General features: G+C 40.2%; 2 protein-coding genes and 1 pseudogene across 35 annotated transcripts; 2 read left to right on the forward strand and 1 right to left on the reverse strand.

Moving 5' to 3' along the window:
* The first annotated feature begins 714 nt into the window (after nt 1-714).
* GCNT1 (glucosaminyl (N-acetyl) transferase 1) lies at nt 715-259,509 on the forward strand. 31 transcript variants are annotated; one of them, XR_014058405.1, is made up of 12 exons: nt 739-928; nt 15,570-15,641; nt 15,776-15,848; nt 17,208-17,301; nt 19,669-19,731; nt 21,750-21,886; nt 26,321-26,445; nt 158,672-158,811; nt 204,659-204,776; nt 207,574-207,706; nt 228,944-228,977; nt 230,327-231,982. XR_014058405.1 is itself a non-coding variant. In XM_081505762.1 (9 exons), the coding sequence occupies exon 9, from the start codon at nt 72,852-72,854 to the stop codon at nt 74,136-74,138; it is 1,287 nt and encodes a 428-aa protein (XP_081361888.1). In that variant the 5' UTR covers nt 736-928; nt 10,109-10,203; nt 15,570-15,641; nt 15,776-15,848; nt 19,669-19,731; nt 21,750-21,886; nt 46,273-46,392; nt 71,329-71,466; nt 72,712-72,851; the 3' UTR covers nt 74,139-74,712. The 31 variants fall into 31 exon arrangements, 4 of the variants coding, with proteins under 4 accessions (XP_081361888.1, XP_081361902.1, XP_081361893.1 ...); XR_014058407.1 differs by lacking the exons at nt 15,570-15,641; nt 17,208-17,301 and having other exon boundaries at nt 774-928; XM_081505762.1 differs by lacking the exons at nt 17,208-17,301; nt 26,321-26,445; nt 158,672-158,811; ... (2 more) ...; nt 228,944-228,977; nt 230,327-231,982 and adding exons at nt 10,109-10,203; nt 46,273-46,392; nt 71,329-71,466; nt 72,712-74,712 and having other exon boundaries at nt 736-928.
* Nucleotides 187,449-472,106, reverse strand: PRUNE2 (prune homolog 2 with BCH domain). Of its 4 annotated transcripts, XM_081505712.1 has the most exons (19): nt 471,980-472,106; nt 415,680-415,784; nt 411,240-411,442; nt 408,714-408,877; nt 391,487-391,639; nt 387,441-387,535; nt 282,649-282,807; nt 271,484-278,063; nt 270,399-271,152; nt 230,417-230,496; nt 226,841-227,041; nt 219,994-220,167; nt 217,282-217,290; nt 211,799-211,901; nt 210,976-211,107; nt 209,803-209,889; nt 205,193-205,291; nt 202,083-202,118; nt 187,449-190,625 (listed from the first exon to the last, which is right to left on the reverse strand). In XM_081505712.1, exons 1-19 carry the CDS (start codon nt 472,013-472,015, stop codon nt 190,595-190,597), a joined length of 9,201 nt encoding a protein of 3,066 aa, XP_081361838.1. In that variant the 5' UTR covers nt 472,016-472,106; the 3' UTR covers nt 187,449-190,594. The 4 variants fall into 4 exon arrangements, with proteins under 4 accessions (XP_081361838.1, XP_081361828.1, XP_081361849.1 ...); XM_081505702.1 differs by lacking the exon at nt 217,282-217,290; XM_081505723.1 differs by lacking the exons at nt 202,083-202,118; nt 217,282-217,290.
* Nucleotides 463,721-464,527, forward strand: LOC145539638 (small ribosomal subunit protein eS4-like; annotated as a pseudogene).
* Nucleotides 472,107-549,130: the final 77,024 nt, after the last annotated feature.

Genomic DNA, 549,130 nt, shown 5'->3' on the forward strand with positions numbered 1-549,130 from the left:
GATTTAACAAGGCATCCTATATATTTATTTATTAAACCTGGAACCCTTCTGCTAACCAAATGGAAATTCTCTTTGTGGCAGCAGTATGCCCATCAGCAGACATTAGATCATGATTGGTCTAAATTAATCATTCCCTCATTTTCCCAGACTTTCTTGCAGATGGGAGTGTAGTGTCCTGGTCATTGAGACATTAAGGGAAGTCTGTACATATGTGCAGGGTATAGTTTGAAAAGACTTTTTTTTTTTTTGCAAAAGTGACTAGTGGTTCCATCTTTGCTCTCTTCCTCCTTCTTGACTAGAATGTGGATATAGTACTGAGAAGGGATTCTCCAGTGGCTCCGTGGTAAAGAATCCACCTGCCGATGTAGGAGATGTGGGTTCATTCCCTGCTTTGGGAAGATCCCCTGGAGAAAGAAATGGTGACCCACTTCAGTTTTCTTGCCTGGGAAATTCCATGGACAGAGGAGCCTGGCGGGCTATACAGCCCATGGGATCACAAAAGAGTCAGACATGACTTACCGACCAAACAATTCCTTTCATCTTCCCTTGCTTGGAACAATTGTGCAACTAATTGAGACATTATGCTATTGACTTGTGAAATTATCATAATTTCCACATTGGACCTGTGTTAAATAAAATATTAACAAAGACACTCTCATATAACTTGCTGCCTCTCCCTGCCCTCTCCCCCACCCCAAACAAGACAGTGAGGTCATAATGAAGGAGTGTAGGGACGAAAGAGAAGAGATCTGAAGCCTGTCTTGAGGCTTCACAGTGTTAAAAGGCCTGGGAGATGAAGGGAGATGAAAAAGAACCAGTAGGCTTAGAAGGAGTGACAGGAGGAAAACAGAGAGCATTCAGTGCCCAGTTGAAGAAAGCTTTCCAAGGACAAAGTGATGATTTGTCTGAAATGCTGCCAAGATGATGAGTAAGACGAGTTCAGATAAGTGCCTGCTGGATAACATGGAGTTGAATTTGACAAGAGTGATGTCCCTGGGGGCACAGGAGGAAACCCTGGATTAGAGAGGGTTTAACAGACACGAACAATCAGGTTATTCCAGAAACTCCCTTTGCCATGCTCAAAGGGAGGTTTATGTCCCCAGACCCTCTGTTCCTTTCTAGAACTCCCATCTAGAATCCCGCACAGGGGAAGGTATAGAATAATGACAGCTTCCTGACTGGTCACTGTGAGGATGAAATGATGGTCTGCTTTCTATAAGGCAGGGTGGGTAAACTAATGCAAAGGGTGCCACACCCAATCATTTATGTGTTCTCTTGGGTAGAGACGAGAGAGCCCATGCTGCTGCTGCTGCTGCTGCTGCTGCTGCTGCTAAGGCACTTCAGTCGTGTCCGACTCTGTGTGACCCCATAGACGACAGCCCACCAGGCTCTGCTGTCCCTGGGATTCTCCAGGCAAGAATACTGGAGTGGGTTGCCATTTCCTTCTCCAGTGCATGAAAGGGAAAAGTGAAAGTGAAGTCGCTCAGTCGTGTCCGACTCTTAGTGACCCCATGGACTGTAGCCTACCAGGCTCCGCCATCCATGGGATTTTCCAGGCAAGAGTACTGGAGTGGGTTGCCATTGCCTTCTCCAAGAGAGCCCATAGTGCTTTAAATATTTACTAGCTCTCTGTCCTTTTCCAGAAAAGTTTGCCATGCTTTGCTGGAAATAGGGAGAGAGAGAGAATGAATTAAGGCAGTGAGTAAAGGAAGAAAAGGTTGAAGAAAAGGTTTTTGTTTTGCTTTTCTTTAAAGAAGAATAAAATAGGACTTCCCTCGTGGTCTCAGTTCAGTCACTCAGTCATGTCTGACTCTTTGCAACCCCATGGACTGCAGCACTCCAACTTTCTTGTCCACCACCAACTCCCATAACTTGTTCAAACTCATGTACATTGAGTCGGTGATGCCATCCAACCATCTCATCCTCTGTTGTCCCCTTCTCCTCCCGCCTTCAATCTCTCCCAGCAGCAGGGTCTTTTCCATTAAGTCAGCTCTTCTCATCAGGTGGCCAAAGTATTGGAATTTCAGCTTCAGCATCAGTCCTTCCAATGAACATTTAGGACTGATTTCCTTTAGGACTGGCTGGTTTTATCTCCTTGCAGTCCAAGGCACTCTCAAGAGTCTTCTCCAACACCACAGTTCAAAAGCATCAATTCTGCGGTGCTCAGCTTTCTTTATAGTCCAACTCTCACATCCATACATAACTACTGGAAAAACCATAGCTTTGACTAGATGGACCTCTGTCGGCAAAGTAATGTCTCTACTTTTTTTTTTTTTGTCTCTGCTTTTTAATATGCTGTCTAGGTTGGTCATAGCTTTTCTTTCAAGTAGCAAGCATCTTTTAATTTTATGGCTACAGTCACCATCTGCAGTGATTTTGAAGCCCCCCAAAATAAAGTCTGTCACTGCTTCCATTGTTTCCCCATCTATTTGCCATGAAGTGATGGGACCAGCTAATCTGATCACACAGACCACATCCTTGTCTATCTCAGTGAAACTAAGCCATGCCGTGTGGGGCCACCCAAGACGGATGGGTCATGGTGGAGAGGTCTGACAGAATGTGGTCCACTGGAGAAGGGCATGGCAAACCACTTCAGTATTCTTGCCTTGAGAACCCCATGAACAGTAAGTATGAAAAGGCAAAAAGATAGGGCACTGAAAGATGAACTCCCCAGGTCAGTAGGTGCCCAATATGCTACTGGAGATCAGTGGAGAAATAACTCCAGAAAGAATGATGGGATGGAGCCAAAGCAAAAACGATACCCAGCTGTGGACGTGACTGGTGATAGATGCAAAGTCTGATGCTGTAAAGAGCAATATTGCATAGGAACCTGGAATGTTAGGTCCATGAATCAAGGCAAATTGGAAGTGGTCAAACAGGAGATGGCAAGAGTGAATGTTGACATTCTAGGAATCAGCAAACTAAGATGGACTGGAATGGGTGAATTTAACTCAGATGACCATTATATCTACTACTGTGGGCAAGAATCCCTTAGAAGAAATGGAGTAGCCATCATGGTCAACAAACGAGTCCGAAAGGCAGTACTTGGATGCAATCTCAAAAATAATAGAATGATCCCTGTTTGTTTCCAAGGCAAACCACTCAATATCACGGTAATCCAAGTCTATGCCCCGACCAGTAACGCCGAAGAAGCTGATGTTGAACGGTTCTATGAAGACCTACAAGACCTTCTAGAACTAACACCCAAAAAAGATGTTCTTTTCATTATAGGGGACTGGAATGCAAAAGTAGGAAGTCAAGAAACACCTGGCATTAACAGGCAAATTTGGCCTTGGAGTACAGAATGAAGCAGGGCAAAGGCTAATAGAGTTTTGCCAAGAGAACGCACTGGTAATAGCAAACACCCCATTCCAACAACACAAGAGAAGACTCTACACGTGGACATCACCAGATGGTCAACACCGAAATCAGATTGATTATATTCTTTGCAGCCAAAGATGGAGAAGCTCTATACAGTCAGCAAAAACAAGACCGGGAGCAGACTGTGGCTCAGATCATGAACTGCTTATTGCCAAATTCAGACTTAAATTGAAGAAAGTAGGGAAAACCACTAGTCCATTCAGGTATGACCTAGATCAAATCCCTTATGAGTATACAGTAGAAGTGACAAATAGATTTAAGGGACTAGATCTGATAGACAGAGTGCCTGATGGACTATGGACAGAGGTTCGTGACATTGTACAGGAGATAGGGATCAAGACAATCCCCATGGAAAAGAACTGCAAAAAAGCAAAATGGCTGTCTGAGGAGGCCTTACAGATAGCTGGGAAGAGAAGAGAAGTGAAAAGCAAAGAAGAAAAGGAAAGATATTCCCATCTGAATGCAGAGTTCCAAAGAATCGCAAGGAGAGATAAGAAAGCCTTCCTCGGCGATCAGTGCAAACAAATAGAGGAAAACAACAGATTGGGAAAGACTAGAGATCTCTTCAAGAAAATTAGAGATACCAACTGAACATTTCATACAAAGATAGGCTCGATAAAGGACAGAAATGGTAGGGACCTAAGAGAAGCAGAAGATATTAAGAAGAGGTGGCAAGAATACACAGAAGAACTGTACAAAAAAGATCTTCACGACCCAGATAATCACGATGGTGTGATCACTCACCTAGAGCCAGACATCCTGGAATGTGAAGTCAAGTGGGCCTTAGAAAGCATCACTATGAACAAAGCTAGTGGAGGTGATGGAATTCCAGCTGAGCTATTTCACATCCTGAAAGATTTGAAAGTGAATTTTCCAAGTTTATTATATTCAGTACACATAAAAACTGGAGCTGCTTTTCCTCATATTTCTCAACTATTTTATGTTTATACATCTGCCTTTGCATACTACCAGCAGAGGGCACTTTAGTCATATTTCAACCACTTACAAGTCAGAGTTAAACAATTTTATCTTTGGGATGTTCCCGCTAATACAGAAAGAGAATTCTAGTCCTCAGCTTAAAATACTCCTTGAGCCCACCTGGCTCTTCTGTTTCCCTTAGCATGTCAGCCCACTCTTCCTGGTGTACAGGCTGTGCTTAGTTGCCAGAATACTGCACTGGGTAGCCTTTCCGTTCTCCAGGGTATCTTCTCAACCCAGGGATAGAACCTAGGTCTCCCGCATTGCAGGCAGATTCTTTACCAGCTGAGCCACCAGGGAAGCCCAAGCCAGCAGGGAAGCATAGTGTTAATTTGTTTTTCTTCCACTGCCTCCAACTCTTCCCCTTCCTTTGCTATACCAATGCCTCCTAAATGTGAAACTTCCTTGCAGCTTCTCTTAAGTACTCTCATCCCTTCCCAGGTGGCTGCTAGATGGGAAACACCTGAAGTCCAGGTATATTTCTAGCAGCCTAGAGAGCCTCTGTTCTTTGAGATCCATCATCATTGCAAACTCATTGTGTTCAGATCCTGCTCAACAAATCTCTCTCCTCTCTGCTTATACCTTCTAGTTTTCTTGAACATAAAATTTTTTTAAAAAATCAGTATTATTGAAGTATAGTTAATATATGAAGAGAAGCAGAATATGCCACCCCCAGATATGCCTCTTTGGCATAAAGATTATCTAGGGTTGGTTATTTTTAAGAAACAACAGACACAGGTGAAGTTCTGAGAACAGAGTAGAAGCTACCCTATTGTATGCGATATTTATATTTGAAAGGGCATCTTCCTCATGGTACCAGGAATAGGAGGATGACTAAAACTCTAGAAATTCTAGAAACTACTGTTCTTTCAAAATAACCAGTTTACAGTAATCAATATGTCTAATTTGGGGGTAGTATATTTTGTTTCTCATCAGTACTATTTAAACTTTAAAGAAGTTTCACAATTCAAAAGCTAAATTGATAGATTGCTGCATGTCTTATTGAACCAGTCTGTCTTGAGACAGACTAAGTCCACTCAATTAAAGAGTTGTGTCTCATTTCAGGAGGTGAGTGATGCTCCTTTCAGGTCTGTATTACATGAATCAGGGATTTAATAAGAGGTATTTCTATGGAAGCCTTCCCTGGTGGCTCAGCAGTAAAAGAATCCCCATGCCAGCGTAGGAGATGTAGGTTCGATCCCTGGGTCAGGAAGAAGCCCTGGAGAAGGACATGGGGACCCACTCCAGTATTCTTGCCTGGGAAATCCCATGAACAGAGGAGCATGGCAGGCTGTAGTTTGTGGGGTCACCAAGAGTCAGACCATGACTGAGCAACTAAGCACGCATGAATCCACAAACATGTGCTACTGAAACATAATTTTTCCCTCTAAAATCACCTGAGTTGGGCTTCTCTGCTGGCTCAGTAGTAAAGAATCTGCCTGCCAATGCAGGAGATGTGAGTTCGATCCCTGGGTTGGAAAGATCTCTGGGAGAAGGAAATGGCAACCCACTCCAGTATTCTTACCATACTAAAACTGAAGTTCTAAAAATGTAGAAATCTTTTGGTTTTCATCTTAGTTGGAAATGCACTAATCTTTCAATTCCTCTCTAAATTTAATAGTATCTTCTGACGGTGGAGGTAAAAGGGCTTCATAAATTGGAAGATCTGCTGCTGGTCAGGACACATGAATGCACTGCAGTGGAGGTCCAGGATACATCAGCAAAGGATATTTCATAGGAAGGCCTGAAGTTGGCAGAGCCTCATAGAGCCCTGCAGAGTAGGGGGAATTTTAAGAGACAGCAAAGGGAGCCCTACTGCTTGTACCAGGTGCTTCTGCTAAATTCAATTCCTAACTTTTGGCATTTTTATGAGTAACCTGTATACTCTGGGCCTAGAGATTGCCTGGCGTGCTCTCCATAAATCTTATAGGGAAAAAGAAGCTAAAGCAGGTAGATGGGTCTGGACTTTGAGGAGGGGAATTTACACTGGATGTAGACATTAATTCTGTCCTTTCTTCTTGTTAAAGGACATAATTTCTGTTCTTTCTTCTTGTTAAGGGAGTCCTTGTGGCTAGCATTATATTTCCCTGTCTTCTTTTCAATTTGATATTTCCATAGGTATCCATCAGACAATTATTTAGAATGAGAGTGTTCCAAAGACTTTTTCTCTGTTGCCTACTAAGTCACTTCAGTCGTGTCTGACTCTTTGCAAGCCTAGCCTGGACCATAGACTGCTAGGCTCCTCTGCCCGTGGGATTCTCCAGACAAGAATACTGGAATGGGTTGTCATGCCCTCTACCATTTTCTCTCTTAAACATAGCCAATTCAAAGGATCCATCATGTAGCCACTGACAAGTTGCATCTAATATTAGCCTCAATAGCGACTCAAACAAATGAGACTTTTTATGGTTTAACCAAGGCTGCAAGAGGTAGTCCACAAGAGAGTACAAAAGATGCAGCTCTCAAAAGATGCAGAAGGTCCACTCCCTAAGAAAGGTTTAGCTGCAGATGGGGTGCAATCCATATTTCTGTCTAGTTAAATCAGTAAAAACAGTGTTTCCTGACATGCTGAGAATTCTCACCCTCTGCACACTTTTCTCAGAGGTCCCAGGATCCCTCAGCTGCAGCAACCCTGCAGTGGGCAGAGTCCCATCTGCATTGCCATCTGTAGAGGTAGAAAAGTTGTTCCTTCCTCCCTTCTAGGTTCTTTGGCTGGTCTAACAATTAAATTAATACAAGACAGGTTAATAGAAAATCAAGCAAAAGTTTAATAACGTGTATACTGACTGAGCACATTTACCTCCTTATATACGTGGGGGAAACCCAGGAAAACTGAGTAACTCTCTGAAATGGCTAAAGCTGCCATCTGAAACACCATAGGCAGCTAAGACAAAAGATGATGGTGGTGGGGAGTCAGTCATGGGAGATTACCAGGAAAAGCACAGGAAACAAGTATAAGATTGTTGTGCAGATTTAAGTCCTCATCTTCTCACTGGCAAGAGTTTTCTAAAAATTTGGATATCCTTCTCTTCCTGGTACAGAGAGGGAGACACCCTTTACAAATGAAGACTTCCCTTATAAATGTAAATATTTCTCATAGAAGGGCAACTGCCACTCAGCTTTCAGAGCTTTACCTGTGTCTGCTTTTATAGAAAAAATAACCAGCTTAAAATAATCGATATGCCAACAAGGCATACATTGGGGTGGTATATTTTGTTTCCCTTCAGATTTAAGATGAGTGAATATTAATCATGGCTGAGCAACCCAGAGGCAATGATTGCCTCATAAACCTCTTGAGCAAGGCAAGTCAGGGACTAAGAAATAATTTCTTGAGGTCTCTTATTGGTTTTGTTCCTGCCAAATCAGTTGAACCATCTGTAGAGAGATAGTAGCATAAGTCAGGCTCTTAAAAGAGATATACTTACAATGGAAAAAAGAAATATTAAAGGTCTAAGAGATCTTTAGATTATGCAAGAACTGGTCATTGTTTCTGAAAACTAAAATGTCAGTGCTCTTGGCAGTATTATCTAGGTCTTGATTGCCTCTCACAGAAGAGCATGTATGACGTGAGAATTTTGTCAGACTTCCTGGTGGCCCAACCAGGGGCTTGTGTGGGAAGACTCCAGTGTGTGTATGCATGGTCTGTGGTGATGACAAGTCCTTCAGGGATGTACCAAGTTGTTGGGTTTCAGTTCCCACCATTTCCTCAGATCCTGGAGAAAAAGTCCAGCTATGAGGCAACCCTCAGACAACCCAAAAGGTTGTTATGCAGATTTAAGTCCCCATGCTATTAAAGTGCTGCACTCAATATGCCAGCAAATTTGAAAAACTCAGTAGTGGTCACAGGACTGAAAAATGTCAGTTTTCACTCCGTTCCAAAGAAGGGCAATGCCAAAGAATGTTCAAACTAACGCACAATTGCACTCATTTCACATGCTAGCAAAGTAATGCTCAAAATTCTCCAAGCCAGGCTTCAATAGAACGTGAACCAAGAATTTCCAGATGTTCAAGCTGGATTTAGAAAAGGTAGATGAACCAGAGATCAAATTGCCAACATCTGTTGGATCATAGAAAAAGCAAGAGAATTCCAGAAAAACATCTACTTCTGCTTCATTGAGTAGGCTAAAAGCCTTTGTGTGGATCACAACAAACTGGAAAATTCTTAAGGAGCTGGGAATACCAGACCACCTACCCGCCTCCTGCAAAACCTGTGTGCAGGTCAAAAGGCAACAGTTAGAACCAGACATGGAACAATAGACTGGAAAAGCAGTACAAAACTAGGAAAGCAGTACAGCAAGGCTGTATATTGTCATCACCCTGCTTATTTAACTTATATGCTTAGTACATCATGCAAGATGCTGAGCTGGATGAAGCACAACCTGGGATCAAGATTGTCGGGAGAAATATCAATAACCTCAGATATGCAGATGACACCACTCTTATGGCAGAAAGCAACAAGGAACTAGTCTCTTGATGTTGATGAAGGTGAAAGAGGAGAGCGAAAAAGTTGACTTAAAGATCAACATTCAAAAATCTGAGATCATGGCCTCCGGTCCCATCACTTCATGGCAAATAGATGGGGAAACAATGAAACAGTGACAGACTTTATTTTGGGGGGCTCCAAAATCACTGCAGATGGTGACTGCAGCCATAAAATTAAAAGACACTTGCTCCTTGGAAGAAAAGCTATGACAAACCTAGACAGCATATTAAAAAGCAGAGACATTACTTTGCCTACAAAGGTCTGCTTAGTCAAAGCTAGGGTTTTCCCAGTAGTCATGTACGGATGTGAGAGTTGGACTATAAAGAAAGCTGAGCACCAAAGAATTGATGCTTTTGAACTGTGGTGTTGGAGAAGACTCCTGAGAGTCCCTTGGACTGCAAGGAGATCGACCCAGTCAATGCTAAAGGAAATCAGCTCTGAATATTCATTGGAAGGACTGATGTTGAAGCTGAAACTCCAATACTTTGGCCACCTGATGTGAAGAGCCACTCATTAGAAAAGACCCTGCTGCTGGGAAAGATTGAAGTCAGGAGGAGAAGGGGACAACAAAGGATGAGATGGTTGGATGGCATCAACGACGCAGTGGACACGAGTTTGAGCAAGCTCCAGGAGATGGTGAAGGACAGGAAAGCCTGGTGTGCTGCAGTCCATGGGGTTGCAAAGAGTTGCATATGACTGAGTGACTGAAAAACTACAACAAGGCAACCCAGAGTCCTGATAACAATCTGGGCAGTCAGGTTTTAGTTCTTGGTCAAGAGGGAGGGAGAAATAAAGGAAATATTAGTCTGGAAGTTGTAACCAGATGTTGCATGAAACTGGAAGAATTGAAAACTTGCAAGGGCTGACAATTTGTACTAGGTGACAGGATCTAGTCCGAGTCATAGGTAGGGAATGAAACTGGCTTTTCCATAGCAATGAAGAAACCAGTGAAATTCCTACCTGACAAATGAGTTTGCACATCCATCAGTGACCTGAAATTTACAAAGACATGCAAAATAGCTCAAAAACAATGAATAGAACCAGAATTTGATCACTCCAGAGGTTGTGTTATTATTTTCTATGAAACACAAAATTTCTATGTTCATTCCTCTTTTGATGAAAGATAGCCTTAAAGAAAGATTATTCTTTATCACAAAATAAGACTGGCCTCATTAAGATTGACCTGATAATTTACAGGGGTGCATCAAGAATGCTAATTTAACATATAAACCTTTTAAAGTTTGCTTTACTGGAATTTTTTCACAGGGAATTTCAGGTTGGACTTGTACAGGCATCTGAAGGTTAGGAAGCAAACTCATGAACTTGCCATCACATTTCACCTGCAGTATCTATGGATTTGGGTAAATCCCTCTCTTCTCTATGTCTCCAAATTTTTCTAAGATTCCTGGACCTCTCAAAGTGACCTTTCTTGCCCACCTGTAAGGCTGGAAACCTGTAGGCCAGGTATCAGGCCAGTTTTTCTAAAGGGGCTTAGTAAGCCTTGGCTCTAGAATAAAGTCAACAGTAGCTTCTTGAAAGTGAATAAAAGTAAGTGAGCATCATTCTCAAATTTGACATTCCAGCCAAACCTTGGTTTTATCACATCCTATTAACAAAGAGGAGAGAGTCTTACTGAACCTATGCAAATAATTATATTGTCATGAAAATAAGAATGTTCAAAAAGAGATTCTTAATTCTGAGGGAGAAAGCAGGGAAAAGAAAGATAAACGTCTTTCTTTTTTCTAAATTTTATTTTTATATATTTACTTAATATTTTGCCCATGCTGCAAGGTATGTGGGATATTAGTTTTCCGACCAGGGATCAAACCCCTGTCCCCTGCATTGGCAGTGTGTAGACTTAACCCTTAGACTACCAGAAAAGTTCCTAAATTTCATTTCTGTTTATAAAAGTGTAGTCTACTGAATTGTTAAGAGTTACAGATAGCTTAAGGGAAAAGAGAAAGAGGTTCTGTATATCCAGAAAAGTAGAATATTAAGGAATCAGTAATATTTCAAATAAAACTCAGAATCATCTTCTATCAGATCTTCATTCAGTCTTAAGTAATTAATGTTCTGATTGATCTTGGTTTGCAATCTCATGAATTCATCTGCTTCTCTAGAGTTCTGGAAATCTCGACTCATTCCACCAGTATATCCTCAAAGTTACTTAAGTAATAACATTGGAGGTCTGTGCCCAGGAGTGCTTGGTTGGCAGAGTTCTTTTCCCTGGGTCTCTGGGATAGTCCTTCTTTGCGGAAGACAAAACACTCTGACCTGTAGGTGATTTGTAGGCACGTTTAGAGAAGCATCAGAGTAAAACAAAAAGAACTATCTGTAGATGATGAAACACTTAGAATGACCAGGGTTAACTCATAACTGATAATTTTCAAAAGTGGAAGATCTGATGAGAATTCATAACAAAAATAATGCAAGAAGCAAGAAAATTTATGTGGCTTGCAAGAATGAAGTCAATCCAAAAATCAAAGGGGTTTTACCTGAAAATAGGGTTTGCCTCTTGGTGGATGTGGAGCCAAAAGACATAATCAAGCCCAAGAGCAGAAGGAAAGATTTATTACTTGCAACAAGTAAGGAGAAAACCTGAGGATGTTTCCCAAAGCAGTGTCTCCCTGAACAGTAAAAGTGGGAGGGCTTCCCTGGTGGCTCAGTGGTAAAGAATCCACCTGCCAATGCCGGAGACATGGGTTCAATCCCTGATCTGGGAAGATCCTACATGCCATGCAGTAACTAAGCCCACACGCCACAACTATTGACCCTGTGCTCTGGAGCCCGGAAGCTTCAACTAGGTGGCTCAGTGGTAAAGAATCCACCTGCCAATGCCGGAGACATGGGTTCGATCCCTGATCTGGGAAGATCCTACATGCCATGCAGTAACTAAGCCCACACGCCACAACTATTGACCCTGTGCTCTGGAGCCCGGAAGCTTCAACTACTGAAGCCCATGTGCTTCAACTACTGAACTCCATGTGCCCTAGAGCCTGTGCTCCCCAACGAGAGGAGTCACCACAATGAGAAGCCCTCACACAGCAGCTAGACAGTAGGCCCCGTTCACTGCAACTAGAGAAATGCCTGCCCATCAACAAAGACCCAGCGCAACCAAAAATAAATTTAAAAAAAAAATGGGAAAGTTTTAAGTTAAGGGCGCATGCATATTCATGAAGGGTCTTTAACACAGGAGAATTCAGCATAGAGTGGGGTAAATGTTGACAGAGTCCAGGCTCCAGTTGATTGAGATCTAGGAGAGTCAGTGAAGTCAACGATATCATTTCTTAGGTTCCAGTTAGCCTCTAGTGTTCCAGGGGGTTGGGTTCCACAGAACTCCTCAAGAATGTCCTTCAGACTAACCTTTACCTTCAAAAAAGAACTGGGAGTCTTTACAACTGGTACATTATCTTTGATATGGTTATCTCCCTGACCTGGTAATACCTGTTTATTCTGGTAATACTCTGCTTTGTTCCCTAAAACCATTAACTACCAGACCTCTGCAAGGGCATGCATTGTGTCCAGGCTTAGATTGCAAAATGCCTTAGGCCTAAAACATCTTCTCTTCTGTCAAGAGAGCTATGTCTGGTTCTCTTCTTCCATGGGACCTCTATGATATCTGCCTGCAGTGGCAATAGAAGATTTTAAAAGTAAATATAGGAGGTAACATGGCTCTAAAGAACCATGGCTCTTTCAAAAGTGAATGAACTTTGTTTTTCTTTTAAATAATCAACAACATGATAAAGTCAACCCAAGGCACAGGAAGTTACTATGATAAGATATAAAATGTTTGTCTTCTAGGCAAAATTACTTTCCCTTTCTAAAAAAATATATCCTGTAGACCTTACAAAGTTGTCTCTTTCTGGTGGTATTTCTCCAAGTAGAGTCTCACCCACTGTTCTGGGCTGAATTCAGTTCAGTCGCTCAGTCGTGTCCGACTCTTTGTGACCCCATGAACAGCAGCACGCCAGGCCTCCCTGTCCATCACCAACACCCGGAGTTTACCCAAATTCATGCCCATTGAGTCAGTGATGCCATCTAACCATCTCATCCTCTGTCGTTCCCTTCTCTTCCTGCCTTCACTCTTTCCCAGCAGCAGGGTCTTTTCCAATGAGTCAGCTCTTCGCATCAGGTGGCCAAAATATAGGAGTTTCAGCTTCAACATCAGTCCTTCAGATGAACACCCAGGACTGATTTCCTTTAGGATGGACTGGTTTGATTTCCTTGCAGTCCAAGGGTCTCTCAAGAGTCTTCAACACCACAGTTCAAAAGCATCAATTCTTCACTATAGTCCAACTCTCACATCCATACACGACCACTGGAAAAACCATAGCCTGGATTAGATGGACCTCTGTTAACAAAGTAGTGTCTCTGCTTTTTAATATGCTAGTCTAGGTTGGTCATAACTTTCCTTCCAGGGAGTAAGTGTCTTTTAATTTCATGGCTGCACTTACCATCTGCAGTGATTTTGGAGCCCAAAAAAGTAAAGTCAGCCACGGTTTCCACTGTTTGTCCATCTATTTGCCATGAAGTGATAGGACTGGATGCCATGAATTATGGGCTGAATTATGTTCTTTTAAAATTCATCTATTTTAGTCCTAACACCTAAGTGTCCCCATGTGTGACTGTATTTGGAGATAGGGTCTTTAAATAGTAAGTTAAATGAGGTCACTAGGGTAGGTCCTAATCTGACACAAACAGGTCCCTATAGGAAGACACAGGGAGAAGACAATCATCTACAAGCTAAGGACAGAGGTCTCAGAAGATATCAACTTTGCTAACACTTTGACTTGTGTCAAGCATAGGGGCCTCCAGCCTCCAGAACTGTAAGAAAATAAAGTGCTGTTGGTTAAGCCAGCCAGTCTCTGATACTTGGTTAGTGTAGCCTTAGAAAACTATTTAATAATACACTTACAGAGAGAACTATGATGTAAATAACTGTAAACTCTTATATATTGGCATATTGTAGCTGACTAGCCAGGCTAAAGAATATACATTTCAAAACTTTTTTCTATAGCCATATGTTTCCTTTGATCCCTGGGTCAGGAATATCCTCTGGAGGAAGGCATGGCAACCCACTCCAGTATTCTTGCCTGGAGAGGAGGAGCCTGGCAGGCTACAGTCCATAGGGTCGCAAAGAATCGAACAGGACTTAGTGACTAAACCACTACCACAAACATGTAGTAGATGTTGTTGTTGTTTTTCAGTCACCCAGTTGTGTCCGACTCTTTGCAACCCCATGGACTACAGCATGCCAGGCCTCCCCTCCCTGTCCCTCACCATCTCCTGAAGTTTGCCCAAGTTCACGTCCATTGTGATGCCATCCAGCCAGCTCATCCTCTGATGCCTTCTTATTCTTCTGCCCTCAACCTTTCCCAGCATCAGGGACTTTTCCAATAATGTTAGCTTATTAATTAGCAAATCTAGATAATTTTAGGAAGAACGTGTCCAAAGAGAACAAATAATGTGTGCTTTTTTTATGCTTGATGATGATAACTCAGAAGACAAGTTTTTAGTAAAAGCTTTTATTAAACTGACAATATCAGACTAGTGTCATTTTCCAAATATTTACCTAAATTATGTGAACCTGAATTCTTTAAATATTTGGGATAGTTTCTGCAGAAGTACTTTGAAAGTACTCTTACTGAGTATTAAAATTTCATTTTAGAAGTATTAGGGATAAATATATTAGGAGTTCAATTTCTTTAATTTCTGGGAATTTTAGGAATATTTAATTTACATAAGCTCTAACTTATTTCTACGTCAGTCAGAACTGAGGACATTTAAGGGATTTTATCATCCAATTTGGTAATACCATCTGTATTTAGGAAAGTAGTATATGTATAAACATATATTGACTTTCCAGGTGGCACTATTGATAAAGAATCCACCTACAAAGCAGGAGACACAAAAGACGTGGGTTTGATTTCTGGGTCGGGAAGATCCCCTGGAGGACGGCAGGGTAACCCACTCCAAATTTCTCGTCCAGAGAAAGCCATGGACAGAAGAACCTAATGGGCTACAGTCCATAGGGTCACAAAGAATTGGACATGACTAAAGCAACTGAGCACATAGCTAACACACATAATACATATATTCTTATATGTATGTACACATATACATGCAAATAGAGACAGGCACAAATAGAAAGTTTACAGCTTCAATGTCAAAATTTGAACTCTTTGGTTTGTATAGATGGATGTGCTGCTCTCATCTTTTTCCCACCTCTACATTTTTACCACAGCTGTGTTCCTAGCCAAGCATTACTTGCTCAATATGAGGCTTAAGCATCACCATGCATATTGGTAAAGCAGCCCTTTAATATTTCCTCTGCCCTGATGTGTAATCTTATGGAGTCTGTGGACTAAATTTGGGGAAAGGGACCAAGGAAAGATCAAGTGGTCATCTGTGTGCCTCCAAAGCCTATATGAGTAGCTCAAATATCTAGTCTGTTTCCAATGACTTTTTTCAGGCAAGTGTTACCGTTGGGTTGGGCTCCCTGAGGCCCTCAAGAGCTCCTAATGGGAGGAGGGTGTACTTTAGGGCGTAAAGTTTCCTGTGCTGCCTTGATACTCAGGGGCCTCACCCTGAGTTCCCCTGCTCTTGTCTCCACTCAGCTAGTTCCCCCATCAGCCAGACCAAATGCTCTCCTCACTGCTCAGGGAGGAGTCTTACCTCCCTGCCAGCCCACACAATTATTTAAATAAGACATCATTTATTCTTACAGAAACCAAGGGTCACCATCACTTGTGTCTCTACCACAGAGCCTGCCTCCTACAGGCCCTGCTGATTCACTCTGGTAAGTGTAACTCCCAGCTGGTCCTGAATGACATGCGGTATTCTCCTCCCCCAGCTGAGCCTATTAATAAACTACTATCAGTCTCACCTGTCTAATATCAGGTGTTGTGTCTTTGACCATCTGGTTCTCTTTAGGGCAGGAGATCCTTCCTTCACCAATGGAGTGAAGAGGAGGTGAGCAGAACAGAAGGGGCCAAACTCTTAAGAGGTAAGGATTTGAGGGGCTGGGATGGGTAGGGAGGGGTCCCACAGGGTGGATGGGGTTGGAGGAGATACAGGCATTGAAGGGGGACAGATAAAATGATTCAAGGCAGCTGAAGAGAAGGTTCCGATAATAAAAGGGAGTGGGGGAATGATGGGAATGGAGAGTTTGGCAAGATCCCAAGTTTGCCCAAGAAGCCTCTGAAGTTCTAAATTGCTTTTGGTAAAGGTTGCCATTTTTGAAGATATTAAACTGAATTTGTGCCATAAGGACAAGCAAAGACTCTCTTTTTGTTGGAAAGAATAAAAGTAACTGTTTACTGTGATTCAACCCATGGCTGATTCATGTCAATGTATGGCAAAAACCACTACAATATTGTAAAGTAATTAGCCTCCAATTAAAATAAATAAATTAATTAAAAAGACCAAACAAACAAGAGGGGCTTCCCAGGTGGTGCTAGTGGTAAAGAACCCAGCTACCAGTGCAGGAGACAAAAGAGGTGTGGATTCAATCCCTGGGTAGGGAAGCTCCCCTGGAGAAGGAAATGGCAGCCCACTCCAGCATTCTTGCTTGGAGAATTCCATGGACAGAGGAGCCTGGGAGACTACAGTACATGGGGTTGCAAAGAATTGGACACAACTGAAGCGACTTAGCACTCACAACAAAGAAATCCAGAGCACTGGTTCAAGACTTGAACTTATCAAAGTTTCCTCAGTCTGAACTGTTACCTTTGTAGGTAGAGGTCCATAGTTTTTGAGCCAAGTCATAGCACCAGAAAACTGTCAAACAGAAACCAATTCCAGGTTTGGTGAGGGGAGACTTTATTCAAAAGGATTATTGCAATTCAGAGAAGGGGTTTATTGCACTAGGGGGAGGGGAAATTATAATGGAGAGTACTCCATTTGTAAGATCTACAAGCGTTTGAAAGGTCAGGTGTCAGGATACATTTAACAGGAGGCTTCCTGTGTGCTGTTTTCAGTCTTGCATGAATTCTGTGTTCCTTAACAGCACCTGAATACAGGTGCCTGAGAGCTGGCAAGCTGGCTTTCGGGGATAATAGAAATTCATGTATCTCATTCTATGGAAATTCCATAGGGTGAACAGCAGCCATTTACAACTCTCTTCCCTTCTGATATGTAAAGTAACTTTTACAACCCCCTCTCTTGAGAATGATTCTAGCCTCTTGCTTTCTGGATAACTTGTTAGATTTTTGATCCCTGTCTCTGCTAAAAAGGGCTATCTTGTAAGAGACTATATATATGCCCACAATATGTTAAATAAATGCCTTAGTTCCACCAGAACTGTGGTCCCCATGTCTTTCCTCATTTTGTTCTCTCTCTCTCTCTCCCCCCTTCTCCCTTTCAGGCTGCTTCCACGGAGCACAGGTGTCCGCCGTGTCTACTTACTTGCCCGGGCTTTCAAGACCTCTTCGAGAGGGTGCCCTGAGCCTACGTAGATGGTGCTAGCTCTTTGTCCCAGAGTTATATTTGCATACTGTGTAAATCAGGGAATATTAGCTTCTTTCCTTCTTTCTTTCACTTTCTTATCAGCCGACTCTGTACCCCCAAGTTCCGGCCCATTTAAAGGGCCACCACAGTCAGGCAGAAAAGAGCCTTTCTTTCATGGGAAAGTCAACAAGGCTAGAATGAAAGAGTGAGAGGAGCAGCTGGCTTGACCAGGCAACTGATCAGGAAAAGTTTACCTTGAGGTCAGGAAAGGAAGGGGCTCCCCCTCCATCCCCCCACGTCCATCAGGTGGCATGCAGGCTCTTTGCTCCCCAGTCAGGGATGTAACCCATGCCCTTGCAGTGGAAGCATGGAGTCCTAACTCCTGGACCTCTAGGGAATTCCCAGGAAGGGACTTCTTGGTAGGGACAATTAGGGTTTTTTCCTGCCTCTCAGTGTTAGCTTAGGCAGAGGGTGAATGAAAGAGAGAAAAACTGGGGAAAGAAGAAGGCCTAAATAAAGTCAAGTGGGCAGGCATTTTGTCCAGATAGGTAAGCAGGAAAAACAGTTCAGCTAATGATTTATGAGACAAAGAAGGGAATTTGGAGGATTCTGTGTCTGGTCTTATCATAGGTAATCGAGGGAGTTGTGGGTGAGTTTTATCTAAGTTATTTGAGGAAAGGTGGTGGTTCTTTGCAGTAAGCTGTTTCCTGGAACACAAAAGGGTGTGGGGTGATGGTTTGTTTTTTTTTTAAACCTTTACTGTCTTTTGAGAGCACAGGGTTTGAGTTAAGTTTAATACTGTCTCCTTATTTGGGTTGTGCTTTTAGTCACAGTTTTATTATATTTAAAAAAAAATGTACCAGAAGTGTCATCACTGTAACAGCTCTGTTTATAAGCACTTCCCTGCATCTATAATATTAGAATAGTTAAAACTTGTAATTATGAATTTACTCCTCATGTTGGTTATTAAGATGTGGCTCAATCAGAAGACTCGGGTTCGATCCCTGGGTCAGGAAGATCCTCTGGAGAAGGAAATGGCAATCCACTCCAGTATTCTTGCCTGGGAAATCCAAGGGACAGAGGAGCCTGGTGGGCTACAGTCCATGGGGTCAAAAGAGTTGGACATGACTGAGCGACTAAACCTACCAACCTACCTACCTACCCTACATCTAGAACATTAGAATAGTTGAAACTTGTAATTATGCGTTTACTCCTCATGCTGGTTATTAAGGTATTGTGACTCAAGCCCATTCTTCTGTGCTCTTCGGCGATGCTGTGGGAGTGACAAAGCCGACGACTTTTCCTGTAAGGTTTTGCCAATAGCGGGCGCTCGAGCAGAGCGGAGAGCTGGTGGAGGGAGAAGGGATTTGCTCCTTGATATTTGGTCAGTGGGGAAAAATAATTCAGGTAATCATTCCCACCAGTGTCACCAAGCAGTGGCTCTTTTACCTGGCTGCGGCAGTTGGTTCCAATTTTCCAGTTTTTAATCTACCCTCTCTTCCAGCCTCAACACTTGCCTTCAGAAGTAACATGCCCAGCTGGGTACTCCCGTCCCCAACCTCAGAGGTCTGAGTGCCTGCTCCTCAGGGGTGTTCTCCCAGCTTTTAGTTTCTTCTTGTTTCACGTTTTATTTTGTATTGGAGTCTAGCCAATTAACAGTGTTGTGACAGTTTCAGGTGCACAGCAAAGGGACTCTGTCATACATACACATGTATCCATTCTTCCCCAGACTCCCCTCCCATCCAGGCTGCCACATAACATTGTTCCAGCTCTTAGTTTCTGATAACCCCATACTTCTCTCTCCAAGCTCTACCAGTGGCAGCTGCTCCCCGCAGTTATGGGCATCTCTTTGTTACTGCCGTGTTTCCCTTCCTGCTTTTTCAATCCTCCATTATATGTTTAATTCCTTAAATTCTTAAATTCTCTATAAAAACAACTGCTATAACCCCTAAGAGATCCAGAAATACTTTCTGAACTTGTTGTAAAGATTTATGATGGATTATAAATTATTGTGATAATTAAGAATAAGTGGATTATACCCATAGGATATATGCCACATCCAACTGACAAAAAAGATATATTCTAAAAGTTAATTTATAAATTCATTGTCTGGATCTTTAAATGAATTTTTCTAACAAAAGAGTACTACACATTAAGTCAGATGATCAGTTCATCAATGTTCACAATATAACTGAACAAACTATACAAACTGTGTTAAGCAACAGAACTAGCATTGCTTGGCAATATATATTCAAAGTTGCAACTGTAATGCTAGTGAAACCAAGCCCCTTAAAAATGAGTTCCCTTGTCAAGTTTATGACTGACCTCTCTATTCAAAACTTTATTCTCTCTTCTGTCATGCCCCTGTTCCCCTCAAGATTGAAGAGTATCAAGCAAAAGGGAGGATTGAAACTGACCACCACCCTGTGGGACCTTTCCAGGTACAAAAACCCCTCCATGTTCCTTGTTCCTTGTAGAAAAAGGCTTTAGTCCTGTATGCCAAAGAGCAGACTCCAGCAGTTATCAATTAGGAAAGTAAGGGAATGCAGAAAAAGAGGGAATGCAGAAACAGAGGGAAAGCAGGCAAGAAACAATAGTGCAACACTAAAACATGCAGCAATAAAACAAAGTCCTAGTTCCTCCTCAAGGGATACACAGAACGGTCTAATACATATCTTTGAGTTGTTCTCAAGAACCTAAGACCTCCACCCACCCAGGTGCAGGATGGTGACTCCAAGCTGGCCATAAACAGTAGACCCCAGACTGGTGGGAACCAGAATATTGATGATAAAGATTCTGGAAACAGCACCACTGACCAGTCAGAAAAAAGTCCATGAGCTGCAACCCTCACCCAAAATGGTTTCTTTAAAAGCCCTCCCCTGAAGGCCATCAGGGAGTCTGAGTCTTTCGATCACGGGCTGCCTGTTTTCCCTGCTTTGCACCCTGCAAATAAATGCTATACATTCCTTCACCAAAACTGGTGTCAGTAGATTGATTTTGCTGCAAAATAGGTGAGCAGACCCAAGTTTGGTTTAGTAACACTAGTAACAAATTGTATTCATTCTTTCACTCTTTTAATTAAAAATGTTTAGTTTCATAAACAATATATCCAAAATATTGTCATTTCAACCTATAATTAATATTTTTAAATACATTTAAATGAGATACTAAAAAAACTTTTTTTTTCATATTAAGATTTCAAAATTGGCTGTGTATCTTACACTTTACTGGGAAAGGCCTGGTAAAACTGAGTAATTTTCCCAATTGGTTTAAGCCCTCACCTTAAATACCATCTTCAGCTAAAGATGAAAGAAGATGTGGGGTGGGGTAGGGTATAGTCACTTCGGATAGTCATCAAAAAAAAAAAAAAAAAGAAAGCACAGTGAACAAAAGGAGTGTTGTGATGCTTTGATAAGAATTTCTAGAGGTTTGTCATCCCTCCTCTTCCTAGTAGGGCTTCCCTGGAGGCTCAGAGGGTAAAGAATCCTCCTGCAATGCAGGAGACCTGGGTTTGATCCCTGGGTTGGGAAGTTCTCCTGGAGATGGGAATGGCAACCCACTCCAGTATTCTGGCCTGGAAAAGCCCATGGACAGAGGAACCTGCTGGGCTACAGTCCATGGGGTTGCAAAAAGTTGGGCACAACTGAGCAACTAACACTTCCACACTACTTCTTCCTAGTACAGGGAGAGAGACACCCTTACAAAGGTGTCATATATGATTTCTCTTATATGTAAAAATATCTTCACACAAGAGTAACTTTAACTTGGTTTCAGAGCTTTTGTGTTTGAAGTTTCTTAAAAATAACCAGTTTAAAATGACTCTTATGACAAAGGGACATATTTTGGGGTGGCATATTTTGCTCCCCTAAATAGGAATACTAAGTATTGATAATTAAAAAAAACCCCAAAACTGAAAATATTCTTGCTGAAAGCACAGTAGGAAAAAAACTGATCAAGTGAGGATGGAGGAAACATGTTTAATCTAGTGGAAAGAAGTAACAGGCTTAGTTTCAAACACTGAATTAATAAAATTTATGAATTTAATTTCATAATGCAGTAGTAGGGTTTTAGTATAATTGCTTTCACAATGTCTTGACTTAAGGAATTTAAAAATATCACTTTGTCTTTTAGTAAAAAACGTCATCTGGATTAGCAATAGATTGAAAAAAAATTGCAATTACTTTTTCTCTAATTCTGACCAATATGTACATGCTGTGTATATCTGCAGAAGATATTTTGGGTTCAGACTTTTGTTTCCATGATAAAAATATAAACCATAGCTTAGAGATTCAGGAACAAGGAGCTCCCTTTCCTTGTTCTAGGTCTTGCACATAATGCATTTTAAGAAGATTCCTAAATTAAAGAAAGATGTTCCAAGATTATTGGAGGAGGAGGAATATCCTCAGGCAAGATCTACCTCCCCCCAGGAATATCTCACTAGTGACTCCCCCATTGTCAGGACGGCTGGCCTGCTTGTTGCTGCTTCGCCCAGCAATGCTCTGGCACAGGGGTGGGGAGGAGGAGAGTCCAGAGCAGTCTTCTCAGAATGTTCCAACGTCTAGAAGAGAAAAGGCCAGGTCTCCATAAAAGAGACAGGTAGGTTGACTTGAAACCTGTGTGTGCTGCTGAGTGGCTAATTTATGTTTCACTTACCTGGCTCTGTCATCTTCTCCTCTGTGTGGACATATCTATGCAAACACCCTTGTCCCAAGGGCATCTAACCCCATCAAGTCCAAAGCCCAAGAAGTTGAGCCTCAGAAAGTCATTGGGTCCCAGCCCTTCTCTTTGTGTTCACGCATCTCCCCTGAGCAATGACCCTCTTTGATTAGAATGATGGACACTAGGCAAACTTCCTGTTACAGGGAAACCCACCCACTCACAACACCTCAGCTTTACCCCACAGCCCCCACAGGAACCCGTGGGTAGGGAAACGACTGTATTCAGTTAGTTCCTTCATTTATTTCAATGCATATGTGTTGAATGAATTAAATGATATGAAGATAAGTAACCTGTTCTGCACTCCAGGAGTTAAAAAACCAATGGAATAAAAAACAGACACAATATTCCTTTTGCTACAAAGGACATTGTGCTGACTTTTATAATTGACACAACGCTACCTGCAGTGAGAGCAGGAGGGAGGTTTTCTACTTTGCATAGCACTGAGGATTGTTCCACAGCTTAGTTTTAATTTTTGGTAAAGAACCTGCCTGCCAATGCAGGAGACATAAGACACGCGGGTTCGATCCCTGGGTCGGGAAGATACCCTGGAGGAGGGCATGGCAACCCAACCCAGTATTCTTGCCTAGAAAATCCCATGGATAGAGGAGCCTGGTGGTCTACAATCCATGGGGTTGCAAAGAGTCAGACATGGCTTGGCACACGTGCACACACACTCACACACGAATGTAATGAGTTTTTAAAAATAACTAAATTTTTAGTAAGTAAATCTCATGATGCCAAAAATTCAGCTTCTCTGTACACTGTTGCCTAATTGAATCTTGGAGACAGAGGTTTGGGTGAAGTAGAAAAGGGTCACTTTATTACTTTTCCAGGCAGGGGGACACAGTGGGCTAACTGCCCTCAAAACCGTATGTCCCAACTTGGGGAGGATAGTGACAAGTTTTGTATTAACTGTTCAAAGATGGTGTGATCAGCTCGCAGACATTTTTCTGATGGGTTGGTGGTAAGATAAGTCAGCATCATTAATTAGAGATACCAAGGGAACATTTCATGCAAAGATGGGCACAATAAAGGACAGAAATGGTATGGACCTAACAGAAGCAGAAGATATTAAGAAGAGGTGGCAAGAATACACAGAAGAACTGTACCAAAAAGATCTTCTCGACCCAGATAATCATGATAGTGTGATCACTCACCTAGAGCCAGACATCCTGGAATGTGAGGTCAAGTGGGCCTTAGGAAGCATCATTACGAACAAAGCTAGTGGAGGTGATGGAATTCCAGTTGAGCTATTTCAAATCCTGAAAGATGATGCTGTGAAAGTGCTGCACTCGATATGCCAGCAAATTTAGAAAACTCAGCAGTGGCCACAGAACTGGAAAAGGTCAGTTTTCATCCCAATCCCAAAGAAAGGCAATGCCAAAGAATGCTCAAACTATCATACAATTGCACTCATCTCACATGCTAGTAAAGTAATGCTCAAAATTCTCCAAGCCAGGCTTCAGCAATATGTGAACCGTGAACTTCCAGATGGTCAAGCTGGTTTCAGAAAAGGCAGAGGAAACAGATCAAATTGCCAACATCTGCTGGATCATAGAAAAAACAAGAGAGTTCCAGAAAAACATCTATTTCTGCTTTATTGACTATGCCAAAGCCTTTGACTGTGTGGATCACAATAAACTGTGGAAAATTCTGAAAGAGATGGGAATACCAGTCCACCTGACCTGCCTCTTGAGAAACCTGTATGCAGGTCAGGAAGCAACAGTTAGAACTGGACATGGAACAACAGACTGGTTCCAAATAGGAAAAGGAGTATCTCAAGGCTGTATATTGTCATCCTGCTTATTTAACAAATATGCAGAGTACATCATGAGAAACCCTGGGCTGGATGAAGCACAAGGTGGAATCAAGATTGCCGGGAGAAATATCAATAACCTCAGATATGCAGATGACACCACCCTTATGGCAGAAAGTGAAGAAGAACTAAAGAGCCTCTTGATGAAAGTGAAAGAGGAGAGTGAAAAAGTTGGCTTAAAGCTCAACATTCAGAAAACTAAGATCATGGCATTGGGTCCCATCACTTCATGGCAAATAGATGGGGAAACTGGAAACAGTGTCAGACTTTATTTTGGGGGGCTCGAAAATCACTGCTGATGGTGATTGCAGCCATGAAATTAAAAGACGCTTACTCCTTGGAAGGAAAGTTATGACCAACCTAGGTAGCATATTAAAAAGCAGAGATGTTACTTTGCCAACAAAGGCCCGTCTAGTCAAGGCTATGGTTTTTCCAGTAGTCATGTATGGATGTGAGAGTTGTACAGTGGAGAAAGCTGAGCACCGCAGAATTGATGCTTTTGAACTGTGGTGTTGGAGAAGACTCTTGAGAGTCCCTTGGACTGCAAGGAGATCCAACCAGTCCATCCTAAAGGCGATCAGCCCTGGGTGTTCATTTAAAGGACTGATGTTGAAGCTGAAACTCCAATACTTTGGCCACCTCATGCGAAGAGCTGACTCATTGGAAAAGACCCTGATGCTTGGAAGGATTGGGGGCAGGAGGAGAAGGGGTCGACAGAGGCTGAGATGGTTGGATGGCATCACCGACTTGATGGACATGAGTTTGGGTAAACTCCAGGAGTTGGTGATGGACAGGGAGGCCAGGCGTGCTGCAATTCATGGGGTTGCAAAGAGTCAGACCCAACTGAGCGACTGAACTGAGAACTGATTAACCTTCAGGTCTAACTGTTCTGGGGTCTACATGCTCCTGGGCAGTATACCATGTTTCAGTATTTGTGGAACAGTTCAAAGATACTGTGTGTTTATTTGTTGATGAGGAAAAGGGACCTTGCCCCAGGGCTGCTCTTGATTGTTTCTCCCTGGTCTTAACAACTGCTTGAATCTGCCCAGTGGAACTCAGGGAAGGTCACGGAGGGTGAATGGAGGCTGTTTCCTATAATCAAAGAACTGGGGGACACAGAAAGGCCTTGTGTTCAGGAGATCCACAGGGCCCTGCACGGCATCTCTCATCAGGGAATACAAACAAACCCACACGGTCACTTCTAGTTTTAACACAATATAAAGACCTCCGGAATTTTTTTTGTTGTTGTTATAAAACCTATTTTTAAAATCAGAAAAGACAGCACTTCCCGCGGTTCCTGCCTCCCAGGAAGGGGGTATAAAATTCTGAAGACTCCACTCACGTGCTCAGTCCCTGTGCGGTTCTCCCAACTAAGAACCCAAGTCAGCCTAAGGAAGGAGAAAGAGGAAGCACGCAGAGTCCAGCACTTCCCCAGACAAGGAAATGCCCAGAGGGCGCGCTGACTTGGGCCAGAAGGCCCACGGCGGCAGAGGTCTGCGAGGCAGGGATGCGCTAGGCGGGGCCTAGAGGGGCGGGCCCAGGGGCGTGGCGCACGGGCGTGAGGGTAGGCGGCCGGAGGCCGGGCCTCGCGGTCCTCCGGCGCCACGAGCTCAGTCAGCCTAGCGCGGAGCAGCGCCGGGCGAGGAGCGTCCCCGTGCTGCCCAGCACTGGCCAGCGTCTTCCGGGCCAGGCGCTCGCTGCAGGTAACCAACGCCCCACCAGGTCTCCTGCTCGGCTGCCTGGCTGCAGGGGAGGAAATGGGAAGGATAGGCGGGAAGGAGGAAGCCGCCACTTAGCCAGGGCCCGGCTGCAGCGAGTGGGGTCAGCTCCTCCAGGAAAGAGGACGCGGAGCCGGGGCAGGAGAAAAGAGGATGCGCGGTGGGAATCCGCTTCCAGCTTGTGCGTCCGGGACCGGAGGTGGTGCAGAGCGCCCTGCCTCGACCCAACTCTTCCGTCCGGTTCGGGGAGCCTGGGGCTAGGACTTTGGTGCTCAGTATCACCTGGAAGCCACTTATTTCTGCTGTCTTTACCCCTGGTTCACGTAGCGAGTAGTAGCTTAGGAATCGGGAGTTGGCGGCTGCGGGCGTGGAGAGGCCGGGAGCGAACAGTTACTCACTGTTGTGCCATAGGGGCCAGAGGCTTTAACTTTGCTTAATCCTGACCGTGGCCCTGCGGTTATTACCCCCATTTTACTGATAAAGAAAGAAGCCTGCGCCGGAATGTTAAGTGACTCACCCTAGGGGCTCCGAAGCCCTCACGTCCCCACCTTACTGTTTGCTCTGCGTGCTTCACGCCACGTCTAGAAAACGTGCGCTGCTGGCTCTGTGGTGAAACAGGTGATTGTTCCTGAACGCATTCTGTTCCCTTCCTAGGTTTCTTTTTGGTTTTGTGTTGTTAGCGCCCAATTTCAGTTTCAAATGTTTCCAATTTTTGTTGATTAGCTTTTTAAGGTGGAAGAAGCTCTCCCTTACAGCTCTTTCCCCCCCGCCTTGCAGCTCTGTTCCTGGATGCCGAGCAAAACACAGGCATCCCCCAGCCTGCTACACACTTCTCATCTTTCTCGGTGGATGATAGGTCACCCGTGCATCCAGGCTGGGCCTTGCGGGCTGCCCGGTTGGAGGTGAGTCTTGTAGTCACCTGGCATCCTGCACACTCCTTGGCTTTGTTATTTCGTTCTAGGGGGAAGAGAGTCTTCATTTTGTAAGTAGTAGGACAAGAGGCAAATTGAGGGGATATACAGTGTTCAGAGAAAGCGTGGTGCCTGGAGATGAGAACAAGGCCACAGGTTTTTGTGGTCTGTATTTGGTGAGGGCTAGGTGAGCAGCCAGCCAGACATTTACTTGTAAGCTTCTCTGGGCATCCTGCCCCCCTTTTAGAGCTGTTCTAAAGGGCAGATTTGTTTTACAGAGGGGAGGAAGAGGGCTGAATGGTTTTTAAAGATCAGTGTAAATTACCTGCTAGGAGCCCAGGCAGTTCCAACCCTACTGCCCCGGATTAAGGAAAATGGCTTTCTGCTGTGGCTTAATCATTAGGCCTTCACGGATTTTTAGCAGGCCTTCAAGATGGTCCTTCAGGGAAACTTTGGAGTTCTCAGAAACGGCTAACTGTCCCATGTTTAAAAATAAGGTAACACACGGTGAATTTACTTTTACAGAGTTTTATTGGTAGATAAAAGAAGTTACTTTTTTTTCCCTTCCATCTCATGGTGAGGGTTGGAAGGTTCCAGTCAGCTCCTCTGCTTTTCCTTCACCCTGACGTTGGAAAGGAACTTCTCAGGCTTGGCCCTAAACATGTACTGGATTTCATTCTTCATTAAATATAGTTCATCCTCCATATTAATTATAGGACAGCTTCCAGTCACTAGTTACTTATTTGTTACTATTTGGTCATGTTGGGTCTTTGTTGTTGCAGGGACTTCCTCTAGTTGGCGCCAGCAGGGGCTTCTCTTTAGTTGCAGTGTGTGGGCTTCTCATTTTGATGGCTTCTCTTGCTGAGGAGCATTTGCTTCAGTGGTTGCGGCACGTGGGCTCAGTGGTTGCGGCACGTGGGCTCAGTAGTTGTGGCACACAGGCTTAGTTACTCGTAGGCATGTGGGATCTTTCTGGACCAGAAGGCCAACCCGGATCCCCTGCATTGGCAGGCGGATTCCTAACCACTGGACCTCCAGAGAAGTCCTATAGTTCTTTTCCATTTGCAATTTTGTTGCTTAACACTAAAGAACTGTTTTTCTTGAAAACTATGAACTATCTGGTGGGCTACAGTCCAAATTGGCGAATCAGACATGAGTTAGTGACTGAGCACAAGCAGGATCAACTATGTATAAAATGAAATTTAGGGACTTCCCTGCTGGTCCAGTGGTTATGACTCTCTGAGCTTCCATTGCAGTGGCACTGGTTTAATCCCTGGTATGGAAACAAAGATCCCCACATATTGCTTGGTTTGGGCAGGAAAAAAACAAAAAAACAAAACACTACAAATCTACAGGAACTAAATAGGTAATGTGTGGGGAGAGCTACATGGACTGTAATTGGTTCCAGGTGACCTGCAGAGGACCTGCCAACACCTGGGCGGGTAGCGGCCATTCTTTCCCTCTAATTGTGCAGGAATTCTAGCCCAATGTGACCAGAGCTTCCCTACCCAAAAATTGAACAAACTTTATTTAAAAAAAAAAAAAGTAAAAAATGATTTTAAATATTGGCTTTTTTTCTTTCTTAAAACACAAGAAATCAAATCAAATTTGGTTCATTCATTGTGTTTTCAAATCTCTTATAAACTGCTACACCTGGTGATCACATTCTCAAGTGAATGAAAAATTCTGACCTATGCTATATATGTTGTACATTTTTCTGAAATGAGGTGGCAGGAAACAAATTAAATCTATTGAAACTGATCTCAGTCTCAATTTCTATTTTCTATGAGGTGTAGATCAGGTCACCTGCCCTGGCAAAAGTAGTGTATTTATGGGCCAACCACACACATAAATATGTGTTACTGTTTATTTATAGTTCTTGTTCAAGCTGTTAGCTGCCTTACTCCCTGTCTTAAAAAGGGAGTTCCCAAATGACTGTTCTTGTAAATCTAGTGTTTCTCCTGGGGTCTGTCTGTATTTTTAACCACACTGGCTTTGATGCAGGAGACATGGCTTAAGGTTGTCATATGTCCTTGTTGCCTATATGTGGCAAATACATGTATGCTTAGACCAGAGTTCCTTCACTATGGCGCTTCTGACATTTGGGGCCAGATAATTTCCTGTTGGGATTGTCCTGTGCATTGTAAGCTGTGTAGCAGTGTTCCTGGCTCAACCCACTGGATGCCACTGGTCCCCTCCATCTAGTTATAACAACCAAAAATGTCTCCAGACATTGTTAGATGTTCCCTGGGGAGCATAGTTACCTAGTTGACGAAAAAAATGAGTGAATATTTAAAATGCTTTAGACATTTATTAACTAAACTGTATACAGAACATAATTAACTTAAAACTTCTAATGACTAGAGAAGCTATCTAACACTTTAAATATTTTTATAATAAAGATGACTGAATCCGTGTTGTTTCTGCATGACCGTGTATATGTTGCCAGACTTTGTCTCCAAAGAAATTTTAAGTGTTTGATGTGGCTGTCAAATTTCTAAAGTTTAAAATGTGAAAGCTAAAAAGGAATCCTACAGCAGTTTTCATTTTTCTCATTTTAATTGCTTGATGTCTTTCAGTTGTTTTTTAAGGTGATGGAGTATCAATGGACCATGGTTGTTGATTTGAAAAAATCAACACAGTCTCTCATATGAGAACGTCAAACAAAATTCTAAGCAAAAATTTAATAATAAGACTTGGTGTAAGTTATGTTTAGAGTAGAATTTAGTTTTAAAAAAAATTAAAATTTTTTTGCCTAACATCAATAACTAGGAAAACTATGTGTTTCTGTAGTCTGAGAAATACTAATTTTATGGAAGAGAATTATAAGTAATATATGATTTTACTTACCGGAAGAAAAAAATGTCCTGCGGATATAATCCTCGTGTATAATCCTGCAAGTATAATACAGACCTTAGGGAGGTTGAAAACATTGCCTTGGTTATAAAAGATGCATCCTTACCTAGGGACTGGCTATTCATTGGGCCCCTTGCAGAAATCAGACTAGTTTGGTAGGGCTCTAGGCTGGCTACAGAATTTGTGGGGCCCCTTCTTTAAACATGATGAATTTTAAGATGGCAACAGACAGCTGAGCATTAAGCAGAGCATAGGGTCCTGTGTGACTGCACACAGCAAACTGGTCCTGGTAGCTTGAAAGAGGATTATAATCACAAATACAAATCCAGAGAACTGCTCCTGCTACCATTAAGCACCCAGAATTTCTGATTCATTGATTGTACTAATATTTCCAATCAGGAGTCTACATGTATTTGATAATCAGTGCAGTGAATTTACTAAGAACTTCCACGATGAATTTTTCTTTTGCTACAGAGAGAGCCAGATTGTTTGGGAGGGTCCTGTGAACTTGAATGACCTGTTTACTCAGTGAACCACTATTTAGTGAGCACCTGTTCGATTCTAGGCATTGTCAGCTCTGGCCTACAGCTGTGAATGGGATAGAAGGTCTCTACCTTTACGAACCATTTAGTCTAGTATCTCAAGGACAAGGGGACAGACAAGCACATAGACACATAGGCAATTACAGTCATAAGTGGTACTTCAGAAAAGCACAAGTGTCCGCAGACCATTTAACCTGGAGATCTACCCAGATTAGGGGAGGGGATTTCTCAGGGTAGGTCTTTCTGAAAAGAGGTACTTAAAATGAGGCCTTAAAAATGAGTAGAAGTCAGGTGAATTAGGGTTTAGTGTTCCAGGCTGAAATGGTTGAGACCAAAGAAGGAATGTAGCTTGGGATGAGGCCTCTTCGGTGATCTTTTGAACTTTGCACTTTAATGAAAAGGTCATGGGAACTCACTGAAAGCTTTTAAATGAGAGACAAGATGATTAGATTTGGGTTTTAAAAATGATCATCCTCACTGCTGTGTTTGGAGGGGTAGGCCCTATTGGCATATATGGTGTATGTGCAAACCAGGAAAAGACTCCTGGGTGGACCAATTAGAAAAGATGTACTGCTTGTCCCACTAGGTCAGGCCAGAGGCAGTCCCCTGAGCCAGTCACTTTGTGTGGGCACAGCCTGTCCACATGCTGGGGAGGGAGAGAATGGTGATAGTGCAAAGGCTTTTGCAGTCACCCAGGGGTAGAGAGGAGAGTGGGGGATGGATGGAGAGAGTGAGAGAGACATTGAGTTTGTAGTTAGAAATCAGTAAGAAGGTAGTTACTGTTTGGGTATAGTTGTTGGAGAGAAGCTATCAAAGATGATTTAAAAGTGTGGCATAAATACCTGAATGGGATAGGATGGTGAAACCATTTTTGGTTGAAGGGCACTAGGGGGCGAGTGGGTTTGGCACAGGTTGGGGAGGGAAGGTAATTCCACTTGAGTCTGTTTGCTTTGGAGGCATTCCAGGTGGAGTCAGGGAGTAGGCAGAGGAAACTCTTGAAAGAGATCTGGGATGGAAATACATATTTAGGGGCCGTTGCAAATAAATAGTCCTTGCATATCCCTGGTGGCTCAGACGGTAAAGAATCTGCCTGCAATGGGGGAGACCTGGGTTCAATCTCTCGGTTGTGAAGATCCCCTGGTGGAGGGCGTGGCAACCCACTCCAGTATTCTTGCCTGGGGAATCCAATGGACAGAGGAACCTGCTGGGCTACAGTCCATGGGGTCACAAAGAGTCGAACACGACTGAGTGACTAAGCACAGCACACACCATATGAAAAAGATCTCCAGAACACCCCTAGCTCAGTCCCAAAGAGGAAGAGATGCTTTAAAAAGATCACCCAAAGAGGGATGTAGAATGAGAAGGGGAGGGGCTGGCCTTGGAGAGTTTGATCATTGCTCAGAGGAAGAGGAGAAGCTGGTTAAGGATGAGAAGCCAGGGACACCTGCAAGGTAGGTGGGAACTGGGGGGGCTGTGGCCTGCTCTTGTTTGTTTTTTCAAATTGAAATTGAAGAGACTTAAACATATTCTAATGCTGTTGGAAAGCTTCTGGTACAGAAGGAGAGGCTAAAGATGTGGGAGTGAGAAAGAAATGCTAGGGCCAGGCTTCAGAGAAGGTGAAAGAGGATGGTTTTGAGAACACAAGTAGGGAAATTGGGCTTTGATAGAAAGTGGAAGGGAGACAATGGATGAAGTAGTCTCAGATTTGGGGACCAGAATTGTTGAGGACTTTTTCTTTGAAGGAGGTGGCAAAACCATCTGCCAAGGTGGGTGTGTTCGTGTGTAAAGTCAGATATTTCGTCAGCGCAGTATTTATTGAGTATTTTCTAGTGCCAGACATTGTGGTAGGCTTCCTGGAAAGTATTAGGAATGATGTTGATTGGCATTAGTGTTGGCCCTTGTGACGTAAGAAATATATATTCGGTGTTTGTCTCTGGCTCCTGACACAGCTTCTAGAACCCTTGGCATGTCCTGAGAGATAGGGGTGGTAAAAACATCTTTTGTTATTCACAGTGGGGCACCTTTCCATTCCTGAGTTTATGCTAATGTGTGACTTAGGTGAGGGTGAGGAGGGATCCTAGGTAGCCTCAGGATGGGACTGGTCACCAGAGTTAGTTCAGTGACTCAGTTGTGTCCAACCCTTTGTGACCCCATGGGCTGCAGCATGCCAGGCTTCCCTGTCTATCACCAATTTCCACAGCTTGCTCATGTCCATTGAGTCAGTGATGCCATCCAACCATCTCATCCTCTGTCGTCCTCTTCTCCTCCTGCCCCCAATCCTTCCCAGCATTAGGGTCTTTTCAAATGAGTCAGTTCTTCGCATCAGGTGGCCAAAGTATTGGAGTTTCAGCTTTAGCATCAGTCCTTCCAATGAATATTCAGGACTGATTTCCTTTAGAATGGACCAGTTGGATCTCCTTGCAGTCCAAGGGACTCTCAAGAGTCTTCTCCAACACCACAGTTCAAAAGCATCAATTCTGCGGCGCTCAGCTTTCTTCACCGTCCAACTCTCACATCCATACATGACCACTGGAAAAACCGTAACTTTGACTAGATGGACCTTTGTTGGCAAAGTAATGTCTCTGCTTTTTAATATGCTGTCTAGGTTGGTCATAGTTTTTCTTCCAAGGAGCAAGTGTCTTAATTTCATGGCTGCGGTCACCATCTGCAGTGATTTTGGAGCCACAAAAAAATAAAGTCTGTCACTGTTTCCATTGTTTCCCCATCTATTTGCCATGAAGTAATGGGACTAAGGGCCATGATTTTGGTTTTTTGAATGTTGAGTTTTAAGCCAGCTTTTTTACTCTTCTCTTTCACCTTCATCAAGTGGCTCTTTAGTTCCTCTTCACTTTCTGCCATAAGTGTGGTATCATCTGCATGTCTGAGGTTATTGATAAATTTCTCCCGGCAATCTTGATTCCAGCTTGTGCTTCATCCAGCCCAGAATTTCGCATGATGTACTCTGCATGTAAGTTAAATAAGCAGGGTGACAATATACAGCCTTGACGTATTCCTTTTCCAGTTTGCAACCAGTCCATTGTTCCATGTCTTGTTCTAACTGTTGCTTCTTGACCTGCATACAAGTTTTGCAGGAGGCAGGTAAGGTGGTCTGGTATTCCCATCTCTTTCAGAATTTTCCACAGTTTATTGTGATCCACACAGTCAAAGGCTTTAGCATAATCAATAAAGCAGAAGCAGATGTTTTTCTGGAATTCTCTTGCTTTTTTCTGTGATCCAACGGATGTTATCACTTTGATCTCTGTTTCTTCTGCCTTTTCTAAATCCAGCTGGAACATCTGGAAATTCCATGATTCAACAGTTCACGTACTGTTGAAACCTGGCTTGGAGACTTTTGAGCATTACTTTGCTAGCATGTGACATGAGTGCAATTTTGTGGTAGTTTGAACATTCTTAGTCATTGCCCTTCTTTGGGACTGGAATGAAAACTGACCTTTTCCAGTCCTGTGGCCGCTGCTGAGTTTTCCAAATTTGCTGGCATGAGTGCAGCACTTTCACAGCATTATCTTTCAGGATTTGAAATAGCTCAATTGGAATTCCATCACCTCCACTAGCTTTGTTTGTAGTGATGCTTCCTAAGGCCCACTGGACTTCGCATTCCAGGATGTCTGGCTCTAGGTGAGTGATCACACCATCGTGGTATTCTGGGTCATCTTTTTTGTGTAGTTCTGTGTATTCTTGCCACTTATAATATCTTCTGCTTCTGTTAGGTCCATACCATTTCTGTCCTTTATTGTGCCCATCTTTGCATGAAATGTTCCTTTAGTATCTCTGATTTTCTTGAAGAGATCTCCCGTCTTTCCCATTCTATTGTTTTCCTCTGTTTCTTCCTTTTATCACTGAGGAAGGCTTTCTTATCTCTCCTTGCTATTCTTTGGAACTCTGCATTCAAATGGGTATATCTTTCCTTTTCTCCTCTGCCTTTCACTTTCTTTCTCAGCTATTTGAAAGGCCTCCTCAGACAACCATTTTGCCTTTTTGCATTTCTTTTTCTTGGGGATGGTCTTGATCACTGCTTCCTGTACAATGTCGTGAACCTCCGACCATAGTTCTTCAGGCATTCTGTTTATCAGATCTAGTCCTTTGAATCTATTTGTCACTTCCACTGTATAATCAAGGGTCGCCAAAAAGACCAAGTAATTAGAAGGTTGGGACTTTCAGCCCCATAGGCTGACCTCTGAGAAGGGAAAGAGGTGCTAGGGATTGAGTTACACAGACACTTGAAGAAGCTGTTGATGGGCACATCAAGGTGCTAATAGAGGCATTCTGTCCAGAGAAGAAGCCAGGAAGCTTGGCACCCCTCCCCCATACCCTGCGCTCTGTATCTCTTCCATTGGACTGTTCCTAAGTCGTGTTCTTTCTAATAAACTGTAGTAGTAAGCAGGATGTTTTCTGGAATCTTATTTGTGCAAGCAAATTTTCACACCTTGGAATTCATGAGAAGCCCTGAATTCACAGAACCCCCAAATTTATAATTTGCCTGGGCACCCCATTTGCAGCTGATGCCTGCAGAGGGCATTCTTGTGGGACTAAGTCCTTAATATGTGGGAACTGGGCCAACTCTAGCTAGTTTATGACAGAATTGAACTGAATATTTGGGTACCCAGTTGGTATCAGAATTCGCTGGTGTCTGGAGGAAAAAAACCCCACATTTGGTGTCAGAAAGGTTGTAAAAACAGCTCAGCCCCATACACCTGAAATAGCCTCTCACTATCTTTTCTTGAAATCACCTTTGACCTTATACTTAATTATTGAAGGCATCACCTGAGAGCTTATTTTTGATGAACATCCAAGGCCCCTGGGTGGGGGCGGGGAAGGCTTCTGGAGGGGAAGGGAATTCCCTAGCTCCTTTGTCAGTTTGCAGGTACCTGTGTCCAGGTTCTCAGTGTTGTCTGTACAATAGGAACACCTGGCAGCTTTTAAAATTCCTGGCACTCACGTCAAACTCCTGACTAATTCCATCGAATCTCTTGGGAAAGGGAATTGGTATTCTTTGAAAGCTCCCAGTGGTTCTAATGTGTGTACACCCAAGGCTGAGAGCCGCTCACTGGGATACCAGACCAGTTAAAACCATTTGCCCCATTGAGCTCCAGCCCATTGCCTGGAATTTGCCTGTTGTGTGTGAACAATTAGGTTCAGACCCTTATGAATGAAATAGGTTAGCCTCCAAAGAAGGAGGCGAATGACAATTCTATGGGATGTTGAAGGAACATATGAAATCTTCTATTTATAATTTTGTAAACATTTAAGGAAGAAGTCAAGCTGTATTATCTCAAGTTTCTGTTGTCAGTGGTGCCTTCTAGATTTGGTATCTTGTATGGGGAGTGTGATTTTCTCAGGAGGAAGAGGGGAGGAATCCTCACCTGACCCCTAAGCGTATTGGGAAGTGTTGAAATTTGCCAGTGACAATATCATGGAGTTATGAAGTTTTATAAACACAAAGGCTTTAAATCACGGCACCTCTCAAACGGTGAATGGAGACTTACCTGTGAGTGGGTTACAGGTATCCTGAGATTCATTCTCTCTCACCCGTCTCCCTTCAGCCAGGGGGCTGAAGTTGAGCAGTCACCTTCTTGGATGTGTGTCCAAAGAGCATCGCAGCTTCAGATGGCAGATGCTTTATCATCCATTGTAATGCTCTGGGCAGGGGGTGTGACCATCTTTCCACCACTTATCTTCCCTGGTTCTCTTGCAGGCACACATCTAAGAGTAATTCAGTTTACCAGTGTCTGCATTTTTCTTTAGCAAAAGGCAAGGTTTCTAAATTGCTCCTTCCCAGTTTTGCTGTGCCTGTCGGTAGTTGCGGTTGTCTTCCCAGGTGACTCAGTGGTAAAGAATCTGCCTGCCAATGCAGGAGCTGCAAGCGACTCTGTTCCTGGGTCGTAAAGATCCCCTGGACAAGGAAATGGCAACCCACTCCAGTATTCCTGCCTGGAGAATCCCATGGACAGAGGAGCCTAGTGGGCTACAGTCCAGAGTCACCGAGTGGGATGTGACTGAGCACGCACGCATGCACACCCACCCACCCACCCGCCTCACGCATCAGTAGTTGTTGTTACTTTGTAGAGCAGGAACAATCCAAGATAAACGTGAAGTTCACACAAGGAGAGGGAGAGTGACCACATTTCAAAAGTAATTTATGCTACAGAGGCATTTGGAAAGAACCATTTGGAAATGTTTGCATTGAATGTGAACATGTTGCCAAGAAATATGGTAGGTTTATGAGTCATCGAAACTTTGAAGTTTGGAGGAAAATGGACACATGTATATGTATGACTGAGTCCCTTTGCTGTCCACCTAAAACTATCACAGTGTTGTTAATTGGCTATAATATAAAATAAAAAGTTTTTTAAAAAAACCAAAACTCTTCCCCTCCACAAAGAAAAAGCTTGGAAGCAAAATTGTCTACCTGTTAAAGTGTTTTAGGTGAAGAGTATCAGTAAGTTTTGAATCTATCTGTTGAATTTATAAAAATGTGACACCTGACTAATTTGCAAGAACAATTGATTGAAACTTACCCGTTGAATCTCATCAAGGAGCTTTGTATAACTGGTGGATAGACAGAGAAGTAAGTATCAAGATTTAGGAAGGAACGCTAAGAGTGTTCTTCTGTTTTTCCAGTGGATTCTTGTCACCCTAGACAGCCATTAAAGCAAAATGTTACAGGACACTGAGCTTGGAAGCAGTCATTCAAGCACTTGATGGCAAAGTAATTAACTGGGGTTTTCAAAGATAGTGAAGCATATTTAATTTATTGCTTCCATTACAAATATTAGTTACAAATGTGTAGTGAGCAAGTTTTTTTGCCTTAATTAAGCTGAACTGAGTTAACTCTGTTGCATCTTTTTATTTTGTGATGCACATCATTTAAAGATACATACGTACAGTAGTACTTGTAATTTTGAAAGAAATATGCATATACTGAATGTATTTACTCAAAGCTTTTACTCTTAGTTGTTTGTAGTAAACATTTTGCAAGCTTATCATTAAAAACTTTGAGCCAAACTGCTGTCTCCCGCACCTGCTGCCCCACAGTAGTCTGAAAACTTGCTTCCTTGTAGACTTCAATCTAAAACTGCCTCTTCCCCATGCTCCTGTAGTTCATTCAGTGGAAAATGAAATTGTTATAAGAGTAAAAATGTTCACACTCTGGAAAGTATTGAATATTGTCTTGTTTCTCTTGAAATATGTACATAAACCTCCTTTCAACAAGCCAGTTTGAACACTTTAAGATACAAACACAAAAAGCCATGGAATTTCCAGAAATCTTGTCATCATTTCTTTGCCCTGGGACAGGTAAATGCTTTCAGTCATGTGGCTGTCCATCCTTTTATTCACTAACCACGTCAGTGCTATTGTCCATGAACCCACACAAGCCAGTTTGGGTAGTTTTGGCAAGCAGAGATTGGTGGAGGGCTGCATTTCTTCAGGCAGGTGAAGGTTAAAAAGCCAGTCTCAGGTCAGCTATGTCCTGTCTTGGGGCTTTGATTGCCCCTCCCAGGAAACTTTGACTTGAGGCACAGGGAATCATACATTCCAGCAGGAGTCAGCTGACTTAGATTCTAAGTTTTGGTAGGACATTCAGAGCTCCCCATCATTTAGGGGGCTATATTGAGCTATTAGCATTTGTAACTTTATGGATTTAATCCAAGAGGTCATGAACTGGGTAATCATATTGAGAATACAAGAGTGCCGCAAAGAGCATGAAGAGAGGATCTGTTAAAGGGAGAAGCCCACAATGCCTAGCTCCAGATACTGTTCCAGTTACCCCAGGAATTAGCTAGTTTCTCTCTCCTTTTAGCTGTTGGGCCATGTCCCTATTTCTGATTGGTTTACATAAAAGCAGCATTTTTCATTCAAGAAGAGGCAGAGTCCTCTCTTTTCAGCTGTCAGTAGGTCTAGCCCTCTCCTATTCTGTAAAACCACCTCAGCCAGGGAGTATAGTTGGTCCTGTAATGAAGAGCACAGCAATAATACTGATCAGGGATAGAGGCCAGGGTTGATAATGAAAATCCATTGATATTTCGATAGCTGGATCCTCAAGCTTCCGCCATGTGTTGACCAGTCAGCTGCCAGAATGTGGCTGGAACAAGGCTGAAGAATCCTCAAGCTTCTGCTGTGCGTTGACTAGTCAGCTTCTGGAGGCTCAGCATCCTTCGGGGTGAGGGCTGTTGTCTTTGGAACCAGACCTTGAGGTTTTTGGGGTCCTGAACTGCTTTCCAGGTGTCATCACAGGAAGTCACTGCCTTCTTGACTCAGATGTGATGGATCCAAGGGATGACACCTGTAACTTTAACAGCAGTAGAAGTTGCCAGGACAACTGTGTGAGGGCCTGTCCAAACTGGCTGAAGTGTTTGTTTTGTTTTTAATCTAACCCATACCTGTTCTCCTGGCTGATAGGGATCAACCCAGTTGTCCAAAGGAATAGGTGTCCTTTCTAAGATTTCTTGGATGATATGGCAGAAGACATTTCCAGGGCCTGGAGGTGTTGGGACATCTCCACTTCGGCCAGTTGTTGGTGGTCTTCCTTGAGCTTTTTTATCACTGGGGGTGGTCTCCCATATAAGGTCTCAAAGGGAGAATAGCCTGAGGACCTCTGGGTGCATTTACGGAGGGCGATGAGAGTCCACAGAATGATAAGGCAGCTTGTTCTAGCATTGTCTGGGTGTTGGCTGGGGGATATTTTTGTTGTACTACTACTAGGAGAAACAAGCTTAAGAACGTTAAAGATATATGGCCCAAAGATTAATAGAAGTAGGAAAGCTGTGGTGGGGCTGGTGGGGCTATCCAGGAGAACCAGGTCCAGACATTGGTTTGTGACAGTGTTTCTCTAGGTATGAGAAGATGCAAGAATTTGGACTCATAAAAAATCTCTACCTGAAAACATTCACTATCTGAAGGCCTGTTTTTCTGGGTTTTTCCCAGAGCACAGAATGCCTTATTTTTTGTCTTCACCCTGAACTCCTTTCAAGGGGGTGTTGAAGGTCAGCATCTTGTAGTGGTCATGGTTTAATCTTTGTAGAGGCAGCTGGCAAGGGCCAACTTCCAGTCAGCAGGACCCCTTCGTAGCCACATATTTGATCATGTTTTGGGGGCATTTCACAGTCATTGTGTCCCACAGTGCTGGGAAGGCTCATTCCCAGGTCTAACAAAGATTCCATTGACAGGCCACTCAATGTGTTGTCACTAGACCAGACCTTGTAAGTAGCAAAAGTCTCTGAACCATACCTGTCTTACTAGCCTTTTGGTCCAGGAAAATATTTCCTCTTGTTGCTTCTTCCCATATCTAGAGTTACATTATTACAATTACACTCTCATATGGAACTGTATATCAGCATTTTATCACAGGCTCAGTCACACATTTGGTACCATAAGAAATAATCTTCTGAAAGAAGCTACATAGAAAATAATATAGCTAGCAGTTATTAGTAAGGTCAGAAGCAAGAGTTTAAGTCAAGAACTTTCACTGGGTATAGCCCGGTATACCCCAGGTCATCTGACTCAATTAAATGATTATAGGCAAGTGTTCATCTCCTGGTTGTACGTCGTGGAGCATCTGACCTTTATCCAAAGATTGGTTACTGAGAGAAGTTTTAGAAACAATCTTAGAGTGTCCTTTTTAATAACTTAATCAAACTATTTAGCAATATAACACAACAAGGAACTATCTCAGAAGTGAGTCTTAGTAAGCACAGACCTTAATTAACAAAAGTAGAACTTAATATTCAGTGAAATATAATTTTTTTTTTTGGAAAAATCATTGTGAGGGCCTTAACACTGTAGCCAGGGAAGGCTTTAACCCGTCAAATAAAAATGAGGTCTGTCAGGGAGCCGGGGAAGGCCAAGCAGCTGTCTTGGATTTCCCATAGCCCTGGCTCTTTGACTTTTTAGCTGTTGTTTATCCATTTTTAATTTCTTGATTTAGGAGCAGACTATTGCCATGTTTTAAGGACATCAGGATAGCAAAAGTCTGACTGTGAGGGGTTATTTTTTGTAGAAGCAGAATGAGCTTTGTCTACATGTACCGTAATCTTAAATAATGTTTATTTACTTTACCAAAGTAACAAAAAAATTTTAAAAACAAATATAAATCACTACAGGCAAAGAAATTCATAATCTATTATTGAAAGCTGCATTCTAAGCAAACTTTGTTCTCTAAACAGAGAGAGGACCAAATTCCAGTCTGGTACCAGCTTACTGTTAATAACGAAATTTGTTTATCTGTTTAATCTTAGAAAGTCTTTTCCATATATCTTGAAGAACTAGCAGTATTCTTTTAAAGGCATGAGAGTAAAACCATGAAGGCATGTTTAAAATCTGATTCTATTGTAATTGGCAAAGAAACCTGGTCAGTGTTGTGATATGTACACTTTAATATGATAACTAGAATTATAATTGACCATATTTTATCAGGGCATATCAGATCTATATGAATTTCACACAATTTTAGGATATCTATATTAGTAATGTCAACTGTGCAGTATAACCGAAAACAATTTTTCACCCCTTTAACAGTACTTCCCATGTAATTTAACATGTCCAATGAACCCAGGCAGCTTAATAGCTCTTTGGGATGTCTCAGGGCCCTCTGAAGCATCTCAAAGTTAGCTGGAAGTCAAGTTATTTAGGAAGTTTTGTCAATAAATATCAGAAGGGTTTATAACACTCAGTCAGACAGGATCATATAAGTCACTGTGAAATAAAAGTTGTTTACTTAGCCAAAGTTAACAGAAGATTTCAAAGATAAATATAGAACAGATCAATTAAGAGATAAAGAAACTTAAATCTATAATTAAAAGCAGTTCAATATCTGAAGAAAGTATGTCCTCTTAACAGAGAGAAAGGCCGAATTTAAGTTTTTACACCAGCTTACTTTAAACTGATTAATTAAATTTATTTTAAACTTAGTTCTAACCATGAACAAAACTTTTTTTCAGGGTCCACTTTCCACAAACTTTTTAATCACTTTCTATAACAGCCACCTATAAGTCAGACCTACTTTCTTTTCCCTTTACAAAATGTAATTTTGTTTTTTATATCTTCTTTATTAAAAACATACATCCTACTTCCTTATTAGATTAGCAAACAGACATTAATACTAGATATTTAATATTGAATATTTCCCAGTTTACATGAACCTGAAATTTATTTAGGTTAATTTTTCTTGTGTTTAGAATTGTTTGATTTCTAAGCACTTACTTTTCTTTAGGCCAATTAAATTAGAACTCATTTACAACTTCAATATTATCAGAAAAAAAAAAGACATACACTGAGACATACGTAAATACAGACAGAGATGTTATAGTTTTCTGTTTGAGATTTAAAATACCTCTTTGACCCCCCCCTTTTTTTTTTTCACTTTGCTTGAAGTTCTAATTTGCCCAAGACTGAGGTCTCAGGCAAGGTTGGCTGTGTGTTTCAAGGACAAGGAAAGGGTTAACTTCAAGCTTTTCCCTAGGCAGGCCTTTCAACAATCTAGTTTTTAATTGCATATACAAGAAGAATTGGTTTTGCAGTTTCCAAAAAGAAAAAAAGCTGCTCTCACTCCATTCAAGCAGCAGTTAAGCACTCACAGTCATTCAGAGTCTATCACAATGTCTCCCCTCTCCTGAGTCCCCAGTTCTCCCTATCTGATGCTCCCTTCCTGGGAGCTCCAAGGAGGTGATCAACCTCCTCTTCTACCCATTGGGGTAGGCCTGATTGGGGACTGGCTCCGGGGCCTTACCTGATCCTGTGGCCATTCCTGGTAAGTTGGTCCGTCCCTCCAATGAGTCCGGTCGGGGCTCGGTTGTCCAGAGAGTCAGGACACCAGTCTGAAAGAGAACTCAGACTACTGTCAGGTGGTGTGCCTGCTCATTCACCTCAGGGTCCCTTCGCTCCAGCCTGGCGGAGCCACCAGTCCAACGGCTCAAGGGGCCGGCGTGGTTGGAATCTCACTGGGGCCTCCAGAAATGTTGCAGAAACCAGTACTTAAGAAACCAAGCACCCCACTTGGAGAGCTGGAGAACTCAGGTTTATTATGCTGCCGGGCCCAGAAGAGTTAACACTCCAAGCTCTGAGCCCCGAAAGAGTTTTTATACATGGACAGGTGTGATTAAATGGGTTTGTGGGTTTGCATGGGCTGGGTGATTGCAAAGAGCAGGACAAGAGTGAGTGAAGTAAACTCCAGGTCCTAGTATTGTGAGTCCCCTCTTGCTGAGACCTACGTGATCCAGACTTTGCAAGGAGCAAGCTGAGTTACAGAGGCAGAAGGAATAGGAGGTTATGTAAAATTCTAACTTTTCCTCTTCACCCCCACTTCTTGCTTGTAGGAAAAAGATTTTAGTCTCCTAGACCTTCCCTGAGTTCCAAAGGGCGGATTCAAATAGTTACTCATTAGAGGAGTGAGGGTAAGCACAAACAAAGGAGAGGCAGTCAAGAGACAACGATGCAGCCACCCCTGTTGCTCCTGAAGGGATTTCTGAGCTCTTCTTGAGTAGCACGGCCTCCCACGCAGGTGAAGGGTGATAACTTCAGGCTGAGAACAAGTCTGTGGGCCCCAGACTGGTTAGAGCCAGGAGGCTGATGATTGGGATTGTTGGGACATCACCCTGTTTCCTCCTCACCCCCAGCTGATCAGAGGAAGGTTACATACCCTGCAGACCTATTCCCAAACTTTGCGTGTAAAAACTGTCCCCTCCAAACCATTGAGGAGTTCAGGGTTTTTTGAGCATTGGCAGCCCCAGACTTACAATAAAGGATGCATTTTCCTTCACCATAGCCCAGTATCAGTAGATTGGCACAGATGCGTGGACCCGAGTTTGGTTCTATAACATCCTTAGATGCTTCTGGTCACTTGGAGGATTGTCCTCTGGGCTAAATGGGACCCATTAGCAAAGGGCCCAGTGTTTGATGGTAGATGGATTTGGAACATGGTGAAAGTCAGCCTTACAAGGAAACTTGACCATGCTCCTTGTTAATATTAATACTATTGAGGGTGGGGTGGGATGAGGAGGTTAAAAATATAGTGTAAAAGAAAAATACACTAGATTTCTTGCTGGACTCATATAGAGATTTTTTTTTTTTTTTTTCTGTTTTTGGTTGTGAAATTTGACCTGTATTGAAAGCAGATGGGAAAAAAAAGAAAGACATTCAATGGCCATTGACCACGTAGGAATCAGATTTCCCATCTGGGCTTCTGTGGATGGCCCCTCCTATCCCCCAACTCGCCTCTCCCACCAAACTGGGTTGAGGGAAAGCAGTAGAGTGTGAAAAGGCACATTCTGACGGGGTGAAGTTCAGAGTGAACAGTCAGCCTTCCTCTCATTGTTGACCCTTAGAAAAGTCACTTGTTTCCCTCTGGGCAAGCTTCTTTAGTTAAAGAGGAGGGTGGGACTTGGGACTAGCTGAATTTTTTCCTTACGGGCTGGTAATCTGTGGCTCTAAAGTTTGTTCTTGGTCAAATAAGTTTGGGAAATGCTGAATACTCTTGTCCCTTCTACCTGTCTTTAAATATTCATGGTAAGCATTGCCATCTTAAGAGCTATAAGGAGGAAGAAGCCCAGGAATGCAGCATCTTGTCTAACTTTGTTTCTGACCACATTTCTCGCAATTTTTTGGACCACAGAATCTACCCCACCTCCACAAGCTAGTAACTGCCCCCAGAGCTGGTGTTTCTAGCAGGAATAGATGCAATCTCAAGTTTCTTTCAGCTTTACAATGGATGCATTGTTTCCAAAATAGTTTTTTACTATATTTTTTGGCCAAGCCTATAATTTCTCCCAGAAGGCTCAGCAAATAACCTTTGTGTGAATTCTTTGAGATTAGGGAGATGCATTTTCCCCAGAACCTATATAATAGGTTTTATATAATAGCTTTTTGTGTAGTGTTTTGTATAATAGCTGCTCCTGTGGAGTTAAATTAAGTGTATTTAGGTATTTGTTAATAAACTTCAAATACAGTTTCTTACTTGGGGGGCTCTGAAAAAAGTTACAAGTTTCCCTGCTGGCCCAGTGGATAAAGAACCCACTTGCAATGCAGGAGACACAGGCAATGCAGATTCAATCCCTGGGTTAGATATGAGTTAAAGATTTGAACAGTGTCCAGGTGAGGAAATACAAACAATAATAATAAACTGCTAATGTTTACTGAAGGTTCATTATGTATCAAGTATCAGTTCAGTCAGTTCACTTCAGTCGCTCAGTTGTGTCTGACTCTTTGGAACCCCATGGACTGCAGCATGCCAGGCCTCCCTGTCCATCACCAACTGCCAGAGTTTACTCAAATTCAAGCCCATTGAGTCAGTGATGCCATCCAACTATCTCATCCTCTGTTGTCCCCTTCTCCCTCCTTCAATCTTTCCCAGCATCAGAGTCTTTTCAAATGAGTCAGTTCTTCGCGTCAGGTGGCCGAAGTATTGGAGTTTCAGCTTCAACATCAGTCCTTCCAATGAATATTCAGGACTGATTACCTTTAAGATGGACTGGTTGGATCTCCTTGCAGTCCAAGGGACTCTCAAGAGTCTTCTCCAACACCACAGTTCAAAAGCATCAATTCTTCGCCGCTCAGCTTTCTTTATAGTCCAACTCTCACATCCATACATGACTACTGGAAAAACCATAGCCTTGACTAGATGGACCTTTGTTGACAAAGTAACATCTCTGCTTTTTAATATGCTATCTAGGTTGGTCATAACTTTCCTTCCAAGGAGTAAGTGTCTTTTAATTTCATGGCTGTAGTCACCATCTGCAGTGATTTTGGAGCTCCCAAAAATAAAGTCAGCCACTGTTTCCACTGTTTCTCCATCTATTTGCCATGAAGTGATGGGACTAGATGCCATGATCTTAGTTTTCTGAATGTTGAGCTTTAAGCCAACTTTTTCACTCTCCTCTTTCACTTTCATCAAGAGGCTTTTTAGTTCTTCTTCACTTTCTGCCATAAGGGTGGTGTCATCTGCATATCTGAGGTTATTGAGATTTCTCCCTGCAATCTTGATTCCAGCTTGTGCTTCATCGAGCCCAGCATTTCTCATGATGTACTCTGCATAGAAGTTAAACAAGCAGGATGACAACATACAGCCTTGAGATACTCCTTTTCCTATTTGGAACCAGTCTGTTGTTCCATGTCCAGTTCTAACTGTTGCTTCCTAACCTGCATACAGGTTGTTCAAGAGGCAGGTCAGGTGGTCTGGTATTCCCATCTCTTTCAGAATTTTCCACAGTTTGTGGTGATCCACACAGTCAGAGGCTTTGGCGTAGTCAATAAAGCAGAAGTAGATGTTTTTCTTGAATGCTCTTGCTTTTTCGATGATCCAGCAGATGTTGGCAATTTGATCTCTGGTTCCTCTGCCTTTTCTAAAACCAGCTTGAACACCTGGAAGTTCATGGTTCACATATTGCTGAAGCCTAGCTTGGAGAATTTTGAGCATTACTTGTATCAAGTATAGAGTAAGCATATTACTGGTTGGCTCACTTGCTCTCTTTAAAAACTAATGTATGTAGGATCCTTAACCCAATTAAATTGCTTAAAATTATTATTATTTTAACCAGTGAAGGAGCTGACACTTGGAGCAGTTAAGGGCTTAAGAAAGTCTGAGTTCGTAGATGATTGTGTCCAGTTTTTGAACTGGATAGTCTGCCTCTAGGATAGAAATCATTGCTACCAGACTCTCCTTTCTCTCACATGTAGACATACTCATATTGAGCCACTGGCAATGAAAGAAATACAAAATGAAACTTCTCTGCTGTATCATTTTACAGTTGGAATAGGTCAAAAATAATTACACAGTATATGAATATGTACTACATAATTAAGATAATTATAGAGTCAATGTAGAGAAAATGATACTCAGATATTAGGGTACTCAGTTTAAGTAAATACTATAGTCTATTTGAAAGAGCATCAAGAGCCATAGAAATTGATAAATTTTAATCTTCGAGTCCTCCTGGAATTCCAAGGAAAAGCTAAGAGTAAACAAAGATATAAGTATATTCGTACATGTCCATAGCTCATCTCTGAATGCCAGTTCATCTCAAACACCATTTTTTTCTGTCATTACATAGAGAATTCCTTCACTCTTGGGCAATAATTTCAAATTCAACGACTGGACCTAAATGTCATTTAGATAAAATGATAGATAAAGGTTGCTCCTCAAGTTTATGAAGCTTCTTAAAGGGAATGTTGGCTCAGCTCACATATGTGTATCTGAGGGTTGAAGAGGTTGTTTTGCTGTACCTTTGGTCTGAAGTCTTTGGGAGGAGATTGTGTCATAGTTACACCCGAGGGAAGACTTGGAAGGTTCTGGGGCTCCTTGTAAGGTGAGGAGGTGTAGGGCAAGGTGTAATTCAAAGCTGTTAATAACTGGATCCAGTGTGGTTCTTGGATAGAAAGTCAGACTGTTCTGCTCCCTCTTCTCTCTCCCCAGAGTCAGTTGTGGGTTGAGCCCCACCTCACCTCTTTCCTGCTGGTTAGCTGGAGCAGATCACCAGCAGATGGTCAGCAGAGCAGTGAATGCCTCAGTTTCCTTAACTGTTAAAGAGAAAATGTATGTAAAAAGAACTTGCCTAACATTTACTTAAAATTTTTAAAATTTCCTTAATTCTGCAATAACTTCATTTGTATGAGCACCATCAACTTAATATCAGTCTTTAAGGAAATTACTGCAGTCCATGGGGTTGCAAAGAGTCAGACACGATTCGGTGACTGAACAACAACAACAAAGGAAATTACAAAAAAGAAACCACCGTAGTAATGAACACATAGTGTATAAATGCATCAAATGCCTGTCATTTTCAAAACTATCAATGTGGGAAGAAAAATAAGATCTCAGACTTGTGGAAATGCATTCTACTTGAGATTTTATCTTGCAATGGGACTTGCCTACCATTCTGTGCTCTCTTGATCCTCAATTCAGTCAAAGCTCAGCCTTCTCATACCTAGTCCCTGTCCATCATCCATCTGCTGAAGAACAGCAAAATACTTTATCACTCAGGTGTAGGTTCCCCTCACTGAACTCATCTGCTCTTGTGCACAGGTGAGGAGACTGAAGTGCAGAAAGGTTAAGAAAGGTAGATCAATCCTGAAGATAGGATGGGAGCCATCCAGCATGAAGCCAGTCCTTTGGGGTTTGTTTGTAGATGTTCATTTTGTAAGATCCAACACAGATTGCTTTGAATTCACGTTACACTCACTGACAGACTATAATTTGGAGCATTTATGTACTGTACTTTAGTTTCTTTATCTGGAAAAAACTGAGCTAGAAGGCCCAGTTAACAAGAAGCATCCAAGATACCGCCCTACCTTTTATGGAGTGGAAGGGAGTGAATTTTGCAATATTTAGACTTGTTTGTTTTGTTCATTCTTTGAGTCCTTACTGATTGCATAAGCCTATGCAAGGCCCACGGGCCAGTGTGAGTAGGGTGGGGGAGGGATAGCTGCATGGTGGTGGAGGGGTGGGAATGAAGGGTGAGGCTAGATTACTGATTACTGGGCGCTGACCAAGGAGGTGCCTGGATCAGTTCAGAGATGGAGATCTGTGGAATTAAGTGACCAGTGATGGTGATAACCCTTGTTTATTGACGAAATGATGCATACTAATTACCATGTTAGTTGCTTTATAGGTTGTTTTTGTTTTTTGAATCACCACCAACCAAATAGGGGATTAAAAGCTTCATTTTTCCGATGAGGAAACTAAGGCTCAGAGAAGTTAGGTAGCTTACTGAAGCCACTCATTAGGACTTGGCATGGTTAGCATTTAGTCTCAGTTGTGTTTGACTTCACACTGCTGTTTTGCTCTGTGGCTTCCTAGAGTGAATGATATTGGATTTCAAAGAAGGGGGCAATCACTGTGGTTCAGAAAAGGGGCCACGTGCAAGAGGTGGAGCTGGATTTTAACATGTTGAAGGAAACTGGGCAAAGAGCACTTGTCATTCCTGCTGATGGTTAGTTGTTTATTTTTCTGTATGGATTGAGAATATTTGCTCTGATGATTTTGCTTAGCAAGCTGAAAATCCGACAGGTGGTGTGATCTGGAAATTTGGGAATTCTTCTAAAAGCAAGACAGAATCTAGTATTTTAGAATTAGAATTTTTGGAACCCAGGAAGCATTTAAACCTGAGAGTATTTAAAATTGAGATTTCAAAAAATTCAGGACCTGTGGGCTTCATGATGATCAGGTGGGACAGAAACCAGAGCCACTGGTAAGATATTTCTGCTTAAGAATTGTTCTTGCTGGGTGGCCTTGCCAGCTGGGTGCACTCTGTGTGCTGATTTTTTCATCTTTAAAATTATTTAGTAAGAGTGGGGAAAATGAACCTTAAGATACCTTTGAAATCTAAAATTTTGTTTCTATGAAACTATGCTCTATTCAGTACTCTCTTCAGTATTATAAGCCACCTACTATTCATTTTTTAAAAAGGGAAAGAAAAAAGTTTATTACTCTTCAGTCTGGAATTTTAAAGTAAACAATGAGACCTTTTATACTTACTTTGGCATGTAGTGGTAAGGAGGTTGAAGATTCCTTCAGAAAACAAACTCTATGTGTGTGTATGTCTGTGCATAAATAGATGTATCTCTATTCAGTTCTGATGAGGTCCACCTCTGCGAATGAACTTAGTGCCTTAGAGGATAGGTTTTTTGTATTTCACATTTAGCCATTACTGGTACTTGAAGGAAAATGGGATAATACTCTAGTCTCATATGCAATAAGAAACACACTGGTCTTTGAGAGACTGCCAGACAGATGATCTTTGTTCTTTATCTCCAAATTTTCATGGCATGAGACTTGAAAAGGTCTGTCTTAGTGTGTTCAAACGACCTGGGGTCACTCCTGCCTATACTCCTAACAAATTTCTCTTAATTTAAGAAGCCTCTTCTAAGCAACATTTTTGCCCAAATGTACATACCTACTGTAAAGGCGTCAAGGTACAAGCCAATGGCATCTTTTTAAAAATCATAACAGAGCTTAAAAAAAATAACCCTCAAGTATAAAACTATGTCACTAATGGAGTCAGGGAAAATTCAGTGGCGTTAAGTATATTCAGAGTGTTTACACCCATCTGCATTGTCCATTTCTAGAACTTCTCATCATCCCGAACAGAAACTGGACTCACTAAACAATAACTTCTCCTTTCCCCTTCACACTGCTGTAGTAACCTCTATTTTACTTTCCACCTCTATGAATTTAATTACTCTAGGTACCCCTTATAAGTGGAAGTATACAGTATTGTGTTTTTGTGACTGGCTTATTCACTTAACAAAGATGAATGTAGCATGTGTCAGATTTTGATTCCTTCTGAAGGCTGAAGAATATTCCACTCTGTGGGTATATACAAACACACACACCCCGTTTTATCATTTGCTTTTCCTAATTACTAATATAATGCACTAATTTTGATATTTTAGTACAGTCATGGGCATTCTTTTGGCTTTTAAGGGAATGGATACAACTTGTATGGGTAAACATATATATTTCTACCACTAAATTGTAAATTTGAAGAGAAGTTGAGTGAAGGTTATTGAGAAACTATTGGTGCCAACTGTGGTGGGATTAATGGAACCTTTTTTGCTGTGGAAAACACATGGTAAGACTCAAGGGACGCGTAATTGTAGAATCCGGTCTGAATTGACCAGCTGTATTTCCCTGCACGCATTTCCTCATGAGCTGGAGCCAGTGTCTTCAAGCTCTGTTTCATCAGCCACAGGCCCCACTCTGGTGGCCAAAGGACACAGACAACAGTGTAGGAAGGGGAGGCCCTCAGGTCATTCATTTTGATTCATTGTGTCTCGAGCTTCTGGTGCTCTCATCCTCTCCCCACCTTTCTTTTTTGACTCCATGAATGTGTAAGTCTAGGTTCTCAGAAAAAAGGACAAACCCAGGGCATTTATTAAGCTTTATTTCACTCTTTCAAGCTGTCATTGAGTATGTAAAGAGAGATCCAGATGAAAAACATTCAGAGGGTGTGTGTGTGTATAATAAAGGGTGTATGAGGAAAAGAAAGCGTTCAGAGAACATACAGATCAAGTCTACTCTGTGATCTCTGTGTGCTAATTGTTTGCCTTATATTCACAAAGGATATTTTCAGAACAGTGTCTTGGTTATTCCCAGGTTTCCTTCCTTTCTGAGGTTGAACATTTTCATTATTACTGAGCAAAGGTCATTTGATGGATGGGATGGGAAGCCAGCCCAGGGAGGACAGAGCTGTGGCCCTGAAGCTGGGCTACCACCACTGCTCCTTCTGGGCTGGGCTTCCCTACAGCCTTCCTGGCTGCTTCTCAGAAGGACTTTTTATTATGAGTGAGAGTTTTAATCATTTGGGGTGGGTATGTGTCCCCTGTTTATCATCACTCTTCTGATTTCTTCACTGGAACCTGGCCTTAGCTTCCACGAATGTGCTTAAAAGTCTACTCATTGTTGTGGTTCACTATAACTGAGAAACAGACCTCGTGTCATAATAGAATTTAAAAGGAGGTCCCTAGGGTTAAGGAACGTGTGTAGCAAACAGCTATTATTTCTTACCTTCCTCCTCTTGTTAAAGCTGCTTCTGTTACACATCGCTATCTCATCTTCCTTTCCGGCTTCCCTTGCTTCAGGCTTTCACTCTGTCAGTATACTTTTCTCTCCTATTTCCTAGTATCTAAATCCTACCCATTTTCAGTATTCAGGTGGGTTGTAATCGAGGAATGCTCTGGGGATCCTTTCTTTTCCTCTAGATGGACTTAGAGCTTTCCCCTCTGAAATTGTGCAGACTGGGGTGTATTTCATGGGGCCTGCCAAGCCTGTGTGCAGAAATTGTAGGTTTTAGTTCTTGAAACCACTGAAACCATAATCACAGAAAACTGGCCAATCTGATCACACGGACCACAGCCTTGCCTAACTCAGTGAAACTAAGCCATGCTGTGTGGGGCCACCCAAGACGGATGGGTCATGGTGGAGAGGTCTGACAGAATGTGGTCCACTGGAGAAGGGAATGGCAAATCACTTCGGTATTCTTGCCTTGAGAACCCCATGAACAGTATGAAAAGGCAAAATGATAGTGTACTGAAAGAGGAACTCCCCAGGTCGGTAGGTGCCCAATAAGCTACTGGAGATCAGTGGAGAAATAACTCCATAAAGAATGAAGGGATGGAGCCAAAGCAAAAACAACACTCAGTTGTGGATGTGACGGGTGATAGAAGCAAGGTCCGATGCTGTACAGAGCAATACTGCATAGGAACCTGGAATGTTAGGTCCATGAATCAGGGCAAATTGGAAGTGGTCAAACAGGAGATGGCAAGAGTGAACGTCAGACATTCTAGGAATCAGCAAACTAAGATGGGCTGGAATGGGTGAATTTAACTCAGATGACCATTATATCTACTACTGTGGGCAGGAATCCCTTAGAAGAAATGGAGTAGCCATCATGGTCAACAAGAGAGTCCAAAATGCAGTACTTGGATGCAATCTCAAAAACAACAGAATGATCTCTGTTCATTTCCAAGGCAAACCATTGAATATCATGGTAATCCAAGCCTATGCCCCAACTAGTAATGCTGAAGAAGCTGAAGTTGAACGGTTTTATGAAGACCTACAAGATCTTTTAGAACTAACACCCAAAAAAGATGTTCTTTTCATTATAGGGGACTGGAATGCAAAAGTACGAAGTCAAGAAACACCTGGCGTAACAGGCAAATTTGGCCGTGGAGTACAGAATGAAGCAAGGCAAAAGCTAATAGAGTTTTGCCAAGAGAACGCACTGGTCATAGCAAACACCCTCTTCCAACAACACAAGAGAAGACTCTACACATGGATATCACCAGATGGTCAACACCGAAATCAGATTGATTTTATTCTTTGCAGCCAAAAGATGAAGAAGCTCTATACAGTCAGCAAAAACAAGACCGGGAGCAGACTGTGGCTCAGATCATGAATTGCTTATTGCCAAATTCAGACTTGAAGAAAGTAGGGAAAACCACTAGACCATTCAGGTATGACCTAAATCAAATCCCTTACAATTATACAGTGGAAGTCAAAAATAGATTTAAGGGACTAGATCTGATAGACAGAGTGCCTGATGAACTATGGAAGGAGGTTCGTGACATTGTACAGGAGACAGGGATCAAGACCATCCCCATGGAAAAGAAATGCAAAAAAGCAAAATGGCTGTCTGAGGAGGCCTTACAAATAGCTATGAAAAGAAGAGAAGCGAAAAGCAAAGGAGAAAAGGAAAGATATTCCCATTTGAATGCAGAGTTCCAAAGAATAGCAAAGAGAGATAAAGCCTTCCTCGGCGATCAATGCAAAGAAATAGAGGAAAACAATAGAACAGGAAAGACTAGAGATCTCTTCAAGAAAATTAGAGATACCAAGGGAACATTTCATGCAAAGATGGGCTCAATAAAGGACAGAAATGGTATGGACCTAGCAGAAGCAGAAGATATTAAGAAGAGGTGGCAAGAATACACAAAAGAACTGTACAAAAAAGATCTTCATGACCCAGATAATCACAATGATGTGATCACTCACCTAGAGCCAGACATCCTGGAATGAGAAGTCAAGTGTGCCTTAGAAAGCATCACTACGAACAAAGTTAGTGGAGGTGATGGAATTCCAGTTGAGCTATTTCAAATCCTGAAAGATGATGCTATGAAAGTGCTGCACTCAATATGCTAGCAAATTTGGAAAATTCAGCAGTGCCACAGGACTGGAAAAGGTCAGTTTTCATTCCATTCCCTAAAAAAGGCAATGCCAAAGAATGCTCAAACTACCGCACAATTGCACTCATCTCACATGCTAGTAAAGTAATGCTCAAAATTCTCCAAGCCAGGCTTCAGCAATATGTGAACCGTGAACTTCCAGATGTTCAAGCTGGTTTTCGAAAAGGCAGGGGAACCAGAGATCAAATGGCCAACATCCGCTGGATCATCGAAAAAGCAAGAGAGTTCCAGAAAAACATCTACTTCTGCTTTATTGACTATGCCAAAGCCTTTGACTGTGTGGATCACAATAAACTGGAAAATTCTGAAAGAGATGGGAATACCAGACCATCTGACCTGCCTCTTGAAAAACCTGTATGCAGGTCAGGAAGCAACAGTTAGAACTGGACATGGAACAACAGACTGGTTCCAAATAGGAAAAGGAGTACGTCAAGGCTGTATATTGTCACCCTCCTTATTTAACTTATATGTAGAGTACATCATGAGAAACGCTGGGCTGGAAGAAACACAAGCTGGAATCAAGATTGCCAGGAGAAATATCAGTAACCTCAGATATGCAGATGACACCACCCTTATGGCAGAAAGTGAAGAAGAACTAAAGAGCCTCTTGATGAAAGTGAAAGAGGAGAGTGAAAAAGTTGGCTTAAAGCTCAACGTTCAGAAAACTAAGATCATGGCATCTGGTCCCATCACTTCATGGAAAATAGATGGGGAAACAGTGAAAACAGTGTCAGACTTTATTTTTTTGGCCTCCAAAATCACTGCAAATGGTGATTGCAGCCATGAAATTAAAAGAGGCTTACTCCTTGGAAGGAAGGTTATGGCCAACCTTGATAGCATATTGAAAAGCAGAGACATTACTTTGTCGACAAAGGTCCATCTAGTCAAGGCTATGGTTTTTCCAGTAGTCATGTATGGATGTGAGAGTTGGACTGTGAAGAAAGCTGAGCACCGTAGAATTGATGCTTTTGAACTGTGGTGTTGGAGAAGACTCTTGAGAGTCCCTTGGACTGCAAGGAGATCCAACCAGTCCATCCTAAAGATCAGTCCCGGATGTTTATTGGAAGGACTGATGTTGAAGCTGAAACTCCAATACTTTGGCCACCTCATGCAAAGAGTTGACTCATTGGAAAAGACCCTGATGGTGGGAAGGATTGGGGGCAGGAGGAGAAGGGGACGACAGAGGATGAGATGGCTGGATGGCATCACCGACTCGATGGACATGAGTTTGGGTAGACTCCAGCACTTGGTGATGGACAGGGAGGCCTGGCGTGCTGGGGTTCATGGGATTGCAGAGTCGGACACGACTGAGTGACTGAACCGACCTGAACTGAGTTCTTGTTTTACGCCATCAGCTGCCTAGCGTCAGGGGAGAAAATGATGGCAATTGAGAAGAATGAATACTATTTCCAGGCATGAATGAAATGGAAGAGTTATTTAAATGAGATTTTGTCCTGTAGCAGTGTAATGAGTAAATGGAAAAAATTTTCTGTAGAACTTTTCATGTCATTAATTCAGGCATGCGTGCTATGTCACTCAGTTGTGTCCAACACTTTTGTGACCCTGTGGACTGGAGCCTGCCAGGCTCCTCTCTCCATGTAATTTTCCAGGCAAGAATACTGGAGTGGGTTGCCATTTTGTACTTCTGATTCAGGCATGGGGAACCTTTTATTTATTTTTCTTCTGTAGGTGACCACACGGATGAAACCTAGTTTTACTTAGTTTCATCTCATTTAAAATTAGGGATGGGTCATTAATTATATTTACTATGTACTTCAAAATTTTATATAATTATTAAATGTGTTTTGATGTGAGATTAAGTAGTTAAGAAAGATGTAAAAAGAAGGCAAAAATGGAAGAAAAGAAGTTTTAATAATTGTTCTATTTACCAAGACTTGATAATATTGATTTGTACTAGTTATGCTTAAAAACTCATTAACTGTCATTAAAGCTTTTAATTTTATCACCACCTTTAAGAGTAGAAAAATGTATCCTTTATGTTAATCAAAGTTTATAAATGCACAGTGTTTGAAAATGCAGATATTTCCATAAGAGTGTAACATCAAAGTTCTTTGGCCTATCAAAGGTCTTAGATTTTATCCTAATTGAAAGCTAGCAAGTCTGTTGGTTTTCATGGATGCTTGCAGAAGACCTAAGGCTCCTGGGCCAAACACAATGCTTAATTTACTACCTACAGCAATAACAGAGCAGAGTATTGGCATTTTTCATGTAGGTTCGTAAGTCCTAGTTCCCACAGGGCAGTATGAACACAGCCAGTTGATAATCTGCACAGACAGTGGGTTGCATTATAGGGAAGGAACCCTGAGCTTCGGGAACCAGCATCTTTTATGGTGCCCAATGAACATGCTTTCCCTTTGCTCCCAGAGATATTTCATTTATTATCCCAACAGTAAGCACACTTGCCCTTTGCTAGTGAGGGAAGCACTGTCTGTCTTTCAAGGCTGTTCACTGCACAAATAGCCTTTAAAAAACAGTCCAGAATGAAAAGGCAGTTAGTACCTTACTTGCAAGATGTTCAGAAATATGAGGGACCCATGGATAGTTGTCTCTTAACAAAAAGTTGTAGTTATGAAAATAATCCTTTCCCAGTGCCCCCAGAACTTCCTGCTCCCTAGAACCCCAGTGTCCAATAAAAATAGGATGTGAGCCACGTGTAATTTTTTTCTTTCTTTCTCTCTTTTTAATACATCACTCTTTTTTTATTTTCTTGCCCTGATGGCTTGCAGAATCTTAGTTTCCCAACCAGGGATTGAACCCATGCTCCCTGCAGTGAAACTGCAGAGTCCTAAACACTGGACTGCCAGAGAATTTCCCCAACTAGTTTTGATTTGAGTTTAGTTGAATTCAAGGATGCAGAACTGACAGATACAGAGCCCATAGATGTGGAGTGCTGGCTGCATAATATAAAACTGGGGGGCTAGATTGTGTAGGTTCGAATGTTAGCTATTCCACTTCCTAGCTTTGTGACTGATACTGTGATTTACAATCAATGTATATTTGTTCGTCTGGTCCATTTCTGGCCCAGAGCTCCTGTAAAACCCTTGGAATTTCCTAAGTGATGAGAGCAGCAAAAATTGTCTATTATGTTAATGAGGTGACCCTTGGATCCCACCTGAAGATGGGGGCTGGTTGCAGGAGGACCAACCAAGTGATTAGAGGGTTGGAACTTTCAGTCCCACTCCCTACATCTCTACCTCCCATCTCTGGGGAGGAGAGAGGATCTGGAGATTGGGTCCCCCAATGGCCAGTGATTTAATCAATCATTTTCATGTAATGAAACTTCCATAAAAACCTAGAAGGACAGCTTGGTACAAGTGTGGAGATTTGCAGAAAGTGGTGCTCTCAGAGCATGGAAGCTCTGCATCTTTTCCCCATACTATGCCCTGTGCATCTCTTCCATCTGGATGTTCACCTGTATCCTTTATCATATCTTATTATAATAAACCAGTAATCTACTAAGTAAAATGTTTCTTTGAGTTCTGTGAGCTGCTCTGTGAGCAAATTAATTGAACCTGAGGATGGGATTGTGGGAATTTCTGATTTTATAGTCTGAAGGTCAGACTTGATGAGACTGAACTCTTAAGCCATGTAATTGACACTGTCTCTGGTTAGATATTGTCAGAATTCAGCTGACTTGAAGACACCCGATTGGTGTCTAGAGAATTGCTTGTTGGTATATTCCCCTCCAGTGGAATTTGGATAAGAACTCCTTTAGTGATCTTGGTAGTTATTTAACCTCTTTATGCCTCAGTTTCCTACTCTGGAAAATAGTATCTTCTGTTTAGAGTTATCCTGAAGATCCTAAGAGTTGTTTAGGTAAATCCTTTAGAAGAGCTCCTTGTACATATTAAGCATTCCAAAATAGTGCTACTGTTTTTATAATTACTGATGGGCTTTGTCTTTTGGTGGTGTGCTTCTTGCAATAGCCTGCCGAGAAAAGTTACATGCAACTTTGCATGTATGGAAATGCCTTTATTCTATGTTACACTGACAAACAGCATGGCAGGTTATAAAGAATTCTAGGTTGAAATAGTCTTCCTTTGAAATTTTGAACTTAATTTTGAATTAAGTTGATTTTTGGATTATTAATTATTTGAATTATTTTGGTGTTCAATGGCAAGATAGCACTTCTCTGGAAGTTTGGATCTTCTTTGTCCCAGTGTTCTGAAATACCACAAGATACTTCCTTTGTTAGAACTGTTTTTAATCTCCTGTGCTGGACACCAGTATGGCTCTTTCAATCTGAAAAAACCTATATGTCCTTCCTTTCCATCACTTCTTTCTCTGATGAATTTCTCCCCTTTCTTTTCTTTTTTTAAAAAAAATATATTTATTTTTAATTGAAGGATAATTGCTTTACAAGATTGTGTTGGTTTCTGCCATATATTAACATGAAACAGCCATAGGTATACACGTCACCTCCCTCTTGAACTTCCCTCCCACCTCCCATTCCTTTTCACCCCTCTTGCCTTCATTTTCTTCTTTCTCAATGGAATGCCTGTTATTTGAATGTTGGAGCTTCTGTATCAAATTTCTCATTTACCTATTTTCCATTTATTTATCTTTCTGCTCTACTATCTTGGGGCTTTCCTTAACTTTAATTTCTGATTCTTCAACTGAATTTTTAATTTTAGCTATCATACTTTTGATTCTGAGAGCTCATTTTTATTCTCTGTTCTGTTTTCATAGTCTCTTGTTCTTGTTTCATGATTACAATAGTTTCTCTTATGTCTTTGCTGATAAAAACACTAGGAATTTTTCATCATTTCAGTTTTCATCTCTTGATCTTAATTTCTCCATGTGATAGAATATTTAATGGGTACAAATTCCTCCCACTGCAGTATCTGTGCCCCCTTGCAATGTGATTTTGCTTCCCTTCCCATCCAGAAGTAAAACCTTATTTCCTCTGGAGTTATGGCAGCCCTAGTGTCTTTCTCCAGTGGAATATAACAGACATGATGTTGTGTATATTCTGCTTCTTAGCCCTTACGAGGCTTTGGAGCTGCAGGGCTCTCTTGGTATGCTGCCCTGCGGCTGCCAGGTAAGGAATCTCGTCCAGCCTGTACATGATGAGAGGCACCCCAGCTAACATCGAGTACTGCATGCAGATGTGAACAAGCTGTATGGAACCCTCCAATCCGAACTGTCCTCCATCTGCATGCAACTACCTAGGTGAGCCCAGGTAAAACCAGAAGGATTGCCCAACCAATTCCAAAAGTAGTGAGAAATAATAAGTTGTTTTTATTTTCTGTCACTAAGGATTGTGGTTGATTAAATGGAAAGAGTTAACCTGATAACCTCCTCTGTTTTTTTCTGAACTCTTTTGTGTCATGAGCTTTTCTTGGCTATCAAGTAGTTTTCTATTCTCTGAGGCTAAAGCCTGGGAGGTATGTATGCCCGCCTGCCAGTATTCTGGAAATGAGGACCTTTGACTTAATTCCCTCCTGGCTTCAGTTGTGCCTTGTGCCCTCCATGTCCGATATTCTATTTCATGTTTTTTGAAGTTTTCTGCTGGTGTCAGGAAGGGTGTTTACTGGATTACGAAGAATAGAGGGAGGGGTCTGGGAGTCTTAAGAGTCTTTTAAGTAGATTTTCACTCAGTGGAGTTTTACTCCACTTCGTGCTGCTCCCAGAGGAGTTTGTGTTCCCAACTCTGGAGCGTTTAGTGAGAGGGGAGGGCTCGGGGGACTGTGCTATAGATTGAGTTGCCTTTGAGCTTTCTCTGCTGCCTGCTTCAAGGGGTCAGCTTTCTGAGATCTCCCAAGTCAGCTATCACTCAGTCCCTCTTGCAAAATTTTGATGCCATTTCTTCAATTTTTTGAGGGATTTAATCATTTACTGGGGCCTCCCTGGTGGCTCAGATGATAAAGAATCTGCCTTAATTTTGGAGACCTGGGTTCAGTGCCTGGGTTGGGAAGATCTCCTAGAGTAGGAAATGGCAACCTGCTCCAGTATTCTTGCCTGGAGAATTCCATGGACAGAGGAGCCTGGTGGGCTACAGTCTGTGGGGTCGCAAAGAGTTGGGCACTACTGAGCAACTAACACACACACACAATCATTTATTATCATTTCATCTTTAAACAGTATGTTCTTCTAGCTGTACTCTCTAAAATAGTATAGTCCTTGCAGTAAGTGTAGAGAACTGGAGACAGAGCTCTTCTCTGATATTCCAAAGGGAGAAAGGATAGGTGTTTAATTTCTAGCAGAGGAACGTGGGTTCACTTGAGAGAGAATTTATTCATTCAACAAACATAACTTAATGATTCTCTATGCCACCTTCCGTGCCTGATTCTAGGACGTGAGGCTCTGAAGAAGGGAGACATGGGCCTTCTTTCCGCTTCATCACGTCATCTGGCTTTAAATTCGTGTAGAAAGCACTCTTTCCCAAGGGGCATAGGAAATATGGTCCAGTCTTATAGAAGGTCCCCTAGTGCCCTTGTTTCCTTAGCTGGAGCCTAAGAAAACTCTAGGATGGATTCTAGGAGACAGCAGCCTAAACTGTGGAGCTTGGAGCTGAGGTCCGGGGACCCTGAGAGCTTCTCCTGGCCAATTTGGAGGGGCAGACACTGTGGGGTCTCAGGAATTTGTTTTAACATGAACTCTCAGAGAAGCTGGGGAGCTCACCTCAGTGAGTTACAGACAACAGCCAGATAGCGGAGACCACCCTCCAGGCAGGGCACAGCTGGCAGGAGACAGAGACCAGGTACCCCCCCGGGTGACTCGAGAGCATGGGGGTGCCCAGGGCAGAAAGAACTGCAATTGGCAAGCCCTCTGCCTTGGGATCATACCTGCTTCCCACTCTTTCCCTTGGCCATGCTTCGGGGTGGCGTTTGGGCACCCTGGCTTGAGTCCCAATCCTCTGAGATCTTACATGACCTTGACATCAATCACAGTAGTGGGTATTTTGCTCTTGTCACAGCCTGCAGAGACCACAAGAACAAGGGTCCTTGGAGCGTCTGCGAAATTGAGCTCCAGAGGAGTATTCAGTGGAGCTCGAGGGTGACTGAACCTAGACTGAAAGCTTCCTGCTGCAGAAGGGTGATGGGTCATGGACCCTGATGTATCCATCCAGCTATGCGTTTATGCAGACACACAGATGTGTGCACATACTTGGTGTGTACACACACATGTTTGTGTACTTTTTTTGCGAAATATTTCCACTGATTAAAAAAAATGGTACAATAGGCAATGGGTAGAATTATTCTTATCTATAATAGTTTTATTTGGACTTAAACCAGAATTAACTTTGGTGGAAATTGTTGAAAAAAGAGTTTACCTTTTAAAATTCTACTCCTTTCTTTCGTTATAGTTGACAGTTATATTTGTCAGCTTTAACCTTCATAAATGTTAACAAAGCTAGCCAGGGCAGAGCTCTTATTATCTTTTTATTTTTTTCTCACTTTTTTAAACTTAATATTGAAAAAAAATGTATTTAGCTGCACTGGGTCTTAGTTGTGTCACACAGGAATCTTGCTGCGGCATGCAGGATCTTTAGTTGCAGCACGCAGGATCTAGTTCCCTGACCAGGGATTGAACCCCGGCGGCACCCCCCGCCCACCCTGCCAGTGTTGAGAGCATGTAGTCATAGCCACTGAACTACCAGGGAAGTCCCAAATTTAATTTTTTAGTTGAAATATAGTTGATGTGTGATATTATATAAGTTATAGGTGTGCAATATAGTGATCCACAATTTTTAAAGGTTATGCTCTATTTAGAGTTATTGTAAGATATTGGCTGTATTCCCTGTGTTGTACAGTGTATCCTTGTAGCTTACTTTTTACGTAATCGTTGGTACTTCTTAATCCCTTGGGGCTTCCCAAGTGGCTCAGTGATAAATCTACCTGTCAAGCAGGAGCTGCAGGAGATATGGGTTCAATCCCTAGGTTGGGAAGATACCCTGGAGGAGGAAATGGCAACCCACTCCAGTACTGAGGGGAGAAACCCACGGACAGAGGAGCGTCATGGGCTACAGTCCATGGGGTCGCAGAGAGTCAGACATGACTGAATGAGCTTGTATGCATCTCTTAATCCTTACTCCTATAATGCCTCTCCCCTCTTCCCACTGGTAACCGCTTATTTGTTGTCTGTATTTGTGAGTTTCTTTTTTGTTACATTCACTAGTTTGTTGCATTTTTTAGATTCCACATATAAGTGATGTCGGTATTTGTCTTTCTTTAACTTATTTCACTTAGCATGATGCCATCCAGAGTCCATCCATGTTGTTGCTGATGGGAGGGTTTCATTCTTTTTTATGGCTGAGAAATACACACACGCACACACAAACACACCCCCACATCTTTATCTATTATCTGTTGATGGACACCATCTCTGTCTAGGAGTCACAGGTATAATTAGAGGCTGAATAAGAAGATCCTGATCATTCTTAAAGGCGTGTACGTATGTATGTGAATAGTCATATAAATATGATAAATCCTTTTGCTTCCAAGTTCTGAATGTTATGTCATATTAATTTATAGTGAAACATATATTATTCCCCTTTCCCTCCCTCTTCCTGCTTTGCCTTTCTTTTTATTATTAAAAAGAAATTAAGAAGAATATATCCTGAGCCACATTTAGCTCACTTTTTTACTTTTTTTTCATTGTCTTCTTTATTTTTTAGTTTATACATCTGAACCGTGTGTTGATTTTCTTTTTGGCTATTCTAGGTCTTCATTGCTGTAAGCGGGCTTTCTCTAGTTGTGGCAAGCAGGGGCTACTGTTTGTTGTGGTTACTGTGTGTTATAGCAGGGGCTACTCACTGCAGTGGCTTATCTTGTTGTGGAGCACAGGCTTCAGTAGTTGCGGCATGCGGGCTTACTTGCTCCGAGGCATGTGGAATTTTCCCAGACTGGGGGTTGAACACCTGTGTCCCCTACATTGGCATGCAGTTTCTTACCCATTGCACCACAAGAGAAGTCCTTGTTGTCTTATTTATATGGTGATAGTTCTCTAAATTAAACTAGTATGTGATTGAGATGAATATCATCATTTAGAATTGGGTTCATTTTAAAATACAGAGGCATCTGTATCACTAGCACACATGATAGTGTGTGATATCTAGTAGATATCTAGTAGATTTTAATTTTTAAATGCCACTATAGCACTTTTTTTTTTTTAACATTGTGAAATCTTCTAATGTTTCTTACTTATTCCAAGCTGAAATCTAGATTTGATGCTCAGTGAGTTTTGGACTTCTCTTACATGCATCTCCTTATCTGTTTATCACTGTAAACAAGCCTGCACTGAGTGGTACCCTTTACCTCTACTTTATGTTTTTGATTAGCTCCTTACCATTTTGAGCTGCTCTCCCAAAGAGCACTTGGGAGAAGAATAAAATTAGAAGGAGGCCTTTGCTTGGAACAGCAGTATAATTCTAAACACCCAGCTGTGGCCAGTTATGTGATGCTGGGCAAAGTACACAACCCCTATGTTTCAGCACCCATCTCTCGATTGCTCTGTGCTCCTAATCTTGTTTTATTGAATCTCAAGTGAAAAACAGTGTTTACATTATTAAGACTGGTGCTTTTCCGAGCCAACCCATGGACTGCACTGTGATTTTTTTTTTTCATCATTGCATGATTCTAATTTCTTTGGGGTCAATAATAATTATCTCCCTAACCCCCTTTGTTTGCTTTGTTTTCAAAATAGTTATTACAGATTCACCCCCAAACTCTGCCAGTTGTTTAAATGGGCTTTCAGTATGCTTATTCCCATCAGTTATTCCGTCCATTTCATTTTCTTTCCATTCAACATGTTTCCCACGGCTGTTTGCTATGTTTATCTGTTGGCCTGTTACACACACAGCCTAAGGTGGTCCTTTACTATCATCCTGATATTTCCTTTCTTTCCTTCTGGTGTTGTGATACAGTTTCTGATTCTTATGTTGTCTTCCTTCTTGGCTTACAACATAGTTTTGATGGAGCTCATCAAAGTTCATTTCAGCTTCCTGAAAGAGGATGCAGAAGGATAAATATTTTGAAGCTTTTCCTCTCTTAATGTGTAAAATGTTTTTATTTTACCCTTAATTTACACAGCAGTTCATCTGGTTTTAAGAATTCTCATCAGGAATTCAATTTCTTTTAGCACTTTGGAGGCATTGCTCCATTATCATCTGGCTTCTTTGTTTGGCTTTTATGAAATATGAAGACATTCTGCTTCTCAATCTTTTTCACGTGGTTTATCTCCACTCCCCCACCCCAGGAACCTACATGATACTCTCTTTCCCCAGTGTTCTGACATTTTGTGATTAATAAGTACGTCTTGAAAGTGAAAGTCGCTCAGTCATGTCTGACTCTTTGTGACTTCATGGACTATTCAGAATTCTCTACGTCAGAATACTGGAGTGGGTAGCCTTTCCCTCGGAGAAGGCAATGGCACCCCACTCCAGTACTCTTGCCTGGAAAATCCCATGGATGGAGGAACCTGATAGGCTGCAGTCCATGGGGTTGCTAAGAGTTGGACACGACTGAGCGACTTCACTTTCACTTTTCACTTTCATGCATTGGAGAAGGAAATGGCAACCCACTCCAGTGTTCTTGCCTGGAGAATCCCAGGGACGCTGGAGCCTGGTGGGCTGCCATCTATGGGGTTGCACAGAGTTAGACACGACTGAGGTGACTTAGAAGCAGCCTTTCCCTTCTCCAGGGCATCTTTCCAACCCAGGGATCGAACCCAGGTCTCCTGCATTGCAGGTGGATTCTTTACCAGGTGAGCCACAAGGGAAGCCCAAGAATACTAGAGTGGGTAGCCTATCCCTTCTCCAGCGGATCTTCCCAACCCAGGAATCTAACCGGGGTCTCCTGCATTGAAGGTGGATTCTTTACCAACTGAGCTGTCAGGGAAACCCTGAGCTATGAGTTCAGTTCAGTTGCTCAGTCGTGTCCGACTCTTTGTGACCCCATGGACTGCAGCACGCCAGGCTTCCCTGTCCATCACCAACTCCTGGAGCTTACTCAAACTCATGTCCATTGAGTCAGTGATGCCATCCAACCATCTCATCCTCTGTCGTCCCCTTCTCCTGCCTTCAATCTTTCCCAGCATCAGGGTCTTTTCCTGAAGGAGTCAGTTGTTTGCATCAGGTGGCCATAGTATTGAAGTTTCAGCTTCAGCCTCAGTCCTTGAATATTCAGGACTGATTTCCTTCAAGGTTGACTGGTTTGATCTCCTTGCACTGTAAGGGACTCTCAAGAGTCTTCTCCAACACCACAGTTCAGCACAGTTCCTTCAAGCCCAATAAGTACGTCTTGATGTGGGTCTGTTTTTCACCCATGATGCAGATATTCCAAGGGACTTTTCAATGTGGAAACTATCCCTTTGTTTTGAGATATAATCTTGGAATTATTTAATTGATTTAATTATTTACTTCCATTTTTTCTTCTGTTTTCTCCTTTTGGAGGTTCAGTTCAGATGGTAGATCTCCTGGTCTAATTCCCCAAATTACTATATATTGTTTTCTCTAATTTTCCATCAATTGGTTTGCCTGTTTGCTTAACCTCCCAAGAATTTTTCTCAACTATATTTTCCGATGCTTCTATTGAGTTTTTCAATTTTTGCTGTCATGTCAGTAAGTTTTAAGAGCTTTTTTACTTGCCAGGTGTTCTGTTTATGTGGTTTCTTGTTTTTTTTTAATCATCACTCTGAGGCAAACCACCCCAAACATAGTAACATACAACATTGTCATTTTATTTATTTATTTTATTTTTATTCAGAGAAGGCACATTTATTTTATTTATTACTCACATTCTGTGGGTCAGGAATTCAGTTATGACTTGAGTGACTGGGGGCTTGAGTCATCTGTGGCTTCTTCACTCACATGACTGGCACCTGGGCTGGGATGAATTGAGACTGGGTTCATCTGGGACTGTTGACTTGGGTACACATGTGTGACCTGTCCATGTGGCATCTTTCAACATGACAAGAGAACTTTTCCTCTGACAGGAGCTTCTGGGGAGCACATTTTCCAAGACACCCAGATAGAAGCTGCATGGTTTTACATGACCTAATTACTTCTGCCATACTCCACGTGTCAATGTACACATAAGGTTGTCCAAATTCAAATACTATATGTTTTTGAGCTTTTTTTTTTTTAGTGATTGCCCTTGGAATTACCAAAAAAAAGCTTCTTAACTTAAAATATTCTACTTTAGATTAATACAACTTAATTTCAGTAATATTCAAGGACTTTAATATAGTTGACTGATATCAAAGTATCAGTCCTTTGAATGAATATTCAGGGTTGATTTCCTTTAGGATTGACTGGTTTTATCTCCTTGGTGTCCAAGGGACTCTTAAGAGTCTCCTCCAGCACTACAATTCAAAAGCATCAATTCTTCAGCACTCAGCCTTCTTCATGCTCCAGCTCTCACATCCGTACATGACTACTGAAAAAACCATAGCTTTGACTATATGGACCTTTGTTGGCAAAATGATGTCTCTGCTTTTTAATATGCTGTCTAGGTTTGTCATAGCTTTCCTTCGAAGGAGCAACTGTCTTTTAATTTCATGGCTGCAGTCACTGTCCGCAGTGATTTTGGAGCCCAAGAAAATAAAGCCTATCAGTGCCTCTTTTTCCCCATCTATTTGCCATGAATTGATGGGACCAGATGCTATGATCTTAGTTTTAATATTGAGTTTTAAACCTGCTTTTTCACTCTTCTCTTTCACCCTCAAGAGGCTCTTCAGTTCCTCTTTACTTTCTGCCATTAGAGTGGTAACATCTGCATATCTGAGGTTATTGATATTTCTCCCAAGCAATCTTGATTCCAGCTTGTAAGTCTTCCAGCCCAGCATTTCCGATGATGTACTCTGCATAGAAGTTAAATAAGCAAAGTGACAATGTACAGCCTTGACGGACTGTACATTGAACCAGTCTGTTGTTTCATGTCTGCTTTTAGCTCTTGCTTCTTGACTTGCATATAGGTTTCTCAGGAAACAGGTAAGTTGGTCTGGTATTCCCATCTCTTTAAGAATTTTCCACAGTTTATTGTGATCCACGCAGTCAAAGGCTTTAGCAGTCAATGAAGCAGATGTGTTTGTGGAATTCCCTTGCTTTGTCTATGATTCTTGGACTCACAGAATGTATAACCTTTTCAGATTGGCTTATATCACTTAGCAATACGTGTTTAAGCTTCCTCCATGTCTTTTTATAACTTGGTAGCTCATTAAAAAAAATAATCACCAAATAATTTTCCATATTATAGATGTACCACAGTTATTTAGTCATCTATTGAAGGACATCTCAATTGCTTCCAGTTTTTGGCAATTATGAATAAAGCTGCTATAAAGATTCACATGCCTGTTTTTATTGTGTATATACTGTTCAATATGGGTAAATAGCTAGGAGTGTGATTGCTGAGTTGAATGATCAACTTGTATTTAGCTTTGTAAGAAACTGCCAAACTGTCTGCCAAAGTGATTGTCCCTTTTTGCATACTTGGAGCTCACTGACCCTCTTGGATATTTGGGTTAATTTTTTATAGTTAAATTTGCAATATTTCAGCCATTATTCAGTTTTTTTTCTGGAGATACCACACTCCCTGACTTCAGGATATACTATAAAGCTACGGTAATCAAAACCACATGGTACAGGCACAAAGACAGACACATGGATCAGTGGAACAGAGAGCCTGGAAATAAACCCACACACTTATGGTTAATTAATCTGTGGCAAAGGAGGCAAGAATTTATAATGGAGAAAACTCAGTCTCTTCAGTGAATGTTGTTGGAAAAAGTGGATAGCTATATATAAAAGAACAAGGTTAGAAGACTGCTTCTTCATACCATATACAAAAATATACTCAAAATAGATTAAGACCTAAATGTAAGATCTGAAACCATAAAACTCCTAGTAGAGAACATTCAGAAAATACTCCGATAAAAATTGCAGCACTATTTTTTGGGAACTGTTCCTAGGGTAAAAGGAATTAAGGTAAAAATAAACAATTGGACCTAATTTTAAACTTGAAAGCTCTTTGCACAGCAAAGGAAACCACTGGACAAGACAAAAAGACAAACTACTGAATGGGAGAAAGTGTTTGCTAATGACATGACCAATAAGAAGTTATTACCTAAAATCAGCTCATACAACTCAATATAAATAAAACCAAACAACTCAATCACAAGGTGGGCAGAAGATATGAATAGACACTTTTCCAGAATAGATATACAGATGACCAACAGCCATATGAAAAATATGCTCTATATCCCTAATCATCAGGGAAATGAAAATCAAAACCACAATGAGATATTACCTCATACCGGTCAGAATCGCTATCACCAAAAATCTACAAATAACAGGTGTTGCTGAGGATGTGGAGAAAAGGGAATCTTAGTATGCTGTTGGTGGAAATGTCAGTTGGTGCAGTCACTGAGATGGTGCACAACAGTGTGGACGTTCCTCAAAAAACTAAAAATAGAATTAACATTTGATTCAACAGTTCTTTTACTGCATATATATCAGAATAAAATGAAAGCACTAATTTGAAAAGATATATGCACCCCAGTATTCATATTAGTGTTAATTACAATAGCCAAGATATGGAAACAAACTAAATTTTATGGACTATTACTCAGCCATAAAAATGAAATCCTGCCATTTGAAACAATGTGGATGGACCTAGAGAGTATTATGCTTAATGAAATAAGTCATGCAGAGAAAAACAAGACTTTGTTATTAGTTTTATGTGGAATCTAAAAAATAAATCAATATGAAAAACAATGCAGAAACAGTCTCGCAGAGAAGAAACTAATAATTACCAGTAGGGAGAAGGCAGAAGAGGAGGAGCAAAAATAGATATATGGAATTAACAGACACAAACTATTATATATAAAATTAGTAAACAACAAGGATATATTGTACAGCACAGGAAAATATAGTCATCATTGGGCAATTACTTTAAATGGAGCATAATATATAAAATATTGAATCACTATGTTGTACACCTAAAACTAATATTAAAACAACTACACTTAAGTAAAAATTAGAAAAAGTCAAATTTGGAAAGTTTTCAGCCATTATTCACATTTTTTTCTTCACCCTCCCCCATGCTTATTAATGCAGCCCCTTCTTAGCATCACTGACTTATTGGGCATAAGTTTGAGCAAACTCTTGAGAGACAGTGGAAGACAGAGGAGCCTGGTATGCTCCAGTTCGTAGGGTTGCAAAGGGATCAGACACGACTTAGCAGCTGAACAACCACAACTTTCTTCCTGATCTTCCATCCTCTGCTCCACTTTATTTCTGACATTCTTGTTATGCATTTGTTGATGTGCTTAATGTTTTCTCACAGATCTCTGAACCTCTGTCTTCTTTCTTTCTTCTTTTTTCCTTTTGTACCTCAGGCTGTGTACTCTCACTTGACCTTCCCTCATTTCCACTTATTCCTTCTGTGAGCCCCTCTAGTCAGTTTTTCAATTCTTTTATTGTAGTTTCAATATAATCAGTTCTATTGGTTCTTTCTTATAACTTCTGTTTTTTTTAATTGAAATTCTCAGTTTGGTTAAATACCTTTCTCATTGTTGTTCTGTTGCTCAGTTGTGTCCAACTATTTGTGATCCCATGGACTGCAGCACGCCAGGCTTCCCTGTCCGTCATGAACTCCCGGAGTTTACTCAAACTCATGTCCATCGAGTCGGTGATGCCATCCAACCATCTCATCCTCTGTTGTCCCCTTCTTCTGCCCTCTATCTTTCACAGTATGAGTGTTTTTTCCAATGAGTCAGCTCTTTGCATCAGGTGGCCAGAGTAATGGAGCTTCAGCTTCAGCATCAGTCCTTCCAATGAATATTCAGGGTTGATTTCCTTTAGGATAGACTGGTTTGATCTCCTTGCAGTACTCTCAAGAGTCTTCTCCAACACCATAGTTTGAAACCATCAGTTCTTCGGCTCAGCCTTCTTTATGGTCCAACACTTACATCTGTACGTGACTGCTGGAAAAGCCATAGCCTTGACTAGCCGGACCTTTGTTGGCAAAGTAATGTCTCTGCTTTTTAATATGCTGTCTAGGTTGGTCATAGCTTTTCTTTAACGAGCAAGCGTCTTTTAATTTCATGGCTGCAGTCACTATCTGCAGTGATTTTTGGAGCCCAAGAAAATAGCCTTGCACTGTTTCCATTGTTTTCCCATATATTTGTCATGAAGTGATGGGACTGGATGCCATGATCTTAGTTTTTTGAATGTTGTTTTAAGCCAGCTTTTTCACTGTCCTCTTTCACCTTCATCAAGAGGCTCTTTAGTTCCTCTTCACTGCCATAAGGGTGATGTCATCTGCACATCTGAGGTTATTTGATATTTCTCCCAGAAATCTTGATTCCAGCTTGTGCTTCATCCAGCCCAGCATTTCTCATGATGTACTCTGCATATAAGTTAACTAAGAAGGATGACCATATACAGCCTTGGCATAGTAGTAGTAATGTCAGTTGCTCATTACTGACTGACTCTTTGCAACCCCATGGACTGTAGCCCACCAGCCTCCTCTCTCCATGGGATTCTCCAGGCAAGAATACTGGGGTAGATTGTCATTCCGTTCTCCAGAGGATCATCCAGACCCAGGGATCAAACCCAGGTCTCCTGCATTGCAGGCAGATTCTTTACCATCTGAGGTACAGGGAAGTCAAACCAGTTGTTGTTCCATGTCTGGTTCTAACTGTTGCTTCTTGACCTGCATACAGATTTCTCAGGAGGTGGGTAAGGTGGTCTGGCATTCCCATCTCTTTAAGAATTTTCCATGTTTTTTGTGATCCTCACAGTCAAAGTGTAGTCAATGAAGCAGAAGTAGATGTTTTCCTGGAATTCTCTTGCTTTTTCTGTGATCCAGCAGATGTTGGCAATTTGATTTCTGGTTCCTCAGCCTTTTCTAAATCCAGCTTGAACATCTGAAAGTTCTTGGTTCATATACTGTTGAAGCGTAACTTGGAGATTTTGAGCATGACCTTGATAGCATGTGAAATGAGTGCAATTGTGCAGTAGTTTGAACATTCTTTGGCATTGCCCTTCCTTGGGATTGGAATGAAAACTGACCTTTTCCAGTCCTGTGGCCATGCTGAGTTCTCCAAATTTGATGGCATATTGAGTGCAGCAATTTCATAGAATCAGCTTTTAGGATTTGAAATAGCTCAGCTGGAATTCCATCACCTCTGCTAGCTTTGTTCGTCGTGATGCTTTCTAAGGCCCACTGACTTCACACTCCAGGATGTCTGGCTCTAGGCAAGTGATCACACCATTGTGGTTATCCAGATCATTAAGATCTCTTTTTGTATAGTTCTTCTGTGTATTCTTTCTGTATCTTCTTAATATCTTCTGCTTCTGTTAGGTCCATACTGTTTCTGTCCTTTATTGTGCCCATCTTTGCTTGAAATGTTTCCTTGGTATCTCTAATTTTCTTGAAGAGATCTCTAGTCTTTCCCATTCTATTGTTTTCCTCTATTTCTTTGCATTGTTCTCTTAGGAAGGTTTTCTTAAGTTTCCTTACTTTGTGATTCTTTGGAACTCTGCCTTCAGAGGGGTGTATCTTTCCTTTTCTCCTTTGCCTTTCACTTCTCTTCTTTTCTCAGCTATTTGTAAGCCCTCCTCAGACAACCATTTTGCCTTTTTGCATTTCTTTTTCTTGTGGATAGTTTTGATCACTACCTCCTGTACAGTGTCATGAACCTCCATCCATAATTCTTCAGGCTCTCTATCAGATCTAATCCCTTGAATCGCTTTGTCACTTCCACTGTATAATCATAAGGGATTTGATTTAGGTCATATCTGAATGGCCTAGTGGTTTTCCCTACTTTCTTCAATTTAGAGTCTGAGTTTTACAGTAAGGAGTTCATGATCTGAGCCATAGTCCACTCCTGGTCTTGTTTTTGCTGACCGTTTAGAGCTTCTCCATCTTCGACTACAAAGAATATAATCAATCTGATTTCAGTATTGACCACCAGGTGATGTCCATGTATAGAGTCTTCTCTTGTGTTGTTGTAAGAGGGTGTTTGCTATGACCAGTGCATTCTCTTGGCAAAATTCTCTTAGCCTCTGTCCTGGTTCATTTTGTACTACAGGTCCAAACTTCCCTGTTACTCCAGGAATCTCTTGACTTCCTCCTTTTGCATTCCAGTCCCCTATCATGAAAAGGACATCATTTTTTGGTGTTAGTTCTAGAAGTTCTTGTAGGTCATCATAGAACCTTTTAGCTTCTTCGGCATTAGTGGTTGGGGCATAATGGTTGGGGGTGTCTTAATGGTTAAGATGCTTAAGTATTTTAACAGTATCTCTCAATGTTTGCTTTCCATTAAAGATTTGGAGTGGGGTAATAGACAAGACAGTTGAAACAAGATGAGATAAGCAGCTAATTCAGCTGCAGGATTGTCTTCAGTGGGCCAGTGAGCACTGGAAATTCTCACAGCAGGCATAGAGTATGTTGACTTTTCCAATCATATAGGACTATTAAGCTGCTCCTTGGCACACATTTTGGAAAATACAACCAGAGTTTTCTTTAAAAAAGTTCAACCTAAATTGCAGGATGTCTTCAAACCTTTAAAATGTTTATCCAGAAATACAGACTTAAAAAAGACTGGAGAGAAAAAAATTTTAAAAGAGAGACGTCAAGTAGTCATCATTTTGAAGAAAAAAGTGAATATGACCAGCCATCATTTTGAAGAAAAAAGTGAATATGTCGAATTAGTAGACCAGTATGCTTTATGAGTGTGTATGTATACTTACGTGGACATATGTATCTCTTCAAAAATTTTTCTTTTTGTTTCACATGTTTTTTTTTTTTTAAAAAAGACTCATGGGACATAACACCACTACTGGATGCCTGGTACATTTAAGAAACCTGATTGCATAAGAAGCACTCTACACGGGCACAGGATGTTACCTGGAAACAGAGAACTAAATGATCCTGACTTTTCTTGATTTTAAATGGTAAAGTCTAAGTACTTTTTGTAATATTATTCTGTACTAATGATGGTCAATTATTTTTATTTGTATTATCAATATTCACAAATTATTTCCTAATTAAGCATTTTAAAAATTCTAGTGCTAATTGTGGTGTTAAAATTTTTTCATATCTCTATAAATCTGGTTTTGAGAGAGTTGATAGTATTTGACTTTCTTTGTTAGAACCAGTTGCCAAGTAATAAAATTGACTTTTGAAAATGAAACAGCATCTGTATGTTTGTAAACATTTTCTATAATAAAAGTGGGTTAGGCTCCTGGAATTTGAATACAGACAAAGAGTCTTTCATAAGTTACAATTTGCATACGAGTGTTGTTTTTCAGCAAGGCTTACTTACTATAACCTGTTATAACCAGTGCAGGAAATACAAAGCTGTTTCTCTATTTTGGGTCATGTATATTTTCTCTTCCTTTGGTACCTGGTATGGAACTGAACAAAATGAGGTCAACCCAAAACAGTTCCAAATCTGACCTGGTTTCACCTGAACTTTTCTGTTCCACTTTGAAAATCCAGTTGACCTGCTTTTCCTTCAGAGATTCTTAGCAGCCACAGTCATTTCTGAATGTCTCCTTAAGTGCACCCCACTCCTAAGTTGATGAAGAGTAGAATGGATCTGATCTCTTCAAATATTTGGGGCTGCTGGTGCCAACTGATGGACGTTAATGAATGTGTCTGGAGAAACCCAGATTAGTAACAATTTCAAGGCAAGGGGTGCTAATTACCACTGGCCCAGGATCAAAAACTCACCAGCTGAGACTTCCCTGGTGGTCCAATGGTTAAGACTCCGTGCTTCCACTCGGGGTGCAGTTCAATCTAAGATCCCACATTCTGTGCAGTACAACCAAAGAAAACAGAAAGCAACAATAACCCCTCCCTCCCCTGCAAAATAAACACCAAAACTCACCAACTATGGAGAATTCAATAATTATAGCCTAGGTCTTCAACTGTATTTTGCACCTCAATATACCTGAGAGGTAAAGTGTTGATTATAGGATATTCTAGCATATCCTTGTGCTCAACTTTTTAAAAAAGATAATCTTGGATTAATACTAGGGATTATGGGTATCCTTTAACAACATTTTTTTCTGATTGACCCACTTTGTTTTTGTCTTCTGACCTCATAGCAAAGAGGACGGTTTTTGAACCTGATGAGAAGATGTCGTAAAAGATTCTATTTATATATGTGTGTACCCTTTCTATTTTTCTCTTAGTGCTATTGTCCATTTCAAGATGCCTTTGCACTTTTGATAAATGCAAACTGACAAATCTCCAGACCACGACAGAGAGGAAATCAGTACTACTTGAAGCCTGAAAGACTACACTTAATAAAGCCAAGTCCCCAGTTGTTGAAATGCTGAGGAAGTTGTGGAGGAGGAAACTTTTTTCTTATCCCACTAAATACTACTTCTTATTTCTTGCATTTTCGCTGGTCACCTTCACTCTTTTAAGAATTCATCAAAAGCCTGAATTTGTAAATTTTGGACATTTGGAGCTGTTTGAAGAGAATCCTAGTAGTAATATTAATTGCACTAAAATTCTACAGGGTGATGTAGATGAAATCCAAAAGGTGAAGCTTGAGAGTCTAACAATGAAATTTAAAAAGCGCACTCGATGGACAAACTATGACTACATAAACATGACTGGTGATTGTGCTGCTTTCATCAAGAAGCGCAAATATATTATAGAACCACTTAGTAAAGAAGAGGCGGAGTTTCCAATAGCATATTCTATAGTGGTTCATCACAAAATTGAAATGCTTGACAGGCTCCTGAGGGCCATCTATATGCCTCAGAATTTCTATTGTATTCACGTGGACACAAAATCAGAGAAATCCTTTTTGGCTGCAGCTATTGGCATCACATCCTGCTTCAGTAATGTCTTTGTGGCCAGTCAGCTGGAGAGCGTGGTGTATGCGTCCTGGAGCCGGGTTCAGGCTGACCTTAACTGCATGCAGGACCTCTACCGGATGAATGCAGACTGGAAGTACCTGATAAATCTCTGCGGTATGGATTTTCCTATTAAAACCAACCTGGAAATTGTCAGGAAGCTCAAGTTGTTGATGGGTGAGAATAACCTAGAAACGGAGAGAATGCCATCCCATAAAAAAGAAAGGTGGCAAAAGCATTATGAAGTTGTGAATGGAAAGCTGACAAACACGGGGACTGACAAAATACATCCACCTCTTGAAACACCTCTGTTTTCAGGCAGTGCCTATTTTGTGGTCAGTAGGGAGTATGTGGAGTACGTGCTCCAGAACCAAAATATCCAAAAGTTTATGGAGTGGGCAAAAGACACATACAGCCCAGACGAGTATCTCTGGGCCACTATTCAGAGGATCCCCGAAGTCCCAGGGTCACTGTCCTTGAGCCATAAGTACGACACGTCTGACATGCAAGCGATTGCCAGGTTTGTTAAATGGCAGTACTTCGAAGGAGACGTTTCCAAGGGCGCCCCCTACCCGCCGTGCAGCGGCGTCCACGTGCGCTCCGTGTGCGTTTTTGGAGCTGGGGACTTGAACTGGCTGTTGCGCGTGCACCACTTGTTTGCCAACAAATTCGACACGGACATTGACCTCTTTGCCATCCAGTGTTTGGATGAGCATCTGAGGCATAAAGCCCTGGAGACGTTAAAACCCTGAACTTGGTCGGCAGTTTTAGAAATACTGATAAGGAGGCAGGAGATCTACCCCCATTTGATTCTTCGCCTCCAAGAATCCCACTGGATTCTTCAAGCCGGAGAAGCTACATGGTTTCTGCACAGCAGGGTCGTTGGAAAGGCTGTATCGTTAAGCCTGGACTTACAGTTAATGAGAAACGCGGGCAGGTTGCAAGGCATTGTAGGGGAAGGTAGCTGGGGAAAGGCAAGCTAGCCTTTTAAAGAGCTCAGGGACTTAAAACTCTTAAGATTTGACGTGTGCCAAAATTACTTGGAGAGCTTTAAATATGACGTTTTTTCCTGATTTGAATAGATTTATAGCAATAACCCAATCGGGATATAATTTATCTTGTAGATTATGTTTGTTGAAAAAGAAATTTGACTTTATTCTAAATGATCTTTGTAAATGATTGACTTTCTGCTGTTACTTTGACCTATGTTGTGTATCTATATATGCCATCTCAGGGAACTTGAAAAAATGGGCTTGACTGAATGTGACTATTTCTCATTTTCGCTTTTAACAATGTATCTGTGTTTTTAAAAGAAAAAAAAAGAAACAATTTCTAGTTTAGTTGATTCCGTGAATCATCTTAGGTTACTTAAGAAGATATCTTGGGTTGTTATAGTGTCTACAGAGCAACACTCAATTTTTTTCAAATACATCTGTCTTTGCCTCCAGTCTCCCCGCACCCTGCTATCCAGCTGTATATAAACTAGTTTTCATAGTGACCCATATTACAGCCTCAGTTCTCTTATGTTTAATAGTAATTGGCCTGTAGAACTAAGACAGAAAGGGTGAAGAGTCATATGTAGACAATTTCTAAAGAGTATTAAAAAGCACCAATCTGTACAATCCCCAGAAATTAAGGATATTGCTCTGTGGATCAGCTTGTGTCCATGCTCCAGACTCTTGCATCCAGCTGCCACTTGTCACCCTTTGAAAGGAACTGGCTTCCCCACTTCTCCACTTCTTGTTTCTTCAAGTTACCGGCCCACTGGTTACTCCTTAGCTCTTGCATTGTAAGTTCCCTTCTCTCTCAGAATCTATGAGGAGGGGAAAGATGTGCTATTGTACCGCCTAGTGTGCTTGAAGGCCTGGGAATCCTAAAGGGGAACATTAGGTTTGGGGCAGATTGTCTCAGTATTGATATTATTTTTAGCATATAGTTTTTACTCTACTTTTCACCAAAAGACAGATTTGTGGTTGCTATTGCTATCTTATATCTAAAAGTAAATGAAGATTTTTTAAAAAGCACCAACTTGCACTTTTTCTAAGGTGATACCATTCAGCCAAAGATCTAATAGGACATGGGAAGTTTTTATCATTACCTGAGATGTCAAAAAAGAATTAAATCCATGAACTTTATTGTTAAAACTTAGCCAACGTAAATAGTATATGGGAAGTTCATAATATCACACAGTGTTCAGGCATTCAGCTGAGAAAACATTTTATTCCATAGAGTTAGGAAACAGTTTTATCTTATGGAGAGATTTGTTATACCGACCCTCCTGAATGAAAGTTTCACACTTTGGGAGACTATCATTTGTAAACCTGCAAGTCAGTGAATTGCTATGGTTTGCGTGGTTTAACATGGCAGCCAATGTTGGACCAAGAAAAATACACTCACACTGAAAATTCAAAACATGATGTCAATGAGGGCATTATATGCATAGCATTCTGTCTCTGTTGATTTCTAAACCAACTTGTTCTTTTAATGCATGTTGCGTGTCTCTCTCATGCTCTCTTTTAGCAGAAAAGTTTTACCTGTAAGTTAGGCCTTTAAAAAAAAAAACAACTCTAAAACTCGATTTTCAGTGATATACTTCATGTCTATGTCTTGTGTTTTCTGAACTTCATTCATGGTGTCTTGACTACTATACTATAGACATTTTTCACTTTTTATTTTAAATATTTGCAAAGTTACAGGAAAGTTAAAAGTAATGGTACAGTGAACATTATATAACCTTCACCTAGAGTCACTGGTTGTTAGCTCCGTGCCTCTGTGCTTTTAATTGTATGGATTTTTGAATTTAACAAAATTGAAAATTGAAAGTTGAAAAACTTTATAAATATCTAAAGTTATCATTCATAGCACTGCTCTTACTGTAGTGTGACTAAATCTTATTAACACTTAAATTGGCAGCTTTGAGGGATTTTTTTCTCCCCATAGACATAAATACAATGATTTTAGAATCCATTTCCCCAAGGCCCACACTAAAACTTTGAATCCACCATCTTTTATAAAACTGTGATACCTTTTCTTTCTAGAAGGTTACTTACTTAAATGTGTCTGAATATTGCCCTATTGCTAATAGCTTTACAGGGATTATATAGCCATTAGGACTCTTAATTTTATGCTCTTCAACATAACTTAAATGAAATTCATACTAGTGGGACAAACAACAGGAAGAGTCAAGAAGATGGTTTCGAAAGGAAACCCATACTACATTCAGGAGGAGCAAAAATGTAAGTTCTTTGGGAAAGATAAATTACTTAAATTCCTATATGTCAGTTATTAAACACTAATTTCTTTTACTGTCATTTAAGGTCTTTTATAGGGAATTGTTAGAAATTGTGTTCCCAAATAAATCCTTAAACATACAGAAACTGTAGTTTTTTAAATGGAAGTATTCTCGTTAATGAAGTGCTGATCAAGATTCATGTTAAGAATAAGAGTTAACAAAAATGGTTCTTCCTTGACAGGCGATTACCTAGGCTTTTCTCAGACCATGGTAAGCCACCACTCAGCCTTGAAAATCAACTACTGTTGTCTCTAAACATGTGTTGATATTTGTGTCATTCAAGTATAATTTACTTTAAAGAACATTTATGGATTTTCCTTTGTAGTCATTTGGGGGAGGAGAAAGCCATGTTTTACTTCATTTCACCAGTACAGTAAACTGACCTGAACTTTTTTAGTTGGCTTAGAAAAGTAAAAATCACTTCTCATTATGGTAAAAGTAAATCAGTAAATGCAAGACTTTCATGACACGTGTGGTTACTGTGGGTTTTACTCTTTTGAATATGAATGTGACTGAATGCATTTGGAAGTAGTCATATCACCATTAAAATCAGCTATTCAGAAACTGGTGTCTTGTCTTCACAAGTTAGTTTTATTTTGTTAGCTACATAAGTTACTTTTTTTTTTGTTAGCTACAAGCATCCCAATATTAAATTTAGTAGTTGGATCTGTTAGTTTGTAACCAACAAGTGTTTTGTGTGAGTAGTTATTCAAAACATAAAAATTAATTCTTTAGGCAGAAATGTCTAAGAGAGAGGATATTGTCATGGTAAAAAGTGTAGCACAGTTTATGCCAAAAGAGCTAGATGGGGAACTTTAGAAGAATGCAGTTTAATAGCCAGTGTTGCTTTCTGGGCATCACTAGCTTCAGCTTATATCTGCTGAGGAAGCTTAGGTCTGCTGAGGAACGGTGACCGTAAATACTAACGGTTGTTACTTGCTGCGGTCTGAATGTGGAGAGCACAGCAGAAGGAAAAGAGAAGTCCCCCCTCCTCGAGTGTTGAGTGCCAGCTCCAGATGTCTCCTCACCTGATGTGGTAAACGCTTCTGGGTGCTCTTCATGAGCTTCCCTCAGTCATGTCTGACTCTTGGCCACCCCATGAACTGTAGCCCACCAGGCTCCTCTGCCCATGGAATTCTCCAGGCAAGAATACTGGAGTGGGTTGCCATTCCCTTCTCCAGGGTATCTTCCTGACGCCGTAATCGAACTCAGAGCCTCCTGCATTGTAGGCAGATTCTTTACCGTCTGAGCCACCAGGCTGACTCTGGGTGATCTTTAGCCCTATTTTATTTTATTTATTTAATTGGAGTATAATTTTTTACAATGGTGGTGTTTCTGCTGTACAATAAAGTGAATCAGCTATATGTATATATAATCTTTAGCCTCATTTTAGATGAAACAGACTCTACAGTGTGGCACAGTTGATTAACCTCAGCTCTTTCTTGAAAGCTTGAGAACTTTATGTATCCTTTTTAAGTCTGCTTGTCAAGGATTTAATTTTAATATATGCTTCAAGTTCTCAGAGCTTGTCATCAGAATATTGATTTACTATTTTTCAGTGTAATAAAACCCAAACTAGAAATGAGTTATAAGTATTGGGAAAGAAAAGGCTGTTTTCATTAGTGCAGATGATAGTCCAAGTTGAATGCTCAGAAATCTGGATTTGAAATTAATATGATGTTAGCAAATACTGCCACACATGCAAAAACCAGTTTTTCCGTACTCAAGCAAAAAAAAAAAAAGTTGTCTTAAGATGTAAGCGGCGATCTGAGAGAAAAGCATTGAAACATGTATACTATCATATGTGAAACAGAATGCCAGTCCAGGTTTGATGCGTGAGACAAGTGCTCAGGGCTGGTGCAATGGGATGACCCAGAGGGATGGGATGGGGAGGGAGGTGGGAGGGGGGTTCAGGATGGGGAACACATGTAAACCCATGGCTGATTCATGTCACTGTATGGCAAAAACCACTACAATATTGTAAAGTAATTAGCCTCCAACTAAAATAAATAAATTAAAAAAAAATTTAAAAAAGATGTAAGCAGAATAGGTTATCTTTGATCATGGCAACAAGCTCTGTAAAATGTATAGACAAACTTAAGATATGTGTGGGACCTGATGAATAAAATACTTCTATAGATTAAAAAAATTTTTGCTCCTGGCTGGTAAATATTTTAAATATGTCCCTTCTGCCCAGATTAATCCATTATTCAAATGTAAGTGAAGTGTCATATTCTCAAAGGGTTAGTAAAATTTTTCTAAATTCATCCAGAAGGAAGAAATGTGCAAGAATAGCTAAGAAGGCTTTGAAAGGTATTAATGAAGTCAACTAATACTATATATAAAGCCATATTTTAAAGATAAATGTTAAAAGAGTATTATAAGTTATAACTGAACTCTAAGACTGAAAACAATAATAGCCCAGGGATAGATGCTGGTGTATATAAAACATTGCATAGCAGCTATCAGAACATGGTGAGGAAGAGGGGATAGGGATAAACTTAATAAATACCTGTTTGGAGAACATTAAATTATAACTTTGTAATGTGCACCAAAATCCAGATGGGTTAAGGATGAAAATAAATTGGAAGAACTTGTTGGTGACTGTCTTTGTATGTAAGGGAATTTTCCAAATAAAGACAATGAGATTCATTAAGAAACAGATAATAGATTTAATTCAAAATGTGTATTTCCTGAATATGAGAAGGCAAAAAACAATCAGACTTGGAAAATTTGCCAACAAATTTTGAAAGAGGGAAATATGGAAGTTATTTTTGCTAATATTATTTTAAAAACAGCATTTTGAGATATTATTCACATACCATACAATTCACCCATTTAAAGTTTCCAGTTTAGTGGGTTTTCGTATAACATCAGTCAGTTTTAGAACATTTCCATCACTCCAAAAAGAAACTCTGTACCCTTTAGTCATTACTCACCATTACCTCTCAACCTCTTATATTAATATATTTTTTAAAAGTATTAAGATGCCAAGAGTAAAATGAATGAGTGCTAGTGCTAAGTCACTTCAGTCATGTCCGACTCTTTGCAACCCCATGGACTGTAGCCCACCAGTCTCCTCTGTCCATGGATTCCCCAGGCAAGAATACTGGAGTGGGTTGTCATTTCCTTCTCTAGGGGAACTTCCCGACCCAGGGAATGGAACCCAGGTCTCCTGCATTGCACGCAGATTCTTTACCATCTGAACTACAGGGAAGTATTCACAGAAGGTGAAATAAGGATACAAATTGCTAATATGAAAAACTGAAATTCAACAAGCTAAAACCCAATTCCTGTGCATCAGTTTTGGTTTTATTTATGAGACTGTATTGAGGAACGCATGCACTTACTGCAGGAGGAGTGTTAAAACCTATCATGCAATGTCTTTAAAAACACTCAAATTCTTTGATCAATAATTCACTTCTTGAAAAATATCCTAGGATAATAACCAGAGATTTGGATCCACATTTAAACCCAGTTTTTATCAGCTCTTTATTTATGGTAAAGTGTAAAAATACATAAATTTCCAGTGATAGAGGAATAATTATGTACTTTACAAAACATATGTTGGGAATATGAAATATTCTTATAGTATGCCTATGCCATGGAAAATTACTGTAGGTTAAATGAAATAAACAAACTGAACGGGACCTATAATGTGATCTCAATTATGTTAAAAAAAAAAATGATGCTGAATGGAAAGGAGCATTCAGAATTTCCCTGAAATATCAAATCTTGATATTTTGAGAACTATTCCTTCCAGCTCTATAAAATTGATGCTTGCCAAACATTTATTTGGAGCATTTTCCACATGTGGTTTGCCTTAGGGAGTCTTACTGAGACTCCTTACCCCCAGCCTTCACTTGCTGGATTGGGGGAAAGGAGCCCTGATTTTCTGGAGCAGTCCTCTTTTTCCTACAGAAATGTTTTTAGACTTAAGCTTTGGTGATTTTCAGTGGGTCCTGAGTCCTTATACTCTAGGCAACCCTGTAAGATACTCCAGTTGTATATCCTGGGTGGAGAGAACTTTTTCCAGAAGAATCATTGAACCAGTCTCAAAGGACTGTCAACCTGACTTCAGGATCCCAGGTGCTCTATAGGTGAAATTTCATTTTCTGATCCTAGATAAGTGTTAATTGTTTACTAGATGAGGATAGTTTGTTTCCTTTAGCTGCATACCAATGCAAAACAAATGTTCTTCAGCAGGAGGACAGGAAAAAGTTCAGATGGATAGCGTTGGAGTCACTTGGATGAGCAATCTTGGTACAGAAAGAGGATCTTGTTTAACTCCATCATTTTCATGCATTTCATGTGAAGGCTTCACTACCTTTAAGATTAGCTAAGAAACAAAAACCAATGCTTTCTTTAAAAAACACACGCAAAAAATAAATAAATAAAAAAAAATAAAAAACACGCAATTTTTTTTTTTTTAAAGATTTACCTATGCAGAGCTAATCATTAGCTTAAACATTACTTACTGGCTATTTACAGTTTACTTTCTTTGTCAAACTTACTAGTAAACTCTCACTGGCCCAGTCAGAGTTCCTTGCTTTAACTTTATTCAAAGGAGGCATGTTTTCCTTTGGGGAAACTTTCCCTACCTCTCTTTCTAAAGGAAAATGCCCCTTCAAATATGTTCCTTGAAACCCATTGAGAGAATAATGACAACAGCTAATATTTGTTGAGCATTTCCTTTCTGCACGGTCTAAGCACTTTTTAATACTTCTCACTTCACAACAACTTTGGGAGCTACTATTGGCCCAATTTAGAAAGAGGGCAAAGAAGTATGTGACTCTGTAACAAATGGCACATCTTTAAAAAAAAAAAAAAAGATTTTCCTCTGATCTGTTCATTTCCTTTCTGTCTCAGCTATGCCATCCATTCCCCAGACTCTGTGCTGCTCTGAGTGTAGCACTTTAAAAAAGAAATGCAAAGGATGGAAACAAAAACAACCCTTGACTCTTGCTGAAATTATTCCCTAAAGAGTGTGTGGGAGTGAGGCAGGAGGTAGATGCCCACCCTCCACCCCCAGGGTAAAGTAATTGGAGAGTCGTTCCCTATTGACCGAAACTGAGTCAAGAATAGCAGGACAATTGAGGGAGGAGTTTGGACCCCGCCAAAACCACATACTTGTTGTTCAGGAGACCTCCCCGACCATACATGCACAGAACAGGTTCCTTGCAGGCCAAAGGGGGAACAATGTCAAGGGATGCTCTACCCAGATGCCTTTGCAGTAGGATCCATCTTGGCTAAGAGATGTGTGTGCACACATGGGAGGATCCTGAGATATATCAAATATGGACTGTGAACCAGGCAAATCAAAATAATTGGCCAAATGAAACCCAGAAGAAATACTCCATAAAAGTAATTCAAACTGCCACAAGGGTGTGACTCAAGGACTCTCCCTCTGAGTCAGCTCATGTGCCTATCTACACATACTGTCCTCTTTTGTCTTAACTGCTTTACTACCTTCACTACTTTCCGTCTTTCTGGGAATTCTTTTCTGAAAGGTTGAAGGGCAAGGACGCTTGTAACTGACCACTAGTCTAGTGGCTAGGATCTGGTGCTTTCGCTGCTGCGATCCAGCCCAGCCTCTGGCTGGGAACCCAAGCCCTGCTCCAAACTGTTGCAGGCCAGGGCTACCTGAGATCAGGAGCCGAGGAGTGTGGTGAACCTCATTTTGATGAGGGCGACTGAAAGAGATAGGCCAGAAATCCTGAGCCCTTATAGTCGTAAAGGTAGAAGAAAAGGTAGGAGAGAGGAGTCTTGAAGCTGCAAAGGGGAATAGTTTTAACAAGTGGCATCAGTCTTCACACTTGAAGGCGTGAGAGGTTGGACAGGGAAATATTTGGGCATAAAATATATGACAAGTGCCAACCTCCAGTTTCCGGAGACTAGTCTTCATGTAAGTATACTTCTCCTGTAATCAGCGTTGTTTGTCTAACTAATAAGTATACCTTCAGACAAAGAAGGGTGGCCTGGGGAAGGTGAGATAATTTTTGTTTGGCTGAGCCCTATTTGCTTGCTTTTGTGTTGCTGAGGGAATTATGTAAATGCATGGATTTTGCTAAGGAATGTGAGTGGCGGAGTTATCAGCTGGAAACACCAGAAAGGACTACTGGGGGCAGGTAGGGGGTCAGCCTACTGAGAGGAACTTGAGGGCAGAGGGAGATTGCGAAGCCCGGGTGGGGGTTGGTGGGGGAGGAGGAGGTTCTTGGGACCTTAGACCTCCATTGCTAACACCAGGAGTTGTTCACCCTTCCTTTGTCGTTCCACCCAAATCTTCAGGAAAATTTACATCAGTGAGAATGGATTTTATGCTTTCTGAGCATTAGCAATTTAGAAATTGGCCTTTGTTGTTCAGTTGTTTAGTCGTGTCCGACTCTTTGTGATCCCATGGACTGCAGCTCGCCAGGCTTACCTGTCCATCACCAATACCTGGAGTTTGCCCAAGTTCATGTCCATTGAATTGGTGATGCCATCCAACCATCTCATCCTCTGTCGCCTTCTTCTCCTTCTGACTTCAATCTTTCCCAGCCTCAGGGTCTTTTCACATCAGGTGGCCAAAGTATTGGAGCTTCAGCTTCCACATCAGTCCTGCCAATGAATATTCAGGGTTGATTTCCTTTAAGATTGACTTTGCTGTTTGATCAGTTTATAAGTTTGATCATCTTGCTGCCCAAGGGACTCTCAAGAGTCTTCTCCAACACCAAAATTCGAAAGCATCAATTCTTCGGTGCTCTGCCTTCTTTATGGTCCAGCTCTCACATCCGCACATGAGAGAGCCTGTAGGCAGGCACAAGAAAGAACAGGGCCCACAAGCAGGCCCAGCCACTTACAGGTGGAGTTTCTTATTGAGGAGAGAATTCTATCCAAGCAGAGTGTGGAGATGATATTCATTTATGGAACCTGAGAAGCCTCAGCCGAACTGTTTGCATCCAGGCATTCCCACCTCTGATGGGGTCTTTGGGGTTACATCTTGTTGAATGGGTAGAAATCAGAATAAGCCCAACAAAACTGATTCTGGTAGGTGTCAATGCATGTCCCAGATCATACCCACCAAACTTTGCAGGTTCTACTTGAGAAAATCCTTCTGTGATCTACCCAGTTACTCAATTTTCATCCTGAAGTGTCCTCTCTCCCCACAGCCTGTCCCTAAGGTTTCTCAATAATGCTTCATTCAGTGGCTTCTCTCTTGTCATCGTCAGTCTCCTTCCTCTCTCACTTGCAGCATTGCTGCTTGCCAGGCTGCCTGTTCTTGAATGCTGGCTTCCTGAAAATGTCACGAACAATCTGGTCATAAGACAGAACAGAGCCTCTTGCTGATGGCCAGTGAAGGAAGGCTCCATCTCCAGGCTCCTGGTAGCATCTAGAGGGAGGAGGGCTTAGGCCGGCTATTTCAGAGGTTTTGAATTCTGCTTAGTGGGTCTGATGATGTGGGGTCTTGGATAATGACAGTGAAGAGTAGTGTAGGATTGGAGGAAGCAGCAAAGGTGACAATTTTGAGGCAAAGGGTTCAAACAGTCCTGGGGTATAAACCGTCATTTGATGCTTTTTATTTATTGCAAAATTCATTGGTCTTAGAGGATGTTCCTGCAGTGAAAAATGAAGCTATTTGCCACTTCTACCTTTCAGGACAAGCGTTTTCTGGAATAATAATGTTGTGTTGATGAAGACCATGTGGGAGCAGATGAATTTGCTTCTCACCGCCTTCCCTCTGACCTCTCACTCTTCTGATAACAGCAGCAGTAACAATAATAATAATAACAAAATATATTAGCACATTTAATCCTCACAACAGTCTTATGGTATGCACACAATTGTCCACATTCTACAAATGTAGGAATAAAGTAGTTCAGAGAGGTCAAGCTACTTGACCAAGTCACACATCACCTCCACCATCAGAGTGATTTTTCAGAAGTGAAAATTTGGTAATTTCACTTTCTTTCTTAAACCTTTCAATGACTTCCTATTGCCTAAAAGACAAGTCCTGATTTCTTCAAATGACACCAAGGCCCTTCCTGATCTGGCCTCTGTGTGCCTCTCCAGTCCTCCTCTTTGTACATGATGCTCTGTTTGGATCACACGTGGTTTCTGAACACGCCTGTGTGCTCAGTCAGTCAGACTGTGTGTCTGACTTTGTGACCCCATGGACTATAGCCTGCCAGACTCCTCTCCATGGAATTTTCCAGGCAGGAATACTGGAATGAGTTGCCATTTCCTACTTGAGGGGACCTTCCTGACCCAGGGATCGAACCCATATCTCTTGCCTCTCCTTCATTGGTAGGCAGATTGTTTACCACTGCACTACCTGGGAAGCCCTGGTTTTCTGAACACATGATACTATTTTATGTCTCTTTGAATAGGTCTCATCTGGGGTTTTTTGCTGCCCCCCCCGCCCCGGTGTCATCTCAATGTGCATCTGATAAATAGTAGTCTGAAGGAATCTTCTCTCCCTTCGGCCTGTGTGCTTTGTCTACACTTAATATAAACTGAGAGTAAGAGGATGCTGGGGTTTCTACATCCGTCTAAAGGAAGCAGGAGGGTTCACCAGTGTTGAGGAAGCAAGTGGAGAAAGGAAGAGATGCAGATGTTGTTGTGGGCTGCCCTTTGAGCCCTGGAGCAGCCTGAGCCCGGGACTGTTCACTCATAGGGTCCAGTAGATTCTGACTTGTGTTGTTTCAGAGAGATTGAGCTGTTTTTATTTTTTTTTAAGGACTTGCATCAGGAAAGGTCTAATTTCAGACAGGCACAGCAGTAAGCAGTAGCTGGAAGGAGAGTCTTAGTTTCCCTGACCGGGAGTCCTGACTACTGTACCACAGGAGCCAGCTGTTAGGGCTAAGGTCCCTAGTCTTGCCTGCCTAGTCAATAATGAATTCAGGCCAGGAGGCAGAAGGTAAAGAGTAAAGTAAAAAGTTTATTGAAAAGGAAAGTACATGCGGAAAGGTGCGGAAAGGTGCATGGGTGAGATCAGAGAGAGGGTCATGCCTTTGGGAAGTTTAAATCCTTTATAAAGAGGTGATTTTCCGAGTCTTCGTCTTCCCTCAGGCCAGTCGCCTTGCTTCGTATCTCCCCCCAGTTAATCTATCTCAGGACCCTCCCCTGGGGAGCACACGCGCACCCTAGCCAAGATGGATCTCAAAGTGAAGGCTTCTGGGAGGAGCAAGGTTCATTATGGCCTGGAAGTATCCTCTGACTTTTGACTCCAAGGAGCCTTTCTGTGCATGTATAGTGTCGCCCTGATCAGATAGGGTTTTTTCCTTTCTTTGTCCTTGCCATGATTGTTCCCTTGAGGTAAGAGACAAAGAACGGCTGTTTACCCTGTTTTTGTCGTCTGTAATTTTCTCAACTAAAGTCCAGCTATCTCTTATCTCAAGAAATGCGAGTGGAAGCGTGGCTGATTGTAATTGCAAACTTGGAGTCCATCTATCTCCTCCTACCTCAGGTCCTCTTTCACACTGAAGACTCTGTTATAACCAGGCTTTCAGACCAGACCATCCTCACCTCTTAGCACTCAAGTCTGGCATCTATGAGGTCCTTACTGACCATCATAGTTTTCCTTCTGGCTTATATAAATGATCACTGGGATCGTTGGCTTCCATAGTACCCTGTGCATATTTTATTGCCTCCATCTAAAATAAACTGGTTAACTTAACTCGTATACCTGTGTGTGTAATTGTGTATGTATTTTAAAAAATAGACTCTTTTAAAAATAATTTTAGTTGTTTTTGGTTGTGCTGGGTCTTTTGTTGCCGGGAGGGATTTTTCTCTAGTTGTAGCAAGTGGGGGCTACTCTCTAGTTGCAGTTTGTGGGCTTCTCACTGCAGTGGCTTCTCTTGTTGCAGAGTACGGGGCTCTAGGTGCTCCCGGGCTTCGGTAGTTGCGGCACATGGGTTCAGTAGTCGCAACTCACTGACTAGAGCACAGGCTCAGTAGTTGTGGCACACGGGCTTAGTTGCTCCATGGCATGTGGGATCTTCCTGGACCTGGGATCGAACCGGTATCTCCTGCATTGGCAGGCAAATTCTTTACCACTGAGCCACCAGAGAAGCCCCAAAATAGACTATTTTTTTAGAGTAAGTTTTAAGTTGACAGCAAAATTGAGTGGAAAGGGCAGAGTTTTCCTATGTTTCCTGCCCCCTCATTACACCCCTATCCTTTCCTACTATCAACGCCGCAAACCAGAGTGGTTGGTTTGTTATAATAGATGAACCTACCTTGACACATCATCTTCACTCAGAATCCATAGTTTGTATTAGGGTTCCCTTTTAGTATTGTCCATCGTGTGGATTTTGACAAGTGTATAATGACAGGTATCCACCATTTCAGTATCATGCAGAAAATAGTTTCACTGCTCTAGCAGTCCTCTGTGCTCTGCCTATTTATTCCTCCCCTTCCCATCCCTAACAACCACTGAATTTTTTTTACAGTCTCCATAGTTTTGCCTTTCCAGAATGTCACATAGTTGGAATCATTCAGGATATAACCTTTTCAGATTGGTTTCTTTCACTTGGAAGTATGCATTTAGGTTTCCTCCATGTCTTTTTATAGCTTGATAAAGTATTTTGCCTTGGTAATTCTTTTTAGAGTTGATTAATATTCCATTGTCTGGATGTACCATAATTGATTTATCCATTTGCCTACTGAAGGACATCTTGGTTGCTTCCAGGTTTTGGTTAATTCCAAATAAAACTGCTGTAAACATCTGTGTTCAGGTTTTGTGTGGACATAAGTTTTCAGTTCCTTTGGGTAAACATCAAGGAGCTTGATTGCTGGATTGTATGGTAAGACTATGTTTAGTTTTGGAAGAAACCTCTATACTGCTTTCTGAGTGGCTATACCATTTTTGCATTCCCACCAGCAATGACTGGTGGGACCTGTTTGTCCACATCCTCACCAGCATTCAGTGCTATTACTGTTCTGGATTTTTACCATTCTTACAGGTATGTAGTAATGTTTCATTGTATTAAATTTATGATTCTGTAATGATATTTATTGCAGATCACCTTTGCACATGCTCATTTGCATTGTATATCTTTGCCATGAGTATCTTCTTTGTGAGGTGTCTGTTCAGGTATTTGCCCATTTTAAAAATCAGGTTGTTGATTTTCTTATTGTTGATTTTTAAGAGTTCTCAGTATATTTGGGATGATAGTCCTTTATCAAATGTGTCTTTTGCAAATATTTTCCCTTGATCTGTGACTATATTTTATGACATAAAAAAGCACATTAAAATGTTAATAGCTGATACTGATCCTTGGTGGCAGGGACAGCACATCTTCATTTTTATGTTATAAAAATGCTTAGCACAGAGCGTGATATATAGTCAGTAATCACTAAGTATGTGGTAAATGAATAAAGACAGTTAATTTGCTTAATCTTGAATAACCTCTCTTAAGGGAAAATATATCTTCTTTTACGTTTTTTTTCCTCTCACATAGACGCCATAACAGTAGAAGAAGGAAAAAAAAAACAGATTTACTCATAACATCTAACCTTCAGTTTAATTCAGCTTGCCTTTATATTCATTGTGAAACAAAACCTTACTGAAAATGAAATGCTGCACCTGAGTTCAAGTATTCTGCCCTGCCTGCAAATATTTCTGTTCAGGGAATATGATCTTTAGTAATCTGTTGTTCTTTGCTCACTGCCTGAACATGTGACTGAGGTAGCTGGGGAGCAGGTCTGATCTCGTGTGCTATCACAGAGTTTGCGTCTTGGGCAGGTCAAGGGTCCCTTCATTCCCCGGAGGAAGAAGAGGGAGGTGGAGGCACAGGGCATGGTCATGGGCCCCTGGATGTACTTCCCCTCACCCCAGACCCTTTATGGAAACTCACAAACGGGGTCAGGGTACACCTGTTTCCTATGATGCTGGACTACACTTTGTATGATATACAAAGAAGGAAATAGGGATGGGTAATGCAAATAGGAAAGATAGATGTCTGAAAACTTGGGCAGAAAAGTACACATGGCTTCTTGGCTTAGGATGAGTAACAATAAACCAGTGGGACAGGAGAGAGAAATGCCTTCCCCAGGGATCTTTCCACACAACTACTGCATAGTGGTGACTCAGATGGTAAAGAATCTGCCTACAATGCAGGAGACCCAGGTTTGATCCCTGGGTCAGGAAAATCCCCTGGAGAAGGAAATGACACCCCACTCCAGTATTCTTGCCTGGAGAATTCCATGGTCAGAGAAGCCTAGTGGGCTATAGCCCATGGCATCACAAAGAGTCAGACACAACTGAGTGACTAACACACGTTGCATAGTAGGCATGCTGTTGGGGGGTAACGTGACTCAAAACTGCTGTGTCATTTCAACAGTAAAATATGGCAGGAGTGCAGTGTCCAAGGGTGAGAAGTTGCCTACTGTGATTATTACATCCATGCTTGTAAGCAGATTTGCCTCAGCCTGGGCATGATTGACATTTGGGGCCAGGTCATTCTTTATTTTGGGGGTGGAGTGTGTTCTGTGCATTGTATGATGTTTAGCAACATCGCTGTCCCCTACACTCTAGATGCCAGTAGCAACTGAAATGGCTCTAGATTTGCCAAATGTCCCCTGGACATTTGGGAGGCAAAATCGCCATTGTTTTGAGAACCACTGACTTATAGGAAGAATTCAGTTCCCCTCACAGCTTGGAAAGAGTGACTATTACGTGCAAAATCACTGAGTAGTTATTAGTCACTCTAGTGGACAAATATTCATGGATGCTGCCCATTTGATGCTTACATTTGGTGGATGAGAAAGTGGATAGATGGGTGGAGGGTGTCTGAACAGGTAGATGTGATTTCTCTTAGTTATCAGCCAGTGTCTGAAGAAAAAAAAAAAAGATGTCCAAGCTACTTCCTTACTAGCCTGTCATAGGAGGCCACAACAGTCTTTGTGTGAATGCAGATCAAGTAGCTGACAATCAGAGCCTAATGACACAAGAAAAAAGTTATCTTTTTTTTTAATTGAGGTATGGTCTATTATACAAATTGTTGTACATCTGAAACTTGAAGTTGTACACCTGAAACTTGTATAATAGACTATACCTCATTTTTTTTTAAAAAAGAAGATACCTTTTTTTCTGTGCCATTAGGCTCTGATTGTCAGCTACTTGATCTGCATTCACACAAAGACTGTTGTGGCCTCCCATGACAGGCTAGAAAGGAAGTAGCTTAGATGACTATTTTTTGGGCTTCCCTTGTGGCTCAGCTGGTAAAGAATCCGCCTGTAATGCGGGAGACCTGGGTTTGATCCCTGGGTTGGGAAGATCCCCGAGGGAAGGGAAAGGCTACCCACTCCAATATTCTGGCCTGGAGAATTCTATGGACTATATAGTCCATGGGGTCACAAAGAGTTGGACACGACTAAGCAACTTTCACTTTCACACTTTCATACTCCATTTATAATTATTAGAAAATTGGCTCCATTTCCTGTGTTGTACAATATATCCTTGTATCTTATTTATTTTTGTAGAGTTTAGAATTTCTTGACTCTGGGTAACATGACCACAAATTTCTTTGGCTTTCACCCTCACAGTAATGCTACCCACTCTGCTTAAATAAAACAAAACTATTGTCTCATGAACCCACAAATTTAACTACTTCTCCATCTTTCCTTGCCTGGAAAATCCTATGGACAGAGGAGCCTGGTAGGCTGCAGTGCATGGGGTCACTAAGGGTCGGACACGACTGAGCGACTTCATTTTCACTTTTCACTTTCATGCGTTGGAGAAGGAAATGGCAACCCACTCCAGTGTTCTTGCCTGGAGAATCCCAGGGACGGGGGAGCCTGGTGGGCTGCCATCTAATGGGGTCGCACAGAGTCGGATACGACTGAAGTGACTTAGCAGCAGCCATCTTTCCCACAGCTTCATTGTGCACTACGGGTGTTACTTTAGCAGTTTCCTGAGTGGCCTTACACAGAGATCAGCACATTTTCTCTTCCTATTTTGGATATTGATTCATTAATATTGAACTCATGGCCAACAGCACTTGTACCTGAACCAAGCTCCTCTCACCCGTGTTTCTCTGTAAGGCACATACAGCCTTCTGGTGCTCAGGAATGCTAGACAACATTTCAGCTCTGCTGGAGGGACAGCACAGGTTGAGGGAAGGGGGGTGGTGCTAAACAAAAAACACAAAAATGCAAAAATCAGACCACTAATTAGACCACAAAAAGGACTATCTAATTTTTTTCAGAAAGTGTGTGAAAAAAGTGTGAAAGCCTAAATGAGAAAACAGAGCCCTGCCTTTTTCTACCTCAGCTGCTGCTGCTGCTGCTACGTCGCTTCAGTCGTGTCCCAACTCTGTGCGACCCCATAGACGGCAGCCCACTAGGCTCCCCCGTCCCTGGGATTCTTCAGGCAAGAACACTGGAGTGGGTTGCCATTTCCTTCTTCAACGCATGAAAGTGAAAAGTGAAAGTGAAGTCGCTCAGTTGTGTCCGACTCTTAGCGACCCCATGAACTGCAGCCTGCCAGGCTCCTCCGTCCATGGGATTTTCCAGGCAAGAGTACTGGGTGGGGTGCCATTGCCTTCTCTGGTCTACCTCAGCTAGGAAGGTGTATATGGGATGACTGAGATTTTTTACCTCTTTGTATTTGTTTGTGAGTGATCATAAAAGTGCCACGAGTGATGCTTTTGGGATCATTAATGCATTTTAGTTAGTATGTGAATTTGCAACTACAGAATCCACAAATAATGAGGATTGATGGTATCTATATTTTTAACAAGTTCTCTGTGGTACTGTGATACACAGCCAAATTGAGGAACCTCTGAATTACATCATTTGTGAATGTGAGGTAGTGCTTTTATTTTTGACAGTACAAAACTTACAAAAATTTTGAAATACATTTAGATTTAATGTCCTGTCCTAATTTAAAAAAATGTTAAAAGCTATGCCTATGCCTATGCCTTGTGGTGCAACTGTGGCTGTTACCATTGGTTGAACTTTCATTGAGGAAATCACTTTTATTCTTTTAACCATAGATAAGCAGAGAGATTTTAAAAAAATCTATGTGATGGAAGTATACAAAAATTTAAGTTACCACTGCAGAATTAAGATAGGAAAGTACAACTGGAATAATCTTTCACTTTTGGAAAATCAGTTGAGCCTAAAGGAGCAAAGATCAGTGTATGGTGAACGTTTCTCTTTATAGTTGATGCTCAGGAGAAATGAGATACTATTCTTGAATTTTTTCCCCCTAAATTGAAAAGAAAGTATCAAAAGATTCCTTGAACATGACATCTCCCTCTACTTCTTTCAGCATTACCATGGTCACAATTACTTTTCTTACCAATTTCTGTGTTTTTTTTGTCTCTCCTGCAGAATGTAAATACACTAGGGACTGTGTTTGTCTTATTTACAACCATGTCCCTCATACCTAGTGCGTAGTAAATGTTCAAAAAAGTGTGGTTGAATGCATGTATTTTGAATGAGAAGGGGAAAGTGAATACTTACTGAGAACTTACTATATGTTAAGCAAGTTAGTATTCCGTTTATTCCTCACAAACCTTTATCATAGATACTTTGAATCCCATTCTATAAATGAGAAAATCAACGCTCAGAGAGGCTTTGCAGGAAACCTGTGTCACTCCATCAGACATTATTAGTTGTTAGCTTAGCTTGCATCTCCCCTTCTTCCTTGCTGGTAGAGCCTAAATTATGTTGAGTATATTGCAGACCCCCTTACCCCTAACCCTCACATGCTTTAGAGGAAGGCATTCCTAGCCCACATTCCAAGTGTAAGTCCTGACTAATGTAAGACAATCAGGGTGAAGTTCCTTTTTTAAGTGATTAATTTGGGGTTTGACATGTGACTCAGTTCAAACTAATGCTGGGGTTTGGATATCCTGAAAAAGATTTAGAATTCCTAAGGGGACATTAAAAAATGTAGAATCTCTGGATTTGATGTTTCCTGGGTATGACGCCTGGAATAAATACAGTCATCTTATGACCCGAAATAGCAAAGTGGAGAAGCTGAAGAACCAGGGTCTATGATGACATGAATAAGCCTCTGAGTTAACTAACCTCAAAGTCACTCCACCCCTGGACTTGTCAGATTGGAAAAATCCATTTCTGTATTGTTTCAGGCATTTTGAGTCAAGGTGGTATTTTCAGATGAAGACATCCAGATTGACATGAATAGGTAGCTGGGAGTGGCAGGTCCAGATTTTTTCCTACATCTCACTCAGATGTCTGTGTGCTTTCCACTCCACTGTCTTTCAGAAAGTGAAAGTGTTTAAAACAAAGGCCAGAAACTTCTGAGTCCCAAGGGGAGCTGAATAATGGGCATTATAGTAAACCACTCAGCTTGTCCACTCTAGCACATTCTTCATACATTTGACAATAGAATTATTCACTGTACCAGTATATGTGAAGTAAGTACTACGTGATGCTTAAGTTTATGTATATATTTTTAATTTGTTTTTGGCTCCGCTGGGTCTTTGTTGCTACTTTGGCTTTTCTCTAGTTATGGTAAGCAGGGGCTACTCTCAGTTGTGCTGCGCGGGCTTCTCATTTCGGCAGATTCTCTTGTTGAGGAGCGTGGACTCTAGGGCACATGGGCTTCCGTAGTTGCAGCACGTGGGCCCAGTATTTGTGGCTCCCAGGCTCTAGAGCACAGGCTCAGTAGCTGTGGCACATGGGCTTAGTCGTTCCGTGGCATGTGGGATCTTCCCAGGGATTGAATGCATATCTCCTGCATTGGCAGGTAGAATCTTTACCACTGGGCCACCCGGGAAGCCCTTCAGTATATTTTAACTTTTATTTTCTTCTGTAATTGTCCCTATCTTTTCACATGAATCCTAAGTTCTCTGAGGGCAGCATCTGTGCCTTGTTTTTCCATAAGTGTCTACTTGTCAGTTTCTTTTTTTCATTCTGATGGGTAGATATGCAAAGTGAATTAACTGAAACAGTAAAGGATGAAATTCTAGCTCTCATAACCAAACCTCAAGAAGGGTGGAGCGGGCATCATACATGAATGAACCCCAGAGTGGTCTGTAACTCATACACAGATCAGGGCTCGACAGCCCAGAAGGCTTTGCTTGGAACTTGATGCCTCCAGGTTCCCTTACTTGGCTGGGAACCTGGTCACCGGCCCTTTCCACATCACAGGCGCACAGCTTCTGACACACGAGAAAGGTGAGACTCTTCTTTGGCTTCTAAAGAAGTACCCTGGAGAAGGTCTTGTGTCACATGCGCCTTCCTGGACCAGTCACTGTGGCTGGGTACTGTGATTGCCCCACCCTGGGTTCTGTGTCCACACCTGGGTTCAGAGGGGCTGGATATCTTAAAGGAAAGTATTCTAGACAGAAAGGAAAAGAGCTACCTCATCCTCTCTGGGCTTCTTTCCAGGCTGCTAGGTTAGTGTTGGGTAAATAGTGGTCAGTATAAATACCTAGGGAACTTCTGAACACAAAGTTGTCTCTTACTGGTCCCAAATGAACACACAGACACACACAGTGCCCCCTTACAAGCTTTTTCCCAGTTTCAGAACTCCATGCAGACACTATGGGAAGAGTTTCTGCACCCATATTTTAGGCTTGAGACCCTTTTACTCCCAAGTGTTGATGATGACTTTAATGATTGCCAGATAGCATGAACCTTTCTCCGTGCACCCCCCTTCCCATCGCCCAACACCCCCCCCCCAAAGGAATGTAGCAGAGAGAGAATTCCACGGTACCAACTCACACACATCAACCTTCTCAAAAGCACACAGCTTTGGCTCCAGTAACATGCCTTTACCTGCCTGCTTTGGGATTGAGGATTCTCACTTTTGAAGCATTTAGCCCCCAACCTTCCCTCTCAGCTCATTCATGCTCAGTTGCTTCGGTCGTGTCCAATGCTTTGCGACCCTGTGAACTGTAGCCTGCGAGGCTCCTCTGTCCATGGGATCCTCCAGGCAAGAATACTGGAATGGGTTGCCATTTCCTTCTCCAGGGATCTTCCCAACCCAGGGATCGACCCTCGTCTCTTACATCTCCTGCACTGGTAGGCTGGTTCTTTACCACTAGTGTCACCTGGGAAGATTACTCCCCTCGTAGCCCACTCAAGCCTATTTCAGTCTCCAGCATGGAGAAGAGAGCTCGGTGATCACTGAGCAACTTGGATCCCCCAGGGACACAGGCTGAACAGGATGATTTCCCAGGGGGCATTGCTCTTCCAGCTGACCTATCTTCATGTCAAATGCAGGTGAGCCAAGGAAAGGAGGAAACCATCGTACCTTCCTTTTATTGTTCACAAACTATTAATACTGTAGTGACATAGTGACACGCTGGAAACCGAAAGTGCTTAGTCCAGTTTCCATGTGGGTCTGTCAGCCCAGATCATGATGTGAGAATGCTCAGGGCAGCCCAGAGAGTTTTGATTCTGAGCTGTTAAAGGAGAGTTTTGGTTTCTTTATCTAGTTTATGCAAGGATCACGTGGAAGTTTTATAGCTGGAAAAATGCTTAGTATTAATTTAAAATGTGTTAGTGTTGATTTCTTCACTGAAATGCCTGCATCATTTTAAGCAGGAGAGAATAATACCTTTGTTGATATAGAGATCATCTTTGACATAAAAAGTGACTCAGCAAAAGGTTTTTCTGCATCTCTCAATGAAAAGCAAACCAAAGAATTCAAAAGAGTAAGTGTTTGCATCCTACCTTTTTTCCCCTCTGTATTAGCTTCCCCTTTGTATTGTATTGCTGTTGTAACAAATAATCACAAACTTAGTGGCTTAAATAACACAAGTGTATTCCCTTATGGTTCTGGAAGCCAAAAGTCTGCAACCAGTTTCACTGAGCTGAAGTCAAGGTGTCCACAAGGCTGTTTTCTGCGGAGTCTCAAGAGGGGAGTTTGGTTTCCATCGCGTTTCTGCCTGGGCTGTGTTCCCTGCATTCTTTGGCTCCCGGCCATCTTCACAACCAGCTGAGTAGCATCCTCAGATCTGCTTCTCTGATGATTTCCTCTGCGTCCTTCTTGGAAGGGCCTTATAAGCACATCAAGCCCACCCAGGGTAATCTGAGACAATCCCCCACACCAAGGCCTTTAATTTACTCACATCTGCAGTGTCATTTGCCGTGAAGATAGCACATTTGTGGGATCTGGAGATGGGAATGAGGACATCTTTGAGAGCTGTTATTCATGATTCATCCTAGTACACCCTTTTTACTAAATTAACAATATAAATCAAGGGAGAAATGATGAATCAAGAGGCTGTTTATTTTAGATTAGTGAAAAATTACTGGAAACATGTAACACATCAGGTGCTCCTTGTTGAGCTCCAAAAATTTTTCTTTTAAAAATTTTATTGCCTCAAAACATATTAAAGAGTTAAAAACATTTTTTTGAAGTATTGATAACAATGTATAATAAACTATACATACCTTCAGTATCTTTGCCTATGTGTGTGTATTTGTATAACCACACCCAGATCAGTATACCAAACAAGTCTAGCATCTCTGAAGTCTCCCTCACACCCTTGCCAGTCAGTAACCTCCCCCCATCCTTAGTAGCCTCTGTTCTGATGGCAACCACTACAGATTTGTTTTTACCTGTTCTTCAACACACAAATGTATGAATTCTTTTGTGTTTTGCTTCTTTTGCTCAATACAGTGTCTTTGGAATATATGCATGTTGATGCAGCAGTAGTTTATTCTTTTTTTAAAAAAAAATTGCTGTGAATGCCATAGTATTTGTGTATCCTTTGAATGAATACCCAACTTTTTACCCATTCTCCCTTTAATGGACATTTGGCTTGTTTCCATTTGGGCACCGTAATGAATAAATCTGCTATAAGCATATTTGTAGAGTGAGAAGTTTTTAATGGTTTAAAAAAAGAAGCCATGTCCTCAGGCACTATGGAAGACTTTGAAATTTGGCTCATCTGTTAAGATTTGGATCAAATATGTCCCCCGAACCAAGAAGTTTTCTTCCACCCCAGTGAGTATCAGTGATTTTGACCTCTGCCCACCCATGTCCATATTTGGTATTCCTCCATCATCTCATCTGGAAAAGGAAATGACAATGAACAATTTTGGAGGTTCCCTTTGAGAAAAAATTTTTGCATATATACTTCTCTGTAAACATATATGCTTATGTTTGTTTATGCAAAAGGAATTATTCTCTACAAAGGGTTCTACATACTTTGTTTCACTTATCGACAAATTTGTATATAGCTGGATATCACTATAAAGCATCATTGTTTTTATTTTTTAGAAGTTTCTTCCTTTATCTATTTATTTATTTTTGGCTGTACTGGGTCTCTGTTGCTGCTTGCACACTTTCTCTAGTTGTGGCAAATGGGGGCTACTCTTCGTTGCTGTGCACGGGCTTCTGATTGTGGTGGCTTCTCTTCTTGTGGGGCACAGGCTTGCGCACAGCCTTCAGTAGTTGTAGCACGCAGCCTCAGTAGTTGTGGCGCACAGGCTTAGTTGCTCCAAGGCATGTGGAATCTTCCTGGAGCAGAGATCGAACCCATGTGCTCTGCATTGGCAGACAGATTCCTATCCACCGTACCACTAGGGAAGTCCCAGCATCATTGTTTTTAAAGATTATATAGCATAGATGAACTATCATTTATTTAAAGAGACTCTCCGGTTAAAGGACATTTAAGTTGTTTTCAGTCTTTTTCTGTAATCGATGATGATTCAGTGAGTATCTTTATATGTTTTGGGAAACAGTTTAAAGCATCTCCATAGGATTCCTGGCAATAATATTATAGGCTTAATAATACCTACTTTTTAAATTTTAAAAAGGCCACATTATTTTCCAAAGATTTGTACTGTTTTGACCTCTTAACAGAAATATTTGAACATATCTGTTTCTGATATTCTAGCCAACCTTGAGCATCTTCATACTTTAAATATTTGCTATCTGCTAGAGGAGAAAATAATGATACCTTGATTTGCGTTTTTGGAGGATAATAGTTAAAATATTTTTCTTTTGGTTTTATTGACATGTAATTGACCCAGAGCCCTGTGTAAGTGGGGCTTCCCCGGTGGTGTAGTGGTAAAGAACCTGCCTGCAGTGCGGGAGGCACAGGAGACGTGGATTTAATCCCTGGGTTGGGAGGGTCCCCTAGAGTAGGAAATGGCAATCCACTCCAGTATGCTTGCCTGGGAAATTCCATAGACAGAGGAGTCTGGAGGGCTGCAAACCATGGGATTGCAAAGAATTGGACACTGACTGAACAGCTGAGCATGCATGCACGCACTGTGTAAATGTAAGGTGTAGAGCATAGTGATTTTGACTTACATACTTCATGGAGTGATTACTACACTAAGGAACACCCATCATCTTATATAGATACAAAATAAAAGAAAGATGTGATACACACATATTCATACACAAACATACACAAATAATGGAATATTACTCAGCCCTATGGAATATTGGAATATTACTCAGCTGTATGGAATAATGGAATGTTACTCAGTAATAATGGAATATTACTTTTATAATAATGGAATATTATCAAAAGAAAATCTTGCCCCTTATAACAACATGGATGAACCTAGAGGGTATTTATGCTAAGTGAAGTAAGTCAGAGAAAAACAAATACCATATCATTTCATTTATATGTGAAATCTAACAAACATAACAAAACAGAAATAGAATCATAGATACAGAGAACATTAAGTGGTTGCCAGAGGGGAGGGGTTAGGAGAAGGAGCCAAATAAATGAGACAGATTGAGAGATCCACACTTTCAGTTCTAAAATGAGTCATGGGATGAAATATACAACGTGGGGAATATAGTCAATAAAAGTATAATATCTTTGTGTGGTGACAGGTGGTAACTACACTCATCATGGTGATCATTTTGTAATCATCAATAATAATAGTATAATATCTTTGTGTGGTGACAGATGGTACCTAAATTTATCTGGTAATCTTTTTGTAATATATGGAAATATCAAATCACTATGTTGTACACCAGAAGCTAACATCATGTTGAGTTGTATTTCTTTATTAAGTATGACTTAGGTTTCTTTTACTTTGTATTACTTCTATCAACTCCAGTCATAACTTCTCACCCTTTTAAAAAAATTTTTGGCTGTGCTGGGTCTTTGTTGCTAAGTGGGCTTTTCTCTAGTTGCGGTGAGTGGGGGCCACTCTAGCTGTGGTGCATGGGCTTCTTATTGTAGTGGCTTGTCTTGATGTGGAGCATGGGCTAGGGCCCATGGGCTTCAGTAGTTGCAGTGTATGGGCTCAGTAGTTGGGGCTCTTGGGCTCTGGAGCACAGGTTCAGTAGTTGTGGCATATCAGTTTAGTTGTTACTAGTTTAGGTTACAAGTTTAGTTGTCAGGTGGATTGTTGACCACTGAACCACTAGGGAAGTCCCACTTCTGATCTTTTTAAAATCAAATTGCTTCATACTCATTTTATTTATGAGATCTAGCTTTGAGATGTACTTAAATTCCTATTTATTGAATTTGTTATAGAATTGAAACCTGCTCAAAATCGGAAAAGTCGCAAAGCAATGCATTTTGAGCCACTTTTCCTTTTTTTTTTTTTTGTAAAGTTTTAATGTAATAGAAATCTCTTGGTCACATGAAGGTCATTAAATTTTTTGACACACACTCATTTTGTTGTAATCGCTGTCAAAATCACTTTTCATCTTTTCTTTCTTCTCTTTTCTGGCTTTTAAAATTTTTTATTCATCAATTCATGCCATCTCATATAGCAATGTTCTACTTGTAACAGGGTTGTCAGGAATGGACTGAAGTTAGCCAAAGAGTTCTCTGGGCAGGTTTCTCTATCTGCAGTTCCATTAATCCTGAAACCACTGTAAATTTGACCTTCTATAGTGGGCTCTAAATAATCCTAAACCAGGAGCTTTTTAATCTTTCTTCCTCTCTCACTTCATGGTAGTGAGAATTCTTCCCAGTATTTTACTTTTCTTGGATCTCAGTGTTAAGGAAACTGATCTTTCATAAAAACAAGCACAGGTTTCACTATAAGGATGTTGCTCTCAGCATCATTTGGGTTTGAAATAATCTAAATATTCAAATAAAGGGCAACAGCTAAATAAATTCATTCACCCATATAATGAAATGTTAAACAGTCATTAATGTGATTATGTAGACCCCAGTCTTCAAATTGTACTTCCCAGATCAGTAGCATCAGCATCAACTTGTTAGAAATGCAAATTCTTGTCCCCTCTCCCCAGCTACTAAAGTGGAGACTAGGTGATTGGGTAGGTGAAGACCAAACACCTTGTATTATATGGATCTCTTCAAGAGCATGCTCCAGTATGAGAAACGCTGGAGTAGATAAGCTAACGTGAGAAGACGGCCACAATATAATGAGTTAAATGAAGGCAGATTACAAAAAAAATTATATACAGCATCATCCTAGTTTTGAAATATTCATACATATATATATATGAAATTCATAGAAACAGATCTGTAAAGATGTCCAGATTGTAAAGTGTTGACAATGGTTCTCACTGAGTGGGGAGGTTCCAAGTGACGTGATCTTTTAAAAACATTTTATATATTTGTGCTTTCAAACATTTCTTCAGTGAATACAAATTACTTACATAATTTTAAGATAGAGTAAAATAAATATTCTCCATTCCAGATAGATTTGGCAGACAAGAGGGACCCATCTGTACCCCTGAGTTTCACTCTCCACTTGGGAAATGTCTTTATTCTTGCTGCCATCAGCAGACTGGTAACTGGAGAGCAGCATTTCCTTCTAAATCTCTCAAGCAGACAGCAACAGAATTGCTTTGACTTCCTTAGTATGGCTGGAATTTTAAAAAACATCTTGCCAAACATACTCAAAGATAACCGAAGATGAATAAGCCAGAAAATATGAGAAACACAAGCTTCAGATCCTAGCACAGTTACCTGCTCCTTTTCCTGTTTCATATTTGGCACGAGATGTTTCTATATTCTGTCTTATCAGGGCAGGTTATCCCCATAAACACTTCCTCATCCAGAGTTCTTCTGAAGCTACAGACTGAGCTTCACATCTGAAGGCTACATTTCCTTCCAAGAGGCTGGTGGGACTCATGTCAGGCATGATGGATAAGCCTGTGCCTCATGCATGACTGAGTTATTATTTGTGTGTAGAGTGTGGACTCTACACACATGAATACGCAATTGCTCTGTAACAGGTGTAACCTCACAGTCACATCAGTCCACAAAATTCAGAGGCACAAGAATATAACTTTAATTTGAAGTAAGTCAGCTTTATGTAGAAGATCATGGCTCCATTTTCTATCTGGAAGAAACATTTAATTTTGTTAATCTTGTGAATAAATTTCTTCATTCGATTAACAGCTCAGGTTCTTAGCTTTTTGGATTCTTCAAAGTTAAACAACTATCCCATTAGGGGGAATGCCCTTTTCCCAGGGTTTTTCTTCCTCATCGCCTTCCCTCTCAATTAGTTCTAAATTCCTGGATTCTTAAGCCACTACCATTAATTGAGAGTGAGGAAGGAGTCATCTTGCTTCTGAGTCTTTCTCTCTTGGTCCTCTGCTTTCATTTGGCCCCCAGTGTTTACTTGGCATCTGTGTGATACCCAGGATGTCCAAAGTCATGGCAGATCTGTATGTGTGGATCACAGCATTGGGACCCATGGGGATGCCACAGCCTTACAGAGGTTGTAATTTGTTTAAAAATACTCAGCCTAAACATTGTGATATTTTTGTATCTGTTTTTAGGTTAAGCCCAAACCCAAGAAGTAGTACAGCTTGCATAGTCAGAGAGTGATTGGCTAGGATTAAATAAAAAGAGGCTACAGTCCAGAAGTGGTGGCTCTGCAAAACAGTACTTTGCTGATCAGCATAGTGACTGTCAAAAAGGGGATTTTATTGGAGAAACTAGTAGCTTAACTTATTAATAAACTTAATTACTTAGCATGATGATTCTTAGAGATGACGTCTCAGTGGTGACATTAAAGGTATTCAAAATATGAGAACTGGCTAAAAATACCTTAGAGAGGCTCCATAGTCTTGTATGAACAGAGTATAACATTTAGGGAAATGTAAGATCTGGCTTGATCCCTGCTTGGTCCTTTGCCCAGCTATTGGTGTAGGAGGATTTCTGAATGATGCCAATTAGGAGGCGTAGGCTCCCGATTCTGAAGCATCTGCCACCTGTGAACATTTCTTGCAGTGTGGTTGGATTACTGAAAGGGTACAGAGCTAGAATCTTATTGAGTTAACAGGAGAGTATCAACTCTTTGATGACCGCTGATGAATATGCATGTAACAAACAGCTATATGGGTGGCAGAATTTGAGTTGTGGTTGCTTTCCCTGTAACCTGATAGATGATGAAGGTGTAGATAAATCTCACTTCCTCAAACTTCTAGTATTTTCTAATAAAAACAACCAAAAACATTTATGGATTCAGGAGTCTCCCCGTTCTGGGTGGACACAGCATAGCTTTAACACATTATCAGGATAGATGGCATTATAGTGCTGTTGGGCACCAGAATGGGTTGAAGTTTTGGAAACAGGACCTAGAAAGAAAAACTGAAGGAGGTGTCCGATAAAAGAACATTGGTGGGGTATCTCCTGGGTGGCTTCCTGCATTGAAACTTAATAAAGGGGCAGCACAAGCACTATTCTCAATAGCAGGACGTGGAAGCCACCTAAATGTCCATCTAGTAGAGGAATGGATAAAGAAGATGTGGTACATATATACAATGGGATATTATTCAGCCATAAAAGGAATGAAATATTGCCATTTGCAGCAATATGCATGGACCTAGAGAGTGTCATACTGAGTGAAGTAAGTCAAAGGCAAATATATGATACCGCTTATATGTGGATTCTAAAATAGTGGTACAAATGGGCTTATTTATAAACAGAAATAGAGTCACAGATGTAGAGAACAAACTTTGGCTTACCAGGGAGGGGGCTAGGAGGAGAGGGTTAGATTGGGAGACTGGATTGACATATACACACTATATATAAAATAGACAACAAATAAATAAGGCCTTACTGTTTAGCACAGGGAGCTCTACTCCATACTCTGTAGCGGCCTATATGGGAAAAGAATCTAAAAATGAGTGGATATATGTATACATACAACTGATTCATTTAGTTGTACACCTGAAACTAATACGACATTGTAAAACAACTATAATCCAAGAAAAATTTAAAAAAAGGGGGTGGGCAGCAGAAAGGGATCTAGCCTTGTCCCTGAGCAAGTGGAACGGGTCTCCCGAAATAGGGAAACTTGAGTATGTGTGGCTCTGTGGATGGGGCCCACCCAGCCGGCAAAATGTGAGCATGATCAGTGTTAATGCAATGGAAGACATTAGGGTTATGTTTTCTTAGGCCTTTGAGCCAACATGTTAGTAACCACTAGCACTGTTATTAAGACTGCCATGGCCCCTCAGCACTTTTTGCCTTCGTGGGTTCCTTCCTTCATAAAAAAAATTTTTTTTAACAATTACACTTTACAGCTGCATTAGTATAAAGATGAATATAACCCAGGCTGGGTTCATTATAGTATATGTATATTTTTCTTTTTATTTTGAAATAAAAGTTAAATCACTTTTGTGGGTCTCTAAAAGCATCATGTGCCCCGGGCACTTTGCCGACTGTGACTAATGGATACGTTGTTCCTGGTAACCACTTCCCTCTGTTTTTTTCCAGCAGTTTTCTCCTCTGCTCTCACTTACAGCCCCTTCTGACTACTTCGTTGATCTCTATCCAAATCAGACTTTTTACTGACACTGGAAAGTTGCCTGTAAGTGGGCTATGTTTAATCGTTTGCCAGCTATTTCAATTAAAAAAAAAATGCACTCATTAAGTTATTAACTTGTTTTCTAAAATGGATTTGCCATTTTGGAAAAATTTTTACCAACTATACACTCAACATGAATTTTCTTAAAAGCAGAGAGCTATAGTTTTCTATAGGTACATGTGCTTCAACCCTAAAAACTTAGTTTTTTCCCCAAATGCCAAATCCAGTTTTTTTGTGTGGGTTCAGGAACCAGGCAATGCAGTTCTGTGGGTTCTGATATCCAGAAAACACTAAATTCAACTGAGTCAGTGTACTTAACTTTCCTGCCAGCCCACCCTTAGGCGACCCCTTGTACTAATTTCTCTTTGATGGGAAGGTGCTGCCAAAAAGTTGGCTCTCAGATGAAAAATGAGACAAAATAAAACCCCACCTTGTTCCCCGAGAAGAACCATTGTATTTCCTTAGATTTCTATATTTGTCTTCTGCTCTCCACGTTGCTTACATTATACTATGTGTGTGTGCTCAGTCGCTCAGTCATGTCTGACTCTTTGCGAACCCAAGGGCTGTAGCCTGCCAGGCTCCTGGTCCATGGGATTTTCCCAGGGAAAAATACTGCAGAGTTACCATTTCCTCCTCCAAGGGATCTTCTCTACCCAGGAATCGAACCTGTGTCTCCTGCATTGGCAGGAAGATTCTTTACCACTGAGCCACCTGGGAAGTCCTGGAAAGAGGTTAAATGGATAAGATTGACTTCTTTAGGAGAGGGGGAATGATAACCCACCCCCAGATCTCGGGCAGATTAAATGTAAAAACCAAAAGTAGAAGTATATTCTTATAATCCACCGGGATATCAAGGATGAACCAGAAAAAAAAAACCAACTACTGATATTAGATGTAGGCTGATATGTAGAAAGTTTGAACTGAGTATATATGAGCCTTCCAAGAACTTTTAAATGCATCATCATCCCTTTTCTAGTGATCATTTGGCCCTAACTTGCCTCTCCAGTTGCATGTCTTACATGTTGTTCCCTGTGTGTTATGCTCCAGCCACCTCAAAGTTTTCTTTATTCCTTGAGCATTAGAATATGCTCGCTCTCAACTCAGCAGCATGAGTCCCTAGAGGGTGCCCTCTCCCCTGACGTTTACTCCCTCATCCTACCACTTCCTCCTCTTCCTTCCAGACAGCTTGCGTGACTCTCCAGCCTCTGTGATCCCATGGGAATTGGTACACTCTTCTATTGCGGGACCTACCAAAGAAGGTGGCAGTTTATCTGTTCAGAAGTCTGTCTTTTTCCCCACCCCACCAAACTAAAATTGCCTTGAGGGCAGTGACCCTATTTTATACAACTTTTGTATTTCTAACACATGGCACAATAGTCAGCGTATAGTAGGGGTTCAGTAAAGGCACCAAGTGAATGATTTAATTCATTGAAACGGAATGCAGTTATTTCAGTCTTATCATTCAAAGTTTCAAGGGGCACAAATCGAATGTAGTGAAATAACAGATGTGAGGGCAGTGGGCTATAGGGGGTTAAACCTCCGATTCTTTGTGAATTTTTGTAATGTGAGTGATGGAGAAGATAATGATAATGGTTACTAATATCATGACTCTTGTGAGGCCCAATATCTGGCTCAGGAATTAACCCAGAAGGGAGCATAGAGAGAGAAAGTAAAGAAACATCCACATAGCCGGCAATCTTGGAGATGAAAAAGAGACAAAGTGAAAAAAAATACTCAAAGAACAGGAACGTTCCTGTAGAACAGGAACGAATACTTCCTTGAAATGAAAAAATTTAGTCTGTCTAACGAGAAAATACATCTCATCTTTAGAAGAAAATGAGAGAAGAAAAATTACTGGATGTTAAGGCTAATGAAAGAATCTGATGGGCATCAAAGAAGACAAATAAGTATATAGAGGACAGTTTGTGCCTGCTGCAGGTGTCTGTCTTGCAATGCTCAGTGCCAGAAAATAGCAACACAGGATTCACCTTGTTCTCAAGAAGCATGAATCCAAGCTGCTCTGCATGTCCAGCTGTCTCTGTTTACCTGAAACAGAGGGCATACCTGGGATACAGGACTGTCAGTGTTAAAACATGATAGTCCCAGATAAATGAGGATAGTTTGTTACTGTGTACAGAGCAGTCAATACTTAGGCCACCTGATGTGAAGAGCCGACTCATTGGAAAAGATCCTGATGCTGGGAAAGATTGAAGGCAGGAGGAGAAGGGGACGACAGAGGACGAGATAGTTGGATGGCATCACTGACTCAACGGACATGAGTTTGAGCAAGCTCTGGGAGATAGTGAAGGACAGGGTAGCCTGTCATGCTGCAGTTCAAGGGGTTGCAAAGAGTCAGACGTGACTTAGCGAGTGAGCAACAACAACACAGCAGTCATGGACTTTTCATGAAAAAAAAAAATTTGAGGATTTAAAATAAAAAGATTTGTTGGCAAAATCAAGCCAACAAAGAATCAAAACTAAGTGGTCAGAAACATGATAGGCTTTGTAAAAGAAATGGTAATACGCATTGACTATATTTGTGTTTAAAATGAAACCACTGTGGATGTATAAAGCTGGCATGTCTTGTAAGTTTTATAAATCTTAACAAGGTACTGCTGCTAAGTCGCTTCAGTCGTGTCCGACTCTGTGCGACCCCATAGACGGAAGCCCACCAGGCTCCACCGTCCCTGGGATTCTCCAGGCAAGAATATTGGAGTGGGTTGCCATTTCCTTCTCCAGTGCATGAAAGGGAAAAGTGAAAGTGAAGTCACTCAGTCGTGTCCGACTCTTAGTGACCCCGTGGGCTGTAGCCTACCAGACTCCTCCGTCCATGGGATTTTCCAGGCAAGAGTACTGGAGTGGGCGCCATTGCCTTCTCCGAACAAGGTACTATAATCACGCAAATAACAAATGTTGAAAAGTAGAGAGAGAGAGGGAGTCAGGAGGTCCTGTATTGTGCTGATTTATCTTTTATGATAGGAACTTGATTCTGTTTGAAATTGAAACAAGTAGGGGAAAAAAAAAAAATGACAAAAGAAAAAGCCCCCAGTGATCTCTACCTTCTTAATGGCTTTACATAATTAAAGCTTCACCGAGCCTCAAAAGGATCTTTGGGGAATGAACATACCTCATTGTAAGGAAACATTTATTTGAAGTTACACTTTAATTCCTTTTTCTCCTTTTACAGAAGTATTAAATTTTAAAATTTTGTCTTAAAACTAGCATTTATAGTACAGGCATACCTCATTTTTTTGTGCTTCATAGATATTGCATTTTTTTGAAATAGATTGAATGTTTCTTGCAACCTGGCATCAAGCATGTCTGTTGGCACCTTTTTTTTTTTTTTAAGAGCATTTGCTCACATTGTGTCTCTGTGTCACAGTTTGGTAATTCTCATAATATTTCAAACTTTTCGTTATTATTATATTTGTCACAGTGATCTGTAGTCAGTAATTTTTGATACTGTTGTAACTGTTTCAGGGTGAGTGAACATACCCGTATAAGATGGTGAACTTAATAAATGTTATCTGACTGCTTTACTGACTGCCCTTTCCCCATCTCTCTCCCTTTCCTCTGGCCTATTACCTGACACACAGCACTGAAATTAGGCCAGTAACTTCTCAGTGGCCTCTAAGTGTTCAAGTAAAAGGAACAGTCACGTGTCTTTCACTTTAAAGCAAAAAGCTAGAAATGATTAAGCTTAGTGAGAAAGGCATGAAAAGCTGAGATAGGCAGGCTTCCCGCACCAAACAGCCAAGTAGTGAATGCAAAGGAAACATTCTTGCAGGAAATTAAAAGTGTTACTCCAGAGTTAAGGAAATGAAACAGCCTTATTGCTGGTATGGAGAAAGTTTTGGTGGTCTGGATAGAAGTTCAAACCAGCCTCAACATTCCCTTCAGCCAAAGCCTAATCCAGAGCAAGGCCCTAACTCTCTTCAGTTCTAAGAGAGTTGAGAGAGGTGAGGAAGCAGCAGAAGAAAAGCTTGAAGTTAGCAGAGGTTGGTTTATGAGGTTAAAAAAAAAGCCATATCCATAACATAAAAGTGCAAGGTGAAGCAGCAAGTGCTGATGTAGAAGCTATAGCAAGTCAATGAGAAGATCTAGCTAAGATAATGAAGGTGACTGAACAACAGATTTTCATTGTAGACTTCTATTGGAAGAAGATGCCATCTAGGATTTTCATAGCTAGAGAAGAAAAGTCAGTGCCTGGCTTCAAAGGATAGACCGACTCTCTTGTTAGGAGCAAAGGGAATTGGTGACTTGAAATTGAAGTCAGTAGTGCTCATTTACCATTCTGAAAATCCAAGGACCCTTCCTAGTTCAGTTCAGTTCAGTCGCTCAGTTGTGTCCAGCTCTTTGCAACCCCATGGACTGCAGCACACCAGGCTTCCCTGTCCATCACCAACTACTGGAACTTACTCAAATTCATGTCCATAGAGTCGGTGATGCCATCCAACAATCTCATCCTCTGTCGCACCTTCTCCTCCTGCCTTCGATCTTTCCCAGCATCAGGGTTTATTCCGATGAGTGTGTTCTTCTCATCAGGTGGCCAAAGTATTGAAGCTTCAGCTTCAGCATCAGTCCTTCCAATGAATATTCAGGACTGATTTCCTTTAGGATGGCCTGGTTTGATCTCCTTTCAGTCCAAGGGACTCTCAAGAGTCTTCTCCAACACCACAGTTCAAAAGCATCAATTCTTTGGTGCTCAGCTTTCTTTATAGTCCAACTCTCACATCCATACGTGACTACCGGAAAAACCATAACTTCGACTAAACAGACCTTTGTTGGCAAAGTAATGTCTCTGCTTTTCAATATGCTGTCTAGGTTGGTCATAGCTTTTCTTCCAAGGAGCAAGTGTCTTTTACTTTCATGGCTGCAGTCACCATCTGCAGTGATTTTGGAGCCCCCCAAAATAAAGTCTGTCACTGTTTCCACTGTCTTCCCATCTATTTGCCATGAAGTGATGGGACCGGATGCCATGATCTTAGTTTTCTGAATGTTGAGCTTTAAGCCAGCATTTTCACTCTCCTTTCACTTTTATCAAGAGGCTCTTTAGTTCTTTGCTTTCTGCCATAACTGTGGTATCATCTGCATATCTGAGATTATTGATATTTCTCCTGGCAATCTTGATTCCAGCTTGTGTTTCATCCAGCCCAGCATTTCTCATGATGTACTCTGCATATAAGTTAAATAAGCATGGTGACAATATACAGCCTTGACATACTCCTTTTCATATTTGGAACCAGTCTGTTGTTCTATGTCCAGTTCTAACTGTTGCTTCCTGACCTGCATACAGATTTCTCAAGAGACAGCAGGTTAGGTGGTCTGGTATTCCCATCTCTTTCCGAATTTTCCACAGTTTATTGTGATCCACACAGTCAAAGGCTTTGGCATAGTCGATAAAGCACAAGTAGATGTTTTTCTTAAACTCTGTTGCTTTTTTGATGATCTAGTGGATGTTGGCAATTTGATCTCTGGTTCCTCTGCCTTTTCTAAAACCAGCTTGAACATCTGGAAGTTCACGGTTCACGTACTGTTGAAGCCTGGTTTGGAGGATTTTGAGAATTACTTTGCTAGCGTGTAAGATGAATGCAATTGTGTGGTAGTTTGAGCATTCTTTGGCATTGCCTTTCTTTGGGATTGGAATGAAAACAGAACTTTTCCAGTCCTGTGGCCACTTATGAATTATGAGGACCTTTATGAATTATGTTAAATATGCTCTGCCTGTGCTCTATAAAAGGAACAACAAATCCTGGGTAACAGCACATTGTTTACAGCATAGTTGGCTGACTGTTTTAACCCACTGTGGACACTTACAGCTCAGAAAGAGATTTCTTTCAATGCATTACTGCTCATTGACAAGGTATCTGGTCACTCAAGAGCTCTAATGGAGACATAAAATGAGATTAATGTTGTTCTCGTGCCTGCTAACTCAAAATCCATTCTTTAGCCCATGGAGCAAAGAGTCATTCTGACTTTCAAGTCTTACTGTTGAAAAAATATACTTCGTGAGGCTATGGCTGCTATAGATAGTGATTCCTCTGATGCACCTGGGCAAAGTCAGTTGAAAACCACGGGAAAGGATTCATCATTCTGGAAGCCATTAAAAACACTTGTGATTGATGGGAAGAGGTCAAAATACCAGCATTAACAGAAGTTTGGAAGACGTTAATTCCAACTCTCATGGGTGATTTTGAGGGGTTCAGGACTTCAGAGGAGGAAGTAATTGCAGATGTAGTGGAAATAGCAAGAGAGCTAGAAGTGGAAGTGGCTCAGACAGTAAAGAATCTGCCTGCCAATGCAGGAGACCTGGGTTCAGTCCCTGGGTTGGGAAGATCCCCTGGAGAAGGGCATGGCAACCCACTCCAGTATTCTTGACTGGAGAATTCCATGGACAAAGGAGCCTGGTGGGTTATAGTCCACGGGATCACAGAGTTGGACACGGCTGAGCGACTAATACACACACACACACACACACCACAAGTAGAAGTGGAACCTAGAGATGGGACTGAATTGCTTCAATCTCATGATAAAACTTGAGTGGATGAGGAGTTGCTTCTAATGGATGAGCAAAGAAGGTAGTTTCTTGAGGTGAATCTACTCCTGGTGAAGATGCTGTGAAAACTTTTGAAATGACAAACATTTAGAATATTATATAAACTTAGTTGATAAAGCAACCTCAAGGTTTGAAAGGATTGATGCCAATTTTGAAAGAAGTTCTGTCATGGATAAAATGCTGTCAAACATCTTTGCCTGCTACAGAGAAATTGTTCCTGAAAGGAAGAGTCAGTGGTGTGGCAAACTTCATTGTCTTCTTTCAAGAAATTGCCATAGTCACCTCAGATATATGCACATAGTTTTTTTTAGATGTATTACACGCTTAGTGGACTACAGTATAGAGTAAATATGACTTTCATATGCACTGAGAACCTAAAAATTCACGTGACTTACTTTATTGTGATGTTTGCTTTGTTGTAGTGGTCTGGAAACAGACCTACAATATCAGAGTGACGTCTGTATATGCTTTTAATCTTTTGTCTGTATTTCTCTCTCTAGTTGCCTGGCTGGCCATACAGAAGTTTTGAGGGTCACTAGATATGTATTGAGATTTCTTGTTGTGAGGCATTTGGATTTGGGATGAAGAGAAATAAAAATTCTTCTTTGTGCTTTTTTAAATTTAAAAAACACTATGATGGTTAATTTTATGTGTCAGCTTGGCTGGGCTACAGTAGTCAGATATTTGGTCAACCATTATTCTAGATACCTCTGTGAAAGTATTTTCTTAGATGGTATTAACATTTAAATCAGTAGACTTTGAGTAAAGTAGATTAACCTCAATATTGTGGGTGGGCCTCATCCAATCAGTTGAAAGCCTCAATAAAAAAGACTAGACCTCCCTCCCAAACAAGGGAATTATGCCAGCAGACTGACTTTGGGCAAGAATGCCAATTCTTCCTTGGGTCTCCAGCCTGCTGGCATAAATTTTGGATTTGCCAGTCTCCCTAGTTGTGTGTACCAATTGCTTAAAAGAAGTTTCTCTTTCTCTCCATCTCTGTCTATATATACATACATCCTACTGGTCTGTTTCTCTAGAGAATCCTGACTAATCCCTGCACCTAACACACATGTATAATATGTCTAAAATTAATAATATAATTACTTCTTTTTATAAAAAGTTAAAGCTTCCGTATGAGAAAATAGGTCCAGAAGCATTTGGGAAAATGTCCAGGGGGACTTACATAGACTCCTTCTACACTAGTTAGTGATGGATCTGAGGCGAAGACCTATGAATGACTGACCCAGGAGCTTACCCTTTTTTCCAGTGTATTATGATCATTATAATTACCTACTAAATTATGATATAGAAACAAATACTTGGAGAATACAGAATGTGAGCTAGATCTTGATGGGTTTGTACAATTACCTGGAGGAAGAGAGATGATGAAGCATTTTTAAGGCAGTGAAAAGTGTTTTTTAAAGCTTTAGAGGAGAGAATGAATAAAATGCATCTCTGAGATTGGGTCATTGTGGGGCAGATATTAAGTTAAAAAAATCAAGGCATGAAGCAGTAGGAATGTTACTGTTTTTATATAAATACAAAATGTATATGTATAAAATTCATATATACATGTAGTCAGTTATAAAAATATGCACATGTGTATATATGTGTTTCTGCTTGTGGGCATATATTCATAAGGCCTTATAAGGAAAACTTACCTGCATTTCCAGGAAGAAAGAGTAGCCATCATGCTTCCAAGACCTGAGTCCCTTATTCTCGAGGAGCAAATAAATACACCTGTGTTACTAAAAAGCAATGCTTCATTAAAATGATTTAGGGCAGGTTTCACGAGAACTGTTAATTGCACTTTGTGGAAGATAGGGAGGGAGACTTTATTTATTTTATTTTTTTCAATTTTGTTGCCTTCACATTTTAAAAATCATATGTGTGAGTTACTTTTTGTAATAATAATTGTAAAAACTAGTTTGAAATAAAGGAAAAGGTACTTATTAATGCCACTGAACTATATACTTAAAAATGATTAAAAAGGTAAATATTATGTTATGCATATTTTAACAGGAAAGAAAGGGAAAGAGAATGAGGAAAGGAGGGGTAGGAAAGAGAGGGAAGGATATCATCCACTGATAAATATAGGACTAAAAATGAATGTGTAAAAATTGCTCTACTTTTACTGAAATTGTTCAGTCTTTGATGTGACATGTGCTGAAAAGAAAAAGTGTGCTACTTGGACAGCTCTAAAATTATCCCCCTAAGCAGTGAAAAGAGCAATGTTTGGGGACAATATTTTTGGTCACATTCCCTCTTCCAGGTTGGCTGTGTGCTCAGGCTAAGGGCGGCCCCCCACCTTCACACAGAACAGCCCTGGATTTGACCTTCAGCAGGCTGCTTCCAGGAGCTGGCAAGCCCATAGCACATTGTCTGGACCTGTGCCCACATTGTTATTTCAGTTACTTTTCCATTAAAAATCGAGACAAAATAAAAACATCCCAGACCCCTGTGTTCCTTGGGTTAGAACTGGCCCAGCAAACTTCTCCTGGCCGGATGCCCACCAGTGGAGGGGAGGAGGGAGGGGGCAGGGTCCATATACTAGGCCTTGGAGGGAGGGGATGCTGGGGGTACTGCAGCTAGGCTGGACGGAGGTGTCTTGGGAAGCTGGGTCCCCATCGCAAGAGTCAGCTGGCTGAGACCTCTGAGGGCCTCACGTCACCCTGAGGGGGCCCCGCCTGACCTGACTGTTGCCTCCCTTCAGGCCTCCTTTCCTGGCCCCCCTGTGTCAGGCAGACAGGACACCTTCGCCCAGCCTTGCTGCTCCCCCATGGGGGGAAGCCAAGATCTGAGGCAGATATTTTGACATTATATTTTTATAAAAATTGTGAAGTATACATAAGATAAAATGTACCATTCTAATCGTTTTTAAACGTCCAATTCAGGGGCATTGAGTACATTTGCAGTGTTGTGCTTGACACAGCCTTTTGGTGCAGGGAACATTTGAAGACAGTCCACTTGATGCCGTCGTTTTTCCCCAGCTTTGTTTTAAACACTTCCAAAGAACAGGACAGTGAATAGCTATTCACCTAGTTTCGCCATTTGTTGGTTTGTTTTTTTTAATCTCAAATATTTTATTTATATATCATATTGTTCTAGAGAGAATTTAAGGAAACTGAAAAGTAACAGGACTTGAGACAAAAATAGGTTCTTCATTTCACGTCTTCTTTGATTTTCCTCTCTCTCTCTCAGTGTATACTAGTTTGATTTTTTGCTGAATCATCTGAGATTCAGTTACAGACATCATGAAGACAAGTCACGGTTAAAATTTTCTCCATGCACCCCATAAACAAAGATTGTTTCTTTTCAAGGCACACAAACTGTTGTGTATTGTTTTTTTTTTAAATTCAGGATCCAAAGATCACATCATATTTGATCATCATGTTTCCTCAGTATCCTTGAATCTAGAACACATACCTATTTTTCGTGTGTGTGTGTGTGTGTGTGTGTATGTGTGTCTTTCTTGACATTGTTGCTTCTGAAGAGCCCAGACCAGTTGTTTTACAGAGTATTTGTTGATTTGGTTTGGCTGTTTATTTCCTTGTGTTTGGATTCAAGTTGAATATTGCTGGTAGGAAGGTTGTTATTTCAACACCACCTAGGATACTGCAGCTCAGTTCTGGTACTGACACCTGGAGTCAGCATAGATCCCACAATCTTCTGATGTCAGCTCTCAGTTCAGGGGATGCCCAGGCTACCCATCCACTGACTGACAAGCTGCAAATTCAGAGGTTCTTATTACACCCCCGCCTTGAGTTCAGTAATTTATTAGAATGACTCACAGAATTCATAAAAATGCTATTGTAGAGGAAGAAAAATACATTTCTCTCTGCTCTCCTAGGTTCTTGGCTAAAAGACAGGTTAGCAGGAGAAAAATAAAAGTTTAATAATATGTATACCTCCTGTATACATGAGAGAGATCCACTAACTCCCCCAAATGGCCCAAGATACCACCTTAAAGACCATCTTCAGCTAAAGACAAAAATAGACATCTGAGGGCATGGGGCACCAGTTATGGGAGCTTACCAGGCAAAGCATAGTAAACAAGGGTATGTTTTTATTGCAGACTTAAGTCCATGCCTTCTCTGCTGATAAGAATTTCTAAAGTTTTAGTCATCTTCTTCCTGGTACAGAGAGGGAGACACCCTTACATGTGGAAGTTTCCCTCATAAATGTTAGTGTCTCTTACAAAAGGTAGTATCTATTTGGTTTTCAGAGTTTCTCTCATGTCTGCTGTTTTTTTGTTTGTTTGTTTTTAAGACCATCTCAACATAATTCTAATGCCAAACAAATATATTTTTGGGTGGTGCTTCCCTGGTGGCTGAGCCAGTCGGGAAGATCCCCTGGAGAAGGGAATGGTAACCCACTCCAGTATTCTTGCCTGGAAAATTCCATGGACAGAGGATCCTGGTGGGCTACAGTCTATGAGGTTGCAAAGAGTTGGACGTGACTGAGTGACTAACACCAACAAGGTTCTGCTTCCCTTCGCTATACTCATTATTTTATTATAAAGAATACAACCTAGGAACAGTCAATGAGAAGACATATAGCGTGAGGTCTGGGAGAGCAGAGTTTCTGTGCCCTGTTCCTATGGAATGAGAACATATCAATTCCTGGGACATTAATGTGTTCGCCAAACAAGAAGGTCCACTAAACTACAGTGTCTAGAGTTTTATTGTATTAATGTGATTGATTGAGTCATTGGCCATATGGTTGAACTCGTCTCTAGCCCCTACCCCTTCCTCAGAAACTGGGCTGGCTCAAAGACCTGACCCTCTCATCTTGTGATTGGTCTTGTGATGGGTAACCAGCCCTCATCCTCAACCTGGGCACCCACATGAGTCACTTTCTTAACATAAACTCAGGTGTGATCCAAGGGGCTCATTGGAAACAAAGGTACTTCTTTCACTCAGGAAATTTCAAGAGTTTTGGAAATTCTGTACCAGGAACCAGGGACAAAGACCAGACAAATTCTTTATTATATAACAGCTATATAGGTCATTTTGTGTCCTTCTCAGTATATTATATCACGAGACACATAATATCACTTTGTCCCATCATAACTGATAACAGACTTGGTAATATATGCCACATTTCTCCATTATAAAGATAATTTAGCCTTTGTAATTAGGTAATATTTTGTGTGAAATTCTGAATATTTAATTTCCCCAAATCTTTTCATGAAGAAGTTTTAACATTTAATGACTATTGACTATATCAGCTATTGCAAAATGGTGATTTTCTGACATTTCTTTCAAATTAATTAATTAATATATTTGGCTGCACTGAGTCTTAGTTGTGGCATTTGGGATCCAATTCCTTGACCAGGGATTGAGCCCTGCCCCCCTGCCTTGCAAGTGCAGAGTCCTAGCCACTGGACCACCAGGAAAGTTCCCAAATGGTTATTTTCTAATTCAATAATGTCATCTACATTTATTGTTGTCCAGTTGCTAAGTCATGTCTGACTCTTTGTTACCCCATGGACTGCAGCACACCAGGCTTCCCTGTTCTTCACTATCTCCCAGAGTTTGCTCAAACTCATGTCCACTGAGTCAATGATGCCATCCAACCATCTCATCCTCTGTCACCCCCTTCTCCTCCTGCCTTCAATCTTCCCCAGCATCAGGGTCTTTTCCAGTGAGTCAGCTCTTAATATCAGGTGGCCAAAATATTGGAGCTTCAGCTTTAGCATCAGTCCTTCCAATGAATATTCAGGATTGATTTCCTTTAGGACTAACTGGTTTGATCTCCTTGCAGTCCAAGGGACTCTCAAGAGTCTTCTCCAGCACCACAATTTGAAAGCATCAATTCTTCAGCGCTCAGCATTCTTTATGGCCCAAGTCTCACATCTGTACATGACTCCTGGAAAAACCATAGTTTCACTGTACAAGCCTTTGACAACAAAGTGATGTCTCTGCTTTTTAATATGCTGTCTAGGTTGTTCATAGCTTTTCTCCCAAGGAGCAAGCATCGTTCAATTTCGTGGCTGCAGTCACCAGCCACAGTGAGTTTGGAGCCCCCCCAAAATAAAATCTGTCACTGATTACACTTTTTCCCTTTCTATTTACCTTTAAGTGATGGGACTGGATGCCATGATCTTAGTTTTTGAATGTTGAGTTTTAAGACAGCTTTTTCACTCTCCTCTTTTACTCTCATCAAGAGACTCTTTAGTTCCTCTTCGCTTTCTGCCATTAGAGTGGTATCATCTGCATATCTGAGGTTGTTGATATTTCTCCTGGCAGTCTTGATTCCAGCTTATGATTCATCCAGCCTGGCATTTCACATGATATACTCTGCATAGAAGTTAAATAAGCAGAATAACAATATACAACCTCGCTGAACTCCTTTCTCAGTTTAGAATCAGTCCGTTGTTCCATTTCTGGTTCTAACTGTTGCTTCTTGATCTGCATACAGGTTTCTCAGGAGGCAGGTAAGGTGGTCTGATATGCCTGTCTCTTTGAGAATTTTCCACAGTTTGTTGTGATTCAAACAGTTAAAAGCTTTAGTGTATGTAGTCAATGAAGCCAAAGTAGATGTTTTCCTGAAATTCCCTTGCTTTTTCTGTGATCCATTGTTTGTTCGCAGTTTGACCTCTGGTTCCTCTGCCTTTTTGAAATCTAGCTTGTACATGCGGAAGTTCTCGTTTCACGTACTGTTGAACCTAACTTGAAGGATATTGAGCATTACCTTGCTAGCATGTGAAATGAGGCCAATTGTATGGTAGCTTGAACTTTCTTTGGCATTGCCTTTCTTTGGGATTGGAATGAAAACTGACTTTTTCCAGTCCTATGATCATTGTTTTCCAAATTTGCTGGCATATTGAGTGCAGCACTTTCACAGCATCATCTTTTAGGATTTGAAATAGCTCAGCTGGAATTCCATCACCTCCACTAGCTTTGTTCATAGTAATTCTTCCTCAGGCCCACTTGACTTCATACTCCAGAGTTTCTGGCTCTAGGTGAGCGACCACACAATCGTGGTTATCTGGGTCATTAAGACCTTCTTTGTGTAGTTCTTCTGTGTATTCTTGCCATTTCTAGCTGGCATTTTTTTTCTGTAAAGAGCTTTCACTTTCCCCTCTGGTACTCCATTTAAGTTTTTAATAAAGTATCTTTATGAACTCATAGGTTCTATTACACACATGTTTTTATTTTTATGTTCAAATTATCCTAGATTTGAATAATGCGAGTCTCTTTATGCTCATTCCTGTATCCTATTTCGAGTACTTACTCTGTGGTCCAAAGTGATGTTGATGAGGTTATTATGATTTTGTTATGAATTGATGCAGCCTAATAAATAACTAAAACAACCATTAATTATCATGTAGGAGATGAGTCAGTCTTCCTCTCTCACAGAGACTTTTTCCATCACTGACCCCACCTCACATGATGTGACTGAACTGGGGTGAAGGATGGGAGGGCAGTAAACACCCATGGAAAGATCCCAAGTAGAGGAGAGCAGGGTCACCACACTGTCTGGCTCGGAAAAGACTGTCAAGCCCAGTGATGACTTTGAGAATTCACTTTAGCTTCATGGACTGCACATCAATTAAATAATTGTATGTGTCCTTAACTGTTGGTATGCATGTACACATACATAAAAGTAGGTCCACTTTTTATTGTAGCCTTCCTTATAATGCATGTCAGATGTATACTCAGCTCTGCAGAGAAATGTTTCAGGGGTAAAAAGGAGAGAAGGAAATTTTGGCTAAAAATGATAACATTCTGATAAGAAAAAAAAGAATGTTCAACTAAATTTCTTATGATTTTCTTTTAGCTAAGTAATGTCTATACATTAAAATTGTTTATAGGTTTTTATAAATAATTGTTTTGAGGGAAAAATAACCTACTTTAAAAAAATTTATTGGAGTATAGTTGATTTACAATGATGTGTTAGTTTCAGGTATATAGCAAGTTGAATGAGGTATACATATATCCACTCTTTTTTTTTTTTTTAAGACTCTTTCCCATATAGACCATTATAAAGTATTAAGCAGAGTTCCCCATGTGATACAGCAGGTTCTTATTAATTATCTATTTTAAATAGTATGCATATGTCAATCGCTATCTCCCAATTTGTCCCATCATGCCTTTATCCCCTGGTAACCATAAGTTTGTTTTCTACATTTGTGACTTCTGTTTTGTAAATAAGTTCATGTTTACCTTTTTTTTTTTTAAAGATTCCACATATGAGTGATCGCATATATTTGTTTTCTGTGTCTGACTTACTTCCCTCAGCAAGACAATCTCTAGGTCCATCCACATTGCTGCAAATGGCATTATTTGGTTCTTTTTTATGGCTAATATTCCATTGTATATATGTACCATATATTTTTTATCCATTCCTTTGTTGATGGACATTTAGGTTGCTTCCATGTCCTGGCTACTGTAAATAGTGCTGCAGTGAGCATTAAGGTACATGTATCTTTTTGAATTATGGTTTTCCCCTGATCTTTGCCAAGGAGCAGGATTGATCACAAACAACCTACTTTTAGAAGAAGCTGATTTTAGAATCTATTAGATTTAAAAAAAATAAATTCAACCTATTCTTTAAAAGTACTATGTGTTCATTCATAAATAATTCAAACAACACAGAACATAATAAGGTGTGAAATAATCATTTCAGTTCCTAAGTGAAAAATTATGCAAGGGCAGGCACTTAGAGATGGATTTCTCAACTTCAGCACAAATGACCTTTGGGACTGGATAATGTTTTGTGGTGGGGCCTTCCCACTGCATTGTGGGACAGTGAGCAACAGCCCTGGCCTCTACCCACCAGATGCTGGTAGAACTCCCCACCTCCAGCTGTTACGGCCAGAATGCCTCCAGATTTTGCCACCTGTCCTTTTGGGGACAAAACTCCCTCACTGAGAACCAAAGATTTAGACAAGGAAATTCTATTGGACACATAACTGGTAATAAGAAGAGTGATTTTAAAATCAAGATACCTTTGTCCAAAGCTCCAGTTTCAAAATGCTCCCTAAATGAAAAGAGCCATGTCAAAATGTCTTTGCTTCATCCTAGTCATGGTTATTATGGGTCACTTGGACCAAAGTAGCCTTTCCTCTGTTTTTCCCCTTCCCACTCTATTTACATTTTAAAATTAAGTTCATGAGTACATAAACTCCCACCCTTGGCCTTGATGACTCCTTCCTCAGATCTCAGCCTGAGTGTGCCTTCCTGGGGCATTCTTGGGATGTTCAAGGTGATTTCCATACTCTTGTTATATATTCCCACAACATCCTGTCCTTACTTTTGTTTATAACACTTGTCACATTTGGAATTACCCGATTAATTTCTATTTGTCCTGTCCGGCTCACTGCCAGTGTTGATTACTACAACTCATAGTGTCTGACATTAAGTATATGCCAAGGAAATATACTGAAATTCATTTTCTCTTTGGTTCTAAAATTATTCATCCTTAAATTCATATGTAACATTCTTTTTTTTTTTTTTTTTTTATCAATATCAATACAGTGATGAATGCACTGTAACTATGGTGACAAAGAGTTAAGGCGCTTGAGGTACTTGTAAAGAGAAATAGATAACCATGGGTCAGGGTTGACTGCCTCCTTCCAGTCTGTGGCACCAGCCAATCCCAACACATACTCACTTACTTTCCTTTTCAGAAGTCATAGGATAGTCTTTTATACAATGCTAAATAAAGAACATGATTTAAGAATTCTTTATATAAGTTGAGGAGATATAACTGTGAAAGCTCATGTGTTTTTTCCTTGTACAAATGGTAATATACAAGCTGATCTCAATCTCGGGTGGCTTGGCCTGCAGAGGCTTGAAGCAGGGTTCCAGTTCCTGGTCAGGAATAGAGATCAGGCCTTGGCAGTGAGAGCATGGAATCCTAGCCACCAGACCACCAGGGACCAGTGGCCAGTGACAAGACTCAGCCCATCATCTGTGTAGAAATAAATTTTCACATAGAGATGGAAAGTAATGAAACAAGTAAAGTGTTTATTAGGAAGAAAAAAAATATGTATGGATAGACACATAGACAAGCTCAGAGAGAGTCGCACACTCATAGGTTGAGTCACTTTTAGGGAGTATTTCTTCCAGATTTCCTTTGGCCAGTCATCTTGCTTTGCCTGGTTCTGAGTCTGTATTTGGTATGGCTCAAGGTCTTCCTGTGTGTGCGCACATTTCTTAGCCAAGATGGCTTCTAGAAATACCCATTGCTAGAATGGGTACTGATATCACTTACTATGGGGTGGCGCCCCCTCCTTTTTTGACCTCCAAGGAGCCTTTCTGCACATGTGGAGTCAGGAATGTCTCCTTGACTTCTAGAATGAGGAATTTGTAGTCTCTCTATCTCTTATCTGGGCAGGGCCCAGCCTCTTCTCTCCTGCTATTTTGTAGTATCTGTCCACAGGGGACAAATTCCAGCTGCTCAGCCTGGTGCCCATCTATCTCCTGCCTCCATCTGGAACATAGTCTCAAATTACTCAAAACATTCAAAAGAGTTCTAAACTCTATTTTTTTAATGATGGAGATGAATGCAAGATTTGAAACAAAGTTATTGAGACTTTCTGTGCAGGATATTTTTGGCTTCAAATAACAGAGAACCCAATTCAAAATGGCTTAAGCAGAAAGAAAATTATCATTATTTTATATAGTAATATTCAAGGTGGGTTGGTTTCAGGTTTGGATAAACAGTTAGCTCAATAACATCTTTGAATACCCGACTTCTTTCATCTTTTCCATTCTTCCACCTGCACATGTCAGTTTTATCTTCATTCTGGCTCAGCCATGGTAACAAAATGGCTGTCCTCCTTCCACAAGTCACATCTAGCCCTCCACTGAGCAAAAAGAAACCATATCTTCCTTTGTGTTTCTTTCAAAATATTTAAGTTTACATAAAATTCACTTTTTATGGTGCAGTTCTTTGAGTTTTGACAAACACACACTCATGTCATCACTCCCACAGTCAAGATACAGAACACTTTCATTAACCCCCACTGGTTTTTTGTGTTTGCGTGTGTGCTGCCTCCATCCCTAATTCTGACAACCACTGATATCTTCTTTGTCCTAGCCATTCTAATACATGTGGTGCTGTAGCATTGTGGCTTTTATTTGCATTCCCCTAAAGCATAATGATTTTAGAACTTTTCATGTGCTTATTTGCCATCTGTATATCCTCTAAAGTGAAGATTCTGTTCAAATCTTTTGTCCATGTTTTTATGTTTTTATTCTTACTATTGAGTTTTGAGAGTTCTTTGTATATTCTAGATACAAGTTCTTTCTTGTGTATGTTTTGCCAGTATATCCTCCAAAGCCTGTGGATTGTCTTTCCATTCTTCTACGGCTCTGTTTTGTGAAGCAAAAGATTTTAATTGTGATGGAGTCCAATTTACCAGTTTTCTCTTTCAATGATTATAGTTTTAGTGTCATATCTAACAAGTCTTTGCATAACCCAGGTTTACAAAGATATTTTTCTATGTTCTAAAAGTTCTATAGTTTCCCATTTATATTTGGGATCCATTTTAAGTTATTTTTGTACAAAGCAAGAGGCACAGATTGAGGTTCTTTTTTTTTTAACATAGGGATGTCCAATTTTTTAACACCATTTGTTGAAAACACTGTCTTTTCATTTTTGAATTGCCTGTGTTCCTTGGTCAAAATTGGTTGACTTTGTTTGTGAGGGTTAGTTTCTGAACTTTCTTTTCTGTTTGCCTGAGTGTCTGTTCTTTCAGTAATAGCAAATTTTCTTGATTACTCTAGCTTTATAATAGTAAATCTTGAAGTCAAGTAGTCTGAGTCTGTCATCTTTTAGAGTCAGCTTCTCAGTCTTTACAAAAGAAGAAAAATCTTTCTTTCTAAGACTTGATTAAGACTGTGTTAAAGCTATAGATCAATTTGGAGAGAATTGACATTTTAACAATATTGAATTCTTCTAATCCATGGACTCAGTATAATGAACACTTTCAGTTCTAAGAGTGAGGAAGTTTTTCAGGAAAAGTTCCTGGAAGACTTTCCTCTTGTCTCATGAACTTGAGTGGGTCACTAAGTCCAAACCCAGTCATTGTTGAGAGGAGTAGGATTGACATGACAGGCTTAGACCAGTGTTTTGAAATTTGCCTCATGACTTATTAGTGGGTTCAGAAGTCAAATTTAGTGTGTCAGAGTTATCATTTGAAAAAGAACTATAATTGAAGAAGCATATCAAAACATAATGCACATTATAAAAATAGATATTCTATTAAGCTTTCTTTTCAGTTTTCTGTAAAATTGCATAGAATGCATATGTGTACTGGGTTGCCATGTGATATTTGTTTCTTACTCTTGAATGACAGTCTAAAAAGTTTGTAGTGTCAGATTTAATCTTGAGCTGGGAATAGAGCCACCTTCTCTGATAGATAGAGACCTAAACAAGATATGGATCTCTTAGTTAGGAATGGAGGAAGACTAAATATTAATAACTAGCAAGCAACAGAGCTTGTTACATCTCATGACATCTTTTTCTTTGATGATGAATTCTTTGTCTTTCCATACTTTTGGATTCTAGTTAATGAAAATATGCCATTTTGCCCAAGTAACACAGATATTCTTATAAACATAAATGAATGAAGGAACACAGATATTCATGTAAACATAAATCTTCTGTTGCTCTCCAATTAGGAGGCACTAAAAGAAAATGTGTTGGTTCTCTTTTGGAGATAGGCAGTGGAAACAGACACAGCAATCTCTGATAATAACTACTTGACTTAGGAAAAAGAAATCAGTTCTGTATTTCAGATGGACATTAATAGATAATTAATCTGACAAAACAAAGAGAATGTTTATACTCACCAATGCAATATCACCACACTGACACTATTTAAAATTTTAAACATACTATACTCGGTCCCAGCTAATTCATTATGTCAGCCATAAACCAAAAGTCTCTCAATGTAGTTTGGTGGATTCTCAGAGTTAAAATCTTTGAAGATAAGAAAGGAATTTTGTTGCCAAATACTGTTTCTTGGCACTTGCCCTGTTTCACTAGATTCTTAAACCACCAAAGCAATTTACAAACTCAGTTTCTGTCAACTCACAATTCATAATTTTGGTTCAGGAGTCACTTCTAAATGTCAGAAAATGAAGACATTTCACACACCTTAGAAAGAGAAATTGCATTTTAAAAGTTTACCTCAAGTAAACATAGAGGTTAATGTCAATTCAGCTGATCTGTGGGGTTGTGTGGTCTCTTGACACATGAAGAAGGTCTTGCCTTCTGCCCTGTGTTGCTTTTTATGCAGGAATGTCCCGAGTGATATACTTTGCAGGTCCTCATTAAATAATAGACTGGATTTGACTAGACAATTCCCCAGGTGAATGCAGTATCAAATTGATCTGTTTCTAACTTGGTCATAGGTTTCTGCTGCAAAAACTTCTTTTTCCCTTGGTTGTTTTCTTTACTGAAAAATTCATGGGACTCACACAACCACCCCATTGATGTGTAGAGTAACCTATGTGTAGAGTAACCCTTTAGATACATTCTTTACATCATACCTCCTTATTAGGAGCCAGTTACGAGAATCAGATTACTCAACTGGTAGATATAAAGGCATGTTTGTTTCACAACTACAGCAAGAATGTTTGAAGAAGTAGTGAGGGGGAGGGGTACAACCCACAACAAAAAGACCAACTCCGTAATCTGTTTTTTAGCTTAGAATAAAAATTCCCCTTTTCTACGTCCAGTTATTTCTATGCCAGCTGACTTCTGAAAACTTACACATAAACATTTACAGAAACTTAAGGTCATGCCACAAGTTAGTAGAAACTGGGAAATTTCAGCTTTGATGAACACAGCTGCTAACTAAGCATTTGCTGGGTTTTATAGTAAGTCTGAGAGGCATATCATTTCAAATGACTTAAAACACAGCATAAGAATATTATAAAAATATATAGTGTCTCTCTTCTAGATTGTCTTATATGTCTTATATGTTTGAGATATTTGAATAACTTTGTATAACTGTGGTTAAATTTCATGATGTTGAAACCAAGTCCCCTAGAAACCGAGTTCCCCTACTGGGCTTCTGATGAACCTCTCTACCCAAAACTTGATTCCCTTTCTTGTCCTGCCCCTGTTGCCCTCAGGATTGAGGAGTATCAAGGAAAACAGGGCACTGAAATCAAGCAGGGGTTAAAAGGTATAAAAGCCGCTTAGTGTCCCCAGTTTCTTGTTTGTTTAAAAAAAAAAAAAAGGCTTTAGTCTCCTGCCGCCGCTGCTGCTGCTGCAAAGTTGCTTCAGTCGTGTCCGACTCTGTGCGACCCCATAGACAGCAGCCCACCAGGCTCTGCCATCCCTGGGATTCTCCAGGCAAGAACACTGGAGTGGGTTGCCATTTCCTTCTCCAATGTATGAAAGTGAAAAGTGAAAGTGAAGTTGCTCAGTCTTGTCTGACTCTTCACGACCCCATGGACTGCAGCCTACCAGGCTCCTCCATCAATGGGATTTTCCAGGCAAGAGTACTGGAGTGGGTTGCCATTGCCTTCTCCTAGACCTTCCCAAGTTCCAAAGAGCAGATTTAAGCAGTTGATGATTAGAACAATAGAGTGCATATTTTTGATTCCTCCTGAAGGGATATACATAGCAATCTGATGCATATCTGGAGTTATTCTGCAGGAGCTAGGACCCCCACCCATGGTAGAAAATGCTGACTATCTGCAGGCCACAAGCCCATAGATCCCAAACTGGTTGGAACCAGAAGGTTGATGATTGAGATTCCCAAAAGATCACTGTTATCTTATCACTCATTAATCAGGAAGTCCACAAACTAATCACCCACCCTATCAACCTCTCCCCTAACACTTAAAATTTTTTTTGTTTATTTTATATTGGAATACAGTTGATTTACAATGTTGTGTTAGTTTCATGTGTATAGCCAAGTGATTCATTTATATCTATACACATATATCTATTCTTTTTTTCAAATTCTTTTCCCATTTAGGTTATTACAAGATATTGAGTAGAGTTGCCTGTGCTATACAATAAGTCCTTATCTTAGCAATCCTTTCCCGGAAAGCCACTGGGGAGTTCAGGTCTTTTGAGCATGAGCTGCCCATTCTCCTTGCTTTGTTGTTGTTCAGTCTCTCACTCATGTCTGACTTTTTGCGACCCTGTGGACTATACCACACCAGGCTTCCCCGTCCTTCACCATCTCCCAGAGCTTGCTCAAACTCATGTCCATTGAGTCGGTGATGCCATCCAACCATCTCATCCTCTGTCGTTCCCTTCTCCTCGGGCCTTCAATCTTTCCCAGCATCAGGGTCTTTTCTAATGAATCGGGTCTTCACATCAGGTGGCCAAAGTGTTGAAGCTTCAGCCTCAGCCTCAGTCCCTCCAGGGAATATTCAGGGTTGATCTCCTTTAGGATTGATTGGTTTGATCTCCTTGCCATCCAAGGGACTCTCAAGAGTCTTCTCCAACACCACATCTCAGAAGCATCAATTCTTTGGCACTCAGCTTTCTTTATAGTCCAACTCTCACATCCATACGTGACTACCGGAAAAACCATAGCTTTGACTAGATGGGCCTTTGTTGGCAAAGTGATGTCTCTGCTTTTTAATATGCTGTCTAGGTTGGTCATAGCTTTTCTTCCAAAGAAGAAGCATCTTTTAATTTCATGGCTACAGTCACCATCTGCAGTGATTTTGGAGCCCAAGAAAATAAAGTCTGTCACTGTTTTCATTGTTTCCTCATGTATTTGCCATGAAGTGATGGGACTGGATGCCATGACCTTAGTTTTTTTGAATGTTGAATTTTAAGCCTTGTTTTGCGCCCTGCAAATGAAGCCTTACTTTGCTGCAAACACCCGCTGTCAGAGTTGACTTTCCGCAGGACAGGCACACAGGCGCCTGCTTGGTTAACAGTATCTTCACCCCAGACAGTTTAAACTCCTTTCCAACTTCCTCTACTCCACTGTTGTTTTTCTACCCTGGTGGGAGATTTGAAGCATGCCCCCGTGTACCTGGGGTTCAGATGTTAGAGAATTCTTCCAGCCTAGTTCCAGTAAGTGCCTATGCCTTTAAAATCACAGGACCACAGACACTAAATCTGAAATACTAGTGTTTGTCAGAGTTAAAGGCATTTTAAGCAGTATTTGGCTTCATTGAAGGAGGAACTTGGGAACCAGGGAAATGGATTGGGGCCAGGAAATACATACCTAGTAATAATAGCTACAATTTATATTCTGCTTACCATGTCCCCAGAACCTGTTATTTCACTTTAATCTTTACCTGTGAGGTAAGTATTTTTTATCCTTCAAAGAGTTTAAGTAAATTGACCAACATCACACATCAGGTATATTCTTTATCTTAGCCTTCTCAAGGACAGGGAAATTTCGTTGTTCATTGTATCTTTGAAATGTAAAACAATGCTTGGTATGCAGTAGGTCCTCAATAAATATTTACTGAGTGAATGAATAAACAAAAGAATGTGTTAATCAAAGTGAAAAGGGTAGGATTAAAATGTGGGTGTTCCAGACCTTACTGTCTATTGTCTTACTCTGTCTTTCCCACATTCCATAGCATCCTCACAGGGTAGGCATGGATCTTCTTCCAGCATGATGGTTTTGTGCTGAAGGCTCCCTCCTATGGGCTCCTCTCCCAGTGGGGGAGGCTTTTGAGGCCAGTGGACAGTAGCTTGCGCCTGCCGACTCTGACTTTGATTTTGTCTAGGGCATCCTCCAGGTATTCTGTCCTGGAAAGCCTTGTGTTGCCACCTCTGAGTCTTCTAGTGTAGCTGCTGCAGCTAAGTCGCTTCAGTCGTGTCCGACTCTATGCAACCCCAGATACGGCAGCCCACCAGGCTCCCCCGTCCCTGGGACTCTCCAGGCAAGAACACTGGAGTGGGTTGCCATTTCCTTCTCCAATGCATGAAGGGGAAAAGTGAAAGTGAAGTCGCTCAGTCGTGTTCAACTCCTAGCGACCCCACAGACTGCAGCCTACCAGGCTCCTCCGTCCGTGGGATTTTCCAGGCAAGAGTACTGGAGTGGGGTGCCTTTGCCTTCTAGTGTAGAGAAGACAGTAAATTGGACATTGTGGCACAGGGAAACAAGCTGGGTGGTGAGAGTGGATAGAAGAAAACATAAAGACTCAGCCCCAAACTGAAGGGAACCCACAGAGCACACAAACTTTTGAAATGACATGAATATACGGATTTCCTTTTTCTTGTGCAACTGCTGTTTGTTAGCACTTCTCTCCTCTTGCTGAGAACTAGTGGGTGGGAGGACAAGAGCAAATCATACAGTGCAAATGAAGACGTTAACTCTCAGATGGCCTGAATTACTCTTTTGTCAAAGCAGAAGATGGGAACTTCCCTGATGATCTAGGAGCTAGGGCTCCACAGTCTAGGAGCTAGGGCTCCACAGTCCAAATGCAGGGGGCCCAGGTTCAATTCCTGTCAGGGAACTAGATCCCACATGCTGCAGCTAAGTCCTGGTGTGGCCAAATAAATAAATAAAGATAAAATTAAATATATATATATATATATTTAAAAAACAGATATAATACTACTAACAGTAATCCTTGTAGTTGGAAGAGACAGTATTATTTGTGTTGTTGTTGATAGGATTGGGAAAGGCAAAAACCACAGTGTCTACTTCCTGTTTGAGACTTCTGAACCCAGTCAGGTGACTTTTTGGTCCTTTGTGGCCTGTAGGATCTTAGTTCCCTGACCAAGGATTGCATCTGTGTCCCCTGCAATGGAAGCTTGGGGTCTTAACAGGACCACCAGTGAAGTCTCAAGTCCTGTGTTTAGAATTCCATGGAGCAATGTGCAGATTTCTTGAAACTGGCTGAGCTTTTCTTTCTTAAGGCAAAACATAAAGGTGGAGTGGAAGAGAAAGTGTGGCGGAGGAGAGAGTGTCAGAGCCCAAGGGGGCTTGGGATTGTGACTTGGGCAATGCTATCACAGCTGTAAAGGGAAAATCAAAGATCTGGATGTAGGTTGTGTAAAAAAGAAAACAGAAACAGCTGCCTGATGAGATGGAAAGTAAATAAGCTTTGGTGCAGCAGAGAGCTGTGTTTGAATTCCTACTTTATTGAATACTGGTTTTTTAATTTAGAGTAAATGCCTTCATCCCTGAACAGAACTCCTAACTGCCAACTTGGTGCCTCAGAAAACTGGTATAAATCGTGTCTCAATTGCTGTTGTCATTGATGTGTGGCTCATTGGTGAATTTGACTAATAATACACCTTCATTCTTGCTTCCTATTTTCAAGATTTATTCTTACTTAATATATGTTCTGCTCTCTTGTTCCCTGCTGCTGAAGCAATGCGGATGATGACAAAGAAGCATATGAACTAGTTTTTAGTGGCACGATTATTATTTAAAATATTTCTCCTCCTAATTTTGATTGTTCAGAAGACACTGACTGCTTTAGTCACCCCTCTTGCATTGCTTATTTTCCTCTGATACTCAACTTCTTCCGTATCATGGAGGATATCCTTTATCTTGCTTGATATGCGTTAGGTTCTAAATAAATGGCTATAATAATGATGATAATTCTAACAGGGATTCTGTGAGACTGAAATCCTTCAAAAGCAGAACTTACTAACCTACTTATAGAAGAGATAGGTGCTGCTCATTGCTGTATAGCAGAGAGAGCTTTCTTCTTGAACAACAAAATTGAAAATAGGGTTGCCTTCATTAACCACTGTCCTGTTAGTGACTCTTTCAATACAGTGGTGTTGGAAAGTTTTACTGCTTTCTGGACAATTTCCTTTTTCTTTTGGGTATAGCAAGTTTTCACCCCCAAACACAGCAACTATAGAGTCTATGAGAACTACTAATTTGACGTTATGGTTTTGGGCAAACCCATGCTCACCAATTCACTTGACACAACAATTTCTACTAAGAGAACATTATTGTGTGCCATGTGTGAACAAACTCATATATTTTGCTTTGCATTTGTGAGATGGGCAAGAAGGATGATGGGGAGCATCTTCTTAGACTCTTCATGCCTGTTATGCATGTATATTATTACCATATGTTTCAAAGCAGTCTCTAAATTGTATTTCCATGTTACAATCTTAAGTGCATTTGAGTGTAAGATATCTATCTATAAGCCACAGATGTTGAAAACAGTGTAAAAAAAACAAAACAAAACATACATCCCAAAGGATGTTTCCCATTTACCTTCTTCTACCACCCACCGTCCATTCTCAAGACTGTTTTTCCTCTGTCGATGACTAGAGTAGTTTACATTTTCACTAGTTTACGTTTTATGGTTAGTCTTTATTTACTTTCGACTTATCCTCTGCTATTTAAACTTATCTCCAATTGTTTATTTTCTATATTTGGAAATCACTTAAATATCTTGCTTGGGTTATTTGAGCTAGAATATATCATAATTCTTCTCATTAAAATTCATGGAAATATTTTTTTTTCATATAATAGCTTTGAGAGCATCAGGATGAGTTAAGTTTATGAGGTGAATAATAGATTGGAGAGTTTAACAAAAAGATTTATATTTTGTATTGATATGTTCTAGCACCTCTTAAGTACTGAAAGCTTTTGTAAAGGGAGAGGAGAAAAAGACCATATAGTAGTTACTTGAGTTTTTGACAAGACATAGTATTACGTGATAATCTTGGACAAGGGCAAAAATGCTCTTTTGGTTTTCCTCCTACTTAATTCATGTTCCATTCCTTCTCAATCTCTTATATTGTCTCTTCTTGATTTTCTTGACCTCTAAATGTGAGGGTTCCAGATAGTGATATGCTGGTAAATGTTTAATATCTGACTCTATGGGGGGAAAAAAGCCCTGATGTGTGGTGTTTGCCAAGTTTCATGGTGCAAATATCTCCATGGTGGCTGATTTCAAGCTATTTGCATCATGTTACAGAATGGGGGGCTGGGAAAAGATGCGCTTAATCAACTCTCACCAGCAGCTCACCCCTAGCTCTAGAATTTAATCAAACTTTTTTTTTTTGGTAGTCATCTCCTAGGTGATCTCCCCACATTCTATGTCTTTAAATACCATCCCCATGCTGATGAAGCCTAAATTAGATCTTATGCCCACTTTATCCATTTGCACATATTCATATCCAACTGCCAACTTGACATCTTCATTTGGATGTCTAATAGGCATGTGAAGTTTAACAAGAATAAAACAGAACAGTTGATTTCATCCCCACTTCCCTTGACATCTTCTACCATCTCAGTACATGGCGGCATCGTTCACCTGGTCACTCAGTTCTAAACCCTCGGAATCATTCCTGCCTCTTTCTCTCTCTTATACCTCACATGCAACTGATCGGCAGGGCTTATTAGCTATGCTTTTAAAATTCTTTCCAGATCATACTGTTGTGCATCCATCTCCAATCCCTGCCGTGTTACATAAGTGTGATTTTTCTCTATGGTGGCATCCTTGCCTCCACTCTATCTATCCCTCTGCAGTCGGTTCTCTACATGCAGCCAGAGTAAGTCTTTATGATAGAAATCATATTTGGTCATTCCCTTGCTTAACCCCCCCCCAATTAGCTTATCAGATTGGGAATAAAATTCAAACCCTGCCACCTCCCATGAGGCTCTACTGCTACCTCTGGCCCTTACTACCTCTCCAATCTCAGCTTTCTTGACGCTGCCTTTTGCTTGGGCTCTCTAGCTGCACTGGTCTGCTTGCTCTTGTGAACACACCAATCTTGTTCCAGCTCCAGATATTCTCATTTCTGTACGCTCTGTGTGGAAATCTCTCCCCGAAGCCCTATCCCATATCTTCACATAGTCAGTCCACCTCATTTAGAGTCTTACTCAAATGTTACCTCATAAGCAAAGACTTCCTTGACTACCACATTTCAAAGAGTCCCTTTCAATCCCATCTACCAACCCTGTAACCTCTCTATCTTCTTTCCATATTTGTTTTCTTTAGGGCACTATCACTATCTAATTTACGTTACTTACAGATTTGTTTCCATGAAAGCTAGATTTGTCTTATTGTGTGCTATATTTCCAGCACTATGAAGGTGGCATGCACACAGTAGGTGCTTAATAAATACTAGATGAATGAATAGATGCAATGAGAAATGAAGTAGATTTCCATACAGCTTACTGTCTGTATCAGGGGTTGCAGACTTTTCCCGTAAAGAGCCCAACAGTAACTGTTTCAGACTTGATGGCTGTACAGTCTACGTCACAGTATTTGAACTGTGTTTGTAGTGTGAAAACAGCCACAGACCATGCTTAAAGAAATGAGCGTGGCTGTATTCCAATTAAACGTTATTTTCAAAAACAAGTCACAGACCAGATTTGATCTATATGACCGTGGCTATAAAATTCTGCTGTCTTCATTAATGTGATCTTGCTATTCCACTGTCTTCATCATCATGACTTTTCTATTCCAGGAAATTCTTGCTCAAGATAATAAAAGTTGCAAATAGCTTTGGAAAGACTCAGTTGAGTGAATATTCAACTGCTGAGCTTTTCATTTAATAGCATCATATGCTGGTTTTCTAAGACTCTTCAAAATGTATTGCAAAACCCTCACATTGCTGTGTCTCCCAGTCCTAAACTATTATATCACAATCCTGCATTGAAAGACCTGCCTTCAGTCAGACCTCAACACCTCGTAAATATTCAGTACTTTAACTTGATTCTCCCAACCCAGAGATGCTGCTAGGACTCTATCAATGTGACAGTCTCCCTGAATACAGTAAAAAATAACTTCACAGCTACTTGCTGGCATTTCCAAGGAGTAGTCATAATGAAAGGTAGTCACAGAGGAGGTTATCATGTTACTTCTGCTATCATAATTTCTTGGCCCCAAATTAAAGGACATATTCATTCATTCATTCAGTCATTCAACAAATACGTATCGAGATCTTATTACACATCTGCCTTTATACCAGCCAGTCCTGATATGAGTGTATAAATACAAATCAGACAATTATGCTCTGTGTAAATATGATAGAAAAAGATAGTCTTTTCCTCTAGTGATTTGATGCCTTTCATGCTTACATTTTTGAAATTTAGAAAGTTGTGTTACCAGGGATTTTGACAGAGAAAGAAAATTTTGCCCATTAAAAATGAGGACTTCTTGGTTTGCCCTCAGCTTTTTATGTCTCTCTTTATACAGTCTCTTGAGTTCACTCATCCAGGAGTCTGCAACTCACAGTGCATATGGCCAAGAGTTTTCTGGATGAGTGCCAAGCACGACTGAAGCATCAACTTTCTGACTACTTGGAGGAAAAGTGGCCTCCATTGCCATCATCGTTCATAAAGACTCTGGAATTTATTTCACAAAGAGCTCATTGAGAGCTGACAGACCTGCTTCAGCCATTCCTTTATTCCCATGGAGAAAGCGTCAGAAAAACCAGCTGACTGGCTTGTGCCAATTCTGCACAGGCATTGTTGGAGAGTCTGGGCCTTGTGGGTAATCAGTGGTTCTGGCTGCCCTGATGGGCGGAGGTGTCAGAGATGCCCAGGGAGCAGCCCAAGACTCAGAGTCAGGGCCTGACTCTGCCAACTGAGGCCAGTCACTGAGCCAGCCAGAGCCTCTATGTCCTCATCTTGGAAAGACAGATGGGAAAAAAAGTAGCACATCACAGGAAACTGTTGTTCATCAGCTGAGAAAGTGGAGCCAAGATTGTTGTGTAAACCTGACTCTCCTCACAAATGCCCCTCATTATTATTTCATTAAGGCAGTGGTTAGAGCTGGCATTTTAGTAAGTCTACAAAATCTGCCTCCCCCCATAAGTGTCTTCCTTGCAGTGCCAGAATTTCTGTGAACAGAAAAGCAATCTTTTTTTTTTTTTTGTTCTCTTCTTGTTTAGACTCTTTTTGAAAATGCGGGCACCTTCCAGAAGGCATAATACATCAAAGCAACCCAGACCGAAACACACGGGGCTTCTCGAATGTTTTCTTTCTCTCAGGAGGGATCAGGTAGCTACGGATGGATAACGAAGACAGGGATTACTAAAACGTCGGGGAAAGTCATTTAAAAAGTAGGAATAACCTTTTGAATAACAGAATTGTAATCGCCTTGCAGATTATGAGCACCAGTGGTTTTTGAGGTGAAATATTAGGTAGGTTCCTTTTATATAAAACAGAAAAACAAAACAAAACAAAGCTAGAGTGGGAGTTTCACACACTATCACGGCCTCTTGCTCATGCCTCCACAGCCCACAAAGGCCCTCTGTGGAGTCTCAAGGCTGTGAGGAGCAGAATTGGAAAACCTCTGCTCCTTGGCCTCCACCTTGTCTAGCAGAGGCCAGTGCCTCCCAGAAGAGAGATGGACATACAGCCATTTTCCTAATGTAGGGCTCAGGGCTGTACCTAAACACAAAATAATAATGACGAACATTTGATGTCTTACTATATGCCAGGCTTTTACCTTAATTGTGTGCATTGTACAACTTAATCTCTAAAACAACCTTGAGCACCAGATACTCTTTTCCTTCCAGTTTTACAGATAAGGAAATGGAGGCTTAGTATGAAACAGTAAGAACTCAGACTGAGGCATGTGTGACTCTAGGGCTGATGTTCTGCACTACATAGAACTCCATATTTCCTCCCATCATATTGTTTCCCTGAAGAATATTTTTGTCTGTTTCTGACCCTTGACACCACAAATGTCATCTAGAATGTTTATAGATTCTAGATGTGGATTTCAATAGAGATTTGTCTGCAACACATGATGTCTTCAGTCTGGATTTATGTTTTGGAAGGAGAGAGAGTTTGACTCAAAATAGAAAGTTCTTTTTTGGGTGTAACAAGTAAATGAGTCTACAGTCTTAGGCACAAGCTGAGGTTCTATTTTCCTCACATTTTGCCAACTTTGGGTCATTATTTTCTTTCTTTTCAAGTTTAGCATAAGCTTACTGAATAAAAGAAGAGGGGAAAAGTTGACATATTGTAGCAAACAAAATACCCAACCTTAAAATCTAAAATTGAGATGGGAGAATCACTCTGCAAAGCAAAATAACATTAGGTTCATTAAAAACAACCTCCAAACTTAGCTCATCATGGAAACTTTTAGGTGATCTCTAGCAGAGAGAAAGAGAAAGAAACCAAATGAATAAGGACATTCTTCTTTCAATTTAAACAGCGTCAGACAGAAGTGAAAAAATATTTGATTCTCTTACTGCCAAGAACAGATAACCATTTTCATATTAGTCACCAGCAAAGTCATCGTTCACTTGGTTCTGACAGCTATGAAATTATAAAAATAATAGTATTTTAGAGCTCCAAAAATTCTGCCCAAGGATGAACCAACCTCTCTTAGAGATAGGAAGATGGAAAAATGGAGCAATTGATGGCCAGGCAGTGCATTCTGGTTTTAATGGGTTATTTGTCTCATCCCTGTCCATTTGCAAGAGCTCTTTGTATGGTAGAAACCCTAATACCCGACGTTGGCATTACTCATTTCTTTGAACCATATTTTTTGTCAGTTGGTTTTTACCTGGCACATTTTCCACATTTGAGTTTTTCATTTATTTATGTGTAAGTGTGTCTGAGTCTTTAAAAATATGTTTTGGGATTCCAATCCCAGTTAAGATATTCCTCATCTCTACATGGTGTATGACCTACGTTTTCTCATAGTATTTTTTTTTTTTTGAGTTTGCATTTATGCCTTCCTTCTTTATGTAATTTATACAATTTTGTATTTAATTTTGTTGTATTAATAAGTTTGGGATCTCTTCCAAGGCAGTTTTTAGTCATAATGATGATGGTGAGCATCCCTTTGTAGTTTCTGTTTAATTGAAATGGTTTTAGCATTTTGCACATTAGGATATTATCTGCCATCAGTTTGATAAATAACCTTTACATATTAACTAGTTTCTTTAATTCTTATTTTACTCATGGGAACAGCTGCCACTTTACTGAATACATTTTAAACATCTAAAAAATATGATCATGTGGTTTTCCACCTTCAAAGGACTGATGTAATAGATTGTGTTTAAAGTTCCTGTTGAACCACCCTTGACTTCGTGGAAGAAATTATGATCTGGTTTTTGTTTGTTTTTTGATATATGACTAATTCTACCTGTTAATGTTTTATTTAGATTTTGCGAATCTATACTTGAAATTTTCTTTAATTTTCAGTTTTATCTTTATCAGCTTTAAGTTTATTTTGACTTTATAAAATGAATTGGAGTCTTTGTATCCTTTTCTATGGCTCAGAGTAGTTTAAATAAAATTAATATTTACTTTAAGGATTAGATAAAATTCAGTTAGAAATTCATGCCTGTTAAGTTTTTAAACATTTGTATTTCCCTTCTCTTTCCCACCCAACTTTAAATACCTGGATTTTTCTGATATAATTTAGTGTTTTAATTTTATGTTGTCATTTGAATTATTCTTATAAATCTTTTAAATCTTTCAAGAGCCCTCATTTGGACTTACCTGTCTCTACTCAAGAGTCTTTCTATCTATTTGATAGATGTATATATACATACATGTATAAAAATGCATTGCTTACCAGTCACTCTTCTTTTTTTATTAATATCTTTTCCCATGTTGAGATTTATATTCTGATTTATTTGGTCTTTGTTTGGTGTTTTTCTGAATATTTTCCTCAGAATACATCACAGGTATACTGATGTACTCTCTGAAAGCTTGCATGTCCTTCCTCATATATATTTTCTTTCACTTTCACAGACTAATGAGATAATGCCTAGGTATGGAATTTCTCTCAGTACTATATAATGATACTTTACTGTTTTCTGGCTTCCAGCTTTGTGGTCTAATGTGATACCTGTTCTGATTATTTTCCCAGTTTAGGTAATGTGTTCATTCTACCTGGAAGCTTGCAAAATCTTCTCCTTATCCTTAGAATTCAAGACTTTCATAGAAATTTGGCTAAAATGTGTCTTTTCTCACAGTACTGCCTTTCTTTAATGACTAATGATATTGAACATCTCTTCATACATATGTTGACTATTTGTATGTCTTTGGGGAAATGTTTATTCAAGTAGTATATTTATTTTTAATTGGGTTATTTGCCTTTTTACTGTGGCTGTTGATTGTGTGCTATATGCTTGTGTTGGATATTTGAACCCATGACTTTCTAGTGTTTTCTGGATTTCTTTTTTCATCAGTGATCACATTAGCAACAGTAATGATCACATCACATCAACAAATAATGAGGTCCACATTGATCATGGTTAATGATGTTCACCAAAGAAATATGTTCTTTATGTTTCATCAGGAATTGGAAAATGTACTTTATGACCTTAATGTACAATGGCAATGAGATGTTTGGGGCTGAGTGAAAGAATGAAAAAGTCCTCAAAACTCTGAATTACATTTTTAACAAATCCATGTTTTCTTAACGTAGACTTTAAGGAAGTGAGGCTTGAAGTAAGTTGTCCAGTTAAGAATCTATGATCAATACAATAACCTAGGTGAATGGTGAACATTTTGGGGTCATGGGGATAATGGTGAATTGTAAGTTAACAAATAGAATGAAGAGAATTTGCCATTAGATTGACTGTGGTAAAGAGAATAAGGAATATAGGAAAACTCTAAGGTTATTATCCTCAGAAATTGGATGAATCAAATCATTTACTGATTTTAAGATGACTGCAGGAGACATAGTTTGAGAGTAAAATTAAGAGTTCTACTTTTAACATGGTAAATGTGAAATTTCTATTAACTATCCTAATTGGAATATTGAGTAAGCAGTTGAATCTCTCTGCTGAAATTCAAAGGAAAAGTGTTGGCTGGTGAGAAGAAATTTGAGAATTATTAGCAGATAGATGGTACTTAAAATCATGATACTGTGTGTGTATATATATATACACACAGAGTACATACACAGTGGAATATTATTCAGCCTTTAAAAAGATGGAAGTTTTGTCATTTGTAACAACAGAGATGAACATAGAGGGCATTATTCTAAGTGAAGCAAGCCAGACAGTGAAAGATAAATGCTATATGGTATCACTTATATGTGGAACCTAAAAAAAAAGTTGGACTTTAGAAACAGAAAGTACAAAAGTAGTTTCCAGGGACTTGAGGGTAGAGGAAATAGAAAGAGGTTGGTAAAAGGGTATAAACTTTTAGCTATAAGATGAATAAGGTCTGAGGAACTATGTGCTATGGTGGCCATAGTTGATAACACCATATTGTGTAACTGAGATTTGCTAAGAGAAGAAGTTAAATGTTCTCAAACACAAAAGTAAATACATGAAATGATAGGTGTGTTAATTAACTCAATGGAGGGAATCTTTTCACAATGTACTGGTATATCAATCAAATCACCACAATGTACACTTGAAATATCTTACAGTGTTGTTGATTATACCTCAATAAAACTGAAAAAAAATTCATGATACTGGATGAGGTTACCTAAGGAATGAGTGCTGTATAGATAAGAAGAGATTTAAGGTTGGAAAATGAGAATGAAAAAGCAAAGGAGGCTGAGAGAAGGCAGTCTGTGAGATGTGAGGAGAACTGAGAGAGATGGATGACCTAAAGCCCAGTGAAAACAGCGCCTCCAGAAGGAGAGAATGCTCAGTTTGGTCAAGGGCAGCTGAGATGGAGTAAGTTGAATTGGCGAAGGGACCATTGGATTTGCTGATATGAAAGTCACTGGTGGAGCTGATGAAAACTGTTTGGCTGCAGGGGTGGTGATGAAAGCTTGACTGGAGTTGATTGAAGAGAGAAGTGAATAAGGGATTAAGCATTTTTTCTATTATTATTATTGGCACTTCAAATAAAAATGTTCTATTTCTTAATACTGAAACCTAATCATACCCTGGTAGGTAACTTCTGCTAATTTAAATTTAACACTCATGAATAAAAAACAAACAAATAAACCAGCTATTGAAGACACCCACACACTTCACAGAACCAAGTACAAGACATACTGTGATCCTCTGGGATTCCTTTTGAAATATTTGTGTAGAAAAGTGGGCAGTTTTAGTGGGAAGGACAGCAGAGAAATGGGGCACACAAGGAAGTGAATGGAGAACCTTCCATTTATGAATCGGGGGAATATTACAGCATAGGCAGTGGAGAGAGAAAAATTGATGCTGCAGCAGCAAGGTGGAGCCGATTTCTGGAGCAGCACCATTGTGTAGCTGAGAAATCTAGCCACAAGTGGCAGGGTTGACCTCAGTTAAGGAACCCCTATTTCAGCCAGAGAAACCAGAAGAAAGGAAGAGCATTCGTGTAGCAAGGTGAGGACATTGTGCAGGCCTGGGTGGGGATGGGTTCTTGTGCTTTGTCCAGTTTGGACTCAACGATGTCCTTCCACTTGTTTACTGAGTTTGGTTGTTCTGAAATTATTTCACTTAGAGAACAGAGTGCTTTGTGTGCTACACTTGAAACTAAGCACTTTCAACTGTTTTCATGTGTAAGATGCGATCTTCCTCCTGTAACAGTGCTGTTTCTCTAGGTATGTCTTTTGCTTGTTCGTGTCCATCTTCATCTCTCTTACTGTTGGTCTCTTCAGATGGGTTGTATTTTTCTTTGCTGCCTGTTGGGGATGAGCGCTAGTAGTCTGAGTATCCACAGTTGCATACAGAAAACCTGATCTCTGTTCCATGGTTGTTTCAAGGCAGGCAGGTGCCAGTTCCTGCTGAGGAACCCAGAGGAAATGTCTTTAACCCCTTTCGTCTTCTTAGATTTGCTCAGACTTGGGAGCAGAGAAAACCCAACCCATGCATGGCCTGACTTTTCAGCATCTTGTGCCTCAGGATGAATGGATTTATGCCCACATTTATGTGGGCAAGTTTCAATCCCCCACCAGGCTCTGGTCAGGATCCCCTTTTCTGATCCTCACCTGGTGCTCTTGCACTGTGGTCCAGGCAGTTTTCCTCTGATGGTGGTGAAACACTTGCGTATATTCCTTCTCCCAGCTCCTAAAAGTTGCTTGCACCTAGTATGCTATAGACTCCTGCAGCCATTTCACTGAGGAGTGTTAGAAGGCAGGGAGCTCCCTTATTCCTTCTGTAAGTCACTTCAGTGGTCTACAACATTTTCGCATTGGGTAGACATTTGTTGATTATTCCCCATGTGCCAAGCACTGTGCTCATTTCTTGAAGTATGTCCTGCAGAACATTAGCCGAGCATTAATAGGGTATTAATAGTTGCATTATGGGAAAGCTGACTTTAGAGTTAGTTGGTTCAAAGAAAAATGAACGAAGTTAGCTGCAGGACCTCTTCTTTAATTTCCAGTACTAATGGTAGCACTGCAACAGCTTGTCACAGTTCTGACCAGTCTCAGTATTTTTCGACCATGAATCCTCTTTTTGAGGTACAGTTAAGAGAATACATCATGGGATGATTGCTGCTGAAACATGCTTCAGAAAATGTGACATTTAGGGGTGAAACTAGACAAGCACATGTGTATTGAATGCCATACTCCAGACCAGGCTCTTTATTATGCCTTGTGTATACATGACCTCCCTGTTTCTTGACCTCAGTCCTGTGAGGCAGATAGAGCTAGGACACTGAAACTCTAAATAATGGCAGAGTTAGGATCTGACCTTATTCTGTGATACCACCTCTTCATCACTTCTCCACCAACCTATTGAAAATTGCTCAAAGAACTTTCAAAATCACTTAAGCACAGCTTAGCGTTTGTAAGTAAACTACTTCGGAAACCTGCTCCGGAGGAAGCATATAGTTTCTGGACTGCCATGGAAGAACTGTCCTTTTTGTTGTTTCTTCTCCCAGAATTTAGAGGAGAGGTTCAAAATGTTTCAGAGTTCTTCAGTGTTTTCTTTTGGAACTGTGCCCAAGCAGTTCATATTAGAGTAACACTGGCTCCTGTAACTAAGATAAACAAAAATGGGTAATAACTTAAACACAGTAAAATTTCACTTCTCATTCATTTACAGTCCAGAATGGGGTTTCTGGTCGTCAGGGGAAGGTTTTGCTCTATGCAGACTTGTAGGACTTCATCAAATGTTGGCTTTGTCATTTTCAAAATATGATGTCTCAAACTTCACTGTCAAGATGGTGTATTGCAGTCTCAGGGAGCATCAGTGGTATACACAGCTTCCACTCATGTTCTACGTGCTAGAACTCAGTTACAGAACATATCTAACTGCAGGGGTGTAGGGAAATATCCAGCTGTGTGCTCAGGAAGCAAAGAAAACTTATTCTGCTGGACAGCTAGTAGATTCTGCCACACCAACCCCTGAGAAAGATATTAATATTTTTATTAAAAGTATGTCTTAATGTGTTATTTAAAAGATATTAATACCACAATTCAAAAGCATAAGTTCTTCAGCACTCAGCCCTCTTTATAGTCCAATTCTCACATCCATACGTAACTACTGGAAAAACTATAGCTTTGACTATATAGACCTATGTCAGCAAAGTGATGTCTCTGCTTTTTAATATGCTGTCTAGGTTTGTCATAGCTTTCCTTCCAAGGAGCAAGTCTTTTAATTTGATGGATTCAGTCACCATCTGCTGAGATTTTGGAGCCCAAGAAAAGAAAATCTGTCACCGCTTCCACTTTTTCCCCTTCTGTTTGCCATGAAGTTATGTGATTGTATGCCATGATCATAGTTTCTTTAATGTTGAATTTTAAGCCAATTTTTTCACTCTCCTCTTTCACCCTCATCAAGAGGCTCTTAGTTCTTCATCACTTTTGCCACTAGAGTGGTATCGTCTGCATATCTGAGGTTGTTGGTATTTTCCCCAGCAATCTTGATTCCAGCTTGTGCTTCATCCAGCCCAGCATTTTGCATGATTTACTCTGCATATAAGTTAAATAAGCAGGGTGACAATATACAGCCTTGTCGTACTCATTCCCCAATTTTGAACCAGTCAGTTTTTTCATGTCTGCTTCTTACTGTTGCTTCTTGACCTGTGTACAGATTTCTCAGGAGGTAGGTAAGGTGAGTATCTCTTTAATATCAGCCAATAATAATTGTAATGAAGATGATGATTTAAAAATCGAAAAGTACTTATAATTTGATAAGTTATTTACCAAGTACATGAAATGTGCAATATGCCAAACTAAGTGCTTTACATTTGTTACCTTTGCTCCTCTAGTAAATCCTAAGATAAGGGAGAATATTAACCCTATTTGATACAGAAGGAAACTGAGGCTTAAGGCAGTTTAGAAAATAACACAGAGTCAGATTGAGTGGCAGAGGCCAGGTCTAGAACTTGGTCAGTCAGCTTCAAAGGCTGTGCGTAATCTCTGTTCTACACTCAGAAAACAGTTGTATGCTAGGGTTACAGCTGTTGGAAGATGGCGCATAAAAAGATTCAAAGGAGCATATGAAGTGTGTACTAGTCATTGTGTCTGTGGTGTAGTTTGTATTTTTCTCTATTTTCTAAAACTATGCTGGAATAAACTTTTTCCTGCTTCTAATGACCTTTTCATTGGGATGCCATTTTTCTTTGAACTAAAGGAGAAGACTCATTTTACCGATTAAAATGTGGAATTTATAAAAACAAGTCAAATCACCTTCTTAGTAATATTGGGAGGGGGAATGTGACCTTTTCTTTTTCCTGGAACTTGCTTTGTATAGTCTTTCTGGGGCTTGTCTGTGGTTATGGAATAAGAAAAGCTTCTGGATTGTTTTGTTTGGAATGGGCGTAGCTTTACCTTGTTCCACCTGAGTGGGTAACTTACTGGAAAAGGCATTCTGTTTGCTGGGAAAGGCATCCACGTGGGAATCTTACAGCTTAACATTTCCTGTCATCATCGTGTTGCATCTCTGGATGTGATATAGTCTTTTCTTTCTTCTGTTGCTGTTGTTCTTATTAACACTGACAACTAATTTTGGTTTAAAATGAATTTTATTTTAAACAATCTCAAACTCACAGAAACTGCAAGAACTATACAAAGAATTTTTTTCCCTTGAACCATATGATGCTAAGTTGACTCTGTGGTACAGTATCCTTCTCTTTCCCCATGTGTCAGTAGGTATTTCTTAAGAACAAAGACATCCTTTTACAAAAGCGCAATACATTCATTAGGAGCTGCAGATCAACATTGTTACATTACAACTCCAGACCCCACTGAAGTGTTGTTTATCTTCTTGAGTACATTATAGCAAAAGAATCCACTTCAGAACCCTTTGTTGCATTTAGTTATCAGTCTCTTTCATCTTCTGGAGACCCGTTTAAAAAAAATGTGAAGTAGAGTTGATTTAAAATGTTGTGTTGGTTTCAGGTATACAGCAAAGTGATTCAGTCTTTTTATATATATATATATATATATTCTTTTATAATATATATTATTATATTCTTGTATAATATATATTATATATATTCTTTTCCAGATTCTTTTCCAATAGATTTTTACAAGATATTGAATATAGCTCCCTGTGCTGTCTAGTAGGTCCTCATTGTTTTGTTTATCCATTTTATATATAGTAGTGTGTATCTGTTAATCCCAAACTCCTAATTTAACCCTCTCACCTTCCTTTCCCCTTTGGTAATCATAAGTTTGTTTTCTATGTCTATGAGTCTATTTGTGTTTTGAAAATAAATTCATTAGTATCATTTTTTTAGATTCTGCCTAAAGTGATATCATATATTTGTTTTTCTGTAGCTTTCTCCACTTAGTAAGATAATCTAAGAAGGTCCATCCATGTTGCTGCAAATGGCCTTATTTCATTCTTTTTTACAGCTGAGTAATATTCCGTTGTGTATATGTACCACAAGTTCTTTATCCATTTGTCTGTTGATGGACATTTAGGTGCATGTATCTAGGCCCATTGTTTTATAGATATCACTCAATCTGTGTCCTTCTGATACAGAATTTAGTTTATGCATCTTTGACAGGAATTTCTCAAGTGCTGCTTTATTCTTCTCATTGCATCCAATCAGGAGTATACGGCTTCAGTTTTCTCTGTTACCAATGAGATTAATTTTGATCACTGATTTAAGGTAGTGTCTGCTTCTGTTTCCACTAGGAAGTTACTCTTTTCCTGCTGTCATTAATATATATTTTGTGGGGAAGTTTCTGTGTAGATATCCCATTCTTCATTAAACTTTCAATGTATCTCTCTATTTATATTGCTTAGGTCTCATGGTTTTCTATTTTATTCAAGAAGTTATCATCTATTATAATGATGATATATCTCCATGTTGAAGCTAGCATCTGTGTTCTTTTGATATGTCCCTATTATTTCCTTGCTTTCTGGTTCAAAGTTCATCCTCTAAATTCCTTTCCTCAGTCCTGCAATCAGCCATTTTCTCAGGAAGTAGAGGATGATTTCAAGAGTATAAGATCTAGACTGTGTTGATTGTTATTAAAAGCTGTCTTAGCAGGGTATATGTATATACCTATATAAATTTTTATGTACATATATTCCATAACTTTGTCTGAAAATGGGCTTCCTTGATGGTTCAGACAGTCAAGAATCTGCCTGCAATGTGGGAGACCTGGGTCAATCCCTGGGTTGAGAAGATCCCCTGGAGAAGGGAATGGCAACCCACTCCAGTATTCTTGCCTGGAGAATTCCATGGACAGAGGAGCCTAGTGGGCTATGTAGTCCATGGAGTCGCAAGGAGCTGGACATGACTGAATGACTCACGTACACACACACACACACAAATATAAAAATAAATAAATTATATATATATATATTTACACATATTTTCACCTATATTTATTTGTATATTTATTGATTATAGGGGAACAAAAATTGCCATCTCAGAGTGTCTCTCTGCTATGTAGATTATTTGGAACTGAAAACAATCAAGGCCCAAATGACTCAGAAAGAAACTTTGACCTTTCCCTTACTTGCCTAAAAGAAAGTAGGTAGAGAAACTATTCCAGGAAAGGAACTATCATCATAGATAACTATAGTATGAACTGTGTGTGTTATACAGGGAGGATCCAAGTAAAGTCTGTTAAAATTCCTCACTGTGTCTCATGGTCTCTGCAAGACCCAGAAAACATTTGATTACCAAACACTTGCTTTTCCATCTTCATGTGCATTACCTTCCTTCCCGCTGAAATCCCAAACCCTCAATATCCTCTTTTGTCCTTAGCTGAAAATGGTATTTAAGGTGAGGGTTTCAGCCATTTTGGTGAGTCACTCAGTTCTTCTGGCTCTCTCCCATGTGTATATGTTGTTAAACTTTTATGTGATTTCTCCTGTTAATGTCTCCTATGAATTTTTAAAAATAATTTCATTTATTTACTTTGGCTGTGCTGGGTCTTCGTTGCTGCATGGGCTTCTCGTTGTAGCAGCAATGCTCAAAAAGATGCCATGTAAATCTAAGGACTTGTGGTTTATATTGGCCAAATATACCATTATAATACACAGTCTTTTGGACTAAATTTTATTTTTTTAAATTTTATTTATTTTATTTTGGCTGTACTGGGTCTTCGCTGATGCATGGGCTTTTCTCTAGTTGCAGTGAGCGGGGGCTGCTCTCTAGTTGCACTGCTCGGGCTTCTCATTGTGGTGGCTTCTCTTGTGGCAGAGCACAGGCTCTCGGGTGCACGGGCTTCAGTAGTTGTGGCACGTGGGCATAGTAGTTAGACTCCCAGGCTCTAGAGCACAGGCTCAATAGTTGTGGCACAGGGACTTAGTTGTTCTGGGGTATGTGGATCTTCCTGGACCAGGAATCAAACTCATGTCTCCTACATACAGATCCTTTACCACTGAGCCACCAGGAAAGCCCCATTTTTCTCTTGTTAATCTGCCCTTTAGTGCAGAAGGTTTCTCAGACAAGGACCTAAAAAGAGTAGAGGAAAAATCTGCCTCCCCTCTCCCCACTGACACTTCTCACCCTGTTTGGACTCTGCTGCTGCTGCTGCTAAGTCGCTTCAGTCGTGTCCGACTCTGTGCGACCCCATAGACAGCAGCCCACCAGGCTCCGCCATCCCTGGGATTCTCCAGGCAAGAATACTGGAGTGGGTTGCCATTTCCTTCTCCAGTGCATGAAAGGGTAAAGTGAAAGTGAAGTCGCTCAGTCGTGTCCGACTCTTAGCGACCCCAGGGACTGTAGCCTACTAGGCTCCTCCGTCCATGTGATTTTCCAGGCAAGAGTACTGGAGTGGGGTGCCATCTCTACATCTATGCTAAGTTTGGACTCTACATCTGTGCTAAGCCATCTTTGCATGGCAGTGCTCTCTTCACTGTGCTGGGAATCCCATAACTGGCATGGGCTTCTCTTAAACACGAGAGCCCCCTTGGCTACCTAGGCCCTGATACAACCTGTGCCTCACTCTCCCAAAGGATACATGACTCACTGAGTTCTGGCTAGCCACCCTGCTCTGGGCCACCACCACCTCTTCCAGAACTGGTCCTCAACCTTCTCTGCCTCACTGATTGGCTTTAGGGCTACATTGTTCTAGTAGGAAAGGGAGAAAGAAGAGGAAGAATAAGAAGAGAAACTGTCTTTCTTAGCCTGCAATATTTTGGTGTGTGTGTGTGTGTGTGTGTGTTTATTTGGTCATTCTGATGACAAAAATATCTTTCTCATATGTATTTGGTCTTCATCCATGGTTCCTGGCTCACAGCTGCCTGAATCCTTGTAATTTCCCAAGCAACAAGAGTAATGGGACCATTATTTTGTATTGGTCTCTTGTTCTCAGTTCCTGAAATCTTGTTATAACAAATCCCTTTCCACCACAACTGACTGGGGCACTGGCAGAAGAGGAATCACCTATGACTCGAGGGTTAGATCTTTCAGTCCAACCCCCTGATTTTTGAGGAGGGCAGAGGGACTGGAGATTGAATCAGTCACCTATAACCAATGATTTGATCTATGACGCCTATGTAGTGAAGCCTCCATAAAAACCTGAAAGGAGTAGGTTCAGAGAGCTTCTAGGTTGCTGAACCAGATGCTTCTATATGCCACTGTGCCAGACCCCAGACTCTGCAAGGACAGAGGCTCCTCTGTTTGCTACCTCACCCTTGTATCATTTTCTCTGGTTGTTGACTTGTGTCCTTTGATATCTTCTGTTATAAACTGGCGTCTAATAAGTAAATAAGATTAATTTCCTAAGTCCTGTGAGCCTTTCTAGCAAATGAATCAAACCCAAGGAGGGGATGGTGGGACCTCCAATTGAGAACCAATGACTCAGAAGCACAGGTAACAACTTGGACTTGTGATTGGCATCTGAGAGGAGGATAGTCTTGTGGGACTGAGCCCTTATCCTGTGGTATCTCATGCTGTCTCTAGGTAGATAGTGTCAGAATTGAATTGAATTGTAGAACACCCAGCTGGTGTCTGTGAATTGCTTGGTGTTGTGGGCACAATCCCCCCACACTTTAGAATTGAGTGCAGAAACCTCACAGCCCTCATCTAGGACAAACCCCAGGTCGACTTGTCAGATTCTATGCTTCTGATCGAGTTTGTTTTGGAGACCATCTCTGGGCACAGAGTTGAAAATCTAGGTTTTTAAGAGCTTCAGCAGACAGGGCACCAGGCTAGATGTTAGGAGGCCTGGCCTCTAGTCCTGAGTCTGCACTTTACCAGGGGTGGGAATCCTGTTCCACCTCTAGCCCTTTGTATAAATGGGGTGATAAAGAAGCAAAATGATCGATAGGTAAAATGCCCAGTAGGAATCCTTTTTCTGCACATATGAAGTAGAGATAGTGGTGTGAATATGAATTGAGGTAAGAAATTCTGAAATGTTTTGAAAACTATAGAAACCTATGCATATATGACATTTTTTATAAGAATAATATTTCATCAGGAAACACTAATTTAATACAAAAGTTTTAGCAGGGAAATATCCCATTTTCTTTGATATACCCAAATATGCAGAGCTGGAAATGTGTGCTGGGGAAATAAAATATGGGACTCTGGGTAGGGGTCGGGGCAGCATGTGCTAGATCTTGCTGAAACCAGAAACTTGTAAGTTTTTGGAAGAGCTTTGAAGAACTTCCGATTTAATTCAGTTTGCATATTTATCAGTTGTTTTATTATAATCTTTCTAAGAGCAAGATTATTTTCTTCAGTGATATCTCAGTCCCTGAGTTTACTTCCTGGTCTCTTCTGTGGAAATTTCCTGTGTACTGATACTGGTGTAGTTGCCTCTACAACTTCCTTTTTCATTACTGTTTACCATGTGTGTGGTGTGTAATTGAACTATCTTTTGTTTCAACAAAAGAAGCCAACTCAATGGGGGTCTGAATCTGAAAATTCCTTGATCCCCAAAGCTTCCATTTATGCAAAAAGAATGAATTTAAGAATATTATGAACAGAACCCCTCTCTGGCATTTTTATAAGTAATTCTAATACATATTTAAATTATTTTTCACTTAGTTTTGAATGCTAGGATGATGAATTAATACATACAACTAAACCAGAAAAGGGCCCTGAGGCCACCAACCCGTATGGATTACAAGTAAAGACTGGCTTCTAATGTTACTTTCTGTTAGAGGGATTTGGGTTTTATTTTTTTAAGATTCTATAAAAACCCCAAGAAAAATTAAGTACTGTTCAAAAGAAGAAATGTGGGCAAATTTTAGGAAAGGCATAGTTGAGAAATCTCCTCATTTGAGAAAGCTAAAAACAGCATGAACATTGCAAGGAAGTGGTCAGCTCTAGTAGAGTGGGCAGCAAGGTTGAAAGGAGATGAAAACCACTGACTCATGGCTTCCCTTTCATCTGGTGGGCTGCCAAGTGTCATTACATGTTTTTAGTTATTTCTGTAGGCATGTTGTAACTGCAAGGTATTTCTTAGCTCAGCAGATAAGAGCCATGTAGGTAACTGAGCTGGACCAGTGAATGGGAGGAGGAACAGACTCTACAGGGTGACCCAGAGGGTCTCACTATATGGCACTGGTTTCAGCTGGATTGGATGACCTCTGAACATTAAGCTAATTTCATGTGTATTTCTTCATTCATCCAGTCATTCCTTTAGGGAGTAGTTATTACATACATAGGGTTGTCAGGTGGTTTAAACCAAAAATACCAGACACACAATAAAAATGTATAGACTAAGTTTTGTTTTGTTTTTTAAAGAAAGCAACACCTAAATTTTCAATAATATTGAAAACTTATTAGTTAGAGATGGTGGCCTGGACACATATATTTATCTTGGTTTTCTTGAAAGACTCCATTAAAAATAACAGTGAACTTTACTTCAAAGCACAGATGCATCAGAACAGAGAGTAGAAGAAACCACGGGAAAGAAGGCAAGATGGAAAGCCAGTAGATGAGTGGGAAGTGACGTAGCCAACTCTAAGAAGTGAAATCCTAAGGGGACTGTGGTGGGAAGGGAGTCCTCCATTCATTTTGCACCACAGAGCCCAGAAATGCTCGGAAATCCGTGACACCAGGTCTCTCTAAAATGGGGAAAAAAATAGGTTGAAAATCTTTTTGAGAAGCTGTTGACCCCCAGCTCTCTTCTCAATGTCCTACAGGTGAGGGTCACTTCCCTACCTTTGCACAGGATTGAAGGTTCGTCTAAAGAGCTGTGCGGCCAGACACAGTGGCCACTCAGCACATTGTGGTTTTCTGAGCTCTTGAGATGTGGCTCTTCTGAATCAAGATGTGCTGTATGTGTGAAATACACACCAGACTTGAAAACTTAGCACAATAAAAAAGAATGTGAAATAACCTCTTGATATTTAAAAAAGTATATTGATTCCACATTAAAACAACAGTGCTTTTGATATGTTGGCTTACATAAGAAAACATATGATTAAATTCATTTTCCTCTTTTTAAAACCTTTTTTTAATATGCTAAGAGAAAATTTAAGGTGATTTCCATGGCTCCCAGTATGTTTCTGTTGGACAGCATTGCTCTAGAGAATGTGAACCAAGGGGGACTCTGGAGCAAGGTCACAGTCAAGGAGTTCCCATACTGAAAACAGGATGGGCAAGTGAAAGCTAACATGAAATAGTCAGACCCCAGTCCCTTCCCTCACTCAGATCCCAGAATGGCAGCTGGTCTGCTAACTTCAAGTTGGAGACGGGAACACTCAGCCCAGGACAGCCTAGGAGAAGACCTACAGAGCCCCAGGCAAACCCTAGCAGACCCTGCTATCTCCCAACGTTCACTTCTGTGCATGAAGATGGGTTCCTGCAAATGCCTGCAACTCTCTCAGGGAGAATGTGCTTCTCAGCCTGCACATCCCAGCCAGAAATGCCGGAACTGATGTCCTTGCAGTTGGTGGATAAAGAGCCCAGTTGCCTGGCTCTTTAACTGGGTAGACAACCCTGAGCTGCAGGACCCATGGGGACTCAAGTTTCACAGAGCACTGGGTTTGCTCACCCTGGACGGCCTTCTTCTCCTGTCTCACTTCTCTGCCTTGTTGCTCAGTTGCTCAGTCTTGTCCAACTGTGACCCCACGAGCTGCAGCACACCAGGCTTCCCTGCCCTTCACTGTCTCTTGGAGTTTGCTCAAACTCATGTCCAGTTGAGTCAGCGATGCAATCCAACCATCTCATCCTCTGTCACCTCCCTTCTCCTCCTGCCCTTGGTCTTTCCCAGCATCAGGGTCTTTTCCAGTGAGTCAGCTCTTTGCATCAGGTGGCCAAAATATTGGAGCTTCAGCATCAGTCCTTCCAATGAATATTCAGGGTTGATTTCCTTTCGATTGACTGGTTTGATCTCCTTGATGTCCAAAGGACTCTCAAGGGTCTTCTCCAGCTCCACAGTTCAAAAGCATCTATTCTTCAGTGCTCAGCCTTCGTTATGGTCCAATTCTCACATCCATACATGACTACTGGAAAAATCATAGCTTTGACTAAATGGACCTTTGTTGGCTAAGTGATGTCTCTGCTTTTTAATACATTGTCTAGATTTGTCATAGTGTTTCTTCCAAGAAGAAAGTGTCTTTTAATTTTGTGACTGTAGTCACCATCTGCAGTGCTTTTGGAGCCCAAGAAAATAAGATCTGTCACTGCTTCTACTTTTCCCCCATCTATTTGCCATAGAGTGATGAAACTGGGTGCCATGATCTTAATTTTTTGAATGTTCCTGTGATTACCTTGAAATCAATTTACTGTACTCAGCTCCTTGTCCCTGGGTCTGCTTTGGGGGAACCTAAACTAAGACCCATTCTGAAAGTGGACGTTGTTTAGGAAAATAGCCCAGCTGTGTCTCTCTACAGGGGAGCTGCTGTGGATATGCCTCAGTCACACTCTCAGCTCTTTCCAGAGCCTACTTTTAAATATGAGCAGGAAGCCTGAGCCACCAGACATCGGAGGGAATCCTCTAATGATTCAGAGAGCAAAACAATATTTTTTTTTTAACTTACAGTCTATATTATGGCTAATTTTTCTGCCCTGCTTATGCATGGAAGTAATATTGTGCCATCAGAATAAGACCGAATGCACAAAACGCGTGTGTGTGTGTGTGTGTGTGTGTGCCTGTTTCACTAAACAGAAACCTGAAACACTGGGCTGTCTGTCTACTACCTACACTAGATGCCACTCACTGATTCAGGTACTGGATACAGGGATTAATGCCAGTCCCTGCTGTTGTAAGGAGATATAGTCCAAGGGAAAAGTCAGCCAAGAGGGGAAATGCTTATTGTGCAGTGGGAAAGAGAGGACAGACTGCCCAGTAGGGTAAGGGCATCCAAGTGGCCCTAAAACAAACAGACTGGGAGAGGGTACGAGGAAACACGTGTGGAGGGCCAGCTGGATGCTGCAGAAGGAAGGACATTTCCAGCAAGAACAGCAGACGGGACCACAAGGGGGAAACCAAAATATCCTGAGATGGGTGCACTAAAGGGTGTGAGCAGGAAAGGATCCAGGAATGGGGCTGGAAGGGTGCCCAGGCCCGGCTTATCTTGCCAGTGAGGTGGGATGATTTTCTACAGGAGCCCAGGCATCATTGCAAGACTCAGGGCAGCTTCACCTAAAGAAAGATATCTTCAGAGGTCTCCATAGTCTATGTAGTTCAGTTCAGTTCAGTCGCTCAGTCGTGTCCGACTCTTTGCGACCCCATGAATTGCAGCACGCCAGGCCTCCCTGTCCATCACCAACTCCCAGAGTCCACCCAAACCCATGTCCATCGAGTCGGTGATGCCATCCAACCATCTCATCCTCTGTCGTCCCCTTCTCCTCCTGCCCCCAATCCTACCCAGCATTAGGGTCTTTTCCAATGAGTCAACCCTTCGCATGAGGTGGCCAAAGTATTGGAGTTTCAGCTTCAACATCAGACCTTCCAATGAACACCCAGGACTGATCTCTTTTACGATGGATTGATTGGATCTCCTTGCAGTCCAAGGGACTCTCAAGAGTCTTCTCCAACACCACAGTTCAAAAGCATCAATTCTTCAGCGCTCAGCTTTCTTCACCGTCCAACTCTCACATCCATACATGACCACTGGAAAAACCATAGCCTTGACTAGATGGACTTTTGTTGGCAAAGTAATGTCTCTGCTTTTCAATATGCTATCTAGGTTGGCCATAACCTTCCTTCCAAGGAGTAAGCGTCTTTTAATTTCATGGCTGCAATCACCATCAGCAGTGATTCTGGAGCCCAAAAAAATAAAGTCTGACACTGTTTGCACTGTTTCCCCATCTATTTCCCATGAAGTGATGGGACCAGATGCCATGATGTTAGTTTTCTGAACGTTGAGCTTTAAGCCAACTTTTTCACTCTCCTCTTTCACCTTCATCAAGAGGCTCTTGAGTTCTTCTTCACTTTCTGCCATAAGGGTGGTGTCATCTGCATATCTGAGGTTATTGATATTTCTCCCGGCAGTCTTGATTCCAGCTTGTGTTTCTTCCAGCCCAGCGTTTCTCATGATGTACTCTGCATATAAGTTAAATAAGCAGGGTGACAATATACAGCCTTGACGTACTCCTTTTCCTATTTGGAACCAGTCTGTTGTTCCATGTCCAGTTCTAACTGTTGCTTCCTGACCTGCATACAGGTTTCTCAAGAGACAGGTCAGATGGTCTGGTATTCCCATCTCTTTCAGAATATTCCACAGTTTATTGTGATCCACACAGTCAAAGGCTTTGGCATAGTCAATAAAGCCGAAATACATGTTTTTCTGGAACTCTCTTGCTTTTTCGATGATCCAGCGGATATTGACAATTTGATCTCTGGTTCCTCTGCCTTTTCTAAAACCAGCTTAAACATCCGGAAGTTCACGGTTCACGTATTGCTGAAGCCTGGCTTGGAGAATTTTGAGCATTACTTTACTAGCATGTGAGATGAGTGCAATTGTGCGGTAGTTTGAGCATTCTTTGGCATTGCCTTTCTTTGGGATTGGAACAAAAACTGACCTTTTCCAGTCCTGTGGCCACTGCTGAGTCCATGTAGAGGAAATGCAAACAACCACTGCCTACCTTTGTGTCTTTTTTAAAAAACTGAAGTATAGTTAATTTACAGTGTTGTTAACTTCAAGTAAAAAGCAAAGTGATTCATACACACACACACACACACACACACACACACACACACACACTTTTCCAGATTCTTTTCCATTGTAGGTTATTACACAATAGAGTATAGTTCCCTGTGCTTTACAGTAGGTCTTTGCTGTTTACATCTTTTACCTACAGTAGTGTGTATATTTTACTCTCTGATATGAAGTGTGGTTGTTTTTCCATCTGTTGGAAAAATAGCAACTTAAGTACTCAAGACCTTCAGAATTCTTGTATGTGCTAAGTCACTTTGGTCATGTCCGACTCTTTTGATCCTGTGGACTGTAGCCCTCCAGGCCTTCTAGGCTCCTCTCTCCATGGGATTCTCCAGGCAAGAACACTGGAGTGAGTCGCCATGCCCTCCTGTAAGGGATCTTCCTGACCTAGGGATCGAACCCATATCTTTTATGTCTCCTGCATTGGCAGACAGGTTCTTAACCACTAGTGCCACCTGGGAAGCTCAGTATAGTAGTGTGTATATGTTAATCCCAAATTCTTCATTTATCACCATCCCCTGCCCACCACTATCCCCTTTGGTAACCATAATATTGTTCTATGTGTGTGAGTCTATTTCTGTTTTTTAAATAAGTTCATTTGTATCATTTTTTTTTTAGATTCTATGTATAAGTGATATCATGACATTTATCTTTCTCTGACTTCATTCTCTTAAGATGATCATATCTGGGTCCATCCATGTTGCTGCAAATGGCATCGTTTCATTCTTTTTATGGCTGAGAAATATTCCATTTTATATATATATACATTATATATATATACATATGTATATACACATATATAAAATGTATATATACACACATATGTGTGTGTGTATATATATATATATACACACATATATAAATCTCACATATTCTTTATCCATTCATCCGCTGATGGACATTTAGGCTGTTCCCATGTCTTGACTATTGTGAACAGTGCTGCTATGAACCTTCGGGTACATGTGTCATTTTGAATTTTGGTTTGCTCTGGTATATGCCCAGGAGGGAGATTGCTGAATCATATGGCAGTTCTATTTTTAGTTGTTTTTTTTTTTGTAAGCAAGGCCCCCATACTGTTCTCCATAGTGGCTACACTGATTTACATTCCCACTAATGGTGTGAGAGGGTTCCCTTCTTTCCACACCCTCTCCAGCATTTGGTATTTGTAGACTTATTAAGTGATGGCCATTCTGACTGGTATGAGGTGTTAACCTCATTTTAGTTTTGATTTTCATTTCTCTGATAATTAGTGGTGCTGAACATCTTTTCATGTGCCCGCTGGCCGTTTGTACAGTGAAAGTGCTATGGCGCCAGGTGCAGGAGGAAGATGGGGTAGGTGCTTGGCAGTTGTGTGGAGTCTGCTCTTTGTGCTTAAGTGCCCCTCAACCCATGAATGATGGTCATGTTTTTGTTCCTCTCACTCAGCATCTCCATTTGGCCCAGAGCCTGTCACCAAGGAGCTGAATGACAGGCCTTCCTCCTCCTGAGACCATTCTGTCTGGGTCCCCCTTCCAGTGAGGAGTCAGTGGATCGGAAGCTCTGGTCCTGGCTAACGTAGAATTATTCCCAAGTTACACAACATCTTAAACCAGTTATACAAGAAGCGTTTCTAGAAAGCACTAAGAATGAATCTAAGGGAGGAACATCTGACTCCTCACAGGGTGACAGGGGAGAGATATGCTGGTAGAAATCCTCATGGCACCCCTAGATCTTCACCCAGACACAGGGGATCTGGAGAGGCATAACCAGGCGAAGGAAGGGAGCTGCCAGGCAGCCCGAAAACCAACCGCAGGCAACACAGTAGGGTTTTTTGCCATTATAGAGCCAAAGGATGGTTGTGGCTGTTAAAATAAAACTTAACCTACAAAAATAGGTGATGGTGGGCAAAATATGGCCTATCGGCCACCGTTTGCCAACTCTGGTAGAGAGGTTAAAAAAAAAAAATCAAGTCTGTGGGGAGACACATAAACTTGAACTCTAGTCCTAGCTCTAATGGCTACTAGATATATGGTCTTTAAAAAAAAACTACTTATTTATCTATTATTTTTATTTTTGGCTGCTCTGGGTCTTTGTTGCTGCAAGGACTTTTCTTTAGTTGTGCTGAGCGGGGACTACTCTGTAGTTACGATGTGTGGGCTTCTCATTGACATATCTTCTCTTGTTGTGGACCGTGGTTGGGCTCTAGGGCATGTGGGCTTCAGTAGTTGTGGCATATGGGCTCAGTAGTTGTCATTCCCCAGCTGTAGAGCACAGGCTCAATAGTTGTGGTGCACTGGCTTATTTGCTCCATAGCATGTGGGATCTTCCCAGATCAGGGATCGAACCCATGTCTCCTGCATTGGCAGGCAGATTCCTTACTACTGAGCCACCAGGGAAGCTCTAGATATGTGGTCTTCTGGAGGTTAGTTGACCTCTCCAATTCTCATTTCTCTTGAATGTAAAATGGGATAGTAATACCTACAGCTAGTATAGTGACAAGGCTAAGATTCTAGATATAAAGCCCTTAGCACTATACTGGCTACATAGGCACCCAACAAATATTAGTCCCTCTTCTCTGTTTGACTTTTCCTTAGGCTGGCATTGTTTAAAACATATGGGTGTCATTAAATACCTATTGATCCTTGGTTGTTTGAGTGATCAAATGGCAGATCCCAGAGAGGCAGGTTGTGTGTCAGGATATTTTGGGGTCCCGTATTTCTTGGATGAGATATGCTTGGCATGTTTGTGTGAAGTTTGGAAGTCATTTAAGGGATTTGAAAATTTCTTTTCTCAGTTAGTTGCAGGCAAAATAAACTGACTGGCTAATTGAAACAAAAAGGTAATTTACTGAAACGATATGGTGTAGCTCAGAAGATCCAAGAGAAACTGGGAAATTAGATTTAAAACTGATGAGGCAGCTAAAAGGAGCCTTGAAGTTTGAAAAAGTGAAAGTGTTAGTCACTCAGTCATGTCTGATTCTTTGTAACCCCATGGACTTCAGCCCACTAGGCTCCTCTGTCCATGGAATTCTCCAGGCAAGAATACTGGAGTAGGCTGCTATTTCCTCCTCCAGGGGATCTTCTCAACCCAGGGATTGAGCCCCGGTTTCCTGCATTGCTGGACGATTCTTTACCATCTGAGCCACCAGGGAAGCCTCTAGAGGGAAACTTAGAAGTAGGAATTTCACATCGGCAGGAATTTCACATCAAATGTGCCTAATTGCTAGAAAACTTTCTTTCTTTTATATTGAAATATTTACCTTCACATTCAAAGTTCTGTAGAAAGTTTGAGTTGGATGAGCTTGGTTCTATGTCTGCTCTTTCACGATAGGAGAGAGGAAAGAGGAAGGATATGGGGCCAGGATCCTTCAGGGACCCATTGACTTCCTCAGTTGAAGAGTCAGCACCTGGTTGAGTAAACTAGATTGTGACTACAAAAAGCTCTTATGAAGAGAAAGTTGTCAGACTCAAAAGAAGGCATCAAGATTGTTGGGCTGAAAGGCCCACCCCTTGTTTATCTGCGGTGGATTTTTCAACTTTGGCACTATTGACGTTTGGAGCAGAATCATTCTTTGTTGTGGAGAGCTGTCTTGCAGAATGTGTAGCAGTGTCCTGGTCTCTACTGGGTAGATGCCAGTAGCAGCACTTCCTCCCCTTCCATATCTCTGGGGTAGTGGGGGCAAAAATCACCCCAGGTTGAGAACTAGAGGACTGGTTCATATCCCAGGGGCCCTCTGAATGTTTTGCCTTCTTTGGTCTTATATAGCATTCCCTCAAGGATGTGGTCAACCTTGAGGATAGATTCAATTAGTACTTGGGATCCACTCTACTTTTTGAGGGGATCCTATATTATTCATTTACCATAAAATATTTTAATGAACTTTTCAATATGACCCTTTCTAAACAGCCTGAGATTCAGATTAAGCTTGCCTCGCCAGTGGTCTAGACCCTCAAAGGTGAATACATGAATAAGTTAATAAATAAACTTTTGAATGGAAAAGAAACATGCATCCGATTTTATTCTTTCTGCGCAGTGGCTATAGTAGTTCTTTCTTTTTGTGTCGTCTCAGCTCCAATGTCTATTTTTCCTTTCTGATTTCTTTCGAGGCATTACCTCCTCCTCGTCCACAAATCATGCAGTGGTGGTAGGACTTGGAAACCCAGTCCTGCTTTCCCAGTAAGGAAGCCTGAGATCCCTGGGGAATTTTTTCTCTCACATTGCTATACCTCCTAGCAACTTCTAACTCAACATCAACCAGTTAGAATTTTTCTCATAGGAGTTTGAGGGCTGAAGAGCAATGAAGGGGGAAGAGGGAAGAGGAATGGAGAATTGTGGAATGTGGGTTTCCAGAGAGGTTAAGAGCATCTGCTCTGTTGTCTCCATTGTTTCTGAGAAAGTAGATGGGTTCAGCACCATGAACTACTCTGTCAGGAAAGAGGGGACTGATGGAGCCTTTGGGGAAGAAAATAGAGATAGACATGGGTAGAAGAGGGAGCAGGAAATCATGCAAGAAGGAAGAGGCTGTTGCTCATGAAGGCAGTGGTGTGGATCTACCTGCTTATGACCCGGGCCTGTAGCTTGCTGCCCAGACCTTGGGTTAGTTACATGGAGAGTGAGTAACTCAGGGCCTCACCAGATCGTGATGACCCTTCCTCTTTGTCCTTTGTAAACATGTGAGGCTGTGCTTCTGGGCAGTAGCTTCCCTTTAAAAACAACAACTACCACTCTCACTGCTGCTGTTTGTTATTAAGCTCTATGTAGTCTGTTCAGCAACTGCATCTATTGTTTCATTGATTCCTCCTGGAAAGTCAATGAGATAGGTGGTAGTATTGTCCCCATCTTATGGATGAAGATATTGAGGTTCAGAGACATTAACTTGCCCAAGGGCAATCACAAGATTTGAACCAAGGTCTGACTCACTGGAGGGCCTGCACTGCAGATGGTGGGAACTTCCACCCCAGAACCTGCTAGCTCCAGATCCTGGAAAAATGGAGGAGGAAAAATGAGAGTTCCCCACTTCCAAGTCCAGCCCAGATCCACTCGTATTTCTCTGCCTACAGCTTTTGAAGCAGGACTTAACTATTTAAACTTGACTTTGATCTGGCTTTGGAAGTGCAGTTGTCTCCTGATCCAGATATCCAGCTCTCTGTCTGGTGAATTAACTTGCTTTCTATTTCCTCCTCTCCCCTGGTCTGTGGGTCAGCAGGCTACTTGATAGCATCTTGGCCAGAGAATCAGTGTATAAGGAAAGAAGACGAAGGAAAACTTAGCTCAACTCTTGTTACCTGAGGCGGCAGCTGAAACCCATGCCCACAAAGGGAGTTTTGTATTTCCCATGAATTTAAAATGTCCCTGTCACTCATGCTACTAAATGTCCCCAGGTGGTGATCCAAAAGAGAATGCAACCATTGTGCAAGCAGGAAAAGGTATAAGGAAATACTTTATAGCACACATATACGATAAAAACCCAACTCCAAGGAGCTGTTTCTTTGTTGCTCCAGCCTTGGGGGGGTGGGGAGTGACATTGTTGAAAAGCCCAAGGCCTTCGGGAGTCCAAGGAATGCTCCGCACTCTCTCTGTGGATCCAGATCTTGCCCCCTCACTGCCTCTGTGCTGCTTCCTCACTTCTAACCCTAGGGTGGGAATGCGACCTTTCTGTGTGCCTTTTCCAGTTCTGGTCAGGGAACACTCAAGCTTGGTTTTTGAATTCAGGTGTCTAGATGTCAGAAAGGTACTGAAAGATTATGAGCAGCTACTGAGCCAATATTGGCTTCTGACAAGCTTGGCCATTGGAGGATATTTTCTTGTGGGCTTAACTGTGAAGTTCTGGGGAGATCAGAGGCCATTCCCGTCAAAGGAATGACAGATGTCTTTTCAAAACCTCTCTTTTTTTCTCTTCTCTTTTCTCTTTCTCCTTTTGTGTTTTCCTTAAAAAAAAAAAAAACCAAAAAACCTGCTCTCTTACACAGATGGAGAGGAGCCACTGTTGTGTAAGAAAATATATCGGTTTATGACGCAGAAGTGCAGTGAAGCTCTGCTCCTAAGCCGAGTGGTGATTCTATTTTAGCTGAAGAGTGATTCTATTTTATTTCTGAGGTTGAAAGTGAAACAAGAAGATAAAGCTTCCTAATTCTGATTTAAGTTCTTTTTTTAAAATTATTATTCTTAGGAAGGCCTTCAGTGTTAAAGAGATTTACATTTTCCACTCTCTTCTCTCCCTTTCTTCTTCTTTTAAAGATTTTCTGGAAGGTTATTACTATCTCTTTGACTTTTGATCATGAGGAAATCTCAAGCAAAAGTAAAAGAAGAAGTATAGTAAATCTTCATACACTCTGGGAATATTTAAAACTAGCAAAAGTAGGGAAATAAATGGAATGAAACAGCAAACATGGGGGAAAACAGGATCTTTACTTTTGAATTCTCAATAATAAAGACATCTCAATTACCCACTGAAATATAAATTAATAAGAATTTCATCTTTTGGGAGAGCGCCACCTCTGGCTCAGCCCCTGAAATATGATTTTGTGGTTTCTTTCTTGCCTCAGGGATTCATGAATATACACAGGTCTTAGATGAAGGCAGATGAAACCTGGGATTTCAGCAGAGCCTCATATGTAAATTTTCAGAAGAGTTAGCAGACCATCAGGTTGATAACATCCTGGAGGAGCTGCAGGTTGGCCCAAAGGTAAGAAGACAGAGGGATGGGGCAGACCAGAGAAAACATTTCCACTTACCTAGCCAGGCCATAAGGTCAGCATGCAGCCAGAGAGACAGAGTCTTCTAGACTAGATTTGCACACACCACAGACCACCTGAGGATCTTACTGAGGTGCAGATGGAGTCAGTAGGTTTGGGGGAAGCCTGAGAACCTGCATTTCTAGCAGGCTCCCAGCCAAAGCCAGCATCATGGGCTGAAACCTGTGTAGTCTCACAGGGCCCTGTGCTCAGAAGGGAACTGAGCTTGGTTTCATGGTCTACTGTAACCCTCTTGAAATTGTTAATAATTTCAGTTTGAACTTGTGTTTTGAAGGTAAAGCTGGATGGTCCAGTGTGGCCTGTGTGAGAATGGAGCAGATGCATGCAGTGCAGCATGAATATGCTTGTCCCTTGTCTCTTGCTATGACACCACTGGGTACTCCAATGGGAAATGACCCATGAGTGTGAATTCTGGTGGGAGTTCCTCAGGTCTCAAAGCAAGTAGAGGGGAATGTGTTATGTTAAGACTTAGGAAGGTTAGGAGCACTGACATGCTTGGAACCAGAGAGTGCTGTGAACCAGATAGAAGGAAATGATGTTCTAAGACACATGAATAACCAAGGAACCATTTCATACCCTTTTATGTTGCTTCTCTTTATTAAGCCAGCCACTTAACGCTAAAAATGATGCTGCAGAAAGAAAGGGAAAGTTTCATTTCCTTTCACTCCTTCCTTATTCATCAGGAAAGAGAAGGTACAGATTGTTCATAGAATATGTGCTTATTAAGAGGTAGAATCGCAGTTGATATATTCAGTGTTTCCACTGTTCTGTGAAGAACAAAATTCATCTGTGTGTACAATTGCAAAATACAAATTGTATGATTCCACATTTGAATTATATTTACTTTTCCATTTAAAACTGGCATTGCATGATAAAAGGATAAATGGGAAATCCATGCTAGAAATTTTAAATCTTAAAGTGTCTGTACTTAGAATGACATTAAATAGCAAATATAAAACACTGCAACAATTTGAGGGGCTGTGGAGGAACGAAAAAACTTTATATTCAGTACCATGGTATGTTTTTCCTGCTTTTTGAACAAAGGACTCACATTTTGATTTTGTACTGAGCCATATGTATTATAGAGCTGGCCCTACCCTTAGGTGATGCTCATGTTTCAAGCCACATTTTGAGAAAATGAGAGTCTAGAGCCAGGTTTTGAAGACAGACAGATCTGGGTTCAATTGCAGATACTACCACCTGCTAGTTGTTTCTGTGATCTTAGGGATTCCTTAAAGGAATACATAAGAGAAAGGGAAACATTATCTTCAGTTCAGTTCAGTTCAGTCGCTCAGTCGTGTCCGACTCTTTGCGACCCCATGAACCGCAGCACGCCAGGCCTCTCTGTCCATCACCAACTCCCGGAGTCTACCCAAACCCATGTCCATCGAGTCGGTGATGCCATCCAACCATCTCATCCTCTGTCGTCCCCTTCTCCTCCTGCCCCCAATCCTACCCAGCATTAGGGTCTTTTCCAATGAGTCAGCTCTTCGCATGAGGTGGCCAAAGTATTGGAGTTTCAGCTTCAATGTCTTAATAATTGTCTAATTTGATATGTGATATTTTTGCTCATATACTTTAGTTTCCTTATCTTATAAAATGTGGATGATAGTTCCTCCCAGCCAGAAATTCAAAAGGCAACCCCCTCCTCTAAATCTTCTTGCTCTCTGCAGATGCTGGAGCTGAACCAGTGGTCCATCCCTCCTCTGCTGTAGTTAGAGGTTGACCTGGAATCAATGTTCCACATCTTCTTTATCCATTCATCTGTCAGTGGACATTTAGGTTGCTCCCATATCTTGGCTATTGTGAATAGGGCTGCTATGAACATAGTGGGGTGCTTGTATCTTTTTGAATTATAGTTTTGTCTGGATATATGACCAGGAGTGGGACTGCCAGATCAAATGATAATTTTAGTTTTAGTTTTCTGAGGAACGTACATACTGTTTTCCATAGTGACTCTACCAACTTACATTTCTACCAACAATGTAGGAGGATTCTCTTTTCTCCACACCCTCTCCAGCATTTGTTATTTGTAGACTTTTTAAATGATGAGCATTCTGACCGGTGTAAGATGATACCTCATTGTAGTTTTGATTTGCATTCCTCTAATAATTAGCAATATTGAGCATCTTTTCATATGCCTATTGGTCTTCTTTGGAGAAATGTCTGTTTAGGTCTTCTGCCCATTTTTGGATTGGGTTGTTTGTGTTTTTGCTGTTGTTGAATTGTATAAGCTGCTTGTATACTTTGGAAATTAAGTCCTTGTCTATCACATTATTTACAAATATTTTTTCACATTCTGTCTTTTTATTTTGTTTGTGGTATCCTTTCTGTGCAAAAGCTTGTAAGTTTGATCCAAACCAAATCCCATTGGTTTATTTTTTTTTTTATTCCTATTACCTTGGGAGACTAATCTGAGAAAACATTGTTACAATTTATTACAAAGAATGTACTGCCTATGGTCTCTTCTAGGAGTTTTATGATGTCATGTCTTATGTTTAAGTCTTTAAGCCATTTTGAGTTTATTTTTATGTATGGTGTGAGGCTGTGTTCTAACTTCATTGATTTACATGCGGCTGTCCAACTTTCCCAACACCACTTGAGGTAGACTTTTTCCCATTGTATGTTCTTGCCTCCTTTGTAGAAGATTAATTGACCATAAGGGTAACGGGTTATTTCTGAGTTGTCTATTCCATTCCATTCATGCATATTTTTGTTTTTGTTTCAATACTACACTGTTTTGATTTTTGTAGCTTTGTAATATTGTCTGAAGTCTGAGAGGATTATGCCTCCTGCTATGTTTTTTTCTCCCCCCTCAGGATTGCTTTGGAAATTCTGGACCTTTTCTAGTTTCATGTGAATTTTAGGATTATTTATTCTAGTTCTATGAAAAATGTCCTGGGTAATTTGATAGGGATCACCTTAAATCTGTAGATTGCTTTGGGTTGTTTGACAATTTTAACAATATTAATTCTTCCAATCAAAGAGCATGGAATGTATTTCCATTTCTTTGAATCATCTTCAATTTCCTTTATTAATGTTTTATAGTTCTCAGTGTGTATGTCTTTCACCTCCTTGGTCAGGTTCATTCCTAAGTATTTTATTTTTTGGAGTTCAATTTTAAAAGATACTGTTTGTTTGCATTCCTTTTCTGGTATTTCATTGTTAGTGTAAAGAAGTACAACTAATTTCTGTGTATTAGTCTTGTATCCTGCTACTTTGCTAAATTTGTTTATCAGTTCTAGTAGTTTTTGTGTGGAACCTTTAGGTTTTCTATCTACAGTATCATGTCATCTGTGTATAAGAACAATTTTACCCTTTCCCTTCCAATTTGGATACCTTTTATTTATTTATTTTTCTTTTCTGATTGCTGTGGTTGGGACTTCCAATACTGTGTTGAATAGAAGAGGTGAGAGTGGGCATCCTTGTCTTGTTCCAGATTTTAGTGGAAAGGCTTTCAACTTTTCACCATTATATTCATTTTACTTTAGTGCAGTATTCTACATATTCCACACATAACCCCGATTATATCAGGGTCCAACTTTACCAGTTGGTGATCTTTACTAATTCCACAGCCTTCAAGTTTGAAGTTTTCCCAGGATTTTTTGCAAATTCCCAGGAAATTACATTTATATCCTCCGCTGTCCTCAAGGACAACTTCCCCATGTGACCTTTTTTGACCTTACATCAAGCTAGCCATAGGACTCTTTGTAAGTTTACTCTTTGTAAGTTTGCCCCAAAGAATCCACTTCTACGCAGAGCAAGGTACCCTTTCTTAAAGAAACTGTCAGGGTAACAAAGACAGTAACAAAGAGGTGTGAGCCCTCACCACAATCAAAATTTAAACTCTCTGTCAGTGGTTGTTTTATTGCAGATTCTCTCTTGGGCTAAGTGCTGTGAATTCTGTCTCACCACCACTCCCATTCCTCTTTCATTTTTTACAGCACAATTCATTTCTCCCAACTCAGTATCAACCTGTACATCTGTGCTATCCTAACATGACACGTGAGACCTTCTTTTATCATAATCAGTCCTCTTAAGAGAGTAATTGCAGTTGTATGTGGAAATATCTTTTGTTTGTTTTTATTCACACTATGGTTGCTTTCTCTATAAAGGGTTTCCTAAATCTTCCCTCCTACTTTCCAGCTTCTCAACAAAATACCTATTGTTTATACAGTTTCTATTAACCTGTCAATACTTCTAACATGTAACTGACGAGGTTACATATTTGATGGTATATACTCTATCTTTCTCTGTCTCCCTGTCTAGTTTTTTCCCTCCGTATTAGCTTTGTCTGTAACAGATCTGTCATTCATCTGTGCCCTGGCTCAGGAGAACTGCTTTTGTGTGTCTCTTCTCATCTCTTCCCAACTCTTCCTACAGTGACTTCTGGGACCTTGGGGTTGGACAGGCTCTGGGCAGGGAAGGAGTGGGAATCCCTTAGCCTGTGTTAGGACTGAGGGGCCATGAGATGTCCCCCTGAGTAAGAGAGAAGGGACTCCAGTGGGAAAGAACCACCAAAGACCAGGACAGTTGTCACCCAGACTCGCTGAGCAGACAAGGACACCCTGGAAGAACTGTCTCCTTGCCTGCTGCCTTGCAGCCTATGGGTGGGATACTCATTTACCTTCATTGGTCCCAAAGGGCTGGACGACTGTTGTGTCCTGTTGTCAACAAGTGTCTCTAAGATGTTCCCAGACCTTACTGGGTGGCCTGACCTCAGCCCGACCTTGTCTCATTCTCCTAAATTCGGAAATTGTCTCCATTGATGACTGTTCTCTCCAGGTGCTCCTGTTCATCATGGTGGAGGAGAGAGTCTAGAAGCTTCCTCATGCTGCTTGCAGGGCCTCCTCAAGAGAGGCTCTGGTGAATGGAGAGAAACAAGCTCCTGTTGGAGGAAGAGGCAGTGGATAAGGGGGTGGACCACATCTACACCTCTAGGGAAGGCTGAACATCACACCCGTGACTGTAGGGTCAGAGGAAGCCACCTGGGAGTGTCTGGGGAGGATTGAAATCAAGTCCCATTGAGTCTGAGTTAAAGTGAGGCTGTCGGAAGTGAAGCAGAGAGGGTGGGGGTGCAGATGACAGCTGGGTGAGTCAGCACTTCATGGGGTTGGAGAATCTTTCCCTAAAGGGCTGTTTAGCCTCCTGTGGGATCCCTTTGTTTCTGTCTTCACCCCATGTCACCTGGGCTCCTATTTCCCAGCTTGGAAACATGCCTGAAAGCGTCTGACCTGAACCCAGACTCACTGTCTCTGTGGAAATGGTGATTAATCTCTTCCCTTCCTTCCTGTATCCTTCTTCCCAGCACAGCTTGTGCTACCCAGGATCTCTGTACAATCCAGTAGAACCTGGATGAACAGAGGAGAGAGACTCCCGGGGAGGACAGGGTGAAAGAAAGCCTTGGAGTGAGTTTGAAGGACTACAATGACCTGGGGACATGGGAGCATGTGAATTTGGCTGCTGTCTTGTTCCCTGCTGTGCTCCTGGCTCAGGTGGTCCTTTCTGTTTCCATTGGCCACCTTGGTAACTCCCTGTTGAAGACAGCTTTCTGCAGACTTTCCATCAAGCTCACTGCAGCCAGGGGTGCCGCCCAACACCCAGGGGAGCTAAACTTCCTGTGTTGTGGAAGCTGGTGGAAGACACTGCTCCTGATTGGTCCCCCTGGGACACTCAGCTTCCTGGCCAGAGTCCTCTCTAACCTTGACCTTCTCATCTCTGGCCACCACCCTCTCTTATGTTGTACCCACCCCATCAGTGTCCTTTTCTTCTCCCTCACCAAAGGGGGTCTCTCTGCCACTGTGTTTCAATTTTTTAGTGGTCTGTTTCCTACTCTGATGACATGTCCTTTCCTATCTAGCCACAAATCATTCAGACACTACATCGTGTTACCCAGTTAAACTTGGTTCCTGGTCTAGTCTTCTGATCTTACTTCATCTTATCAGGTTATCAATCTCCCACCTAAAAAAAACACTTTTTTAAAGAAAACAGTTCTATTTATTATTCAGCAAGCAGCAGGAGGGCAAGGGGAAGGGCCCAGGCCATGGGTTTCCATTTGTTTCCCCCACCTAGAGGGCTGAGAGGCTCTTGGCTGTAGAAGAACATGAACCCAGCTGCTGACCCTTAGGCAAAGCAAATGACCCTGGCCTAAGTACCAACTCATGAACCCCGACCCCAGGCTTGTCTCACTAGGGCCACTGAGGCCTCTTGGAGCCAGGCTGACTAGACTCTGGGGTTCTGATTCCAGGTTGTGGGCAGGTGGACTTAGATCTCAAGCTCCAGGCTAAGCCAAAGGCCAACCTTCAGGTCCATAGCCTGAATGTATCACAAACAAGCCACTGGAGCCATCTGGTATACTAACACTGCCATTTATGCTCCAGAGGAGTGGAGAAGTTAGGGCAGTACAGCTCATCCTGGCTCCCCCAGGCTATTCAACTACTCTGGCTTCTGGAAAATGCCCCTAGAAAAGCAACCTTCAGTTCCTGTCAGGTGGGGCAGGCTTAGAGAGCAAACTAGCTTAAGGTATAGAAAAATTCATTTCTGCTTTAGATAATCTAGTCTATAATATTGCACATCCATCATTTCACTTATCTTTTAGGATGTTTTACAAGTTTGGGTTGAAAACTGGGCATGATGTACTGAGTAAAAGGAGCTGAATTAGGATTTATGTTGATCTGGCATTAGGCTGTGTTTACTGTTTGATGTAGCTGTGAGAGGCTCCTTGTCCACTGACATCCTTGTTTTTGTCTCTTTCATTGTCCCTGAGTTTCCCTAGAGACTTCTTAACTCTTTCCTGAGACACACAGTTCTTTCCATCGTGTTCCCCTATCACAGGAGCCCTGTGATGCGATGGGGGGTGGGGGTAGGGTGGATGACGGGAGGGAGGAAGTGCTCTCTGCTCCTATGATTAGGTCTCAGTCTTTAGTGTGCCTGTGCTGACCTTCACCAATGCTTTGCAGTTTCATTTGTTTTTCTCTGTTAGCTGAGACAGGAAGGCTTAGAGGGGACTGGATTTGAATATTTTCCATCTCCAGGCTCTGGTAAAATCCCAGTAGGTTAGGGTCTAGTAAAACTCTTAAAGGCAGTCCTTTGTAGAACAACATGTTCTGGGCATAAATAAAAACAGCCACTTTCCCTTCCTGCTGGAAGCACTAAGGAGTTTTTCTCTGATCTTCACTGTGAAAAGTTAGTGGGGCTCCTGGACATAAAACTTACAAAAGGTGAGGATTTCTAACTCTCAGAGTTGTACACTGAGTCTCCAACAATTTGTCAGTTATATTTAGGTTTCCCTACCTGGGTTCTGGTTCTCTCCAAGATTTCTGCTCTTGGATTTCTGTTCCAATAAATTATGATTCTCTGTATCTGTTTGTTGGTCTCTTCAGTTTGGGGGGGCAGATGTTTGGCCTGTGACCTCAGTTCTTTGGGGAGATAAGGGTTACTAGTCTGCAATTTGTTCATCTTTTTTTGTGTGTGTAGACAGGAGAGACAACTCCCAAGTTCCTTACAGTCTGGACTAAAAACCAGAAGTGTTCTCATTTAATTTGATTTTTTCAGTTGAAGTTCAGAGATGTTCGGTCACCCATCCGTTAGGTAGAAAAGCCATGACTGGAGAACTCAGGGGATGTGACTCTCATGTCGGTGATCTTTCTCATATACCAGATGCTCACCAAAGGTGAGGCAGCGGCTTAAAACACCTCAGACGCTGGCCCTGAGGAAGTCATTACTGGATCCCAATCTTTGCTTCTCTCCGTAATCAGGATTTCCAGCCTCTAGGGGATAGTACAAGACTTGTCACGAGTGGCAAGGCAGAAGCATCTAGGAAGGATGCCTCAGTCTCGTTCTGCTTCCAGCAGTGGGTTTCCCTTCCCTATCCCGTCTGTTGCCCACATGGATAAACAGGAGGGTTCACACAAGCAGGGAAGCTGTTGACTGAATAATGGTGGAGTGCTAAGAACATATTTGACCAGAAAACCTTTTCAGATGCATTCTGTCCACGTTCAGGGCTCACAGTGTGGTGCCAATCTAGGCTCCATGATTAGCCTTGTATAGGGTTGGGTTTCTGCAGGAGCCCCTGACATTGAGCACCAAGGCAGTCGGGGAGCCTACACAGCAAGCCTGCCCCACACCCTGTGCGTGAATGTTCTGATTCCCTGGTGGTGGAGACCATGGCTGAGTCCCATAATCCCGCCTCTTGGACCCACAGTTACTCCCTCTGTGTCCAGAGCTGTCTAAGGGGCTCCTGTTCCTGGAGGCAGTCTTCATGGCAGGCTTTCATTCTCAGAACTGCTCCAGAATCTTCCCATTTAGGACAGGGTTCTCTTTTAGGGACAGGAGTTCTAGCCTTTGACGACTTTTATCTAGAAATTCCATTAACCCTGAGCACCTAGACTGAAACTTGTTATTTTCTCACGGACATGGGAACAGGTCTGGGTTTGTTTAGGGATCCCAGGGGCAGTTGAAGGGTCGTGTAGCCCCTGCCTCCCTGCCCTTCCCCTGAGCCTCAGGCTCTTGTTTCTTGCTTTCGACTGGAGGGACTTAGAAGCGTGCCGATTATCTTCACTGTGGGATGAAGTTTGGACTGTCGATGCCAGAAGGTGGTAATTTCCCTTGGTAGAGCTTCTTGTTAGCCCTCTTGAATCACTTCAAGTAATTTGCTTGTGGTTGTCATGGGGTAAGTTACCAAGCTATTTATTGCTGTTCCCTAGTCCCTGTCTGAATAGATTTTCAAAGAAAGGAAAAGGTAATTTCACTTGCTTTTCTAGGCAATTCTAGACTTGTGATCCTGAAAGTGGCATATTAGTAATACGATACTGTGTACCAAATGATCCCAAATCTTAGTAAGTCTTAAAACAAGCACCATTTCTTCTTTGTAATTTTTTTTTAATTAATTTATTTATTTTAGTTGAGGAAAACATAGGCAAAACACTCTCCGATGTAAATCACAGCAAGCACCATTTCTGATCTCACAGTTTCTGTCAGTCAGGAGTCAGCTGCGTAGCTGGCTCAGGGTCCCTGTTGAGGCTGCACTCCAGGCTTTGGCCAGGGTTATAGTCATCTCAAGGCGAATCTTGGGGAGAATCCATCTGCTTCCAAGTTCACTCACGTGGCTTTTGGCAAGCCTTGGGTTCTCTCTGGCTGTGGTCCTAGATATTAGTTCCTTGCCACGTGGGATCTTCTTTGGGGAAGTTCATAGTTTGGCCTCTGGCTTCCCTCAGAGCAGTGAGGGAGAGTAAGATCAAACAAGACCAGACGTTCCTGTTGTTTTATAAGCTAATTTTGGAGGTGTCATTTTATCACTTCTGTTGTATTCCGTTTGTCAGGAGGGAGTCACTAGGTCTAGCCCACACTCAAGGGGAGAGGATTACACAGGGGTGTGAGGACCAGGAGGTGGGGACCACCGGGAGTCCTCTTGGAGGCTGCCTACCACCGGTTGTTAATTTCTTTGTGTGTTTCCCTGCCCAGATCAGAAGTTACAGGGCATCTGTTATATACTGTGATCCAGGCTCTTGTGTGGGAGGTGAATTTAGCCGGGTGTTCCTCAGCGGGCAGAGATGACCTGGAGATGGAGTCACTGGCTTGAAAGAGAGAGAGCTGTCCAAGATTAGCAGTGGCTCCAGGGGCTTGAGGAAAAGTGGGCGGAGGACTTTACAAGCATCAGTATCTTGTATGCAAGTGTCCTAGCAGCCAGTAGGACTCCTGATGGATGAGCTGATATACTTGCTACAGGTCTGTGATCAGCACTTTAGTCTCAGGAGCTGCGTGAAATTTGCTTAATCCCCTAGATGACAAAGAGGTTGTGGAGCCACCTACCTGTGTGTAGAATGCATGGTCTTGGATAACAAATATCCCGGTAGCAACCATGGTATACCAAAGACCAAACAGTCTTTCCTAGGTAATTTTTTGACAGATTGTAACACTCAAGAGTTAAAGAACATCCAATAATGACTGATATTGGGAGGGTTCATGTTGTAGTAATGAACAGTACTAGATAGAATTTAATTTAGGAAAAGTTATGTGATATTTCTTTTGCTTTAGCATTGTAAAAGTATATTATATTTGGGTTTATTATGTATTTAATCTTGACAACTCTTTGTTTGTATTGTTTATTCTTTTGATAGAAGGGAAATTGAAGCACAGAGAAGTGAATATGAATATATGTTTAGTGGGCTAGCATAGAAGGAGAAGCCAGGGCTGGAGAACTCTATTGTGAGGAATCCATTTACTTGGCTTAAACTAACCAAAGAATGGAAATATATTGACTATAACTGAGAAGTCTGGGATTAGGGCTGTAGTTGTGCAGCAGGTATGCAGGGTGCAATTCAAGTCATCAAGATACCATTGTTTGTCACCATCCTCATGTACTTCTGCCTTTTCAGGCTCTCTGTAATACCAGGACACCTGGCAGCAGGTTCAGACCATAAACCTTCCAGGATCAAGTGCCCCTGAAAATGCAGTGTCTCCTACAAAAGTCCCAGCCAAGTCTGACTATGTCTTTCAGACTCCAGTTGGGGGACACATTTGTGTCTGCATCTCTCACTGAGAGAATGCAATGCTCCTTTTGACTTGGCCTGGGGCACATGCCCGTCTTGGACAATGGGTTTGTGGAGGGACGGTTCATTCTGTACATAAACTGAGCCTGAGCTATGGAAGTCATTTCCCCAGAAACGAGCATTATTCAGTAGAGATACAATTGACTTCTTCCAGTAGAAATGACAACTCCAAACATGGCATTTTGTTGCCTCATTGGGTAGTAGCTGATTAAGAATCAGCTATTAGAAAATTCATTTCATCAGTCCTGATATGCTGTATACATTCAGTTCAGTTCAGTTGCTCAGTCGTGTCCAACTCTTTGCGGCCCCATGAACCGCAGCACGCCAGGCCTCCCTGTCCGTCACCGACTCCCGGAGTTCACCCAAACCCATGTCCATTGAGTCGGTGGTGCCATCCAACCATCTCATCTTCTGTCGTCCCCTTCTCCTCCTGCCCTTAATCTTTCCCAGCATCAGGGTCTTTTCAAATGAGTCAGCTGTTCTCATGAGGTGGCCAAAGTATTGGAGTTTCAGCTTCAGCATCAGTCCTTCCAATGAACACCCAGGACTGACCTCCTTTAGGATGGACTGGTTGGATCTCCTTGCAGTACAAGGGACTCTCAAGAGTCTTCTCCAACACCACAATTCAAAAGCATCAATTCTTCGGCGCTCAGCTTTCTTCACTGTCCAACTCTCACATCCATACATGACCACTTGAAAAACCATAGCCTTGACAAGACAGACCTTTGTTGACAAAGTAATGTCTCTGCTTTTTAATATGCTGTCCAGGTTGGTCATAACTTTCCTTCCAAGAGCAAGCATCTTTTAATTTCATGGCTTAAATCACCATCTGCAGTGATTTTGGAGCCCCAAAAATAAAGTCAGCCACTGTTTCCACTGTTTCCCCATCTATTTGCCATGAAGTGATGGGACCAGATGCTATGATCTTAGTTTTCTGAATGTTGAGCTTTAAGCCAACTTTTTCACTCTCCTATTTCACTTTCATCAAGAGGTTCTTTAGTTCTTCTTCACTTTCTGCCATGAGAGTGGTGTCATCTGCATATCTGAGGTTATTGATATTTCTCCCGGCAATCTTGATTCCAGCTTGTGTTTCATCCAGCCCAGCATTTCTCATGATGTACTCTGCATATAAGTTAAATAAGCAGGGTGACAATATACAGCCTTGACGTGCTCCTTTTCCTATTTGGAACCAGTCTGTTGTTCCATGTCCAGCTCTAACTGTTGCTTCCTGACCTGCATACAGGTTTCTCAAGAGGCAGGTCAGGTGGTCTGGTGTTCCCATCTCTTGAAGAATTTTCCACAGTTTATTGTGATCCACACAGGCAAAGACTTTGGCATAGTCAATAAAGCAGAAATAGATGTTTTTCTAGAACTCTCTTGGCTTTTTCTTGCTATATACATTACTGGTTTTTAATCCATTTAGTCAGTCTTAACATCTTATTTAATAATTAATGTAATTAATTAATGAGTTGAATAAATCTTTGGCACCTATTCACTTTATAGTTCTGTGAAAGTCAAGTTTTTAACTTTAAAATATTATATTTTAATAAGTGGGAGGAGACTACTTTGTTCTTTTCATTTATGATTCTCATTTTTCTTTAAAAACCATCTGGGTAATATATCCTCATGAGAGTTGTATCTTTAAATCTGTCTGACTTTTTAAACAACTTGCCATCTAGGTGAGTCAGACTTGTGAGTGGATACCCCAGCCTCTGGCCAAGTTGCCCTGGCAGGTGCTGTGTGGAACAGGGATAAGCCATCCCTACAAAGTCCTACGCAAATTGTAGATTAATGAGCAAAGTGAGTAAATTATTGTTTTGAAGTCATTTGTAATATAGAAATCAATGATAGAGGGGACATTCCTTTAAATATGTCTTTGCCTGAAATTTTTACAACAAACAGCTGTTACCTTTTTTTTTTAATTTTGGGAGGAAGATTAAAATTAAAAATATAGCAGGAGTTTCTGTTTGTGCTTCCATTACTTATATCCTTATGTGAGATCTAATTTCCAAGTCACCTAGGGGTCAAAAGGCATTTCTTCGTCAAAGACTGTTATGACAGTACCTCCTGACCTCTTAGATCTTCTCACACTGGGGAGAAAAGGAAAGGAAAGATGGAAGCCACATACAGATTATAAAGAAAGTAAATATTAATACTATCAAGTGCTGTGGGCTTCTCTGGTGGTTCAGATGGTAAAGAATCCTCCTACCTTGTGGGAGACCTGGGTTTGGTCCCTGGGTTAAGAAGATCCCCTGGAGGAGGGCATGGCAACCTACTGCAGTATTCTTGCCTGGAGAATCCCCATGGACAGAGGAGCCTGGCGGGGTACAGTCCATGGAGTCACAAAGAGCTGGACATGACTGAGCGACTAAGCACAGCACATCAAGTGCTGAACCTGTGGATCACTTTCTTTCCTGCTTGATCAATGCTTCTTTACTCACACCACATTCTCTAAACTTTGGGCCAGTGGGTAGTCCCTTGACTCCTGTTCTTGGCTTGGAGAAAGTCTTTTCCTGCATAATATTTTTCATTTATGAGGCATCTCTACTTATTTAAGGTGGAGACTGGGAGTGAGGCTTCTGTTTCTTCTGAGCCTATTGGTCATTCCAGCGTTCCTCAGGATTGACTTGAGAATGTCAACATTCCTCGTGACCTTAGAGGGACCTGCATTTTCAGAAGGCTGGCCTTTGGTGTCTTCCAACCTTCTCATGAGCTTGAAGACTTCTCATCTCTTTAGTATGAGAAAGAAGTGGGCCAGATCAGTCCTTAAATATATCCTTTCTTTATTCTTCATGACTGTCAATCCATTGAGTTAATATATCTGCAAACCAGACTCTAGGTCATTCTGTCCATAACATTATTAACTAGTCAACTAGAAAAACAGGAAGTTGACAGCTTTTTGAGATGGACTTGCATTCTATCACAGCATTGCATTCTTTCCATTCTATGTATAATGGATTGTTCTGTGCCCTGTATAGCCTGGGAGGAGGGAAAGGTGCAGGGAGAGGAAGAGGCTTGTCGTCAGGATTTTTAGGCTTTATCAGAGGTCAAAGAAGCATAGCTTGTTGAACTTATGAGTCTGATCTACAGTCCAGAGACATGTACATGCCATCAGGAGCTGGGAGCCCCATCGTGGCCTGCTTCTTCAGGAGAACCTCAGGGACAAAATGTGGGGGTAGATAGTAGGGCACCTGACTGAGTTTATTGGTGAAACATCTCTTGATTTGATCCTTACAGCCACAAGAATAGTGTTTTGAGTGTCTTCAGGGCATTGTGGCCTAGGATAGGTTATTAAATGCCAAGTGTATTAAGAAAAATTCTCAGATTTTCAAACTAAAACACTATCTCTTGCAAATCAGTAGGTAGAAAAGTAAGTATCTCAACTTAAAAAAATGGGTAGAGGATATAAACAGTCAATCCACAGAAGAAGAAATACAGATAACAGGAGATAAATATATAAAGGAGTTCAGTTTTACTAGTTTCAAGAAAATGCAATTAAAAACAATGGCATCAAAAAAAAAAGAAGAAAAAAACAATGGTAACTTTTTTTTGCTTTCAGAATGATCAAAATTAAAAACATATCAAAGCCCTATATCAACAAGTATTGACAAAGATTTTTTTTCCTTGACTAGATTCTAGCCAGGCTCCTCTGAGCCCTCTTCTTGACTGGGTCTCAACCTTGGCCTATGAAAACTACAAATTCTCAACACAAATGGTTTTGTCAACCCCTCTCCCCCCACATTAAAAGACTTCAACACTGACACAGTTTCTAACTGCTCCAGGTCACATCCCTAGGATGACCCAAGTTCCTCTTAAATTGCCTGCCTGAGAAAACTCAAGGCTATCAAAAGAGTTTTCTGTTGGTTCTAGCCAACACCTGACTCTTGACCTCTGAGCCCCCTTTCTTGGAGCATTTAGTAAAAAGGCCTTACAACTGTGAATCCTTCCTCTGTCCCTTTGAGATATATCCTATCCCCTCCAATTCAGGAATGTCTTTCTAAAGGACCTGAAAGCCATTCCACTAAAATGCATTCATCAGGAAGGCTGGGGCCTGTTTCCCAGTCTCTGTGAGGGGGTTGACTCCTGGTTTCAGTAACTGCCGCCTGGCAGACACAGCTGTCATAATCAGCACTGACATTGACCCACTCTGATTTTTCACTTCCCTGACTCTGCTGAGCCCGAGTTCACCTTCCTCTCTTCTCCTTCATTTTCTCTTTAAAACACCCAATTACCTCTGCACCAATCAAAGCTGACTTCAGTTTACACCGAACCTCCTTCCCTATTGCAATAACATATTACTTGTTAAAATCTGTCCTTAACCATTTTAACTAATAACCAGTTCTGTTAATCTCTGACAGCATGTGGAGAAATGCAGTGTCTCACACACAGTGACAGTCTAAATTAATGTAATTATTCCTTAGGTGGTTTAGCAATATTTGGCAACAATTTAAATTTTTTTTTTCAGCTGAGGTATAGTACTTCTAGGAAATTATCAAAAAGAATTTTGGACATGGAGAGATAATCAGAACACAAACTCTGCCTCCCTTTCTCTCTACATACATAAAAAATTCATGATGACATATATGGAAAGATTTTCCAGATAAATGCATTATAATGTATTAATAAACAATGATGTGATTGAATGGTAAGACTGGGTGATTTTACCCTCTCCTCTATACTTTCTATTTTTCAATAAGCATGTATGTTTCCTGAGACAGAAAATTAAGCTATTTTATTTTGTATGTTGAGAAAATCAATTAGAACAAGAGGTATCAGTGACCAGCATCAGGAAAATTCAAATATGCAGGACCATTGGTCTGTGTTTTTGTTCCAGTGCTGATTCACCAGCTGAGTGATCTTGAGTATGTCACACAAACATCGAGTTCCTGCCAGAATGTTACTTGTGTGTGCGTTCCGGTGGTGATACCAGGAGAGACTGTTTACCTTTCCTATTATTCTGTATTTTCCAGTTTTTAGAAAATGATCATGAATTACTTTTAATGATGGCGAATAACCACTATGAAACTATACAAAATTCGTTCATTCTCTTTATAAGAAAATGGTGCTAACCAGTATGGACATTTGGGAATTATTATTCTGGTGAGGAAATAATTTTAAACAAAAGGTACAGATGCTTTTATTTATTTATTTAGCTGCCCCAGGTCTTCATTGTGGCATAAAGGACCTTTTAGTTGTAGCATGTGCACTCTTTTTTTTTTTTTTTTTTTTTTTTTTTTTTTATAAATTTATTTATTTTACTTGGGGGCTAATTACTTTACAATATTGTAATAGTTTTTGCCATACATTGACAAGAATCAGCCATGGGTTTACATGTGTTCCCCTTCCCGAACCCCCCACCCACCTCCCTCCCCCTCCCATCCCTCTGGATCATCCCACTGCCCCGGCCCCGAGCCCTTGTCACATGCATCGAACATGGAATGGTGCTCTGTTTCACATATGACAATACACATGTCTCAATGCCATTCTCCCAGAACGGCCCACCCTCACCTTCTCCCTCAGAGTCCATAAAATTGTTCCATGCATCTGTGTCTCTCATTCTGTCCCGCATATAGGGTTATCGTTACCATCTTTCAGATTCCATATATATGCATTAGTATACTGTATTGTTGTTTTTCTTTCTGGCTTACTTCACTCTGTATAATGGGCTCCAGTTTCATCCATCTCAGTAGAACCGGTTCAAATGTATTTTTTTTAATGGCTGAGTAATATTCCATTGTGTATATGTACCACAGCTTCCTTATCCATTCATCTGCTGATGGACATCTAGGTTGCTTCCATGTCCTGGCTATTGTAAACAGTGCTGCGATGAACATTGGGGTACACGCGTCTCTTTCAATTCTGGTTTCCTCGGTGTATATGCCCAGCAGTGGGATTGCTGGGTCATATGGCAGTTCTATTCCCAGTTTTTTAAGGAATCTCCACACTGTTCTCCATAGTGGCTGTACTAGTTTGCATTCCCACCAACAGTGTAAGAGGGTTCCCTTTTCTCCACACCCTCTCCAGCATTTATTGCTTGTAGACTTTTGGATAGCAGCCATTCTGACTGGTGTGAAATGATACCTCATTGTGGTTTTGATTTGCATTTCTCTAATAATGAGTGATGTTGAGCATCTTTTCATGTGTTTGTTAGCCATCTGTATGTCTTCTTTGGAGAAATGTCTGTTTAGTTCTTTGGCCCATTTTTTGATTGGGTCATTTATTTTTCGGGAATTCAGCTGCAGAAGTTGCTTGTATATTTTTGAGATTAATTGTTTGTCTGTTGCTTCATTTGCTATTATTTTCTCCCATTCTGAAGGCTGTCTTTTCACCTTGTTTATAGTTTCCTTTGTTGTGCAAAAGCTTTTAATTTTAATTAGGTCCCATTTGTTTATTTTTGCTTTTATTTCCAATATTCTGGGAGGTGGGTCATGGAGGATCCTGCTGTGATTTATGTCGGAGAGTGTTTTGCCTATGTTTTCCTCTAGGAGTTTTATTGTTTCTGGTCTTACGTTTAGATCTTTAATCCATTTTGAGTTTATTTTTGTGTACGGTGTTAGGAAGTGTTCTAGTTTCATTCTTTTACAAGTGGTTGACCAGTTTTCCCAGCACCACTTGTTAAAGAGATTGTCTTTTCTCCATTGTATATTCTGGCCTCCTTTGTCGAAGATAAGGTGTCCATATGTGCGTGGGTTTATCTCTGGGCTTTCTATTTTGTTCCATTGATCTATATTTCTATCTTTGTGCCAGTACCATACTGTCTTGATGACTGTGGCTTTGTAGTAGAGTCTGAAGTCAGGCAGGTTGATTCCTCCAGTTCCATTCTTCTTCCTCAAGATTGCTTTGGCTATTCGAGGTTTCTTATATTTCCATACAAATTGTGAGATGATTTGTTCTAGTTCTGTGAAAAATACCATTGGTAGCTTGATAGGGATTGCATTGAATCTGTAGATTGCTTTGGGTAGAATACTCATTTTCACTATATTAATTCTTCCAATCCATGAACACGGTATATTTCTCCATCTGTTTGTGTCCTCTTTGATTTCTTTCATCAGTGTTTTATAGTTTTCTATATATAAGTCTTTTGTTTCTTTAGGTAGATATATTCCTAAGTATTTTATTCTTTTTGATGCAATGGTGAATGGTATTGTTTCCTTAATTTCTCTTTCTGTTTTCTCATTATTGGAGTATAGGAATGCAAGGGATTTCTGTGTGTTAATTTTATATCCTGCAACTTTACTATATTCATTGATCAACTCTAGTAATTTTCTAGTAGAGTCTTTAGGGTTTTCTATGTAGAGGATCATGTCATCTGCAAACAGTGAGAGTTTTACTTCTTCTTTTCCTATCTGTATTCCTTTTATTTCTTTTTCAGCTCTGATTGCTGTGGCCAAAACTTCCAAAACTATGTTGAATAGTAGTGGTGAAAGTGGGCATCCTTGCCTTGTTCCTGACTTTAGGGGAAATGCTTTCAATTTTTCACCATTGAGGATAATGTTTGCTGTGGGTTTGTCATATATAGCTTTTATTATGTTGAGATATGTTCCTTCTATTCCTGCTTTCTGGAGGGTTTTAATCATAAATGGATGCTGAATTTTGTCAAAGGCTTTTTCTGCATCTATTGAGATAACCATATGGTTTTTTTCTTTCAATTTGTTAATGTGGTGTATTACATTGATTGATTTGCGGATGTTAAAAAAACCTTGCATTCCTGGGATAAAGCCCACTTGGTCATGATGTATGATCTTTTTAATATGATGTTGGATTCTGTTTGCTAGAATTTTATTAAGGATTTTTGCATCTATGTTCATCAGTGATATTGGCCTGTAGTTTTCCTTTTTTGTGACATCTTTGTCTAGTTTTGGAATTAGGGTGATGGTGGCCTCATAGAATGAGTTTGGAAGTTTACCATCTTCTGCAATTTTCTGGAAGAGTTTGAGCAGGATAGGTGTTAGCTCTTCTCTAAATTTTTGGTAGAATTCCGCTGTGAAGCCGTCTGGTCCTGGGCTTTTGTTTGCTGGAAGTTTTCTGATTACACTTTCGATTTCCGTGCTTGTGATGGGTCTGTTAAGATCTTCTATTTCTTCCTGGTTCAGTTTTGGAAAGTTATACTTTTCTAAGAATTTGTCCATTTCTTCCAAGTTGTCCATTTTATTGGCATATAGCTGTTGGTAGTAGTCTCTTATGATCCTTTGTATTTCTGTGGAATCTGTTGTGATCTCTCCATTTTCATTTCTAATTTTGTTGATCTGATTCTTCTCCCTTTGTTTCTTGATGAGTCTGGCTAATGGCTTATCAATTTTGTTTATCTTCTCGAAAAACCAGCTTTTAGTTTTGTTGATTTTTGCTATGGTCTCTTTTGTTTCTTTTGCATTTATTTCTGCCCTAATTTTTAAGATTTCTTTCCTTCTACTGACCCTGGGGTTTTTCATTTCTTCCTTCTCTAGTTGCTTTAGGTGTAGAGTTAGTTGATTTATTTGATTTTTTTCTTGTTTCTTGAGGTACGCCTGTATTGCTATGAACCTTCCCCTTAGTATTGCTTTTACAGTGTCCCATAGGTTTTGGGTTGTTGTGTTTTCATTTTCATTCGTTTCTATGCATAATTTTATTTCTTTTTTGATTTCTTCTGTGATTTGTTGGTTATTCAGAAGCGTGTTGTTTAGCCTCCATATGTTGGAACTTTTAATAGTTTTTTTCCTGTAATTGAGGTCTAATCTTACTGCATTGTGGTCAGAGAAGATGGCTGGGATGATTTCAATTTTTTTGAATTTACCAAGGCTAGATTTATGGCCCAGGATGTGATCTATCCTGGAGAAAGTTCCATGTGCACTTGAGAAAAAGGTAAAATTGATTGTTTTGGGGTGGAAACTCCTGTAAATATCAATTAAATCTAATTTGTCTATTGTATCATTTAAAGTTTGTGTTTCCTTGTTAATTTTCTGTTTAGTTGATCTATCCATATGCGTGAGTGGAGTATTAAAGTCTCCCACTATTATTGTGTTATTGTTAATTTCCCCTTTCATACTTGTTAGTATTTGCCTTATATATTGTGGTGCTCCTATGTTGGGTGCATATATATTTATGATTGTTATGTCTTCTTCTTGAATTGATCCTTTGATCTTTATGTAGTGTCCTTCTTTGTCCCTTTTCACATCCTTTATTTTAAAGTCTATTTTATCTGAAATGAGTATTGCGACTCCTGCTTTCTTTTGGTCTCCGTTTGCATGGAATATGTTTTTCCACCCTTTCACTTTCAGCCTGTGTGTGTCCCTAGTTTTGAGGTGGGTCTCTTGTAGACAGCATATATAGGGGTCTTGTTTTTGTATCCATTCAGCAACCCTTTGCCTTTTGGTTGGGGCATTCAACCCATTTACATTTAAGGTAATTATTGATAAGTATGATCCCGTTGCCATTTACTTTGTTGTTTTGAGTTCGTGTTGAAACATCCTTTCTGTGTTTCCTGTTTAGAGAAGATCCTTTAGCATTTGCTGGAGAGCTGGTTTGGTGGTGCTGAATTCCCTCAGCTCTTGCTTGTCTGTAAAGCTTTTGAATTCTCCTTCATATCTGAATGAGATCCTTGCTGGGTACAGTAATCTGGGTTGTAGATTATTCTCTTTCATTACTTTAAGTATGTCCTGCCATTCCCTTCTAGCCTGAAGGGTTTCTATTGAAAGATCAGCTGTTATCCTTATGGGGATCCCCTTGTGTGTTATTTGTTGTTTTTCCCTTGCTGCTTTTAATATTTGTTCTTTGTGTTTGATCTTTGTTAATTTGATTAATATGTGTCTTGGGGTGTTTCGCCTTGGGTTTATCCTGTTTGGAACTCTCTGGGTTTCTTGGACTTCTGTGACTATTTCTTTCCTCAATTTAGGGAAATTCTCAACTATTATCTCCTCGAGTATTTTTTCATGGCCTTTCCTTTTATCTTCTTCTTCTGGGACTCCTATGATTCGAATGTTGGGGCGTTTCATATTGTCCCAGAGGTCCCGGAGGTTTTCCTCATTTCTTTTGATTCTTTTTTCTTTTTTCCTCTCTGCTTCGTTTATTTCCATCATTCTATCTTCTACCTCACTTATCCTATCTTCTGCCTCCGTTATTCTACTGTTGGTTCCCTCCAGAGTGTCTTTTATCTCCTTTATTTCATTATTCATTCTATATTGATTCCTTTTTATTTCTTCTAAGTCCTTGATAAACATTTCTTGCATCTTCTCAATCTTTGTCTCCAGGCTATTTATCTGTAACTCCATTTTGCTTTCAAGATTTTGGATCATTTTTATTACCCTTATTCTAAATTCTTTTTCGGATAGATTCCCTATCTCCTCCTCTTTTGTTTGGCTTTGTGGGCATTTCTCATTTTCCTTTACTTGCTGAGTATTTCTCTGCCTTTTCATCTTGTTTAGATTGCTGTGTTAGGCGTGGCCCTTCTGTATTCTGGTAGTATGAAGTTCCTCTTTGTTGTGGAGGTTCCTCACTGCGGTTGGGGTTGGACAGGTGGCTTGTCAAGGTTTCCTGGTTGGGGGAGCTTGTGTCGGTGTTCTGGTGGGTGGAGCTGGATTTCTGCTCTCTTGAGTGTAATGGAGTGACCAGTATTAATTTTTGAGATGTCTATGGATTTGGTGTGCCTCTGGGCAGCCTGTATATTGATGCTCAGGTCTATGTTCCTGCGTTGCTGGAGAATTTGCGTGGTATGTCTTGCTCTGGAACTTATTATCTCTTGGGTGGAGCTTGGTTTCAGTGAATTTATGGAGGCTATTGGATGGTCTCTTATTAATTAATGTTTCCCCTGGCTTTCAGTCTTATTCTTGCAATAGCCTCAAGACTTCTCCTTCCATACAGCCTCAATAATAAAACTTTTAGGTTAATGGTGAAAAGATTCTCCACAGTGAGGGATACCCAGAAAGGTTCACTGAGTTACATGGAGAGATGAGGTGGGGGGGGTGGGTTGTAGTGACCAGGAGGGGAAGAGGGGAATTCAAATGTGGAGAGAGCAATCTAGCCAGTAAGCACTTCCCTCTGTGCTTTCCACAGTTTGGAACCCTCAGAGTGATTCACAGAGATACATAGAGAGGGGGGAGGAAGGTAACAGAGGTGAGCATGAGTAGAAAGGGAGGAATTAAGAGGGGAGAGAGAGATCTGGGCAGTATCCTGTTCCTGAAGTGTTCTCCGGTACCCAGAACACCCTCAGAGATTCACAGAATTGGGTTGAGAAGAGAAGGAGGAGGGTGGGAGATAGAGCTTCCCTGGGGGAGAAGAAAGAGCATCAATAGGGGGACAGAGTGATCAGGCCAGTGATCACACTCCTGAGTAAAAATGGGTCCTAAAGATTGGGTTCTTAAATGTACAAAGTTGATATCAAATATGTAAAACACAGATTAAAAATCTAGAGTAGAGGTTAGACTCTTATAAAACTTACAATCTAAAAAAAAAAAAAAAAAAAAGAAAAAAGGGAACAGTGTAAAAAGAAAAAAAAACAGTAAAACAGTAAAAAAAGAAACAGTAAAAAAATGTAGAACAGGAAAAAAACATTAAAAAAAAAAAACACAAAAGGTATAAGATATATGTATGTAGTTTGCTTCAAAAATAGGGTTTTTTTTTTTTTTTTGCAAGTTAATAGTGGGTTATGAAAATGAAACTTAAAGGTGTAATAGAGGACTTGAAGAAAAAGGAAAGAAGAGAAAAAAAAATTTTTTTAATTAAAAAAAAAAATTAAAAAAAAATTAAAAAAAATAATAATAGTAAAAAATATATATATCCCGGACTTTCTCTGGAGCTGTTGTGAGCAGTGTGGGATCTGCTCAGTTTTAGATAGATCCTTATTCCTGCTTATACTTTTCAAGATCTGTAGGTCCTTTTTAATGCAGTCGGTATTAGCTACAGGGATCTTAATCTGTTGGCCTGTCCCTTCCAAAGCACTTCCCTCTGTTTATTTGGCTTCTGTTTGGAGATCTCTTCAGTATCTAATTTCCGCCCTGCATCAAAGCGGTGGAGGTGATCTCTTTAGGTTCGCTTGTTCAATCGTGCTGTGGGGAGGAAGGAACACTGCAATTCTGGCGTGTGTGTGGTAAGCTCGCAGTGTCTCGGCCGCACTGGGTTCGCCCCCGCTCACGGCGTGTGTGCTTTCCCCGTCTACCCTGCTCAGGCTTCAGGTTACTCGGCCGGGGAGCGGGCCCTGAGCTGCGTGCACTTCCCAGGACTAAGCCGCTCAGGTTCAGGCTCCCGGTTACTCCACAAAGGCGCAGACTCGATTTTGCCCGCGGCTTGTGCCGTTCCCGGTCGGAGCTGCCCAGGCGGCCAGGAGTTTGGCGAGGGCGCTGTCCCCTGTTGGGGCGGTGCGGCTTATCACCTCCCTGGTCCCCGCCTCGGTTTACGGGCGCGCCCGGCTCCGGTGTGCTTTGTGTCGGTTCTGGGGAGCTGGTCTCTGGCTGCGACCCTCCCGGCTGCTGTCGACCCTCCGGGATCTCAGGCAGTCTTTGCTTAAAAAACTGGGAGCCTGTTTGCAGTTTGGTAGGGGGTGCCCTCTCTGGAGCCGAGTTTGTCCCTTTCCGGCTCTGGCGGGCCCCGCCTGCCCGCTGTGTCCGGCGGGGGATGGGGCGGTCCGCAGCCGGCTAGCTCTCCTCTGGTATCGCTCAGTCCTTTGTTCTGTGAGCGGGCCGGCAGTGCCTTAGAGTTGGGCTTTTCGCGGGATAGTTCTCTCTCTCGCTGTCCCACAGTTTAGGTTACTATCTCACGTTAGCTCCCTCAGATTGCCCTCGGGGCACTCGGGCCCGGTCTTTACCCTAGGCAATGCCGCCCGCTCCTCTCCGTTCAGCCCCCACTTGCTGGTGGCGGATGATGCGAGCGTCTGGGGTTCTTTGCTGGGAGTTGCTTTAGGCACGTAATCTGTCGATTTTATTTATTTTTCCTCCCAGTTACGTTGCCCTCCGAGATAAAAAATCCTCCCCAACACCCGCCGGTGAGAGGGTTTCCTGGTGCTTGGAAATTCCTCCTCTTTTACGACTCCCTCCCCGGGACGGGTCTCCGTCCCTAACTCTTTTGTCTCTCTTTTTATCTTTTATAATTTCTCCTACCTCTTTTGAAGATAATGCGCAGTTTTTGTGAAAGCCTGACGTCCTCAGCCAGCCTTCAGAAGTAGTTTTGTGAAGTTTGGTCAGCGTTCAGATGTTCTTTCGATAAATTTGTGGAGGAGAGAGTGGTCTCCCCGTCCTATTCCTCCGCCATCTTCTGCTCTCCAGCATGTGCACTCTTAAGTTATGGCATGTGGGCTCTAGTTCCTTCCCTGACCAGGGATGGATGCCAAAGATGAATAACATAAATACAACAGGGAAACCCAAATCAGGACCCTCTGCATGGGGAGCAAGGAGTCTTAGCCAATGGACCACCAGGGAAGTCCACACAGATGTTTTTTATATTGGAAATTCCTCCTCTATTGAGTTTTCAAATAGGAAAGCCTTTTTATGAGTTCTTTGCTCAAAAAAACTACTTTTTTTTCCTTTCACAATAAATAAGTATTGGGGAGTTGCTGTGAGTGGATGTAACTATTGTGTTGTTCAGTATGATATAAATTCATGGAATCTTATTTTATTCAATAGATTATAATCTATTAGCTGGCCAGTGGGAGCCCCTTCAAGCTCTGTATTTTTTGACACATCCCCATCAAAAGCCATATAGACAGAATCTTCTTCAGGTGTTCAAATGAATATCACCAGGATACAATGAGAAAAATACAAATCAGTTCTGAGTTATAAATGCCAAAGAAGATGAATAACCTGAATCCAACAAAGAATCCCAAATTAAGACACATTCTGCAGAATAATGTGAGAGATCTTAAGTGTCAGTGTTTTTCAAAACCTGTCTTTCCAGTCAAAGAAAGACTAAAGAATTGTTCTAGATTGAAGGAAACTAGAGAGATGTGACTACTAAATATCACGTGTGGTTCTGAACTGGATCCTTTTGCTTTAAAGGATAAATTTGAACAGGTGAAACTTGTATGGCATCTGTGGATTAGATGGTAGTAATGTTTCAGTGTTCATTTCCTGGCTTTGATAGTTGTATTAGGTTATGAGAAGAATGTCCTTGATTGTAGGAAGTATACTAAACATCTAGACGTGAGGAGGCATTATGTAGACAACTTATTCTCAAATGTTTCAGGAAAAGTAATTTTTTTCTTCTGTTCTTGCAAGTTTGAGATTGTTTCCAAATAAAAAGTAAAAACCAGAAGTAAACTGAGCAAAAATAAGAGATGGAAAAGTTGGAAGGAGCTAGAGGTAGAATAAGGCAGAAGTGGCATAAAATGGCTGTATCTGAGAGAAGAGGAAGAGGATTAAAGAGAATTAGTCTATTTAAAAAAGGAGGTGGGAGAGGAAGCAAGAGGCTAACATGGTTGACAGAAAGTAAAGGTGGGGTTGGCACTGGTTTTGGAGGAGTTGGCAAGTTAACAGACAAAAGATTGAGTGAGTGGGAAGATGAAGAACAGGGTGGGGGAAAACTAATATTTATTGAATGCCTTCTATGTATTAAGTATTAGGCTGGACATTTAAATCTCATTTAGCTCTTACGTAAGTTTGTAAGATAAGAGTTTTATACACATTTGAAAAATGAATAAACTAAGGTTCAAAGAAGTTGAGTAGTCCAAAATAATATAACTGGTAACAGAAGCAGGATTTAAATCCCTGTATGTGTAATTTCAGTGAGAATGGGATAGTAGAGAAATGGTCCTATCAGGTCATAGAAGAGGAATAATTTAACTTTTTCCCCAGAGAATGGAGGGAGCACAGAGACTGAGTGAGAAAATGATGGTGGGGGTTTGGAGGTTGGGATTGAAACTGGATCTTGAATAATTTGAAAAGATGTGCGAGTTGAAGTCACTGGGGAAAGGGTAGAACCATAAAGAAGAGGAACATTGAGAAACACCATCATTTACAGGTGAGAAGAGCACAAAGAGGAGTTTGCAGAAGGCTAAGGTGGTGTGATAGGATGACTTAAAAGAAGGCACCTGATGGTCCCAGCTTCCCAGTGTTCACATCCTTGTGTAATCCTCTCCCCTCGGGTGGGGCTGGATCTAGTGACTTGCATCTAATCAATGGAATGCAGCAAAATTGGCAGGAAGTCACTTCTGTGATAAGATTATAAAAATGGTACCCTCCCTCTTGTTAGCAAATTCTTTCTTGTTGTTGTCAGTGAAACAAGGTGCCATGTTGCAGAGGACCGTGAGGCAGAGAACTGAGGATAGCCTCCACCTAACAGCCAACAAGGAATGAGGCCCTCAGTTCAACAACCTTTGAAAAACTGAATCTTGCCAACAGCCATGTGAATGAACTTGGCAGATTCTTTCCGAGCTGAACCTCTTACAAGAGGGAGCCATGTCAGGAATGACCTTTGTCACCATCTTGATGATGTCAGTCTTGTGAGAGACCTTGAGCCAACACTGTGGTTGCCAGCCTGTGAGACACCTTAGAGGACCTAGCTAAGATGTATCAGGATTTCCAATTTATAGAAACTGAGATAATAAATGTGTGATGTTCAGGCTGCTAAGTCTTGGCATACACAGTTGATTTTCATTATTTAAGAATTCCCATAATTGCAAATTCTCCTATTCACTAAAATTTATTTTTAACCCCAAATCCATGTTCATCTTGTTTTCATGATCATTTACAGACACATACAGAAAGGTGAAAGTTTGACTTGTCTGATGTACATGTTCCCAGAGCAAAGGTGAGCAAAGCTCACTTTTCTGGTTCCAGTTCTCATACCGTAAATACACAACTTTTTATGGTCTATTTAGTGTCATGTTTTTGGAATTTTGTGATTTTTCTTGCTAATTTTACTGTTAGTCTCCAAGTATAGACCTGAAGTGCTGTCTAATGTTCCTAAGTGCAAGGAAATGTGCCTTACAGAGAAAATTCATGTAATAGATGAGCTTCATTCAGGCATGAGTTATATTCAGGATTTGGCTGTGAGTTCAATGTTAATGTGAGTCAACAAGATATATTAAAATAAGATTAGTTATTGATCAGTTGATGGAAATGTGACCAGAGGCTCACAGGAACCTAACCCTGTTTTCCTGTAGGAGTGGTGGTTCAGTATGCACTGATTCAATGTTCTTATTGCCTTAATAGAATGTAACTACCTCAAATAATGAGAATTCACTGTAATTTGTTATGTACCAATAGATAACAAATATGCAGAGAGAAAGGACAATTCAATTCACCAATCTATGGGAGAAGAGTTTCACAAGGAGGGCATGATTAAGCATCTAGGGTGTAGGTGTCTCACTGAGGATAAGACAAGAGTTAGTGGATGGCAATTATTGGTGTGTGTCATCTGAGTATCACTAAAATGGCTATATATTGAAAAGAAATCATTTTGCTTGACTAAAGAGAATTGTTTTGAATGGATGTGAATGAAACTCCAGGAAAATTAGCTTCACAGGGCAATCTCCTTGCTTTATAAGCCTACAACTGTGTGAGGATTGATGTGTAAGAAGGCACCAGTTTTATTAAAAGCTCCATGACTGTTCAGGGTGGGGTAGCCCAGGATAGGCTTCTGGCAGCTGCAGAGCACTGATGCTGCCAATGCAGAAAAATGGTAAAACCACAGGAGAAGCGATAGAAGGGAACAGCCCCTTGACGTCCCAAAGCACCTTAACACGGCTTTTCTATGATCTATGGCTGAAAGTTTAAGGTATTGTCATTTTATTTACTTTTAACTTCAGCCTATTTAAAAGCTTATTGTTTATTTTGATTTTTAATTAGACTCCTAGCTTCATTCTGGGTCCCCACTCCTACCCTTACCCCATACTCATTCTAATGAGCATACCAAGTCATTAACCATGTGTGGACTTTGTAGAATATTGTGTGGGGGGGTTAGAATTTACATAAATGACACTTGGCTATAAATACTGAGTTATTCTTCCACTCTACCCCATGACTGAAGTGTTGCTCTCTCAGTGTATAATTTGCTGCTTCTAGTAGCTGTGTCAATACCATAGTGTGTATCCTCCGCATTTCACCCATCCTTTCCCCTGGTGCTGGATGCCTACCCTGCCTCCCATTCCCACAACCATAGTTAAGTGATGGGAGCAGAATGAATGTAACAGTCCACCTTGTAATATCATGACCTTCATTTGCCTGTAATTACCTCTCAGTCTTCTCTTGTCCTTCTTCTCTTAGTTAGGTAGAGGACAGAATCCACCAGCACTAAATCCTAGATCATGAAGACATGAAGTGTCTCATCTTTTGTAAAGCAACTTCTCATTTGGTTATTCCAACAACTTTCTGAGAGGCAGAGGCACACATTTGTTTATTGGGTTTAAAAAAAAAAAAGCTTGGTGGTAATTCCCAGTGCTGTTTGATGGTTGTGAAAGCAAAAAATTAAAGAACCTAAATTTAAAATGGTATTTAATGCTTCAATGCCATTCTTGATATGGGAGAATGGCATTGAAGCATGTAAATTATCATATGTGAAATGAAAAAAAAAAACACAATAATATAAAAAGAATACTTAGAAATTTAAAAAATAAAAATAAAATAAAATTTGCAAAGTCAAAAAAATGGTATTTAATGCATTTTAATTAAAAAATAAACCTCTGCTCTGGAAAGATAAAGGACAGAGAAAGGAAAAGTTGACAAAATCAAGTAACCATGAAACTGAGAGATGCTTCCAAAGTGAGAAATTGCTTTCTCAGGAAGCAAACAACACATTTTGAAAGTGTAGCTGTTTGAGGCATGGAAAACACAAATGAAAAGGGAATAAAGTTTGGGTGACAAGAATGCCAAAATTTATACTGTCCTCAAGGACTGAGGGCCCAGCTAGACTGACATCCAGATAAGACCTCCTGCAAAGTGAAGCTGGAAATAGATTCTTACTGACTCAGAGAAAGAATGCCATCTCTTGTGGAATCATTTTTTTTATTTCTGAATTATACAGAGAGGCTATATATATATATATATATATATATATATATATATATATACACGAATATATATATAGTGTTGTTACATATTTTTATATTATCAATTCACACTATTTAGGTAGAATTTATTTACTAAAACAAAGGTCTAATAGATACTTTATTCTGAGCAATCCAGTACATGGTAGAAAAAAACCTTTAAACATATAAAAGATTCATTTGTGCACATCTAAATATTTCTAAGGGAGCAAACTACAGAGGCATTATGATTAATTAGATGAGAGTTGCAAACTCAGTACCATAACTGAATACTTAAAACGAGACCTTAATAACACAAAGGCCTGGAGTAGTGACTTCCTCACATATGTCAGTATTATGTCTTAGAAGATAACCCCATAAAACACTGTATGGCTTCAACAGGAACTTCCGGGTTTTCTTCCACCCTCAGCTATTGCCATCAGACAGACTTTCTTACTCCTTGGCAATATCTTCTGTGCAGATTTTTGTTCTTTCTCTTAATCAAAGAGCTAAGTGAATAGCAGTTGACACTTTGGGAAAACAATACTTTTGCCCCAATGACCCCTTGGTTCCCTTAATGACAAATCTACAGGAAAAGTGCAAACAGTTCCCAGAAGTCAGAACCAAAAAGCAAGAATGCTCAGAATGCAAAAGCTAGATAGCTAATGGTGTGAATGTTTACATCTGTCTACCTATTTGCTGAGGGGTTATTTTTTTCAGAATTCTTCTAGGCTTCTATTCACTTGGTTTGAATTTACATAGTGGCTTTTTTCTAGCACGTGCAATTAAATTTTCTTTTTAAGATAATAAACTACCAGATGCCTAACTATCAGAATGGTTATGCAGCCCATTGAACAGTCCAAACAAAATCACTGATCGGGAGAGATGCTCATAATTTCCACATAGGAAGATAAAACTCCAAACAGAATACCACCTGAGTAGCCTTCCATGAACAGGCTGGACAAGTTCAAAGAAAATGTAAATGCTAAGGCTGTTGTTGTATCTGGTTGACTGTCACAAGAACCTTTTATGGACAGCTCTATGTCCTCCAGTTCATACCTCTAAGCTGAACACTGAATTCTTCATTACTTTCTGTGGCTAAGGGGGCCACATAATTCATCTTCCAAAATGGGACTTTACTGAGTGAGAGAGAGCATTATTAAAAATGATGCCAGGGCAACAGTGAACAAACTGGGTGAACAAACTGGGAAACCGGGTCATTGTGCTTATGTCCATGCTAAGTTCTGGAAGAGGCACAATTTGGGCTGCCAAAGGTGGAGGTGGGGTGTGGAAGAAGATGTGCTCCAGGGTTTTTCTATCAGACAAGCCAGATGTTATGAGGGTGGAGACCCAGAAGAATGATCTAATAGGATACCAAGTTGAAAGGGATTGAGAAGGGGACATAGTAACTATGGCTTATGGAGGAGAGAGAGCTGACCTGTGTGTATGAGATCATGTCTGGCAGGTGGGTGCGGGACGGACATGAAGCAGATGAAGGCAGTGAAATTCAGAAACCTGTGCAAGGATGTCTACTTAAAAGCTCATGATACCTAGGGCTCGACATGTCCCCGAAAGCTCTCCGGGAGATAGTTATCACTCTCAGACTGTGATTGGAACCCTGGTCTCCACTACAGTTTAATTTTGAAGAATGTGTTAATAATATGTGATAGTGGAGTCTGTGAATAGTTTCCAGGGTAAGGACAGGACCTAAGCAACACCTCTAAACAGCCAAAAGCCTTCTAAGCAGGCTTCACTTTGGGTTGTGTAAACACAACCTGAGCCATGTGTTCATGGCTGGGACTCCTTGCCTTTGTCAGCAGGCCATGAGTCTTACTGATTTGTGGATGCCAAAAGTTTCTTTTTTTAAGAGTAAATTAGTTTGCAGCCTAATTTGTGCATACTGTTAGAGAAAGCAGCATCTGAATACAAATAGGAGGCCAAGGAAGGTTGCATGGGCTGGCACAGGGCTCAGCAAACGCTGTCTATAAAGAGAGTCTATGTTTTAGGCTCCATGGGCCACATGGTCTGTGGCAGTTACTCCATTCCACTGCTGTAAGACGAAAGTAGCTGCAGAGAGTCTGTCAACAACTTTGTATGGCCATGTCTCAATAAGATGTTATTTATGGGGACTGAAATTTGATAGTTTTCTTATGTCATGAAATATTAAAAAAATTTTTTTTCAACCCAAAGCATGAAAACTGTTCTTGAAGGCCATGTGGAAACAGGTGGAGGTGTTAGATTTACCAACTCCTCTCTCCTCTAGAGGCCCACGGGTTCTAAACCACGCTGGTATTTTAAAAAACATATGAAGACTATAAAGAACTATTTTGCAAAGGATAGTACATACTCATATTTAATTTTAAGCCTGTGAGTGTGTTAAAGCAGATTATGTTTTATAACGCATGTGAGGGAGATTCAGATAACTCAGTGTTACCAAAGAATGAATTTCTGAGGGGCCGCCTTCCATAGTGTCCTTAGCACTGAAAGTGTGACATCTTGAACTAAGTTCATGGCTTGAATCAAAGACAGCTACTGGAAATGTGAACACTGATCCTTAAGTTTCTCAGTTTGGAGGTCTTCAACATTCACTGAAGAAGTGACTTTTTTAAAAGACCAAATTCATAGAAAACACAATGCCCAATTTGATAACTAAAATGAAATTGGTGTGAGTTAGGAAACCTGGCTTCCTTTGGAGATGTTAGGATAAACGTGGATAAGAACCAAGTGGGTGCTTAACTGATGTGGTGTCACACCTGTGTCTACGTTATGGCTATCTTAAGCAAACTTAGGATGTGAAAGGTGGAGTTTATGTGGGGCCAACTTTCCTAGGGACTGTTGAGTCCTGTGTATTTTAAACTTGAAGTGATCACCAAGGAGAAATCCACTCGCAATGAATAGTGGACTGAAGTTACCTCAGTGGTCAACAGCAGTCAACAAAGAGACGAAATACCACTGTACCTAGGGCTAATGAAATATTGAAATGGAAGGTCCTACTTTCTTGCTAAGGTTCAACTAAAATCTTTGAGGCACATCATTGGCAAAATAGGAAAATACACACAATTCCATAAAACATGTTAAGAGCAAACAGATTCTCTTACTGTTTTTCCCCTTAGAAATTGAGAGTGGCACCAGGTAGTGCAAAGTGGAAACAAAGTACCATCAGTGCTGTCTCTTCCAGGTAGGTATGTTTCAACAGAACCACGAAGCAGAAAAGCAGCCCCTTCATCCAGATGTGGCCAACTAGGGCTTTTCTTTCAGCTTCAGATTAATACTTTGAAAAGAAAGGAAGAAAAAAAAATGAGCAACATGAAAAACTGAATAAGAAACAGTAATGATTCAGGGAGCCTGTGCTTGTTGCTTTTTTTCCTGAGGTCTTACTGAAAATAATTCATGCACGTTTCTTATACTAGACCAATCTGGTAAAAACACAGTCTTCCCCGAGTTGCCAAGGCTTTCTCTAAAAGATGGAGTCTGTTTATTTTTGCCAAACTGTTTCTAGAAGCATTTTACACCTTTCAAAATGGTCTAGAGGGCAAAAGACTCTTGTGCAGGCTCATTTTTAAATGGATTAAGAAATATTATTGCATTTTGGAAATCTGCCTTTCCTTTTTTGTAAATGACTGTTTCTTGAGAGACAAATAAATGATCTTCCTGATACAAGTAATATCTGACAAATGCTAAATTATGACAGTGGTAAACAATAAAACAATGGCAAAAAGCCCTCCAATATTTTCTTCAAAAAAAATTTTTTTTTCCAGGACTTTCCTGGTGGTCCAGTGGCTAAGACTCTGTGCTTCCAATGCAGGAGGCCAGGGTTCAATCTCTGGTCAGGGAACTAGATTCCACATGCTGCAACTAGGACCTTGTCAAGTAAATAAATAATAAAATCAAAGACAAAAGACTGGATACACTGAAAAGACATATAATACATTTTTTTTTCTCATTATAAAAGAAGCACATGTTTATTTTTTTATTTCTGAAAATTACAGAAAGCCATGAAGAAAAATAAAATTTTAAAGTTACTTGTTGGGCCATCATCCAAATAAAGCCATTGTTGACATTTTTTCATGCATCGCGCCTTTGATGCTTCCTCCCAGATATTGTGTCTTGGAGTTTTAAAAATTGTATGTTAAATTCATCAAAAGTACATTTCTAACATGAAGAGTTATTAACTTGCTACTATATGTATGACCCTGGAAACATGAGGCTAAATGAAAGAAGCCAGTCCTAAAGCTCATGTGACCGCATTCATAGGAAAGGCCCAGAAGAGGCAGATATAGTCAGGAAGTAGGCTGGTGATTGTCAGGGACTTGGGATGGGGGGAAATGGGAGTGACAGAGTAATTTAGAGGTGAGGAAAATGTTCTAAAATTGATTATGGTGTTGCTTGCACAACTCAGTGACACTTTTGAGCCATTGAACTGTAGAGTTGAAATGAGTAAATTTTATCTCAATAAAGCTGTTTTTAAAAAGCACAACTCAAAATCACATTGAGGTACTACCTCACACCCATGAACATGGCTATGATCTAAAAAAGGAAAAAAGTGCTGACAAAGATGCTGAGAACAGGGAACCCTTGTGTACCGTTGTTAGGAATGTAAATTAGTGCAGCTGTGAAGGGAAACAGTATGGAGGTTCCTCAAAAAATTAAAAATAGAACGCCCATATAACCCAGGAATTCCACTTCTCTAGATATGTATTCAAAATAACTGAAAAAGGGGACTCGAACAGATATTTTTACACCCATGTTCATAACAGCAATGTTCACAAAAGCTACAAGGAGGAAGCCACCTAAGTGTCCACTGATGGATGAATGGATAGCAAAATTTGGTGTATACCTATAATGATAGGTTACCATTTCCTTCTCCAGGATAATGAATATTATTCGGCCTTTAAAAGGAAGGAAACTGACAGTTGCTAGAACATAGATGAACCTCGAGGACATTATGGCAAGTGAAATAAGCCAGTTGTAAAAAGACAAATATCGTGCGATTTCACTAGAGCAAATTTATAGAGACAGACAGTAGAAGGGGTGGTGTGCGGTGGGGTGGGAGTTGTGATTTAATGGGAACAGTGTTTTAGTTTTGCAAGACCGAAAAGTTCTGGAGATTGGTTGCCCAACATGAATGTACTTAATATTACTGAAATGTACACTTTAAAATGGTTAAGATAGTACATTTTGTGTTAGCTGTATTTTATAATTTAGGGGAAAAAACCAAACTAATAAGCCAAGTGCAAGCATTACCCTGGGCCACCCATCCCTCCCCACAGGTAGAGGCCACCTTGCTCCTGAATCATCTGTCATTTCCATGACAGCACATGCTGGGTTCTGCGTGCTTCTTAAGTGTGTGTGTGACATGTCCCTGAGTGTGAGGGACCTGCTTTCCCCTGCAGGGTACATGGTGGGGACTCGTTGGCTGTGACTCCACTGTTTTCACTCTCACCCTCCAACATTTTCTAAAGCCAAAGGCTTTGCCTGAAAAGGGCACGGCTACCTTAATGAGATGGATTCTTATAACCTAAGAAAAACTTGTTTTAAAGAATGTCTCCTGAGTTTGGTGACCAAAACAAAATAAATGTTTTCTCTGTCTGAGAGTCTATTTCTATTTTGTATATAAGTTCGTTTGTATCATTTTTTTTTAGACTCCATATATAAGTGATATCATATGGTATCTGACTTAGTATGATAATCTGTAGGTCAAGTGAAAAGAATCTGAATACACACACACACACACACACACACACACTGAATCACTGCTATACACCTGACACTGACAACATTGTAAATCAACTATACTTCAATTTATAAAAAAACAAGATGAAAAAAAGGAAAGAGAATGTCTATTGAGTTTCCAAATATCTAGGGAATAAGCCTAAAATGTCTTTGGGCCACTTGTGTCTTTCTTCCACCTTTTGTGAACATATCACAGTTTTCTGACACCTACCAGAGAAACTGACTACAGCCCAGTGAACACGCAGAGGTGGAAACGAAAGAAAAATGTTCTGTTTGAATTGGGCAATTTGGGAAGTATGTGCGGATTTCGCTTAGATCTGCCCTTCCTCTCTCTGGACGGAGAGAGGCCTTACGTTTATAGGTTGCAAAGGTTACTGTGCTTTACTTGTGGAATCTGCAGTAAATGAACCCTGTTCATTCTCATAGTTCTGCAAATAAAGCTAATGTATCCAGGGTACAGAAGTAAGGTATACTCCTTTGAGATACCCTCAGCAATTCTACCATTTCTTGGCCAGGCTACCTATCTTTTCTAAGTCTCCATTTCTATATCTGTAAAATAGAACAGCTTGCTAAGGATTAGTCTAAAGTGTTTTCAATTAAACATAATGAACATACAGGACATGTCTATTATTAGTAGCAGTAATATTAGTTCAGTAGTAGAGTAAGTAATAGTAGCAGTTCAGTCTCTTTCTGAAATGAGAAAACCATATCTCACTGCTTAATTACTCTACTTGCAATAATCTTCTGTCCTTTGGGAGTTTTCAAACCCAGCCATACCGACTATTAGGAGAGGCCGGGTTGTCATGGATATTAATCTCTTTTTTATGCCCTCAAGGATCTGACTTGTTTCCTTATCGACAGGGTTTTTACCATGAAGATGTCTGTCTTCTTTTTATCTACTCTGACCCCTCAATCTTTTTCTAATATGCTTTTCCAAAAAACAGGTCCTTCTTGTTTTTGCTTCAAAAATGTATTTCCCAGCTGCAGTTATTCCCAAAAGAATATATTAAGTTTGACTGATGATTGGAATTTTATTGCTACTTACATGGTGGTGGCTCAGTTTCTTTCATAGACCAAGAGAATATTTATTAAACCAAAATTTGGAGCACACTGTCTGAAAAGTAGAATCTGGGTCAAAATACTTGAAATCATCTTGAAAAGTTTAAAGTATACATGGTCACTTTGTTTCACCATCCCAGCACCTGATAAAAATCTGAAAATACAGACCATTTTGAAACACTTCATTTTTCATCCTGACTTTTTTGTAAACCTTTTAGGGTTTAATTTATCCCTTCAGTTTTTGGTACACAAATGCTGAGAGACTGAAATTTAATAATAGAGTTTATGGAAAGAGCAAGAAGATAGTCAAAAGTGGATGATTTTTAAGTAAATGCAAGAAAGCACCTGAGATTACAAGACAGCAGTGGTCTTGTGGAGCTAATGAAGCTATGGACAATGCTATTAAGTCTCCCCACACAGAACCACTTCTGGACCAGTACACTTTTTATGTAAGAATATAAAAAGTCATGTTGCAAGTTTTAGGAGATGAATGAAAAAAATAAAATCCAAACCTGAGTGTGAAGGAGACAAACGTCTGGATTACTTTTCAAAATAGTATGCTTTTTGGAAAAAACTTACTTTTAATCAGAATTCAAACATGAAAGGAGCATTCCTCACTGGGCAGATAGGCTTCACTTTCTATAACCTAATTTTCCAGTGAGACATAGTAACTTTCTGATAATTTTCTATAGGCTATTTTTGGCTCCTAATATGTGTTAAATGAGTTTTTTGTTCTTTTTTTGTTTTTTACAAAGTATCTGACAACATTGTTTAATGATAAACCTGTTTTCTATAGGAAGATGGACTTAACCTTCCCTTCTCTCTCTGAGGAAATGAGAGGCCATGACAGCATCAGCACACAGTGCATCTTATTCTTGGCCTAATTGAGCTCCTTGGAAGAGTCTTTGCCCATTTTTCAGCTTATCCATTTATTACTAGCCATAGAAGGTGTAAAATGCTTCCACTCAGAAACTAGAAGGTAAATGAAGCCTCTTAGTCTGACACTAAGTAAAGCCAGAAATCCAAGACAGGAAGTAAGCAGAAAAAAAAATCTTGGCCACTCTGGCCCATCATCCCAGATCTCATCCTCCGCACTGTGATCACGTGCCTGGTAGGGAAGAGCTTAGGAAAGAGACGGCTGATGAAAGGGGAAGCAGGGAGACGGATATTTTCGAAGAAATGGCAAGTAACATTAACAATTTGCAGCATATCCTCCCCACCCCCATCTCCATGCCCAGCCCCAGATTGAAGCCCAACCAGAAGCGGTGTTTTGCCCTTTTCCCAACCCAGACAGCCCCATATACAGATGGGGAGCAAAACAGACAAGGCAGGCAGAGGAGTGGGTAAGCCCGCAGATGTAGCAGCTGTAGGTTAGTGAGGGACCTTCTGTCCATGCAGCTCGTTAGCTGTAGGCACAGGACTCTGCTCTAGGTAGGGAGTGCTGCTTTGCTGAGAGAGGGATGATTTGCAAAAAATATTTTTTTTTAGATGGACTATGGTATTTTTGTTTGCGGAATTTTCGCTTGGCAGTTTGCTTGAAGCAATTGCTGTCTTCATCTCAAAAAGGTAGGACCAGTAAAACCTTCAGAAAAGTAGCTGTGCGATTTCAAAGGTCTCCTTTACGGCTTTTGTTCTGTGTCAGTAAAGACCTTCCCTTGAGTTTTTGTGCATAAACTTCCTTAAACTGTAAGGTCACCATGGCAACTCCAGAGCCAGTGCACTGGGATTTTCCAGTTTCCCTTCAGACCTCCTCCAGAGAAAAGGGGGTCACAGGAGAACAAAAGGTGACAATAGCAGATATATGTAAATGCAGATCTTTGCCCCTCCTTCTGGATTCCTGTGAAGGGGACAATGTTAAATTCTCCACAACTCACACCCAATTAAGAGCCCCTGATTGGATGGCCAAGTTCTCTCTGAGAACATGATGGTGACCACAGCTTATTCCCTGAAACTGACGGGACAGCAGTGAACTCTTTTGTCTTAGGCGTAAATTTTGTCCTCCCTGGTTAGATCAGAGGTTGAACACCCATTCCAGCATCAAGGCCACCTGTCTCTGATTTCAAAACCACAACCACTGGGTCTGGAACTGCACTGCAAAGGCTCTAGTCCCAGCTCCAGGCCATTCTTCAAGCTGAACAGCGTTGGATTGGGTCAGCTCATCTCTCTATGCTGCTTTTTCCTTATCTGCACAATGTACCTCATTGGCTTATTCTGAGGATTAAAATGAGATAGGGTGGGTGCAACTTTTTACTTAGAACTTGGCATATGGTAAACACATGAGACTAGATGGACGAGATCATTTCTAAAGTTCCATCCAGGCTCAGCTGCCTCTTCAATTTTCTAAATAAGGATATTTTCTCTCCCACCCACCAAAATAATAATTTCAAATGGAAGTCCCTACTTTCACTAATTAAAATATGGATGATGTAATTCAGAAAACAGTTGGATTCCTCTTGCCCAAAGCTTTTACATCTGGCTCTAATATTCATTTTCTCCTCATTTTGGGGCTGAAAAAATAGAACACCAAGTAAAGACTTAGGTTTTCCTTAAGACATCTAATGGTGATCATGAATGAGATGGTGTTAAGCTGACACATTTCCCTTTAAGTTTCTAATTTCATACATAGAGAACATGAAAGCTGAACATCTAAACGGTGTTTACCCAATCCTCAATGTATTTTTGTCTTTCAGAGCCCAGCCATACAATACAATGAGTAACCACATAATTGTTATTGATGGTGAATTCTTACTCCTTCTCCATAGAAGACATTTCTGGATCATTGTAAAGGCAGCTAGTTCTGAGTGCAAGGGGGAAAAAAAGGAAGCAGTAAACATTCTCTCTACTGTTACCACTTAATAAACAAGATAGATTTGAACTTTTTAAACTGGTTAGACAACAGAGGATAAGATGTTTGGATGGCATCACCAACTCGATGGACTTGAGTTTGAGCAAGCTCTGGGAGTTGGTGATGGACAGGGAAGCCTGGCGTGCTGCAGTCCATGGGGTCGCAAAGAGTCGGACATGACTGAGTGATGGAACTGAACTGAAACTGATTAGTGTGGTCCCATTGCTACTACTGAACACATCTAATCTACACCTGAACAGACGATGAGACTAAGCTCTGATTCTTTTACCATCAGTTTTGAAATAATACAGTAATTGCTCCTGATTCAGAAACATAAAAGGAAGATTAAAAACTCCCAAGACCTCCATGTCTCTTCTATCCTTGTTATTTTCTTCCTGACTTTTAAATCTATCGTGTTTGGTGAACAGAATATTACAAATTTTTATTTGTAACCCACATAATGTAATATTTTATGCACAAAGGACAATCCCTCTAATTTTATTCATATATGAACCCAGTTAACTTTCAGTTTTCACAACAATAAAGATTTTCCAAGACACTAAAAGGGAAAACGCCAGTGTCAGCTTTCCTTGGTATTGTCACAAAAAATACCTCACAGCTTAGCTGTGTTCCGGTCAAACAAGCCAGTCCTGACATTAACCAAAACTGATCATGCCAGAAAGAAACATGTAACCATAAAATAAGGAGAGTTTTATTACAGTGTATGAACATGTTTATGCTTGTTTGTGTAATATTAAGATGCTTTTGATATTCTGTGTGATTCCTCTGTTAGCAAATTTCAAATTTGCTTTATATTAATTTCCAATTAATACTTAACACTTCAACTTTTTACTTGTCCCCCTCTGGTAAATATTTTATTTTCAGCAAACAAGCACTATTTTAAGAGATTCTGCACTTCCCTGGTGTCTCAGACAGTAGAGAATTCGCCTGTAATGTGGGAGACCCGGGTTTGATCCCTGGGTTGGGAAGATCCCCTGGAGGAGGGCATGGCAACCCACTCCAGTATTCTTGCCTGGAGAATCCCCGTGGACAGAGGAGCCTGGCGGGCTACAGTCCATGGGGTTGCAAAGGATTGGATAGGGCTGAGAGACTAAGCTCAGCACAGCACAGGGCTCCTTTTTATATGTGAGAGCTCCTTCTGTAACGTGATAATTTCACAAGAAAAGGTTTCTGTCTACACATAAGAGGTGTGGTTATTAACGTTAGGTATTTTGTTGAAAATGGCAGAAGGCTAGTTCCTTGAGAAAGGCAGAAGGCTTTCCCCCCTCACTCCCTACCCTTCTCGCTGGTGGTGGTATTTTTATAGAAGATACTTGGCAACTCTAGTGAACAGGGACAGTCAGACAAGCGTTGACAGTGTGCTAGAAAAACCTAGTAAAGCTGAAATGGAATCAAGAAAGGGCAGTCAGTCTTCCAAACCTAGCGTTTCTGCTTTTTAACTTTGCATAATCCTTCCAAAGCAAAGAGCAATTTACAGTTCACGTACTACTGTTACTCCAAAGGCAACAGATAGATTCCTCACCATCTGCAAAATAAATGACTCTCTATGTACAATTTATCCTTTTTAAAATATTTTCTTCCCCGTTCAGAACTTAAGGTTTAAGGAAAAAATAAGACTGGCTGAGGGCATCTCCTTCTGAAAGTCAGTTAGAGGTGAAGGTGGTATATGTATGTATACGGGGAGAGGGTGAATGTTTAAAAACACTAATAGGACTAAAGCCAAACACTGAACAGATAGGCTCTGTTCCCTGACAGGATATATGTTTGCTTTTGTTAGAAAACAGCCTGAAGCTTTCTAGTTAAGGTCATGTGGAAAGTCAGGGGGCATCTGTTCATAAAAGGAACCTATAACCATAGATCTGCAGTGATTATGTTTTCTGAACTGCAAGTTATCATCTACAGTCTGTCCAAGGATTGGGGGACCACTTCAGAGGCTGAAAGGTAGTTGAGAAGATATAATCGGCATGCGGAAGTGGTAGGATTCTGTGGAATTTCGATCATCTGTGGGGTCAACAGTAAAATTATTTCTCCTTCCACATTTTTGGTTTCTCATAGCTATAATGTCACCATCAGAAGAAGTAAAATTAATGGAGACTTGAGACAGATGGCTTGCCCATTGAATTCAAAGCAAGAGCATAGACTTCTGAAGACAAATCTAATTATTTTTATTCAGCTATTTACTTTAAGGCAGTGATTCTCCAAGCAAGATCCTGAGACTGGCAGTATTGGCATTACTGGGAACTTGTTAGCAATACAGATTCTCAGGCCTGCTGATCAGAAACTTTGGGGGTGTGGCCCAGGACACTGTAGGTGATTCGGATGCGCTAAGTTAAGTTTGAGAAGCACTGCGCCTCAGCAGTGATCTCAGTCTTATCCACGTTCACCAATTGATAAAGCAGAAATTTATTGAGCATCTACTATGTACTAGGCATAAGCTTGCTGCTTCCTTTAGGAAGGTGATCAAGACATCTCAGGACCAGCCAAGATCATTTAGATCTTTGGGGAGAGGGTCTGTGGAGGTAGATAAGTGAACAAATGAAGAATTTGAGAGAGAAAAAAGAAAGCTACACAACTAAGCCAAAAGTGATCAACATTCTCTATGGTAGCTAAGCAGGAAGAGAAGAATATAGAGGGAAAGTATCTATTGAAGGAGGCAAGATTTTAGGGTAATAATGGGAGCACATGACTATGACTCCATAGTGAGTTTGGCTGGAAAATTATTGATGTTCCCTCCCTATATTTTTGTCTTGAAAACAGCTTCTTAATTTAATAAATCTGTTATCCTAAAAAAAAAAAAAAAAAAAGAATTTGAAAGGGAAACTAATTGCTCGCTCTCTCTGTGGGGAATCTCATGACAGTGCAATTTGAGCACAGATAAATGCTAGCGGGGTACACTGTACCACTATCCACTACAGGCACATTTAACAGTAATCCACCCTAATGCTAAGCTTTCTAAAGCAAAAACCTTTCCTTGAATTTTTAACCCAAAAGATCCATGCTATAAGCAAATAATTCTACAGATTACCTGCTACAAAAATGTAGGGAAAAATATTTTAATGGATTGTTTTCATGACAAACTGGCATTTACACCTATATAGGAAAAACTTCACTAACTTAGATCTTACTTATTCAGAATTTGTAGCTATTTAGACATTGTCCAGGCTTTCTGCTTTTGCAATATCTATTAAAAGAGGAACAAGTTACAAAAATTAACAGTGTAAGCAACTTTTGCAATGGAGAAGCTTAATGCAGCAAATATTCTTGTTTATATTTAACAGGGTCAGAAAAATTATTTGTGAACTGGAAATAAAAGAAAATTACTGGATGTTCTTTAGAAGCACTGTTGAGTTGACTTCCTATTGATCTTACAGCTCTGTAGAGGCAGATATTAACTTGCTGATTTTTACTGAGCAGAGATGCAATAGTTTCTGTCCAGTGGAAAAGATCACCCTGAGGTACAGTTTACTGCCCTGTTGAACATTAATCAGTTTTGTATCTAAACCAACATTTTTATCCTAATGTTCCTTTAACAATTGCTTATAGATATCTAGCTTTTCAAATACTCTCTGAACGGGTTTTAACAGCTTACTGGTGCCTTGATTAAATAATTAGTTGAATAAAATCACTGGCATGTATTCATTTTATATTTGCATTAAAGTTATGATTTTGCTATTTTGAAAACTATAATAATAGTGAGCAATATTTTTTGTACTCATGCAAATAAGTTAGCAGCTGTTAGTTATGCTTTATTTCCCAGTCACTGAATAAGGAGTTTTAAAAAAAAACTTGGAAATTCAGGAATTTGGTTCTACAGAAGTATTTCAAGTTGCTACCATTTTTCTGATTAGTAAGGGCTGCTGCTGCTAAGTCGCTTCAGTCATGTCCAACTCTGTGCGACCCCATAGACGGCAGCCCACCAGGCTCCGCCGTCCCTGGGATTCTCCAGGCAAGAATACTGGAGTGGGTTGCCGTTTCCTTCTCCAGGGCATGAAAGGGAAAAGTGAAAGTGAAGTCATTCAGTCATGTCCGACTCTTAGTGACTCCATAGACTGTACAGCCTACCAGGCTCCTCCGTCCATGGGATTTTCCAGGCAAGAGTACTGGAGTGGGGTGCCACTGCCTTCTCCGAGTAAGGGTTAGTAAGGTTTATTGCCCCAATGTATGCAAGTGATCATCTGGCTGTTACACTATTCATGGCACTGCCTGTGTGTGATGTGTTTCTTTTGCTGTGGGGCCTAGAATTGCACATATATTTTTTAAGAATGTTTAACGGTAACAAGATAACCACGATCATTAGGGGGACAAACAGATTGTAGTACAAATAAGAGAAATTACATCTATCATGGAACAAAGGAAACTTTTAAAGGGCAGCACTATTATCAGGATGCAAGAATAAAACACCAGGCATGCAGGTTCTCCCAATTCATTCCTGAAATGCAAGCCAACATCACTGCCAGCTGCTGAATGGAAACCGAGTCTTACTTAGCTGCTTCAGATGCTTCCCTCAGATCTTCATCCAGTCTGCATGAGCAAAAATTATCAGTGTAGAAAGGAAACGAGAAGCAAGCAGAGCATGAGAGAGTCACAAAAAAGAAGTCAAAGCAGAGCCAAACGAAAGTGGAGCACATGTGCTTTTAAAAACCAACCTTTGGAGCACTAAGACACATGCCTTCAATTACATGTGGTGGTTTAGGAACTCCCGGGTCTGTGTTTATGTATGTTTCCTTTGCAAAGTCCTTCGTAAAGGGAGATACAAAACTTGCAAGGAGACTGGAAGCATGCTGGCTGAAATAAAGCTGAAAACAGCCACAGCAGTTGTCAGGGCTAGTTAAAATTAGCTTGCAGCCTGGGCCAAGTCTGGGATGTATCTGGTTTAGTAGGTTTCAGTTGCAAATTAGGTTGACCTCAACAGCTTTAGACACACGACAAAGACTGGAAATGATATACTAGAAGGCTCTGATACCAGGACCTCTTCCTCTGGTAGCCTGTTGAGGTCACCTACAAGTAAGACACTGGTGTACACACACACACAAAGGATCCAGCATGAACTGTAGATCAGGAGATGTTTACCTCACACTTCTCTTATAAGCTCTCTCTTCATCGTACCTTACAGGATAAAAAAACGAATGCAGTGAGGAAAACGAGTGGACAGATGGAAAAGATGACAGGACAGTCAAAACGTGAGAGCAGAAGCCTACCCAAATAATAGTCAAATTGCCTTTGGGGAGGAATCCTATTTAAATTCAATACAATCAATTATTTCGAATTTATGGTTATATACAGCCAATCCTCATGATTTGCAGATCACATGTTCACAAATTCACCCACTTGCTAAACCATAGTTGCAACCTCCTAAGCAATACTTTGGCATTTCCATGCTCACTTGTGGACTTTAACAGAGTGCCCAGAAATTTCAGTCACCTGACGTGTGGGTTCCCAGCTGAGGTGGAGCCCAGCGGGGCTCTGCCTTCTCGTCTCAGCTCTCATGCTGCAAACAAATGGCCTTTTACAGTCTGTGTGGTGCCATGTTTTTCTTATTTTTGTGCTTTTTTGCTGGTGATCTCTTTATGTAAGAATGTTCCCCAAACATCGTGCTTAAGTATCATCTAGTATTCCTGAGCACAGGATGGCTGTGATGGGCCTTAGGGAGGTATGTGTGTGTTAGATAAGCTTTGTTCAGGCACAAGTTACAGTGTTGTTGGCCCGGAGTTCAATGTTAGTGAATCAACAATACAGATCAAGTAAGGTATCTTTAAACAGAAATGTACATCAAACAAGGTTGTATGTTAATTGGCAAATGAGAATGCTATGACCAAGTACTCACAGAAACTTAGCCCCGTGTTCCCCCCTGGAAACAATGGTTCAGAATGTTATTCAGATCTGTAAGAACATCACTGCCACAAATAACAAGAACTGACTGTAATCAGTGGTTATAAATCTGATTTCAGATTGGGCTCAATTTTCTTTCCTTTAAGCCCTTTGATGCACTCTGTCCCAGCTGAATATTGGCCTTGGGATTGGATGAGATCCTGCTCTTGTGTAATGGGAAAGAGTTATGGTTTGTTACCAGTTTGAAAATGGCATAATATGAAAATGAGGCAACAAGGGTCAGTTACAGAAATGAGAGAAAGGACAGCCAGAGGAGATGGATTACGAAAGACAGGACACATGGGGAGGATATGCACGGTTGTAAATTTCTTCTTCCAGAAGAAAATCTTTCCAAATAGAACCCTTCCTTTGGAAGAAACTTTTCCCAAATAGAAAAACTGACTTGTAGATGAATGAAAAGCACCTGGGGCATGTTTAACTTCTCAACCAATCTTCCCTGTGTGAACAGTGAGTCTCTAAAAGCAACACAATTACAATAAATAACATTCTGGCTTGTCAACTTTGTGCCAGGAGGCTCCTCAGTGCTTTATGTTCATGGTTCTCATTCTGTTCTCAGGAGCTTGCCATGAATTAATTGCTCCTTGTTTTCTCATTTTACCGATGCTGAGGCTGAGACTCGGAGAGTTCTAGATGGGATTCCTGAAGTCTCAGAGACGTAAGGTGGGGAGAAGGTTCAAATCTAACGCTGATCCTCCAAAGCACATTCTCCTCTCGGTCCCAGTGCCACACCGGTGGTGGGGGGGGAGCATACTCACTCAGAAAGTGGCCAGTGCTCATTTCCACTTGAAGATGGAATATCCTTGTCATCGTTTGCATAATAGGAGGTGGGTGCTCTAGTACTTTTTTGGAGATGGGGTGCCTTCTTTTTGAGGCAGCAGGCCAGAGCTGTGAGTTGTGCTAGTCTGGGGACTCTGTGAAGCTAGTGAGGATTACATCCACCATCAGGAGCTTATGCACGCTCAGCTTGATTCAGCTAAGCCAACTGGCAGTTCTCAACCCAATCTGTATCGTCTGTTCATACCTGATATTGGGATGCAGGAAAACCAAACTGCAGCTACATCTGAGCTTGACTCAGAAGGGTATGGGTATTTATTTAGATGGGTATTTTATTTATCTAAATATACCCCTTATATTTATCTAAATATACCCATTATTTAGATGGGTATTTTACAGGAGGTAAAGAAATCTGCATGGGAATTTTGGTTCCAGGCTTACCTGGATTTAAATTCTAGTTCCATCTCTTCCTTGTTCCTGCTTCTACTTTGCATAAGTAAACATCCCCTTCTTAAGTGACATTTCTTATATGTAAACAGGGCATTTACTGTGAGGATTAAATAGAGGATATAAATAGAGCACTTCTTGTACCCAGAACAGGAGATGCACATTAAATGAGAGTCTTTTCCTTCCAGTTTCTGTGCCTTTTTTAAGTGAGGGGACTTTTTTCTGGAAGCCTGAATTGGGAGGTCCATTCTGCTCTCCATCTTATGGAGGAAGATAAGGTATCCTTGACTGTTTTCGCTGAGCTGATGGTTACCTTCCTCCCACTTTTAATCACACAGAAAGCCAATAAATTAGACATAGTGAAAGAAAAACACGATCGACAGTAAATGATAGTTCTTTGCAACAATTAACCAGTTAGGAGGGTTCATTTTCCAGCATCACATTTTTAAGCCCCAGCTCCAAGCAGTGGACTTTTTATTTTTACTATTTTGCAGCATAATCCTACAACTTTAAGTATCCATGCTTTCTACCTACAGGCTTTACCAGGTACTGAGTAAGGAAGTCATTCCTGACTGTACCACCCACCACTCTGCTTTACCTTTCACCTGGAAGCAACCATGAAGAAAAAGGACTTAGAAGAAATCAGAGAAAGGGGTAACTTTTTTCTCTTTTCCTTGGGTCAAGCAGATAAATTACTTTATATAAGGCAATGAAGAAATCCAGGCTATGTACAAAATCTACCTTTTGTGTGGCATGCAAGACAGAGGTAACAAATAACTGATTAGTATTAAATTTATGCTTTCCCCAAAATGGTAGTAAATTCAAGGTGAAAGTGAGCAAATCTCAATAACACCATAGAAGATCATGTGAAAGTAGATCTGCAAGAACAGAACAATTATCTCTAGGTTGTAAGAAAAGAAATATATTTATTGGAGAATATTTATTATTTGTTTTAAATGTAAAACAAAAGATAAGCCATTTCCCCATATTTCAGGAGTGAGTTATTTTCTCATCTCCTTCTCCAGACATGCAGTATTTCTTACCAAATCTTCAAAACCATCAGGACTTACTTGATGATGCTCTCTGGAATATGGATGCAATCCATTGGGATCAGTCCACTGAGTTCTGATAAACTACTGACATATTTAATTTTACTGCTGAATTTAGAACTTGAAAAAGAAAAGAAAAAAGATTTCAGTCACTCCTGCATCCCTCAGACTTCTGCCTCTTCTTGAAAATCCTTATCACCTTGCCCCCAGCACTCTTACTTAGAAGAAGAGCGATATTATTTGAGTAGTTACTATGTGTCAGACTCTGTTCTAATTAGTTAATATATATTAACTCTTGGGACTTGCCTAGTGGTTCAGATGGTAAAGAATCTGCCTGCAATTCAGGAAAACCGGGTTCATTCGCTGAATTGGGAAGATCCCCTGGAGAAGGGAATGGCTACCCACTCCAGTATTCTTGCCTGGAGAATCACATGGACAGAGGAGCCTGGCAGGCTACAGTCCATAGAGTCACAAAGAGTCAGACACAACTGAGCGACTAACACACACACATATTAACTCATTTTCTGTGATAGCCTAATGAGGTAGGTACTATTATTATTCACTTTTTAAAGATAAGGAAATTTAGACATAGGGAGTTAAATATTTGCCCAGATTTCACCTTCAGATAGTGGCAGAAAGTGCCACTTATCTATAATGATTGGCTGTTTTATAAGAAGGTGACATTTTTGTATTACTAGTGTAATAGCAAACTAATTCTAAAAATATATCATTCCACTTGAAAGGGAACTTGATCAGGCATCAAACTCCCTTGAATGGTCTCTAATGAAAAGGCCTCCCCAGTCTACTGAGAAGATACTGTCAAGGTCACTTCTGCATACATCCAGCTTTCACATTTTACTTGCAGTTTTGACTATGGGCTACTGGCTGTGGCTTGTGAACAACCTTCATTTTTGAACAGTCACTTCAAGTCCTGATAAGCCTTGGGTGAACACACACTACTAATGATATGCCACATTAGGCCACTTCCTTCCTCTGGAGTTTTTGAGCTAAATTCAGAGTTTGATTTAAAAAATGGAGGGGGTAGAATAAGAAGGCAGAAGAAGTCACGCTAGGAGGACACCTCCACACTGGAATGAACAGTTCTCTAAACAGCAAAGTGATTCAGTTTCTCGTATTCAGATATGTATTTGGAACTGAATATGAAAAAGCATATTTTTTCTTCTTGGTGTATTGGTACCTGCTATTTCCTCTACCTGGCTTTAGCTAGCCAATCCTGTTCTTCAAAACTCACCTTGAGGATGCATTCTTCTAGAAAGCCTCTCTTGGTACAGACTCTCTGTCTTCACGCTTCACCTGTTACCTTAAAACTCACCCTCACTCTGAGTTATCACCCTCATCAGCTTCCTTTGTAACCTGTATTGTAGCTGCTTTCTTGTCTACCTGTGTCAGCTGCCAGGCTGTGACCTCTTTGAGGAAAACGATTGAGCTATTTAATTTCTCAACCTACAGCACCTAACCCAGTGCTTGACAGAGACAGACAATTCATTTAAAAAAAAGTAAACTTGAGGAGGGAGGGACAGATTAGAAGGATGGGATTAGCAGATACCAACTACTATATTAAAATAAACAGATAAACAAGGTCCTACTCTACAGCACAGGAACTATAGTCAGTATCCTGCAATAAACCATAATGGAAAAGAATATGAAAAAGAATATGTAAATGAAAAAAATATTCTTTTTCGTATTTAGTTACAAATATGTATCTGAATATGAGAAACTGAATTGCTTTGCTGTACACCAGAAATTACCACAACATTGTAAATTAATTATACTGCAGTTTAAAAATACATGAATTAAAAAAAAAAGTATTTACTATAGACCTCTATCGTAGGTGTTACCCTTTAGCAGTGAAAAGACCTATAATACATTTTAGTGCCCTCTTTTTTCAGGTCAAAAAATTTGTTACGTTGATGTAGATTGATTCACAGAGGGATCTTTAAAGAGGGTTTTATATGATGAAACTGTAGAATATAATGTTTAAGTACTTGAAATATGTGTTCTTTACAATTCGGTAGACACTGGGTTCAGAACCTGAGTTTATCATTTCTTGGCTCTGTTACCATAGACCTGGGGTTAGTAAACTATGGGCCTGTGGGCCAAAGCCAACTTATTACTGGTTTTTTACATCTTTGTGCTAAGACTGGTTTTGCATTTTTTTAAATGGTTGAAAAATGATCAAAATAAGACTATTTCATGACATGTAAAACATTTCAGAAAATTCAACCTCAGTGTTCATAAATCAAGTTTTATTGGAACACAGGGACACTTATTTATTTACATATTATCTATGGCTTTTGTCCTACTATGGCAGAGCTAAGTAGTGGTGACTGAAACTGTATGGCCCATAACTCTTAAAATATTTAATATCTGATTCTTTACAGAATGGTTTGCTGGCTCCTGGTTTGAACAATTTATTTGACCTCATTGAACCTTAGGGTTTTTTCCTACAATACAGAAATAGTAAGCAGTGCCTCCTTGAGAGCATCATCATTAGGATTAAATAAAATAATGCATGTAAGTACTGAGTAAATGTAAACCACTATTATATGTAATTTACCACAACACTGCTTGCTATAATTTAATTATTTTTGTTGTAATTATTGGGGCTTCCCTTGTGGCTTAGCTGGTAAAGAATCCACCTGCAATGTGGGAGACCTGGGTTCAATCCCTGGGTTGGGAAGATCCCCTAGAGAAGGGAATTATTATTATCTTGAAGTTCCCTTCAATAAATGTTGAATTATAATTCTTTTTCTTACTCTTGCCATAATAAATATTTACCAAGGAGAAATATATTTATTTTAAAATAAGAGCTGAATTATTAAACAAGCATCAGTGAATCAATATCAATTCTTATGTTTGCTTTTTTACTCATTAAAAGTTTGTATAAGCTCTTCACTGTACATTTATTCCTAGTCCCTGTCAAAGCATTCTCTGCTAATCTTAAAATCAGTAGCTTTTTTTTTTTTAATATATGTTAAAAGCTTGTATTAAGCTTTAATTTAAAGAGCTCTCCTGCCAGAGGAAAACTAGTTGAATCCTGCTACCCAGTTGTTGGAAGTAGCAGATGGGAATGCTAAATAAATATAAGTGAATACAGAACAAAAAAAGGAGATTCTGGAAGGCACAGAATTCTCAATTTCTAATTTAAAAAAATAGATATGAAACAAGCAACAAAGGTTTACTGTATAGCACAGGGAACTATAGTCAATATTTTGTAATAACCTATAATGGAAAATAATGCAAAAAGTACTTATGTGTATATGTATAACTGAATCACCTTTCTGTGCACCTGAAACATGGCAAGCCAACTATACTTCAATAAAACATACATATAGTAATAAAAAAATATAAAAGATTTTAACCTTTAATTTTTTCTCCAAAGTGAAATGATCAGAATTTTTCTTACAGATTCATTAATTAACACTGAGACAGAAAAATTTCAGTTTATATAATTTGTATCCTGATGTTAGGCAAGTTCTAGTTAGCTGATATATAGTTGATTCACAATATTGTATTAGTTTCAGGCTTACAACCTAGTGATTCATTATTTTTCTAGACTATACTCCATTGAAGTTACTATAAAATGGTGCCTATTTTCCCTGTGCTGTACACTATATCTTTGTCAGTTCAGTTGCTCAGTCGCATCCGACTCTTTGCGAACCCATTTATTTTATACCTAGCAGTTTGTACCTCTTAGTCCCGTACCCCTATCTTGCCCCTCCCTATTCTATTTTTTAAAACTTTCTAGAATATCTATATTGTCCCTTTCATTTAACTGTCTCAGTTTTACTATGTAAGAGGCATATCCTACTTTTCTTTTCATCCCCAAAATGTAAGGTTATATAGCATCTAACACAAAATAGATGATGAACAAATATTTACTGATTTGAAGTGAATTTAAACCAAGAAGCCTCATGGATGATCAAAACAAAGCTCTCAAAATGGCTGCACAGACTCTTAACCCACTTTAGGTGACCTACATGGTATTTGCTCAGAAGAAATAAAACAACTAGGTCTGGCTTATGTTTCTGTCCTTGATGTGTCTTTAATTTCCATTGGCATGTTACTCCACTTCTTTGATTTTTTACAAAATACCATATTTCTTTAATGTGTGTGAAAGTCACTCAGTTGTGTCTAACTCGTTGAGACCCCATGGACTATACAGTCCATGGAATTCTCCAGGCCAGAATACTGGAGTGGGTAGCCTTTCCCTTCTCCAGGGGATCTTCCTTAACCCAGGGATTGAACCCAGGTCTCCTGCATTGCAGGTGGATTCTTTACCAACTGAGCTATCAGGGAAGCCCTTATTTCTTTAATAGTACTATCTATTCCCTTTTGTCATATGGCATGGAAACCTCACTATTTCATTTTATGTGTTTATAGCAAGAAATACAGAGGTCATGTTTTATAATTATAGGGGAAAAATAATCACTATGAAAATATACTCACTCTTAGAGTCTCTTGCTGGGCAGTCCAAAGTATATTTTCAGGAAAGACAGAGGCAAAACATATTATCCTAAATACTCTCTTGGTTTATGAATTTTTGTGTAGAGGAACAATGAATTACATACTTTAAAAAAACAGTACTTTTACTGTAATAATGACTATACCTTATAAAAGGTCGTGTAACTGCAAGGATTGTTCTGATGAACCAAGATGGATGAACAATGATGAATGATTTTAAATTCTTCCTCAACCTATTTTGAAAAAGAAAAAAAAATTATTCATAACCTATTTTAAATGGGAATTAAAGTACGTGTGTGTGTATATATATTTATATAAATATTAGGGAGTTCTTATGTAAGTTACTATCATCTGGTAGGCAGGTATAGAATGCAATGATTAATACGAAGGAATGCCTTTGATATATAATTTGAAACTTGCATAATTCAAACCTCATTTTCCCACAGAAATAAATGTAAAATAGAATGGTCATACTCTTGGAGTGCATGAATCTATAACCGTCATGGCATATTTTTGTTTGACAATGCTATTCATTTTTGTCAGTATTATTTTTAATATTTTGAAATTAATACCCTGTTCTACTGAGTCTGGGTTTCTTCCTCTGTATAATGAAAGCATGTGGTTATTTGGCCTTCAGATTAACATTCTGGATATCCTGGCATATTTTTAAGCATTAGCAATGCTACTGTATGTATGTTTGGATGATTAATGGATTTTAGTTACTATATCAGGGCACTTGCATGTTGCTTTGCAGGGAGCCACAGCTGAGAGGAAGCCATACTATAGAAGACATCATAAATGTGTATGCTTATTATGACAGTTTTCCTGTAGATGGCAACAATGTGTTTGGTTCTAATAAAACCAGTATGAATAGAAGTGATGTATCTTGAGGAAGGGGCACAAACAGGCACCAAATGGGCCGGAATTAACAGTGAATGTTGAAATAAGGGCACATGGGTTGCCTAAGTCACAATAGTCCTAGTGCACAAAAAGAGCAGCAAGGTCACATGATACCAGTGAAGAATCATGGATTTTGATATATCAGTTCAAATTGCACTTCCATATGGCAATAGCATAAGCATACTTTAAAATGCTTGTTGCCAAGTTTGAGGTTAGTAACATTTAACAAAATCTGGGGAAGATTTGCTTTATTTAAAATTTGAATGATACTTTGATTAATATTTTAAAATGTTATCTCAAATCAGCATTAATTCAATGTTCCTAAATTGTGACTGCATTTTTGGTAAATTAAAAGGTCACTGGAGATGGAAGTTATTGTGGAAGTCAAAATAGTGATTAGCTAATGGAGCCCCACATACCGTCTGTCAATCATCTGGTAACATTTCTTCATCCAGCCCAGCCCTGGCATCTTCCGTCTTGGGGTCGCACCATTCAAGTACACAATCATATAGTCTTCAGCTACCATCAACTCTAAAGTACTTATTACATATCTGATCACAGGAAGGAAGAGAAGTTCATCTTATTTCACCATAATTAGAGTTCATCTTATTTCACCATAATTATATAATAGAGTTCATCTTATTTCACCATAATTATATAATATTTAAATTACAGGGTGCATAACACTTAAGAATGGTTGCACATATTACCTCTTCATCTTGGGAAGAATGCAGTTACCTAAGATCACTTCTCTGAGAGTATTACTCATTTATTTGCACAGTTATCTTTTCTTTCTTTTTTTTCTTTTTAATGCAGGTACACTGCATTAAAAAATCTGTGGGTTAGAAACCCAACTTTCAAAAATATCAGCAATGTTATTATATACTAAAGGGCAAGTCAGATTAAATAAAGGCAGATATAAATGAAGTCAGGTTATTATCAGTTGACTAAGAACATGTTATCAGGGAACCAAAATAACACTTCACCCAAAAAAAATGTTACAGAATTTTAAAATATGGGCCAAACTATGTTCATTTTATTTTTAGTGCATTCTACTGACAAAAGAGCTCCTCTGAAGCTTTTAGTCTCTTGAGCAATTTTCCCTGATACAGATTTCATTGACTTTTAATCAAAGGCTTAGAGTATTCTACATCATCTGTTTCCTTTTATTAAAGATGTTCTATCTGCCATTGCATCCCCACAGACATTAACTCAAAGCACTTTATCGTAAGCATCACTCACAGGAAAAGATTTTCCATGACATAGTGGTAGTCTGCCCGACTGCTGTCTGGCAGAAAACAGGCAGCAAACACAATGATGGCATTTAGGCCGTCCCCATAGTATCCTGGGGGACAAACAAAAAGACATTTGTAACCAACTGAAACTCTTAACAAGATAATATTTAACCTAAAGGATAGATCGGGAAGCCTTGGCAAGTGTATGTATGTGGATGTATTAGATATATCTTTAAGTGATTGTTATAAAGACTATATACTTCTATAAGTATATACACATATAATTATCTTGCAGTGGTTAAGATACAATACATAGTGTGAATATATTTGCATATATAGGGCACCCATGTATTATGGATGATTATATGTATTGTACATAGTTGTATAAGTGGGTTATAAACATTCAACTTAAAAACAAAGGATGGTGAGGCAACACTTTTTGACTTAAGGGCTTCTAATTTATATGATAAAAAAGCTAATCTATGTAACACTCTTTCCTTTAATGGCTAAGAGAGAGGTTCTATTTGATCCTTTTTAGTCTGTCCTAGTTGTAGTAAACTTTGTTCCTTGAAAACTCATCTTTGAAACATGTGGCAGGTGTTGGTCAAGTCTCCACAAATTTGTCTATAGAATCTCACTTGTCTTCCAGACTTAAAAATGGAAGCAATGCACTGTACTTTTATTTTTTAACATCCATTTAAAAATATTTGTGATTGTATCATATAACATACTTCTAGGCTTTAGAAGCATTAGAGATTTCCTCAAAGCTTTGAGTAGGAGGACAACACACCCTCAAGCCTGATCAGAATTTGGCGTGTTTCATTTTTTCAGAACTCTAAATATCCCTCTGGTGATTACAAGGCAGTAAAATACTGGCTAGATATAGATTTGGATGGGCTTAACTCTCGAAAAGCAGTTTAATGAGATGTTTTCTACAAGGATAGAGAGTATGACTCTGCCACAAAAGAGGTGGGGGAAGAAAGTGATACCAACTAAAAATACATCAAATTATGGGTTTGTGTATATTACTAATTTGAGGCTACTGCAGATAATGCTACATATCTTAGAAGATGCTACCTATGTAAGTGTATACCTGATGCCACACATTTGCAAAACAGGACTGCAGTAGCTTCCCTCTGGATTTTTTGCTTTAGTCCCATCTTTTCCAATATGTAGGTGTTTTGCCAACTTTTAAAAGAAGGTGGTATGAAGGAAAATGGCATAAGGAGATATATTTTCATACAAGAAGTGTTTGTTCCACAAACAATTTCATTTAGGAAGATTCATAACTGAATAGAAATCCACAAAGGATAGGGTGGCTTAATGACATTAATCCTAACTCCACTAAAATATGCAATTAAGGCTCAGTGCAACGGAAAAGAGAGTTCATTAAAAGAGAAAATAGACATAATGAATCCATCTTAAATACAAGTACAAAAGCATCCTTTTGAGAGACATCAGGAGAGGCAGAGACAAGACGGCAGAGTAGAAGGACTTGAGCTCATCTCCTCTCAATGAAAACATCAGAATCATAACTAACTGCTGAACAACCATCAACAAAAAAGACTCAATCCTATCTACTCACCCCCCAAAACAAAGATATTCTACACCCAAAGACAGAGAAGAAGCCACAAGAGACAGCAGAAGGGACTCTTTCACAATATAATCAGATTTCAGACCTCCTGGGTGTGTGAACCACATACTAGAAAATAATTATATTGCAGAGGTTCTCCCACAGGAGTAAGAGTAGTGAGCCTCACATCAGACTCCCCAGCTTGGGGATCTGTCAGTGGGAGGAGGAGCCTTCAGAGCATTTGGTTTGGAAGGCCAGTGGCGCTTCAGCACAGCAGTTCCATAGTACTAGGGGACACAGAGACTCCACTCTGGGAGGACACACACGGTTTAATGTGCACTGGGGCCCAGGGCAAAGCACCTACCTACAGGTCTCAGAGGGTCTCCTGGGGAGGCATGGTTGGCAGTAGCTCATTGTGGGGTAAGGACACTGGTGGTAGACATCCCAGGGAATACATACTGGTATGAGCTGTCCTGGAGGTCACCATTATTGGCACTGAGACCTGGGCCCGCTCAGCAACCTGCATGCTCAGGCCAAAGAACCAACAGAGTGGAAACATAGCCCCTCCCACCAGCAGATAGTGAGCTAAAAATAAACCCCTTAACATGGCCCTGCCCACCAGAGGGACAAAACCCAACTCCACCCACCAGTGGGCAGGCACCAGTCCCTCCCACCAGGAAGCCTGCACAAGTCCCTGGACCAACCTCCCCCACCAGGGGGCAGACACCAGAACCAAGAAGAATTGCAATCTTGCATCTGGAAGAATAGGGGCTTCCCTGGTGGCTCAGGTGGAGGAATGGAGATGACCACAAAAACAGACAAATATGCAGAGAAATAACTTCCAAACAAAGGAACAAGATAAAACACCAGAACAGCTAAGTGAAGTGGAGATAGGCAGTCTACCTGAAAAAGAATTTGAAGTAGTAATAGTAAAGATGATCCAAGATCTCAGAAAAAGAATGGAGGTACAGACAGACAACATACAAGAAATGTTTAATAAAGACCTAGAAGCTTTAAAGAACAGAGGTGAACAATAAGTGAAATGAAAAATTCACTAGAAGGAATCAACAGCAGAGTAAATGAGGAAGAACACATAAGTAAGCTGGAAGACAGAATGGTAGACATCACTGCCATGGAACATAATAAAGAAAGAAGAATGAAAAGAAATGAGGACAGTAGCCCACCAGGTTCCTCTGTCCATGGAATTCTTCAAGCAAGAATACTGGAGTGGGTTGCCATTCATTAAACACACCAACATTCACATTATCAGGCTTCCCTGGTGGCTCAGGTGGTAAAGAATCTGCCTACAATGCAGGAGACCCAGGTTTGATCCCTGGTTCAGAAAAATTCCCTAGAGAAGGGAATGGCTACCCAATCTAGTATTCTCACCTAGAGAATTCCATAGACAGAGAAGCCTAGCAGGCTATAGTTCATGGGGTTGCAAAGAGTCGGACATGACTGACAAACACTTTTCACATTATAGGGGTTCCAGAAGGAGGAGAGAGGGCCTGAGAAAATATTTGAAGAGAAAATAGCCAAAAATTTCCCTAATATGAAAAAGGAAACACTCAAAGTCCAGGACGTGCAGAGAGTCCCATACATGATAAACCCAAGAAGGAACTCTCAAAGACATATATTAATCCAACTGACAAAAAGAGAAAATATTAAAAGCAACAAGGGAAAAGGAATAAATAAAATACAAGGGAATCCCCATAAGGTTATCAGCTGATCTTTCAGCAGAAACTGCAATCTAGAAGGAACTGGCAGAATTATTTACAGTGATAAAAGGCAAAATCTACAACAAAGAATACTCTACCAGCAAGCCTCTTGTTCAGATTCAATAGCGAAATCAGAAGTTTTATAGACAAGAGAAAGTTGAGAAAATTCACCACCACCAAACCCATGTTACAACAAATGCTAAAGGAACTTCTCCAGGCAGAAAAGAAATGGCCAATACAAGAAACAAGAAAATTACAAATGAGAAAGCTCACCAGTAAAGGTATGAAATGATCCACACACAAATAATATAACAAAACCAGCAATTGTAAGGAGAGTACAAATGCAGGATATTGGAAATGCATTTGAAATTAAGAGACTAGCAACTTAAACCAATCTTGTGTATGTATATATATATATAGAGAGAGAGAGAGAGACTGCTATAGCAAAACCTCGTAGTAACTGCAAACCAAAAATCTACAATAGATTAACACACAAAAAAGAAAAAGTAATCCAAATACAATACTAAAGATAGTAATCTAATCACAAGAGAACAAAAAAGGGAAGAAAACCTACAAAAACAAATCCAAAGCAATTAACAAGATGGCAATAAGAACATACATATCAATAATAATTTTAAATGTAAATGGATTAAATTCTCCAACCCAAAGACATAGACTGGCTGAATGGATACAAAAGCAAAACATGTATAAATGCTGTCTACAACAGACCTACTTCAGCTCTTGAGGACACATACAGACTGAAAGGGAGGGGATGGAAAAAGATATTCTCTGCAAATGAAAATCAAAAGAAAGCTGGAGCAGCAATACTGATAGACAAAATAGACTGTTATGAGAGAAAGAAGGACAATACATAATGATCAAGGGATCAATCCAAGAAGAAGATGTAACAGTTGTATATATACACCAAATGCATGAGCAACTCAATATATAAGGCAAATGCTAACAGCCATAAAAGGAGAAATTGACATGTACACACTGCTATATTTAAAACAGACAACCAACGAAGACCTCCTGTCTGGCACAGGGAACTCTACTCAGTATTCTGTAATAACCCATATGGGAAAAGAATCTGAAAAAGAATATGTATAACTGAATCACTTTGCTATACACCTGAAATTAACACAACATTGTAAATCAACTATACTCTAATAAAAATAAAAATTAAATTTAAAAACTTTAAATGTAGATGTCAAGCTCCAGGGTGTCAGGATAATTTCGAGATCATGACTGCTCAGTTTGTTTGATTTCTTTTTCTATTTCTAGAGAATTTCTAAGAATGTCTTTTTTTTTTTTTTTTTTAAGGAAAGACTGAGGTTTATAAACTACTTCAGAAGTCATCTTAAATGGCAATTCATCTCTTTGTGTCACTGCTGTCTGTCCTTGGAATGTTGTAGTAATATGTTTGCTTGAGTTTATTTAGCCAAAGGAATACTGAATGTTCAACTTACCATGTCCTGATCAGTGACTAAGTTGGGAATGGCTCTTTCTATAGAAATCACTGAAATTGACAAATGATGGATTTTGCATTTGTGGGCAGAGGATTTGTAAGAAGAAAAGAAGAGGCAAAAGAAAGAGAAGACAATGAGGAGATGTAGTGTGTAAGGAAGGAAAGAGAAAACGAAAGATTTTGTCATGAAAGTTTTCCTTTTAAATCACAAGCCACGCCATCACTGTCAGGCTTTGGAGCTATGCCAGACAGCGACTGCTGGCAAAGTGCAATAACATGAATGAATAGGACCATTTGAATTTTGTTCTTTGCCAGTGCCTCCAAGGAGGTCAGCTAACCCAGTTTCTATGCTAAATATGCAGCTTACTCAAGTGAAGTTCCCTGTCAGCGAGTGCAGAGTTCAAGTGAAGTTTGGCTTTTTAGACCATGTATTTTATCACTCTCTTCTCAATAACAGTGAGGTGAATTCAGAGTGTATGTGCTGAGGTGTGTGAGCTAGCCCAGCGTGGTGGCTCCTGGGACCCTCGGAAGCAACGATGCAAACCTTACCTGAGGCAGGACAGAGAGGCATGAAAGGGACGGAACACAAGTTTGCTGGCCAGCAAATGGAATGGAGAGAGAAGGAAAGATGCCACAGGCGCAACCAAAACATACACACACACACACCAGCCTGCAACTCTTCTCCTCAGCCTTTCCAGGGTCATTTGTCCAGCAACACTGCAGAGGGTTACCTGAGTCTCCTATAATGAAATGAGAAGTAAAAACACAAGACAGGAGACTCCTCGTTACAACGCGTTGGCATGATTGCCCTTGGCTATTTAATTGTGTTCCCTGCTTCAGGTTCCAAAATGCCAGTTCTAGCCTCAAAGCGACCCCACACTCTGGGCTAATCCAAACCACCCAGACTTCTCCTTGCTTTTCTGTATAAGCAGATGGCAGGAATGTTATTCATGGGCTCACAGGAGGTGACACTGGCTTTGAGATCACCCTTTTCTTACTGAGGAAGTAACCAAGGCCCAAGAGAGTCAAGTGATGACCAAGGTCACAGTGTGAGTGGTGGTCAAGATGGGTCTTAAACTCTGTTCTTCTACACTGTGCACAGGGACTCTGGCCACAGCTCATATGAAGTCACCAAAGCTGAAGGCTGAGTTATTTGTTCAAATACTGCTCTCACACACAGATGTTCCCAACTGGTACGGACACTTGCAGGGCCTGGCTTTGCAGCAGACCTCAGCAGTGCTTTTAATCACTCCCAGCTAGCTGTCCAGAGCACCGGACAGCTGGCACTTTCTTACTGGCCTGAGTGAGAAAACGTCCTCATAGCAAAGTGCCAGACACCAAAATGACATCTCTGTTCACTCTGGGTGCTGCTTTTTAAATGCTCATCAGAAGCCAGGGTGACAAACTCAATGGACTGAGAACTAGGGAGTGTCATCATTAAGGTCTGAGAAAATGATATGAGTTTCCAAGACAGCAAAGCTTTGGCAAATTCAGAAGTAACGTGTGAACTGTCTTTACCTACAGAGCAAAAGGCTGGTCAGGGTGGAGGAAGAGGTGACATCTCGCTTATGATCTGCTGGGTGCAGCCAGAGGCACATCATGCAGGCCGGCGCCTGGAGAAGGCCGAGGCAGAGCCAGGCAGGGAGGGAAAGCGGCCTTCTCTCTCCAACAAACCAGACGGTCACACAGACAAATAAGGAGCTCACAACACGGAACGGAGAGGAACAAGTGCCAGTGGGAGGGGGTGGCAGGGAGGAAGGGCGCAGCAAATCAGGTTATCCCTGAGCTAACAGGTGTTTTGCAAAGAACATGATGGGTGGAAGCAGATGCTTTTTTGGACTCCAGTGTGCTGACGATAATCACTCTCTCCTGATTCAGGCAATAGAACCATGGGCTCTATCCACCCAATTTCACTGTGGTTGAGAGAATAAGCAGGTCAGTCTGCTGAGCTAATGAGAATTTGGCCTTATAAAAGCACGGGAGCCATGAGCCTGCCTTCTTTACAACAAAGGGACTACTAATTTATGACCTGAATGGTAAAAATGTACAAGGAATGTCACTGGGCGACTTCGATTTACTTTGACAGACTTTTCTACATTTCTTGTACTGTTTAGAATGTACACAGGCTAGTTCATAGTAGCCTTTGTTTTTTTTTTCTAAAAAAACAAATCAAAAATACCTGACAGGTGGTGTAAAGGATCTTCTGGGAAAATCTAGATGATTTCGGATTGTGGTTTTCATTAGAAGAACAACAGGATTGACTCTGGCCAGCTGCCTGTCATTTTCAGCAAGATTAGGCCTGTTCTCATTCCAAAGGCCTGCCGGAAAGGTCTTTCTTAGAGGAGCTCTCACTGGGCCATGTTACCATTTCAGCTCAAATAGTGAAAAAGGAAGGTCGGGGCCAGGAACACCCACAGGCGTTTCCCTTCTCTGTCATGGGTGGGAGCCCTGGGTGGTCTTGATACTTAGAAGGAGGGAGCAATGCATGGGGCAGAAAGTGGAAAATCTGTGGTGAAGGGGACTTGGAAGGAAAAAGCAAAACATCCTTCTGCTTGATAGGAAACCAAAGCTCGAGGTTTAACGCAGTGCCAAGACACTTATTCCCCTGTCCTTGTTACGGAAGACAGAACAATTGCCTTGTCAGCTTACACTTTTCCTAGAACAGCTGAGTGGTTAGAGTGGTACCCTAGGACTGCAGGAGAGCTGTGCATGCGGCAGCAAAAAAAAAGCCCCAAAAGCCCCTTATATTTTCTGAAGTTGACAATGTTCAATGTGTCATTTGTGTTCATGTTATTTATTTTTTTGTGAGTCCAAAATTCAGGCTCCTGTAGGTCCAAGACAACAGTGAAAATACAAAACAGAGCTTTTTCTCTCCCTTGTCCCTCATGAAGCAGGTGGAGACTGTGGCTAGAGCGAGCTACTGTCAGGCACAGAGGTAATGGAGCTTATAGAAAAGCAAACTTTAAGTGGGGGTGGGGTGGGGAAGGGACCAGGCTGAGTCTCAAAAGATTTCCTAAAGCTTCTGAAGAGGATTCAAAAGATTGTTCTGGAATTAAAAGCACCTCTTACTGCAGGCCATGTCGAAAACAGACTTGAAAACAATTCAGTTAAAACCCTACAAGCAATCCATAGGAGTTCCATACAGATGCTATTGAATTGGACAACTGTGGCTTTCAAGAAATTTGCACAGAAGATGACAGCTATCACATGTGGTGTGAAAGGCATCTTTCACCTTGGAAAGTTACTTTTGTGTAGCAGGCTTTCCAGCGTTCACTGAATTGCGAATGAATAATACACGCAGTTCTACAGTGCCCTGAATGTTGGCTGTCTAATAGCATCAACATTAATAGGGATGTCATGCTGCAGAGAACCCTAGCTGTTTTCTAATAAAAAAAAAATATATATTGGGCTCCCAGCTTCCCAGATTTGCAGAGCTCCACTACCTCCGTGAGAAATGACTCTCCTATAGGGCTCGATGACCTTCATGTCAATCCGCTGCTCCTGTTCTCCGATCACCACAGTCCTCCACAGCCGGTTGTCCTCCCGCTCCTCTTCCGCCGTATATTCTGGAATAGACTCCGACTCTTGGCCAGAATCTTTGTTGCCTGTGGAATCCTCTGTAAATGAAGCACAGAGCAAGGATGAATGGGCAGGACCTCTACAGGTGAGGCAGTTCAACAACTAGCTACCTCCTGGCAGACTCAACCTGATGAACTCCTTGTTCTGTACAGCTCCGAGCGAGCTTGACACCATCCTGACTTCATCAAGGACACTTAGTGAGGTCTTCTTGATTGACAGACTGAATGACCAATCCATTGGTAAGGCTAAGCTGAGGGTGGGGATAGGAAAAGGGCTGGAGCTATCTTGTGTCTGTAGTGGTCCAAGATGGGGATAGACTGGGTGCTAACTCCTCCCTTGATCATACAGGTTGTAGCCTGTGGTCTTTCTGATGGTGTGAGAAGCTATTATTCATCAGGCCTTATTTTCCTTGGGCCCCATTTATTGGTGTAACCTGAGTGCCCAGAGTGTTCTGGGGCCCCTCAGCTAGATATCTTGATGATACTGCCAGCCTAGACCTCCACTCTAAGACTCTTAACAATGGGCTTGAACCTCCTCTATTGGGAGCACATCTGGAGATTAATTTGATATAACTTCTTATAAGTTTTCCAAAATATGCTACACAAAGATTTTACAGTAAGTGAGAAACAACTTTATAAACCAGAAGTGCTCCAAGCCCCCAAATTCACAAGACTTATCCAAATTCACAAGACTTCTACTTGTGGGTGCCCAAGGTGATGAAAAAGCCCACTGAGTATTCTTGGGGAAAAATTTACTACTCACTCTTGTGCATGAAAAAAAAAAAAAAGCAGCTATATTTAGTTTTTTTAAAGAATAAGCAACAATTGTTTCCCTTTTTACTTCAAGTACTAGTAGAATTTAACAATGGTTATTCTTTGTATGTTTATGCAATTTCATAATAAAGCCTTATTTATAGTTTTCACAATAATTCTGTGAGGTGTTATCATTCTTAACTTTCCATTTCATAAGAAATTGCCTTTGATTTATACCGCACTTGCATTCTTTTAATGGCACTTTGATAACAGCAACAGCAATATTTATTAAGCATCTACCAAATTATCAGGCACAGAGGAGATGTAGTGGCAGACATGATACCAATGCAAAAACTCTGAAGTAATTACCTCAGATCACAGAATCAGGAAGGAAATATAATCAAATCCTTACCTTTTCTACTCTTCTAAGCTATCACACTGCACCCTGAATGTGTAATTGTCTCAGTCTCATTTATTTTACTGTAAGGCAGTGAGTTCCTTGGGCTAAGGAATCATGCCAATTTCATCTTTAATATCTGCCTCCACCAACCCACTTCACACTTAGCTTGGAAACCTGCGCAGAGTTTTCAGTAGAACTTGGGAAGGTGAGTGAGTAAATAAAGCTTGGACAAGTTCCTGGAAATATAGGTAATCTGTAAGGGAGCCACAACAGGACTATTATGTTCCAGAAGATGTCGCAAGACAGATTCAAACATGTCTAATTACCTGTGACTTAGAATAGCAAAGTGAAGCCCAACTGGGAAGCAGTCCTAGCCGCTTCTGCCAACACCAATAGCTACCACCACCTACAGAGCCTGGCCTCACTCGGGCTTTCTCTGCATTCCCACCAGCACTCGCTGCTTACTCAGGACAGGAAACCAGCAACCTTGGCCTCAGATTAAGCACTGTGTCACTTGTGCAAATCCATCCATCTGCTCTGGACTCCCTATCTGAGATCCCTTCCAGCTATCCCCCTCCCACTTGAGTTAGGGCCCTTGGATTCCCCTCACAACTCCCCTTCCCAGGACCCTGTTTTCCCACTTGTCTCTGTTCCCTCAGACCTCTGGGCTCAGATGTGGGTTTGTCTTCTGAGGTTCCAATATATACCTGCCCTTATCTACAGTGTAGGCATCATCACCAACACCTCTTTACCCTGTTTGGGACCTCCTTTCCCCACCTCTTTTGATTGATGTAAATTAAATAAAGAGTTCTATAATAGCTAGGGGTACAGTACACTCACTTAAGGTGTTGAATTCTAGAAGTCAACAATATAAGCTAGTAGGAAGTAAAGGTAACTTGTTTTACTCCCTTGAATTAACAGTATCTTCCTGATCTTAATAATTCTTCTGCTACAACTATAAATTACCATCTTTCCCCCTGCCATCATTTTCTCACTATTTGCAAAAGTTTCGGGTCTCATGTAAGTCTCTGTCCCTAGGCCCTCCAAATTTAATGTCTGGTCTCATGCTCTCATCACTAAGAAATGCTTGATTTTCTTTTCCTTCTTTTCTGAATAACAAGCTTTTCTCCCTTGCTGCTTGCTGTTGAAGTCAATTAGCCCTGGTACACAAGGGAGAAGTCAACTTGAACATTTTCTTTTGTCTTTGATGTGATGATTTAGTACACAGGCTCTGAATATCCTGTGCTGAAAGATCACAGTGAGGAATCTACCATCGATGGTCATATGAACCAATGGAAGATGAGGTCAGCTGTGGCCTCCAGTAGGGACGTACATCTGTAAAGGGGACTTGGTCTCTATGTTGTGCCCTTGCACTGATAATGGGAATAATCTGAAAATGCCTTCAAAGACATTCATTATGTTTGAACTAATTATTTTAAGCCAAAGAGTGCCCCCCCCCTTATTTGTATTATCTTTAGAAATCACTCCCAGGAAGAAAATGAGTTTAGATATTATTATTCATGACATATTTGATCACTAACATAGGCATAGTTATTAATATAGAATCTTGAACATACTATGTATTAATCTAGACTACTGACCTAGAAAATAGGTTGAATGTTACTAATTCAATTTGTAGGAGTGTTTCCTAAATGACACTTCATCATTCAAGACATGTTCAATATTATGCTAAATACCCAAGGAGACTTATTAACTAGTGTTTTAATTTTCATTCTTAATATACCTTTCATCTCTCCCTTTTATTGCTACTTAGTATCCAATGTGTATCCAGGTTTTGTTGACCCAGAAGCATATGTAGTTTTAGGGGGAGGGAGCTTTTTAAGGAAAAAACTTTTTTTTTTTCCAAATTGTTCAAAAGTATATGAACATATCTCTACAGACTTTTCCTGACAGAATGAAGCTTCATCTTCTGTCAGTATCACAAACTGAGAAAATACTTTTTTCCTGTCGAAATATGGTTCAGTCCAGTTGGAAAGAGCAGAGCTGGGATTCAAATGGGTTTTCTCCATTCTCCTTGCTATTGCTAGAGTCCTAGGCACATCTTTTTCCCAGGTGACAAGAGTAACTCTCTGATGGTCTTCCCACTTTCATCTTTTCATACTCCACCCTCTGCCCCCCACTCCATTTAAACTTTTTGTTAGAGGAATGTGAAAACTCAGCACACAAAAATACAAGGAAAAATCATCTTTTCAGACCACATCACCATTATCATGTAAGGCTGCTTGTGGGTAAAATAGAATAAGCTCCACACTTGACTGGTTTATAAGCAGAGTTAAAACAGGGAGTTAATTTCATAAGCTGGTTGCCTGCAAGCTGTGAAAATAATGAAAGACCACAGAAATGGAAGTTAAATGAAGTGACTACCTGATTATCTAGAAAAAATGTGAGGCTACCTTATTCACATAGGAAACTGTCCGTCATTAGGGGTTAGATTTAGAAAAGATAAACGAGATCACTAAACATTGCTAGGAGCCTAGGAAGAAAAAATACACGAGCACGTGAATGTTTCTTACCAGAAATATTCAGGCTAAAATTCGTTATCATTTTTCCATTTCCCTTACAAAATGCCTTTGCTAAGATCTGAATTATGGTAAAAATAATTCTGCTGTCAGTTTGAAAACAGAAATAGGTCATCATAACTTTTTCTGACCTTTGGATATTTTTAAGTTTATAGAGTTAGTTTAATAAAGTATCTTTTAAAAAGCTAGATCTCCCTTAGTAAAAAAAAAAAAAGACTAATCTGTTAAGTCCTTCACTATGTACATATTTCTGATATCTTTGGCATTTATAAATATCAAAGGACATCAAGCCTTCATTATATCATCCTTTGAATGGCATTTTCCAACTATTCAGACACAATTATTAAAGAAAGTTGCTTGGAAGGGATGACCAACTTAACATCTTTTGATAATGAGCTTCAGAATTTTTTCCATAAGCAAAATCACACCGTGGGCAAATAATCTGGCATCAATGTTTGGTCATCAGCTACTGACTAGAACAGGCAAATGGTGTGAACATCCTTCAAGCACTTGGGAAACTAAGGGCCCTCAAGTCACCCCAAAATGGTGGGATTAAAAGAGCATGTAAATGTGAAGGTGGGTTATTAGGCTTGACTTCAGGTATGCTATCCTAACATAGTAGTAAAAGACCCTCCTGTTCACTGTCAGTCTATTTGTGGAGAAGGAGCATGGCCCAGGAGTTGCAGACAACAACTCAGGTTTTGTGCTGGCTCTGACATTTACTAGCTATGTGACTTTAGGTGAATCACTAAACCTCTGGGGGTAACATAATACCTGTTCACAGAGTTGACATGGGGATTAATACAGTTAATATTTATAAAGCAGCTAGCACAGATCCTTGACACACAGCAAGCACTACGAAAAGTGTTCGTTAAATAAAATTAATTGCTGACCAAACACTTTTAAAACCCTGTGACTTAAAAACTCCAGTTTTGTTTAGAATCTATATGCCTAGTTAGAACACTCACGTAAGAAACAAAAACAACAAAACCGTGCAGCTTTCAAGCATTACTTTCATATTTTGAGACTCTAATATACATTAGACTCTTTTATAGTCAGTTATCTATGTCTGCATTATAAAATATAGCTATTCAGATATACTTAGTGTTTTCAACATTTAATGCTGTTGTTTATTTAAAACGGTGATGAACATACTCCTTTCATGTGAAAATCGAGGTGGACTTTAAAATTCAACTTACACTAAAGTTCTTTTCTTTAAGACCTAAAAGCAGGGTTGTGACTGTTAAACTGGTTCTTTCAACATAACTATGTCGACTAAATAAAAAGAACTATGTCAGCAAGTGGCAGCTCTAATTACCAGTTGTCTCAGCCACCACCACTTGGCTTGACAGTTTTACTATTTATAAAAATAAAAGGTTCAGATGTGGGATAACCTGGTTCTCCAGGGCAACAGAGAAGTACAGGGGGAGGAGAGGGAGGGACCCGCAGGGTCATGCCACAGCTGTCTTCTCTGAGATTTTAAGTCAATGCATGATTTTTACACTTGAAGGTTTATTAGCAGGAAAGGGACTGGAACAGCTGGGGGCAGCTGGAAGGGATGGAGTGGCTGAGGAAGAGTGTCTGAGATGGCAGAAAAGAATATGAAGTCAAGACCTTTCACCTCCTATTTGTGTATTTCAACTCACAGGGTCAAATATCCCGATAACTATACGAATCTAAGAACATGATAAAATGCAATATCAAATCTCTACTTAAACATAATAAACTATAATACAAATAGTTTAGCTGCATCCTGTTCTCGTAGCTTGAGGAAATAAAGCTTTCCACACTGTGAAAGCAGAGTCTGAATCTAGGCTGGTTGTGGTTGTAGCCCTGGTTGCTCGATGACCATTGGTTGAGTTAATTAAGTAATTTGATGTTGACTCTCCTAATTTCCTAGTTATGTTTTTCTGTGAATGAAACTGCTGGAATTAGTATGGCTCTAAAAGTCAGGGCATCTGTTCAATTGGGGTATTTCTTTTTTTTACTAATTTTTACAATACATCAAAGCAGTAGATATAGCCAGGATTCTCTTAGTTTCAAATTCAAATCTATAAAGTCAAAGAATGCGACCCTGTAAACCTGAAACTACATGATGCCATTTTTTAAAGCAAATACTGTGTATATATTTCTTAACAAAAGCAATTTCATTGAGCAAGAGAAAGAACTGGTAATCATATAATATAATATGATATATTAAATCATATAGTAAGACTGGTAATCATATCAGGAGTGCCCAGGTTTGATAAGCAAGTTTTTAATCTTCTGCCTTTTTATTCTCCCTCCACCACACCCTACCCGATCCCTCCTTCCTTCCTACTTTATTGGTGATATAGCACCAACCATAAGAAAGTCTCTGGCCTTATGGAGCAGACATTCTAATGGGAGAAGATAAGTAAGATGCAAACAGTTAAATTATATGATTTCAATTAGTGTGACACATGGAAAATAAAATGAATACTGAGGTAGAGTGTGACTAGATGGTGGGGGTGGCGTGGGTTCCTTTGATTACAGAGGTCAAGGAAGGCCTCTCTGAGCAAGTGACATCTGATTAAGATCTGAATAAAAACAAGGAACCAGCCATGTAGAATGTGTGGGAAAGAACATTCCAGACCATGTGAGGTTGTACAGAGAAATTGGTAAGCTCTAATTTTTCCGCTTCAAGTTTTATCTTCCAGATTAAATTCTCTTTCTCTGCAAACCCAGTACCAATTTTCTTATGACACAGCATGTAACAGTTTTCTTGCAACCTCAGCCAAACACAAGGCCTGGCATAGAGTAGGGGTTTGACAAAGGCGTGATGGTTGTGTATGACCTCTGTGAACCATGCCTGTTCTGTCCAGATCTAAACCATCAATCATGGACACCTATGACCTGAGATACAAACAGAAGCTTCTAGAAATCACAAAAAAGCAGCCAGCAACACAATGGCAGGTTTGTTCCTAATGCCACTTAGATGCCATTAGATATGATTAGATAATCTTTCACTTAACTTCCGCCTGCCAACTTGGCAACTTACCATGGCCAGTGTACTCAAAAGAATCTGCTTCATCGGGAGTCTCAAGTTCATCCACATTGATATCAATCTCATCTGGACTGTCCAAGTTATCATCAGAGAGAACAGACCCTTCACTTTGATCCAGAGACAGATTGATATTTGGGGCTGTGAGTTTGATTCTCCGAGAATGAGTGCTATCAAGATCCAGAGAATTAGGAGGCTCTAAAGAAGATAAAGAGCAGCAGTAAGTGTTAGAACATCATCCACAGAACTGCCAACCAACAGTGGGTATGGCCCCAGTGGAAAACAGTTTTAAGGCCCCAGCCACATCAGCTCTCATCATGCAGAAATAGGAAGTGGGAGTCATTGCTAAATGGGCAGAGATCTAGTCTTTAGAACTGCACTGTTCAGGTTTGAAAACCTGACACTGACATAATATTGGATTAAATTTTTTATGATGCATATTAAGAGAAACAATTAAGCTTTACACATAACTTATAATGATTCAAGTAGACTTTATTCCTGTGGAATAGAGGATATGAACTTGATCTGTTATGGTTATGGATACTCTCCAAATACATCTCTTTAGTTCCTGACAACTCTGTTGTGAACTTGCCTTGGCTGGCATTCTTTCTTTTTTCAAAAAAACTGAGGCATCCTCCCAGATTACATTCCTTGGTCAAGCAGTCATTACTTCGTATGCCAATATTGCCTGACACTGGTTCTTGTACCATAGTGATAGTCTCCTCATGTAAGGCTCATGGAATTAGGTCCCACTCTTCCACTGTAATATGCATCTTGTTGCTCAAGTGCCTTTCACTTATCAGAAGCAGAGCTGGAGAAGTAATCTTTAACCAAATTGATCCCAGCTAAACAATGGTACAGAGACACATTAACAATAAAAATTCAAGATTCCCTATAACAAAAGGTTTTGAAGGCCATCTAGTATACTTATCAATTCTGCAGTTCTAACTCTGGTCTTGTCCCAAGGAAGCTAACACTGTTTCTTTGTCATTAAGATTTTTTTCTGTATAGTACAACACCTAAACTGTGTTGCATGTAATATCTTTATGTGTTACTTGGAAAAAATTTTCTATTGATCAATAAGTTTGTAAAACATTGAGGGGCTTCCTTGGTGGCTCAGATGGTAAAGAATCTGCCTGCAGTGCAGGAGACAGCATTCGATCCCTAGGTCGGGAAGAGCCCCTGGAGAAGGAAATGTCAACCCTCTCCAGTATTCTTGCCTAGAGAATTCTATGGACAGAGGAGCCTGACAGGCTACAGTCCATGGAATCCCAAAAAGTCGGACATGACTGACTGATTAACACACTTGTTGACTAGTAAGTTTGTAAAACATTGGGATTCCACAGGGATTCTCAGAGGTGTGCTGTCCAAAAATAATTGTTTGTGATGGTAGAAATGTTATATATATGGCTACTAGGCACTTGAAATGAAGTTAGTGCAATTGACAAATTGTACATTTCAAGTTTGTTTTAAATTTTAATTAACTTTAATAGCCACATGTGGCTAACAGCTACCCTACAGGACAATGAAAGCTTTAGCACCTTTATTATTCAAAAGTGAATTGTGGTATTGAGATTAACATGTACACACTACTATATATAAAACAGGTAATTAACAAAGACCTACTATATAGCACAGGGAATTCTATTCAATATTCTGAATAACTTACATGGGAAAAGAATCCGAAAAAGAATGGATTATGTTTATGCATAACAATCACTTTGCTATATACCTGAAACTAACACAACATTGTAAATCAACTACACTCTAATATAAAATAAAAATTAAACTTAAAAAGTGAATTGTGGGAATTCCTTGATGGTCCAGTGGTTAGGGCTCTGCACTTCCACTGAAGGAGACCAGGATTTGCTCCCTGGTAAGGGAACTAAGATCCCACCAGCCACACAGCATGGCCAAAATAAAAAAAAGAGAGAACTGTGAATCTGAAGAGTGGAGTAGAGTGGAGCAGTGGCTACCATGCTTACTCTGCTACAGAACACTTAAGAATAGTTATGTCACATGATTAGTACTTTGAAGAATATACTTTAAATACCTGGACAGAAAAAAAAAAAAATTAACTTCCTTCTTTTTCAATTCTAGGCTTGACTAATAATCTCAAGAGTTCAGGATCTAGGTAAGATCCTATAGCTGGTATAGTGCAAAGGAGAGAACCTAGTACAAAGGAGGAGTCATACAGGTTGCAACTAAAAACTTTAAATTCCATTTTGTATACGCCTTGGGTCATAAATTCTTAAGAGTGTAGTTTTGGGTTTTTGGTTTTTTTTAATAATCAGGATACTAAGCATTCTTAATATTAAATCACTAATTTTATTTTATTTTTTATTTAATTAATTTATTTATTTTAATTGGAGGCTCGTTACTTTACAATATTGTAGTGATTTTTGCCACCCATTGACATGAATCAGCCATGGGTGTACATGTGTTCCCCATCCCGAACCCCCCTTCCACCTCCCTCCTCATCCCATCCCTCTGGGTCATCCCAGTGCACCAGCCCTGAGCGCCCTGTCTCATGCATTGAACCTGGACTGGCGATCTGTTTCACATATGATAATATACATGTTTCAATGCTATTCTCTCAAATCATCCTACCCTCACCTTCTCCCACAGAGTCCAAAAGACTGTTCTATACATCTGTGTCTCTTTTGCTTTCTCACATATAGGGTCATCGTTACCATCTTTCTAAATTCCATTATATATGCGTTAGTATATTGTATTGGTGTTTTTCTTTCTGACTTACTTCACTCTGTGTAATAGGCTCCAGTTTCATCCACCTCATCAGAATGGATTCAAATGCATTCTTTTTAATGGCTGAGTAATATTCCACTGTGTATATGTACCACAGCTTTCTTATCCATTCGTCTCCTGATGGACATCTAGGTTGCTTCCATGTCCTGGCTATTGTAAACAGTGCTGCGATGAACATTGGGGTACATGTGTCTCTTTCAATTCTAGTTTCCTTAGTGTGTATGCCCAGCAGTGGGATTGCTGGGTCGTACGGGAGTTCTATTTCCCGTTTTTTAAGGAATCTCCACACTGTTCTCCATAGTGGCTGTATTAGTTTGCATTCCCACCAACAGTGTAAGAGGGTTCCCTTTCTCTACACCCTCTCCAGCATTTATTGTTTGTAGATTTTTTGATAGCAGCCATTCTGACTAGCATGAGATGGTACCTCATTGTGGTTTTGATTTGCATTTCTCTGTAAATCACTAATTTTAAACATTCTCGCACTTAAGTATAAATTTGGTGAACTTAGGTGTTGGTTAGAATTTGGTATTATGATAAAAAGCAACCATTATCGCAGGAACTTAAAACATTGGCAGATTAGGCATGGCTTGGGAGACAAAGGGTAGCCTGCATTCGTTGGTTATTCAAGTCAGGTCTCTAATTAACTACATCAAGCCTAACACCTTCCTCACACATTTTTTTTTTCCCTCTCTTCACCTCTATCACTGAAATCACAAGTTGGATGCACGGGAAATGGTTCTCTCACTGAATAATGAACACGTTTGGATATAGAACACCACTGAAAGAAATGAACGAACACTCTCTCACCTGGCCTCATGTCTGCAGCAGTGGGACTCAGCATTCCCTCCTCAAAGCGGATGTCCATTCCTACATCCTCTGACAGCAGTCTGGAAAAACGAAAAAAAGCAAAGAGTGTAAAGCACTGTGTGGGATTTCATTTTCTTTGAAAAGGAAACGCCAAGATTCCAGGATAGTATTTTCAATAAACCTAGTACACGTACTGAATTCACTGTAAGTGGCCCCAAATTAGAAAACAGACTTTCTGCAGTTACTGTGGATGAGAACCACGGACACAGCTTTTACTCTGTGCACATAGCGAGTCACTTCTTCTGTCAGTTCACACAAGTAAACACACCTCATGAAATTCAAAAACAGGAAAAGTAAATAGCTAATAACATATATTTAGGGAGACATTTAACTTTTTTTCTTTCCGACAAGAGATGTAATACATGCTCTGGAGTAAGGACAGACCTGACTTTGTATGTCTCTCTTCCTCTCTGTAAATTTGAGCACACTACTTAAACTGCTATGGGTACAGGAAAGCATACTCTGCTGGTCTCGCTCTGTAAAATAGGGATATACCACCTACCTCACTGAGCTGTTGAAACATTAAGCAATGAATGTTAAGTGCCTGGCATCCCTGAGGAGGTACCAACTATTAATATTTTCTTTCCTTTGAATATTTAAAAATTCATTGTGAATTACACATTGGTGAAGATGGTTTTGGTCATGAGTTACTATCTTTTCTTTCTAATCAGTTTTGAACCTGGGACTGTTTATATTAGCCCACTTGGTAAGACTAGTGGAAGGGAACAGACAAATACTGAGGAAACTGTGGCAAATATACATGCTTTTGTAGGAAGCTAACCACTGTTCTGTGGTGGTGGAGAAGACTCTTGAGAGTCCCTTGGACAGCCAGGAGATCCAACCAGTTCATCCTAAAGGAAATCAGTCCTGAATGTTCATTGGAAGGACTGATGGTGAAGTTGAAACTCCAATGCTTTGGCAACCTGATGCGAAGAACTGACTCATTTGAAAAGACCCTGATGCTGGGAAAGGTTGAAGGCAGGAGGAGAAGGCAGAGGATGAGATGGTTGGATGGCATCACCAACTCAATGGACAAGAGTTTTGGTAAACTCCGGGAGCTGGTGATAGAGGCCTGGTGTGCTACAGTCCATGGTGTCACAAAGAGTCAGACATGACTGAGCGACTGAACTGAATTGAACCACTGTTCACAGTCAACTCCCCCTTGACTTATTTTGATCTCCTGACCTTCATTCAGTACATCCCCATTTGTCACAATTATATATTTTTCTTCTTGGGGGCTTTCATGTAATTTCTCTCATCTAGGGTAAATACCTCTGATGTAGGCACCCTTCTAAATTTAAACATGATAAACCTTTGTGTTTAAAATTTAAAATTTAAATTTTAAAATTTAAAATTTAATCCCTCCTTCTTCCCCTCCCTGTCTTATTGCGACTCTTCTCCACCTCAATCCAGATCTACCAAACATTTGAAGTTTGCTTACCTGGATCAATTTTTTCAGGATCCAAGTTAAACCCCTTATTGTCAATAAAGCCTATGATGTAAACACAATCCTATGTCCCTAGTGATAACTACTTGCTTCACTTATTCAACAAATGTGTACTGTGTGTCTACTCTGTGCTAAGGATACAGAAGACTGAAATAGACCAGCCTCATTCTTGTCGTGAAAATGGGATGATGGAGTTAAAATAATGATGACTGTTACCAACAACTCAGAGCTGCTCCTGAGAGAAGTAAATGCCTTCATCCTTACCTGTCAACCCTACAGACCTCTTCAAAAACATAAGGAGTTTCTTTCTCCATACATTTGCTATGGCTTCTGCCATGTATGTTCTCTGAAATGAGTCCTGCAGCTTAGTCGAAAAGAGCGAGGGGTCAGCATGTGAGTCAAAGACAGTAATGTAATGGCAGGAATAAGATAACTCCTGCCAGAGACACACTGGATTGGGAGGCAGCAAACTGAACTGTTCAGCAGTGGAGGGGGGAGTGGTGGGCAAAGAGAAGGCCTCCTAGGGGTCCCAGTTTTGAAAGGCCTGGGACCCAGAGGGATAGCTGTCTGGGTTTCCGCACTGCTGCAGCTTTTCAAATCTCCCTACAGTGATGCCTTGTCATCTAGGTATGTTCTCCTTGACATCAACCCTGTAGTGCCTGTGACATAGCGAAATGCTGCTGAGAGCAGTTACATTCAGATCTTAGCTCCATCCCTTACTGTGTCATATGGCAAGTTATCTAATCTTTCTGTGTCTCTATTCCCTCACCAATAAAAAAGAGACTGCAATGCCTAAAAAATAATATTGAAAGAAAAAAATGCTGTCTCCTTTATTGAAGTTCCTTCTGCTGTCTATTGTAACTGCTTTCTCCATTAGCCTTGAAGCTTCATGAGGACAGAAACCATATCTGTCTTCTTTGCTATTACATCTCCAGTACCTGGTGTAAACACCCGATAAATATGTGTTGGATTGAATTACTGAACTTGAACTTCCCTAAATGCACATGTACGTGATTTTCTCTAGTTGCCTATGAGTCAACCTTAAAAAAAAAAAAAAAAAAAAAAGACATCATATCTACTTGCTTCAGACAGCACATAAGGGTGCTGGCCATAGGTCCAATACGAAGCTTAAAAATAGATAGTATCCATCTTAAATTTTTGCAGGTTTTGTTGATGTTTCTAAGCTATGGGCAACATCATGGAATAATTGAAAGAGTCCTAGATATGAGGGTCTAGATATGGGTGATAGTTCTACTGTTAGTACGGATAAGCTGATTAACCTTGAGAAAATTAACTATCTTTGTGATTTTAAAGGAAGATAATAAATACCCAACATTACAGTGACTATGGAGAACAAACAGAATAAGGAAATACTCTGAAAATAATAAAGCACTGACTAAGTTTAAGATATTACGTTCCCTCACTTTAAACATAGTGTAGGATCAGTGATTTAATTTAAGTATGTGTCATGGTTAGACAAAACATAATTAAGTTTCCTAAAATTTGAGTATTAGCCCAGGTAAGGGTAAATTTCAGTGCTAAACAGATCGCCATAGAGACTGTAAGTGCCCCTGGATGCACTGAAGTTAGTAAATAGAGCCTTTGTCTCTCAGTGTCTTTTTGCAACAAGGAGCAGAGACCCTGTTAAGGAGGTGCTAGAAAACCAAAAGTCACATACATGAGGAAAGAGAAAAACTGAAGCTATGATCAGGCAGTGATCAGAAGCGAGGGACCCACAAACCCACAGATATTACAGAAGGCCATGGGGACTTTTTTAGGAAACCCCAGGAAAGAGAGAAGGAACACTGAACTATCCCTAGCCTAGAGGCAAACCTGGGAGAAACCCAAGTTGTGGTCAATTGTCAAAACTACCACATTCATGCATTAGGCCTATAAATATTTGTAGAAATGAAGTGGCCACACAGAATAATTGGCAATGAAATAGCATGGAGTTTTACATCAGTAATGGACGCCTCTCAGGATCGGTTGAGTAACTAATCAATCCATCGTGAAGCTAAGTATTTTACTGTATCCATCAGTAGTCACTACTTAATTTGGGGTTTTCTGTATACAGCACGGAGGTACCAAACAGGCTGGCGGGGGTTGTAAACACAAGACTGACTCTACTGTGGCCATCCTCTCCAAAAGATGCTTAGCTCCACATCTCCATCTAGAGGATAGATCTGGAATTGTTTGTTTGCTGGGTGGTTTTATAAACATCACTGATCTTCACCAAACAGTTCTGGCTCTCCACCTTTTGCACACGTGGTAAAAGTGTACTTCCCTGTCCTCCTCTGAAATTAAGGTGGGCACGCGACTTGCTTTGACAAGTGAAATGGTGGCCGAAGTGGCAGGTTTCACTTCTGGGAAGAAGAATTAGGAGAAAGCATGGGTGCCACGCGCTGTTCCCCACCTTGGTGCCTATGGAGGAGCTCAGCCCGACGGCTGTGAGGAGCAGAGCCTCTACTAAACAAAGCTCACTGGATATATGAGCAAGAAAGAATTTTTTGTTTTGTCTTACCCAGAGAGATTGGGTTTCTTTGTTACCACATGCTAATCCAACCCATTCTGAGTAGTACTACTGTTTATTCTGATCTTTATTGCTTGTTTGGAAGGGAGTGTCTGACTCACACTATGTATGCCCTGATTTCCACAATCCATTTCCCACACTGTCAGCCCAGGCTCAGGCTGATGTACACATCTTCCTGTCTAGGTTGCTAAAACATAAAAGAATACTTTAAAAGATGAGGACAAAGCTCAGAAGAGCATCAAATGCTTTCAAGTATTCTATAAACTTGAATATTAATATACTACCTTTATGGGTTTTTCACAGTCACCTAGCCCTTGTCAATTTACTTAATACTTTTATTTAAATTGACTTATTTTATTCAAGTTTGCTCTGAAAGAAAGATTTGTATCACTATACATGGAAACTTAGAATCACTCACCTAAAAGAAATAGTCACATAAGTTTAATCAAAATAAAACAGTGCTATTAAATTCAAGGTAGAAACCCTTGAGCTGTCACTCTGAGACTTTATTTGCTAAAAAGAAGAGATTAGAAAGTGTCTGAAAAGGTGTAACGTCATTTATCGTTATAAATACAAAGAAATGCTATGTAAGACAGAACACCCTAAAAGTAATCAATACGTTTCCAGACTTGAAAGAGACCAAGGGAAATTACAGGTGCCAGAAATGAACAGTTATTCTAGAAAGCTGATGAAAGATAGTCTGCAGCATTCTTGGCTGGACATAGGCCTTAGGGCCCCACAGGAGAAGTGACCTCCAGGTGCTAGAAGAAAGACCTAGATCTGAACTTCCACATAAGGCCATGGTCCCTAAAGAACCGCCCTCTTAATGAAAAGAGAGTGAAAACAAACAATCCTCTGGCCTCAGAAAGCATAGTGTGCCTGGAATCTTGGGTGGAAAATAAAAAACAACCAGTGAGAATTAGACACACTATTTGTATGCCAAGTGTGTCTGATTTATATTACCTGCATGATGTAGCAAACCCAAGTCAAGAGATTAAAATTAAAATTCACCTAGGACCATTAAAAGCCTAGATTCCCAGGGTTCCAGAAGAACCAAATATGAAGCCACTTGGCAGTGCTACTTCCACTAACTAGGATTCATTGGAAATCCACTTGGGAGAAAGTTAAAAACCCTCTAAAAGATGAACTCACACCAACACCCCCAACCCACACCCCCTAAGCTACAAATTACACTAGGGAAAAACATTATGAAAAATTGCCAGCAGATGCTGTAAACAGAAGAACTAGCAATAAAAGTCATTTAATAAAGGAATAATATGAAAAAGATTATAATAATTAATAATTTTTAAATCTTCATGGTGTTAAAGCACTGAGATTTGGGATTGTCTGTCATAGCAGGTAATGTCATTTACCCTGAGTAGCCATGCTGCTTAAAAAAGGAACATCTAAAAATGATAATGCAGAAGTGTTGATGATAAAGTGTTATAAAAAGAAATATCAGAAAAACATTAGCCACAGGAAGCAAGTATCACAAAATTAGTATCAAACAAAATAAACTTTGGGCAGAAAAGCATTATTAAGGGTTAAGAAAGTTAATACTTTCTGATAAAAGGAGGAATTTCTCAGAAGATATATTGATCCAGATTCAATATGCTTTTAACAACATAAGCCAAAAAAAGTCAAATATAAATTATAAGGAGAAATTGATTTCATGGGGGGGAACTTGAATATGTCTCAAGAATTTATAAATCTGAAAAAAATGCATAAAGATACAGAAGATCTGAATAAAGTACTAACACAGCTTAATCTAATGGACAGATCTGCATTCAAGAAAATTACACATTTTTTTAAACTCATGAAAATTGTATAAAATGTCATAAAATACCAAAAGTCAATATTAGTTAGTGTTAGTCACTCAGTCATGTCCGACTCTTTGTGACCCCATTGACTATAGCCCACCAGGTTCCTCTGTCCATGAAATTCTCCAGGCAAGAATACTGGAGTGGGTAGCCATTCCCTTCTCCAGGGGATCTTCCTGACCTAGGGATCAAACCCAGGTCTCCTGCATTGCAGGCAGATTCTTTACCATCTGAGCCACTATACTGCATGTACTTTACTTTCTGATTTCAGGATGACATATAAGAAATCAATCATAAAAAGACTGGAAACTGGAAAACCCATTTGTAAGTTGTTGAACAATAAAGCATGACATATCAAAACTTGTGAAAGCAGCTAAAGAAATTCCTAGAGTAAAATAAATGGCCTTGAACTCAAATATTAGAAAATAAAATGAATGAATTAGCTAAGGGCTCAACTCAATCCAGGAAGTTAGAAAAAGAACCATGCTCTTAAGGTAACTTCATGCTATTTATACTAAATGTGGGCACCTGTCTCGTCACAAATACCACCAGGTCGGGGACAGTGACATAAATGGAATTCAATTTGAGAATGGATCCCATTTCTATTAGAAGAATTTCTATCACCAGATTCTGTGTTTCTGGTACGTAGCTTCTTCATAAAGAAACCAGCATGCTGTAGCGTGGCAGTCATGACACCACAGAGGAAGAGACTGATCACAAAAGCAAAGCTTTGGGACCTGGTGAAATCCACCCTTTTGCCTTTAGACCAGGTACAAAGGTAAGCCCATTCTACATTGTATGTCCTTCCAGCATTTCTGAAGCTGGAGGGATTTAATTGTTGTAGCATTAGCCCTGTCCAAGATCAGGTTCTTTTTAATAGCAAATGAGCAGTGAACCAAGACTTGGCACGTGCGCGTGCACGCGCACACACACACACACACACACACACACACACACACACACAGCACTTCTAGATGCTCATGTTTCCTGACAGGTGTGCACACTCAGCAGCAGACAACACCGTTTGCAGGGAATAATCATTTTTATAAGGCTGACCATTAAGAAATACAGCTCCATAGAAATAGGGTAGCAGGCTAAGGATGTTAATTGTTCTTTAGAAAAATACTGGATAGTTATGCTTATTTATTTTGGGAAATGATTACATAAAGAGAAAGTTCTTTTGTGACAGAGTTCCTAAAATTCTCTTGGTTTCCTTCTAGTCAAATAAGACACACTGGACTGGTAAGGTTGCTTTCTCTAGGCATGGAGATAAAATGAAAAAAGAAGAAAACCTTTCACCAGGTGCTTGCCTGCCTTTGTTAAATACATAAATTAGCCCTTTAAAGACCAACACATGTAAACCCATGGCTGATTCATGTCAATGTATGGCAAAAACTATTACAATATTGTAAAAGTAATTAGCCCCCAACTAAAATAAATAAATTTATATAAAAAAAAAAATTTAACCATCAAAAAAAAAAAAAAATAAAGACCAAGAGTTGGAGAGTTGCCATTTTAGGATCCCTGTCTGATAAAGTGAAGTGAAGTGAAAGTCACTCAGTCGTGTCCAACTCATTGTGACCCCATGGACTATATGGTCCATGGAATTCTCCAGGCCAGAATACTGGAGTGGGTAGCCTTTCCCTTCTCCAGGGGGTCTTCCCAACCCAGGGACTGAACCCAGGTCTCCCACATTGTAGGCAGATTCTTTACCAGCTGAGAGCCAAGGGGAGCCCAGGAATACCGGAGTGGGTAGCCTATCCCTTCTCCAGGGGATCTTCCTGACCCAGGAATCGAACCAGAGTCTCCTCCATTGCAGGTGGATTCTTTACCAACTGAACTATCAGGGCAGTCTGATAAAGTAGGCAGCACAGTTTAAGATAAGGGTACATGCTGTTCTGTAAGCCCCAGAGCTCTTATCACATTACTCAACTGGTGGTAAGACAGGCTGCACTGGAGATCACACACAGCTTAATCAAGTTGATACTCAGGAAAGGATAGGAGCTTAGGAAGCTGAGTTTGAGCTCATGAAATGAGGCTCTTGCCAACAACTGGCAACCCCATGGGACCTCACTCACCCCAGAACACATAAGTGTGGTGACTCCTATAAGCCAGTCAGCTGAGGGCAGATAAAGAAGGGAGAACAGGGAAGGGAAATGACAGAAAACGAAAGGAAGACAAGCACTTGGCACTCACCCAGTTACCACCTTCTCTAGGGATTTTGCAAAACCCCACAAACCACAGCCATCTGTTCTCAGATTCTCAGAGGAGTGAGACATAATATAGTCTCCTTACTCAGAGTTGAATTCTCAGAATAGGCAGGTAGCAAAAATCACTTGTCATCCAAACGACCCTTGAACTACAGCATATGTCATTCTGTATAAAATCCTTTGTAGTAGCCTTATGAGCACTACTATTTAAGGAACACTGAGGAGGAATAGAAGGAAAGCCTAAATATCATTTAAACCCTTTGCTTTTCAGATAATAATTAGATCCTTGGCTGTGAATGGGGCTGCATGGAGAATTCTACCTCTTGCCTGCAAGGTATATATTAGTCCCATTTCCACATTTTTTTCTAAAACCTTAAGACATCAATAATGTATTTGTTGTCAAGAAGATTAAGTGATGTAATCTCACATTGGGGAGGGGCATATACTTGTTTCTGAAGCCAATCTACAGTTCACAACTTGGATGACTCATAAGCGTTTTGAGTTCAACATGTACAAGACTGAATTCAGTGCTTTCTTTTACACAGATCTGCTACAGCCTACATTCCCTGTGGTGGTTTTAAAAATTGTCCATGAATTCTCTGACATTCCTTTCAGAAGTTGGAGCCTAATCCTCCTTTCCTTAAGCATGGACTGAACTTAGTGACTTGCTTTTAAAGAATGGAATAAGGTAGAAGTGACAGTGTGTGACTTCTACGACTAGATCCCAAGAAGCATGGCCTTGCTTCCTCTTTGGTCTCTCTTGGATTGCTCACCCTGGGAGAAGCCTGCTGCTTCCACATTCAGGGGATGCTCAAGCATATAGTGAGGAACTGAGGCTTCCTATAAAAATCTAGGCAGGAACTTAGGCCTCCTGCGAACAGCCATGTGGGGGGCTCACCTTGGCAGCAGCAGGTCCTCCAGCCCCAGTCAGATGACTGATGTCTCAACAGCAACTTCATAAGAGACCCTGAGTCAGAACCACTATCTAATCTGCTCTTTAATTCCTGATACAGAAACCATGAAAGAATAAATGTTTATTGTTTTAAGGTAAATTCTGAGACAATTTATTACATGGTAATAGTCAGCTAACATCTTCCCATCCCAGTGAATGTCCCTACTGATTACCTGAGCTCCCAACCCCCCAAATGAGCATTCATTCCTCTTTTCCTTCTTTTTCTACCATTTCTTCGCAATCCAGTTGACCATCCTGACAATCCAGTTTTATACATTGGCCTCATCTTCTCTTCTTTACTTTCACTGCTACGATCTTAGTTCATGTTTTTCCTAGCAGAAACCTGTTTCTGTTTTCACTCCCCACTCCCTCCACATTGCTCAGTATCCAACCTTCTCAGTCTAACCTTGTTTCAGTCCTTTCACGTCCCCATTGCCTCAAGGGAAGGGTCCTGGCTCCAGAGTGTGGTTCACCAGGCTTCACGGTCTGGCTTCCCAGGATACACCCAAGCTTCCTTTCCCCTCAGACACTCCCCACCTTGGCCGTTGCCCACTCCCTACTTGGCCCTTGCTTGTCATCTACAATTCAGCTTAGACATCTCGGCCACAGAGCTCATCCCCAACCTGCACAGTTAGGTCAAGTTCCATGGTACCCTGAGCTCACATCAAATAGATATTTTTCATGATTTACAACAATCTGTTCCTAACTTGTCTGCCCCACCTCGCACACTCATGACCACTCTTGTTCCCCACCTCCACACTTGCACAGAGAGGTCCTTGAGGCTCTCCCGGTGCTTAGCATGTGTAATTGGCAAAGGGCCTAGCGTGTGCGGAGGTGAATAACTGGCTATTGAAGAAACACCCTTATTTAGAGATGTGAAGAGGCCCTGCTCTTCTAGCAAAGTGTTGCTCATAAGGTCTTGTCACATAATGGAACTCGCCCACAAAAATTCTCTCCCAGCAAATCACCTTGCATAACAAGTTAAACTTTCTTCAAAACATAATTCAGACAAATGTATACATGTATCCCCTTCCTCTTAAGCCTTCCTCCTACCCCATCTCACCCCTCTAGATACCTACTACAATGGAAACACACAATATTATAAAGCAATTTTTAAAAAAATTAAACACAAAAACATAACTCAGAAATGTGAGTGATTCTTACAAAAGTGATTATCACAGAAGAGCAATTGCTCTAAACATAATTAGGTGAAGTTCAGCCAGTGTACAATGTGCTTTCTCCCACAGTGATAAAAATAACTCTCTGATGCTGTTAGGAGCAACCTGGGGTGGGGGGAAGGTGGGGCGGGGGGCTAAATAAGGATGAAGATTTTGTGAAATGGAGAGGAAGAGAAATGGAAATTTCTGTTTGTCTTCAGAAATGCAGTTTTCAGGGCCAGAGTCAGCAGCTTCTGGAGTCTCTGACCAAGTCTCCAGAGTTGGAGCAATGACTCCAGCAACCCTGCCCATCCTCCTCACCAGCAGCTCTGCACCACCTGGGATTTCTCGTTTGTGCAAATGAATCTGTAGATACCTCCCCCACGCTACCCTCCTGCTTGAGGAGATCTGTTTACAAGGATTCCTGTCCCTAGCAGTGCAATGCAATGGCCTAAATACCTTGGTTTTACTTCCCCTTAGTCACCCAGGAGTGTGGACAGTCTGGCACCAGAAATATGAACAACAGGAGCCAAAGAGACACTCTTTCAACTGCTGCTCAAGCAGTTACATTTGTTGATCCCTAGGGCGTGGCAGGGGATTAAGTCATTGACTTCTCCAGAGCTAGGGTCAGCAAAATTTCTGTCAAGGTCCAGATACTAAATTTGTTAGGTTTTGCAGGTCATACAGTCTCTGTCACAACTACTCAACTGTGCTGTAGCACAAAAACATCCATAAAACATGCAAATGAAGGAGCGTGGCTGTGTTCCAATAAAACTAGGTAGAAAAACACGTGCCCAACTAGATTTGGCCTAGAGGCCATAGTTTTCTGACCCTCGTTCTATATGAAAACAACTTGAATAAAATTTCATTTCTCAAAAGGGAACACTCCTACACTGTTGGTGGGAATGTAAACGGGTGTGGCCACTAAGGAGAACAGTATGAAGTTTTCTTAAAAAACTAAAAATAACATTTCCACAGATGGCCAACAGGCATATGAAAAGATGCTCATCATCACTAATTACTAGAGAAATGCAAATCAAAACTACCATGAAGTACCACCTCACACCAGTCAGAATGGCCATCTTTAAAAAGTCTACAAATAACAAATGCTAGAGACGGTGTGGGGAAAAGGGAACCCTCTACATTGTTGGTGAGAAGGTAAGTTGGTGCAGCCACTGTGGAAACAAGTATGGAGATTCTTCAGAAAACTAAAAATAGAATTACCACTTGATCCAGCAATCTCACTCCTGGGCATGTATCCACACAAAACCATAACTCAAAAAGATACATACAGTTCTATGTTCATAGAAGCACTATTCACAATAGTCAAGACATGGAAACAATCTAAATGTCCATCAACAGATGAAGGGATAAAGAAAGATGTGGTACACATATATAATAGAATACTACTCAGCCATAAAAAGAACGAAATAATAACATTTGCAGTAACATGGAATGCAACTAGAGATAATCATACTGAATGAAGTCAGAAAGAAAAAGACAAATACCGGGAGATATCATGTATATGTGGAATCTAAAATGTGACACAATGAACATATCTGTAAAAGAGAAATAGAATCACATACAGAGAACAGATTGGTAGTCTTCAAGGGGGAGGGGCTTAAGGGAGGGGTGGAATTGGAGGTTGGGGTTAGCAGATGTAAGCTTTTATATATAAAGTGGATAAACAACAAGGTCCTATTGTATAGCACAAAACTATATTCAATATTCTATGATAAACCATAATGAAAAGAATATAAAAAAGAATGTATAAATTGAATGTAAATGTAAAATTGAATCATTTGCTATACAGTAGTAACTAACAAGGAGAAGGAAATGGCAACCCACTCCAGTATTCTTGCCTGGAGAATCCCAGGGACAGAGGAGCCTGGTGGGCTGCCGTTTATGAGGTCGCACAGAGTTGGACATGACTGAAGTGACTTAGCACCAGCAGCAGTAACTAACAAACACAACACTGTAAATAAACTATACCTCAATTTCAAAAAAACAACTGAAATAGAGTTAGCATATGATCCAGCAATCCCACTCCTGGGATATATCCAGAAAAGACAGAAACTCTTATTTGAAAAGATACATGGACCCCAGTGTTCATAGCAGCACCGTTTACAATGCAAAGACATGGAAACAATTCAAATGTCCATCAAAAGATGAATGGATAAAGAAGATGTGGTAATTATAAACAATGGAATCTTAGCACTAAAAATGAGCGAAATAATGTCATTTGCAGCAATATGGATGCAGCTAGAGATTATCATACTAAGTGAAGCCAGAGAAGGAAAAATATCATAGGATATCATTTATATGCGGAATCTTAAAAAATGATACAAATGAACTTACTTTCAAAACAGAGACAGCCTAGTAGACATAGAAAACAAACTTATGGTTACCAAAAAGGAAAGGAAGGGGGTTGGGGTAAATTAGGAATTTGGGTTTACAGATACTTATTACTATATATGAAATAGATAAACAACAAGGACCTACTGTATAGCAAGCACAGCAAACTATATTCAATATCTTATAATAATCTATAATAGGAAAGAATCTGATAAAGAATATACATTTTCCTTCTCTTGGGCCTCCCTGGTAGCTCAGATGGTAAAGAATCTGCCTGCAATGTAGGAGACCCAGTTCTATTCCTGGGTTGGGAAGGTCCCCCCAGAGAAGGGAATGGCAACCCACTCCAGTATTCTTGCCTAGAGAATTCCATGGACAAGCCATGAGACTGCAAAGAGTCAGACACAACTGAGCGACTAACACACATATATGAGTCACTTTGCTATACACGTGAAACAAACACAACATTGTAAATCAGCTATACCTCAATTAAAAAAAAAACACACACACAAACACCTTGGGGGAAGTATCCAATCCAATCGCTGAGAGTTTCTTGCCATTTCTGTCTCAGGGAGATTGAGTACTTTGTACCATTTTTCCCTCAGCTTTGAACCTGAGTTGTCTTTTCCACCAAATAGATTGAAGGAAATAAAGTCTAAATATAGTCATGTGCAATGCTTTGTGACCTCACGGACTGTAGCCTGCCAAGCTTCCTCTGTCCATGGGATTTTCCAGGCAAGAATACTGGAGTGGGTTGTCATTTCCTTCTCGAGGGGATCTTTCTGACCCAGAGATCAATCCTGCATCTCTTGCATCTCCTGCATTGGCAGGCAGATTCTTTACCACTGTACCACCTGGGAAGCCCATAGTCTAATTAGTACTTCACTAAAGGAATTTTTCCACTCAGTTCTTTTTGAAAACATATAAAGGATAATCTAAACATTCAACAGGTGAGTGATTAAATATAGCATAAAATTCATCACTGCAAATCAATGCAAAAACTTTCTAAATGTACTGACAGGAATGGTAACTAAGATATATTTAATAAATAAATCAAATATTTGTTTAGAATGATATAATTTATATAAAGTCATGCAAATCTGTACATATTTTCAAGCATAGATAATATCTAGAAGGAATAGAAATATACTATTAAGAGTCGCTATATACGTGGAGTAATAAAGGGAGAAAGGGACTTCTTACTTTTTATTTATTTACTTTTCTATATTGTTTCAATTTTTAAAACACCAACATGGGCAACACTTTAAAATAAAGATGAATTTAAATATAATAAGATTCCCTAAGAGTTTCTAGAAATTCTCACTTGAACAAATTCATTGATATTAGAAATAAGTGCTTAGATAGTAGTAATTTCAGTTGTTTCTCAGTATCAATAGTAGACTGTCACAGCCCACTGCCATATTATCAGGGTTTTGATGTTTTCCAAATTAAAGTAGGAAGCAGCAGGCACAGAAACTGCATAGAAAACTGAATATTAACATCACTAAAAAAGGCAGAGAAGTCAAGCCTTTGATAAGCTGATCTTGGCAGAGAGCCTGCTGCCCCCTCTGGCCACTTGTCTATCATATCCATTCATCCTCACCAGTATTTTCTGAAGGTCTGATCTCTGCAAGCTAATGGGGATATTAAATAAATAAGCCACAGCCACTATCTGCTCCTCCTGGTGACTGCTGATTCTCTTTGCAGTGGGTTGTTTTAAATTTATCTGATTGTTTTGCAGTCTATAGCTGCACTCTATCTCAGAACATTTTCTCTTTTCCAATCATCTATTCTTTTCATTTTGGTCCCTCTTACTATCTCCTTATTTTTTTAGATTTGCTGTGTTTTGTTTTTCAGTTTTGAATTTTGTTCTTAAAATTTTTTTCTGGGTTTTGGAAATTTTACTATTCTATTTATCTTTAAAGAAAAAAAAAAACTCCTTGGTTTTATGTAGTATCTCTCTGTCTTTATATTTTATATAATTAAAACTTTTCTGATAACATCCTTTTAAGGTATCTTCTGTTTTGTTTGCTTGATGAAGAAACTGGGGCAGAAAATAAAAACATTGGATGGGCCAATGGTTGGGTCCTAAAGGGTCTGCTGGTATCCTGTGCCCCACAGAGACCCTGGGGGTCTGACAGCAATGCCTGGCAGCCAGTATCCAGTGAGCTTTTGTTGAATAAACACATGGTGGAAGCTTGAGCATTCTATGCCTTTGGTTCAGTTCAGTCACTCAGTCGTGTCCGACTCTTTGTGACCCCATGAACCGCAGCACGCCAGGCCTCCCTGTCCATCACCAACTCCCTGAGTCCACCCAAACCCATGTCCATCGAGTCAGTGATGCCATCCAGCCATCTCATCCTCTGTCATCTCCTTCTCCTGCCCTCAATCTTTCCCAGCATCAGGGTCTTTTCCAATGAGTCAGCCAAAGGTGAGTCAGCATGAGGTGGCCAAAGTATTGGAGTTTCAGCTTCAACATCAGTCCTTCCAATGAACACCCAGGACTGATCTCCTTTAAGATGGACTGGTTGGATTTCCTTGCAGTCCAAGGGACTCTGAAGAGGTTTATCCTGCACCACAGTTCAAAAGCATAAATTCTTCAGCGCCCAGCCCTCTTTATAGTCCAGCTCTCAAATCCATACATGACCACTGGAAAAACCATAGCCTTGACTAGATGGACTTTTGTTGGCAAAGTAATGCCTCTGCTTTTTAATATGCTGTCTAGATTGGTCATAGCTTTTCTTTCAAGGAGCAAGCGTCTTTTAATTTCATGGCTGCAGTCACCATCTGTGGTGATTTTGGAACCCAGAAAAATAAAGTCAGCCACTGTTTCCACTGTTTGAAAACTGACCTTTTCCAATCCTGTGGCAACTGCTGAGTTTTCCATATTTGCTGGTATATTGAGTGCAGCACTTTCACAGCGTCATCTTTCAGGATTTGAAATACCACCCTATTTTTATTTTTGGTATTTCCTTCCTAGTGGCCCAATTGTTCCTTGCTTTCCTCTAGCATAAAGTTCCTTTACCTTTTTATTCTTACAGAGTCACTGGCTGTGGTTGAAAATGGAGTCACCTATCAGACCCCTGGGACCCCAGGAAGCAGGCTGCTGCAAGATATGGGCAGATTTCTGGAATCTACTCTCTCAATCAGCTCCCCATGTACTGAGGCTTGTGACTGACAGGGACAAACACAAACAGACACAGGAGGAGGACTTGTGTCTGAGTGTTCCAGACAGTCCTGCTGGCAGAAGACACACCGAAGGGGTGTGTCCAGACATTTGTTTAAGCCAGTGTTTCCCAAAGCCTGTCCCAGAGGAGAGGTTCCATAGACCCCTGCAGGAGGGCTCTATGTCCAGTGAATTTGGGAAACACCATCTATTATAGCTCCTTTGGGGACACTGGGCTCCCCTGTTAGCTCAAATGGTAACGAATCTGCCTGCAGTGCAGGAGACCTGGGTTTGATCCTTGGTTCAGGAAGATCCCCTGGAGAAGGAAATGGCAACTGACTCCAGTATTCTTATCTGGAGAATCCCGTGGACAGAGGAACCTGGTGAGCTACAGTCCAAGGGGTTGCAAAGAGTGGGATCCAACTGAGCAACTAACACTTTGGAGACTTTCAATGCATGTGAATCCCTGTCATAGACTCTGAGATGTTCTATAGGAAATAAAATGTTTGATTTTGCTTACTTGATTTTTTACCAAGGAACCTTTTTTCTTTTCTCTTGTTTCCATCTCTCCCTTCCTTTCCACCTCCTTCCCTCTCTTCCTTTCCTCCTTCTTCCCTCTCCTTTTCCTCCTTCTTCCCTCTCTCCTTTTCCTCCTTCTTCCCTCCTTCTTCCCTCTCTACCTCCCTTCCTCCCCCACACCTTTTCATAATGTGTTAATGCAGAACAAAATTTGGGAAGCACAGCTCTGAGACATAACCCAGTGAGATGTGTGGGCCTCTCAATACATCTGCACGAATTGGACTACACCTGCCAAAAGTCTAGCCAATGCAGCCTGAACTCCTGTATGCTATTTTTCCTTCTTCCAGAGAGAGTACAGAATAGTGACTAACACCTCAAACTCTGGAGTCAGACCACCTGCACTTGAATCCTACTCTGAACTTTTTAAATATGTGACCTTAGTTAAGATGCAGAATTCCCCTTTGCATTTCAGTTTTTTCATCTGCAAATGGGGAAATTATCAATGCTTATGTCAAGGGCTGTTGTAAGGATTAAATGAGTTGATTTAAGGAAGGATAGAGAACACTGCCTGGCACAACTTAGGTGATGCTGCAGAAGAGTTAGACATTGCTGCTGTTATTATTTCAGTAATTTTGCTAAAATTTAGAATAGAAAAGTGGTTTACAAAGGCAGATGCTTCAGATCACAAGAGTATTTTTTGCAGAAATAGAAAAATCCATCCTAAAATCATATGGAATGTCAAGGAATCTCAAGTAACCAAAACAATTCTTGAAAGAACAAAGTTGAAAATCTCATACTTCTTCACTTCAAAACTTATCACAAAGCTATAGTAATCAAAACAGAGTGGTACCAGCGTAAAGGCAGAAATACAGACTGATGGAATAGAGAAACCAGAAATAAACCCACATATAAATGGTCAAATGATTTCTGGCAAAGATACCAAGACCATTCAGTGGGGCAAGGACAGTTTCTTCAACAAACAACACTGGGAAAACATATCCACATGCAAAAGAACAAGGGTGGATATTTACCTTACACCATATACAAAAATTAACTCAAAATGGATTAAACACCTAAAAGTAAGACATAAAACTGTAAAACTCCTAGAAAAAAATATAGGGGGAAAGCTTCATGAGATTGGATTTGGCCATGATTTCTTGAATGTGACACCAAAAGCACAGACAACAAAAGCGAAAGCAGATAAATAGGACAACATCAAAATGGAGGAGAAGCTGACACAGGCTCAACCCCAGGGTTGAGCTCCAGAGTCCAAAGTCCCTAATTGCTATTCCTGCCTCTTGTTCTCATTTGTCTTCCCAGTGGTTAGGGTGTAACAGATCTAGGTCAGCTGATCTCTTGGCAGTGGGAAAGTTCTGAATGACACTTAAGGTTTCAGTTTTCTTTGAGGACTATGGCCTCCCTTACTTTAGAGCCCCAATTCAAAGCTGTAGAGAAGATCATTCGTACCTCTGTCCCCAGAGTTATTCTCCTACAAGGAGTTCCTTTTTAGGCTCTCAGACCACAGACAACTAAGAAAAACCAGTGCTCACAAACAGAGAGGTGCTCTATCATGAAGAGTTAATACGATCAACACACTCCACGCCCACCTCTTAATAACCGTGTCACTGTGGTAAAGTTAGTTGACCACTCTAAGACTTAGTTTCTTCATCTGCCAAACGAGTATGATAGGAGGATTAGTGTGAGATTTCAGAGATAATGAATAAGGAATTTGGCAAAAGTTCTATTATATTGTTTAATACTATGCTTATTATTAGAAGATTTGGGGCTCAACTAAGCCTGCCACATTCACTGAATCTTCAAGGTGGTTATGGAACCCCTGAAGTGACCCTTGACTCAACACTGAAGAATGACAAATCAAGTGTGTGGTCAGTCACAAATCACAGAACCAACAGGAACTCCCAGCCCATCTACTGCCATGTTCCTAAGGTAACCATTATGGGCTGGATTCCCACCCCTCTCTCAAATTCATGTGTTGAAATCCTAACCTCAGAATGTGAGTATAATTGGAGATAAGATCTTTAAAAAGGTAATTAAGTTAAAGTGAGGTCATTGAGGTGGGCCCTAATCTGATATGACTAGTGTCCCTATAAGAAGAGATTAGGAGAGAGACACCCACAGAAAGAAGACCACATAAAGACACAGGTAAAGACAGCCATCTATGAGCCAAGTAAAGAGGTCTCAGAAGAAGTTAATCCTGCCAACATCTTGACATCGGAATTTTAGCCTCCTGAATTTGGGGAAAAAATACATTTCTTCTATTTGAGCTATCCAGTCAGTGAAAACAATAGAATGGGAACTACTAGAGATATCTTCAAGAAAATTAGAGATACCAAGGGAACATTTCATGCAAAGATGGGAACAATTAAGGATAGAAATACTATGGACCTAACAGAGCAGAAGATATTACGAAGAGGTAGCAAGAATACACAGAATAACTACAAAAAAAGATCATAATGACCTAGACAAGCATGATAGTGTGGTCACTTACCTAGAACCAGACATCCTGGAGCATGAAGTCAAGTGGGTCTTACGAAGTATTACTATGAACAAAGCTAGTGGAGGTGATAGAATTCCAGCTGAGCTATTTCAAATCCTAAAAGATGATGCTGTAAAAGTGCTGCACTCAATATGCCAGCAAATTTGGAAAACTCAGCAGTGGCCATAGGACTGAAAAAGGTCAGTTTTCATTCCAATCCCAAAGAAGGGCAACGCCAAAGAATGTTCAAACTACCACACAATTGTACTCATCTCATGTACTAGCAAAGTAATGCTCAAAATTCTCCAAGCTATGCTTCAATAGTATGTGAACCGAGAACTTCCAGATGCTCAAGCTGGATTTAGAAAAGTCAGAGGAACCAGAGATCTAATTGCCAACATCCACTGGATCATTGAAAAAGCAAGAGAATTCCAGGAATACATCTACTTCTGCTTCATTGATTATGCCAAAGCCTTTGACTGTGTGGAACACAACAAACAGTGGAAAATTCTGAAAGAAATGGGAATGCCAGACCACCATACCTGCCTCCTACAAAACCTGTATTCAGGTCAAGAAGCAACAGTTAGAACTGGATATGGAACAATGGACTGGTTCCAAATTGGGAAAGGAGTATGTCAAGGCTATATATTGTCACCCGGCTTATTTAACTTATATGCCCAGTACATCATGCGAAAAGCTGGGCTGGATGAAGCACAAGCTAGAATCAAGATTGCTGGGAGAAATATCAATAACCTCAGATATGCAGATGCCACCACCCTTATGGCAGAAAGCAAAGAGGAACTAAAGAGACTTTTGATGAAGGTGAAAGAGGAGAGTGAAAAAGTTGGCTTAAAACTCAATATTCAAAAAACAAAGATCATGGCATTCGGTCCCATCACTTCATGGCAAATAGATAGGGAAACAAAGGAAACGGTGACAGACTTTATTTTCTTGGGCTCCAAAGTCACTGCGGATGGTGACTGCAGCCATGAAATTAAAAGAAGCTTGCTCATTGAAAGAAAAGCTATGACAAACCTAGACAGGGTTTTAAAAACCAGAGACATAACTTTGCCAACAAAGGACCATATAGTCAAAGCCATGGTTTTTCCAGTAGCCATGTATGGATGTGAGAGTTGGACCATAAAGAAGGCTGAGTGCCGAAGAATTGATGCTTTTGAACTGTGGTGTTAGAGCAGATTCTTGAGTCACTTGGACAGCAAGGAGATCAAACCAGTCCATCCTAAAGGAGATCAACCATGAATATTCATTGGAAGGACTGATGCTGAAACTGAAGCTCCCATATTTCGGCCATTTAATGCGAAGAACCGACTCATTAGAAAAGACCCTGATGCTGGGAAAGATTGAAGGCAGGAGGCAAAGGGGATGACAGAGAATAAGATGGCTGGATGGCATCACTGATTCAATGGACATGAGTTTGAGCAAGTTCCGGGAGATGGTGAAGGACAGGGAAGTCTGGCGTGCTGTAGTCCATGCGGTCGTAAACAGTTGGACATGACTGAGTGAGAAAAACAACAAGAAGTCTGTGGTACTTCGTTGTGGCAGCTCAAGCAAGTTAATACAGTATCTGATCTTTATTAGCATGGGTTTCAAGGAGGGGTGTATCAGTCCTTCTATCCTTCCTGTAACTAGAAAGCCCTTCTACTGCTCCCTGACAGATCTAGAGGTGAGGAGAGAAGCCCACGTGAGGTCCCTCCTGGCTGAGAGAAAAAAAGCCATCACCTTTACTTACACATGTCCCCCTGTACAGTATAATCACATTCTATGAAGCTAATTTATGAGACTTGATTAATTTCCTACTCTCCTGAGGGATATATTTAGTAATCATACAGCTACGCCAATGTCACAGGGAGAGCTGATTCTTTTAGCTGTTTGTTTTTTTTTTAACATGGGTATGTCTTCATTGTATAAATGTAGACACCTATTTAGAGAAAAAAATGTGTTTATGTTTTTAAATAATTGTTGTTCACAGATTTATAGCATTATACAGGATTCCAAGACTCTGTCTGGTATATGACTCACACTTCCTAATTACCAAGTCCCTGCTAATAAATAAGTTAGTGCTGGGAAATAAAATTAACAGCTTAAGACCAGCCACATATGACCAAGCAAGTCAAAAACAAGCCTTGAGTCTATAAACTGTTAAGTGCACAAAAATTTTGATTAGAGGCTTCTCCTGGGAAATTCAGTCTCAGGCCTTATATCAAGAACATGACCTTTGATCATCCCTGAACTTACTCTAATCAACAAAGAAAACTTCCCCTCGCTCAGCCCAGGAGTGGGGCTTTACTCCATGCCAAGCTTTCCTTCTTTCAGTTATCAATACTGACATTTCCATAGCTCAATAATCTCTCTAGCTCTCCTCTCATCTCTATTTTACCCAAACCTCCTAACAGATCTTGTGCACAGCTGCTCTCCTGAGATCATAGGTGTTACTCCTATTTTAGAAAGAGCTATTTCTAAACTTTCAACTTCATCAACCTTTCCTGGGTATTTTTGGGAGTTGAACATAGAAAAATGTAACTGCTTAAGTGGCAACATTTTTATTCTTCTCTTGCTTCTTGTGCAATGGTGGCTTTATGAATGGGGCTTCCATGTTAGATTTGGACAACACTAAAACCTGTTTTACAGGCCACCATATAGGAAGCCTATGTTCAGTTCTGAATTTTTGGATTGGAGGGACTTGGAAAGATCTCTGTCTTGAGGCAAAACTACCTCTAACCAAATCTGATTACCCACCTAGGGTTTCCAAACCAGTTTCCCAATAGCCTTGATAGATGTACAATAGCTTCTCTGGTCCTCACTGTTTATTTCTCAGGCTATTATTCTTTTGGGGTAGGAATTTAACAGAATTTAATAGAACCACATGGAAAGTGTTAGTCTGGAGGAGGGTATATTACAAAAAGAATGATTCAGACACACATTCTGTGTGTGTCTGAGAATTTAAAATCTAGGAGACTAAGGAGGAAAAGACATGCAAGTTCACAGAAAACAGTAGGGTAAAATCCATGAGCAATAATCATGGAATTTCAGAGACAGGGGTAGTTCCTCCACATGTGGGCAGAGTAGATGAACCTAGAAGTCTCCAGACAAGAGATATTGGGACTGGATCTTGTGGATAGGCTGGAGAGGGGGTGGTGATAAGTGACATTTGAGCTCTCCTGTTCCTCTCCTCCCTTCTTTGTCCCCAGCCCCCAAGCCCACTATCAAGACTTATTCTGTTCTACTCTAGGAGTCAGAATCTACTTGGAGCTTGTGAGGAGCACCATTTGCCCTGATCCCTGTCCTCAAACTGCCACTGCCCATGAAGGAAGGGGACAACTGGAAGAAAAAGGCACCATCCTCCTTATATCCCACTCCAACAGGTCCACCTCTGTAGATCTAGATAGAAGCTTGCTCTTGGTAACAATGGAAGTGTTGTCATAGAAACCACGGCCCAATATTGGGACCATGACCTAAAGGCTTTCTAATCAGATGTAGATTTAGCTTTCTGAAAGTGCTTCTGCCAAAGTTGACTCTATACTGTTCAGATGAGAGAGCCTCATGCTTTCTTCAGCTCACTTATATTAACTTATACTGAGGGCAGCAAGGCTGCAGATTCTAATCATGAGGAATGACGTGATAACCTATCACAGGGTATGCTGATTCTTCATGAGGCACCTCACCAGAAGGTTCTTATCTTCCTCCATTTTCAAGTACTATGCCTTTCTTCCATATCTGCATATAATTGCCTCTCTCCTTTCCATCCTAGGCAGTTTCAGTCCATTCTATTTCACATGGACTACCAACTTCCCACCTTGCCTCCCATCTCTTCCACACTGCTGCCAGTCTATTGCCAATCACAACTCCCTACTCAAAAAAAAACAAAAACAAAAACACTGGCTTCCCAATTTGATACAAATTTCTTTGACCCTCAGGACTTTCCACCATTTAGATTAATCCACCATTAGCATCTCCAAATGTTCTACCTTTCAGACGACATGAGCTTCTAGATTCCCAAGACTTGTAGACAGTTCTCAAGAACTGTCTTGATTTATATAAACTGTCTTGGTTTATATTCCCTTCTGCTGAAATGCTTCTTCCCCCAACTAATCTACCATGAATCCTGTATCTGTTCCTCCACAACCAAAGAGGAGTGAGACTCTCCCTCATTTGAGGGCCCAGGGCCCCTCAGTTCCACCTGTTAGGGAATTGACTTTAACGTGGGCTACAGGCCATGGGGTCACACAGAGCTGGACATGACTGAAGTGACTTAGCACTCATTCATTCATTGCCCTTTGAGAGCCATTTGTTTTGCTTTTGCATCACATGCAGTCTTGAGGGGTAGATAGCATCTTGTTCATAATAAATGCACAAGCTCTGAGAAGAGAGTTCAGTTTCCTTTCTCCCAAATTTCTAAGGGTTGTAAAGGAATTAGGAAATGCCACCTTACCCTTAAAATAGAATAGTAGAGTTTTTTTTGTTTGTTTTTGTTTTGTTTTTTAGTTCTGAGAAATGTAAATACAAGGACTAGATTTAGCTAAGTGTTAATCACTCAGTTGTGTCCGACTCTTTGCCACCCCATGGACTGTAGACCACCAGACTCCTCTGTCCACGGGATTCTCCAGGCAAGAATATTGGAGTGGGTTGCCATTTTCTTCTCTAAGGGATCTTCCTAACCTAGGGATTGAACACAGGTCTCCTACACTGCAGGCAGATTCTTCACCATCTAAGCTACCAGCTAAACTCAGATTTAACTAAGGGCTTCTCAAAGGCCCTGGGATGAAAGGAAATGCACTAGATCAAGAGCTGGCCCACCTGGGGAACTTCCCTGGTGGTCCGGTAGCTAAGACTCCAAACCCCCAGTCCAGGGGGCCCAGGTTCCAACCCAGGTCAGGGAACTAGATCTAGCATGCCACAACTGGGAATTCGCATGCTGCAACTAAAGATCCTGAGTGCCACAACTGGCGCAGCCAAAATAAATAGAAGATTTAAAAGAGCTAGGCCACCTGAGTTCTGATCCTGGTGCAGTCACTGACTGTGTGATCTTGAGCCAGTCCCTCACTCCAACTAGAGCTCACTTGCTTGCTTATAAAGTGAGGAAGTGAGTCAAAAGTGAATTCTACGATTTTTTTTCAGCTCATATTACCTTAGCAATCGAAACTCAGGAGGGAAGAATAATATGGAGAATCACACATCAAAATCACAGCCAAATTGGCTTAACTGAGCCCTCACATGATCATTGTGTTCAGACAGGGGAGTCCACTCCTGCCTCTTCTCTTGCACCTCTTTTGCATACCTATCCACCATACACTATGATTCCTGCTATTATTAATCCAGAAACAAAGCTGTAACCAAATGTTGTTTGTCAACTCTGATGCAGGCAGGATATCAGGGACAGAGTCTGTCCTTCACTACTTTTCCGTCTGCCCCCTCTTATCCCTTTCCCTCTCCCCCAGCTACCCTACTGACTAGACTGGATGAGGAATTGAGAACCCATCCCAAATTCAAATACTGCTCTAGCAGGAAGTTGATTCGAGTAAAGCCTGCAAAATCTTGGCATGTCAAAGCAATTCCAGGCTAGCTAAGAAGGAAAAAAACAAGCTTTTATTTGCTATAGGTGAACTCAAGCTTTCCTGTCATAACCTATATTGAGTACCTGAACTTATGTACAAACCTTCCACTGTCTTCTAGCTAGCTAGAAAATATGAAGTCTAAAGGTCAAAAAAAGTACTGTGATCCTTTATTTAATATGAGATAAATCCTTCCCTGAGTACAAAGACATTCAAGAATGAAAATCCAAATGGAAATTCACTGGAAAGTACCAAAGAGAGCCCTAACCATTGGGAAAAAGTTAATTTGACTTCTTGTTAGTAGAAACGAGACACTGGCTCATTACCCTTAAGCACCTACAAAGCTTCAGATCTTGTTTAGGATGCAAAGGGTAACTTTGCATTACAAAGCTAAATCTCCTGAGGATGTTCAAGTGTTGCTGACTGTGAATAACAACAGCCAACAGCCTCATATTATTTATTTGTCTTTGAGCTGCAGAGCAAAGTCCAAGCTGCTTTAAACTACAGAGCTTCTACTAGCCTGCGTAAGTGTAATTTACTGATACAGACACTTCCAGAAGGGCACTTTCTGCCTGCCAGATAACCTCTCTTTAAATTAAGAGAAAGATCATGGGTCATGTTTTTTTATTACGAGGAAGTTTAATCTAATGATTCCAGTTTTTACAATGTGTGAATGTGATCAATCATAATTTTAGGAAAACTCTCAAATGAACATTTTGAAATGGACTCATTCAGTGATGCCTTCTATATTTCTCTCTAGGAGGAGGTCGGGGTGGGGGGAACCATCTGGTGGGAAATGAGCCCAGAAGCTGTGTTCAAATAGCAATTTACATAAGATCCACACAACATTAACAGCTCCTATGAAAGAAGCGGGGGGTAGTTTATAGAAATTATGTCCTCTACCCCTTAAGTCACCATGACCAGTATTCTGATCTCAGGCAGAATCACACTTTAAACCACTCCTTCTAGATGGGAGTCTAGTTTTTTTGGTTTCCACAAAGGAAATTCATAACCTATGTATTTCTTGTTTAGTTAACCAGGTAATAACTTTTTTTAGTTTCTAACATAACTTAGCTTTTCAGTGAAATACTGATATTCTCTAAGTATCATTTTCTGTCTTGATTTTGAAAAAAAGCAATAGAGAACAACGTAAGCCCATTTTTAAAGATGACCTATTTCTGCAGCTTAGATTTAAAGGCTACAAGATCTATTAGAAAAAAAGAGAAGTGTATGTTACTAGCTTCAATAACTATTAGTAATAACATAAAAAATTAAAATGCCATCGTATCAGGGCCACTCTGCTTGTCAAATAATCCAAATAAACATTTCAATATCCATTAGGTAAGAGTCCTAAACAGTTTCCAAACTGTCATTTCTTTTGATTTTCTATCTCCATTTTCATCACAGACACTAATAAAAAATCTGTATAACTGTGCAGAGTCTATTTACCTAATTACCTGATTGTCAAGGGAGGGGTAGGAGATAGCGTGCAGGACCATAAGCCCTTCCAGTATGAGTTGATATGGAATGAAACGCAGCTGCCAGCTGTCACTTACAAGGGACTGGGCAGAGCTCTGCATCCTGTCACTCCCTCCTTCTCACCCCTCCACTTGCCAGCTGCAATAGCCCCGTCTGTAAGCATAACACTCTCCATTGCAATCCGACCTCCTTCAACGACCCTCCTAAAGCACCCCCAGGGCCCACACCTACCTTCTGAGGACAGAGGAGGCTGCAGAGTGAGAAGGATGCTAGGTTAAGGCTCCTCAGCATCCCCTGTCTGGAGCAATTAACTGGGAATACAGAGTCGCCTCCATTTTCTGGCCACGTGATCGCGTGCACATCTAAATACGGAGGATCACCCGCCTCCCAGATCTCCCAGCGAGCCCTCACCACCGCTGTCTGCTTCTGCAGGGGAAGGAGCTGGGGCTGTGATGAGTTTCATTTGGGGATATCGACTACTCCTTCAATCAGGGTGTGGAGTCAGAAATGCTCCTCCCTTGATTTTTGTGTCTGCTCAGAAACACTGTTATCACTCCTGTTCCTAAATAAGACTGAATGTGAATAGGCTCAGAGCACAGACTGGAAGCAATAGAGTTCCCCTGAAACCTCTTAAAAAAAAAAAATCCTTCAGCTTCACAGCACATGCAGTAAGATAGTAGTGTCATCGTTTTCATTTCACAGACAGTGGTCAAAACCATAATAAAAATGGACTATGGAAGCATAGTGAGATACATAAAGAAATCCAACTGGAGGTTCTAGAGAAAGTTAGGATGTTTGCCCAAGATCAATACAGCTTTGGCTATTGAGAAACAAAGGCACGTGACCAGTAAGCACTTAGACCCTGGAGTCAGAGGGCCTGAGTTTGAAATCTAATTTCCACTACTTATTAGCAAGTTTGGACCAGTAGTTACTAAACTACAGACTGCTCACAAATGGAGAATAACAACCCTGTTACTTTAAAGCAAGATAATCTAGGTAGAGATTTTAGAGAGCCTGGGTTAAAAAAACTTATTAGCTACTAATACTATTATTAATTCTAAAAATGCCAACAGAAATATTTGATGGAGTTATGTCAAATGAAATATGAATGAAAAGCTTACATAACAGAAAAGCTTACATTCATTAGTATCATCTTCAAAGGAAACATATTGTCAGACAAATCAAACAAAGACTCCTGATCGCAATCAGGCAACATCAATGTGCAAAGTAACTACAGGCATCACCTTCAGAACTAGGTTGTTAAAAGTCCCATATTACATGATCTTTTTGTTTCTTGATGGAGATAGTGGGTACATGAGTTGGGGAAGGTGCTATGGTAGAACAGGGCAGTTTGGGGTCCTCTCCAATTGAGCTAACTCCAATAAAAGAGGAAAATGAATTACTCAATGGAGGACCTGTAAGTATTTAAGAAATGTTAGCTCCTAATCTTAAAATGAAGGGCATTTCATGTCTTTCCCATGGCTGCTGGGGGGTGCTAAGAGGGCAGTAGGGAAGGGAGAAGAGGAAGAAGTAAATTTTTATACCTCTGCTTAAACTAAAAGCCTAAAAAAATTCTCCCAAGTGATGAGCAGTTATGAAAATAATTTCTCATATGCTTTCTATTGTTTAGTTATGGAGAATTGGAAGTGGGGACCCTAGGGGGTCATGACTTTGCAGGGTTCAGCAAAAACCCAGTGCAGTTTCCAAAGCCACGCTGAGCCAGAAGTCATCAGAGAAGAGATGGCTCCAGAGCCGGCTATACCCTAGGTGTCCAGGGTGAAGCCTAAAAATGGGGTCTCTGCTTTGTGAAGTGCTGGCTCATTAGGGGTGTCCCTCCTCAGGTGGAAACATGTCGTGGCTGGAGCTGCAGAAAGAGGAGTTACATGATGTAGAACAGACTCTGTAAGTGAACCTGTCCTCAATATCTAACAATATACACTACCATGTGCAAATAGATAGTAGTGGGAAGCTGCTGTATAGCACACGGAGCTAGCTGGGAGCTCTGTGACAACCTGAAGGGGTGGGATAGGGGAGTGTGAGGGAGTCTCAAGAGGGAGGGGATGTATGTGTACATATAGCTGATTCACGCTATTGTACGGCAGAAACCAACACAACATTGTAAAGCAATTATTCTCCAATTAAAAATAAATTTAAAAAAAGTCAACAGTTGACATGGAAAATGATTAAGTTATTGTTATCACCCATCATAGATACCTTTAAACCACTAAGTAGCACTTCATTAAATGGGAAAGTATGGGACATCTGTTACCAACAACAGCGTTTCCTCTTGTCTTGCAGGATGTTCTCTCAGACTGTGTCAAGGCAAAATAGCCCTAGCTCAGTGACAGCTGGACATCTGAGGACATATACTGTCTTGTTCATTTCACTGGAGCAGTTTTTACAATTATTTTTTTAAAAAAGAATTCCTGCTTAAATGTAATAAGTAGCTTCCTGATTATTATATAGATGAAAAGAACATGGTAGATGTCAATCCTGGGGATTTTTAGTTATTCTTTGAGAGCCTAACACTTTTAAATTATTATTTAATGAATTGAAGTTTGAAAAAGCAATCATATGAAAGGTCTTTGAAGATTATATATTGCCAAGTACTACTTGAGTTGATGATGTAACAGATGACTAAGTAGACTAATTTTCCCCTCTGGAGATTTAAACTGGTATAGGCAATGGATAACAAAGGCAGAAACAAAAACAAAAAACTCAACAGGCACACCTGTTTTTCTCCATGAGGCTGACTGAGTGAAGTGGGCAACAAGACTCTTGGAATCTTGGAAGAACTATAATGAAAAGTATGAGAACATCAAAAATAGGTAACTATGGTCTCAAATTTCAAAAGAAAGATGGATTTTTGCAACATTAGAAAAGATGCATATTCCTATTATGAACTGAATATGTCCTCCTAGAATTCATCAGTTGAACTCCTAAACCTTCTTCTGTATGATGGTTTTAGGAGGTGAGACCTTTGGAAAGTAATTAAGACTAGGTGAGGTCATGAGAGTGAAGCACTCATGAATAGGAGCTCTCTTACTCCTTCTACTATATGAGGACTCAAGGAGAAGTTGGAAGGATGAAACCTGGAAGAGGGCTCTCACCAGAACACAACCACGCTGGCATTCTGACTTTGAATTTCCAGCCTCTAGGACTTTGAGAAAGAAATTTGCGTTGTTTATAAGCCACCCAGTCAATCTATGGTAATTTGTTACAGCAACCTGAACTACGTCACTGCCAAACTAAATTGAGCATGTCTCCTTTGGAAAGGGAAGCAGCAAACACTAGTAATTATCATCATTAAAAGCAAATTATGTTGGACAAACTTGACTTTCTTTTCCATTCCTTCAATTGGGTGTATTTTGGGGGCCCCTAAATATGTGGCAAGTGCTGTTCTAAGCACCAGGGGTATAGTAATGAATAAGCAAATCAAATATGTGCTTTTCTGGAGGGTCCATTCTCATATGTGGGGATGACACAACAAAATCAATTAGATAAGCAGAAGACCTTTCCAGATAAGGAACAGTGGTAGGAAGAAACCAGAGCAAGGTGGTGGTATAGAGCATGGTTCTCAACCTGGGCACTGTTGGCCCTTGGGGTTGGATAACCCTTTGTTGTGGGGGGCTCTCTTGTCCACTGTAGGATGTTAGCAGCATGTGTGACCTCTACTCATTAGATGACAATAGTACTGACCCCAGTTGTGGTAACCAAAAATGTCTCCAGATATTGCTAGATGTCCCCTAGGTGCGAGGCGCAAAAGTGCCCCTGGTTGAGAACTAGAATAACTTGGTTGTATACAGTTATGGCTACTGTAGATGGAGCAGTTATAGGAGGTTTCTCTGGAGAACCACAAATGATGAGAATAATCCAGCCATGTTAGGAGAGTTCTAGATTGACAGTAGGGCTGGCACAAAGTCACCAAACTGGAAGAGTGTGATGTGAAGGACTGAGGGCTGATGGAGGGAGTGGTTTTGGTGATCAGAGATGTAAGCAGTAACTGGGAGACTTATTAATGCAAGCATGTGGAATCTATAAAATATGGACAGATGAACCTAGTTCCAGAGCAGGAAGAGAGATACAGACATAGAGAATGAATGAATGAACATTTGGATACAGGGGGGGTGTAGAGGGTGGGACGATTGGAAAGTTAGGTTTGACATAAATACACTACTACGTGTAAGACAGATAGCTAGTAAAAACTTGCTATAAGGCACAGGGAGCTCAGCTCAGTGCTCTGTGATGACCTAGGTGGATGGGATGGGGGTGGGTAGGTGAGAGGGAGGTCTGAGAGAGGGGATGTATGTATAACATATAGCTGATTCACTTTGTTGTACAGCAGAAATTATCATAGCATTGTAAAGCAATTATATTCCAATTAAAAGATACAGGATAAAGAAACTGTGTGTGATCCTCTGAAATATGGTAAGGTACATAGTTCTCAGCTGGCTGGGCTTAATCCAGGGTATGGTTTGGAACACATAAAGGACCATATGCATTACATATTTTTCACTCAATCTAACATAAATGCTAATTCTCAGTTAATCAACATTTCAGATAGTTTAACTAAGGGAATTAAAAATTTTACTCCCTGCAAGCTGAACAGCCACATGTAAATCAATGAAGTTAAAATACACCCTCACATCATGCATAAAAGTAAACTCAAAGTGGCGTAAAGTCTTAAATATAAAACACGACACCATAAAACTCCTAGAAGAGAACACAAGCAAAACATTCTCTGACATAAATCATACCAATGTTTTCTTAGATCAGTCTCCCAAGGCAATAGAAATGAAAGCAAAATAAACAAAAGGAAGTTAAACTTATAAGCTTTTGCACAGCAATAGAAACCATGAACAAAATGAAAGACAACCTATGGACTGAAAGAAAATATTTGCAAATGGTGTTCCCGACAAGGGCTTAATTTCCAAAATGTACAAACAGTTCATACAACTCAAAAACAAAAAAATAAACAAATCAATCTAAAAATGAGCAAAAGACCTAAACAGACCTTTCTCCAAAGACATACAGATGGTCAATAGGCACATGAAAAGATGTTCATCATTGCTAATTACTAGAGAAATGCAAATAAACACTACAATGAAGTACCACCTCACACCAGTCAGAATGGCCATCATTAAAAAGTCTTCAAATATCAAGCTCTAGGGAGGATGTAGGGGAACGGGAACCCTCCTGCACTGTTGGTGGGAGTGTGAACTGGTACAGCCATCATGGAAAACAGTGCAAAGGTTCCTCAAAAAAAACAAAAATAGGGTTGCCATATGATCCAGCAATCCTACTCCTGGGCATACATCTGGACAAAACCATAACTTATAAAGATACATGCACCTCTGTGTTAATAGCAGTATGATTCACAGTAGCCAAGACATGGAAACAATCTAAATGTCCATCGACGGATGGATAAAGGTGTGATACGTATATATAATGGAGTACTACTTAGCCATGAAAAACAATGAAATAATGCCATTTACAGCAACACGGATGGACCTAGAGACTATTGTATTAAGTGAAGTCAGAAAGGGAAAGACAAATATGATATTTTATCATGTATATGTACAATTTAAAATATGACACAAACAAACCTATCTATGAAATAGAAACAGACTCATGGATATAGAGAATAGACTGGTTGTTGCCAAGGGGGAGAGAGGGTGTAGGAGGGATGGATTGGGAGTTTGGGATTAGCAGATGCAAACTCTTATATATAGAATGGATAAACAACAAGGTCCTACTGCAACACAGGGCACTGTATTCAATATCCTGTGATAAACCATAATAGAAAATATAAAAAAGAATGTATATACATATATAACTGAATCACTCTGCTATAAAGTAGTTAACATAACACTGTAAATCAACCCTGTAAATCAACTATATTTCAACAAAATAAATTTAAAAATTAAAAAAAAAACAACACCACTCCCAGCCATTACCTAGAATCAAACTCTCTTATGTCAACAATTTTAAAAAGCCACATCCTTTAGCCAACAGTTAAAATGAAGGGAAGGTAACATTCTAATTTCCTCCATTGGTATAATAGCCTGGATTTCTACAAAGGGTGACCTAATCCTAGAGTGACTTTTTGATAGCCTTTGTCTTAAAGGAACTCTCATAGGTATCTTGAAAACAAATCCTCCAATGCACTGGAGGCATACTAAACTGGTCCTGTACGTTTATATAACTCAACCCCCTTTTCAGAACCTAAGCTTCCGTCACTCTCCAATTAAGCCTGTTGTGCTGCCTAGCTTCTCTTTGCTTCTTCAGGTCCACTTTCCAATGTGTTCCACCTTGCTTTTCTCCCTGGGAGGCTCCCTCCCTTCACTCTCTAAATTCCACTTGGTTTTGACCCATGAGGGCTGCTGGAGGGAGGTCAGAGGAGGCAGGAAGGAGGCTTCCTTCCTTCCGGAATGCCTCAGGCTGACCATGCCCTGCTCCTTGTAGGATGGCCCTTTCTACCCAAAGTTCTCATTCTGGGTCTGGGACTCACCACTTCCCCTCACCGCTGAGGCCTAGGAATAACAACAGCTGTTCTATTACTATTCCTGGGTTACCTCACGATTCCTTGTGAGTTCCTCAAAAGTTGCCACTGTCTTTGTAAATACTCCCTTTATTAAATATTTCTTCAGTTATCTTTATTCGAATGTGTCATCTCTTTCCTGCTGGGTCCCTCCCTGATATACTAGTACATCTTGCTTTCTAAAGATATGACTTCTTGTCTTCCTCAAAGCCATCAGTTATTATGGAGGTCTTTTTTTTCTGACCTCAGGTTTGACCTTTTGCCCATTTCAGTCAGAGAAGTACCTTGGGTCCTTGGATTTTTCCTCAAGTTAGAAGCCAACACAGCACAAAAGGGCTCCTCTGTGGGTGTTTCTCCTACGAGACAGCTGGGTTGTATCACCTCATCTTGGAGCTCGTGGTTTCCTCTCACTATAAAATTCCTCACCACAAAATACCACATCGGGGACTTACCTGGTGGTCCAGTGGTAAGTGGTCTAGTGGGCCCCTAATGCAGGGGGCCGAAGTTTGATCCCTGGTCAGGGAATTAGCTCCTACATGCTGGCTACTAAGAATTATTAGCATGCCACAACTAAAGATCCTGTGTTCCGCAACTAAGATCCAGTGCAGCCAAATAAATAAAATATTTAAAAAATATATGTATATGATCGATTTGCTGAGGCAGGAAATAAGTGCTCAGGTGTGAAAAGAGCCCAGTAACTGGTCACATGACAGTGTGAAAAGTCAGAGGTGAATTCTGACTCAGTTATTCTCAAAATCTCCCTTTGGGAACTTTAGCTCTTGAACTTGAACCTTTCCACAGGACAACAGGAGAATAGGAATAAATACATCAACCTATAGAAATTCAAAAAAAGTTACTCTGTCTCATTTGACAAGCACTGAGCTAGAAGGAAGAAGACTTAAGTTCAAGTCTCAACTTTACCATTTTCTCATTTCTGGATGACATTAAACAGCTCACTTATTGAATCAGTTTTTTTGTCTATGAAATTGGGATAATAAAACTTGCCATGGCTATTGCAAATGGAAATTGGATGGACCAAAGAAAATATATTTGTCTATCTGCCAGCACTTATTGGAAGTCTACTCTGGGAAGGGCTAGCCAGAAGTGCAGAAGTGGCTGGGGCAGGAGTGGAATGAAGGTGAGGGAGACACCAAAATAACTAAAAAAAAAAAAAAGAGAGAGAGAGACTAAGGCCTGAATGAAGTGCCAATTTAAAGGACATTTAATGACATTTAATTATCACCACCAGGTCACCAAATATAACACACCAAATGATAAAATATAATTACAAAAATAAATGAACAGAGTCAGTGCCAAGTTTGGTCTTCCAGGTTTGGTTCAGGGCAAAACCAGAAAACAGTGAATAAACAAGGGAACACTGTAGTTTACAGAGTATCAATTTACCTTGGAGAAAGGGCAAATGTTTAGAACTGGGATACAGCCCATTCAAACAGCAAGACCTAGAGAGGAGGCAGTATGTGCTCAAAGAGCCTGATTCTTCTGAAAGCCCAAACATATCATTAACCAGCCTTGAGAGAAAGAGTGGACAGATTATTCCTTTTCCCGTTTTTCATTTTCAACATTTACATGGGTGTAAGACCCAGTGTACTAACTTCTCAACCAAAAGTCATAGACAGAAAAAGTTGATTTCAGAAGGTCTCATGAAAAAATGTAAAAAGATCTTCAAATGGTGTCACTTAAAAGGAGAAAGACAAATTCTTTCCCATAGTCTTGTTAGACAGGGAAAAAAGGCCCCAAATCACTAGTTTAAAAAGAAAAAACAAAGCACAGAGATCACCCTAAGAAGCAGGTCATGGGGAATATGAAATATATTGTATTTAAAAGGTCTTTCTTATTTTAAAAAGTGAAAGTGAAAGTAGCTCAGTCCATGTCCGACTCTGCGACCCCATGGATTATAGAGTCCATGGAATTCTCCAGGCCAGAATACTGAAGTGGGTGGCCTATCCCTTCTCCAGTGGATCTTCCTGATCCAGGAATCGAACCAGGGTCTCCTGCATAGCAGGCAGATTCTTTACCAACTGAGCTATCAGGGCAGTCCTTTTCTTATTTTAGGGAGTATCAAATAACTCACTTCGCAGGACTAGGAGACAATGGGATTGACAAACATACTACTATATATTAATTTAAAATAGATAATAAGAACCTACTGTATAACAGAGGGATCTCTACTCAATACTCTGTTATATATGGGGAAAAGAATCTAAAGCATGGATACATGTATAATTGATTCACTTTGCTATACACCTGAAACTAACATTAACACTGTAAATCAACTATACCCCAAATTGAAAGATACAGCTCCATAAATATAAGGATTAGGTTACTTCTAAACACTCTGTTTCAAAAAGACATGTGACAACAGCTCCCCCTCTTTTCCATCCCTCTCTCCGCTTCCTCACCAACTGACCTCTGCTGCATTAATCTACAAAAGATTCAGCAAGTATTACCAACTTTCTTAGTCTTCTTGAAAAGTATTTCCTTTATCATCCCACACAGCTATATACTTGTCCCACACCTGTAGAAAGCCAACATAGTTGTATAGCAATCACCCCAATTTACATAATTCCGATGGTGAGTTTATAAGCGTTCTATCCTCTCTTAGTTCCATGCTCTTAGTATCTAGTTCAGATTCCTGAATATAACCTCTGATAATGCTAGGTGGCAAGTTGGACAGGCTACGGTGCCCAGCTGTTTGGTCAAACACCAGTCCAGATGTTGCTGTGAAGATATTTTTTAGATATGATCAACACTGAAGTCAGCAGACCTTGAGTAAGGGAGATTACCCTCTGGAATGGGGGTGGGCCTTGTCCAACCAGTTGAAGGCCTTAAGGGCAATGTCTGAAGTTTCCTAAAAAGGGAGGAACTCTCTTCAGATCTGCCACAAAGAGACTCTGCCTAAGTTTCCAACCTGCTGCCCTGCAGAATTCTGACTCAAGACTGCAACAACTCTAGCCTGAGTTTCTAGCCTGTTGGCCTGACCTACAGAATTCAGACTTGTCAGCCTATAAAACAGTATGAACCAATTCCAATTTCTTAAAATAATTTCCCCTCCCTCCCTTACTTCTCCCTCTCTCATACATATATATTGCTCCTATAGGTTCTGTTTCTAATACCAGAAACTAATACCATTTACCCTTTCTTCACATGACATTCTTGCAACCACACTTTCCTTAAAATAAACATATACACGGTTCTTTGCTTTAAGAAAAGCCTATGTGCCGCAGATTACTCTGCAGATGTTCTCTGTGGCCACACAGGAAAGACCAGGCATATGCCTCACTCTCAGGGGAACCGGCGTGCAATCCTGGGTGGGTCTACAGCTGGAAGATGACCAAGCTGTTGGCAAAAGCCTCTGGGAAGATAAATCCTAGGAACTAGAACACAATGGTGAAGATATCAAGGGAGACTTGTATTTCCCAGCACTCACAATAAGTTTTGTTAACAAGAGACAGTAGGTGGGGTATGATGAGAAAACGTGTCTTTCCAACGCTCCCTCAGATTCTGAAAATATGGTTTACTGCTCTCCAAACAGTGTGGGAGCTCAGAGAAGGTGTGGCTGGGTGATGTGAGGGCAAGAAGTCAGTTTGCAGTCAGTATGTCATCTTACGTATACTATTACCATACTTTTATTTTTGAAGATCAGGTTTTAATGTATTTTTTTCTAGATAGTCTTGGTTTTGGCCTATGATTAGATGATGCATCAGACATCTCCAGGTTTTTGGTGTGAAAAATATGGCTATCTTCTCATTGCTTCTGTGATCGCCTTCCAGTCTCCAGATTTCCTTTATGCTACTCTCCCTCAGTTAACTCAGTAGCCTCTCACCACTTCTTCACCCTTCCAGACTATGACCTTCCTTTAATGCCTGTCTCAAATTGCACCTGTCAGGACCACAACATGACTTCTGTAGGTCTTTGGCATTTTGCTTCCATGGGCCCCTTCTCTTACTAAAACAAAACAAAACCCTAAAACTTTGTTTCACATCTGCATTGGTATAAGTAAATATAATCCACACCAGAATATAAATCACACAGGAATACAATCACTGTTTCTTTTGATTTGAAAAGAAAATTTAAAACTTCTCATGGGCCTCTTAAAGTATCATGGGTCCTGGGCACCCTGCCTCCTGATGTGGCTGCATAATAAGCCATCCTTGTTCCCCCTCCATAAAAGTATTCTACACAATTAACACACACACACACACACATATATATATATATATGAAGTCTAAAAAATAGTACTGATGAACCTGGAGATGCAGACGTAGAGAAAAGACTTGTGGACCCAGTGGGGGAAGGAGAGGGTGGGGCTCATGGAGAGAGTAGCACTGATATACATACACTATCTTGTGTAAAACGGCTAGCTAGTGGGAAGCAGCTGTATAGCACAGGGAGCTCAGCTCTGTGCTCTGTGATGACCTAGACAGATGGGATGGGTTGAGGGGGCTGGGAGGGAGGCTCAAGCGGGAGGGGATATATGTACACATATAGCTGAATCATGGTATATCACAACACTGTAAATAAATTATCCTCCAATTTAAAAAGAAAAAGTGTCTACACAAATGCCTCTCTCTTAATTTACTAGCATTAACACATACTCCAGACATAAAGCAGCTCTTTCAAATCCTTGCTTCTTCACTTTTTAACTATAAACCAGAGAAGCAATTCAAACTTCCTAAACATCAGTTTCCTCCCTTGTGTAATCCTTACCTTATGCAGTTGCCATGGTAACATGTGACTCTGCATATACAATGCTTAGAACCTGGTCCAGGGAAAATGTCCATAACTGGTAGCTATTTATATTTAAACAGACATTGGCCATCAACTATCTTGATTTAAATATCACACTATTATCTACCTTTTCATTTATGTTGAAATCTTTTATCAAATAACTCTTAGAGGGATGGGACTAAATTTCAGACCAGCAGTTCTCAAACTACTATGCATCAGAATGCCCTGGAGGAGGTACTGAAACAGATGAGTGAAGTTCCTGATTCAGGAGGTATGGGGTAGAGCAAGTAATATACCTTCCTAGCAAATACCAGATGATACTGAGGCCTGCTGGTTTTAGTGCCCCATTTAGAAAACCATTGTTTTAGATAATTCTGCATCCTTCCAAAAATCTAGCACAGAGAAAAGCTTTCAAATACTTCAGAGTAAATTATTTAGGTAAAAGGTGAAACAAATGCCAGTGGGAAAATCTGTCCCCTTCCCCAATTGTGAGAAAATTTTCATTCCTGCAGGGGCTGAGCAGAAAGAGATGAGCAAAGAAATCTCATTAAAAGAGGGAAGTGGCACCATTGAACACTATCATCTGCTGGATTTCAGCGGCATGTGCAAAATGCAGACAAGAAGCCAAACAATAGCTCAGCCAACTCAAGGCTGCCTGTGTTATGAGCTCAATCTATAACAATGCCAGCAGGGCCGCTGGGATCCATCTGCTACTCTCTTTCTGATAACGGATCTTAGGTCTCTCTGGAAGGAAACAGCTTGACAGGAAGAAAGAAAGATTAGGCCAACTGAAAATGTCTGGATTTACGAAGCTGCACTTGAACAGGGCACAGCTTTTAACTCTTGACAGCACTTTGCTAACCTTCAATATTCCTCCACTGTTCTTTCTGATTTCTCTGTTCCTTTCATGGAGAAATGTGAATGTCAAAGTTCTCTGGACACTTTCTATTTATACCCAAAATAAAGTTGCAGGATTCAGTATTGAAGGAAGACTTGATATCCTCCAGCCCAACCCACCAATTTTACGGATGAGGAAACTTAAATCTAGGGTTAATTAAAACTAAGTGGCAGTAGTAGAGCCAGGCTGAAATCCAGCTGCCTTGACACACAGTGGGCATATAGTGTATAAAGTCTTCTATGCTCCTAAAATGAGTAGGAGAAAGATACCTAAATGTCCATCATCAGAGGAATGGATAAAGATGTAGTACACACAGACAATGGAACATTACTCAGCCATTAAAGAATAATGCCATTTGCAGCAACATGGATGGACCTAGAGATTATCATATGAAATGAGGTAAGTCAGAAAAGACAAATATCACATAGTATCACTTATATGTGAAATCTAAAAATAAATTATATAAATGAACTTATTTACAAAACAGAAACTGACTCACAGACTTCAATAACAAACTTATGGTTACCAAAGGGGAAATGTTGTGGGGGAAGAAATCAGAAGTTTGGGATTAACATATACATGCTGCTGCTGCTGCTAAGTCACCTCAGTCGTGTCCAATTCTGTGCAAACCCATAGACGGCAGCCCATCAGGCTCCGCCGTCCCCGGGATTCTCCAGGCAAGAACACTGGAGTGGGTTGCCATTTCCTTCTCCAATGCATGAAAGTGAAAAGTGAAAGTGAAGTCGCTCAGTCATATCCGACTCTTAGCGACCCCATGGACTGTAGCCTACCAGGCTCCTCCGTCCATGGGATTTTCCAGGCAAGAGTACTGGAGTGGGGTGCCATTGCCTTCTCCGCATATACATGCTACTGTATATAAAAATAGATAATCAACAAGGACTACTGCATAGGACAAGAAATTCTACTCAATACTCTGTAATGACCTATATGGGAAAAGAATCTGGAAAAGAATGGATATATGTTTATATATAAGTGAATCATTTTGCTGTACAACTGAAACATAACACTGTAAGTCAACTGTACTCCAATATAAGCTAAAAATTAAACTTAAAAAAAATGAGTATGAAAAAGGTACTTTTTTCTCCATTACTTTAAGGAGGAAACATGTAACTTAAGATACTTTTCACAACATGTCCTTTTGTCCCTGGAAGCAGGGGTGCTTTATCAGAGCAAGTGAAGAGAAATGAACCACCCTAAGCAGTTTTAGCAGGGCCTGGAAACTTGAGGGCAAGAACGACGTCCACTGGCTACCCAGAAACTTGGCCAGAGCAGATTCTCAAAATCCAAATAGCAAATGAATGAATGAATTACTGGTTTGATGGTTATTTGCTAATTTTCAGTCAATTAAGGAATGCATGTTTCACATTAAGATTTTAAGCCTGCTATGGAGTCTCCTCATTCCCTATTAGTAAGTTAGATACTCACATAAAAACAGAATCACATTTTCTGTATGACAGGCAGTGTGTCTGTTGGAGAACACAGGATTTGGAGGTGGAAAACTGGAATCTCAGGGTGCCCACTCTGATTACTTAATTCTCGGCAAGTTATAGAAACTTTCTGAGCCCCAACTCCCCACATCCTCCACCAGTATGTATAAAAATTAAAACCTACCACTTGAGGGTTGTTGTAAGAATTAAGTTAGATAATGTGTGCAAGCTGCCTTGCATTATGAATAAATGTATATCTGTTCCCCTCCAGTACCAATTAACTATTTAAAAGTAAAATAGGTATTGAGTAGATGAAGGAAGTTAGGTAAGTTAGATGAAGTCAGAAAGGTAAGTTTAAGACTCTGGATGGAAACTAAAGGGGCTTTTTTGGCTGAAAATGTACACAAATCCTCATTATCATTATGATTATCTAGCAGCTGCTTTCACTGATGTTATGCTTTGCAATACACGTAAGCAAAGCTCCTATCATCTAGATGTTCTTCATACTCCATAATCCCTCACTGGTTCCCCAGTCCCTAACAAAATAGTTTCCAGGAAAAAAATAAAGGTAGTTTTTTGCTTACCCGTTTGGTCTTGGTTTCCTTGTTCTGGGCTCAAGAAACTCTGTCTCCTCCTCCATTTCCGTTTCAGGGATTATGTTTTGTGGTGAAAGCATTTCCCATTCATTGTCATGGGTGACAGGCTGCAACATAACTGCATCAGGGCCAGCTCTCCCTCGGCTCTTGCTCCTCCGTGATTGGCTGCCCAGATCAGAGGCTTCCCCTAGTGCTAAAGATTCTAGAGGCTTCATTTCTTCCAGAATCTGTATTTGGGGGCTCTGGCCCAAGCTGTGATCAGAGGCTGGCTCCACAGCCTCACCAGACCATCCAGGTCCTGAGTCCATGGTCTCCGATGATGGATCATTAACCTCACTACGGCCCAAGACCATCCAACTCTGGTCTTGCTCAGGGCTTTCAAGAGATGATCTCTTATCATCTTTGGAAGACATTCTCTCTGTAGATAGATGATTTCTTTCATTTAAGGAAGCTGGTTGACATGTGTCCAGGGAGCTGGCTAACCGAGTTTCTGGCAGTGCTTTTTCCTCGGAATCTACGTGAAGCTCTTCTAATTCTGATGTGATTTCTCTAGCTTCACAGGCTTCTGGCTCTGGCAGTGAATTTTCTTCATGGTTTACAAGTATGTAATCCATGTGCAATGCATGACGATCTTCCTTCTTCTCAGTGTACCTTTCCTCCCCATGTTCTGATTTTACCTGCTCAGGCTCTTTGGTAGGAATTATTTTTTCTTCTTCCAACTCTAATATTCCCTCAGTGGCACCTAGGAGTGAAAAATGAAGGTGAGAAGGAGAGAACAAGGCTTCATTAACACATTATGTGACTTGTGATCTTTGCAAATGATCTATCTAAAGAGAGAGAGTTTAAAAAAATATTTTTATTTTGTAGAGCTGTTTAATTTGCATGTACTCTCAAGGATAGTTATTATATAAGCAGTAGATATTACTGCAGTAAGTCAAGACTTGGTTAAGCATGCACTGCAAATGTAGTTAGTTCCTCTGTACCAACATTGGTAGGAAGAGTGCATTTTACAAATGAATTAATTGAATGAAAGCAGCTATTTCTTGAGCCTGGAGGAATGAAAGGCTTCTTACCACTCGGTGGTCCTCCGTCTCCACCTGCTGGTGAATCTGAATGATCTGTTTCTACTTCCCAGTCAACATGTGATGGAGACAACTCAGGGTTGGCATTACTTCTGACAGGCAAAGGAACTGACTCAGGGTCTTCGTGAATATGCAACGCAACTGGCTGGCCTTCGGGTTGTCTGTCTGTGGTCTCAGCATGGTTTTCCTGGTTTCTTTCATCAGGAAGGGCAGAAAGCAGTATCTCTGCTGCTTCGCTCCCCAGAGACTCATCCTCTGGAGTCCCAGCTTCCTCTGTGGTTTCAATGCCAGGAGTAGGTTCCGTGAGATAGGACAAATCAAAGGGAGGTGTGTAAGGTGCCAACTCATGCTTCAGGGCATCTTCTTCCAAGGGAGGGTCACCACCATAGACAAAGTGTTCAGGCTCTTTCATTAAGTCTTCATCAATATTTTGGCCCATGACATCATACTCAAAGTCACCCCATGAGGCTTCAGATGAACAGATATCTTGCTTCCCTGTCTCCCCATCAAATGGCGTTTCGGGAATGCCTTCTGATAATGTCAGCTTACTCATGTCATCTATTGTTCCTGTGGACGTGTTGAGACCCGAGGCATCGCTGAAACTGTGGTCAAAGGCAGCTTCACTGACGTCCAGGCAAGTGTCCGAGGCTAGCAGAGCATCAGGAACTGTGGCAGGATTCTCAGTAACAAAGGACTGCTCATGATCCAACAAGTCCCCTGCATCGGTCTGCCTCTGAGGAAGAAAGTCTTCTGATATTGAAGACCTGCTGTCGTCCACAGTTGGCTCTTCGTAAGTTACACAAATACCAGTTTCCACGTTTTCAATCACTGAGATTGTTCTGTCAACAGGTTCCAAAATTGGTGCCACATCTGGGTTGGCTCCTTGTTCTGATGCTTTTAAGCCTGTACTGTTTTCACCATTAATTTCAGAAGGTTCAGGAAAACACTCGTGAGAGGAAGGCTGAGATGAGTCATTTGTGTTTGTCTGCTCGCTGACTGGAGGCAGTGGAATAACTTTTTCAGAGGACAGTTCTGAAGTATAAGGGACAAATTCCTGCCCAGGCTCCTGTCTGGGTTCTTCATCTATCTCTGGCTCAGTGAGATATAACTCACTGGCTTCCCTTTCGGGTCCCAGCCCAGCATCGATGTGCTGCTTAGTCTGTGGCTTTACTTCATAATCATGACAGACATCAGGGCTGTTGGAAGCCTGGGAATTGCTGTCGTGGTCACAGTGAGTCAGTATATCAGGATTCTCACCATCTGTCTTCACACTGAAGGGCTGTTTCACACCCATCCACAAGTCCGGCGAAGCTGAGGCCAGGTGCCCACCCTCTTGGAGGTTGCCGTGTAAAATATCTGGAACAAACGGGCCCTGGGGGCCCTCAGTAGGGGTAGAGTCACTCCATTCAGAGCCTGACTTGTTCATCAACCGGGTGGAAGAACTGACAGCAGGGAAATCTTCAGAAGTGAGGCTTGAATTTGTCATTTCACTTGGGTATGATTTTTCTTCTTCCCACCAATTTGTTTCTTGACACTCAGTTGCTGCTACACCAGATTCAATGCATCCATTTTCATCTGCATCAGTAGAAGACAAGTCTGGCTGGTCCCAGGCAGACAGCACTGAATTCTGACACTGTTCTTGGGTAGGTACTTCAGAGGAGAGTTCGTCACCGGTAGAAGACATGAAGGTTTGTTCTCTGGAATCTGTGTCTTTAATTTGGTCCAATATTACAAGCTGGCTAAGCTGATCAGCTTCTGGGTCTGGCTGTCTTGGTTGAATGTTCCAAAGTTGCTCGTGGGCATTCTCCCCATTATGATCTAGAAAGGGTGACTGATGGTTATCACTGAAAGGATTGGTACCATGTAGTGCCAGGGATTCAGTATCACCCTGAATGGGCACTCCCCAGGGACCCATGTTTTCGCACACTGAGGAATTCATTTCTAGCACAGCACTTGAGTTAGATAATTTCCCTTCAAATGCACTCTCGATTGGTCGCCCTTCCTGCAGAGAGGCCTTCCACCACTCCATGCTCTCAGTTGAGAAGTCAGCCATTTCCAATTTAGAGTAATTTTCATTATTTAGTTCAGCTTTGGGAGATATTTGCCATATGACATCTCCTGTCCTCCCTGTTTCTGGAGAAGACCTTGTCTCCTTATCCACTGCTGTCACCTGTAATTCAGTCTCCCTTACTGGTGGGAAATTCCAGTGATCAGGGCTGCTTTGTTGATCATCACAGGATGGGTTTGACTTATTCTCATTCTCTGCTCGCTCTGGACTGCCTCTATAGACAGAATATTGCTCAGATTCAGGATCTACTGCGGCCAAGGACTTATTAGATTTATTCAATGACTCCCAAGCTCTGAGTTCACTTGGAGCCACTTGACAAGTGTCCGAATGGATCTCTTTCTCCACTGACTCTTCAGAGCCTTCACCATCATCATCAGAACCTGAACTTGTTGAAATGAAGCTGGTGTCCTCCGTCTGTACGGTTTTAGGAAGATCACGTTCATTTTTCTCCTGATGGCTGATCACTAGATTTCTTTCCTGATATGCATCTGAATATTCAGAATATCTACCTGTTTCTGGGCTGGATAAAGAAGAAAAGGAATCACCATCTATTGAGTCACCCCAAAACTCTAAAAATTTAGGAACCTTGTGATCTAAGCTCCTTTCAAATCTGTCCATTCTGTTTTTCTCCAAACCCTTCATTTCAGCAACTACTTCTACATGACCATCAGTAGTCATTAGTTCAGATTCTTGGTGATTAGGTGTACTCCAATCATTTTGATTTTCCTTCTGATGCCCAGTATTGGGTCCTTGGTCCCAGGAAGGCAATGTAGCCGAAGAATCATTTATGTCAGGACTGGATGCACTTGAAAGTGTATACTCACTAGAAATACTATCTCTGTCATCATTTCCTGATAAATTGGCTCTTGGAGGACTGTTTTCAGTATGCTTAACTTCGAGATTCATAGTTATCTCAGAACTTGCGTCACTGACCAGCACATCACTGTCTTTAGGGCCATCCCAAGAGTCAAGGCCTTGGGGACATTCATCAGATGGCTCTTGGTTAATTTTCTCTGGCTCCAGAATGTCACATTCTTCAGGTTTCTCCACATCCACTTTAGGTAGAGACACACTTTTTGTGGAATTCAGCCTACCTGGAATTTCAGTAGCTTCACTTGAATTTCTTCTGGGGCTTATGAGGTGCTCGTCACAGGTTTCTCTTGCTGACAAGTGATCTGTGGACACCTCTGTTTGCACATCACAGGGGTCTGGAGTGTAAGACTCCTTCTCCTGCTCTAATACTTCCTGGGGTTCCTTGGTCTGAGGACTGGAAGTCACTGAAAAACTTCTGATTTTGCCTGGCTCATTGGAGATTTCTTGATGATCAGATGCAGCTGGGGATGGGCATTCCTGGCTACCTTGCCCTTTTCCGGAAGCTTCTGAAGCTCCATCCATCAGCTCATCACTGGGGTGCTCCCCATCAGCAGCTCTGTGGAATTCCTTCTCACTTTCCTTTTGTCCATAGCTAGGACCCTTCCAGGGATCTGAGCATGCAAAATGCTCTGGATTCTCAACTCCGGTCACCAAATATGCAGTATCACTTGGCAGGGTTCCTCTGCATGTGTCCTGCTTATCAGGATCAATTGTTTCAGACTCACTGCCTCCAGAAGCTTCCAGCACATCTGCAATGTGACTGTCCTGAATTTTTTCTAATGAGCTGGTTGTTTCAGGAGGTGATTTGCTCTGTTCTGTGTCTGTAGCATATGATGGGCTGGGTAACATTAATGATGACATGGCGTTATCTCTCATGACAGAATCCCAAATACTATTCGCAATCAGCTGCCCGCTTTTCTCATTCAGCACGTGGTATTCATCAGGAGCCACGTCCAGGCTGTGCTCAGAAGAGTCAGGGAGTTCCCAGTCTGCCTGATTTGCCTCCTGATACTCCACGCCCCAGGGTTCTACCTGTCTCACTGAAAATCGGGTTTCAGGTTCGCTACCTTCCACCATGTACCCTTGTGCCTGACCTTCACCGGTGATGGCCACACCCGCACTGCAGTCGTCCCAGTCCAAGTCATTGTCCATATCCGAGATGGTTGCAGTAGACTGAGTGTCCTCCAGAATCACTCTGTTCCACGTGTCGAGGTTGTCAGAGGCTGCCTGCCGGGCGTCAGCACCGCTGTGCAGAAGTGTGAGCTGTCGGTTCGTCTCATTGTACAGCTGCATCATGCTGGGGTCATCATAACTGGACTGGCTGCTTTCCCCCACGTCATCCTCCAGGGAGACATTCTGATTGTCCGTGGGCTCCACCTGGAGTAGATCTTTATCTGGGCTGTGAGTGGCATTTATTTCTGAGCCACCATCTGCCTGAGATGAAGCCCATATTTCCAGGTTCCCAGGACCTGAACTAATTCGGTTTCTTGGTGGCTGCTGCGGGGACTGAGGAGGCACGTCAGTGCCCCCTGCGGTACAGTTAGCATCTTGTGACTCAAAACCCTCCTCTTTAGTGAGGGGCTTGTCTTTGGTTTCTTTCTCCTCTCTGGCCAGTGTTGGTGAAGTGTAAGAGTCAGAGGTGGAGTAGTTGGTGTCTAAGGGGGAGGGCACTGAGTCTTCCCCTACGTTGGATGCACTGTAGTCAGAACATTTATAGGATAAGAAGGAATCCTCCCAAGGTGCTGGGACATCTGAACCTCCTTCCTTGTTACTCTCCTCGAAAAGATTCCAAGAATCTGCATTTTTGTACACCTTGCCCCTAATTGTTGGGTCCACCACACTGTTCTGATGGTCTTTTGCTGGCTTAGAACTATTCCATGGATGATCCAGATCAGATGTAGGATTTCCAGATACAAGAATATCATCCCTGGGGTCATGGTTCTTCTTGCCCCAGATTTCTGGAACTGCTTCGTTATTTGCCTCACTGGGTGAACTGTCCACGAGGTCTTCTGAAGGAAAAGAAATCCCGCTTTTGGCCATGGCCCACTCATTTGGGTCTCTCACAGAAGGTGTCTCACTGCTCGTTGGCTGCAGATTCCAAGTATTTTTCAAAGCTTTAGCATCACCTTCTTCACCAAACGCACTCCAGGCTGGGAATGACGCTGCAGCAGCTGGTTCCTCATCATCTGTGGGGTTTCCCCATGGTTCAGGCATAGCTGTGGGAGAGCAGTCAGAACGCCACAGGGCAGCGAAGTCTTCTATCAGGTGGTTTGTTCCGTGAGGAGAAACATTCAGCAAACGTGATTTCTCAGGGGGCATGTCCTGAAACTGAAAGTTTTTCTCATTTGAGTCTTGAATATTCTTGTTGCCCAGCCCAGGCTGACCAAATTCTGACTCCCAGGGACTTGACTTTGGGAAGTCGAGATTCTTGGGTTGAAATATAGAGTCTGAGGCTCTCCTATCAGCTGGGCTTGGCTTATGATCTTTCCAGGACTCGGGGCTCTGGAAGACAGATTCCTGCTTGCTGGAACTCCATGCATCTGCGATATTTTTAGAGTCGATTTCCAAACCATCCCACCAGCTGCTGCATCGCGCCCGGGTTAGAGGTGGCCCTGGGTGACCTGTGTTGACTGTCTTGGGGGTCACATCTTCTGAATAGAGCAGAGCTGGTTTTTCAGTGGATGGTGAGCTTTCTACAAAGCTATTCGTAGGTGTCGGTGGGATTCTCTTTCCAACAGTTTTTAGACTTTCTGGAGAAGGAGATTCATCTTGCATAAAACCTGTCAGGCTCAAATTTCTTTCAGAATTATCCCCGGGACTTTCTTGTCTCTGGACAAACTCCTCATCAAATTCCACGAGGCTCTCTTTGCCAGCCCCTGACAAGAGAGAACTGGATGAATAATTAGGCATGTCCATCCCGCTCCTGTCAAGTTCTTTAGACCCCATGGTGAGCTGTCCTTCTGAGGAATCACTGTTGGGGAAGAAGTCATCTGTTGGGGAGTAGTCTGCAGAATGGGAGGATGGTTGGGACCGCCCAGAAACCCTGGGTGCTGGGTCAAAGTTGAAAAGGTCGAATGATTCGCCCTGTTCTCCAGAGCGAGCATGTTCCTCCGCTACTGCTCCTTCGGGGATGGGACTGTAGGAGTCAAACCCTGGGAGGAGGCTGTGGTGAGGCCCCGCCCCTTCTCCCACAGGGCTGTCATCACTGAGGAACACGGAGCTCTCCTTGGATGAGCGGCTGCTTCTGATGGTGGCCAGCCCACTGTCTGGGCTCACCAGGTCCGCATTGACATCCACCTGGGCCTGGTTAGAATCGCCGAGATCGGAAGGGTTTTCCATGAAATTCACGGAGCTGGGCTGTGGCTCTACATCAGAACCGTACAACTCCATAATCCCCGAAGATCCCTGGGAGAGCGGGGCACTGCCTGCCACCGCTTCTGTGGAGGATGTCCGGCTGTTGGAGGCCATCTCCGGACACCTCCTGTTGATGACTTCCTTGACAAGGAGAAACACCTGATCACAAGTCACCGAAGGGTTCTCCTGCTGGTACACCAGGATCTCATCACAGCCACACTCAAAGGGTTCCAGCTCCAGGCAAGGGTTCTGGCACTCTTCCAGTTCACAGCAGATCTGTCGGGGAGGAACAGGGATTTGTGTGAGCACTCAGGTTCTCTTTCCCCTTTGCAATTTGTCTTTCTTAATTTTTTGTAATGTAAAATTAATCTGTGTTCATCTATCTAGACAAAAGACAGAACTGAGAATTGTAGGGTGCAAAACACGCCAAATTCCACTTAATTTACCACCACATTCTCTAATCCAACCAAACTGGCTTTTTGTTGAACCCCAAATCCAGTGACTCATTTTTGCTGGCTCTGAAAAGTTATAGGTAAAGAGAGATAAAACTATTTAAATCCTTTCCTCAGTGTCACTTAATGCCATCATCCAACAGGAGCAAAATTCAGCTTTGCGAAAGGCAGAGATAATGCTAGTTGTAGACAAAACTGGAGGAAAAATATTGGACCAGGGAAAATTGTGCAGAAGGAAGACTCCTGTTTGTCATAGGCAGCTGAGACCTGCTTTAAGGTAAAGGAAAAAGTAGGAAGAGGAAGCAGTTTCCAGGGGCAGCTTTCTCAATAGCACTCAGGCTCCAGCCATCTCTTCCTGCCCCCGGAAGCGCTGACACTGAGCCCAGAACAGACAGAGCTTCCGTGGAAAGTAGGGAGATGTGAGGCCAAAACCGCGCTGTAGCTCTATGACTTCCTGGGAAATGCGGAGGACATTTTGCAAAACTGGGCCTTTGAAATGGCCCCAGAGGATTAGTGGAGGTAATAACAACAAAAACAGTTATAAATACAGAGCTCACATAGACAATAATAATAATGATGATAATTAACATTCATTGACTGCTTTCATATGCCGGGCACATTCTAAGGATTTTATGTGCAATGTCTCCTTTAATCCTCACAATAATTCTACAAGGTAGAAAATTTTCAAAAAATTATTTTTTATTTATTTTTGACTGTACTGGGTTTCCACTGCTGCTCAGGCTTTTCTCTAGTTGCAGCAGTTGAGGGTACTCTTCGTTGAGGTGTGTGGGTTTCTCATTGAGGTGGCTTCTCTTGTTACAAAGCAGGGGCTCTAGGGAATGCAGGCTTCAACAGTTGTGGCTCCCAGACTCAGGCCAAATAATTATGGCACAAAGGGTCAGTTGCTCTGCAGCATGTGAAATCTTCCTGGATCAGGGATTGAACCTGGGTGTCTTGCACTGGCAGGTGGATACTTCACCACTGAGCCACCAGGGAAGTCCCCCAGTAGGAATTTTTATCTCCATTTTTCCAGTGAGGAAATAGAAACACAGAAAGTTTAAATAATTTGACCAACAACACGTAGCTATCAATGGATGGAGCCACATTTTTGAACTCAGGCAACTGAACTATAGAGGCTGACTCTTAACCAACTGTGACCACATGGTCAAAGAAGGATTCCTCTAGAGCAGTCCTGACTTTGTGTTGCTCAAGATCTCAAGGAGATGTCTCTTAAGTGATAGATGGGGAGGGCTGGTGAGGAAAGACAGGATGGAGTCAACTCAAGTGGTTTCTAATCCCTTCATCTATCTTCTACTTCTGTCTGTTTTAGATTAACCAATATTTAAATCAGTTTACTACAAAAAGTGATTTGAAACCACTGTTTTAGAGGCTTAGGAGAGACCTTAATCCTGTCCCTAGGAAACCAGTGATGAAAGATATAATAAAATTTTATTTATAAGACATAACAAAAGCTTTGAAACTCAGTGCAGAACAAAACACTGAAAAAGCCACAGGCTGGTGATGCAATTCACAGATGTATGTGGGTCAGAAGGGTATCAAATGCATCTGCAGCAAGAGAAGGGGGCTTGTTCATATTTGGACTTAAGGGCACAGAGAACCTGGAGAGTGTCAAGAAATGGATCTCTTGGGGGATAGAAAGTGAGGATGTTGAAAAGAAGGGAGTTGAGACTTCACATCTAGCCATCTGTGAGTAGACCAGGTGTCTAAGCCATTAGTGAGGAAAGATAAGTGATGAAGCGGTTCTATGTCTGTGTCATCCATATTATAGTGAATTATGTATAGTCTCATATTAGTTATTAAATATGCCTGATTTGGTATATCCACTGCCATATTTTCATTGACTTTTTTAAAAAGGACTTTTTTTTTTTAATTACTTATTTATTTTGGATGCACTGGGTCTTTGTTGCTGTGTGGGCTCTCTCTAGTTGTGGTGAGCAGGGGCTACTACTGTTCACAGTGATGCATGGGCTTCTCACTGCAGTGGTTCTCTTGCTGCAGAGCACAGGCTCTAGGCGTTTGGGTTTCAGTAATTGCAGCATGCAGCCTCAATAGTTGTGGCTTGTGGGCTCTAGAATGTGGGCTCAGTAGTTGTAGTGCATGGGAGTCTTAGTTGCTCCGTGGCACATGGAATCTTCCCAGACCAGGGTTAAACCCATATCCCCTGCATTGACAGGAGGATTCTTATCGGTTGCACCATCAGGGAAGTCCTAATTTTGTCTACTTCTTATATTATGAAAACCTGGACTATAAAGAAAGCTGAGCACCGAAGAGTTGATGCTTTTGAACTGTGGTGTTGGAGAAGACTCTTGAGAGTCCCTTGGACTGCAAGGAGATCCAATCAGTCCATCCTAAAGGAAATCAGTCCTGGGTATTCATTGGAAGGACTGATGTTGAGGCTGAAACTCCAATATTTTGGCCACCTGATGCGAAGAGCTGACTCATTTGAAAAGACCCTGATGTTGGGAAAGATTGAAGGCAGGAGAAGGGGACGACAGAGGATGAGATGGTTAGATGGCATCACCGACTCAATGTACATGAGTTTGCGTAAACTCTGGGAGCTGGTGATGGACAGCGACACCTGGCATGCTGTGGTTCATGGAGTCACAAAGAGTTGGACACGACTGAGCGACTGAACTGAACTGAACTGGGTTAAAAGACTCAGCTCTCAACCAAGAAGATCTGACTGATTACCCAAACAGAATTTTATTATTGTACCTGGAGAAAAACTTTTCTTTTAAAAATGTATATTTTTCTCCAACATGTCCAAGATATCCAAGGTATTTGTTTAGTGGCTGTGTCAAAATACTAACTTTGATTAAAGCTTCAGATCACTTATTAAACATTGGGAACCAAACAGGTATTTAGTCAGGGACTAAATTTTGTTAGTTATTACCAGGTAGCAGTCCTCAAAGCAAACAGCACCCAAAGCACGATGATTTTTATTTGGGTGAAAAAGATATGATCTTTCTCTTTATGGATTCAGCCAAGAAAAGAAATGGTTATGGGGCTCTTTTAAAGTCCCTATATGGGTGAAGGGAGTCAAAAGGTACAAACTTCCGGTTATAAATAAGTCACGGGGATGTCATGTACAGTATGGTGTCTGTAGTTAACAACGCTGTATTGCGTATTTGAAAGTTACTAAGAGAGTAGAAGGACTTCCCAGGTGGCGCAAGTGGTAAAGAACCTGCCTGCCAGTGCAGGAGATGTAAGAGACTCAGGCTTGATCCCTGGGTTGGGAAGATCCCCTGGAGAAGGGAATGGCAACCCACTCCAGTATTCTTGCCTGGAGAGTCCCATGGACAGAGGAGCCTGACGGGCTACTGTCCATAGGGTCGCATAGAGTTGGACAGAATGGAAGGGACTTAGCTCACACACGAGAGAGTAGCTGCTGCTGTTGCTGCTAAGTCGCTTCAGTTGTGTCCAACTCTGTGTGACCCCATAGACGGCAGCCCACCAGGCTCCCCCGTCCCTGGGATTCTCCAGGCAAGAGTACTGAGAGTAGTTCTAATTGCAAGAAAAAAAATTATATATTATAAAAAATATATAATTATATAAAAATATCATTATATATATGATGGATGTTAACTAGACTTAATGTGGTGATCATTTTGCAACATATACAAGCACTGAATCATTATGTTGTATACTTGAAATTAATATAAGGCTATCTATCAATTATACCTCAATTTAAAAAAAAGTCAACATTTACGTCACTGCCAATTCTAGTTAGATGATTTTTTTGGTAACAGAGCATAACAGCTAAAAACTTAAAAACTGAATTAAAGCACTTAAAACTAATTAGTTAATTAATTTATAGTATCAAAAATTAAAATTTGAGAAATAACTAGCCAAATGTGCAAAATACCCCCAACATTTCTTCTTTTAAAGTAATATTTAAGCTACCATCAATTTATTTATTTTTGGCTGTGCTGGGTCTTCGCTGGGCTTTCCTTTAGTTGCACCAAGCGGGGGCTACTCTCTAGCTGCGGTGCATGGGCTTCTCACTGTGGTGGTTTCTCCCGTTGTGCAGCACAGGCTCTAGAGCACATGGGCTTCAGTAGTTGTTGCACGTGGGCTCAGTAGTTGCAGCTTCCAGGCTCCAGGGCATAGGCTCAATAGTTGTAGCACATAGGCTTCGCTGCTCCCCAGCATATGGGATCTTCCCAGATCAGGGATTGAACCAGTGTCTCCTGAATTGGCAGGTGGATTCTTTACCACTGAGCCACCAGGGAAACCCAGCCTCCAACATTTCTTAAAACTCAAATTCTAGGACCTTATCTCTTGGACCAGTTTCTCTAAGCCACCAGTCCATTGCCATCTTCTACCCCATGTTCTGAGAGCCAGCAGATGGGGATTCAGAGAAATCACTGGGTCAAGGACGTTCTTACCTGACTGCACAGCTCTAGGTTCTCAGAGTACACGGCGATCTGTTGTCTGGGCTGCTGCTCCTCCGACAGGTAACTGGCCAGGAGGATGAGGACATCAAAACCAAACTTGTCTGTGAATGCTTTCAAATCACTGGTGATATTTCTGTGAAATGTACAGTTCTGAAACAACAGACAATTTGATATTAACATCAAGCTCCTCAGCTCTGGTGAATCATGCCACAAATTTGCCCAGTCTTACGATGTATTACCAATGATACTTATTATTAGATACAAATGAAATAAATACTTTGCTTTGAGAAAGTTTCCAAAATTTTTCATACTATGGCTTGAAATATACATTCCTTGTTTTGTTTTGTTTTCCTAAACCAAGAAAGGAAGGATCTTTGCTGTTATTATTAAGAACAGTTTAGAGAGGAACAAATAGCTTACCATCTTTTCCGTAGAATGTTTAACTTTGTAAAACATACTTTTCCTTTTGTTGTTCACATGACATAGGAATGTCTGTAGAATATTATTACAACCCACTAGAAAAGTAGGAGGAAGCTATTGCTTTTTTCTGTAATTGTTTTCTAATGATTATTAACTCCAAGCAGAATTCCTGAGGATATACTCAGCTGAGTTTACCAGTGCTTTTTATTCCAATGTAGAAGTCTAGGAGATTTGTGTCAGGGATGTGATATCAGATCTGCTTGCTCATTCTATGTGAAATCTAAAGAGGAATGAATAACTGTGGAAAAGGGATCCATCATCACAGAGTGTACCCAGACCTGTGGCTCACATCATCTGTGGGAATGTCCTGGCCTTTTAGAATTTCATTAACTACAACGAGACCCACTTTTTGTCTGCATGGTTATCTCTTTTTCTTAAAAAAATGCACTGAAGACCATATGTTACCCCCTAGCATAATGCCTGGCATATACTAGTTGCTTAAGAAAAGTTTGTTGAATGATTGGAGAGACATATAAAATCAACCTGTGCTACATAATCCTTTATCATATTATATATATATATATATAATATTAATAGCACCTGTAAATGACAAAAATATAATCATCACCTGATAATCCATAGCTCTACTCAATGAAAAATCACCTTAATGTGCATTCAAGAGATATAAAGAATTCTGTTAATTTTTTCCTGATTACAAAGTCATCAGAATTATGCATGCCACTGGTAAAACATTAAAGTAGTACAGAAAAACAGCCCATAGGAAGTGGAAATACCACACACCTCCACCTCAACTAACCATTAGGAAGAGCTAAACAGTGCAGCACATATAGGTGCAGACTTTTTTCATGTCCAGATGAATGTTTGTATATGGTAGCTCTTTAACACTTGTGGATTTGATATTTGTAGCTTAGACTATTTACCAGCTACTTGAAATATCCAATAATACTTGTACTCTGTAATTCTGTTGAGCTGAATGTCAAGGTTGATGAGGTCACTGAGAGAGAACATGAGAAACCTGGCCATTGGGTGGACCCAACCCATCAGTGGCTTCCCTGCCTCCAGGAGCCTTGTTGTCTACTCCTGTGGCCACTACTTTCATTAGGCATCTCATGAGGCTACTTTCACTTTTGGTTACAAGGAAGTGCACATGGGAATTCACAAAGATCTCAGGATATATTGCTGATGAATACAAAGGATCTATTGTATTGACCTGGTAATGAAATGTATGATGCTCAAATACAATAGCTTTTGGAAGTATGCACACAGTCAGCTTTCATGCATTTAATTTATTGTCCAAGTGTCATAATAATCTTTAAATAAGTACTTCAAAAATTAATTTACTCACAAAAGTAGATTTTTAGAATGAGTTTTATAATTGGACCTTATACACAATGTGCACTCAATAGATAAAATTATTTCAAATCATTATTGGTGTTAACTATCAAGAATCCCAATGCTGAGCTTCTTGCTATTATGAATTGTAAACAAAGATGAGGTCCCAAAGGAAAACAATAATGGGCAACAACCATGTACATCTTATCTCCAATGACTGAAGCCTTGGCATAAAAAGACTTAGAATTTTCCTTTCAAAATATTTTTTTCATGATGTGCATAAACTCATTCCCCACAACGTATTTATAAACCCTTGAAAGAAGACACACCACTTCTAAAAGATTCTGACACACAATAGTAATTACCATGACACTTCTCGCTGGGTCCCTCAGACAAGAGAAAGCAGGTTTTACTGGTACCTGAGTGCAAGATTAGCACTCAGTAGAATCAGCATTAATTCAAAGCCCTACTTGTGGAATATGTGCTATTCAAAAATGTTGGCTGAGCTCCAATCTCTCTGGACTTGTCTGTGTTAAAATGATGGCCCCAGGATCTTGCTAAACTCTAATCCAGCAGCACTAGCACCATCAGGCATCTTGTTAGAAAAGCAGGGTCTCAGGTCACACTCCAAACCTATTGACGTAGAATCTGCATTTCCCACAAATCCTAGGCAATTCAAACACACATGGAAATCTGAAAAGCACTGCTCTGGGGAGCCATTTTTAATTGATATATTTTCCCGTGAATCAACTCTTCGCACTCTCTCAGTGCTGTCATGGGCCTTTCACTGACTCAGGCCCTCAGCTCCCTGCTGCTCATTCTGGCCTCGTGATTAACATCACCTTGGGATGTATACTTTTGGGCCACTTTGTCAGAGGTTCTCATTTAGCAGCACAGGATTGGGTCCAAGAATCTGTAATTTTATTATGTACCTCAAGTGATTCTTAGAATGAAGCTCCTTTGTATAATAATTCCCCAGTTTTCCTCTGGGTGGCCTTGAATTCCACAGGATTACACAGAGTATTGATAAAACAAAGATTTATGTGAATCAGAGAAACAAAATACTTACATTTTACAGTAACCCCAAAACAGAGATCATCAACTACTATGTCCTATCCACCCTAATAAAATTGCCCAAGCCAGATTCGATCTCACTGGCTTTAGGATAATGCCAGGAATTTCATGTTTAAAACAGAATCAAACAAGCAAGAGTAAGATTTTTCAGGAATCTGGGAGGCAGGGTTTGTTTGTTCTGCTTTTATGCTGGTGCTGTTTGCATAGGAGATAATTTATTATTGTCTTCTAGCTACACAGGGAGTCATATGCTGCGACACCTCTTATGTTGCTGACAAGCTAGGCTGGCCCTGAATAAATATCACTTCATCATGAACACAACCCAACTATAGATACAGGTTGACATTTTATTCCCCCCATCTGCCTTCTACCTGATAAATTACTGTTTTAGTTACACGTTTACAAATACTATTTGTTAATCTGCTCAAATATCTCCAAAATGTTTTCCCCACCTTAAGTTAAAATTATACACATATATATGTCCCAATTTGCCCAAGGTTTAGAAAATAAAGGAATACAACCTACATTTACCACCTCTACACCCATCATCCAACCCTCCATATTTGAAATATGACCCCAGCCTGAGATTGTTGCATGAAATTTAGGAAGTTGTATTACTAATCATTAAACCTGAAAATTGACTGGTGAAAGCCCAGACTATTCCAACATATCAGTTAGGAAGAAAGGCAAATGCTCCCAGTCACAGTCTTTTGTCACTCATGGATCCAGAGATTAGATCGTTAGACATTTTTAGAGGTCATGAGTTATTTTGCTTGAGCAATTCCTGGTTTTGAAATTAGTAGAAAGCCTGAAAATGTAGGGAACGGTCTTGCTATTTCTTGGCCAAAAGCCAAGGTGTAGATGTCAAGGGCCCTCAGAAGAGGTTGATGATAGATCATAAGGACAAAGGGCAGGTGAACAGAAATGACAGGGCTATATTTTATCTAATATGAAAACCAAGACAGTGATAGTGTCCAACAGATGTACTACTTTTGTTCTTGAAAGTACTTGGACAAATGCAATGGAAAATTCCATTCTCTCACTAAATCCCATTTTAGTTCTTAATCCATTACTCTGAAAAATTTAGTTTTTATTCTATATGCCTATTAGCTTTAGTGCATCACATGAAATAAGTGATCTAAATAATATCTTATAAACAACTGAGTCCTTAAATGTGCACATTCTTTGAGAGAAAAACCACTCTCCTTACAACACTCATATGTACATATTCTATTGTCTTCTGAATCCCTCCTGTCAGACTTCTGCCCCTCCAATCATTCCACTGAAACTGCTCTTCTCAAAAGTATCAATCATTTCCAGGTCACCAAATTAAAAAAATCTATTTCCTCTTCTTACTTTAATTGACTTCTCCCAATAATTTCATGAGGTTGATTTTCCCTCTTTCTTGAAACACTTAATTCCTTCACTTTCCGTCATTACATTTTCTTTTCTCCCAACTCATTGGCTACTCCTCAGTCATCTTTGCTGCTGCTTCTCCCCTAGTCAACTTTTAAATGTTCCTAACCTCTTTCTCGTTCACACATTCTCCTTAGTGATTTCATCCAGTCACATGGCTTTCAAATCATCTATCTGCCAATGACAACCAAATCACATCCACCTGAATGCTAACCTGATTTACCCATGTGATATCGTCACATCAATATCTTGTAAGTGTCTCAAATAAAATACAACCTACCTCCACCCCAGTTTCCTCCATAGCATGAAATGTACCTCCACTCACCCAGTTCCTCAAGTCAAACATCTTAGGAATTCTTCTTTATCCTCTTTTCCCCTTCATTCTTCACATAATCCATCAGCAACTCCTATTAACTTTCCCTCTAAAACATATCTCAAGTCCAAACACTTCTCTGACTTCTTTCCATCTCTATTACTGTCATAGCCACAGTCACCATCATCTCTCCCCTGAACTTGGGTGACAGTCTCCCAGCTGGTCTCTCTGAAGTGGCTCATCTCCTTTCCCTATGACTAGTTCTTCGCACAGGACTAAGACAGAGCTTTGAAAAATGTAGCCAAAACCATGATACTCGTGAGCTTGAAACTCACTCAAGAGTTTCTCAATGTGATTATTTACTATTTTTTTCTTTTTTTTTTTAAAAAGGGAAGAGAAAGGTTTAATGTCCTTGAAACTGAGTTCTTATAAACCAATGCAAAAAAGTAGACATAGCAATAGAAAAAAACAGTTGGTGAACATAAAAAACAATTCACAACTGAAATATCTGAAATCATTAATAATCAAAGAAATCCTTTGATCATGTTTTATCTTCTCTTTTCCTATAATTGGTAAATATGGCTGAATGGGCATTCTCATACATTGTTAGAAATATATTCTAAAGAAATAATCATATATACACATGAAAGGTTTATGGACAAAGCTATTCATTAGATTATTACTATAGTAACTAAAACTTTGAAACAATCTAAATGTCCTACAATAGAGAAATAGTTCAATAAATTATGGAATAGTAACATAAAAGAATGTTATGTTGGTATTAAAAATCACACTATCAAAGAATACTTAATAACACAAGAAAATATCAGACATAGTGTCAAGTAGAAAATAATTTCTATAATCATATAAAATTAGAATGTTACTTCTATATGTATGCAAATAATATATATTGAAATTAAAATACAATGGGTATTAAGACATCTTGATATTAAAGTGGACATAATTTAGTCAAATTGCTAAATCTAAAATCTGATTGTGTCTCTCTATTAATTTAGAGCACTTTCTCCAAAGCTCCTGGTAAAGTCTTTGGAGGCTAACTGGCTTTGCCATTCACTAGCTGAGTGTGTTAAGTGAGTTTACTTAATTTCTCTAAAGTCCTCATCTGTAAACCCTCACCTCATAAGACTGTTAAGATTACTAAGAACTTACGTGTATCAAAAAGCAGGCCCAATGCCTGGCATATAATGGACAATAAACATTAAATCTCTTTCCTAATTCTAACTATCAAAAGGTCATTCTTAGGATTCATGGGAATAATTAGATTCATAGAAAGTATTTCACAAGTTCTTGGTACAGCAACTGATTATTCATATTACAATTTCTTCCCTTATATTCTTTCTAATACTGTGAACTTTGCAATCATAATCACACACAAGTCACTGAAGTGAATCACATGTAAAATTCCTAGATGTGAGATTATAGAGGAAGTTACACCTGAAGCAAAGTCATTTAAAAAGTAAAATAACATAAAAACTCTGGATCAGGCAGTGTTTCCCACTAATGGATCCTTTATCCTTAATTCCAGGTTAAAGTCAATGAATGAACTTCAGTTTGCCACTACACAAACAAAAAAATGTATAGTGATTTTTTTCTACAGCCAAATCACCATGGATAGAGTCTTTTGCATCATTCCAAGTGCCATACTACCTTTGTGACAGGCTGGGACCTGGACCAACTGCTGCAGTGCTTGCATCTGGACAAATGTCTCTTTAAGCAACAAAATACAAAGAAATGATAAGGGACTAAAAATAAATACACGTATGGGAAGTTGGGGCAAATTATGGACAAGACAACACAAAAAGACCACAAAATTCAACTGCCACTTCTGAAGAGCAGGGAGAAAAACAAGGTGTTGGGAGCAAAATCAGGTACTGTGCACGCCCCCTGCACTCACCAACAAAGGCATGCGCCAACCACCTAAGCCACCCCTTTGGCTGGATCCCTGGACACACCCCTCATTCGCTCCTTTAAGGAACCAGCTCGTCACACCCCAGTCAGGGGAGTAAGCAAGGGAAACTGCTACTTGTTTTTGTCCCCCACTGCTGCAGCAGGGGCCCCAATAAAGCCTTGCCCAAATTTCTTGCCTCTTACCAATTTATATTGCTTAAGGAAGGCCAAGAGCCCTGATTGGTATCAGCTTCAATGGAGTTTACTCCTCATGCTAGTACCTTCCATTTAGATCTAATACTCTAGACTACACACATAATGCAAAACAGTTGTTTCTCTTGCAAATCACAGATGAAACTTATTGAGTAATGCTTTTATTAAATAAAATAAAAATATTTTCTAATGTCAAGAACAAGTTATAGATTTATCATGTCTGAAATTTTTTTCTTCTTGCAGGAAATAGAAAAAGTGAGTAGATAAAACCTGTAGGTAGGAAGCTTGTATAGAAATCATTAACAAGACTAAAATACAAGCTCACACAGCTTCATCTTTGAGAAGAGTGAGTCTTGGAAACATAGTATGACAATCCATAACTACCTTGTAAGCACAGTGGTTAGCATGGATTGCTGAGTTACTGAAATTTAAGAGTATGGTTTGACATTTATACTCTGTGGGTTTACTTTTAGATTGAGGACTATTTTCTTTTTAAATCAAGATATATGAAAAATGCTGAGGTATGTACACAAATGTTCTTAATGAAAGCTTCATGATTTATGCTACCAAAATTTCATTATGATGTTTAAAATATTCAGCAATAATAAAGTCTGATAATTCTGACAGGAAAATGATTTATGAGAACACAAAATGCATAAATTAAAGAGATTTTATTTATTCTGTTTTTCGTATACACTTTAATTGGTAAGCAAAGATATTCACCATGTTGTTACCAAATGTCATTTAAAAAAAAAAACACTCTATTGTTCTTATTCCCATAAGCTAGCCAACTCACTTTAGTAGTAAAAACTTCACTGGGTCTATTTAAACTATATTATGCATCACATTTTGAAAATAGAGCCAAACAGCACATATTATCACTAAAAAAAGAGCCCTTTCATAAAAAGATTTTGTGGAAATTAACTGCAATATATAAATGAACATATAAATGTACATATGAATATAATTTTCATTTAAACCAAAGGTATATTGCCTAAAATAATTTAATCAGACCATTTCTGCATTAAGCACTCTGTTAAGTGCTTTGCATCATCTCATTTAAACTTTAAAGTGCCCAGATGATGTGGGCAGCATTTCTGTTTTGCACTGAGAAAACAGAGGCTGCAGATAGTTAAGTAACTGATGTCTCACACAGCTCACACATGTGAAAATGGGACTCGATCCCAGGTGCATCTGACTGCAGAGCCCAGGTTCTAACCTTTGTTTTTCCCAAGTGAGAAAATTCTTCAAAGATAATACTAATGCCACTTTTAATTTCATAAAAGTTTTGCTACTCCATTTACTTCTGTATATTACTATTAACAAGTCTCCCTTGTCACTATACACAAGCAAGCCACAACCTTGATTTTTTTTAAAGTTAAAACTGCCAATACAACCCTCAAAATGCAAGTTTATCAAATAAAGCTGAGAAGAGCAGTAAACAGACAAAAACTGCATCTACCTAAATTTACAAATTCACGTATTTACAAAGTTCAGCAACTGTTAGGTTTCACATGCAGAGGTTAACGCACAGGAAAGTGTTTGTAGTAGTGTCTGGATGTCTTGAAACACTGGAAGCAATGAACAGACACGCAAACATAGCACGGTTTAGCTGTAGGTCAATTAATGAACCTATGCGGTCCCCACAAAGTTGCACGTTGTAGTTCTGATTCCTCCTTTAAGGCACAAATTGCCACACTCTTTTTAATGGCTCACAGTGACTACTGATGGTGTTGAAGTACAGTAGCAAGTTTACATATCCCTTCATTTACAGAACCATCCATCCCATCAGGGAAGTATACAATATGCTTCAAAGAATAAGAACAAGATTTTAAAAGCCGGGATCAACCTGAACCTAAGCAAGCTGGCATCCTGCCTCATGCTCACCATCTCTATCGTGAGAGAACCAATGTTAGTCCAACAGAGTTGCCCTGGAAAAAGATGCTTATATGCTGTGCTTCATGAAAGGATGGTCCTAAGCAGTCTCTCAAAACTAGTTAATAATAGATAGAATACTTGGAAGTGGGAAGGTTCACAACCAATTAAAGATGAATATGTCATCACCTTATTTACCAGCTCAGCCTAGTTTACATTTTCTTTAAGGACATACTCATAATCATGAAAACTTCTCAACGCAGTATGGATTCAAGGGCTCAGTGAGAAAAGAGCTAGAATGTAGCTCCACTTCAGTTAGTCGGTTCAGTTCAGTCACTCAGTTGTGTCCGATTTTTTGTGACACCATGGACTGCAGCACGCCAGGCCTCCCTGTCTATCACCAACTCCTGGAGTGTACCCAAACTCATATCCATTGAGTTGGTGATGCCATCCAACCATCTCATCCTCTGTCACCCCCTTCTCCTCCCACCTTCAATCTTTCCCAGCATCTGGGTCTTTTCAAATCAGTCAGTTCTTCGCATCAGGTGGCCAAAGTATTGAAGTTTCAGCTTCAGCATCAGTCCTTCCAGTGAACACTCAGGACTGATCTCCTTTAGTATGGACTGGTTGGATCTCCTTGCAGTCCAAGGAAACCTCAAGAGTTTTCTCCAACACCACAGTTCAAAAGCATCAATTCTTCGCCGCTCAGCTTTCTTTACAGTCCAACTCTCACATCCATACATAACTACTGGAAAAACCACAGCTTTGACTAGACGGACCTTTGTGGGCAAAGTAATGTCTGCTTTTTAATATGCTGTCTAGGTTGGTCATAACTTTCCTTCCAAGGAGTAAGCATCCTTGGCAGCAGTCACCATCTGCAGTGATTTTGGAGCACAAAATAAAGTCTGCCACTGTTTCCCCATCTACTTGCCATGAAGTGATGGGACCAGATGCTATGATCTTCGTTTTCTGAATGTTGAGCTTTAAGCCAACTTTTTCACTCTCCTCTTTCACTTTCATCAAGCTCTTTAGTTCTTCTTCACTTTCTGCCATAAGGGTGATATCATCTGCATATCTGAGGTTATTGATATTTCTCTTGGCAATCTTGATTCCAGCTTGTGCTTAATACAGCCCAGCATTTCACATGATGTACTCTGCACAGAAGTTAAATAAGCAGGGTGACAATATACAACCTTGATGTACTCCTTTTCCTATTTGGAACCAGTATGTTGTTTCATGTTCAGTTCTAACTGTTGCTTCCTGACCTGCATACAGGTTTCTCAAGAAGCAGGTCAGGTGGTCTGGTATTCCCATCTCTTGAAGAATTTTCCACAGTTTATTGTGATCCACACAGTCAAAGGCTTTGGCATAGTCAATAAAGCAGAAATAGATGTTTCTCCGGAACTCTCTTGCTTTTTCGATGATCCAGCAGATGTTGGCAATTTGATCTCTGGTTTCTCTGCCTTTTCTAAAACCAGCTTGAACATCTGGAAGTTCACTGTTCACGTATTGTTGAGGCCTGGCTTGGAGAATTTTGAGCATTACTTTACTAGCGTGTGAGATGAGTGCAATTCTGTGGTAGTTAGAGCATTCTTTGGCATTGCCTTCCTTTGGGACTGGAATGAAAACTGACCTTTTCCAGTCCTGTGGCCACTGCTGAGTTTTCCGAATTTGCTGGCATATGGAGTGCAGCACTTTCAGAGCATCATCTTTTAGGATTTGAAATAGCTCAACTGGATTTCCATCACCTCCACTAGCTTTGTTCGTAGTGATGCTTCCTAAGACCCACTTGACTTCACATTCCAAGATGTCTGGCTCTAGCTGAGTGTTCACACCGTCATGATTATCTGGGTTGTGAAGATCTTTTTTGTACAGTTCTTGTGTGTATTCTTGCCACCTCTTAGTATCTTCTACTTCTGTTAGGTCCATACAATTTCTGTCCTTTACTGAGACCATCTTTGCATGAAATGTTCCCTTGGTATCTCTAATTTTCTTGAAGAAATCTCTAGTCTTTCCCATTCTATTGTTTTCCTCTATTTCTTTGCATTGATCACTGAGGAAGGCTTTCTTGTCTCTGCTTGTTATTCTTTGGAACTCTGCATTCAAATGGGTATATCTTTCCCTTTCTCCTTTGCTTTTTGCTTCTCTTTTTTTCACAGCTATTTGTAAGGCCTCCTCCGACAGCCATTTTGCTTTTTTGCATTTCTTTTCCTTGCGATAGTCTTGATCCCTGTCTCCTGTACAGCTTCACGAACCTCTGTCCATAGTTCATCAGGCACTCTATCAGATCTAGTCCCTTAAATCTATTTCTCACTTCCACTGCATAATTGTAAAGGATTTGATTTAGGTCATACCTAAATAGTCTAGTGGTTTTCCTTACTTTCTTCAATTTAAGTCTGAATTTGGCATTAAGGAGTTCATGATCTGAACCACAGTCAGCACCCAGTCTTGTTTTTGCTGACTGTATAGAGCTTCTCCATGTATGGCTGCAAAGAATACAATCAGTCTGATTTTGTGTTGACATCTGGTAATGTCCATGTGTAGAGTCTTCTCTTGTTTTTAGAAGAGGGTGTTTGCTATGACCAGTGCGTTCTCTTGGCAAAACTCTATTAGCTTTTGCCCTGCTTCATTCTGTACTCCAAGGCCAAATTTGCCTGTTACTCCAGGTGTTTCTTGACTTCCTACTTTTGCATTCCAGTCCTCTATAATGAAAAGAACATCTTTTGGGGATGTTAGTTCTAGAAGGTCTTGTAGGTCTTCATAGAACCATTCAGCTTTAGCATCTTCAGCATTACTGGTTGGGGCATAGACTTGGATTACCATGATATTGAATGGCTTGCCTTGGAAGTGAACAGAGATATTTTGTCATTTTTGAGATTGTATCGAAGTACTGCATTTCGGACTCTTTTGTTGACTATGATAGTTACTTCATTTCTTCTAAGGGATTCTTGCCCACAGTAGTAGATATAATCATCATCTGAATTAAATTCACTCATTCCAGTCGATTTTAGTTTGCTGATTCCTAAAATGTTGACGTTCACTCTTGAAATCTCCTGTTTGACCACTTACAACTTGCCTTGATTCATGGATCTAACATTCCAGGTTCCTATGCAATAGTGCTCTTTACAGCATCAGACCTTGCTTCCATCACCAGTTGCATCCACAACTGGGTGTTGTTTTTTGCTTTGGCTCTGTCTCTTCATTCTTTCTGGAGTTATTTCTCCACTGATCTCCAGTAGCATATTGGGCACCTACTGACCTGGCGAGTTCATCTTTCAGTGTCCTATCTTTTTGCCTTTTCATACTGTTCATGGGGTTCTTGAGGCAAGAATACTGAAGTGGTTTGCCATTCCCTTCTCCAGGGGATCATATTTTGTATGTTTATAAGGATTTCTATATGGGACTGAACAACTCAGGACCTATGCATAATGGAAAATCCACTCATGCATGTGTGCTCAGTTATGTCTGACTCTGTGACCCCACGGACTGTAGCCCACCAGGCTCCTCTGTCCATGGGATTTTCCAGGCAAGAATATTGGAGTTTTTGCCATTTCCTTCTCCACAGAAATCCACTCATGAGGCATTCTTTATTTTTAAAATGTCAGAACCTGGGAAACACACCAGCTACCAAATAATAATAAATTATTTCCATAATTATGTAGGGATGTTTTTTTAAAAAAATCCCCATTAGCTTGTTTTAAACCATGAGCTTAAACACGGCTTTATTTATTTTCCTTGGTAAAAATAAATCTTCTCATTTGAACAATATTTAAAGAAAGCAGGAAACCTTCCTTCCTCTCTGGGTACCCCTTTCTGATTTATGGACACCACCAGTCAAGCCCTCAAAGCCCTTATTGCACATGTACACTGCACACACGTCTGATTTCTCTGAGCTGTGTCAATATTAACCTGACCAAATGAAGATCAAACTGTCTCTTTTGTTCCTCCTGCTCCTCACATGGGGAGCACAATATGGCTCTTGTCAGAGGTGCTTCATCATTTTGGCTCAAGGAAACTGTCAGTACAGTTTGGGATTCGTTCTTCATGGGCAGATATCCTGATGGGTCTAATGAAGCCTTTCTGCTGACAACTCACTTGCTAAAAATACCCAACCACCACCAAGTTTAAGTGGGGAATATGGTTGTGTCCCCTTTGCTATCAACCTAACAAAAGTGATTTCTTTCGAAGTCTATAATATCTATATACCAAGGTACACACCTCTCACCATCCATATTTGCTCTTGCTAGTTTCCATTTGCCCAGTGATAAACTTTATGACATTCTTAAATTGGAATATAATAGGGTAAACACCAATCTTAGAGCACACACGCAGAGCCAACAGTCTGTGTGTGCCATTTGTTGCAATTCTAATCTAATTACCAGAAACCCCCTCCTGCAAACAGATAACACTCCAGGGTTTGTGGTTTCATTTTCATTTGGAGACGTCTGTGTGTGGGGAGCTTGAGGAATTCATTTTCAGGTAAGGACACTGTATTGTTGTGACTCTCTTGGCCCCAGTCACAGAAACTTCACTCAAACTGGCGTTTTTCACTCAAACTTCAGAAAGATATGGTGAGTGTTCTAAAAAAGCAAAGGAAGAAGTGGAGGACAAGCGGGAAGAGAGAAAGGGTTGCTAGGGATGTGGGGGCCACTCAGCTTCTCCATCCTCTTCTCCTGGCTTCATTCTCCTCTCCTGCCACCAATTAGCATCCTCCTTGTGGCAGGAAACATGGGTGGCAGCAGCTGCAGGGTAGACCTTTCAGTTTTATTCAAGACTCACTCCCTCTTGATCTTGAGTTTGAAAACTCTGGAAGAATTCTGGTTGTCCTACTTGGGCTGGATACCTAGCAATTGAGTTGGGTTAGAAAGACCACATAATACAGGTATGGTACCTGCTGGAACAAGAGTGATAGATAAAAGTCATTTCCTGGGGGTGGGGGGATGGTGGTGAGCAGATAAACCTTTAGGTGGGCACCCTAGATATCAGGCTCAAAGAATTACCCAATCTCTCTCTGTCATTCACACACATCTGTACACACCTACAGATACACATTATTCCCCAAATCCCTGTTTTATTTCCAGCCATCCAAGCACAAGTTATAGGGAGACACATGATGCTTGGAGAGATAATCTTAGTTACCTTTCATTTCATGGAAGTTTATATCTCAGTTAAGAGAAGTATTATAAAGAGTGATCAAAAAAATCTGTGAAACTGTTATGCTTATAAAATGAAAATTATTCTTAATCAATCAAAAATACATAATACTACCTATGCAATCCAGGATAAAGAAGCCAGGCCTCCTTAATCTCTATTCTTCCATGTCATAGTGAGGGATACTCTTTTTGGCTCCTGCTCAATTTCCCCTTTAGCTGTCAAACTTCCATTGCTATTTGCACTGTATGTGTAGTGCACCAAAATGCTTTAAATACAAGTCAGAAATTATCTTCAGGCCCTACCCACAAGGCAGAGAGTATTTGGGCTAAATCTGGTGGGACAAGAGTTGTATTTCTATGTTATCATTTTATATTATATAAGAGCTATTTATAGAAAGGCTCAAAGTAGGCCAAATACCCCAGGGGCAGGGGTGGGGGATCTAAATTCATAACAGGTAGAAAGTAGTAACTTTAGAGCAGGGTTTCTCACTTGACCTCACTGACTTTGGGGGCTGGATCATTCTTTGCTGTGGGGGTTGTTCTGTGAATTGTTGGATGGTTAGCCACATCACTGGCCTCCACTCACTAGCTGCCAGTAGCTAAACTCTCTCTCCTAGGTGTGACAATCAAATGCATTTCCAGACATTGTCAAACGTCAACTGCAGGACCAAAATACCCTACCTAAGAAAAACAGAATAATAGGAGAATCTTGCAAACTTAAATAATTCAAATCCCATTCAACTCTTTCAGAAATATTATTGCATAAGCAGGATACCTCAGTAATTCTCTCTGGTTTAAGAAGCAGGAGGACTTGAAAAAAATTAGATAGGAAACTTTTACACAAATACTCTGTACTAACTGGCCAAATATTTCCCTTTTCTAGGCTGGTAAAATTTTAAAATTCTCATCAATTGTCTTTGAGTTTATACTGGCAAGCTTATACAATAAACAGCATATTGACTCTCTTAAACAAAAGAAAAAGCAGGATGATTTAAAAGACAGAGCCAGGATTTTACTAAAGCATCTACTTCCTGTGCCAGGAAAAAGATGTTTTCCTAGGTATTTCTCAGAGTTTAAGTCTAGAAAAACTGTATTAATCCAGGTCAGTTAAGAGTAAACAGGGCATTTTTAAAATCGAACTTTGTATTTGAGATTCCTGACAATAACATGCATGCTGTTGTTGTTGTGCTCTGTCATGTCCAACTCTTTGTGACCCCGTGAAGGCTCCGCTTTCCATGGAACTTTCCAGGCAAGAATCCTGGAGTGGGTTGCCATTTCCTCAAACATAGTAACCCTAGAAAACAGCAGATACTGGAGGGCAATGCAATCTGACTGGGGCATTTTGAGCTTCCAGTGAATGGCTAGCATCCTTGACTGATAACAGGCTACACGGGAAGACTCATCAAAATTTATTTCTCAGCCTTAATTATCTGAATCTGTATATCATACTGGTTCTCAACCATGGCTATACCTTAGGGAGCTGATAACCCAGGGAGCTGTTAAAAAAAAACACTCAGACCCCGCCCCATGAGATTTAAATTTGATTGCCTAAGGGTAGGGCCAGGGCATCAGAATATCTTTCAGAGGATTCCAGCTATTATTCTAATGTGCAGCTAAGATGAAGAACAGTGGTATACATAGATATAAAGAAACAATTTTTAATTCATGCTGTGTAGACATAGTTTCTATATCAACAATTCTTGTTTCTACTCTATAGTTATTGAGTGAACTTTCAGAGTCAGAGAGAAAACACAAATCCCCAAAACAGATGCTCACAACTTCATTTTTAAAAATGCAATTCTAACTCCTCCCCAAATGTGCAAGTGCTTAAATGCATGGGTTTTGAAATCTGACAGTCCATGATTCAAATCCTAATTCCACATCCTGTTTTCCCTGCACCTTCAGGCAAGTTACTTGATCATGTTAAGCTTCAATTCTTTCATATGGAAAAATGAAGATAACAATCTCCTTTACAAAATGAAACAGTCTATAAAACACTTAGCTTGGTATCTCTCAGAGTCAGCCCTGAAAACGTTGTAACCCTATGAGAGCAGCAGCAAGAAAAGCAGCCACAACTGTATTAACAGTAAGTTTATCTGTCAATTAGGTCATTAGAAATTACCGATCCTTAGGTACAGTTTAGCATTTCTTTTTACTCTTTGTATGTTGAAAAGAACCTTTCTTCCATCTGAGAGTTTTTTGTTGCAGCCCATTGTTTAAACTATGTAAACTCTAAAATTTCTGATGGAAAGAACTGGCAGGTTCAGAGAAAGTACCTGACAAATCAGCCAGATACTATAATGGTCAGACTGATGGAGAAACAGGTTCTTCTCCAGGTTCTACTTCTCAAGTCCGATGGGTCTTATCTGTATCAGATTCAACTAGAGAGATTCTAGAAACAAATACCTGGGTCCCACTCTCAGGGTTTGATAGGTCTCGGGCCCACCCAGAATCATGATTTCTAGTAAGCTCCTGAGTGATACTGATATAGCTGGTCTGGAGACTACACTTTGAGACCCACATGCATGCCTGCATGCTAAGTTGCTTCAGTCATGTCTGACTCTTTGCAACCCTATGGTCTATAGCCCACCAGGCTCCTCTGTCCATGAGATTCTCCAGGCAAGAATACTTGAGTGGGGCTGTCGTTTCCTACTCCAGGGAAGCTTCCTGACCTAGGGATGAAACTCGCGTGTCTTATGTCTCTGATTTGGCAGGCAGGTTCTTTACCACTAGTGCCACCTGGAAAGCCAAAGCAAGATATTTCATCTTTCTGGACCTCAAATTCCTGATCTTAAAAAGGAAGAGTCTATGAAGGCAATATAACTCTTTGCTTCTACTTAACTCTTTAAAAATAAAGTTATATAGTATATACACAGTGTAATATTACTCAGCCATTAAAAAAGAATAAAATAATGTCATTTGCAGCAATATGCTCAAACTACTGCACAATTGCACTCATCTCAATCGCTAGTAAAGTAGTGCACAAAATTCTCCAAGCCAGGCTTCAGCAATATGTGAACCGTGAACTTCCAGATGTTCAAGCTGGTTTTAGAAAAGGCAGAGGAACCAGAGATCAAATTGCCAACATCTGCTGGATCATCAAAAAAGCAAGAGAGTTCCAGAAAAACATCTATTTCTGCTTTTTTGACTATGCCAAAGCCTTTGACTGCGTGGATCACAATAAACTGTGGAAAATTCTTTAAGAGATGGGAATACCAGACCACCTGATCTGCCTCTTGAGAAACCTGTATGCAGATCAGGAAGCAACAGTTAGAACTGGACATGGAACAACAGACTGGTTCCAAATAGGAAAAGGAGTACGTCAAGGCTGTATGTTGTCACCCTGCTTATTTAACGTATATGCAGAGTACATCATGAGAAACACTGGGCTGTAAGAAGCACAAGCTGGAATCAAGATTACCGGGAGAAATATCAATAACTTCAGATATGCAGATGACACCACCCTTATGGCAGAAAGTGAAGAGGAACTAAAAAGCATCTTGATGAAAGTGAAAGAGGAGAGTGAAAAAGTTGGCTTAAAGCTCAACGTTCAGAAAACTAAGATCATGGCATCTGGTCCCATCACCGCATGGGAAATAGATGGGGAAACAGTGGAAACAGTGTCAGACTTTATTTTTCTGGGCTCCAAAATCACTGCAGATGGTGACTGCAGCTATGAAATTAAAAGATGCTTACTCCTTGGAAGGAAAGTTATGACCAACCTAGATAGCATATTTAAAAGCAGAGACATTACTTTGTCAACAAAGGTCCGTTTAGTCAAGACTATGGTTTTTCCAGTAGTCATGTATGCATGTGAGAGTTGGACGGTGAAGAAAGCTGAGCACCACAGAATTGATGCTTTTGAACTGTGGTGTTGGAGAAGACTCTTGAGAGTCCCTTGGACTGCAAGGAGATCCAACCAGTCCATCCTAAAGGAAATCAGTCCTAGGTGTTCACTGGAAGGACTGATGTTGAAGCTGAAACTTCAATACTTTGGCCACCTCACATGAAGAGTTGACTTATTGGAAAAGACCCTGATGCTTGGAAGGATTGGGGGCAGGGGGAGAAGGGGACGACAGAGGATGAGATGGCTGGATGGCATCACCGACTCGATGGACATGAGTTTGGGTAAACTTTGGGAGCTGGTGATGGACAGGGAGGCCTGGTGTGCTGCGATTCTTGGGGTCACAAAGAGTCGAACACAACTGAGCGACTGAACTGAACTGAACTGAGGTGGACCTAGAGATTATCATACTAAGTCAGAGAAAGATAAATATGAGATGACATCACTTATATGTGGAATCTGAAATACAATGCAAATGAACATATCTGCATTGAAACAGAAACAGACCCACAGACATAGAGGGACAGACTTGTGATTGCTGGGGTGGGGGTGGAAGAAAGAATTGGGAATTTAGGATTAGCAGGTGCAAACTATTATACATAGGATGGATAAACAACAAGGTCCTACTGTAGCACAGGGAACTATAGTCAATATCCTGTGATAAACCATAATGAAAAAGAATATGAAAAAGAATGTATATATGTATAACTGAATCACTTTGTACAGCAAAAATTAACACATTATTGTAAATCAACTATACTTCAATAAAGTTTAAAAAAAATAAAGCTATACAGGAGCCTTCAACTGTATGTTTTAATTTATATTAGTGCATAGAATTAGGATAGGCAGTTGGTTAGTTAAAATTTGGTTAAAGAGGAAAATTTAAAAATAAATGTTCTATTATAAAAAAAAATAGCAATTTTATATGATTTTGAATTTAAAATTATGCATGCATTTATATTTTTTTCATACAGAGCCAGGGCCTTTTAAAATATTTTTTGAGCGTGGGTCTATAGGAGCTTCTCATTCTCTTTGTTGCAAAGACCATACATATAATTTGCCATTTCTAATTTCAGTTTCATTAATGTGGAATAAAAAACAGACATATGTGAAACAATCTGAATGTGGATTCCTTGTGCATTTTTATCATCCTCTCTCAATTTTTTATAGCTGTTTCACCCAAATTTGAGAGCATATTTTCAGAGAGCATATTTCATTTCACTGAGTCTTTCCAAAGCATTCATCTTAGAAATAACTATCTTTTTCCACTCCTATTTCATCAGTTTCTTTAAATTGTGTAATTATATGAACCAGTACAACTGGTACCAACAGGTTTGAGAGCAAACACAGCTGACTCTTGGTAAACATTGGATTCAGTTAAAGGGTACACACACCCCCATGCATTGTAAAGACTTGTCAGTGAATGGGGAGCATTCAGTTGAGGTTATCCTTAGTAGATATTAGAGCCAAATGGAGAATGTGTTTAGTTCTGCATAAGATTGATAGGAAGAAAAAAAAAAAAAAAAGATTGATAGGAAGATCAAGAGAGCTTTTACTAGGAGAGGCAAGGTATACAGCTCTACCTCCTCACCCCTCAAAACTAAGGATTTTTGAGTCACAAGATGTTAACCCAGAGCCTAACTTTAATACAAATCACCTTGGAGACTTGTTAACGTGCAGATTCTAATTTAGTAGGTCTGGGGTGGGCCTAAACAAACCTTTTGGCCAACCCAATACAATGTTGTATTAATTTCTGATATATAGCAAAGTGCTTCAATTATACATATACATTTTAATATTCTTTTCTATTATGGTTTATTACAAGATATTGAATATAGGTCCGTGTGCTATACAGTAGGACCTTAATTCTGCAAGTAGTTAGGCAGCTGGATAGCTGGGGAAATAATGTTGTTGTTTAGTCACACAGTCGCATCTGACTCTTTGCGACCCCATGGACTTGTAGCCCACTAGCTTCTTCTATCCATGGAATACTGGAGTGGGTGGCCATTTCCTTCTCCAGGGGATCTTCCCGACCCAGAATCAAACCATAGTCTTCTGCATTGCAGGTGGATTTTTTTTTTTAACCGCTGAGCCACCAGGGAAGCTGGGAAAATAATAGTAGAGTCGTTTATTTTTTCTAGCTGCTGAGAAAGGCCACTCTGCTACCCGACTGAGTCTGCCACAGGTGTGAGTCCTTAAGAGGGGAAAAGAGGCAAGTTACTCACCTCTTATGTCATTGGGTTTAACCTCCCCCAGTCCCATCCCAACAGATACATACAATAGCAACATCTGAAAGACAGACAGCAGCATCCTAAGTTGTACTTATAAATGACATTCCTGACCAACAGACCTTGTTCCAAACTAGATGCCTCTGTCTTCATTCTTTGACTGTGCAGTTTCTTGGGAATCATCCTAAAACCACAGATATTTCTTTAGATTTTTAAGATTTGAAGTGGATAAAAGGGGGTTTAAAAAAAAAGTGGATAAAACAGATGATTAAAATCCTCACCTACGAGGTTTCAGGACATCCTATGAACTCTTAACAACACCAGAGGTCAGAGACTTCATTGATTTGTTGTTATTTTGACATGATTTTCGATGACAGACCATGAAACACAGTATCATTTTGCTCTTTTTGAGTTTTTGTTATTCATTTTGTGATCCATGAAATGATTTTTAAAAGTGATCTGCTTATAAAAAGTTTTAGGTTTTCTCTTTCTGAAGTGTAGATAATATTAATGATTTAAGGAATTGTGTAGCTAAAAGATAGTTTGATTATCAAAAAAAGAATATTTATTGAAATCCTTTTATTTAGAAGATTCAGGTTAAGTACTATTGGGTGGAATGGCGTGTCAAGTCTGGGCAACAAGAGAACAAGTTTGTTTTTCTCTGTCCCCAAATGATCTCTCCTTACACTGAAATGAGGGGATGTGGGCAGGCATTTGTAATGTCCCTTCAAGTTTTGATATTCAGTGATTTAACAATCCTAAGATGAAAGGGTATTCAGAAGCTAGGGGTTATCAGGGACAGTGGGGAAGGTGACAAGACACAAAAAATGTTTAAATTTTACTATTATTGAACCTACAAGAGAAAATAAAATACATGAAGCAATAAAGACCCTTGGCTGTGAATGAGTCAGACTCTAATTCTGAGCTATGCCATTTATAGTTCCATGACTTAGGGTCATTTACTTAGCCTCAAAGCCTTAATTTCTGCATACAAAATGGGGATAATAATACCTAATTCATAATTTATAGAGGATTAAATGATATAGTTAATATAAGATCCTAGCACAGTGCTTAGAATATTATAAATAATAAATACTAGGTTTAAGAGGAACTTAGTTTGCCATGAAAGTGAAAGTCGCTCAGTCGAGTCCAACTCTCTGTGAACTCATGGTCTATATAATCCATGGAATTCTCTGGGCCAGAATACTAGAGTGCATAGCCTTTCCCTGCTCCAGGGGATCTTCCTAACCCAGGGATCAAACCCAGGTCTCTCGCATTGCAGGCAGATTCTTTACCAGCTGAGCCACAAGGGAAGCCCTCAGTTTGCCATGGACACATGTGTTTTTCTGTCCATCATTCCTTTCTTTGGGGAGGGCCCCTCGTCACTTGGCGTGGCTGTACGGGGCTATCCTCACTCCTAAACTGAGCTCTAGGTGTGCCGGGAGACTCAGGCCCAGCCAAACTACTTCACCCACTTGGCTACATAACCCACTTGGTTCCAGGGTAATATATGACCTGAGCTGGTCAGTCAGAGCCTTCACAGGAGTTATGTGAAGCTCTTCTTTCCTCTGAGATCTAAGGATCACACTTGTTTGAAATTCCCTTGGCCATCATGGGGAATCATGGAGAGCTACCTGAGACAGAAGCCAACAAAGAGGGGAGAGGTAGAGAAAAAGAGACAAGCTCTGATGATACAGTTTGGCTTTAAGTCCAAGAGTACCAGAAGCTCAGTCCACCTGGTATTATCATTTACTAGAGCAATTAGTTCCCTGTTTTCCTTAAGCAAATCTGAGTTCAGTTTTCTGTCACAACCAAAGAACTACAAACAGAGACAGACAACTCTATAACTTATGAAAACCTGATAAATGATAATAAAAGAAGCCAACATTTGCAGGAGGAGAGGCCACTTCAAGAGACAATCCTTTCTTCATTACTTTTTACATTTTAAAAATAGAGAAAGAAGAGAAGTTTTTCTCCTCATTAATCACAGCTAGTGGCTATCCCTTCAGTGGCTGAAAATTAAGTCATCAAGGGATCCAAAGAATTTGGGGAGTCTACCAGCTGGACTCCTGGTAACCAAGGACAGAGAATTAGCAGAAGTAACTAGAAGGCTGACCACAAGAGATTTTAGGATCACTTGTTAGGCTGCACCAGCCTAGGAAGCTATCATTGAACAAAGGAATCAAAACCTAAAGGTGTAGTGACATGTCAAGAGAAAGTAAAATTTTATGCTTATAGAGCAATGTTGGATTTTCTACATAAGATCAAAGTAATCTTAGTTGATGTTTATCAATTCTCTAGCTAGTAGCAAGAAAAACAATAGCAATATTTACTTAACAGATAAGAGTAATGAGGTTCAAGAAGCTTCAGGAATAGTCATAGTATCACACGTAGATACTTGATGGTAGAGCAGTGACTAGAACCCAAGTTTGAGTTTTGTTTAGTACATTTCTATATGCTATCTGTCTTTATTTCACCCTGAGTGCCATATCTGATATGGACACAAAAGGGAACTTAAGTTAGTTGTCTTTTAATCATTTTTCATTCTTTTATTGTAATCTAAGCAGAAAATATCAAAAGTCAAATTTGGATAGTAGGTTGAAATTACTTTGCAGCTTCATGATCTAGTAGGGTTTGTGTCTCTGTGTGTGTGTGTGTAAACTTATTTTAAGAGAATTTTTCTAATGCCATTTGCAGCAACATGGATGGAACCTAGAGACTGTCATACTAAGTGAAGTAGGTCAGACAGAGAAAGACAAATATCATAAGATATCACTTATAGGTGGAATCTAAAAAAATGATACAAATGAACTTATTTATGAAACAGAAATAGACCCACAGACAGAAAACTTGTGGTTACCAAAAGGGAAAGTAGAGGGGGTAGATAAATTAGAGTTTGGGATTAACATACACACTACTATATATAACATAGATAACCAATAAGGACCTACTGTATAGCACAGGGAACTATATTCCATATTTTGTAATAACCTATAAAGGTAAAGAATCTTAAAAAGGATATATATAATTTTATATATGTGTATATATATATATGAATCACTGTGCTGTACACCTGAAACTAACAACATTATAAATGAACTATACTTCCATAAAAAAGAATTTCTCTATATATAATTTTATATATGTGTATATATATATATGAATCACTGTGCTGTACACCTGAAACTAACAACATTATAAATGAACTATACTTCCATAAAAAAGAATTTCTCTATACATTTATTTTCAGAAATAGTATTAGCACCATGGTGATAGGCCTTTGGGAAATGGTATTGGTATGCAAACAAAACATATACACACTGCAAAATAAGGCAAAACGTCATATGATATGCCATGCACTGTAGATAAGTTCTGGTCTGGTACATAAAAGAAAGAGGAAGTTCTGTATTACCCCTAGAAGGATAACAAAATGAACAGGGAATTTGCTAAACAATCCATAAGTAGACTCATCCTTGGGCTTTCCAATATTCCCACAACTGAATATGGCAGCTGAGGAATTCTCAGTGGAAGCAATTATAGCATCACCTACATCCCCAGAAGAGTCCTAAGAACCACAAGCTTTCCTGCTCTCCCACGGTGATCCAGAAAACAATGTGCAGCAGCACATTGACCTTTATGGGAAAGGTATGAAAGCGGTAAGTAGGAGGCTACTCCTAGTTCTAGTCTCACTGAGTTCGGTGTCATTAATAGCAGCCTAGGTCTTTCCCTATGTGGTTGTACCCCTTCTTGATGAGATAAAACTAAGAAACATATTTATTTGTAGGCTTACTGTAAGCAGAAGCACAAGGAGCTACCTGTGTCTTCTCTTCTGTAAAGGTGAGTGCCTAAGTGAACTGCCAGTTGATGAGTCTAGCATTGGCAGTTGGCTGCCTCCAGCCCCATCCTTCCTTAGGAGGGCCATAGATGATCACCCAAACCAAGCTCAATATTGAATCATTGTCAGTGCTTGACTTTACTGTCAGTGAGAGCAGACATTTATATAAACTGCTGTAGGGCAAGGGGGCAGAGTGCAAAACCATAAAAAAATACTACAGGTCTCATAGTCAGAAACCTCACCAGGAGCTATCTACTTCAGCAACATAGCCTCAGGTACAAATTTACATGCAATAATTCATATTCTACCAAATAAATCCCAGGCAAACAGAGTAATGCAAAAACACATTTCCTGCTGTCAAGAAAATTTCTGGCAAAATTAATCAACCATTCATCCATTCAGGCTCTTTGCATACCCTTTTGTCAAAGAGGGAATACTAAGAGATTTCTTTTCTCTTCCACACACTCATTTCAATGAATTGAAGAATCCATCAAGCTTGAGTTGATTTATTGAACTGTCTCTTAGCTCAGCAGTACAACTACAGCAAATGAACTAGTAACTTCTCCTAAAACCAGCAGTGATTCAATTCAATGATATCTGATTTATTTAACTCTTTATAATTCCAGATTTAACTTATTCTTGCATTATAGCATGATGAAAATCAAGCATGTTGATTTTCAATCTACTTCCAAACAGCATAAATTTTTGGACATAGCCCTGCACATCTGCATGCATTATTTAGTATTCTGATAGCACTCATCAACACATATAGATTATAAGACTTCTGCATTTAAGAAACATTGATACATTAATAATAGGTAGGTTTACAAAAGGATTTCTTTAAAGATCTACAGCTTTTCTCTAAGGCAAACTGTTCTGGTGGATAATGTTTAATGTTAACATTGGATGACCAGTCACTATGGTTCAAAGCACTAAAGACACAGAGATTTCTTATTTTTGTATTTATTTTAATCATTCTACCAGGTGAGAAGAATCATTACAGGGTGATACTTAAGGCATAAACATTATAGAGAAACCATGCCGACTGTTCAAACATGGGTTTTCTCACCAAACCTCATCCACTGAGCCCCACGGAGCCCATTTATCACATCCCAGCTTTGCATTTTTCTTTGTAAAGATATACGACCTTTGCCTATTAGATTTCATTAACAGGGCACCATACAAGGCGCCTTTGTACATGGCAGGCTAGAAAGCGCAACATCCTCGCCTGAAGGATTTGCGGAAACAAGCTCATCTTCAATCTTTGTCCCTGGGAGGCACTTTTAACACCTGCCAACCACAGCACTATCATCAGAAAAACATTTAGAGATTTATCTTCAGGCTGGTAATTATAAGAGATAATTTGTTTGGAGTATGGATAAAGTTGGTCTAGCATAAACAAACTAGAGGCTCAAATTACATGACGAACATCATTAACTATTGATTTAACCACTGCGGGTCTGCAAACTCACTGACACTCTGAAGATGGCAGGTTTCCTTTAGCCTCAAAACCATGGCTATTGAGGTGCATGCATTTCAGTGCATACTCAGCATCATCCTGGCTTTCATTGCTTTTCTCCTATTGAGAACCTAACTCTAGGTAACCTAGATTTAGAACTCTGAACGAAAGGACTGCTGACTGTCGTATTTTAGAATTCACGATACTTTGTTTGGGGAAGATATTTTTAGAGGGATGAAGTGAAAGGGATTGTGTCACAGACTACTTTTTTTTTTCTTTACCTTTCACAGCCCTTTCCATATGTTACCTCATCAGAGCTTCACAATCACCCTGTGAAATGGGCAAAGGTGGCTTTTGAGCTCATTTGATAAGTGAGGAAACTGCGGCAAAGAGGAGCTAAGGGTTTAAGGACCTCGACCAAAGGACATGATGAGTGGGTTCCTTAGGGCATTCCATTACTCTCATCCAGGGGAAAAATGAATGCCTCAAAGTGCTTTGAGGGACCAAGAGCAAAGCCATCCATCTCTTTGCCTTTAACAAGAATCTTATGGGTCGATGTGGTAAGATGTGACTTTTTTACAACCCTATTTTCCACACAGAATACCACCCTGCAGAAATGAAATAGGGACACAGAGGTAAGAGAAATATCTCATGGGAAAATTCACAGAAGAAGTGAGAATAAATGCCGGAGTTTCTGGTTGGGATAGCAGTTGTATCCAACACAACTCTGTCGTTAAGTGTCTCCATGTGAAGACTCAAGCTCACAGTTTAAAGCAGTGCCTTTATACTCAGTAAGTACTCAATAAATGATGCTACTAATATTCTTTAATGCCTTCATTAATAAAGGTAACTGAAAGTTCCACTGAGCCTTTCCCAAAATACAAGTATTTTGTAATTCATGATTTATTTCTTACTTGAGAAAGGTAATATGCAGCACATAATGAAAATTATGCTAGGGCACAATTTGTTGCTGAAAACACACAAATATTTATGCAACAAAATGTATAAAGTGGGATAAAGACTGTAAATATCAGGTCAGAGTTTACTGCCAAAGAGTTTTTGGATTTCAGAATGACAGATAAGGAATTATAGATGTGGTGGTGGTTGGTGGTTTAGTCGTTAAGTTGTGTCCAATTGTTGTGACCCCATGGACTGTAGCCTGCCAGGCTCCTCTGTCCATGGGATTTCTCAGGCAAGAATACTGGAGTGGGTTGCTATTTCCCTCTCCAGGGGATCCTTCCAGACCAGGGATCAAACTTGGATCTCCTGCATTACAGGCAGATTCTTTACTGACTGAGCCACCAGGGAAGCCCTTACAGATGTGGAAGGAAAGTGAAAGTGTCAGTTGCTCAGTCGTGTCCAACTCTGTGACCCCGTGAACTATAGCCCACCAGGCTCCTCTGTCCATGGGATACTCCAGGCAAGAATACTGAAGTGGTTAGCCATCCCCTTCTCCAGAGGATCTTCCCAAACCAGGGATCGAACCCTGGTCTCCTGCACTGAAGGCAGATTCTTTACCATTTGAGGCACCAATTTGATGTTAAGTATTGAATATCCATTGCTCAGTGAAAAAGAGCAGCAATCCAATTATATGCTGACAAATTTAGAATTAGGCATTGAGAGGTCATCTGATTGACCACCAACATGAGTCAACGGAGAGAGCCAGAAGGTATTAAAGTGAAATCTCATTAATATAAACTCTAATTCAAATGATGGTCTGTCCCAAATTTACTTTCTCAGTGAAGACATTTAGTGGCTCCCATACACTGCAAGAGAAATGCTTTACTTGCTTTAGAATAACTTATAAAACCTTTATATTTAACTCAACATTTTATTAATTCAGATTAAAATTTTTATATTTAAGCAGAAATTTCTCACTGATCAAGGTAGATGGCCAAATTTCCTCTAGTTAGGTTATCCGTTGTCTGACTCAAGTTTTTATGTTTCCAGAAGTTAGAAAACATTTTTAATTAAAAAATAATTTCTAGGGACTTCCTTGGTGGTACAGTGGGTTAAGAATCCAACTGCCAATGCAGGGGACACAAGTTCGATCCCTGGTCCAGGAGGATTCCACATGTTGCAGAACAACTAAGCCCATGTGCCTAGAACCCGTGTTCTGCAACAAGAGAAGCCACCACAATGAGAAGCCCATTCATTGCAAGGAAAAGTAACCCTGCTTGCAGCAACTAGAGAAAGCCCACACACAGCAACGAAGACCCATCATAACCAAAACTAAACAGTGAATTATAAAAAACTAAAAAGTAGTCACATCTCATTTATTTTGGCTTTTCTTGCATTTATCTAAAGGAATAAGGTCTGAACTCCATACAAGATGAATTCTTTCCTAGAGCTGGGGCCAAATAAAGATTTCAAAGAGAATTTCTAGCCAAGCCTTAATGGCTCAGGTTATACCCATAAAAGAATTTAAAGTAACTTATTTATGTATATGAACCAAAAATTTCCCTTAAGTATAATACATTTGCTGATCAATAAAAAATATGGTCTATAGATGCATCGTAGCTGTAGGCAATATTCATTTCTCCATCAGTTGAGTTTTTAGATCAAACACACTAACAGTATTAGCTCTCAAATATCAGAAGACTCTTTGTCTTTATGTAATTCCTCCCTAAACTACAAAGTTAAGTTGTGATCTCTCGTGATGCTAAAGATATGTTTGGTATAATCACAAAAAGACTGTCAAGGAATAGATGCCAACTAAACACCAACTATGGATTCATGAGCCAGAATAGAGAGTCCAGGAAGCCTATTATATAACAAAGCTGGTGTTTCAAACTCATTAGGAAATGAGTATTTTGATTTATTAATGATGTCAACATAAATGGTACACATCTGAAGAAAGAATGCTAAACTTAAATTCCCTCTGGATTAAAGATGTAAATATAAACAGTTAAAAAGTAAACTATTGAAGAAAATCAAGGATACTACTTATATAACCCTATACGTGGGAGAGCTTTTTAAGAACACCCAACAACTCAAAGACCATGAAAGAAAGAAGACTATTTTCCTTTATAAAATTTTAAAAAAAATTAAAAGTGGTGTTTTAACACATCACAAAATAAAAAACAAATAATGGACTTGAAAAATTATGTGTAGTACTTATGACAAAACAACTATTATTCCCTGACACACAGAACCTTCCAAAATACCAATAATAATAATTAAAAAAAGGCAGACCACTCAATAAAAAAAAGCAATAAACTTACAATTGAAGAAAAATAAATGGTCAACAAACATGTGGAAAAAAAGTCCAATCTCACAAGTAACAAAAGAAAAAGCAAATTAAACACACATGTGATACCATTTTTTCTATCAAGATGTCTCACATTTTAAAGGGAGAAAAAGGCCAGAGGTGTTCAGGGTACAGGAAAGTTCTCTTAAATATAACTGGAAAGAATGTGGATTACAACAAAGTTTTAGAAAATACTTTGACATTATTAATATTAAAAATAGCTTAAGAATCAACAATAGTTTTGAAAACTATCCTATTTAATAAAAGAAATATGATATAAGGATATATGTACAAGGATAGTTAATGTAGCATTGTTTTGTGGTAGCAAAAAGTTGGAAATAGTCTGACTGTCCCTCTGTGGGTATCGTCTCTCTTCCTTAAAAGGACAGTCATGTCCCATTCAACCACAGAAAGAAAGATCACTTAATATTAAAAGACTGAGTTAGGTATAGATCTTTACTTGACATACTATGAAGAGAAAAAAGAAAATTCCAGAATAATACATTCCAGAATAAAAAACTAAAATATAAATATAAAAAATAAAAATAAAATATAAAAAGTAAAAAATTCCAGAATAATATAGTATGATCCTATTGTTAACATAATTACATATTCCATAATCCCATATATATGTATATTCATCCATATGTGATTGTGTAAACAGAATTTGTTAAGCTTAATTACCTTGGGGAAAGGTAACAGAAGGTGTGTGAGCGCAGGATAATTTACACGTTTCGTTATGTATCTTACATCATTTTCTTAATAAAACAAACAAGTAGATATCTGGAATTTTTAAAATACAATAAAAAGAAAATGAGAGACTAATAAAAAGAACCATGAGCTTGTCTTTGGTTTAGACTGTAGAGAGTTTGGGGAAAATGCTCAAGTTGGTCCAAGTGCACTAATAAGCACTTGTGGTTATGAGAGTTAACTGAGGCGCCTTCAGCAACTCATTTGTTAAACAGTCAGTTCTTTCCGAACAAAATGCAAGTCATTATCCACCCAAACAAGAAAATACTCTGCAGATGCATCTCCTACACCAAGTTGAGTCTGTGCTATTTTAACCCTCTATTCAATTGACAAATATCCTTATAAGATTTAAATTAGGCAAACCAAACATTCCAAGGTCAAAGCAATAAAGGGGGTTGAAGTTAAAGCACTAGATGAGTGATTAGGGGAAATTCCTTCCAGGATAAAGGGTGGATCACAGAAGACTTCCTTTAGTGGGGAGATACCTCCCCTGTGAGGGGCTGGGTAACAGGGTGTGCAGAGATTTAGAGGACTACACAGACCAAGGTTTTGTCGACCCCAAGGGTGGAGCTGTCTGCTCCCACCTCCTGTCCATGCCTCTCCACCTCTCTTGCATTCTCAGCCTGAAACCTAGGCAGCCCTCACACCCATCCCACTCTAAACATCCGGGTGTGGGACAACATGAACTTGCTGAACTTGCTCATCTGCTTTACAAAGGCATACCCTAGCACTGCCTTCCTAGCTTGTGCAATGTTCCTCCCATGGTGGACAATCTCTCTCTTCCCTCTTCTAACCCCACCATGAATGCCTCTTAGTTTAATCCCAAAAAAGAGGCCCTGACTCCCGAGTCCTGGCCAATGTAACCTGTAGCTCTCACCTTCATTCACCATGGCTGTGCCTCACCTGTCTGCCAGGTCCATATGGCTCTATCTTGGACCTAGTTTCAGGGACCAGATCAAAGGACACTGTCGACCATTTCATGCCTTGATGAGCATCTTTACTTGGCTCCTCACAGCTGGATAGGCTTTACCCAGAAGTGGCCATTCTTTAGTACAGGGGTCCCCGACCTCTGTGCAATGGATCACTACCAGTCTGTCTCATTAGGAACCGGGCCACACAGCAAGAGCTAAACCAAGAGCAAGCAAGGAAAGCTTCATCTGCTGCTCTTCAGTGCTCCCATTACTGCCTGAACAGACTTCCCCCACCCCACCGCTACCCCCTGCCACCCCCGCCACCAGTCCAAGGAAAAACAGTTTTCCACAAAATCGGTCCCTGGTGTCAAAAAGGTGGGGACCGCTGCTCCAGCAGGACGCCTCAGGTCAAACCCACTCTCAGCACCAAATTGCCTGTGGAGCTGCACCCCAGAGTTCTGTACTTGCCCAGTCTCAAGACTGAGGAAAGGGCCCAGAGTCAGCTACAGAGACATCCATGTGTCATGGATGGGGGAGCTTACACGTCTGAAGCCAGGTCCTGGGGCAGCACCCCCACTGCAGACAGCAGACAGCAGCCAGGATCCCGCAGCAGCAGCCTTTGCTTGGGTAGGGGGAGGGAAGTGACCAGTTATATGCGGAATTGACATCAGGTTGGCTCATCGGTTACCAAGGAAACCAGCAGAGACACACACCTCTCACAGGCCTCTTTGATACACTATCACAGTGGAGACGTTTTGATCTAAAGATTAGAACAACCACTAGCTGGGGCCTGGAGCAAGTATGGAGTCATTTTACTGATTAGGTGCCATGAGAAGGTCATTCAGGTGAGGAGGGAGTAGGTGAAGCAGAGACTGATCAAGCAGGGGGTGTACAGAGGGCAAGAAAACAATGGTCTTGCCTTACTAAGATCATGCAACTATTGCTTCAGTGGGTCCTGATTTTTACCTTCCAGCAAAGGGGAAAGAAAACAGTAGTAGCTGCCCATTGCTTTTGTCCAACCAGCACTTTACTCTCCTGTTACACAGATCCTTTTCTTTGGCCAGAGGGATGGGCAGCTGATCCAGGTGGGTCTAATCATAGTACCTGACTCTCAGTACCCTTGGGGACAGGTAACAGGAAGGCGCGTGTGTCCCTACAAGCATCAGTCAATGTACTTCCAAGCTTAGAGAAGCTTGTCGTCTCTGACAGTGAAACTTCAGACAGCCCCTGTCCTGTGAAGGACAGAGCAAGAGAGATGCAGAGAGAAGCAAAGCTAAGCGGTGGAGAGTCCTTGGCTTAGTAATATGAGCCAGTGAAACCTTTCCTTTTTTTTTCTTCCTGCTTTGGCGAGGGGGTGGTTAACTCGAGTCAAGTGGGTTTTCTGTCTTTTGCTCAGTGGTAACGAATCTGCCTGCCAATGCAGGAGACACAGAAAACACAGGTTCGATCCCTGGGTTGGGAAGATCCTCTGGAGAAGGAAATGGCAACCCACTCCAGTATTCTTGCTTGGAAAATTCCATGGACAGAGGAGCCTGGTAAACTACAGTCCATAATGTTGCAAAGAGTCAGACATGATTGAGTGACTGAACACACACACAACTAAATGTAAAAGTAGACATTTACTGATTCTTCCATGTGCCAGCAATTTTACTAGAGTCTTTAAACACATCATCTCATTTTCATTTATCTTCCACAATAATCCTATTACCTTACCCGTTTTGGTGGTAAGGAGACTGAGGCTCAGAGGGGTAGCGACTTGCCTAATGTCACACAGGTAGTCAGAGGAGGAGCCTCAGTTCACACCCAGTTCTACTGGACCTCAAAGTTCTGCCCTCTGCTTCACGACCTGGGCCTCTGTTCGGCAATTGCTTCCTGGATTTGGAAAGACAACTCAAAAGGATGAAAATCAACTGGTCCCCTTAAGAAATGAGTCCCTGAAGGAATTCCTGAAGCAATAGTGCTTCAGGATGGCGACAAATCCCTTTGGGGAATTTCTTCTTTTTGAAAATAGCTCTTTCATCTTCCTTCATTTCCACTCCTCTCCCTTGGTTCTCTCCACTTTTGTTCTACTCAGAATTCTGGCCAAAGTTCAGACATTTCCCATCCCTAGGAAGGCCTTCTTCTCCTAAGAAAATGAAAAGAAATCTTGATATTATTTGAAGGAGTGCAGGTTGGTACAAGGATCAGAAGCTCAAAGTCTTTATCTCCCACGCAGGGCAGTTCCACCTGAGTCAGAATGTCTGGAGAGCCACGAACATTGTAAGAAGGGAGCAGGCTATGGTTAGATTTACATTTTTTTGTGAAGGGCAGCTGTAGATGATTTGTATTCAAAGAGATGGGGCCTGTAAGAGTCTCACTGGCAGGGCTGCCACTTGTAGGTTGTTGTGCTCTGAGCTCGAGTATCCAACAAGAGGGGATAGTGGAGCTGAAATAACCTCCATGATCCAGGCCATGATCCACTCACAAAGCGATTTTTTGGGAGTGGGGCACTATCAATTGAAGAAAAGGATCTTGCCCTAATTTGCACAAAGGCGCCCATGGGCTCATTGCTGTCTTGGTTGCTATATTCTGGGTGAAACACGATGAAGTCTTGAATGAAGGTAGTAGCATTGGGATTAGAAACTAGGGAACAAGTTCACATTTGCCTTGTGAGTTTGAGGTACTTGTAGGAAAACCAAGAGAGCTATATGATCTCTCTCGAGAGATCTTTACCTCTCTAGAAATGAATTAAAGGCCATGTCTAAAGTCAGAATTTGGAAGTTGCTAATGTACAACCAAAGGATAGTTGGTGGGAATGTGGGCTGATATTGGGTCTCTGCTGCAAAATGCAAAAGGCATAGAAATGCATTGTTATTTACTGAGCTGTACTAGGAGACAAGTATAAAGTTAAAGAAAAGAAATGATTAATGTTCAACAGAAGGTCCCTGCTATATCAATTTGCCAAGCTCTTTGGCTCCACACATGAGCCCACCTAAATCTGAACCGTTAACATACACATAATGCAAAAGAAGTTGAACTTGCCTTTGCCTCATAAATTGCCTCTTCTCATACACTCTGCTAAGCAGTCTGGATGGATATAAACAGCTGTTCATTGCAAGAATGCTAGATATTCTTCACTGACAGATGGCAGCAGTTCCCTACGGTACACACACACACACACACACACACACACACACACACACACACACACTAAACCTCAGTAAGTTCAATAACATTGATACTCATCAATGAAGTTACTGAAATTGAGAGATTTAGAGTGAGAAGTCCTGGAATGAAAAACACACTTAAGTTAGCATTTCTTCCAGGTTCCATGCACAATGTTTTACTTTGGATAGTTGCTATGAACAAAACCACTTTCCATTTTATACTTCACTTTTAAAGAATAAGAAATCCTTTGTCACAATCAGATCATTAAACGACTGTTCTCTATATCTCAGATCCCTTTCTGCCCTTGCCAGTGGAAGGACAAGAACTCTAAATGTGTATCTTCTTGGGAAGCATACCAGACAAATCCATAATGGAATGTGGCAGAATGTTTGTTTGGTTTATTGAAATGATCATGTTTGGAAAAAATTTCTCATAGAAAATATTACTAGAAAGTCTCACTAATCCATCCAACTTCAAGCCAATGTGAATACCTAAATAGATTTGACTAGTTATTGTGATAGAAGGGAAACAGGGGACATCCAGATCATATTCTATACAAAACTAGTGATGACTTTCAAAGCAGGGAACTTTTCTACAACTCAATTTAAATGTGGAGAACTACCACAAACAGATCTCAAGAAAACCCAGGACATCCTTCAACGGGGTTATCCTTTGAAATTTCTTCTCAAGAGAGACAGATTAGTTATGTTCTTCATAAAATCATATAATTTTAAAATTAAAGTGAGAATAAGATTGAATGCTGGTTTGAGATGGGCTGTAAAGGCTATTTAGTTCAATCACCCACCCAAGTATTAAATATTGAATTTCTTATATCTCATTCTGCCAAGTGGTTACAAAATCTGGGCTAGAACATTTCTACAGATAGGAAAGTCATGACCACCTGAGATGGCTCTCTTCATTTCTGAATAGGTTCATTAGAACATTTTTTTCCTTATATGGAGGCAAAATTGTCTCCTTAAGCTTTTTTCCTATTTATTTTGAGTCTCCCTAATTGGATATAGACAATAACAATGAGTATTTGAGTGTTTACAACATGCCAGTCACTGCTCTGAGCATATTACATTGATTCATTTATTTATTATTCAAGATAATCCTTTCGGATAGATAAATATAGATATTAATATCATTTCCAATCTACAGAGGTGGAACACTGAGGCACAGAAGAATTAAATAAATTTCCCAAGACCACACATTTTAAAAGGGATAGGTCCAGGATTAGGAGTCAGGCATTCTGACTCCAAAGTATTAATACTATAATTTCAAAGTTGCCTAAATGAGTCCAATTTGTCTTCAAAGTTGATAACCATGGATCTACTCAAAATCTGTCATGTTTCAGATTGTAAACTTGTAAAAGGTCACATGGCTGTCAGGAGGCAAAAGACCAGAACTCAGGTCTCATGATTCAACAGTCTGGAATTGTTTCCAACAAGTATTTTTGCCAGCCAATCTATGACATGTTAGCACTGCCCATCTCTGCATTTACTCTCTTTCTCATGAATTAAAATGTTCCAGGACTTCCCTGATGGTCCAGTGGTTAGGAATCTGCCTGCCAATACAGGGGACACAGGTTCAATCCCTGGTCTGAGAAGACTACACATGCTGTGGGACAGCTGAGCCCATGCACCACAACTACCGAGGCCCCACTCTAGAGCCCCAGTGGCACGATGCTAAAGCCTGTGCACCTACAGCCTGTGTTCCACAAGAGAAGCCAGGGAGCGATGGGAAGCCCACACACCACAGCCAGAGCAGTCTCCATTCATCGCAACTAGAGAAAGCCCACATGCAACAATGAGGACCCAACACAGCCAAAAATAAAGAAGTAAAAGTTTTTAAAAATGTTCCAGGACATCCCAAACTCACCAATTCCACCATAGCCTTAGCCTAACGCATCTCCTACTGATTCACTTTTTCATATGGGTAAGCATGAACATCATTTTTTATAAAAGTACCTTCAAGTAGTTCTAACATTAACTCAACTTCTTGCTGGATTTTACATGCCAAACTCCTCCTATTTTCTTTCTTCAGATGCTTGCAGAGGTATTCTGGCAATTTATGCACTTGCTTTCCACTTGATCAAGTATATGGGACATTTCATAAATCCATCACTTTGGTTCTTAAAATTTTGTTAGTGTTCCTTTTCACTCTTTTATACTTGTTAAGTACTTTTTATTCATTCAGCTACTTATTAAACAGATATGTTATGAAGGCCTGCTATATTCCCTGACACTGATTTCTTAGTCTTTAAGGCATTTTTCAAGACTGAAATCATACTCTATATTTACTTGCTTACTTTATTGTTCATCTCCCTTGCCTCTGACAGAATGTTAGGTCCATGACAGCAGAGATTTTATCATGTTCATATTGTGTCCTTGATAGTGAAAGGACTGTCTGGTCCATGGTATATGTTCAATAAATATTTACTGAATAAATAAATAAATGAGTGAGTGAGTGAATAAATGAATGGATGGATGGATGGTTGGAGAAAGGAATATCAAGTGCCTGACTCTGGAGATTCAAAAAATGTGTTAAGTTTCCTACCCTAAAGGAGTTTGCAATCCTACTGCAATTGAGCATAGTAGATTCTAAGTTGTCCCATGGAAGTATGAACACAGAGCATTAATTGGGAACTGCACGTGTGTACACTAAGTCGCCTCAATCATGTCTGATTCTTTTCGGCTTTATGGACCATAGCCCCACCAGGCTCCTCTGTCCATGGGATCCTCCAGACAAGAATACTGGAGTGGCTTGCCGTGCCCTCCTCCAGGGGCTCTTCCAGACCCAGGGATCAAAGTTGCGTCTCTTATGACTCCTGCATTGGCCGCGGGTTCTTTACCACTAGTGCCACCTGGGAAGCCTGGTTGGGAACTGAGGGGAAGGAATCTACAAGCTTGCCTGGAGAAGTCAGGGAAGGCTCCCTGCTGAAGCTGGCATTTGAGTTGACATGTAAAGGAGGTGGGGAATTCACCCAGTGGCCAAGCAGGGCTGACATTTACAATAGGAAGAAGAGATAGCAAAGGGCAAGACTCTGAGCAATGAGGAACAGACAGAATTGGAGATTTCAGAGTAATATTCCAAACAGAGTTCATCCACAGATTGATGCTCAATAGTGACTTCATCTGTCTTATGACCAGGATATGCTGGCAACCCACTCCAGTATCCTTGCCTGGAAATCCCATGAACAGAGACACCTGGCAGGCTATAGTCCATGGGATCACAAAAGAGTCAGACACAGCTTAGCAACTAAACAGCAACAACGTGTGCCAATAGAAAATAACCACTGTCATTTCAAAGTGAAAGTTACTCAGTTGTGTCCAACTCTTTGCAACCCCATGGACTGTAGCCTGCCAGGCTCCTCTGTCCATGGAATTCTCCAGACAGGAATACTGGAGTGGGTTGCCATTCCCTTCTCCAGGGGATCTTCCCAACCCAGGTATCGAACCTGGGTCTCCTGCACTGCAGACCAATTCTTTACCAGAGCCACTAGGGAAGCCCACTGTGGGTTGAAACCAAACTTTAAATGTCAGTAAGTGACTTTGAACAGTTTACTGAACTTCATCCTCAGTTTCCTCATCAGTAAAATGAGGATTTAAAAAGTAATTACTTCATTGAGTCACTCCTAGGAATAAATAAATCAATATATACGAAGCACTAGTCATATAGTACGGTTAGTTCTGCTAGAATGTGGCACAAGCTGGCTAAAGAATTCCTATGTGAAACTGCACATTAAAAACTACAGAGGTTATTGGAAACATAAGGATGGGGCATAACCCACAAAGACTTTGTTAGTGACACATTAATAAAAAGAAAGGAGTCCAGTAAAAATAGTAGCAGTTTTGTACATGCTAAGTGACTAATAAATACTATAATAAATACAACACTTTGAGAAGACCTACAGTTTGCTTTCCAAAATGGGCATCGGTAAGAGATATAACTTGGGGGTTACTGTGAAGTGGTTGAAGGAGGGTTATCTGAAATCAGACTGAAAGTTCTAACACCAGACAAGGATGGGTGTGGGTTATAACACATGCTGTGAACTGAAGGAGCTGGTCCACGTTTGAGGGATGTCTGTGTGTGCATGCACATGTACATGTATTTTGTATCTTCCTACTAGGTTGCACTCAGTTAGGTGCTATTTTCTGCATTCGCCTGGTATTTCTCAAGGACAAAATCATGCGCAATTAAAAATGAAATTTGTATTATGCTTAAGCTGTCACCTAATATATTAGTTGTATTGGAATAAATCCACATTTCCAAAACCAGCATAACAGCAGAGCTGACTATAAGTGTTCAATAAAAAATAGCTGTCACAAAAATATTTAAAGTGCAATAATATTAACTATCAAACAGCCAACAACACAAAGTTAATGATTTAGGGAGATTCCTTGCCCTCCTACTTCCCTGTGGCCTTTCAACCTTACATATGAAATTCCAGGATTAGCTGGTGCTTCAAGTTGTTGGAACCATTTCTTATCATTCAATGTTCCTTTGGCCAGAATAATCAACAAAGTACCTCTGAATAGTAGTCTAAATATAAAATATACTTTAAAAACAATGAACTCCTACTTTCTCCAGCCCCATTCCACAACTGCCAGCTTGCTGTTTCACTTATAACCTGAGCAGATATTATTGGACCACAGGGTAAAGGGGATTTTTTTAAAAAGAGAACTCAGTTTTTAGGAACAGAAAGGATGGACTTCTAAAATGGCCATTTAAAAATTTTCATTCATTAAAAAAACTAAAATTCTCAACCAATTAAATATTCGATTCTAAAACTTGAAGTCCCAGAGTCCAAAATTTTGGGAAGGAACTGATTCAAGATGTGCATAAGATCTAATTAAAAGTATTTTAAACATTGATCATACAGAATTTCAAGTAAATCTGTATTTTAAATCAATGTTTTTCTATCCTCACACAAAACATTTATAAATATAATCTAAGGGACAGTCATATGAGAGTTTGCTTAAAGAAAAAGTTATACGGGACCTACCTAAGGTTTTGTACCTTCACTGAAGAAAAGGTAATCCAGATAACTGCTCTATCTTCTCCAATCTTGCTTTTTCAACTTGAAAATGCATTCAAACACCCAGAGTCTTATTAAAATTCAGGTCTTTGCAGAACCTTTGGGTGAAAACCTGAAATTCCTCCAGTTGATGAGAGATCTTGGAAATTGATGCGTTTGTGAGAAAGAAGTACTTTTTTGAGATACAAAATTATGTTGTGATTTAATTCTCCCAACATGGATAGGATATTTACCCTGGTGTCTCTTCTAATCTGTGCGAACTATATCCTTGATACCACGGGACGCAGGGGAACTGGGAATTTGGCACAGACCAGGGCCTGACTGCTCTTCTCTCTGGATTAATCAAACTCCTGGAAGCTTTTTGATTCGCTCACCAGCCAGGTGGCGCTACTTCCCCACTCTTCCCGGCAGCTCCGACGCCTTGCGTTTCATCCCAACCTTTAGACACGCCCCGCACCTTCCAACAGCTGCCTTCTGTTTGACAACACATGCGCTTTTTAAAATCTCATTAGATATATAATGTTTTCGGCCAGGCATGTGTGCCAAGAGCACTGCGTCCTCCCTGGAGAACTCCCTAGAGTCTGGAATGAGGAAAAGCCGGGTTGTTAAGAGTGGGAAACAGGGGACCTGCTTATTGGTATAACGTTTGTCACAGAAACAAATCGGATGCTTCACACTAAGTGTGAGTAGACCCTGGGGATGTTTGGATGCTGTGTATTTTTCCCCCAGTGATAATTAAACTGTAGTACTTGCAGCATTCTCAGGGCTGGATTAGCCAGTGCAGGCAAAGTATATAACCGGTATTTATCTCCCAGAATGTCACCGTTCTTGCCTATCAATCTGCATAAATTCTACTACAAAACTTTAGGAAAAAAATGCTATTCAGAGCAAATGATGCATCAAATTCAAACAGGCCATCAAGATTGCTAATGGATTTTAATAGCAGCTATTACAGCATAATAGTATTTTCCCAACAGCTGTTTGTTGATACAATTCTCCGTTTACAGGACCTTTTTGTCCAATCCCAGGAGACAGCCGGCTTGTTCATTTATAATCATTTGGTTCCACCTACAAACAAATGCTACTTTGTTTGCATTTGGAGACAGTGAATGGTCTGTAGCTTTGACCTACTCCCACCTCCTTCAACGAAGCCAGCAGCGAATATTACAAGCTAGATTAATTAGTTAATATTTAGATGTACTAACTACTGCCAGAATAAACACTGTCAACTGGCCAAGTCAAAGAGAAGCTTTCACTGATTGCTTGGATACATTCTGAGTGACGTGAGTTGTCAAAAACTGTCTTTTATGTAGAGTAGTAATGGCTCTAGACAAGGATTAAGTCTGAGTTTGTTTGTTTTTTTTAGACTTTAAACCTTTTATTTTGTATTGGGGTATAGCCAATTAACAACGTTGTGGTAGTTTCAGGTGAAGAGTGAAGAGACTCATACACATACATATACATGTAGCCATTCTCCCACAAACCCCTCTCCCATCGAGGCTGCCACATAACACTGAGTCGAGTTCCATGTCCTATACAGTAGGTCCTTGTTGGTTATCCATTTTGGATATAGCAGTGTGTACAAGACCTTCCCAGCAACCGTAAGTGTGTTTTCTAAGTCTGTGAGACTCTTTCTATTTTGTAAGTTCATTTGTATCATTTCTTTTTAGATTCCACATATAAGGGATGTCATAGGATATTTCTTCCTCTGTGTCTGACTTACTTCACAAGGCTGATTTTTGAAACAAAAGGATCCATAAGCTATTCTGAGTTTTTCTATTGGAGATGACTAGTATTACAAAATGTCCATAAATCATGGCCAAAGTGAAAGGCCTGATTGGTATTAATAATTGTGATAATAATCAGGGTGAGGAAGAATATATCAATGAAACCCAAAGCTTTGTTTCTTGTGGAATGGTTAAGAGATTATAGCACTGAAAATAAATATTAGTTCATGAGTTCATGAGGAATCGCCTAAGGAATGCGTTTAAAATGTGGATTCCTGGCCCCTACCCCAGAGATTTGAGGCAGGACCCAGGAATTCACATTTTAACAAGCACTCCACAAGATTCTGGTGCCTGTCATCCACGGACCACACTCTGAGAAAATCCGAGAAAAATAGCATTAGTTTATAAAACTATCTCAAAAGTCTTAGTGCAGTTTTAAGCTTTCATGACTTCAGAAGTACACATGGTTTAAAAAGTACATAAAACATGATTTGAAAGCTTACTTTTATTCTTTTTTTGTACTCATTCAGTTTTGTAAATTTGGGAAAAAAAATAATTTTCAGCTATAATTTTCTGTTTCCAGTGAACATTTGTTATCTTCAATCAGGAGATTTTAAAAGAAAATATAAAGTTTCAAAATTACTCAAAACTCTTGAGGCTCAAGAGAGAAGGGATATATATACACATATAGCTGATTCACTTTATTGCACAGCAGAAACTATCACAGCATTTGTAAAGCAATTAATCTCCAATAATAAAAAATTACTCAAAACTAACAAAACTAGATAAATGTAAAAAAAAAAAAGAAAAATAATTACACTTCTAAAAGAAGTTCTTTATAAGTTTATAGTTTTTATACATCTGACACTATTAATGTGTAAAACTATACTAAGGCTTTCAGGGCAAACCGTATAGAACTTACTTAAACATTGGATTATTGAAACTAAGAAGTAGGATCGAACGTTCAGTCCTGTCTAGCCACTCGTGGTTCGGATTCAGAGGCATCTGCATGCATAAATCTCAGTCTGGCAGGTGCTGGTGGGTCTCCTGGGTTAGTGCTGCGGAGTTGACAAAGAATCAAGTGGGCATAACAAGGAGAGGAAACAATGGCCCTGTTGAGTCGGGGTATCAAAAAGGATGCAGGCATTTTACATGCCATAGAACTTCACAATCCACAAAAGTGCTTATATCTACATTATCTCATTTAACCCCTGCCCTCCTGATAGGCAAGTAGCATTTCTCCCACTTTACAGATGAGAAGACTGAGGGTCCGAGGAGTTACTGTGACTAGTCCAAAAACAAACAAACAAAAAACAGCAAATGGCTACGAACTCAAAGTCAAGTCTCTGACCCTTCTCTGTGCCATGGCCACCCCTGACCAGGGGTCCAGATCAGGCAGTGAAGCCTGGGAGAGCTCAGAGGGCTCAGGAAGGAGAAGAGCAGAAGGTGGCAGATCAGAAGGTGGCAAAATGGGACAAGAACTTGCTGCAATGCAAGGTAAGGCTGGAGACACAGACTCCAGATCAAAAGAAACAAGCCCTTTGGCTAGAGGCCACTGATATTGGTGCAGGCAGTGTTCTCAACCCTAGAGGCCTTGCTCACCTCTTTGTCTGGGTCTTGCTGGAGACAACTTAGGGAGGTGTCCTGGAAACAGCGCATCCAAAGTCACCTCTGTCACAGTGTTCTTGTGTGACTGTGAATTCATCGTTACATCTCTTTGACTTTCAGTTGTCTCCTTGGTACAATTCACATATTAATAGCTACCTTTCAGAGTTGTTTGGATTTTAAATAAATTAGTTATAATAAAATGATGCACCTGGAAAAGAGCTGATCAGCTGCATCTAATCTGACCCCTAGGTGTAGAAGGGGAACTAACTTGTTCTTCCCTGGGTCACTGGCTATTGGAGACTGTTGTCACTGCACCACAGCACCCACATAGCAGGCACACCGAACATTTTTCTGAATGAATGAACCAAACTCATACTGTCACGACACACCAGCTACTTCCCTGGGGGTCTTTATTTCTATCACTGGTATTATCTTTCTTTTTCTTATCATCTAGGACAGAAATTTTGCATTGACCTTTTATAGCACCACCCATTCTTCCCACACATCAGCACTGAAGATTCATCTTTTCTCTGACCACTGTTTCTGACTCTAATAATTCTAGGTTGTATGCTTATGACTTCTGTCCAAAACTATCAGAACAACCTAACTGCTCTTCCTGTCATTTCTTTACCCAGCATGCTGCAATCACATTAATTTGCTTAAATTTTACCATGAAGTTAGTCAAAGTCCTCAAAAAGTAAAACGTCAGTGTCCCAGTGTTCTACGTCATGGCTATGTTTTACCTCTTCACCCTCACCTCCTATTGTGTCTTTTCAGACTTGCTCTCCACCAGCCAAGCTGAACATGCTGGCTCCCCAAACACATCGTAGACTTACCACATCTGTGCCTGGCAGGAAACCTGTACTTAACAAGATTCAACAGAGGTTCACTGAATGAACAGAATTGCCCAAATCCTTCTGGTCAAAATGACCATGAATAGAATCCTCAGTTGGGAACTGAGCTGAGCACTGCCCCACCCTTCCTCACTCCTTCCACCATCAGCTTTACCTCTTGAAAGACGCCCACAGCTTCTCTTTTCTCCAGAAAGAAAATACATAAACTGCTCAAGAGTAGAACACATCATCAGGAAAAGGGATAAGAGTATGTGAGGAGGGCTTCCCTGTGGTCCAGTGGTTAGGAATCCGCTTGCCAGTGCAGGGGACACAGGCTCGATCCCTGGTCTGGGAAGATTCCACATGCCACAGCTACTGAGGCCCTGAGCCCTAGAGCCCACGTGCCACAAGAGAGGCCACCACAATGAGAAACCCGTGCTCCACAACTAGAGAGCGGCCTCCGCTCGCCGCAACTAGAGGAAGCCCTCATGCAGCAATGAAGACCCAGGGCGGCCAAAAATAATTTAAATTAAGTAAAATAATAAATGTAAGCTTTTTAATCTCTTTAAAATGAAAGAATCTGTGAGGAAGAGTAACTTTTATTTGCGTAGGCACACATATCTCATTTGATAAGGTGATAATTGTATTCAAACACTGCAAAAATTAGTAAGACGTGTTTCAAGTCTTTGTGTGTAGTCTTTGGGCCCCAAATGAACCAAAGACTTATTCTATTGAATTTGGGAATTCTGATTTTGTAGGCATGAGCTGGATATAATTTTTATCTTTGGGCCTCAAAGACCAGGGTTAAATAACTGATTTTCTCCTTCTTGGGAGGATTTATTTATGTATTTATTGGTTATGTTTATTTTAGACATTTTATTTTTGGTCACTAGATGGCTCTGAATTTCCACTGGAAAATAAGTCATTAAAAGACTGATGAAAATACACAATTTTCACTAAATAATTTTAAAATATGTCTTTAATTTTTTTTGACTTAAGAACATCGATCAAAGTAAAAAAAAAAAAAAACCCATAAGCTCCAAATAGCAATGTGTTAGTTCATTTACCCTATCTAGCTTTCAGAATACATTACTTATAGCATTACATGAACTTTATGGCTATTGTTGGAGAAGAAAATGGCAACCCAGTCCAGTATTCTTGCCTGGGAAATCCCATGGACAGAGAAGCCTGGTAGGCTACAAGGCAAAGAGTTGGACATGACTTAGTGACTGAGCATGAGCTATTGTATTGGTTATATGTGCAATTTTTAAATGACTCATAAATTATGATTCAAATAATGTTACAGATCTTCCTCAACATCCTGATAATCCCATCATGCACTGAAAATATCAGAAGGTGAAAATGCATTCAGTATACCTAATCTACTGAACCTCATAGTTTAGCCTGGCCTACCTTAAATGTGCTTAGAACACTTACACTAGCCTATAGTTGGGCAAAATCATCTCACCCATAGCCTATTTACAATAAGGTGCTATCTCATGCAATTTATTGAATACTGGTCAGTAAAAGAAAAACAGAACTTTTGGCGGGAGCAGAATGGTTATTAGTGTATCAGTTTTTACTCTCAAGATCCCACGGCTGTCTGGGAGCTATGGCTTGCTGCCACTGCCCACTATCACTAGAGAGTATCATACCACATACCATTAGCCTGAGAAAATACCAAAATTTGAAGTATGATGTCTACTGAATGTGTGTTGCTTTCACACTCATAAAGTTGAAAAGTTGTAAGTTGAACCATGGTAAGTTGGGGACCATCCGTGTCAAACAATCAAGTCTATCATATTTTTTAAAATACTTCAAAATACTGTCATAGAACTTTCATTGCTTTAAAATATTTCCAAACTATACATCAACAGACCTGGAGGGTCTGGGACAAATTCCTTGATCCTTTTTAAGGTTGATAACTTTAAACAAAAAGGACTGTTGGAACAAGGATCTTTCAGCCAAATTGGAGGTTGCCATATTGGTGTTGTAATTCACTGTGCTATGTTCAGTTCACCCATAAAAAGTGTTGCATCTGAGTTCTGCAAGGATTTAAAGTGTTTCCAAACAGATTATAGTGTGGGTTAATATAGGAAGAAGTCATCCAGAGCCATCTCTGGATAACCTGTTAATAAAGGAGGTAAGAGTGTTGGGCGGAGAAACATAGGGAGAGAGAGACTGTGCACAGACATTGTCTGCTTGGCTTGAGCTTTCTGGAGAAAACTTACCTTTAAAATCTACTTTTTCCAGTTTTCCCAGTTGTTCTGCATCAGCCCACAGGTTTCACAAATGTTCATTTTATCTCTTAGAGAGGTTGTGAGATATTTGTTATAATTTTACTCCCATCCTCTGCCCATCCCTTTCCAAAGTCTCCAAGTTTACCCCATTTCTTTCATGTTTTCAAAATGTACGCTGTGCAGAATGACTGATTACGCATCCTTTACTCCTGATTCTTGTGTGAGGGTACATAGCAGCTGAAGACAGTATCAGACTGAGCTGCAGAGCAAGGCCCTTCTCCATGAGCTTGACTGTTGACATGTGAGGAGTCTAAATGGATACACTTGAGTTCCAGCAAGCTCCAGACAAACAACATAAGGTGCTTTTAGTTACATTCAAGATAAATCTCAGACAGGGCAGTCTTCAAGTGAGAGCAGGAGATATTGGGCATATACTTTCTGATTTGCAATTTTTTTTAAACTGATAAAAGCAGCTTCCATCATTCCCCACTGCATCTCTGCTCCAGCCCCAGTGAATGCTTGTCACCTCTGAAACACTTCTTTTTTAAAAAAAATAATTTTTATTTATTTATTTATTTCTGGCTGTGCAGTGTCTTCATTGCCTCACACCTCTTCTCTAGTTGTGGTGAGCCAGGGCTGCTCTCTAGTTGCAGTCTGCAGCCCTTCTCATTGCAGTGGCTTCTCGTGTTGCAGAGCACAGACTCTAGAGTATGAAGGCTTCAGCAGTTGCACACATGGGCTCAGTAGTTAGGGTTGCACAAATCTAGACTACAGGTTCAGTAGTTGTGGTGCACGGGCTTAGCTGCTCAGCGGCATGTGGGATCTTCCTGGATCAGGGATCAAACTCATGTCTCCTGCATTAGCAGGTGGATTCTTTACCACTGAGCCACCAGAGAAGCCCTGAAACACCTCTTGATGTTGCATACCTGTGTTTCCTCTACCTGGTATACCATGATTCCCTTTCTACTCCACCTGACAACTACTCTTCTTTCAAAGTTTATCTGCAGTGATAAGAACACTGAAGTCTTCTGGCAGGGGTGGTATTATAGTGCAATGAGAAAGAATCTAGGCATTGGAGTTAAGGCTACTGGGTTTGAAGTCCAGTTATATTACTTACTGGTTATGAAATCTTGAGCAAGTAAATTTTAGTTTCCTCATCCATAAGATGGGATAATGAGTATTGATCTCACAGAGTTACATGAGGTTTTAAACAAGTTACCTGCAAAGGGCTTACTTAGAGTAGTGCCTGTTGCAGTATAGGCGGAGTATACAATAGGTGTTGGTAAGTTATGTAGGAAGCCGTAGTACACTAAGTGAGCTCTAGCTTACAAGTTAGCTGTTCTTCTGGAAGTGCTCACCCCAAGGCTGAATTAGATGTGGTTCTTCTCTACTCTCCTGGAGGAAACACAATCATAACTCTGAGCACATCAACCAGAAGTTGACAGTTCACTTGCCCAGTTCCTCCAAAGGATTATGATGAGACAAAAATAATGGGTGAGGTTTCATATGCCCCATCCCCAGTAGAGCATTTGGGTGTTATCTATCCTGCTCCCCTGCTCTCTCTGAGGACTGAGAGATTAAAAGCCACATGGGTGAACATCAGAGAAGAGCAGATAGAGAGGAAGGGATGAACTGGGAGGCTTGGAATGGAAAAAGAGAGTAGTAACTGGAAAGAGGGGGCAAGACCAGGGGATGGGACAGTGTGGGCAAAAGGAAGACTTCTTTTGTACTTAAGTAGTGAGATGTGCCCATGAGCCAAGGAACAGAAGAAAGGAAACATCGGTTTGTTGCCATGGGCTATGCACTTACAGCATATTGTACCGTTTGGGAGATGCTACTAAAGACGGGCATTCCTGTCCAAACTAGGCTTCACTAGAGGACAACTCTAGAGTTGACCAGTAAATCTCAACTTTGTTAAATTTGTAAGATTACATGTTAGGCAATGTCCTCATTCATTAATATATTCATTTATTCACTAGAATATTGTGTATATTATGTATATTATATACAGAGCAAATATTTATGAACAACTTCTGTGGGTCAGGTATTGTTCGAGGTACTGGTGATAAGGTAGCCAACAAGAGAGACCACATCACGGCTCTCATGGGGGTGCATTTTAGTGCATGAAGTCAGATAATAGGTAAATAAATAAGTCAATTCTAATGGTAATTAAGTGCCAAGTAGAATACAACATACTGTGATGAGAGAGCATGATGAAGTGGAAAGGCAGGTTTAAATTGAGAAAGCTGGGAATTGATAAGGTTATATTTGAGCTGACATCTTTGAATGATAAGAAATGGCCAACTTCTTCAAATTCAGAGGACAGAGTATTCCAGAATATTTCAGCACATGCAAAGGCTCTAGGATCAACTCAGTGGATTAGAAAACAGAGGGGAAGTTGACATAGCTGTAGTCAAGGGCCATGGGGAATGCATCTGAGTGTCAAGAAGGACTAGATGATGCAGAGATTTGTGGGTCATGGGAAGGAGTTTGGAATTTATTCAAAGAGCTATAGGTTGAGAGGAGGGGAGAAGAGGATCAAGAGGGAGGGTATATATATGAAAAGTGAAAGTGTTACTCTACTGGAGTAAGAAGCCATTCCCTTCACCAGAGGATCTTCCTGACCTAGGGATCAAACCTGGGTCTACTGCACTGCAGACAGATTCTTTACCATTTGAGCCACCAGGGATTTCATATATATATATATATATACATGTATGTACATATATATATGTACATATATATATAAAATTTTGGCTGATTTATGTTGTTGTATGGAAGAAATCAACACAATATTGTAAAGCAATTATCCTCCGATTAAAGAGCAATGAGAAGCTACTAGAGGTTTAAAGCTGGGGAGGGGGAGTCCAACTTAAAATTTTTGTTTTTATTTGAGCGTCATACAAATTACTCTGGTCATTATATAGAGATTGGACAGCAAAAGGGTAGGAGCAGGAAGACTAGTTACGTTATTGCAAAGGCCAAGGCAAGAGGTGGTGACTGTGACTACGACTTTTTTGGACTAAACAAGTCATCGGCTTGGCTTCCTTGAGATCATTCTTCCTCCACTGGCGCATAAACTACTTGACCACAGGAGTTTTTGTCTGTTTTGTTCATGACTATATACCCAATATCTAGAATAGAATCTGGTATATAGAAAACACTTGCTAAAAGTGAATTTAACGAGAAAAAGGGACGAGAATGGTGCAAAGCAGAGTTAGAGAAAAAGTCAAAAGTTCTGTTTAGGACATGTTAAATGTGAGTTACCTATTAGACATTTAAATGGAGGTGCCAAACAGGCCAGTGAGAGATGCAAGTTTTGAGGTGAGTAGCAGATGTTCATTTAGGGATCATTGACATACAATCACCTAGAGTGGGCATGGAGTTGCAGAAAAGTAGATGAGCTGGAATCAAGCTGGGAATTCCAACATTTAGAAGTTAAGCTGAAGAGTAGAAGTCAGCAAAATAAATAGAAAAGGAACTTCCAGAAGATAGAAGGAAAAAGGCGGAACAAAATTATGTCTTATAAGCCAAAACAAAATGGTTGTCATGAAGCAGGAAGCAATCAATTGGTTTGAATGCTGCTGAGACACCAGGAAAGATATGAACAGGTAAACTACTCTTAAATTTGACAACAGAGGTTTTAAATAACCTTGATCAGAGAAATTCTAATAGAATGGCAGGATTATAAACCTGCCTGGAATAGACTGAGGAAAGAAAGGGCATGAAGTGGTGAAAGGCACTATAAACAGCTCTCATACTTGCAATTCTAGCAATTAGCACACTGCTTGACTGGGTGGTTGCTCAATCTTTCTTGCATAGATAAATGAATAACCCATGCATGCATCCCTCCATCTATCCATCCCTGGACTTTCAGACTTCAAATGTTGAAGGCACAGCCTTATCTAGTGAGAAGACATTTGTATCAGGAATTAGGAGACAAAATCAGGTCTCCACTATCAATGTCTAGCTTTCTGAACTTGGTCTAACCAATATCTTTCTGTGCCTCAGTCTCCTCCTTCACCTATAAAACAAAGAGGTTAGACTAGACGGTTTCTAACGTCTAGCTTTAGAATACTTGACCCAGTGTCTATTCTTTTCTGTTTTCTTCCCAGTGTCTATACTTTAGGAGTTTTAAATGACAGAATAAATACACCCATGGAAGTACAGTGTCATTCTTAGATTTTACAAATGAGCTCTAAGCAGAGTTGAAAGTTTCAGGGGATGCCATATGTTCACTCTCCAGGCAAAGCCTATCTGTATGAGATTAATGCCAGCATTTAGTGGGTGGCTGTGTGCTTTGGGGGGAGAATATATTACTAATGGTCACTGAAGGAAAAGGAGTCAATTCTCTCTTTGCTTGTGGCTTCTTACCTTTTTGTCTTTAAGGATGCTCAATTCTCTTTATTTAAAATAAAATATGTGTTACTAGGGTCTGCATCTGAACCAGTTAACATTCTATTTCTCTCTGCCAAATGAAACTTCTTAGACAATGGGATCAGGTCCACAGACAGTGCATCTTCCCATCCATTTCTTTGGGGAATCTTGCTTTCATTCACATGGTTTGGGTCCTACACACCTCTCTCATTTCATTTTGTACTACTTCCCCTCACTCTCTGATGGCCAGTCACACTGGCCTTCTTGTTCTTGTATACATCAATCTTGTTCCTGCTTTTGCATCTTTGCATTTGCCCCATTTCAGCCTAAAATGTTCTATTCCTAGCCTTTCTTCTTTTGGGCTTCTTGTTCTACAGCGAGTGCAGATATCACTTCCTCTGTGAGGACTTCTTCTCTAAATCAATCTAAGTATTATCCTTCACTTTCATCCTACCACTGTCACTATCTGTTCATGCCCCCACACACATACACACACTCAAATTATCAGTATTTAAAGTCATCCTATTTCCCTTATTTATTATTTATCATCTTCTCCACCATCATCAACATCACATCTGCTTCACCCCCTACTCCAAGGAGAAGGTAAGCTCCATAAAGTCATAGTGTCATCTGTCTTATTTTTGGTTACATTCCCCACTATCTAGGATGGTGTCTCAGACATACTTGCATGCGTGCTAAGTCATTTCAGTCATATCTGACTCTTTGTGACCCTATGGACTGTAGCCCGCCAGGCTCCTCTGTCCATGGGATTCTCCAGGCAAGAATACTGGAGTGCGTTGCTATGCCCTGCTCCAGGGGATCTTCCCAACCCAGGGATTGAACCCGTGTCTCTTAAGTCTCCTACACTGGCAGGCAGGTTCTTTACCACTAGCGACACCTGGGAAGCCCTCAGACATACTTCAGTTCAGTTCAGTCGCTCAACTGTATCCGACTCTTTGCGACCCCATGGACTGCAGCATGCCAGGCTTCCCTGTCCATCACCAACTCCTGGAGTTTACTCAAACTCATGTCCATTGAATCAATGATGCCATCCAACCATCTCATCCTCTGTTGTCCCCTTCTCCTCCAGCCTTCAATCTTTCCCAGCATCAGGGTCTTTTCCAATGAGTCAATTCTTCACATCAGGTGGTCAAAGTATTGGAGTTTCAGCTTCAGCACAGTCCTTCCAATGAATATTCAGGACTGGTTTCTTTTAGGATGGACTGGTTTGATCTCCTTGCAGTCCAAGGAACTCTCAAGAGTCTTCTCCAACACCACAGTTCAAAAGCATCAATTCTTTGATACTCAGCTTTCTTTGTAGTCCAACTCTCACATCCATACATGACTACTGGAAAAACCATAGCTTTGACTAGATGGACCTTTGTTGGCAAAGTAATGTCTCTGCTTTTTAATATGCTGTCTAGGTTGGTCATAGCTTTTCTTTCAATGAGCAAGCGTCTTTTAATTTCGTGGCTGCCATCACCATCTGCAGTGATTTTGGAGCCCACGAAAATAAAGTCTGTCACTGTTTCCTTTGTTTCCCCATCTATTTGCCATGAAGTGATGGGACCAGATGCCATGATCTTAGTTTTCTGAATGTTGAGTTTTAAGCCAGCTTTTTCACTCTCTTTCACTTTCATCAAGAGGCTCTTTAGTTCTTCTTCGCTTTCTGCCATAAGGGTGGTGTCATCTGTGTACCTGAGGTTATTGATATTTCTCCCAGCAATCTTGATTCCAGTTTGTGCTTCATCCAGCCCAGCATTTCTCATGATGTACTCTGCATATACGTTAAATAAGCAGGGTGACAATATACAGCCTTGACGTACTCCTTTTCCTATTTGGAACCAGTCTGTTGTTCCATGTTCAGTTCTAACTGTTGCTTCTTGAGCTGCATACAGGTTTCTCAAGAGGCAGGTCAGGTAGTCTGGTATTCCCATCTCTTTAAGAATTTTCCACAGTTTGTTGTGACCCACACAGTAAAAGGCTTTGGCGTAGTCAATAAAGCAGAAGTAGAGGTTTTTCTGGAACTCTCTTGCTTTTTCAGTGATCCAGTGGATGTTGGCAATTTGATCTCTGGTTCCTCTGCCTTTTCTAAATCCAGCTTGAACATCTGGAAGTTCATGGTTCATGTACTGTTGAAGCCTGGCTTGGAGAATTTTCAGCATTACTTTGCTAGTATGTGAGATGAGTACAGTTGTGTGGTAGTTTGAACATTCTTTGGTGTTCAGACATACTTGGTGATGGATAAATATTTGTTTAACAAAGGTATAAACCCTCCCCTCTACTAAAACTATTGACTATAGTAACCAACGACCCACTCAAACAGAATGGCTTTTCTTCTCGTTTTCTACTGCTTAGTTGCTCTTGATCCCATTGATCATCTCTTTTTTTAAATGAACTTTTATTGGAGTATATTTGTTTTACAATATTGTCTTAGTTTCTGCTGTATAGCATAATAAATCGGCTATGCCTATATCCCCTCTTTTTTAGATTTTCTTCCCATTTAGGTCACCACAGAGCACTGAGTTTAGTTGCCTGTGCCATACAGTGATCATCTCTTTATTTTTCTAAAGCAATTTTCCAGAACCTCAGATTCTATGACAGCATGACAACACTCTTGTTATTCTTTCCCTGCTTCCTTTGCTGACTTCTCTTCTTTCTCCTCTCCTAACATAGGAAAGACTCATCAGCTCCCTCTATATGTGTTAAACCCTCCATCATGAGTCTTTAAATGAAACCAGCCTTCCCAGCACAATTCTACCAGTGGTTTAAAAGCTCAGCTAGTGGAAGAAGACACTGGCTCCTGTATTCATTCAGTCGCCTCTCCCATTTACCTCTCAGGTCCCTTGTCTGCTATTCTCATCTTCACTGTCCTTCTAATCCTCTGGGCTCCTCGCTCAGGCTCCCAAAGAGGGGCTAGAGGTGGTGATGAGTTGTACAGTCACATTGTTATGACCCTCTGCATTCTTCCTTCCATGATTTGGAAGTTGCTCTCCAGCTACATGTATCACAGCAGGTCAGAGGTGGTCCCATCTCCTCCTGCTCCTCCAGCTCCACCCTTGCCAGCCCAGCACTGCTGCCTGAAGAGAAGGATCACACAGGTATTGTTTTCTTCCCTAGAAAGCTGTTCACCCTCTAGATTAGAACTAGCATCTCTATTTTATGCTACATCTTTCTAAAAAAGAACTTGTAGATCTTCACTTTGAATAATTCCTACTACCAAAAACATTTTACTTTATCAACAATTTTAATTATAGAAGTAATAAGTTTTAACAAGTCAAATCCTCCAAAGCTGTTAAATATGTATGACTTATTCAAATAGTCAATAAAGATTGTTTGAAGTCCTGTTATGTGCTGGGAACTCTTTAGGTGTGAGACTGTAGAAGTGAACCAAGTCCCAGCTCATAGGATCCCCCATACTAGCCAGAGACATAAACAAACCAGCACAAGGTCACAGGAAGATAAGTGCAATGAAGAAAAGTAAGATGGAGTTGGGGTGAGGGCTCGCTGGGTGGCAGAGTAAGAATGTTAAGTTTAAATAGAGAGTTTAAGGACGGTGTTCTAGTAACACTGAACAGAGTCCTGAATAGCTGTAAAATGTATACATGAAAACCAGTTTTTGGTAATTCACATTTTAAAAAATTTGCTAAATGTTCATTCAGCACATCGATTTCTAGAAAGTTCAGCAAGAACCAGAAAAGGGGAAAACCGAACCTAAATGTCATCTGGCTCAAGAGTAGATCAGAGAATCTGCTAATGCATTCTGCCTTTATTTTCAAGCATTTCCCAAGGAAGAAGTCACCATACTCTTTGTACTGCTCACGAAGACCACAGACTAGTCAAGTGTGTTTTACAGACAGTCTGCTTGAGTGAGGCAGGAAAAACCACTCCAGCTTACTTCATCAAATGGCAGCATAAATGCTCCTTTGTGATAAGGACAACATGAACAGCATGCCACTCAGTGGGTTCATTAAGATGCTTCCACTATACTGACGCCAGAGACAAAGCAACACTGCAGCAAACTGGCCACACAAGTCAGAGAACAGCATACCTGGTCCCATACAAAGCTGCCTTTTAATTCACAAATCCTTGAACTCCACTCCAGGCTTTCAGACTGTGGAGTCAACTGCAAAAGGTCTCCAAAGACAAAGGAAAACCAAAACAGCCTCTGCTCCCTAGGCTGCTAAAGGAAAAGAGATTTTTGTGTTTGTTGCTTGTTTTTGTTTTTAACCTGTTCTAGTGCCAAAATGCAGTGCTTCTCCCTTGCAGACACCATTGCCCACTACAGACAGAAGTTACAGAGTTGCCATGGCTTTTCAGCTATTGATATACAAAGGCTGTCTGAGAGGTGGATTTTTCAGTTCAATGTTCACAATCATTTTGTCAAAAATACTCATTTAGTTGTTTAAAAAACCTACACTAGTCATTTTGGGCCACTGCAAACACAGCAAGACGTAGTTTTATACTACCCAATCACTTGTTATGGTTCATACATATGTCTTGAGACTCTAGGAATTATTTGTCTCCAAGCTCTAGCAAACTCTTAAAGAAAAACCAAGGACAGCCTCTGTGAGTTTGCAAAAGTCTTCTTACCTGGGGAAGGGCTAACTGCAACTTTTGACAATGTAAACTACTGATGGACCTCCCCAGTGGTTCAGTGGTAAAGAATCCACCTGCAACGCAGGAGCTGCAGGAGATGTGGGTTTGATCACTGGGTGGGAAAGATTCCTTGGAGAAGGGCATGGGAACCCACCCCAGTATTCTTGCCTGGAGAATCCCATGAACGGAGGAGCCTGGCAGGCTACAGTCCATGGAGTTGCAAAGAGTCAGACACGACTGAAGCAACTTAGCACACATGCACTCAAATTATTGATAGGCAGTCATACACATGGATTTCAAAAACTAGGTGGCCTATGACAGATAAATGGATAAAGATGTGAGATATATACCTATATATACAATGGAATATTATTCAACCACCACGAAATTAAAAGGTGCTTGCTCCTTGGAAGAAAAGCTATGACAAACCTAGATAGCGTGTTAAAAAGCAGAGACATTACTTTGCCAACAAAGGTCCGTCTAGTCAAAGCTATAGTTTTTCCAGTAGTCATGTATGGATGTGAGAGTTGGACTATAAAGAAGGCTGAACGCTGAAGAAGTGATGCTTTTGAACTGTGGTGTTGGAGAAGACTCTTGAGAGTCCCTTGGACTGCAAGGAGATCAAACCAGTGAATCTTTAAAGGAAATCAGTTCTAAATATTCATTAGAAGGACTGATGTTGATGCTGAGCTGAAGCTCTAATACTTTGGCCACCTGATGCAAAGAGTCAACTCATTAGAAAAGATCCTGATGCTGGGAAAGATTGAAGGCAGGAAGAGAAGGGAATGACAGGGGAAGAGATGGTTGGATGGCATCACTGACTCAATGGACATGAGTTTGAGCAAGCTCATGGTGAAGGACAGGGAAGCCTGGCGTGCTGCAATCCATTGGGTCGCAAAAAGTCGGACATGACTGAGCAACTGAATAACAACAAAATGTCATTTGCAGCAACAGGGGTGGACCTAGAGATTATCATCCTTAGAGAAGTAAGTCAGAGAAAGACAAATATCATACGATATCACTTATATGTGAAATCTAAACAAAAGATACAAATGAACTTATTTACAGAACAGAAACAGACTCACAGACACAGAAAACAAATTTATGGTGATCAAAGGAAAAAGGACAGAGGAATAAACTAGGAGTTTGAGATTAACAGATACACACAACTATACATAAAATGGGCTTCCCTCATAGCTCAATCAGTAAATTATCTGCCTGCAATGCGGGAGACCTGGGTTCGATTCCTGGGTCAGGAAAATCCCCTGGAGAAGGAAATGGCAATCTACTTCAGTATTCTTGCCTGGAAAATCCCATGGACAGAGGAGCCTGGCGGGCTACAGTCCACAGGGCTGCAAGAGTCAGACATGACTTAGCGACTAAACCACCACCACAATATATAAAATAGGTAAACAAAAAAGACCTACTTTACATCACAGGGAACTATATTCAATATCTTGTTATAACCTGTAATGGATAAGATGCTGAAAAGAATCTGAATACAGCACAGGGGAATATTTTCAATATCTTGTTTTAACCCATAATGAAAAAGAAGCTGAAGAAGAACATTCAGTTCAGTTCAGTTCGGTTCAGTTGCTTAGTCATGTCCAACTCTTAGCGACCCCATGGACTGCAGCACGCCAGGCTTCCCTGTCTATCACCAACTCCCAGAGTTTACTCAAACTCATGTCCATCAAGTCGGTGATGCCATCCAACCATCTCATCCTCTGTCGTCCCCTTCTCCTCCTGCCTTCAATCTTTCCCAGCATCAGGGTCTTTTTAGGTGAGTCACTTCTTCACATCAGGTGGTCAAAGTATTGGAGTTTCAGCTTCAGCATCAGTCCTTCCAATGAATATTCAGGACCGATTTCCTTTAGGATTGACTGGTTTGATCTCCTTGCAGTCCAAGGTACTCTCAAGAGTCTTCTCCAACACCACAGTTCAAAAGCATCAGTTCTTCAGCGTTCAGCTATCTTTGTAGTACAACTGTCACATCCACACATGACTACTGGAAAAACCATAGCTTTAACTACAGACTTTTGTTGGCAAAGTAATGTCTCTGCTTTTAATATGCTGTCTAGGTTGGTCATAGCTTTTCTTAACACATATATTTATATATTAATATATATTCTTATATATATACACACACATATGTATACATATATGTCTAACTGAATCACTTTGCTGTACACCTGAAACTGATACAACATTGTAAATCAATTATACTTCAAGAAGAAAACAAAAACTAGCGGTCTAACAAAGGTGAGAAGCACAACCAGGTCACTTTTTGCTCTTTTCTGTTAACTGGAGAAGTTCATATTTGCTCCAAAACCTTTCTGTCTGAGAAAAGGAAAAATTTATAACAAGAATAAAAAACAAATCAAGCAAATAAACAATATAATTTCTTACTTTGGAATTTGTTATCTGAGATCCCACCACTTCTGTTTCCTACTATTCTATACACACTTATTTTTCCTAACTTACTTTTACTTTACCAAAGTGGACTTTGCTGTCACCACTGGAATTCATCCAGCTCAAGGGAAAACTTGGAATTCGTATATGCACTAATTGCTGCTGCTGCTGCTGCTAAGTCACTTCAGTCATCTCCGACCCTGTGCGACCCCATAAACGGCAGCCCACCAGGCTCCCCCATCACTGGGATTCTCCAGGCAAGAACTGGAGTGGGTTGCCATTTCCTTCTTCAATGCATGAAAGTGAAAAATAAAAGTGAAGTTGCTCAGTCGTGTATGACTCTTAGCGACCCCATGGACTGCAGCCTACCAGGCTCCTCCGTCCATGGGATTTTCCAGGCAAGAGTACTGGAGTGGGGTGCCATTGCCTTCTCCAATATGCACTAACTGAGCAGGATTGAAATAGACAAGCCACAATACTCCCTAACCTTTTCTATTGAAGAATTAGAAAGCTTTTAAACCCTGGGAGGATACCAGAACGAAGAAACTGAAAGAAAAGTTGATTTATGTTGGACAATCTAGTCTTTGTTCACGTTACCTGACTTTTTAAATTGTCATACACTCATCCTGCCATCACATCACATACAAACTATTCAACAATATGTCTTAAACAAATGTGTACAATAATCATGTTGAATCTTAGCTTGCCTGTTCCTACTTTACAACTGGTTGGTAAAGAGAATTTAACAATAAGGAAACTTACTTAGGAGACCTTGTGTGTTAATTAGTTTTGGCAGAAATAACCCCACAAAAAAATGATGGAATGCAACTGATGAAATAAAACAAGTAGAGAAATGGGAACTATAAAGAGAAGGAGCAAGTGAAAACAAAATGAAATGACTGTGTAGGAGACAGCAGATCTATTTTAAGTCTACAGGGCTAGGAAAGGACAGGTATTTTTAAACTTAATTGGATTGTTTCAAATAACAACTAGATTATCTATTTGAAAACTTAGGCAGAGTACAGGGAAAGGAATAAGCTCTCTTCTCTAAATCAGAGAGAAATTAAGATTTTTTTTTAAAGTTAAAAATGGAGGGGCCAGGTGAGATCTAGAGCCTTTGGACAGTGAAGAGGTTGCAGATTTTAGGGACAGCAAAATGTAAGTTCAAATTTTATTAGCAGCTGTGAATAACTTTTTGCCCCGAGCCTCAATTTCCTCATCTATAAAATGGGAACCCTAATGTTGACTCCACAGAGAGGTTGTAAAAATCAGAGATCATTTATGTCAAGTTCTTAGCATACTGTGATCACTCCGTGAATTATAAAACAATACTTCAATCCCAAAGAGGAAGAAAAGTCTCCCTGTCACTTGCCAAACTGAGCTGAGTAGGATTAGACAGAAAATCAAGTATGCATGGGAAAAACACACCTTTGTTCATTAAATACTTACGTGAAAGATCTAATGACTAAACAGAAAAATCTTATGATACTGGGACTGTGGATGAAAACAGCCAGCTAGCATACATCTCTTTGAAATTGATGTCAAAGGAGAGCAATACTACTATTATATTTTTTCATTTTAAAAAGTATTTTCTTTCTCTACCCATATTTCAGGTATGGAAAGACTATCATCTCTTTATGTTTGTCCTGGAACTCTTGAAATTTTCTTGAGGGTAAACTTGATTTTACAACATTCCATTTCAGCGCAATCCTCCTACATCTTACACCCTCTGAAAAATGCACAGGGACTGCTTACCTGGTCCTCAGGCCAGTGACACAACTACATTTCTGACCCCAACTCTCTTGCTCTTGGCTCAGCATGACACCAGGTCCTACCCCTTCTATTGTAACTGCTGTCATTACTCTCCAATCCTATGATCTCCATTCCTAAGGAACATTCCTAGTTCTATAGTTTTCCTTTTCTCCTCCTCATAGTTTTATTTATTTTTGGCTGTGCTGGGTCTTCGTTGCTCTGCAGCTTTTCTCTAGTTGCAGCAGGCAGGGGCTACTCTTCTTTGCAGGACACAGGCTTCTCATTGCACTGGCTTCTCTTGTTGTGGAGCATGGGCTCTACAGCAGTCTCAATAGTTGTGGTGCTCAGCCTTACCTGCTTTGCGGCATGTGGGACCTTCCCGCACCAGGCATCAAACCCATGTCTCCTGCATTGGCAGGCAGATTCTTTACCTCTGAGCCACCAGAGAAGCTCTCTACAGTTTCTTATTTGCTTTCAATGAATTCAAATCAGTTTTTCAGGTATCAGCTTTTGGAAAAGACAGGTTAAAGAATACTGACTTTATTTTTAAATATTCATTCTTTATAACTATAAAAACCAATTTTCAGTTTTCCAGAGTAATCAACTCAGGGGGAAAAATTAATAATTCAGTAAACACAAGTGAACTTTGATTTCAGTCGAATATCTAGGGCTGTTTTACAAGGAGCACAAAGGTATGAATAATCAGTAAGGCATTATAAAGTGTTCCCTTCCAGTTTACACTGGGTTACTGGCCAAAATTACTAGGACCTTCATCTTCCTGGTCATTGTTCTGAGTTTTTTTATGTGATAGACCAAAGACCCCCTGAATAAGCCACATACTATGATGACTGAATATATTTCCCTGATGTAATCAAACACAGCATAGTTATCAAAATAGAAAATTATAAAGCTAGCACCTGGAAGTTAACAAGAAATGTTAAGCAATTCAAAAAATGATACTAATTTTAGCCAGTAAGTCAAAATTTTATTTTTCCTCTATCCTTCATAAGCATCTATAATTTCCATATGGTTTGCAGATTTTTTTTCTCATATAAAATTCTCATATTTCTCATTCTCTTGTTTCTCTAGAGACAGCCAGCACTCTCTTGAGGCAGAAATGTGGTCTTCCATCCCAGAAAGATATGGAACAATGAATCAGCTCATTGACATGGATAGTTTTCTCTTAACAATCTTTTTTTGGGAGGGCTGTGCTGGGTCTTCATTGCTGGACAGGCTACTCTAGTTGTGGTGCATGGGCTTCTCACTGTGGTGGGTTCTCTTCTTGAAGAGCATGGGCTCTAGGGCACGTGGGCTTCAGTAGCTGTGGCACGTGGGCTCCTACAGTCTTAAAAGCTAATTGTTTCTGGTTTGATAGGGGGAGATGATTAAAGAGGAAGGCACTGGATGTCTGATGATAATGAGAAGAGGGCCCCCAAACTGGAGCAAACCTGGAATGATGGGACAGTCAGAGGTGGAGGGGGAGGGGGACATTAGTTCAGAGTAAGCTCAGTAGCAAAGTGGTTTGATGAAGACTTGAGGTTGCAGAGGGTGAGGTCTGAGGCTCAGCCCACATGTTTACTGGCTGTGTGAACTTGGATCACTAGATGGTCATTTCTCACTTCTGAGCCTCAGGGTCCACATCTGTAAAGTGATAATATGATCTTCTTTGGGTTATTAGAAAGAGAAATACAGACATAGAGAACAAAGGTATGTATCCAAGGGGAAAAAGGAGGGGTGAGATGAATTGGGAGATTGGGATTGACATATATACACTATTGGTACTATATATAAAACAGATAACTAATGAGAACAGACTGTATGGCACAGGAAACTCTACTCAATGCTATGTGGTGACCTAAAAGTGAAGGAGATCCAAAGAAGAGGGAGTATTTGTATACATGCAGCTGATTTACTTTGCTGTACAACAGAAACTAACACAACATTGTAAGGCAACTGTGTTGTTTCTTAGTCATTAAGTCATGTCTGACTCTTTTGGAACTCCATGGACTGTAGCCACCAGGCTCCTCTGTCCACAGGATTTCCCAGACGAGAATATTTTGGAGTGGGTTGCCATTTCCTTCTCCAGGGGATCTGCCCTACCCAGGGACTGAACCCATGTCTCCTGCATTGGCAGGTGGGTTCTTTACCACTGAGCCAACAGGGAAGCCCCTAAAGCAACTATGCACTGTGCTGTGCTAAATTGCTTCAGTCGTGTCCGCCTCTTTGTGACCCTATAGACTGTAGCCCACCAGGCTCCTCTGTCCATGCAATTCTCCAGGCAAGAATACTGGAGTGGGTTGCCGTGCCCTCCTCCAGGGGATCTTCCCAACCCAGGGATTGAACCCGTGCCTCTTATGTCTCATGCATTGACAGGAGGTTCTTTACCACTAGCGCCACCTGGGAAGCCCTAAAGTAACTATACTCCAATTAAAAAAAAAAAAAGCTATTAATAAAGGCATTTCTGGTTCTGGGCAAAGACTAAGTACCATGGCTGTACAATATGTTTTTCCTAGTTGACCTCTTGAGCTTTTCAGATAAGTCACGAGTTATCTTAAATAAAAGATATTTTAATATTTCCTCAGTGATTCCTTCTCACTTTTGAAGGCACTATTTTATATGATAAAAATTTTGAAAGAACAGATTTCAGTAAAATATAAAATCAATGTAGATTTAAACTTTCTGGATGGGTAATACTCATGTTCACAGGAAATACTTCAGAATATGTACAAGATAGTTAAATGGGCAATAGGTAAAAAGTCTAAACATTATTTTTTGAAGTATCTTAATATTCCTTTAATTATTTGGTAGAGAGTGGAAAAATAGCAGTTACTTCTGCATAATCCAAACTGCAAGATTAAAGTTCTAAAGACTGAGATCTCTAAATGTACAATTTTCTTCAAAAATCAAGGTTCTGTTGTGAAATATGTCACAGATGTACTTCAAAACAAGTAATCTACTGAACATCCTTTTTTTCTGGAATGGACTTTTATGGAAAATATTAATTGTCAACATCTAGTCACTTTCAGCTCTCAAAATGCTTCCTCTTAAGAGAAGGTTTTAGATTCTCATATATATTCTTGTGGAAGGAAAGCACTGTGGTTTGGACTTTGTAAGGTCTTTATTCGATATAAACCAATATGTAAAGAAATCTGTATAACAGGAATCTGGAACAGTGTCCCTGACGCTCATAAATACTCACTGTATTGTCTGAAATGACTTATCTCAGTCCTGACTGTGGGCTCAGATTTACTGTACAGTTCATCAACTTCTCAGCATGATGGATAATGAATGTTTCATTTACATCGCTAATTGCCAAGCCATGGTTCCCGCAACCTTTAACCCGTATGCTTTATCCCATTATCACCATATGTCAATATAATTGCATTTAACATTCCAAATGATAAACTTTCTTGTATGCAGCGAAATATTTTTCACAAAGAAATCATGTGAGGACTAGTGATAAAATACAAGTTTACTACAAGAAAGGACAAGAAGTAATCCAGAGGATCGGTAGATTTTCATAACTTGTAAAATCCATTTTGGGACAAGGACTGTTCATTACACAGTTAGGAAAAATAATGGTATTTTTTTAAGGAATTATCTGTTAGCTTTTAATTCAACAGATGCATAAAAAGAGATTCCCAAAGTGGTGTAATTAAATCATCAGGCCTATATAATATCCCTCCAAAGTCTTTCTAAACTAGCTAGTAATAACTACATGATCCAATTATATTAATATTTTCTACCTTATTGCAAAGCAATAATGAAGTAATAATCTCCTACCATGACCACTAATTCAGACTTAAATTTTCACTGAAAAAAGTAAAAAATATCAAATATCAAAAATTCTAAACTGGAAGAAAAGTTGTGAGACCAATTTGGCCACCTATATTCAAGATTCATTTAAAACCAAGAAGTAAGATGAGGCTAAAATAAAGATGTTTTTTTTAGGCTTGGGCATCAGGTGATATCTGTAGATTTGCCCAGGGCCACACAGACTGCACTGCAAAGCTGGGGCTGTGCTTGCTACCTTGACCTCCAGGGTTTCCCACCTCAGCAAATGATCCAGTGGATCCCTGAAAACACCTGAGAATTATCTAAGGCATTATTTTTCTCTCTAATCACTGTGGTCAATCCATCAACATATACTGTTAGTTATAACTCAAAAGTATACCTTAAATTTGTTTATCACAGCTCCACTGCCCCTCATCCTGCTTCAAGACATTGTCACCTCTCCCCTGGTCTGTAATGGAAACCTCTATTCCATCTGTTTGTGTCCTTACCTCCTTCCCATTGTTCTTTGCCATGTCTCTACCTTCTTAGAGTCTTTCACTAGCTTCCACTGTACTTAGAGGAAAATCTGATAAATCCACTGTTAACTCTGACTTGACCACTTCTCCAGCCACGCCATGCCATTCTCCTCCCCATGTGCACTATGACCCATTCAGTTCCTAAAGGATGTTCTGTCAATTTTCTGAATGTGTCAATCTATCTCCTATTTCAGAGTCTTTGCACTGCTGTTCCTTTTGCCTGCAATGCTGTTAACCCTAATCTCCTACTCTGGTGTACCTTGATTTATAAGCCTAAAAATGACCTTTTCAAGGAAGTGTTACACAACTTCCCCATGTAATGTAAAGTAGGTTATATTGCTGTTACATTTTCTCATAGCAGCACCCTATGCTTTTCTTTATAACAGTGTTAGTCACTCAGTCATGTCTGACTCTATGTGATCCCATGGACTGTAGCCTGCCAGGCTTCTCCATCCATGGAATTCTCCAGGCAAGAATATTGGAGTTGGTAGCCATTCCCTTCTCCAGGATGCTTTCCTTCACACCACTTAAATTAGCTTGAAATACACATTTGTGTGCTTATTTGTTTAATGTCTAGCTCTCCCACTAAACCTAAAGCTCCCTGAGGATAAAAACCATGTATATCTGATCTCCTTCTACCCCCAGTATCTAGCACACAGCATACTGAATGGATGAAGGAGGTAGTTAAAATGGCTTCCTTGGTTTTACCATGGAGATGTTGGACGGTAGGATATTGGATGTTGGATGTCGGTAGGTAAGATAATCAGAGACACAGAAACCTAGAAAACGTTGGGAAAGCTCAAATGTACTTCAGACCCCTTAGAGAAGAAGTGAGACAGCAGAACTTCCAGAGAGGGAAAGAGTGAGTGAATGCGTTTATTGGGAGAAACATTCTGCGGTTTTGATCATTTTAGAGAGGCAATACAGTGGAGTGGTTAAGACCATGAACTCTGAAGCCAGATTCTACTTCTTCATATTTAGATGACCTTGGGAAATTTCTTATTGTCTCTGTGCTTTATTCTCTTTATTTGAAAAACGGGCATAACCATAGAACTTCTTCCCAGGATCATCATGAGGATTAACTGAGTTAATTTTTGTAAAACCTATAGAAGAGTACCTGCCATGTGTTAAGTTCTATATACCAAATAAAAATAAAATTTGGAGTTACAAGCAGTATATCTTTGTTTAGAGATATTTCCTTGGGTATTATATGCCTTACAGCTTAATGAATTATAACACATGCATGGCATGGCTCATAGCTTCACTGAATTAAACAAGCCCCTTCACCACGACAAGACTCATAACACATACCTAGTGAATACCTAGTAAATACCAAGTAAATACCAGTAAATACCAAGGTCAATAACCAAAGAGCTAGTCCACTCTGAGTCTCAGTGGTGATGCATTTCTGGATTATCATTGACTGCACTATTTTTCTTAGTCAGCGCACCAAAGACTATTGGATGTCTTGATGGCTGGCATGAGTTACATGACAGAATGAGGACCAGACCAGAAGCCAGAAGTCATGGGTTTTAGCCACAGTCCTGCGATTACCTAGTTGTGTAACCTCACAAGATATTCTAGGTTTTAGATTACTGCCTATGAAACAAGAACTTTGAATTAGACAACCTCAATATCTTTCTTAACCTCTCATATTATGTGTCTTACATTTCCTTAGTTTCTTTTAAAAAGCCCAAAGCAGTGCATACAGAAGATATGGTAATTAAACAGAGTGGCACAGAGCCCAAAGCAAAGGAGATACCTAAGAAACATCAACTGTATTTGATTACGCATTTTCTAACCAGAAGTCCTATGACCTGTGGGATCTGTGGAGGGGAGCTCAGGAGAATGGCATGTGTGAGGCACCAGATATGTGCCAGGCACTGCGAGAGAAGCTTTACAAAGGTTATTCCATGTGTTCCTGCCAACAGCCCAGTGAGACAGGTAATAACATTCTATGTGCTCCATGAAGCAAGAGAAAGAGTTCTGGTGAGGCCCAGAGGCTGACAACTCATGTATAGTTCCCAACAAAAGGTCAGGGAGTGCTGATATCTGTCATTTGTCACCTTCCATGGTGGCCTAAGTTTCTAGGAGGAAAATGAGGGGCTGATGACTCAACCAACAGAGGCCACACATCCAGTGCAGCTGAGATAACTGCTGTCACTGGAAACAGCAAGATGAAAGTGTAATATCTGAAGAGACATGATTTTGCACGTTTTCTGCCCTTTTAGATACTCCACACACAAATACAAAAGGAAGCACAGAAATAGCAACTTTATAAAGCAACACTGAGCACTGGATTTCCTCCTCAAAAATTCTTAATGGCCTTGGCATCCTCTGCTCATTTCTATCCTTCCTAGTTACTGGCCTCCCAGGATGTACTGTCCATTCTCTGTGCCTGGGCTCCTACGGTCTGTCTGGAGCTCTTGGATTTATCTCACAGAGTCTAAGATCCTTACTCTGGCTCCTTTCTTGTCCTTGGGTGTTTGTTCTTCACTCTCCCACATCTCAGGAAGAGGCACCCTGCCGCCATCTTGGGACATCAACAAGTTTTGCCCTATGCCTAGTCCTTGTTTGTCAGGGAAGAACATTAGAACATAAATTTATGTGCTCCTTAATGGGGAAACAGGAAGTAGATCCTGTTATGGATGTTTATTTGAAAAATGATTCAGGATTTGAAATGTAATCACTAAGTGAGCATTACCAATGCGAGAAATAGGCAAGATGGATTCACAAGACATGTAACAAACCAAACTGAATACTGTGCTGACAGTGAGGTGAAAAAGCAGGGGAGGAGATAATCACAGGTTACAAGGGCAGGATTCTAGCCCTGCTGCCTGTCCATGACCAAGCCATCTATTTCCTAGCCTCCATTTCCTAACCTGCAAAATAAAAGCATGACAACACTTGATCTCTAAGGCCCCTTCTGGTCCCAACATTCTCTGTAAATCTACTCATGTTAATTTTCAAGGTTTAGTTTCCAAGTCTGCAATGTGGCCTTTCTACACTGGTAGGATAAAATTCTCTATTTGGTTCAAAGACCAAATATGTTCATGTTGTTGACTAATATTTTATCGACTATTTTTCCTGAAGTAGAGTACTGGCACAGTGCATTGATAAACTGTCTTCCACTGAGTCTCAGGCCCTTCCCAGGGCTATATTCAATAGCATACACATGATGATGATTATGGAGTGAGTTATCTGAGCACAAACATCCTAAGTGCCTTTGTCCACAATGAAATTAACTTTTCATTTTTGTGCCCATTTCCAAGCTCAAAATGTTGTTCCATTTAAGCCCACCAGATCAACCTTTTTTTCTTTTTTTAACTGTAGAATTCTATGCCACATGCAGCTATGGGAATCTAATTACATATTCTCTCTTCCACGTCCTTATGCAAACGTTGTTTTAAATAATCACTGCTGGAACTAGAAAACTCCTGAGGGATACTATTGGTATTTTACAACCCAAAGATGATTGAGTCCTTTATCCCTCCCCTCTGTTTCTTTCCAGCATAAAGTTCAAATGCTTAGCCTTGCACTGAGGCTCTCCACGTCTTTGCCTCTCTCCATCTCAGCCTCATTTGCCATCACCATCACCTCCCCTCACATGCTCAAACAAAATCTCTCCAATTTTTAATTCTCCAGACAAATCAGTCATACATTATTCTCTCTGTCTAAGAGGCTTTTCCTTGCCTCCTAAATCTTGAATGATGTAAAGTTTTTAATATAGGGTTGGCCAAAAAGTTTGTTTGGGTTTTTCCATAAGATGTTATGGAAAAATCCGAATGAATTTTTGGCCAACCCAATAACGTGCCTATCTTACCTCACAAAAAATAAGGACACTTACGGGATTTATTATCAATGAAATAGTAAATGCTGGGAGGAAAGGCTTGATTCCAAAAGGTTTAGCTAAATTTATGGGATGGGATGCAAGAGCCACATAGGGAATTTTGTGGGGGCATGCCCCTAGGCTTTGGGAGTGGGGCCAAGACAGAGAACTTTATATCATTCTGTATAATATACTCCATTTCTCTCTCCATCCATACTCCAGAGATAAAACAGAGACAGAGAAAGAAGAAGGAGAGACACAGAGAAAAAGAGAACAGCCTACTAGTTGTAGAGAATGCTCTGGCAGTCCAGGATGGCAGCTGCCATGTTCTCCTCTGATTCCTGTTGCCTCTGGGTGAGCTGAATGTTTGATTTTTTACAAAATCAAACAAGCTTTTTACAGAACCCATGCAATGCTAATCCCCAGAGGTAGCCTCTATCCATTTCATTCTATATGGAGTGCTCTCCAGAATTTTAGCAAATCCCATAGGTCACTTATCTCAACTTTGAGATGTCTTTATCCCCTTAATTGAGAGAAATAGGGCGCTCTTGTGAGCCACTATTGAGGTTCCCACCTGGCAAAAAAACACTTACAAAGAGCTACTCAGGACTAGCTGTTCAGAGCTGTGTTGTGACTGTGTGCATGTCAGACTGCCTCTCTCTCTCTGACCCATTATTGTAGACTTAAAAACAAGCATGTTTTCAAATGGCGCTATGAGCTGCCAATGATGTATCACCATCATATCTCATTATTCTCCACTAAATGTGATAATAATGTGATCTGTTAACATAAAAAAAGTTTGACTTCACAAAAGCAGCTGGAAATGGACAACCACAATATGCATAAATCTAATTCCTACCATCGGCTACACACTGCTTGACACATATTGTTAGAAGCACCTCGCATTTGCAAGTTCTCTTAAGCAAAATACTTGCATTAGGTCCCAGCTGGGGCTGTGCATCAGGCAGTTTGGAGGAATATTCAATTCTCAGCGGAAGCCAGATTTTGAATCCTCTCATCTTTTAGGACTCATTTACTAGGCTTGGAGAGGATTCAGGCAGCTCAGGTGCTCCCACAGATAGCTCTGAACTTCCATCCCTCCTTGCTCATTGATGGTCCAGTGAATAAAGGTTCTCTTTGAACTGATGCTCATGAGGAATAAAAATAAAAAGAACTTTAAATGATACCAACAGCAGAGATCAGAAAAATATTAGATTTAAGCTTACACTGGTCAACAGAAACAAGGGTACAAAGGACTTTGAGAAATCACTGTCCTTGTCTCTATAAGCCCCAGTCAACAGCAGGGCCCAGCACAGGGATTCTGTCCATCAGCCCAATGTCATGAGTTTAATTCTCCTAATAGTAATACTAGCTTCCGACCATCTCTGGCTTCTTTTATTTTTTGATGTATGTTAGCTTCTAGCTTTAGCTTCCCCGTTTCTATCTTTACTTCCAGCACATTACTGACTAATCCTTTCTTCAGTCACTTGGTCCTTCTCCCCAGGAACAACAAAAACTCTCAAGTCTTGATTTCCATGAGCTTTCCAGGTGGCTCAGTGGTAAAGAATCCACCTGCCAAGCAGATGGGTTCGATCCCTGGGTCAGGAAGATACCCTGGAGAAGAAAATGGCCATCCACTCCAATATTCTTGCCTGGAAAATCCCATGGACAAATGAGCCTGGCAGGCTACAGTGCATGGGGTCGCAAAAGAGTTGGACATGACTTAGCAACTAAGCGACAACATAGCTTGATTTCCCTCCCAACCACTAACCTGAATGCCCAGATCCTTACTGAGTATATTACCTTAGTTGAACTTCAGGTTATTTCAAACTCAAAACATTCCAAATCAAGCTCATTATCTTCCCCTCTTGTTTTTGCCTCCTAGATGGTCTCCTTTTCATTTTTTACTGATTGCACTTAACAGCACAATCCTCAATGGAGTCATGAAAATTAAAAACCCAGTTGCTCCTTATAGTACATGCATGCAAGGTCTGAAGGGAGACAGTCACAGAAGCAGAATGTACGATTGATTACACTATTTGGAGATAGGAGATCACTCTTGGACCTTCACAACCATCAAGAGCAAGACCTCAGATGCTCCCTGCCTCCTTGAGCCCTCCCTACCTTCCTGGTCTACCAAGGGGTCACAGAATTTGCTACATCTGAAAACTGCAACTGGGAACTCATACTTTTATTTGTCCTATCAATTTGTTAAACTTGCTGAAAAAATATTTTTTTCAAAAATCCTAATTTCAAATGACTCTTACAGTGTTTTGGTATACTATATCACTTTGATTCTTTGTTACAATTTTTCTTACTCCCTTATCAACAAAATATTTTTTATTCTCTTTATTATTAGATTACATCATTATAATATATATTACTATTTTATTCTCTCAAGTATCAATTTATTCAATTTAATATACATTTATCTTTATTGCTGACTTTAAAGAATTTAATCACATGCCATGTTTATGACCTTTTTTGTATATACTTGTATATATTTCATTCTTACTAATTTCTGTTCATACCTTTTTTGAGGCAGAAAATTCAATATATTTCCTACTTTCATCCCTTTTTCTCCATACCCAAAAGCATTTCTTTGATTCAGACCTTCAGGAGCTCCATCCTGGCCTGTTTATGCCAACAACCTCTGCAATGCACCCGTGGTCACTACTCTCCTGGACTCTAATCTCCAACTGCCCAGAAGAGAAAACCAGATCTAGTAACATGGTACCTAGTGTCCTTCACAGCCCAGCTTCTCCTTATCTATTCACCTCTGACTACAGATTTCTACTTTTCCTATTATAAAAAAATAATTCACAGAAACCTCAATTAAATAGAATTGGGAGACCAAGGGGGAGTTCTCACATCCTGTGATGATGGCAGGACCAATCAGGAAGTAGAAAGACTCCTCTTCTTTCCTGACAAGAACTCGGCCAATGAAAAGCCATGGACTTATCTTAGCCATCCCAGCCTTTTTTTCCCTCTATAAACATGCTCTCCTTCCCTCCATGCAGGCGTTTGCATGTAGCCACAGACCCCTAACTGCAGTTCCCTGCTGATCCCAATAAACCCATCTTTGCTGGAGAAATATCTGGCAGTCTGTTGGTTTCAGGCCAACACTATCCTGTAGCTACACCCAGCTTCTCGTCATTCCCAGTCACCTTTTTCATAGGTGCCCTCACAACATTCTCTGTCTAGGATGCCTTCTTCTACCTGTCTTTTCTTCATCCTTTGAGACTCTTTTCAAGAGTAACTTGCTTCTGAAAGCATGATCAACTAAGTTCTCTGTGCCCTCATCTGATTTTAAAATATTTGTGCAACAGACCATGAAAGCCTCAGAACTCACAGTACCCTACTCTGAAAATTTTTGTCTTCTAAGGACAAAGCATTTCCTAAGTAATCATTTCCTTAGTTTTACTGAAGGTAAAGAATCAGAACAGGATGAAGTCATCGATATTAACTTGCTAACCAGATCTATTCCAATCAAAAGAGACACATGTCCTACCATGCGTAGACTTAGCACAAGTAAATGTATTTTTTAAAAATATTAAAAACACTTTGTGAATCTAACTGATAGTTATTATATTGGACCTTAAACTCACAAAGCACTCATTTCCCCTTTGTAAACCTTCCAGAGATTAAGTGGTCAAATGTTTTTAGAGCCAGACTAGTCATGTGTCCTTGGGGTAAAACTCAACCTTTCTCATCTGTAAAATGGGGATGTTGATGACCATGGTGATGATATCCTATTGTATTAAACAAATGCAGAGAAAGCACTTTGAACAGTGCTTCACACATTTGAAGCACTTTGATGTGTTAGTTATTATGACCTGCCCATTCTGACTGCTATGCTTATAGTCACTTCAGTTGTCTCCCACTCTGCGACCCCATGGACTAAAGCCCATCAGGCTCCTCTGTCCATGGGATTTTCCAGGCTAGAATACTGGAATGGGTTGCCAGTTCCTTCTCCAGGGGATCTTCCCCAGCCAGTGACTGAACTCATGTCTCTTATGTCTCCTGCATTGGCAGGCTGGTTCTTTACCACTAGTGTCACCTGGGAAGCCCCATCTGAAGATGATGACAACCTGAGTGGGCCTACATTGGGTGACTACAGACTACAGGGATCACACATTTCATAAGAAAAGAGCAAAACTTAGATTTGCAAGTACAGAGGAGCTGATCAGTTTCTGGCATGCAGGCCCAGACAGGTCTGGTTCATCTTGTTCAAGGAATCAGTTTCCAAATCTAAGTCCCTGTTTTGGTGTTTTGAGTCTCAGGAAAAGATGCGTACATGAGCCTCAAGATGGAGTTACAGAAGCTGTCCTGACTTACTGGGGAGAGCAAGTAAAAACTCCTGAGAGTCATTCTCTCCTGGAAAGACTCAAAAAAGGGCCAAGTAGGAGCTTAAGTCTTCCACAGAATTTCCTTCAGCCTCCATCTTCATATTTTCAGGTGGACAATAAATTTTTTACATTTCTGCAGGGAATGCTTTGAATACACAACTTCAAGATAAGCCCCTTTATAAGTATATTGCCATCTTGAGCTAATATAAAAATCAGAAAACTTCACCTTCACTTTGGTGGTTGTTATAGACCAAATGTCTGTGTCCAACAACACCCCCCGTCAACCACCACAAAATTCATCTGTTGAAACCTAATCCCCACTGTGATAGTATTTTGGGAGGTGATTAAGGTTTGAGTACAGAGCCCTCATGAATGGGATTAACGCAATTATCACAGAGACCCTGGAGAGCTTCCCTTGCCCCTTCTGGCATGTGAGGCTATAGCAAGAAGACTAGGAATCAGGCCCTCAGGGAACACCAAATCTGCCAGTGTCTTGAATTTGGACTTCCTAGCCTTTAAAGCTGTGAAAAATGAATTTCTGTTGATTATAAGCCACCCAGTCTATGGCATTCTGTTACAGCAGCCTGAATTGATTAAGACAATGATGTTGTTGATATTCTTGTACCCATCAGCGGCAATCTACTTCCCACCCCTATTGCCAGGAAATCTGCATTTAATCAAATCAGAATCAGTGCAGACAAAGTAAAGTAAAAAGTCCACAGTCAATCTTATAAAAATAAAGAGGAGAAGGGCTGTGTTTTCCCATGTTCACTGAATGTGGATTTGTGTTTGCCATAAATTAGGCCTGCTGAGAGAATGATGCTGAGCTTCCCATATGGCAAATATCATATTGAGACACACAAGTAGAAATTATTTTCATGTTCTCAAATTAATTCTGCTCAGTTTATTTTGGGTGTCATCATATTCAGCAAGCATTCAAGAAATAACATGGGGAGGAACCCAATAAGGCTCCCAAGTACAATGAAAGATAGCTAACGACCAAACTTTCTGAGGTCAAGAACGGTATGTTTTTTAAAATTATTTGGAGTTCAAGTTTAAGACAAATTCTTTCACTTGTCTATTGTTATTACCATGAAGTAGAATAGAAAGCAGAGGTCTGAAGGAGACTGTCAAAATCTATTAGAACAAATATTTAGAGAACAAAGGTTTCCTTTGTCTTAGATCTAGAGATTTTTCTCTCTGACACAGAAACTTTTCTTTTCTTTCTTGGTATTTGGGTTTTTTTGTTTTGGGTTTTGTTTGTTTTGCGTTAGTTGTTTTTCTAAATGAACAAGTCAGGAGAGAAACCAAAAGCGTTACTGCCCCTTTACCTCTGTCAGGAGACTGCTCCTTGTTTTTGTAGAAAGTTCAGACTCTGAAGACTTCACAACCAAGACCAACAAATTGCGATGCTGGATACGTTTCCTTTCAGTACCATTTTCCTGCTTTCCACAAACCTGGTTTGGATCCTGGCTTGGACACGTTCCTCCCTGCGAAAGAAATCCCTGACCTTTTGCAAGCCTCTATTACTTTATCCACAAAATGGGGGTGAAGATATGGATCTACTGTCCAGCATCCTCACGAGGATTCAACAGGATCCCATGTGAAAACCCAATCACAGTGCTGGCCAGAGGCAGGTGCTCAGTTAAGTCTTTTCTTTCTCCACTTCTGCCTTCTCCTCACTCTCTTCTTCAATTAATGGATATTCATAACTCATCTTTGGAGTCAAAATGTCCTTGACAGCCACTGTTTCTTGCCTTCATTTTGTGGGTTCTAAAATCCGTTACCCCAGGTTGGCCAGTGAGCCTGGCCCGAAAAGAGGAACCCTATTTCTCCTTGATGACCTCTGAATGTGAGTTAGTCTAAGACCTTTTAGCTAGAGCCAAACGGAGGCAAGCCCTGCTGCATACGGTCTTCATCCCCCAGTACACACATGAGAAGTAGGAGATAATAAATTTTTGAAAAGATTTTTTTTTGATGTGGACTATTTTCCAGATCCTTATTGAATGTGTTACAATATTGCTTCTGTTTTATGTTTTCTGGCCACAAGGCATATGGGATCCTATCTCCTGGACCAGGGATTGAACATGCACCCCCTGCATTGGAAAGTGAAGCCTTAAAAATTAGACTGTCAGGGAAGTCCCCAAAATATTAAACACAGTAAACAGTGTGCTTTTTATTCCCAAGATTTCATTTAACTTTTCTGGTTTCTATCTCATAGACGTAGATCATGGGGCATCCATACTGTTGAGGAACAGGGAAAGGACTCAAGGAGTAGATGACAGATTGGAGAAAAGAAAAAGAACCAGACCACTCTGCCTCTAGAAGAGCCCTGAAGCATCTAACTGAGGGGAGGCAGAAAGAATCAGAAAGAGAAGGAAGAAAGCTTCAATGCTGGGAGACCTCGAGGAAGATGTGGACAGGACCCGGGAAAAGGGCTGAGCTGGCACTGGGAAGGAGGAAGGTGGAAGGAGCAGGGTTGAGCACCTGAGATAGGCTGGAGCCTCCAGGAGCAGCACTGACCTGCGGCCACTTCCCAAAGAGGGCCTGAGAAAGCAGCCAACAGCAGGATGTCAACTCCCTGCATGGTGCAAGGGCAGAGGTTGTACAGATGTGGGGTGCAGAGGAGATAAGGACTATAGCCTCACAGAGAGCAGGTGAGAAGGATGAGGGGCAGCAGGACTCTTCCCCACGTTCCTCAAAGGGACATGGTTTGGGCAGACAGAAATAGGCCTGATGCTTGGAATCGAACACTCTTGTCATCATCATTCCAAAAAAAAAAACAAGAATAATCCTATCAGAAAAAGTATATATATTAGGGTTTAAATACACAGAGGTGGCACTAGTGGTAAAGAACCTGACTGCCAATGAAGCGACTTGGTTTCAGACCCTGGGTTGGAAAGATCCCCTGGGGGAGGAAATGGCAACCTATTCCAGTATTCTTGCCTGAAAAGCCCCATGGACAGAGGAGCCTGGTGGGCTACAGTCCACAGGGTCGCACAGAGTTGGACATGACTGAAGCAACTTAGCACAACACAAGGTTAATTATCTTTACTAGTTTGGGTCCTCAGGAAAATTAGAAATTTGGCTATTTTTTTAATACTTTGTAATCACTCTTCATTAATAATACTATAATCTGTGAATAAGTAGTAAATATTTCCTCAACTTTGTTTTTACTTTGGTTTTTTAATGTAAAGGGTTTTTTTCCCCTTTCTAGATTTGGGCATTATTAGGTTAGCTACCCAAGGAATGTTAGCATTCATTATGTGCTGGCTTGTACTTCATTTCAGTGACATTCTCTTTAACCCCCATGATGTCCCTGAAAAGTGGATCTTCTTCATTTTACAGACATTAACACTGATGCCTACGGCTAAGTAACTTGTCCAAAGATAAAGTGTTAGTAAAAGGAATTGCTCAAATCCAAGGTATTTCACCAGGCGGGGTTTGCTACATCTACATGGATAACACACAGATAAGGGAGAATGCAGATGGAGCTTTCAGGCCATTGAGAGGGGTTGAAGGGGTTGAAAATTAGTGGAAGGGGCTGAAAATTAGTGGAATAAAAGGATACTCTTTGAAACACAATGTGATAGGTATACAAAGAATACAGTAAATAATGTAAGTCATACTGCATACAGTAAACAATAAACATGATAGTTATTACTCCAAGAGAAGGAATACAGGCAAAAGTTATAAATGTGTTCTATAAGGAGGGCAGAAGGTTGACACATATTCAGTGGAAAGGGTCCTCAACGACTAGTGAGAACAATGAAGTCACTCCAGCTAAGGTAAGGTCATTCCTGCCAATCAAGGGACCATCTCATTAGAACCTCTGATGGCAATACATATTGTCTGCGAGCTTCTTGGAAGTGCCTTGGGATGGTGAATCCCTTACATCTGATGTAGGTCCATTCAGACAAGAAGAGAACGAGAAAAGAGCAGAAACTCTAGGTATTATTTACTCAACCACTATAATATTACTAGTTTGAATTAGCTTAGATTCGGAATATAGAATTTTTTACTCAAAGTCTATAAAGCACATCTAATTTACTATCCCCCATTCCCACACAGAGCCCTTGACTATTCTTGAAACAATCAAACAAAACAAACAAAGCTCAGATGGGGTGACATGGTTAGGTTAAGTTCACCTAGTCAGGTTATCACAAATCTAGGTCTAGAATTTCAGTCTTTTTCTTTCTACTTGATGGTTCCTTGTTCCATATATAGAATTTTAGCAAATCTGATATTCCTTCCAATCTGACTTTCAAAAAGGAATGAGCCTTTAAAGACAAGATGAAGCTACCCAGTAAGGACTTAAGCAACCACAGATACCCTCTGGCTTCTTAACAAGCATTGCTTTGTCTAGAGCCAGGCAAGTTTCTTTCTTTTTTGTTTTAAATAAGACTAGTCACTATCATTGAGCACTTAATACATATACAAAACTACCAAGTATTTTACAGATACTAAATCATCAAAACAATTATATGAAGTAGATTTTTAAATTTCTTTTCCACAGATGAGATACTGTGGTTTTGAGAAAATAAATAAATGTGCTTATAAAGCGAAAGGCAGAGGCAGGAATTCAGACTCAGACCATATGCCTTATCACTTGGGAGGCACCCAGAGGCAACATGTGCTCAGCCTCTAGACATGGATTGCTGGGGCTTAAATTTTAGTTCCTCCACCACCTGAGGCTGAGTAACCTTGAGGAGATTATTAACATATACGCTCTGTAAACAAGCTACTCATTAGCTCCCTGGTGGCTCAGATGGTAAAGACTGCCTGCAATGCAGGAGACCCAGGTTCAATTCCTGGGTCAAGAAGATGTCCTGGAGAAGAGAACGGCTACCCACTCCAGTATTCTTGCCCAGAAAATCCCACGGACAGAGAGAAGCCTGGTGGGCTACAGTCCATGGGGTTGTAGAGTCAACACAACTGAGCTACTAACACACCCATATACCCTCTGTAAGTCTGAGACATCTGCTCCACAAAACGGGATTATTAACAGTAACCACTTCATTGAGTGGCCATAAGAATTAAATGGGACAAATTACATTAAGTTTGAAACACAGTGTCTGGAACACACACATCATTTGATACACGATACCAATTATTATTACTATTCCCCAAATGATTGGTATGTTGATCTAGACCTAACAGAAAGAAAAACTCCCCCTAATGCTCTTCTGCCTGCCATGAAGTAAGGCAGGAGGAGGTTACGGACCCTGGCTGCTCTAACATATGGTCAGGGACAACAGACAGTCCTTCCTGTGAATGGGGGTGTAGGTGAACAACACTGGCCCAGGTGGCTGGGCTCTAGCTGCTGGATGCAGAGAAGGAGCACTGTCCAACCTACATGATGAATTTACATAAACTATGTAAAGAATATTTACATATTCAGTGTAGGACTCAGCCACATGCACACAGGTGTCCTAAAATCAAGTCTACCTTCTCCTGGATAATGCCACCATCAATGGTGGGGGTCTTCAAGGACATTTGCATACTATCAAAGCACCCTAACTTTACAGTCACCAAACTGGTAAGACCCAGACAAATGTTGAGAAGAATCAAGCACTTGACACAAACTCCTGCCTTTGGAAAAAATTCTGCCTTACTGGTCCCTCCAAAGTCATTCTGTACATTACATCTTATCAGATACCACTGGATCTTGAAACAGACAAGACAATCCTCAGTCCACAGGGAGTTCAGGACTCAACTTGTCTTGGTTTATAATCCAACCTAATTTTGAGTTGTGATGGCCCCTGAGAGAGCCAGAGTAAGTTCTCCAGAAGTGATGTGCCCACATTATCTCTACCTTATTATTTCTTATAAACAAGTTTGAGAAAGAGAGATGGCATGAGGAAGGACAAAAAAGGGCAGATGAAGGAAAGAGAAAGAAGTATAAATATTTCATTCATGTTAAAAATCAGACTTTCATTAATACAATCCAAATATGGGACTTTTAGAGAGTCATATATCCCATTTTTTATAACTCATGATGATTATATCCCATTAATTCAAAATCTCGGGAGTACATAAAAATCATATATAAATATGTAATTAAATGACCAGAACTAATTTGGTATTGAATTACTCGCTTCTGTCTGGACTCTGACTTTTCATATTGAGAGAATTTCTCAAATAAATTGATATTGAGATGAAGAGACTATTGTAAAACAATTGCAGAATCTTATAAATCAAAGGGAACTTATTGACTATTCCAACACTTCATAGATGCCTCATTTTGTTTAATCCAGATTCTAATATTATGTGCATAATTTGTGTAAAAATCCTATTCAGAAGATATGGGGGTCATTAATAAAATTGTGCCACATACATCGACAAAGAAAGCATGATACTCTTCTAACAGTGACCCAAGCTACAAATCCTGCCAACTCCCAAAGAATTTTTTAAACAACTAAGAAGAGGGTCTGCAGAAGGTGTCATGGAACTAATTGGCTCAAAGACCAAAAATAAGAACAATATCATTGAATGACAAGGACTATTATTAGTAAAATAAAACTTCACTATAATGGCTCCCCTTATACACAGGAAAAGCAGGAAAGGAATGGTGAAAATGATAGAAATAAATGGAGGAAAAAGGATCTGAATGAGGAAAATAAGGAAACTTAGAAGACAGAACTGGAGCTGGCAGAGAATTGAGAGATTGATGGATTCAGTAGGGCTGAATTCACAGGGGACAGCTCAATATGGCACTGTGCTCTGGGCTGGGAACTCACAGGAAGAGCAACAAGACAACATTTCCATACTCACAGTCTCAGTCTAGAGGAGGGAGACAGTTAACCAACCAGAAGCTTTACAATAAAGGGATAAACAATCTGATAGAATAATAGAAACAGAACTAGAAGAGCAAAGAGGCAGAGCTCCCAATTCTTGCTCAAGTATCTCGAGAGAAGCAGGTTCTGAGCCTCAAGGGCTTAGGAGTCAGCAGGCCGGCATCTATGCTTTTCGCTCCTTCAGTCGTGTCCGACTCTTTGCGACTATAGACCATAGCCCGCCAGGATCCTCTGTCCATGGGATTCTCCAGCCAAGAATACTGGAGTTGATAGCCGTGCCATTCTCCGGGGGATCTTCCAGACCCAGGGATAGAACCCGCGTCTCTTATGTCTCCTGCATTGGCAGGAAGGTTTTTTACCACTAGCGCCACCTGGGAAGCCCCCGTAGGGAGGCAGGAGGAGGAAAAGCATTGGTGGTGAGAGATGTGTTCTGGTGTGAGCACAGGCCACTAGAGGACACAGAACCCTCAACATCACCTGTGCGTCATTCCCATGGCAGGAATGAAGTACAGGAAGAAGGGTAGAAGATGCAGCCGAAGTAAAATAGAAGTAGGACTTGATTCAGCAGGTGATGGAGAGGTACAGAAGGGTTTTGAGCAGATAAACAATATGACCCAACTCGAAATCTAGAAAGTGAAGAGGAGGAATTAGAGAGGGGTGCATCTAAGGGGGGGGTGCAGAGCAGAAAGGAACGTCTGCAATACAGTTCAAAGGATGAAGAGCAAGAATGAGAACTAAGGTAGAAGCATTGGGTCTAGGAGGAGGTGAGGGCTTTGTGAGTCTTTGGGCAATAGAGGTGACAGGACTTTATGGATGCTTGAAAAGAACTTGGTAGAAGGTGAAGAGGGTCAGAGATAAAGGGCAGAGAAGGATGCAAGTGTCAGAGTCCACAGCAGGGAGAAGTGGCCACAGAGAATAGGGACCCTCATGAAGGATGTGCAAAGAAACAAGCATCGTAAGAGGGCAGGAAACTGAAAGGATTCTGTGAAAGAACTGTGTCAGAATGTCCTATTTTTTAAAGCTGAAAAATATTCCATTGTATGCAGATATCAATTTTGCTTGTGTGGATGGACATGGATTGCTTCTAACTCTTGGCCACTGTGAATAGTGCTAGTATGAACATGGGTGAATAATTGTATATTTTTAAGTATGAAGCGCTTACCAGGAAGAAAAAGGCTAAAGATTAAGCATCTGAAAGTTCTCAGGGACCTACACCGGGCACCTCAAACAGTCACAGAAAGTTCAAGGCTTCCTCTTATCTCTACCATCCTGAGAGAGTCCTCAAGCACACAACTAGGCTACAGATCCAGGAGCAGAAGGTTTTTGTAATAAACGGATGGTGTGAAAATCTCTCTTTCCTTGGATTTGACTTTCTCTGACTCTTGCAAACTGAAAATAGTAAGATTCCGGCCACTATCAGGAGACGCACTGAGGAAAGGCACTTCCCCAATCTATTGTCCTGCCTGTTGCTAACTTCGACAAAGGAACTCCTCAGAGAGTCACACAGGATCCAGTCCAGGTCACCAGGGTAGAAGACTTCATATGCAGGACAGTGATATCAAAACTTAAGATCAATACTTTCAATGACTGTGCCAGGAGCAAGCCAGAGGTGTGCTGCCAAATTTTGATCCATGTGTAAAATTTATTTTTGCCTCAATTGGGCATACAGATTGTTACAACAGAGTCTTAATGGAATAGTGAACAGGGAGGCTATGAGATTCAGAGTAGGGGGAGGGGGAGGTGTAACTTCTTCTAAGTTAAAAATAGGAGGAGTCATGTTGTACCAGGCTGGCCCTAGACAGAGTACACCTGTGTATCAGAGTATCAGAACATTAAAGAACTTTGACTCATGAGCACATTCAGCCAGAGTGGTCAGGATGGTGAAAGTTCTGGTCCACAAGAGCAAGGGCAAACAGGAAATTGTGTGATCACTTTGGACGCCTTCATTGATACTATGAACTCTGCTTTGTGCAGTAACAATTGTGTTGAAATCAATATTGACTTAGAGTACTTTGTAATTTATTTATTCTCACATGTGACACCTACCAAAAAACCTAGAAAGCATTCAATGGCCACAAAAGAGATGAGAACCATTGCCCTAAATTTTATTTTCTTGAAATGTCCCCTATGTGGCAAATAGCCCCCTGAAATGTGCAACAGCAGGAGCTAAGAGATCAATTTAGATTAGAACTATCAGAGACGTGATTGATCATTTACTTGGAAATAGCAGAGCAAAATGCATATGAGGTTCTCTTTTTTTTTACTCTCATTTATGGGTGTCATTACTTTAAATTTAGAATATCCAAATTCCAATTCATGTTTTTGACCTTTAATTGTTATCCCAAAGCGCTGTAATGTGTTTTTGGCAATGGATTGCTAACCTCTGTGAGGCTAAATAACTTTTGCATCTGTTAGTGCTTCAGAAAAAGGAGGACACTGAACCTGAGTCTTCTGGACACAGACTTCATCCCTGCACTGAGCCTCAGGCCCTCGGTTTGTTCACCTGGATTGATAGAGAACCAAGAGCAATTTTAATCTATTTAAGATTACTCGTAATGTTGGATTGTGTGCATACTTTGTCACAGAGTGGAAACCAACACTGGATAACATATGAATAAATTACAAGATATATTTTACACTTAACATTTTTCAAAAAACACCTCCTGCTGTTAAAGCCCATGCCCCATAAACATCATCAGTAAAGCAGTGATAAAAGCAAGGATAACAATCTTCACATGATAAATTGGTCAAATTTAGAAAAGTCAAAATAAGCAGCATTTTCCTCAAGAGTCAAATGCAAAGGTTACACGCACATGCTCCCAACTGCCTTTCTTCGTGTAGTAGATTATAAAACAGTGATTTCATTTGTATTCAGAAACAAACATGAGTAAAAGCTATTAACCAAGGTCTAATAGTTATCTAATAAATATTCTAATTGAACATTTCTACATCTGATATTACATTAAGACTGCTTAAAAAGGAAATACTAACTGCATACCTTTCAGAAAGTTTTTGCTTTCTTTGAAAAAAGTAGTCACAAATAAAATTGATTATCAGAAGAACATTAGAATATTCTTATACCAGAGTCTACATTTGCAATATTAAATAGATATAGAAATTTTAGCATGGATACAACTCACCACCACTTAGCAGGTTATTAATGAAAAGTAAGAGAAACTAATTGGCATCACTAAGTAACTAATTTCTTAAAATGATGATTTCTTTAATCAGAGCTATTTCTACTGAGCAGACATCAAAGCTTTCCTTATGAGATGAGTTACTACATTTTAAGACATGTAATATTTAAATGAATTGGAAGCATTCCAGAATCTAATCTAAAGAAGACCATATCTATCTTTTAAATCTTACCAGATTATAACTTATTAATCACAGTGGAAATAATTTCCATTTATCACTTTAAAATACAATTTCCTCTTATCAATGTAAAAAACAGAGAAAGTCTGAAGGTAAACTCCTGCAGTAACTACCAGATGGATGCCTGCCTACTAAGTTGCTTCAGTTGTGTCCGACTCTTTGCGACCTTATGGACTGGCCTGCCAAGCTTCTCTATCCGTGGGATTCTCCAGCCAAGAATACTGGAGTGAGTTACCAGACGGATCCAATAATAAATATGATCAAATCATTTAGTATGATACAAAACATATCCTGCCACTTTCTTTCTGTAAATGTGGTACTGGAAATAAGATTAAACCAGCAAAGCTCCTCAGTTAGTCAAAGCCATCAGAACCCGCTAGAGTCGATGTTCGAATCTGACCTAGGGCATCAATAAAACAACCAAGACAAGGACCCTTTCAATGGTGCATAAACGTTATGTCATTAATCGAGCTTGGATTGTAACAGTCTATTCTTATAAGGTGACAAATTAACCATATGACTACCTCATGGATGACAAAACTAAGATATATTAAACTCTGTGGGGTAAATACACCCATAGGCAAATCTAATAGACTGACATTTTTAATACTAATTGAAGCTGATTGATTTACGTTATTCTACGTTTTCAACTCTCCAAAATGATGTATTTAATGTTTTATTTTTAAACACAATTAAAAAATAATATATAAATATATACATACTGCAAATGTAATACAGATAACAAATTCATTTAAGCCCATTTATGCACATTAGTAACACACCATGTGGCAGAGAGACTAGGACTACAAGAAGACCCCTTGGCGATTTATTTTATATTAAATCCCTAATGGCCTCTCCTTATCTTTGCAAAAATATGCACGAAAGTCCAGACTATGCAGCCATTGAAATGAATGGTTATTTATTTGCTAAACGAGAACCCTATGTTTAATGTTCCTTAGACATAAGGTAGTCTGGAAAAGTCGCATTCCTACAGTTCCATACATCATTTATTTTACATACCCTAACTTCTCACAACAGGCAGCAGAAAAATATCTCTGAACAGCATTATAAGTTGCTGAGATTTTTGTTTCCGATTCCATTACTGGAAGATTAAACGTCAACATGTTTACTTGCTTCTTTAGCAACAAAAACAAATTCATGTACCATTGTGGTGCCTGACACACACATGAATATAAAATGGAAGAGAGTTGGCAAACAACAAAACCTAAAATCAAACAAAGGATGACTATCAAAAGTTCACACTTGCAAATAAACCTTAATTAAATACAAAAGAGAACACATCATATACTTTAAAGTTGTCTGCAAATATACACACTCATAATTAAAAAGTTCTAACAGTGGATTCTTATTCTTTCAAAGAAAGAAGCTTTTTTTCTTCTCTCTATGGCACTTGGTTAAATATGACCCCAAACTTGGTCCTGCACATATTAGCTTTTAATATTCATCTTGACATCAATACACTTTCCTATCAAGTATGGTTCAGTTTTGAATCACTTTGCGTCAGGTTCATATACACGAAATGTTGCAGGCCCAGGGATATCCTTAGTGAAAGTCTCTCAGTCATGTCTGACTCTTTGCAACCCCATGGACTATACAGTCCCTGGGATGCTGCAAGCCAGAATATTGGAATGGGTAGCCGTTCCTTTCTCCAGGGTATCTTCCCAACCCAAGAATAGAACCGGAGTCTCCTGCATTGCAGGCAGATTCTTTACCAGCTGAACCCCCAGGGAAGCCCAGGGATATCCTTAGAAGATAAGCAAAAACACACAGTTTGCCACCTCCTTCACTGCTTTCTCCATCTAACTTCCAACAGATTCTCATATAGTTAAAATTGAGACAGTTTTTTAAGAAGAAAGAACTCACAAAGGAACTAATACCTGGCATAAAGGAATGTATGAAATGGGGGAGGGGCAAGACCACCTTATCTTAGAGGAAACAGTAGCTCAGCTTTCTCTATATGTATAGAAATGCAGTGCAAGCAGTACTAAAAATATGCAGTTAGTTCATGCTGTGGGGTTAGTTCTTGCCTTGATCCTATGTTAGTTCTTTGCCTATCCTAAAAATAGGCAAACCTCATGATTTTTTTGCATGGTCTTAGGTAAGATGAAGCCTAAGCTGAGTAGCCAAAATTACAATCTTTAGTAGAGTTAAATTTCTACCTCCCCCAGCAAGGCCGGGTACTGGTGGGAGGGAGCGTGATCAGTTCATTCTTTCCCCACCTTCCCTTCGACTCCTCATTCATCTTGCCAACTGTAGTTTCTGACCACTTTGGAATTGGAGCATGAAGAAAGTAAGATGAAGTCAGATAAGCAGGAAAGTTATTACTTGGCTGTTACTTTCCAGCGTGGGCTTCCCTGGTGGCTCAGATGGTAAAGAATCTGTCTGCGATGCAGGAGACCAGGGTTTGATCCCTGGGTCGGGAAGATTCCCCTGGAGAAGGGAATGGCAACCCATTCCAGTATTCTTGTCTGGAGAATTCCATGGACAGAGGAGCCTGGAAGTTTATAGTCCATAGGGTTGCAAAGAGTCAGATGTGACTTAGAGACTAATACTACTTTTCCATGTACCTAAATTTTAGAGTTCTTTGCACTTCACAGATGGGTCACCTTCATGGGCTCCCTGTGGGTCTGTACTTGCTCTCATCTCCTATCTCCCTGTGCTCCTGGGTGGGTGGAATCCACTTCTCCCTGTGCTCCTGGATGGGTGGAATCCACTTCTCCCTGTGCTCCTGGATGGGTGGAATCCACTTCTCCCTGTGCTCCTGGATGGGTGGAATCCATTTGCAGAGGAAGCCCTTAAGAAGCTCGCTCTGACTCCAGCTTATCTCAGGTGAGATCTGCATTGTTTTCACTTCAAGTCTGCCCACTTGTGCAATATCTATTAAAAATAATGCACGCTGGCTCTCTTGCACACATAGCCCAGATGTGGCCTAGCATAAATAGCTCTGCGCCCACTACTCCCAACAATTTTCTTGGGGTGAAGGTGACTGCATGCGGCCACTTATTCTATGTCCCGCTGTCAACATAGCCGTCAGCACATTTTTGTCCTTTAGATTTTCCAGGCAAGAATGAAAACATGCCCACCATGTCTCCCAAACTGAAAGGGGTACCTATGAGTCTCTCTGGGTGGTCTTTCAGAACATACTGCCCAGGCTCCAGGGGAGGGACTGATGACTACCCCCCAGTCACATGGGACACTCCCATCTCAAATGTCTCTTTTATATTTCCAAATTCAAGTCCTTTTATTCCTTCTAAAATGGTAAGAACCTCAAAAGCCTCAAAATCAGATTTCATCTACTTTTGAAAATTTTGTAACAGGTCTCACAGATGACTTTGGAGAGGGTTATCTATTGTCTCCATCCGTCAACTGAACATTTAATTGAATGTTTCCCTGCAAGTCGTCTTTCTCTGGTCCCTGCAGAGTGGGTCTCCCTCCTCCTCCACTCTGCTCTCTGCCAGCACTGGCACAATGACCTTCTGGACAACAGCAAGAGTCTCCTCTAGACTCTGGTTTCCTGTTGGCTTCAGCCAACAGAAAACCCGAACAGGTGCTAGGAAGGAGGAAGGAGAGTGATGGCAGCGAGTTTAGTCCTCCATTTCCTTTCATTTGGGGTCACTTTGAACTTGGGCACTCCTTGACCAAAGTCTCTTCCTGAGATAGCCCTATCTTGTCAACCTTCTCCTTCCAGGTTCTAGAAACTTCTCCCTTCCTCTTTCCTTTCAGGCTTAGGGTAACAGCCCCTGGGACACTAATCTCTTCCTAGCAGTATCCCTCCCTCTGCCTTCACCTAATAAAACAGCTCACTTTATTAGACCTCAAATTATATTAATTGAATGGGCCACCTGTTTCTGCTGGGCCTGATACTATTTTGTTACAAGTATGAAGCTTGAGATGTGTAAACATATTTTTCAAACTAAATTATGCCATAGACAAATATGAATTGCCCAGTTTCATATTGCTTAGGATTTTTCCCTCCAGGCATTTATTTATTTTTAATTGGAGGAAAATTGCTTTACAATGTTGTACTGGTTTCTGCTGTACAACAATGCAAATAAGCCATATCACCTCCTTCTTGAGCCTCCTTTCCCTCCCCCCATTCCATCCCTCTAGGTCATCACAGAGTGCCAAGCTGGGTTCCCTGTGTTAAGCTTAAGAGTTTTGAATAAACATTTCTAACCTAATCATCCTGTCTTTTTACTCTTTAAAATTTCCTGTTTTTATGAATTCTTGCAAATTCAAAACTTAATAAACTTAATAAAAATAATAAAACTTAATAAAAAAAAACTTCATAAACTTAAAAAAAAGAAGTTCATAAAACCTTCTCTACTACTGGAGATCTTTAAGCCTGAAAAGAAATCTGGAAGTCCTAAAGCCTAGTCACATTGTAGGAAGCAAATTTATCAGCTAGATCAGTTATAAAGCAAGAACTTCACTTCCTGACTGTCCTCTCCCAATGTTCATTGGTAACTTGACTCTTCCAATGGGCTTGTTAAGAACATCTGATAGGATGGCCTTTTCCTGAATAAAATCTAAGACAATCAAAACCACAAAAATGTTACTTGAGAAACGTAAGAGAGTCTTGTCTGAAGGTTCTGGTGGATTTTAAGTGATTAACAGATGATTTCCATCTCCTCTCATTTGGAGGTGGAGTCTCTTTCCTCACTCTGTGTGGGCTGGCCCCATATCATGACTTGTTTTGATCAAGAGAATGTGGCAGGACCTTGTGGAACTTCAAGAGCCCAAAGTTCTTGCTTCTACCATCTTGGAAGGCTTCTGCTCTCAAGTGAAGAAATCTGATCTGAACAACCACATTTAGAGAGAGGTTCAGCCACCTAGCTATTCCTTCCAACATTCCCAGCTGAGACTCCATCCATGTGCATGAGGCAACCCTAGATCAACCAGTTCAGCAGAGCCATCAGCTGACTGTAACCACAGGAGTAGGTTCAGACAAGACCAGTAGAATTATGTGAAATGATAAAGTGTTGCTCTTTCAAGCCACTAAGTTTTGGGGAAACATGAACTTTCTTATCTCTCATACCAGAACTTATCTCTCATGAATATGTCCATAGCTAGCTAATTCAGTAAGACAGTTCCAGAAAGATACAGAGGAGGTAATGAGAATGTTAATAGTAACAATTAGCTTCCTCCTCTGTGACCCAACAAAGAACAATTAGGAAAGACTGAGAACTTTGGAATCAGATGTCCCTGGATTAGAATGCCCACTCTGTAGTTTATTTCCCTTTTCTGAGTCTCAGTTTAATCACCTACAAAATAAATATAATAACAACCGATGTACATCATAAGGAAGGCATCAGGATTTTAAAAGATAACTAATATAAAGCAGCTAACATAGTGCTAGAAATCTGATGAGTGCCACTTTTCTTCCTCAGTATTTGTGTATATGTGTCCAAAAGTTGGAACCTGAATCAAGTGGCTCTAAGCCAACGGTATTCAAAATGTGGTCTCTGGACCAGCCAACATCAGCATCTTAGGGAACTTATTGGAGACACAAGTTATCAGACTCAATCCAGAGCTACTGAGTCAGAAACTTTGGTGTCTGTATTGGCCCATTAAAGCCAATTAAAATTACCAATCATCCATAAGCTTGTACTATAGTATCTAGTCCATATTTCATCATATACAAGCTAGTTAATAAAACTGTTTGATGACAAACGAATATGTTAGTGGGTGATTAAATGAATGGATGAGATGAATACATGCTTTCAAACCCTCCTCTTCAATCCACATCAGCTAGCCTGACATGTTACAAGCTGAGCTGGTATGTCAATTATTGTAGTGCAGGTTGGGAGCCTCACGGTTAGGGCTCCATGGACAGGTAGGTACAAGATGACCTATTTGGTTTTGGTTAAAATGAAAACACTCTTAGAGGCCAAAACAATGGAGAGTCACCAACAGATGTTCTTGGAATAGGCATTATAAAGACACTGAAAATTAGATTTCATAATGGCATCAGAAAAGAATTCTAGTCTAAAATGTTGGAAGGCAAAACATAGCCACAAATACTTCATGTCATAAACTACCATTTCTAGATAGTCTTTTATAGTTAATTTACAAACTGAAGATAATAATGGACCTATTTCAAAAGGCAGTCATGGAGGTTCAATGAGAAAATAAAAATAAAATGTATGGTACAGCTAAAGGCAAAGGAGAAAAAGAAAGATATACCCATATGAATGCAGAGTTCCAAAGAATAGCAAGGAGAGATAAGAAAGCCTTCCTCACTGATGAGTGAAAAGAAATAGAGGAAATCAATAGAATGAGAAAGACTATAGATCTCTTCAAGAATATTAGAGGTACCAAGGAAACATTTCATGCAAAGATGGGCACAATAAAGGACAGAAACGTTATAGACCTAACAGAAGCAGACGATATTAAGAAGTGGCAAAAATACACAGAAGAACTATACAAAAAAGATCTTCATGACCCAGATAACCACAATGGTGTGATCATTCACCTAGTACCAGACATCTTGGAATGCAAAATCAAGCGGGCCTTAGGAAGCATCACTATGAACAAAGCTAGTGGAGGTGATGGAATTCCAGTTGAGCTATTTCAAATCCTAAAAGATGATGCTGTGAAAGTGCTGCACTCAATATGCCAGCACATTTGGAAAACTCAGCAGTGGCCACAGGACTGGAAAAGTTCAGTTTCCATTCCAATCCCAAAGAAAGGCAATGCCAAAGAATGTTCAAACTACCACACAAGTGCACTCATCTCACATACTAGTAAAGTAATGCTCAAAATTCTCCAAGCTAGGCTTCAACAGTATGTGAACCGTGAACTTCCAGATGTTCAAGCTGGATTTAGAAAAGGCAGAGGAACCAGAGATCAAATTGCCAACATCCGATGGATCATCAAAAAAGCAAGAGAGTTCCAGAAAAACATCTACTTCTGCTATATTGACTATGCCAAAGCCTTTGACTGTGTGGATCACAACAAACTGTGGAAAATTCTTAAAGACATGGGAATCCCAGACCACCTTACCTGCCTCCTGAGAAATCTGTATGCAGGTCAAGAAGCAACAGTTAGAACCAGACATGGAACAACAGACTGGTTCCAAATTGGGAAAGGCTGTATATTGTTACCCTGCTTATTTAACTTATATGCAGAGTACCTCACGAGAAATGCCAGACTGGATGAAGCACAAGCTGGAATCAAGATTGCCAGGAGAAATATCAATAACCTCAAATATGCAGGTGACACCACCCTTACACCTGCTCCCATGGGAGTTGAGGAAAGTAAAGAGGAACTAAACAGCCTCTTGATGAAAGTGAAAGAGGAGAGTGAAAAACCTGGCTTAAAACTCAACATTCAAAAAATGAAGATCATGGCATCTGGTCCCATCACTTCATGGCAAATAGATGGGGAAACAATGGAAACAGTGACAGACTTTATTTTCTTGGGCTCCAAAATCACTGCAGATGGTGACTGCAGCCATCTGAAATTAAAAGACACTTTCTCCTTGGAAGAAAAGCTATGACTAGATTAGACAGCATATTAAAAAGCAGAGACATTACTTTGCCGACAAAGGTCTGTCTAGTCAAAGCTATGGTTTTTCCAGTAGTCATATATGGATGTGAGAGGTGTACTGTAAAGAAAGCTGAGTGCCAAAGAATTGATGCTTTTGAACTGTGGTGTTGGAGAAGACTCTTGAGAGTCCCTTGGACAGCAAGGAGATCAAACCAGTCCATCCTAAAGGAAATCAGTCCTGAATATTCATTGGAAGGACTGATGCTGAAGCTGAAGCTCCAATACTTCGGCCATCTGATGTGAAGATCTGACTCACTGGAAGAGATCCTGATGCTGGGAAAGACTGAAGGCAGGAGGAGAAGGGGATGACAGAGGATGAGATGGTTGGATGGCATCACCAACTCGATGGACATGAGTTTGAGAAAGCCCTGGGAGTTGGTGATGGACAGGGAAGCCTGGCGTGCTCCAGTTCATGTGGTTGCAAAGATTTGGACAACACTGAGTGACTGAACTGAACTGAAACACTCAACAAATGCTGGATACTACTATATCTATTTTTAAAATTTTAAATATTTGAGGTATTGACTAGTGCCACCCTATGAATACAAGGAGCATTAAATTATTCTTTTGAAGGACTAAAAGAAGACAATTACCAAATCTTAGTTCTAGCACCTTATTCTATTTTACCTTTTCTACCACTAGATGACACCACCAACCTACCATAACCCACTCTTTCCCCACAAATTCCACACAACCAATCTTTGTAATCACTGTTGATTAAGGAACAAGGTGTCTATTCTGGAAAGAATCCTAAATTATTCTTTAGTTTGAGTCTTCTTATTTATTAAAATTGCCACTGGCTATTTGGTGTAAATTTATTATTTCAGCTCAGTATGTACTAAGAGTCCTCGTTACTTAAGGAACCAACTCAGCATTTACCTACACAGATGGGAAAGGGGCATCCACCAGCCCACTTCACTGCTTCTCTTTTGAACATGTTTATTTTGTCACATAAAAAAGGAACAATTTTCCTGCCTGCTTTTCTCTGACAAGTTGATACAAGGCAGTAATTAACCATTAAAATATTGCAGATGATTCACAGGAGTGTTACAGACAAACTAATTTAAACCAAGGTCAGGTCTCCAAATCAACAAAATAACTTCAAAAGCAGGTGAGGGAGGAAAATAAGTGAGAGAAAAGGTAAGTAACAGCTGCTATTAAAAGTAACGCTGGGCAGCTAAAACTGGTCTGAGTACATTCCTAAAAATGTAATTAGCCAAATCCTTCCAGAAACTAAACCATCAAAATGACATTACAGTACACTTAAAAAATGTATTTACAGAGTGAAGGAGCAGTCATCCTAGCATATTGCTATGTCCTGAGGGTTTCCCTTCTTGTAAAGAAAGATGCAGAAGAGAATTAGATATTATGCTATAAAAAATTCAAATTGTCACCAATATATTTTGTGAAATGCTATTTATTAATTCCCTCAGCAGTGCTGAAGTTGAGAATGAATTAATTTAACAGGCTATGTTCTGGTTTCTTTGTCATTTTATGGGATAGTTACAATGACTAGAACCAAAGCACACCTATTAGCTCTCCAAACACCAACATTTATTAAGAAAGGTGCCAAATTCTACCATATAATGGAGCTCATTTCTCAGGAAGGCGGGCATGGATGTCCCATTTCCTTCACAAGGCAAGGGTCAGCTTACTGCTCCTACTGAAGGATTTCAGTAAAACAGAATTGCCTGCTTATTACTTTTGAAGGTCTAGCAATGTATAATTTTTATTTATCATAAGTTGCAGTGATACATTAATTTATTCAAAATGCTTTCTCATAATATGCCCATTTCCCAAAGTGATTGTGAACTTACAAGAGAGGTTCCCAAATAAGGCGACAGAAGTACCAAAAATATCACATCTAAGTGAAGAGCCTTAGACATTTTGATGACATATAGAAAGATTTTTTATTGGCTTTTTAATTACAAATAATTAAGAAATTACTGGAAGAAAGTGTGGTAATACCTAGGCAGGAGAAGTGGCAGCGAAGAATGGATCAGGGTTTCTGAAAAGGAGCAAGGGTCATATGGAAAAGAAAAAACCATGAAATCTACAAAGAAAAGGAAAGACAGGAAGTGACTGGGAAAAAAAGATTTGTGGAAAATTTGGTTCAAAGAATGTTATGAGATCTCACTAGCTCAGTCCATGATGGTAAAACCTGGGAGGAAACTGGTGACAAACCAGGTACATTACTGAATGTCTTTAGCTGAATAGAAGAGACCAGAGGGGGAAGAATAGGCTTTTGGTACAAAAGCCTTGGTCCCCAGCATGGGAGGTGACTAATGAGTAGAGGCAGGGGTAGCTGTGATGTTTGTATTCAAGTAGGACTCTAAACAAACTATGGAAACTTCTTCAAGAGATGGGACTACCAGGTCACCTTACCTGTTTCCTGAGATATCTGTGTGCAGGTCAAGAAGCAACAGCAGAACCAGAAATGGAACAACAGACTGTGTCCAAATCAGGAAAGGAGTATGTCAAGGCTGTATATTGTCACCCTGCTTATTTAACTTCTACACAGAGTACATCATGCAAAATGCTGGGCTGGATGAAGGAGAAGCTGGAATCAAGATCATTGGGAGAAATATCAGATATGCAGATGACACCACCCTTATGGCAGAAAGTGAAGAGGAACTAAAGAGTCTCTTGATGAAAGTGAAAGAGGAGAGTGAAAAACCTGGCTTAAAACTCAACATTCAAAAAACGAAGATCATGGCATCCGGTCCCATCACTTCACAGCAAATAGATGGGGAAACAAAGGAAACAGTGACAGACTTTATTTTCTTGGGCTCCAATATCACTGCAGATGGTGACTGCAGCCATCTGAAATTAAAAGACACTCTCTCCTTGGAAGAAAAGGTATGACCAGACTAGACAGCATATTAAAAAGCAGAGACATTACTTTGACGACAAAGGTCTGTCTAGTCAAATCTATGGTTTTTCCAGTAGTCATATATGGATGTGAGATTTGACTGTAAAGAAAGCTGAACACTGAAGAACTGATGCTTTTGAACTGTGATGTTGGAAAAGACTCTTGAGAGTCCCTTGGACTCCAACTAGATCCAACCAGTCAATCTTAAAGGAAATTAGTCCTAAATATTCATTGAAAGGACTGATGCTGAAGCTGAAATTCCAATACTTTGGCCACCTAATGGGAGGAACTGACTCACTGGAAAAGACCCTGATGCTGGGAAAGATTGAAGGCAGGAGGAGAAGGGGATGACAGAGAATGAGATGGTTGGATGGCATCACCAACTCAATGGACACGAGTTTGAGAAATCCCTGGGAGTTGGTGATGGACAGGGAAGCCTGGCATTCTGCAGTCCATCGGGTTGCAAAGAGTCGGACATGACTGAGCAACTGAACTGAACTGAACTGAGGACTCTAAAGACTAATTACCCAGTGTTGTTCAGTACTGTGCACATGACCCATTATCTCTAGTTGCAGCATGGCCCTACCCACTCTTAATCTAGGCCAAGATTATTAACTGTCAGAAATATGATACCACTGACTGAAGTGCATAAAATCAGATAAGTAAATTAGGAATCATAAATTAAGATCCTACTTTTTCTTTTTTTAAAATTTATTTTTAATTGAAGGATAATTGCCTTACAGTAGTGTTGGTTTCTACCAAACATCACCATGAATTGGCCATAGTTTTATATATGTCCCCTTCCACTTGAACATCCCTCCCACCTCCCTCCCCACCTTACCCATCTAGAGATCCTACTTTTTCTTAATTCACAGAATAAAGCCTAGAACCTGATGACACAGTCTTGGGTACCAGAAGCAATCCCTTTCTTTGGTAAATGGTCTCCAAAGTTGGCCACCTTCAATTCCTTCCCTCCCTAAGGGCATACGCTCCTCCTCACATCAAGATCTGGGGTCCAATGCTCTTGAATTGGGATAGTTAACATTGTTAAAATGGTTATACTACCCAAAGTGATCCCTAGCAAATCACCCATGACATTTTTCACAGAACAAGAACCAATAATCCTAAAATTTTGATGGAAACACAGAAGACCCAAAATTGTTAAAACAAACCTGAGGAAAAAGAACAAAGCAGGAGGCATAAGCCTCCCAGACATCAGACAATACTACAGACCTACAGTAATCAAAACAGCATGGCACTGGCACAAAATCAGACATATGGATCAACAGAATAGAACAGAGAACCCAGAAATAAACTCACACACCTAAGTTAATTAATCTTTGACAAAGGAATCAAGAATATACAATGGAGAAAAGATAGTCTCTTCAGCAGTTGGTGGTGGGAAAGTTGGATAGTGGCAGGTATATCGATGAAATTAGAACAAACCCTCACATTATACACAAAATAAACTCTGCATGGCTTAAAGACTTAAATATAGGATTTGACACCACAAAACTGTAAGAAGGACTTCCCTGGTAGTACAGTGGATAAGAATCTGCCAGCCAATGCAAAGAACATAGGTTCAATCCCTGGTCTGGGAAGATTCCACATTCCAAGGATCAACTAAGCTCGTGCTCCACAACTACTGAGCCTGCGTTCTAGAGCGCATGAGCCACAACTACTGAAGCCTGAGTGCCTAGAACCCATGTTCCCTACAAGAGAAGCCAACTCAATGAGAAGCCCATGCACTTCAACAAAGAGTAGCCCCTGCTTGCTCCAACTAGAAAGCCCACATACAGCAATGAAGACCTCATGAAACCAAAAAATAAACAAACAAATAATTAATTTTTTAAAAACTCTTAGAAGAGAACATAGGCAAAATATTCTCTGACATAAACTGTACCAATGTTTTCTTAGGTCAGTCTCCCAAAGCAATAAAAGCCAAAAAGGCAAAGGAAACAAAGAAAAAAACAAAAAGACAACCCTCAGAATGGGAAAAAATATTTGTAAATGAAATAACCTACAAGGGCTTAATCTTCAAAATATACAAAGAGCTCATGTAGCTCAATATAAAAAAATAAACAACATGATAAAAAATGGCTGTGCATGCTAGGTCATTTCAGTTGCGTGTGACTCTTTGAGACCCTATGGACTGTAACCCGCCAGGCTCCTCTGTCCATGGGATTCTCCAGGCAAGAACACTGGAGTGGGTTGCCATACCCTCCTCCAGGGGATCTTCCCAACCCAGGGATTGAACCCGTGTCTCTTATGTCTCCTGCATTGACAGGTGGGTTCTTTACCGCTAGAGCCACCTGGAAAGCCCCAAAATGGGCAGAAGATCTAAATAGACATGTCTCCAAAGAAGACATATAGATGGCCAAAAAACATATGAAAATATGCTCAATGTTACTAATTATGAGAGAAATGTAAATCAAAACTACAATGAGGTAGTAGCTTACACCAGTCAGAATGGCCATCATTCTGTCTACAAATAAATGCTGGAAAGGGTGTGGAGAAAAGGGAACCCTCTTACAGTGTTAGTTAGAATGTAAGTTGGTACACCTACTGTGGAAAACAGTATAGAGCTTCCTCAGAAAACTGAAAACAGAGTTGTCATATAATCCTGGAGTTCAATTCCTCAGCCTATATTCAGAGAAAACTAATTCCAAAAGTTACATGTACCCAGTGTTCACTACAGCACTATTTACAACAGCCAGGCTATGGAAGCAAACTAAATGTCCACCAACAGATGAATGGATAAAGAAGATGTGATACATATATACAATGAAATATTACTTAACCATAAAAAATAATAGCATGATGTCATTTGCAGCAACATGGATGCACCTACAGATTATCATACTAAGTGAGGTAGGTCAGACAGAGAAAGACAAATACCATATGATATCATTTATATGTGGAATCTAAAATATGACACAAATGAACTTATCTATGAAAGTAAAACAGACTCACAGACATAGAGACCAGATTTGTGGTTACCAAGGAGGAAGGGGCAAGGGGGAGGGATGGATTGGGAGTTTGGGATTAGCAGATACAAACTGGTATATACAGAATGGATAAACAAGTTCCTACTGTATAGCACAGGGAGCTATATTCAATATATTGCTTTAGTCGTTCAGTCATGTCCAGCTCTTTGTGACCCCATGGACTGTAGCCTGGTGGGCTCCTCTGTCCATAGAATTCTCAGGCAAGAATACTGGAGTGGATTGCCATTCTCTTCTCTAAGGGATCTTCCCAATCCAGGGATCAAATCCGGGTCTCCTGCATTGCAGACAGATTCTTTACCATCTGAGGCATCAGGGAAGTCCCATAATGATAAATCATATGATAAACCATAATGGAAAATTATATGAAAATGAATATGCTGCTGCTAAGTCGTTTCAGTCGTGTCTGACTCTGTGTGACCCCACAGACGGCAGCCCATCAAGTTCCGCCGTCCCTGGGATTCTCCAGGCAAGAACACTGGAGTGGGTTGCCATTTCCTTCTCCAAAGCATGAAAGGGAAAAGTGAAAGTGAAGTGGCTCAGTTGTGTCCGACTTGCAACCCCATGGACTGCAGCCCACCAGGCTCCTCCCTCCATAGGATTTTCAGGCAAGAGTATTGGAGTGGGGTGCCATTGCCTTCTCCGAAAAAGAATATGTAAGTATATAAAACTGAATCACTTTGCTGTACAGTAGAAACTAACACAATATTTTAAATCAATTACACTTCAATAAAATAAATGAAAAAATATACAAAAAAAGAATTGGGGTCTAATTCCCAGTGGTATGCTTGCACTGACTTGTACAGGTTGGTAATAGATGACTGTAAAATTTTCAGGAAATTTGCAAACCCACCATTTATAAATTAAACACAGCCATTATAAAACTTAAATATTACACATTAGATAAATCATATTAAAACAGGTCATAAATTCTTAAAACTCATCGCTTCCTAATTATTCTACTACATTATCTATGTTCTTGAGATTATTTACATCTATTGCATCTGTTATACACTTTAACTGCATTACCACTGTATTTGTAAAAAAGAAAACAGATTGGGAAGTGTATAACATGATGATGATCTATTCTTCTTTTCTTTTTTGTGATACTACCTCAGATCTACTCTTTTAGCCAACCATGTTTTTTTTTTAATATTTATTTATTTATTTGGCTGTGCTGGGTCTTAATTGCAGCCCATGGCCTCTTTTAGTTTCGGCATGCAGGATCTAGTTCCCTGACCAGGGATCAAATCCAGGCCCCCAGCACTGGGAGGTCAAAGTCTTAGCCACTGGACCACGAAGGAAGTCCCCTCTAACCGTGTTTTGACAATATCACATTGGTACCTTGAAATTGCCCGTGGTAAGAATATTTATGTTATGAAAATTGGCAAACACTACAAATCAAAGCTAGCTTAATTGTTTTATTGATTTTCTACAGCAGATGTTGGCAAATTATAGCCCACAGGCCAAATTCAGCCCACTGCTTGTTTCCTTATACCGATGAGCTAAACGTTTTTCAATTGTTGTTATGTAAGTTCCCACATAAAATCCTCAATTTTTCTTTTTGGCAAAATTTAAAATATTTACTATCTAGTTCTTTTCAGAAAAACTGTGCCTGTCTTAACTTAAGAAAGTAATGGAGGAAAAGTTATTAATAATTACACACTTAAAAATGGATTGTGTTTCTAGCCATCACATTGTGAATAGCACACACACACACACAAATTCTGGGGACACGTTATTCCAGTATTTGAAAACTATTCTTTAAGTTGGCGAAGAGGTCATTCATGTTGTTACAGGCACAGTTCAGAAAAAAGTCTTCATTGTTTCACTTTTTTGTTAAAAAGCCAAAAACATCAACCACATTCTTGTTGGAACTATATTGGTTTATCAATTGGTAATACAATAGTTGCATTAAAATTAATTAACTCACACTGTAAGAATCAACTAATACTATAGAATTTACAATAAAGAGTATATCATTTGTAAGTTGTGTGCCATATATCCTGCATACCAGTAATATGTGTGGATATACATACACACACACACACACACATATATATATTATTTTTTTTCCCCCCAGAGATCCCACTGTTAAACATTTGCCAGCACGCCACTGCTAATTCCATTTTATCATCTATCTGGGCTGACCTTAGGGAGCTGAATGACCAATAAAATATGATGGAAGTGATATTCTGAGATATTTCAAATTATGTAAGAAGAATTGAAGCTTCTCTCTGCATCTTAGAAAGCTCACTCTTGTGGCTCTCTCTTGGAATCTTAGTGTCAGTCTATGGGAAGCCTGTGCACGGTGAGTCCTAAACAACCTCACAGGTAATTACCATCTAACTACAACTGCATGAGAAACCCTGAGTAAACACTACCCATCTGAACCCCCCACACCCAAAGAACTATGAGAGATAATAATATTTTAAGTCTCTAGGTTCTGATGACGGCTTGTTAAAGAGCAGTAGATAACTGGAACACCATTTTATTTTAGAAGAAGCCAGTGAGTGGGGAGCCAGGTGGACTCAACACCTCAGGATCGCTAGGCTGGAGTATCCAACCCTCTTTTCTTCCATGTCCTTGGTGCAAAGTAGAAGTATGGACATGCTGGGAGTGGGGATGTAATAAAAGAAAGAATGGCTATGAATAATACATATTTTCATACAAATTTGAATCAAAGTGTCCACCAGCGATGCAGCAAGTAAAATACCATCAAATGGGACACTGACTCTACCCTATTCGTTCACTAGCAATCAACTTACCTGGGCTTCCTGGAGTTGCATGTAGTTCCTCCCACTGCCTTCTTTCTCTCTGCCTCTGCACCCACGTCCAATAGTCATGTTTGAGGTTAGCATCCCTTAAATTCCATGCAGCCTCTTGATAGGGCAGTGTCCTTGGAGTGTCTGATCTCATTATCTCATTCCCCCTGCACAGTTGCCCAGGAAGTCAGTGGGAATTCCTGGGTCCTGAGGAGAGTTTATGCCTGGAGCAGGCTCTATGACTTCTTTCTTTCTTTTTTTTTAAATTATTTTTGGCTGCTCTGGCTCTTTGTTGTGGCACATAGGAACAGGCTTGGCTGCCTCATGGCATGTGGGATCTTAGTTACCTGACCAGGGATCAAACCCAAATCCCCCACATTTGAAGGCAGATTCTTAACCACTGAACCACCAGAGAAGTCCCCAGGCTCTGTTTTCTATTTTCCTCCTTTTCCACTCCCTCCATGTGAATACATTTCTATAGCATTTCAGAGGAGAAGGAGAAAGGTCCAGGATACCATCCCATAGCAAAGAAAGCACAGTGCATAATGAGGAAATTTATCATCTCTAAATGTTAAGTATTGAGTTATTTTGTACCACTGAAGGAAATAAATAGAGAGAAATATGGTTAGCTAGGTCAACTTTCGAGAATCCATCTGAAAGTTGCCAATAGGTAAAAACAACGAAAACATCAAGTTGCCTCTAACTTCAGTTTATTGTAGATATAAATCAGGAATTTCATCATAACGTACTCTAGAGAGACTAGTTTGTAGACTTCATCTGGTGTCTTGAAATATTTTTGGTCATCTGAAAAAGGAGCTACCTACCTACAAATTGTAAGGATTCTAAATATTGAATGCTTCTTGTGCTGAGGACATTTTTTTCAAACAAAGTGCTGTTGCCACTGATACAATAAACCATTTTTTAAATAGGGAATTTCAAGTCCCTCATTTCAGTTATGTCTGGTTACCAAGAACTGCTCATAGCTCAGAGTAGGAACACAAGTCTACACTCTAATTTCAGGTATCACTTTTTCATTATGCCATTGTCCTCAAGAAGCTATGAATTATTAGCTCTAAATTAGTTTCATATTGTAATTTACACTTCAGATGACTCACACACACTAATTGTTAAATTCACACAATGAAAGCCACCTAACTGTGCTTGTCATTTGCTTTAAATTCTTTTTTTTTTTTTTAATAAATTTATTTATTTTAGTTGGGGGCTAATTACTTTACAATATTGTAATAGTTTTTGCCATACATTGACATGAATCAGCCATGAGTTTACATGTGTTCCCCTTCCTGGACCCCCCACCCACCTCCCTCCCCATCCCATCCCTCTGGGTCATCCCATTGTTCTGTTGGACTCTTCAGTCAGGTTTGAATGGATAACTCCTAACACCTCAACTGCTCAGAATTTTGTTATTAGGAGTTACAATAGTGCTCAAAAGTAACACTGTTTCACTTTCTTCTTAATCTCTACCACTAAAAATTTCCACTGATTGGGCTGCTCTCTATTCTGAACACAGATTTGAAACAGTTATATCACAAGCAGGTAAACCAGAATACCCATGTCCTTGAATTCTAGAGGCAGGCAGAGAAAAAACATCAGAATTCCTTCCTTCCTACATCATGTCCTATCCCTCACCTCATAGTACTATTTATTATTATTATTTTTATCTATTTGACTTATTTTTCCAAATCTCCTCTATCTGAGGAGCTGATAATTATATTTACTGTGAATTCTTAGAAGTTACACGGATTCCCTGATAGCTCAGCTGGTAAAAAATCCACCTGCAATGCAGGAGACCTGGGTTCGATCCCTGGGTTGGGAAGATCATCTGGAGAAGGGAAAGGCTACCCACTCCAGTATTCTGGCCTGGAGAACTGCATGGACTGTATAGTTCATGGGGTCACAAAGAGTCGGAAACAACTAAACGACTTTCACTTCACTTCACTTCACATGGTATTTACAGGTCAAAAATTAAAATGATTTTTAAAAGAAGCCAAGATATGAACATAAAGAGGAAGAGATTTGGTACCAAGAGTATGGAGAACAAGAGTTTCAACCAAGGATTGCTTGAGCACATCTATCTAGGCTGTCTGACACTTGGAGTTCGGACAATCACTGATACCTAGTGACTTACCAGTGAACCCCTGAGTGGGCATCATATCCCACATAATGAACACAGTGCTTGGACAGAACAGACCCAGATTTTGGTCCTAGCTCTGCATTAGATAAATGATTTAACCTTCCCAAATTCCAACACCCTCACTTCCAAGATGGAGACGGTGGCAGAGACTGGCTAATTGTTCATCAAACTGGTTCTCCTTCTTGGCACATAACTAGACTGCATTTCTCAGCCTTCCTGCAGTCAGATGTAACCATGTGACTGGGCCAATGAAATGTGACAAGTGACAGATGCTATGTTCTGACAAGATCCATAAAACCTTCCAATTTTGGCCCTCCAAGTTCTTCTCCATCTTGAGAGATAGGCTGAAGATGTTTCAGGCAACCTTGGGAGCCACGTGTTAAAAGATGGTCTCTGAATCTCCCCTGGCCACCCAACCGGAAACACTAAACTGGATTTTGCTGCATAACCAAAAATGAATAAGATATGTATTGAGTCTTTGAGATTTGGGGTTCATCTGTTGCTGCTGTTAGAGTTACCTTAACCAATACAGAGGTAATCATAGCCCCTCTACCACATGGGGTTGCTGTGAGGATTAAATAAGACAATGCTTGCAAGTTCACTGCCTGATATATCATGAGCACACATCATCAAATGTCAACTCCTTCTCAACAAGTAGGAGTTGGCAGCCCTGGGCCCACAAAGGAAACAGAGGCGGTGGTTACACATAGTTCCACTGATTTGCTGAACAGGTTCGAAAAATCACCTCCAGCATAAGTGTTTGGCATTTTAAAGAAAATGCTAATCAAAAGTAATATCTACTTCCTCAAATATCACTATGCATTTTATGACAGAATAAGGTAGGTAAATGCTCGAGGTACTTTCATCCCAAACTCCAAAAATACTCCCAGCTCACACAATGAAAAATCATATTTGATGCTTAAAATTGGTAAACCAGGTTTCAGACTGGTTCTGTAAGTCTGAAATCACCAGTTACAATGATGCAAAGATACTTCACTGCAGTCTGAGTAGATGTTCAACTTTTACTAGGAAGGAGTTTATTGGGAATTGGGAATAATTTCTGGTTTGTGTTCTGAATGCTAAGGGAAACGGTTGGTATTTTTCCCTCTGCAGTGTTCCAAGGTGCAGCTTGTCTGGTAATCTCTGTGCAGGGCAGAATGAGTCAGAGGTCTGAGTCACTTTACCAGAATGCATCCCATGTGTTTTATTCCAGGTCTGAAATAGCATAGTGTCTGGTCATGAGGGGGCCCCAGAGAGAAAACAAGTTGGAGCTATTCCCTCGGACTCCACCTCCAAATAAAGGAGACAAAACTTCAAGAGTTGGAAATTCCCACTGTTTCTCATTTAAAGGAAACTGATTTAAGATAAAAACATGTGTGAGTGACAGGTGAAACGTGTTTAACAGACAGTAGGTTTATTCACAGTCTTATGTTGAAGTCCTGACCTTCAGCACCTCAGAACGTGACCTTATTTGGAAATAGAGTTATTGTTGATATAATAGTTAAGATAAGGTCATTATACTTGGGCCCTAATCCAATATGCCTAAAAAAGGCAAAATTTAGAGACATACATAGAGGGAAGATAATGTGACAACAAAGGCAGAGACCAAGATGATGCCTCTACAAGCCAAGGGACACCAAAGACTGCCAGCAAACCACCAGAAGCTAGGTGACAGCATGGATCAGATACTCTCTCAGCTTTCTGAAGGAACCTATTCTGCCAATAGCAGATCTTGGACTTCCAGCCTCCAGACCATGACATAATAAAGTTATATTGTTTAAGTCACACAGTTTGTGGTGCTTTGTTATGGCAGCAGACTGATATAGTATATTTATGGGATAATTCATAATGTGATTAGTCATAGCAAAAGTGATCAAGTCAGTGCCTGGTTATTGTTCTTCCTGAAGAAAGATAGTAATGACTCACAGTCTTTTGGGAGATGCTTAATGGAGATGTAATAATACTTGGTGTTGGCAAGGGAACTATTCATGTGGTATTGCCATGAGCAATCTCATTTGCTTCAGTGGCACTGTACTAGACTGGAAAATTTTGTCCCTTTCCCTTAACATCTAGATATACAGCTTTACTAGGAGTAAAGTAGGCCCAAGATTTACAATCACTCCATTCTGCTGACAACAGCATAAAGGCCAAGTTTCTCCCAGTTAAGCACACACTTTAATATCCATAAATTCTCTTCTTTTTTCCCCTAAGGTTTATTATTTAAAGTTTTCAACATAGATTTTTGTTTTTGATAACCTTCATTTCTCTCTACTGGTTCCTCCACTAAAATGAAGGATTGGAACAAAATCAAAACCATCCATGTCTCTTTTCTGATAATCTAGTTGACAAACAATGAAAAGGTCACAAAGGATCAGGCACAACCATAATGAATGAAATAGATTCCAATATGTGGAGTATACACCCCACAGGATGTGTGTTGTATTCAGACTCATAATGAACTGGAAACCATGTGAGATGGGACGGCAGTATCTTTTCCACAGAGCTAGCTTCCAATACTCTTTGTAAGAACCAGCACTCTGGCCATGCTTCTGATGAGACCATTTTATCTACTGCTTTTCAAAGTCATACTCATTCTGACCTCATATATTGAACAAAGCACTGAAAGAGTATTATTGTAATTATTTATTTTTAAGGGTAGATTTTTCTGTAACCTGTGCTGTGCTTAGTCGCTCAGTCACATCTGACGCTTTGTGACCCCATGGATTGTGGCTTGCCAGGCTCCTCCTCCATCCATGGGGATTCACCAGGCAAGAATACTGGAGTGGGTTGCCATGCCCTCCTCCAGGGGATCTTCCCAACCCAGGAACTAAACTGGGGTCTCCCGCATTGCAGGCAGATTCTTTACCGTCTGAGCCACCAGGAAAGTCCAAGAACACTGAAGTGGGTAGCCTATCCCTTCTCCAGTGGATCTTCCCAACCCAGGAACCAAACTGGGGTCTCCTGCATTGCAGGCAGATTCCTTACCAGCTAAGCTACCAGGGAAGCCCCTTCAGTAACCTATATAACCTTAATTAGAACAACTATCATTTGTGAGACGTACTACAATACAAATGAGAGACAAAAGGTTTAGCAGCTTTCCCTTTACATGGTCGAATTAACCCATCTGTTAAAGGCAGTGGTTTCTACAGCCCAAATCAGTGCTTCCCTCCAACGAACATGCTATGTGTGTTGCAAGGAGACAAATTCTTCTCATTTTCTCAGTATTTCCACCCCAAAAAATTAACTGGGTCACCAGGCAGATAAAGGTCATGACACATACAACTATGGAGCTGCAGCATTGCAAAGGGCCATTGAAAATGTAAGGAATCCTCTTTTTTATTGCCCTGGTATCACACAGAACTTCTAGGTGATTCTTCCCAGGGACGAGTAACCAATTCCATTTTTGGACAGGCGGAGAAGCAGTCCTACTGACAAACATGTGGGCTATATTTTACCCATCTGATCTCAGCTTTCAGCTATAGTTGAAACTGACTGGAAGGAAACAAAGTAAGTTGTTTTCAGTGCAGGGGTAGATGGCTTTGCTTTCCGAGCTGACTCACTTAAATTTAAAAGGAAGTAAAAACCAGATATCAAAGGAACAAAGGGCAGACACCAACATGGATTTGTGTTTACCAAGTACCTACTATGTCTCCAGCACTGTGCCAGGAAATTAAAGAGAGAGAGAACTCAACGACACCATCTTTATCCCCAGTTAACTTAAAATATTGTCTAATTGTGACTAAATATTTAAAACAAGTTCAAAATTAATGGAAGATACAGTATATTTTTAAGTCCTAAGTTGGTCAATTTTGCAAGTGGTAATAGGAAATGGAGAATTTCTAGGAGTCATCAGGAAGTAGCTAGGTCTCAACCATGCTTTGGAGGACAAGTGAGATTTAGAAAGCCATAGCAACTAAGGACATTTCTTTGAGACTATATCTAGATTTAAAGAGCAATTAGACAGTTGTTCCAAAATACACAAAATAAGATGGTGGGATTCTATCACTATTTTTTAAACGCAGATGGGAAAGGAATGTTGAAATATAATCAAATATAGACAGAGATTGTGAAAACGCCACTGTATCACAGCTTGATCTATGAAGAAAACCAAACTCTGCCCTTAGCTTGGGGGTTTTTCCAACTAAAAGCTTAAATAAACAGTGTACATTTTCCCTTTCAAAGAAGATACACAATGTTACTAAGGAGTTCTTTCTCCATTGCTCAGTCATCCTTAATATCCACGCAAAAGTGAAAAGCTCTCATTCAGTTGATTAGAGTTTAATCTGCGTACCCTTCTTTGTATGTATAAATATCCTTCTCCCTCCTCCCAGATCATATAGCTCTTTCAGAGATGTACTCAGCGGCCTGATTAATTACTGGACCTCTATGTAAATTACTCTCAAGATTAAGATGATCTTTTTATCACTTATTCACCTTGACAAACATTTACAGTTTAACATATCTGACAAAGCTATTTGTATACACCTATATTATAAATGAAGGTGCCTTAAAGCTACAGTAAGTCTATAATAATAACAATAGCCTTAAAATAATTCGCCAACTACAGACAGTTCCCTACGCAATTACAAGATGCTATATGTTAATTTAGAAAGGAATTCCAAACAAGGCATTTAAAACCTAATAAGTTGCCATTAAATGAAGGGAGACAGGGGAGGAGGGAAAGAGAAAGAAAACCCTAAGGCTTGAACTGGGAGAAATGATTCTCAGAGCTACTGACCCTTGCAAGATCCATGTCTTCCTTGCATTTCTAGACACAAAGCAGATTTCTAATTGAAGGTGATTATCTGGTTACTACATCCCAAATTGCATGTATTTCCTGCATTGAGTCACATCTTCGTCTAATTATATGGAGCATTTATCAATGCAAAAGTCCATAGAAACAGTTGAGTTTCTACATGCAACGAGAATGTGCACTATATACTATGAGGCACTATATCACCATTACATGTGAGTGTCTTTAGTGACAACACTCTACCTCCTGGTACTCATATGGATCTACAAGTCAAACTACATTATCAAAACAATAGAAACAATTTTACAAAGAACTCATAAAAAAGGAAGGAACCTGGTATGCTCTTGGGTTTTCTGAGGCATGGAACCCCTGCACATGCCCTAGAAATATACACAGTGATATGGTAATCATTACCATGAAACAAATAAAAAGAATAGCAATACACAGTTCTAAAACCTAAAACACTAAGTCTTATTCAGCAATCTTTATCCCCATAAACTTGACTTGAGAGTTCAGTGCTTCAGTTAAAGATGGATCACTTGATCAAGGCAATGTAACAGTGAAAAAAAAACAAAAAACTCAGACTGCTACACCACATAAATGTGTCTCTGTAAAATATAATTCCATTAGTTAGGCTAATTAGGATTAACATGCAAGTCACTGAAAAGCCCCAAAGTAGACAAAAGACAATTTACCAAGGAAATACACAAAATCAAGAGCTATATTCACTCTGGGTCATTCATTTAACAGATTGGAAGGAGGGTCTTATTAATTCTAGAGTTCTCACCATTGATTATCGAAATGACACGGATACAAAAAGCTTACAGAATCCAAAGAACAATGTAGTTTCTTAGAAAAGATCTATGGACAATGCAGGGTGGGGCACAGAAAAAGGAAGTGAATCTAAATTTCCTTCTCCAAACACACAGATAATCACTGTTGCTAAATAGGTTACATACATATAAATATACATACATGTATACACATGTGAATCTGTTTTGTTTTTCTGAGATGTTTGTTTTGTTTCATTCTGAGATGAATGAAATGGCACTCATCTTGGGAATCCAGGTTTGTTTGGCATCTTTCATTGATTTAGCACAGTGATTTCATCCAAAATAATAAGGCACATTTCTAGTCAAATATACCATAAAGAAGCATTCGCAGCAAAAGACTAACACTAACTATGCAATAGAGAGAACTGTTCCAATTGCTCAAAAGGCAGTTGTGTAAAATCTGTCGTTGCCAAAAAAGCTTTCCCACCCTTACCTCCAGGGTCATGTTCACAGTGCTAATGGCCACTTTTATTTCTCCATCTGAAAGTTCCTTTAGATTCTTCAGCATTGTCTGTTCAATACCTAAACCTGTGGGTGAGAGAAAAAACATTATGTTATATTTGAGGAAGATTTTTGGTAATATTAAGGGATTATTTGAAGACATCACCCTGTTAATTTCCCCTCTCATATCTCTTTTAACCATAATAAACACACATGAAGGTAAAAAATCACATAGTGATAATATTTGCATCAGTGAGGATCCCAGCAGGAAACAGAATTCACTCCTCAGGATGCCAAAGAAGAGTCTTTAATGATAGGACACTTACAGAGATGTGGGTGGGACTGAGAAAATTAGTAAAAAAGGCTTTCAGATACTAGCAGAAGTTCAGGTGAAGGAAGCAGAGATCTGGAATAGTAGAAGAGGGGTTGCCAGAAACTAAGCATCGAGACAGGAAGGGAGCAAGGAAGAAACACAACAGTCTCTTCCCCTTCCTTTGACTCCTATGCCCCATATATTTCTAACTCTTCTATGGACCAAATCCAGCTGAAACCAGTAATCTTCAGGGGAGCCCAGAAGATTAAATACTCAGAGGTCAGACTCTGGAAACCCACAGCAGACAAAAGCAGAGAAGAGAAGTGGAGTAGGTAAGAAAAACCAACATAACCGTGCAAATAACCAAATAATACCTAGGAAGGCCAAAATTTGCTTTCAGGATGCATTTACGAGAGCCTCCATGTTTTCAATTGTAATTTTACTCACAATGCACTTTATAAATATGACCCATAAAACTATCGTAATTAAGTTGGCCACCCTTGTAATAGGCTCTGGCAACAGGAGCTATGGGATTTCTTAAATGATGGGAGAATAATCCAGAAGGGATAAATTATCTAGAACTGCATAGTATTAGTCAGTGGACCAATGTGCTTCAATAAAATCTATCATGGAAAACAGGAAAGGGTCTGGCTTAATACTGAATTCTCACCCTATATTTTTACAACAGAGCAGGTCTAAACTCTTGAGAAGACCTATACTAAAGCCCAGTAAAGCATGTATCTCCTTCTCAGACGTACATTAAGATGACAGAGTCAACTATTACTTGCTAATTAGTAATATTTGCCCTCTCGACTTATAACACTATCAATCAAAGCAGTATGGGGAAACAGCTACTACATATTTCTTTTCCGCTCAAAGATCGAAAAGCTGCCATCTATCATACTACAGCATAAAATGATTTATAGAATATATAGTGACATGAAAAGTTTGTCTAGTTTTGAAAATGAATGACAAAATGCATATGATCATGCGCCTACACATCCACATATATCCACACATGTGCATATGTAACAGAAAGTGTGGGAGAAAAGACAATCTCTTTAACAAGCGGTGCTGGGAAAACTGGTCAACCACTTGTAAAAGAATGAAACTAGAACACTTCCTAACACCGTACACAAAAATAAACTCAAAATGGATTAAAGATCTAAACGTAAGACCAGAAACAATAAAACTCCTAGAGGAAAACATAGGCAAAACACTCTCCGACATAAATCACAGCAGGATCCTCCATGACCCACCTCCCAGAATATTGGAAATAAAAGCAAAAATAAACAAATGGGACCTAATTAAAATTAAAAGCTTTTGCACAACAAACGAAACTATAAACAAGGTGAAAAGACAGCCTTCAGAATGGGAGAAAATAATAGCAAATGAAGCAACAGACAAACAATTAATATCAAAAATATACAAGCAACTTCTGCAGCTGAATTCCAGGAAAATAAACGACCCAATCAAAAAATGGGCCAAAGAACTAAACAGACATTTCTCCAAAGAAGACATACAGATGGCTAACAAACACATGAAAAGATGCTCAACATCACTCATTATTAGAGAAATGCAAATCAAAACCACAATGAGGTATCATTTCACACCAGTCAGAATGGCTGCTATCCAAAAGTCTACAAGCAATAAATGCTGGAGAGGGTGTGGAGAAAAGGGAACCCTCTTACACTGTTGGTGGGAATGCAAACTAGTACAGCCACTATGGAGAACAGTGTGGAGATTCCTTAAAAAACTGGGAATAGAACTGCCATATGACCCAGCAATCCCACTGCTGGGCATATACACCGAGGAAACCAGAATTGAAAGAGACGCGTGTACCCCAATGTTCATTGCAGCACTGTTTACAATAGCCAGGACATGGAAGCAACCTAGATGTCCATCAGCAGACGAATGGATAAGGAAGCTGTGGTACATATACACAATGGAATATTACTCAGCCATTAAAAAAATACATTTGAATCGGTTCTACTGAGATGGATGAAACTGGAGCCCATTATACAGAGTGAAGTAAGCCAGAAAGAAAAACAACAATACAGTATACTAATGCATATATATGGAATTTGAAAGATGGTAACGATAACCCTATATGCGAGACAGAATAAGAGACACAGATGCATGGAACAATTTTATGGACTCTGAGGGAGAAGGTGAGGGTGGGACGTTCTGGGAGAATAGCATTGAAACATGTATATTATCATATGTGAAACAGAACACCATTCCATGTTCGATGCATGTGACAACGGCTCAGGGCCGGGGCAATGGGATGATCCAGAAGGATGGGATGGGGAGGGGGGTGGGTGGGGGGTCCAGGAAGGGGAACACATGTAAACCCATGGCTGATTCATGTCAATGTATGGCAAAAACTATTACAATATTGTAAAGTAATTAGCCCCCAACTAAAATAAATTTATAAATAAATAAATAAATAAATAAATAAATAAAAACATTAAAAAAAAAAAAAAAAGAAAGTGTGGCAGGGGTGTCGGTGCCCCGCCCACAGTTCCTCTGACTTTCGTGCCCCAGCAAGTCGCTCAACTACTAGCACCTGCATCTCTTTTCCTGAGGGCTTTCTCTGGCCATCAAAGCCCATCCCAGAAAAATTAACAGTCCCTGGAACTAAGTAACCCTCAACATTCCAGTGGTATACTCCTAACAAAACCTGATTCATGGCATTAATTTCTGTGCTGTCAATATTCCCACCATGGCTGACTTCAACCTGCCAACCCAACATCAACCTACTCACAAAATTCCTGAAAATTTAACAGTTAGCTCTTGGAGCTCCGATAAACAAGTTCCAACACGCCACTGTACCCCTCAGGTAGGAAAACTGTGCAGTGCAATTTTACACTCTTTTCCAGAGTTCCTTAGTGGGATAAAGGCCTGATTTCCCACAAAGATAACTTGCTGGTTAAAGTGCTCCAGGCCCTATCAGTGTTTCCTGGGATCACCTCTCAAATACATTGCTTTGCTTCAGGCTCTGCCCCTGCGGGGTTCCAAACTAAGGGAGGAAGCTGTACACCTTAAAGACAAACTGACTGTCTGGGTTTAAATCCTGGCCTGGCCACCTGCCAGCTGTGTGTGTGATGATGTGAAAGCAAAGATGCCTTTCTGTGCTTCAGTGTTTTCATCTGAAAATTGGGGATAATAATTCCACCTGGCAGGGTTGTCATGAGGACTCAGTATGAAAATTCATACAAAGTTGTACCATCAGAACCTCATGTATATTAGACAATGAACTGTTGCTGTTATTATTACTATTGTTAAACAACTGAACCAGGGAATCCACTCCCTTGACAAAGCCTAGACTTACAGAATAATTTTATCTGCTTAAGAGTCTTCTCTTATTTTTTTCTCAAATTAATTTATGAAATCCCATTGTGCTTGACGTTGTTCATGCGATATTCTCAAAATAGAGCCCTCCCAGCACAGAGATTTCCTGTAATGATGCATCCAGGGTGCCTATTAGACACATAAATTAACCACACATCCAGGTGTGAAGGCCTCAGAGAAAAGCCTGCAGCGCGAACTGTCTGCTTCCAGGTGAGCCAACACGATGTTCCTGAAAAGTTTGCCCAAGCATGAACATTAGGGAAGAAAGTGAAGGCACACACAGGTCCACCTCCTGGGGCCCAGCAACAATCCACACCCCAAACTATCCCTCCTTGGCAGCTATGACACAGCTAGGGAACAGAGTCACTCACCCTGAGCACTGGATTGGGTCTCCTGCAGGATGTTGATAATGTCCTCTCTTGGAGGTAAGCTGGGAAATTTTTCTTCCAGGATAGAAAGAATTTCCTCCTGCTTTTCTGAGATCTTCTTGGGCTCCATGGCCATCCACTTAAAAAGGATGCTACCTGAAAGGCATGAATAAAATCACCCTTAAACTTTCTAGTCAAGCTAGGATGGGGCTCAGGAAAGTCAATGTTTTCTGGTCTCTCGAAGTCTGCTTCCAGTTCGATTCCTGCCTGAACCAGGGGCCTCCAGTGTGTAACAGTCAAGAAGCAGTTTTTAGAAAACTCTTCAGATACTGTCTGCCTTGCCTCACTGTTCTTCGAGTAGTAATCTCAACAACTGAATTGAGTATGGTACACTCTATGGCACAGTTACAGATAAAGAAATAAAATGTTTCCCCCATCCCACACAAATACACAAAAATGATACACATTAGTTTTAAACATTCTCAGGATGGAAGTTAATGATAAACTATTTAAAAATATTAAATATGACTTAATATTTCTGTTTAAGAATACCTTTAAGAGATCACAGAGAAGATCATTTCATTCATCACATTACTGATTTTATATAAGAACTCTCTTCTCTTAACAATTAATGATTTCCTAGCCAAAGTGTCAGCAGCAGAAGAATATGATAAGGTAGTGAACCTTGAATCCATCCCCAATCTGCCAGGTACGACACACAGTTTTGAAGTTATTTACTAACATCTAATTATAATGAGCGACTTCACTTTCACTTTTCATTTTCATGCATTGGAGAAGGAAATGGCAACCCACTCCAGTATTTTTGCCTGGAGAACCCCAGGGACAGAGGAGCCTGGTGGGCCGCCGTCTATGGGGTCGCACAGAGTTGGACACGACTGAAGCGACTTAGCAGCAGCAGCAGCAATTATAATGATTCATAAGCTGGGTCTAACTCACAGGTTTCCATTACAAAGCACTTCGATAATATGAATGACTAACCTCTCACAATCTCCTAGAATTTCTATACATAATCTCACCTTAAAGGGAAGAGCTACCACCTGTCACATGCCCTTCTCCTGTTCCTTGAGCCCAGACTAACACACAGTCATGGGGGGAAAGGAGGCTTTGCTTAGTGATAAATGATTAAACTCTCTAAAAATTCTCAAAATTATTGATTAATTAGGGTGATACATCTCTCTAGCTTTCAGTGTAGCCTAAATGATAATTACAGTGTTAAAAATGTAAAAGGAGAACTGAAGTAGTGAGTGAGAGAAAACTTTGGTACATAATCTTGACATCTACCTGGAAATCTACGGTACATAGAGATTAGATATACATTCACCATTAAAAATCCTGGAAAAGCCCCAAGCAAGTCATCTGGCCTCTCTGTTTCTATTTGCCTATTTTAAAAACAGAAATAATCCTATTTTACCAGCTTATAAGGTTATATACTAAAAAAATCAATAAATGTAAACATCATCATGAAAAATAAATACTGCCAAATACATTTAAAGCACCTTATTCATTCATTAATTCCTTTAGCAAAGAGCTGCTGAGCACCTATTATGAGCCAAGTGCTGCGCTAGATGGTAATGATTCATGACTGGAATAATGCTAGCCTTGCCACTTGAAGCTTATAGTTGTTCAGGGGCTACAAATAAGTAAACACATAAATTTTCTTTTTTTAAATTTATTTATTTTATTGTATTTATTTTTGGCTGTGCTGGATCTTCGTTGCTGCTCAAACTTTTCTCTAGTTGCGGCAAGCAGGGGCTACCCTCTAGTTGCAGTGCAAGGACTTCTCATTGTGGTGGCTTCTCTTGTTGCAGAGCACAGGCTCTAGGTGCCTGAGCTTCAGTAGTTCCACCACACAGGCTCAGCAATTGTGGCTCACAGACTCTAGAGTGCAGGATCAGTAGTTGTGGTGCACGAGCTTAGTTGCCCTGAGGCATGTGGGATCTTCCCAGACCAGGAAGCGAACTAGTGTCCACTGCATTGGCAAGTGGACTCCTATCCACTGGGCCACCAGGGAAGTCTCACATATGTTTTGAATATGAGGGGGATAAGAAATATCACTGAGGAAAAACACAGTACTCTGAATCTAGGCAAGAATTTAGGGGTCATAAAAGGTTTCCTAGAGAGAGTTAAGCTAAGCCAAGACTTGAATAAGTGACTTAAGGCAAAGGCAAGGTAAAGGGAGATCATGACCCAGGCAGAGCATGTGTACAGGCACTGAGGTGGGAGAAGATTTGGCCAGTTCAAGGAATGGAAAGTAATTGATTAGAACTAATCAATAATAAAATTATCAAAAAACAGAGATGATCATAAGAAACATAGATGACATAGATAAAAGGTCTAATATATGTAATAGGGTTCCCCTTGGAAAGGAGAGAGAAAAAGGGATGAAACAATATTTGAAAAGAGTAGCCAATCATTTTTCAAAATTAATGAAGAGATTATTCTAATATTCAAAGTAAATTATGAATCCAAAACAGAATAAATACAAAGAAACTACCTCTAGGCACAGTAAAACTGCTAAAACTCACAGAGGAAAAAGTATATATCAGCGAAAAAGAAATATATTACTGTCAAAGGAACTACAATAAAACTGAGCCCTAATCTCATCTAAAATGATGAAAGTCAAAAGACACTGAAATTACAGCTTCCAAGTGCTGATATAAAAAAATTGCCAATATTGAATTCTTCCCTGATAGGTTAGGTGGTAAAGAATTTGCCTGCAATGCAGGAGATATGGTGCGATTCCTGGGTCAGGAAGATCTGCTAGAGAAGAGATAGGCTACCCACTCCAGTATTCTGGCCTGGAGAATTCCATGGACTCTATAGTCCATGGGGTTGCAAAGAATTGGACATGACTGAGTGACTTGCACATACATACATACTAAAATATAAGAAAAAGTGAAGGCAAAATAAAGACATTTTCAAAAATATAAATTGGAAGTATTTGTCACAAGAAGAATTCACACTCAAAAAACAGTAAAGGGAGAAGAAAATTATTATAGGTGGTAGCAAAAAAAAAACAGGAAGGAAAAAGTATTGGAGAATATATGAGTAAGAATAAATCAATGTTCACTGTATAAAACATTTATAATATGGAGCTTAAAATATATGTGTAATTAAAATACATTTCAACAGTAACAAATTGCAGATTGAACTAAGTAGAGACAAATTTCTCTAAAGTTCTTGGATGATCAGGCAAGTAGTAAAAATATTGATTTATAAGATAAATTAATGGTATTTTATAATCTTAATTATAACTACTAAAATAATTTTCTAAAAAGGAATTAATAACTAATAAGCAAATGAAGGAAAATGTAATAGTAAAAATCCTTATTTAGTGTAATAACAGTAAAAAAGGTAGAGAAAAGGGGAAAATCTGAGACAAGTAGAAAACAAATAGCAAAATGACATATTAAGCCCAAATGTAAGAGCAATTACATTAACATAAAGAGACAATGAATGTTCAGTGGGTATAGAGTTTCAGTGTTGTAAGATGAACAAGTTCTAGAGCTCTGTTGCACAACGGTGTGGGTATACTTTATTGAACTGTACACTTAAAAATGTTTAAGTTGGTAAATTTAATGTTATGTGTTTTTTGTTGTTGCTCGTTGTTCAGTCGCTAAGTTGTGTTTGACTCTTTGTGACCCCATGGACTATACAGTCCATGGAATTCTCCAGGCCAGAATACTGGAGTGGTAGCTGTTCCCTTCTCCAGGGGATTTTCCCAACCCAGGTCTCCTGCATTGCAGGCAGATTCTTTTCCAGCTGAGCTACCAGAGAAGCCCAAGAATACTGGAGTGGGAAGGCTATCCGTTCTCCAGCGGATCTTTCCCACCCAGGAATCAAACTGGGGTCTCCTGTATTGCAGGCGGATTCTTTACCAGCTGAGCTACTTCAATTAAAAGACAAAAATTATCAAACTGAATTTTAAAAACTACAATAGCAATATACTTTTTACATGAGCACACCTTAGATATAATGATATTGCAAGACTGAAAGTAAAAGAGTAGAAAAAGATGTAACACTGGTATAATATACTAATATTAGATATTCTAAGCAAGAACAATTACTTGAGATTAAGACAAATATGTGCTTATTATTAAAGAATCAACCTTCAGGTAGATACATCAATCCTAACTTTATATGAACTAATAACATTACTAATAACATTACCTAATAGCTTCCCAATATGTAAAGCAAAAATTGACAGAACTGGATGAAGAATGAGATAAATACACAATCTCAGTGGGAAATTTTAGCACACATCTCTCAGCAACTCTAAGAACCAGCAGGAAAAAAAATCAGTAAATATATAGATTATTTGAGCAACATGAGTAACAAAGTTGATCTGACATAAATTTATTATTATCAACAACATCAGACTATACTTTATCTTCTAACACAAATGAGACATCAACCAAAATTGGCCACTTGTTGAGACAAACTTCACAAATTTCAGAGGATTACGAGTTATATTCTATAGTCATCATGAAAATAGTCTAAAAATCGATAATAAAACATAACTAGAAAATTTCCAAATGTTTGAAAAATAAACACGCACTTCCAAATCATGGTGAAAGGAAAAATCACAACATAAATTAGAATATATTTTAATTGAATGATATGAAAATACTACATTTAAACTTGTAAGATGCAACTAGAGCTGTGCTGAGGAAATTTTATAACCTCAAAAGCATGAGATGTTAAAAGAAAAAAACACCTCAACTAAAAAAATGTAGAAGGAAGGATATAATAAAGATAAGAGCAAAACTTAAAAACATAAAAAAGAAACACATATAAGGAAAATAAAACAAAATACTGATTCTTGGAAAAGACTAATATGGTTTTTGAAAATGATTAAAAAACAAAATGATAGAAGGTATAATTTTCCAACATTAAAAATGAAATAGTGACATAGTACAGATTGTAAAGAGTTTTAAAGATAAGTACAGGGGACTTCCCTAGTGAAGTGGCTAAGACTCCACACTCCCAATGCACGGGGCCGGGGTTCAATCCCTGGTCAGGGAACTAGGTCCCATATGCCACAACTAAAGATCCTGCATGCACCAACTAAGACCTGGCTCAGCCAAATAAATAAATATTTTTAAAAGATAAATATAATCTTAATAGATTTTAAATTTTAGAGGAAATGGACATTTCTGGAAAAACTCAACTTGCCAAACTGATAGGAAAAGAAATTTAAAATTCAGATGGTTTTGTATTTATTTTAAAATGAATCCACAGCTTAATATCCATAGTTTACAGATCTAAGAAAACAATATAGTAATTTTACACAAATTCTCCCAAAGATTAGAAAGAGAAAATACTTCCCAACTTATTTTCTGAATCCAGCATAATCTTTATACCAATACTCAGTAGAGACAGTACAAGAAAGAAGAAGCAGAGGCAGATCTTTCTCATAAGTATATTTGCAAAAAAAAGTTTTTAAAGCTAGCCCCAAATAAAGATAGCAATATATAATAGGATATTGCTGTTGCTGCTGCTGCTTAGTCACTTCAGTCGTGTCCAACCCTCTGCAACCCCATGGACCACGGCCCGCCAGGCTCCTCTGCCCATGGGATTCTCCAGGCAAGAGGACTGGAGTGGGTTGCCATTTCCTTCTCCAATAGGATATTGAATTGTCACCAAATAGGGACTTTTTAGGAACTAAAGGCCAAGTTAACATTTCAAAGTTAACATAATTCAGTGCCCTAGTAGAAGAGAAATATCAAAGGGTCACCTCAGTAAAGGTCTAGTTGTGAAACTACTTGATAAAATCCAAGATTTAATCACATCAAATCTCAGCCAAGTAGAAATAAAAGACAACTTCCTTAATTTGATGAAGGGCATTTATAAAAACCAAGTAAGGTTATGGCTGATTCACATTGTTGTATGGCAGAAACCAACACAATATTGTAAACATTTAAAAAACAAAACAATTTAAAAAGAAAGAGGAAAAAACCAAATAAGAAAAGCAAACATTATCCTTAACTGTGAATTATGAAAGACTTCCACCTCAAATCAGGAATTAGACAAAGATGCATGCTATTTCTAGTTAACACTGCAGTGTGAATACTAACCAGAGAAATAAGACAGGTAAAAGAAGTAAAAGTGTAAAAAAAAAAAGGTGAAAGTATAAAGAAAGAAAAAGAAGAAATAAAAACTGACTTCTTAATAGATGATATGTGTATCAACTTAAAAATGAAAATACAAATAAATTAATTATTCATTAACAAATGAATTAACTAATTAATAATACAAATTAACTTAAGACAGTAAATAAATTTAGCAAGGCTGCTGGGTATAATGTCAGTAATACAAACTTGTATTTCTATAAACAATCATGAGCAATTAGAAAATCAAATTTAAATTAAACTGTAATGGCATCAAAATATAAATATTTAATAATAAATTACACAAAAATATGCCTGGCTTACAGTCAAACCAAGATTCCAATTTCTTTGGTTTAACGATCTTAATTTTAAAATACATAAAAAGGCAGTATTCAGAAATTAATCTAACAGGTATTGTACTAAACAGAATCCTATAGAATAATTCAATGAAAAGGAACTTCTGACATTATAATTTTGACTTGACAATTAAGAAAGAGATGATGTTCTGATATAAGTAGGAAAAAAATAAGTCAAAAAGATGCTCACCATACTCTGAGTTGTTTTTACTGCAGAAGAAAGGCTATGGCCCAACTTTATTCAAGGGACTCATCTATAGCAAATTTTTCTTTTTCTCTCTAGAGGCCCATTTAGTAACATACTTAATTTAAATATCAATAGCAGGATGCAGAGCAGGCAAAAGCACCTCTTAGCAAAATCAAATCTATTTTTGACATAGGAGTTGACTTAACTTCCAGTTAAATCTGCAGAACTAAAAAATCCTTAAATTCATATACATGTATACAAAAGTGTCCCAGCTCTTCAAAACCATGAGAAATTACCAACAAGTAACACAGAAAGTAATTATAATAAAATAGTAAATATTTCATTCCATTAGAGAAAAAAATTAACCACATATACTTTGTTCAAAAGAATGGAGAAGTGAAGGACCTCTTCCCAAAAGCAATTGCAGTGCATTAATATTAAACATGAACTAATGAATTCAGAAGTTGTTTGGGGAAAACATTCGCCACAGTCAAGGCATATTCTGCATGATAAATTCTTTGCAGAAAAGAAGGGATTTAAACCTCTTTCCTGTTTCATCTGGGATTGTTTTTTTCATACTGAAACAAAAAAAACTAAAGGACAAATAATGGAGAGAGGAAGGGAGGGGGGAGGGAGAAAGAAGGAGAAAAAAATGGAAAATACAACTTGTATTTTTGCCTGCAAAGGGCTAAAAAGGGAGCAAATTACTCAAGCGCTTAGTAATCTTATAAATTTAAAATGCCTAAATTTAAGAATAAAATTCATCTTTACAAGGCAAGAGAAATAATTAACATTCTAAGGTTGAGGAATTGTTCTGGTTTTATATCTAGCAGAAAAAATAATTTCTATCCCCTTCCCCCAACTCAGGCCATCCCTCTTCCTAAGGAAAACAGCCGTATAATTCCTTCTGGACTTTGTAACCATTTTGGGAGATGAATGATTCACTCTTTGGACAAGAGAGGGAAAAAAATGGTCTGGCTCTGTTCCTTTCCTATTAGACCTCCTTAAAAGGATCTTTTTGAAGCTGTTAATCCAGGCTACAAAAATAGCAAGCAACAATTCTTTATTAACGTTCAAATGGAACAACCAACAGAAGGAGAGAATTATTTCTTTAAAACCTGCTGCTGCTGCTGCTAAGTCACTTTAGTCGTGTCCGACTCTGTGCGACCCCATAGATGGCAGCCCATCAGGCTCCTTCGTCCCTGGGATTCTCCACAACCTAGGGCATAGTTTTTCCACTTCCTCAGCTAAGAACAATTGCTGTTATTTGTTTCAAGTTGTGGCTCTGTCAAGGCCTTGTACAAAGAAAAGAAACATGAGCTGTGGTTTGGATGGAAACCTGCCTGGTAATCAGTGATTGCAGTCTCATCATTGCCAGCTAGTTCTGGAAAGCACACACACACACACAAATACACATGTGGGCCCACAAATCCTCAGTGCGATGACTCAGCAATTTAATGGTCCTTAAATTCGACAATGCTGCTGCTGCTGCTAAGTCGCTTCAGTCGTGTCCGACTCTGTGCGACCCCATAGACGGCAGCCCACCAGGCTCCGCCGTCCCTGGGATTCTCCAGGCAAGAATACTGGAGTGGGTTGCCATTTCCTCCTCCAGTGCAATAAAGGGAAAAGTGAAAGTGAAGTCGCTCAGTCGTGTCCGACTCTTAGCGACCCCATGGACTGTAGCCTACCAGGCTCCTCCATCCATGGGATTTTCCAGGCAAGAGTACTGGAGTGGGGTGCCATTGCCTTCTCCGAAAATCGACAATAGCCCTCTAGTAAACATTTCTGCAGAAAACGAATACAGGTTGAGGAGTCTGACAGGTCTATAATTGTTTGCTTTTGGTACAAATTCAGGGCATAAACAAACACCAACTTTAGGCCACCATGACTGTATGTGACTTTTAGACAGAACAGATGGTAACTTGTTTGAAAACAATAATAAGCCTTAGAAGCAAATAGTAGGAGGAAGAAAATAAGAAGAGGAAGAGGAGATGAAAAGTCAGGAAAAAAGAAATAAAACAAAGAACAAGAACCACAACAGCAAAAACATAGATGGGGAGGGGATGAAGAAGTGAAAAGACAGATTTCCAAAAATCAAGGTCATTTATGATCTCCTCTGAATGAGCACATTCTCTTTTCAGATAATTTCTTATGCAAATAATTAGAAAGCAATCTCCATAAGTCAATCTATGCCTTTTCAGATGAAACTGATGCTCATGAGCTGCATCCTGAAATTTCTAAGTTTGAGATATGTCCTACTAAAAGACAACGGCAAGATCTAACTATTGTAAAAAGTGTTAATTCAAGAAAACGCAAATTATGTCAACTTTGTCAAATCCCCTAAAGGGCCTGAACACACATTAGCCATGGCTGTGCCACCTGTTGGCATTTATCCATAACTGTCCTGCCAAGGTCCAGATGACAGAGTGACAGGGGAGATGATTAGATAAACACAGCAGGTTATTTCTTCACTGGCAGCTTGATATCTACTTTTAATTGGTATACAAATGATCTTTTAACAGCATCTATATTAATCAGGTTCTACCTCCATATTTGAATATAATACTATCCCATCATGCAAACATTCTGACATACAGCTAGAGCAGTGAGTATTACAAAAGATTCCAATATGACTAATTTTAAGTATTAATTTTCTATATTTAGAAAAAACACCGGCCTGTATAGAAAAAGAGACTTGGAACAGGAACAGTCTAGTCTTTACTAGACTAAAGGTTAAGCTGATTAGAACAATCCCCACATGCTGACTGAGGAGCAGAGAAGTGTGCGATACACTGCCCAGTACCTATATAAAACGCTATTACATATGTAAGAGTTGGAGAATGTCTATGATATTATTAAGTGTCCTTTCAAGAAGAATGATGTAATGAAAAAACCTTCAGACCTAGATATTCTTTTAATAAGGAATTGGTATATGTGTTTGTTTCACTAATAATATGAATTTCACAGTTAATTATATTTCTATTTTTTTCTTGACTCCAGGAGGCTCATATTCAAACTTTCAAGCAGAACATCACTTTTACTCCTCCAAGTTTATTTATTGGTATGTTTCCTGACCCTGACTCTTTTTTTCTGCTTTATTATATTTACATGCATTTTTGTAAGCCACCTCAAATAGTCTATGGAAAAAGAAAGGACACAAAAATAATATAAATAATAAATAGATAGATAGATGACTGACCTGTACAAATAGATACTACATTTAGCATAAAAGCAGGGATACAATAAAAATGAAGAGTGTATACTACATGATCCCGTTTATATAATACAACAAAAAGACAAACATCAATCTCTAGTGTTATGGGGAACACATAGGGGTGGTAAAATTTAAAGAAAAGTAGGAAGGTGTGTGCTGTAAAGATCAAAATATTGGTTAACTTTACTTAGAGAGGGAGAGAGTTGTGATGGGGACAGGCACAAGGAGGTTATCTTGTTCCACGTTTTACTTGATTAATTGTTAAAAAGATGTCTCTTGTGATATTTCACTTGAGCTGTATATTTAAATTTTTATATTTATGTTTTGTATTTTTTTCTGTACATGTATTATACTCCATGAAAGGTTAAAATTATATATATATACATATATATATAAGATACACATATAAGGATGAAAATAGAAACAAACACTTGAAAAATACCAAAACAAAGATTTCTAAAAGCAAAAAATGAGGGGAGGAGATTACTGGAAGGAACAATGTTCAAATTCTGGACATTAAGAATATTGAAGGGATGGGCTTGAATGAAATGGGAATTATTAATACAATATCATAGTACCAACTAAATCAATATAGTCATAAAACAGAAAGGATATTAAAATGTCTTGCAAAATTATTTTCATGACAGGATTTATTGAGGATCTATTATATGACAGGAACTGTTGCAGGCACCACAGAAAGGAACAGTGGTTCAGTTCAGTTCAGTTTAGTCGCTCAGTCGTGTCCAACTCTTTGCAACCCCATGAACTGCAGCACGCCATGTCTCCCTGTCCATCACCAACTCCTGGAGTTTACCCAAACTCATGTCCATTGAGCTGGTGATGCCATCTAACCGTCTCATCCTCTGTCGTCCCCTGCTCCTCCTGCCCTCAATCTTTCCCAACATCAGGGTCTTTTCCAATGAGTCAGCTTTTCACATCAGGTGGCAAAAATACTGGTGTTTCAGCTTCAACATCAGTCCTTCCAATGAACACCCAGGGCTGATCTCCTTTAGGATGGACTGGTTGGATCTCCTTGCACTCCAAGGGACTCTCAAGAGTCTTCTCCAACACAACAGTTCAAAACCGTCAATTCTTCAGTGCTCAGCTTTCTTTATAGTCCAACTCTCACATCCATACATGACCACTGGAAAAACCATAGCCTTGACTAGATGGACCTTTGTTGACAAAGTAACAAACACCTGTGCTTTTTAATATGCTGCCTAGGTTGGTCATAACTTTCCTTCCAAGGAGTAAGCATCCTTTAATTTCATTGCTGCAATCACCATCTGAAATGATTTTGGAGTGCCAAAAAATAAAGTCTGACACTGTTTCCAATGTTTCCCCATCTATTTCCCATGAAGTGATGGGACCAGATGCCAAGATCTTAGTTTTCTGAATATTGAGCTTTAAGACAACTTTCTCACTCTTCTCTTTCACTTTCATCAAGAGGCTCTTGAGTTCTTCTTTGCTTTCTGCCATAAGGGTGGTGTCATCCACATATCTGAGGTTATTGATATTTCTCCCAGCAATCTTGATTCCAACTTGTGCTTCCTCCAGCCCAGCGTTTCTCATGATGTATTCTGCATATAAGTTAAATAAGAAGGGTGACAATATACAGCCTTGACGTACTTCTTTTCCTATTTGGAACCAGTCTGTTGTTCCATGTCCAGTTCTAACTGTTGCTTCCTGACGTACATACAGGTTTCTCAAGAGGCAGGTCAGGTGGTCTGGTATGCCAATCTCTTTCAGAATTTTCCAGTTTATTGTGATCCACACAGTCAAAGGCTTTGGCATAGTCAATAAAGCAGAAGTAGATGTTTTTCTGGAACTCTCTTGCTTTTTAGATGATCCAGCGGATGTTGGCCATTTGATCTCTGGTTCCTCTGCCTTTTCGAAAACCAGCTTGAACATCTGGAAGTTCACAGTTCACGTATTGCTAAAGCCTGGCTTGGAGAATTTTGAGCATTACTTTACTAGTGTGTGAGATGAGTGCAACTATGTGGCAGTTTGAGCATTCTTTGGCATTGCCTTTCTTTGGGATTGGAATGAAAACTGACCTTTTCCAGTCCTGTGGCCACTGCTGAGTTTTCCATATTTGCTGGCATATTGAGTGCAGCACTTTCACAGCATCCTCTTTCAGGATTTGAAATAGCTCAACTGGAATTCCATCACCTCCACTAGCTTTGTTCGTAGTGATGCTTCCTAAGGCCCACTTGACTTCACATTCCAGGATATCTGGCTCTAGGTGAGTGATCACACCATCGTGATTATCTGGGTCATGAAGATCTTTTTTGTATAGTTCTTCCGTGTATTCCTGCCACCTCTTCTTAACATCTTCTGCTTCTGTTAGGTCCATACCATTTCTGTCCTTTATTGTCCCCATCTTTGCATGAAATGTTCCCTTGGTATCTCTAATTTTCTTGAAGAGATCTCTAGTCTTTCCTGTTCTGTTGTTTTCCTCTATTTCTTTGCATTGATCGCTGAGGAAGGCTTTCTTATCCCTCCTTGCTATTCTTTGGAACTCTGCATTCAAATGGTTATATCTTTCCTTTCCTCCTTGGCTTTTCACTTCTCTTCTTTTCACAGCTATTTGTAAGGCCTCCTCCAACAGCCATTTTGCTTTTTTTGCATTTCTTTTTCTTGGGGATAGTCTTGATCCCTGTCTCCTGTACAATATCACGAACCTTCATCCATAGTTCATCAGGCACTCTATCAGATCTAGTCCCTTAAATCTATTTCTCACTTCCACTGTATAATCTCAAGGGATTTGATTTAGGTCATACCTGAACGGTCTAGTGGTTTTCCCCACTTTATTCAATTTCAGTCTGAATTTGGCAATAAGGAATTCGTGATCTGAGCCACAATCAGCTCTGGGTCTTGTTTTTGCTGACTGTATAGAGCTTCTCCATCTTTGGCTGCAAAGGATATAATCAGTCTGATTTCAGTGTCGACCATCTGGTGATATCCATGTGTAGAGTCTTCTCTTGTGTTGTTGGAAGAGGGTGTTTGCTATGACCAGTGCGTTCTCTTGGCAAAACTCTATTAGACTTTGTCCTGCTTCATTCTGTACTCCAAGGCCAAATTTGCCTGTTACTCCAGGTATTTCTTGACTTCCTACTTTTGCATTCCAGTCCTCTGTAACGAAAAGGACATCTTTTTTGGGTGTTAGTTCTAAAAGGTCTTGTAGGTCTTCATAGAACCGTTCAACTTCAGCTTCTTTAGCGTTACTGGTCGGGGCATAGACTTGGAGTACCGTGATACTGAATGGTTTGCCTTGGAAATAAACAGAGATCATTCTGTCGTTTTTGAGATTGCATCCAAGTACGGCATTTTGGACTCTTTTGTTGACTATGATGGCTACTCCATTTCTTCTACAGTGGAGCAGTGAACAAAACATGTAAAGTCTCTAATCTCATGAAGCTTATATTCTGGAATAAAGGACCAAGAAGGAGAAGGAGATACAGTGATAAAGCTAAGTAGATGGGTAGCAATAAGCATTTCAGAAGGAAGGTACAGTTTATGTAAATCCTCAAGAGTGGAATAGTTTGGCATATTGGAAAAGATGAAAGGCTTCTATTCCTAGAACACACAATGGGAAAACAGGAAAAGAGCATGAGATGATGTTGGAATTGGCAGGGGCAAGATTGTGTTGTGGATTGTAAGGGTGGAGTGCTTGGATTTTGAGTATGATGGATTTTATGCAGGGGATTGACTTGACTGGTTTATACTTTTATGATCACTTTGTAAGCAATAGATTTTATGAAGGAAATAGGGCAACAGTCAGGCAGCTATGGCATTAGCCAAACAGAGTAGCTTGGATTGAAATACTAGTAGTGATCATGAGAAAAGTGGATGGATGCAGGTTATGTTTTAGATGTAGAGTCAGCAGGACTTGTCGATGCATCAGTGAGGGAACAAAGGTAAAAGAAAGATTCAAGTATCACTTTTAGCTTGAATGGCTTGAACAATTGGGTAGCTGTCAGTACCTTTTACTACTATTAGGGAACTGGGATAAAAGTAGGTTTGGAGGTACAAGGAACCAAAAGATTCCATGATATCTCTGTTGAAGTAGTGGTGCTAACTAGACATGCACGTGAAGATGTCAAATGGGCACTGGAAATGAACCTGCAATCCTAAAGAGAGGTCATGGTTAGAGATACAGGAGTCACAGCCTGTGTGTTATATTTAAGATTTTGGAATTAAATGAGGCCATCTAAGTACTGTACAGATAAAAAATGCCCCCAGGACAAAGTTCTAGGGTACTGCAATATTTAGAAGTTGAGCAGAAGAGAAGGAACTAACAAGCAATACTAAAAAAGAATAGGCCCAACCTTTTTGCACATTAAGGAATACACTGAAAATTACAGGTATTTTTTTTTTTCAGTATACCAGGCTAAGAGGCATACTAAGGGTCCTCTCCAAGGACTGAGGGGATCAATATCTTGGCTCAAGAAATCCATTTACAGCACACCAGCCTCAGTATGATGGATTTTATGGTGTGACCATGGGAATGAAAGGCAAACAACAGTTAGACTGACAAAGTACTTAGTTTGGAGTATATTCAGGTTTTTTGGCATAAAGTTTATAGTAACATATCTTCCATAGAGGTCCAATTATGATGCTTTCAAGGACTATTTCAAGTCTTGACTAAATTTTTTTTTTTTTGCCTCATGATTACTTTAAGAGTTTGCAAAAGTATTTTGGTTACTCGGCACTTTCCTCATGAAAACAGTAGAAAAGGACCTCTAATATTATACAAACATGCTGTCCCTAAGAAGGCATGGATGACATGCAAGTCTCCAAACCAGTGATGTATTTGCTTCAATGTATAGCAAGTCAAATCTTAAATATTTAACTTCATGACATCTGGAAACAGACATTTTTCAAAATTCTTTATGGCAAAGGTGTGTGTAGAAATTTGCATCCCTTCAAGACCTAGAAGAATGCATAATACATGGTCTAGAAATGTGTGTCAAATTAATGATCATTTTGAGCACCCCAAAATGCAAAATAAATCATAGCTGTTTCTACAGAAAACCCTTTAGAAAGAATTACATTATGAAAATAATGAATTCTAAAATTATGTATAGGCATATAAAAAAGACTTCCCTTTAAAACATTCCTTTAGGTTTGGTGTTAATACATGATTAGAAAACCACAAAATCTAATTTTCAGTTTAGTGAGTATAGAAAAATTCAAATTGATTCCTTTCTTATATTTATTAAAGTCAGGAGCTTTTAAAAAGTGGCCATGGCCTTTCTTGCTCCAAACACTTAAGTTACCTTTTTAAAGTCAAACTCCTGGGATCATCATTCTTCAGTTCATCTTGGCCAAACTGTTCCAAAATGCTCTATCTCCCCTCCACATAATGTATACGTGCATATGCACGTGTCACACTTCGTCAAAGGTCTCCAGAGCTCTCTTTCTACTATGTTAAACCACCCATGTCTTCTACCGCCAGGCTTCAGCAACCTTGGCTTTCTAATGACAGTGTCTGTGTTGGCAGTCTTCACAGGTAAAGGGACTGCATTGGTCCAAATTCCAATTTTCAAGCAACAGGGAAGTGATAAGTCTTATTCTGCCAGCTTCCCAAGGCCACTTCAAACCCAAAGTTATGAAAAATCTCTGATGATGAAAAAAAAAATGGTCCTTTACCATAGTTCTAATTCTTGGCAACTCTGCAAACTAAAACTAAGGTAACTAACAAGAGGGTCTAAAATGTAATATCCATCAAAGGGTTGGTTCCTCATGTCCAATTGGACATGTCACATCCAATTCTTGGCAACCCCACAGACTGTAGCCCACCACACTCCTCTGATTGTGGAATTCTCCAGGCAAGAATACTAGAGTGGCCCACCACACTCCTCTGACTGTGGAATTCTCCAGGCAAGAATACTAGAGTGGGTAGCTGTTCCCTTCTCCAGGAGATCTTCCTGACCCAAGGATTGAACCTGTGTCTCCTGCATTGCAGGCAGATTCTTTACCATCTGAGCCACAAGATTCTAATTCCCTAAATCTGAACGTCATCATTATTATCATCGCTGTCATTGTCATCATCAGCAACAAAATCATATCTTTGTTCCAAGTACTACAGTTTGATATTACCTTATTACTTGTGGAAAATCATGCTGAAGTGTTCATTGACTACATTTTTCTCTACTAAATGATACATGTATCTTTTTGAACAATAAACCAAACTTCTTAGTTTCAAAATAATTAAACAACATATTCTCTAGTGTTTGCCTGCACCACATATTTGCACTGTCAGACAACTTCCCTCTTTGCTGAGATCCCCAATTGCCTTTATTTCTCTTCTGTTCTGTCAGAGATAAATGGTTGTGGTTACTTAGTTTAGTTGAAGGCACAGTTTCCCAGAGAGCAGTTTTACAGATGTCCATAGCCAGGAAAGTATTTAAAACAGGTTGACTGGGGCCATTAGTTCTAAGACATTTATAGGAACTATAGACGTCCTGGACCCTTTTCCCTCCAAATTCTGGTAGAGGCAGAGGAAGCAAAGGAAAAAGGGGGAAAAAAAAGCCTTAAAGGAGTTGTCACCATATTCTTGGGCTTCTCTTTTCTTTTTCAATTCTTTCAGCCTGTTAATCACTCTTTTTCACTTTTCTGTGTCAAATACTCCTGAGAAAAACTTCGTCTATCATGTTCAAGATGGATTGTTGAAAGGAGGAAAAACAGCTTTATATACAACCCAAAACTGTCCTACATGAGACAATATGGAATTTTTGTGGTAATTCTGTGGCACCAAAGTCAATGGACAATTTCCAGCTTAGAAACCACTGTTTAGAAGTGATAGACACCACTAAGGAAGATGAAAAAGAGATGAGGAGGGTAATTGATGACGGTGTGCTGAGAACACAGTGCTTAAAGCTTACTGGGTGAAGATGGAAAACCCTGCGTGATGGGGAGAGAAGGAGGTGGCAGTTTAACCATAAAAGTCCTGCACAGTATCATCAGAAGGAACGTAGGTGATTTTGCCATCAAAGTAGTATTATATAAACGAGCATGGATCAGTACCAGGAGATACTTCAATGAAGGAATGTGGAATTCTGGCCCATATCCATGCTGTTGTGGAGTGGGAACATTTAATATTCCTGTCTGGTGAAACAGCAAAGATCCTTCATGCCTATTTCTAAATGCACATTTCTAATATTCAATATAATGCTACCCTTTAACAAACTCTTTACTCCCTGCCTCTCTGCTGAAGCTTCCCGTGGTCTTGAAAGGGACTGTTAAACCAAGAATGGATCTCACTCTTTATGCATGAGTGAGTCTAGAGATACTCCATTAAGCCTTCCAGTATTTAATGGAAAGAGTCATCTCTCACCTCTGAGCAGATGAGCCAGCTGCTCGGTGATGAGCTCGGGAGCCTCCTGGAGGATCTCTTTCACCACCAGAGACGATGAAGACTCTCGGAACTCAAAGCCGGAGTCGCCTTGCTCCACCGGATTAATGACCTTGACAACTGCTGATTCTAGAGTTTTGTCCTCACTGGAAAGCAAATGGAGGAGAGGAAGAGAAAGAGGGCATATTTTCTCACTTTCTGGAGTTATTCAATCTCTGTTTCCACACAAATGACTTCCTCTTAATAACCAAAAATGTAAATAAGTTCACATGACTTATTCTTTATGTGTTTTCACATTTCATTTTAATTAATTACATCCCCAAGAGTCTTTGAAGACCATAACACCTTAGCACTTCCATCTCTTGTTTGGTTGTTTGAAAATAATAATAACAACAATAATAATCATTGCTATAGCTAACATTTATTGAGTTTCCACTACAGGCTGGACATTGTAATAAATACTTTCTCAGTATTATTACGTTTTATACTATAAACTGACTCTACTCAATGGGTTCTATTAAAATTCTTATTTTTACAGGTGGGAAAAAAAAGCATGAAAAGGTTAAGAAATGTGCCCATTACAAACACAGGGAATATGGCCAATACTTTTTAAAGACGATAAATGGAGTGTAACCTTTAAATATTGTGTAAAAATAAAATTAAATAACAGTGACCAAGGCCACACAGCTAGTAAGACTGATGCTGCTGCTATTGCTATTTAGTCCCTAAGTCATGTCTGATGCTTTGCAACCCTATGGACTATAGCCAGCCAGGCTCTTCTGTCCGTAGTATTTTCCAGGCAAGAACTGGAGTGGATTGCCATTTCCTTCTCCAGGGGATCTTCCCAACCCAGGGATCAAACCCACATCTCCTGCTTGGCGTGTAGATTCTTTACCACTGAGCCACCTGGGAAGCCCTAGTAAGTAGACTACTTATATTTAAACTCTTAACTATCTGGATCCAAAACTTACACATTCAGTTATGTTGCTGGAAAAAAATACTTCTAGCTTATTTATTTCTGCATCATTCTTTTTATATGAGATAGAGTTGGCTTTTATCAAAGGCAGAAAGAAAGAGGTGGATAAAACTGATTTGATTCTTTCTGTCTGCCAAAACTCAAAGAATTGCAATGAAGGAAATGAAAATTGCAGTTTATTTTTGAAAAACATTCTATTTCATAAACAATCCCAAAGCAAGGCTTCACAACTTGAGTCTCAAAACCAGAATAAATGTTTCCATTTTAATTGGTAACAAAACTCTTTCTAAAATCTTAACTGACACAAATGTCTCAGTTCCCTTCTTCGGCATCTTGCATTGCTTCTTTCCATATCTCCTTGTGTTATAGTTAGTTTGAAAAAGTTAACACGCAAATTTAGTCAAGCACATGATCAACCTGAACAATGATAATGGAAGTCAGTCAAATAATCTGTGAATAACTCTCAGCCAGTTAACAACTAATTAATAAGTATTATTCAAAATAATTTTGAGTGTTTTAAGTATTCTGGGGATAAAAACAACCTACAGAGGCAGATCATTTTCCAAACTCTTTATAACTGAATGAACTTCACAACTGACAATCCAATGTATTCATACCTAAATATGCTTCCTGAAGAAAGTTAGATAAAAAATCAGATACTTGTACATTTTATTTCACGTATATTAAGGTCAGTGTCCACAGGTGAATGTCATATCAATGATTAGCAAATGGGCATAGTGTGTAAAAAACTATCACCTCAGATGGCTGAGATGTTTAACTGGGGACTCTTCACTCACTAGCAACAGAGAGCTTATCGAAATGGGACTCTTTGTGATGGGTTGTAAGAACTGTGAAGGCAGGAAATTTGTCTTATTCTTCTTTATGTATAATATCTGTAGATTCATGCACCAGTTAGCAACTCCTAAGTACTTACTGAAGGAGACAGGAGATATGTGTTCTCATCCAAACCCTTCTATTAACTGCATGTGGTACTTTGGGCAAGTCATTTGCGAATGGGTTTCGTGTTTCTTGTCCATAAAATAAGGAGTTCAAATTACATGAACTTTATAGAATCCATCCTACTTTTATAGTAAATGCTATGACTAAAGGAGCCAATGATTGAATGGCTTTCCTAGCCCATGTACATAATTTTCCATTTCACTACCAAGATTTCTTTCTTAAGAATTTTTCAGTTTTATTTAGTGTTAATTTCAATCTTCATTATACATTTTCAGCATCAGGATAAAGGACTGTCACGTTGCTATAAGAAAGTATTTGAAATGATTTAAAATTAAAATTTGTGTCTATTTTATAAGTATTTTCCACTCAAAGATGTCATATCTGAAATGCCAAAGTAAAAACAGAGGTTTGGCACAGCCCAAATTTTGCTGTAAGAGAAAAAACACATTCCCTTTCTTCAAAATGTCCTCTGCTTTTAATACATCTTCTCAAACCACAAAAAACCTGAACAAGGTAATACTTGGCACAGAAAAATCTTTCTTAAAATATCAAACCTCCCTCCAAAGCCTTACCTTGCCAGTACGTTGCTGCCAACAAGTGTTAGAGATAACTTCCCTTCATCATTTAGCTGATGCAGATTAATTTCATCTCGGAATATGTGGAATGATTCAGAGATGTTTAGTTCTTCTAAAATAAACCTTGTTTCAGTGAAGTAATTGAATTCAGTTCTTGGTATGTTCAGCACGGGCAAACAGAGAACCCCTGGTGGGCTGACCTACCAAGAAAAAAGTTGACTGAATCACTGACAGCAGCAGGAGGATAAAATACAACTACATTTTCTCAAGCCAGAGGGTAACTGGAAAGGGAATGAAAGTCCTTTGGTCTCGCTAAACCACTTTACATTCATAACCAGTTTTTCCTGAATCCAATGAGCAGAGCATTTTCCATGGATTAAGTGGTCCCTAATTTTTGTTAATCTCTTGTTACTCCACATGAAACTTCTCTTGCCTTTCTTGAAATTTTTAATGTCTCATTTCACCCTCTCCACAATTTTAAAACACACACATTCTCTTCTTCATAGGAAACAAATCTGCCCATCTTTATGGAATCAGCAAAAAATTAGAATGGTGACCGCAGGGCAGGGGAAGACTGTGTGTGTATGTGTGCGCTCTGTCATGCCCAACTCTGCGACCATATGACTGTAGCCCGCCAGGCTCTTCTGTCCATGGAATTTTCTAGGCAAGAATACTAGAGTGGGTTGCCATTTCCTTCTCCAGGGGAGCTTCCTAACCCAGGGATCAAATCGCTGTCTCTTGTGTCTTCTTCTTTGGCAGGTGGCTTCTTTACCAGCTGAGCCAACAGGGAAGCTCCAGGTAAAACCGCACTGACACAGAAAGAGCCCGATGTCACATCTATATGGGATGCCTCCCACTCAACTCCAGTCAACTGATTCCATGCCCCAAATTCCCAGTCCAGGACAGGCAAACCCTTCAATTACTCAAGAGAAGCTGCTGCTGCTGCTAAGTCGCTTCAGTTGTGTCCGACTCTGTGCAACCCCATAGACGGCAGCCCACCAGGCTCCCCCATCCCTGGGATTCTCCAGGCAAGAATACTGGAGTGGGTTGCCATTTCCTTCTCCAATCAAGAGAAGCTGGAAATCTAGATTTGGGGATGTTATCTGTGATGTTTAATTGTTGCAATGTCACAATAAACCTTTTAATTAAAAATACTGTGTAGGTTAGTGAAAACTCCAGATTTGGCCCACAGACTACCAGACTGTGATTTCTGTTAATGATTTATATCTTTTAAAAATATATTATGTTAACAAACTTCTTTTTTAAAAAAAACTGTAATGATGGGGGAAACTGGAGATGGGTAGACGTTAGAGAATTTAAGATTCACAATAATAAACTTATTTTTCCATGAGAATTTTAAAAATGAAGGTGCTTTTAAAAATGACTATAACTCTATAGCAATAAACCATAAATATCACTGAGAGAATGTGGGGTTTGGAAAGACTGGATTTTTGGCTAAACTAAATGGCCTTTGTTCTCACATCATCACTAGCTCTTTCACAAGCATAGTGTTTATTACACAGTCTTAACATCTTTATCATCCGTTTCCCCTTCCTAGCAGGGATTTCTGTCAGTTTTGTTTAGTTATGTTTCTAAGTGCATAAAATGGTCTGGCACAAAACAGATGTTTAATACATATTTGTCGAGTAAAATAAATGAATCATCTACTACTACGGTATACAAAGCCATTCCAACAAGATGGTTTTTATCCCACCTATCAGGCTAATACAGAATCACAACCATGTAATAATCATTACCAGTTTATGCACAGCAAGATGTTTTTCCTTATTAATTGCTAGAGTTATACTTTACTCCTGATACTGAAACTTGAGTCAAGAGCCATGCAGTCTGAGCCTGTTCTGGCAGGACCTATTCTGGAGTGGGGGTCAGAAAAACTATGATCTCGTCCCGACTCTGCTGTCTGACTTTGAGAAAGCCATTTTCCTTTCTGAGCCTCAGTTTTCCCCATCCATAGAATGGGGCTTACCTACCAGAGTGAAAAGTAATTAAACAGAGTTAGCCATGTGAAGCTGCAAACCCTGTCCTTCTATGTGTTCATACTTTGAGAGGGAGTAGCCAGATTCTCAGAAGAAATTAAAATGAAGATGCAGACCCATGATGGGAGCAGGGTGCAGCAAATTAAAAGGAAGACACAGAGCTTAACAAGTTCCCAGTATGTGATCCTTCAGTAATTCTATATTTGTCCCCATGCTTAGTCGTGAGTCTTAGAAGAAGGAGAAAAGAGGCCACGCATCTCTTTATTTTACTATTGACAACCACTTTGCCCACTCCTTTTGCTGGATGTTATTATATTCATTCAAGACATCAAAGTTAGTGGCAGTGCTGTCATTATTATTATATGACTTCCTAAGAGTCCATGACATGGTAATATGACATGTTCATTTCATAGAGAGAAGGATAAATTTAGGAAAAAAAATTTTCCTCCTTTAAGTAGGTGTAAACTGTACTTCCTTGAAGACTTAAGATCTGTCGCTGAGAAGGATTCTATGTGTGGCGGGAGTGAGTGGGTAGGTGTGTGTGTGCGTGCACATGCATTCTAATGACTGTACAAGGGTATCGGTGGTTCACCGTGGCATGGAAAATGAGAAAGAAACTTTCCTCTGGACAAACTTGTGAGATTTTGAGCAATAAATCCACAACCTAAGGAAACCTCTCCGATTCCATTAAGGAAAAAAAAAGAATCCATGCCATGTTCAGTCTAAAAACCAGTCTGGTTCAAGCAACTCTAATGTTCTCAAGACAAGCAATGCTTTTTTCCTAGAAGCCAGAAAACCCACTTAAGGGTGGGCAGGACTTGGGGGAGATAAATTAGGAGTTAGGGATTAACAGATACAGATTACTATATATATAATAGGTAATCAACAAGGGAATTAGCATAGGGAATTATACTTAATATCTTGTGACATAATGAAAAAGAATCTGAAAATCAAGTGTACAGCAAAGTAACTGAATCACTTTGCTGTACTCTTCAAATGAACACAATACTGAAAATTAACTATATGTCGATACAAAATAAATAAGAAAAAATCCCATTAATAAGATTAGTATTTAAATGCATGTCTTGACACAGGCACATTTCTCTCTTCATACCAATTAATCTCCCTTGTAAAGTTTAGCAAATTTTAAGATAAATCTGATAGAAAGTCATATGTCAACATCAGAATATTTTACCTGGCACTTCGTCAGCTGCTGCCCTAAAGCCATTCTTGCCACCTATGGCTCATTCTGGAAGGCTGGGTTTCATGTGATTGTAAATCATTGTAGATCAACTATGTACACTGTCAGAGTCAAGGATCCAAACAAAATTGGAGTAAAACAAATTATACTCCAGAAAACTAAAAATTGTGTGAAATTGGACATAGCACCAAGACACTCTTAATGTACTTTTTTAGGCTTTAAAGTGATACTTTAATATGGGTTGATGAATTTATGGAATAGATATTTTTAAACAATTTATTGAAAGAAAGGTCTTTTCCACCTCCACTGGCATGTTATAGTATGGCTTCACAGGGTACGAAGACTCTGACTCAAGGGAGATTATTGTTAACTGAGAATGACCTTGCTGTACAAAGTCAGGCTAAGAGGCAAAAACAGAATATAGATGTGGAAGGTAACACCTCTATTACTGAAAATTCCAGCCAGTGTGCTCTATACTTCATGTAATGTTCACAGATTATTCTTCACATATTTTTCTACTCCTAAGGGCAAGATTATCCAACAAGAATGATAAAGGCAAACAAATTCTGACACTTAACTTTTGTCAGTTCTCTGAATTTCCATAAAAGTAATCAATAATTATAAAATTTTTATTTGACAAAATCGATCCTATTAAAATAAATATTTATGCAGAGACTCAGTAAGAAATAATTAGAACAATGCCTAACATGTAGTAAGTGACCAATAAATATTTGTTGATTAATGAATTATAATACATTATTCTTTGCAACAATAAACCAGAACATGAAAAATTAAGTTAGTAGCTTCCTTGTTTTTCTGGAAAACAACTATTTATAAAAGTTACATCATAATTCAAATATAAAAAGCATACTCTTGGGGTTCCCTGGTGGCTCAATAGCAAAGAATCCACCCACAAGTGCAGGGGACAGAGGTTCAATCCCTGATCTGGGAAGATAGCATGGAGCAACTAAGCCTGTGCACACAACTATTAAGCCTGTTCTCTAGAGTCCGGGAGCTGCAACTATTGAGGCTGTGTGCTGCAACTACTGAAGCCCAAGTACCCTAGAGCCTGTGCTCCACAAGAGAAGCCACCACAGTAAGAAGCCCACACACCACAACTAGAGTAGCCCCTGCTCTCTGCAACTAGAGAAAGACCAGTGCAGCAATGAAGACCCAGCACAGCAGAAAATAAAAAAATAAGGAATTTCTTAAAAAATACATGACCTTCTTTCCACTCACCTTGTCTAGAAAGTAAGCATATGTGAAGGCAGAAATGAGAGAATCCAAATCACAGGATTTATGTCCAATAACAACATGGACCTTCTCCAAGCGTTTGCTTCGATTCTGAAACAAATTCAAATAAAACATCACAATTTAACAACAGATTACGTAAAGTGGATATTTTTCAATGTTTTAAAGTATGTATCCTTAGCTACATTCAGACACAATTGTAAAAATTCATAAATATATCTTGAGGTTTTATATAAGGGCCTAAAATGGTACAACATGTTTAACATTCAGAAATGCTCATTCAAATTTTAGTTAGTTGTCAAGAACAGAAAATTATTGGTTCACAACCTTGGGAACGTCCCTGGGTGAAACCTGAAACTGGCCCCCAAATACAGAGAACAAGGGGAGACTGAAGAAGATGCAGCTCACTCCAGATGGGTGGGTGGCAGGTTCAATAAGCAAGGGAACCTACTTACAAGGCTTGTCTTGGGCAGCCACAAGACAGGTGTATCTCCACACCTGCCCACCAGAATCTTAAAAGTTTATGTAGAGGCCTTAACTGGCTTCCATGACACATGGTCTCAACAACACATTGTTCACTCAAGGCTGTGTCCATAAAAATGGTTCCTGCTGTGGGATTGATGGGCAGATCGTACATTTCAAGGACAGGGGAGGGGAAGAGGAACCTCCAATTGCCAGAGTCTAGCTCTCAGGTCAACTGGTAGTCACATGCTTTCAAAGACCTCCTCCACCAAAAATGTGGTTGTATTAAGATCATCCACAAAGTAACTTGATATGAACTGTATCTCCAAGTCAACACTTTTTAGTAAAAGATTATTTTGGTCTAAAGAACAGTTCCATAGTATTCTACATCATTTCTTTACACAAAAGGTTCTTCTCACTTTGAGAGAAAAAGTGACTTTTTTCATATGTCCCTAGTGTGCAACACTATTTGGTAGAAATTTATTTTTTTCATGCCACATTTTGAGTGACAGGATACGCTCTCTCTGCATTAGATTCTATAATTTAACAAATAAAAGTGGTTGTAATGCTTTTCTTCCCTCCAGAGAAAGGAATATGATCAGTATTATTGCTCCAAAGATACAAATCAGTTGCTATTAAAGAGTATATATTGTCACCTCTCTGAAAGAGAAGACATACATACTGTTTTCTTTCCTGCGTAACTCAACAGTTACTTAAAATTCTTTACAGAAGGCTGACCTCCTTGTAAAACACTGGATTAGGAGTGCTAAAGAACCAATCACAACCAGAAAATTCCACAACAAGACTGTCCAATAACGATCAGGGTAACCTAAATTGACATATTTATGGAATGTCAGGGATGACACTTATGTATACTTCCTCAGCTTTTCATCCTTTGTTTTAATTTCTCTTTTCATGACTTACTAGAAAGCCAACTCAATTGTAATACTGCTCAAAAAAAAAAATCCACTGTTCATGATTATTTCAATTAAAAAAAACACTCGTTATTCCTTTTTCTACAGAACAAAGAAAAAGGATTATTTAGTAACTTACTAGGCCTCTTACAACTGAATCTATAAATGTGTTGGTATTTGTAGAGAACTACCATATCAGACTCAGAAACTAGTTATTCAACAACCAAACTGTGGCCCGAGGAACCTAATAAGGTAAATCTTGGAGGAGGCTCAGTCAAAGAGCCTATCAACATAGAGAATGATGGCAGGATCAATATTGCATATAAGTTGTCCAGTATGCAATATTGTAAATTAAAACAAATACATATGTTTTAAAATATATTGACAAGTTGATCTTTAGTAAAATAATAGGATTTTAAAATGTTATAAACACTCTGAAGGTAATTACAACCACTGTCCCCCCATCACCACCTGTAGCTCCCACTCCTTCCTCTCCCACCTTCCTTACCTCAACCTCATAACTTTATAGCTAGTCCACTTGTACTTTTTGAGGATTCTAGTCTAGATCCAGTTCTTACTCCCAAAGCCAGACTGCTTCCCCTGTGCAAGACTGTCAAATTTAGAGGTATAGAAAGAAATTGGGATAAATGCAATTATACTCCATTACAACACAAACAAATGCATTAAGAAATCATATTACTGTAGACTGTTGTTCTTCCGAGAAGCTCGAAGGTCTAAGTAGACATTACGTCATTTCTCCTCCCATATCTCTTGGAAGGCAGACAGTAAGAAGATTCACAACACTTTTTATAGGTCAGTAGAGGCTGTTAGAGGACTAGGATTGTTCCCAGAGCCCGTGACCCAGTACAAAGAGGTCTGTCTCTTCTGCCTTGAACTGATCACACCATAATGCCATAATGACTTCAGTATCTACAAAATGAGCAGGCATGGGGATCGAGGGGGCAAAAAGAATGTTAAATACTCCTGTTAAATACAGCAAGGCTTCATAAAAATATAGCATTAAAATTACTCCAAAGCTGATCTATCTGCCTCCTTGTGTAGGTTCGGTAATTCCTCAGCACAGCTCTGCATTCATCACTCAACTTGCACCAAAGAAGATATGGGGGAGAATAAGAAGACTTGGGAGTCAATGCATTTCCAAGCTCAAACCAATTAGTAATTAGAAAGAGAAAGGAGCTAAATAAAATTGTGAGCCCAAACATGATGGGCCAATTCTCACAACTGGGGAATCTTCTAAGATTAGGATTTATTCATCCTTCTTCATTTAAAGAGAAAAAAGCATGTATCAACTTGCAGGTCAGGCTGTAGAAGATTCCAACACAAACCTTCAAGAGGTTCTTTTTTTGATGCCCACATCCCTCTGTTTTCATGTTTTCTTATTTGTTTCCTGAACCCCCTTCTTCCCATATATCAAATTTCTTCAGAGTCATGGCTTCTTCCAGCATCATGTACTATGTCTGCCATCTCCAGTCAATGCCCCAGTTCCCAGGCTCCAACACTATCTTCCCACCTCCATCATTCCAGTAGCCATCCTATCAAGGATTTATCTGCCCCTTCACTAGCAATTTCATAGCGAATCCATGCCAATGAGTACTCCCAGGTTAATGTGTTACTCACCAAGGTAACATACTTTCATTTTAAAGAGACCTTCCAGGAATTATGCCGCAATCCAAAAAGATGACTAGAAATTTCAGGCTGGCTAAAATTGTTAAACTAAATAAAAGGGACATCACAATCAGAAGGTTCCTTTAGTGACCCTTAAAGTGGTAGACTCAACCTCAAAAAACATTCCAGATGTTCCTAAGAGCCTTATTCCTACCCAAACCCACTAAGATATAATTCAGTCAGTTCAGTTCAGTCACTCAGTTGTGTCCAACTCTTTGCCACCCCATGAATCGCAGCACACCAGGCCTCCCTGTCCATCACCAACTCCCGGAATTTACCCAAACCCATGTCCATCGAGTCGGTGATGCCATCCAACCATCTCATCCTCTGTCGACCCCTTCTCCTCCTGCCCCTAATCCTTCCCAGCATCAGGGCCTTTTCCAATGAGTCAACCCTTCGCATGAGGTGGCCAAAGTATTGGAGTTTCAGCTTCAACATCAGTCCTTCCAATGAACACCCAGGACTGATTTCCTTTAGGATGGACTGGTTGGATCTTCTTGCAGTCCAACGGACTCTCAAGAGTCTTCTACAACACCACAGTTCAAACATCCACTGGATCATCGAAAAAGCAAGAGAGTTCCAGAAAAACATCTATTTCTGCTTTATTGACTATGCCAAAGCCTTTGACTGTGTGGATCACAATAAACTGTGGAAAATTCTGAAACAGATGGGAATACCAGACCATCTGACCTGTCTCTGGAGAAACCTGTTTGTAGTCAGGAAGCAACAGTTAGAACTGCACGTGGAACAACCGACTGATTCCAAATAAGAAAAGCAGTACGTCAAGGCTGTATATTGTCACCTTGCTTATTGCAGAGTAACTTATATGCAGAATAACTTATAAGCACCTAACTTATATGCAGAGTACATCATGAGAAACACTGGGCTGGAAGAAACACAAGCTGGAATCAAGATTGCCGGGAGAAATATCAATAATCTCAGATATGCAGATGACACCACCCTTATGGCAGAAAGTGAAGAAGAACTAAAGAGCCTCTTGATGAAAGTGAAAGAGGAGAGTGAAAAAGTTGGCTTAAAGCTCAACGTTCAGAAAACTAAGATCATGGCATCTGGTCCCATCACTTCATGGCAAATAGATGGGGAAATAGTGGAAACAGTAGCTGACTTTATTTTTTTGGGCTCCAAAATCACTGCTGATGGTGATTGCAGCCATGAAATTAAAAGACGCTTACTCCTTGGGAGGAAGGTTATGACCAACCTAGATAGCATATTTAAAAGCAAAGACATTACTTTACCAACAAAGGTCTGTCTAGTCAAGGCTATGGTTTTTCCAGTGGTCATGTATGGATGTGAGAGTTCAACGGTGAAGAAAGATATAATTAAAGGGTAGCAAAAGTCAAGTATCGTAGTAACCAGGCTTAGACACATTTCTGTGTGCTTGGAGGAATAAAGCATGAAATTAGTTACATAAACTCAACCAGTAGGTGAACTCAAGGAATGCGCAGGATTTGGCTTTTCAAAACAGAGGTCAACAGCCAGAGAATACAGGTCCCACTTTCAAACTTCCTGCCACAAATGACCTTGGCCATATGATCAGAGTAAAAACATGGGTCAAAGAAAGTCAGAAAAGTCTGAGACTGAGTTCAGGGGTCTGAGGCTGGTAATAGGGTTTCCTTAAGGTACCTGGTCCACTCTGAATCAATGGCTCCACCTGCAGGGGTAACAATGAAACTGGTTCACAGAACTGAGAAGAGACTCCTGACCACAATGATACCCTGCACTTCTCACAGCAGGCCTGTGGGCCTTTCCTGTTGTTGTCATTCAACTAATAAAATCCTGTTCGTGTGCCAGGCACTTACTAATCTCTAAGTATACAGCACTGAACCAAGCATACAAATATCCCAGCCCCCATGGCACTTGCATTTTAGTGCAAGGAGATAAAAAGAGCCAATAATTAGATAAGGATGAATAGAAGGCTAGGGTGCCCTGGGATGAGGTTCATTGAGAAGGTGATATTAATAAAGATCTAAAGTGAAGAAAAGGGACCTCCAGTTATCTCAGGCCAAGGTGCAAAGTGAGACAATGCCCAGAATGTTCCAACAAATAGTTATTGCCTAGCATATACATTTTCAAAATGTGACTTTGTAAACTCCCAGCTAGGAGAGAATAGATTTGGCAGGAAAACAGCTATCCCCTTGTCTTGATATAAGCACACCAAGCATTAAGGAATCTCAGGAGACAGAGATTTATCATCTCCTATCTACATCCAGTGCTGAGTAAGCCCAAAACAAAATGGAATCTTCATAATGGGTTGAAATAGATACTGTACTCAACTTATACTATACCTTGAACTTTTGAATAGATGGACAGAATCTCTCCATAATCAACATATAAAAGAAAATGTATTGAATACGCCAGTATTCCAGATCACAATCTTCATATGCTTTTGAAGTGTGATCTTATACATCACTAAAATGAGATTTCTTCATGAAGTTTATTTCTTCTCTCTTTTTAAAAGCAGAGAAATATCTAAGCATTAAGATTCATCCACCCATGAAAGCAAACTGTACTTGTCAGGCAAAAGCACTTTCGAACACACTTTGATCAAAACAGAATTGATCAGAGAAAGGGCTTCCAGAGCCCTGTCATAAGCTCAGGCCCCTCCATCGGTTTTTTTAAATAACTCCACCCTCTGAGAAACAGAGCTGTTCCACCTGGAACTTTACATCCAGAGCCCTACAACTAACCTTAGTCAACAACCCCTTGCAACACAGTTATACTATGGTTTCTCCATACCCATCCTACTCAACTCTCCTTTCTTAAAAATTCTAGGCAAATGTTTTCAAAGATAATGAATTGAAATGATCATTATAGACAAAGCCTAAGAAGTTGGAGAGTCCCCTTCGTCACACACTGATGCAGAGCCTATTTCTTAGTCCCTCATCTTTAATCAGCAAATGAAGATGCCAGAGAAAAAGAAGTCATTTGAATTTACTGGATGGTATCTCCAAGGAAATCCAGGAACAGAAACAGTTGGCAGTTGACTACTTCTAACTCCAAGTCAATGAGGGGTCGGAATGAGGGGGTCTTCCTTCCTGGAGGCTGGCTCTAGATGGCACAGAAAAGGGCTCAGTCCCTCCCCAGAAGAACCCTGTGTACTGAAGGCTGCCATGATTCTAAATAAGGAGACTCACAGATGGGCAAGAGGAAATCTTACATGTCACTAATGTCCCTTTTGGTCCCTATCTCCAGGCCAGTCACAGTCACCAGGAAAGCTAGGAGGGAGGGATGCATAAGGAACCACAGCCAAACTAGCAGCAGGGACAAAGGGAGCTGTGGAGTGCCCAGAGCAACCGGTCCTCCAAAGGCAAGGACAAAAGCCCGTGATCACCTCTATTGGATATGGATAAAGTCACATTCTTTGTTCATTTGGTAAATGAGCGAGATGACTTTAGTTACTGGCCTTGGGTTTAAGATGATGTCTAGAACTTCTGACCTCCTGAACATCTCATAATCTTATCACTATCTGAGAAAAGGTTGGGACTCAGAGGGAGCACAGGCTGGAGGGAACAGCATGACATTAATTAAGTTTAAAAAAGCAAAGAAGAAAACTTATCACTCTATGCAAAGTGCCCGGAACACAGGAATTTCCTCCACCAACTGAAACTTTTGTATTTTATTCTTTATTTTTGTTTCTTTTTCTGGTAAGGAAAGAAATACATGTCATTATAAAAAGTCAGACACAATGAAAATTAATAAAACAAAGATAACTACTGTTAACATATTGTTGAATATTCCACATTTTAAATTTACACAAGTATACTGCCACATATACTTTAAAAAACAAAGTTCTTCTCTACTTACAATAGCTAGGACATGAAAGCAATTTAGATGTCCATCAACAGATGAATGGATAAAGAAACTGTGGTACATAGCTACAATGGAATATTACTCAGCCATAAAAAGGAATGCATTTGAGTCAGTTCTAATGAGGTGGATGAACCTACAGCCTATTATACAGAGTGAGAAAGTCAGAAAGACAAAAAAATAAAACCTCAAACCAGGGCTCTGTAATAACCTAAAGAGGGGGATGGGGTGGGAGATGGGAGGGAAGTTCAAGAGGGAGGGGATATATGTATACTTATGACTGGTTCATGTTGACGTATGGCAGAAACCAAGACAGTATTATAAAGCAATTATCCTTCAATTAAATATATTTTCTTTTTTAAAATGGAGTGCTTCTATTCCCAGTCTTTAGAGACTTCCTGTTTTCACTTAACAATATACTATGGACCTTTTTCCATGATCCAAACTACAGATAGTCTTCATTCTCTCTGGCTTAATGGTATCAATTGTGAGGATACATCTCTATGTATGAAGGAGGGGTGTGGGAGTTGGTATATGTATATAGAATTCCTTGAATCAACATATGTGTTTTTTTTTAATCTCCATGATATTGCCAAATAAGATACTCTGGCCCACTGGCTACCTCGTTTAGTCCAGTTTCATTCTAACGGTTAGTTAATAAATAATAAGTGACTGGGAGGCTGTAACTGATTTCTTCTGAGAGCTGTGCCTCAGGTTATGCATAAAAACAAAAACATTTACCAGAATCTACAAATTCAGGACATAGACATTTTATATTTAATTTTCTCATAGATGTCCAAATTTAACTGGTGACGTACTGCATGAATATAAACCAGCGAATTAGGAAAAGGCAAAAAGCTTTCAATGACAAAACTCAAATGATTTTGACATAATTTAATTGTCTCAGACAATACTGACAAAACTGAAACTTAATCAAGTCAGAGAAGCGTAGTCTATAACCTCCCTGCTCACGGCCCTCCCACCTGACCTCAATAACATTTTCCTTCAGCCTCTCTTTGACATGCTAAAGGCCCTCTTTTAGTATCTCTCATTTGGGAAAAATAAAGGACAAAAGTTGATCTGAGCAAATTCAGCTATAAGTGGCTCAGACTCTGAGCATCTGTACCCCTTCTAGATGGTCCAATGTAGAGGCCATTGTGAGAAGGCAGTGGGGGAGCCAAAAGCTACACTCAACTATTATTGCCCAAGGCCCTTCTTCTTGGGTGGGCATCTGGGTCCCCAGTGCCCTTGGGGTCAGGATCCCTTTAGCTGGGGTGTTTGACACTGACTCAAATTTTACTTAAAACATTTAATTTTTTATATTTTTGTTCAGGATCCTCTTACTGACAATGTCCTAAAGGACAATTTTAGGGGACAGCACCATTATTTTTCCTCCACAACTTCAACCAGAAAAGGTCAAGGATGATCCCCCCAAAATCCTTACCTTTTCTGAAGAGCCCCTTTCAGAATTGTCCTACATATTATCATTTTCAGCCATTCCACTTTTGGGGGAACTGTGTCCATACATTTATTACCAACTTGATGGGGTAGCCCTTTAATTTCCTTTCAGTACTGCTTCCTTTCAGCTTAAATAGATGCCCCATGCCAGAAGTCTGTCCTCCATGGTTTCACAGATTTTAATAATCTCTCAACCTTCCTCTTTTCAGATGTTAGAACTGTAGTCTTTTCCATCTAGCCTCATGTAGATGTACATCTGGGTCCACACAGCTTTCTGACCTTCTGCTGTCTCTAACCCCTTTGCTATGCTTAGATCTTGCTGTGAACTGAATTGTACACCTCAAAACTCATATGTCAAAGCCCTAATCCCCAATGTGGTGGTATTTGGAGACGGGATCTTTGAAAAATAATTGGGTATAGATTTAGTCATGAGGGTAGGACTCTCAAGATGAAATTAGTGCTCTTATAAAACAGCGGAGTGCTTGTGCTCTCTATTTCTCTCTTTCTATCTCTCTCCACTGTGTGAGATCAGAAGAAGGAGGCTTTCTATAAGTCCAGAAGGCGGTTCTCACCAGGACCCAACCATGTCAGTAACCTGATCTTGGACTTCCAGTCTTCAGAACTGTGAGACATAAATTTACAGTGTTTAAGTCACCCAGTCTATGGGTGGCTTTAAGTTAATCTTAAATTAACCTAAGATGTAAGTTAATTTTTTGATAATATAAGTAAGACTGCAAGAAATATTAGGAACATAGTATTCTTATGCCCATCTCTAGTTATTTCTTCAAGATATACTTCTGAATTTTATATTTCTGGGTAATGTAGAATGTAAATATTTTAATGCCCACCAGAAAAGTAGAAATTTACATTTTCACTTACAGAAATAACTGATTTTCAAATCTTCAGCTCTGTTTAAGCATTATCTTGTTGCTAGGTAAAATAGTACCTAGCAAAATATTGTATTTATTATACCTATAAGTGCTTTAGGTCATTTTTTTCCTATGGACACTGGTGTCTTCATATGGACATATTTTTTGTGAATTTTTCACTGCATATCATTTTAGGATGTTTATTCTATCCTTACCGCTGAATTAAAATACTGTATTATTAACAAATTCAACTCTGGAAACATCAATAAGATATTACTTTGTTCTCTGGCCTCAGGCATCTATGGAACAGCTTGTTCAATAAGTTGCATTAAGTATGCAATAAGCATACATTATTTAATATGACATTATCTTTTCAAGCACTAAAGAGCAATGATACACTTTGTACCATCTTACCATCTTATTATCAATCTACCTACTATGTTTTCTGAAAATTGTTGCAATAATACAGGTCAGACTCTGCTTTAGTTTCTAGCTTTGACTGGAATGCATTTACTTCTCTTATAATTAGACTTATAAAATTGATGATGCAATTTAAATTTAAATCTAAAGTGTTGAATGTATCATCCACTAATAAGTATCTTTAAAAGCAGTGAAATTTTATAGGCCAAAAAGAATGACAGAACTAACAGACTAGATCTTAAAAGTTCTCATCACAAAGAAAAAATTATAATTATTATGGTGATGGATGTTAATTAGATTTATTGTAGTGATCATTTCCCCATATATACAAATATTGAATCACTGTTATACTCCTGAGACTAACACAGTATTACATGTAAAGTATGGCGGCTGTGATGGCGTACGAGCATGGCAAATGAGACGGCGCACGAGCATGGCCGAGAAGAGCTACCCCACGCCCAAGGTCAGGGGCGGCGGCCGAGAGGAGCTACCCTATGCCCGAGGTCAGAGGTGGTGACTGTGCTTTGCTGCAGCAGCCGTGAAGAGATACCCCATGTCCAAGGTAAGAGAAACCCAAATAAGATGATAGGCACTGAGAGAGGGCATCAGAGGGCAGACAGACTGAAACCACAATCACAGACAACTAGCCAATCTGATCACACGGACCACAGCCTTGTCTAACTCAATGAAACTATGAACGATGCTGTGTAGGGCCAAGACAGACGGGTCATGATGGAGAGGTCTGACAGAATGTGGTCCACTGGAGAAGGGCATGGCAAACCACTTCAGGATTCTTGCCTAGAGAACCCCATGAGCAGTATAAAAAGGCAAAAAGATACGACACTGAAAGATGAACTCCCCAGGTCGGTAGGTGCCCAATATGCTACTGGAGATCAGTGGAGAAATAACTCCAGAAAGAATGAAGGGATGGAGCCAAAGCAAAAACAACACTCAGTTGTGAATGGGACTGGTGATAGAAGCAAGGTTCAATGCTGTAAAGAGCAATATTGCATAGGAACCTGGAATGTTAGGTCCATGAATCAAGGCAAATTGGAAGTGGTCAAAGAGGAGATGACAAGAGTGAACATCGACATTCTAGAAATCAGTGAACTAAGATGGACTGGAATGGGTGAACTTAACTCAGATGACCATTATATCTACTACTGTGGGCAGGAATCCCTTAGAAGAAATGGAGTAGCCATCATGGTCAACAAAAGAGTCCAAAATGCAGTACTTGGATGCAGTCTCAAAAATGACAGAATGGCCTCTGTTTGTTTCCAAGGCAAACCATTCAATATTACAATAATCCAAGTCTATGCCCCAACCAGTAACGCTGAAGAAGAGGAAGCTGAACAGTTCTATGAAGACCTACAAGACCTACTAGAACTAACACCCCAAAAAGATGTCCTTTTCATTATAGGGGACTGGAATGCAAAAGTAGGAAGTCAAGAAATACCTGGAGTAACAGGCAAATTTGGCCTTGGAGTACAGAATGAAGCAGGGCAAAGGCTAATAGAGTTCTCCCAAGAGAATGCACTGGTCATAGTAAACACCCTCTCCCAACAACACAAGAGAAGACTCTACATATGGACATCACCAGATGGTTGACACCGAAATCAGATTGATTATATTCTTTGTAGCCAAAGATGGAGAAGCTCTATACAGTCAGCAAAAATAAGACCGGGAGCTGACTGTGGCTTGGACCATGAACTCCTTATTGCCAAATTCAGGACTGAAATTGAAGAAAGTGGAGAAAACCACAAGGCCATTCAGGTATGACCTAAATCAAATCCCTTATGACTATACAGTGGAACTGAGAAATAGATTTAAGGGACTAGATCTGATAGACAGAGTGCCTGATGAACTATGGATGGAGGTTTGTGACATTGTTCAGGAGACAGGAATCAAGACTATCCCCAAGAAAAAGAAATGCAAAAAAGCAAAATGGCTGTCTGAGGAGGCCTTACAAATAGCTGTGAAAAGAAGAGAAGCAAAAAGCAAAGGAGAAAAGGAAAGATATTCCCATTTGAATGCAGAGTTCCAAAGAATAGCAAGGAGAGATAAGAAAGCCTTCCTCAGTGATCAATGCAAAGAAATAGAGGAAAACAATAGAATGGGAAAGACTAGAGATCTCTTCAAGAAAATTAGAGATACCAAGGAACATTTCATGCAAAGATGGGCTCAATAAAGGACAGAAATTGTATGGACCTAATAGAAGCAGAAGATATTAAGAAGAGGTGGCAAGAATACACAGAAGAACTGTACAAAAAAGATCTTCGCAACTCAGATAATCACGATGGTGTGATCACTCACCTAGAGCCAGATATCCTGGAATGTGAAGTCAAGTGGGCCTTAGGAAGCATCACTACGAACAAAGCTAGTGGAGGTGATGGAATTCCAGTTGAGCTGTTTCAAATCCTGAAAGATGACGCTGTGAAAGTGCTACACTCAACATGCCAGCAAATTTGGAAAACTCAGCAGTGGCCACAGGACTGGAAAGGTCAGTTTTCATTCCAATCCCAAAGAAAGGCAATGCCAAAGAATGCTCAAACTACCACACAATTGCACTCATCTCACACGCTAGTAAAGTAATGCTCAGAATTCTCCAAGCCAGGCTTCAGCGATACGTGAACCGTGAACTTCCAGGTGTTCAAGCTGGTTTTAGAAAAGGCAGAGGTACCAGAAATCAAATTGCCAACATCTGCTGTATCATCAAAAAAGCAAGAGAGTTCCAGAAAAACATCTATTTCTGCTTTATTGACTATGCCAAAGCCTTTGACTGTGTGGATTACAATAAACTGTGGAAAATTCTGAAAGAGATGGGAATACCAGACCACCTGACCTGCCTCTTGAGAAACCTGTATGCAGGTCAGGAAGCAACAGTTCGAACTGGACATGGAACAACAGACTGGTTCCAAATAGGAAAAGGAGTACGTCAAGGCTGTATATTGTCACCCTGCTTATTTAACTTATATGCAGAGTACATCATGAGAAACGCTGGGCTGGATGAAGCACGAGCTGGAATCAAGATTGCCGGGAGAAATATCAATAACCTCAGATATGCAGATGACACCACCCTTATGGCAGAAAGTGAAGAAGAACTCAAGAGCCTCTTGATGAAAGTGAAAGAGGAGAGTGAAAAAGTTGGCTTAAAGCTCAACATTCAGAAAACTAAGATCATGGCATCTGGTCCCATCACTTCATGGCAGATAGATGGGGAAACAGTGAAAACACTGGCTGACTTTATTTTTCTGGGCTCCAAAATCACTGCAGATGGTGATTGCAGCAATGAAATTAAAAGACGCTTACTGCTTGGAAGGAAAGTTATAACCAACCTAGACAGCATATTAAAAAGCAGAGACATTACTTTGCCAAGAAAGGTCTGTCTAGTCAAGGCTATTGTTTTTCCAGTAGTCATGTATGAATGTAAGAGCTGGAGTATAATGAAAACTGAGTGCCAAAAACTTGATGCTTTTGAACTGTGGTGTTGGAGAAGACTCTTGAGAGTCCCTTGGACTGCAAGGAGATCCAACCAGTCCATCCTAAAGTAGATCAGTCCTGGGTGTTCATTGGAAAGACTGATGTTGAAGCTGAATCTCCAGTACTTTGGCCACCTGATGCAAAGAGCGGACTCATTTGAAAAGACCCTGATGCTGGGAAAGATTGAGGGCAGGAGGAAAAGGGGACGACGGAGAATGAGATGGTTGGATGGCATCACTGACTCGATGGACATGGGTTTGGGTGGTCTCCGGGAGTTGGTGATGGACAGGGAGGCCTGGCATGCTGCGATTCATGAGGTCGCAAAGAGTTGGACACGACTGAGCAACTTATCTGAACATCCCCAAAAAATACATACATATAACATGTGATTTAGCTACTTCAATTCTGTGGGGAAATGATAAAAAATAAAGAGTAGGAGATAATATTTGCATAATATTTGTACCATCTTGCTATTAAAAGGGCAATATTTCTAACACAAAAAAGTTTCTACAAATTGATTGAGAAAAAGACAAACTAATGAAATCATCAGTAGAAGTGTGAATAGGCAATTAATAGAAGAAAAAAATGAAAAGAAATTCAGCCTCATTAGTAGTCATGTAAATGCAAATTAGACCAACAATAATTTTTTTTTTTTGCCCATCAAATTGGCAAGAAAATTGGGAATGCTCACACCCACTGCTGGTTAGACTGCAGGCAGTAGTAAGGAATACTACAACCAATGTGGGACTAATTTGACAGTACCCTTTAAGATGCAGAATGCTGACACTTCTTGATCCAACATTTATTTCACTTCTAGGTATCTATTCTAGAAAAATAAAATCACCAATAAATATGGGTATTTTAAATTCCTCATTGTAATTCAAAATCCATTGTTAAATATGGATATTCAATAAAATCCTCAGAAACGTTTGTTGAAGTAGATATTTGTAATAGAAGCAAAAGGAAAAAACAAACAAATAAGAAACAACATCCATGTATAACAATCAAGGAATCGTTTGATAAATTATAGACTGTCCATAAAGTATAATCAAAGCACCTATTATCAGACAAATGAGTTAGATCACTATAAAGACCTGTAAAGATGTATTCCAATATTTTTCCCACTACTTCACATGGCTGTCTCTTTCTTTCTGGGTCCTGCTTCTCAGAAGAAAAGAATGCTGCTGTGGTTTCTGCTTGGGTGACAGTAACATCTTGCTGACTACACTAGGATCATCTATTAGGACATTATTTGTAATGCAGATTACTGAGCCCATCCCTGATACTCAGAATTAGTAGGTCTGCAGTAAAGTCTAAGAATAACGTGACATGTTTGGGAGCCATGGCCTTAAAGAGGACCGAAGATTAAGCTCCCAAGGACCATCTGGCTTTTGTCAACAGCAGAACAAATCTGCATTTGGGTTTTGAAAAGGACTGCTAGAGTCACCCTAGGTTAAATACAGTTTCAAAGGGAACTACTAGTGTTGTTAGATTTATTAAAGTTAGATTTACTCAAGTTTACAGTTGGAAAAGGACTTGGGTTCACCCAGTTGAAACCCATCAATAGTTTCCAAAGTGAGAAAAAACAAACCACATAAACTCCTATTTATCTCATCCTTGAAGTTTTCTGTTTTTTTAAAACTACATTTTATGATGTGTCATATCCTAGTCTAGTAATACATGAACAGAATTCAGAAATAAATATACATCTTGAGAGAATGAACTCAAAAGACTTCTAATGCTGTTGTATAAGAAAAAAATATAAGAGACCATTTTTTATAGAGGAGAAACTAAGAACTGAGAAATAAAGAGCAGAGGAAGTAATAACTTCATCCTCCATCTAAAGTCCACCAGGCTTCCTCTTCGGTGCAATATTCTACTTCTGCTGTGGAGTACGGAGAAATAAAAGTCAACAACACAAATTAAAATAAACAGTACATCTCTTCATTTGTTGGTGTGTGCAATCTTTAGCTCCTAGTCATCCATGCGTTGGGGGGTCAGCTATTCAAATATCAGAGATTCAGTTCTACTAGATCAATAGCTCCTTGCAAGCCCTGGCTACATCTTGAAGCTGGTATCCCCCAGAGTTCCTAAAGCAGTGAGCTGCACACAGCAGATGCTCGAAGAAGCATTTGTTAGTGAAAACAATGGTTGGATGTAACAGTTGGGCAGAAGAGGGTTTTTAATTTTTATATCTATCATGTTCTTGTAAAACAATAGTAGTATGGACTAACACTTTGTTAATAGCCCCAAAGTTAAAAATTATATTACAGACTACAAGTAATCATACTTCTCTCAAGCATAAGACTCTCATTTCATAGTGGGGTCTCTCTCTGAATCTCTCTCCCCCAACACACACATACACACACACACACACACACACACACACACACACACACTCCAGAGTATGATGACATACTCATTCTGTCTACTTCATGGGGTTACGTTCAAAAAATGCTTTAACGTGATTTTATATAGGAACAGATTTTATGACTATTATTTATCACATATTATCACATATTTCCCTTTTCCTCTTAAGATTTTAAACACTTGACTTCTGACTCTATTACACATTCTAATTTATTCATTATTCTGAAGCTATAACTGTTGTAATAATTTTGGTTTTGAATGGCTCAAGCAGGGCAGAATAATACACTGTGGAATTCTATGAAAACGTGACTTGCTATCTGTGTGTGTGTGTGTGTGTGAAGCAGGCCCAATGCTGGGCCCTGATCCATTTACCGCCCCCAGACAGGTTTCACTGTAATTAGTTACCAGGTGTTACTCAGCTGTGGCTCCAGCACTTAAGTGGTTAATGGATGTCCAGTGCAGAGTAATTTTAAAATTCCAGTTTGCATGATTTCAAGACAAAAGGGGTATTTATCGTATTAACAATTAGAGCTAGTGAGGTTGTTGCCCCAAGGCACTATTTTTCCAAGGAATTTCAAAACTTCATGTGGTGCACGTCTATCTGTTTTGCAGCTATGTCTTATTCCTTTTGGTTGACAAAATGTGGAAAATGTGTCATAAAGTTCAAATTACTTCCTACTGTCTACTCATAAGTAGGGTAATAAGACATATACCTGCTTTCCCCAAAGCAGGAAATTAAGTGTTCAAGTTCAGAATGCCCTTTTCACAAAATGTTGATAATTTCTCAAGCTGGATGATGAATCTGTGTTTTCTCTGGCCTCTCTGTGGTGTGTGTTCAAAAACATAAATAGTTAAAAGTAAATGAGAAACTGAGGCAAGAGAGCAAAGAGGTTTTCAAGATAGAAGGAAGAGAAAGGAAAGAAAAAAGAGAGGGAGGGAGGAAGGGAAAGGGAGAGAGAAGGAAGAAGGGAAGCAGGGAGAGAAAGTCCTTCTCATCAGGTCTTGGGAAAAGCATGGGCCGTTCATACTCTGCGCAGCTAGTCAGAGTATGTCTTGGTTTCCATCCTTAGGGGTGACTCAGCACTTAAAATTGTACTTGGTAAAAACATTCAACTAAATATCCATTGAAAGGATGGACTGAAGCAATAAATAAGAACCCCAAATTCTGAGCTCATGGGCAGCTAAAGTCTAGACTGAGACCAACACAGCAAACCAGGAAGATGATGTGTCTGCCTGCTCCTCAGCCCTTCACTTTCCTCATCCCGTTCACTCTCACAAGCCCTCATACACACTCTATGCCCTTTTGGACATTCTTTTATATCTTTGTTTTATAGGTAGAAGTAGAGAAGAACAGCAGCGTTTATGATACCATCCACATACAACACTGGAAAACCAAACTGTCTTAGACCTGAGAAGGCAAATCCATAGATTCTGACATGATTCCGATGGAATCTTCCGTGATGTAATTGAAAAAAGAAAATGTTTGCAGTGGAACTAGGATTTAGAGGGCTAAACTGGTGAGACTTTCAAGGGCTGTCAGGTTAAATCTGCATCAGGAAAATTACTGGAGGAAAATAAAGAACTGAGAGCCTTCACTTTGCTTTGCTTTTGTGGGTTTGCTTTTCTTCCCTCTTCATCTTGGCAGTCTAATGTTATTCCCTCACTCCAATGTGCATGTATCTGAATGTTTATCCTGCCTGCAATGAGTCAAAATAATTTTTAAGAGGTGGAGAAATAGCCCCCAATTTTGAACCATGATTCACTAAAGCACTCAGATTTGCTTCCCTGCTTTTTACTTTCCTTATCTACGGAAGGAAGAAATACACTTTGAACATGAGGTGGGTGCCAAGGGGGGGGGGTCTTTATAAACTGTTTTTTATCAATATATCATGGGAAACTTAGGATGACTCAGTAAATATATGACATGTACTAAGTGTTTCTGTAAAATTTTTGTAGTAAATACTTTATACGAATAACAGAGGAAAAAGATCCAAAATAACAAAAGGTATGATGACTTTTGAACTGTTTCACTTTACCTGTCATTTTCTACCCATCTAAACACAGTTTCAAGGCTCTCTGCTAAGAATACAGAGCTTTCTGAAAATAGGATGTATATCTGGGTGCAGACAGGTATTGATGGTTCTATAGCATATATCCACACACACACACTCCTAGGCCTGCTCAGTTTGATCAAGTCCATCATTATGAGTAACCCCTTGAATGAGGAGCACATGGGAATAATGAGGAAGTGACATTACTGTTAACACCTATGTAGAAATTGAGAAGCTAAAATCCTGTTAGTTTAACCACCCTCTTCCCCAATAGCTACACCAGAGGATGGACAGGGACCAAGGGAATTCTGTAAAATGAAAGCCTGCCCATAGGGGTCATTGACACAAGCTGGAGAAATCCACAGAAGCCTCTCTAGGACAAAGCACTTTCCCCAGGGATGGGCAGGCAACACCCAACCCAATGAGCTTCAAAACACAATATTAGTCAGAAAATAAAAGACTAGAAAGTTGTTCTTATGCTACTACTTCTCAAATTTGCCCTGAAAAGTAGTATTTAATAAGTAACAGCCCTAATTTTTGTTATTACTGTTCCCATCTTTAAAGTTTTTTTAAGTTATAGGAATTTACTTTTTTTCCTCGATTAAAAGTATTTCCTTTGGGACTTCCCTGGTGGTCCAGTGGTTAAGATTCCACATTTCCAGTGCAGGGCACATGAGCTCAATCCCTGGTCAGGGAACTAGGATCCCACATGCTGTGCCGTGTGGGGGTGGGGGGAAAAGTATTTCCTTTTTTACTGGAAAAATTGTGATTCATAAGTATTTTAACTTTTCTTTAGTTGGTCCTCATTGAAAAGAACAAAAGGCTTCTGTTCACTACATTAAGTTCTCAGAACTTACTTTTGTGAGTCTTTCCTCAGATCAAGTCCTCTTAACCTGCTGCCTCTTCCAAAGTCAGCCACTTACTGTGTGGCACAGGCTGCTCTGATCTGTTCATTATTTCTCCTCCCTCAGATTGGGAAGGCTGAAGCTAATTAGTCAGGTTTTCTCTCCCCATGAACAAGCCAAGATGTGCTCGGAAGGCTTTTCCCAGAAGCTTCACTTTGCTGCAGTCAGCTTTTTGTTGTCATAAGAAAGATCTATTGCTTTAATGCTCACGCGAGTGAATGTCTGTATTTGGAAGGGACGTCGGGCAGGTGACACACACCTGGAATGTCTGAAAGCCTCTCAGAGATGACAGTTATGAACTGACAAGCAGCTGGGAGCAGGCAGGAGGAGAAGCTGCATTTCCAGCGAGATGTGGTGATGCAGGTTGGGGGGACCATGTACAAGGGATATGCAGGGCAGTGACTGTACTTTGCAAAGATGACAACTTTAATGATGCCATTATTTACTACACTGTGTGTTTTTCATTGAAAGAAGAACTCTCACCTTCCTGGTGACCTCTCATTCATGCTTTCTTTCAAGATTTTGCAAAATACAAAATTCATTTTAAAACTAACCTGCAGCTGGCACACAGTAGTTGGGTATTTAATAAAGATTTATTAAAATACCTATCTGGTGACACAGAATACTGCCATAGGATATAGATACAGATGAGATAGATACAGAAATATGTGCATATGTACTATTTCATATGTTTAAAAAGCAGAAACAAATTAAGTATCACCCTCTGAGAAGAACAAGATTTTCCAATGAAAAGTTTCCCGTTTTCTAAGCAGCAGCTCCTTCCAATCCTAGGATAATATGATTTTATGATTCTAAGTACTAAATGACCTGTGTTTCAGTTGCCCATACATTTTTTCCATAGTAAACAACTCTCTTCTATTGAGAGAACTGCTTGGAGTGTCCAAACATAGCCCCTCAATATGGAAAAATTTCAATATGTTCATTTGAATTTAATTTTTGTCATTTTAAGGGGCATCATCAATTAAATTGATTATGAAAAAGTTACCTTTAATATAAAATATTTGAACAAAGCTTTCTGTCTTGACGTTTTAAATAAATTAGTCATATAAAAAAGAAAGCTTCTGTATTAGAGGAAGATTTTGTTATTTTAATTTTTAAATAGGTGTCACATTGAACTTTCAATACAAAAAAATACATATCCAAAGAATGACAAATGAAGGTTTAAAAATATCTGGCAACCTTAACAATACATAATAAAAATGTATCAGACCACCAAATTTTTCACCATAGTAAATAGTTGCAAAATGGATGACATCAGCTGTTAAAATTTTTCACTCATCCTATAAAATATAACTTTTCATTTTGGGCTACTGGTTATATTCAATGATGAATTATGTAAAATTTTTAATTAAAAAAGACTTGAATTTTCTTACCATTTTATTTTCTTTAAGAAAGTATTTTTTTCTGAGTAATGTATTTAGCAGAAGTTTAAAATTCCAATAACAATCTGAATATTACATCTTAGTTTCTTAATACTGTGGTATCTGCTCTGAAAATTCCAAATATTTGAAACTATAAGCTAACACTTCTGCCTTATGACAACTGTAACCCCACTGCTCTACGTATATGTACTAATGTAGAAGCAAATAGTCTTATTAGGAATAATTATCAATTACTCACCGAACAACAACTGGAAAAGTGAATCTGTGGTTTGGAGACCCAAAGGAGTCATTGCATCTTAGCAGTGACCTTCACCTGTTTAAGAGAGTTCTGTTTATCTTCACAAATCAGTCCTGCCGTATGCTCCTCTCCCAAGCTTTTTTGTTGTTGGTTTGTTTGACTGTATTTCAGAAGGCTATAGCAACTAAGAGCCCATAGATCATATAACATACAAATTTTCATCAAAGGAAAAAGAGAACAAGACTCCTCAACATGTGATGTGTGTGTGTGTGTGTGTGTGTGTGCTCGCACGTGCATGTGTGTGGTGTATGACTTCTTAATTCAGCCATGTCTTAAGATCTTTAAAATCTCAGGGTGGAAAAAAGGGGAGAAAATGTTTTTAAGCTTCTGGCTGGGATGGGAGCAAGAAAAGATGGAGAGAATGTGGGACCATTGGATGGGGGAGATGGTTCTCTCTTTCCACTTGCTTGGTAAGCAAACCCTAGCTCACCAGAGGAAAACTCAAGAGGCAACAACCAGTTAGTAACAACAGTGACAGGAGAGAGCACCTCACTGTCTCACAACTCCAGGGGGCACTATTTACATCTCATGGAACTGTGCCCAGGGGACGCCATTCACATGCATTCAAGGTTAATAGTGCCTCCAGGGCAACTCCTGAGCCACTGCTGCAGTTTCTCTGATCCTGGCATCATTTCAGAAAATTCTCAGAATCCTGGGTGGAAGATCGTTTAGTATTCTCAAGTTAAATCTGGTGAGCAGAGATGACCAGAGATAATTGCCCCAGGGCTGGGATTTCCAAAGCTGTGCATTTGACAGCTTCCCTGCCCAAGGGCTGACAGCAGTGGGGACTGTTTCTAGTAATGTGGTGCCTCCAAGGCTCTGCACAGTCCTATCTCCCTCTGCCTCCTAGGTTGTTTCATGTAAGTTTTAAAATGATCCTGGTCAACTTTTTATTATCTCGGGCAAACACAACAAACATGAATTACTATGGTAGTATGGTATTTGATAATTACAATATAGGAGGTCAAACCAGTCAATCCTAAAGGAAATCAACCCTGAATATTCATTGGAAGGATTCATTGGAAGGACTGATATTGAACCTGAAGCTCCAATACTTTGGCCACCTAATGTGAAGAGCTGACTCATTGGAAAAGACCTTGATGCTGGGAAAGATTGAGGGCAGGAGGAGAAGGGGACGACAGAGGATGAGATGGTTGGAAAGCATCACTGACTCGATAGACATGAGTTTCAGCAAACTCCAGGAGATAGCAAAGAACAGGGAAACCTGGTATGCTGCAGTTCATGGGGTCACAAAGAGTTGGATGTGACTTAGAGACTGAACAACAACAATTATGAGTTATGACTATACAGTGGAAGTGAAAAATAGATTTAAGGGACTAGATCCGATAGACAGAGTGCCTGATGAACTATGGATGGAGGTTTGTGACATTGTTCAGGGGACAGGAATTGAGACCATCCCCAAGAAAAAGAAATGCAAAAAAGCAAAATGGCTGTCTGAGGAGGCCTTACAAATAGCTGCGAAAAGACGAGAAGCAAAAAGCAAAGGAGAAAAGGAAAGATATTCCCATTTGAATGCAGAGTTCCAAAGAATAGCAAGGAGAGATAAGAAAGCCTTCTTCAGTGATCAATGCAAAGAAATAGAGGAAAACAATAGAATGGGAAAGACTAGAGATCTCTTCAAGAAAATTAGATATCAAGGGAACATCTCATGCAAAGATGGGCTCAATAAAGGACAGAAATTGTATGGACCTAATAGAAGCAGAAGATATTAAGAAGAGGTGGCAAGAATACACAGAAGAACTGTACAAAAAAGATCTTCGCAACCCAGATAATCACGATGGTGTGATCACTCACCTAGAGCCAGATATCCTGGAATGTGAAGTCAAGTGGGCCTTAGGAAGCATCACTACGAACAAAGCTAGTGGAGGTGATGGAATTCCAGTTGAGCTGTTTCAAATCCTGAAAGATGACGCTGTGAAAGTGCTACACTCAACATGCCAGCAAATTTGGAAAACTCAGCAGTGGCCACAGGACTGGAAAAGGTCAGTTTTCATTCCAATCCCAAAAAAGGCAATGCCAAAGAATGCTCAAACTACCACACAATTGCACTCATCTCACACGCTAGTAAAATAATGCTTAAGATTCTCCAAGCCAGGCTTCAGCGATACATGAACCGTGAACTTCCAGGTGTTCAAGCTGGTTTTAGAAAAGGCAGAGGAACCAGATATCAAACAGCCAACATCCGCTGGATCATCGAAAAAGCAAGAGCGTTCCAGAAAAACATCTACCTCTGCTTTGACTATGCCAAAGCCTTTAACTGTGTGGATCACAATAAACTGGAAAATTCCGAAACAGATAGGCATACCAGACCACCTGACCTGCCTCTTGAGAAACCTGTATGCAGGTCAGGAAGCAACAGTTCGAACTGGACATGGAACAACAGACTGGTTCCAAATAGGAAAAGGAGTCCGTCAAGGCTGTATATTGTCACCCTGCTTATTTAACTTATATGCAGAGTACATCATGAGAAACACTGGGCTGGATGAAGCACGAGCTGGAATCAAGATTGCCGGGAGAAATATCAATAACCTCAGATATGCAGATGACACCACCCTTATGGCAGAAAGTGAAGAAGAACTAAAGAACCTTTTGATGAAAGTGAAAGAGGAGAGTGAAAAAGTTGTCTTAAAGCTCAACATTCAGAAAACTAAGATCATGGCATCTGGTCCCATCACTTCATGGGAAATAGATAGGCAAACAGTAGAAACAGTGGCTGACTTTATTTTTCTGGGCTCCAAAATCACTGCAGATGATGATTGCAGCAATGAAATTAAAAGACGCTTACTACTTGGAAGGAAAGTTATGACCAACCTAGACAGCATATTACAAAGCAGAGACATTACTTTGCCAACAAAGGTCCGTCTAGTCAAGGGTATGGTTTTTCTAGTAGTCATGTATGGATGTAAGAGTTGGACTATAAAGAAAGCTGAGTGCCAAAGAATTGATGCTTTTGAACTGTGGTGTTGGAGAAGACTCTTGAGAGTCCCTTGGACTGCAAGGAGATCCAACCTGTCCATCCTAAAGGAGGTCAATCCTGGGTGTTTATTGGAAGGACTGATGTTGAAGCTGAAACTCCAATACTTTGGCCACCTCATGCTGACTCACATTTGGCTGACTCACCTTTGGCTGACTCATCTGAAAAGACCCTGATGCTGGGAAAGATTGAGGGCAGGAGGAGAAGGGGACGACAGAGGATGAGATGGTTGGATGGCATCACTGACTCGATGGACATGGGTTTGGGTGGACTCAGGGAGTTGGTGATGGACACGGAGGCCTGGCGTGCTGCAGTTCATGGGGTCGCAAAGAGTTGGACACGACTAAGCGACTGAACTGAATTCCACTGTAATAAATAAAAGCTATAAACTTTTATACAGATTAGCACAGACAATGGCATATTTAGAAAGTTTCCATTGTTTGGCCCCATCTGGCAACAATGGACACCATGTCAGACCCATTAGAGTCCTTGTCAACCGGAAGATCGGTCCTTTGGAGAACTGATGCTTCTTTGCAATCATCTCCACTGCAAGCACAGCATCAGCCAACCCCACCACTAACACAGCTTCAGTGGCACATTCCAGACCCTTCTCTCAGTGCACCCTCCATGAGTTTCTTCTCAGCTCTTTGATCGCCCATGAGCTCTTAGGAAAATCTCTCTTTTTAGAGAATGGGGAGGGGAACAGAGCAATGAGGTATAAGAAAACAGGCTGTTTTCATTTCTTCTGCACCCTGCTACAAAAACAGTAAGATTATTCATATGTCACAGGTCATGGAAAAACAGTGTGGGGGCACAGAGGACAGGAGTATTAATTGCCCTAAAGTGTCAAGAAGCTTCTTGAGAAAATCTTTCTTCCAGAAAAGAGAGGTGAGAGGTTCCCAGACTGAGAAGCAGCAGGAGCCTCTACTTTCTTTCCATGCTTCTCATTAAGTCAAAAACCACTGGACACAATGTTTATGGGAAACCCCCCCCCACCGCCACACACACACACATACTCCTACAAACTCCTTACTAGCTGCAGATTCAAGTAAAATGCGAGTTTACAGGTGAAATGACATGATGTCTGTGATTTGCTTTCAAATCCCCCAGGAAGCAAAAACGTACAGTGACACTAGTGGTAAAGAACCTGCCTGCCAATGCAGGAGACGTAAGAGTCGTGGGTTCAATCCCTGGGTTGGGAAGCTATCTTGGAAGAGGGCGTGGAAACCCATTCCAGTCTTCTTGCCTGGGAAATGCCATGGACAGAGGAGCCTGGCGGAATACGGTCCATAGGGTCGCTAAGAGCCAGACACGACTGAAGCAACTGAGGAAGAAGCAAGAGAAGATGCTGTGGAAAGAGATGAAACAGATTGGCAAAGCACTGGTAATTACTGATGATAAGTGTTATGAGTTGAGTTTCACCCACTCAGAATCCCTATGTTGGGGTTCTAAAACTCCAGTGTCTCTGAACTTATTTGGAAACGGAGTTGTTGCAGATGTAATTAGTTAAGCTGGATGAGGTCATTTGGGTGGGCCCTAATCCAAGATGACTGTATCCTTGTACAAAGGGGGAATCTGGGCACAGAGACACGTATACACGAATAAAAGGAAGACAATATGAAGACACAGGGAGAAGGCCATCTATGAGTCAAAGAACATCTGAGTCCTTGAGACGTTAGAAGAGAGGCCCGAGACAGACCCTTCCCTTGTGTCCTCAGAGGGAACGTGGTTCTGGGACACTTAGATCTCAAACTTCCAACCTCTACAACTATCAGGCAATAAATTTCTATTGTTTAAGCCACTCAGTTGTAGGTAATCTGTGCTGGCACCCTGGGAAACAAACACACTAAATCCTAGGTCCACTGAGGGTTGATTATGCAATGCTTTCCATTTTTGTATAGGTTTGAAATTTTCCATAATACAAAGGTTGAAAAAAAGATGGCTTGTACATAGTCTCAGAAATATTAATAATTCAGCTGCACTCTGCTACAGCACTCCCTAAGGAAAACACCCAAGTACCAAAGGAGCTCAGATATCCGAAAATACAGCTGGTCCCCTCTTCAATCCTTGAGTCTAATTTCACATCTGCAATCCCTTTTCAAGGAATCGCTGGTAAATCTCCCAAACAAGGCACCAGAGAGCTCTTGGCTCTTCTGGGCTCCAAACAGCGCATCCTCCACTGAAGCATAATTGCAGGCAGCCTTGTGCCTTTATAAACCGCACACGAGGCGAGGTGGGAGAAGGCGTCTTGCAGCACAGATCCACAGAGAAAGCTTTTGTGAATTACTTTTCTGCCCAAATGTGCACAGGCTACCGGATACACTATATTGATGGCATTTAACATGTGGTGGACAGGTTAAGAAAAAGTATACCAGGAAGTGAATTAAATAACCTCATAATTACATTTAAAGGCCCAGTGAACCAAGGCCACCACAAGTACTAAAATACATGATAACAAAAGCAGTCAGCATTTTCCATACCATATGCTTGTAAATGTTATTCTGCAGGGAACCAATTAAAACTATGGAATACTTAGAACACAGACATATGGAACAAAACAGGGCAACTTATCTTGTCACCGTGGTGCTTGCTCAGTACATCTATCAGAGAGACGTAATCCTGAATTATTAGCACCAATAAATGCTATCTTAATTATGACTACCAAAAGGCAACACCAGCATATAAAGCTTCTGATTTGGTTGTGGCATCATTTGGAATTTTAAATGGAAGGAGAGCCTACTGCCTCCAGAGTCACATGAAGTAACAATTACATTAAACATCAAAAATTGAATTACTACAGCAAATTGTTAGTCAGGCTGGGTCTCAGTTGTCTCACCTGTTACACTAGGAAAAGAACAATAATGATGTTCTTTGAAATTCACAGGATTCCAAGCAAAACCATTTAAAAAGTGCAGGGATGGCTTTTCCGGTAAGCGGCCTGAGGTGACCCCTAAAAATGGTGCGCTATTCACTCAACCCAGAAAACCCCACAAAATCATGCAAATCAAGAGGTTCAAATCTTCGTGTTCACTTTAAGAACACTCGTGAAACTGCCCAGGCCATAAAGGGTATGCATATCCGAAAAGCCACCAAGTATCTGAAGGATGTCACTTTAAAGAAGCAATGTGTGCCATTCCGTCGTTACAACGGTGGAGTTGGTAGGTGTGCACAGGCCAAACAGTGGGGCTGGACACAGGGTCGGTGGCCCAAAAAGAGTGCTGAATTTTTACTACACATGCTCAAAAATGCAGAGAGTAATGCTGAACTTAAGGGCTTAGATGTAGATTCTCTGGTCATTGAGCACATCCAAGTGAACAAAGCCCCCAAGATGCGGCGCAGGACTTACAGAGCTCACGGTCGGATCAACCCCTACATGAGCTCTCCCTGTCACACTGAGATGATCCTTACTGAAAAAGAACAGATTGTTCCTAAACCAGAAGAGGAGGTTGCACAGAAGAAAAAGATATCCCAGAAGAAACTGAAGAAACAAAAACTTATGGCCCGGGAATAAATGGCCGCAAAAAATAAATGCAAATAAAAGTTAAAAAAAAAAAAAAAGTGCAGGGATGAAGGCAAAAGAACATTGGGGGGTACTTTTCTGGTGGTCCAGTGGCTAAGAATCTGCCTTATAATGCAAGGAATGAAGGTTCAATCCCTGGTCATGGAACTAAGATCCCACAAGCCACAGTGCAACTAAGTTTGCATGCCTCAACTAGAGAAAGTCCACAGGCTACAATGAAGACCCAGTGCAGCCAAACTTTCAAAGTAAATAAATAAAAAGAACATTGGGAAGTATAATGTGTTGAACCAATGTCAAGTATGTTTTTATTGTTACTGATGGAGAGAAGACATGAATATAACACAAAATAAGCAATTATCAAGACTGATTCTGCTGGTCATTACTTTAAAAATCTAGATAGGGCTTTATAAATTTTCCTGACATTAAAGAGAAATGAAAATGATTTTTTAAATGTGAGTTACACTCCTAGGTCAATCTAATTGGTAAAAGACAGTCGACATTTTCTACCCTGTCATTGGAGCTTCATTTGGCATTACTGCTTAATTTAGAATTAACGTCTAAAGGTACCAGACATATAAATTCTAGTAAGCTGGCTCAAACATCACGGGAATAATGCTAGAACTGCAGACTCAAGCAATGCCTCAGAATCAATGTATATGAGAAATATAAAAGAAGAGATAAAGGAAAACAGTAGAAAGAGCTTATAGCTGAAGGAGCATATTACCTCTTCTCACAAGATGAGATTAGAAAGAGGGGCTGGGGGAGCACTGTAGTGTCTGGGGGCTGCATTAATTAATAATAAATTAACACCAAAAGGTTAGTAACCAATTTAAAAACATTAATTCCAAGTGCATGCAATTTATTTTTATGATCTGGGTAAGCCCCAAATGTGTGCACATTCTGTGCACACAGTGAATAGGTGCTCAATAAATATTTATAGGTGAATGAATTAGGAACTTGGGCACAGGGATTCTCCCAACAGTTAAAACTGTATCACCGCCAACCATCCTTCTTTCCTATCTATGTCCCTATGTGTGTGCACGCGTGCTAAGTCGCTTCAGTCATGTCCAACTCTTTGCAACCCCATGGACTGTAGCACTCCAGGTTCCTCTGTCCATATGATTCTCCAAACAAGAACACAGGAGTGGGTTGCCATGCTTTCCTCCAGGGGATCTTCCCAACCCAGGGATCAAACCTGTGTCTTCTGCAACTCCTGCACTGCAGGCAGATTCTTTACCAATGAGCCACCTGGGAAGTCCCACATCCCTCTGACAAATACCTAAATGGGAGAACATCAAAATCACAGGGCGGTGCAAGAGGCATGAAGAAGGACTTTTAATAACACACAGTCTTGGTCCCATCTACTATATTCTCCTCAGGTAGATCTGAAATGGGGCCCAGGTGCCTGTGTTTTCAGCAAGCTCTCCAAGTGAAGATGATGCCCATCGAAATTTAAGAACCATGGCTCTATGACATGTTACTAGTAGAAATTCCTCTTTCCCTGAAGTAGAAGAAATCACTTCCAAAAGTCTCCTTGCAAAACCTGTTTCAATGGACACAGAGCAGCAGTCTTGGGTTTTAGAAATAAACAATTTAAATGGTTAAACAGAAATAAAAATACACAATTAATACTCAGAACTCAAAGTCTCATTTGGATTTGACTGAGGTGAATTACAGAAAACAGTTAAAGATAGTTCGTAAATGCAAGGAATAGCTTATTCTGCTGAGGAATATGAACCCTCCATGTCCCTGACCCACACTGCCAGAGGGATTAGGAGTAGAGTTCCTCCTGGAAACATCACTGCCCCTCTTTGGGGCCAGTTTCCTTTGGACTTTTCAGGATTTTTCCACGGTAGACAATGGGTGATGCTGATCCCATGGACACACCTACATGAACAACTTTCACTTGTCTTCATTTGCTCTATCTCCTCTTTCTGTGCTAACCAGGGCTCCTCCCCTCACGCACAGACACCACCAATTACACTTGGTGGTGGAGGGTGGGGGTGGGGCCGGAGGCCACCCCAACATTTTTAGTGAAATTGACAAATAGACCTTCAGTGCCTGCCCATCTTTCTAGCACTTCCATTTCTAATATCACTGCTACTCAAACATGCCACTTTATACATTATTTAAAAATAACCACTGGATCTCAGAAGTGACTTAAACCCAAGAGGAAGTTTTATATATGGTTACCCCAATGCCTGCCATCTCTAGAATGGTGGTGACCTCCAGAGAAATGCTAGTCAAACTTCATTACATGAAATTATTTTAGGAATGGAATTTAATATAGGTTGACACATAAAAGAAACTTGTCTGCTCAGGATACCATAGGATACAACATGCTTCCAGGCAAAAAGGCAAGAGACACAGGGTACTGATTCTAACTTTACTACTCTTGGAGAAGGAAATGGCAACCCACTCCAATATTCTTGCCTAGAGAATCCTGTGGACAGAGGAGCCTGGTGGGCTGCTGTCCATAGGATCGCATAGAGTCGGACACAACTGAAGCAACTTAGCATGCATGCATGCATTGAGAAGGAAATGGCAATCCACTCCAGTATTGTTGCCTGGAGAATCCCAGGGACGGAGGAGCCTGATGGGCTGCCATCTATGGGGTCGCACAGAGTCGGACGCGACTAAAGCAACTTAGCAGCAGCTGGGAATTCTCATTCCAGAACTCCTATCTTCTCTGCTTCTGATTCTTCATCTCTAACATAAGGAACATGGCAGTTCATGGGGCTTCAAACAGTCGGACACAATTTACTGATTGAACCACAACAACAGCAGCACATGATTGCTAAGATTCCTTTCAGTTTTAATGATCTAGAACAAGTCTACAAAAGGAGGTAGATGTAAAAGAGGGATCCCAGGGGCAATTTAAAAGAGAACTTACACATTTTTCATTTTAAAAAAATCAAAGGAATGAATTCCTAATGGGGGAATTCCAAGTATGGTTGCACTCAAGACTTTAAGATGACCTTTTAGGGATTCCTCCAATCATACTACTCAAAAGAGATCTCCTTTGGCTGGTGACTTTCTCTTGAGTTTGTCTGATTAATGCTTTAGTGTACAGTAGGGTACAGAAACCAAGTATGGGCAAATGAATAATCTAGTATTTAGGGAAGGAAATTTTGGTTTATAAATAATGCACAATTAAAGGCTTTTAGAGGGACAAGCAACTGCTACCTCTTATAATATCACTTCCAACCACTGGGACTTGGAAAGAATATCTGTCTAGAGGATATACTTGCTCAAGACAGAAAATAAAATCCACTCAGGTATAGTATAAAGATTTACTATGACCCTTAGTATGATCCGGACCCAGCAGGAAGTAAGGGTTTTGGAGCAGTGCAGTTATTGACAGATTCTGAGGCTGATCAAGCTGTTCAGCAAAAATAGGGATAGGGATCAATAGCCATATCAGCAAGATGAGGCGGGTCCTGCTGATTTCTCAGAAAAACCTTTCCACAAAAGAAAGGTCAGCAGTGTGGTCAGTCAGATGGTCCCCGAGGCCACTGGAGATGCAAGGTATCAATGACTCTGAGTGCAAGAATGCAGACTGCCCTCAAGGACAGTGCAGCCAGTTAGAGCAGTGAATTTCCTCTTTAAATTCTGCTGAAGAGAAGAAGGGAAAGGTAAGGGCAGTGGAGCAGTCTACTCTTAAAGCACATGGGCGTGTAAGAGATTTGAAGGTGGGAATCTTTCAGAGGAGAGGAGCAAGATTGAGGGGAGGAGGAAAAGGGGGTGACAGAGGATGAGATGGTTGGATGGCATGACCGAATCAATGGACATGAGTTTGAGCAAACTCTGGGAGATAGTGAAGGGACAGAGAAGCCCATCGTGCTGTAGTCCATGGGGTAGCAAAGAGTCAGACACAACTTAGCAACTGCAAAAGCAAGATGGTCCTGAGCAAGAAAGTAAACCACACCATTCTTAAGAAGAAGCTACTGCCCCCTCAGCTTGGTTTTTCTCATTCACAGCCAAGTTGAGCTTCTGGCTGCATAATGAAAATTTACTCAGAGAGGATCATAAATGAGCCAGTATCTAGAGTTCTTGAACACCTAGAACAACACTTTGTTGACTAGATCATCCACTTGAGAAAGGTTAGAAGGCATGGGGCTTCTCTGGCAATCCCGTGGTTAAGACTTCACCTTCCAAAGCAGAGGGTGCGGGTTTGATTTCTGGTGGGGGGCTACAATCCCACACGCCTTGTGGCCAAAAAATCTAAACATAAGACAGAAACAATGTTGTAACAAATTCAAGAAAAAGACTAGAAAAGTGTAAAAAGAAAAGCAGTAAGGTGCACAGTAAGGATTTCTTATGAGGAAAAAGATTAAATAGTCTGCAGGGATTTTTCTCCCTTTAGTATTCATTCCTCTGAGCAATTGAATTGATTCCATGACAGCTGTCATTAGATTAGAGCATTTCTCAAGCTCTCTTCTAAAATTATAAAAAGTCCAACTACTTTTTCTGATTAACCCCCACCTTCTCACCCACCCAAAAGCAATCTAAACTACCAGGCATATATATATTTTAAAGTATATATATTTTATACTTAAAGTATATATTTTAAAGTACATGGATACATACAGATGCTCTTTCAGTCTTCTGTATCACCAAAATGTTTTACCAGCACACAAAATCAAGAATTATGAAATGAAACATTTTATTTTCCACATGGATGATCTAATGATAGTATCTTACATTGAAATCACTCCCCAAGGTATGTTAGGCAAATCCCTAGCTTTTATTCCCATTGACCATCACAGTCATGCTGAAAAGTCAGGGAGGCTGTGTATTGGAACGTATTCCCCAGGGAACTGGAGTTACAGAGAACACTAGCAAAAAGTTTGGAAAACTCTGAGTTTAACAATGTTTAAACATATGTATCACAAGGCCCTTCAGACTCTTCATGTTAGTTCATTACAAATCTCCATGTGGGGGAGGGGAGAGAGAGAGCGAGAGAATATTTCACAAACTTATTGTATCACAAAACCCTTTTCCCATTGCACATCTTATGGAATTCATGTTGGGACTGTCCCTGCATTATCATTTTGCTAAGACATGATAAATATCTACAGTTGCATTTTAGCTACGCTGTATTCAACAACATCTGACAAATGTTTACTGATCCTCAGTGTGCCAGACACTGCTCTAGGAGCTATTAACAAAGAAGGAAATCCTTGCTTTTATGTAGCCTATATTTTAATGGGGAAAATAAAATTTAAAAATTAATAATAAATAAAGTAGGGATAAATATTAAGATGGAAAAAAAAACAGGAAATGTATTAATACTCTGTGTGTGTGTGTGTGTGTGTGTGTCTGCCTGTCTGTCTGCATGCTGGGGAAGGGACAATGTTTTGGAGGAGGTGGCCAAAGAAGGTTTCTGAGGTGATAGCTAAGTGAAGACCCAAAGGAAGTGAGAGAGGAATTATCACATACCTGGAAAAGAAGCAATCTGAGCAAAGAGCACAGGAAAAGCCCATAGGTGGGACTATATCAGAAAGAAAGATTCAAATTTGATTAAACTATGGCCCTGTTTTTCATTTCTACTGTAGAGATTAGTCAGTCTTTTAAGAAATAGGCCTGACATTTTTAAAAGCTATACATGCAGGGGAAGAAGAGAGTGGGATGAATTGAAAAAGTAGCATTGATGTATATACACTACTGTGTACAGCTAGTGAGAAGCTGCTCTGTAAGACAGGGATCCCAGCCTGGCACTCTGTGATGACCTAAAGGGGTGGGATGGGGGGTGGGTCGGAGGGAGGGAGTCTCAAGAGGGAAGAGAGATATATATAATTATGACTGATTCTCATTGTTGTTTGGCAGAAACCAACACAACATTGTAAAGCAATTATCCTCCAATTAATAATAATAATAATATAATAATAAATAAGGAAAAGCCATGCATGTTTTAAGTACACATAATTCATGAGTCTTGTACTTTACTGTAAGGACTCAGAGTCTTGCATTTGTGGTTTTTCAGACACTTTCCCTAGGGATTCTTGGGACACTTTCAGGAGATTCTGTGAAGTCAAATCTATTTTCATTAATGAGAAGACATTACTGGCCCTTTAAGCTGAGCAGACATGTGCACAGTGGAACAAAAGCAATGGTGGGTAAAACTGCCAGGACCTTAGCAAGAATCAAAGCAGTGGCACTAAGGTAGACCAGTAGACCCTGCATTCTTCCCTGCCATAACCCTGCAGGATAATTACTGCTGGTTTAATTTACAAGTATCCTTGACAAAACTGTTAATCCTCTGTGGTAAAATAAGGCATATGCATTCTGATGCATTCTGAAGACCAATGGTTGTCCAGAAGGAAAAGGAGTTGTGTAATTAAATTATGAGCAGATTAACTCAGTTCAGTTCAGTCGCTCAGTCATGTGTGACTCTTTGTGACCCCATGGACTGCAGCATGCCAGGCTTGCCTATCCTTCACCAACTCTTGGAGCTTGCTCAAACTCAAGTCCATCGAGTTGGTGATGCCATCCAGCCATCTCATCCTCTGCCATCCCCTTCTCCTCCTGCCTTCAATCTTTCTCAGCATCAGAGTCATTTCTAAGGAGTCAGTTGTTCGCATCAGGTGGCCAAAGTATTGCAGTTTCAGCTTCAGCATCAGTCCTTCCAATGAATATTCAGGACTGATTTCCCTTAGGATTAATCTTGCAGTCCAAGGGACTCAAGAGTCTTCACCAACACCACAGTTCAAAAGCATCAGTTCTTCAGTGCTCAGCTTTCTTTATAGTTCAACTCACATCCACACATGACTACTGGAAAAACCATAGCTTTGACTAGATGGACCTTTGTAGGCAAAGTAATGTCTCTGCTTTTTAATAAGCTGTCTAGATGGGTCAAAGCTTTTCTTCTAAGGAACAAGTGTCTTTTAATTTCATGGGTGTAGTCACCATCTGCAGTGATTTTGGAGCCCAAGAAAATAAAGTCTGTCACTGTTTCCATTGTTTCCCTATCTATTTGCCATGAAGTGATGGGACCGGATGCCATGATCTTAGTTTTCTGAATGTTGAGTTTTAAGACAGCTTTTGTACTCTCCTCTTTCACTTTCATGAAGAGGTTTTTTAGTTTTTCTTCACTTTCTGCTACAAGGGTAGTGTCATCTACATATCTGAGGTTATTGATATTTCTCCTGGCAATCTTGATTCCAGCTTGTGCTTCATCCAGCCTGGCATTTTGCATGATGTACTCTACATATAAGTAGCTGATTAGCTACTTCTCACTATATATTTTTGTTTAGGAAAATACAGTTATTTCTAATAAAATATGTTATTTTGTTAACATGTAATGGATTTATGTTATTTTTAATGAATTAATAAATTAATGTTAAATTTTTTCCAGTTCAATTTCTGATATGGTAAATATTGATAAATGTAACATACATAAACAGAAGCTTTTGCCATCCTTAATCATTTTTAAGAATGTAAAGCGTCCTTAGACTAAGAAGTCTGAGAAACACTATACCAATAAAAAGGCAAAATACCATGCAGAGGCACATATATGAGTAAATACATACACTTATTATGTATTTGAGGGGGTTTTTTTTTTTTTGGTTCTTCTGGGTCTTTGTTGCTGCATGGGCTTTTCTCTAGATGTGGCAAGTGGAGGCTACTCTCTAGTTGTGGCGTGTGAGCTTCTCATTGCAGTGGTTTCGGTTGTTTTGGGGCACAGCCTCTATAGAGCTTTTGGGCTTCAGTAGTTGCGGCACACGGGCTCTGTACCTCTGTAGTTGCAGCTCCCTGGCTCTACAGTACAGGCTCAACAGTTGTGGTGCACAGGCTCATCTGCTCTGTGGCATATGGGATCTTCCCAGATCAGGGATCGCATATGGGATCTTCCCAGATCAGGGATTGAACCCATGTCTCATTCATCAGCCCGTGGATTCTTTACCACTGAGCCACCAGGGAAGCCCTACATTTGGGACTTTTTTGATTGAAGTTCATATAACACATTAACTATTTTTAGGTGAACAATTCAGTGGCATTTAGTACATTCAGAATGTTGGGCAACCATCACACTACCTAGTTCCAAAATATTTTCATCATCCCAAAAAGAAACCCAGCACACGTTAAACAGATCCTTCTCTTTGTCCACTTGTATCCCCATCCCCTGGCAACCACCAATCTGCAGTCTGTATCTAGGGATTTACCTATCCTAGACACTATGTAGATTGAATCAATAACATGTGACCTTTTGTGACAGCCTTGTTTTACTTCACATAACATTTTCAAGGTTCATCCTCACTGTAACATGGATTGTGGGTGCTTCAATCCATATATATTTACTTTTAATTAATTATTCTTCTTCACATATTCTTTTAAGGGTATATTTATGATCTCTGATTTCCCAGGCTCCAAAACGCACCAAACGATTGGGTCACATTTCAGCTTCATTTGCCTCTTGGATTCTATCTGTAATGAAGGGAATGATGCTAGGAGGCACTTGGCACCTGACTCCCCTTTTCTTGGGCACATATCTCACTCCAGGGAAATGCATGATCTTCTGTACTATTTATAAAAAGGCTGTTGCAAACTGATTGCAAAAATGGTCCCTCTCTTTATCCATACACCTACAAAATAATTTTTCAGCTTCTTCCATCAAGAAGAGAGGTGGGTCTATCTCTCCACCCCTTGAATCTGGACTGGCCTTGTGACTTGCTTTAGCCAGAAAATGAAAGAACTCATGAGGTGGGTAAGAAAGTTAAAAGAGACAGTGTTTGCAATGTACTTAGCACAGGGCCAGGCACATAAGTCATAGTTAAGTGGTAACAATTATCATTTAGAGTACATATAGTATAAACAGCATATAACAGGCATGCTGCTCTCTGTTCCGGGAATTTTGGTCTTCATATGTTTCCATCATGTCTTTTCTCCTCTCCCCACACATCTTCTGGCTGGGTCCAGATGCTATTGGTTGATAGATGGCATAACCACATAAAGAGTTTGCACAAAATACATACGGGTTACAGTTTCCAAGAAAGTAATCAATCCAGCCAACCTTGGGTTCACCATAACTCCAGGTTCACCCTGGAGGTAAAGACATTTACAACATAATCTAGTTGGGGCTAGTTTAATCAAAAATATTCTCATTGGGTAATTTTGAACCTACATTGAAGAAACAGGAAAACAGAAACAATTTATTGAGTGTCATTGCCGAAGTGCTTCACATGCACAATCTCATTTAATCTTCACAGCAACCCTCTGAACCCCCTAGACAGACTTTAAATTGTCCCCATTTTACAGATGAGAAAACTGAGGCTTGAAGATATGAATAATTTACCCAATTTTGTGGAAGGTGGTATAAGAAAGTTAAATAACTGATTCTTGTTCCTCAATCTTTCAATAATCGAATCCCTTTAACTTTCTCTTTCCTTTGTAGACTCCATGTTTTGAGAGTTTTTATTTATCATGTAATAGTATTATTAGTTTTGAAATTGTAAAATGAATCCTTGTCTTAGGAGATCTCAAAGTACTAGAGCTCCTGGTCTGGAACTGTTGAACTAGTCCCAGCTCCTCATTTGCAATTGAAGAAATAGAAACTCAGAAAGAATCAGGGATTTGCCGAGGCCACACTGCTCCCATGTAAAAGGAAAATCACTAAAATTCAGGTCTTCTCATTCCCTGTAACCATCTTGTTTTCCATGACAAAATTCTGCCTCTAGAACATGCCCTAGCTACAGGGACACTTTGGAACTAAGTCACCAGTAGGAGACAGAATTAAGGCAACAATCATAGAAGAGGTTTACCATGTATTTAAAATCTTCATGGCAGCTGCTCTGTATGTGCCATACCTTTTGGCTAAGTGATTATTTACTCCAAGAGAAGATTCTGACACCACATAAGGGGAAAAAAATTAAGAACTATTCAAAGATAGATGACATTCAAAGTAGTTTTAAAAATATATGTAAAAATGATTCATGTGTTACAGGGATTGAGGATTTCCGTAAGGGGATATAATGATGTAGTGGGAAGAACCTGACTTGCCCCACCATTCTTTTAACCTGGAGCTTGTTTTGTGAGATGGCATGCTATCTTCCAGCCTGGCGTGATAAAGGGTACAACAGAGAAAGACAGCTTCATGTGATAAATGGAACAGAAGCAGGACTTTATTTCAGTTCTGAGCGGAAGCTCTGAGAACCATTGCTGAACCTACCAGCAATCTTACTTTTCTTCTGCCCCAAGAGCAGCCAATCCCAAGCCATCATTGCTCCTTTAGCCTACATCCCAGAATGAAGACGGGCTTGCAGTCACAGCTGACCCTCAGCAACTTGTAACACAAGTGAGAAATATGCCTTATCTGTTGAAAATCGCTGACACTGAGGATTTTTGCCACCAGAACACAACCTGGTAAAAGCTGACGATGCAAAGCAGTATCTAAAATGACTCCTAAAAATTCTAAGACGGCTGCTGATCATCCCCACAGTACCTAACATCCTGAAAGCCTTTCTGGGCTTCCCACAGTGTCAAGAGAAACAGAATTCTGGTTAAGAGAAAAGGAATTGGGAAGGGCAAAGTAGGCTGTAGGAAACTGTGTGAACAAAGAACACATTGGAGAAGCAGAGTGACAAAGCAAAAGCCAAGAACAAAAGGGCATAAATAATAAAGAAACTCCATCCATAACAAAGCAGCACATACAGATTTGCACCACGAACACCAGGGAGGAGAGAAAAGGAAACAGAAAGTAGGACAGTATCCATATGCCAAAGGGCTGCATGAAAGACGATATCAGATAAAGACTAGAAAAGAGAGCGGCCAAACAGCGGTGAGAGGAACTGTGAACAGTTTTAAGAGAAGAAAAAGTTGGACCCCAACATCGGGTTTGCTGCATCAAGTCTCCTGCTCGAAGGGAAAGTGCAGTAAGGCAGCCCATCCTCTGGGAAACATTTCCATTTCAACTGGGGGCAGGCACCTCCAGATTCTGTTGTGCAGTCCCTCAGTCGTGTCCAGCTTTCTGTGACCCCATGGACTGCAGCATGCCAGGCTTCCCTGTCCTTCACTATCACCCTGAGTTTGCTCAAACTCATGTCCATTGGTGCTGCCATCCAACCATCTAATCCTCTGTCACCCACTTCTCCTCCTGCCTTCAATCTTTCCCAGCATCAGGGTCTTTTCCAGTGAGCTGGCTCTTCACATTAGGTAGCCAAAGTATTGGAGCTTCAGTTTCAGCATCCGTCCTTCCAATGAATATTCAGGGTTGACACACACTTTAAAGGGGCCATGAATGGTGCCTTCTGCCTCCAGTAAATCAATGCCCTGGGCCCACACTGCTGAAATTATGGTGGGGAGGCGGGTGGGGTGCTGGCAGCATCAGCATCACCTGAGAGCTTGTGACAAGAGCAGAATCCCAGGTCCCACCCCAAACTGCAATGACTCAGAATCTACACTGTAATTCAATTCCAGAGTGACTTTCCAACACAGGAAAGCTTAGTAAGTGCTGCCATAATGACCACTCTTCCCAAAGTAAGTGTATTATGCCCCTGATGTATGTTAAATTGGGAATATAGGTTAAGACTCTCAGGTATAGCATACTAGAAATTTAGCTCCAACATTCATTAGTTATGCGCCCTTAAACAAGTCACTTGACTTCCTCTGAGCCTTAGTTTCCCCCTCTATAGACTGAGCACAATGATACCTTGCTTAAAAGACTGATGTGAAGGCCAAATGAAATCACATATGTAAGCTGCAGAGTAAATACCGATAGATGTCAGTTCTATTACTTGCTGGCCATGAGCAGGTTTTGCTGAGGGGTGAGTGGTGAGAGCAAGAAGCAGGTGAAAGATGTTTTGAGGAAATGAGGGCAAAGAGAAGGCCAGGCAAGGGATACTGTTGATGCGAAGACACTAGCTTAAATTGAATACTCTTATCTGGTCCTCCTTGTTCTCTGCCCTCTGTCTTCAGAAAACAGCAGTGTATTCAGAAAGAAGCTGGATGCTAGGAGTCATGGCACGCAAGGATTTATTTCAAGCACCTCCTCCCCCACAGGCATGCTAATTATTTAGCAGATGTGCATAATTTAACAACTACACAGCCAAGTCTCTCAGAGTCAGTGATTTCCACTCGCATCCCAACGCTTACAGGAAAATATCAACCCAAGTATATTTCCCTCAGCCTATATTAAAGCTTCCCAACACAATACCTGTAAATAAAGTACTGTACTATATATGACTCATCCTGTTAGAGAATAGATTCCTCCTTTTAAAAAAGTCATATTGGGTTTTTAGGAAAACTGGTGTCCTATAAACCTGAAAATTTCATTAATTACAGAATTTCAAGCCCAGACTAACTTTGAGCTCTCTTTCCCTAAATTTCCTTTCAGTTCTGTTTGGATGTTTCATTTTTTTTCACCACTATGAATGAACCAAACTCTTAAGAAAGATACGGGCAACCCAGGCCCTCTATTCAAGGGCTAATGTGTCCAATGCATCTTAATCTTTGTGCATATTAAATTTAGCAACCATGTGGCCTTTGTCATGCAATGGAGATAAGAAATGTTAGTCTGGAGATCTATGTGTTTCTTAGTGCAAATCTTTTGAAAGAGAAGAATTCAGCTTAAACTACATTAAATTGCACTAAACTAAAATTACTATATTGCATCAATATGGGGGTGCATTTAGGTTTCTGGCCAGTTAACAAATATGATCCAAATGGAGAAATAGTGTAAGGTGGATGGAGAGAGAGAATTTGACAGAATGACACCTCCTTCATAAGAAGGAAAGAGCTCCTGTTACAGTCAATTAAATTCCCTTCCCCTCATTACAAAGACCTCTCAGCCAAAATTGACATAAGCGACATCCAGGCACCTGTTGCCCCACCGCAGGTATGAAGGATGCTGTCCACAGGCCCTCCAGAGACCTGCCTCTCAGATGCCTCTTTTCTGTCACAGGTGACACCTGGTCTCCAGAGCCTGGGGGGCTCAACATACTTCCACCAATGACACATCCACAAATCTCATATTTGCAAACTGTTCATCAGAGGCCATCACACAAAACTGCAAACCTCAACTGGCTTGCTTTGCTGTATGTTTCCTGCAACATGACTTCAGTTCGAATGTGTTTCATCATTGGATATTCTCCTCTTAGACATGGGCTATACATTTTTAATCAGTCATTTTCTCTTATGGAGATAGAACCAAGCAAGCAAACTCCAACTGAAACCTTCAAACTACCTTTTGAAAGTGTAGACCAGTTTTTGTACCTACTGACAAGATTGGAAGCAAAGGCATGGGACTCAGAAGACACTCTCTGCCCAGCTCTGCCACTTACCGGCTGCATGTCCTAGGGCAAGGCTGAATTTCACCTCTGGCCTTTTTCTTCTCCTCTGTGATATAGATATAATAACATGTCCTACCAAAGGTTGATCAAATAAGATCACATAGGTGGAGGCAGTTATGAAATGTAATACTATGGCTTGAATTACCATACCAAGTATAACAGCAACTAGCTTGACTGCTCCATAAGGCTCAGGCTTGTTTTGTTTTTTTAATAATTCAGAGAGGAAGTCAAATGAAAAAGAAAAAGTGGCAGATTCTGCTTCTTAGTCCCAAGCAACATTTGTAACTGATGTGGTATAGATTGTATTATGATTGTCTTAACTTAACAGTAAGGCAGCTTCAGAGTATTTGATCAGATTCATGTTTTTTAAATTAGTGTAGTACTGCACAGTCTCTCAAATTTGTCAAGAGCACAGACCTAGGTGTCAAGAGACCTGAAAATTTTATTTTACTCTTTCACAGTTTTCTGTGGAACAATTTAACCTTTCTGAGCCTCTCTAAGTCTTAAAATTTGGTGGGTTTCATTCAGAAATCAATTTGGAAAGATTTAGCAAGAAACTTGAGACTATTTATATCTTTTGCTCCAATAACCACATATTTGAAAAACTATTTTAAGGACCTAATCCTAAATAGGACAACATGTTTAGGTGCAAAGATATTTGTTATAGTATAATTAACAGTAGAAAAAGGACAATCAAAGTGTTTAACCACAGTATATCTTTTTTTATAAAAATATATGTTATCATTTAAAATGTTGACTGAGAATGCTATGTTATTAGATAGGGAAATATTTAATAAACTCTGTTAAGTAAAATAAAAATCAGGGTACCCAAATGTATGAATGTTGTTGTTTAGTTGCTCAGTTGTGTCCGACTCTTTTATGACCCCATGGTCTGTAGCCCACCAGGCTCCTCTGTCCATGGAATTTCCCAGGCAAGAATACTGGAGTGGGTTGCCATTTCCTTCTCCAGGGGATCTTTCCGACCCAGGGATCCAACCTGTGTCTCCTGCACTGGCGGAGGGGACGGGGGGGTTCTTTACCACTGAGCCACAAGGAAAGTCCAAAATGTATTAATATCCTATTTTAATCCTACACACAGGAAAGAATAAGAAAACTCCTTGCCATAATATTGCCAATAGCCATGCTTCAATGAAAATGAGTCATTTTTGGACTTCTTTCTATTGTTCACAGTTCATTTTCAGCTTTCCTCTATTTCCCAAATTTGCTTTAATATTTATAACTTTGTAAATAAACAAAGCCTAAAACATAATACTAGGAAGTTAAAATAGACAGTCTAAAGTCACCTATTTCAATGTTAAGGATCTATCATTGTATCAGTCTCAAATGTGAAGGTCTGTGATTAAAATAACCCATAGTGTCAAAGCAAGAAATCACTAATAAAAGTTTACAGCTACAGAATGCTGTGTTTAAACACACAGAATCTCAGTGACTGTTCCCACAGCACTCCCAGAAGTGATGGGCCAGGGTGTGTCCAGTGTAACACAGCAATCAGGGTGGATGCATATAAATCTTGCTGAGAGCAAAAGTCCAATGAAGAGGCCAGTAGTCAGAAGCATGACTCCATGTTTATGAGATACATCAGAGCAGTCTATATAAATGCCAGTCTATGAAACCCTGTGTGTGTGAACTGATTTTTACAGCGATGTCATGCTTGGTCAGCAGGCATGGAATAATCCCATAGATGTGAGAAATACATTTCCCCATCATAAGGCTCAGAGTGATATAACACCATGGAGAGCTAATGAACTTTTCAAAATGTTTTAAAAGCCGATTCTGGAATGGCAGTTTAATCTGCATCCACCACAGTGAGTTTATGTCTGGATTTTTTGGGGACTGGAAAAAAAGAGTGATGGAGCTTCAGGCCAAGGTCCAAGGGTAGTCAGCCAAGTGACAAGCTCATAACGAGTTGCACACCAATGAGGTTGCTTTGCTTCCTGCACGGCTTTATGTCAGATTCACAAAAATTCAGCCACAGGATAAAATTCTCCCTCTGGTTTATCTTTTTCTATGACCTGTTCCCTGGTGGCTCAGACAGAAAAGAATCCACCTGCCAAGCGGGAGACTCAAGTTTGATCCCTGGATTGGGAAGATCCCCTGGAGAAGGAAATGGCAACCCACTCCAGTATTCTTACCTGGGAAATTCCTTGGACAGAGGAGCCTGGTGGGCTACAGTCTATGGGGTTGCCAAGAGTTGGATACCAGCTGAGTGACCAAGACTATATATATGACCTGTATACATTTCCTAAGACCATGTTTTCAATTTGCCTACAATCTAAAAAGAAAAAAAGTTCTCCCGATGATCACGGTAAAAATTGAAAATGAAGTTTGTATTATATTAAACCAGAGTCAGTCCAGTTCAGTCGCCCAGTCATGTCTGACCCTCTGTGACCCCATGGACTGCAGCACGCCAGCATCAGGGTCTTTTCCAATGAGTCAGTTCTTCATATCAGGTGGCCAAAGTATTGGAGCTTCAGCTTCAGCATCAGTCCTTCTAATGAATATTCAGGACTGATTTCCTTTAGGATTGACTGGTTTGATCTTAAACCACAAGGAGTGGTCAAAATTCTGCTCACTGAAAGAATCCAGGCCTCCCAAAGTCAATGGCCTTGGGAGTCTGTTTATATGGTAGCTGCCGAAGGGTGAGAGAATTCTACCTGATGTTTCAGGTGGGAGATGCTGCACGCAAACCAAACCAGGTTGCTAAGGGCAGAGAAGAGATGAAAGTGTTACAAAGCAGAGGATGGAGGCCAGAGAGCAACCTGCCCTCAGCCTCCCTGGAGAGGGACTTGGGTACGCTGCTGTCCCGGAGAAGCAACTGGGCACGTGTCCTCTCAGACATACCAGTGGCAGCGGGCAGCTAATCTACCCACCTGTCAGACACTTCTGTCCTCTCGGGGAAAGGTGCTGGTCTGGCCAACAACATGGGCCACTTGCTAGAGAAAATGTGTATGAAGAGTGCAAGACAAGCAAAATGCTCCTCCATCAGGCTGAGCTCCTTCCCTGGGCCATTCCTTCTTTTCCATTTTGGAGAGCAAGAAGTAAACATGTACATCTCTCTTTTGCACCCTTCAATTAATAGATAATTTTATGTATTTATTTATGGCTGTGCTGGGTCTTGCTATGCAGGCTTTTCTCTAGTTGCAGTGAACGGGGGCTACTCTCTCTTTGCGGTACGAAGGCTTCTCATTGTGGTGGCTTCCCTCATTGCAGAGCACTGGCTCTAGGGCACTGGGGCTTTAGTAGTTGTGGCACATGGGTTCAGTAGTTGCAGCTCCTAGACTCTAGAGCACTGGCTCAATAGTCATAGCGAATGATCTTAATTGCGGCACAGCACATGGGATCTTCCTGGATCAAGAATCAAACCTGTGTCTCCTACATTGGCAGGCAAATTCTTTACCACTGAGCCACCAGGGAAGCTCCAACAGATCATTTTTTCACAGCAAAAAAAAAGACCTAATTGAATTGTTGGGCTTCTTTAAAAATAAGCCACTTATTCTTTTTTATTTTTTTAATTTTTATTGAAGTATAGTTGATTTATAATATGTTATTTTCAGGTGTACAGCAAAGTGACTCAGTTACATATATATTTTTTTCAAATTATTTTCCCAATATTACAAAATATTGAGTATAGTTCCCTGTCCTATATAGTAAAGAAAAAAAAGCCACTTTAATTCTTAAAGTCCTGTTGTTTCCAACTGAAAGAAACAAATGGGTCCTACAATGGGGAAATCTTCCATTAAAACTTTCCAAATAATAGAAAATACATCAGTAGGCAGCTCCGCCCTCTCTGGCTGTTCTTAGGGATCTTATTTTACAGGCCCAAGGTCATTGCTGCAACTTCTTTATGGAGCCCAGAACCAGAGTAAAGTTCTTGATTCAGAATGGGAGTGGAGAGTGGGGCTTCTCACATCTTGTATGTGCCATGGGCCTATTTATGCTTCCCCACATCAGGCTCACATTTATAGCACCATCATCACTCTCCGTCCTGACTCAGGATCACTTGCTATAAACCATGACATTTCACATATCTGGCTTCACTTAAGAATGAGCTCAGCCATGCAAGGGACTTTTCCAGACAACTGAAGCTTACCCTCCATGTAACAACTGCTGTTCTTTTTTTTTTTTTAACATTAATTATCTGAGTTGGATTTTTTTTTCTGAAATTGCTTACATACCCTCACCTTCTCTTAAACAGGACACCAAGCTTAAATAATTTTTCTTCCTTGATTATTCAGGGTCATTACTGTGAACTTTCTGCCATTGATGTTATGGCCTCCAGAGTCTGTGCAGGTGTTTAGGACTATTTACCCTACATCAGATGGAATGACATTTACTGAGCATCTGGGTCCACTTCTTGGAAGCTTGTTTGCCTGTGGTTTTGTTTGTGGAGCTCCCCTATTGTACGTTACCAGCAATGGCAACCTCTGGCTACACTCCTCCCTCCACCCCACTCAGAGAAACAAAGCTTGTGAGTATTCTGTCCAAGCCCAAGTTAAGCAATGAGGATGACATAAAATCGGTGCCAGCATTTGTAAGTCTTTGCTGCGATCCCACCATTCTCTGAATGACTTTCAGATATCATCATACCAATCAGCTCAGAAAGACAGTTTAGGGGATTTTCCTGTGAGAAAAGAACTAATTCTCAAAGTAGGTTTTTAATACTCAATGGCAGTTGTCTGAAGGAAGGCTGCCTTTGTGTAATTTTCAGTTTTCTGGAAACTTTGAACTCCAGACACATGAGCTCTTACTTTTGCAGATCATTCATCCTGAGCTTTTGGAAAGATTTTCTTCTATGTCTCACCACTTTTCAAACTTTCCTCCCCTCGAATCCTGTTTTTCTTTGCTTTTCTCCTACTCTCCTTCCAATTCCATCTCCGCCTTTCTTCTTTCCTTTCTCCCTCTTTTCCTTTACCCCCATGTGTGTGTCCCTAGTACAACCAGTAGTCTTCTGCACCACTGCTAAGCTGGCAGTCTGCAGAGCAGATGTGAAGCAAAGAGCAGAAATCTTGACTCCTAACCTCAGCTCTTCTTGCCAGCTGTGTCATCCAGGCTGTGCTCACTCTCTATCTACACTCACTCACTCAGACAAACTCAACTTTTCTGTCTCCAGCAAGAGAGTGACAATAATGAAGAGAAAAAAGGTACAAACAAACTTATTTACAAATCAGAAATAAATCCATAGATATGGAAAACAAACTTATAATGACCAAAGGTGAAAGGAGGGGAAAAACAAATAAGGAGTTTGAGATTAACATATAAACACCACTATATATAAAATAGATAACCAGTGAGGACCTACTGTATAGCACAGGGAACTATACTCAATAATTTTTGATAACCAATAAGGGAAAAGAATCTGAAAAAGAATATATATATACATATCTATGAAACTGAATCACTATGCTATACACCTGAAACTAACACAACACTAAGTTGTGAATGTCTGTGAATCAACTATACTCCAATTAAAAAGATAATGTATATGAATATGTTTAGTAGTCATATGGAAATTATTGTTAATAGTGAGCTTAAGAGAATTCTTTTGACTATAGTCAGAATCTGGGATTTGAACTGGAGCTCACATTTAATTGTACATTATTCATAAATAAAATGGTAATGATAAAATTACAGAGAAAAAAGGTTTGGCTAAAAATGCATTTTTGAGAATTTCACTATATTGTTGTTGTTGTTGCTCAGTCATTCAGTCATGTCCGGCTCTTTGTGACCCCATGGACTGCAGCACGCCAGGCTTCCCTGTCCTTCACTATCTCCTGAAGTTCGCTCAAACTCATGTCCATTGAGACGGTGATGCCATTCAACCATCTCTTGCTCTGTCACCTCCTTCTCCTGCCCTCAATCTTTCTCAGCATCAGGGTCTTTTCCAACTAGTCAGCTCTTCCCATTGGCTGGCCAAAGTACTGGAGCTTCAGCTTCAGCATCAGTCCTTCCAATGAATATTCAGGGTTGATTTCTAATTTGATTTTTAGGATTGACTGACTTGATCTCCTTGCTGTCCAAGGGACTCTCAAGAGTCTTCTCCAGCAGCACAGTTTGAATGTATCAATTCTTTGGCACTCAGCCTTCTTTATGGCCCAACTCTCACATCCATACATGACTGCTGGAAAAGCCACAGCTTTGACTCTATGGACCTTTGTCAGCAAAGTGATGTCTCTGCTTTTTAATACTCTGTCTAGGTTTGTCATAGCTTTTCTTCCAAGGAGTAAGTGTCCTTTAATATTACACATAATACTACTAAATCTAAATAAGTTTCTAAATTGAAATAATGTTTGCACATATTTTCATGTATCAATCAGTTCTTAACATAGGAAATCTAAAGAGCAGAAGGAAGCTTACTGTAGGACATTATAAACTCAGTTGTTTGTTACAAAAAAATGAAGGAATCTGGAAAACCAAAAATTGTACTCCAACTTTGATGGCAACTAAGGGGCAACTTCTAACTTTTTTAAAAAGCCATTCTCATCAAAAATTCACTAAATACCCACAATATTTCTAGTCACTCTAGAAGTTAGTCACAGACCCTATCTTCCAAGTAGTTTATCAGTCTTTTATTTTTCTTTCACTTGGGCATACAGTGAAACAGTCTCCCAATTTATTCAACCAAATCATAGATAGTCCCGCACCATAACTTTCTCATAGCAGGTTCTCAACAATATTGATTGATTAGTCAATTATCCAAGGATATTTTAATATAAAATAGTTAAAGACAGAGAAATGAACCTCTCTTGGGTCAAAGTGAACTCACTACCCAACCCTCCCATAAACCTGTCAAGTTGCTCGCATTTTATTTAAAGAGAATGAAATGTTCCAGGATATCTGGTGGGAAGACACAGATGTGGGAGTGGGTCCTGGAATGGGAGTCAGATGACCTGGGAGCAAACACCGGCTGTGTTCTCTACTGACTTGAAAACTTGGGCAAACTTCTTGCCCACCTGAACCTCAGTTTCCTCAACTGAAAAGGGAAATAATAGCTACATTACAAGGCTGTTTTGAGTATTAAGTGGAAAAATATATTTCTTAGGGATAAGACAGATAGTCAACAAATTTCAGTCAAATTAAAATCATCCCTGTTTCTATAAAATGTAAATAGGGCTTCCTGGCTCTCTTGTTCATCATGATCATTTTCATGTTTTTATTACTGTGAGTGAAAGAGATATTCTTGTCTTAGTACATACACACCTGCAACAGTCTTAATATCATTTGACTGATGAGGCCAGTCTGGAAGGCCTTCAATTTTCCTATCAAGGACTGAAAAATCTTCCCTGCTAGTCTCATGACATTAGTGCTGGCCCAGAAGCACCAGAACAAGCTGGGCCAGCTTGGTGAAATGGCTGGGATTAGGGGAGTCTAATTTTCCCCCTTTGGACCACATAATGGAAGATCTAAGGCTCCAATAGTTCCATTCTGTCTACTGATGCACACTGTGGTTTTGCATAGTGCCTATTCCCTTCCCTGCCTCTCTCCAATCCATTTATGCTTTAATCCACCAATTCTTACAGATTCCAAGCAATCATGCATAAAAACTAGGCTCATTATTTTACAGTAACATTTTGTACAAAGTGTGTACCACATAAAATCACTGTATGGCACTCCTTGACCTTAACATCTCTCATCTCCTTCTAGTAAACCAACCCGAATTCCCATATACTATGGCCAGCCCTTCTCCAGATTCAGATCTCTTAACGTCTGCACCTGCTCATCCATTTATTCATTTTTTGGCCACTACAGTGTATTATGAGTTCTGCAAGCCTTATATCTTATGGCTCCATTCATTCTAAAAACACTTCCACCTTTTTGTGCTTAGCACAGTCATGGCTCAGGGCTTCCCTGGTGGCTCAGTGGTAAAAGAATCTGCCTGCCAATGCAGGAGACGCAGGATTCAAGGATTTGATCCTTGGGTCGGGAAGATCCCCTGAAGTAGGAAATGGCAACCCACTCCAGTATTCTTGCCTGGAAAATTCCATGGACAGAAGAGCCTCATGGGCTACAGTCCATGAGGTCTCAAAGACTGGGACACAACTGAGCAACTGAGTATACATGCAGTCATGACTCATGGTCCCAAGAAGCCCCTGAAGGATATAGCAGCTCCAAAGCACCCAATGCTGAGTAAATTGACCAGTGTGTTTGCTCCTCATCCATCAACTGGTCCCCACGAGCTAAGAGGGTATCTTCCCCTCATCTTTTACTAAGGAACAGATTTAGGTACTCACTGACAGGAAATGAAGTAAAGAAGATCTGCATGCAGTGGTTCATTAAGACTGATGGCAAGGTCCAAATTGATACAGCCCACCTGCTGGCTTTAAGGATGTCATCAGCATTTGCAAGAAAGGGGAGAATTTTTTCTGTCTGATCTGTGACACAAGGGTGGCTTTGTTGTTCATTGAATTACACCTGAGGAGCCAAGTACAATTTGTGCAAAGAAAGATCTTTGTGGCACTAAAGAATCCCTCATCTGGTGACCCATGATGCTTGTATCATCCACTATCCCAATTCCCTTTCAAAATGAATGACTCCACTGAGATTGATTTCAAATCTGGCAAGATGACTGATTTCAACAAGTTTGATACTGGTAACCTGTATATGGTGACCAGAGTCACTACCGTGGGAAGAACTGAACAATCTTCTGCTGCGATCACCAACAGAAAGAGACAACCTGGTCCTCTTGGTGTGGTTCATGTGAAAGACGCCAACAGCAGCATCATTGCTTTCCCATTCTCCAACATTTTTGTTATTGCAAAGGCAACAAACCATGGATTTCTTTTCTCTGAGAAAAAAGTATCTGTCTAACCATTGCTGAACAGAGAGACAAGAGATTGGCAACTAAAGAGAGCAATGAGTCAAATCATCTCTAGGAGACATGACTGGAACGGTCTTTGGGTTTAACTGGGCTTCCAAGGTGGTGGTATTGGTAAAGAATCCCTCTGCCAATGCAGGAGATGTAAGAGACATGGATTCAATCCTTGGGTCAGGAAGATTCCCCTGGAGGAGGGCATATCAGCCCACTCTAGTATTCTTGCCTAGAGAATCCCATGGACAGAGGAGTCTGGTGGGCTCCAGTCCACAGGGTTGCAAAGAGTTGGACATGACTGAAGCAACTTAGCACTCACGTAGGGCTTAAATAAAGATAATGAGGAATGATTAATTGCCAAAAAAAAAAAAAGCCTCTCACGAACAAATAAAAGCCATTTACTGAGCTTCAGGCACTGCACCAGGTTCTGGAGTACAGGTCTCCAGAGCAAATCCATACAGAGACCTTGGTCCCTACTCTCATTAATCAAACAAACATGCCCAATAGAGATATAATAACAAGCTAAGATAAATGATCTAAAAACATCACCCAAAACCTTGACTTAGACTCATGAACTGGGAGGTTGGGTGGAAAGAGGTCATTCAGCAAAGTTTTCCCTTCATCTTCCCCTGATCTGAAGAAGAGGTAGGGGTTATTTAAACTAGGAGAAGGAGCCAGCAGAAGCTGGGCAGCAGATGAGTCAGATCCTAGGGTCAGGGTAGGAGAGTTGTCTATTCTCCTGAGAGCAATGGAAACTGATAAGAAGGATTTAAGGGAGTAATGTGACAGAAATAAAAGACACTTTCACAATGGCTGGCAGTAGTGGGAAGGAGAGTGGTCTGCAGGGGATCAACTGGCTAGCTGGCCATTGGAGTCATCTGGATGTCTGATATACGGTGGGTGGGGAAGGGTTAGAGGAAAAGGAAGTTCCCAATTGGAGAAACCAGATGAATACTAATACCGTTTACTGAGACAAGGAACTGCAGGAAAGAACAGCTTGGGAGCTTGAGGGCAAAGGGACAGAAGTAGCCACTGTTTCAAGCTCTGTGCTTAGGGCTGTAGGTACATTATTTTGGCTTTATGACAAGGCTGCAAAGTTGGTATCATTATCTCATTTTTCAGATTAAAAACCCAAGGCTGTAATATCAGCTTAATTTTTCTGACCCAACCTTTGTGGATCTAATTTTTCAGGGCGATCTAGTGCCCAGTTAGCCTCCCAAGAGCTCTTAAGAAGAAAGATGACTTTTCCTTAGAATCCAAAGCCCAAAGCCACAGAGCTCAGACAGAAATGGATTTGGAATGTTGCCAGAGACTTTGAGTAGGTTACTCTGGGACCCGTGGTAGGGCGGCCATGTGTGATTGTGCATAATTACAGTGTGCACAAATGTAATATTGTAATATTACAATTACAATCATAATGCGATGTGTGACTGCATACTGCGCAAACCCAGAGGGCACCAGTCATATCCAAGTTCCTGTGAATGCTGCCTCCTGAATGCATCAGCCCTGCCCCTTCCCAGTTTCTTTTCAAAGAAAGACTCCAAGCTCCATGACTCTAGGATTCAAAAAGAATCAGTGACCAAGGTAACACCATGCATTTGACCTCTCTGGTCCTAGAGCTTCTTTCCTCTTTTGCAGCCTTCATTCAGACCCAAGTGTTTACCCCTCACCTTTTCTCTGCTCATCTAGTACCCTAAGGAGAAGTAGATATAAGGGAAGAGTGACCCGTCCATCATTAGACCACTATTGCTTACAAGAGCTCCCCAGGGGGATATACCAAATCTAAAACACTGCTAATATCTGCCCTAATTAATGATACAGAGAAACAAACAAGTTATACAAAAGCTGTCACCTTTTTATCTAGTTATAAAATATTCCCCATATTTCTGATTAAAGAGTGTCCTTGCTCACCTGATTGCATCTTCCCAGATCTGAAGTGCTGTCCAAACAGCAGCGACCAATTCTTCATCTTTGAGGAAGACCAATCCACTCTGAGATTTATCCTGAAAAAGTCTCGTTCTCTGACCCTGGGGCCAGGACAAAAACCACAGCTCTCCAATTTGAAAGCTCAGCCAGTGAGAAATGGAGCTGACTCTAGGCCTAAAGCAATTAAGGGCTCTTTTCTCATCAGCCCCTAAGGCGGTGGGACCACATTTGCAGAAGTGCTTTGGATTCCTGAGTTTCTTGCTTGGGAATGCTCTGACAAGAGGCACAGTCTCAAGTGCGCCAGCCCTGGCTTATGATGGGGAGGGAGCTGATCCTGCAGTCTGTGATCAGAATTAGCTCAGCTTTCCAAATGAAGCTGTTCCACCAGCATCTCCATCCTTCCCAGTCCTTACCACCGTGGCCTTTTAAAAGGTATGGAACATTCATTTTAAAGATGCTTTTTATTGATACATATGACCTTGTTTCTGTAAAGGATGTCAGGAAGGATATGTTTCTCAATTTCCAATCAAGATGATTCCTCTGCAGACACACTGCAGTGTTTTCCTTTCTTTCTTTTTTTTTTTGAAACCTCATCTCCTTTATCAACTCTGATGTGGTTGTTCCTTTGGAGTTTTGAATGTGCTTCCTTGTCCTTACACCACATACCAGAGTGTCAGTTGACATTTAGGGTCACCCAGGATTTTCCTAATACAGAAGTCCACATATGGACCAGTTCCCACTACAGAAACGAGCCCTTCGTCTGCAGCTGGCACTGCTCAAGGGCAGATGCATTCCCCAGACTCTGGCGGTGACGGTGACCCTCTCCCCACAGCATTCCTGGGATATTGATGTGCCCTGTATCCTTCTGCTGGCAGCTGACACTTCCCCCGATGCTGGCTCGTGACCCAGCTCTGAGGGCACCAGGGCTGCAGTGATCCCCAGCCCTGAGCACCTCTTGATTTGTATCAGCTTGTGCGGTCTGGCAGTGGGAGAGGCTCAGCAGCCAGGCTGCCCTGTGTAAAGACCCTGGCTTCCTGCCAGTCAGAATTCCAGGGGTCCCATTCCTCATTTAGCTCCTCTTTTTCTCCAAAGTTCATGGGAACTTGGACCATTTACTGACATCATAAGGCTGTCTTGGCCTGAACACTTTTTTGAGCTAACCACTATGATATTGGAGGACATTTGCTAAATCACAGGCTAGGGCTCAAAGCCCTCATTCCCTCCCCATCTTCAATTTCTCTTACCACAGAAAGAGTCTAAGAATGACTAAGACACCACTACAGAAATGGGATAACTGAAAATGGAAAGTATGGCTAAAATTTAAGGATAGATCTGGAACTATGGGATTTGATCTCTGTCCCTATTTCAGCTCAGAAGGGGCAGGTGGAAAAGTCAAGTGGGCACTGGCAGGAGAAAAATAGAATGTGTTTTTGCTCTTATTTCTAGTTCGAGCAGTGAGTATCCAGATCAGAAACATAGCTGGAGGATCAAATAATGAGTTTTTCAAAATAAGGGATACCTATGTGTGGTTACCCCTTAGAAATGACTTGTTCAGGCTGATCTGTGATGACCGAAACTTAGAAAGGAATAAACCACGGTGACTGAAGGATCACTCTGAAAAATAATTCTCTGCAAAACAATTCTCAATAGACTGGGAAAAAATTCTAAGTGTTCAGTAAAAACAGGAAGATATATTCATCCTCCTGTATAATCAAATAAATACTAGCTTTAAAAAAAGAACCATAGCTGGGTTCTCATAAGGGGAAGGGAACCCAGGTAACAAGCATCATCCTTTGATTTCCATCCCTACTGCCTTGGGGGTCTTGCTCTCCTGGTGCTTATTCTATTGTCTTGATTGTTTTAAAAATAACTGAATCAGTTCCCTAGCTGTCAGGAAGGCACCACTTCTAGAGACTGTGCTTGGAAGGAGTGACTATTTCCCTTGCTGTCCTCTGCCTTCAGCTAAGGTGTTTTACAGAGAAACTGCAGGTACCCAAGCCTGTTCTTCCCAGGCAGGAGGCAGGCCGCCTTGAGAAGCATTTGAGCTCCAGAAGAGGGTGATTCCTCTTAGGCCACACTTGAGGTTTACTTTTGTCATTTCTCATAAATGCCACATAGTCTCACGAATGAAGGGGAAGTATCCGAAGGGGAAATTTAAGGAAAAGTCGGATGGGATTAAGTGACTGAATCTGCCTCAGTTTGAGGACTAGCAGAACTGAGTTGAAAAAAGAATTAGGAGACCACTCTCCCAATTTCAATAGAAATAACCTTCAAGCTACCTGATTAAAAATGAAAAACCTTCCTTCTACTTCAAAGATTTCCGCTCCACCCAAGGGCCTGGCCTAGAACAGCAGAGCTTCTCTCCCCACAATGACAGATGAATAATAAATGCTCCTAGTCAGAAGAAAGGGCATACAAACAATTTCTCCAAAGTTTTGGTTATTGGAGATTTTATCTATGGCTAATAGTAATTCCATTTTACAATTTAAAATTTCTTTGGTCTTTAGCTAATGAAATTAGCTAGCTCCAGTGATGAAGAGGTTATGTGAACGTAACAGAACAAGATCCTACAGGGCCTGCCTGGAGCAGACTCCTCCCCTTCCCAGGTTCTCCATCTGCCTCTGTAGAAAAACTTTAGCCTCCTAGTCCTTCCTTGAGTTCCAAAGAATAAATTTAATCAGAGAAGTGAAAAAAATGCAGAAAGAAAGAAAAACAAACGAGACAAAATAATAAGAATTTAGCCATTAAAAAAAGTCAAGGACCTTTAGTTCCTTCTTAAGAGTTATAGATAATATTCTGAGCTATATACTTTGAGCTGTTTTTCAGACACTGAAACCCCCATCAGGTAGAAGTTAACTATATGCTGCCCACAAGCATGTAGGTCCCAGGGTGGTTGGAAGCAGAGAAGGTCTGAAACTGGTGAGGTCCCAATTACCTCATCACCAACCAATCAGAAGAATGCTCATGAGCTGATCATGTACCCCACAACACCCCTGTCCCTCACCAAGACTTTTAAAACCTTTCCCTAAAAGTTATTGGGGAGTTCAGGCCTTTTGAGTACTAAATACTGGACTCCTTGTTTGGAACCTGCAATAAATATTGCATTTTCTTGTACCATAACCCAGTGTCAGTAGATTGGCTTTACTGAGTGCAGGCAAGCCAACCCAAGTTTGGTTTGGTAACATTAAGACTTTGAAAAGGAAATGGTTATTTCAAATCATTAAAAGATATATATCATATGTACAGAATATCAAAAAAAGAAGTCAAGTAGGTAGGAAATAATCCCTGTTAGATATTTTTTTAGGTTTCATAAAGATAAATCTATATCAACTTCTGATGGAAAATGGCTTAAAGGTAACACCTAAATTCAATCTAGTTCTGGTCTAATAAAGTCTAGGTGAGAACCAGCATGATAATTTTCTTCTCCCTAAAGTGTTTCCCAAAGAATTAACCTAATTTTTAAAAACCCTACCATTCTATTGTGAATAAACCTCTCACAAACGCATGCCATAACTATTGACTTAACTTTTTTCTCCTAAACAAAGAGTATATATGTGTGTGTGTGTGTGTGTGTGTGTGTGTGTGTGTATCCTCTAAAGTAAAAGGTTTACCCACTACTATAGTTGAATGTTGTATATTAAGTAAAATTTTTATCTACCTAGAAAATATAATTTGTCAGGGGATATGTGACACTAAAAGTGACCAAACCACCTTTACTATGGCTAAAGATGAAAGGCTACTTGTGGTCGCTAACAAAAAAACCTACTACAAGAAAAAAGATAAAATTCACAGTAATTATTCTTCCAGCTAAAGCAGGAAACTGGGAATAGTATTACAAACAATCACTTCTTTTTCCTGTCATTTTTTTAAATGATGAAGAGCAACTGTTCCTCTAATGAAAGGACTCAGTAAATAAACTTAAGCATGACTTTCACCTAATTAATCCGAAACAGGGAATTTTTCACCTCAGCAATCGCTCTTCAGAAATGAGACAAACCTCTTGCTCACATCAGACCCCACAACCTAAATGTTTATTATTAAAATAAATGTTACAGGAGTGGAACACAGGTGCAGTTTACAACTGCGTGATGGTTGATCACCATTTTTTTATCCACAAAAAAAAATGAGTAAGTTGCCAAAATTAATCTTTTTTGATCATTTCTCACTTAAGGTTAGAAAAAGAACAAAGAGCATAGTTATACTATCAGAAATGGAAAAAAGAAAAAAAGAAATGCAAGTATTTCAGTTTTTTCCTTCATGTGCTCAAGTAAACCTATAAGAGAGTCAGCAGTAAACACAGAAACAATCACAAACCTCCTCAATTCTGAAATCCCCACAGACTATCAACTCTCTGGGAGGCTTAAGGTAGAAAACAAAGTATTTTTATTAGCATTAGTCAACTTGAAAGGTCTCTTAAAGGATACTTACAGTTAAATCTCTGTAAGAATCAACTTTAATAATCTTTTAAAGGATACTTACAGTTAAATCTCTGTAAGAATCACACATTCATCTTCACTCCCTTTGTTGTGTAAGGGTAAATGAGTTACAGAAAAAAAAACCCTGCAAATACCGTGCCTTGTGATTAAGACGTCATCTTAATGCAGACTTTGTATTTTGGCTTTTATGAAGGTTTAAAGGTTAAAGGAAACATAAATTATGCAATTCCTCCTATGCCAGGCCTGTAAAAGGTGCTTTCAGCATTCATTAGATATTGCTTCCAAATGGGCAAAAGCTTTTTTGTTAAGTGCCAAAAGAGAAACATTTCCATTATGCTCATTACTGCAATGCTGGAGAGCCAAAACAATTTGGAATCAGGAAACTGCTAGAATCTGTTGTTCCAGAATGTATAGCAACTGTCAATATACACAGTAAGAAATTACCCTTCACTGTTTGGACAGCAGTACAGTAAAACAGAGTCAGCCAACATGCTGGTCTGCTTCCAGGAGAAAGATAATCTGGCAAACCCCAAAGCAACAGCAACAGTTGAGGTTTTCCCCTTCTGCCTCTGCCACAAAAGACAGGTCTGAATAGGGCCCAGAGAGACTCAATTCACACTAGAATACCCCTGACTCCTGCCCAGGAAGGAGCAAACCCCATGTAAGGGATGCTCGGGTAAACTGCTATTCTCACACTTTCCTCTAGGTCGGCATTACCACTTCCTCATTTAGGTTTTGTCATCCCCTCCAGCTAAAGTACAGCTTCTTTTCCCTTTACACTTAAGCGTACCGCATCTGCTCTTTTATCGCAAGGAACACCACACCCATTTATCCTCTAGCCTTCAGGGGCAAACTGTAGATTTGGCTGGATCTGCGTCTCTCCAACTAAAAGCCAAAGAGATCACAGCTGGACACACAGCGCCCAACTTCGACCAGGTCACCACCACCCCAACCGGGGCTTTGGCTCTGGGGGCGGATTATGGAGACAGACTGCCTGGGGTAAGCCCCAGAGTCGCAGAGATTCTTTCCAGAGGACAGCCCGCACTCCCTGACGACTAAGTGGCAAAGTTGTTTCTTCCTCCTCCGCTGTAATGCCCACCCATCAACACGCGCGCGCGCGAACCAACGCACCCAGCTTTGCTCCCTCAACTTACCAATTTAGACTTGGCGCGCTGCAAAAATTCTTCCATGTCGTTGAGAAAGGTATGGACAGGAGATACCCGGAGGGCGCAGAGGACTATCTCCTCCCGGGCGAGAGGAGCCGGATCCCCGGAAAGTGGCCGCCCGGGACGCAGCGACCGGCTGCTCCCTCCAACCGCTCGGAGGCGGCTGAGGTTGTGGCTGAGCTCTCGGCTGTCGCCTCCCAGAGCTCCCCACCCCACCCCGAGCCCCGCCGCCCGCTCGGAGCGTCCGACTCTCCCCTAATAAGGAAAGTGGGTGTGACGCCTGGGAGCCCCAGGGCGCTCCTGGCACGCTGACTGGCACGCGCCTGTGGGGCCGGAGCTCCGCGGCTGGGGCGCGGGGGCGGGAGTGTTGGCGGATGGCGAGGGGCTCCTCCGCCAATCGCAGGGCCCCGCTGCGGCCTCCTGACGTGGCGCGCCGAAAGATGCTGCAACCATGGACAGCGCCCAGAAGTGTGAGCCAAGTGCAAGGGGCTGCTGCAGAGGGAGGCTCTGCCGCAGGCACCGCCGCTGTCAGCCAGGGGAGGTGGAAAGAGGGAAGAGAGGCCCCCAGAGAGCTCCCCTCCTCGGCCAGCGCCTTCCTGGCTGGCTGGCAAGTTACAGAGAGCTCCAATGGTCACTTAATGAGCCGACTCTGCTGGCCTGGCCAGGGGACACACTCAGCTAGATTGTGGGGTGGAGGGGGTTACTGCTCAGCTAAAAGCAGTACGACCTTGATGGAAAATAATAGGAAGAGCAGGCTAGGAGGTTGTGGTAGGTTGCATCTTTCCTCCTTGCTCTCAAAACATTCCTGCCCAGCAACAGACCTCTGCAGTTCATCCTAACTGGGTACCCTTATGGTGGCCCTGGGGCTATGGATACACACATCCTTCTGCAGTCGCAGTCCCCATCCACTCTGACATGTGTGCTCAGGAACAGTGAGGACAACAGAACCTCTTTCCTGCATAAGGGTCTGTGTTTGTACAAGATCTTCAGATCATTTCTCTGTACATTAAAGTTTAAGAAGTACTGCAATAAACACTTAAACTCATAGTCATGAACCTTAATTTAAGCCACAGAATATTGTCATGTGGACTCTCTAGCCTGCCTTATCAGGGACCCACACATATCTGGGCTTTGGCACACCTGCCTGTAGTGCCCTTCCTGCCGTCCCACCAGCCCCACTGCCTGGCTAACTCGTGCTTCAGCTATCAGTTTAGAGAAGTGACCTCGACACGGACTACACTTCAAAATCACTTTAATATCATCCAGGGCTTTAAAAAAAATACTGCTTCCCAGGCTATATTCTAGACCAATAGAATCAGTTGCTCTAACAGCAGGGAGACTGCATCAGTCTGGTGTAAAAATGTTCTAAGTGATTCCCACATGCAGCCCAGGTATGATCATCTGGTACACAAACTTTAGTGTTTATCTGAACCACCCAGAGATGTACTGAAACACAGATTTTTGTGCCTCACTCAGAGAATTTCAGGCTTAATAGGTCTGTTTAAAGGGCCTGAGAATTTCCATTCTTAACTATCTCCCAGGATTTGCTGATGCTGCTTTAAAGTTATCTTCCTCCAGGAAGCCTCCCCTGATCTACTTCTCCCTTTCCACCCCCATACTGAGTCAGTTGCCCCTTTCATGTTCTCTCACAGCAACCTATAATGTCTACGATACTGTAAATTGCCTGATTATTTGTCTGTTCTCCACCAGGCTGTGAATTCTATGAGAACAAGGACAATTGCCTATCTCATTCATTGATGTATCCCTAACATAGTTCATTTCATACATAAATTTCAATAAATATATCTTAATGAATAAATGTACATATGAAAGGCTTCTCTCTTTCTCTCTTTCATCTTGTGTGTATATGTGATTATCCAACTGTTTTTTTATTCAGGAGGACCCAATAAAAAGAAATCAGTTGAGTCTACAGATCTGATTAAGAGAGAGTGATGGGAATGTTGAGCTCTGATTTACATTCAGGCGATGAGCTGTATGGAAGCTGCAGATTCTATCAGCTTTCTTTGCTGACTTAAGTAATTTAAAACCATCCAGGTAAAACAAGTGTCTTGTCAGCCTTTAAATCTGTGAAGTTAATCACGATCAAGTAACATTACTGAGGAAAATTCCTGAGAATGCTTTGCCTGTGACTCCATTGGAGAATTTAGTGACAATCACTGAATTCCTCTGAATTTAACTTTGGGTAGGTATTATACAGCCTTGAGTTTTCTTGACTTTTTCTTCTTATGAACTCAAATGTATAACACCTATCTCCCTGCATTTTTCTCCACCAACGTTTCTACAAAAAAGTTTATAAAAATTTACCTCCTCCAGGAAGCCTTCTTGAATTGACCACTTATATTAGTTTCCTGAGGCTGATGAAACAAATTACCACAAATTCAGTGGCTTAAAACAGCCCTGGTGGCTCAGATGGTAAAGAATCTGTCTGCAATGCAGGAGACCTGGGTTTGACCTCTGGGTTGGGAAGATCCCCTGGAGGAGGGCATGGAAACCTACTCCAATATTCTTGCCTGGAGAATTCCCAGAGGAGCCTGGCAGGCTACAGTCCATGGGGTCACAAAGAGTCTGACATGACTGAGCACAAAGCACAAAGCAACACGAATTTATTATCTTACAGTTCTGTGGGTCATTAGTTTGACACGGGTCTCATCAGGTCAAATTCAAGAATCCAAGGTGTCAATAAGATTTCATTCCTTTCTGGAGTCTCTAGAATATCCTCTATTTTTTTCCCTTCTCCAGCTTCTAGCAGCAGCTCACATTCATTGATTCATGGTTGCCTTCCTCTATGTGCAAAGACAATAATGTTGCATCTCCCTGGTTATCTTTCCATAGCACATATGCCTCTGTCTCTCTCCTTTTATCTCTCTCTACCACTTTTTAAAGAACTCTTATTATTACACTGGATCTACCTAGATAATCCAGGATAATTTCCCCATGTTAAGGTCGGTTGATTAGCAACCTTAATCCCCCTTTGCCGTGTAAAAACATATTAACAGGTTCTGAGGATTAGGATGTAGTCATCTTTTGTTGTTGAGTCACTAAGTCATGTCTGACTCTTTTGTGACCCCATGGACTGTAGCCCTCCAGGCCCCTCCGTCCATAAGATTTTCCAGGCAAGAATACTGGACTGGATTTTCATGCCCTCCTCCAGGAGATCTTCCTGACCCTGGGACTGAACCTATGTCTCCTGCATTGGCAGGAAGATTCTTTACCACTGAGCCACCAGGGAAACTCCATGGTCATCTTTGGGAGCCATTCTTCTACATACTGTACAACACATTCCCCAAATTATTTGGGAGTTATTAGTCTTTGATCCTCAGATTCTTACCATTCCATAGCATCTAGAAATCTAGTGCCTTTAACTCTAAATTAGAAATCATTGACCCTGGCTACACAATGGTACCATCTGAGGGACTTTGAAAAAGTATTGATGTTCCAGCCCATCTCTAGAAATTCTGATCTAAGTTGTCTTGAGAGGGATCCAGGCACATCAGGTAATCCTCTGTATATTCAAAATTGAGGACCACTGAAAGTGAAAGTTGCTCAGTTGTGTCCGACTCTTTGTGATCCCATGGACTGTACAGTCCATGGAATTCTCCAGGCCAGAATACTGGAGTGGGTAGCCTTTCCCTTCTCCAGGGGATCTTCCCATCCCAGGGATCAAACCCAGGTCTCCCACACTGCAGGCGGATTCTTTATCAGCTGAGCCACAATGGAAGCCCAAGAATACTTCAGTGGGGACCACTGCTGTTAGATAAATTTGCATTCCCCCAGTTACCCAAGTACAAAATAGGGAGTTCAATTTGACTTACAACTTTCTCCTACCCCTTATAGCCAATTAATTCCCAAGTCCAACATCTTCAACCTTTGAAAAAGCCTCCTCCAACTTTCTTTCTATTCCAAGTGCCATTATTATAACTCAAGTATCAGATCTGAGCCTAAAGGCCACTTCCCCTTCTCTCTAGAGGCCTCTGCACTTGTCTGTAGAACACTCCCATTTCCTCTACTCTTTTTCACTCTCAGGTTTCTTGATTCCTGCTCAGGTTTCTGAGCACTCTTCATTTTGAAATTATTTGAGTAGATTAGTAGGATGGTTGTTATAGACTGCATGCCTTTCACATATTGAAGCTTTAATCCCCAAAGCGAAGACATTAAGAGGTGGGGCCTTGGGGAGTTAACTAGGTTTAGACGAGTCATGAGAGTAGAGCCTTCTTGACAGGATTAGTAGCCTTATAAAAAGAGGAAGAGACCAGAGTGCTCACTCTCTCCCTCTCTCTCCACCATGTGAGAATATAGTAAGAAGTGACCACCTGCAAGCCAAGAGAAGGGCTCCCATCAGGAACCAAATGGAACAACATCTTGATATTGGAGTCCCCAGCCTCCAGAACTGTGAAAAATAACCATCTGATGTTTAAGTTGCCCAGTCGATGGTATTTTGTATAGAAGCACAAGCAGACTAATACAGCAGTAGTGCTGGGAAAAGGAAGGCTTTAAGGACCATCTAATGCCATACCCTTATTTTACTGAGCAGGTAGCCAAGGCCCAGAGTAGTTCAATATCCTCTTGGGCTAACAGAGCTACATAGAAGCAGAGCCAGGATTGAAGCTCAGTTCTCCCTTGTTCATTCCTTCAGCATTAATGGATCATTAACTATGTTCAGGTAGATATTATACCCAAACTGAAATGTATAAGGCAAGACCCCTGTTCTCAAAGAGCTCACGGTCTAGTCACTATAATACACAGAGATGCAGTGATTGAGAAAAGCATAGGGTATTGTACTAGTTGAGATGCTATATGGCCTAGTGACTATAGTCTGGATTCTCATCCTTGTTGTGGTAGACTGAACATGCAAATTCTTTGACATTCCTCCCAAGAAGAAGTTGGGTCTATGTTCCCTTTCTCTGAGTCTTAGACAGCTCCATGACTTTCTCAGCAGTAAAATACAGCAGAAGTATCATCATGACAATTTCTATGATGTGGCTTTAAGAGACTGACAGCTTCCATTTTCTGTCTTATGGAGTACACACTCTTGGAACCTAGCCACATAGCAGCCACATGGAGAAGAACTAAGGACCCTGACTAACAGCACAGTCATGTGGTCAGCCATCCTGGAAATAAGATTTTCTAGCCCCAGTCAAACCACCCAGCCAATGCCACATGCAACAGAGTTAAGCTCTCTCTGTTAAGCCCTGCCCAAATTCTTGACCCACAATAGAACAATTGTTGTGATAAGCCATCAAATTCCTGGGCAATGTGTCATATAGCAATAGATAACCAGAACATCTGACCACTAACATCATACATAACTTTGGGCAAGTTATCTTTTTAAGCTTCAGTGTCTTCATCCATAAAATAGATTTAAAAAGTAGAATTATTGTGAAAGCTAAACACAGTAATACAGGCAAAGTGCCCTATTCCTGGCCTGTAGCGGCCACTGGTCTTTACAAAGGGTCTAACAGAAAAAAGAAAAACTTAATCCACTAGCTTGAAGCAGAGACGAGATCTCTATGAAGAGAACTCAAAAGAGGGATCAACTGTGGATGGATCAGCAGTCGCTAAAAATTTGGAATTATTCTATTATATAGCATAATGTATTTATTATGTATACTTTTTATATATTTTATAATATAATTTGTATTACAATTTGTGTATCCTACATCAAGCACCACCTTCTAAAGGTTACACTCTTTCGGAAACCTGGTCTTCACGCAGTGAGCTGTCTGTTTCAGAGACAGACACTGCAGGTGCTCCAGATACAGTGATGCTTCTGTGCAGTAACCCATTCACCTGCACTGCTCACTGATGCAATGGGAGGTCCTTACATCAGAGTCTATACATTTTAATATTCCCAAATTACCACTCCCCACCCCGCAGAGCTCTGGGTCTTCCCTTGACAGGCTCTCACCACAGTTTTGCGTCCACCTCAAGGGGCTCTGATTGCATTCAGTGCCACAGTGAGGGCATCTGAAGTCCTCCATGTCAGAGCCAGCTCTGCATGCTGGCTGCGTGCTTTTGGTCAAAGTCATTGACCCCTCTGATCATCTGTGAAATGGGGAAAATAATGCCTGCCCTTATTACTTTACAGGATTGTTGTACAATGTCAAATACTAACATCCCTACTTATATTGGAAAATGCTAACAATGGAAGGGAGAATAACAAGGCAATCTTTTTGTTTGGTTAAAAAAGGATGGCACTGATGAACCTGTTAGCAGGGCAGCAATGGAGTGGAAAGTGAAGTGAGAGTGTTAGTCACTCAGATGAGTCCAACTCTTCTGTGATCCATGGACTGTAGCTCACCAGGCTTCTCTGTCTATGGATTTCCCAGGCAAGAATACTGGAGTGGGTAGCCATTCCCTTCTCCAGGTGATCTTCCCAACCCAGGAATTGAACCCAGGTCTCCTGCATTGCAGGCAGATTCTTAAACATCTGAGCCACCAGGGAAGCCCAACATGGAACCATATACACTACCATATGTAAAATAGATAGCCAGTGGGAATTTGCTATATGACTCAGGGAGCTCAAAGCGGTTCTCTGTGACAGCCTAGAGGAGTAGGAGGTGAGAGGGAGGGGACATATGTATACCTATGGCTGATTCATATGGATGTATAGCAGAAACCAACACAATATTGAAAAACAATTATCATTCAACTAAAAATAAGTAAATTAAAAACAAACAAACAAACAAAAACTACATGACAAATGCCATCCTTTTAAAGATGGGATGTGGCTGGAATGGCAGCTGCTGACTCACTATTTGGGCACATTTCCAGGACAGCTTCCCTACTGACCAATCACACTTCCAATAAGTGTGGTCTCAGAGCGGATGTGTTATGCTTGCTGTTTTTAAATTATTCCATGTTACAAAAGATGCTCAAGAAAGTGTGCCTCCCATTTTGACAAGACTTAAAAGCTTTTTGAGCCTGTTTCAAGGATGAGAGACTGAAGAAGGACTGATGTGCATTAACTGGTTAATTAATGTGTTAATTAGTGCGTCTCCTTTAGCTTTTAAACTACTGTAAAATGCCTGCTTTGTGCTCTCTAGTTGGTCAAATATTACCCATTTGGGCAAGTAATATCACAGGAATTGACTTTTTTCTTTCTATTTTAGCAAAGATATCCAAAAATTTAAAGGTAGGCTTTGCAAGACTTTTTAAAAAGGAATCCATCTATTCATAATCCTCTCTAAGCTTCTGTGAAGGAAGAAGAGCAGTTACTGGAAATGTCAGCAGCTGGAGTGGTGAGTGGCAGGATCCAGGTCTCTTGGGAGAACGTCCTGAGAGTCAAATGTCCGGACTTTGAATAGGGCACATACAGTTTGCGTCATTTCTGGGAACCGCAGACATCTTGTAGAACAATGAATTTAATTTAAAAGGACAGCAGAGGAGAGGGAAAGTACTCTGGCTCTGTGAGTCATCAGGATAATGAGGCAGTGGCCGAGCTTTTGGATCTGTAGTCTGCTGCAAGATGTGGGGTGATGGTCCTCCTGTCACCACTTCTTCCCAACCTACATTATTCAGGGCAGGTAGTTCAAGTTTTACTCACTCTCCTCCTGCACATAGATATCTCAGTTTCCTTCAAAACAATCCTTTATGTTTCAGAGTTACAATATAAATTTTAACTTATGCATGATGGATCATGCCTTTCCACTGGGAAAGCATTTGGCAAGGGGAATGAATAATAACCATTTCCAAGTCTTGAGCATCTACCCACATGATCTCTCATCCTTGCAACATCCTACAAGGTCCAGATAAACAGAGACTACAACTGACTCTATTTTAGAGATAGCAAAACTGAGACCCACATTGTTTATCAACATGTCCAACAAAATCCCAACACTGAATTAAAATTTCCAAACCTTACTATATACCGTAGGGAATAAAAAAATAGATTTTAAAAATTCCAAACCCTTTTTATTAAAAGGCCAATGTTTACAAGCATGAAATATCACTTTAATCTTATACTAATGTTAATAGCATTTTACTTTTCATTAACAAATGTATCCCAATGTTCATTGCAGCACTGTTTACAATAGCCAAGACATGGAAGCAACCTAAATGTCTATCGACAGATGAATGGATATAGATGTAATATTCCACTGATGTATACACATACTGTGGAATATTACTCAGCCATTAAAAATAAGGAAATAATGACATTTGCAGCAACATGGATGGATGGGGAGATTATCATACTAAGTGAAATAAGTAAGAGAAAGATGAATATCATATGATATTGCTTATATGTACAATCTTAAAAAATGATACAAATGAACTTACTTATAAAATATTAACAGATTCACAGGCTTACAGAACTTATGGTTATGGGGGGAGGGACGTGGGCAGGTGGGGCGACTACGGGGAGGGATAAAGTATAAAGTAGAAACTATTATTATACTCATTCTAAAGATGTGCCACCTGTGGTACAAAGATGTAATTTGGTTAAAGTCATCCAATTCGGACATGGCTAAACCAGGACTCCAATTCAAACGACAACATCCAGAAATGTACACCTGAAAATACTAACATGGAGCCCGGACAAGAAATAAGTACTCATCTGCTATTATTTCAATTGCTCTTCCACTACACTTAAGAATGAGATTAGTCACACTCTCACCCACCCAATACACTTGACCACATAGCTCTCACACCTGCCCTTCACAGATACACTCGCAAATTCACCAGAAGGAAAGAGGTAAATGTTGCAAAAGCTTGAGAATCATAAGTTATTAAAAATTCCTACCATGGATTATGACTCAGCTAAACAGTATTTCTGTTTTACCCAGCCCCCCTCAATTAAATGGAAAACATTATGTACTGATGGTCAAAGGCTTGAGGTTTAGTCCTCTGGGTAGTGATTTTAGCATCTCCAGGTCTTCGTTTCTGAGGAAAATTGAAAGATTTGAGTTGATGTCTCCAACCTTCAAATTCTAGTTATAAAACTAAATCAAAGAATCATTATATATCCATTAGTAACATGAAAAAACATGAGGAAGACCTACGTGTTACTTTCAATAAAAAGTCTTTGAATATTTTTGTAGCTTTATTTGTTTGTGTAAAACTCAGATGAATTATGTTAATATTGCATTAAATGGTTTACCTGCAAAAAAATAATAATAATGTGCTTTAAAGAGTATCAAATTTATAGCTCAGTAATGAAGAAATGTAAACCAAAAGGTTTGGAAAAAGAAAAATTAAGTATCAGGATTGATTAAAGCTATCTGGTTTCTTACACTTCAAAGGCAGGTATCAGCAGAATTATCTATTCATGACACAAAGCCTCAAAAAGATTCAAATTTCAGGTTAAAGGATGCTGCTAAATTGTTGTTTAACAAAGACTATTGATTGTTCTTCTTATACAGTGGTGATATTTCACTCAGAAAAAAGAAATTCACTGTTCAATGTGTTTCTAGAAATAATGTATGGAAAGTAGAAAAATAAAAATTGATATTTGAAGAAGTCCTACAAACTGTCAGTTTAAATGAGGGCAAAAAGTTATTCACTCTGCAATTCCCTACTCTAAATTTCTGTATCACAAGACTTCTGGAGTTCCAAAAGGAAAGGAAGAAGAAAATTCAATCCCATTAACATGGAGCCCTAGTGCTCAGCTGCAGCGTCAACTTCTTGGCTATATTTTCTTCAGCCTGAGCACCGCAGCAAAGGACTTGCTTTCCAGCAGACACTCTCAAGGTCTCCTTCACCCATTCCCTAGGTTACACCATGGGCAATTAAGTACCCTTGGGAATTGCTGCCATCTAAGTGTTCTGTCTCCTCTCAAGGATTCAGGGGAATATTCCACTACACTTAGCTCAGAAACTGCAGTCAGGAACAGACACTACCTTTTCTAGATTCTAGATTCCTTCTCCCATGCCCCTACCCCCCAACACTTTATTTTCTGTGAGTGAATGGGAAAAAAGCTCTAAAAAAGTTTTTAGAATGTGGAGTCAGAAGCTGGGGCAAGCCTGCTCTATTAATTAGTCTGAAATGGAAATAAGAACTTAATTTGGTCATTAGCTTATTTTAACAATAAAATGATATAGATCCATTTTCCTTCAATAGTGTAGTTAGTTGAAAAAAATTTGTGTACAAACCACAAGAGGGAAGTCATTGTTTTCCGGGAAATGTCATGGAAATCACCAAAACCAGTCCCAATTGGTAGCTTTGGGGGATGGTAAATGTTGTATGCTAAATGCTATGTCATCCTCCAAATGCCAACTTGAAGGTAATTAGTCTCCACATCACCTGCCTCCTGTGGGGCTATAAGGTACCAGAGGGCTGGGCTTTGGTCTTATTCCTCTCTGTATCTACCACTGCATCCAACATAGTGTCCATTTATATAGGTCCTTAAATAATTATAGTAATAATTGTTGATCAGTTTCTCTATAACTGAAGCCTTAAGGAAGCGAGGATCATTAACCAGGTAGAAATAGGGGAAAATGGAAGTACTTTTGAAATATTTTACTAGGTTCTGTAAAGGGATTGAAATAGTAGTTTTCGATTGTACTCTAAGACAATATCTTCCAGAACTCTGACTCAGATCAGCATAGGTCTGAAAACATGATGGATGGAGAAACACAGAATCACTAAAAACAGAATTACTACTGGGCCACTGAAGTAAAGAAAGCAGAAGACACAAAGATACTTTTAAATAATCTCGAATATACATCTGTTAATTGCCCTTTCAATTCCTCAAATATTTGCGTATGCAAATATGCCCATTCAACACTGAATAATTAAAATTGAGGCAGATAGTTGAGCTCTGCACACAGCAGAAGCAGCCTGGAGAAAGAAAACTGACTGGGGGAGGAGGAGGATGCAGAAAACCTGGATTTCTTCCGTTTGTGATAAGGAAGCCTAGTGAAGACCCAGAGCCCCCGCAGCCCTGGAAAGGGACACTCCCAAATAGGGACAAGACTCTGATAAGGAGGGAAAAAAAACCAAGGATTTGTTTGGTTTTCACACATATGTCCATGGTAAATCTCTGTATATAGGGACAGTGTTTATCAAGCTCCTATTATGTTCCAGGCACTATTCTAGGCACTGGAGATACATATAGGCATGTGATCTCTTAGAGACTTCAGTTGTAGGAAGACAGACAATAAGTGATTATATAATCAATTCAAAATATCAGAGGGTAGTGGATGGCATGAAGGAAAAGCAGAATGATATGATAATGATTGGGGGAGGGCCAGGTCAACTCAAGATTAAGTGGCCAAGGAGTTTCTACAGAGACCTGAATGACAAGAAGGTGCCATGTAAAGATGGAGGGAAGGCACTCTAGGCAGAGGGAACCTGAGGGAAAATGTGTTAGCAGATGTCAGGCCAGCATGGCTACAACACCAGCATCAACAGAGAAGTAAGAGATGACTTAGAGAGGCAAAACCATTTCATTAGGGCACTGGAGGTCATTGTAGGATGTTAGAGTTTGATTCCAGATAAAATAGCAGATGGATAACCATCAGAGGAGCAACATGGCCTCAGGGCCACTCCAACTACTATGTGGACAGCAATCCTGCTATATAGGGAGGAAGAGCTACAGGCCTCTTAGTGATCTAGCCTGTCATCTACAGAGAAGATGGTGATGGCTTATATCAAGAGATGTACCAATGGGGAAGGAGAAAAGGAGATCAAAACAACAATAACAATAGCAGTAAAAATATATTTTGAAGGTGAAGCCAACATGTAAGTAGAATAAATCCAAAACCTACTAATTGACTAAATACTTCTAATGCTTTACTATGACATTCAGTTCAGTTCAGTTCAGTCACTCAGTCGTGTCCGACTCTTTGCCACCCCATGGACTGCAGCATGCCAGGCCTCCTTGTCCATCACCAACTCCCAGAGTTTACCCAAATTCATGCCCATTGAGTCAGTGATGCCATCCAACCATCTCATTCTCTGTTGTCCCCTTCTCCTCCTGCCCTCAAGATTTCCCAGCATTAGGGTCTTTTCAAATGAGTCAGCTCTTTGCATCAGGTGGCCAAAGTATTGGAGTTTCAGCTTCAACATCAGTTCTTCCAATGAACACCCAGGACTGATCTCCTTTAGGATGGACTGGTTGTATCTCCTTGCAGTCCAAGGGACTCTCAAGAGTCTTCTCCAACACCACAGTTCAAAACCATCAATTCTTCATAGCTCAGCTTTCTTTATAGTCCAACTCTCACATCCATACATGACTACTGGAAAAACCACAGCCTTGACTAGACGGACCTTTGTTGGCAAAGTAATGTCTCTGCTTTTTAATATGCTGTCTAGGTTGGTCATAACCTTCCTTCCAAGGAGTAAGTGTCTTTTAATTTCATGACTGCAGTCACCATCTTCAGTGATTTTGGAGTCCAAAAAAATAAGTCTGCCACTGTTTCCCCATCTATTTCCCATGAAGTGATGGGACCAGATGCCATGATCTTAGCTTTCTGAATGTTGAGCTTTAAGACAACTTTTTCACTCTCCTCTTTCACTTTCATCAAGAGGCTCTTTAGCTCTTCTTCAATTTCTGCCATAAGGGTCATGTCATCTATGTATCTGAGGTTATTGATATTTCTCCCAGCAATCTTGATTCTTTCCAGCTTGTGCTTCATCCAGCTCAGCATTTTTCACATGATGTACTCTGCATATAAGTTAAATAAGCAGGGTGACAATATACAGCCTTGACATACTCCTTTTCCTATTTGGAACCAGTCCGTTTTTCCATGTCCAGTTCTAACTGTTGCTTCCTGACCTGCATACAGATTTCTCAAGAGGCAGGTAAGGTGGTCTTGTATTCTCATCTCTTTCAGAATTTTCCACAGTTTGTTGTGATCCACACAGTCAAAGGCTTTGGCATAGTCAATAAAGCAGAAATAGATATTTTTCTGGAATTCTCTTGCTTTTTCAATGATCCAGAGGATGTTGGCCATTTGATCTCTGGTTCCTCTGCCTTTTCTAAAACCAGCTTGAACATCTGGAAGTTCACGGTCCACGTATTGCTGAAGCCTGGCTTGGAGAATTTTGAGCGTTACTTTACTAGCTTGTGAGATGAGTGCAACTGTGTGGTAGTTTGAGCATTCTTTGGCATTACCTTTCTTTGGGATTGGAATGAAAACTGACCTTTTCCAGTCCCATGGCCACTGCTGAGTTTTCCATATTTGCTGGCATATCAAGTGCAGCACTTTCACAGCATCATCTTTCAGGATTTGAAATAGCTCAACTGGAATTCCATCACCTCCACTAGCTTTGTTCGTAGTGATGCTTCCTAAGGCCCACTTGACTTTGCATTCCAGGATGTTTGGCTTTAGGGGAGTGATCACACCATCATGATTATCTGGGTCATGAAGATCTTTTTTGTTTAGTTCTTCTGTGTATTCTTAGTACTGCTCTAATACATTATACTAATAGAGCATTTTCCAGTCTTGTGAAATTTACCAACAGTGAGAGTAATTACAACTAATTTCACAAAAAATAATCTACAGAAAGAGATGAAAAAGACCAAATAAGAATGATTTAATGTAGTAGACATGGGAAATATCTTGATGAGTTAGTATTTGAACATTCTTCCTTTATTTGGGGAATTTGTTCAGAAACAAATTCTTGGTGGGAAGTAGACCTCTGGCCTGTAGCTGCCATTGCAAAACAATTCTAGTGGTGGCATGGATTTATCAGTTAATTAGTATAGCATGCACAGAGCTTTCATTCATGGGATCTGATTCCACTCTAACCAGGCAGCCTTTGACTATGATTTGTCTCTTCACAGAGGTCTGTCAATAGAGTAAAGAGAAAGAAAACTGCATATTCTTGATTGCCTAAGACCAGCTAACTTGTGTCACTAAGTCGTATCCAACTCTTTGTGACCCCATGGACTGCAGCACCCAGCTTCCCTGTCGTTCAGTATCTCATGGAGTTTGCCCAAACTCATGTCCATTGAGATGATGATACCATCCAACCATCTCATCCTCGGTCGTCCCCTTCTCCTCCTTCCCTTAATCTTTCCCAGGATCAGGGTCTTTTCCAATGAGTCGATTCTTCGCATCAGGTGGCCAAAGTATTGGAGCTTCGGCTTTAGCATCAGTCCTTCCAATAAACATTCAGGGTTGATTTCTTTAGGATTGACTGGCTTAATCACCTTGCTGTCCAAGGGATTCTCAAGAGTCTTCTTCAGAACCACAATTCAAAAGCATCAGTTCTTCAATGTTCAGCCTTCCTTATGGTCCAACTCTCAGATCCATACATGACTCCTGGAAAAGACATAGCTTTGACTAAGCTGACCTTTGTCACCAAAGTGGTGTCTGCTTTTTAAGATGCTGTCTAGGTTTGTCATAGCTTGTCTTCCAAGGAGCAAGCATCTTTTAATTTCATGGCTGCAGTAACTGTCCATGGTGATTTGGAAACCAAGAAAATAAAATATGCATGCATTTTAACTGCATGCATTAAAATCTGTTTCCATTTTTTCCCCATCTATTTGCCATGAAGTGATGGGACTGGATGCCATGATCTTTGTTTTTTGAATGTTGAGGTTTTTTTTTTTTTAATTAGTTTATTTATTTTAGTTGGAGGCTAATTACTTTACAATATTGTAGTGGTTTTTGCCATATATTGACATGAATCAACCATGAGTTTATATGTGTTCCCCATCCTGAACCCCCTCCCACCTCACTCCCCATCCCATCCCTCTGGGTCATCCCATTGCACCAGCCCTGAGCACTTGTCTCATGCATCGAACTTGGACTGGTGTTCTGTTTCACATACAATAGTATACATGTTTCAATGCTATTCTCTCAGATCTTCCCACCCTAAAGAGACACAGATGCATAGAACAGTCTTTTGGACTCTGTGAATATTGAGTTTTAAGCCAGCTTTTTCACTCTCTTCTTTCACCCTCATCAAGACACTCTTTAGTTCCTCTTCACTTTCTGCCATTAGAGTGGTATCATCTGCATATCTGAGGTTGTTGATATTTCTCCCGGGAATCTTGATTCCAACTTGTGATTCATCTAGCCCAGCATTTCACATGATGTACTCTGCATATAAGTTAATGCAATATACAGCCTTGATGTACTCCTTTCCTGATTTTGAACCAGTCCATTGTTCCATGTCCAGTTCTAACTGTTGCTTCTTGACCTGCACACAGATTTTTCAGGATACAGGTAAGGTGGTCTGGTATTCCAATCTCTTTAAGAATTTTCCCAGTTTGTTGTGATCCACATAGTCAAAGGCTTTGGCATAGTCAATGAAGCAGATGTTTTTGTGGAATTCCCTTACTTTTTCTATGATCCAACAGATGTTGGCAATTTAAGCTCTGGTTCCTCTTCCTTTTGTAAATCCAGCTTGTACATCTTGGAAGTTCTCAGTTCATGTACTGTTAGAGCCTAGCTTGAAAGGTTTTGAGCATTACTTTGCTAGCATGTGAAATGAGCACAATTGTACAGAAGTTTGAACATTCTTTGGCATTGCCTTTCTTTGGGATTGGAATGAACACTGACCTTTTCCAGCCCTGTGGCCATTGCTGAGTTTTCCAACTTTGCTGGCGTATTGAGTGCAGCACTTTAACAGCATTGTTTTTTAGGATTTGAAATAGTATTGTAATAGGAAATCTAAAAATAAATTATTTTATTTCACTTCATTTTCAAATCACCTTTACCAAGTTGGTAAATCTTTACTTTAAAAATTAAGAGAGGAAAAAAAAAAAAGGAGGATCAGAACAATCAGGTTGAGCTGTCCAAGGACACATAGCTAGGAAGTAGCAAAATTAGACTGCTGGGTTCAAATCCCACTTGATCCAAAATTTTCTGTGTAGGTTTGCTTTGTGTTTTTTGGATCTAACTGGGGAGAAAAATGTGGTCAAGAGAACTGAAAAAAAGCTAAAACCACGTCATAGACATACCTTTAGAAGGACAGGAAGTTGAGATCAAGAAAGCCAGATGAAGGGAAGAGAGAGAAGCCAGAGTAGACAATTTGGGGAGAATGTGCAAAATTTAAGTGAATGAAAAGTGGGAATTTTAGTTAAGTTCTATCTGTGATGTGTGGAAAAGGGATGTGAGAGAAGGAATTTTAAGAAAGTATACTATGTGCCTAGACAGACTTCTACTGTGGAACATCTTCAGTAAAGATTTCAACTGTTTTCTGTGTTTGCGGGGATACCTGACTGGTGTTCCCTTTCTGAGACACCATTAAATAAACATGAGGCAATTCAGCTTTTTGTAGGTTTCATAACTCTCTTGTGGAATTCTGTTTCACACAGAAAAGACTAATCAAACCTGGACTCAAACACAGACCTGTCTGACCCCTCAAGTCCATGTCTCTTCCAACCATACAATAATGACTTCTAAATAAGCAAATAAAATATCCCTATGCTTTTCTCTGGCTCACACAGTTTTGAAAGTTTCCATTACTGCATCTTCACCAGCTTACTCATGTGGTTTTAGCTAGAGTCACATGAAACACCTGTATAATTTTCACAAATTTTATTCTGTAAGCTTGGCAAAGGAAAAAATAAAACAATTGAAATAATGTTAGAGAAAGAAAGCTCATCCCCCTATTGTGATTGCTTGTTATATCTGAACCAGTTATCCATAGAGAGAACCATGTGAGTGTACTTCCTAGATGTCTTAAGGATTTTTTTAGGGTAATTTTAATTATATTTGACTATAATGTTAGTGACTGATTTGACATTTGCAACTCCACAGAACCCTGAACCCAGTCAACAGATAGAGACAGAAGATGCCAACAATGCACTTGGGAAGGAGATAGGCTACCATGTCCTGGAACATAGTAAGTGCTCATTAAAGGTCTGTTAAATGGATGAATGATAAACAAACTTATAAATAGACAAATAAAGAGCCAAAAAACAACATGCACATAATGATTCAGTTCTAGTCACATCTCCAGGTTCTCAGTTGGTACCAGCAGCGTGAGAGCCAGTGATTTTTTAGCCGAGGAACTCAGTTGGCAGGGAGAGACCAAAGGCAAGGATTTCTTCATACTTTATTAGCTCCCTTTTCAGAATCCGGTAAAATGGCAACTACTTCTCCTTTTCCCATCCCCAACCTTATCCCCAGTTTCAACCTAATATCTTAATGCCACCGTTTAAATCTTTTAACCATCTTTTCCCATCAAAATTTATTATCCTAGGTTCTTTTTTGTCAGGGTTTCCTCTGGTAAAGTGGGATAAATGGTACCCCCTCTCCCTCCAAAATGTATGTTCATGTCCTAATCCCTGGAGCCTATGAAGGAGACTTTATTTGAGAATAGGGTTTCTGCAGATGTAATTACATTAAGGATTTTGAGATGAGATCATTCTGGGTTTAAGGGTGGACCCTAAATCTAATACCAGGTGTCCTTGTAAGAGAAAGGCAGAGGGCAATTTGAGACACAGAGACAGAAAGAAGGCAGTGTGAAGACAGAGACAGAGATTGGAGTGATGCATCTCCAAGTCAAGGAACACCAAGAATTTCTGGCACCCACCAGAAGCTAGGAGAAAGGCATGGAATGGATTCTCCCTTAGAACCTTCAGAAGGAAGCAATCCTGCCTACATCTTGGTTTTGAACTTCTGGCCTCCAGAAGCATAACAGACTACATTTCTGTAGTTTTAAGCCACCAAGTTTATGGTAGTTTTTTACACTAACCCTAGAAAACTGACACACTTGGGAAGTGCATTGTCCATCTCAGGCAAGTGTTAGTGATCAATTTATATTGCAACGTTCTTACCAAGGGAATGGTAGAGATAGAAACCTAGAAAAACCATCTCATATAACAAACATTTCAAAAGTGCTGGTGGAAGAAATATTTGTATGTGATGATTTCAGTTGCACCATCCAACTTGGATTGGATGGGCAACTGCCTCTGATAAGAGAAAAGAGAGAACTGCAGAGACAATACCATTTGAAATGCTCTGTAAGTGATCACTATGGAGGGCAGCTCAGATCCAGAACATGATCTTATTCATATTCATGTTACTTAGTAAAAGATACATATCTTATAGATGGCTTTAAGATAATTGGAATTTCCCCCATGACTTTGAAGCAATATTGATGTCTGTGTGTAAGTGAGTTATAGGCCTTAGCATTATAGGCACAAGCGTTCCCCAATGACATAAGTTTATAAACAGCCTCTTGCATCACTGCTGCATTCTTCCAGTAAGAACCAAATTATAGCATATACAAAATACAATCTTAACATCATAGAGCACTCTGTGAAAGCTAGATCAAATGCCTTTTCAAGGGAGTTTAGTTTCTATTGGTGAGGCTACTTTGATTCCCCTACATTTGTTATGCAGATGAATTGGTTTCATAGAATCATTAAACTTCAGGGCTCACAAGTTGAATCCAATCCTCCCACATTCCCATTCCACTGATGAGAAAACTGAGGCTTGCCTAAGAGCATATGCTGAGCTAGAGGTTAAGTCATTACCCTATGTATGTATTAGGTGGAAAATTATTCTGCTTACACATGGGAATTTCTTGAGTAGATCCTTGTAGGTGCTTGTCAGAAACATGTGGGCTTCCCTGGTCGCTGAGATGGTAAAGAATCTACCTGCAAAGCGGGTGAACTGGGTTTGATCCCTGGGTTGGGAAGATCCCTGAGAGGAGGGCATGGCAACCCATTCCAGTATTTTTGCCTGGAGAATTCCTGTGGACAGAAGAGCCTGGCAGGCTACAGTCCATAGGGTCACAAAGAGTCGGACACCACTGAGCGACTAAGCACAGCACAGCACAGGAAACATGTAGGAGTGGTGAGGAAAAATGAAGCACCAATCTAGTTGGCTAGATCAGTAATTAAATCTGTGGAGCAGAAACGTGATAGAGAAAGTCATCAGACTCCTTGCATGGCCCAATGGCAGAGTAGGGCCTAGAATCCTGGAGACTTTGATTCTCAAATTAGTACTATTTTCATTATGCTAGGCTGCCTCCCCTTCATTTATAATTTCTCATAGAATTATAGTAGCTTCTTAGGACTAGATTACCCAGTGACTCAAACTTTTATCCCACCGCAACATAAGTTATATAACCTCATTAGTAGAGTGGCTTGCCACCTACTCAGGTGGGGCAGAGGTCAAGGTCTGGATGAACCCCACCTGTGGGCTTAAATAGAGGGTAGGGGAGGGCCATGGAAAGTTAGATAATGCCCTCCTGGAATTCCAATCACTTTCTCCTCTTTTCTCTCTCTGAGTCACCAAGTTTGATGTTCCTTACAAATCGACAATGTGTGCCAAAGCAATTATTTAAAAGGGTTTTATGAATAACAACTTTCTAAAGTACAGACACTTTTTGGAGTTATCACACAATCATGCCAAGTCTCTGCAAAACTTGGTTGCCCTTAATGGACCATACCAATCTGGCTGAATACAAAATTTACCCAAATATACCCCAAATTGTTTTCGCTCTCTAAACAACTTATAAAAAGAAAAGCCAGCGATAACAACAGATATCCTGAATTATAAATATTTGAATATACATACTACAATTAGAATAATTACTGCTTAAGCACTGGTATGGATTTTGAGGTGAAAATAATGGATCCTTATAAACTGTGAGGACTGGAGATTTGTATACCTACTTTCCAGTAGTGTATTAATAAATGTTTAAAAGTCGGCTCTCCAAAAGAAAAAAAAAGGCTCTGATGTGCAGTACTTGCAATTTTCCATAGTGTAAATGCTCCTACTGTGGCTAATTTCAAGATACCAACATGACATCAACGAACAGGAAGTTGGAAAGAAATGCAGACAATTGACACTCAGGAGTTGTTACATGCTGGCTCCAGCCACCAACCTTTTCTAAAAATGTACATGAAAGATGTTTACAATGTGCCTTCTATCTGACTCAGAAGGTCTACTCTTAGGAATGTATTCTCAGAAATAGTAAAAGAAATCTAAAGAGAGGTATTTGCAGGAATATTTGCCACAAACTTGTTTATATCATTAAAAATTTGAAGAAACTCATTGCTCATAGATAATGGATCACTATAAGTAAAATAATATCATTAAAAAAAACATTTACAGGTATATATGAGAGGCAGGTTCAACCCCTGGGTCTGGAAGATCCCCTGGAGAAGGGCATGGAAACCCACTCCAGTATTCTTGCCTGGAGAATCCCATCAGGGGCAGGCTACTGTCCATAGGGTCACATAGAGTTGTATACGGCTGAAGAGACTTAGCATGTACACACATGCATATATACATACATAGAACTCTGGAAGACATGAACATTATACTGTGATAAGGAAAAAGTTATGTTAGGAATATAGTAAAAACATGATCCTCCACTTGCCAATGCAGGAGACATGGGTTTGATCCCCGGTCTGGGAAGATTCCCACGTGCCACAGAGCAGCTAAGCCCATGCACAACTGTTGAGCCTGTGCTCTAGAGCCCGTGCTCCACAAGAGGAGAAGCCCGTGTACCGCAATTAGAGAGCAGCCGCCATGCTCCTCATCTAGAGGAAAGCCAGAGTAGCAACAGAGATACAGCACAGCCAAAAATAATTTAATTTAATTTTTAAAAATGTTATGATTCTATTTTTTGTTTGGTTTTTACATAAATGAGTGTTTGGCAAAAATTGTCATCTACCAGTATCTATTTTCTCTTTCCTTCTTAGTTAATACTATCTCTGATGGCTAACTGGGCTAAGGGCCACATAAAGAAAATATTTCCCCACCTCCCTTGTAGCTAACATGACTAAATTCTGACCAATAGGTTGCGTGTGTGTGTGTGTGTGTGTATCCTAGGTCGCTTCAGTTATGTCCAACTCCTTGAGACCCTATGGACTGTAGCCTGCCAGGCTCCTCTATCCATGGGATTCTCCAGGCAAGAATACTGGAGGGGGTTGCCATGCCCTCCTCCCGGGGATCTTCCTAACTGAGGGACTGAACCCTCATCTCCTGCTGCTCCTGCATTGTAGGCAGATTCTTAAGTGCCACTAAAGGGAGTGGTGTGTTTTCTTCACCCCATCCCCTTCCCCACTGCTGCAGGCTGGAATAGATATGATGGTTAAAGATCAGGTATCCTTCATAGACTTAGTTGGAAACCTGTACACAGAATAAGGGAACAATAAAATCAGGGGATCCTGGGTCCCTGGACAGTTTATCTTAAGAGTCTGTTTATGAGATAAACCTAATTGTGATATATATGCATATTTTGGCATTGAATAAATCTAGAAGGATGTACAGCTGAATTGACAGTAGTTATCTCTAACTATAACTAGAGATAACAGTTCTGTGGTTTTATTTATTGTCTTTTTATTCACCTATATTTTCTAATCCATATGCTCTATAAAAATATATATTTCACTTGGTACAAGATGAAGGGATAGAGGACTTCCTAGGTGGCTCAGCTGGTAAAGAACTTGCCTGCCAATGCAGGAGATGTAGGAGACACGGGTTCAATCCAAGTCGGGAAGATAACCTGAAGGAGGTCATAGCAATCCACTCCAGTATTCTTGCCTGGAGAATCCCATGGACAGAGGAGCCTGGCAAGTTAAAGTCCATGGGATCACAAAGAGTCTGATACAACTGAGGCGACTTAGCACACACGCACACTCAAAGGAAGGGAGAGAATGCGTAATTAAGACTTTCGATAAAAGAATCTCACTGAAGACATAAATACAAAGGGTATGCATTATACAAAGGGCAGAAAACCTAGAGTTTCAAGTGCTTCAGTGCATCAACACCATTCCCTCCTCTCAAAGAGAAGGTGAAGAGTGAATAGTGAAAAGGGTAGCTCTTAGTTTAAACACTGGCCAAATTTTTATTCTTACCAACAAATGTTTCCCCCAAAGTTCAGACTTAAAACGATGCTTTTTTGTTGTTAAGATGTCATCAGGCAAGTAGCACCAGTCTATGCAGAAAGCACTTCATTCACCTCTGGAAGAAGCAGATTTCATGGGTAGATGGTGTACGACAGCTATGAGAAACCTGTAACTGACTACTTAAAGACGATGGAATTAACAGTCCCCTATCAGAAAGCCAAGACCAGGCAGTAAACATATTAAACCCCACTGACACTCTCAATACTGTCAAAACTATCGACAGTGAGCACTTAAGGAGAACCTCTAGAGACAAAGGAAGAAGCACACTGTGACTCCTGTGATGACAGCATCACTGTCAGCCTCTAGATTCTCCAGTTAGGAAATTCTGAGGGCACCAGAACCTCCAGAATTCACAGGATCACTTGAATCACATGCATTCTTAGAAGCAAACATTTCTGAGATTAACTACTATCTCTGCCACATACCAGCTGGGCTAATTTTTGTTGTTGTTAACTTAATTAATATGTTTGATTTCTTAGAGCAATTTAGGTTTACATAAAAATTGAACAGAAAACACAGTTCTCATATACTCCCTCCCCAGTTCCAGAGTGTCCCCTATTATTAACATTTTTGCATTAGTCTGGTATATTTGTTACAGTTGATGAATCAACACTGATAAATTATTATTAATGAATTTATCATGTAAATAGAGTTCACTCTTGGTATAGTACAGTTCTACGGGCTTTTCCACATGCATCATGACATGTAACTACCATTATAGTATCATACAGAATAGTTTCACTGCCCTAAAAATTATCTGTGCTCTGCCTGTTCATCCATTCCTTCCTCTAACTCCAGGCAGCTACTGATCTTTTTATTGTCTCCATAATTTTGTCTTTTCCAGAATGTCATATACTTGAAATCATATAGTATGCAGCATTTTCAGACTAGCTCCTCTCAATTAGTAATATTCACTTGGAATTCCTCAGTGTCTTTTCATAGCTCATTTCTTTTTATAACTAAATGGTGGGCCAGTTCCTGAAATTCTATTAATATCATTTTCTTATCTGTAGTGGGAATAATAGTGCCTACCTTGAAGGGTTGTTGTGAATGTTTGATGAGATAATGTACAATACATAACATTCCTGGAACATAGCAGATACTCAATAAACATCATTTCCCTTCCTCACTAATTTGGATAATTAGGCTGAATAATTCTCTCCCCTCCAGAAGATGGCGACATCCTAATTCCTGTGAATATGTTACCTTATATGGAAAAATGGATTTTGCAGATGTGACTAAATTAAGACTCTTAAAATAGATTATCCTGGATTATCTGGTGGGCCCAATGTACTCACAAGAGTCCTTATAAGAAGGATCCATGCAAGTCAGAGACTGAGAAGGTGATGATGAAAGCAGGTAATGGCGCGAAAAGGCCATGAGCCAAGACGTAAGGGCAGCCTCTTGCTATTGTTTAGCTGCGAAGTCACGTCCAAGTCCTTGTGACTCCATGGACTGCAACACACCAGGCTCCCCTGTCCACGGGATTTCCCAGGCAAGAATACTGGAGTGGGTTGCAATTTCCTTTTCCAGGGCATCTTCCCAACCCAGGGATCCCAGGGATCAAACCCATGTCTCCTGCGTTGGCAGGCAGATTCTTTACCACTGAGCCACCAGGTGAGCAGCCTCTAGAAGCTGAGAATGGCAAGGAATGGATGGATTATCCCCAGCGCCTCCAGAAGGAACACAGCTCTACTGATGCCTTGATTTTAGCCCTAGAAAACCCACATCGGACTTCTGACCTCCGGAACTGTATGATAACTAATGTATGTTGTTTGGCTGTAATTTGCTACAGCGGCAATAGGAAATGAACACAGATGATGAGCCTCCACGTTCTCTTTCACTTGCTTCCAGTATGCCTCCCTACACAGAGGCTAGAAACCTGAAACCTACATTTCCCAGAGTTCCTTGCAGCTGGGGTTCTGATCACATACTTAATCCAAAATATTTAAGCCAAAATGTGCACACTTTGGAACACAAAAGTGAGGCTTTTGGCTGCTTTGGCTGAATGTCACTGGAAGACAATTGTGGAGATGTATGTCTACAGCAGCTCTAGGCTTGTTGTTCAGTCGCTCAGTCGTATCCAAATCTTTGCGACCTCAGGGACTGCAGCACACCAGACTTCCTGTCCTTTACTATTTCCTGGAGTTTGCTCAAGCTCATGTCAATTGAGTTGGTGATGCCATCCAACCATCCCATCCTCTATGACCCCCTTCTCCTCCTGCCCTCAATCTTTCCCAGCATCAGGGTCTTTTCCAATGAGTCTGCTCTTTGCATCAGATGGCCAAAATATTGGAGCTTCAGCTTCAGCATCAGTCTTTCCAATGAATACTCAGCGTTGACTTCCTTTAGGATTAACTGGTTTGATCTCCTTGCTGTGCAAGAGACCCTCAAGAGTCTTCTCCAACACCACAGTTCAAAAGTATCAGTTCTTCGGTGCTCAGCTTTCTTTATGGTCCAACTCTCACATCCATACATGACTACTGGAAAAACCATAGCTTTGACTAAATGGACCTTTGTCGGCAAAGTGACGTCTCTGTTTTTTCAATACGCTGTCTAGGTTTGTCATAGCTTTTCTTCCAAGGAGTGAGTGTCTTTTAATTTCATGGCTGCAGTCACCATCTGCAGTGATTTTGGAGCCCAAGAAAATAAACCACTAGGCATGAGAGTTGGTAGCAGAGGAAGCAACTGAAGATTTCTGATCCAACTTCAGGCTACTGACTCCCCACCTTTGTGGAAGAAATAGTTGTTCCCCTGACTGCTAAATTCTTCTGTGCCTGAGAGTTATTCCCAAAGGCCCATATAGACCCTGCTCCTCAGGCTTTCCATTGATTTCCTAAGCAGCTCTGGCTATTTAAACTCGTTCTGCTTAAAAGAACTAGAAATGTTTCTCCTTTGCTATAATTGATCTCTGGTTGATACAACCTTTATTCTTACCACCCCACAGGAGGCAGAAGTTCTCAGCTGGGAGCACTGGATGTTCTGAGATCAGGTACAACAGCCCACAGGCAGCTTGACCTTGGTCTCACAACCTACCAACTTACCTCTCCTATGGCTGCTTTACTCTCCTTTCTTTAACTGGACCTTCTCAATTGTAATTTTTCCTCTAATTGGAACAATATGTCATTATAATTTTGGAGGGTCTGGCAAGTAAGGATTGCTTTAAAAAAATTTAAAGACATTGTATAAAGTATTGTCTCCTGCCTTATGAAAAGAATTTAAAAATTACCCACACTGAAGGAGAAATATGATTGGCATTGCTGCTCTCACAAAGAGAGATGATTTTTTAAAGGTTAGAAAAGCTTTCTGCAACTTCTTTATATTGATTTAGATGCCCAATTCTTAAAGATACTTTTTCATAACACTTTTCAACTATGTGAATGCTTCTGAAAATGCATGTCACCCACAACTGTCAACATAGGCTTCAAGATTTCCCAGAAATCATATTGATTTTTTTAAAAAAAATTAAACCCCCTCTTCAAAAATTTAACCCATGTATCTCATACTAAAGAAAATATGATGTGCTACAACTTCCAACTATGTTACAAGAGAATAAGTGCTGGGGAAATCACATCACTGGAATTAATAAATGAGTTAAACCAAGTTCTATAAAACTTCCACTATCTGTCCAGGGCTCATCTTGCTCTGGTTTCCTCACTCATATTCTACTCTTTTGCTTTGGAAAGGCTTAGGACAGGACTCAATGTAACTTCTAAGCAGAAGAAAGTGATGTCCAACTCAGTCATGTCCAACTCTTTGGGACCCCATGGACTATACAGTCCATGGAATTCTCCAGACCAGAATAGTGGAGTGGGTAGCTGTTCCCTTCTCCAGGGGATTTTCCCAACCCAGGGATTGAACCCAGGTCTCCCAGATCGTAGGCAGATTCTTTACCAGCTGAGCCACCAGGGAAGCCCAAGAATACTGGAGAGGGTAACCTATCCCTTCTCCAGTGGATCTTCCTGACCCAGGAATCAAACCAGGGTCTCCTGCATTTCAGGCAGATTCTTTACTGACTGAGCTATCAGGGAAGCCCTTTCTAAACAGAGCCAGCTAGCAAATGTTACAGGCTTGGTGAGTCATATGGTTTCTGTCCCAACTACTCAATCCCATCCTTGTAGCACAAAAGCAGTCAATGAGTAACAAATGAGCATGGCTGTGTTCCAATAAAACTTTGTGGACATTTAAATTTGAGTTTTTATAAAATTCCAATGCCTGACTTTTGATTTTAAACTGTAACACTATTCCTAAATGTTCCTGGGCTGTACAAAAGCAGGCAGTAGGTTGAATTTGGTCCACAGGCTCTGGTTTGTCAAACCCCACTGCAAACCTCGCCATGCCCACTCCAACTTACCCAAAAATTCTCACCAGGCTAACAACTTGGTGACACAGCCTTGATGGAGATGTTGCCTCTCAAAGCCCAAAATTTCCTGGGGAGAGAAGGAATGATTTTCTTTTGTCTTCTCTACCTAGCGCTCAATCCCTTCATAGTCTAGCTGCCACCTACCCTTCCAGATCCACCTCTTCCTCCTTCCACCCCCAAACCAGCTTCCACGTGCCACATAACCTGCTTCTAATTACATCGGACTACCTGCCTTTCTCTCAATAAGTCAGGTAGCTGTAAACCTCCATGACTTTGTTCACACTCTTTTCTCCAACTAGAACAACCTTGTCTGCATCTCTATCTCACAGGGTTTTTTTTTTTTACTGTTCCTTGAGATCCAGTTCAATATCACATTTTCATTGTGAGGTGAGAACAATGACTGGTACACAGTCAACCTGCATACAATAGGGTGAATGAATGCAAAGACCCAGGTGGGGTGTCCTGGATGGCGGAAAGGGAGCTTCAGAGAGTTACGACATAGGATAAGGTGCTCCATCTGCAAGGTGATGGTGACAGAAATGGAGAGACGAGGAGAGGGTACTGACGACAAATAGCTTCCTTCTCAATATTTCCAAAGCCTACTTTGTCCAAAGGAATGGCAGTGGTTTGGCTCACTAGAAAGGACAGATTCCAGATTCTGACGGTACAGGGTGTGTGCTACTGCTGGCAGCTGTCTGTAGCTCAGACTCACCTTCGGCTTGGAACACGCTTACCAGTGTCACCATGGGGATTTCTTGGGAACTCCCACAGAGCTCACGTTTGCCATTTTTAATTTAAAAAATCCCAATTCCTTTTTCTTTACTTTTTTAAAGAAAGCTAGAATAAACGTTAAGTCTCTAAAGAATCTGTTTATAATCAATGACTCTTAAGAAGGTGAGAGAAATGGTAAGATTAATTTTTAGGAAGGAGAGTGGAAGGGCAAATTTCAAATAAATGAAGGTGCTGTCATCTTTTTTAAATTTTGTAAAGATATAACTGCAACTTGATGTAACTGCAAAAAGAGTCACAGGCTTGTGATGTTACCATGAGCCATCTTTATCTGACCATTTAGGTAATCAGAAAGTGAAATTCTATAATCTTAAGGTTTCAAGTGGGCTAGAACGTTTCAGATTCTAACACTTTATTTTTAACCAAATTTTTTAAATTTTTTATTTTTAACCAAATGATTTTTTCTTTTTAACCAAATTTTACCAACCTTTTCTATAAATGAAGACTGAACAGATCCTAGACCTACTTACAATGGTCCAATCCTACTCTCTTTATCTCAGTTTTATCTATATTTTCTGCACAAAACACCTGCTGAGTTACACAGGTCCTAGTTTCTTGCATTTTTCTATTCTGAGTTCCTGCAGATTATTATAAGATAATGAAACATTTGCAGAAAGTTTTGCATATTTTTTCCTTTAATAGCATTGTAGTTTGCATTCAGAAAGATTTTCAGCCAAGAAATTCTAATGTAAATCTAACCGCTTGTCCATTAATGATCATTAGTGTCACATCTAAGAGACAGTTCTGGTTGGTGTTATTTATTAAAAGCAATCAAAACGAGCCATTATGGTCCTAATTACAATATTTACTCAGATGGCCTTATTTATCCACAAGAAAAAATAATGCCAGACAGCTGCTAGAACTTCTACACCAGGCATTTAAGAAACATGAAATCCCCATACAGTGGAATGATGTCCTTGAAGAGAAATACATTTATAAAACACTTTGTTGATAATAATAGTAAAAACCATTGATTGTACTTTCATGTATATGCAGCAGGTTGAATGAGACACAAAAGAACTAAAAGAAGCTTCTCTTCTTGAAAGATGGTGAAATAGCAATGTGTTGCTGCCAGATCCCAACCCCCAGATCAACTCTGGAGTAAGTAACTGTGTTGCTCACATTCTAGTGTCAGCTCTATTTTATCTGTTTTTGTGTTTTAAAAATCAGGACTTACTGAGTTTATTACTGAATTTAAACTATATTTGTTCTAATGTATCCATCATTTAGGTATTTTGTGGGGCATTTCAAAGCAGCCAGTCGTTAAACTCATAGAAATGAAAATCTCTTTAAAATCTGTTTTTAAAACTGGACTCTGTATTAGAATTACTTGCAGCTTTACAATGAAGCCTGTGATAAATGTGCTCTTTTTTTCTTGGTTACAATTTTACATTAATTCTCACCTTTTTATCAGAGAAATGCATGTCATTTTTTTTAAGTCAAATTGAGAATTTTCTAGACAGAGATAGGCAGATCAGGGAGAGAGACAGACATCCCAGGAAAATCTTTAAAACCCAGAATTAACAACTATAGCCATGTCATCCTCCTTCCATGCCCCCAGGGAGCCTGTATACATATCTGGGACCTGTCAGGATGCACCAAGGATGCCAGGAACCTCAGAATGCCATCTCCATCTTTTGATATCTATGCTTCATTGTCAACCAGAAATCCCTCCTCCAGTTCCTCTACAGAAGACAACTTTGCTCAAAGAAATATTTCCATACAGTTTAGGCAATTCCATTCATTCTCATAGAAGCATATCCTCTGAAGAGAACTAGCTATGCTTTTTTATAATCAATGAGAGCTAACCTTCATACATACATTTGCTCTTTCTAATAGCCAAGAGATGTCTTCATTCTGTGTCTTATTTAGGTTGAGATTTGGAATATCCCAGGAGCCTGGGCCTTAAGAAAGAAGACAGCAGCTTGATGGAGTGCCTGCTTTGACTGGGCACAGAGATTTGATATCTCAACAGATGGATGTTGAGATGGGCTTTGCATACTCACTGCCATCCAGGGATCCTTTATTTCAATCTAATAAGATGATCTATTTTTTAAAATAGATAATTATTTTGTAAAACTGTCATGGAGAGTCAGGGCAGGAATAAATAAAAACTAGCATACAAACATGCAAAGGCTTTTCAAAGTGAGAAGAATTAAGTAAAGACTCAACCCCAGGAACTGTCTCAGGCAGTCCTTCCCCTAGTTTTCACGCTGTCTTAATCTTTACACAGCTGTGGAGAGAGGGCTTACAGAGGCCTTCCAGGACCAGAGTTCTCCCCTAAGCTCCACAAACAGCAAGAGATGAGTAGCTTCATAAATTGCCAACGTATATGGGAAACAATGCAGACTTTCCTTTAAAAACCTAAAACAGAGTTACCATATGATCTAGAAATCCACTACTGGAAATATATCTAGAGAAAACTTAATTTGAAATAATACATGCACCCCTGTGTTCATAGAAGCACTATTTACAAATAGCCAAAACACGGAAGCAACCCAAATGTCCATGGACAGATGAATGGATAAAGAAGATGTGGGGGGTGTGTGTGTGTGTGTGTACATGCATGTGTGCATGCTCAGTCACTTCAGTCATGTCCAACGCTTTGTAACCCTATGGACTATCCTGCCAGGCTCCCCTGTCCCTTGCCAGGGACCTCCAGGAAAGAATACTGGAGTGGGTTGCCATGCCCTCCTCCAGGGGATCTTCCCCACCAGGGATCAAACCCATGTCTCCTGCTTTGGAGGCAGATTCTTTACTGCTGAGCCACTTGGGAAGCCCATATATACATATATAGATAGATAGATAGATATAGATATAGATATATATAGAATACCTATATATCTGTGTGTGCTCAGTCATGTCCGTCTCTTTGTGACTTCATGGACTATAGCCCACTAGGCTCTTCTGTCCATGGAATTTTTCAGGCAAGAATACTGGAGTGGATTGCCATTTCTTGCTCCACAGGATTTTCCCCACCCAGGGATCAAACGGGCATCTCCAGGGTCTCCTGCATTGGAAGGTGGATTCTTTACCACTAATGCCACCTGGGAAGCCTGAAATACACACACACACACACACACACACACACACACACACACACACACACTGGAATACTACTTAGCCATAAAAAGAATGAAATAATGCTATTTTTAGCAATGTGGATGGAGCTAGAGATTGTCATACTAAGAGAAGTAAGTTAGAGACAGAAAGACAAATACCATATGATATCACTTATATGTAGAATCTAAAATATGATACAAATGAACTTATTTACAAAACAGAAAGTCTTACAGACATAAAAAACAAACTTATGGTTACCAAAGATGAAACGGGTCAGAGAAGGGATAAAATTTTAGTCTTTGAAATGCTACATTTCACTTTATGTGAACTTTCTCATTTTTACCTCATTTATTTTGACTGCTGCATTATATTGTACAGTATAGATATATTTTCTTGCTTAGTCACTAAGTCATGTCTGACTCTTCTGTGACCCTATGGACTATGGCCCTCCAGGCTCCTCTGTCCATGGGATTTCCCAGGCAAGAATACTGCAGCGGGTTGCCATTTCCTTCTCCAGGGGATCTTGGAGAAGGGACTGAACCCACATCTCCTGCATTTACCACTGTCTCCTCATTTACCACTGAGCCACCAGGAAAGCCCTCGCAGATACACAGCTCTTTATTTATAAGGATATTCATAATCTATTTTCTCCTATTAAAAATGACTCTCTAAGGCCTCTGTGCACAAATGTAAAGGTTTATTTGGGATTATTCTCTAAAGGTGGAATCATTGAGTTAAGGCATGCATATATTTCCAGAAGAGATACTTAGAAAATGTTCCCCATAAACCTCATGCCTATTTACATATCTATACATTTCTCCACATCTTCTCCACCATTGAATATTAGTAATCTTTGATCTTTGCCAATCAAAAGAGCAATTCTATAACTTCCCAATGATCTGTAATGTCATCTTTACCACATATCAAATGACTGTATATATTCAAGAGCTATATCTTATCCTTTTGGTGTTTTTGTGTGTTTTAAGGCTTACCGAGAAAAACACCTCCCTTGCCAGGGGCTGGGAAGGGGGAAACGGGGAGATCTAGGTCAAAGAATACAAACTTTCAGTTATAAGAAGAGTAAATTTGAAGGCTTTAATGCACAGCATGGTGACTACAGTTAATAATAAAGTATTATATACCTGAAAGTCCCTGAGAGTACATCTTAAGCATTCTCACCACACACACACACACACACACACACAGAGACTTAAATATGTGAGTTGTTGGATGTGTTAATTATCTTAATCTTGGTAGCCATTTCACAGTGTACATGTATAGATAATCATCTCATTGTGCACATTAAATATACACAATTATATTTGTCATTTTTCTTGGTAAAGTTGGGGAAAAAAGACAAATACATTCCATTACTATTTTCTAGAATTTTTGCTAATTATTCTAGCTTATTTATCTTTCCACATTGTCCTTAGCAGCTGCGTGGAGCTGGAGCAGCGAGCGGTCAAGCGGAGATAACCCATGTCCAAGGTCAGACAAACCCCAGTAAGATGGTAAGCACTGGGAGAGGGCATCAGAGGGCAGACTGAAACCACAATCACAGAAAACTAACCAATCTAATCACATGGATCACAGCCTTGTCTAACTCAATGAAACTATGAGCCCATGTAGGGCCAACCAAGACGGGTGGGTCATGGTGGAGACTTCTGACAAAATGAGGTCCACTGGAGCAGGGAATGGCAAACCACTTCAGCATTCTTGCCTTGAGAACCCCATGAACAGTATAAAAAGGCAAAAAGATAGGACACTGAAAGGTAAGCTCCCCATGTCAGTAGGTGCCCAATATGCTACTGGAGATCAGTGGAGAAATAACTCCAGAAAGAATGAAGAGACGGAGCCAAAGCAAAAACAGCACCCAGTTGTGGATATGACTGGTGTTGGAAGCAAGGTCCGATGTTGTAAAGAGCAATATGGCATAGGAACCTGGAATGTTAGGTCCATGAATCAAGGCAAACTGGAACTGGTCAAACAGGAGATGGCAAGAGTGAAAGTCGACATTTTAGGAATAAGCAAACTAAAATGGACTGGAATCGGTGAATTTAACTCAGATAACCACTATATCTACTACTGTGGGCAAGAATCCCTTAGAAGAAATGGAGTAGCCATCATAGTAAACAAGAGTCTGAAATGCAGTACTTGGACGCAATCTCAAAAAAGACAGAATGATCTCTGTTCGTTTCCAAGGCAAACCATTCAATATCTATGCTCCTAAAAGTAATGCTGAAGAAGCTGAAGCTGAACGATTCTATGCAGACCTAAAAGACCTTCTAGAACTAACACCCAAAAGAGATGTCCTTTTCATTATAGGGGACTGGAATGCAAAAGTAGGAAGTCAGGAAACACCTGGAGTTACAGGCAAATTTGGCTTTGGAGTACAGAATGAAGCAGGGCAAAGGCTGACAGAGTTTTGCCAAAAGAACTCACTGGTCATAGCAAACACCCTTTTCCAACAGCACAAGAGAAGACCCTACACATGGACATCACCAAATGGTCAACACCGAAATCAAACAGTCAGTAAAAACAAGACCAAGAGCTAACTGTGGCTTAGATCATGAACTCCTTATTGCCAAATTCAGACTTAAATTGAAGAAAGTGGGGAAAAACCACTAGACCATTCAGGTGTGACCTAAATCAAATCCCTTATTATTACACAGTGGAAGTGAAAAATAGATTTAAGGGATTAGATCTGATAGACAGAGTGCCTGATGAACTATGGACAGAGGTTCGTGACATTGTACAGGAGACAGGGATCAAGACCACCCCCATGGAAAAGAAATGCAAACAAGCAAAATGGTTGTCTGAGGAGGCCTTACAAATAGCTGTGAAAAGAAGAGAAGCCAAAAGCAAAGGAGAAAAGGAAAGATATACCCATTTGAATGCAGAGTTCCAAAGAATAGCAAGGAAAGATAAGAAAGCCTTCCTCAGTGATCAATGCAAAGAGATAGAGGAAAACAATAGAAGAGAAAAGACTAGAGATCTCTTCAAGAAAATCAGAGATACCAAGGGAACATTTCATGCAAAGATGGACTCAATAAAGGACAGAAATGGTATGGACCTAACAGAAGCAGAAGATATTAAGAAGAGGTGGCAGGAATACACAGAACTGTGCAAAAAAGATCTTCACAACCCAGATAATCATGATGCTGTGATCACTCACCTATAGCCAGACATCCTGGAATGCAAAGTCAAGAGGGCCTTAGGAAGCATCACTACAAACAAAGCTAGTGGAGGTGATTGAATTCCAGTTGAGCTATTTCAAATCCTAAACGATGATGCTGTGAAAGCGCTGCACTCAATATGCCAGCAAATATGGAAAACTCAGTAGCAGACACAGGACTGGAAAAGGTCAGTTTTCATTCCAATCCCAAAGAAAGGCAATGCCAAAGAATGCTCAAACTACCACACAATTGCACTCATCTCACATGCTAGTAAAGTAATGCTCAAAATTCTCCAAGCCAGGCTTCAACAATACGTGAACCGTGAACTTCCAGATGTTCAAGCTGGTTTTAGAAAAGGCAGAAGAACCAGAGATCAAATTGCCAATATCTGTTGGGTCATCAGAAAAGCAAGAGAGTTCCCAAAAAACCATCTATTTCTGCTTTATTGACTATGCCAAAGCCTTTGACTGTGCGGATCACAGCAAACTATGGAAAATTCTGAAAGAGATGGGAATACCAGACCACCTGACCTGCCTCTTGAGAAATATGTATGCAGGTCAGGAAGCAACAGTTAGAACTGGACATGGAACAACAGACTGGTTCCAAATCAGGAAAGGAGTAGGTCAAGGCTGTATATTGTCACCATGCTTATTTAACTTATATGTAGAGTACATCCATGCTGGACTGGATGAAGCATAAGCTGGCATCAAGATTGCCGGGATAAATATCAATAACCTCAGATATGTAGATGACACCACTCTTATGGCACAAAGCGAAGAGGAACTAAAGAGCCTCTTGGTGAAAGTGAAAGAGGAGAGTGAAAAAGTTGGTTTAAAACCCAACAGTCAGAAAACAAAGATCATGGCATCTGGTCCCCTCATTTCATAGCAAATAGATGGGGAAACAATGGAAACAGTGACAGACTTTATTTTTCTAGGCTCTAAAGTCACTGCAGATGGTGACTGCAGCCATGAAATTAAAAGACATTTACTCCTTGGAAGAAAAGTTATGACCAACCTAGACAGCATATTAAAAAACAGAGACATCACTTAACCAACAAAGGTCCAATTAGTCAAAGCTATGGTTTTTCCAGTATTCATGTATGGATGTGAGAGTTGGAATATAAAGAAAGCTGAGCACTGAAGAATTGATGCTTTTGAACTGTGGTGTTGGAGAAGACTCTTGAGAGTCCCTTGGACAGCAAGGAGATCCAACCAGTTCATCCTAAAGGAAATCAGTCCTGAATATTCATTGGAAGGACTGATGCTAAAGCTGAAACTTCAATACTTTTGCCACCTGATGTGAAGAACTGACTCATTGGAAAAGACCCTGATGCTGGGAAAGATTGAAGGCCAGAGGAGATCGGGATGACAGAAGATGAGATGGGTGGATGGCATCACCGACTCAATGGACATGAGTTTGAGTAAACTCTGGGAGTTGGTGATGAACAGGGAGGCCTGGTGTGCTGCATTCCATGGGGTCACAAAAAGTTAGACATGACTGAGCAACTGAACTGCACTGAACTGTTTTTAGGACACGAGATGACACCCCTACGGTATATAAATGCAAAACAAGTCCCATTTAATCCAGGAAGCTAGGGTTAGGTGGGCTGCTGAGGTGTGGCAGTGGGAACCTGGGGAGTGAGAAGGTGGTGAGGGGCCCTTCTGCAAGAGGAGTGAGAAAGTTTAAAAAATAAATGGATGAATGAGGGAAATGAGGGAGGCTTTCTAAATGTCCTCTTAAGGTCAGCCCTGGCTAATTTTTACATACTGTACATTGAATCTGAGCAAGCATCAGAGAGAGTATAATTTAAAATTAGTCAGATAAATTTATCATCATCCGTTCTTTTAACAAGACCACAAAGAACCTTATCTGTTTCAGAAAGGATTATCCAAAAGGTTAACATCTCTTTTTGTCCCAACAATAGCTCAAAACAGGATCTGACTTCAAGCTATATGAGAATAGATTCTTGTTGTTACTCAGTGGCTGTCCAATGGCAGAAATGTCAGTATATACTTAGTAAATTATGAACAACAAAAGTAGCCTTCTGCCTTCCTGTAGCTGTTCAGGGCAGATACAACTGTACCTGAACCAGACATGCTCACTCAGCCATATGAGTGAATTAAGCCATCAATAATTTCTGTTTTCACACTTGTTTTTTTTTTTTTTTTTACTATTAGGCTCAGTGCTCACCTCTGAGGATAAGCAAATGGGAAAAAAAATTAACTTAGAGTCTACCACGTTGCTCTTCATTGATTTAGTCAACAAATACTGAGAATTTCCTCTGAGCTGGGCATTCTGCACATACTCTGAATAGAGACTAGGGACAGTCCCAGCCCTCGAGTGATTACTATCCAGTGAGGACAGAGAAACAGGTACTTTCAAAATTGAGGAGATATAAAGGTCTGTCTAGTCAAGGCTATGGTTTTTCCAGTGGTCATGTATAGATGTGAGAGTTGGACTATAAAGAAAGCTGAGTACCGAAGAATTGATGCTTTTGAACTGTGGTGTTGGAGAAGACTCTTGAGAGTCCCTTGGACTGCAAGGAGATCCAACCAGTCCATCCTAAAGGAGATCAGTCCTGGGTGTTCATTGGTAGGACTGATGTTGAAGCTGAAACTCCAATACTTTGGCCACCTGATGCGAAGAGCTGACTCATTTGAAAAGACTCTGATGCTGGGAAGGATTGAGGGCAGGAGGAGAAGGGGATGACAGAGGGTGAGATGGTTGGATGGCATTACTGACTCAATGGACGTGGGTTTGGGTGGACTCCGGGAGTTGGTGATGGACAGGGAGGCCTGGCATGCTGCAATTCATGGGGTCGCAAAGAGTCGGACACGACTGAGTGACTGAACTGAACTGAACTGAATGACTAAGATTCACTCATTTCTTCCATAATTTTGTAGGCTATATGCCGAGTACATTGTTAAACCCTAGGAGTAAATACATATGTGCAGATACAGTCCCTGCCTTAATTGAGTTATTATATGGGCAAGGAGGAGATAAACCTACCTAGAGTCATCAGGGAAGTCTCCTTGGAGGACCTGCCAATCTATTGAATCTTGAATATAGATCAGAGGCCTCAAGCAAAGAAGCATGGGAAAACATTCGGAGCATCAGAATCAAGAAATCACAATGCATTTAAGAAACTGAACAGAATGGCAGGAGCCAGTGTCTAGGTGTGAGGGAGCAGTGAGATACGAGGCATGTACAGTGTTCAAGTGCTCAGTTGTGTCCAACTCTGTGCGACCCTATGAATGAACTATAGCCCACCAGTCTCCTCTGTCCATGGGACTTTCCATGCAAGAATACTGGGGTGGGTTGCTGTTTCCTCCTCCAAATTAAAAACAGTAGTAACACCAAACGCTGGCCAGGATCCAGAGAAACTGGATCACTCATCCACTGCTGTGGAAGTGTGAAGTGGTACAGCCACTCTGGGAAACAGTTACTTAACGGAACTAGTCTAGACTTACCATTCAGCCTAGCAATTGAATAACTGAATCCTTTTCCAAGGGATCTTCCCAACCCAGGATTTAAACCTGCGTCTCCTGTATCTCCTGCATTTCAGGCAAATTCTTTACCACAGAGCCACCATACATCATGTGTAAAAATTTAAACTTACTCTGGATATGATAGTAAGCTATTTAAGGGTGTTTAAGGATTTTTTCTGAGCAGGAGAATAATATGATTGGGCTGCATTTGGAATAGATCATTCTGTAGCAATATAGAAAAGGCTGTACGTTAGGCGAGACTGGAAGCCAGCAGTATAATTAGAAACTCAGTGCAATGATTCTGACAAGAAATAATAAGGATTTAAGACAACAGCATTGAATTAAGACAACAGCACTGAGGATAAAAATATGATATAGAGTGAAACTGGGAAATTTGTAGTAAGTTTAGACAGGATTTGGGTGGGTGGTTAGAATAGAAATTAAAGGATTAGAGGAGCCAAGGATGCGTTCAAGTGTCTCTTTGGGGCTAAACTGTGGCATTGTTGGCTGATATAACAACAGGAAAAGAGACATGCTTCAGGGCAGATGCATTTCTCAAGACAGATGCACCATGATGCACCAAGGGGAAAAGTGCAATAGAAAAGACTAGATTAAACATTTAAGTTAAATATATAGGAGAGAGACTTTTATCAAAACTCGAAACTTTTGCTCCACCAAAGACTCTGTGAAGAGCATGAAAAGACATGCCTTGTATCTTACAAAGAACTCTTGAAATTCGGTAGTCAACAAATAATCCAAATAGAGACTGGGCGAGATGTTTCATCAAAGACACGAAAAGATACTTCATCAAAGAGGATATATGGCAAATAAGCACATGAATAGTTATTCAATATCATTAACCATGTTTGCAAAAATTAAAGAGAAATGAAAATTAAGACCACAATAAGATATCACTACTCACCGATTAAAATGGCTAAAATTAAAAACAGTAGTAACACCAAATGCTGGCCGGGATACAGAGAAACATGATCACTCATCCATCGCTATGGAAATGTGAATTGGTACAGCCACTCTGGGAAATAGTTTCTTAACAGAACTACTCTAGACTTACCATTCAGCCTAGCAGTTGAACACTTAGGCATTCATCCCAGTGAAATAAAAACTTATGTTTACACGTCAGTTACAAAACCACATAACAAAACCATGAATGTTTATAGCAGCTTTATTTGTAATAGCCTGGAAAACTGGGAAAACAAAAATACAAACAGATGTCTTTCAATGGGTAAAGGGTTAAACTGGCATTTCCACAGTATGGAATACTATTCAGCAAAAACATCTATTGATACAAAAATCTGGAATGGATCTCATGGGAATTACGCTGAGTGAAAAAAAGCCAGTTTCAAAAGGCTATTATATTATTAATACATCATTAACTTTCTTGAATATTTTAAATATATAGGGACACATACACATACACATACAAATGAGTGCATGTGAAAGTGGTGAGATTTGAATAAGTTCTGTGGATTGTATCAACGTCAATGAATTTTTGCTTTATTTTTATTTTATTATTTTATTAGCATTATGCAAGATGTTACCACGGGAGAAACCTAAGTGAAAGATATATAGGACTCCACTTTACATTTTTTCAAACTTCCTGTGAATCTATAATTATTTCAAAATAAAAAGCTATGTGTAAACAAACTAAGACCCAACACAGTCAAATAAATAAAATAAATTTTAAAAAAGAAAAAAAACTTATGTGTGTGTATATATATGCACATATATACTTTTACATATATATGACAAAAGAATTGATTCTAGTCCACAGATGGAGGGATTTGCTTCCTTCCAGAGAAAGGATGAGCATATAGGTATAGATGCAAGAAAGCAGGTGGTAGGGATAGACAGCCAAGAGATCAAAGGTCTATACCAAATGTTGTCTATTTTCCATAGCAGGAGTCACAACCAGCTGCTAAAAGAGAGGAGGAAGAGGTGAGGTACAAAGCTTGCGCAAGCTACAAAGCTTGTGTGAGCTGAAGTTTTGGAATAACCCCTGAGGGAACAGGAGAGGGCATTTCAAAGAAATGCTGTATCATCTCTGTTTCTTAACCTCATGTGATTGCTCACAGTGCTGTCTAGTAGCACTCTCTGCAATGGTAGACATGGTCTTAACCATGCTGTTCAATACAATAGCCACTGGCCACATGTAGCCACTGAGCACTTGAAATGTGAGTACTGTGACGGAGGAAGTAATTTCTACTTGTATTTAATTTTAATTTAAATAGCCACATGTGGTTAGTGGCTACCCTATTAGACAGTGACGCTAACGGAGGCACATAATAAAGGAGTCATAAATTTTCAACCACAGTCCCGTCCTTTTGGGTGGTTAGTGAAGATCCAGACCAAATATCCAAAGTATAAACTTTTCTTTAATTTCTGTGTTACTTATATTCAGTTTGTACCAAACCTGCAAATCAGTAGGAAACCTTTGATTCACAAAGTTCTCCAAGTCTCAATAGGCAGCTTTCAAGCAATTCCATCCTCTATTATTCCTGCCTTTCAAATTCTTTGTCATGTTTGTATCCCAAACAACTTGGCAGCAAAGTCTTATTAAAGCACAGCCTTCAAAGGTCTGAAACTGTATCCTATATGTGCTTTCCAGAACTTTCTGAGGCTCAAATGAACGTACCTATTCTCAGGATGTAGCTGAAGAGGCTGAGGCTATTCTAATGGGTGCATAAGCCAATGACAGAGTAACCTCCATAGGCGACCATGGGCTGACTACCCAACTTTAACTTGTACCACTCTCCCCATATCTCACTAAGTTTCAAACACACTAGCTGCCTGACAAGCAGAAGGGCTTTCTGGCCTCAAGGCACTGAATAAATACTACAGTAAGTGAAGGATCAGATGAACAGACAAATGGATGAAGTAAACTAAGTTCATAATAGGTGCTCCTCTCCACCATTATTACTGATTCCAAGTCAGGTACCGTGGTCCCGACTTTGTCTGGCACCCATTCTTTACAAACCCATGGTCCACTTAAGGATAAACAGTGGGGAATGTCCATCTATGGCCACGCTTACCATAGAAGCCCAGTTAGTTAAGACATGGCTCCTCACTCAAATATTGCAGAAACTCATCAGATGACATGTTTGGGGCGGGGGGGACAAGGGTGTGACCCTTACTCCAGAGACATTCCTCCCCTGGGCCCTTAATTCCACCAATAAAAACTGCTGTGCAGGCATGTTCTAGATAATTCTCCTCCAGTTAGCAATTGTTTGTTAAGTTCTGTTGACTGAAGAAATTCCTGGGGTTGCAACTTTCCAGCAAACGCAGTTTTAGAAATGGAGGCTTTAAGTGATTCGGAGCCAGCCTGCCCTCTGCTTACATATCAGCTTTCAGGAGCCGCTCTGAGAAGGGTTCGCACTGAAGTAGGCCTTTTCCTTGTAACCCGAGAGCTTGGCTAATGACCCTCGAGTGTTTCTCTGAGAGAGAACAGCAACCTAGAAGAGCCTTTAAAGGATGGCTTGCACATTAAAAATTGATGCAACACTTTAAAGTTTAATATTTAAACAAAATGCTTACTGTTTACTGGTACTGCACATTTTCATATGTATTGAATGTGGGGGAGAAAGTCTGGTGGGCCTGGGGAGCATTACTAAGAAAACTGTCTAACATCCATGGTATATATTCCCAAAAAGTCAATCCAGGGTTTTAGTTTATGGCTATTCTGGAATAGTGGTTTTTCTTCAGCCTACAGACAATATTTAGGTTGGAAGGAAGGTTGACTGCCATTTCTTCCAATGGTCACAAGTACTGGAAAATTTCCAAAACTTGGCTTCTACACTAGCCATTCTCAATCTTTATTTCTGCAAGACATTGAGGGTTGCCACTAGCTGTAAATGATCATACAAAAATCCAGTTATTAAGAAAATACATTTCGTGTTAAACAGAGTTTCTCTGATAGAAAGAATAAAAGGTGCCTGGCAAAAAAAAAGCGTGGGCTAAAATGTCAAAGAGTAGGGATTGGGTAACTATATGTAACAAGCCAGGAAGAGAAAAAACAAAATCAAAAAGCAAACAGAATGATAAAAGCTTCCTATAATTAAATAGTCCAGCTATATTCAGGTGGTACTTGTAAAGGGAAAATATTAAGTGTAGGCTATAGAGTAACGAGGCTGGTTCCATAAGCCACAGATAAGGACCAGTTTCGATATGTTCTCCTGGCACCTTACAGGTGCAGCAGTGAACGACCTCCAATGTCCCCCACTTCCACTCATCACTCCAACACCTTTGCTCAAGAGTGAGAATCCCAAGAAAGGGCCTGATATGTCAAGCGTAAGTCATCCATTGCCAATCACCCAGGTCAACTGCCTGTCCTTGGTTATACTGGGGAAGGGGAGAAAAAGGCTCATTCCTTTAGTTACTATCATTTTTTGAGTTTGTACTATAGGCGAGGCACTGTTCTGGGCACTAGGGAGACAGCTGTGAAGAAAACAGATGAAGTTGCTGCTCTTGTGGTGCTTACATTATAGACCAGTAGTCTCCAACCTTTTTGGCACCAGGGACCAGTTCCATGGAAGACAATTTTTCCACAGATGGCAGGGGAGGGTGTTCAGGGGGTAATGTGAGTGATGGGGAGCAGCAGATGAAGCTTCGCTCATTTCCTGCCGCTCATCTCCTGCTGTGCGGCCCAGTTCCTACTGGTCTGCAGCCAGGGGCTTGGGGACCCCTGTTCCAGACCATTTAGAGAAGCAGCACTCCAGGCAAGGAGAACAGCAATGGCAAAGACTCAGAAGCTGGAATGAGCTTGGCACCTTAGGGGAAATGGAGCAGTGAAAGCAAAGGGCAGAAAGCAGTGTTAAGAGTAATGCTTTTCTCTCCTGATGCTTCCTTCCAGGTAGCAGGGAAGACCACCAGCACAGCACCCCTGGGTGTCAGACTTATTCATCCATTCACAGTGGAGGAGACATTCCCCAGGGGGAAACAGGTGCTCTTAAGGAAGGGAGCAGCCTTCTTATGGAGTTTCATCTCCATGTAGCTTGATGTGTACCCTTCAGAGTCAGATTCTATATTTCAATGGTCAAAACACATTTCTGCATCACTCTTATTTAAACAAACTTATTGTCTTAATTGTTCTAGCAGATTAAATGTGCTAGGGAAGTTTCCAAAGTCTGGGGATGGGACAGAAGAGCCAAAAGAAATGCTTCTGAGGCCTCCAGTCTGTGTGAGTATTCCGAAGCAGCCTTCCAAAAGCTGCTTTGTCTCCAGGCAAGATCAGAACTGGAAAAACAAAGAGAACTCTGCAAAGACTCAAAAAAGCTGACAGCCAACCTATAATGCACAGAGAACTCTCCCATAACTCAAAAATCAGATTAGTTCACCTGTAAAGTAAAAAGAGATTTCTGGAATCTCACCAGTGTTCAGTCCTAATCCTCACTGAAGAGAAAGTCCTAGTCCTACATTTGAGATATCCAAAGCCAGTGGAGAACTGAATCAAGTTAAAGCTGCGACAAAGCCCAGACCCCACTGATTTACAAATTAGTGCTCCCTACTTAGCTGCCTGAAAGAATGGGTATATTCTTTTATGGGAGTAAATGTTCTTGATCTCGATCTCTACTGTTATTTTAAAGAAAGTGGCTGGTACATAATCAAAAATTACAAGTAACATGAAGTAAAAAGAAAATGTGACCCATGAGAAGTCAAGAGAGAAAACCATCACTGGAAACATACCCAGATGGAGGAATTACTACACAGGGACTTTAAGATAAATATGTAAAAGCATCTAGAGAACAGTGTGGACAATACATGGAGAGTTTCAGCAGAGTAAAAGAACCTATAAAAAGAAACAAATGGAAATGCTAGAAGTAAAAATTATACCATAAATGAAGAAGTCACTTAAAGGGCTTAACAGCAGATTGGACACTGCAGTAGGAAGTAACTGGAAACTTGAAAATGGTTCTAAAGAAACTACACAAAAGGAAACTCAAAAGGGAAAAAACAATGTAAAAATGTGGAATAAAGCATCTGAAATCTGAGAAGCAATACAAAATATTCTAATACATGTGTTATTAGAGTGATAGAAAAAGAGAGAAAATGGAGACACAAGAAATATTTAACTAGATAATAATCAAGAAGTTTCCAAAATTGACTAAACATATCAACTTGGAGCAAAATTAAAACTAAAACCCTAAGCAAGATTAGAACAGCAACAACACCTAAGCATACCACAATCAAACAGCTAAAAACCACAGATGAAAATAAAGCAGTCAGAGAAAACTGACATATTACACACAGGAGACCTGACTTCTCATCAGAAACATGGAGGACAACAGACGATGGAATGACATTATTAAATTGAAAGAAAAAAAAATCTATCTACCTCTAACTCTATAACCCACAAGAATATTTTTCAAAACTTGTAAGGATGTTCTAATACACAAAAACTGAAAGAATTCATTGCAAACACCTGCACTATAAGAAATTCCAAAAGTTAGAGGCAAATGCTGTAGAATAGAAACCTTGATCTGCAAGATATTGAGAGCACCAGAAAAAGTAACTACCTAGCTAGATATAAAAGAGTTTTGACCTTTTATATTAATATTGCAAATCTCTTAAAAAATTATTGACTATTTAAAGCAAAAATAATAATGCCATTCAGCCCCCAATAAGTACTTATCCTGACGTCCCTATAAAAACTATTATCTCGTGGTAATCAAATGGTTGATGAGACATTTCTCTTTCTAGAGTATACCAGTTAATAAATGAAGCAGGAAAGATAGAATTAAAATACCAACACTTTGCAACCTCTAATGAATTAAGGGATCTAGGCAAATATGCTAACAGGACAGAAGAATGACAACCAGGAATTCTCTGACTTAATGCACATATGCTCACTACCACCGATGGATGTGTTCTTGCCAAAAATGATTCAATTCAAACTTGATCAATCCTCTAGAGTTAACAGACTCTAGATGCAACTACCAATTTACAGAAAATACAGAGGACAGAATATTCTCCCTCTTCAGAGGCATCCAATGTGAGTATATGTCACCATTGACCATAAACATTCTTAATCACAGGGTTTTTTTTTCTTAAAAAACAAGAGAAAGGGATTTTTTTTCATTTTTATGTGCTATGTGAGAATACTAAATGCATTAAATGCCTATCCTGTGCACTTAACACATTTAGGTGAATTGAATTAAATTTCATGAAAAATGGCAAAGAAATCAGTGCCCAAAGACTAAAGCCCAATTATAGTCTACTAAAAACCAACTCCAGTTAAAGAAAGGTCACACCAGGCTGTACATGCCATTCACCTGAACCTGCCAGAAAGATGTTACTGAAGAATGCATGTGCTCAAAGAGTGAAATACCCATTCTTTAACCCAGCAGCCAGCCCTACACAGCCTCAAAGGCCATCTAATCTCCCTATAGAAATACTAATGAAAAGAACACATTACGGAGTCTTCTCCCCTCTAATAATGAAGCCATACAGTTTAGAATTTATGCCTCAAGATCCACTATATGCCCCTTACAGCACTGTGAGCACTCTCAAGAAACTGAAATAAAAAGTGTTGACTATGTAGCAGTGATTTGATGGAGAATGTATCATTCCAGGTGATTTTTATGTTAGCCCATCTTACTCTTATATTTCAATTTTCTATTACAACTGAAAAAATGCAGATCATCTTCACTAAGAAAAACTGAGCAAAATAAAATGCAGTACACTATTACCTGAGCTATAGGAACATGTAAACATATTTTAAAGAGAAGTTTACAACAGCTGCAGCATCCTTAACCATACTGCCTGAACAACTCCAATTCACCCACCATAACTGATTTAATATGAGAGTATAATTAGTACTGTTGATTACTATCTGGTGCCAGATATCCCAAATGCCCCACCTTCATGCTAATTAATCTTGAAAACTTTCCAAGTTTTCCTCTACCCTCCCTGCCTCTGTTTCCTGCATCAGTGCACACAACGTGTTCTACTCAAAAAGTGCAACAAGAATGGCATCACTAGCTCTTGCACACAGTTGGTATTCAGTAAATGTTTGCTTATTCAAATCACTGCTCCTTCATCACAGTAATTCTCATAATGGAAAACTAAGAGCCAATGTTTAGGCTTGGGTCACCTTAACCAGCATTGGTTTTTAAGGCCATGGAAACCCAAATGTTCAAGTTGTTACTAAAAGGCAATCTTTAGAACACCCCAAGAATCATCCCAGGGGTAATTTGTTGGGAATACTCTGCATTTGGCCCTTGAAAAATGATAGGCTATACCATTAATATGTCACTAATCTAAATGAAATTAGTGGAATCTAACAGAACTAGCTATGAGGGCTTCCCTCATAGCTCAGTTGGTAAATCATCTGCCTGCAATGCAGGAGACCTGGGTTTGACTCCTGGGTCGGGAAGATCCCCTGGAGAAGGAAATGGCAACCCACTCCAGTATTCTTGCCTGGAGAATCCCATGGACAGAGGAGCCTAACAGGCTACAGTCCATGGGATCTCAAGAGTCGGACACGACTTAGCGACTAAATCACCACCACCAACAGAACTAGACATTACTTTGTTAGGCTAGCAAAGTAATGCTCAAAATTCTCTAAGCTAGGCTCCCAATAGTACGTGAACCAAGAACTTTTATATATTTAAGCTGGATTTAGAAATGGCAGAGGAATGAGAGATCAAATTCTAGAAAAAGCAAGGGAATTCCACAAAAACATCTATTTCTGCTTTATCAATTATGCCAAAGCCTTTGGCTGTGTGGATCACAACAAACTGTGGAAAATTCTTAAAGAGATGGGAATACCAAACTGTCTTACCTGCCTCCTGAGAAATCTGTATGCAGGTCAAGAAGCAACAGTTAGAACCAGACATGGGACAATGGAATGGACTGGTTCCAAATCAGGAAAGGAGTATGTCAAGGCTGTATACTGTTACCCTGCTTATTTAACTTATATGCAGAGTGCATCATGCGAAATGCTGGGCTGGATGAAGCACAGGTGGAATCAAGATTGCTGGGAGAAATATCAATAACCTCAGATATGCAGATGATACCATCCTTATGTCAGAAAGTGAAGAGGAACTAAAAAGCCTCTTGATGAAAGTGAAAGAGGAGAGTGAAAAAGTTAGCTTAAAACTCAACATTCATCATGGAAGCAACCTAGATGCCCATCAGCAGACGAATGGATAAGGAAGCTGTGGTACATATACACAAAGGAATATTACTCAGCCATTAAAAAGAATACATTTGAATCAGTTCTATTGAGATGGATGAAACTGGAGCCCATTATACAGAGTGAAGTAAGCCAGAAAGAAAAGCACCAATACAGTATACTAATGCATATATATGGAATTTGAAAGATGGTAACGATAACTCTATATGCAAGACAGAATAAGAGACACAGATGCATAGAACAGTCTTATGGACTCTGAGGGAGAAGGTGAGAGTGGGACGTTCTGAGAGAATAGCATTGAAACATGTATGTTATCATATGTGAAACAGAACACCATTCCAGGTTCAATGCATGAGACAAATGCTCAGGGCTGGGGCAATGGGATGACCTGGAGGGATGGGATGGGGAGAGTGGTGGGAGGGGGGTTCAGGATGGGGAACACATGTAAACCCATGGCTGATTTATGTCAATGTATGGCAAAAACCACCACAATATTGTAAAATAATTAGCCCCCAACTAAAATAAATAAATTTATTTAAAAAAAAAAACAACTCAACATTCAGAAAACTAAGATCATGGCATCTGGTCCCATCACGTCATGGGAAATAGATGGGGAAACAATGGAAACAGTGACAGACTTTATTTTTGGGGGCTCCAAAGTCACTGCAGATGGTGGCTGCAGCCATGAAATTAAAAGGTGCTTGGTCCTTGGAAGAAAATCTATGTCCAACCTAGACATCATATTAAAAAGCAGAGACATTACTTTGTCAACAAAGGTCTGTCTAGTCAAAGCTATGGTTTTTCCAGTAGTCACCTATGGATGTGAGAGCTGGACCATAAAGAAAGCTGAGTGCCAAAGAATTGATGCTTTTGAATCGTGGTGTTGGAGACGACTCTTGAGAGTCCCTTGGACAGCAAGGAGACCAAACCAGTCAATCCTAAGGGAAATCAGTCCTAAATATTCATTGGAAGGACTGATGCTGAAACTGAAGCTCCCATACTTTGGCCACCTGATGCAAAGGGCTGACTCACTGGAAAAGACCCTGATGCTGGAAAAGATTGAAGGCAAGAGGAGAAGGTGATGACAAAGGATGAGATGGTTGGATGGCATCACCGATTCGATGGACAATGAGTTTGAGCAAGCTCCAGGAGTTGGTGATGGACAGGGAAGTGTGGCATGCTGCAGTCCATTGGGTCACAAAGAGTTGGACATGACTGAGTGACTGAACTGACCGAACAGAACTAGGCAGTGATACTATTAAAAAATGTGGTCAAAAGCCTAAGTGACCTCTGATCTCTCACTATGAATATAGTTTACACTGAAGTTATCTACAAAATAACTAGTTTACTTGACAAATGGTGGGCCAATTATCACCTTCAACAAAAATAGATTCACAGCTTTTGCTTCCTGTGGCCCCTCCCTTATCTGCTCCACCCTTTTTGGAAATTCCACAACCTCATAAATCCAGCATTACTTTCCATTCTAAGCAATCCCGTAAACATACAGATGGCTTTTTCCAGCAGCTATTATTGCAAAACAGTGGTATAGAGTTCTTCTCATTAGAGTCGTGATGGTAAAGGTTGGGAAATAGAGGAAAATACCAAGAATGGGTCCAAGAATTGGAAGAAGGAAGGTCAAAATATCCCATTTGGTGCTGGAGAGGGTGTGGAAAAAAGGGAACCTTCCTACACTGTTGGTGGGAATGTAAATTGGTGTAGCCACTATGGAAAACAGTATTGGAAGTTCCTTTAAAAACTAAAAATACAGCTGCCACATGATCCAGAAATCCTACTCCTAGGTATATATCCAGACAAAGCTATAATTCAAAAAGATGCACGCACCCCTGTGCTCACAGCAGTGCTATTCACAATAGTTAAGGCATAGAAAGAACCTAAATGCTAATCAACAGATGTATAAAGAACATGTGATACATATATATAATGGAATATTAAACATAAAAAAGAATGAAATGATGCCATTTTTAGCAACATGGATGGACCCAGACATCATCATATTAAGGAAAATAAGTCAGAAAGAGAAATATCATATGATATCTCTTTTATGTGGAATCTAACATATAATACAAATGAACATATCTACAAAGCAAAAACAGACTCGCAGACAAAGAGAACAGACTTGTGGTTTCCAAGGGGAAGAAGGGACAGAGGAGGGAAGGATTAGGAGTTTGGGTTAGCAGATTTAAGCTATTATTTAGAGGATAAATAAATAAGAAGGTACTACTATATATAGCACAGGGAACTATATTCAAATCCTGTGATAAACCATAGTAGAAAAGAATATGAAAAAGAATACATATATATGTATAACTGAGCCACTTTGCTGTACAGGAGAAATTAAACACAACACTGTAAATCAACTATATTCCAATAAAATTTTAAATATATATATCCTATTTGGAAAATCATAGTTCTCCATCAACTGTGGCAAGTTCTGTAGCTCTTATTCACGTTTCCTAAGGGAAGGTACATACTACTGTTCTGGGAAGCTAAACTTTCTATTTGAGAAACAGTAATCTTCAACTATACTTCAATTTAAAACAAAACAAAACTATGCAGGGAACTCTATTAACTACTCTGTAATGACTCATATGGAGATATAATCTTAAAAAGACTGAATATATGTATAACTGGCTCACTTTGCTGTACAGAGAACTAATACAACACTGTAAATCAACTATACTCCAATAAAAATTTTTTAATTAAATTAAAATTTTAAAACATTAACAAAAACAAAGAAACAATAATCTTGGCATTCAGCTACTTAATAACTCTTCTTGAATAGGAAGAGAAAAGAAATAGTTGAGGACTGGGTTCCCTGACATTTTTCAGCTGCAGCACTAGATTTGCTTGAGAAGACAGTGATCGTAAGTGCTAAGAAGGGTCTGATAAATTTACACAAGAGGGCCTGGTATGATGCTCTTACATCACACGGGAACTTAACACTTTTTTTCTCCATTTCAACATGCTTGTCTTCAGATGCACCTAAGCATTTGCAGGAATGGTTTTGGGGCATGTTGGCAAGAACGAGTAACACTCAGGAAGGATCCTCTTAGGCTTCATAAGGCTTTAACGTTCTTCAGAGTACTTAAATCACAACACAGCTCTCTCAGGCACCTCTCTGCCTAGTTCTTCATGAAGTCCACTTTCTCTTTCTCTCCCTTACTGTGGGTATTTTCCAAACCTCAGCTCTCATCACCCCCAAATCTTCTCTTGCCATATTTCCCCATATTGAGCTGCTGCAATCTCAGAACTCCAGTTCTGACCTCTATGCCAATTATTCTCACATCTTTATATATGAAAAGCTATGAAAATATTTACTAAATATCTACAAGCAAATATATTTTTAAGCTTCAAAGTGATAGAAGAAATAAAGAAAATTCTGGTATGCTTGTGCAAAATGAGAAGTGTCTGCACCTACAAAAGTAAGCAAAAATTAAGAGACAAACAGTAAACCAGAAAAAAATGCAATAAGTACAATGATTCAACATATCTAAGCATTATAATAATATATAACATAAATATTATGATACATAATAGGTAATTTACAAAAGAAGAAATGCAGGTCCTCATACATGTATGGGAGAAAATATATACTTGAAGAAATGTAAATTTAAACAATTTTAATAGAAAAATAGCCATAATTGTTGATGATAATTGATGTACAAATGTGCTCATATTGTGTCATTACTGTAATAACAAATTGGAATCCATCTAAGTGTCCAACACCAGGGTAACAATTAGGTAATTATACTATAATACATATTAGGATTCATGGTGAGGCTTTAGGGGATCTTCAAATATTTCAAAAATAAAATATTTCTCCCCAAATAGTGAAGATTTATACTGCTTGAGGGGGCTTTCAGTTATGCATTATTTTTGCTTACTTCTAAAAGCCCACTAAAATTACCATAAAGGGTTAAAGACAAAGGACAAAGAACCAGAGAAGAGAATGTGTTAATTCAATGAAATTTCCAGAAGTGGAAAGCAGATAAAGAAGTCAAAATTGACGTGGCAGAGTTGAAGGAAGCTGAAATCCAAATGCCTATGGGACAGAAAACAATGAGAAGATGCTGATTCACCCCCACCCAAAGTCCCTGAAAGGCTCAGAAATCAGTAGTCTCAGTTGCAGTGGGAAAGAAGCAAGTGGTAAAGACTGGTTGAAAATTTTGTATGGAAAATAATTAGAGTGCAGTTCCCTCCTCTCTAAGCAGCCAGGCAGCGACATTTAACTATCACCCAAAGACATACAAGATTTAGTCTCTGAAGCATTAAACTTCAAAGAAAAACAAATCAGAACATGAAGAATTAAGAAAAAAATCACTCTAAAAAAGACTGAGACATGTTTTTAAAAATTTTCCATCTAAAAATATCAAAAATGTAAAAATATTTCTACAAGTCCACCTGTCTGTCAATAAAGAAATGAATAAATCAACTATGAAATATCCACACAATGGAGAACCATGCAACCACAAAAACAGGATGAAAAAGACTTCTATCTACCAATATGGAAGTATCTTCAGGATAGTATTAAATGAAACAAAAAACAAATTATGGAACAGAGTTTACAGTATTCTACCTTTGTGAAGGAAAAACAAGAGGATAATACATATTTACCTGTTATTGAAAAAATAAACACGGAATGATAAAACAGAAACTAATTTTAAAAAAGGACAAGAAAAATGGAAGTAAGACTTCTCTGAATTTACATATTTACCAATTTTGACCTTTGACTCATATAAGTATTCTCTGTAATTCAAAAATAAAATTAACTGAAGAAGGAAAGGAACTGAACGCTGGATTTAAAACAAAATGAAGCAAACTGAAATACATTTATCAAATTTTTAACATAATCACACAGAGGACAAAATTTCTCAAGTGATTTTTAAGCTGAGTACACTGCTATCCATCTTAGTTAGATGTTACAAAGGCCAAAAGAAAGGTATAAAAGTAAAGAAATCTTCACTTCATTTTGTGTAGTAGTAATACTGGCACCATTGTTTAAAATACTGCAGAGTAAAGCAAATAAGTAAATTTGTTAATGTTATTAGGAACTAAAATTGTTACTGTAAAAAGGAAGATATATATATATATAATCAAAGAGAATAAAAAATAAACCATAGTGTTAAATTTGAATTAGAAATATTATTATAAACTCGTGATTTTTTGAAATGTGTTTCCTAATTCTATCCATTGAAAGCATCTGGAAGCAAGGAAACTGCAGTAGCAATTAGCACTCCTCACATCTGGATCTTGGCTTCTAAATACCACTCGCTAATAAAAGGAACCAGAGTTTCTCTGTGGAAGATATGATTGCAAATCTGGGGAAGGGAAAGTACATAATGGGATATCTTGCCAGAAAGCAAGGAAGCACTTACTAAAAGTATTATGAAGTCTTATCAATAAAACACAGTAACCAATATATAGGGCTTCCACTGGTCAAATCTGGAAAAAATTTAGCATCAAAAAGAATAATAACAAATTGTTAAATAGTCAATGTATGAAAAGCCATACATACCTATACATGTATACGATTATTTCTTTAAAAAGGCAAAAGAAAAACGATTTTGGCACCAGTGGAAATGACTGACTTCAACTACTTATTCTGAAAATTGGAAATTAAAAAGGTAAAACTAAGTATTTAACTGCCACCATAAAAGCAAGGATAATTAATTCCCAGGTTATAAGGGAAAACTTCTCTACTGGGGACTTCCCTGGTGGTCCAGCGGTTAAGAATCCGCCTACCAACATAGTAAACATGGGTTTGATTCCTGATCTGAGAACTAAGCTCCTACATGCCACAGAGGAACTAAGCCCATGCACCACAACTATTAAGCCCATGCTCTAGAGCCTGCGTACCACAACTTGTAGCATATAAAACCTTTCCTTCTGGCTCTGATTTCTGAGGGATGTAAGTTAAGAACAACTCTATAATGAAACAATCAGACAAGTCCAAAATGTGGGACATTCTAAATGACAATAGCCCTGGTCTGTTAAAAAGAAAAAAATTATTGTTTGAAGTAGGAGGAAGGGAAGAGGGGTTTCATACTAGAAGAGACTGAACAAACAAAACGACTAAATGTAATGTATGAACCTTGATTGGATTCAATTGAACAAAACTTGCTACAAAAGATATATGGGGAATAACTAGGAAAATTTAAATAGGGATTAGATATACTGAGAAGCTTGAAGATTTTAGTGTGTTTAACTGCAGTTAAGATAAATCCAATCTTCTAGAATAGAAACTGGTTATACATGAGCATCTATAGAAACACAGTGAGCATGGTGCCCACATAGCACATTGAAGGCCAAATGGAAAGTTCAAGGTAAATCTGGCTCACTCAGTCTGTTCAGTCGCTCAGTCACGTCCAACTTTTTGCGACCCAATAGACTGCAGCACGCCAGGCTTCCCTGTTCATCACCAACTCCCAGAGCTTGCTCAAACTCATTGTCCATCGAGTCGGTGATGCCATCCAACCATCTCATCCTTTGTCATCCCCTTCTCCTCCTGCCTTCAATCTTTTCCAGCATCAGAGTCTTTTCCAGTGAGTCAGTTCTTCGCATCAGCTGAAGCTTCAGCTTCAGCATCAGTCCTTCCAATGAATATTTAGGACCAATTTCCCTTAGGATTGACTGGTTTGGTCTCCTTGCTGTCCAAGGGACTCTCAAGAGTCTTCTCCAACACCACGATTCCAAAGGATCAATTCTTTGGCACTCAGCTTTCTTTATGGTCCAGCTCTCACATCTATACATGACCACTGGAAAAAACATAGCTTTGATTAGACAGACCTTTGTCAGCAAAATAATGTCTCTGCTTTTTAATATGCTGTCTAGTCTGGTCATAGTTTTTCTTCCAAGGACTAAGCGCCTTTTAATTTCATGGCTGCAGTCACCATCTGCAGTGATTTTGGAGCCCTCCAAAATAAATCTGTCACTGTTTCCATTGTTTCCCCATCTATTTGTTGTGAAATGATGGGATCAGATGCCATGATCTTAGTTTTCTGAATGTTGAGTTTTAAGCTAACTTTTTCACTCTCTGCTTTTGTTTTCATCAAGAGGCTCTTTACTTCCTCTTCGCTTTCTTCCATAAGGGTGGTATCATCTTCATATCTGAGGTTATTGATATTTCTCCCGGCAATCTTGATTCCAGCTTGTGCTTCATCCAGCCCAGCATTTCGCATAATGCACTCTGCATATAAGTTAAAAAAGCAGGATAACAATATACAGCCTTGATGTATTCCTTTCCCAATGTGGAACCAGTCTGTTGTTCCCTGTTCGGTTCTAACTGTTGCTTCTTGAGCTGCATACAGATTTCTCAGGTGGCAGGTATTCCCATCTCTTGAAGAATTTTCCACAGTTTGTTGTGATCCACACAGTCAAAGGCTTTGGCATAGTCAATAAATCAGATATAGATGTTTTTGTGGAACTCTCTTGCTTTTACTATGATCCAAAAGATTTTGGCAATTTGATCTCTGGTTCCTCTGCCTTTTCTAAATCCAGCTTGAACATCTGGAAGTTCACAGTTCACATACTGTTGAAGCTTGGTTTGAATTTTGAGCATTACTTTGATAGCATGTGAGATGAGTGCAATTGTGCTGTGGTTTGGACATTCTTTGGCATTGCCTTTCTTTAGGATTGGAATGAAAACTTCCAATCCTGTGGCCATGCTGAACTTTCCAAATTTGCTGGCATATTGAGTGCAGCACTTTCACAGCACCATCTTCTAGGATTAAATTCCATCACCTCCACTAACTTTGTTCATAGTGATGCTTCCTAAGGCCCACTTGACTTTGCATTCCAGGATGTCTGGCTCTAGGTGAGTGATCACACCATCGTGATTACCTGGGTCATGAAGATCTTTTTGGTATAGTTCTTCTGTGTACTCTTGCCACCTCTTCTTAACATCTTCTGCTTCTGTTAGGTCCATACCAACCGTTTCTGGTTCAGTTTCCTAGAGAAATGGCGCCATCTGCTGGCTGGGCAAAGGTAAAATTCATAGATCTGAGCTTGTCTCTTTCATAGGTCTAGGACATAAGTTCCACACTACAAAACTTTCAGGGTTCTTTGTGACTGGGAAGAGGTCAAAGTACATGCTATGGATGCCTATCCCTTGGACAAAGGGGAGAGATAACTTTTTCCTTAAAATTCCACATTAGTTGCCCAGAGGGTTCTTCTCATTTTTAGCAGATACTGGCAATGTTGACCAAACATCATGGGTAATATGACCCAAGTAGACCTCTCTTTTACCACCCTACTTTGTGATATCCCACTTCCCATCTTTTATTGAATAACATTCTAACATACCACTTTTCTCAAATTTTCTTTTCCTTGCAGAAACCATCCAATAATTTGGTGATAAGTTGAACCTAATGATATATTAGTTATGTCTCCAAGGAAAAGATAACCAAGATTTCAAATCCTCAAACAGACTTGCATAGTTACAGATTTAAGAGGATTATGTGTCCAGAATAGATATTCTAGACAAATGCAGATTTGGGCTCAAATTACTGAAATTCCTCTCTGGTGTCTTAACCTGGTGGGCTGTAATAAATCCAGGAAATTTAAGCAGCCTTTTTTTTCCCTTTCCTTGACTCTATGAGCAGAGACATAGTCCAGAAAGAAAAAAAAATTTGAACCCTTTTATGGGCTGAATTTTATCCCCCCAACATTTATAATTTGTAGTCCTAATCTCTAGTAGCTCAGAGTCTGACTGGTTTTTGGAGACAGGGCCTTTAAAGAGGTAATTATCATAAAATGAGGTCATTCGTGTAGACCTAAATCCAGTATGACTGGTGTTCTTAAAAGAAGAGCACCTTAGGACACACACACACACAGAAGCAAGACCATCTGTGTGAAGAAGAGGGAGAAAACAGCCGTCTGCAAACCAAGGAGAGAGGCCTCAGAAGAAACCAACTCCACTAACACCTTAAACTCAGACTTCTGGCCTCCAGAACTGTGAGAAAATGAAATTTCTGTAGTTTAAGCCACAAACTCTGTGGCACTTTGCTATGGCAGCCCTAGCAAATTAATACAGACACCCTCTTTTTACAGTAGCTGAGAGAGGAGAAAGCAAGAGAAGTGACAGAAGTGGTCCAAAAGAAGCGTGTCGTGGGAAGAGGGAGCTTTGGATGTCTTTATCACTCCCACTCAAGCTCCAACCACTGTGGCTTGTGCTGGGTTTCTGAGGACTCCGTTATGTCATTTTTAAATTAATTTTTATTGGAGTATAGCTGCTTCACAATGTTGTGTTAGTTTCTAATGTACAGCAAAGTGAGTCAGCTATACACATACGTATCCATTATGCTGTTGACCTGCATCAGAAACTCTCTTTCTTGGAGCTGAAATAAGATTGAAAAGCTTTTTTTTTTTTTTTTTTGATTGAGAAGCTTTGAGCTTCATCTGGAGGTTAGAGAATGTGGCCAGCAATTCAAGTGTTTATTGAAAAGCACACCAAATGGCAAACAGACTTATGTTGCTAAACAACACGCAGGGATATGAATTTGGAAAGGAAACTTCCTTTTTTTTTTTTTTAGGAAACTTCCTTTTAAGCTAAATGTATTCATATCCCTTCTTTTCCATTTACAAAAGTAAAACACTTTTATTATAGAAAATATGACAGATATAAAATATAAAGAAAAGAGTATACGTCATCTGTAATTCTCACCCAAGGACAACTATTCTTTACTATTTTAATGTGTTTCATTCCAGTCATTTTCTGTGCATATGTTTGACCAAATTAGGTCCACATACAGAATTTAATATTCTATAATATTAACTTACATACAGATAAAAATTTTCTCATTTTATTAAATATTATTATTTTTCCCATATTCTTGGGACTTACGTGATTTTTAGAGATGAGGCCAATGATAAAGATCCAATGGGGGCTCCCCAGCTCCCCGCGACCACTATCAGCCACCAATGAAAGGGTGTCAACTCAGAGTCACTGGTACTAGCTGACCAGTCCCCTCTCACTTCTGTTCTGGCCACAGGCAACACATCCACTGGAGTCAACCTGAGTGACTAGACGATGACTATGGTCATACAGAGAAACCTCCCTGTTACTCAGTCGGCTGCATAAGAGGTTCGAATCATTAAACAGAGTCTCCGGGTCTCTCTAATTCTGTTTCATGACCTACTTTGCCCTGAAATGTTCACACTCCTGTCATGCAAATTCACCCTGCCTTTGACACTGTAGTAACGCAGCAAGCTATTGTCTTTGTTTTCACGCCCTTGGTCTCTGGAGAATTCAAGTCTGTTTCTATCCAGGGCCTACATGTACTGTCTCTGCCAAAGGTGGACGTTGTTCTTGAAAGGCCTACCCGAGAAATGTTTTACTTGCCTTTTCTTGCCCTTTTTTCTATTCACTTTATGTATACAACTCATTTAGATAAAACCGGGTCCAACACCAACCATCCCTAGACACACACACACACACACATACACATACACACCCATATTCAGCTCAATCCATTTCCCTTCTCTTTTTAAAATTTATTTATTTTAATTGAAGGTCAATTACTTTACAACATTGTGGTGGTTTTTGCCATACATTGACATGAATCAGCCACTGGTGTACATGTGTCCCCCCGTCCTGAGCCCCCCTCCCACCTCCCTCCTCATCCCATCCCTCTGGGTTGGCCCAGTATACCAGCTCTGAGTGCCCTGTTTCATGCATCGAACTTGGACTGGTCATCTATTTCACATATGGTAATGTACATGTTTCAATGCTATTCTCTCAAATCATCCCACCCTCGCCTTCTCCCACAGAGTCCAAAAGTCTGTTCTTTATATCTGTGTCTCTTTTGCTGTCTTGCATATAGGGTTGTCATTACCATCTTTCTAAATTCCATATATATGTGTTAATATACTGTATTGGTGCTTTTCTTTCTGACTTACTTCACTCTGTATAATAGGCTCCAGTTTCATCCACCTCATTAGAACTGATTCAAATGTGTTCCTTTTAATAGCTGAGTAATATTCCATAGCGTATATGTACCACTGCTTTCTTATCCATTCATTTGCCGATGGACATCTAGGTTGCTTCCGTGTCCTAGCTACTGTAAACAGTGCTTCAGTGAACACTGGAGTATGCATATCTCTTTCAATTCTGGTTTCCTTGGTGTGTATGCCCAGCAGTGGGATTGTTGGCAGTTCTATTTCCAGTTTTTTTAAGGAATCTCCACACTGTTCTCCATAGTGGCTGTACTAGTTTGCAGGTTGATTCCTTCAGTTCCATTCTTCTTTCTCACGATTGCTTGGCTATTTGAGGTTTTTTGTATTTCCATACAAATTGTGAAATTATTTGTTCTAGTTCTGTGAAAAATACCATTGGTAGCTTGATAGGGATTGCATTGGATCTATAGATTGCTTTGGGTAGCATTCTCATTTTCACTATATTGATTCTTCCGATCCATGAACATGGCATATTTTTCCACCTATTTGTATCATCTTTGATTTCTTTCATCAGTGTTTTATAGTTTAATATATATAAGTCTTTTGTTTCTTTAGGTAGATTTATTCCTAAGTATTTTATCCTTTTCATTGCAATGGTGAATGGTATTGTTTCCTTAATTCCTCTTTCTGTTTTCTCACTGTTAGTGTATAGAAATGCAAGGCATTCCTATGTATTAATTTTATATGCTGCAACTTTACTATATTCATTGATTAGCTCTAGGAATTTTCTAGTGGTGTCTTTAGGGTTTTCTATGTAGAGCATCATGTCATCTTTTTTTTAACAAGGTACTTTTTTAATACTGTATGTCCTGTCACATGTTTTTGACTAACAACTCCACAGTAAAATCAACAAATGTTTACAACCCTTTATTTTCCTGTCATTTCTTCCTCCTCCTTTTTCTCTTTTTTTTTTCATAAACTCACAGAATTTTGGGGCCTTTCTCCCACCCGACACCATTTCTTTACAACTCCCCTCCTCCCTTTACCGCACATGGCCAGGCCCTGTCCCATGCACTCCACTGTGATTGACTCAGTTGTGCCTCACAGTGACCCTCTGACGTGCGCTCTGTCACTATCCACATTTTTAAAATAAAAGGATTCAGAGGAGCAGAAGCAAAATGATTTACTCAGTGACTTACTCAATGACTACTCAAGTTGTGCTCACTCAACTAACAAGTGAGCAAACCGGAACTTGAACCCAGGCATTTTGCTATAGGATTTGTATGCTTAATGGCTACCCTTCATTACTAATAATGGTTATTAATATTTTACTCTGTGCCGGATGTTGTGCAAGGCAGAATCTCAAAACAACCTTGGGAAAGAAGTATTACTATTAGTTCCATATTACAGTTGAGAAACTGAATGTATTACAGTCACTTTATTTCTTACCTAATCAATCAGTGACTTTATTGGCTATGTTACAGGGAGAGGTTTTGTGTTTTTTTTTTAATTTGGTTTTGAGTTTTTTTAACTTATTTTAAAATACTTGTTTTTACATACAATAAAATTCACTTTCTTGATGTATGGTTCTATTAACAAATGCTAAGAGGCATGCATTCACCACCACAATCAAGACACAGATTAGTTCATCCACATGCACCCCCTCAAATTCGCTTGTGTTGCTTCTCCACTGTAATCAGGCATTCTCCAACCTCATCCCCTGGCAAACACTGACCTGCTCTCCGGCCCTGCTCTCTCTCCCTTAATGTTTAGAATAAATTTTTTTGGTCATGGTGTATTTTCTCCATTGTACTGTTGAAATATTTCTGCTGGTATTTTGCTTAGGATTTTGCATCAACAGTTAAAAGTGAGGTTAGTCTGTGGTTTTCCTTCTTGTGCTATCTTGGTCAGGTCTTGGGATCAGTGTTATGCTGGCCTAATAAAAATAATCATGATGCTTCTTTCTTTCTCTGTGGTACAAGCTTGTTAAATAACATCAGATTCATCTTTTCTATAGAGGTTCATCAGGTAGCTTTACAACAAGTGAAAGATTTTCTGATGCAAGGCAGATACAGGTTGTCTCTATCTACACAGGTCTTCCTTAATTTCCAACCTTCCCTTTATGCTCTTCTCACTCATCTCCCTCCGCCTTTTTAGTATTCTCCGACCCCAGGTGGTGCCATGGTAAAGAATCTGCCTGCTGATGCAGGAGACACAAGAGCTGTAAATTCAGTCCCTGGGTTGGGAAGATCCCCCGGAGGAGGGCATGGCAGCCCACTCCAGTATTCTTGCCTGGAGAATCCCATGGACAAGGAAGCCTGGTGGGCTACAGTCTATAGGATCCAAAGAGTCAGACACCACTAAGCATGCACAGTTTTACCTGAAAGATGCCAGTCATCACATATTTGACTTTCTTACTAGCCTATGTCATATTATCAAGTTCATTTGAAAATGACAAAAGTCTTCACCAAACTAGTTATTACTATTTCAAAACAACACCTTGTAGCAGGAGAAGTGGGCCTGGTGTTCAAAAGCCTACAGAATATTTCCCAGACACCTACATCCAACCTAATTTCCCTCTCTGGTTAGAGGTTGTTCGATATTATGATAAGAATTGGAAGAGCAAATATAAGATTATAAATATTTCATGTAACATCAATTATGTTTATAGAAGCAAATGAATAGCGAACAAAAATAATTCTGTGAGCTGAAGGTGCTGACATGGTAGTTGAGGGGAATTTCATGGCATGAAATATCCATTTAACTGCACTTCTACAGATCTGGCTTCAGAGTAAAATCACTTAATTGCTTCTATTTTTTAATTAATAGATTAGTTTTTAAAACTCTTTATCAAACTTTTTATTTTGTTTTAGAGAATAGCCAATTAACAATGTTATGACAGTTTCAGGTAGACAGCAGAGATTCTGCTCCCAAACTCCCCTCCTATCCAGGCTGCCACATAACATTGAGCCAAGTACCATGTGCTAAGAGTAGGTCCTTACTGGTTATCCATTTTAAATATAGCAGTGTGTACATGACCATCCCCAACTACCTAACTGTCCCTTCCCCTCATCATTCCCTGTAAACCATTTTTAAAAACTCACTTCTATTTTCAGATAACATTAGGTTATATTTTGTTTTTGACAATTCTATAAACTATACTTCTGATGACTCAATCTAATTTTGTTTATGTTTCCTTTTTCCTTGAGGAGGCCCCTTTAACATTTTTTTAAAGATTCTTCTCTAGGGTAATAATTATTAAATTATAGCATTTTAAATGTTACTTTACAAAAGTTTTTTTAATATGAATGTATTTTATTTGCTTATAAGGGATCCACATCCTTATAAGGGATCTCTTGTTCTTTTTTAATCTTCCCTCTCATTTGCAATCAAATCTTTTATATTTAAAGCATTTTATAAAAACTACAATCTCACTTAATCAGAGAAATCTGTTTGAAAGATCATATCCAGAGTCGTAAGTCACTTTGAAAATTGGTCCCCCAGAGGACTTGCTGAAGTCTGGAACAGTGGGTTCGCTGTGCTGAAGGTGGCTTGTACCACAGGGGCCAGTTCAAAATGCTGACCAACTTCTGTCATTTTTGTTGACTCCTGCTCCCTCTGCTGGCTCCACAGCTCAGTGACCATCCCCAAGACCACAAGCATGTGTCAGCCCCAGAATGAGCCTCAGGAAGCAGCAAAGGCTAATACAAATAGATAGTGAAATCCTACTGGATGGTGAAACTCGTTCATAGTCTGTGATGGGGCTGGTGCCATGACCACACAGTCTTCGCACTACCCCACAAGGCTGTCACAGTTACAAAATACTCAGAGCTGCTCCAGGGTCTCCCTGGTGGCTAAAGAACTCCCAGTGGTAAAGAACTCACCTGCCAATGCAGGAAATGCAGGTTCAATCCATGGGTTGGGAAGATGCCCTGGAAAAGGAACTAGCAACCCACTCCGGTATTCTTGCCCGGGAAATTCCATGGACAGAGAAGCCTGGCGGGCTGCAGTCCATGTGGTCGCAAAAGAGTCGGACACGACTTAGCGACCAAACAACAGAACTGCTCAAATATGTCAGCACATAGCGGTATTCTCAACCTAGGAGTTGCCCTATGTGAAAAAACAAAAAAACATGTTTCAAAGTGCACATATTATTGGTTTATAATTCAAGCATAAGGGTTGACATTTTGACAAAATTAAATGAAATGTTTTTTAAAAAAGGTTCTACTATTGATACCCATAACAAAATGATGATGCTCAAATGAGGATTGAGCAAAACAAGCAAGACATAAAATAGTTCATTCATAAGAGTCCATTTGGATGATAGATCCAGAACAGCCACATCTATGATCATAGAAATCAAACCAGTGGGTACCTGGGGCAAGAGAAACTTCAGATGGGCACAAGCAAATCTTTTGAGGTGATGGAAATGTTCTGTATCTTGATTGTGGCATTGGTTATACAGGCACACACTTTGTCAAAACTCACTGACCTATGCATTTAAAATTAGTGTGCTTTTTATATAAATTGTACCTCAGTAAAGTTAATGTTGAAATAAACTAATCTGTTGAAATTAAACCCTAAAAACTTTAATCTGTTTTTTCAATCTGAATATACCTGGACCCATTTTTTTCATGTAACTTTTTTGAGCTTTACTTGATTTATAGTGTCATATTAGTTTCAGGTATACAACTTAGTGATTCAAAATTTGTACAGATTTTTACTCCATTTGTAGTTATGAAAGACTGGCTGTATTCCTTGTCCTGTATAGTATATCCTTGTAGTTTATTTATTTTACACATAGTTGTTTGTAGTCCATAATCCTCTACCACTATTTTGCCCCTCCCTCATCTCTGTATCTGTGAGTCTGTTTCTTTCTGTTATATTCACTAGTTTTTTTTTATTTCTTTAGATTTCGTGTATAAGTGATAACATAAGTATTTGCCTTTTTGTCTGACTTATTTCGCTAAGCATAATACACTCCAGGTTCATCCATGTTGTTGCAAATGGCAACGTTTCATTCTTTTATGGCCGAGTAATATTCCACCATATATGCTTGGTTGTTCAGTCACCAAGTCATGTAAAACTCTTCACAACTGAAGAACGCCAGGGTTCCCTGTCCCTCACCATCTTCCAGAGTTTGCCCAAGCTCATGTCTATTGAATCAGTGATGCCATATATACAATGGAAGGTGTCCACTGTATATATGTACCACATTTTCTTATCCATTCATCTCTTGTTGGACACATAGTTTGCTTCCATATCTGGGCTATTGTAAATGATGCTGTGAACACTAGGGTGGGTGTATCTTTTCAAATTAGTGGCTTCATTCTCTGTATTTATTCTCAGGAGTGGAACTGTTGGATAATATGGTAGTTCTATTTTTAGTTTTTTAAGGAAACTCCGTATTGTTTTCCACAGTGACTGTACCAATTTACATTCTCACAACAGGGTACAAGGGTTCCCTTTTCTCCATACCCTCACTATTTGTGGTCTTGTTGAGGATAGCCCTTCTGACAAGTCTGAGGTGATCTTTCATTGTGGTTTAATTCACATTTCTCTGATGATTAACCATGTTGAGAACTTTTCATGTGCCTGTTGCCCACCTGTTTAACTTCTTCAGAAAAATATGTATTCAGGTCTTCTGCCCATTTTAAAATCAGGTCATTTGTTTAATATTAAGTTGTAAGAACTATTTGTATATTTTGGATATTAACCTCTTACCAGTCATATCACTTGCAAATATTTTCTCCCATTCAGTAGGTTGTCTTTTCATTTAGTTCATTTAGTTCATTTAGTTTTTGTGCGAAAGTTTTTTAAGTTTAATTGGGTTCCATTTATTTTTGCTGTTGTTTCCTTTGCCTTAGGAGACAAATTCCACCCCCCCCAAAGATTTATGTTACAATTTATGTCAAAGACAGTTGTCTTCTAGGAGTTCTATGGCTCCCAGTTCTCTATTCAGGTCTTGACTCCACCTGAGTTTATTTGTGTATATGGTGTGAGGAAATGTTCTAATTTCATTCTTTTCCATGTAGCTGTCCAGTATTCTTAGCATCACTTGTTGAAGAGACTGTCTTTTCTCCATTGTATATTCTTGCCTCCTCTGTCTTAGATTAACTGACCATGTCCTGAGGCCTAGCTAGATGGCCCAGAGGACCCGGAGCTGGTGTCAAACTGCTGGTGGGTGGGGCTGTTCCTGACACAGATGCCTGTGGAGTCCAGGATGTCCCAAAGCTTGTGCTGGCTTACTAGTGGGCAAGGGCAGGCCCCAGTCAGTCCCAGGGCTGGTACTTTTCTGCTGACAGGTGAGCTACATCCTATTACAGTAGGCTATGGGGCTGCCATGTTCCAAACTGGTGTCCACCTACTGATGAGTGAGGCTGTTCTTGAGGCTAAAACAGCTCTCTGGTGGGGATATTCCAGGGGAATCTGGGACTGACACCTGCCCACTGTTGAGTGGACAGCAGTCTAAGAGTCACTGGCTGCAAGGCCCTGGGAGTCCCAGGTCCAGCGCCTGCACACTGGTGTTGGGGCCAGTTCCTGGGCCCTTTGGTACACAGGGCCATATGCAGGGGTGGCTCTGGGCTCAGGGGCTTTTAGGGCAGACTGTCTTCTGGTGGGTGAGGCTATGTTCCCACCCATTTAGTAGCTTGGCCTCAGGCATCCCAGGACTGGTGCCTACAGGCTGGTAGGCTGGGATGGAGCTGGGTCCTGAGGCTAATAAGCTCGAAGGAGGATTCCAAAATGGCACTTGCCAGCACCAGCTTCCACACAGTAGAGTGAGCTCCCCAAAATGGCTGCTGCTAGTGTCTGTGTCCCCAAGGGTAAGCTCCAATTGCTTCCTGCATCTCCAGGAGACTCTCCAAATCAGCTTAGGTCTGACATAGGCTTCTTTTAAATTACTGCTTCTGCCCCAGGTCCTGTAGCATGTGAGATTTTGTGTGAGCCATTTAAGAGTGAAATCTCTATTTCCCACAGTCCTCTGGGTTCTGAAAGTAATCCCTGCTGGCCATCAAAGCCAAATGTCCTGGGGGCACATCCTCCTGGCACAGGACCCCCAGGATGGGGAGCCCAGCATGGGGGCTCAGACCCCTCACTCCTTGGGAAGAACTCTGCAATTGTAATTATTCTCCCATTTGTGGGTCTTGACAATACCACAACTCTGCCCCTCCAACTCAACTCATTGTGGTTCCTTCTTTATATCTTTAGTTGTAGAAGATCTTTTCTGATGGTTTCCAGCCTTTTCCATTAATAAGTATCTTGTAAATAGTTGTGGTTTTGCTGTGCCCATGACAGGAGGTGACTCAGAGTCTTTCTACTCCACTATCTTGGGAACTCCCTCGGATCCATTTTTAAAATGAAAAGTATACATACATGAATCAACAGATAATCTTCTTGCTTCATTATTTAGCCACAGCTTTGATTTACTTAAAAGAACAAAAAACTAGATCCCAAAGGCAGGGTCAGGGAGAGGAATCACTGTTTACAAATATTCTCTCAGAAGAGAATTATGTGCCAAACACAATATGCTGACAAGAGCAATAACATCATGGCGCAGGTGTATGTAATGCTGGATGGGAAAATATTCCTCATCCCAATCTTGCATGTCTGGGAAGTGCTTGTTCCCGTGTGAGCTGAGGGCCTGACTTCACGGGGCAGAGGCAAGAGCATAGGTGAACAGATGTGCTCATTAATGCCCAGCCCCTCAAGGAGGCACATGCTCTAGGGTGGGTACTCAGCTGGTAAACAGTACTGATCCAGAGCTGCTTCTTCACCCTTACATGACTTGGATGAGCCCCTCTCCCTGCAATACACTGCAGAATGACCCTGATATTGTCTGCCACTCTTCATAAGCACTCCACCATGATTACTACTTTATGGTACCAGGTCTTATTTGTGTACTTAGGAATTACATGGAAAATGAGATGTTCTGGAATCCAAATTAGTTTGTTCAAAAAAATTAGAATAAGGGTTTTCTGCTATATTATCTCCCCAAGAAAGGGATACATTATGTTTCACACATTTATTTAACCCCTATATAATGATCAGTCTGAAGAAGCCAACTGAGACTGAGACTGCTCGTTATATAGGGTTTAAATAAATGTGTGAAACATAATGTATCCTTCATATCAATCTTACTTTGTTGTTGTTCAGTCAATAAGTTGTGTCCGACTCTTTGTGACCCCACGGACTGCAGTACAAGGCTCCTCTGTCCTCCACTATCTCCCAGAGTTTGCTCAAACTCATGTCCATTGAGTTGGTGATGATATCCAATCATCTTTTCCTCTGTCACCCCCTTTTTCTCCCCCCCTCAATGTTTCCCAGCATCATGGTCTTTTCCAATGAGTCAGTTCTTCGCATCAGGTGGCCAAAGTAGTGGAGTTTCAGCTTCAAGCATTGATCCTTCCAATGAATATTCAAAACTGATTTCCTTTAGGATTGACCGGTTTGATCTCCTTGCTGTCCAGGGGACTCTCAAGAGTCTTTTCCAGCACCACAATTCAAAAGCATCAATTCTTCGGCACTCAGCCTTCTTTACGGTCCAACTCTCACATCTGTACACGACTACTGGCAAAACCATAGCTTTGACTAATTGGACCTTTGTTGGTTAAGTGATGTCTCTGTTTTTTAAAACACTATCTAGGCCTGTCATGGCTTTTCTTTGCTTTAAAAGAGCAAACGTCTTTTAATTTCATGGTTGCAGTCACCATCCACAGTGATTTTGGAACCCAAGAGAATAAAATCTGTGAGTGCTTCCACTTTTCTCTCTTCTATTTGCCCTGAAATGATGGGACCAGATGACATGATCTTAGTTTTTTGAATGCTGAGTTTCAAGCCAGCTACTCCACTCTCCTCTTTCACCCTCATCAAGAGGCTTTTCAGTTCCTCTTCACTTTCTGCCATTAGAGTGGTATCATCTGCATATCTGAGGTTGTTGATATTTCTCCCAACAATCTTGACTCCAGCTTGTGATTCATTCAATCCAGAATGAAATGAACATTTGGCATGATGTTTTCTGCATATAACTTAAATAAGCACCTAGGCATATCTCAGCCACAGTGACTCTGAAAGACAGCCCAATAGAACTTTATCCCTGACAAGATCATGATCTCTACCAAAAGTACAATTTGAAAGAAGTACTGATGGAGTGAAGATGTAAGGAACACTAGTCAGATGGACTCTAGCAATTCATGTGATGATGGATGTCCCAACCAGTTCCCCTCTCCCCTACATCTTCCTGACACACTTCCAACCTGCACAGCCTCACAAGTGACATGCCAATCCATGATTTCACCTACCACACTATCCTACTCAGAATCATGGTTGACAAACAGATTTCATTTCATGGGCCATTTGATTGACTGGTAGCAGCTACTTGGTGTTCAACATTGAAAAGGAGCCAATTGAGGACTGTGATTGATTAGTAATGTCTGCTCCCCCACAAGCAGCAAAGGGTAACACAGCAGCAGGAATATCAGCACCACTTACTTCCCACCTGGTACATTTAACTACTTTTTGGATTTCATTGCCTTATTTGACATGCCTGAACTAAGTGTGATTTCTGTGTACACACCGGCAGAAACCATCTTACTATCCTAATGGAATAATGAACTTAAAATGTCTGACAGAGTGGTGAATTATTAAGAAACATATATACCTTAAACATTTCATTTTTAATTAAAACACTTAAATACACCTGTATTAATCAATTTTGGATATAGGGCTATCTTTTTTATTCTGAGTCCATTCTTTTGGAGCTCCCCATGGATTTTTTTCACATCACACTTAAATGCAATACTTTTTAAAGATTCTTTCAAAGCAAACTGGAAATTCTTTGACAGACTTTCTGGTCTTTCCAATTACAATGGACTTCTTCATACCCAATCCAAAAGCAAAAAACTGATGGAAAATTTATCTTTATAGTCTTTTCAAACATTTAACTTAGTTTTCATAGAAACAACTATTTTCTTTCCCTTTTCTCAGATTCCAAACCATACATTGAAATAAAGTATGTGATTACTATAATAAGTGCAATTGGTTCAGAGAAATTTCAGAAGAAACACAACTGATTACAGGACTGGGTGCTACTCAACAAACTATAGAGAGCATGACTCAGTATGTTTTACAAAGAAATGGAGAGTTACTCTGTAGTTACCCTGTTAAGGTGAACAAATGATGGCCAGTTAGAGCAGTTTCCCATATACTACCTTGAGCTCTCTGTTCTGGAATTCAACTAAACAGGACTCCCTATTAGCCAGAGTTTCCAACATATGACTTCCATAATGATAGCTATAAGGCATTCAAAGATCCTGATAAAAATCATAAAAAATGAAGGGGGATAAAAGTACGCTCAGAAAATCTTTTTTGATATTACCACTTTTGGAGTGGGGTTGACTTTTTTAGCTTATGCTATCTTGTATTTTAAGAATCCTTATAATATAACTTTACTTGTTTCAGGAATAAGAAGAGGCTAAAAAGATAATAAAATAAATTTATTCTCTCTATACTGTTGAGATAATTTTATTGTATTAAATACCCAAAGAATTTATCTTGGCTACTGTAACCAACAGAAACCAAAAATACTACTGGTTGAGACAAGAGAGACTTTTTTCAGAGGTGGATAGTCTGGGACTAGAATGGCAATTCCATGATCATCTAAAACACAAACACTTTCTTTCTGTTCTAATAATGTACTTTTTAACTTTCAGCCTCAGGTTTGCCTCATGGCCCCAAGATGGCTGCTGCAACTCCAACCATCATGTTAGCATTCTATGCAGGAAGAAAAGAAATAAGGGAATGGCACAAAGGCTATGCTTCGCAGTCAACTCTGCCCTTTCAGAAAAATTATTGGGAAGCCCCACTTTGTGACTTCTGAATACTTGGTATCTGCAACAAATCCTTAAAATGTCATCTCATGGGTAGGCACATGGCCAGATTCAACAATTTTTAGTTCTGTTATTGAAGAAGTAAGAAAGAATGGATATTGAATAGATAATCAACAGTGTTTCCCATAAAGTATAATCCTAGCAGGACATTCTAAGAACTTGAATATTTGATAAATAACTTATCTCCTGACTGACCAGACAAAACTTTCTGTATAATGTTTTGCACCTATTGATCTCTTGTCTTAGAAAAAAATGCTCTTCCATTGCTACAACTACACTTTTACCACCATGTGGAATATTTGTTTTATTCACTCTCTATCCCCATTTCTACCCTACACTGGGAGAAGTCCCTGGTGCTATCTCAAGCTTACATAAATGTTTCTCCCATGAGCAGAATTCCATTTCTACAAAGTACACATTGTGCACACTCAACTCTGAACTTGTGAGTTTTTAGAAGTCTCAGTCAAGCCCAGCGTACCAATTTTTGCCACTCAGTTGCACCTGAGAACGCTGGATGCACTAGGCAAGCAGCAAAAGTAGTTGACTCCCTTCCCAAAGTGGTTTGTCCCTACTTTCTTTTTCCCGCTCTTCAAGGAAGCCAATATCTATGACAAGTATGCAATAAGATCTCTTTCCCTCAGTATCCAATCTAACATTTGCTATAACATATCTTAGACTCACACAGAAATACAATTCACCAAACATTGACTAACCCTCCTTTGCTAAGAGGTAGGCCTGCCCTACAGGATTTCACTTGCAGTAAGGGAAATGGGATGTACAACACTGATTAAGTGTCAAGGAAAGGCCTGAAGAGATTTTAGAAGAAGGTCTATGGCTTTCTTACTTTTGCTAAGTTAACACTTGAATAAGACCCAACCCACAAGGCCCATACCTTCCCACTGGCTGGGCAGGTAACTCCACTTAGTTTTACATTCAGGATAAAGACACAGGAATGTTTTGCTCTCTTGAGGAACATCAAAGTTCTGTTTATTAAGCATCTCCAACCATAAATCCTTAGGCTAGATTTAGTCAATTCCTTCTTCTACTCTTTATTTTCTTGGGCTCCAAAATCATTGCAGATGGTGGCTGCAGTCATGAAATTAAAAGACACTTACTCCTTGGAAGGAAAGTTATGATCAACCTAGAGAGCATATTAAAAAGCAGAGACATTACTTTGCCACAAAAGTCTGTCTCATCAAGGCTATGGTTTTTCCAGTAGTCATGTACGGATGTGAGAGTTGGACTATAAAGAAAACTGAGCGCCAAAGGGCCGATGCTTTAAACTGTGGTGTTGGAGAAGACTCTTGATAGTCTCTTGGACTGCAAGGAGGACAAACCAGTCAACCCTAAAGGGAATTAACCCTGAAAATCCACTGGAAGGACTGATGCTGAAGCTGAAGCTCCAATATTTTGGCCACCTGATGTGAAGAACTGATGTTGGAAAAGACCCTGATGCTGGGAAAGAATGAAGGCAGGAGGAGAAGGGGACGACAGAAAATGAGATGGTTGCATGGCATCACTGACTCGATGGACAATGAAGTTAAGGAAGCTCAGGGAGTTGATGATGGACAGGAAAGCCTGGCATGCTGCAGTCCATGGGGTTGCAAAGAGTTGGACACGACTGAGTGACTGAACTGAACTGAACTCCTTTACTCTTACCTCTAATGCTTACTTGTCAGATACCAATTGTTTGGCTCAATGAGGCAAGACCTCATTAGGATCAGCTGAGATCATTTTGGCTTCCTCTGTGGGGCCACAGCCATGATTACCACTACTGATTCCAACCACTTAGCAATCACTGACACCCTCTTGCACCATGGCTCATGCTCCCAGATTTATAGCCTGATAGATGTAGAAACTCAATCAACCTCCAGTCAACCTAGCACTGCTCTTTCACAGGTACTATTTAAAAATTAGGTAAGGTGCCTATACCTCCCCAACTCTGCCCGTTCCAAAGTCCAAGCTTCCAACAATGGGGAATGCCCTTTCTCCCACATTCCTGGTTGTAGGAATTCTATCCTCCTAATGTATAATTCTATCCTCCGAATGATTGCCTGAGGTCATGGAGTCACAATTCCTAACAAAGACAGTAATTCAAGATTTCTGGGTTACTGATATATACATATAAATAAAATGCAGTATAGACTAATTAACAACAGATGCATATGAGAAAGAAAATCCAATGCGTGTATTCTGGCAGTAAGAATGCCCAGCCAAATAGACATAATTTGTTCTTCTTTCTAAAATACACTTTTATATATAGTAACCTATTTGAACTTCTCAGTTGCTCTGTGATATACACCAATAGGTCAGATATTATCATCTTCCTTTTAAATATCAGAAACCACTAGACCATTCAAGTATGACCTAAATCAAATCCCTTATGACTATACAGTGGAAGTGAAAAATAGATTTAAGGGACTAGACCTGATAGACAGAATGTCTGATGAACTATGGACGGAGGTTCCTGACATTGTACAGGAGAAGGGAGCAAGACCATCTCTAAGAAAAAGAAATGCAAAAGGACAAAATGGCTGTCTGAGGAGGCCTTACAAATAGCTATAAAAAGAAGAGAAGAGAAAAGCAAAGGAGAAAAGGAAAGATATACCCACTTGAATGCAGAGTTCCGAAGAATAGCAAGGAGAGATAAGAAAGCCTTCCTCAGTGATCAGTGCAAAGCAATAGAGGAAAATAATAGAATGGGAAAGACTAGAGATCCCTTCAAGAAAATTAAAGATACCAAGGGAACATTTCATGCAAAGATGGGCTCAATAAAGGACAGAAATGGTACGGACCTAACAAAAGCAGAAGAAATTAAGATGTGGCAAGAATACACAGAAGAACTATACAAAAAAGATCTTCATGACCCAGATAATCATGACGGTATGATCACTCACCTAGGGCCAGACATCCTGGAATGTGAAGTCAAGTGGACCTTAGGAAGCATCACTATGAACAAAGCTAGTGGAGGTGATGGAATTCCAGTTGAGCTATTTCAAATCCTAAAAGATGATGCTGTGAAAGTGCTGCACTCAATATGCCAGAAAATTTGGAAAACTCAGCAGTGACCATGGGACTGGAAAAGGTCAGTTTTCATTCCAATCCCAAAGAAAGGCAATGCCAAAGAATGCTGAAACTACAGCACAATTGCACTCATCTCACACATTAGCAAAGTAATCCTCAAAATTCTCCAAGCCAGGCTTCAGCAATACGTGAACCATGAACTTCCAGATGTTCAAGCCAGTTTTAGAAAAGTCAGAGGAACCAGAGATCAAATTGCCAACATCTGCTGGATCATCGAAAAAGCAAGAGTTCCAGAAAAACATCTATTTCTGCTTTATTGACTATGTCAAAGCCTTTGCCTGTGTGGATCACAATAAACTGTGGAAAATTCTTAAAGAGATGGGAATACCAGACCACCGACATGCCTCTTGAGAAATCTGTATGTAGATCAGGAAGCAACAGTTAGAACTGGAGATGGAGCAACAGACTGGTTCCAAATAGGAAAAGGAGTATGTCAAGGCTGTATATTGTCACCCTGCTTATTTAACTTATATGCAGAGTACATCATGAGAAATGCTGGGCTGGAGGAAGCACAAGCTGGAATCAAGATTACTGGGAAAAATATCAATAACCTCAGATATGCAGATGACACCACCCTTATGGAAGAAAGTGAAGAACTAAAGAGCCTCTTGATGAAAGTGAAAGAGGAAAGTGAAAAAGTTGGCTTAAAGCTCAACATTCAGTAAACTAAGATCATGGCATCTGGTCCCATCACTTCATGACAAATAGATGGGGAAACAGTGGAAACAGGGGCTGACTTTATTTTTTGGGCTCCAAAATCACTGCAGATGGTGACTGCAGCCATGAAATTAAAAGACGCTTGCTCCCTGGAAGGAAAGTTATGACCAATCTAGACAGCATATTAAAAAGCAGAGACATTACTTTGTCAACAAAGGTCTGTCTAGTCAAGACTATGGTTTTTCCAGTAGTCATGTATGGATGTGAGAGTTAGACTATAAAGAAAGCTGAGTGCCAAAGAATTGATGCTTTTGAATTGTGGTGTTGGAGAAGACTCTTGAGAGTCCCTTGGACTGCAAGGGGGTCAAACCAGTCCATCCTAAAGGAGATCAGTCCTGGGTGTTCATTGGAAGGATTGATCTTGAAGCTGAAACTCCAATACTTCGGCCACCTGATGTGAGGAGCTGACTCATTTGAAAAGACCCTGATGCTGGGAAAGATTGAGGGCAGGAGGAGAAAGGGATGACAGAGAATGAGATGGTTGGATGGCATCATTGACTCAATGGACATGGGTTTGGGTAGACTCCGGGAGTTGGTGATGGACAGGGAATCCTGGCATGCTGCAGTCCATGGGGTCACAAAGAGTCGGACACAACTGATTGACTGAACTGAACTGAAAGTCTCTTAGATAGTGACAACAGAACCTTAACTGAAATTCAGATCTTCTATCTAAATCCAGTATCGTCTACTACATTATTGGCTTATGGTATTGATTTTAATGTTCAGCTCACTGTCAGGTATCCCTAATGGAGAAAATAAATTTTAATCTCCACGTTTTTCAGTATCAGAGCCTATTATGTGAGTTCACAAACCCTGCTTAATAATTTATTGAACTGAATTATTCCTTTATATCTTTGGTACTTTTCTCACTGAGAGATGGAGTCATTCCCTTCCCCTTGAATCTGGACTGACTTTGGTGACCCAACAGACCAATATAATCCTGAAGAAGTGACATCCTGTGATTTGTCTTTTATATTTATTTTTATTTATTTATTTGACAGCACCAGGTCTTAGTTGCAGCATGTGGGATTTTTAGCTATGGCATGTGAATTCAGATGCAGTGTCTAGCTCCCGGACCAGGGATAGTACCCGTGCCCCCTTCATTGGGAGCACAGAGTCTTAGCCACTGGACCACCAGGGAAGTCCTGACTCTAAGTGATTTCTGAGGCTGGGTTATAAGAAGCCTTTCAGCTTCCATGGAGGCCTCTTATAACTCACTCTTAGAAGCCTGCCGCCATGCTGTGATTAAGCCCAAGCAATCATGTGGAGAGGATCTTGAGGAGAAGGTCCAAGGCTCAGGAGTCAGCCCCGGCTGAACTTCCAGCCAAAAGCCAGCACCAAGTTGCCAGCTGTGTGAATGAGCAATCTTAGAAATGGATCATCCAGTCCCAGTCAGGACAAATGAGCTGTCCTCGTGCAGCCCTCTCCAATTTTCAGAACTATAGACTAAATGAATGATTGACTATTATTTTAAGCCATCAAGTTTGAGGATGGTTTGTTTCACAGCAAATAATTGAAATTTACTTTTCCAAAACCCTCATGTCTAAAAACAATACCAAAAGGAAATGTAGTGGCATACATAAAACTGGTTATGCGCTGTGAATATTTTTGTGCTTTTTCCCTTAGATATTTTATTTTATATTAAGATAAAGCAGATGAAGAGAGTATCCTCTGATTTACAAAAGCAAAAGGAAAAAGGCAATTAGACAAATTGTTTCAAAATGCCTTCAATCCTAAATAATAAAAATCTTATTATAAATATGTTAGCATTTGGTTCAAAACTCTATGGAAAGAATTAGGCCCTCAAGCTTTTACAGCTCTATGAAGACCTTCTAAATATAGGAAAGTAAAACTGAAATTTATGTCAGTTTATTAATGGCATCACTTAAAACTATAACAGTTAATTAACTAATTAACAACTTAATTAACTCAGCACTTAATTTACTTACTTGAGTTCACTTAAATTCCCTAGATGTGATGTAATGAACTTTCAGTGTAATTCCTGACTAGCCATGGAAATTGTGTGATGTATATTTATTAATTTAAAAGATATTTCTTGAAATTAAATTATTTAAGACAAAACACTAAGCCTAGAAGTGTTTTTTTCTTCAATAGGGAATATCTCTGAACATCTGACATACAGCAATTTTCCCTCCACCTGTTTTCTCTCAGAAAGAAACTCATACTTGGGTTGTTTGTTTGTTTAAACATATCAATATAACATTCAGAAGTAATTAAGCCAGTGTGAGCAAATTTCTTCATAGTTTATTAACAATTAATTATCCTATATTCTCAAAGAATAAACCTGAGACAATACTTGAAAATCACAGGAGAAAATTTGCTATAAAAATCCTCTGTTCCTTGGATTTACTTATACAACAGACCTGTTTACAGACCAGTTATACAGTCATTCTTCTCAATGTGCAGTCTATGGACCCGTGCCAGTCTGAGTTGGAAAAATTCAGTTTTTCTCCTGTGTTTTTCCTTTACTCTCATAATATCTACCACACTCACAGCACTTCTGACACCAGATATGTGGGTACTTTCCCCCACCCAAGAATTCTCTGCAACACTAGCAGGTGTTCTACAATTTAAACCAGTTCTGACACTGTCTACCTGGAGACAGCATGGGATTGCCCAGGTTAAGGGCCCAGTCCTGTAAAACTGTTCCCACTTCAGACACCAATTATATGTCCAGGTTACCACCTGTGCTATGGCCAATAGCTATAAATCTGAGGTTCTCACCACCCCCTCCTCAAGTTTGATTAATTTGCTGGAGCAGCTTACAGAACTCAGGGAAACACTTATGTTAACCAGTATATTAAAAGATATGTTAAAGGACACAAATCAACAGCCAGATCAAACGATACATAGGATAAGGTCTGGGAGGGTCTTGAATGCAGGAGCTTCTGTCTTGGTCAAGTTGGGGTGTGTTACCCTCCCAGTACGTGAATGTTTGTCAACCTGGAAGCACCCCAACCCCCATACTTTTGGGGTTTATAGAGGCTTCATCATGTAGGTATGATTGATCAACAAATCCATCTCAAGCCCTTCTCCCCTCTCCGGAGAACTGACAGAGGGTTGAGAGCGAGTGAAAATTTCAAGCTTCTAACCAAGGCTTGGTCTTTCCAGTGACCAGCCCCCCTCCAGGAACTATTCAGGAGTTCACCCAGAGTCACTTCATTAGAACAAAAGACACTCCTAACACCCAGGAAATTACAAGGGTTTTAGAAGCCTTAGGAACCAGGGTCAAAGACCAAACATTATAATAGGAGATGTTCCTAGTGCTTGTTACTTAAGAAATCACAAGGGTTTTAGGAGCTCTGTGCCAGGAAAGAAACCAATATACTTTTTTCTATTATCTCACAGAGTTGATGAATTCTTACTAGTAGCAGATGAGAAAAGTACAGAAACTGAGTGTTTAGATACATTTATAGCACTTCGAGAAGATAACTATATGTCTATTGATTCTAATAATAATATATTTAGATTTGCATTTTGTAAGTCTGTTTTTTATTTCTTTTCTCTAATAATTCATTTTTGTTATTACTTAAAAACATCCTAGTCCACAACAGATTGCAACTTTTTAAAAGCTGGTTCCTTTTCACAGATAACTTGGGAAGCACTGATTCGACCAAGCTAAGTACTATGGTAAATAAAAATATGTGTAAGAAATATGTTCATAAAGTTTACATCTTAACAAGAAAGGTAGGTTGTGACTGCTGCATTGTTGTTCAGTCACTAAATTTTCGTATCCTCTTTATGACCCCATGGGTTACAGCACACCAGGCTCCTCTGTCCTCCACTATCTCCCAGATTTTGCTCAAATTTACATCCATTGAGTCAGTAATGCTATCTAACCATCTCAATCCAACCAGTCAACCCTGAATATTCATTGGAAGGACTGATGCTAAAGTTGAAGCTCCAAAACTCTGGCCACTTGATTAGACGAGTCAACTCATTGGAACAGACACTGATCCTGGGAAAGATTGAAGGCAAAAGAGAAAAGGGTGACACAGGATGAGATGGTTAGACTGCTGCATAATTGAAGCATAAACATCAGGTTCTAGATACTTAGAGGAGTAAGATGATTTCAAGCAGGAGAGATAACAGAAATCTTCATGAAGGAAACAATTGTTGACTGAGGGCTTCATTGAGGGGTGGATAGAACTTGGGAGATAGAAGTAGAGGATGATGTATATTTCAAACAGAGTGAACCATGTGAGTAGTCAGGTGTGAGGGGGTGGGGCACAGCTGTGTACTAGGAGAAGCATGTGACTCTCCTTATTTGGTGAGAGCAGACGGAACACACTAAATCTGGAAGAGTAAATCCAGGGCTCAATTGGGGAAGGCCTTTGAGTGCCAAGTCAAGAAATTTGCACTTGATTAAGATTGGCTCCAAGCTGCCATTGAAAATTTCTGAGCAGAGAAGTGGCCTTCTCAAAGTTATGCCCTAGAAGATGAATTGGATGAGAGAAAGCCTGGGGATTCAATCCAGGAAGAACATAAACTCTTCAGGTAGGACGTGATAGATCTAAGCCATCTGAAGAGCATGTGGATCAAGACTGTAATAAGTGCACTTTTTAAATTATTTTTTGTTGTTGTTGTGCTGGGTCTTTGTTGTGTGCTGACTTTCTTTAGTTGTGGCGAGTGGGGGTTACTCTTCCTTGTAGTGCACGACTTCTAATTGCAGTGGCTTCTTTTGTTGAGTACAGGTGGTAGGTGTGAGCGCTTCAGCAGTGGCTGTCAGGATCTCATGGACTCAGCAGTTGTGGCACACAGGCTCTAAAACACAGGCTCAACAGTGGTGGCACACAGTCTTAGTTGCTCCACAGCATGTGGAATCTTCCCGGACCAGGGTGGATTCTTATCCACTGTACACCAAGGAAGTCCCCGTAATAAGTGCACTTTTAACCTTTCCAGAGTAGTGATCAATAAGTCAAAACACAACAGTGCCCTACCCTATAAAACACCAGAGCAAGTGGCAGGTGGCTAACATTTATTAGACATTCACTTTCAGATCAATATCTCATGTAACCCTCAAAATGACTTTAAACATTATATTCTACTATGGTTGCCATTTTACATATAAGAAATTTTAAGGTATAAGGTTTAAGTACCACACCTAAGATCCCCAATTAAACAAGAATAGCTTGAAATTGAATCTTATCAGTCTAATGCCAAAGTCTATTTCAGCATTATTGGATGAACTCTAGAAGTAACCCCTCAGTCATGTTCTGCCTGCATAGACAAGGAGGATTAGGTGAAAAACAGTTAAAATCCACACCAGCTCTCCAACTGAACACTGTGAAGTTCAGACTTTGAGGTCTGGGATTTTACCTGCTTTTTCATCTAAAAGATGAGGTTACTATAAACTAATAGGAAGATGATATTTCCTTCAGAAAAGAGCTGAAGATATTTTAATGTCTATGAACTCTTAACTTTGTGAAAGGAACAGCACAGGCTGCTGAAACAAACGTGATCTTGTCAACACAATATAGGCAATGAATAACTGTCCATCAGAGGCCAAGAATGAATTATAATAACAAATCTACACTTGAAGATCTGGGAATGAAAGGTGAAAAGCAAATGCTGTGATGTTACGTATTTACCTATTGAGAAGGAGAAGCTAATGGAGCAGAATCAAAGACGATATAACACTGATCGTCAACCATCATTCTTAGAAACGTGGACAATTTTAAGGGCACCATTCTT

This window comes from Giraffa tippelskirchi, chromosome 1 (genome assembly GCF_054371585.1).
Source record: "Giraffa tippelskirchi isolate mGirTip1 chromosome 1, T2T-mGirTip1v1.2.pri, whole genome shotgun sequence".
Taxonomy (NCBI): domain Eukaryota; kingdom Metazoa; phylum Chordata; class Mammalia; order Artiodactyla; family Giraffidae; genus Giraffa; species Giraffa tippelskirchi.

What these genes read in the sequence shown, in the direction of transcription:
- GCNT1 (XM_081505762.1), top strand. Translation starts at nt 72,852, where the DNA reads ATGCTGAGGAAGTTGTGGAGGAGGAAACTTTTTTCTTATCCCACTAAA.
- PRUNE2 (XM_081505712.1), bottom strand. Translation starts at nt 472,015, where the DNA reads ATGGAAGAATTTTTGCAGCGCGCCAAGTCTAAATTG. An exon ending in GACCCAATCCAGTGCTCAGG is followed by an intron (nt 387,536 to 391,486) that starts GTGAGTGACTCT and finishes TCTCACCCACAG; the next exon opens with GTTTAGGTATTGAACAGACA. An exon ending in ACCTAGAGCTGTGCAGTCAG is followed by an intron (nt 278,064 to 282,648) that starts GTAAGAACGTCC and finishes CCTCCCCGACAG; the next exon opens with ATCTGCTGTGAACTGGAAGA.